Genomic DNA, 576,716 nt, shown 5'->3' with positions numbered 1-576,716 from the left:
CATATTTACGGACGGTTCGGACAATTGGTGCAGTATATGAGGTTTACATGTTTGGTCCCGAATTAGACTATCGCAAAATTAAACTTGAACTTTACAATTCGGTTCTTCAAGCATTAAGAAAGGAGTGGAATATCGGAGAACACATGTTTGCGTAGGAGAGTTGGACATATTTACGGACGGTTCGGACAATTGGTGCAGTATATGAGGTTTACATGTTTGGTCCCGAATTAGACTATCGCAAAATTAAACTTGAACCTTACAATTCGGTTCTTCAAGCATTAAAAAAGGAGTGGAATATCGGAGAACACATGTTTGCGTAGGAGAGTTGGACATATTTACGGACGGTTCGGACAATTGGTGCAGTATATGAGGTTTACATGTTTGGTCCCGAATTAGACTATCGCAAATTTAAACTTGAACCTTACAATTCGGTTCTTCAAGCATTAAGAAAGGAGTGGAATATCGGAGAACACATGTTTGCATAGGAGAGTTGGACATATTTACGGACGGTTCGGACAATTGGTGCAGTATATGATGTTTACATGTTTGGTCCCGAATTAGACTATCGCAAAATTAAACTTGAACCTTACAATTCGGTTCTTCAAGCATTAAGAAAGGAGTGGAATATCGGAGAACACATGTTTGCGAAGGAGAGTTGGACATATTTACGGACGGTTCGGACAATTGGTGCAGTATATGAGGTTTACATGTTTGGTCCCGAATTAGACTATCGCAAAATTAAACTTGAACCTTACAATTCGGTTCTTCAAGCATTAAGAAAGGAGTGGAATATCGGAGAACACATGTTTGCATAGGAGAGTTGGACATATTTACGGACGGTTCGGACAATTGGTGCAGTATATGATGTTTACATGTTTGGTCCCGAATTAGACTATCGCAAAATTAAACTTGAACCTTACAATTCGGTTCTTCAAGCATTAAGAAAGGAGTGGAACATCGGAGAACACATGTTTGCGTAGGAGAGTTGGACATATTTACGGACGGTTCGGACAATTGGTGCAGTATATGAGGTTTACATGTTTGGTCCCGAATTAGACTATCGCAAAATTAAACTTGAACCTTACAATTCGGTTCTTCAAGCATTAAGAAAGGAGTGGAATATCGGAGAACAGATGTTTGCGTAGGAGAATTGGACATATTTACGGACGGTTCGGACAATTGGTGCAGTATATGAGGTTTACATGTTTGGTCCCGAATTAGACTATCGCAAAATTAAACTTGAACCTTACAATTCGGTTCTTCAAGCATTAAGAAAGGAGTGGAACATCGGAGAACACATGTTTGCGTAGGAGAGTTGGACATATTTACGGACGGTTCGGACAATTGGTGCAGTATATGAGGTTTACATGTTTGGTCCCGAATTAGACTATCGCAAAATTAAACTTGAACCTTACAATTCGGTTCTTCAAGCATTAAGAAAGGAGTGGAACATCGGAGAACACATGTTTGCGTAAGAGAGTTGGACATATTTACGGACGGTTCGGACAATTGGTGCAGTATATGAGGTTTACATGTTTGGTCCCGAATTAGACTATCGCAAAATTAAACTTGAACCTTACAATTCGGTTCTTCAAGCATTAAGAAAGGAGTGGAATATCGGAGAACAGATGTTTGCGTAGGAGAATTGGACATATTTACGGACGGTTCGGACAATTGGTGCAGTATATGAGGTTTACATGTTTGGTCACGAATTAGACTATCGCAAAATTAAACTTGAACCTTACAATTCGGTTCTTCAAGCATTAAGAAAGGAGTGGAACATCGGAGAACACATGTTTGCGTAGGAGAGTTGGACATATTTACGGACGGTTCGGACAATTGGTGCAGTATATGAGGTTTACATGTTTGGTCCCGAATTAGACTATCGCAAAATTAAACTTGAACCTTACAATTCGGTTCTTCAAGCATTAAGAAAGGAGTGGAATATCGAAGAACACATGTTTGCGTAGGAGAGTTGGACATATTTACGGACGGTTCGGACAATTGGTGCAGTATATGAGGTTTACATGTTTGGTCCCGAATTAGACTATCGCAAAATTAAACTTGAACCTTACAATTCGGTTCTTCAAGCATTAAGAAAGGAGTGGAATATCGGAGAACACATTTTTGCGTAGGAGAGTTGGACATATTTACGGACGGTTCGGACAATTGGTGCAGTATATGAGGTTTACATGTTTGGTCCCGAAATTGACTATCTCAAAATTAAACTTGAACCTTACAATTCGGTTCTTCAAGCATTAAGAAAAGAGTGGAACATCGGAGAACACATATTTGCGTAGGAGAGTTGGACATATTTACGGACGGTTCGGACAATTGGTGCAGTATATGAGGTTTACATGTTTGGTCCCGAATTAGACTATCGCAAAATTAAACTTGAACCTTACAATTCGGTTCTTCAAGCATTAAGAAAGGAGTGGAATATCGGAGAACACATGTTTGCGTAGGAGAGTTGGACATATTTACGGACGGTTCGGACAATTGGTGCAGTATATGAGGTTTACATGTTTGGGCCCGAATTAGACTATCGCAAAATTACACTTGAACCTTACAATTCGGTTCTTCAAGCATTAAGAAAGGAGTGGAATATCGGAGAACACATGTTTGCATAGGAGAGTTGGACATATTTACGGACGGTTCGGACAATTGGTGCAGTATATGAGGTTTACATGTTTGGTCCCGAATTAGACTATCGCAAAATTAAACTTGAACCTTACAATTCGGTTCTTCAAGCATTAAGAAAGGAGTGGAATATCGGAGAACACATGTTTGCGTAGGAGAGTTGGACATATTTACGGACGGTTCGGTCAATTGGTGCAGTATATGAGGTTTACTTGTTTGGTCCCGAATTAGACTATCGCAAAATTAAACTTGAACCTTACAATTCGGTTCTTCAAGCATTAAGAAAGGAGTGGAATATCGGAGAACACATGTTTGCGTAGGAGAGTTGGACATATTTACGGACGGTTCGGACAATTAGTGCAGTATATGAGGTTTACATGTTTGGTGCCGAAATAGACTATCGCAAAATTAAACTTGAACCTTACAATTCGGTTCTTCAAGCATTAAGAAAAGAGTGGAACATCGGAGAACACATGTTTGCATAGGAGAGTTGGACATATTTACGGACGGTTCGGACAATTGGTGCAGTATATGAGGTTTACATGTTTGGTCCCGAAATAGACTATCGCAAAATTAAACTTGAACCTTACAATTCGGTTCTTCAAGCATTAAGAAAGGAGTGGAATATCGGAGAACACATGTTTGCGTACGAGAGTTGGACATATTTACGGAAGGTTCGGACAATTGGTGCAGTATATGAGGTTTACATGTTTGGTCCCGAATTAGACTATCGCAAAATTAAACTTGAACCTTACAATTCGGTTCTTCAAGCATTAAGAAAGGAGTGGAACATCGGAGAACACATGTTTGCGTAGGAGTGTTGGACATATTTACGGACGGTTCGGACAATTGGTGCAGTATATGAGGTTTACATGTTTGGTCCCGAATTAGACTATCGCAAAATTAAACTTGAACCTTACAATTCGGTTCTTCAAGCATTAAGAAAGGAGTGGAATATCGGAGAACACATGTTTGCGTAGGAGAGTTGGACATATTTACGGACGGTTCGGACAATTGGTGCAGTATATGAGGTTTACATGTTTGGTCCCGAATTAGACTATCGCAAAATTAAACTTGAACCTTACAATTCGGTTCTTCAAGCATTAAGAAAGGAGTGGAACATCGGAGAACACATGTTTGCGTAGGAGAGTTGGACATATTTACGGACGGTTCGGACAATTGGTGCAGTATATGAGGTTTACATGTTTGGTCCCGAATTAGACTATCGCAAAATTAAACTTGAACCTTACAATTCGGTTCTTCAAGCATTAAGAAAGGAGTGGAACATCGGAGAACACATGTTTGCGTAGGAGAGTTGGACATATTTACGGACGGTTCGGACAATTGGTGCAGTATATGAGGTTTACATGTTTGGTCCCGAATTAGACTATCGCAAAATTAAACTTGAACCTTACAATTCGGTTCTTCAAGCATTAAGAAAGGAGTGGAATATCGGAGAACACATGTTTGCGTAGGAGAGTTGGACATATTTACGGACGGTTCGGACAATTGGTGCAGTATATGAGGTTTACATGTTTGGTCCCGAATTAGACTATCGCAAAATTAAACTTGAACCTTACAATTCGGTTCTTCAAGCATTAAGAAAGGAGTGGAATATCGGAGAACACATGTTTGCATAGGAGAGTTGGACATATTTACGGACGGTTCGGACAATTGGTGCAGTATATGAGGTTTACATGTTTGGTCCCGAATTAGACTATCGCAAAATTAAACTTGAACCTTACAATTCGGTTCTTCAAGCATTAAGAAAGGAGTGGAATATCGGAGAACACATGTTTGCGTAGGAGAGTTGGACATATTTACGGACGGTTCGGACAATTGGTGCAGTATATGAGGTTTACATGTTTGGTCCCGAATTAGACTATCGCAAAATTAAACTTGAACCTTACAATTCGGTTCTTCAAGCATTAAGAAAGGAGTAGAATATCGGAGAACACATGTTTGCATAGGAGAGTTGGACATATTTACGGACGGTTCGGACAATTGGTGCAGTATATGATGTTTACATGTTTGGTCCCGAATTAGACTATCGCAAAATTAAACTTGAACCTTACAATTCGGTTCTTCAAGCATTAAGAAAGGAGTGGAATATCGGAGAACACATGTTTGCGAAGGAGAGTTGGACATATTTACGGACGGTTCGGACAATTGGTGCAGTATATGAGGTTTACATGTTTGGTCCCGAATTAGACTATCGCAAAATTAAACTTGAACCTTACAATTCGGTTCTTCAAGCATTAAGAAAGGAGTGGAATATCGGAGAACACATGTTTGCATAGGAGAGTTGGACATATTTACGGACGGTTCGGACAATTGGTGCAGTATATGATGTTTACATGTTTGGTCCCGAATTAGACTATCGCAAAATTAAACTTGAACCTTACAATTCGGTTCTTCAAGCATTAAGAAAGGAGTGGAACATCGGAGAACACATGTTTGCGTAGGAGAGTTGGACATATTTACGGACGGTTCGGACAATTGGTGCAGTATATGAGGTTTACATGTTTGGTCCCGAATTAGACTATCGCAAAATTAAACTTGAACCTTACAATTCGGTTCTTCAAGCATTAAGAAAGGAGTGGAATATCGGAGAACAGATGTTTGCGTAGGAGAATTGGACATATTTACGGACGGTTCGGACAATTGGTGCAGTATATGAGGTTTACATGTTTGGTCCCGAATTAGACTATCGCAAAATTAAACTTGAACCTTACAATTCGGTTCTTCAAGCATTAAGAAAGGAGTGGAACATCGGAGAACACATGTTTGCGTAGGAGAGTTGGACATATTTACGGACGGTTCGGACAATTGGTGCAGTATATGAGGTTTACATGTTTGGTCCCGAATTAGACTATCGCAAAATTAAACTTGAACCTTACAATTCGGTTCTTCAAGCATTAAGAAAGGAGTGGAATATCGAAGAACACATGTTTGCGTAGGAGAGTTGGACATATTTACGGACGGTTCGGACAATTGGTGCAGTATATGAGGTTTACATGTTTGGTCCCGAATTAGACTATCGCAAAATTAAACTTGAACCTTACAATTCGGTTCTTCAAGCATTAAGAAAGGAGTGGAATATCGGAGAACACATTTTTGCGTAGGAGAGTTGGACATATTTACGGACGGTTCGGACAATTGGTGCAGTATATGAGGTTTACATGTTTGGTCCCGAAATTGACTATCGCAAAATTAAACTTGAACCTTACAATTCGGTTCTTCAAGCATTAAGAAAAGAGTGGAACATCGGAGAACACATATTTGCATAGGAGAGTTGAACATATTTACGGACGGTTCGGACAATTGGTGCAGTATATGAGGTTTACATGTTTGGTCCCGAAATAGACTATCGCAAAATTAAACTTGAACCTTACAATTCGGTTCTTCAAGCATTAAGAAAGGAGTGGAATATCGGAGAACACATGTTTGCGTAGGAGAGTTGGACATATTTACGGACGGTTCGGACAATTGGTGCAGTATATGAGGTTTACATGTTTGGGCCCGAATTAGACTATCGCAAAATTACACTTGAACCTTACAATTCGGTTCTTCAAGCATTAAGAAAGGAGTGGAATATCGGAGAACACATGTTTGCATAGGAGAGTTGGACATATTTACGGACGGTTCGGACAATTGGTGCAGTATATGAGGTTTACATGTTTGGTCCCGAATTAGACTATCGCAAAATTAAACTTGAACCTTACAATTCGGTTCTTCAAGCATTAAGAAAGGAGTGGAATATCGGAGAACACATGTTTGCGTAGGAGAGTTGGACATATTTACGGACGGTTCGGTCAATTGGTGCAGTATATGAGGTTTACTTGTTTGGTCCCGAATTAGACTATCGCAAAATTAAACTTGAACCTTACAATTCGGTTCTTCAAGCATTAAGAAAGGAGTGGAATATCGGAGAACACATGTTTGCGTAGGAGAGTTGGACATATTTACGGACGGTTCGGACAATTAGTGCAGTATATGAGGTTTACATGTTTGGTGCCGAAATAGACTATCGCAAAATTAAACTTGAACCTTACAATTCGGTTCTTCAAGCATTAAGAAAGGAATGGAATATCGGAGAACACATGTTTGCGTAGGAGAGTTGGACATATTTACGGACGGTTCGGCCAATTGGTGCAGTATATGAGGTTTACATGTTTGGTCCCGAATTAGACTATCGCAAAATTAAACTTGAACCTTACAATTCGGTTCTTCAAGCATTAAGAAAGGAGTGGAATATCGGAGAACACATGTTTGCGTAGGAGAGTTGGACATATTTACGGACGGTTCGGACAATTGGTGCAGTATATGAGGTTTACATGTTTGGTCCCGAATTAGACTATCGCAAAATTAAACTTGAACCTTACAATTCGGTTCTTCAAGCATTAAGAAAGGAGTGGAATATCGGAGAACACATGTTTGCGTAGGAGAGTTGGACATATTTACGGACGGTTCGGACAATTGGTGCAGTATATGAGGTTTACATGTTTGGTCCCGAATTAGACTATCGCAAAATTAAACTTGAACCTTACAATTCGGTTCTTCAAGCATTAAGAAAGGAGTGGAATATCGGAGAACACATGTTTGCATAGGAGAGTTGGACATATTTACGGACGGTTCGGACAATTGGTGCAGTATATGAGGTTTACATGTTTGGTCCCGAATTAGACTATCGCAAAATTAAACTTGAACCTTACAATTCGGTTCTTCAAGCATTAAGAAAGGAGTGGAATATCGGAGAACACATGTTTGCGTAGGAGAGTTGGACATATTTACGGACGGTTCGGACAATTGGTGCAGTATATGAGGTTTACATGTTTGGTCCCGAATTAGACTATCGCAAAATTAAACTTGAACCTTACAATTCGGTTCTTCAAGCATTAAGAAAGGAGTGGAATATCGGAGAACACATGTTTGCATAGGAGAGTTGGACATATTTACGGACGGTTCGGACAATTGGTGCAGTATATGATGTTTACATGTTTGGTCCCGAATTAGACTATCGCAAAATTAAACTTGAACCTTACAATTCGGTTCTTCAAGCATTAAGAAAGGAGTGGAATATCGGAGAACACATGTTTGCGAAGGAGAGTTGGACATATTTACGGACGGTTCGGACAATTGGTGCAGTATATGAGGTTTACATGTTTGGTCCCGAATTAGACTATCGCAAAATTAAACTTGAACCTTACAATTCGGTTCTTCAAGCATTAAGAAAGGAGTGGAATATCGGAGAACACATGTTTGCATAGGAGAGTTGGACATATTTACGGACGGTTCGGACAATTGGTGCAGTATATGATGTTTACATGTTTGGTCCCGAATTAGACTATCGCAAAATTAAACTTGAACCTTACAATTCGGTTCTTCAAGCATTAAGAAAGGAGTGGAACATCGGAGAACACATGTTTGCGTAGGAGAGTTGGACATATTTACGGACGGTTCGGACAATTGGTGCAGTATATGAGGTTTACATGTTTGGTCCCGAATTAGACTATCGCAAAATTAAACTTGAACCTTACAATTCGGTTCTTCAAGCATTAAGAAAGGAGTGGAATATCGGAGAACAGATGTTTGCGTAGGAGAATTGGACATATTTACGGACGGTTCGGACAATTGGTGCAGTATATGAGGTTTACATGTTTGGTCCCGAATTAGACTATCGCAAAATTAAACTTGAACCTTACAATTCGGTTCTTCAAGCATTAAGAAAGGAGTGGAACATCGGAGAACACATGTTTGCGTAGGAGAGTTGGACATATTTACGGACGGTTCGGACAATTGGTGCAGTATATGAGGTTTACATGTTTGGTCCCGAATTAGACTATCGCAAAATTAAACTTGAACCTTACAATTCGGTTCTTCAAGCATTAAGAAAGGAGTGGAATATCGAAGAACACATGTTTGCGTAGGAGAGTTGGACATATTTACGGACGGTTCGGACAATTGGTGCAGTATATGAGGTTTACATGTTTGGTCCCGAATTAGACTATCGCAAAATTAAACTTGAACCTTACAATTCGGTTCTTCAAGCATTAAGAAAGGAGTGGAATATCGGAGAACACATTTTTGCGTAGGAGAGTTGGAGATATTTACGGACGGTTCGGACAATTGGTGCAGTATATGAGGTTTACATGTTTGGTCCCGAAATTGACTATCGCAAAATTAAACTTGAACCTTACAATTCGGTTCTTCAAGCATTAAGAAAAGAGTGGAACATCGGAGAACACATATTTGCATAGGAGAGTTGAACATATTTACGGACGGTTCGGACAATTGGTGCAGTATATGAGGTTTACATGTTTGGTCCCGAAATAGACTATCGCAAAATTAAACTTGAACCTTACAATTCGGTTCTTCAAGCATTAAGAAAGGAGTGGAATATCGGAGAACACATGTTTGCGTAGGAGAGTTGGACATATTTACGGACGGTTCGGTCAATTGGTGCAGTATATGAGGTTTACTTGTTTGGTCCCGAATTAGACTATCGCAAAATTAAACTTGAACCTTACAATTCGGTTCTTCAAGCATTAAGAAAGGAGTGGAATATCGGAGAACACATGTTTGCGTAGAAGAGTTGGACATATTTACGGACGGTTCGGACAATTAGTGCAGTATATGAGGTTTACATGTTTGGTGCCGAAATAGACTATCGCAAAATTAAACTTGAACCTTACAATTCGGTTCTTCAAGCATTAAGAAAGGAATGGAATATCGGAGAACACATGTTTGCGTAGGAGAGTTGGACATATTTACGGACGGTTCGGACAATTGGTGCAGTATATGAGGTTTACATGTTTGGTCCCGAATTAGACTATCGCAAAATTAAACTTGAACCTTACAATTCGGTTCTTCAAGCATTAAGAAAGGAGTGGAATATCGGAGAACACATGTTTGCGTAGGAGAGTTGGACATATTTACGGACGGTTCGGACAATTGGTGCAGTATATGAGGTTTACATGTTTGGTCCCGAATTAGACTATCGCAAAATTAAACTTGAACCTTACAATTCGGTTCTTCAAGCATTAAGAAAGGAGTGGAATATCGGAGAACAGATGTTTGCGTAGGAGAATTGGACATATTTACGGACGGTTCGGACAATTGGTGCAGTATATGAGGTTTACATGTTTGGTCCCGAATTAGACTATCGCAAAATTAAACTTGAACCTTACAATTCGGTTCTTCAAGCATTAAGAAAGGAGTGGAACATCGGAGAACACATGTTTGCGTAGGAGAGTTGGACATATTTACGGACGGTTCGGACAATTGGTGCAGTATATGAGGTTTACATGTTTGGTCCCGAATTAGACTATCGCAAAATTAAACTTGAACCTTACAATTCGGTTCTTCAAGCATTAAGAAAGGAGTGGAATATCGAAGAACACATGTTTGCGTAGGAGAGTTGGACATATTTACGGACGGTTCGGACAATTGGTGCAGTATATGAGGTTTACATGTTTGGTCCCGAATTAGACTATCGCAAAATTAAACTTGAACCTTACAATTCGGTTCTTCAAGCATTAAGAAAGGAGTGGAATATCGGAGAACACATTTTTGCGTAGGAGAGTTGGACATATTTACGGACGGTTCGGACAATTGGTGCAGTATATGAGGTTTACATGTTTGGTCCCGAAATTGACTATCACAAAATTAAACTTGAACCTTACAATTCGGTTCTTCAAGCATTAAGAAAAGAGTGGAACATCGGAGAACACATATTTGCATAGGAGAGTTGAACATATTTACGGACGGTTCGGACAATTGGTGCAGTATATGAGGTTTACATGTTTGGTCCCGAAATAGACTATCGCAAAATTAAACTTGAACCTTACAATTCGGTTCTTCAAGCATTAAGAAAGGAGTGGAATATCGGAGAACACATGTTTGCGTAGGAGAGTTGGACATATTTACGGACGGTTCGGACAATTGGTGCAGTATATGAGGTTTACATGTTTGGGCCCGAATTAGACTATCGCAAAATTACACTTGAACCTTACAATTCGGTTCTTCAAGCATTAAGAAAGGAGTGGAATATCGGAGAACACATGTTTGCATAGGAGAGTTGGACATATTTACGGACGGTTCGGACAATTGGTGCAGTATATGAGGTTTACATGTTTGGTCCCGAATTAGACTATCGCAAAATTAAACTTGAACCTTACAATTCGGTTCTTCAAGCATTAAGAAAGGAGTGGAATATCGGAGAACATATGTTTGCGTAGGAGAGTTGGACATATTTACGGACGGTTCGGACAATTAGTGCAGTATATGAGGTTTACATGTTTGGTGCCGAAATAGACTATCGCAAAATTAAACTTGAACCTTACAATTCGGTTCTTCAAGCATTAAGAAAGGAATGGAATATCGGAGAACACATGTTTGCGTAGGAGAGTTGGACATATTTACGGACGGTTCGGACAATTGGTGCAGTATATGAGGTTTACATGTTTGGTCCCGAATTAGACTATCGCAAAATTAAACTTGAACCTTACAATTCGGTTCTTCAAGCATTAAGAAAGGAGTGGAATATCGGAGAACACATGTTTGCGTAGGAGAGTTGGACATATTTACGGACGGTTCGGACAATTGGTGCAGTATATGAGGTTTACATGTTTGGTCCCGAATTAGACTATCGCAAAATTAAACTTGAACCTTACAATTCGGTTCTTCAAGCATTAAGAAAGGAGTGGAATATCGGAGAACAGATGTTTGCGTAGGAGAATTGGACATATTTACGGACGGTTCGGACAATTGGTGCAGTATATGAGGTTTACATGTTTGGTCCCGAATTAGACTATCGCAAAATTAAACTTGAACCTTACAATTCGGTTCTTCAAGCATTAAGAAAGGAGTGGAACATCGGAGAACACATGTTTGCGTAGGAGAGTTGGACATATTTACGGACGGTTCGGACAATTGGTGCAGTATATGAGGTTTACATGTTTGGTCCCGAATTAGACTATCGCAAAATTACACTTGAACCTTACAATTCGGTTCTTCAAGCATTAAGAAAGGAGTGGAATATCGAAGAACACATGTTTGCGTAGGAGAGTTGGACATATTTACGGACGGTTCGGACAATTGGTGCAGTATATGAGGTTTACATGTTTGGTCCCGAATTAGACTATCGCAAAATTAAACTTGAACCTTACAATTCGGTTCTTCAAGCATTAAGAAAGGAGTGGAATATCGGAGAACACATTTTTGCGTAGGAGAGTTGGACATATTTACGGACGGTTCGGACAATTGGTGCAGTATATGAGGTTTACATGTTTGGTCCCGAAATTGACTATCGCAAAATTAAACTTGAACCTTACAATTCGGTTCTTCAAGCATTAAGAAAAGAGTCTAACATCGGAGAACACATATTTGCATAGGAGAGTTGAACATATTTACGGACGGTTCGGACAATTGGTGCAGTATATGAGGTTTACATGTTTGGTCCCGAAATAGACTATCGCAAAATTAAACTTGAACCTTACAATTCGGTTCTTCAAGCATTAAGAAAGGAGTGGAATATCGGAGAACACATGTTTGCGTAGGAGAGTTGGACATATTTACGGACGGTTCGGACAATTGGTGCAGTATATGAGGTTTACATGTTTGGGCCCGAATTAGACTATCGCAAAATTACACTTGAACCTTACAATTCGGTTCTTCAAGCATTAAGAAAGGAGTGGAATATCGGAGAACACATGTTTGCATAGGAGAGTTGGACATATTTACGGACGGTTCGGACAATTGGTGCAGTATATGAGGTTTACATGTTTGGTCCCGAATTAGACTATCGCAAAATTAAACTTGAACCTTACAATTCGGTTCTTCAAGCATTAAGAAAGGAGTGGAATATCGGAGAACACATGTTTGCGTAGGAGAGTTGGACATATTTACGGACGGTTCGGTCAATTGGTGAAGTATATGAGGTTTACTTGTTTGGTCCCGAATTAGACTATCGCAAAATTAAACTTGAACCTTACAATTCGGTTCTTCAAGCATTAAGAAAGGAGTGGAATATCGGAGAACACATGTTTGCGTAGGAGAGTTGGACATATTTACGGACGGTTCGGACAATTAGTGCAGTATATGAGGTTTACATGTTTGGTGCCGAAATAGACTATCGCAAAATTAATCTTGAACCTTACAATTCGGTTCTTCAAGCATTAAGAAAGGAATGGAATATCGGAGAACACATGTTTGCGTAGGAGAGTTGGACATATTTACGGACGGTTCGGACAATTGGTGCAGTATATCAGGTTTACATGTTTGGTCCCGAATTAGACTATCGCAAAATTAAACTTGAACCTTACAATTCGGTTCTTCAAGCATTAAGAAAGGAGTGGAATATCGGAGAACACATGTTTGCGTAGGAGAGTTGGACATATTTACGGACGGTTCGGACAATTGGTGCAGTATATGAGGTTTACATGTTTGGTCCGGAATTAGACTATCGCAAAATTAAACTTGAACCTTACAATTCGGTTCTTCAAGCATTAAGAAAGGAGTGGAATATCGGAGAACACATGTTTGCGAAGGAGAGTTGGACATATTTACGGACGGTTCGGACAATTGGTGCAGTATATGAGGTTTACATGTTTGGTCCCGAATTAGACTATCGCAAAATTAAACTTGAACCTTACAATTCGGTTCTTCAAGCATTAAGAAAGGAGTGGAATATCGGAGAACACATGTTTGCATAGGAGAGTTGGACATATTTACGGACGGTTCGGACAATTGGTGCAGTATATGATGTTTACATGTTTGGTCCCGAATTAGACTATCGCAAAATTAAACTTGAACCTTACAATTCGGTTCTTCAAGCATTAAGAAAGGAGTGAAACATCGGAGAACACATGTTTGCGTAGGAGAGTTGGACATATTTACGGACGGTTCGGACAATTGGTGCAGTATATGAGGTTTACATGTTTGGTCCCGAATTAGACTATCGCAAAATTAAACTTGAACCTTACAATTCGGTTCTTCAAGCATTAAGAAAGGAGTGGAATATCGGAGAACAGATGTTTGCGTAGGAGAGTTGGACATATTTACGGACGGTTCGGACAATTGGTGCAGTATATGAGGTTTACATGTTTGGTCCCGAATTAGACTATCGCAAAATTAAACTTGAACCTTACAATTCGGTTCTTCAAACTTTAAGAAAGGAGTGGAACATCGGAGAACACATGTTTGCGTAGGAGAGTTGGACATATTTACGGACGGTTCGGACAACTGGTGCAGTATATGAGGTTTACATGTTTGGTCCCGAATTAGACTATCGCAAAATTAAACTTGAACCTTACAATTCGGTTCTTCAAGCATTAAGAAAGGAGTGGAATATCGAAGAACACATGTTTGCGTAGGAGAGTTGGACATATTTACGGACGGTTCGGACAATTGGTGCAGTATATGAGGTTTACATGTTTGGTCCCGAATTAGACTATCGCAAAATTAAACTTGAACCTTACAATTCGGTTCTTCAAGCATTAAGAAAGGAGTGGAATATCGGAGAACACATTTTTGCGTAGGAGAGTTGGACATATTTACGGACGGTTCGGACAATTGGTGCAGTATATGAGGTTTACATGTTTGGTCCCGAAATTGACTATCGCAAAATTAAACTTGAACCTTACAATTCGGTTCTTCAAGCATTAAGAAAAGAGTGGAATATCGGAGAACACATGTTTGCGTAGGAGAGTTGGACATATTTACGGACGGTTCGGACAATTAGTGCAGTATATGAGGTTTACATGTTTGGTGCCGAATTAGACTATCGCAAAATTAAACTTGAACCTTACAATTCGGTTCTTCAAGCATTAAGAAAGGAATGGAATATCGGAGAACACATGTTTGCGTAGGAGAGTTGGACATATTTACGGACGGTTCGGACAATTGGTGCAGTATATGAGGTTTACATGTTTGGTCCCGAATTAGACTATCGCAAAATTAAACTTGAACCTTACAATTCGGTTCTTCCAGCATTAAGAAAGGAGTGGAATATCGGAGAACACATTTTTGCGTAGGAGAGTTGGACATATTTACGGACGGTTCGGACAATTAGTGCAGTATATGAGGTTTACATGTTTGGTGCCGAATTAGACTATCGCAAAATTAAACTTGAACCTTACAATTCGGTTCTTCAAGCATTAAGAAAGGAATGGAATATCGGAGAACACATGTTTGCGTAGGAGAGTTGGACATATTTACGGACGGTTCGGTCAATTGGTGAAGTATATGAGGTTTACTTGTTTGGTCCCGAATTAGACTATCGCAAAATTAAACTTGAACCTTACAATTCGGTTCTTCAAGCATTAAGAAAGGAGTGGAATATCGGAGAACACATGTTTGCGTAGGAGAGTTGGACATATTTACGGACGGTTCGGACAATTAGTGCAGTATATGAGGTTTACATGTTTGGTGCCGAAATAGACTATCGCAAAATTAATCTTGAACCTTACAATTCGGTTCTTCAAGCATTAAGAAAGGAATGGAATATCGGAGAACACATGTTTGCGTAGGAGAGTTGGACATATTTACGGACGGTTCGGACAATTGGTGCAGTATATCAGGTTTACATGTTTGGTCCCGAATTAGACTATCGCAAAATTAAACTTGAACCTTACAATTCGGTTCTTCAAGCATTAAGAAAGGAGTGGAATATCGGAGAACACATGTTTGCGTAGGAGAGTTGGACATATTTACGGACGGTTCGGACAATTGGTGCAGTATATGAGGTTTACATGTTTGGTCCGGAATTAGACTATCGCAAAATTAAACTTGAACCTTACAATTCGGTTCTTCAAGCATTAAGAAAGGAGTGGAATATCGGAGAACACATGTTTGCGAAGGAGAGTTGGACATATTTACGGACGGTTCGGACAATTGGTGCAGTATATGAGGTTTACATGTTTGGTCCCGAATTAGACTATCGCAAAATTAAACTTGAACCTTACAATTCGGTTCTTCAAGCATTAAGAAAGGAGTGGAATATCGGAGAACACATGTTTGCATAGGAGAGTTGGACATATTTACGGACGGTTCGGACAATTGGTGCAGTATATGATGTTTACATGTTTGGTCCCGAATTAGACTATCGCAAAATTAAACTTGAACCTTACAATTCGGTTCTTCAAGCATTAAGAAAGGAGTGGAACATCGGAGAACACATGTTTGCGTAGGAGAGTTGGACATATTTACGGACGGTTCGGACAATTGGTGCAGTATATGAGGTTTACATGTTTGGTCCCGAATTAGACTATCGCAAAATTAAACTTGAACCTTACAATTCGGTTCTTCAAGCATTAAGAAAGGAGTGGAATATCGGAGAACAGATGTTTGCGTAGGAGAGTTGGACATATTTACGGACGGTTCGGACAATTGGTGCAGTATATGAGGTTTACATGTTTGGTCCCGAATTAGACTATCGCAAAATTAAACTTGAACCTTACAATTCGGTTCTTCAAACTTTAAGAAAGGAGTGGAACATCGGAGAACACATGTTTGCGTAGGAGAGTTGGACATATTTACGGACGGTTCGGACAACTGGTGCAGTATATGAGGTTTACATGTTTGGTCCCGAATTAGACTATCGCAAAATTAAACTTGAACCTTACAATTCGGTTCTTCAAGCATTAAGAAAGGAGTGGAATATCGAAGAACACATGTTTGCGTAGGAGAGTTGGACATATTTACGGACGGTTCGGACAATTGGTGCAGTATATGAGGTTTACATGTTTGGTCCCGAATTAGACTATCGCAAAATTAAACTTGAACCTTACAATTCGGTTCTTCAAGCATTAAGAAAGGAGTGGAATATCGGAGAACACATTTTTGCGTAGGAGAGTTGGACATATTTACGGACGGTTCGGACAATTGGTGCAGTATATGAGGTTTACATGTTTGGTCCCGAAATTGACTATCGCAAAATTAAACTTGAACCTTACAATTCGGTTCTTCAAGCATTAAGAAAAGAGTGGAATATCGGAGAACACATGTTTGCGTAGGAGAGTTGGACATATTTACGGACGGTTCGGACAATTAGTGCAGTATATGAGGTTTACATGTTTGGTGCCGAATTAGACTATCGCAAAATTAAACTTGAACCTTACAATTCGGTTCTTCAACCATTAAGAAAGGAATGGAATATCGGAGAACACATGTTTGCGTAGGAGAGTTGGACATATTTACGGACGGTTCGGACAATTGGTGCAGTATATGAGGTTTACATGTTTGGTCCCGAATTAGACTATCGCAAAATTAAACTTGAACCTTACAATTCGGTTCTTCCAGCATTAAGAAAGGAGTGGAATATCGGAGAACACATTTTTGCGTAGGAGAGTTGGACATATTTACGGACGGTTCGGACAATTGGTGCAGTATATGAGGTTTACATGTTTGGTCCCGAAATTGACTATCGCAAAATTAAACTTGAACCTTACAATTCGGTTCTTCAAGCATTAAGAAAAGAGTGGAACATCGAAGAACACATGTTTGCGTAGGAGAGTTGGACATATTTACGGACGGTTCGGACAATTGGTGCAGTATATGAGGTTTACATGTTTGGTCCCGAATTAGACTATCGCAAAATTAAACTTGAACCTTACAATTCGGTTCTTCAAGCATTAAGAAAGGAGTGGAATATCGGAGAACACATTTTTGCGTAGGAGAGTTGGAGATATTTACGGACGGTTCGGACTATTGGTGCAGTATATGAGGTTTACATGTTTGGTCCCGAAATTGACTATCGCAAAATTAAACTTGAACCTTACAATTCGGTTCTTCAAGCATTAAGAAAAGAGTGGAACATCGGAGAACACATATTTGCATAGGAGAGTTGAACATATTTACGGACGGTTCGGACAATTGGTGCAGTATATGAGGTTTACATGTTTGGTCCCGAAATAGACTATCGCAAAATTAAACTTGAACCTTACAATTCGGTTCTTCAAGCATTAAGAAAGGAGTGGAATATCGGAGAACACATGTTTGCGTAGGAGAGTTGGACATATTTACGGACGGTTCGGTCAATTGGTGCAGTATATGAGGTTTACTTGTTTGGTCCCGAATTAGACTATCGCAAAATTAAACTTGAACCTTACAATTCGGTTCTTCAAGCATTAAGAAAGGAGTGGAATATCGGAGAACACATGTTTGCGTAGAAGAGTTGGACATATTTACGGACGGTTCGGACAATTAGTGCAGTATATGAGGTTTACATGTTTGGTGCCGAAATAGACTATCGCAAAATTAAACTTGAACCTTACAATTCGGTTCTTCAAGCATTAAGAAAGGAATGGAATATCGGAGAACACATGTTTGCGTAGGAGAGTTGGACATATTTACGGACGGTTCGGACAATTGGTGCAGTATATGAGGTTTACATGTTTGGTCCCGAATTAGACTATCGCAAAATTAAACTTGAACCTTACAATTCGGTTCTTCAAGCATTAAGAAAGGAGTGGAATATCGGAGAACACATGTTTGCGTAGGAGAGTTGGACATATTTACGGACGGTTCGGACAATTGGTGCAGTATATGAGGTTTACATGTTTGGTCCCGAATTAGACTATCGCAAAATTAAACTTGAACCTTACAATTCGGTTCTTCAAGCATTAAGAAAGGAGTGGAATATCGGAGAACAGATGTTTGCGTAGGAGAATTGGACATATTTACGGACGGTTCGGACAATTGGTGCAGTATATGAGGTTTACATGTTTGGTCCCGAATTAGACTATCGCAAAATTAAACTTGAACCTTACAATTCGGTTCTTCAAGCATTAAGAAAGGAGTGGAACATCGGAGAACACATGTTTGCGTAGGAGAGTTGGACATATTTACGGACGGTTCGGACAATTGGTGCAGTATATGAGGTTTACATGTTTGGTCCCGAATTAGACTATCGCAAAATTAAACTTGAACCTTACAATTCGGTTCTTCAAGCATTAAGAAAGGAGTGGAATATCGAAGAACACATGTTTGCGTAGGAGAGTTGGACATATTTACGGACGGTTCGGACAATTGGTGCAGTATATGAGGTTTACATGTTTGGTCCCGAATTAGACTATCGCAAAATTAAACTTGAACCTTACAATTCGGTTCTTCAAGCATTAAGAAAGGAGTGGAATATCGGAGAACACATTTTTGCGTAGGAGAGTTGGACATATTTACGGACGGTTCGGACAATTGGTGCAGTATATGAGGTTTACATGTTTGGTCCCGAAATTGACTATCACAAAATTAAACTTGAACCTTACAATTCGGTTCTTCAAGCATTAAGAAAAGAGTGGAACATCGGAGAACACATATTTGCATAGGAGAGTTGAACATATTTACGGACGGTTCGGACAATTGGTGCAGTATATGAGGTTTACATGTTTGGTCCCGAAATAGACTATCGCAAAATTAAACTTGAACCTTACAATTCGGTTCTTCAAGCATTAAGAAAGGAGTGGAATATCGGAGAACACATGTTTGCGTAGGAGAGTTGGACATATTTACGGACGGTTCGGACAATTGGTGCAGTATATGAGGTTTACGTGTTTGGGCCCGAATTAGACTATCGCAAAATTACACTTGAACCTTACAATTCGGTTCTTCAAGCATTAAGAAAGGAGTGGAATATCGGAGAACACATGTTTGCATAGGAGAGTTGGACATATTTACGGACGGTTCGGACAATTGGTGCAGTATATGAGGTTTACATGTTTGGTCCCGAATTAGACTATCGCAAAATTAAACTTGAACCTTACAATTCGGTTCTTCAAGCATTAAGAAAGGAGTGGAATATCGGAGAACATATGTTTGCGTAGGAGAGTTGGACATATTTACGGACGGTTCGGACAATTAGTGCAGTATATGAGGTTTACATGTTTGGTGCCGAAATAGACTATCGCAAAATTAAACTTGAACCTTACAATTCGGTTCTTCAAGCATTAAGAAAGGAATGGAATATCGGAGAACACATGTTTGCGTAGGAGAGTTGGACATATTTACGGACGGTTCGGACAATTGGTGCAGTATATGAGGTTTACATGTTTGGTCCCGAATTAGACTATCGCAAAATTAAACTTGAACCTTACAATTCGGTTCTTCAAGCATTAAGAAAGGAGTGGAATATCGGAGAACACATGTTTGCGTAGGAGAGTTGGACATATTTACGGACGGTTCGGACAATTGGTGCAGTATATGAGGTTTACATGTTTGGTCCCGAATTAGACTATCGCAAAATTAAACTTGAACCTTACAATTCGGTTCTTCAAGCATTAAGAAAGGAGTGGAATATCGGAGAACAGATGTTTGCGTAGGAGAATTGGACATATTTACGGACGGTTCGGACAATTGGTGCAGTATATGAGGTTTACATGTTTGGTCCCGAATTAGACTATCGCAAAATTAAACTTGAACCTTACAATTCGGTTCTTCAAGCATTAAGAAAGGAGTGGAACATCGGAGAACACATGTTTGCGTAGGAGAGTTGGACATATTTACGGACGGTTCGGACAATTGGTGCAGTATATGAGGTTTACATGTTTGGTCCCGAATTAGACTATCGCAAAATTAAACTTGAACCTTACAATTCGGTTCTTCAAGCATTAAGAAAGGAGTGGAATATCGAAGAACACATGTTTGCGTAGGAGAGTTGGACATATTTACGGACGGTTCGGACAATTGGTGCAGTATATGAGGTTTACATGTTTGGTCCCGAATTAGACTATCGCAAAATTAAACTTGAACCTTACAATTCGGTTCTTCAAGCATTAAGAAAGGAGTGGAATATCGGAGAACACATTTTTGCGTAGGAGAGTTGGACATATTTACGGACGGTTCGGACAATTGGTGCAGTATATGAGGTTTACATGTTTGGTCCCGAAATTGACTATCGCAAAATTAAACTTGAACCTTACAATTCGGTTCTTCAAGCATTAAGAAAAGAGTGGAACATCGGAGAACACATATTTGCATAGGAGAGTTGAACATATTTACGGACGGTTCGGACAATTGGTGCAGTATATGAGGTTTACATGTTTGGTCCCGAAATAGACTATCGCAAAATTAAACTTGAACCTTACAATTCGGTTCTTCAAGCATTAAGAAAGGAGTGGAATATCGGAGAACACATGTTTGCGTAGGAGAGTTGGACATATTTACGGACGGTTCGGACAATTGGTGCAGTATATGAGGTTTACATGTTTGGGCCCGAATTAGACTATCGCAAAATTACACTTGAACCTTACAATTCGGTTCTTCAAGCATTAAGAAAGGAGTGGAATATCGGAGAACACATGTTTGCATAGGAGAGTTGGACATATTTACGGACGGTTCGGACAATTGGTGCAGTATATGAGGTTTACATGTTTGGTCCCGAATTAGACTATCGCAAAATTAAACTTGAACCTTACAATTCGGTTCTTCAAGCATTAAGAAAGGAGTGGAATATCGGAGAACACATGTTTGCGTAGGAGAGTTGGACATATTTACGGACGGTTCGGTCAATTGGTGAAGTATATGAGGTTTACTTGTTTGGTCCCGAATTAGACTATCGCAAAATTAAACTTGAACCTTACAATTCGGTTCTTCAAGCATTAAGAAAGGAGTGGAATATCGGAGAACACATGTTTGCGTAGGAAAGTTGGACATATTTACGGACGGTTCGGACAATTAGTGCAGTATATGAGGTTTACATGTTTGGTGCCGAAATAGACTATCGCAAAATTAATCTTGAACCTTACAATTCGGTTCTTCAAGCATTAAGAAAGGAATGGAATATCGGAGAACACATGTTTGCGTAGGAGAGTTGGACATATTTACGGACGGTTCGGACAATTGGTGCAGTATATCAGGTTTACATGTTTGGTCCCGAATTAGACTATCGCAAAATTAAACTTGAACCTTACAATTCGGTTCTTCAAGCATTAAGAAAGGAGTGGAATATCGGAGAACACATGTTTGCGTAGGAGAGTTGGACATATTTACGGACGGTTCGGACAATTGGTGCAGTATATGAGGTTTACATGTTTGGTCCGGAATTAGACTATCGCAAAATTAAACTTGAACCTTACAATTCGGTTCTTCAAGCATTAAGAAAGGAGTGGAATATCGGAGAACACATGTTTGCGAAGGAGAGTTGGACATATTTACGGACGGTTCGGACAATTGGTGCAGTATATGAGGTTTACATGTTTGGTCCCGAATTAGACTATCGCAAAATTAAACTTGAACCTTACAATTCGGTTCTTCAAGCATTAAGAAAGGAGTGGAATATCGGAGAACACATGTTTGCATAGGAGAGTTGGACATATTTACGGACGGTTCGGACAATTGGTGCAGTATATGATGTTTACATGTTTGGTCCCGAATTAGACTATCGCAAAATTAAACTTGAACCTTACAATTCGGTTCTTCAAGCATTAAGAAAGGAGTGGAACATCGGAGAACACATGTTTGCGTAGGAGAGTTGGACATATTTACGGACGGTTCGGACAATTGGTGCAGTATATGAGGTTTACATGTTTGGTCCCGAATTAGACTATCGCAAAATTAAACTTGAACCTTACAATTCGGTTCTTCAAGCATTAAGAAAGGAGTGGAATATCGGAGAACAGATGTTTGCGTAGGAGAGTTGGACATATTTACGGACGGTTCGGACAATTGGTGCAGTATATGAGGTTTACATGTTTGGTCCCGAATTAGACTATCGCAAAATTAAACTTGAACCTTACAATTCGGTTCTTCAAGCTTTAAGAAAGGAGTGGAACATCGGAGAACACATGTTTGCGTAGGAGAGTTGGACATATTTACGGACGGTTCGGACAACTGGTGCAGTATATGAGGTTTACATGTTTGGTCCCGAATTAGACTATCGCAAAATTAAACTTGAACCTTACAATTCGGTTCTTCAAGCATTAAGAAAGGAGTGGAATATCGAAGAACACATGTTTGCGTAGGAGAGTTGGACATATTTACGGACGGTTCGGACAATTGGTGCAGTATATGAGGTTTACATGTTTGGTCCCGAATTAGACTATCGCAAAATTAAACTTGAACCTTACAATTCGGTTCTTCAAGCTTTAAGAAAGGAGTGGAACATCGGAGAACACATGTTTGCGTAGGAGAGTTGGACATATTTACGGACGGTTCGGACAACTGGTGCAGTATATGAGGTTTACATGTTTGGTCCCGAATTAGACTATCGCAAAATTAAACTTGAACCTTACAATTCGGTTCTTCAAGCATTAAGAAAGGAGTGGAATATCGAAGAACACATGTTTGCGTAGGAGATTTGGACATATTTACGGACGGTTCGGACAATTGGTGCAGTATATGAGGTTTACATGTTTGGTCCCGAATTAGACTATCGCAAAATTAAACTTGAACCTTACAATTCGGTTCTTCAAGCATTAAGAAAGGAGTGGAATATCGGAGAACACATTTTTGCGTAGGAGAGTTGGACATATTTACGGACGGTTCGGACAATTGGTGCAGTATATGAGGTTTACATGTTTGGGCCCGAATTAGACTATCGCAAAATTACACTTGAACCTTACAATTCGGTTCTTCAAGCATTAAGAAAGGAGTGGAATATCGGAGAACACATGTTTGCATAGGAGAGTTGGACATATTTACGGACGGTTCGGACAATTGGTGCAGTATATGAGGTTTACATGTTTGGTCCCGAATTAGACTATCGCAAAATTAAACTTGAACCTTACAATTCGGTTCTTCAAGCATTAAGAAAGGAGTGGAATATCGGAGAACATATGTTTGCGTAGGAGAGTTGGACATATTTACGGACGGTTCGGACAATTAGTGCAGTATATGAGGTTTACATGTTTGGTGCCGAAATAGACTATCGCAAAATTAAACTTGAACCTTACAATTCGGTTCTTCAAGCATTAAGAAAGGAATGGAATATCGGAGAACACATGTTTGCGTAGGAGAGTTGGACATATTTACGGACGGTTCGGACAATTGGTGCAGTATATGAGGTTTACATGTTTGGTCCCGAATTAGACTATCGCAAAATTAAACTTGAACCTTACAATTCGGTTCTTCAAGCATTAAGAAAGGAGTGGAATATCGGAGAACACATGTTTGCGTAGGAGAGTTGGACATATTTACGGACGGTTCGGACAATTGGTGCAGTATATGAGGTTTACATGTTTGGTCCCGAATTAGACTATCGCAAAATTAAACTTGAACCTTACAATTCGGTTCTTCAAGCATTAAGAAAGGAGTGGAATATCGGAGAACAGATGTTTGCGTAGGAGAATTGGACATATTTACGGACGGTTCGGACAATTGGTGCAGTATATGAGGTTTACATGTTTGGTCCCGAATTAGACTATCGCAAAATTAAACTTGAACCTTACAATTCGGTTCTTCAAGCATTAAGAAAGGAGTGGAACATCGGAGAACACATGTTTGCGTAGGAGAGTTGGACATATTTACGGACGGTTCGGACAATTGGTGCAGTATATGAGGTTTACATGTTTGGTCCCGAATTAGACTATCGCAAAATTAAACTTGAACCTTACAATTCGGTTCTTCAAGCATTAAGAAAGGAGTGGAATATCGAAGAACACATGTTTGCGTAGGAGAGTTGGACATATTTACGGACGGTTCGGACAATTGGTGCAGTATATGAGGTTTACATGTTTGGTCCCGAATTAGACTATCGCAAAATTAAACTTGAACCTTACAATTCGGTTCTTCAAGCATTAAGAAAGGAGTGGAATATCGGAGAACACATTTTTGCGTAGGAGAGTTGGACATATTTACGGACGGTTCGGACAATTGGTGCAGTATATGAGGTTTACATGTTTGGTCCCGAAATTGACTATCGCAAAATTAAACTTGAACCTTACAATTCGGTTCTTCAAGCATTAAGAAAAGAGTGGAACATCGGAGAACACATATTTGCATAGGAGAGTTGAACATATTTACGGACGGTTCGGACAATTGGTGCAGTATATGAGGTTTACATGTTTGGTCCCGAAATAGACTATCGCAAAATTAAACTTGAACCTTACAATTCGGTTCTTCAAGCATTAAGAAAGGAGTGGAATATCGGAGAACACATGTTTGCGTAGGAGAGTTGGACATATTTACGGACGGTTCGGACAATTGGTGCAGTATATGAGGTTTACATGTTTGGGCCCGAATTAGACTATCGCAAAATTACACTTGAACCTTACAATTCGGTTCTTCAAGCATTAAGAAAGGAGTGGAATATCGGAGAACACATGTTTGCATAGGAGAGTTGGACATATTTACGGACGGTTCGGACAATTGGTGCAGTATATGAGGTTTACATGTTTGGTCCCGAATTAGACTATCGCAAAATTAAACTTGAACCTTACAATTCGGTTCTTCAAGCATTAAGAAAGGAGTGGAATATCGGAGAACACATGTTTGCGTAGGAGAGTTGGACATATTTACGGACGGTTCGGTCAATTGGTGAAGTATATGAGGTTTACTTGTTTGGTCCCGAATTAGACTATCGCAAAATTAAACTTGAACCTTACAATTCGGTTCTTCAAGCATTAAGAAAGGAGTGGAATATCGGAGAACACATGTTTGCGTAGGAGAGTTGGACATATTTACGGACGGTTCGGACAATTAGTGCAGTATATGAGGTTTACATGTTTGGTGCCGAAATAGACTATCGCAAAATTAATCTTGAACCTTACAATTCGGTTCTTCAAGCATTAAGAAAGGAATGGAATATCGGAGAACACATGTTTGCGTAGGAGAGTTGGACATATTTACGGACGGTTCGGACAATTGGTGCAGTATATCAGGTTTACATGTTTGGTCCCGAATTAGACTATCGCAAAATTAAACTTGAACCTTACAATTCGGTTCTTCAAGCATTAAGAAAGGAGTGGAATATCGGAGAACACATGTTTGCGTAGGAGAGTTGGACATATTTACGGACGGTTCGGACAATTGGTGCAGTATATGAGGTTTACATGTTTGGTCCGGAATTAGACTATCGCAAAATTAAACTTGAACCTTACAATTCGGTTCTTCAAGCATTAAGAAAGGAGTGGAATATCGGAGAACACATGTTTGCGAAGGAGAGTTGGACATATTTACGGACGGTTCGGACAATTGGTGCAGTATATGAGGTTTACATGTTTGGTCCCGAATTAGACTATCGCAAAATTAAACTTGAACCTTACAATTCGGTTCTTCAAGCATTAAGAAAGGAGTGGAATATCGGAGAACACATGTTTGCATAGGAGAGTTGGACATATTTACGGACGGTTCGGACAATTGGTGCAGTATATGATGTTTACATGTTTGGTCCCGAATTAGACTATCGCAAAATTAAACTTGAACCTTACAATTCGGTTCTTCAAGCATTAAGAAAGGAGTGGAACATCGGAGAACACATGTTTGCGTAGGAGAGTTGGACATATTTACGGACGGTTCGGACAATTGGTGCAGTATATGAGGTTTACATGTTTGGTCCCGAATTAGACTATCGCAAAATTAAACTTGAACCTTACAATTCGGTTCTTCAAGCATTAAGAAAGGAGTGGAATATCGGAGAACAGATGTTTGCGTAGGAGAGTTGGACATATTTACGGACGGTTCGGACAATTGGTGCAGTATATGAGGTTTACATGTTTGGTCCCGAATTAGACTATCGCAAAATTAAACTTGAACCTTACAATTCGGTTCTTCAAGCTTTAAGAAAGGAGTGGAACATCGGAGAACACATGTTTGCGTAGGAGAGTTGGACATATTTACGGACGGTTCGGACAACTGGTGCAGTATATGAGGTTTACATGTTTGGTCCCGAATTAGACTATCGCAAAATTAAACTTGAACCTTACAATTCGGTTCTTCAAGCATTAAGAAAGGAGTGGAATATCGAAGAACACATGTTTGCGTAGGAGAGTTGGACATATTTACGGACGGTTCGGACAATTGGTGCAGTATATGAGGTTTACATGTTTGGTCCCGAATTAGACTATCGCAAAATTAAACTTGAACCTTACAATTCGGTTCTTCAAGCATTAAGAAAGGAGTGGAATATCGGAGAACACATTTTTGCGTAGGAGAGTTGGACATATTTACGGACGGTTCGGACAATTGGTGCAGTATATGAGGTTTACATGTTTGGTCCCGAAATTGACTATCGCAAAATTAAACTTGAACCTTACAATTCGGTTCTTCAAGCATTAAGAAAAGAGTGGAATATCGGAGAACACATGTTTGCGTAGGAGAGTTGGACATATTTACGGACGGTTCGGACAATTAGTGCAGTATATGAGGTTTACATGTTTGGTGCCGAATTAGACTATCGCAAAATTAAACTTGAACCTTACAATTCGGTTCTTCAAGCATTAAGAAAGGAATGGAATATCGGAGAACACATGTTTGCGTAGGAGAGTTGGACATATTTACGGACGGTTCGGACAATTGGTGCAGTATATGAGGTTTACATGTTTGGTCCCGAATTAGACTATCGCAAAATTAAACTTGAACCTTACAATTCGGTTCTTCCAGCATTAAGAAAGGAGTGGAATATCGGAGAACACATTTTTGCGTAGGAGAGTTGGACATATTTACGGACGGTTCGGACAATTGGTGCAGTATATGAGGTTTACATGTTTGGTCCCGAAATTGACTATCGCAAAATTAAACTTGAACCTTACAATTCGGTTCTTCAAGCATTAAGAAAAGAGTGGAACATCGGAGAACACATGTTTGCATAGGAGAGTTGGACATATTTACGGACGGTTCGGACAATTGGTGCAGTATATGAGGTTTACATGTTTGGTCCCGAAATAGACTATCGCAAAATTAAACTTGAACCTTACAATTCGGTTCTTCAAGCATTAAGAAAGGAGTGGAATATCGGAGAACACATGTTTGCGTAGGAGAGTTGGACATATTTACGGACGGTTCGGACAATTGGTGCAGTATATGAGGTTTACATGTTTGGTCCCGAATTAGACTATCGCAAAATTAAACTTGAACCTTACAATTCGGTTCTTCAAGCATTAAGAAAGGAGTGGAACATCGGAGAACACATGTTTGCGTAGGAGTGTTGGACATATTTACGGACGGTTCGGACAATTGGGGCAGTATATGAGGTTTACATGTTTGGTCCCGAATTAGACTATCGCAAAATTAAACTTGAACCTTACAATTCGGTTCTTCAAGCATTAAGAAAGGAGTGGAATATCGGAGAACACATGTTTGCGTAGGAGAGTTGGACATATTTACGGACGGTTCGGACAATTGGTGCAGTATATGAGGTTTACATGTTTGGTCCCGAATTAGACTATCGCAAAATTAAACTTGAACCTTACAATTCGGTTCTTCAAGCATTAAGAAAGGAGTGGAATATCGGAGAACACATTTTTGCGTAGGAGAGTTGGACATATTTACGGACAGTTCGGACAATTGGTGCAGTATATGAGGTTTACATGTTTGGTCCCGAAATTGACTATCGCAAAATTAAACTTGAACCTTACAATTCGGTTCTTCAAGCATTAAGAAAAGAGTGGAACATCGGAGAACACATGTTTGCATAGGAGAGTTGGACATATTTACGGACGGTTCGGACAATTGGTGCAGTATATGAGGTTTACATGTTTGGTCCCGAAATAGACTATCGCAAAATTAAACTTGAACCTTACAATTCGGTTCTTCAAGCATTAAGAAAGGAGTGGAATATCGGAGAACACATGTTTGCGTACGAGAGTTGGACATATTTACGGACGGTTCGGACAATTGGTGCAGTATATGAGGTTTACATGTTTGGTCCCGAATTAGACTATCGCAAAATTAAACTTGAACCTTACAATTCGGTTCTTCAAGCATTAAGAAAGGAGTGGAACATCGGAGAACACATGTTTGCGTAGGAGTGTTGGACATATTTACGGACGGTTCGGACAATTGGTGCAGTATATGAGGTTTACATGTTTGGTCCCGAATTAGACTATCGCAAAATTAAACTTGAACCTTACAATTCGGTTCTTCAAGCATTAAGAAAGGAGTGGAATATCGGAGAACACATGTTTGCGTAGGAGAGTTGGACATATTTACGGACGGTTCGGACAATTGGTGCAGTATATGAGGTTTACATGTTTGGTCCCGAATTAGACTATCGCAAAATTAAACTTGAACCTTACAATTCGGTTCTTCAAGCATTAAGAAAGGAGTGGAACATCGGAGAACACATGTTTGCGTAGGAGAGTTGGACATATTTACGGACGGTTCGGACAATTGGTGCAGTATATGAGGTTTACATGTTTGGTCCCAAATTAGACTATCGCAAAATTAAACTTGAACCTTATTATTCGGTTCTTCAAGCATTAAGAAAGGAGTGGAACATCGGAGAACACATGTTTGCGTAGGAGAGTTGGACATATTTACGGACGGTTCGGACAATTGGTGCAGTATATGAGGTTTACATGTTTGGTCCCAAATTAGACTATCGCAAAATTAAACTTGAACCTTACAATTCGGTTCTTCAAGCATTAAGAAAGGAGTGGAACATCGGAGAACACATGTTTGCGTAGGAGAGTTGGACATATTTACGGACGGTTCGGACAATTGGTGCAGTATATGAGGTTTACATGTTTGGTCCCGAATTAGACTATCGCAAAATTAAACTTGAACCTTACAATTCGGTTCTTCAAGCATTAAGAAAGGAGTGGAACATCGGAGAACACATGTTTGCATAGGAGAGTTGGACATATTTACGGACGGTTCGGACAATTGGTGCAGTATATGAGGTTTACATGTTTGGTCCCGAATTAGACTATCGCAAAATTAAACTTGAACCTTACAATTCGGTTCTTCAAGCATTAAGAAAGGAGTGGAATATCGGAGAACACATGTTTGCGTAGGAGAGTTGGACATATTTACGGACGGTTCGGACAATTGGTGCAGTATATGAGGTTTACATGTTTGGTCCCGAATTAGACTATCCCAAATTAAACTTGAACCTTACAATTCGGTTCTTCAAGCATTAAGAAAGGAGTGGAATATCGGAGAACACATGTTTGCGTAGGAGAGTTGGACATATTTACGGACGGTTCGGACAATTGGTGCAGTATATGAGGTTTACATATTTGGTCCCGAATTAGACTATCGCAAAATTAAACTTGAACCTTACAATTCGGTTCTTCAAGCATTAAGAAAGGAGTGGAATATCGGAGAACACATGTTTGCATAGGAGAGTTGGACATATTTACGGACGGTTCGGACAATTGGTGCAGTATATGAGGTTTACATGTTTGGTCCCGAATTAGACTATCGCAAAATTAAACTTGAACCTTACAATTCGGTTCTTCAAGCATTAAGAAAGGAGTGGAATATCGGAGAACACATGTTTGCGTAGGAGAGTTGGACATATTTACGGACGGTTCGGACAATTAGTGCAGTATATGAGGTTTACATGTTTGGTCCCGAATTAGACTATCGCAAAATTAAACTTGAACCTTACAATTCGGTTCTTCAAGCATTAAGAAAGGAGTGGAATATCGGAGAACACATGTTTGCATAGGAGAGTTGGACATATTTACGGACGGTTCGGACAATTGGTGCAGTATATGATGTTTACATGTTTGGTCCCGAATTAGACTATCGCAAAATTAAACTTGAACCTTACAATTCGGTTCTTCAAGCATTAATAAAGGAGTGGAACATCGGAGAACACATGTTTGCGTAGGAGAGTTGGACATATTTACGGATGGTTCGGACAATTGGTGCAGTATATGAGGTTTACATGTTTTGTCCCGAATTAGACTATCGCAAAATTAAACTTGAACCTTACAATTCGGTTCTTCAAGCATTAAGAAAGGAGTGGAATATCGGAGAACACATGTTTGCGAAGGAGAGTTGGACATATTTACGGACGGTTCGGACAATTGGTGCAGTATATGAGGTTTACATGTTTGGTCCCGAATTAGACTATCGCAAAATTAAACTTGAACCTTACAATTCGGTTCTTCAAGCATTAAGAAAGGAGTGGAATATCGGAGAACACATGTTTGCATAGGAGAGTTGGACATATTTACGGACGGTTCGGACAATTCGTGCAGTATATGATGTTTACATGTTTGGTCCCGAATTAGACTATCGCAAAATTAAACTTGAACCTTACAATTCGGTTCTTCAAGCATTAAGAAAGGAGTGGAACATCGGAGAACACATGTTTGCGTAGGAGAGTTGGACATATTTACGGACGGTTCGGACAATTGGTGCAGTATATGGGGTTTACATGTTTGGTCCCGAATTAGACTATCGCAAAATTAAACTTGAACCTTACAATTCGGTTCTTCAAGCATTAAGAAAGGAGTGGAATATCGGAGAACAGATGTTTGCGTAGGAGAGTTGGACATATTTACGGACGGTTCGGACAATTGGTGCAGTATATGAGGTTTACATGTTTGGTCCCGAATTAGACTATCGCAAAATTAAACTTGAACCTTACAATTCGGTTCTTCAAGCATTAAGAAAGGAGTGGAACATCGGAGAACACATGTTTGCGTAGGAGAGTTGGACATATTTACGGACGGTTCGGACAATTGGTGCAGTATATGAGGTTTACATGTTTGGTCCCGAATTAGACTATCGCAAAATTAAACTTGAACCTTACAATTCGGTTCTTCAAGCATTAAGAAAGGAGTGGAATATCGAAGAACACATGTTTGCGTAGGAGAGTTGGACATATTTACGGACGGTTCGGACAATTGGTGCAGTATATGAGGTTTACATGTTTGGTCCCGAATTAGACTATCGCAAAATTAAACTTGAACCTTACAATTCGGTTCTTCAAGCATTAAGAAAGGAGTGGAATATCGGAGAACACATTTTTGCGTAGGAGAGTTGGACATATTTACGGACGGTTCGGACAATTGGTGCAGTATATGAGGTTTACATGTTTGGTCCCGAAATTGACTATCGCAAAATTAAACTTGAACCTTACAATTCGGTTCTTCAAGCATTAAGAAAAGAGTGGAACATCGGAGAACACATATTTGCATAGGAGAGTTGAACATATTTACGGACGGTTCGGACAATTGGTGCAGTATATGAGGTTTACATGTTTGGTCCCGAAATAGACTATCGCAAAATTAAACTTGAACCTTACAATTCGGTTCTTCAAGCATTAAGAAAGGAGTGGAATATCGGAGAACACATGTTTGCGTAGGAGAGTTGGACATATTTACGGACGGTTCGGACAATTGGTGCAGTATATGAGGTTTACATGTTTGGGCCCGAATTAGACTATCGCAAAATTACACTTGAACCTTACAATTCGGTTCTTCAAGCATTAAGAAAGGAGTGGAATATCGGAGAACACATGTTTGCATAGGAGAGTTGGACATATTTACGGACGGTTCGGACAATTGGTGCAGTATATGAGGTTTACATGTTTGGTCCCGAATTAGACTATCGCAAAATTAAACTTGAACCTTACAATTCGGTTCTTCAAGCATTAAGAAAGGAGTGGAATATCGGAGAACACATGTTTGCGTAGGAGAGTTGGACATATTTACGGACGGTTCGGTCAATTGGTGCAGTATATGAGGTTTACTTGTTTGGTCCCGAATTAGACTATCGCAAAATTAAACTTGAACCTTACAATTCGGTTCTTCAAGCATTAAGAAAGGAGTGGAATATCGGAGAACACATGTTTGCGTAGGAGAGTTGGACATATTTACGGACGGTTCGGACAATTAGTGCAGTATATGAGGTTTACATGTTTGGTGCCGAATTAGACTATCGCAAAATTAAACTTGAACCTTACAATTCGGTTCTTCAAGCATTAAGAAAGGAATGGAATATCGGAGAACACATGTTTGCGTAGGAGAGTTGGACATATTTACGGACGGTTCGGACAATTGGTGCAGTATATGAGGTTTACATGTTTGGTCCCGAATTAGACTATCGCAAAATTAAACTTGAACCTTACAATTCGCTTCTTCAAGCATTAAGAGAGGAGTGGAATATCGGAGAACACATGTTTGCGTAGGAGAGTTGGACATATTTACGGACGGTTCGGACAATTGGTGCAGTATATGAGGTTTACATGTTTGGTCCCGAATTAGACTATCGCAAAATTAAACTTGAACCTTACAATTCGGTTCTTCAAGCATTAAGAAAGGAGTGGAATATCGGAGAACACATGTTTGCGTAGGAGAGTTGGACATATTTACGGACGGTTCGGACAATTGGTGCAGTATATGAGGTTTACATGTTTGGTCCCGAATTAGACTATCGCAAAATTAAACTTGAACCTTACCATTCGGTTCTTCAAGCATTAAGAAAGGAGTGGAATATCGGAGAACACATGTTTGCGTAGGAGAGTTGGACATATTTACGGACGGTTCGGACAATTGGTGCAGTATATGAGGTTTACATGTTTGGTCCCGAATTAGACTATCGCAAAATTAAACTTGAACCTTACAATTCGGTTCTTCAAGCATTAAGAAAGGAGTGGAACATCGGAGAACACATGTTTGCGTAGGAGGGTTGGACATATTTACGGACGGTTCGGACAATTGGTGCAGTATATGAGGTTTACATGTTTGGTCCCGAATTAGACTATCGCAAAATTAAACTTGAACCTTACAATTCGGTTCTTCAAGCATTAAGAAAGGAGTGGAACATCGGAGAACACATGTTTGCGTAGGAGAGTTGGACATATTTACGGACGGTTCGGACAATTGGTGCAGTATATGAGGTTTACATATTTGGTCCCGAATTAGACTATCGCAAAATTAAACTTGAACCTTACAATTCGGTTCTTCAAGCATTAAGAAAGGAGTGGAACATCGGAGAACACATGTTTGCATAGGAGAGTTGGACATATTTACGGACGGTTCGGACAATTGGTGCAGTATATGAGGTTTACATGTTTGGTCCCGAATTAGACTATCGCAAAATTAAACTTGAACCTTACAATTCGGTTCTTCAAGCATTAAGAAAGGAGTGGAATATCGGAGAACACATGTTTGCGTAGGAGAGTTGGACATATTTACGGACGGTTCGGACAATTCGTGCAGTATATGAGGTTTACATGTTTGGTCCCGAATTAGACTATCGCAAAATTAAACTTGAACCTTACAATTCGGTTCTTCAAGCATTAAGAAAGGAGTGGAATATCGGAGAACACATGTTTGCGTAGGAGAGTTGGACATATTTACGGACGGTTCGGACAATTCGTGCAGTATATGAGGTTTACATGTTTGGTCCCGAATTAGACTATCGCAAAATTAAACTTGAACCTTACAATTCGGTTCTTCAAGCATTAAGAAAGGAGTGGAATATCGGAGAACACATGTTTGCGTAGGAGAGTTGGACATATTTACGGACGGTTCGGACAATTGGTGCAGTATATGAGGTTTACATGTTTGGTCCCGAATTAGACTATCGCAAAATTAAACTTGAACCTTACAATTCGGTTCTTCAAGCATTAAGAAAGGAGTGGAATATCGGAAAACACATGTTTGCGTAGGAGAGTTGGACATATTTACGGACGGTTCGGACAATTGGTGCAGTATATGAGGTTTACATGTTTGGTCCGGAATTAGACTATCGCAAAATTAAACTTGAACCTTACAATTCGGTTCTTCAAGCATTAAGAAAGGAGTGGAACATCGGAGAACACATGTTTGCATAGGAGAGTTGGACATATTTACGGACGGTTCGGACAATTGGTGCAGTATATGAGGTTTACATGTTTGGTCCCGAAATTGACAATCGCAAAATTAAACTTGAACCTTACAATTCGGTTCTTCAAGCATTAAGAAAGGAGTGGAACATCGGAGAACACATGTTTGCATAGGAGAGTTGGACATATTTACGGACGGTTCGGACAATTGGTGCAGTATATGATGTTTACATGTTTGGTCCCGAATTAGACTATCGCAAAATTAAACTTGAACCTTACAATTCGGTTCTTCAAGCATTAAGAAAGGAGTGGAACATCGGAGAACACATGTTTGCGTAGGAGAGTTGGACATATTTACGGACGGTTCGGACAATTGGTGCAGTATATGAGGTTTACATGTTTGGTCCCGAATTAGACTATCGCAAAATTAAACTTGAACCTTACAATTCGGGTCTTCAAGCATTAAGAAAGGAGTGGAACATCGGAGAACACATGTTTGCGTAGGAGAGTTGGACATATTTACGGACGGTTCGGACAATTGGTGCAGTATATGAGGTTTACATGTTTGGTCCCGAATTAGACTATCGCAAAATTAAACTTGAACCTTACAATTCGGTTCTTCAAGCATTAAGAAAGGAGTGGAATATCGGAGAACACATGTTTGCATAGTAGAGTTGGACATATTTACGGACGGTTCGGACAATTGGTGCAGTATATGAGGTTTACATGTTTGGTCCCGAAATAGACTATCGCAAAATTAAACTTGAACCTTACAATTCGGTTCTTCAAGCATTAAGAAAAGAGTGGAACATCGGAGAACACATGTTTGCATAGGAGAGTTGGACATATTTACGGACGGTTCGGACAATTGGTGCAGTATATGAGGTTTACATGTTTGGTCCCGAATTAGACTATCGCAAAATTAAACTTGAACCTTACAATTCGGTTCTTCAAGCATTAAGAAAAGAGTGAAACATCGGAGAACACATGTTTGCATAGGAGAGTTGGACATATTTACGGACGGTTCGGACAATTGGTGCAGTATATGAGGTTTACATGTTTGATCCCGAAATTGACTATCGCAAAATTAAACTTGAACCTTACAATTCGGTTCTTCAAGCATTAAGAAAAGAGTGGAACATCGGAGAACACATGTTTGCATAGGAGAGTTGGACATATTTACGGACGGTTCGGACAATTGGTGCAGTATATGAGGTTTACATGTTTGGTCCCGAATTAGACTATCGCAAAACTAAACTTGAACCTTACAATTCGGTTCTTCAAGCATTAAGAAAGGAGTGGAATATCGGAGAACACATGTTTGCATCGTAGAGTTGGACATATTTACGGACGGTTCGGACAATTGGTGCAGTATATGAGGTTTACATGTTTGGTCCCGAATTAGACTATCGCAAAATTAAACTTGAACCTTACAATTCGGTTCTTCAAGCATTAAGAAAGGAGTGGAATATCGGAGAACACATGTTTGCGTAGGAGAGTTGGACATATTTACGGACGGTTCGGACAATTGGTGCAGTATATGAGGTTTACATGTTTGGTCCCGAATTAGACTATCGCAAAATTAAACTTGAACCTTACAATTCGGTTCTTCAAGCATTAAGAAAGGAATGGAATATCGGAGAACACATGTTTGCGTAGGAGAGTTGGACATATTTACGGACGGTTCGGACAATTGGTGCAGTATATGAGGTTTACATGTTTGGTCCCGAATTAGACTATCGCAAAATTAAACTTGAACCTTACAATTCGGTTCTTCAAGCATTAAGAAAGGAGTGGAATATCGGAGAACACATGTTTGCGTAGGAGAGTTGGACATATTTACGGACGGTTCGGACAATTGGTGCAGTATATGAGGTTTACATGTTTGGTCCCGAATTAGACTATCGCAAAATTAAACTTGAACCTTACAATTCGGTTCTTCAAGCATTAAGAAAGGAGTGGAACATCGGAGAACACATGTTTGCGTAGGAGGGTTGGACATATTTACGGACGGTTCGGACAATTGGTGCAGTATATGAGGTTTACATGTTTGGTCCCGAATTAGACTATCGCAAAATTAAACTTGAACCTTACAATTCGGTTCTTCAAGCATTAAGAAAGGAGTGGAACATCGGAGAACACATGTTTGCATAGGAGAGTTGGACATATTTACGGACGGTTCGGACAATTGGTGCAGTATATGAGGTTTACATGTTTGGTCCCGAAATTGACTATCGCAAAATTAAACTTGAACCTTACAATTCGGTTCTTCAAGCATTAAGAAAGGAGTGGAACATCGGAAAACACATGTTTGCATAGGAGAGTTGGACATATTTACGGACGGTTCGGACAATTGGTGCCGTATATGGGGTTTACATGTTTGGTCCCGAAATTGACTATCGCAAAATTAAACTTGAACCTTACAATTCGGTTCTTCAAGCATTAAGAAAGGAGTGGAACATCGGAGAACACATGTTTGCATAGGAGAGTTGGACATATTTACGGACGGTTCGGACAATTGGTGCAGTATATGAGGTTTACATGTTTGGTCCCGAATTAGACTATCGCAAAATTAAACTTGAACCTTACAATTCGGTTCTTGAAGCATTAAGAAAGGAGTCGAATATCGGAGAACACATGTTTGCATAGGAGAGTTAGACATATCTACGGACGGTTCGGACAATTGGTGCAGTATATGAGGTTTACATGTTTGGTCCCGAAATAGACTATCGCAAAATTAAACTTGAACCTTACAATTCGGTTCTTCAAGCATTAAGAAAGGAGTGGAATATCGGAGAACACATGTTTGCGTAGGAGAGTTGGACATATTTACGGACGGTTCGGACAATTGGTGCAGTATATGAGGTTTACATGTTTGGTCCCGAATTAGACTATCGCAAAATTAAACTTGAACCTTACAATTCGGTTCTTCAAGCATTAAGAAAGGAGTGGAACATCGGAGAACACATGTTTGCGTAGGAGGGTTGGACATATTTACGGACGGTTCGGACAATTGGTGCAGTATATGAGGTTTACATGTTTGGTCCCGAATTAGACTATCGCAAAATTAAACTTGAACCTTACAATTCGGTTCTTCAAGCATTAAGAAAGGAGTGGAATATCGGAGAACACATGTTTGCGTAGGAGAGTTGGACATATTTACGGACGGTTCGGACAATTGGTGCAGTATATGAGGTTTACATGTTTGGTCCCGAATTAGACTATCGCAAAATTAAACTTGAACCTTACAATTCGGTTCTTCAAGCATTAAGAAAGGAGTGGAACATCGGAGAACACATGTTTGCGTAGGAGGGTTGGACATATTTACGGACGGTTCGGACAATTGGTGCAGTATATGAGGTTTACATGTTTGGTCCCGAATTAGACTATCGCAAAATTAAACTTGAACCTTACAATTCGGTTCTTCAAGCATTAAGAAAGGAGTGGAACATCGGAGAACACATGTTTGCATAGGAGAGTTGGACATATTTACGGACGGTTCGGACAATTGGTGCAGTATATGATGTTTACATGTTTGGTCCCGAATTAGACTATCGCAAAATTAAACTTGAACCTTACAATTCGGTTCTTCAAGCATTAAGAAAGGAGTGGAACATCGGAGAACACATGTTTGCGTAGGAGAGTTGGACATATTTACGGACGGTTCGGACAATTGGTGCAGTATATGAGGTTTACATGTTTGGTCCCGAATTAGACTATCGCAAAATTAAACTTGAACCTTACAATTCGGGTCTTCAAGCATTAAGAAAGGAGTGGAACATCGGAGAACACATGTTTGCGTAGGAGAGTTGGACATATTTACGGACGGTTCGGACAATTGGTGCAGTATATGAGGTTTACATGTTTGGTCCCGAATTAGACTATCGCAAAATTAAACTTGAACCTTACAATTCGGTTCTTCAAGCATTAAGAAAAGAGTGAAACATCGGAGAACACATGTTTGCATAGGAGAGTTGGACATATTTACGGACGGTTCGGACAATTGGTGCAGTATATGAGGTTTACATGTTTGATCCCGAAATTGACTATCGCAAAATTAAACTTGAACCTTACAATTCGGTTCTTCAAGCATTAAGAAAAGAGTGGAACATCGGAGAACACATGTTTGCATAGGAGAGTTGGACATATTTACGGACGGTTCGGACAATTGGTGCAGTATATGAGGTTTACATGTTTGGTCCCGAATTAGACTATCGCAAAATTAAACTTGAACCTTACAATTCGGTTCTTCAAGCATTAAGAAAGGAGTGGAATATCGGAGAACACATGTTTGCATAGTAGAGTTGGACATATTTACGGACGGTTCGGACAATTGGTGCAGTATATGAGGTTTACATGTTTGGTCCCGAATTAGACTATCGCAAAATTAAACTTGAACCTTACAATTCGGTTCTTCAAGCATTAAGAAAGGAGTGGAATATCGGAGAACACATGTTTGCGTAGGAGAGTTGGACATATTTACGGACGGTTCGGACAATTGGTGCAGTATATGAGGTTTACATGTTTGGTCCCGAATTAGACTATCGCAAAATTAAACTTGAACCTTACAATTCGGTTCTTCAAGCATTAAGAAAGGAATGGAATATCGGAGAACACATGTTTGCGTAGGAGAGTTGGACATATTTACGGACGGTTCGGACAATTGGTGCAGTATATGAGGTTTACATGTTTGGTCCCGAATTAGACTATCGCAAAATTAAACTTGAACCTTACAATTCGGTTCTTCAAGCATTAAGAAAGGAGTGGAATATCGGAGAACACATGTTTGCGTAGGAGAGTTGGACATATTTACGGACGGTTCGGACAATTGGTGCAGTATATGAGGTTTACATGTTTGGTCCCGAATTAGACTATCGCAAAATTAAACTTGAACCTTACAATTCGGTTCTTCAAGCATTAAGAAAGGAGTGGAACATCGGAGAACACATGTTTGCGTAGGAGGGTTGGACATATTTACGGACGGTTCGGACAATTGGTGCAGTATATGAGGTTTACATGTTTGGTCCCGAATTAGACTATCGCAAAATTAAACTTGAACCTTACAATTCGGTTCTTCAAGCATTAAGAAAGGAGTGGAACATCGGAGAACACATGTTTGCATAGGAGAGTTGGACATATTTACGGACGGTTCGGACAATTGGTGCAGTATATGAGGTTTACATGTTTGGTCCCGAAATTGACTATCGCAAAATTAAACTTGAACCTTACAATTCGGTTCTTCAAGCATTAAGAAAGGAGTGGAACATCGGAAAACACATGTTTGCATAGGAGAGTTGGACATATTTACGGACGGTTCGGACAATTGGTGCCGTATATGGGGTTTACATGTTTGGTCCCGAAATTGACTATCGCAAAATTAAACTTGAACCTTACAATTCGGTTCTTCAAGCATTAAGAAAGGAGTGGAACATCGGAGAACACATGTTTGCATAGGAGAGTTGGACATATTTACGGACGGTTCGGACAATTGGTGCAGTATATGAGGTTTACATGTTTGGTCCCGAATTAGACTATCGCAAAATTAAACTTGAACCTTACAATTCGGTTCTTGAAGCATTAAGAAAGGAGTCGAATATCGGAGAACACATGTTTGCATAGGAGAGTTAGACATATCTACGGACGGTTCGGACAATTGGTGCAGTATATGAGGTTTACATGTTTGGTCCCGAAATAGACTATCGCAAAATTAAACTTGAACCTTACAATTCGGTTCTTCAAGCATTAAGAAAGGAGTGGAACATCGGAGAACACATGTTTGCATAGGAGAGTTGGACATATTTACGGACGGTTCGGACAATTGGTGCAGTATATGAGGTTTACATGTTTGGTCCCGAAATTGACTATCGCAAAATTAAACTTGAACCTTACAATTCGGTTCTTCAAGCATTAAGAAAGGAGTGGAACATCGGAGAACACATGTTTGCATAGGAGAGTTGGACATATTTACGGACGGTTCGGACAATTGGTGCAGTATATGAGGTTTACATGTTTGGTCCCGAATTAGACTATCGCAAAATTAAACTTGAACCTTACAATTCGGTTCTTGAAGCATTAAGAAAGGAGTCGAATATCGGAGAACACATGTTTGCATAGGAGAGTTAGACATATTTACGGACGGTTCGGACAATTGGTGCAGTATATGAGGTTTACATGTTTGGTCCCGAAATAGACTATCGCAAAATTAAACTTGAACCTTACAATTCGGTTCTTCAAGCATTAAGAAAGGAGTGGAATATCGGAGAACACATGTTTGCATAGGAGAGTTAGACATATTTACGGACGGTTCGGACAATTGGTGCAGTATATGAGGTTTACATGTTTGGTCCCGAAATAGACTATCGCAAAATTAGACTTGAACCTTACAATTCGGTTCTTCAAGCCGAATTGGTTGCTATTAAATTCACTCTTAAATGGATTGATGAAAAACTGACTGTAAAAATATGTATTAATCTATATGCAAACACATTGTTTGGTTTGGAAGCACTAGAAAAGTTGAAAAAATACATGAAGGGAAAATGAACTGTGTGAAAGCCCATATTGGATTTATAGCCAATGAAATTGCCGGCATGCTGGCCAAAGAGGCTGCTATGAGTAATGGCGAGGATACGTTCTATATTCATGCATCAAAAAGTATTGTTATTGGTAAAATCAAGGATTCTATTATGATTGCTGGAAAGAGAAATGGAACATTTCGGAAAAATGGAAAGATTACTAGTTGAAGTTTGAAGCTTTTAAAAACATGAGAATGGCATGTGATTTTAATTACAGTCAAATTATTACAGAACACGGGCGATTCACGGCGTACCTGAAAAGATTTCATTTTCAAACTCTTTGTAGTTTTTGTAGTTCTGAAAGCAATGAGGGGCGACATTTCGTCGAAGACTGCGTATTATTGCGATATGTTAAAGAAAAACATGGTAACATAGGGGAATTCTTCTGCCATAAGGTTTAGATTTGCAAAGGATTTGAGGAACTTTATAAATGATAATTGAACAATACTGGGAATTTTGGTTTGGTGTTTTTAACTGTATTTTTATTTAAATCTGTGTTTTAATTTTTTAACTGTATTTTTGTTTGTCTGTGTTGGGTGTGCTGCGTTAACCATGAGGTCGCTTATTATCGGCCCGGAGAGATGCAGCATACTCGCATATTACATTAAATTTCATTAACCATGTGTGAAAGGATGATTCTTTTCGACTGTGTACAGACTCCAATAATGTGAAAGAAGATAATGGTATGTAAAATAAACTATCTGAAGATTTCACTACCATGTTAATATATTTAACTTTTCTCAGATGGACAGGAAAAAAGAATGAATATTATTTTTGTTATAAATGTAACTTTGCCGACAGGAGAGCAGAAAGATAAATCTTAACAGAAACCCACAGAATATTTATATTGTATCTGTTAATTAAGAAAGCACTCATTTTCTCGAAAACATGCGAAATGTTTGACAAAGAAAATTTTTTTAACACCTGCATATGTTTCAAGTAAAATGGTTAAAATATAATAACACGCTTTTGAAATTTTATGACTATTCTCGCTGCTATTTAAATGAATGGTAAATTTTGCATATTTAATCAAATAAATGTGTATAAGACAATGCTGCTCGAAATTTCAAATTTGAAAGATTTCTTCCATTCATTTACGTGGGTCTAAAATACATCTGGGGAGATTTATCGAGTTATACCAAACAAGATTTTATATTAACTGACTATTGTGACTAGAAATGCACATTCTTGCTTTTCACATATTCGAAATTTTCACTTCAAGCACGCTGCTGCCTTTATTAGTAAAAGGAAAGGTTTAATTAAAGTATTGCTTTCAGTGAAGCTTGCTAATACTGAAGCCGCCACGGACAGGTTGATTCAGAGTTCCTGTGTATGAATACTAGAAAAACTAAGAATGTTTAATATCGATGTAGAAAAAATAAATTAAATTCTGAAAATTTTTTTCAAAAGACTCTCCTTTTTTTCTAACTTCCTTATGCGAAATAAAAAAAAGTATTGTAATCAGAGAAGATTTCGGGTGCCATATTTCAATGAAAACGTACATTTTGACAACTCTCGAATTCATTTTAACGAATTTGTTTTGCGTGGTATCAGTACATACGAACCGAATAAAGGTAATTTTTTTCAAAACGGACGGAAAATAGATTCAGGAGGAATTTTTTTCGAGTTGTCTGTACGTAATTACTTATATAATTGTCTCACATACCTTAAAAACGATTAGCTGTAAAACTTTTGAAATCTTGTATATGGAACTGCTATTACATCTGGTTGTGCACCTCCCTTTTTTGTTGCAATCCGCTTCCAAACGTAAGTGTACATATATATATTCACTTACTGAAAGTATAAACTAAAGTCTGTAATACATGGCACTGGCCGTACTTAGTGTCACGTTATCTTCATGTAGTTCATATAGCCGGTACATGCCGTGATCCTGTAGTGTTCATGTGGCCCATTTTTACTCCAAACGGGTCGTTAGACCCTCATAGAATACTAGTCTCGAAACGGCATTTTGCGTTGCATCACTAAAAACAACGTATCACTTCAAATCGTTGCCACCAAATATTATATTTAAAGAAATTAAATGATGAAGAATTTGCATAAATGTATGTATATTTCTAGCATTGTCAAAAAACAACGGTACCTAGAGCCAACCGATATTGAATAACATAGTCCTCTACCAAAACAGCGGCACACGGAAGCCCGAATTTTCAATTTGTTTTATTAACCTATTTCCTATTTTGTAAAACTTTAAAGAATTTTTGATTAATAAACTCAAACTCTGCTGGTTTTAAAGCCAGCAGTGGTAATACGGTAATACCGCAAGGAAAAAAAAAACACTTTTATTTCCAGTACGCGAGACATTGTATCGGAAATTCTATAGATATGCTGTTTTTAAATATTTTGTGATTTTGGCATTGAATCGAATTTCACGGGGCGTAAGAGGAAAGAACGTGATATTTAATAAACAACGTAAACAGAAAAATCGTTAGTAATAAAGAGACAAAAAATTTTGTAAAGCCATTTTAGTAAGAAAAATGAACATTGATGAACTAAGAAAAGATTGAAAAGAACAGAAAGATGTGTACCAACACTGAACGCTGCATCAGAAATTCGAAGCGTATATTGTTACCCTGCTTTTAGAGCTTTTGCAGGTTTGCTGTTGAATTGTATATGGCATAAAATGATGCTTAATAATAAAACTTAATAGTGATGCTTAATAATAATAAAGCTTAATAATGATGCTTAAAAATAAAGCTTAACTTTGATGCTTAATATTAAAAAAGCAAAAAGAGATGGGTTAATAGGCGTGAATTAACTGCAGTCTGGTAGACTGCGAGCTCATCGGGAGCGTAAAAAAACCTTAACAAATCATTTTAGACCACAGTTAAAATCTGAAACCTTTCAGTTTTTTTTTTTTTTTAATAAACATACCGCAAATTTCTTTAAAATTTCAGTCTTTAAGAAAACTCGAGGACGAACAAAAGTACCCAAATTTTTAAATTTTATGTTATGATTTCTTGAATACTGTATTGTCCATAAAATTATTTACAATCGTTAAGTAAACTATAAATAAGAATTTATCTGTCATCTGCAAAATATGTAAGAAATGGACTATAAGAATTGTAATTTTCTGCAATTTGTGCACACAGGCACTTGAGATCTTATATCTTTATAGTGCCAGATGCTCTTGAGAGAAATGTACATAAACGTAAAGTTGCAGTACTGAATCATATGTAGTCTAAATTAACGTAGGTGAGAGTCAAGAGACATTTAAACAAACATGTATGCCTGGTATTGAAGCAAAGCTTAGTAAAATTAACTCTAGTAGGTACTGCGCTATTGTAATAACTCTGCAGCCATTTAATGTTACGAATATCCTGTTGCAACACACGTATTGTCCAACTTCCGAAGTTGAATACTGCAGCAAAACATATTCTTCGACAGTTATAGAGTATTTTCCATCTTCACGAATGCCAACAGCAACGTATAGAATAAAGCGATCCACCAATACATTGGACCTTTACAATGTGCTAATAATTGTACTCAATGCGCTTTTAAGAGGCAAAGTTATGGTATTGGTTTATTTCGACAAGAATGAAAGTATTCTTGTGAAATTTTATTTTACTTCCTTCATACATTCATATGACCGTTTTGAAAATAGAACATTTCATGCACATAAATATACATTAGGAAATGATTAAAATCCTTAAAATCGAACCTAGGCATATACAACTATGTTTCTTTTTAGTCCAAAAGGGTAATTTGCCCAGAAGGACTATTAAATTTGTTTTGGTAATTTCCGTTGGTTCATTATAAATGTCGGTTCAGTTTTCAAATTTTTGCTACCAAATATTAGAGCCCTGTGTTGTATTTAAAGAAATTAAATAATGAAGATTCTGCATAAATGAATGTATGTTTCTCACATTGTGATAAGACAACGGTACCTAGAGCCACCGAATTTTGAATAACGTAATCTTCCACTGAGTATAGGCATCTGGAAGCCCAAATTCGGAAGCTGAAATTTGTTTTATTATCTGTTTCATATTTAGTAAAACTTTAACGAATTTTTGATTAACAAACTCAAGGATTTCAAAGCGAGCAATGGCAACACTATACGGAAAAGGGAAAAAATAATTTATCTCCAGTGCGCGAGACTGTGTACCGAAAATTCTAAAGATATGTTCATTTTAAAACTATTCTGCGAAATTGCTGTTGAACTTAATTTTATGGCTTAAGTGCGAAGAACGGGATATTTAATAAATAAATGTAACACACAAAATGTAAAAAAAAAGGCCTCTTTAGACATAATTTATTTTTTTATTTTTATTTATTTTTTTTTAAGCCTAAAGGCGCATTACTCAAAACTATTTGCCTCAAAATATCATTTTCGGTCGTTTCATTTTTCAAACTGTTGCCACCAAATATTATCGCCACGTATTATATTTAAAGAGACTAAATAATGAAGAATCTGAATAAATGCATGAATACTTCTCGCATTGTGAAAAAAAAAAACGCGGTGCCCAGAGCCATCAAGTTTTGAATAACATAGCCCTCCAACCGAGCATAAACTTGGTCGCCCGAATTTTGAATTTCGAATTCGCTTTATTATCGATTTCAAACTTTATAAAACTTTAACGTATTTTTGATTAACAATCTCAACGATTTCAAAGAGAGCAATATCAGCACTGTGCGAAAAAAGAAACATTTTTATCTCCAGCGCGCGAGACCGTGTACCGGAAATTCTAAAGGTAGACTGTTTTTAAATATTTTGTGATATTGCTGTTAAATCAAATTTTATGTGGTTTAAGTGAGAAGAACATAATAAAATAAAGAACATGATGATGTAAGATAAATAAAGAATATATGTAAGAAAAATAAAGAATATATGTAAGAAAAATAAAGAATATATAAAAGATTAAATTAGCAACGTAAATTTTCCTTCTCAATTCTAAAAATAGTAACCTCTCTCTGCACTGCGTCATTTCGAGACTATTCTATGTCATATGACTCTTACGTAATTTTGGTGATGTAAATTGAACTAAAACTCAAGCAGCGAATAATAATTTTACAGCAATATTAACTATCCAATCAAAATGCTTTGAGAACCAAAACTAACTCAGTTTGACTTCAGATTTCATCTTGAATATAACGCACTTGCTTTCCACGCTTTGGCCTACCTACAATGCTATCGGTCTGCTACTTCTTTCTTGCTACAAAATTATCAAAAATGTAAAATCTCTTGGAATAGGCACATTTAATGTGCCGACTTGTGTGTAACCGCTACATGTTGCTGAAAATAAAATTGAAGATTTAATCTGCCTTCGCCTCCAATTTCCTGTTCATTATGGATACAACCGTCTACACTATCGAAATTATTGCTCTTCAGTTACTTCTGACTTTGCTTTCATTACAAATATATATATACTAGCGGGCAAGCCCGCCAGCTGAGCGGGCTGAAGCCCGCTATATATTGCTCGTGTGTAAAAGAGTTCCCGTGTTAAATTTCCCCGGTATACGAAAGTTGGACCGAAATACCAGTGTTCACCGGTTTTACCCGGGCTGCGCCCGCTTAATTCACGTATGTATAGAGAAGATACTGCATACACGTTACACATGCGTAAAATCACGAAAACAACTTGCAAACAGCCCGCTTGCCGAAAGTTGGAACGAACTACCAGTGTCTAGCGATTTTGGGCGGGCTCCGCCCGCTTTATTAAATTGTTCATCCAGAATATACTGCATACACGACACACATGCGGAAACTCACGAAAACTCCCACAGAGCCAGCCCGTTGGCCTTTGTTCGAAAGTTCCAGTGTTCAGCGATTACACTACCAGTGTTCAGCGATTTTACCCGGGCTGCGCCCGCTTTATTAGCGTATGCATCCAAAAGATACTGCATACACGTTACACATGCGGAAAATCATGAAACATACATGGAGGCAGCCCGTTCGCCGAGATTCGAAAGTTGGATGGATCTACCAGTGATCAGCAGATTTGCGCGGGCTTCGCCCGCTCTATTCTCGTATGCATCCAGAAGATACTGCATACACGATACACGCGTGTGAAATCACGAAAATACCCATACAGACAGCTCTTTAACGGCTATTCGAAAGTTGGACCGAACTACCAGTGTTTAGCGGTTTTGAGCGGGCTGCGCCCGCTTTATTCACATATGTGTCCAGAAGATACTGCGTCCACGATACACATGCGTTAAATCACGAAAGTACGCATGTAGCCAGCCCGCTCGCTGGAATTCGAAGGATGAACCTAACTACCAGTGTTCAGCGCGGACTCCGCCCGCTTTATTCGCATATAAGTCCAGAAAATACTGCATACACGATAAACATACCTAAAATCACGAAAATACTAATGCAGTCAGCCAGATCGCCTTTATTCGAAAGCTGGACCGAACTACCAGTGTTCAGCGGTTTGCGCGGGCTGCGCCCGCTTTATTTACGTATGCATTCACAATATACTGCATACACACTACACATACTCAAAATTACGAAAACACTTATGGAGCCAACCCGTTTGCCGGGATTCGAAATTTGGACTGGAGTACCAGTGTTCAGCGATTTCACTGCTCAGGCTTTTTGCCAAGTGTAACCGCAAAAATTTTCGGGTTTAATATTCAAACAGTAGATTCGTTATTAAAACTCCTTTTGATAAACTTCAACATAATCACACGCAAAAGTGCATCAATATATATATTAATGTAATTAATCAACAATAATTATTTATATTAAGAAAACGTTCCATATACGATGTTCAAGCAACAATAATTTAATTTAAAATTCTAAACGAAAAAATAATTAGTCGGAATTTAAATAAATAGTTTATTTATATTTATTTTTTTGCAATTAAAATTTTTTAATTAAAATTATATTTAATATTAGCTTTATGCGAACAGAAACATTTGTTACCAAAAATACGACAGTATATATAATAATGAACTTATATATAATAACAAAAGCAGTGAATGATTACGTAGCTCAGTAACACAAATGAGCACGCTGATTTAAGCTATTAGAAATATTAATTTGTATTATTCAAAGTTGCTTTTCTTATTCAGATCCAAAAATCACGAATTGTTCGAAAAATGCACAAAATTAACGTATCTCGGCAACTAACAGGCCGATCGGCTCGAAATTTACAATCTTATAATTGCCAGATTTTGAAAAGAGGTTTGCTCTTTGTTCCAGAGAGATTGGCAAATTAGAAGATTAATTAGCATAATGAATAAAAATCCTCCACTGCGTTAATTTCATCCATGGCGAATGGCATTGACGATTCCAAAAGTCTTGCGGACACCCATCTTCCCCTCCCGGACACCTGTCGCTTTCGAATGAAAGGCCGTCAACCAAGAGTTATGAAGGGGAGATAAGGTAGTAGCGCTTTTTTAATGAACCTTCTAATTAGGCTCCTAATTAGCAAAACAGTTTACAATGAACGCTAACCATTATTTGAGCATCCGGGAAGTGCAAAATTCCAAATTTGAATGAAATCCGTTAATTCTTTAAAAAGTTACGTATTTTTGTGCATTTTTCCGGCTCAATTTCTCTCATTAAGAAAAATTCAGTAAAATTTTGTATCTCCGGAACCAATCATGCGATCGGCTCCAAATTTAGAAATTTACAACCGATGGATGGTCAGATGAAGGATGCTCTTTGTTCTAGATGGATTGGCAAATTAGATTATTAATTAGCATAATGAATAAAAAAGCGCCACTACGCTAATTTCACCCCTCGCGAATGGCCTTGACGATACCAACATTCGAGCGAATACCATCTCCCCCCTCCGACACCCGTCACTTTCCGAGTCGAATGCCGTCAAGGAAGAGTTAGGAAGGGGAGATGAGGTAGTAGCGCTTTTTTAATGAACCTGCTAATAAGGCTCCTAATTAGCAAAACAGTTTACAATCAACGCTAACGTCCATTTGAGCATCCGGAAAGTGCAAAATACAAAATTTGAAAAAATCCGTCGGTTAGTTCCGGAGATATGTATTTTTGGTGCATTTTTCCGACTCATTTAGTTTAATTAAGGATTACTCGTAATTTGGGAACCAATCATCCAATCTTCTTGAAATTTCGAAATTTTTAATTCGCGGATCTTCAAACGACGAATGCCGTTTGTCCCAAGTCGATCGGCCAATTAGACGCTTAATTAGCGACATGACTAAAAATGCTCCAGTACCTTAATTTCGCCCCTTCCCGCGGAGAAATGTCACTTCAATAGGGAAAAACCCAACAAAGAAAGCGAAAGAAATGCCAAAAACGTAGGGAAAAATTAGTTTTTAATTAATATCTCGGCTAATTAAAGTCGCACGAAGATGCCAATGGTCAATATGGCGAGATACGGGAATTCTGAATCCAACGGTACCTTCCGCTAAGCTCTCCATAAAGCCGTTCTTGAGAAGATGAGGTTACAAACAAACAGACGCGCACAGATTTTAATAGTATAGACTAGCGAGCAAGCCCGCCAGCTGAGCGGCCTGAAGCCCGCTTATCATTGTTCGTTTTTAAAAGATATCCTATGTTAAATTTGGCCGGTATTGAAAAGTTGAACCGAACTACCATTTTTTAGCGGCATTCCGCGGGCTTCCCCCGCTTTTTTCACCTATGCATCCAGAAGTTACCGCATACACTATACATATGCGGAAAATCACGAAAACACCCATGCTTCCAGCCCTTTCGCGGGTATTCGAAATTTGGACCGAAATACCAGTGTTCAGCGCTTTTGGCGGGAGCCCGCCCAAAACAGTGTTCACGTGTGCATGCAAAAGATACTGCGTACACCGTACACATGCGTAAAATCACGAAAACATCCCTCCAGCCAGCCCGCTGCCGATTCGAAAGTTGGACCGAAATACAATTTTTCAGCGATTTTGCGCGTGCTGTGCCCGCTTTATTCACGTATGCATGCTGAAGATGGTGCATAAACGATACACATGCGTAAAATCACGAAAACAAACATGGAGCCTGCCTGTTCGCCGGTATTCGAAAGTTGGACCGAATTACCAGTGTTATGTGGCTTTGCGCGGGCTCTGCCCGCTTTATTCACATATACACCCAGAAGATACTCCATACACTATACACATGCGTAAAATCACGAAAACACCCATGGAGCCAGCCAGTTCGTCGGGATTCGAAATTACCGCATTACCAGCACCGCATTACTAGTATTCTGTGCCCGCTTTATTCACGTATGCATCCATGAGATACTTTATAAACGATACACATGCGAACAATCACGAAAACACCCATGCAGCCAGCCCGCTCGCCGAGATTCGAAAGTTTGAGCGAACTACCAGCGTTCAGCGGTTTTACCCGGTATCCGCGCGCTGTATTCACGTATGCATCCAAATTTTATATACAGTACCCCGGAATTCGAAAGTAGGACCGAAATACCAGTGTTCAGCGATTTTGTGGACCGGGCTGCGCCCGCTTTATACACATAAGCATGGAGAGGATACTGCATAAACGATACACATGAGTTAAAGCAAGAAAACACCCGGGGAGCCAGCTCGTTCGCCGACACCGAAAGTTGGATCGAACTACCAGCGTTAAGAGGTTTTGAGCAGGCTGCGCCCACTTTTATCACATATGCATCCAGAAATCACTTTATACACTATACACATGCGGAAAATCAGGAAAACACCCATGTAGCCAGCCCGCTCGCAGAGATTCGAATGTTTGACCGAACTACCAGTGTTCAGCGGTTTTACCCGGTATCCGCGCGCTGTATTCACGTATGCGACCAAATTTTATGTACAGTACCCCGGAATTCGAAAGTTGGACCGAACTAACAGTGTTCTGTAGTTTTGCGCGGGCTGCTCCCGCTTTATTCAAGTATGCATGCAGAAGATACCGCATACACGTTACACATGCGAAAAATCCCGAAAACACACATTGAGCCAACACGGTCGCTTGGATTCGAAAGTTGGACCGAACTACCAGTAATCAGAGGTTTTGAGCGAATTTCGGCCGCTTTATTCACTTATGCATCCAGAAGATGCTGCGTACACGAGGCACATGCGTAAAATCACGCAAACACCCATGGACCCAGCCCGTTCGCCGGGATTCGAAATTAGGACCGAACTACCAGAGTTCAGCTTTATTCATTTATGCATCCAGAAGACACTGCATACACAACAGATATGCGTAAAATCACAAAAAACATGAGTGTAGCCTGCCTGCTCACCGGGATTCCAAAGTTACCGTATACCATCTCAAAGGAGCAAAGAAAAATCTTTAATCTAAAAAAAAAAAAAAAAAAAAAAAAAAGTGTGAATTTAATTTTTATTGGTGCGAACTTATTTAAAATATCATTTGCATTAAAAGATAATATCTAAATTAAGTGCACGTATCTAATAACATAAAAAAATATATTATTCCAAAAAATCAAATTTATTATTAAAAAAATAACAACATATTTTTAAAAAATAGCTTTTTCAGATTTTTTAATTAATATCCCAGCTGATTAAAGTTGTACAACTTCAAGAACGTCATCATTTAAATTTAATGTAATATAATAACTTTTATTCAATATCAATAAAAGAATTAACGTGACAATCATCCTAACCTGAAATTAAAAAAAAAATGTGAATAGCAGCTGTTTATTTAAAATGCCTACATTAACGAAATATTTTTAAAATACAGTTAGGTAACATGCAATCGCGTGCTTTATTCAACTTTAGAATATAACCTTGATTTGTATCTGCGGCGATTCAAGAAACTGTTGCAATCGGAAAAATGAGCCCGAAAATTAGCGTTTTCACAGTTTTTAATTAATATCTCAGCTGATTAACGTCCTACGAACATGAGAATGGTATCATTGGATTCGTAGAATTTTTTGGAATCCGCAGACACCTGCCTCGAATTCCAACTCAGCGCCGTTCCATAGAAATTTAAGAAAAAAGAAATTGACACGTGACCTTTCGCCAGCACAAATCTCGAGCGGAAGCAATTGTCATCCCCCCGGCGCTTTCGAAAAAGCAATTTTATCTCAGCTAATTCCGAGACGGTTGCCACTCCGAAAAATGAAATAACGTTTTCGCAGTTTTTAATTAATAACTCCGCCGATTATTGTCGTACGAAGATGGGACCGGTATCGATGGATTTGTTGATTTTTTTCGAATCCGGAGATATGCGTTTCGAATTCCAACTCGGCGCCGTTCCGCAGATATTCGAGAAAAACGAATTTGGCACTCGGCCAAATCCCTAAAATAGGGCAAACCCGTGAAAGAAAGTGCAAAACGTAGGGAAACGTAGGGGAAAAAGCAGTTTTTAATTAATATCTCGGCTAATTAAAGTCGCACGAAGATGCCGATGGTCAATATGGCGAGCCACGGGCATTCTGAATCCAACGGTACCTTCCGCTAAGCTCTACACCCAGCCGTTCCCGAGGAGATGATGTTACAAACACACAAACAGACAGAGGCACACAGATTTTAATAGTATAGACTAGCGGGCCAACCCGCCAGCTGAGCGGGCTGAAGCCCGCTTATCATTGTTCGTTTTTAAAAGATATCCTATGTTAAATTTGGCCGGTATTGAAAAGGTGAACCGAACTACCATTTTTTAGCGGCATTCCGCGGGCTTCCGCCGCTTTTTTCACCTATGCATCCAGAAGTTACCGCATACACTATACATATGCGGAAAATCACGAAAACACCCATGCTTCCAGCCCTTTCGCGGGTTTTCGAAATTTGGACCGAAATACCAGTGTTCAGCGCTTTTGGGCGGGAGCCCACCCAAAACAGTGTTCACGTGTGCATGCAAAAGATACTGCGTACAACGTACACATGCGTAAAATCACGAAAACACCCCTCCAGCCAGCCCGCTGCCGATTCGAAAGTTGGACCGAAATACAATTTTTCAGCGATTTTGCGCGTGCTGTGCCCGCTTTATTCACGTATGCATGCTGAAGATGGTGCATAAACGATACACATGCGTAAAATCACGAAAACAAACATGGAGCCTGCCTGTTCGCCGGTATTCGAAAGTTGGACCGAATTACCAGTGTTGTGTGGCTTTGCGCGGGCTCTGCCCGCTTTATTCACATATACACCCAGAAGATACTCCATACACTATACACATGCGTAAAATCACGAAAACACCCATGGAGCCAGCCAGTTCGTCGGGATTCGAAATTACCGCATTACCAGAACCGCATTACCAGTATTCTGTGCCCGCTTTATTCACGTATGCATCCATGAGATACTTTATAAACGATACACATGCGAACAATCACGAAAACACCCATGCAGCCAGCCCGCTCGCCGAGATTCGAAAGTTTGAGCGAACTACCAGTGTTCAGCGGTTTTACCCGGTATCCGCGCGCTGTATTCACGTATGCATCCAAATTTTATATACAGTACCCCGGAATTCGAAAGTAGGACCGAAATACCAGTGTTAAGCGATTTTGTGGAGCGGGCTGCGCCCGCTTTATACACATAAGCATGGAGAGGATACTGCATAAACGATACACATGAGTTAAAGCAAGAAAACACCCGGGGAGCCAGCTGGTTCGCCGACACCGAAAGTTGGATCGAACTACCAGAGTTAAGAGGTTTTGAGCAGGCTGCGCCCACTTTTATCACATATGCATCTCGAAATCACTTTATACACTATACACATGCGGAAAATCAGGAAAACACCCATGCAGCCAGCCCGCTCGCAGAGATTCGAATGTTTGACCGAACTACCAGTGTTCAGCGGTTTTACCCGGTATCCGCGCGCTGTATTCACGTATGCGACCAAATTTTATGTACAGTACCCTGGAATTCGAAAGTTGGACCGAACTACCAGTGTTCTGTAGTTTTGCGCGGGCTGCTCCCGCTTTATTCAAGTATGCATGCAGAAGATACCGCATACACGTTACACATGCGAAAAATCCCGAAAACACACATTGAGCCAACACGGTCGCTTGGATTCGAAAGTTGGACCGAACTACCAGTAATCAGAGGTTTTGAGCGAATTTCGGCCGCTTTATTCACTTATGCATCCAGAAGATGCTGCGTACACGAGGCACATGCGTAAAATCACGCAAACACCCATGGACCCAGCCCGTTCGCCGGGATTCGAAATTAGGACCGAACTACCAGAGTTCAGCTTTATTCATTTATGCATCCAGAAGACACTGCATACACAACAGATATGCGTAAAATCACAAAAAACATGAGTGTAGCCTGCCTGCTCACCGGGATTCGAAAGTTACCGTATACCATCTCAAAGGAGCAAAGAAAAATCTTTAATCTAAAAAAAAAAAAAAAGTGTGAATTTAATTTTTATTGGTGCGAACTTATTTAAAATATCATTTGCATTAAAAGATAATATCTAAATTAAGTGCACGTATCTAATAACATAAAAAAATATATTATTCCAAAAAATCAAATTTATTATTAAAAAAATAACAACATATTTTTAAAAAATAGCTTTTTCAGATTTTTTAATTAATATCCCAGCTGATTAAAGTTGTACAACTTCAAGAACGTCATCATTTAAATTTAATGTAATATAATAACTTTTATTCAATATCAATAAAAGAATTAACGTGACAATCATCCTAACCTGAAATCAAAAAAAAATTGTGAAAAGCAGCTGTTTATTTAAAATGCCTGCATTAACGAAATATTTTTAAAATACAGTTAGGTAACATGCAATCGCGTGCTTTATTCAACTTTAGAATATAACCTTGATTTGTATCTGCGGCGATTCAAGAAACTGTTGCAATCGGAAAAATGAGCCCGAAAATTAGCGTTTTCACAGTTTTTAATTAATATCTCAGCTGATTAACGTCCTACGAAGATGAGAATGGTATCGTTGGATTCGTAGAATTTTTTGGAATCCGCAGACACCTGCCTCGAGTTCCAACTCAGCGCCGTTCCATAGATATATAAGAAAAAAGAAATTGACACGTGACCTTTCGCCAGCACAAATCTCGAGCGGAAGCAATTGTCATCCCCCCGGCGCTTTCGAAAAAGCAATTTTATCTCAGCTAATTCCGAGACGGTTGCCACTCCGAAAAATAAAATAACGTTTTCGCAGTTTTTAATTAATAACTCCGCCGATTATTGTCGTACGAAGATGGGACCGGTATCGATGGATTCGTTGATTTTTTTTCGAATACGGGGATATGCGTTTCGAATCGCAACTCGGAGCCGTTCCGCAGATATTCGAGAAAAACGAATTTGGCACTCGGCCAAATCCCTAAATTAGGGGAAACCCGTGAAAGAAAGTGCAAAACGTAGGGAAATGTAGGGAGAAAATCAGTTTTTAATTAATATCTCGGCTAATTAAAGTCGCACGAAGATGCCGATGGTCAATCCGGCGAGCCACGGGCATTCTGAATCCAACGGTACCTTCCTCTAAGCTCTCCATAAAGCCGTTCCTGAGAAGATGAGGTTACAAACACACAAACAGACAGAGGCACACAGATTTTAATAGTATAGACTAGCGGGCAAGCCCGCCAGCTGAGCGGGCTGAAGCCCGCTATATATTGCTCGTGTGTAAAAGAGTTCCCGTGTTAAATTTCCCCGGTATACGAAAGTTGGACCGAAATACCAGTGTTCACCAGTTTTATCCGGGCTGCGCCCGCTTAATTCACGTATGTATAGAGAAGATACTGCATACACGTTACACATGCGTAAAATCACGAAAAGAACTTGCACACAGCCCGCTTGCCGAAAGTTGGAACGAACTACCAGTGTCTAGCTGTTTTGGGCGGGCTGCGCCCGCTTTATTAAATTATTCATCCAAAATATACTGCATACACGACACACATGCGGAAACTCACGAAAACTCCCGTAGAGCCAGCCCGTTGGCCTTTATTCGAAAGTTCCAGTGTTCAGCGATTTTACCCGGGCTGCGCCCGCTTTATTTGCGTATGCATCCAAAAGATACTGCATACACGTTACACATGCGGAAAATCATGAAACATACATGGAGGCAGCCCGTTCGCCGAGATTTGAAAGATGGATCGAACTACCAGTGATCAGCAGATTTGCGCGGGCTTCGCCCGCTTTATTCGCATATAAGTCCAGAAAATACTGCATACACGATAAACATACCTAAAATCACGAAAATACCCATGCAGCCAGCCAGATCGCCTTTATTCGAAAGCTGGACCGAACTACCAGTGTTCAGCGGTTTGCGCGGGCTGTGCCCGCTTTATTTACGTATGCATTCACAATATACTGCATACACATTACACATACTCAAAATTACGAAAACACTTCTGGAGCCAACCCGTTTGCCGGGATTCGAAATTTGGACTGAATTACCAGTGTTCAGCGATTTTACTGCTCAGGCTTTTTGCCAAGTGTAACCGCAAAAATTTCGGGTTTAATATTCAAACAGTAGATTCGTTATTAAAACTCCTTTTGATAAACTTCAACATAATCACACACAAAAGTGCATCAATATATATATTAATGTAATTAATCGACAATAATTATTTATATTAAGAAAACTTTCCATATACCATGTTCAAGCAACAATAATTTAATTTAAAATTCTAAACGAAAAAATGATTAGTCGGAATTTAAATAAATAGTTTATTTATATTTATATTTATTTTTTTGCAATTAAAATTTCTTAATGAAAATTATATTTAATATTAGCTTTATGCGAACAGAAACATTTGTTACCAAAAATACGACAGTATATATATATTAATGAACTTATATATAATAACAAAAGCAGTGAATGATTACGTAGCTCAGTAACACAAATGAGCACGCTGATTTAAGCTATTAGAGATATTAATTTGTATTATTCAAAGTTGCTTTTCTTATTCAGATCCCAAAATCACGAATTGTTCGAAAAATGCACAAAATTAACGTATCTCGGCAACTAACAGGCCGATCGGCTCGAAATTTACAATCTTATAATTGCCAGATTTTGAAAAGAGGTTTGGTCTTTGTTCCAGAGAGATTGGCAAATTAGAAGATTAATTAGCATAATGAATAAAAATCCTCCACTGCGTTAATTTCATCCATGGCGAATGGCATTGACGATTCCAAAAGTCTTGCGGACACCCATCTTCCCCTCCCGGACACCTGTCGCTTTCGAATGAAAGGCCGTCAACCAAGAGTTTGGAAGGGGAAATGAAGGTAGTAGCGCTTTTTTAATGAACCTGCTAATTAGGCTCCTAATTAGCAAAACAGTTTACAATCAACGCTAACGTTCATTTGAGCATCCGGGAAGTCCAAAATTCAAAATTTGAACGATATCGGTTAATTCTTTCAAAAGTTACGTATTTTTGTGCATTTTTCCGGCTCAATTTCTCTTATTAAGAAAAATGCACTAAATATTCGTATCTCGGGAACTAATCATGCGATCGGCTCCAAATTTAGAAATTTACAACCGATGGATGGTCAGATGAAGGATTCTCTTTGTTTTAGATGGATTGGCAAATTAGATGATTAATTAGCATAATGAATAAAAAAGCGCCACTACGCTAATTTCAACCCCTGCAAAATGGCCTTAACGATTCCAACAGTCGAGAGGATACCATCTCTCCCCCCCGACACCCGTCGCTTTCCGAGTCGAAGGCCGTCAACGAAGAGTTAGGAAAGGGAGATAATGGTAGTAGCGCTTTTTTAATGAACCTGCTAATAAGGCTCCTAATTAGCAAAACAGTTTACAATCAACGCTAACGTTCATTTGAGCATCCAAGAAGTGCAAAATTCAAAATTTGAAAAAAATCGGTCGGTAAGATCCGGAGATACGTATTTTTTGTGCATTTTTCCAACTCATTTAGTTTAATTAAGGAAAATTCGTAATTTGGGAACCAATCATCCAATTTTCTTGAAATTTCGAAACTTTTAATTCGCGGATCTTCAAATGACGGATGCCGTTTGCCTTAAGTCGATCCGCCAATTAGACGCTTAATTAGCGGCATGCCTAAAAATGCTCCAATACCTTAATTTCGCCCCTTGCCGCGGAGAAATATCCCTTTCATAGGGGAAAACCCAACAACGAAAGCGAAAGAAATGCTAAAAACGTAGGGAAAAATGAGTTTTTAATTAATATCTCGGCTAATTAAAGTCGCACGAAGATGCCAATGGTCAATATGGCGAGATACGGGAATTCTGAATCCAACGGTACCTTCCACTAAGCTCTCCATAAAGCCGTTCTTGAGAAGATGAGGTTACAAACAAACAGACGCGCACAGATTTTAATAGTATGGACTAGCGGGCAAGCCCGCCAGCTGAGCGGGCTGAAGCCCATTACTTCAGGGGACGGTTGCCTTCGTGATATTCGAAAGTTGAACCGAACTAACAGTGTACAGCGATTTTACGTTTGCTGCGCCCGCTTTATTAAAGTATGCATGCAGTATTTTCTCCATGCGGAAAATCACGAAAACACACATGCAGCCAGCCCGCTCGCCGGGATTAGAAAGTTTGACCGAACTACCAGTGTTCAGCGAATTAACAGCTTAGCCGCTTGTACGAAGTGTAATCGCGAAAATTTTCGGGCGTGATATTCCAACAGTATACTCGTTAAAATTCCTTTATTTAAATGCTTTTTGGTAAACTCCAACTTCTGTCTATAAATTTTATACTTAACATCTCTTTCGTAATTATGTTTCATAACAGTAAATATATACTGGCATTTAAATGCCTGTAAAATTGTAGAAAACATTTAAAAGCATTATTTTACAATTTTCTCATTCTCGGAAGTAATATTTTTAACTGCGAGCAAACCTTTGATCTTAGTCGTAACTGTAACTGCTTTCGGCGGCGTTTGTTTACATTTTTCAAGCGTGGGTTTTCGTCAGTTATCTTTGTTTACCTTCTAAAAATGTTCTTCGAAGGGTTTTCTAAGACTCTTGATAATATTTTAGTCGTGAATTTGTTCTATTTTGATTATACTGGTAAATTTCTTTCGTTTTACGTATGCTATCATAATGCATACTATTAGCAAGTAGTATCATAAACCCAAAGCATCAGTGGTTCTAAAATAAAACTCGTGCATGTGTGAAGAATATTCATGGCAGATGGTCATTTGTAGATGCTGTTACTGCAGAAAAAATTGCTGACACTTAAAAAATAAATCTCCTTTAGTGGATATGACAAATGATGAAAGTCCAGCGTGAAAATCAATTCTGAATACAACTGCGAGTGTAAAGGCAGCTGAGTTGAAAACAACTTTTCAATCTACATCAAATTCTAATCAAAATGTGAGTGAAATGTGTTCCTATATTTTAATGAACAGCGAAATGTTTGTTGCATAATGCTACAACAGTTCTTCAGATGTAATATGAAAGGGAATGTTTGGCAATGAACTCATTTGCAAATTGTATAAGAAGGTTTTAATTTTAAAAAATCAAAAATTGTAAAACCAAAACTTGCAGATTGTAAAATTGCTGGTAAATAACAGAATTTAAATAATAATATGTGCAATGCTATGGAAATTCTAAGAACAGATAACAATTATCAAAATATTTTGAATAATTAGGTAACGACCACAGGAATCGTCATTTTTACTTCCGTGTGTAAAGTAGTGGTGTAACGTATTCAGCTACGGCAAAGCACTCGAGTGCAATCTGCCTAAGGGGAGGGATGCCTTCTTGTCGGCTTTTTAAAGGAAAGTGGCTCGTATACGCATGGGGAAAATAACAAAAACACCCATGCAGCCACCCCGTTCACTGGGATTCGAATGTTGGGTGTTTGTAAAAGACGCAACTTTGTGGAACAAACTCATTTGCTCATTACAGTCCTATCCCTCGAGTATATCAAATATCATGTGAATCATGCCCATGTCTTGCATCTGCTGCACACCTTGTTCCATCATTGCGTGGATATAGCTCATATTGTGTCAATAGTGTTTTATGTGTCCAATATCCCCTGTATATACATTTGAAAATATATATGTACATACATATAAACCAAATTAGTTAGTCGCCTGTTTTTATCGCATTCAAAATAAATAAATAACAGAAAATAATTTTAAAAATCTGCCGAGTAAGTATTGCAGATGCGCGGGCTGCACCCACTCAATTCTTTGCTGGTGTCTAAAATAGTCTCTGTGTGAAATCTGTGGAAATATTTTATATTTAAATCAAAAACAGAAAAATAATTTTAAATCTATGATTAAAATTGTTTTTCTCACTTTCATTATTATTAACACGAAACTGAAGGGACTGAAGAATTTTTTCGTGTTAAAGGATATTGAAAAAAAAAAAAAAAGAAAAGAAAAAAAAAAAACATATTTTCAACAAAATTAAGTTTATTAGAGTACATTTTATTTGCACAGATATGCATATAGGCATGTATTTAATAAAAAATCAATGAAACAAAATCATTCACAAGAACTGCATTATTCATTTCGTTTTCTTTGTCGGAATCTGCATCAATGATATTTTTTTAGCTTTGAACAAACTCCAAAATGTCCTTGTCTCCAATTATTTGGGGCTGTACACACATTATCATCAACTACTGCAACTGTTGTTCTTTGGATAACACAGTAGGGCAGCACACAGAAACTTTTCCAAACGTTTCATAAAATGTCAGTCGTGTGAACCCGTAAAATATTTTACTGTACCTATGTCTATAAAAGACACAACTTTGGGAAAGACATTACAGGCCTATCCCTTGAGTATATTAAATATCATGCAAAACAAAATATTTTATATGAATGAAATCAGTTATTGCGTCAATAGTTCAAAGAAAAACAGAAAATAATTTTTAAAATCTACCGAGTAAGTACGCCAGATGGGCGAGCTACAATCCGTATTTATCTGAAAAGAAATAATAATAATAATAATAATTTCTTAGTTATAAGTTTATATTAAACTCAAAAACTTGCACAGAAAAAAAAATTAAACAGAAAAAAATTGGTGGGCTTTTGACGGCATAAACTGCCTGACACCTGGGGTCTCCTCTGCAATCTCATCGACCAGGGGGTTATTTTTTCTCCCAGGTATCAGCCCCTTCCCTGGTCTGCTGTTACAGAATCATAGACAAAATTGCATCACTATATATAAATATGTATATATATATATATTGATGCAATTGTATATACATATATATACACACACGCACAATTAAGATATATATATATTTGTGTGTGTTTACAAAAATGCATGCAATGAATAAGAAAAATTATTTACATTTGAAAAGGAAAATTAGCATGTTCTATGTACACCTGAAAAGAAAAACATTTTAATTTGAATGAAATCATTTCTATATACACCTGAAAAAAATATTTACAAGTTCTATGTACATCTGAAAAGAAATGTATAAAAACATTTTAATTTGAATCAAATCATTTCTATATACACCTGAAAAAGAAATATTTTTATGTGATTGAAATCAGTTCCATACATACCTAAAAAAGAAAAATACATAAAATGTTTTAAAATTAATTAACGCAATTGTATGTAGACCTGAAAAGGAAAATTTATAAAAAATATTTAGAACATTGAAAAAATAATACAGCTTCCGATTGCCTAACTACTCCAAAATTCCACTTTGTAACAAGAGACATAAAAGCCGACTAATGCATCATTCTCAAACTGTTTCAGCTTCATCTTGACTTGCTTCAATTTATCCCAGTCATCCAAAAACCTCAAATCTTTTTTCATTTTTGCTTTGGCTTGATTAACTTCATTTTGTGTTGCAAAAATCTCACTGTTTCAATGTCTCGAGTAACTTTTTTACTGCAGAACCTCCCTGTAAACAATATTTCTTGTGAATACTTTAGAACATGCGGGCATCAAACGGCCTTGCTTCTTGGTGTCTTTCACTAAAACACGAACATTCCTCATAGACGAACATCTTGAAAAAGCTACGTAAAGCATTCCATGACTGAAAACTGGTTGCGGTAAATAAATCCCAACTTTCTTAAGTGTCTGTCCCTGTGACTTTATTAATAGTCATACAAAATGCAAGCCTGATGGGAAACTGTCTTCGCTTGAGCTGAAAGGGGAGGTTTGAATCTGATGGTGAAAGTTCAACACGTGGAATGAAAACTCTCGATCCAGCATTCTGTCCAGAGATGACTTCACAATCTAAAACGTTTGGCATAATTCTCTTCACAATGAGCCTTGTTCCGTTGCAGAGTCGAACCGATGGATGTAGATTTCGTAGTAGCATAACTATAACTCCAACTTTCAAATTCAGACGATGAGGTGGCATTCCAGAAGGCGTCAGGCTGTGGATGAAATCCAGCTGATACGTTTCTTGTTCTTGTTCGTCATCGCAAATAACCGAGTCTGCACTGTAGTGCGTGAAAACTTGACCTGGAAACGTGGAAAGAATTTCTTCATTAAGCTTCAGAGCTTCCTCGTTCTTTGGACATAAAATCGCTTTACTGGCCAAGTCTTGTAAGTCGAATTCATTACCGCAGCCAAACATTTCTTCTACTATCGATCTGTTGACCACACACAAAGATGGAATTTCGATAATGTCTTCGTCCAAGCCACTGTCATTTTTAAGACGACCGTCTCCCAACTGCAGAAGCCATTCTGAAAATTCTTGTTCTTCCGGATTCAATCGCATATTGGTGGAAAGCGTGCATTGTTTGAAATGTGGCCACAAAAAGGAGTTCCTGAGGCAGCTCTCGATCGCAGAAGTTCGGTTTCCATGTGCGACAACAGGTAATGTTTGTCTCCAGTCACCTCCTAAAACTAAGGTTTTACCGCCAAAAGGAACATCCAGTCCGGTCAAGTCTCTCAGCAATCTGTCGACAGCTTCCAAAGCGTAATGAGGCGTCATGGTGCATTCATCCCATATGAAAAGTTTCGCAGTCTTCAAGTACCTTCCTTCAGCGCTATCTTGTCTCACACGGCACGAAGAATTTTCCAGAAGTGGAACGGGCAACTTGAAAGTAGAGTGTACAGTTCTTCCACCGGTCAACAGCACAGCAGCAATGCCTGTCCACGCAACGGGAATGGCAACGTGGCCCATTCCTCGAACAGCATGAAGGATCGTCCTAAAAAGGAAAGTTTTTCCAGCTCCGGCAAACGCATTAACACAAAATGTCTTCGGTGTGTTAGGATTCTCATCTCGTACAGCTTCCAAAACCAAGTCGTAAACTAATTTCTGTTCAGGATTCAACATCCCGTTCAACACTTCGGCTTGTTCGTTTTCATACTGGACATCGAACTGCGGGACTTCGAGAGAAACAGCATCAGTCAATGTTGGTTGCGGGAGACCAAGAGAACATAGCGAAACATTGTGCACTTCTAACTGGTCTTCTATACTTCTCAGTGCAAGGCTGAAACTGTCTTCTAAGGAGTAAGATCTCGCAAAATCTTCAGAAAGGGACTCTTTGAATTCATTCCACAAAGCGACGGGTTCCGCAGGGTTGCAGAAAACACAGATGAAGCAAAAAAGCTGTCTTAGCTGCGGTGGCATTTGAAAAGCTGATGCTTCTGCCAGAGTATTTTTCCATTCTTCGTCGTCTTGCAGCAGATGCCTTGCACGGCAGGCTTCCTTGAACGTTGAATACTCCACACCTTCGTAAGTTCTTAAGTCGGCAAAACTCTTCGCTCCTTTAACGTGACACAGCAGCAACCTCAGATGGAAACGCTCAACATCTTTCGGGCTAACAGAATACATTCTTGAAATGATGTAATCTCCAAGTCTAACTCGTGTCTGCCAGGCATGATTCCTCCAGGTGAAATGTTTAGGAATTTCGGCATACAGGTAACCATTCGCTTCGGGAACTGTCCTGTTCAGTTCAAACCATCCGGTGAGCATGGTATTTTTCTCGGCAGCTCTCTGGAAAGCATTCCTTTCTTCGGATTCGGCAAAATAGACGGGCTGCAGGTTTTCCAAATGAACCGGTAGTCGTATGATGGAGTGCGACTTAGAATGCATTCTTTTTTCAAACAGCCTCCACGCTGCTTTCAGGGGCAGACACGTATCTTGCATTTAAGAAGCATTTGATCTCGTCCCACATTAAAGTTCTATCTCCAGATTCTTCCAGAACAACTTTAGCTGCATCATGACCCTTGTACACGTATTTGAACAAATACTTCACCGATTTTATGGAGCTGCATACTTCAACGTTTATGTGGGCGTTGTACTTTTTCGATAAATACGGATTGTAAGGAACGACCCATCTGTTATCGATGGCATGACCCTTGATCACGATAAAGTTTCCATCGTCCCTTCTTCTGTAGAGTGGGTAGCCATTCACGTTCTCTTTAATTTCTGCCTGAAACGGTTTCGGAAATCCTTTCGAACATACACCATCACTCATGCAGGGAGAGTTTCGATTCAGTTCACCGCAGGGTCCGTGAATCATCGATGACTTCACAATGTTGTGTAGCTCCGGATGTCGAGTAGCATCTGGAAGTTCAGCACACACCAGCGAGTCGATGCACTCTGCATCTCTTATTTTGTCTTCTTCCGCTAAAAACAACAAAAGGTGCATATGAGGCAATCCTCTCTTCTGAAATTCGATGACGTGTATATCTGCAATGGTCGCACCTAAGATGTGATTCTTTGTCAAATCTTGCATCAAAGCCGTTTTCTTCAGGTCAAATACCCTCGAAACGATGTCCAGGCGATCGTGAGCCTTCTGTCCTGGGAATAAGTTTTCTGTTATTTCCGGCCATTTAGGGTTGCACGTGAAAGTCAAAAACAGATCCGGTTTACCAAAGTCGCGCACAATGGCCATCGAGTCCTGATAGTTTTGCTGCATGCAGCGAGGGCTTCCTATAAACGTTGACGGAAGTATAACCGGTATTCCAGGGCGGACGCCCGTCTCTTGACCAACTCTGTAAATGTGATCGGCAAGACCCATGTAAGTTTCCACTCTCAGATTCGTCTGATGGCTCCGGAGGTACGCAATCCTGTTGCCTTCAACTTTTACGTATGCATCCACGAGATACTGCTGAAACAATTTCCGGCCATACAAAATCGGGTTGTAGCAATCTCGTCGTACGGACACCCTGTGACTGTAAAACTGTAACTCTGTGTATTGCTGTCCGACTCTGAATCCTTGCTCGCCGTGAGGAAAGAAAAGTACGTACGTCATGGGTTCCAAGTTGGGATTTAAGGTACTGATGTTGATGAGACCGCCACCTCTCGGATGGATCACGATGTCTCGGTTCGATGGAGGAGCGCCGTCCGTACTCTTGAAGACGACTGCAACTTCATTTTCTTTCGGAGCATTGTAACGTCCCCTGTGCTCGCCTGCAGCAACACTTTCACCCTTGATGTACATGCGGATATCCGCAGCAGTTTCGGCACCTTGCTCTCGTACAGTTTCTTCTTCGAATTCCTTCAGCATCTTGTAGGCTTCCGCATATGGATTAACGTTCCTTAAAACTGTGTCCAACTGTCTCAGGAGTTCGGCGTTCAGGGCAACATTTCCAATTTATGTTCATTCTCTGCCTGAGGGCTTGATCCGAATCTAAAATGTACTGTTCTTGACCGGGATGAGGCGGATGAAGGTGGCTCGTTCGATGATATATGGCACCGTGAATCCTGAAGCAGTAGGGACCCGAACCCGAAGGCATTTCTATATTGGCACCCAATGAAGCAAAACTGAGCAGGCAGTTGTAAGTACGTATGTTGGCAAAAAACTCTTCAGAAAACGGGTGGTTCCCATTCATTAAATTGTGCCATTCTTCTGGATATCTTCTTTCAGCTTCGACAATTTTCCCATTGTGCAGTGCATGTATCTTAATCTTGCATTCCTTTCTCCCGTAAAGAACAATCCGTTGCAGAGATCGCAGGAAGCTTCCATTGAACCGGCGCTGTGTTGCTCAACATAAACTTCGAGTCCACATCTTCCTGCATTGTGAAGAGTGCTGCGTGAACGCTGTGCTGCATTCATGCGTAGCCTGTCTTCTCGTACGGACATTGTTTCTTCGGATAGGACTTGTCTGTGGCGTGCAGCGTCTCGCGTTCTTCGTGTAGCAGCGTCCTCTTCCGACTCTTCCGCTCGAACTTGACGATGACGATGAGAGTCCAGTCTGTGCCTCCTACTGGTTTCTTCTTCACTTTCTTGAGCACGCAAATTTTCTTGACATTGGGATTGCCTGCTGAGTCTCCTAATGGTTTCTTGTTCCGTTTCTGCAGCACATAAATTTTCTTGATGTTGAGCTTTCCTGCCGAGTCTCGTAGCGGTTTCTTCTTCCGTTTCTTGAGCGCGTAGGTTTGCTTGCCGACGCGCTTGCGTGCTCAGTCTCGCAGCAGTTTCTTCTTCATTTTCTGCAGCTCGCCGTAAACTCTGTGCTTCAGCTCTTCGTCTTCTTGATGCATCTCCTGTAATGCCTCTTTTCCGTTTCGGCATTTCAGTACGTTAAAAAAAGCACTACTAAAATATTAACTCGACTCAAAAAATTGACTACGCAGATGAAAGAAAAAAATTGCTCATTAAACCAATACTGCTGGAAAAAAAATTAGTGCATTCTATATGTATACAACACAAATTTTAAAATAATCCTAGACTAAATGAAAAATTTTCCACTTAAGAGCAAATTAATTTTAAAAAATCAAAAATGTAAAACAAAAACTTCCCTGTTAAAAAATTGCTGGCAAATAAGAAATAATATGGGTAATATTATGAAAAATTCCAAGCACAGATAAAAATTATGAAAATATTTCTAATAATTAGGTCAATCTGAGAACAATGCACATAAACAGAAAATGAAAACCTAAACACAAAATAAATAAAAGGTATAAATACAAATATAAATTAGGAACTTCTGAAATCAATTCTGAAATTCAAATAACAAACCTAACAAAATAACAAATCTAATAAAATATAGAACATTCGATCGCCTTAAAACGATAATTGTTATCGCACACAGGAAAATGTCAAAAATATAAAATGTAAATGCAATTTATCGACCAACAATAACAGAAATATAAAACACGAATGAATAGATCTTTAAAAAAATACAAAATAATACATTAAATATATAAAAAGAGTCACCAAGTTAATGTTCCGAAGAATTCTCAAGTTCTAAACTAACAGGAGCATATAAAAGTCTAAAATACTACTTTAAATTACTAAAACTACAAATATAAATGCAAAAAACAATCAAATATCCTGTAAAAAGAAATAAAGATTAAGTGCAATGAGTAATAATAAGAATATTTACGAAATTTGAAATGCTGGAAAAAATTGCGACGGTCTCCTTCCAAATCCAAAATTCGTAAATAAATTTTTTGTTGCCAAACCAGGAAACTAAACTTTTGATTCTATTTGATCTGTTGCCAGACCGGGAAACAAAACTTTTTATTTTATCTATGACGTCATTTACTCGACTTATCAAGGGCATAAACCAATCTACATTCAACTAACGACAACTAAATGAAGAGAATGTTTCTATTTTTAGTTTTATTTTAGCTTTTCAGTTTATTCCTTTAAGTTATTTTAATTTTTTATTCTTAGTTTGTTAGTGGCGAACGGCCTTGGCGTTCCCATAGCATTTTTATCTCCGACGACTGCCGAGACTGTTGCCACTCGGAAGACTGAGTGCCGAAATTATTGTTTTCGCAGTTTTTAATTAATAACTCCGCGGATTATTGTCGTACGAAGATGGGACCGGTATCGAGGGATTTGTTGATTTTTTTCAAATCCGGAGATATGCGTTTCGAATTCCAACTCGGCGCCGTTCCCAAGTTATTCGAGAAAAACGAATTTGGCACTCGGCCAAATCCCTAAAACAGAGAAAACGGGTGAAAGAAAGTGCAAAACGTAGGGAAACGTAGGGGAAAAAGCAGTTTTTAATTAATATCTCGGCTAATTAAAGTCGCACGAAGATGCCGATGGTCAATATGGCGAGCCACGGGAATTCTGAATCCAACGGTACCTTCCGCTAAGCTCTACACCCAGCCGTTCTTGAGAAGATGATGTTACAAACACACAAACAGACAGAGGCACACAGATTTTAATAGTATAGACTAGCGGGCAAGCCCGCCAGCTGAGCGGGCTGAAGCCCGCTTATCATTGTCCGTTTTTAAAAGAATTCCTAATGTAATTTCGCGGGTATTGGAAATTTGAAACGACCTACCAGTGTCCAGCGGTTTCGCGCTGTCTGCCCCCGCTTTATTAAATTTTGCATCCAGAATATACTGCATACACGATACACTTGCGTAAAATCACGAAAACACCCATGCAGCCAGCCCGCAAATTTTCGGGATTCGAAAGTTGGAACGAACTAACAGTGTCCAGCGGTTACCACTGATGCAGCCAGCCTGCTCGCCGGAACTCGTAAGTTGGACCGAACTACCAGTGTTCAGCTTTCTTGCGCGGGCTGCGCCCGCTTTATTCACTTATGCATACAGAACACACTGCATACATGGTACACATGCGTAAAATCACAAAAATACCCTTGTAACCCGCCTGCTCGCCGGGATTCGAAAGTTGGACCGAACTACCAGTCCAGCGGTTACCACTCATGCAGCCAGCCTGCTCGCCGGAACTCGTAAGTTGGACCGAACTACCAGTGTTCAGCTTTCTTGAGCGGGCTGCGCCCGCTTTATTCACTTATGCATACAGAAGACACTGCATACATGATACACATGCGTAAAATCACAAAAACACCCGTGTAACCCGCCTGCTCGCCGGGATTCGAAAGTTGGACCGAACTACCAGTATTCATCGATTTGGGGCGGGAAGCGCCCGCTTTATGCACATATGTATCCAGAAGACACTGCATACACGATACACATGCGGAAAATCATGAAAACAGCCTGCTCGCCGGGACTCGTAAGCTGGAGTGAACTACCAGTGTTCAGCTTTCTTGTGCGGGCTGCGCCCGCTTTATTCATTTATGTATCTAGAAGACACTGCATACACGATACAGATGTGTAAAATCACAAAAACACCCGTGTAACCTGCCTGCTCGCTGGGATTCAGTTGGACCGAACTACCAGTGTTCAGCGGCTTTTAGCAGGCTGCGCCCTCTTTATTCATGTATGCATCCAGAAGATACTGAATATACTATATACATGCGGAAAATCACGAAAGCAAACCATGCAGCAGCCCGTTTGCCGGGATTCGAAAGTTGGACCGAACTACCAGTGTTCAGTGACTTTGACGCTCGCTTTATTCACTTATGCATACAGAAGACATTGCATACACATTACACATGCGTAGCCTGCCTGCTCGCTGGGATTCAAAAGTTGGACCGAACTACCAGTGTTCATCGGTTTTGCGAGGGCTGCGCCCGGTTAATGCACATATGTATTAAGAAGACACTGCTTCCACGATACACATATGGAAAATCATGAAAACACCCATGCAACCAGCCTGCTCGCCGGGACTCATAAGTTGGAGCGAACTACCAGTGTTCAGCTTTCTTGCGCGGGCTGCTCCCGCTTTATTCATTTATGTATCTAGAAGACACTGCATACACGATACAGATGTGTAAAATCAGAAAAACACTCGTGTAACCTGCCTGCTCGCCGGGATTCGAAAGTTGGACCGAACTACCAGTGTTCAGCGGTTTTTAGCGGGCTGCGCCCTCTTTATTCATGTATGCATCCAGAAGATACTGAATATTCTATATACATACGGAAAATCACGAAAGCACAAATGCAGCCAGCCCGTTCGCCGGGATTCGAAAGTTGGACCGAACTACCAGTGTTCAGTGACTTTACGGTGCCGCTAATGGGCCGTTGTAGAAAGAGAAATCGCGAAAATTTTCGGGTTTGTTATTCAAACAATAGATTCGTTATTAAAATTCGTAAAAAAAATTTTATAAACTTCAACATAATCACACACAAAATTGTATCAATATATATATATTAATGCGATTAATAATTCATAATTCTTTGTAATAAGAAAAGTTTCTGTATACTATCTCCAAGGAACACATATTCAAACAAAAACCCTGAGCGAAAAAAATTTTTAATCAATATTTAAATTAGTATTTTCAACAGTAATTTAAAATTCTTGTTTAAATATCTGCATAGAAAAATCTTTAATCCAAAAAAAAAAAAAAAAAAAAAAATCAAAAGTAAATTCTAAATATTGAAAAAAAAAGTGGCTATTATCATTCATAGCAGTTTAATGCACTTATCAACGGGATAAACCAATCTGCAATCAATTAAAAACAACTAAATGAAGAGAGTGTTTCTATTTATTGTTTTATTTTATTACACACAAAATTCAAAATGTATAAAATGTGAAGGCAATTTTTAACAATAACAGAAATAGATATATCACGAATAAATAGCTGTTTAAGAAAATAGGAAGCAAAACATTAAATATATCGCAATAATCTAAAAATTGATACTTGTTTCAAATCGGTAAGTTAATTAGAAGCAAAGATATTAATTTTTAAATAATTCTACACGTGGTAATCCTTGAACTTTGACCTTTCCGCCAACAAAACGCTTGAGCGGATGCCAGCTGTTTCTCCCCTCCCCCGTCGATTCCGAAAAGCAATTTTATCTCATCTAATTCCGACGCAGTTGCCACTCCGAAAAATGAAATAACGTTGTCCCAGTTTTTAATTAATAACTCCGCCGATTATTGTCGTACGAAGATGGGACCGGAATCGATGGATTCGTTGATTTTTTTCGAATACGGGGATATGCGTTTCGAATCGCAACTCGGAGCCGTTCCACAGATATTCGAGAAAAACGAATTTGGCACTCGGCCAAATCCCTAAAATAGGGGAAACCCGTGAAAGAAAGTGCAAAACGTAGGGAAATGTAGGGAGAAAATCAGTTTTTAATTAATATCTCGGCTAATTAAAGTCGCACGAAGATGCCGATGGTCAATATGGCGAGCCACGGGAATTCTGAATCCAACGGTACCTTCCGCTAAGCTCTACACCCAGCCGTTCCCGAGGAGATGATGTTACAAACACACAAACAGACAGAGGCACACAGATTTTAATAGTATAGACTAGCGGGCAAGCCCGCCAGCTGAGCGGGCTGAAGCCCGCTAATCATTGTTCGTTTTTAAAAGATATCCTATGTTAAATTTGGCCGGTATTGAAAAGTTGAACCGAACTACCATTTTTAGCGGCATTCCGCGGGCTTCCCCCGCTTTTTTCACCTATGCATCCAGAAGTTACCGCATACACTATACATATGCGGAAAATCACGAAAACACCCATGCTTCCAGCCCTTTCGCGGGTATTCGAAATTTGGACCGAAATACCAGTGTTCAGCGCTTTTGGGCGGGAGCCCGCCCAAAACAGTGTTCACGTGTGCATGCAAAAGATACTGCGTACACCGTACACATGCGTAAAATCACGAAAACACCCCTCCAGCCAGCCCGCTGCCGATTCGAAAGTTGGACCGAAATACAATTTTTCAGCGATTTTGCGCGTGCTGTGCCCGCTTTATTCACGTATGCATGCTGAAGATGGTGCATAAACGATACACATGCGTAAAATCACGAAAACAAACATGGAGCCTGCCTGTTCGCCGGTATTCGAAAGTTGGACCGAATTACCAGTGTTATGTGGCTTTGCGCGGGCTCTGCCCGCTTTATTCACATATACACCCAGAAGATACTCCATACACTATACACATGCGTAAAATCACGAAAACACCCATGGAGCCAGCCAGTTCGTCGGGATTCGAAATTACCGCATTACCAGAACCGCATTACCAGTATTCTGTGCCCGCTTTATTCACGTATGCATCCATGAGATACTTTATAAACGATACACATGCGAACAATCACGAAAACACCCATGCAGCCAGCCCGCTCGCCGAGATTCGAAAGTTTGAGCGAACTACCAGTGTTCAGCGGTTTTACCCGGTATCCGCGCGCTGTATTCACGTATGCATCCAAATTTTATATACAGTACCCCGGAATTCGAAAGTAGGACCGAAATACCAGTGTTCAGCGATTTTTTGAAGCGGGCTGCGCCCGCTTTATACACATAAGCATGGAGAGGATACTGCATAAACGATACACATGAGTTAAAGCAAGAAAACACCCGGGGAGCCAGCTCGTTCGCCGACACCGAAAGTTGGATCGAACTACCAGCGTTAAGAGGTTTTGAGCAGGCTGCGCCCACTTTTATCACATATGCATCCAGAAATCACTTTATACACTATACACATGCGGAAAATCAGGAAAACACCCATGCAGCCAGCCCGCTCGCAGAGATTCGAATGTTTGACCGAACTACCAGTGTTCTGCGGTTTTACCCGGTATCCGCGCGCTGTATTCACGTATGCGACCAAATTTTATGTACAGTACCCCGGAATTCGAAAGTTGGACCGAACTACCAGTGTTCTGTAGTTTTGCGCGGGCTGCTCCCGCTTTATTCAAGTATGCATGCAGAAGATACCGCATACACGTTACACATGCGAAAAATCCCGAAAACACACATTGAGCCAACACGGTCGCTTGGATTCGAAAGTTGGACCGAACTACCAGTAATCAGAGGTTTTGAGCGAATTTCGGCCGCTTTATTCACTTATGCATCCAGAAGATGCTGCGTACACGAGGCACATGCGTAAAATCACGCAAACACCCATGGACCCAGCCCGTTCGCCGGGATTCGAAATTAGGACCGAACTACCAGAGTTCAGCTTTATTCATTTATGCATCCAGAAGACACTGCATACACAACAGATATGCGTAAAATCACAAAAAACATGAGTGTAGCCTGCCTGCTCACCGGGATTCGAAAGTTACCGTATACCATCTGAAAGGAGCAAAGAAAAATCTTTAATCTAAAAAAAAAAAAAAAAAAAAAAAAAAAGTGTGAATTTAATTTTTATTGGTGCGAACTTATTTAAAATATCATTTGCATTAAAAGATAATATCTAAATTAAGTGCACGTATCTAATAACATAAAAAAATATATTATTCCAAAAAATCAAATTTATTATTAAAAAAATAACAACATATTTTTAAAAAATAGCTTTTTCAGATTTTTTAATTAATATCCCAGCTGATTAAAGTTGTACAACTTCAAGAACGTCATCATTTAAATTTAATGTAATATAATAACTTTTATTCAATATCAATAAAAGAATTAACGTGACAATCATCCTAACCTGAAATTAAAAAAAAATTGTGAAAAGCAGCTGTTTATTTAAAATGCCTACATTAACGAAATATTTTTAAAATACAGTTAGGTAACATGCAATCGCGTGCTTTATTCAACTTTAGAATATAACCTTGATTTGTATCTGCGGCGATTCAAGAAACTGTTGCAATCGGGAAAATGAGCCTGAAAATTAGCGTTTTCACAGTTCTTAATTAATATCTCAGCTGATTAACGTCCTACGAAGATGAGAATGGTATCATTGGATTCGTAGAATTTTTTTGGAATCCGCAGACACCTGCCTCGAATTCCAACTCAGCGCCGTTCCATAGATATTTAAGAAAAAAGAAATTGACGCGTGACCTTTCGCCAGCACAAATCTCGAGCGGAAGCAATTGTCATCCCCCCAGCGCTTTCGAAAAAGCAATTTTATCTCAGCTAATTCCGAGACGGTTGCCACTTCGAAAAATGAAATAACGTTTTCGCAGTTTTTAATTAATAACTCCGCCGATTATTGTCGTACGAAGATGGGACCGGTATCGATGGATTCGTTGATTTTTTTCGAATACGGGGATATGCGTTTCGAATCGCAACTCGGAGCCGTTCCGCAGATATTCGAGAAAAACGAATTTGGCACTCGGCCAAATCCCTAAAATAGGGGAAACCCGTGAAAGAAAGTGCAAAACGTAGGGAAATGTAGGGAGAAAATCAGTTTTTAATTAATATCTCGGCTAATTAAAGTCGCACGAAGATGCCGATGGTCAATCCGGCGAGCCACGGGCATTCTGAATCCAACGGTACCTTCCGCTAAGCTCTACACCCAGCCGTTCCCGAGGAGATGATGTTACAAACACACAAACAGACAGAGGCACACAGATTTTAATAGTATAGATAGACTAGCGGGCAAGCCCGCCAGCTGAGCGGGCTGAAGCCCATTACTTCAGGGGACGGATGCCTTCGTGATATTCGAAAGTTGAACCGAACTAACAGTGTACAGCGATTTTACGTTTGCTGCGCCCGCTTTATTAAAGTATGCATGCAGTATTTTCTCCATGCGGAAAATCACGAAAACACACATGCAGCCAGCCCGCTCGCCGGGATTAGAAAGTTTGACCGAACTACCAGTGTTCAGCGAATTAACAGCTTAGCCGCTTGTACGAAGTGTAATCGCGAAAATTTTCGGGCGTGATATTCCAACAGTATACTCGTTAAAATTCCTTTATTTAAATGCTTTTTGGTAAACTCCAACTTCTGTCTATAAATTTTATACTTAACATCTCTTTCGTAATTATGTTTCATAACAGTAAATATATACTGGCATTTAAATGCCTGTAAAATTGTAGAAAACATTTAAAAGCATTATTTTACAATTTTCTCATTCTCGGAAGTAATACTTTTAACTGCGAGCAAACCTTTGATCTTAGTCGTAACTGTAACTGCTTTCGGCGGCGTTTGTTTACATTTTTCAAGCGTGGGTTTTCGTCAGTTATCTTTGTTTACCTTCTAAAAATGTTCTTCGAAGGGTCTTCTAAGACTCTTGATAATATTTTAGTCGTGAATTTGTTCTATTTTGATTATACTGGTAAATTTCTTTCGTTTTACGTATGCTATCATAATGCATACTATTAGCAAGTAGTATCATAAACCCAAAGCATCAGTGGTTCTAAAATAAAACTCGTGCATGTGTGAAGAATATTCATGGCAGATGGTCATTTGTAGATGCTGTTACTGCAGAAAAAATTGCTGACACTTAAAAAATAAATCTCCTTTAGTGGATATGACAAATGATGAAAGTCCAGCGTGAAAATCAATTGTGAATACAACTGCGAGTGTAAAGGCAGCTGAGTTGAAAACAACTTTTCAATCTACATCAAATTCTAATCAAAATGTTAGTGAAATGTGTTCCTATATTTTAATGAACAGCGAAATGTTTGTTGCATAATGCTACAACAGTTCTTCAGATGTAATATGAAAGGGAATGTTTGGCAATGAACTCATTTGCAAATTGTATAAGAAGGTTTTAATTTTAAAAAATCAAAAATTGTAAAACCAAAACTTGCAGATTGTAAAATTGCTGGTAAATAACAGAATTTAAATAATAATATGTGCAATGCTATGGAAATTCTAAGAACAGATAACAATTATCAAAATATTTTGAATAATTAGGTAACGACCACAGGAATCGTCATTTTTACTTCCGTGTGTAAAGTACTCCGTGTGTAAAGGGGTGTAACGTATTCAGCTACGGCAAAGCACTCGAGTGCAATCTGCCTAAGGGGAGGGATGCCTTCTTGTCGGCTTTTTAAAGGAAAGTGGCTCGTATACGCATGGGGAAAATAACAAAAACACCCATGCAGCCACCCCGTTCACTGGGATTCGAATGTTGGGTGTTTGTAAAAGACGCAACTTTGTGGAACAAACTCATTTGCTCATTACAGTCCTATCCCTCGAGTATATCAAATATCATGTGAATCATGCCCATGTCTTGCATCTGCTGCACACCTTGTTCCATCATTGCGTGGATATAGCTCATATTGTGTCAATAGTGTTTTATGTGTCCAATATCCCCTGTATATACATTTGAAAATATATATGTACATACATATAAACCAAATTAGTTAGTCGCCTGTTTTTATCGCATTCAAAATAAATAAATAACAGAAAATAATTTTAAAAATCTGCCGAGTAAGTATTGCAGATGCGCGGGCTGCACCCACTCAATTCTTTGCTGGTGTCTAAAATAGTCTCTGTGTGAAATCTGTGGAAATATTTTATATTTAAATCAAAAACAGAAAAATAATTTTAAATCTATGATTAAAATTGTTTTTCTCACTTTCATTATTATTAACACGAAACTGAAGGGACTGAAGAATTTTTTCGTGTTAAAGGATATTGAAAAAAAAAAAAAAAGAAAAAAAAAAAACATATTTTCAACAAAATTAAGTTTATTAGAGTACATTTTATTTGCACAGATATGCATATAGGCATGTATTTAATAAAAAATCAATGAAACAAAATCATTCACAAGAACTGCATTATTCATTTCGTTTTCTTTGTCGGAATCTGCATCAATGATATTTTTTTAGCTTTGAACAAACTCCAAAATGTCCTTGTCTCCAATTATTTGGGGCTGTACACACATTATCATCAACTACTGCAACTGTTGTTCTTTGGATAACACAGTAGGGCAGCACACAGAAACTTTTCCAAACGTTTCATAAAATGTCAGTCGTGTGAACCCGTAAAATATTTTACTGTACCTATGTCTATAAAAGACACAACTTTGGGAAAGACATTACAGGCCTATCCCTTGAGTATATTAAATATCATGCAAAACAAAATATTTTATATGAATGAAATCAGTTATTGCGTCAATAGTTCAAAGAAAAACAGAAAATAATTTTTAAAATCTACCGAGTAAGTACGCCAGATGGGCGAGCTACAATCCGTATTTATCTGAAAAGAAATAATAATAATAATAATAATTTCTTAGTTATAAGTTTATATTAAACTCAAAAACTTGCACAGAAAAAAAAATTAAACAGAAAAAAATTGGTGGGCTTTTGACGGCATAAACTGCCTGACACCTGGGGTCTCCTCTGCAATCTCATCGACCAGGGGGTTATTTTTTCTCCCAGGTATCAGCCCCTTCCCTGGTCTGCTGTTACAGAATCATAGACAAAATTGCATCACTATATATAAATATGTATATATATATATATTGATGCAATTGTATATACATATATATACACACACGCACAATTAAGATATATATATATTTGTGTGTGTTTACAAAAATGCATGCAATGAATAAGAAAAATTATTTACATTTGAAAAGGAAAATTAGCATGTTCTATGTACACCTGAAAAGAAAAACATTTTAATTTGAATGAAATCATTTCTATATACACCTGAAAAAAATATTTACAAGTTCTATGTACATCTGAAAAGAAATGTATAAAAACATTTTAATTTGAATCAAATCATTTCTATATACACCTGAAAAAGAAATATTTTTATGTGATTGAAATCAGTTCCATACATACCTAAAAAAGAAAAATACATAAAATGTTTTAAAATTAATTAACGCAATTGTATGTAGACCTGAAAAGGAAAATTTATAAAAAATATTTAGAACATTGAAAAAATAATACAGCTTCCGATTGCCTAACTAAAATTCCACTTTGTAACAAGAGACATAAAAGCCGACTAATGCATCATTCTCAAACTGTTTCAGCTTCATCTTGACTTGCTTCAATTTATCCCAGTCATCCAAAAACCTCAAATCTTTTTTCATTTTTGCTTTGGCTTGATTAACTTCATTTTGTGTTGCAAAAATCTCACTGTTTCAATGTCTCGAGTAACTTTTTTACTGCAGAACCTCCCTGTAAACAATATTTCTTGTGAATACTTTAGAACATGCGGGCATCAAACGGCCTTGCTTCTTGGTGTCTTTCACTAAAACACGAACATTCCTCATAGACGAACATCTTGAAAAAGCTACGTAAAGCATTCCATGACTGAAAACTGGTTGCGGTAAATAAATCCCAACTTTCTTAAGTGTCTGTCCCTGTGACTTTATTAATAGTCATACAAAATGCAAGCCTGATGGGAAACTGTCTTCGCTTGAGCTGAAAGGGGAGGTTTGAATCTGATGGTGAAAGTTCAACACGTGGAATGAAAACTCTCGATCCAGCATTCTGTCCAGAGATGACTTCACAATCTAAAACGTTTGGCATAATTCTCTTCACAATGAGCCTTGTTCCGTTGCAGAGTCGAACCGATGGATGTAGATTTCGTAGAAGCATAACTATAACTCCAACTTTCAAATTCAGACGATGAGGTGGCATTCCAGAAGGCGTCAGGCTGTGGATGAAATCCAGCTGATACGTTTCTTGTTCTTGTTCGTCATCGCAAATAACCGAGTCTGCACTGTAGTGCGTGAAAACTTGACCTGGAAACGTGGAAAGAATTTCTTCATTAAGCTTCAGAGCTTCCTCGTTCTTTGGACATAAAATCGCTTTACTGGCCAAGTCTTGTAAGTCGAATTCATTACCGCAGCCAAACATTTCTTCTACTATCGATCTGTTGACCACACACAAAGATGGAATTTCGATAATGTCTTCGTCCAAGCCACTGTCATTTTTAAGACGACCGTCTCCCAACTGCAGAAGCCATTCTGAAAATTCTTGTTCTTCCGGATTCAATCGCATATTGGTGGAAAGCGTGCATTGTTTGAAATGTGGCCACAAAAAGGAGTTCCTGAGGCAGCTCTCGATCGCAGAAGTTCGGTTTCCATGTGCGACAACAGGTAATGTTTGTCTCCAGTCACCTCCTAAAACTAAGGTTTTACCGCCAAAAGGAACATCCAGTCCGGTCAAGTCTCTCAGCAATCTGTCGACAGCTTCCAAAGCGTAATGAGGCGTCATGGTGCATTCATCCCATATGAAAAGTTTCGCAGTCTTCAAGTACCTTCCTTCAGCGCTATCTTGTCTCACACGGCACGAAGAATTTTCCAGAAGTGGAACGGGCAACTTGAAAGTAGAGTGTACAGTTCTTCCACCGGTCAACAGCACAGCAGCAATGCCTGTCCACGCAACGGGAATGGCAACGTGGCCCATTCCTCGAACAGCATGAAGGATCGTCCTAAAAAGGAAAGTTTTTCCAGCTCCGGCAAACGCATTAACACAAAATGTCTTCGGTGTGTTAGGATTCTCATCTCGTACAGCTTCCAAAACCAAGTCGTAAACTAATTTCTGTTCAGGATTCAACATCCCGTTCAACACTTCGGCTTGTTCGTTTTCATACTGGACATCGAACTGCGGGACTTCGAGAGAAACAGCATCAGTCAATGTTGGTTGCGGGAGACCAAGAGAACATAGCGAAACATTGTGCACTTCTAACTGGTCTTCTATACTTCTCAGTGCAAGGCTGAAACTGTCTTCTAAGGAGTAAGATCTCGCAAAATCTTCAGAAAGGGACTCTTTGAATTCATTCCACAAAGCGACGGGTTCCGCAGGGTTGCAGAAAACACAGATGAAGCAAAAAAGCTGTCTTAGCTGCGGTGGCATTTGAAAAGCTGATGCTTCTGCCAGAGTATTTTTCCATTCTTCGTCGTCTTGCAGCAGATGCCTTGCACGGCAGGCTTCCTTGAACGTTGAATACTCCACACCTTCGTAAGTTCTTAAGTCGGCAAAACTCTTCGCTCCTTTAACGTGACACAGCAGCAACCTCAGATGGAAACGCTCAACATCTTTCGGGCTAACAGAATACATTCTTGAAATGATGTAATCTCCAAGTCTAACTCGTGTCTGCCAGGCATGATTCCTCCAGGTGAAATGTTTAGGAATTTCGGCATACAGGTAACCATTCGCTTCGGGAACTGTCCTGTTCAGTTCAAACCATCCGGTGAGCATGGTATTTTTCTCGGCAGCTCTCTGGAAAGCATTCCTTTCTTCGGATTCGGCAAAATAGACGGGCTGCAGGTTTTCCAAATGAACCGGTAGTCGTATGATGGAGTGCGACTTAGAATGCATTCTTTTTTCAAACAGCCTCCACGCTGCTTTCAGGGGCAGACACGTATCTTGCATTTAAGAAGCATTTGATCTCGTCCCACATTAAAGTTCTATCTCCAGATTCTTCCAGAACAACTTTAGCTGCATCATGACCCTTGTACACGTATTTGAACAAATACTTCACCGATTTTATGGAGCTGCATACTTCAACGTTTATGTGGGTGTTGTACTTTTTCGATAAATACGGATTGTAAGGAACGACCCATCTGTTATCGATGGCATGACCCTTGATCACGATAAAGTTTCCATCGTCCCTTCTTCTGTAGAGTGGGTAGCCATTCACGTTCTCTTTAATTTCTGCCTGAAACGGTTTCGGAAATCCTTTCGAACATACACCATCACTCATGCAGGGAGAGTTTCGATTCAGTTCACCGCAGGGTCCGTGAATCATCGATGACTTCACAATGTTGTGTAGCTCCGGATGTCGAGTAGCATCTGGAAGTTCAGCACACACCAGCGAGTCGATGCACTCTGCATCTCTTATTTTGTCTTCTTCCGCTAAAAACAACAAAAGGTGCATATGAGGCAATCCTCTCTTCTGAAATTCGATGACGTGTATATCTGCAATGGTCGCACCTAAGATGTGATTCTTTGTCAAATCTTGCATCAAAGCCGTTTTCTTCAGGTCAAATACCCTCGAAACGATGTCCGGGCGATCGTGAGCCTTCTGTCCTGGGAATAAGTTTTCTGTTATTTCCGGCCATTTAGGGTTGCACGTGAAAGTCAAAAACAGATCCGGTTTACCAAAGTCGCGCACAATGGCCATCGAGTCCTGATAGTTTTGCTGCATGCAGCGAGGGCTTCCTATAAACGTTGACGGAAGTATAACCGGTATTCCAGGGCGGACGCCCGTCTCTTGACCAACTCTGTAAATGTGATCGGCAAGACCCATGTAAGTTTCCACTCTCAGATTCGTCTGATGGCTCCGGAGGTACGCAATCCTGTTGCCTTCAACTTTTACGTATGCATCCACGAGATACTGCTGAAACAATTTCCGGCCATACAAAATCGGGTTGTAGCAATCTCGTCGTACGGACACCCTGTGACTGTAAAACTGTAACTCTGTGTATTGCTGTCCGACTCTGAATCCTTGCTCGCCGTGAGGAAAGAAAAGTACGTACGTCATGGGTTCCAAGTTGGGATTTAAGGTACTGATGTTGATGAGACCGCCACCTCTCGGATGGATCACGATGTCTCGGTTCGATGGAGGAGCGCCGTCCGTACTCTTGAAGACGACTGCAACTTCATTTTCTTTCGGAGCATTGTAACGTCCCCTGTGCTCGCCTGCAGCAACACTTTCACCCTTGATGTACATGCGGATATCCGCAGCAGTTTCGGCACCTTGCTCTCGTACAGTTTCTTCTTCGAATTCCTTCAGCATCTTGTAGGCTTCCGCATATGGATTAACGTTCCTTAAAACTGTGTCCAACTGTCTCAGGAGTTCGGCGTTCAGGGCAACATTTCCAATTTATGTTCATTCTCTGCCTGAGGGCTTGATCCGAATCTAAAATGTACTGTTCTTGACCGGGATGAGGCGGATGAAGGTGGCTCGTTCGATGATATATGGCACCGTGAATCCTGAAGCAGTAGGGACCCGAACCCGAAGGCATTTCTATATTGGCACCCAATGAAGCAAAACTGAGCAGGCAGTTGTAAGTACGTATGTTGGCAAAAAACTCTTCAGAAAACGGGTGGTTCCCATTCATTAAATTGTGCCATTCTTCTGGATATCTTCTTTCAGCTTCGACAATTTTCCCATTGTTACAGCAGTGCATGTATCTTCCTCTTGCATTCCTTTCTCCCGTAAAGAACAATCCGTTGCAGAGATCGCAGGAAGCTTCCATTGAACCGGCGCTGTGTTGCTCAACATAAACTTCGAGTCCACATCTTCCTGCATTGTGAAGAGTGCTGCGTGAACGTTGTGCTGCATTCATGCGTAGCCTGTCTTCTCGTACGGACATTGTTTCTTCGGATAGGACTTGTCTGTGGCGTGCCGCGTCTCGCGTTCTTCGTGTAGCAGCGTCCTCTTCCGACTCTTCCGCTCGAACTTGACGATGACGATGAGAGTCCAGTCTGTGCCTCCTACTGGTTTCTTCTTCACTTTCTTGAGCACGCAAATTTTCTTGACATTGGGATTGCCTGCTGAGTCTCCTAATGGTTTCTTGTTCCGTTTCTGCAGCACGTAAATTTTCTTGATGTTGAGCTTTCCTGCCGAGTCTCGTAGCGGTTTCTTCTTCCGTTTCTTGAGCGCGTAGGTTTGCTTGCCGACGCGCTTGCGTGCTCAGTCTCGCAGCAGTTTCTTCTTCATTTTCTGCAGCTCGCCGTAAACTCTGTGCTTCAGCTCTTCGTCTTCTTGATGCATCTCCTGTAATGCCTCTTTTCCGTTTCGGCATTTCAGTACGTTAAAAAAAGCACTACTAAAATATTAACTCGACTCAAAAAATTGACTACGCAGATGAAAGAAAAAAATTGCTCATTAAACCAATACTGCTGGAAAAAAAATTAGTGCATTCTATATGTATACAACACAAATTTTAAAATAATCCTAGACTAAATGAAAAATTTTCCACTTAAGAGCAAATTAATTTTAAAAAATCAAAAATGTAAAACAAAAACTTCCCTGTTAAAAAATTGCTGGCAAATAAGAAATAATATGGGTAATATTATGAAAAATTCCAAGCACAGATAAAAATTATGAAAATATTTCTAATAATTAGGTCAATCTGAGAACAATGCACATAAACAGAAAATGAAAACCTAAACACAAAATAAATAAAAGGTATAAATACAAATATAAATTAGGAACTTCTGAAATCAATTCTGAAATTCAAATAACAAACCTAACAAAATAACAAATCTAATAAAATATAGAACATTCGATCGCCTTAAAACGATAATTGTTATCGCACACAGGAAAATGTCAAAAATATAAAATGTAAATGCAATTTATCGACCAACAATAACAGAAATATAAAACACGAATGAATAGATCTTTAAAAAAATACAAAATAATACATTAAATATATAAAAAGAGTCACCAAGTTAATGTTCCGAAGAATTCTCAAGTTCTAAACTAACAGGAGCATATAAAAGTCTAAAATACTACTTTAAATTACTAAAACTACAAATATAAATGCAAAAAACAATCAAATATCCTGTAAAAAGAAATAAAGATTAAGTGCAATGAGTAATAATAAGAATATTTACGAAATTTGAAATGCTGGAAAAAATTGCGACGGTCTCCTTCCAAATCCAAAATTCGTAAATAAATTTTTTGTTGCCAAACCAGGAAACTAAACTTTTGATTCTATTTGATCTGTTGCCAGACCGGGAAACAAAACTTTTTATTTTATCTATGACGTCATTTACTCGACTTATCAAGGGCATAAACCAATCTACATTCAACTAACGACAACTAAATGAAGAGAATGTTTCTATTTTTAGTTTTATTTTAGCTTTTCAGTTTATTCCTTTAAGTTATTTTAATTTTTTATTCTTAGTTTGTTAGTGGCGAACGGCCTTGGCGTTCCCATAGCATTTTTATCTCCGACGACTGCCGAGACTGTTGCCACTCGGAAGACTGAGTGCCGAAATTAGTGTTTTCGCAGTTTTTAATTAATAACTCCGCGGATTATTGTCGTACGAAGATGGGACCGGTATCGAGGGATTTGTTGATTTTTTTCAAATCCGGAGATATGCGTTTCGAATTCCAACTCGGCGCCGTTCCCAAGTTATTCGACAAAAACGAATTTGGCACTCGGCCAAATCCCTAAAACAGGGAAAACGGGTGAAAGAAAGTGCAAAACGTAGGGAAACGTAGGGGAAAAAGCAGTTTTTAATTAATATCTCGGCTAATTAAAGTCGCACGAAGATGCCGATGGTCAATATGGCGAGCCACGGGAATTCTGAATCCAACGGTACCTTCCGCTAAGCTCTACACCCAGCCGTTCCCGAGGAGATGATGTTACAAACACACAAACAGACAGAGGCACACAGATTTTAATAGTATAGACAGTGTTCACGTGTGCATGCAAAAGATACTGCGTACACCGTACACATGCGTAAAATCACGAAAACACCCCTCCAGCCAGCCCGCTGCCGATTCGAAAGTTGGACCGAAATACAATTTTTCAGCGATTTTGCGCGTGCTGTGCCCGCTTTATTCACGTATGCATGCTGAAGATGGTGCATAAACGATACACATGCGTAAAATCACGAAAACAAACATGGAGCCTGCCTGTTCGCCGGTATTCGAAAGTTGGACCGAATTACCAGTGTTATGTGGCTTTGCGCGGGCTCTGCCCGCTTTATTCACATATACACCCAGAAGATACTCCATACACTATACACATGCGTAAAATCACGAAAACACCCATGGAGCCAGCCAGTTCGTCGGGATTCGAAATTACCGCATTACCAGTATTCTGTGCCCGCTTTATTCACGTATGCATCCATGAGATACTTTATAAACGATACACATGCGAACAATCACGAAAACACCCATGCAGCCAGCCCGCTCGCCGAGATTCGAAAGTTTGAGCGAACTACCAGTGTTCAGCGGTTTTACCCGGTATCCGCGCTGTATTCACGTATGCATCCAAATTTTATATACAGTACCCCGGAATTCGAAAGTAGGACCGAAATACCAGTGTTCAGCGATTTTGTGGAGCGGGCTGCGCCCGCTTTATACACATAAGCATGGAGAGGATACTGCATAAACGATACACATGAGTTAAAGCAAGAAAACACCCGGGGAGCCAGCTCGTTCGCCGACACCGAAAGTTGGATCGAACTACCAGCGTTAAGAGGTTTTGAGCAGGCTGCGCCCACTTTTATCACATATGCATCCAGAAATCACTTTATACACTATACACATGCGGAAAATCAGGAAAACACCCATGCAGCCAGCCCGCTCGCAGAGATTCGAATGTTTGACCGAACTACCAGTGTTCAGCGGTTTTACCCGGTATCCGCGCGCTGTATTCACGTATGCGACCAAATTTTATGTACAGTACCCCGGAATTCGAAAGTTGGACCGAACTACCAGTGTTCTGTAGTTTTGCGCGGGCTGCTCCCGCTTTATTCAAGTATGCATGCAGAAGATACCGCATACACGTTACACACGCGAAAAATCCCGAAAACACACATTGAGCCAACACGGTCGCTTGGATTCGAAAGTTGGACCGAACTACCAGTAATCAGAGGTTTTGAGCGAATTTCGGCCGCTTTATTTACTTATGCATCCAGAAGATGCTGCGTACACGAGGCACATGCGTAAAATCACGCAAACACCCATGGACCCAGCCCGTTCGCCGGGATTCGAAATTAGGACCGAACTACCAGAGTTCAGCTTTATTCATTTATGCATCCAGAAGACACTGCATACACAACAGATATGCGTAAAATCACAAAAAACATGAGTGTAGCCTGCCTGCTCACCGGGATTCGAAAGTTACCGTATACCATCTCAAAGGAGCAAAGAAAAATCTTTAATCTAAAAAAAAAAAAAAAAAAAAAGTGTGAATTTAATTTTTATTCGTGCGAACGTATTTAAAATATCATTTGCATTAAAAGATAATATCTAAATTAAGTGCACGTATCTAATAACATAAAAAAATACATTATTCCAAAAAATCAAATTTATTATTAAAAAAATAACAACATATTTTTAAAAAATAGCTTTTTCAGATTTTTTAATTAATATCCCAGCTGATTAAAGTTGTACAACTTCAAGAACGTCATCATTTAAATTTAATGTAATATAATAACTTTTATTCAATATCAATAAAAGAATTAACGTGACAATCATCCTAACCTGAAATTAAAAAAAAATTGTGAAAAGCAGCTGTTTATTTAAAATCCCTACATTAACGAAATATTTTTAAAATACAGTTAGGTAACATGCAATCGCGTGCTTTATTCAACTTTAGAATATAACCTTGATTTGCATCTGCGGCGATTCAAGAAACTGTTGCAATCGGAAAAATGAGCCCGAAAATTAGCGTTTTCACAGTTCTTAATTAATATCTCAGCTGATTAACGTCCTAAGAAGATGAGAATGGTATCATTGGATTCGTAGAATTTTTTTGGAATCCGCAGACACCTGCCTCGAATTCCAACTCAGCGCCGTTCCATAGATATTTAAGAAAAAAGAAATTGACGCGTGACCTTTCGCCAGCACAAATCTCGAGCGGAAGCAATTGTCATCCCCCCAGCGCTTTCGAAAAAGCAATTTTATCTCAGCTAATTCCGAGACGGTTGCCACTTCGAAAAATGAAATAACGTTTTCGCAGTTTTTAATTAATAACTCCGCCGATTATTGTCGTACGAAGATGGGACCGGTATCGATGGATTCGTTGATTTTTTTCGAATACGGGGATATGCGTTTCGAATCGCAACTCGGAGCCGTTCCGCAGATATTCGAGAAAAACGAATTTGGCACTCGGCCAAATCCCTAAAACAGGGAAAACGGGTGAAAGAAAGTGCAAAACGTAGGGAAACGTAGGGGAAAAAGCAGTTTTTAATTAATATCTCGGCTAATTAAAGTCGCACGAAGATGCCGATGGTCAATATGGCGAGCCACGGGAATTCTGAATCCAACGGTACCTTCCGCTAAGCTCTACACCCAGCCGTTCTTGAGAAGATCATGTTACAAACACACAAACAGACAGAGGCACACAGATTTTAATAGTATAGACTAGCGGGCAAGCCCGCCAGCTGAGCGGGCTGAAGCCCATTACTTCAGGGGACGGATGCCTTCGTGATATTCGAAAGTTTAACCGAACTAACAGTGTACAGCGATTTTACGTTTGCTGCGCCCGCTTTATTAAAGTATGCATGCAGTATTTTCTCCATGCGGAAAATCACGAAAACACACATGCAGCCAGCCCGCTCGCCGGGATTAGAAAGTTTGACCGAACTACCAGTGTTCAGCGAATTAACAGCTTAGCCGCTTGTACGAAGTGTAATCGCGAAAATTTTCGGGCGTGATATTCCAACAGTATACTCGTTAAAATTCCTTTATTTAAATGCTTTTTGGTAAACTCCAACTTCTGTCTATAAATTTTATACTTAACATCTCTTTCGTAATTATGTTTCATAACAGTAAATATATACTGGCATTTAAATGCCTGTAAAATTGTAGAAAACATTTAAAAGCATTATTTTACAATTTTCTCATTCTCGGAAGTAATACTTTTAACTGCGAGCAAACCTTTGATCTTAGTCGTAACTGTAACTGCTTTCGGCGGCGTTTGTTTACATTTTTCAAGCGTGGGTTTTCGTCAGTTATCTTTGTTTACCTTCTAAAAATGTTCTTCGAAGGGTCTTCTAAGACTCTTGATAATATTTTAGTCGTGAATTTGTTCTATTTTGATTATACTGGTAAATTTCTTTCGTTTTACGTATGCTATCATAATGCATACTATTAGCAAGTAGTATCATAAACCCAAAGCATCAGTGGTTCTAAAATAAAACTCGTGCATGTGTGAAGAATATTCATGGCAGATGGTCATTTGTAGATGCTGTTACTGCAGAAAAAATTGCTGACACTTAAAAAATAAATCTCCTTTAGTGGATATGACAAATGATGAAAGTCCAGCGTGAAAATCAATTGTGAATACAACTGCGAGTGTAAAGGCAGCTGAGTTGAAAACAACTTTTCAATCTACATCAAATTCTAATCAAAATGTGAGTGAAATGTGTTCCTATATTTTAATGAACAGCGAAATGTTTGTTGCATAATGCTACAACAGTTCTTCAGATGTAATATGAAAGGGAATGTTTGGCAATGAACTCATTTGCAAATTGTATAAGAAGGTTTTAATTTTAAAAAATCAAAAATTGTAAAACCAAAACTTGCAGATTGTAAAATTGCTGGTAAATAACAGAATTTAAATAATAATATGTGCAATGCTATGGAAATTCTAAGAACAGATAACAATTATCAAAATATTTTGAATAATTAGGTAACGACCACAGGAATCGTCATTTTTACTTCCGTGTGTAAAGTACTCCGTGTGTAAAGTGGTGTAACGTATTCAGCTACGGCAAAGCACTCGAGTGCAATCTGCCTAAGGGGAGGGATGCCTTCTTGTCGGCTTTTTAAAGGAAAGTGGCTCGTATACGCATGGGGAAAATAACAAAAACACCCATGCAGCCACCCCGTTCACTGGGATTCGAATGTTGGGTGTTTGTAAAAGACGCAACTTTGTGGAACAAACTCATTTGCTCATTACAGTCCTATCCCTCGAGTATATCAAATATCATGTGAATCATGCCCATGTCTTGCATCTGCTGCACACCTTGTTCCATCATTGCGTGGATATAGCTCATATTGTGTCAATAGTGTTTTATGTGTCCAATATCCCCTGTATATACATTTGAAAATATATATGTACATACATATAAACCAAATTAGTTAGTCGCCTGTTTTTATCGCATTCAAAATAAATAAATAACAGAAAATAATTTTAAAAATCTGCCGAGTAAGTATTGCAGATGCGCGGGCTGCACCCACTCAATTCTTTGCTGGTGTCTAAAATAGTCTCTGTGTGAAATCTGTGGAAATATTTTATATTTAAATCAAAAACAGAAAAATAATTTTAAATCTATGATTAAAATTGTTTTTCTCACTTTCATTATTATTAACACGAAACTGAAGGGACTGAAGAATTTTTTCGTGTTAAAGGATATTGAAAAAAAAAAAAAAAAAAAAAGAAAAAAAAAAACATATTTTCAACAAAATTAAGTTTATTAGAGTACATTTTATTTGCACAGATATGCATATAGGCATGTATTTAATAAAAAATCAATGAAACAAAATCATTCACAAGAACTGCATTATTCATTTCGTTTTCTTTGTCGGAATCTGCATCAATGATATTTTTTTAGCTTTGAACAAACTCCAAAATGTCCTTGTCTCCAATTATTTGGGGCTGTACACACATTATCATCAACTACTGCAACTGTTGTTCTTTGGATAACACAGTAGGGCAGCACACAGAAACTTTTCCAAACGTTTCATAAAATGTCAGTCGTGTGAACCCGTAAAATATTTTACTGTACCTATGTCTATAAAAGACACAACTTTGGGAAAGACATTACAGGCCTATCCCTTGAGTATATTAAATATCATGCAAAACAAAATATTTTATATGAATGAAATCAGTTATTGCGTCAATAGTTCAAAGAAAAACAGAAAATAATTTTTAAAATCTACCGAGTAAGTACGCCAGATGGGCGAGCTACAATCCGTATTTATCTGAAAAGAAATAATAATAATAATAATAATTTCTTAGTTATAAGTTTATATTAAACTCAAAAACTTGCACAGAAAAAAAAAATTAAACAGAAAAAAATTGGTGGGCTTTTAACGGCATAAACTGCCTGACACCTGGGGTCTCCTCTGCAATCTCATCGACCAGGGGGTTATTTTTTCTCCCAGGTATCAGCCCCTTCCCTGCTCTGCTGTTACAGAATCATAGACAAAATTGCATCACTATATATAAATATGTATATATATATATATTGATGCAATTGTATATACATATATATACACACACGCACAATTAAGATATATATATATTTGTGTGTGTTTACAAAAATGCATGCAATGAATAAGAAAAATTATTTACATTTGAAAAGGAAAATTAGCATGTTCTATGTACACCTGAAAAGAAAAACATTTTAATTTGAATGAAATCATTTCTATATACACCTGAAAAAAATATTTACAAGTTCTATGTACATCTGAAAAGAAATGTATAAAAACATTTTAATTTGAATCAAATCATTTCTATATACACCTGAAAAAGAAATATTTTTATGTGATTGAAATCAGTTCCATACATACCTAAAAAAGAAAAATACATAAAATGTTTTAAAATTAATTAACGCAATTGTATGTAGACCTGAAAAGGAAAATTTATAAAAAATATTTAGAACATTGAAAAAATAATACAGCTTCCGATTGCCTAACTACTCCAAAATTCCACTTTGTAACAAGAGACATAAAAGCCGACTAATGCATCATTCTCAAACTGTTCCAGCTTCATCTTGACTTGCTTCAATTTATCCCAGTCATCCAAAAACCTCAAATCTTTTTTCATTTTTGCTTTGGCTTGATTAACTTCATTTTGTGTTGCAAAAATCTCACTGTTTCAATGTCTCGAGTAACTTTTTTACTGCAGAACCTCCCTGTAAACAATATTTCTTGTGAATACTTTAGAACATGCGGGCATCAAACGGCCTTGCTTCTTGGTGTCTTTCACTAAAACACGAACATTCCTCATAGACGAACATCTTGAAAAAGCTACATAAAGCATTCCATGACTGAAAACTGGTTGCGGTAAATAAATCCCAACTTTCTTAAGTGTCTGTCCCTGTGACTTTATTAATAGTCATACAAAATGCAAGCCTGATGGGAAACTGTCTTCGCTTGAGCTGAAAGGGGAGGTTTGAATCTGATGGTGAAAGTTCAACACGTGGAATGAAAACTCTCGATCCAGCATTCTGTCCAGAGATGACTTCACAATCTAAAACGTTTGGCATAATTCTCTTCACAATGAGCCTTGTTCCGTTGCAGAGTCGAACCGATGGATGTAGATTTCGTAGAAGCATAACTATAACTCCAACTTTCAAATTCAGACGATGAGGTGGCATTCCAGAAGGCGTCAGGCTGTGGATGAAATCCAGCTGATACGTTTCTTGTTCTTGTTCGTCATCGCAAATAACCGAGTCTGCACTGTAGTGCGTGAAAACTTGACCTGGAAACGTGGAAAGAATTTCTTCATTAAGCTTCAGAGCTTCCTCGTTCTTTGGACATAAAATCGCTTTACTGGCCAAGTCTTGTAAGTCGAATTCATTACCGCAGCCAAACATTTCTTCTACTATCGATCTGTTGACCACACACAAAGATGGAATTTCGATAATGTCTTCGTCCAAGCCACTGTCATTTTTAAGACGACCGTCTCCCAACTGCAGAAGCCATTCTGAAAATTCTTGTTCTTCCGGATTCAATCGCATATTGGTGGAAAGCGTGCATTGTTTGAAATGTGGCCACAAAAAGGAGTTCCTGAGGCAGCTCTCGATCGCAGAAGTTCGGTTTCCATGTGCGACAACAGGTAATGTTTGTCTCCAGTCACCTCCTAAAACTAAGGTTTTACCGCCAAAAGGAACATCCAGTCCGGTCAAGTCTCTCAGCAATCTGTCGACAGCTTCCAAAGCGTAATGAGGCGTCATGGTGCATTCATCCCATATGAAAAGTTTCGCAGTCTTCAAGTACCTTCCTTCAGCGCTATCTTGTCTCACACGGCACGAAGAATTTTCCAGAAGTGGAACGGGCAACTTGAAAGTAGAGTGTACAGTTCTTCCACCGGTCAACAGCACAGCAGCAATGCCTGTCCACGCAACGGGAATGGCAACGTGGCCCATTCCTCGAACAGCATGAAGGATCGTCCTAAAAAGGAAAGTTTTTCCAGCTCCGGCAAACGCATTAACACAAAATGTCTTCGGTGTGTTAGGATTCTCATCTCGTACAGCTTCCAAAACCAAGTCGTAAACTAATTTCTGTTCAGGATTCAACATCCCGTTCAACACTTCGGCTTGTTCGTTTTCATACTGGACATCGAACTGCGGGACTTCGAGAGAAACAGCATCAGTCAATGTTGGTTGCGGGAGACCAAGAGAACATAGCGAAACATTGTGCACTTCTAACTGGTCTTCTATACTTCTCAGTGCAAGGCTGAAACTGTCTTCTAAGGAGTAAGATCTCGCAAAATCTTCAGAAAGGGACTCTTTGAATTCATTCCACAAAGCGACGGGTTCCGCAGGGTTGCAGAAAACACAGATGAAGCAAAAAAGCTGTCTTAGCTGCGGTGGCATTTGAAAAGCTGATGCTTCTGCCAGAGTATTTTTCCATTCTTCGTCGTCTTGCAGCAGATGCCTTGCACGGCAGGCTTCCTTGAACGTTGAATACTCCACACCTTCGTAAGTTCTTAAGTCGGCAAAACTCTTCGCTCCTTTAACGTGACACAGCAGCAACCTCAGATGGAAACGCTCAACATCTTTCGGGCTAACAGAATACATTCTTGAAATGATGTAATCTCCAAGTCTAACTCGTGTCTGCCAGGCATGATTCCTCCAGGTGAAATGTTTAGGAATTTCGGCATACAGGTAACCATTCGCTTCGGGAACTGTCCTGTTCAGTTCAAACCATCCGGTGAGCATGGTATTTTTCTCGGCAGCTCTCTGGAAAGCATTCCTTTCTTCGGATTCGGCAAAATAGACGGGCTGCAGGTTTTCCAAATGAACCGGTAGTCGTATGATGGAGTGCGACTTAGAATGCATTCTTTTTTCAAACAGCCTCCACGCTGCTTTCAGGGGCAGACACGTATCTTGCATTTAAGAAGCATTTGATCTCGTCCCACATTAAAGTTCTATCTCCAGATTCTTCCAGAACAACTTTAGCTGCATCATGACCCTTGTACACGTATTTGAACAAATACTTCACCGATTTTATGGAGCTGCATACTTCAACGTTTATGTGGGTGTTGTACTTTTTCGATAAATACGGATTGTAAGGAACGACCCATCTGTTATCGATGGCATGACCCTTGATCACGATAAAGTTTCCATCGTCCCTTCTTCTGTAGAGTGGGTAGCCATTCACGTTCTCTTTAATTTCTGCCTGAAACGGTTTCGGAAATCCTTTCGAACATACACCATCACTCATGCAGGGAGAGTTTCGATTCAGTTCACCGCAGGGTCCGTGAATCATCGATGACTTCACAATGTTGTGTAGCTCCGGATGTCGAGTAGCATCTGGAAGTTCAGCACACACCAGCGAGTCGATGCACTCTGCATCTCTTATTTTGTCTTCTTCCGCTAAAAACAACAAAAGGTGCATATGAGGCAATCCTCTCTTCTGAAATTCGATGACGTGTATATCTGCAATGGTCGCACCTAAGATGTGATTCTTTGTCAAATCTTGCATCAAAGCCGTTTTCTTCAGGTCAAATACCCTCGAAACGATGTCCGGGCGATCGTGAGCCTTCTGTCCTGGGAATAAGTTTTCTGTTATTTCCGGCCATTTAGGGTTGCACGTGAAAGTCAAAAACAGATCCGGTTTACCAAAGTCGCGCACAATGGCCATCGAGTCCTGATAGTTTTGCTGCATGCAGCGAGGGCTTCCTATAAACGTTGACGGAAGTATAACCGGTATTCCAGGGCGGACGCCCGTCTCTTGACCAACTCTGTAAATGTGATCGGCAAGACCCATGTAAGTTTCCACTCTCAGATTCGTCTGATGGCTCCGGAGGTACGCAATCCTGTTGCCTTCAACTTTTACGTATGCATCCACGAGATACTGCTGAAACAATTTCCGGCCATACAAAATCGGGTTGTAGCAATCTCGTCGTACGGACACCCTGTGACTGTAAAACTGTAACTCTGTGTATTGCTGTCCGACTCTGAATCCTTGCTCGCCGTGAGGAAAGAAAAGTACGTACGTCATGGGTTCCAAGTTGGGATTTAAGGTACTGATGTTGATGAGACCGCCACCTCTCGGATGGATCACGATGTCTCGGTTCGATGGAGGAGCGCCGTCCGTACTCTTGAAGACGACTGCAACTTCATTTTCTTTCGGAGCATTGTAACGTCCCCTGTGCTCGCCTGCAGCAACACTTTCACCCTTGATGTACATGCGGATATCCGCAGCAGTTTCGGCACCTTGCTCTCGTACAGTTTCTTCTTCGAATTCCTTCAGCATCTTGTAGGCTTCCGCATATGGATTAACGTTCCTTAAAACTGTGTCCAACTGTCTCAGGAGTTCGGCGTTCAGGGCAACATTTCCAATTTATGTTCATTCTCTGCCTGAGGGCTTGATCCGAATCTAAAATGTACTGTTCTTGACCGGGATGAGGCGGATGAAGGTGGCTCGTTCGATGATATATGGCACCGTGAATCCTGAAGCAGTAGGGACCCGAACCCGAAGGCATTTCTATATTGGCACCCAATGAAGCAAAACTGAGCAGGCAGTTGTAAGTACGTATGTTGGCAAAAAACTCTTCAGAAAACGGGTGGTTCCCATTCATTAAATTGTGCCATTCTTCTGGATATCTTCTTTCAGCTTCGACAATTTTCCCATTGTTACAGCAGTGCATGTATCTTCCTCTTGCATTCCTTTCTCCCGTAAAGAACAATCCGTTGCAGAGATCGCAGGAAGCTTCCATTGAACCGGCGCTGTGTTGCTCAACATAAACTTCGAGTCCACATCTTCCTGCATTGTGAAGAGTGCTGCGTGAACGTTGTGCTGCATTCATGCGTAGCCTGTCTTCTCGTACGGACATTGTTTCTTCGGATAGGACTTGTCTGTGGCGTGCAGCGTCTCGCGTTCTTCGTGTAGCAGCGTCCTCTTCCGACTCTTCCGCTCGAACTTGACGATGACGATGAGAGTCCAGTCTGTGCCTCCTACTGGTTTCTTCTTCACTTTCTTGAGCACGCAAATTTTCTTGACATTGGGATTGCCTGCTGAGTCTCCTAATGGTTTCTTGTTCCGTTTCTGCAGCACGTAAATTTTCTTGATGTTGAGCTTTCCTGCCGAGTCTCGTAGCGGTGTCTTCTTCCGTTTCTTGAGCGCGTAGGTTTGCTTGCCGACGCGCTTGCGTGCTCAGTCTCGCAGCAGTTTCTTCTTCATTTTCTGCAGCTCGCCGTAAACTCTGTGCTTCAGCTCTTCGTCTTCTTGATGCATCTCCTGTAATGCCTCTTTTCCGTTTCGGCATTTCAGTACGTTAAAAAAAGCACTACTAAAATATTAACTCGACTCAAAAAATTGACTACGCAGATGAAAGAAAAAAATTGCTCATTAAACCAATACTGCTGGAAAAAAAATTAGTGCATTCTATATGTATACAACACAAATTTTAAAATAATCCTAGACTAAATGAAAAATTTTCCACTTAAGAGCAAATTAATTTTAAAAAATCAAAAATGTAAAACAAAAACTTCCCTGTTAAAAAATTGCTGGCAAATAAGAAATAATATGGGTAATATTATCAAAAATTCCAAGCACAGATAAAAATTATGAAAATATTTCTAATAATTAGGTCAATCTGAGAACAATGCACATAAACAGAAAATGAAAACCTAAACACAAAATAAATAAAAGGTATAAATACAAATATAAATTAGGAACTTCTGAAATCAATTCTGAAATTCAAATAACAAACCTAACAAAATAACAAATCTAATAAAATATAGAACATTCGATCGCCTTAAAACGATAATTGTTATCGCACACAGGAAAATGTCAAAAATATAAAATGTAAATGCAATTTATCGACCAACAATAACAGAAATATAAAACACGAATGAATAGATCTTTAAAAAAATACAAAATAATACATTAAATATATAAAAAGAGTCACCAAGTTAATGTTCCGAAGAATTCTCAAGTTCTAAACTAACAGGAGCATATAAAAGTCTAAAATACTACTTTAAATTACTAAAACTACAAATATAAATGCAAAAAACAATCAAATATCCTGTAAAAAGAAATAAAGATTAAGTGCAATGAGTAATAATAAGAATATTTACGAAATTTGAAATGCTGGAAAAAATTGCGACGGTCTCCTTCCAAATCCAAAATTCGTAAATAAATTTTTTGTTGCCAAACCAGGAAACTAAACTTTTGATTCTATTTGATCTGTTGCCAGACCAGGAAACAAAACTTTTTATTTTATCTATGACGTCATTTACTCGACTTATCAAGGGCATAAACCAATCTACATTCAACTAACGACAACTAAATGAAGAGAATGTTTCTATTTTTAGTTTTATTTTAGCTTTTCAGTTTATTCCTTTAAGTTATTTTAATTTTTTATTCTTAGTTTGTTAGTGGCGAACGGCCTTGGCGTTCCTATAGCATTTTTATCTCCGACGACTGCCGAGACTGTTGCCACTCGGAAGACTGAGTGCCGAAATTAGTGTTTTCGCAGTTTTTAATTAATAACTCCGCGGATTATTGTCGTACGAAGATGGGACCGGTATCGAGGGATTTGTTGATTTTTTTCAAATCCGGAGATATGCGTTTCGAATTCCAACTCGGCGCCGTTCCCAAGTTATTCGAGAAAAACGAATTTGGCACTCGGCCAAATCCCTAAAACAGGGAAAACGGGTGAAAGAAAGTGCAAAACGTAGGGAAACGTAGGGGAAAAATCAGTTTTTAATTAATATCTCGGCTAATTAAAGTCGCACGAAGATGCAGATGGTCAATATGGCGAGCCACGGGAATTCTGAATCCAACGGTACCTTCCGCTAAGCTCTACACCCAGCCGTTCTTGAGAAGATGATGTTACAAACACACAAACAGACAGAGGCACACAGATTTTAATAGTATAGACTAGCGGGCAAGCCCGCCAGCTGAGCGGGCTGAAGCCCGCTTATCATTGTTCTTTTTTAAAAGATATCCTATGTTAAATTTGGCCGGTATTGAAAAGTTGAACCGAACTACCATTTTTTAGCGGCATTCCGCGGGCTTCCCCCGCTTTTTTCACCTATGCATCCAGAAGTTACCGCATACACTATACATATGCGGAAAATCACGAAAACACCCATGCTTCCAGCCCTTTCGCGGGTATTCGAAATTTGGACCGAAATACCAGTGTTCAGCGCTTTTGGGCGGGAGCCCGCCCAAAACAGTGTTCACGTGTGCATGCAAAAGATACTGCGTACACCGTACACATGCGTAAAATCACGAAAACACCCCTCCAGCCAGCCCGCTGCCGATTCGAAAGTTGGACCGAAATACAATTTTTCAGCGATTTTGCGCGTGCTGTGCCCGCTTTATTCACGTATGCATGCTGAAGATGGTGCATAAACGATACACATGCGTAAAATCACGAAAACAAACATGGAGCCTGCCTGTTCGCCGGTATTCGAAAGTTGGACCGAATTACCAGTGTTATGTGGCTTTGCGCGGGCTCTGCCCGCTTTATTCACATATACACCCAGAAGATACTCCATACACTATACACATGCGTAAAATCACGAAAACACCCATGGAGCCAGCCAGTTCGTCGGGATTCGAAATTACCGCATTACCAGAACCGCATTACCAGTATTCTGTGCCCGCTTTATTCACGTATGCATCCATGAGATACTTTATAAACGATACACATGCGAACAATCACGAAAACACCCATGCAGCCAGCCCGCTCGCCGAGATTCGAAAGTTTGAGCGAACTACCAGTGTTCAGCGGTTTTACCCGGTATCCGCGCGCTGTATTCACGTATGCATCCAAATTTTATATACAGTACCCCGGAATTCGAAAGTAGGACCGAAATACCAGTGTTCAGCGATTTTTTGAAGCGGGCTGCGCCCGCTTTATACACATAAGCATGGAGAGGATACTGCATAAACGATACACATGAGTTAAAGCAAGAAAACACCCGGGGAGCCAGCTCGTTCGCCGACACCGAAAGTTGGATCGAACTACCAGCGTTAAGAGGTTTTGAGCAGGCTGCGCCCACTTTTATCACATATGCATCCAGAAATCACTTTATACACTATACACATGCGGAAAATCAGGAAAACACCCATGCAGCCAGCCCGCTCGCAGAGATTCGAATGTTTGACCGAACTACCAGTGTTCAGCGGTTTTACCCGGTATCCGCGCGCTGTATTCACGTATGCGACCAAATTTTATGTACAGTACCCCGGAATTCGAAAGTTGGACCGAACTACCAGTGTTCTGTAGTTTTGCGCGGGCTGCTCCCGCTTTATTCAATAATGCATGCAGAAGATACCGCATACACGTTACACATGCGAAAAATCCCGAAAACACACATTGAGCCAACACGGTCGCTTGGATTCGAAAGTTGGACCGAACTACCAGTAATCAGAGGTTTTGAGCGAATTTCGGCCGCTTTATTTACTTATGCATCCAGAAGATGCTGCGTACACGAGGCACATGCGTAAAATCACGCAAACACCCATGGACCCAGCCCGTTCGCCGGGATTCGAAATTAGGACCGAACTACCAGAGTTCAGCTTTATTCATTTATGCATCCAGAAGACACTGCATACACAACAGATATGCGTAAAATCACAAAAAACATGAGTGTAGCCTGCCTGCTCACCGGGATTCGAAAGTTACCGTATACCATCTCAAAGGAGCAAAGAAAAATCTTTAATCTAAAAAAAAAAAAAAAAAAAAAGTGTGAATTTAATTTTTATTCGTGCGAACGTATTTAAAATATCATTTGCATTAAAAGATAATATCTAAATTAAGTGCACGTATCTAATAACATAAAAAAATACATTATTCCAAAAAATCAAATTTATTATTAAAAAAATAACAACATATTTTTAAAAAATAGCTTTTTCAGATTTTTTAATTAATATCCCAGCTGATTAAAGTTGTACAACTTCAAGAACGTCATCATTTAAATTTAATGTAATATAATAACTTTTATTCAATATCAATAAAAGAATTAACGTGACAATCATCCTAACCTGAAATTAAAAAAAAATTGTGAAAAGCAGCTGTTTATTTAAAATCCCTACATTAACGAAATATTTTTAAAATACAGTTAGGTAACATGCAATCGCGTGCTTTATTCAACTTTAGAATATAACCTTGATTTGCATCTGCGGCGATTCAAGAAACTGTTGCAATCGGAAAAATGAGCCCGAAAATTAGCGTTTTCACAGTTCTTAATTAATATCTCAGCTGATTAACGTCCTAAGAAGATGAGAATGGTATCATTGGATTCGTAGAATTTTTTTGGAATCCGCAGACACCTGCCTCGAATTCCAACTCAGCGCCGTTCCATAGATATTTAAGAAAAAAGAAATTGACGCGTGACCTTTCGCCAGCACAAATCTCGAGCGGAAGCAATTGTCATCCCCCCGGCGCTTTCGAAAAAGCAATTTTATCTCAGCTAATTCCGAGACGGTTGCCACTCCGAAAAATGAAATAACGTTTTCGCAGTTTTTAATTAATAACTCCGCCGATTATTGTCGTACGAAGATGGGACCGGTATCGGTGGATTCGTTGATTTTTTTCGAATACGGGGATATGCGTTTCGAATCGCAACTCGGAGCCGTTCCGCAGATATTCGAGAAAAACGCATTTGGCACTCGGCCAAATCCCTAAAACAGGGAAAACGGGTGAAAGAAAGTGCAAAACGTAGGGAAACGTAGGGGAAAAAGCAGTTTTTAATTAATATCTCGGCTAATTAAAGTCGCACGAAGATGCCGATGGTCAATATGGCGAGCCACGGGAATTCTGAATCCAACGGTACCTTCCGCTAAGCTCTACACCCAGCCGTTCCCGAGGAGATGATGTTACAAACACACAAACAGACAGAGGCACACAGATTTTAATAGTATAGACTAGCGGGCTGAAGCCCGCTTATCATTGTTCGTTTTTAAAAGAATTTCCATGTTAAAATTCGCCTACATTCGAAAGTTGGACTGAACTACCAGTTTCTATCGATTTTAACCGGTTTATTCCCGTATGCATCCATACGGTACTGCATACACCTTACACATGCGGAAAATCATGTAAACACCCATTCAGCCAGCCCGTTCCCCGGGATCGAAAGTTGGACCGAATTACCAGTGTTCATCGGTATTGAGCGGGTTGCGCTCGCTTTATTCACATATACATCCAGAAGACACTGCATATATGATACACATGCGGAAAATGACGAAAACATCCCTGCAGCCAGCCTGCTCGCCAGGACTTGTAAGTTGGACCGAACTAACAGTGTTCAGCTTTCTATTATGAAAAAAATGTTTAATCAAAATTTAAATTAATATTTTAAATAGGAATTTCAAGTTATAGTTTACATATCGGCATAGAAAATCTTTAATCTAAATTTAAAAAAAAAAAAGAAATAGAAATCAAAAGTAAATTTTAAATGTTGAAAAAAAATGTAGCTATTGTCATTGGTTGCAGTTTAATTCACTTATCAATGGGATAAACCAATTTAAATTTAATGTAATATAACAACTTTTACTCAACATCAATTAAAGAATTAACGTGGCAATAACATATTGTAGAAATTATCCTAACCTAAAATTAAAAAATTGCAAAAAGCAGCTGTGCAAAGCACTCACAAAATTGCATCCATATATATATATATATATTAATACAATTAATAATTCATAATTATTTATAATAAGAAAACTTCGCATATACCATCTCCAAGGAACAGAAATTTAATTTAAAGCCCTTAAAAATCTGCAAAGAAAAATCTTTAATCTAAAAAAAAACCTAAAGTGAATTTAATTATTATTGCTGCGAACTTATTAAAAATATCATTTAAATTCAAAGAGCATATTTAAATTAAGTGCACGTATCTAAAACCATGAAAAAGTATATTATTCCAAAAAATCAAATTTATTATTCAAAAGAATAACACATTTAAAAAAAATAGCGTTTTCAGATTTTTTAATATCTCGGCTGATTAAAGTTGTACAACTTCAATAACGTCATCATTTAAATTTAATGTAATATAATAACTTTTATTTAATATCAATAAAAGAATTAACGTGGTAATAACATATCCTGGGAATCATCCTAACCTGAAATTAAAAAAAATTGTGAAAAGCAGCTGTTTATTTAAAATGCCTACATTAACGAAATATTTTTAAAATACAGTTAGGTAACATGCAATCGCGTGCTTTATTCAACTTTAGAATATAACCTTGATTTGTATCTGCGGCGATTCAAGAAACTGTTGCAATCGGAAAAATGAGCCCGAAAATTAGCGTTTTCACAGTTTTTAATTAATATCTCAGCTGATTAACGTCCTACGAAGCTGAGAATGGTATCATTGGATTCGTAGAATTTTTTGGAATCCGCAGATACATGCCTCGAATTCCAACTCAGCGCCGTTCCATAGATATTTAAGAAAAAAGAAATTGACACGTGACCTTTCGCCAGCACAAATCTCGAGCGGAAGCAATTGTCATCCCCCCGGCGCTTTCGAAAAAGCAATTTTATCTCAGCTAATTCCGAGACAGTTGCCACTCCGAAAAATGAAATAACGTTTTCGCAGTTTTTAATTAATAACTCCGCCAATTATTGTCGTACGAAGATGCGACCGGTATCGATGGATTCGTTGATATTTTTCGAATACGGGGATATGCGTTTCGAATCGCAACTCGGAGCCGTTCCGTAGTTATTCGAGAAAAACGAATTTGGCACTCGGCCAAATCCCTAAAACGGGGGAAACCCGTGAAAGAAAGTGCAAAACGTAGGGAAATGTAGGGAGAAAATGAGTTTTTAATTAATATCTCGGCTAATTAAAGTCGCACGAAGAAGCCGATGGTCAATCCGGCGAGCCACGGGAATTCCGAATCCAACGGTACCTTCCGCTAAGCTCTACACCCAGCCGTTCCCGAGGAGATGATGTTACAAACACACAAACAAACAGACAGAGGCACACAGATTTTAATAGTATAGACTAGCGGGCAAGCCCGCCAGCTGAGCGGGCTGAAGCCCGCTATATATTGCTCGTGTGTAAGAGTTCCCGTGTTAAATTTCCCCGGTATACGAAAGTTGGACCGAAATACCAGTGTTCACCGGTTTTACCCGGGCTGCGCCCGCTTAATTCACGTATGTATAGAGAAGATACTGCATACACGTTACACATGCGTAAAATCACGAAAACAACTTGCACACAGCCCGCTTCCCGAAAGTTGGAACGAACTACCAGTGTCTAGCGGTTTTGGGCGGGCTGCGCCCGCTTTATTAAATTATTCATCCAGAATATACTGCATACACGACACACATGCGGAAACTCACGAAAACTCCCATAGAACCAGCCCGTTGGCCTTTATTCGAAAGTTCCAGTGTTCAGCGATTTTACCCGGGCAGCGCCCGCTTTACTCGCGTATGCATCCAAAAGATACTGCATACACGTTACACATGCGGAAAATTATGAAACATACATGGAGGCAGCCTGTTCGCCGAGATTCGAAAGTTGGATCGAACTACCAGTGATCAGCAGATTTGCGCGGGCTTCGCCCGCTCTATTCTCGTATGCATCCAGAAGATACTGCATACACGATACACGTGCGTGAAATCACGAAAATACCCATACAGACAGCTCTTTAACGGCTATTCGAAAGTTGGACCGAACTACCAGTGTTCAGCGGTTTTGAGCGGGCTGCGCCCGCTTTATTCACATATGTGTCCAGAAGATACTGCGTCCACGATACACATGCGTTAAATCACGAAAGTATGCATGCAGACAGCCCGCTCGCTGGAATTCGAAAGATGAACCTAACTACCAGTGTTCAGCGCGGACTGCGCCCGATTTATTCGCATATAAGTCCAAAAAATACTGCATACACGATAAACATACCTAAAATCACGAAAATACCCATGCAGCCAGCCAGACAGCCTTTATTCGAAAGCTGGACCGAACTACCAGTGTTCAGCGGTTTGCGCGGGCTGCGCCCGCTTTATTTACGTATGCATTCACAATATACCGCATACACATTACACATACTCAAAATTACGAATACACTTATGGAGCCAACCCGTTTGCCGGGATTCGAAATTTGGACTGAACTACCAGTGTTCAGCGATTTTACTGCTCAGGCTTTTTGCCAAGTATAACCGCAAAACTTTTGAGGTTTAATATTCAAACAGTAGATTCGTTATTAAAACTCCTTTTGATAAACTTCAACATAATCACACACAAAAGTGCATCAATATATATATTAATGTAATTAATCGACAATAATTATTTATATTAAGAAAACTTTCCATATACCATGTTCAAGCAACAATAATTTAATTTAAAATTCTAAACGAAAAAATAATTAGTCGGAATTTAAATAAATAGTTTATTTATATTTATATTTATTTTTTTGCAATTAAAATTATATTTAATATTAGTTTATGCGAACAGAAACATTTGTTACCAAAAATACGACAGTATATATAATAATGAACTTATATATAATAACAAAAGCAGTGAATGATTACGTAGCTCAGTAACACAAATGAGCACGCTGATTTAAGCTATTAGAAATATTAATTTGTATTATTCAAAGTTGCTTTTCTTATTCAGATCCAAAAATCACGAATTGTTCGAAAAATGCACAAAATTAACGTATCTCGGCAACTAACAGGCCGATCGGCTCGAAATTTACAATCTTATAATTGCCAGATTTTGAAAAGAGGTTTGGTCTTTGTTCCAGAGAGATTGGCAAATTAGAAGATTAATTAGCATAATGAATAAAAATCCTCCACTGCGTTAATTTCATCCATGGCGAATGGCCTTGACGATTCCAACAGTCCTGAGGAAACCATCTCCCCTTCAGCGACACCCGTCGCTTTCGAGTCGAAGGCCTTCAACCAAGAGTTATGAAGGGGAGATAAGGTAGTAGCGCTTTTTTAATGAACCTTCTAATTAGGCTCCTAATTAGCAAAACAGTTTACAATGAACGCTAACCATTATTTGAGCATCCGGGAAGTGCAAAATTCCAAATTTGAATGAAATCCGTTAATTCTTTAAAAAGTTACGTATTTTTGTGCATTTTTCCGGCTCAATTTCTCTAATTAAGAAAAATTCAGTAAAATTTTGTATCTCCGGAACCAATCATGCGATCGGCTCCAAATTTAGAAATTTACAACCGATGGATGGTCAGATGAAGGATGCTCTTTGTTCTAGATGGATTGGCAAATTAGATTATTAATTAGCATAATGAATAAAAAAGCGCCACTACGCTAATTTCACCCCTCGCGAATGGCCTTGACGATTCCAACATTCGAGCGAATACCATCTCCCCCCTCCGACACCCGTCGCTTTCCGAGTCGAAGGCCGTCAAGGAAGAGTTAGGAAAGGGAGATGAGGTAGTAGCGCTTTTTTAATGAACCTGCTAATAAGGCTCCTAATTAGCAAAACAGTTTACAATCAACGCTAACGTTCATTTGAGCATCCGGGAAGTGCAAAATACAAAATTTGAAAAAATCCGTCGGTTAGATCCGGAGATATGTATTTTTGGTGCATTTTTCCGACTCATTTAGTTTAATTAAGGATTACTCGTAATTTGGGAACCAATCATCCAATCTTCTTGAAATTTCGAAATTTTTAATTCGCGGATCTTCAAACGACGAATGCCGTTTGTCCCAAGTCGATCGGCCAATTAGACGCTTAATTAGCGACATGACTAAAAATGCTCCAGTACCTTAATTTCGCCCCTTCCCGCGGAGAAATGTCCCTTCAATAGGGAAAAACCCAACAAAGAAAGCGAAAGAAATGCCAGAAACGTAGGGAAAAATTAGTTTTTAATTAATATCTCGGCTAATTAAAGTCGCACGAAGATGTCAATGGTCAATATGGCGAGATACGGGAATTCTGAATCCAACGGTACCTTCCGCTAAGCTCTCCATAAAGCCGTCCTTGAGAAGATGAGGTTACAAACAAACAGACGCGTACAGATTTTAATAGTATAGACTAGCGGGCAAGCCCGCCAGCTGAGCGGGCTGAAGCCCATTACTTCAGGGGATGGATGCCTTCGTGGTATTCGAAAGTTGGACCTAACTACCAGTGTACAGCGATTTTACATTTGCTGCGCCCGCTTTGTTAACGTATGCATGCAGAAGATACTGCATGCGGAAAACCACGAAAACACACATGCAGCCAGCCCGCTCGCCGGGATTAGAAAGTTGGACCGAACTACCAGTGTTCAGCGATTTTACCGCTCAGCTGCTTGTACGAAGTGTAATCGCGAAAATTTTCGGGTGTGGTATTCCAACAGTATACTCGTTGTTAAAATTCCTTTATTTAAATTCTTTTTGGTAAACTCCAACTGCTGTCTATATATTTTATACGTAACATCTCTTTTGTAATTATGTTTCATAACAGTAAATATATACTGGCATTTAAATGCCTTTAAAATAGTAGAAAACATTTAAAAGCATTATGTTACAATTTTTTCATGCTCGGAAGTAATACTTTTAACTGCGAGCAAACCTTTGATCTTAGTCGTAACTGTAACTGCTTTCGGCGGCGTTTGTTTACATTTTTCAAGCGTGGGTTTTCGAGCTGATCAGTTTTCGTCAGTTATCTTTGTTTACCTTCTAAAAATGTTCTTCGAAGGGTCTTCTAAGACTCTTGATAATATTTTAGTCGTGAATTTGTTCTATTTTGATTATACTGGTAATTTTTTTTTTTTTACTTATGCTATCATAATGCATACTATTAGCAAGTAGTATCATAAACCCAAAGCATCAGCTGTTCTAAAATAAAACTCGTGCATGTGTGAAGAATATTCATGGCAGATGGTCATTTGTAGATGCTGTTACCGCAGAAAAAATTGCTGACACTTAAAATTTAGCGGATATGACAAATGATAAAAGTCCAGCGTGAAAATCAATTGTGAATACAACTGCGAGTGTAAAGGCAGCTGAGTTGAAAACAACTTTTCAATCTACATCAAATTCTAATCAAAATTTGATTGAAAAGTGTTCCTATATTTTAATGAACAGCGAAATGTTTGTTGCATAATGCTACAACAGTTCTTCAGATGTAATATGAAAGGGAATGTTTGGCTATTGAACTCGTTTGCAAATTGTGTAAGAAGGTGTTAATTTTAAAAAATCAAAAATTGTAAAACCAAAACTTGCAGATTATAAAATTGCTGGTAAATAACAGAATGTTAAATAATAATATGTGCAATGCTATGGAAATTCTAAGAACAGATAACAATTATCAAAATATTTTGAATAATTAGGCAACGACCACAGGAAGTGTCATTTTTACTTCCGTGTGTAATGTAGTGGTGTAGCGTATTCAGCTACGGCAAAGCACTCGAGTGCAATCTGCCTAAGGGGAGGGATGCCTTCTTGTCGGCTTTTTAAAGGAAAGTGGCATGGGGAAAATAACAAAAACACCCATGCAGCCACCCCATTCACTGGGATTCGAATGTTGGGTGTTTGTAAAAGACGCAACTTTGTGGAACAAACTCATTTGCTCATTACAGTCCTATCCCTCGAGTATATCAAATATCATGTGAATCATGCCCATGTCTTGCATCTGCTGCACACCTTGTTCCATCATTGTGTGGATATAGCTCATATTGTGTCAATAGTGTTGTATGTGTCCAATATCCCCTGTATATACATTTGAAAATATATATGTACATACATATAAACCAAATTAGTTAGTCGCCTGTTTTTATCGCATTCAAAATAAATAAATAACAGAAAATAATTTTTAAAATCTACCGAGTAAGTATTGCAGATGGGTGGGCTGCACCCACTCAATTCTTTGCTGGTGTCTAAAATAGTTTCTGTGTGAAATTTGTGGAAATATTTTGTTTTTAAATCAAAAACAGAAAAATAATTTTAAATCTATGATTAAAATTGTTTTTCTCACTTTCATTATTATTAACACGAAACCGAAGGGACTGAAGAATTTTTTCGTGTTAAAGGATATTGAAAAAAAAAAAAAAAAAAAAAAAAAAAAAAAACATATTTTCAACAAAATTAAGTTTATTAGAGTACATTTTATTTGCACAGATATGCATATAGGCATGTATTTAATAAAAAATCAATGAAACAAAATCATCCACAAGAACTGCATTATTCATTTCGTTTTCTTTGTCGGAATCTGCATCAATGATATTTTTTTAGCTTTGAACAAACTCCAAAATATCCTTGTCTCCAATTATTTGGGGCTGTACACACATTATCATCAACTACTGCAACTGTTGTTCTTTGGATAACACAGTAGGGCAGCACACAGAAACTTTTCCAAACGTTTCATAAAATGTCAGTCGTGTGAACCCGTAAGATATTTTACTGTACCTATGTCTATAAAAGACACAACTTTGGGAAAGACATTACAGGCCTATCCCTTGAGTATATTAAATATCATTCAAAACAAAATATTTTATATGAATGAAATCAGTTATTGCGTCAATAGTTCAAAGAAAAACAGAAAATAATTTTTAAAATCTACCGAGTAAGTACGCCAGATGGGCGAGCTACAATCCGTATTTATCTGAAAAGAAATAATAATAATAATAATAATTTCTTAGTTATAAGTTTATATTAAACACAAAAACTTGAACAGAAAAAAAAAATGTAAACAGAAAACATTGGTGGGCTTTTGACAGCATAAACTGCCTGACACCTGGGGTCTCCTCTGCAACCTCATCGACCAGGGGGTTATTTTTTCTCCCAGGTATCAGCCCCTTCCCTGGTCTGCTGTTACAGAATCATAGACAAAATTGCATCACTATATATAAATATGTATATATATATATATTGATGCAATTGTATATACATATATACACACACGCACAATTAAGATATATATATATTTGTATGTGTTTACAAAAATGCAAGCAATGAATAAGAAAAATTATTTACAAAAATTTACATGTTCTATGTACACCTGAAAAGAAAAACATTTTAATTTGAATGAAATCATTTCTATATACACCTGAAAAAAAGTATTTACAAGTTCTATGTACATCTGAAAAGAAATGTATAAAAACATTTTAATTTGAATCAAATCATTTCTATATACACCTGAAAAAGAAATATTTTTATGTGATTGAAATCAGTTCCATAAATACCTAAAAAAGAAAAATACATAAAATGTTTTAAAATTAATGAACGCAATTGTATGTAGACCTGAAAAGGAAAATTTATAAAAAATATTTACAACATTGAAAACATAATACAGCTTCCGATTGCCTAACTACTACAAATTCCACTTTGTAACAACAGACATAAAAGCCGACTAATGCATAATTCTCAAACTGTTTCAGCTTCATCTTGACTTGCTTCAATTTATCCCAGTCATCCAAAAACCTCAAATCTTTTTCATTTTTGCTTTGGCTTGATTAACTTCATTTTGTGTTGCAAAAATCTCACTGTTTCAATGTCTCGAGTAACTTTTTTACTGCAGAACCTCCCTGTAAACAATATTTCTTGTGAATACTTTAGAACATGCGGGCATCAAACGGCCTTGCTTCTTGGTGTCTTTCACTAAAACACGAACATTCCTCATAGACGAACATCTTGAAAAAGCTACGTAAAGCATTCCATGACTGAAAACTGGTTGCGGTAAATAAATCCCAACTTTCTTAAGTGTCTGTCCCTGTGACTTATTAATAGTCATACAAAATGCAAGCCTGATGGGAAACTGTCTTCGCTTGAGCTGAAAGGGGAGGTTTGAATCTGATGGTGAAAGTTCAACACGTGGAATGAAAACTCTCGATCCAGCATTCTGTCCAGAGATGACTTCACAATCTAAAACGTTTGGCATAATTCTCTTCACAATGAGCCTTGTTCCGTTGCAGAGTCCAACCGATGGATGTAGATTTCGTAGAAGCATAACTATAACTCCAACTTTCAAATTCAGACGATGAGGTGGCATTCCAGAAGGCGTCAGGCTGTGGATGAAATCCAGCTGATACGTTTCTTGTTCTTCTTCGTCATCGCAAATAACCGAGTCTGCACTGTAGTGCGTGAAAACTTGACCTGGAAACGTGGAAAGAATTTCTTCATTAAGCTTCAGAGCTTCCTCGTTCTTTGGACATAAAATCGCTTTACTGGCCAAGTCTTGTAAGTCGAATTCATTACCGCAGCCAAACATTTCTTCTACTATCGATCTGTTGACCACACACAAAGATGGAATTTCGATAATGTCTTCGTCCAAGCCACTGTCATTTTTAAGACGACCATCTCCCAACTGCAGAAGCCATTCTGAAAATTCTTGTTCTTCCGGATTCAATCGCATATTGGTGGAAAGCGTGCATTGTTTGAAATGTGGCCACAAAAAGGAGTTCCTGAGGCAGCTCTCGATCGCAGAAGTTCGGTTTCCATGTGCGACAACAGGTAATGTTTGTCTCCAGTCACCTCCTAAAACTAAGGTCTTACCGCCAAAAGGAACATCCAGTCCGGTCAAGTCTCTCAGCAATCTGTCGACAGCTTCCAAAGCGTAATGAGGCGTCATGGTGCATTCATCCCATATGAAAAGTTTCGCAGTCTTCAAGTACCTTCCTTCAGCGCTATCTTGTCTCACACGGCACGAAGAATTTTCCAGAAGTGGAACGGGCAACTTGAAAGTAGAGTGTACAGTTCTTCCACCGGTCAACAGCACAGTAGCAATGCCTGTCCACGCCGCGGGAATGGCAACGTGGCCCATTCCTCGAACAGCATGAAGGATCGTCCTAAAAAGGAAAGTTTTTCCAGCTCCGGCAAACGCATTAACACAAAATGTCTTCGGTGTGTTAGGATTCTCATCTCGTACAGCTTCCAAAACCAAGTCGTAAACTAATTTCTGTTCAGGATTCAACATCCCGTTCAACACTTCGGCTTGTTCGTTTTCATACTGGACATCGAACTGCGGGACTTCGAGAGAAACAGCATCAGTCAATGTTGGTTGCGGGAGACCAAGAGAACATAGCGAAACATTGTGCACTTCTAACTGGTCTTCTATACTTCTCAGTGCAAGGCTGAAACTGTCTTCTAAGGAGTAAGATCTCGCAAAATCTTCAGAAAGGGACTCTTTGAATTCATTCCACAAAGCGACGGGTTCCGCAGGGTTGCAGAAAACACAGATGAAGCAAAAAAGCTGTCTTAGCTGCGGTGGCATTTGAAAAGCTGATGCTTCTGCCAGAGTATTTTTCCATTCTTCGTCTTCTTGCAGCAGATGCCTTGCACGGCAGGCTTCCTTGAACGTTGAATACTCCACACCTTCGTAAGTTCTTAAGTCGGCAAAACTCTTCGCTCCTTTAACGTGACACAGCAGCAACCTCAGATGGAAACGCTCAACATCTTTCGGGCTAACAGAATACATTCTTGAAATGATGTAATCTCCAAGTCTAACTCGTGTCTGCCAGGCATGATTCCTCCAGGTGAAATGTTTAGGAATTTCGGCATACAGGTAACCATTCGCTTCGGGAACTGTCCTGTTCAGTTCAAACCATCCGGTGAGCATGGTATTTTTCTCGGCAGCTCTTTGGAAAGCATTCCTTTCTTCGGATTCGGCAAAATAGACGGGCTGCAGGTTTTCCAAATGAACCGGTAGTCGTATGATGGAGTGCGACTTAGAATGCATTCTTTTTTCAAACAGCCTCCACGCTGCTTCAGGGGCAGACACGTATCTTGCATTTAAGAAGCATTTGATTTCGTCCCACATTAAAGTTCTATCTCCAGATTCTTCCAAAACAACTTTAGCTGCATCATGACCCTTGTACACGTATTTGAACAAATACTTCACCGATTTTATGGAGCTGCATACTTCAACGTTTATGTGGGCGTTGTACTTTTTCGATAAATACGGATTGTAAGGAACGACCCATCTGTTATCGATGGCATGACCCTTGATCACCATAAAGTTTCCATCGTCCCTTCTTCTGTAGAGTGGGTAGCCATTCACGTTCTCTTTAGTTTCTGCCTGAAACGGTTTCGGAAATCCTTTCGAACATACACCATCACTCATGCAGGGAGAGTTTCTATTCAGTTCACCGCAGGGTCCGTGAATCATCGGTGACTTCACAATGTTGTGTAGCTCCGGATGTCGAGTAGCATCTGGAAGTTCAGCACACACCAGCGAGTCGATGCACTCTGCATCTCTTATTTTGTCTTCTTCCGCTAAAAACAACAAAAGGTGCATATGAGGCAATCCTCTCTTCTGAAATTCGATGACGTGTATATCTGCAATGGTCGCACCTAAGATGTGATTCTTTGTCAAATCTTGCATCAAAGCCGTTTTCTTCAGGTCAAATACCCTCGAAACGATGTCCGGGCGATCGTGAGCCTTCTGTCCTGGGAATAAGTTTTCTGTTATTTCCGGCCATTTAGGGTTGCACGTGAAAGTCAAAAACAGATCCGGTTTATCAAAGTCGCGCACAATGGCCATCGAGTCCTGATAGTTTTGCTGCATGCAGCGAGGGCTTCCTATAAACGTTGACGGAAGTATAACCGGTATTCCAGGGCGGACGCCCGTCTCTTGACCAACTCTGTAAATGTGATCGGCAAGACCCATGTAAGTTTCCACTCTCAGATTCGTCTGATGGCTCCGGAGGTACGCAATCCTGTTGCCTTCAACTTTTACGTATGCATCCACGAGATACTGCTGAAACAATTTCCGGCCATACAAAATCGGGTTGTAGCAATCTCGTCGTACGGACACCCTGTGACTGTAAAACTGTAACTCTGTGTATTGCTGTCCGACTCTGAATCCTTGCTCGCCGTGAGGAAAGAAAAGTACGTACGTCATGGGTTCCAAGTTGGGATTTAAGGTACTGATGTTGATGAGACCGCCACCTCTCGGATGGATCACGATGTCTCGGTTCGATGGAGGAGCGCCGTCCGTACTCTTGAAGACGACTGCAACTTCATTTTCTTTCGGAGCATTGTAACGCCCCTGTGCTCGCCTGCAGCAGCACTTTCACCCTTGATGTACATGCGGATATCCGCAGCAGTTTCGGCACCTTGCTCTCGTACAGTTTCTTCTTCGAATTCCTTCAGCATCTTGTAGGCTTCCGCATATGGATTAACGTTCCTTAAAACTGTGTCCAACTGTCTCAGGAGTTCGGCGTTCAGGGCAACATTTCCAAATATGTTCATTCTCTGCCTGAGGGCTTGATCCGAATCTAAAATGTACAGCTGAGCATACTGTTCTTGACCGGGATGAGGCGGATGAAGGTGGCTCGTTCGATGATATATGGCACCGTGAATCCTGAAGCAGTAGGGACCCGAACCCGAAGGCATTTCTATATTGGCACCCAATGAAGCAAAACTGAGCAGGCAGTTGTAAGTACGTATGTTGGCAAAAAACTCTTCAGAAAACGGGTGGTTCCCATTCATTAAATTGTGCCATTCTTCTGGATATCTTCTTTCAGCTTCGACAATTTTCCCATTGTTACAGCAGTGCATGTATCTTCCTCTTGCATTCCTTTCTCCCGTAAAGAACAATCCGTTGCAGAGATCGCAGGAAGCTTCCATTGAACCGGCGCTGTGTTGCTCAACATAAACTTCGAGTCCACATCTTCCTGCATTGTGAAGAGTGCTGCGTGAACGTTGTGCTGCATTCATGCGTAGCCTGTCTTCTCGTACGGACATTGTTTCTTCGGATAGGACTTGTCTGTGGCGTGCCGCGTCTCGCGTTCTTCGTGTAGCAGCGTCCTCTTCCGACTCTTCCGCTCGAACTTGACGATGACGATGAGAGTCCAGTCTGTGCCTCCTACTGGTTTCTTCTTCACTTTCTTGAGCACGCAAATTTTCTTGACATTGGGATTGCCTGCTGAGTCTCCTAATGGTTTCTTGTTCCGTTTCTGCAGCACGTAAATTTTCTTGATGTTGAGCTTTCCTGCCGAGTCTCGTAGCGGTTTCTTCTTCCGTTTCTTGAGCGCGTAGGTTTGCTTGCCGACGCGCTTGCGTGCTCAGTCTCGCAGCAGTTTCTTCTTCATTTTCTGCAGCTCGCCGTAAACTCTGTGCTTCAGCTCTTCGTCTTCTTGATGCATCTCCTGTAGTGCCTCTTTTCCGTTTCGTCATTTCAGTACGTTAAAAAAAGCACTACTAAAATATTAACTCGACTCAAAAAATTGACTACGCAGATGAAAGAAAAAAATTGCTCATTAAACCAATACTGCTGGAAAAAAAATTAATGCATTCTATATGTATACAACACAAATTTTAAAATAATCCTAGACTAAATGAAAAATTTTCCACTTAAGAGCAAATTAATTTTAAAAAATCAAAAATGTAAAACAAAAACTTCCCTGTTAAAAAATTGCTGGCAAATAAGAAATAATATGGGTAATATTATGAAAAATTCCAAGCACAGATAAAAATTATGAAAATATTTCTAATAATTAGGTCAATCTGAGAACAATGCACATAAACAGAAAATGAAAACCTAAACACAAAATAAATAAAAGGTATAAATACAAATATAAATTAGGAACTTCTGAAATCAATTCTGAAATTCAAATAACAAACCTAACAAAATAACAAATCTAATAAAATATAGAACATTCGATCGCCTTAAAACGATAATTGTTATCGCACACAGGAAAATGTCAAAAATATAAAATGTAAATGCAATTTATCGAGCAACAATAACAGAAATATAAAACACGAATGAACAGATCTTTAAAAAAATACAAAATAATACATTAAATATATAAAAAGAGTCACCAAGTTAATGTTCCGAAGAATTCTCAAGTTCTAAACTAACAGGAGCATATAAAAGTCTAAAATACTACTTTAAATTACTAAAACTACAAATATAAATGCAAAAAACAATCAAATATCCTGAAAAAAGAAATAAAGATTAAGTGCAATGAGTAATAATAAGAATATTTACGAAATTTGAAATGCTGGAAAAAATTGCGACGGTCTCCTTCCAAATCCAAAATTCGTAAATAAATTTTTTGTTGCCAAACCAGGAAACTAAACTTTTGATTCTATTTGATCTGTTGCCAGACCGGGAAACAAAACTTTTTATTTTATCTATGACGTCATTTACTCGACTTATCAAGGGCATAAACCAATCTACATTCAACTAACGACAACTAAATGAAGAGAATGTTTCTATTTTTAGTTTTATTTTAGCTTTTCAGTTTATTCCTTTAAGTTATTTTAATTTTTTATTCTTAGTTTGTTATTGGCGAACGGCCTTGGCGTTCCCATAGCATTTTTATCTCCGACGACTGCCGAGACTGTTGCCACTCGGAAGACTGAGTGCCGAAATTATTGTTTTCGCAGTTTTTAATTAATAACTCCGCCGATTATTGTCGTACGAAGATGGGACCGGTATCGATGGATTTGTTGATTTTTTTCGAATACGGGGATATGCGTTTCGAATTCCAACTCGGCGCCGTTCCGCAGATATTCGAGAAAAACGAATTTGGCACTCGGCCAAATCCCTAAAATAGGGGAAACCCGTGAAAGAAAGTGCAAAACGTAGGGAAACGTAGGGGAAAAATCAGTTTTTAATTAATATCTCGGCTAATTAAAGTCGCACGAAGATGCCGATGGTCAATATGGCGAGCCACGGGCATTCTGAATCCAACGGTACCTTCCGCTAAGCTCTACACCCAGCCGTTCCCGAGGAGATGATGTTACAAACACACAAACAGACAGAGGCACACAGATTTTAATAGTATAGACTAGCGGGCAAGCCCGCCAGCTGAGCGGGCTGAAGCCAGCTTATCATTGTTCGTTTTTAAACGATATCCTATGTTAAATTTGGCCGGTATTGAAAAGTTGAACCGAACTACCATTTTTTAGTGGGCTTCCCCCGCTTTTTTCACCTATGCATCCAGAAGTTACCGCATACACTATACATATGCGGAAAATCACGAAAACACCCATGCTTCCAGCCCTTTCGCGGGTATTCGAAATTTGGACCGAAATACCAGTGTTCAGCGCTTTTGGGCGGAAAACAGTGTTCACGTGTGCATGCAAAATATACTGCGTACACCGTACACATGCGTAAAATCACGAAAACACCCCTCCAGCCAGCCCGCTGCCGATTCGAAAGTTGGACCGAAATACAATTTTTCAGCGATTTTGCGCGTGCTGTGCCCGCTTTATTCACGTATGCATGCTGAAGATGGTGCATAAACGATACACATGCGTAAAATCACGAAAACAAACATGGAGCCTGCCTGTTCGCCGGTATTCGAAAGTTGGACCGAATTACCAGTGTTATGTGGCTTTGCGCGGGCTCTGCCCGCTTTATTCACATATACACCCAGAAGATACTCCATACACTATACACATGCGTAAAATCACGAAAACACCCATGGAGACAGCCAGTTCGTCGGGATTCGAAATTACCGCATTACCAGAACCGCATTACCAGTATTCTGTGCCCGCTTTATTCACGTATGCATCCATGAGATACTTTATAAACGATACACATGCGAACAATCACGAAAACACCCATGCAGCCAGCCCGCTCGCCGAGATTCGAAAGTTTGAGCGAACTACCAGTGTTCAGCGGTTTTACCCGGTATCCGCGCGCTGTATTCACGTATGCATCCAAATTTTATATACAGTACCCCGGAATTCGAAAGTAGGACCGAAATACCAGTGTTTAGCGATTTTGTGGAGCGGGCTGCGCCCGCTTTATACACATAAGCATGGAGAGGATACTGCATAAACGATACACATGAGTTAAAGCAAGAAAACACCCGGGGAGCCAGCTCGTTCGCCGACACCGAAAGTTGGATCGAACTACCAGCGTTAAGAGGTTTTGAGCAGGCTGCGCCCACTTTTATCACATATGCATCCAGAAATCACTTTATACGCTATACACATGCGGAAAATCAGGAAAACACCCATGCAGCCAGCCCGCTCGCAGAGATTCGAATGTTTGACCGAACTACCAGTGTTCAGCGGTTTTACCCGGTATCCGCGCGCTGTATTCACGTATGCGACCAAATTTTATGTACAGTACCCCGGAATTCGAAAGTTGGACCGAACTACCAGTGTTCTGTAGTTTTGCGCGGGCTGTTCCCGCTTTATTCAAGTATGCATGCAGAAGATACCGCATACACGTTACACATGCGAAAAATCCCGAAAACACACATTGAGCCAACACGGTCGCTTGGATTCGAAAGTTGGACCGAACTACCAGTAATCAGAGGTTTTGAGCGAATTTCGGCCGCTTTATTCACTTATGCATCCAGAAGATGCTGCGTACACGAGGCACATGCGTAAAATCACGCAAACACCCATGGACCCAGCCCGATCGCCGGGATTCGAAATTAGGACCGAACTACCAGAGTACAGCTTTATTCATTTATGCATCCAGAAGACACTGCATACACAACAGATATGCGTAAAATCACAAAAAAACATGAGTGTAGCCTGCCTGCTCACCGGGATTCGAAAGTTACCGTATACCATCTCAAAGGAGCAAAGAAAAATCTTTAATCTAAAAAAAAAAAAAAAAAAGTGTGAATTTAATTTTTATTGGGGCGAACTTATTTAAAATATCATTTGCATTAAAAGATAATATCTAAATTAAGTGCACGTATCTAATAACATAAAAAAATATATTATTCCAAAAAATCAAATTTATTATTAAAAAAATAACAACATATTTTTAAAAAATAGCTTTTTCAGATTTTTTAATTAATATCCCAGCTGATTAAAGTTGTACAACTTCAAGAACGTCATCATTTAAATTTAATGTAATATAATAACTTTTATTCAATATCAATAAAAGAATTAACGTGACAATCATCCTAACCTGAAATTAAAAAAAAATTGTGAAAAGCAGCTGTTTATTTAAAATGCCTACATTAACGAAATATTTTTAAAATACAGTTAGGTAACATGCAATCGCGTGCTTTATTCAACTTTAGAATATAACCTTGATTTGTATCTGCGGCGATTCAAGAAACTGTTGCAATCGGAAAAATGAGCCCGAAAATTAGCGTTTTCACAGTTTTTAATTAATATCTCAGCTGATTAACGTCCTACGAAGATGAGAATGGTATCATTGGATTCGTAGAATTTTTTGGAATCCGCAGACACCTGCCTCGAATTCCAACTCAGCGCCGTTCCATAGATATTTAAGAAAAAAGAAATTGACACGTGACCTTTCGCCAGCACAAATCTCGAGCGGAAGCAATTGTCATCCCCCCGGCGCTTTCGAAAAAGCAATTTTATCTCAGCTAATTCCGAGACGGTTGCCATTCCGAAAAATGAAATAACGTTTTCGCAGTTTTTAATTAATAACTCCGCCGATTATTGTCGTACGAAGATGGGACCGGTATCGATGGATTCGTTGATTTTTTTCGAATACGGGGATATGCGTTTCGAATCGCAACTCGGAGCCTTTCCGCAGATATTCGAGAAAAACGAATTTGGCACTCGGCCAAATCCCTAAAATAGGGGAAACCCGTGAAAGAAAGTGCAAAACGTAGGGAAATGTAGGGAGAAAATCAGTTTTTAATAAATATCTCGGCTAATTAAAGTCGCACGAAGATGCCGATGGTCAATATGGCGAGCCACGGGAATTCTGAATCCAACGGTACCTTCCGCTAAGCTCTACACCCAGCCGTTCCCGAGGAGATGATGTTACAAACACACAAACAGACAGAGGCACACAGATTTTACTAGTATAGACTAGCGGGCAAGCCCGCCAGCTGAGCGGGCTGAAGCCCGCTATATATTGCTCGTGTGTAAAATAGTTCCCGTGTTAAATTTCCCCGGTATACGAAAGTTGGACCGAAATACCAGTGTTCACCGGTTTTACCCGGGCTGCGCCCGCTTAATTCACGTATGTATAGAGAAGATACTGCATACACGTTACACATGCGTAAAATCACAGAAAGAACTTGCACACAGCCCGCTTGCCGAAAGTTGGAACGAACTACCAGTGTCTAGCTGTTTTGGGCGGGCTGCACCCGCTTTATTAAATTATTCATCCAGAATATACTGCATACACGACACACATGCGGAAACTCATGAAAACTCCCATAGAGCCAGCCCGTTGGCCTTTATTCGAAAGTTCCAGTGTTCAGCGATTTTACCCGGGCTGCGCCCGCTTTATTCGCGTATGCATCCAAAAGATACTGCATACACGTTACACATGCGGAAAATCATGAAACATACATGGAGGCAGCCCGTTCGCCGAGATTTGAAAGATGGATCGAACTACCAGTGATCAGCAGATTTGCGCGGGCTTCGCCCGCTCTATTCTCGTATGCATCCAGAAGATACTGCATACACGATACACGTGCGTGAAATCACTAAAATACCCATACAGACAGCTCTTTAACGGCTATTCGAAAGTTGGACCGAACTACCAGTGTTAAGCAGTCTTAATGCGGTCACATATGTGTCCAGAAGATACTGCGTCCACGATACACATGCGTTAAATCACGAAAGTACGCATGCAGCCAGCCCGCTCGCTGGAATTCGAAGGATGAACCTAACTACCAGTGTTCAGCGCGGACTGCCCCCGCTTTATTCGCATATAAGTCCAGAAAATACTGCATACACGATAAACATACCTAAAATCACGAAAATACCCATGCAGCCAGCCAGATCGCCTTTATTCGAAAGCTGGACCGAACTACCAGTGTTCAGCGGTTTGCGCGGGCTGCGCCCGCTTTATTTACGTATGCATTCACAATATACTGCATACACATTACACATACTCAAAATTACGAAAACACTTCTGGAGCCAACCCGTTTGCCGGGATTCGAAATTTGGACTGAATTACCAGTGTTCAGCGATTTTACTGCTCAGGCTTTTTGCCAAGTGTAACCGCAAAACTTTTCGGGTTTAATATTCAAACAGTAGATTCGTTATTAAAACTCCTTTTGATAAACTTCAACATAATCACACACAAAAGTGCATCAATATATATATTAATGTAATTAATCGACAATAATTATTTATATTAAGAAAACTTTCCATATACCATGTTCAAGCAACAATAATTTAATTTAAAATTCTAAACGAAAAAATAATTAGTCAGAATTTAAATAAATAGTTTATTTATATTTATATTTATTTTTTTGCAATTAAAATTTCTTAATGAAAATTATATTTAATATTAGCTTTATGCGAACAGAAACATTTGTTACCAAAAATACGACAGTATATATATATTAATGAACTTATATATAATAACAAAAGCAGTGAATGATTACGTAGCTCAGTAACACAAATGAGCACGCTGATTTAAGCTATTAGAGATATTAATTTGTATTATTCAAAGTTGCTTTTCTTATTCAGATCCCAAAATCACGAATTGTTCGAAAAATGCACAAAATTAACGTATCTCGCCAACTAACGGGCCGATCGGCTCGAAATTTACAATCTTATAATTGCCAGATTTTGAAAAGAGGTTTGGTCTTTGTTCCAGAGAGATTGGCAAATTAGAAGATTAATTAACATAATGAATAAAAATCCTCCACTGCGTTAATTTGATCCATGGCGAATGGCCTTGACGATTCCAAAAGTCTTGCGGACACCCATCTTGCCCTCCCGGACACCTGTCGCTTTCGAATGAAAGGCCGTCAACCAAGAGTTTGGAAGGGGAAATGAAGGTAGTAGCGCTTTTTTAATGAACCTGCTAATTAGGCTCCTAATTAGCAAAACAGTTTACAATCAACGCTAACGTTCATTTGAGCATCCGGGAAGTCCAAAATTCAAAATTTGAACGATATCGGTTAATTCTTTCAAAAGTTACGTATTTTTGTGCATTTTTCCGGCTCAATTTCTCTTATTAAGAAAAATGCACTAAATATTCGTATCTCGGGAACTAATCATGCGATCGGCTCCAAATTTAGAAATTTACAACCGATGGATGGTCAGATGAAGGATTCTCTTTGTTTTAGATGGATTGGCAAATTAGATGATTAATTAGCATAATGAATAAAAAAGCGCCACTACGCTAATTTCAACCCCTGCAAAATGGCCTTAACGATTCCAACAGTCGAGAGGATACCATCTCTCCCCCCCGACACCCGTCGCTTTCCGAGTCGAAGGCCGTCAACGAAGAGTTAGGAAAGGGAGATAATGGTAGTAGCGCTTTTTTAATGAACCTGCTAATTAGGCTCATAATTAGCAAAACAGTTTACAATCAACGCTAACGTTCATTTGAGCATCCAAGAAGTGCAAAATTCAAAATTTGAAAAAAATCGGTCGGTAAGATCCGGAGATACGTATTTTTTGTGCATTTTTCCGACTCATTTAGTTTAAGTAAAATTCGTAATTTGGGAACCAATCATCCAATTTTCTTGAAATTTCGAAACTTTTAATTCGCGGATCTTCAAATGACGGATGCCGTTTGCCTTAAGTCGATCCGCCAATTAGAAGCTTAATTAGCGGCATGCCTAAAAATGCTCCAATACCTTAATTTCGCCCCTTGCCGCGGAGAAATATCCCTTTCATAGGGGAAAACCCAACAAAGAAAGCGAAAGAAATGCTAAAAACGTAGGGAAAAATGAGTTTTTAATTAATATCTCGGCTAATTAAAGTCGCACGAAGATGTCAATGGTCAATATGGCGAGATACGGGAATTCTGAATCCAACGGTACCTTCCACTAAGCTCTCCATAAAGCCGTTCTTGAGAAGATGAGGTTACAAACAGACGCGCACAGATTTTAATAGTATAGACTAGCGGGCAGGCCGCCAGCTGAGCGGGCTGAAGCCCGCTTATCATTGTTCGTTTTTAAAAGATATCCTATGTTAAATTTGGCCGGTATTGAAAAGTTGAACCGAACTACCATTTTTTAGCTGCATTCCGCGGGCTTCCCCCGCTTTTTTTACCTATGCATCCAGAAGTTACCGCATACACTATACATATGCGGAAAATCACGAAAACACCCATGCTTCCAGCCCTTTCGCAGGTATTCGAAATTTGGACCGAAATACCAGTGTTCAGCGCTTTTGGCGGGAGCCCGCCCAAAACAGTGTTCACGTGTGCATGCAAAAGATACTGCGTACACCGTACACATGCGTAAAATCACGAAAACACCCCTCCAACCAGCCCGCTGCCGATTCGAAAGTTGGACCGAAATACAATTTTTCAGCGATTTTGCGCGTGCTGTGCCCGCTTTATTCACGTATGCATGCTGAAGATGGTGCATAAACGATACACATGCGTAAAATCACGAAAACAAACATGGAGCCTTCCTGTTCGCCGGTATTCGAAAGTTGGACCGAATTACCAGTGTTATGTGGCTTTGCGCGGGCTCTGCCCGCTTTATTCACATATACACCCAGAAGATACTCCATACAATATACACATGCGTAAAATCACGAAAACACCCATGGAGCCAGCCAGTTCGTCGGGATTCGAAATTACCGCATTACCAGAACCGCATTACCAGTATTCTGTGCCAGTATTACCAGTATTCACGTATGCATCCATGAGATACTTTATAAACGATACACATGCGAACAATCACGAAAACACCCATGCAGCCAGCACGCTCGCGGAGACTCGAAAGTTTGAGCGAACTACCAGCGTTCAGCGGTTTTACCCGGTATCCGCGCGCTGTATTCACGTATGCATCCAAATTTTATATACAGTACCCCGGAATTCGAAAGTAGGACCGAAATACCAGTGTTCAGCGATTTTGTGGAGCGGGCTGCGCCCGCTTTATACACATAAGCATGGAGAGGATACTGCATAAACGATACACATGAGTTAAAGCAAGAAAACACCCGGGGAGCCAGCTCGTTCGCCGACACCGAAAGTTGGATCGAACTACCAGCGTTTAGAGGCTTTGAGCAGGCTGCGCCCACTTTTATCACATATGCATCCAGAAATCACTTTATACACTATACACATGCGGAAAATCAGGAAAACACCCATGCAGCCAGCCCGCTCGCAGAGATTCGAATGTTTGACCGAACTACCAGTGTTCAGCGGTTTTACCCGGTATCCGCGCGCTGTATTCACGTATGCGACCAAATTTTATGTACAGTACCCCGGAATTCGAAAGTTGGACCGAACTACCAGTGTTCTGTAGTTTTGCGCGGGCTGCTCCCGCTTTATTCAAGTATGCATGCAGAAGATACCGCATACACGTTACACATGCGAAAAATCCCGAAAACACACATTGAGCCAACACGGTCGCTTGGATTCGAAAGTTGGACCGAACTACCAGTAATCAGAGGTTTTGAGCGAATTTCGGCCGCTTTATTCACTTATGCATCCAGAAGATGCTGCGTACACGAGGCACATGCGTAAAATCACGCAAACACCCGTGGACCCAGCCCGTTCGCCGGGATTCGAAATTAGGACCGAACTACCAGAGTTCAGCTTTATTCATTTATGCATCCAGAAGACACTGCATACACAACAGATATGCGTAAAATCACAAAAAACATGAGTGTAGCCTGCCTGCTCACCGGGATTCGAAAGTTACCGTATACCATCTGAAAGGAGCAAAGAAAAATCTTTAATCTAAAAAAAAAAAAAAAAAAAAAAAAAAAGTGTGAATTTAATTTTTATTGGTGCGAACTTATTTAAAATATCATTTGCATTAAAAGATAATATCTAAATTAAGTGCACGTATCTAATAACATAAAAAAATATATTATTCCAAAAAATCAAATTTATTATTAAAAAAATAACAACATATTTTTAAAAAATAGCTTTTTCAGATTTTTTAATTAATATCCCAGCTGATTAAAGTTGTACAACTTCAAGAACGTCATCATTTAAATTTAATGTAATATAATAACTTTTATTCAATATCAATAAAAGAATTAACGTGACAATCATCCTAACCTGAAATCAAAAAAAAATTGTGAAAAGCAGCTGTTTATTTAAAATGCCTGCATTAACGAAATATTTTTAAAATACAGTTAGGTAACATGCAATCGCGTGCTTTATTCAACTTTAGAATATAACCTTGATTTGTATCTGCGGCGATTCAAGAAACTGTTGCAATCGGAAAAATGAGCCCGAAAATTAGCGTTTTCACAGTTTTTAATTAATATCTCAGCTGATTAACGTCCTACGAAGATGAGAATGGTATCATTGGATTCGTAGAATTTTTTGGAATCCGCAGACACCTGCCTCGAATTCCAACTCAGCGCCGTTCCATAGATATTTAAGAAAAAAGAAATTGACACGTGACCTTTCGCCAGCACAAATCTCGAGCGGAAGCAATTGTCATCCCCCCGGCGCTTTCGAAAAAGCAATTTTATCTCAGCTAATTCCGAGACGGTTGCCACTCCGAAAAATGAAATAACGTTTTCGCAGTTTTTAATTAATAACTCCGCCGATTATTGTCGTACGAAGATGGGACCGGTATCGATGGATTCGTTGATTTTTTTCGAATACGGGGATATGCGTTTCGAATCGCAACTCGGAGCCGTTCCGCAGATATTCGAGAAAAACGAATTTGGCACTCGGCCAAATCCCTAAAATAGGGGAAACCCGTGAAAGAAAGTGCAAAACGTAGGGAAATGTAGGGAGAAAATCAGTTTTTAATTAATATCTCGGCTAATTAAAGTCGCACGAAGATCCCGATGGTCAATCCGGCGAGCCACGGGCATTCTGAATCCAACAGTACCTTCCGCTAAGCTCTACACCCAGCCGTTCCCGAGGAGATGATGTTACAAACACACAAACAGACAGACGCACACAGATTTTACTAGTATAGACTAGCGGGCAAGCCCGCCAGCTGAGCGGGCTGAAGCCCGCTATATATTGCTCGTGTGTAAAAGAGTTGCCGTGTTAAATTTCCCCGGTATACGAAAGTTGGACCGAAATACCAGTGTTCACCGGTTTTACCCGGGCTGCGCCCGCTTAATTCACGTATGTATAGAGAAGATACTGCATACACGTTACACATGCGTAAAATCACGAAAACAACTTGCACACAGCCCGCTTGCCGAAAGTTCGAACGAACTACCAGTGTCTAGCGGTTTTGGGCGGGCTGCGCCCGCTTTATTAAATTATTCATCCAGAATATACTGCATACACGACACACATGCGGAAACTCACGAAAACTCCCGTAGAGCCAGCCCGTTGGCCTTTATTCGAAAGTTCCAGTGTTCAGCGATTTTACCCGGGCTGCGCCCGCTTTACTCGCGTATGCATCCAAAAGATACTGCATACACGTTACACATGCGGAAAATCATGAAACATACATGGAGGCAGCCTGTTCGCCGAGATTCGAAAGTTGGATCGAACTACCAGTGATCAGCAGATTTGCGCGGGCTTCGCCCGCTCTATTCTCGTATGCATCCAGAAGATACTGCATACACGATACACGTGCGTGAAATCACGAAAATACCCATACAGACAGCTCTTTAACGGCTATTCGAAAGTTGGACCGAACTACCAGTGTTCAGCGGTTTTGAGCGGGCTGCGCCCGCTTTATTCACATATGTGTCCAGAAGATACTGCGTCCGCGATACACATGCGTTAAATCATGAAAGTATGCATGCAGACAGCCCGCTCGCTGGAATTCGAAAGATGAACCTAACTACCAGTGTTCAGCGCGGACTGCGCCCGATTTATTCGCATATAAGTCCAGAAAATACTGCATACACGATAAACATACCTAAAATCACGAATATACCCATGCAGCCGGCCAGACAGCCTTTATTCGAAAGCTGGACCGAACTACCAGTGTTCAGCGGTTTGCGCGGGCTGCGCCCACTTTATTTACGTATGCATTCACAATATACTGCATACACATTACACATACTCAAAATTACGAATACACTTATGGAGCCAACCCGTTTGCCGGGATTCGAAATTTGGACTGAACTACCAGTGTTCAGCGATTTTACTGCTCAGGCTTTTTGCCAAGTATAACCGCAAAACTTTTGAGGTTTAATATTCAAACAGTAGATTCGTTATTAAAACTCCTTTTGATAAACTTCAACATAATCACACACAAAAGTGCATCAATACATATATTAATGTAATTAATCAACAATAATTATTTATATTAAGAAAACTTTCCATATACCATGTTCAAGCAACAATAATTTAAAATTCTGAACGAAAAAATAATTAGTCGGAATTTAAAAAATAGTTTATTTATATTTATGTTTATTTTTTTGCAATTAAAATTATATTTAATATTAGTTTATGCGAAAAGAAACATTTGTTACCAAAAATACGACAGTATATATAATAATGAACTTATATATAATAACAAAAGCAGTGAATGATTACGTAGCTCAGTAACACAAATGAGCACGCTGATTTAAGCTATTAGAAATATTAATTTGTATTATTCAAAGTTGCTTTTCTTATTCAGATCCAAAAATCAGGAATTGTTCGAAAAATGCACAAAAAATACATATCTCTGCAACTAACAGGCCGATCGGCTCGAAATTTACAATCTTATAATTGCCAGATTTTGAAAAGAGGTTTTGTGTTTGTTCCAAACAGATTGGCAAATTAGAAGATTAATTAGCATAATGAACAAAAATCCTGCACTACTTTAATTTCATCCATTGCGAATGGCTTTGAGGATTCCAACAGTCCTGCGAAAACCATCTCCCCTTCAGCGACTCCCGTCGCTTTCGAGTCGAAGGCCGGCAACCAAGAGTTAGGAAGAGGAGATAAGGTAGTAGCGCTTTTTTAATGAACCTTCTAATTAGGCTCCTAATTAGGAAAACAGTTTACAATGAACGCTAACCTTTATTTGATCATCCGGGAAGTGCAAAATTCAAAATTTGAACGAATTCGGTAATTTCTTTGAAAAGTTACGTATTTTTGTGCATTTTTCCGGCTCAATTTCTCTAATTAAGAAAAATGCACTAAATATTCGTATCTCCGGAACCAATCATGCGATTGGCTCCAAATTTAGAAATTTACAACCGATGGATGGTCATATGAAGGATGCTCTTTGTTCTAGATGGATTAGCAAATTAGATGATTTATTAGCATAATGAATAAAAAAGCGCCACTACGCTAATTTCACCCCTCGCGAATGGCCTTGACGATTTCAACAGTTGAGCGGATACCATCTCCCCTTCAGCGACACCCGTCGCTTTCGAGTCGAAGGCCGTCAACCAAGAGTTATGAAAAGGAGATAAGGTAGTAGCGCTTTTTTAATGAACCTTCTAATTAGGCTCCTAATTAGCAAAACAGTTTACAATGAACGCTAACCTTTATTTGATCATCCGGGAAGTGCAAAATTCAAAATTTGAAAAACATCGGTCTGTTAGATCGGGAGATACGTATTTTTTGTGCTTTTTTCCGACTCATTTAGTTTAATTAAGGAAAATTCGTAATTTGGGAACCAATCATCCAATTTTCTTAAAATTTCGAAATTTTTAATTCTCGGATCTTCAAATGACGGATGCCGTTTGTCCCAAGTCGATCGGCCAATTAGACACTTAATTAGCATAATGAATAAAAAAGCGCCACTACGATAATTTCACCCCTTGCGAATAGCCTTGACGATTTCAACAGTCGAGCGAATACCATCTCCCCCCCTCCGACACACGTGGCTTTCCGATTCGAAGGCCGTCAAGGAAGAGTTAGGAAGATAAGAGTAGTAGCGCTTTTTTAATGAACCTGCTAATTAGGCTCCTAATTAGCAAAACAGTTTACAATCAACGCTAGCGTTCATTTGAGCATCCGGGAAGTGCAAAATTCAAAATTGGAAAAAAATCCGTCGGTTAGATCCGGAGATACGTATTTTTTGTGCATTTTTCCGGGTCAGTTACTTTAATTAAGGAAAATTCGTAATTTGGGAACCAATCATCCAATTTTCTTGAAATTTCGAAATTTTTAATTCTCGGATCTTCAAACGACGGATGCCGTTTGTCCCAAGTCGATCGGCCAATTAGAAGCTTAATTAGCGGCATCACCGAAAATGCTCCAGTACCTTAATTTCGCCCCTTGCTGCGGAGAAATATCCCTTTCATAGGGAAAAACCCAACAAAGAAAGCGAAAGAAATGCCAAAAACGTAGGGAAAATAAGTTTTTAATTAATATCTCCGCTAATTAAAGTCTCACGAAGATGCCAATGGTCAATATGGCGAGATACGGGAATTCTGAATCCAACGATACCTTCCGCTAAGCTCTCCATAAAGCCGTTCTTGAGAAGATGAGGTTACAAACAAACAGACGCGCACAGATTTTAATAGTATAGACTAGCGGGCAAGCCCGCCAGCTGAGCGGGCTGAAGCCCGCTATATATTGCTCGTGTGTAAGAGTTCCCGTGTTAAATTTCCCCGGTATACGAAAGTTGGACCGAAATACCAGTGTTCACCGGTTTTACCCGGGCTGCGCCCGCTTAATTCACGTATGTATAGAGAAGATACTGCATACACGTTACACATGCGTAAAATCACGAAAACAACTTGCACACAGCCCGCTTCCCGAAAGTTGGAACGAACTACCAGTGTCTAGCGGTTTTGGGCGGGCTGCGCCCGCTTTATTAAATTATTCATCCAGAATATACTGCATACACGACACACATGCGGAAACTCACGAAAACTCCCATAGAACCAGCCCGTTGGCCTTTATTCGAAAGTTCCAGTGTTCAGCGATTTTACCCGGGCAGCGCCCACTTTACTCGCGTATGCATCCAAAAGATACTGCATACACGTTACACATGCGGAAAATCATGAAACATACATGGAGGCAGCCTGTTCGCCGAGATTCGAAAGTTGGATCGAACTACCAGTGATCAGCAGATTTGCGCGGGCTTCGCCCGCTCTATTCTCGTATGCATCCAGAAGATACTGCATACACGATACACGTGCGTGAAATCACGAAAATACCCATACAGACAGCTCTTTAACGGCTATTCGAAAGTTGGACCGAACTACCAGTGTTCAGCGGTTTTGAGCGGGCTGCGCCCGCTTTATTCACATATGTGTCCAGAAGATACTGCGTCCACGATACACATGCGTTAAATCACGAAAGTATGCATGCAGACAGCCCGCTCGCTGGAATTCGAAAGATGAACCTAATTACCAGTGTTCAGCGCGGACTGCGCCCGATTTATTCGCATATAAGTCCAAAAAATACTGCATACACGATAAACATACCTAAAATCACGAAAATACCCATGCAGCCAGCCAGACAGCCTTTATTCGAAAGCTGGACCGAACTACCAGTGTTCAGCGGTTTGCGCGGGCTGCGCCCGCTTTATTTACGTATGCATTCACAATATACCGCATACACATTACACATACTCAAAATTACGAATACACTTATGGAGCCAACCCGTTTGCCGGGATTCGAAATTTGGACTGAACTACCAGTGTTCAGCGATTTTACTGCTCAGGCTTTTTGCCAAGTATAACCGCAAAACTTTTGAGGTTTAATATTCAAACAGTAGATTCGTTATTAAAACTCCTTTTGATAAACTTCAACATAATCACACACAAAAGTGCATCAATATATATATTAATGTAATTAATCGACAATAATTATTTATATTAAGAAAACTTTCCATATACCATGTTCAAGCAACAATAATTTAATTTAAAATTCTAAACGAAAAAATAATTAGTCGGAATTTAAATAAATAGTTTATTTATATTTATATTTATTTTTTTGCAATTAAAATTATATTTAATATTAGTTTATGCGAACAGAAACATTTGTTACCAAAAATACGACAGTATATATAATAATGAACTTATATATAATAACAAAAGCAGTGAATGATTACGTAGCTCAGTAACACAAATGAGCACGCTGATTTAAGCTATTAGAAATATTAATTTGTATTATTCAAAGTTGCTTTTCTTATTCAGATCCAAAAATCACGAATTGTTCGAAAAATGCACAAAATTAACGTATCTCGGCAACTAACAGGCCGATCGGCTCGAAATTTGCAATCTTATAATTGCCAGATTTTGAAAAGAGGTTTGGTCTTTGTTCCAGAGAGATTGGCAAATTAGAAGATTAATTAGCATAATGAATAAAAATCCTCCACTGCGTTAATTTCATCCATGGCGAATGGCCTTGACGATTCCAACAGTCCTGAGGAAACCATCTCCCCTTCAGCGACACCCGTCGCTTTCGAGTCGAAGGCCTTCAACCAAGAGTTATGAAGGGGAGATAAGGTAGTAGCGCTTTTTTAATGAACCTTCTAATTAGGCTCCTAATTAGCAAAACAGTTTACAATGAACGCTAACCATTATTTGAGCATCCGGGAAGTGCAAAATTCCAAATTTGAATGAAATCCGTTAATTCTTTAAAAAGTTACGTATTTTTGTGCATTTTTCCGGCTCAATTTCTCTAATTAAGAAAAATTCAGTAAAATTTTGTATCTCCGGAACCAATCATGCGATCGGCTCCAAATTTAGAAATTTACAACCGATGGATGGTCAGATGAAGGATGCTCTTTGTTCTAGATGGATTGGCAAATTAGATTATTAATTAGCATAATGAATAAAAAAGCGCCACTACGCTAATTTCACCCCTCGCGAATGGCCTTGACGATTCCAACATTCGAGCGAATACCATCTCCCCCCTCCGACACCCGTCGCTTTCCGAGTCGAAGGCCGTCAAGGAAGAGTTAGGAAAGGGAGATGAGGTAGTAGCGCTTTTTTAATGAACCTGCTAATAAGGCTCCTAATTAGCAAAACAGTTTACAATCAACGCTAACGTTCATTTGAGCATCCGGGAAGTGCAAAATACAAAATTTGAAAAAATCCGTCGGTTAGATCCGGAGATATGTATTTTTGGTGCATTTTTCCGACTCATTTAGTTTAATTAAGGATTACTCGTAATTTGGGAACCAATCATCCAATCTTCTTGAAATTTCGAAATTTTTAATTCGCGGATCTTCAAACGACGAATGCCGTTTGTCCCAAGTCGATCGGCCAATTAGACGCTTAATTAGCGACATGACTAAAAATGCTCCAGTACCTTAATTTCGCCCCTTCCCGCGGAGCTCTCCATAAAGCCGTCCTTGAGAAGATGAGGTTACAAACAAACAGACGCGCACAGATTTTAATAGTATAGACTAGCGGGCAAGCCCGCCAGCTGAGCGGGCTGAAGCCCATTACTTCAGGGGATGGATGCCTTCGTGGTATTCGAAAGTTGGACCTAACTACCAGTGTACAGCGATTTTACATTTGCTGCGCCCGCTTTGTTAACGTATGCATGCAGAAGATACTGCATGCGGAAAACCACGAAAACACACATGCAGCCAGCCCGCTCGCCGGGATTAGAAAGTTGGACCGAACTACCAGTGTTCAGCGATTTTACCGCTCAGCTGCTTGTACGAAGTGTAATCGCGAAAATTTTCGGGTGTGGTATTCCAACAGTATACTCGTTGTTAAAATTCCTTTATTTAAATTCTTTTTGGTAAACTCCAACTGCTGTCTATATATTTTATACGTAACATCTCTTTTGTAATTATGTTTCATAACAGTAAATATATACTGGCATTTAAATGCCTTTAAAATAGTAGAAAACATTTAAAAGCATTATGTTACAATTTTTTCATGCTCGGAAGTAATACTTTTAACTGCGAGCAAACCTTTGATCTTAGTCGTAACTGTAACTGCTTTCGGCGGCGTTTGTTTACATTTTTCAAGCGTGGGTTTTCGAGCTGATCAGTTTTCGTCAGTTATCTTTGTTTACCTTCTAAAAATGTTCTTCGAAGGGTCTTCTAAGACTCTTGATAATATTTTAGTCGTGAATTTGTTCTATTTTGATTATACTGGTAATTTTTTTTTTTTACTTATGCTATCATAATGCATACTATTAGCAAGTGGTATCATAAACCCAAAGCATCAGCTGTTCTAAAATAAAACTCGTGCATGTGTGAAGAATATTCATGGCAGATGGTCATTTGTAGATGCTGTTACCGCAGAAAAAATTGCTGACACTTAAAATTTAGCGGATATGACAAATGATAAAAGTCCAGCGTGAAAATCAATTGTGAATACAACTGCGAGTGTAAAGGCAGCTGAGTTGAAAACAACTTTTCAATCTACATCAAATTCTAATCAAAATTTGATTGAAAAGTGTTCCTATATTTTAATGAACAGCGAAATGTTTGTTGCATAATGCTACAACAGTTCTTCAGATGTAATATGAAAGGGAATGTTTGGCTATTGAACTCGTTTGCAAATTGTGTAAGAAGGTGTTAATTTTAAAAAATCAAAAATTGTAAAACCAAAACTTGCAGATTATAAAATTGCTGGTAAATAACAGAATGTTAAATAATAATATGTGCAATGCTATGGAAATTCTAAGAACAGATAACAATTATCAAAATATTTTGAATAATTAGGCAACGACCACAGGAAGTGTCATTTTTACTTCCGTGTGTAATGTAGTGGTGTAGCGTATTCAGCTACGGCAAAGCACTCGAGTGCAATCTGCCTAAGGGGAGGGATGCCTTCTTGTCGGCTTTTTAAAGGAAAGTGGCATGGGGAAAATAACAAAAACACCCATGCAGCCACCCCATTCACTGGGATTCGAATGTTGGGTGTTTGTAAAAGACGCAACTTTGTGGAACAAACTCATTTGCTCATTACAGTCCTATCCCTCGAGTATATCAAATATCATGTGAATCATGCCCATGTCTTGCATCTGCTGCACACCTTGTTCCATCATTGTGTGGATATAGCTCATATTGTGTCAATAGTGTTGTATGTGTCCAATATCCCCTGTATATACATTTGAAAATATATATGTACATACATATAAACCAAATTAGTTAGTCGCCTGTTTTTATCGCATTCAAAATAAATAAATAACAGAAAATAATTTTTAAAATCTACCGAGTAAGTATTGCAGATGGGTGGGCTGCACCCACTCAATTCTTTGCTGGTGTCTAAAACAGTTTCTGTGTGAAATTTGTGGAAATATTTTGTATTTAAATCAAAAACAGAAAAATAATTTTAAATCTATGATTAAAATTGTTTTTCTCACTTTCATTATTATTAACACGAAACCGAAGGGACTGAAGAATTTTTTCGTGTTAAAGGATATTGAAAAAAAAAAAAAAAAAAAAAAAAAAACATATTTTCAACAAAATTAAGTTTATTAGAGTACATTTTATTTGCACAGATATGCATATAGGCATGTATTTAATAAAAAATCAATGAAACAAAATCATCCACAAGAACTGCATTATTCATTTCGTTTTCTTTGTCGGAATCTGCATCAATGATATTTTTTTAGCTTTGAACAAACTCCAAAATATCCTTGTCTCCAATTATTTGGGGCTGTACACACATTATCATCAACTACTGCAACTGTTGTTCTTTGGATAACACAGTAGGGCAGCACACAGAAACTTTTCCAAACGTTTCATAAAATGTCAGTCGTGTGAACCCGTAAGATATTTTACTGTACCTATGTCTATAAAAGACACAACTTTGGGAAAGACATTACAGGCCTATCCCTTGAGTATATTAAATATCATTCAAAACAAAATATTTTATATGAATGAAATCAGTTATTGCGTCAATAGTTCAAAGAAAAACAGAAAATAATTTTTAAAATCTACCGAGTAAGTACGCCAGATGGGCGAGCTACAATCCGTATTTATCTGAAAAGAAATAATAATAATAATAATAATTTCTTAGTTATAAGTTTATATTAAACACAAAAACTTGAACAGAAAAAAAAAATGTAAACAGAAAACATTGGTGGGCTTTTGACGGCATAAACTGCCTGACACCTGGGGTCTCCTCTGCAACCTCATCGACCAGGGGGTTATTTTTTCTCCCAGGTATCAGCCCCTTCCCTGGTCTGCTGTTACAGAATCATAGACAAAATTGCATCACTATATATAAATATGTATATATATATATATTGATGCAATTGTATATACATATATACACACACGCACAATTAAGATATATATATATTTGTATGTGTTTACAAAAATGCAAGCAATGAATAAGAAAAATTATTTACAAAAATTTACATGTTCTATGTACACTTGAAAAGAAAAACATTTTAATTTGAATGAAATCATTTCTATATACACCTGAAAAAAAGTATTTACAAGTTCTATGTACATCTGAAAAGAAATGTATAAAAACATTTTAATTTGAATCAAATCATTTCTATATACACCTGAAAAAGAAATATTTTTATGTGATTGAAATCAGTTCCATAAATACCTAAAAAAGAAAAATACATAAAATGTTTTAAAATTAATGAACGCAATTGTATGTAGACCTGAAAAGGAAAATTTATAAAAAATATTTACAACATTGAAAACATAATACAGCTTCCGATTGCCTAACTACTACAAATTCCACTTTGTAACAACAGACATAAAAGCCGACTAATGCATAATTCTCAAACTGTTTCAGCTTCATCTTGACTTGCTTCAATTTATCCCAGTCATCCAAAAACCTCAAATCTTTTTCATTTTTGCTTTGGCTTGATTAACTTCATTTTGTGTTGCAAAAATCTCACTGTTTCAATGTCTCGAGTAACTTTTTTACTGCAGAACCTCCCTGTAAACAATATTTCTTGTGAATACTTTAGAACATGCGGGCATCAAACGGCCTTGCTTCTTGGTGTCTTTCACTAAAACACGAACATTCCTCATAGACGAACATCTTGAAAAAGCTACGTAAAGCATTCCATGACTGAAAACTGGTTGCGGTAAATAAATCCCAACTTTCTTAAGTGTCTGTCCCTGTGACTTATTAATAGTCATACAAAATGCAAGCCTGATGGGAAACTGTCTTCGCTTGAGCTGAAAGGGGAGGTTTGAATCTGATGGTGAAAGTTCAACACGTGGAATGAAAACTCTCGATCCAGCATTCTGTCCAGAGATGACTTCACAATCTAAAACGTTTGGCATAATTCTCTTCACAATGAGCCTTGTTCCGTTGCAGAGTCCAACCGATGGATGTAGATTTCGTAGAAGCATAACTATAACTCCAACTTTCAAATTCAGACGATGAGGTGGCATTCCAGAAGGCGTCAGGCTGTGGATGAAATCCAGCTGATACGTTTCTTGTTCTTCTTCGTCATCGCAAATAACCGAGTCTGCACTGTAGTGCGTGAAAACTTGACCTGGAAACGTGGAAAGAATTTCTTCATTAAGCTTCAGAGCTTCCTCGTTCTTTGGACATAAAATCGCTTTACTGGCCAAGTCTTGTAAGTCGAATTCATTACCGCAGCCAAACATTTCTTCTACTATCGATCTGTTGACCACACACAAAGATGGAATTTCGATAATGTCTTCGTCCAAGCCACTGTCATTTTTAAGACGACCATCTCCCAACTGCAGAAGCCATTCTGAAAATTCTTGTTCTTCCGGATTCAATCGCATATTGGTGGAAAGCGTGCATTGTTTGAAATGTGGCCACAAAAAGGAGTTCCTGAGGCAGCTCTCGATCGCAGAAGTTCGGTTTCCATGTGCGACAACAGGTAATGTTTGTCTCCAGTCACCTCCTAAAACTAAGGTCTTACCGCCAAAAGGAACATCCAGTCCGGTCAAGTCTCTCAGCAATCTGTCGACAGCTTCCAAAGCGTAATGAGGCGTCATGGTGCATTCATCCCATATGAAAAGTTTCGCAGTCCTCAAGTACCTTCCTTCAGCGCTATCTTGTCTCACACGGCACGAAGAATTTTCCAGAAGTGGAACGGGCAACTTGAAAGTAGAGTGTACAGTTCTTCCACCGGTCAACAGCACAGCAGCAATGCCTGTCCACGCAGCGGGAATGGCAACGTGGCCCATTCCTCGAACAGCATGAAGGATCGTCCTAAAAAGGAAAGTTTTTCCAGCTCCGGCAAACGCATTAACACAAAATGTCTTCGGTGTGTTAGGATTCTCATCTCGTACAGCTTCCAAAACCAAGTCGTAAACTAATTTCTGTTCAGGATTCAACATCCCGTTCAACACTTCGGCTTGTTCGTTTTCATACTGGACATCGAACTGCGGGACTTCGAGAGAAACAGCATCAGTCAATGTTGGTTGCGGGAGACCAAGAGAACATAGCGAAACATTGTGCACTTCTAACTGGTCTTCTATACTTCTCAGTGCAAGGCTGAAACTGTCTTCTAAGGAGTAAGATCTCGCAAAATCTTCAGAAAGGGACTCTTTGAATTCATTCCACAAAGCGACGGGTTCCGCAGGGTTGCAGAAAACACAGATGAAGCAAAAAAGCTGTCTTAGCTGCGGTGGCATTTGAAAAGCTGATGCTTCTGCCAGAGTATTTTTCCATTCTTCGTCGTCTTGCAGCAGATGCCTTGCACGGCAGGCTTCCTTGAACGTTGAATACTCCACACCTTCGTAAGTTCTTAAGTCGGCAAAACTCTTCGCTCCTTTAACGTGACACAGCAGCAACCTCAGATGGAAACGCTCAACATCTTTCGGGCTAACAGAATACATTCTTGAAATGATGTAATCTCCAAGTCTAACTCGTGTCTGCCAGGCATGATTCCTCCAGGTGAAATGTTTAGGAATTTCGGCATACAGGTAACCATTCGCTTCGGGAACTGTCCTGTTCAGTTCAAACCATCCGGTGAGCATGGTATTTTTCTCGGCAGCTCTCTGGAAAGCATTCCTTTCTTCGGATTCGGCAAAATAGACGGGCTGCAGGTTTTCCAAATGAACCGGTAGTCGTATGATGGAGTGCGACTTAGAATGCATTCTTTTTTCAAACAGCCTCCACGCTGCTTCAGGGGCAGACACGTATCTTGCATTTAAGAAGCATTTGATTTCGTCCCACATTAAAGTTCTATCTCCAGATTCTTCCAAAACAACTTTAGCTGCATCATGACCCTTGTACACGTATTTGAACAAATACTTCACCGATTTTATGGAGCTGCATACTTCAACGTTTATGTGGGCGTTGTACTTTTTCGATAAATACGGATTGTAAGGAACGACCCATCTGTTATCGATGGCATGACCCTTGATCACCATAAAGTTTCCATCGTCCCTTCTTCTGTAGAGTGGGTAGCCATTCACGTTCTCTTTAGTTTCTGCCTGAAACGGTTTCGGAAATCCTTTCGAACATACACCATCACTCATGCAGGGAGAGTTTCTATTCAGTTCACCGCAGGGTCCGTGAATCATCGATGACTTCACAATGTTGTGTAGCTCCGGATGTCGAGTAGCATCTGGAAGTTCAGCACACACCAGCGAGTCGATGCACTCTGCATCTCTTATTTTGTCTTCTTCCGCTAAAAACAACAAAAGGTGCATATGAGGCAATCCTCTCTTCTGAAATTCGATGACGTGTATATCTGCAATGGTCGCACCTAAGATGTGATTCTTTGTCAAATCTTGCATCAAAGCCGTTTTCTTCAGGTCAAATACCCTCGAAACGATGTCCGGGCGATCGTGAGCCTTCTGTCCTGGGAATAAGTTTTCTGTTATTTCCGGCCATTTAGGGTTGCACGTGAAAGTCAAAAACAGATCCGGTTTACCAAAGTCGCGCACAATGGCCATCGAGTCCTGATAGTTTTGCTGCATGCAGCGAGGGCTTCCTATAAACGTTGACGGAAGTATAACCGGTATTCCAGGGCGGACGCCCGTCTCTTGACCAACTCTGTAAATGTGATCGGCAAGACCCATGTAAGTTTCCACTCTCAGATTCGTCTGATGGCTCCGGAGGTACGCAATCCTGTTGCCTTCAACTTTTACGTATGCATCCACGAGATACTGCTGAAACAATTTCCGGCCATACAAAATCGGGTTGTAGCAATCTCGTCGTACGGACACCCTGTGACTGTAAAACTGTAACTCTGTGTATTGCTGTCCGACTCTGAATCCTTGCTCGCCGTGAGGAAAGAAAAGTACGTACGTCATGGGTTCCAAGTTGGGATTTAAGGTACTGATGTTGATGAGACCGCCACCTCTCGGATGGATCACGATGTCTCGGTTCGATGGAGGAGCGCCGTCCGTACTCTTGAAGACGACTGCAACTTCATTTTCTTTTGGAGCATTGTAACGCCCCTGTGCTCGCCTGCAGCAACACTTTCACCCTTGATGTACATGCGGATATCCGCAGCAGTTTCGGCACCTTGCTCTCGTACAGTTTCTTCTTCGAATTCCTTCAGCATCTTGTAGGCTTCCGCATATGGATTAACGTTCCTTAAAACTGTGTCCAACTGTCTCGGGAGTTCGGCGTTCAGGGCAACATTTCCAAATATGTTCATTCTCTGCCTGAGGGCTTGATCCGAATCTAAAATGTACAGCTGAGCATACTGTCCTTGACCGGGATGAGGCGGATGAAGGTGGCTCGTTCGATGATATATGGCACCGTGAATCCTGAAGCAGTAGGGACCCGAACCCGAAGGCATTTCTATATTGGCACCCAATGAAGCAAAACTGAGCAGGCAGTTGTAAGTACGTATGTTGGCAAAAAACTCTTCAGAAAACGGGTGGTTCCCATTCATTAAATTGTGCCATTCTTCTGGATATCTTCTTTCAGCTTCGACAATTTTCCCATTGTTACAGCAGTGCATGTATCTTCCTCTTGCATTCCTTTCTCCCGTAAAGAACAATCCGTTGCAGAGATCGCAGGAAGCTTCCATTGAACCGGCGCTATGTTGCTCAACATAAACTTCGAGTCCACATCTTCCTGCATTGTGAAGAGTGCTGCGTGAACGTTGTGCTGCATTCATGCGTAGCCTGTCTTCTCGTACGGACATTGTTTCTTCGGATAGGACTTGTCTGTGGCGTGCCGCGTCTCGCGTTCTTCGTGTAGCAGCGTCCTCTTCCGACTCTTCCGCTCGAACTTGACGATGACGATGAGAGTCCAGTCTGTGCCTCCTACTGGTTTCTTCTTCACTTTCTTGAGCACGCAAATTTTCTTGACATTGGGATTGCCTGCTGAGTCTCCTAATGGTTTCTTGTTCCGTTTCTGCAGCACGTAAATTTTCTTGATGTTGAGCTTTCCTGCCGAGTCTCGTAGCGGTTTCTTCTTCCGTTTCTTGAGCGCGTAGGTTTGCTTGCCGACGCGCTTGCGTGCTCAGTCTCGCAGCAGTTTCTTCTTCATTTTCTGCAGCTCGCCGTAAACTCTGTGCTTCAGCTCTTCGTCTTCTTGATGCATCTCCTGTAGTGCCTCTTTTCCGTTTCGGCATTTCAGTACGTTAAAAAAAGCACTACTAAAATATTAACTGGACTCAAAAAATTGACTACGCAGATGAAAGAAAAAAATTGCTCATTAAACCAATACTGCTGGAAAAAAAATTAATGCATTCTATATGTATACAACACAAATTTTAAAATAATCCTAGACTAAATGAAAAATTTTCCACTTAAGAGCAAATTAATTTTAAAAAATCAAAAATGTAAAACAAAAACTTCCCTGTTAAAAAATTGCTGGCAAATAAGAAATAATATGGGTAATATTATGAAAAATTCCAAGCACAGATAAAAATTATGAAAATATTTCTAATAATTAGGTCAATCTGAGAACAATGCACATAAACAGAAAATGAAAACCTAAACACAAAATAAATAAAAGGTATAAATACAAATATAAATTAGGAACTTCTGAAATCAATTCTGAAATTCAAATAACAAACCTAACAAAATAACAAATCTAATAAAATATAGAACATTCGATCGCCTTAAAACGATAATTGTTATCGCACACAGGAAAATGTCAAAAATATAAAATGTAAATGCAATTTATCGAGCAACAATAACAGAAATATAAAACACGAATGAACAGATCTTTAAAAAAATACAAAATAATACATTAAATATATAAAAAGAGTCACCAAGTTAATGTTCCGAAGAATTCTCAAGTTCTAAACTAACAGGAGCATATAAAAGTCTAAAATACTACTTTAAATTACTAAAACTACAAATATAAATGCAAAAAACAATCAAATATCCTGAAAAAAGAAATAAAGATTAAGTGCAATGAGTAATAATAAGAATATTTACGAAATTTGAAATGCTGGAAAAAATTGCGACGGTCTCCTTCCAAATCCAAAATTCGTAAATAAATTTTTTGTTGCCAAACCAGGAAACTAAACTTTTGATTCTATTTGATCTGTTGCCAGACCGGGAAACAAAACTTTTTATTTTATCTATGACGTCATTTACTCGACTTATCAAGGGCATAAACCAATCTACATTCAACTAACGACAACTAAATGAAGAGAATGTTTCTATTTTTAGTTTTATTTTAGCTTTTCAGTTTATTCCTTTAAGTTATTTTAATTTTTTATTCTTAGTTTGTTATTGGCGAACGGCCTTGGCGTTCCCATAGCATTTTTATCTCCGACGACTGCCGAGACTGTTGCCACTCGGAAGACTGAGTGCCGAAATTATTGTTTTCGCAGTTTTTAATTAATAACTCCGCCGATTATTGTCGTACGAAGATGGGACCGGTATCGATGGATTTGTTGATTTTTTTCGAATACGGGGATATGCGTTTCGAATTCCAACTCGGCGCCGTTCCGCAGATATTCGAGAAAAACGAATTTGGCACTCGGCCAAATCCCTAAAATAGGGGAAACCCGTGAAAGAAAGTGCAAAACGTAGGGAAACGTAGGGGAAAAATCAGTTTTTAATTAATATCTCGGCTAATTAAAGTCGCACGAAGATGCCGATGGTCAATATGGCGAGCCACGGGCATTCTGAATCCAACGGTACCTTCCGCTAAGCTCTTCACCCAGCCGTTCCCGAGGAGATGATGTTACAAACACACAAACAGACAGAGGCACACAGATTTTAATAGTATAGACTAGCGGGCAAGCCCGCTAGTATAAGGGGTGTGATGCCTTTGTGGAGGACATTTAAAAAACAACTGGCTTTATTTCGCCGGTATTCGAAAGTTGGACTGAACTACCAGTGTTCAGCGGATTTACGCGGGCTCCGCCCACTTTATTCACGTATGTGACCAGAATATACTGCATACACGATACATATGCCTAAAATCACGAAACCACCCATGCAGCCAGCGCTTTCGAGGGTATTCGAAAGTTAGAACAAACTACCAGTGTTCAGCGGGCTGCCCCCGCTTTATTCACCTATGCATCCAGAAAATACTGCATACACTATACACTTGCGGAAAATCACGAAAACCCCACGCAGCCAGCCCGCTCACCGGGATTTGAAAGTTCGTCCGAACTACCAGTCTTCAGTGGCTTTGCGCGGGCTGAGCCCGCTTTGGTCACGTCTGCATTCAGAAGATACTGCTTACACGATATACATGCGTAAAATCACGAAAATACCCATACAGACATTTCTTTAACGGGTATTCGAAAGTTGGACCGAACTACCAGTGTTTAGCGGGTTTGCGCGGGCTGCGCCCGCTTTATTCACATATGCATCCAGAAGATACTGCGTACACGATACACATGCGTAAAATCACGAAAGTACACATGCAGCCAGCCCGCTCGTTGGAATTCGAAAGATGAACCTAACTACCAGGGTTCACACACAAAAGTGCATCAATATATATATTAATGTAATTAATCAACCATAATTATTTATATTAAGAAAACTTTCCATATAGCATGTTCAAGCAATAGAAATTCAATTTAAAAACCCTGAACAAAAAATAATTAGTCAGAATTTAAATAAATAGTTTATTTATATTTATATTTATTTTTTTGCAATTCAAATTTCTTAATGAAAATTATATTTAATATTAGCTTTATGCGAACAGAAACATTTGTTACCAAAATTACGACAGTATATATATTAATGAATTTATATATAATAACAAAAGCAGTGAACGATTACGTAGCTCAGTAACACAAATGAGCACGCTGATTTAAGCTATTAGAAATATTAATTTGTATTATTCAAAGTTGCTTTTCTTATTCACATCCAAAAATCACGAATTGTTCGAAAAATGCACAAAAAAATAGTATCTCAAAAACTAACAGTCCGATCGGCTCGAAATTTAGCATCTTATAATTGCCAGATTTTGAAAAGAGGTTTGGTCTTTGTTCTAGAGAGATTGGCAAATTAGAAGATTAATTAGCATAATGAATAAAAATCCTCCACTGCGTTAATTTCATCCATGGCGAATGGCCTTGACGATTCCAAAAGTCCTGCGGAAACCATCTCCCCTTTCCCGACACACGTCGCTTTCGAGTCGAAGGCCGTCAACCAAGAGTTGGAAGGGGAGATGAGGTAGTAGCGCTTTTTTAAGGAACCTTCTAATTAGGCTCCTAATTAGCAAAACAGTTTACAATGAACGCTAACCTTTATTTGAGCATCCGGGAATTGCAAAATTCAAAATTTGAACGAAATCCGTTAATTCTTTGAAAAGTTACGTATTTTTGTGCATTTTTCCGGCTCAATTTCTGAAATTAAGAAAAATTCAGTAAAATTTTTTATCTCGGGAACCAATCATGCGATCGGCTCCAAATTTAGAAATTTACAACTGATAGATGGTCAGATGAAAGATGCTCTTTGTTCTAGATTGATTGGAAAATTAGATCATTAATTAGCATAATGAATAAAAAAGCGCCACTACGCTAATTTCATTCCCGGCGAATGGCCTTTACGATTCCAACAGGCGAGCGGATACCATTTCCCTCCCCCCCGACACCCGTCGCTTTCCGAGTCGATGGCCCTCAACCAAGAGTTAGGAAGGGGAGATAGAGGTAGTAGCGCTTTTTTAATGAACCTACTAATTAGGCTCCTAATTAGCAAAACAGTTTACAATCAACGCTAAGGTTCATTTGAGCAATCGGGAAGTGCAAAATTCAAAATTTGAAAAAAATTGGTCTGTTAGATCGGGAGATACGTATTTTTTGTGCTTTTTTCCGACTCATTTAGTTTAATTAAGGAAAATTCGTAATTTGGGAACGAATCATCCAATTTTCTTGAAATTTCGAAAGTTTTAATTCTCGGATCTTCAAATGATGGATGCCGTTTGTCCCAAGTCGATCGGCCAATTAGACGCTTTATTAGCATAATGAATAAAAAAGCGCCACTACGCTAATTTCACCCCTTGCGAATGGCCTTGACGATTTCAACAGTCGAGCGAATACCATCTTCCCCCTCCGACACCCGTCGCTTTCCGTTTCGAAGGCCCTCAACGAAGAGTTAGGAAGGGGAGATAAGAGTAGTAGCGCTTTTTTAATAAACCTGCTAATTAGGCTCGTAATTAGCAAAACAGTTTACAATCAACGCTAGCGTTCATTTGAGCATCCGGGAAGTGCAAAATTTAAAATTTGAAAAAAATCCGTCGGTTAGATCCGGAGATACGTATTTTTTGTGCATTTTTCCGGCTCAGTTACTTTAATTAAGGAAAATTCGTAATTTGGGAACAAATCATCCAATTTTCTTGAAATTTCGAAATTTTTAATTCTCGGATCTTCAAACGACGGATGCCGTTTGTCCCAAGTCGATCGGCCAATTAGAAGCTTAATTAGCGGCAGGACCGAAAATGCTCCAGTACCTTAATTTCGCCCCTTGCTGCGGAGAAATATCCCTTTCATAGGGAAAAACCCAACAAAGAAAGCGAAAGAAATGCCAAAAACGTAGGGCAAAATAAGTTTTTAATTAATATCTCGGCTAATTAAAGTCGCACGAAGATGCCAATGGTCAATATGGCGAGATACGGGAATTCTGAATCCAACGGTACCTTCCGCTAAGCTCTCCATAAAACCGTTCTTGAGAAGATGAGGTTACAAACAGACAGAGGCACACAGATTTTAATAGTATAGACTAGCGGGCAAGCCCGCCAGCTGAGCGGGCTGAAGCCCGCTAAATCTGGGGCTGGATGCCTTTGTGGTATTCGAAAGATGGGCCGAACTACCAGCGTTTAACTGTTTTCCGTCCTACGCCCGCTTTATTCACGTATTCTTCCAGAAGACAATGCATACACGATACACATGCAGAAAATCACGAAAACACCCATGCAGCCATCGCGCTTGCCGGGATTCGAATGTTGGACCGAACTACCAGCGTTAAACGGTTTGCGCGAGCTGCGCACGCTTTATTCACGTATGGATACATTGCGCGGTCTGCACCCAGAACGAAAATCACGAAAACGCACATGCACCCAGCCTGCTGGCCGGGATTTGAAAGTTGAAAAGAACTACCAGTGTCCAGCGCTTTTGCGCGGGCTGCGCCCGCTTTATTAAAGTATGCATCCAGAATATACTGTATACACGAAATGCAGAAAATAACGAAAACACCCATAGAGACAGCCCGTTGGCCTTTATTCGAAAGTTGGTCCGGACTGCCAGTGTCCAGCGATTTTATCCTCTTTATTCGCGTATGCATCCAAAAGATACTGTATACACAATACACATGCGTCAAATCACGATAGTACCCATGCAGCCAGCCCGTTCGTCGTTATTCGAAAATTGGACCGAACTACCAGTGTTCAGGGGTTTTGCGCTGGCTGCGCCCGCTTTGTTCACGTATGCATTCGCAATTTCTAGACAGTACGCCGGGATTCGAAGGTTGGACCGAACTACCGTATTCAGCGATTTTACCCGGGTTGCGCCCGCTTTATTCACGTATGAATCCACAAGATACTGCCAACACGTTACACATGCAGAAAATCACGAAAACACGCATGCAGTCATCCAGGTTGCCGGGATTCGAATGTTGGACCGAACTACCAGGTTTCAGCGGTTTTGCGCGGTCTGCGTCCGCTTTATTCACGTCTGCATGCAGAAGATACTGCATACGCATTTGACATGCAGAAAATAAAGAAAACACCCATGCAGCCAGCCCGTTTGCCAGTATTCGAAAGTTCGACCAAACTATCAGTGTTATGCGGCTTTGCGCGGGCTGCGCCCGCTTTATTCACATATGTATCCAGAAGATACTCCATACAGTATACACATACGTAAAATCACGAAAACACCCATGGATCCTGCCTGTTCGCCGGTATTCGAAAGTTGGACCGAACTACCAGTGTTCAGCGGTTTTGCTCGGGATGCACCCGCTTTATTCACGTATCCATGCAGAAGATACTGCATACGCGTTACACAACAGAAAATAAAGAAAACGCCCATGCAGGCAGCTTGTTTTTCGGGATTCCAAAGTTTGACCGAACGACCAGTGTTCAGTGACTTTACCGCTCAGCCGTTAATGGGCCGTTGTAGAAAGCGTAATCGAGACACTATTCGCGGTCATTATTCAAACATTAGATTCGATATTAAAATCCCTGACTGAAATTTTGATAAACTTCGACATAATCAGACGCAAAATTGTATCAATATATATATCAATGCAATTAATACTTCATAATTATTTATAATAAGAAAAGTTTCCATATACCATCTCCAAGAAACACATATTCAATTTAAAACCCTGAACGAAAAAAAATGTTTAGTCAAAATTAAAATAAGTATTTTAAATAGTAATTTCAACTTCTTGTTTAAATATCTGCATAAAAAATTTTTAATCTAAAAAAAAAAAAAATCAAAAGTAAATTTAAATATTGAAAAAAAATAGTAGCCATTGTCATTGACAGCAGTTTAAACCACTTATCAATGGGATAAACCAATCTACAATCAATTAACAACAACTAAATGAAGAGAGTGTTTATATTTTATCACTCACAAAATTGAAAATGTGTAAAATGTGAATGCAATTTTTAAAGGAACATTAACAGAAACATACAACACGAATGAATAGATCTTAAAAAAAAAATAAGAAGCAAAACATTAAATAAATCGCAAAAATCTAAATGTTGATACTTGTTTCAAGTCGGTAAGTTAATTAGAAGCAAAGATATTAATTTTTAAATAATTCTCCACGTGGTAATCCGTGAACTTTGACCTTTCCGCCAACACATTGCTTAAGCGGATGCAAGCTGTTTCTCCCCCCCCGGCGCTTTCGAAAAAGCAATTTTATCTCAGCTAATTCCGAGACTGTTGCCACTCCGAAAAATGAAATAACGTTTTCGCAGTTTTTAATTAATAACTCCGCCGATTATTGTCGTACGAAGATGGGACCGGTATCGATGGATTCGTTGATTTTTTTTCGAATACGGGGATATGCGTTTCGAATCGCAACTCGGAGCCGTTCCGAAGATATTCGAGAAAAACGAATTTCGCACTCGGCCAAATCCCTAAAACAGGGAAACCCGTGAAAGAAAGTGCAAAACGTAGGGAAATGTAGGGAGAAAATCAGTTTTTAATTAATATCTCGGCTAATTAAAGTCGCACGAAGATGCCGATGGTCAATCCGGCGAGCCACGGGCATTCTGAATCCAACGGTACCTTCCGCTAAGCTCTACACCCAGCCGTTCCCGAGGAGATGATGTTACAAACACACAAACAGACAGAGGCACACAGATTTTAATAGTATAGACTAGCGGGCTGAAGCCCGCTTATCATTGTTCGTTTTTAAAAGAATGTCCATGTTAAAATTCGCCTACATTCGAAATCTGGACCGAACTACCAGTTTCCGGCGATTTTAACCGGTTTATTCCCGTATGCATCCATATACTGCATGTACGGCACACATGCGGAAAATCACGAAAACATCCCTAGAGCCAGTCCGTTGGCCTTTATTCGTAATTTGGTCCGAACTACCAGTGTCCACCGATTTTACCTGGGCTGCCCCCGCTTTCTTCGCGTATGCATCCAAAAGACAAAATCACATGCGTAAAATCACGAAAGTACACATGCAGCCAGCCCGCTCGCTGGAATTCGAAGGATGAACCTAATTACCAGTGTTCAGCGCGGACTGCGCCCGCTTTATTCGCGTATAAGTCCAGAAAATACTGCATACACGATAAACATACCTAAAATCACGAAAATACCCATGCAGCCAGCCCGATCGCCTTTATTCGAAAGCTGGACCGAACTGCCAGTGTTTAACGGTTTGCGCGGGTTGCGCCGGCTTTATTTACGTATGCATTTACAATATACTGCATACACGTTACACTTACTCAGAATTACGAAAACACTTATGGAGCCAACCCGTTTGCCGGGATTCGAAATTTGGACTGAACTACCAGTGTTCAGCGATTTTACTGCTCAGGCTCTTTGCCAAGTGTAACCGCAAAACTTTTCGGGTATAATATTCAAACAGTAGATTCGTTATTAAAACACCTTTTGATAAACTTCAACGTAATCACACACAAAAGTGCATCAATATATATATTAATGTAATTAATCAACCATAATTATTTATATTAAGAAAACTTTCCATATACCATGTTCAAGAAACAGAAATTCAATTTAAAACCCTGAATGAAAAAATAATTAGTCAGAATTTAAATAAATAGTTTATTTATATTTATATTTATTTTTTTGCAATTAAAATTTCTTATTTAAAATAAAATATAATATTAGCTTTAAGCGAACAGAAACCTTTGTTACCAAAAATACGACAGTATATATATATATATATATATATATACTGTCGTATTTTTGGTAAGTTCATTAATATATATATATATATATATATATATATTAATATATATATTAATATAAGTTCATTAATATATATTAATGAACTTATATATAATAACAAAAGCAGTGGATGATTACGTAGCTCAGTAACACAAATGAGCACGCTGATTTAAGCTATTAGAAATATTAATTTGTATTATTCGGAGTTGCTTTTCTTATTCAGATCCAAAAATCACGAATTGTTCGAAAAATGCACAAAAAAAAAGTATCTCGGCAACTAACAGTTTGACCGGCTCGAAATATACAATCTTATAATTGCCAGATTTTGAAAACAGGTTTGGTCTTTGTTCCAGACAGATTGGCAAATTAGAAGATTAATTAGCATAATGAATAAAAATCGTCCACTACTTTAATTTCATCCCTGTGGAATGGCCTGACATTTCCAAAAGTCGTGCGGAAACCATCTCCCCTCCCCGACACCCGTCGATTTCGAATCAAAGGCCGTCAACCAAGAGTTACGAAGAGGAGATAAAGGTAGCAGCGCTTTTTTAATGAACCTTCTAATTAGGCTCCTAATTAGCAAAACAGTTTACAATGAACGCTAACCTTTATTTGATCATCCGGGAAGTGCAAAATTCAAAATTTGAATGATATCCGTTAATTCTTTAAAAAGTTACGTATTTTTGTGCATTTTTCCGGCTCAATTTCTCTAATTAAGAAAAATTCAGTAAAATTTTGTATCTCCGGAACCAATCATGCGATCGGCTCCAAATTTAGAAATTTACAACCGATGGATGGTCAGATGAAGGATGCTCTTTGTTCTAGATGGATTGGCAAATTAGATTATTAATTAGCATAATGAATAAAAAAGCGCCACTACGCTAATTTCACCCCTCGCGAATGGCCTTGACGGTTCCAACATTCGAGCGAATACCATCTCCCCCCTCCGACACCCGTCGCTTTCCGAGTCGAAGGCCGTCAACGAAGAGTTAGGAGGGGGGGATAGAGGTAGTAGCGCTTTTTTAATGAACCTACTAATTAGACTCCTAATTAGCAAAACAGTTTACAATCAACGCTAACGTTCATTTGAGCATCCGTGAAGTGCAAAATTCAAAATTTGAAAAAAATCGGTCGGTTAGATCGTGAGATACGTATTTTTTGTGCATTTTTCCGACTCATTTAGTTTAATTAAGGAAAATTCGTAATTTGGGAACCAATCATCCAATTTTCTTGAAATTTCGAAACTTTTAATTCGCGGATCTTCAAATGACGGATGCCGTTTGCCCCAAGTTGATCCGCCAATTAGAGGCTTAATTAGCGGCATGCCAAAAAATGCTCCAGTACCTTAATTTCGCCCCTTGCCGCGGAGAAATATCCCTTTCATAGGGGAAAACCCAACAAAGAAAGCGAAAGAAATGCTAAAAACGTAGGGAAAATGAGTTTTTAATTAATATCTCGGCTAATTAAAGTCGCACGAAGATGCCAATGGTCAATATGGCGAGATACGGGAATTCTGAATCCAACGGTACCTTCCACTAAGCTCTCCATAAAGCCGTTCTTGAGAAGATGAGGTTACAAACAAACAGACGCGGACAGATTTTAATATATAGTAGAATACACTGACTACCAATAAGTATTTGGACACCTGTGATAGAAAATAAAAACTAACTTTATTCAAAATCAATAGTTGGTAGAGCCTCCACGAGAGGTAATTACAGCGTGGACCCTCCGGGGCATACTTTCCACAAGTCTTTGTATGACAGCTAGTGGTATTTTTCTTCCACTCGGCTTGGAGAAGACATAGAAGTTCCTTCACCGATTTTGCACGGGTAGTGCACCCCTGAATTCGGCGATGCAACTCAACCCAGAGGTTCTCGATAGGGTTCAGGTCTGGACTCTGGGCAGGCCAGTCCATTCGATGAACTCCGTTGTCACCATACCAAGCCTTGGTTAACGTCGAAACATGACAACTGGCATTGTCGTCCTGAAAGTAACAGGGGTCCAACCCGTAAAACTGCCACAACGTAGGAAGCACATTGTCATCCAAAATAGTGCAGTAGGCATCGGAGTTGAGCTTATCATGAATGGGGACCAAAGGTCCCAGCCCATACCAGGAGAAACATCCCCAGACCATAATTCCACCTCCGCCGAACTGTTGGCGCAATGCATTCTGGCATTAGACGTTCTTCAGGTAGACGCCAGACCCAGACCCTGCCATCCGAACGGTAAAGGGTGAACTTTGATTCGTCAGAACCCGTTTCCACTGATCTACGGTCCAATTTCGATGTGCTTTGAACCACATTAACCGAGCAGCACGGTTGGACTTTCTGATCAAAGGCATATGGACAGCAGCACGACCATGAAAACGAAGCAGATGTGCTTCCTTACGGATGGTATTCATTGAAACAATACACCCGGATGCCTGTTGAAACTCCTCGCGGATGAGGGCCATCGGTTGGGTGCGGTTCTTCCGAATTTCTCCGGAGAGCACTCGTCGGTCTCTATCTCCCAGTTTCGTTGGTCTCCCGACTTGGGGCACATTCCCACAATAACCGCTCACCTTCCACTTCTTAATCACATATGCCACTGTCGATTTTGTGTACTTCAGATCACTAGATATGTCCCTTAAGGATCGACCACATTTGTGATACCCGATAATTATACCTTTCTCGAAATCAGAGAGCTCCGAACTGCGAGGCATCTTGCATGCGACTAAAGCCGATGCTGTTTCCTACACGATATATATCAGCGGAGTCCGTGACGTACCTTAGGACCGTAGATATCGTCATTTGCATAGGTGTCCAAATACTTATTGGTAGTCAGTGTAAAATTAAAGAAAGGAGAACAAACTAAAAAGTAGTCTAGTGATAATTTCGTTTATTTTGTATTTACGCTTTTCATTGCACTTTATTTTAACTTATGTTAAACATTTTTTTTCAAGCGCTTTTAAGCTTTTAAGCGGAAGCATTAAGAATTTTCTTTTTACCTTATATATATATATATATAGTTACGAAATGTAACAGGCGCGGTAAGATGGCTTCCCCGCAAAGCAGTTTTAGGGTTGCCACATTTGGCAACAAATCGCCGATTTGGGGACATTTGGCGATAAAATTGGCGATATGCCATGGATGGATGGAGAACCTTCTGGAACGAATTCTTACGGGTTTAGCCCAGAATATTCTGGAACACAAGCAGAAAGCTATATAAACTCTGCTGGTCCAAAGTCGGTTAGTGTGAGTGTCTCGTCTAGCGAGTCAGTCCGTGCGGAGTCGATCGAGTTGACAGCCGTGCAGCGAGTGCCGAGTCGGTCGTCGAGTGCACCGAAGGAGACTTTTGTATCACTGTTAGTGCATCGTCGAGAGAGCGTGTTGAGCTCCGGGAACGATTGAACCTAAGAGTCGGGAGCTGTGTTCCTGTGTCGTCGAGTGCATCGCGAGTTGTAGCGTGGAGAGTCTCGAGAGTACGTGGAGTTCCGAGAACGACCAAGCAGAGTCGGGAGCTGTACTCCAAAAAGCAGAGTCGGCTGCTTTGCAGTGAAGCTGTCTCCACCGTAATAGCCTGAAGGCTGTGTCGCTGATTGTTCCAGCGAGTGTTTATAGTAGATCTTCGACGACTGTAAAAATGACTTTGGAGCTGTCCTGATTAAATATTGGCCCAATAAAAGTGTGTTTCGATACTTCATCATGTGCGGTCGTTATTCACTCCAAATTTACACGAACCTCGTACGAACGTGAAGTAAGAAAATAACGTAACAACTGGTGTCAAAAGAAAAGAAAAACACAAAACTCTTTAATTCTTCCTTTCTGTTTTAAAATTTTGTAAGGTCCTGAAAAAGGAGGAGAAAGTTTACATGTATTAGGATATTGAAATTATTCATACACGTAAACTTTCTCCTCCTTTTTCAGGACCTTACAAAATTTTAAAATAGAGAGGAAAAATTAAAGGGTTTTTTTGTTAGTTTATATTATAATTTTGATTTACATATTTTTTATCTTACATATACATACATTTATATATGTTTGGTGATCTCCGATTACAACCGAAAAGGGAGGTAAACATCTCTATGTTATCGTAGTCCCACATACAAAATTTTAATGTCCTGAGGTTACTCGTTTTTGAGTTATGCGCGATACATACATACGTACAGAAGTGACAAAAAAAATCTCTTTTGAATCCATTTTAAATCCATTTCGCAATCCGTTTTGGGAAAAAAGAGTCCTTTATTCTGTCCATACGTACAGATGTAACGCTTAAAAACAGTTCAAATGGAATCGACAGCCATGAAAATGGATAGTTTCGTTGAAATACGATATCTTAAATTTCCGCGATTACAATACTTCATTTTATTCGTACAAAAAGGTGAGTAACTGCAGTTTGGCTGTACCAAAAGTGTTTAATTAATTCTAGAATTTTACAATTCTGTTAACTGCTATAAGTAGCATTAATATTCTACTCATTTTCATTTTTTGAATGTTTAAGTTTCAATTTTAAATTTTCAACAGAGATTTATTATTTCAAAAATAGAAAACTAAAAATATACCTTATTCCTTCTTCCGCTCACCAGTTGTTATGCTAATATGCATTTCCTAATTTTAAAGTCTGAAAAGTTTATGTCTGCGATGTTATCGTCATGCTATCATTTGGTATGTGCTTTATTTTTCATCCACAATATTTTAAAATTGCGATGTTTGTAGGGTTTATATTTATTTTAACTAATATTTATTTTAAGCTATCTTTCCTGTCAAGCCTTTACTTTCCCCTGGAATTGCCAATGCCAGAGTATGTAAATCGTAGTAGAACGCACAGCGTATTCAAATTTTTAGCAGAAGTAATTTTGAGATAAATAGAAGGGAAACGAGTTTATAGGTGTGCTTTCTTGATTCACGAGCGTGAAGGTTGCTTGGTAGAAATTTAAGAACCGCGCGTTTCGGCCTGTGTGCCTACTTCGGCAGTTAGTTGAATCTTTCAACTTCGTATTCAGAAAGTTTGCTGAAATCTCAGCTGTATCTTAGAACGCGGTTAAGTTAGTCACGTTTATAGAGCCTCGTAGATAGTGACTTCGTTAGTTATGCATTTTGTTATTTATTTTTAGTTGTACTTTCCTAATTTTATTTAACCGCCGGGTCGGCGTAGTTTGTGAGCGTCAAGTGAACGCATCTGTAACTTCTAAAGTGGAATAAAAAGGGAGTTAAACCCTTCTTAAGAGTTTGTGTAATTTCCAGTTCATAGCAGTCACTACTACTGTTGCGGGCAAGTTGGGGCCACGCAACACCACATGCTTTTTAACTACTTTATTTTTTACCATGATGAATTGCACTGCAATGTTTTGAATCGTGATGGCTTCTTCTTGCTTTCTTTTTACATACGATGTTTTCTATGACGACGTTTTTGCCTTGTGTTGCTGCGATTTTTTCCGCGATAGTTTCTCCTCTAATCCACTTATGAACCCGTACAATTTCATACGCACTTGATGTCTTTTCATACGGCATAATGAATATTCGAATGTACAAAAAATGGACCCAGGAAATTTTAGAAACCCTTTTGTTTGAGAATTTTTTTAAAATTTTATATTTCTGATATTATTTCAAACATTTCTACTAGTTTCAGTAATTATTAGTAATTTCAGTAAGTATAATAAGTATTAGTAATCAACAGGAAGAAACTCCTTTACTTTACTGTTCTTTACCTTCACCCGCCGCCAGTTAGGGTAAATTTTCTTTGTAGTCTGTCTAGTTACTCACTTGTAAAAATGTACTTACTTTGGAAAAAATAGAAGGAAGTTTTTGAGATTAGCTGCCTATCTGTTTGTAGAGATATTAGGTTATTTCGTAGTAAGAGACACAAAAAATGAGCAATGACTTCGTCGGGACTCGAATCTGGACCTCTCGAATTCACGCCAAGTGTGCTAATTGTTACACCAGGAAGGCACGCTGGAAGTGGGTAGAAAATACCTCATATAGTCCCGTGGCTTGTTATGACCATAAGACCAACTTGTTTGGTTAGGTGGGTCGGGCTTCGCCCTCTTCTTCATATATATATATATATATATATGATGTACCAGCTTTTGGCCAGAATAAAAGATTGGTGAAGAATCATAAAATGTAGTCGTAGCTTAAATTATCAGACGGTAAGTTTAAAAAACAGGATCCATTTATTATTATTCAGGAGAAAATAGCAGTTACAGGATCAGATAACCGGAGTCAATAAAAAGAATTACTAATAACTTCTTGTATGAAGTTTACTGCATCGTGACATTTAAGAAAAAGCCCCCGATATTCTTTTGCGAGTCCTTTTATAGTCTCTGGAAAGGCGGAGCTTCCAAGAAATGACGTCAGCCTCGTCAGCCAATCCAGTTCGATTTAAATATCTCTAGAACATTCTAAAACTGCACGTGTAAAAAAAGGCGGGAAAAACAACTTGACTACGGGGCTGTGGATTTAATTCCACGTACTTTCAAATAAGAGACCGCCGCCATTGAAAATGAAAAGAACATACAGTTAGTGTATTCTTGACTATGGAATTTTATTATTACATATATATATATGTATATATATATACTCCTCCTTTTAAAGGGCGACTGGGGATTAGGGGACCCAATCGCCAAACCCTGGTGATAAAGAATCATCATCCACCCCTTTTTTTTCAATTCGGGTGCCACTGTAGAATCATTAGGTTTTTTTTAAGCAGGAGTCATGAAAAATGAGCAATGCCCTCGCCTTGACTGGAACCCGAAATACGCGCCGAGTGTGCTTACCGTTACACCACGAAGGCATGCGAAAGGAGGGTGAAAATACCTTATAAGTTTATTTACATCTTCAATAGTTTTTGACTTATTAAGGAATGAAAGCATCAGATATTTTATGCACATCCTGAAATAAATAAACGGAATTATACTCGAGGATGGTCCCGTTAAATTTATTAATTTTTCCAGCAACTTAATTAACGCTGTCGGCAAAGATGTGAAACATTCTTGTAATTAATATTAAATTAATATCTGCAGTACTTCCAAGACTTACGATTTTCCATCAGACATTAGTAGCTAACAGGATGGAGCACCATTAATTTTCACGTCTATCTAACGATAGACAACAATTTTACTGCTCAGTAAATCGAGTCATCCTTAGGGAAATCATACCACGTCGTCGAACGATCGATTTTGAAATCTCTGGAGCATTTGTAGCCGAGCATTCCTCAAGTGTGGCTGCTATTACACTCCTATAGAAAGAAGATACATTTCATCAAATCTCTATACAGCAAGTATTACAAGAGTCACTTCCACTTGAGATTGAGTTTGACTTTATTTATTAAATTATTTTTAAATCGTGGAACTTTTAGGAAATGCTGCACTTTCGTAGTTGACTAAATTCAAATACATCAGAAACAACAAATATCATGTCATCCTTTAAATCAACTTCAAGCAATAGATTTGCAAATAAACACCATCTTGAGTTTTTGATGATGAAGCTTACCCAATTCCACTCATGTATTTATCTAAGAACTTTGGGTTTCGTTCTCTAAAGCGAATGTAGTATCGATAAATTTCAATCATTACTGCAGCTGCATTTGCCGCATGTAAATTACTTTATTATATTTGTATTACCAAAACCTTACCAAAAACAGTACCTAATCTATACATATAAAGAAGAAAGTTTGTGTGTTTGTCTTCTAATAACTCAGTCACTATTACAGCTATTGTCGCCAAACTTTCTACTATTCTTTTGTGGGTCCTGGTAAAGTTCGACATCCACTTTTTTTCAAAACAAAGTAGCTAAATTCAGAGAAATTAATTAAAACCTCGGAAAAACGATAATTTTCGCCCTCATTTTTTCGAGTGGCAACAGTCTCGCAAGCTGGAGATGAAAATCTGCTTTATTTCGACAGTTGTTGCCACTGCTCGCTTTCAAATCCTAGAGTTTGTTATTAAAAAATTTCTAAGTTTTACGATGAAATAAAAACAGCATTGCCAAACGTTAAATGCATTATCCCCGATTTCAAAAATTAGTGGGAAGCCATTTTAACTACGAACGACTCTTATCAGCCGAAATTAAATTAAAAACTTCGAAAACACTAAGTTTTTGCGACAGTCTCGCGCGTTGGAGATAAAAATGCTTTATTTCGAAAAGTGTTGCTACTACTCGCTTTCAAATATTAGTGTTTGTTAATCGAAAAATGTTATGCTTTAAAAAATTTATATATATAAAGGAGAATATCTATTTGTGTCTTTGTTTGTTTGTTCGCGTTATTGATTTCTGATCAATTATGATAAATGTTTTGCCACATTTAATCGACTAAAATTGAATATAACTGAAATATTGGATGGAACTTGAGCTTTTACCACCATTTGATCAGGCAGACGAAAATCATTAAAATTTTCGTGCCATTGTTGCTGATATAATGAGAGAGAATTCGTTTATTTTTCTATCGAAATTTTTTTGTGTGGGTCCCATATCGCATCAGACTAAGAAATATATGACTGTGAATTGTATTTTTTGCATCGTTATTAGAGAAGGTTTACAGCGGTATCGTTCTCTCTGTTGTTGGATGCATTACTCTCAAATTTAACGTAACTGGCATCGGGTACTTCTGCTAGTAAGTTATAAATATCATAAAAATAAGTTATTAAACGTGTAAATTATTCAACGCAGAATTGCGGATAACTTTTAAGCTTTATAAGCGATATAGAATGTGGTTCGAAAGGCAAACATTCCACAACTTATTACTTCCTTGTACGAAGTAAAAAAGAAGTATTGTAATCGCGAAAAGTTTCAGACAGCATATTTCAACGAAAATATCCATTTTGACCGCTATCGAATGCAATTTAACGATGTTTTTGCGTGATATCTGTACGTAAGGACAGAATAAAAGACTCGTTTCCTCCAAAAAAATTATAAAAACTGATTTAAAATGAATTCTGAAGAGAATTTTTCGTGGCGTCTGTACGAACGTATGTACGTACGTACGTATCTCGTATAACTCGAAAACGAGTAGCCTCAGAACGTTGAAATTTTGTATATAGGACTGCTATAACATGTAGATGTGCACCTCGTAATTTGGTTGCAATCGGCTGCCCCAAACGTATATATAAATATATTTATGTATATATCCACTCTGCTTCCCGGCTCAGTGATCTCAGTTTCTTTACTCTTATATGTTTGTAAATTGTATATTTTTTGCTATAAAAATGATTGAATTATGTTGTTTTCATCTTCCGGTTAAGGTTTTTATGTATTTAGTAAATCTGCATGCAATATTTTTAGAATTATCAACAATTTTAAAGTTGTTTAAGTGCCGTTAAACCTAATAATTTTTTTGATAGCGGCCATTGCTTGTTTACATTTGAAACAGCAGAGTAGTGAATTTGTTGCCAATCTAGAGAAACTTAGCTTCGCAACAACAAAGATAACGCCTTCATTTATTATTGCCAATTAAATCATGCTTAATCCTTTCTGGAATTTTTTCGAGGAAATAAGTGTTTAAGATTTACTTCGTAATTTTTAATGCAGATATTTGGAGTTTTTCTGTATTTTTGGCTTGTCGCGAAGTGAAAACTGAATTAATTGAATGAGAAATACTCAATCGTCTGTGAAAAATTGTTTCTTTTTTGTTTTGTTTGCTTAATTTCTTTTATGCGTCATTCTAGCTTTATTATTGAATAGAACATGTGGCAACGATTAGATAATTCTATTCTTTAAATAATATAAATTTTGTGCATTTTGAGTTATAATATGAACGAAATATAATACTGTTAAGTGAATCTAACGCCAGAGTGTCGCTATGGTAAACAAATACTAGAGTGAATTTTAAAGAATGCATTTATTCTATTGTGATTTATGCGCTGTCGGCGAAGTAGATTTAATTCAATCCAATAAGTTTATATGAAATGCAAGAAAAAATGCGTATAATTTAATATTCAGTACAAGGAAGTCACGTGGTGTACACATCAGATTTTTTTTAGTGTTATAAGCGTCCATGCGTTAAAAGCATTATAAAAATATGTTATAAGTATTTATAACAGATGTACGTTACTGTCCAAAAAGCACAAATTCGAAAAGAAATTGCAGTAGTACTTCTCAATAAGCCACACTCACTGGACCAGACATTTCGTCCCTTAAATAAAGATACCTTTTCTTCAGTGGTTACATACTAAAAATTATAATTTAATCAGAAATTCTGGTTATACGAACAAGTAAATAAATAATATATAAACAAGTAACTGAGTCGGAAATTCTAACGATATGCTGTTTCTAATATTTTGTGATTTTGTTGAATCGAATTTTATGTTGAATAAGCGCCAAGAACGTGAAATTTACTAAATCATGTAGGTAAACACACAAAACATTGATAATGAAAACAATAAAGTTTTCTAAAGCCACCTCAATAAGAAAACGGATGACCGGTGTGCGAAGAAAATGATCTTTAATAATAATAAAGCTAAAAAGACAAAAAAAAAAAAAAAAAAAAAAAAAAAGGGAAAGTTAGTGGGAGCAGGCAACAGCAGGCTGGTAGACTGCGAGCTCAGTGAAAGCGTGTAAAACCTTAACAAACCTTTTTGGGGTAACCATTAAAATCTGAAACCCTTCACATTTTAAAAAATTTTTTTAACTTTAATTAAGAAAAACCCGCTGGAATTATTAGTTAATTACAATTAAAATTTATCGTAAAAGCTTGAAGAAGGTTATATCTGCATAAGGAATAAAGACTTTGGGTGTGACTATTGCCACTCAGTTTTTCTAAATAAGAGACGAATTTATTTACTTTTTAATGCATGAAATGAATAAAGCATTAATGTATTAATGATGTTGTAATTTTTAAATGCAATATTTGTAAAATTGGTAAACCTTTCGTCTTTTACGTTCAGCTATTATATGCTGTTGTTTCCAACAAATTTTCGCATTCTGATAATATAAAAAATGTTTTCGGAAAAATATCTTGCTTCAAATTTGTTTTCTTCCAATTCAGTTATTATTTGTTCCAAACCAAATATTGTGCAGCAAGTAATGCTTATTTTATGTGGTATCAAATCACATTTTCTACGAGTATAAGACCATTCATTTTAAAATGCAGAAGGTAATCAGTTCTCTCTACTAATACATTTAGATTCTTTTACCAAGATGAGTCACGATGAATATATACGATTCTTCTGTTTTATTTAAACAAGGGGCTGTACCTAGTGAATCTTGGCGCGATCCAGCATATTTGATGAAGCGAATCAGGAACAATGAATAATATATGCGGCATTGATTGAGAATTGCTTCGCTGATTTCGATTCTCTTGGTTTTTAAATACGTCAAATATAGCGTAAAAATAATAAAGATGATAAATTTAGTATTTCTTTTGTATATCATATACAGTAGGAAGAATAGATGTATATGATTACTTTTTTAATTCATATATATATATATATATATATATATACAAGATACAAAAAATATGTAAATCAGCTTTATAATTTAAATTATCAATAACTTCTTAATTCCTTATTTTATTTTTAATTTGGGTATTTCGTTTCGCTATTCTAAAAATAGCAACATATCTGCTTTGCGCAATTTCTAGAATAATCTGTGCCACTAAGCTTGCGTAACGCTGATGATGTAGTTAATGGGGAACCTTATTCCTGAGAAATGAAATGTTTCTAACTTAAAACAAAACCTTTCTCTTAACAGACTCCCATATTGGATAAACGCGTACTTTTAACTTCACCCTCTGTGCTGCTTAAATGCAATTTCGCTATGCTCTATTCCTATCGCAATAGTATACAAAAATGTAAATGCTCTTGAATAGGCACGATTAGAGTGCCAAATGAATTGTGGCCACGAATGTGAATTTAAATAAAAATGGAGTTTATTTCGGCTTGATTGCTTCTTCTTCAAGATGGGTCAACGCTCTAAGCATCAAGTATCTACGCAAAACGACATTGCTACTCTTCTACGTCTCTGTGTTCCTACATCAGTACTTCTCTAAATTTGTTTTTATCACACACACACACCCATACATATATAACAAATATTCTCTATTCGTATAAAGGTAATATAAATTTAAAATTTAATAAAAACATTTTAATTACAAAAATAAAAATAATTGCTGCGAATTAATTTGCAATATCATTTATATTCTAAGAGCATATGTAAATTAAGTGCACGTATCTAAAACCATGAAAAAATATATTATTCCAAAAAATTAAATTCCATAAGTGAATAATTGTTGAGCAGGCAGGAGACAGAGTTATCAAGGGGAAGTTGCCTCCAAACATAACTCTTCAATTACTCAATTCGTGTTTTGTCATCCTTGTGAAACAATATATATGTACATATATATATATATAATTTTATGTAATTTTTCGAACAGATCAGCTAGTAATAAATAATAACATTGTTTTTATTATTTTTAAATCATTTAGTTCTTTGATCAGTAACAGGCAGATTAAAGCCACAAGAAAAATTAAAATTAAATACCTCACTTTTGCGAATGGCAACACACTACTGTTAGTAAAATAAAATATTTTATTTCGGGCAGTGGCAATACATTTCAATTGTATCACGAAGTTTGTTGATTAAACTTGAAAAACAAATATCTCACTCAGCAGCGTTTAAAATTTTCTTACATTCTACCAAGTTGCAAGACATCCTTTTTAAATTTCTGTGTTTTCTGATTACATTTGAAACATATATGATTTGCCCAGTGACAACCTACTGTTTTTAAATCGTTGAGATTTTAATCAAAATTTCATGATCTTGTCACAAAATGTGATAAAAGTTAAAAAAGAAATTTTAGTTTTAATTAATAAAATTCAAAATTTAAATTCCGGCTTCAAGGTGACCATATTAAGATGAAGAATTATGTGTGTTCCAGACGTCACCGTGTTTCTACAGTGCGAGAAAGGAACATGTACATGCGTATAGAATGTTTATTGTTTAAAAGTGGATTATCCAAATTATTACAATCTGTTTTCAGTTAGCTAGAAGGAATTATAGTATTTTATACTAAATTTAATACGTTAGATAATTTGCGCTACTAAGTTATAATGCTGCTATTAATTAAGAATTCTTTTGTGTGTTCCAGACGTCACCGTGTTTCTACAGTGCGAGAAAGGAACATGTACATGCGTATAGAATGTTTATTGTTTAAAAGTGGGTTATCCAAATTATTACAATCTGTTTTCAGTTAGTTAGAAGGAATTATAGTATTTTATACTAGATATAATACGTTAGATAATTTGCGCTACTAAGTTATAATGCTGCTATTAATTAAGAATTCTTTATGCTTAGGATTTCATGCATCGAAATGTGAACATTGTGAGTAACAGATGCATTTAGTTATATTATTAACATAGCACAATATGTGATAAAGGAATACATTTTTCTTTAGAAATTAAATGAGGGACTAAGCAAGACATTTGGCGTAAAATAAGTTCTTCAAAATTATTGTATACTGCATGGAAAGTTTAACAAAAGTGCAATGAAATATAATGATACTTCTTTTATGCTGGAAAGGGACATTTTGAAAACTTTCCATGATATGGACTCATTTGTGGCACAATTCTGAGACAAAAATTGGTTAATATTAAATGTTAATTGATCAAATAACTTACATTCTTTAACGGAATTAAAAAGCCATAGACTAGCAAATTTTTAAGTTCCGCAGACGATATATTAAGATTTAAAAACTGTTTTAGTTTTAAAAAGAAGGAAAAGAATAGGCTCTTCATATTAAGCAGTATGAAAATTTCCATTTCAAAATTTCAGTACAATTTATTGTTCGTGACAAAGATTTGATCATTTTATCAGCTTCATAATATCTAAGTTAAAATTAATTTCGGGAAGTGCCATTTTTTCAATAAAGACCAGTGCGATAAGACTTCTTAACAACCAAAAGTTATTTTAACACCTGCACAAGATTTCTCGCTTTTTAAGTCACAAAAATGTATAGAATATAACATAACTATTATTATACATTAGGTAATGTAAAACTGAAACAAAATTATGTTAGAAAGATTTATCTATTTCTATTATAGTAATTGTTGCTGCAGATGCGTTTAAAAACTTTGCAATTGATTTTTGTATCAGCAGATATTCTCTTGTTATTAACGATTTAACTTTAGAAATTTTTTAACATTTCTTTTTAAAAATTTGTTATCGAAATCGTTCTATAAATGTCTAAACACCCTCTGTGTATGACAGCAATATAATTAATTAAAATTACTTAAAAAGGATTAATTAAAATATTCTGATTATTCTTTCTGTTAGAAATAACATCTTGCAAAAGACTGTTTTTAGGATAACTCATATATTTCAATTAAACATCGTAACTGAAACGTTAGCTAAAAGATTAATTTTGAAATTCGTTAAAGTTTCATATATCATTCGTTATTTTACCTGTTTACGCTATTAGAAACCTGTGGAGAAAATTAATTGTGTTTTTATTATTTTTATGGGTATCCCAAGAAATCGAAATTACTATTTGAAAACTTCTTTTTGCTCAGAAATACTATAAACACAAGTTCTTTCTTTTGCTTGTATGGATGATCTTTCAAATAGACTCATTTCGCGAAATGTTATTTTATACCTGAGATATTTTTAGCATACTCTAAGAAAACTTTCAAAATATGGTTAGGATTATTTTTCTCAAATTTTCTTTTCAAAATGTTCGAAAGATTTACTCAATCGTCTTGAACTATGATTGCTAAAAACGAAATTGCATGCCATCTCGCGATCTTAAGTTCTCGATAGCAATCAGAAAATAATTTCGAAATATGATTTCTTTGCACGAGAGAATTGCGAAGGTAATAAATACGAATGAAGTATATTTTTAAAAAGTTTTATTCACATTTCTCATGTCTAGATGCCATAAACTCCTGTTTCATTTCCAGTTTGTAATATCAGATATAAAATACACTGATTTTTACTTCCTTGTACGAAATAAAGAAAGTATTGTAATCACGAAAACTTCCGGATATCATATTTCAACGAAAATATCCATTTTGACCGCTATCGAATGCAGTTTAACAATGTTTTTGCGCGACATTTGTATGTAAAGACAGACAGAATTAAGAGGACGCTTTTTCCCGAAACGGATTATAAAACTGATTTAAAATGGATTCGGAAAAGATTTTTTTCGTGATGTCTTTATGTACGTACGTATGCATGTATCTCGCGAAACTCCAAAATGTTTAACCTGAGAACGTTGAAATTTAATATAGGACTGCTATGACATGTAGTTGTGCACCTCCCTTTTCGGTTGCAATTGGCCACACCAAAAGTATATAAATATTATATACCCACTCTGTTATTCCGCTTGCTAAGCTAATTTTTTTAGTCTTATACGTTGGTAAATTGTGCATATTTTGTTTTAAAAATGATTGAACTATGTTGTTCCTATCTTCCTGTTAAGGGTTTTATTCTTTTAGTTAATCTCCATGCAATATTTGTAGAATTATAAAAATTTAAAATTTTGTTTAAATGTGACTAATCCTAATTTATTTATTTATTTATTTTTATCTATTTATTTATTTATTTATTTATTTTACCATAGCAGCGATATACGTTTACATTTGAAACTTAACGGAATAGTGATTGAGTGCACCGCTATGATGGCTTCCGACCACGGACATGAACCAAACGGAATTATATACCATCACGGCGGGGAAGACTCCAGAGTAACAAGGTTGAATATTATATACTAATAACAGTTTTTACATATTGTTAACTGCAAGGCACTAAGCGTTATTCTGGTTATCTGCTTTAAGTTCTGAACTTTTGAAACATTATAATATTATCCACGGTATCACAGGCACAGTCCGCTGGTTTCTTCAAGTGCCAGGTTCTTGTATGTACGCAATGGAAGTAATAATGGTCCGTCTCGCCTTCCTCTCCGCATTCGCAGAAAGGAGTATCCCTAAGTCTGAATCTGTTCAGGTATACTGGGAATGGTCCATGACCTGTCAAGAACTGTGTTAGGCTAGCACAGTGGGTCTTTATTTCCATGTTAACTTTTGGCAGTAAGCGAAATGTCCTTCGTCCTACCTCTGCCTCTGTCCATCTACTTTGCCAATTTTGTAGCAGACTTGTCAAAGTTGTTCGCTTAATATGAGACCAAGGAAGTTTAGTTGGTCTTTCTAATATATCCGTGCAGTTGGCTGCCTGCTTGGCCAGTAGGTCAGCGACTTCATTGCCTTGAATCCCTGTGTGAGCGGGAACCCATTTTAAAGTGAGTCTTTGCGAAATAGGCATTCTCAGAAGCTGTTTCTGAATTCTGTATACCAATGGACTCTGAATTTAGTCAGTTTCTGCAACTTCAGTGTCTTTTTGCCGAGTGGGACCAAAAGTAAACTTTCAGTTTTGTGCACCGAACTATCTGCCTTCTTGTCCGCTGGCCGAATTGCTTGTTTTTGCGTAGAAACTCTATTTTTAATTGTAAAAATTGTTTTAACTGTATTTGGTGTTTTATGTTTTTCTACATTTTTCAATTTTTAATGAAGATATTTTGAAGTTTTATGCATTTTTGCCTTGATGCGAAGTGAGAACTAAATTAATTGAATGAGAAATATATCTCTAATGAAATTCCAGGAAATAAGTTTAAATGAAATGCAGCCAAAAATGCGTGTAATTTAATATTCCCTGCAATTAATTCATGTATTGTCCGCATCAGATTCGTTTAAAGCTGAGAAGTACCAATGAGGGAGGATGTCGTGTGGCCTTTGATAATTTTCATCTTTTGTGATACATCATAAAGAAATGTGGAAGGAAGCATGGCTTTACTAGGGAGGTATTACACAGTATACATATATCTTATACAAATAAGATCAAGAATTTGTTTTAGAAAGAACACAAAGCACCGAGTAGAACTAATTTTTCTCGAACACCAACCTCTTGGTAATTGAAATATTGGGGTATTCAAATTATCTTTTTATTTCTCTTTTGATATTATGCAGTTGGGAACGGTTTATAACAATCACGAGAATTCTGACCGCTAAAGTAATACGCAATTCTTTGTACTTCCACCCACTTTATTCCTTTGTTTTATGGCTATTGTTTTCATCTTTCTCATATATACTAGTTTGTCGACGAAATGGCTTAACAAATATTTTTTATTTCTCACATTTATTTTGTCTGATCCTTTACCTTTCTTTTATTGGTACGTCTTTTAAGCATTAATTAGTTCAGTAGCGCAGGAAAATAACACCAAAAAGAATAGGAAAGTTGTAAACTCCTGGATATTCTGTTTCGGAAAAATGAGTTTTAAGCTATTGTCATATTACCTCTTATATTAAGCTCATAAATACTGGTAACTAATTTAGGCAACTTCAGTTACTTTAATTATGTTTTCGAATATCCCTGATTTTAAATTATCCCTTTTTCTCTCGCGCTAAACCTTTTCTAAACTATTTTAGCCAATTGCTATGCATTCCGAAGGATCCTTTTAAAATCCTAGGAAAACTCTAAACCTTTTCTTGTACCTGTGTGTCGAAACCTGGACCTTTGTATTTATGTGTAATAAGGCAATGCGTAGTTTTATAGTGTTTCCGCCTTCTTAGCATGCCTTCGTAGTGTAGTGGTCTGTACGCTGGGCGCGTATTCCAGAGGTCCTTGGTTCGATTCTCAGCGATTGCGTTGCTCATTTTTCACCACTCCCGCTTTAAAAATAACTGAATGACTCTACAGTTTTACAAAATAAATTGTACAGTATCATTTAATATTCTTGACCCAGTTATTTTAAGTCCCTTTCCCACAAAGACATATTTCATTTTCTTCCCAGAATGCAAGTTTCCAGCACGCGCAATATTCAAATGAGGTAGAAGGAAGGAAGTATTTAAAGGAAGGTTTTAGAGAGGGAATTGAGAGCGTGTTCTACCTGCTTGAAGACCACGTTGCTAAATTTGATTCTCTAGAGATTAGAGTTCTGCGCCTTTGAGTTATTCTTCCCATTTGGCTTGTTTACACCGAGCCAGAGCCAGCTTGCGGGAGTGTTAAACTGTGATGCCGTTAGGGTATATGTAACTTCACCAGTTTTAAGCTATTCATTATCTTTTGATGAATACGAAAAATGTTGGCTTCTGTAAGCACGACTTGATGCCGGCTGTTAAAATTTACGTGAGTTTAAAAAGGGTTCTATACATCATTCTCCTGATTTTGCATTACTTTAAAAGACAGTAATAATTCACAAAAAAGTCTTTGCGTATATTTTATGATAGCAAAGAATACATAACGCACAAAAATTTTTAAAAATTAAAAAAAAATAAATAGTATATAATAACAAAGCCCCTTTGGACTAAAAATCTGAAAGGTTTCAGATTTTAAATTACCCCCAAGGGGGGCGCTTTTTTTTAACGTTTTGTGTGTTACCTTTAATTATTAAATTACAGGTTCTTCGCATTTAAGCTATGAAATTCAATTCAACAGCAATATCGCAAAAGAATTTTAAGGGTCGTTGGAACCCCCAAATCTTCAAAAAATGGTGATTTCGAATTTTTGCATTTTGAAATTCTCTGCACTTTTATCTTTCTAAAAATACCATTTTTTAATCTCTACAAAAATTAGAACTGTAAAAAATTTAGTTTTAATTTGTCATCGAATGCTTTGATGAATGAGGATTTTTACATAAAAACGCGTTTTTCTCCAAACCTGATTCTTTTATACTCGATGTACCTTTTCTCAGGAAATACTGCTCAAAGGTATCTAAAACTTTTATGGCTTATTTATTAGGTTTCCTAATATTTACTGAAATGAGCTTTTTGTGATAAACTAAGAAAAAATTTTTTAAAATTTTTTTGGTGTGAGAAAAGTGCTAAATTTTACAATGCCTAACAAAATATTGTACAAATTATTCTAAAATTCAAAATGTTTCAAAAACTCATTTCAGTATAATCAGATAGGTACACTTTAATTACACAAAAAATTTCAAGAGTGTATCTACAGCAGATTTTGAGAAAAGATACATCGAAAATGGCCAATTTAACATTGTCGGTGTAGGGGTTGCTGATACTCCTTAAAATGAAAATATCTTTAGAATTTCCGATACACAGTTCCACGCGCTGGAGATAAAAATATCCCCCCCCCCGTAGAGTGTTGACATGCTCGCTTTTAAATCGTTTTGTTAATCAAAATTTCGTTAAAGTTTTGCAAAATATGAAATAAACAAATTCCAAATTCCCAATTTGAGTTTCCAGATGCCCATATTCGAGCGAAGGACTACGTTATTCAAAAATTGATGTCTTTAGGTACCGTTGTTTTTTCATAGTGTGAGAAACATACATATATTCGTGAAAATTCTTCATTACTTAATTTCTTTAAATATAATGCAGGGCTCTAATATTGGGTGGCAACAATTTGAAAAGTGAAACAACGCTTATCGTGAACCGACGCAAAATGCCAAAGCAAAATGAATACCCCTTTTGGTCAAATTGTCCCTTTGGGCAAAAATTTGGATCTTCGCGCTTTGTTAATAAATAGACTGTTTTCGTACATAAAAGGAGTATATCCTAGGTTCTATGAAAACAGAAAAACTTGTAGTACGTAATAATTCACGCGAAAAATAAAACACTAATTTCGAAACTACCTATAAATTTCTTCGGATATAAAGAACAAACGCTTTGTTCGAATCCAGTTTCCTATACATTTGATGATATTTTATACTAAGACACAATAACACGCCGAATAAATACTGATTCAGAAGTCAAACAACAAAAATCAGCGTTAATTCACAAAATTTTCACAGGACTAGTTTCGATGGTTTTACCGAACCATCATCTTCAGCTGCAAAACCGCAAATGAACAAGATAGGAAATAATGTTTAGATAAGATAAGAAAGCCTGCACAAGAATAAGCAAGTGGCGCCATCTGTTGGCGAAACCAGAACTAAAACATAATTTCTCTAGAAGCCGAAGGCAAATTTGGATTGGAATTAGGATCGTTAACTAGAACAGAAAGATTTTTATGAATGTGAAATGCCTCTAGAAAATCCAGTTCTCCAATGGAAGATGTTTTTTGAATAATTTTGGCAGCAGAAAAATTGAAAGTGTGATTTTTGGACCAACAATGTTGAGCAACAGAAGACTTCTGTGTTTCCTTTTTTCTAACATATGTCTCATGTTCTTTGACGCGAAATTTTAAGGCTCTCCTAGTTTGGCCAATGTAAATTAAACCGCACTGGCAAGGAATCCTATAAATACCCCAGGAATTCATATCCGGAATGGGGTCCTTGAGTATAGAAGTTGGAATTTTATTGATGGGAGAGTAAACAACCCGAAAGTTAAATTTCTGCAAAATATGTGCAACTTTATAGCTAATTGATGGAAAGAAGGGAATGACAACAGAATTTTTATAATCTCCTAAAATAAGAGTGTGGCTTTTAGTGTGTTGAGATGAGAATTTTTTATTATTGTGTTGAGATGAATAATTGTGTTGAGATGAGAATTTAATCAAGCAGTTAAAAAATTCTCATCTCAACACACTAAAAGCCACACTCTTATTTTAGGAGATTATAAAAATTCTGTTGTCATTCCCTTCCTTCCATCAATTAGCTATAAAGTTGCACATATTTTGCAGAAATTTAACTTTCGGGTTGTTTACTCTCCCATCAATAAAATTCCAACTTCTATACTCAAGAACCCCATTCCGGATATGAATTCCTGGGGTATTTATAGGATTCCTTGCCAGTGCGGTTTAATTTACATTGGCCAAACTAGGAGAGCCTTAAAATTTCGCGTCAAAGAACATGAGGCATATGTTAGAAAAAAGGAAACACAGAAGTCTTCTGTTGCTCAACATTGTTGGTCCAAAAATCACACTTTCAATTTTTCTGCTGCCAAAATTATTCAAAAAACATCTTCCATTGGAGAACTGGATTTTCTAGAGGCATTTCACATTCATAAAAATCTTTCTGTTCTAGTTAACGATCCTAATTCCAATCCAAATTTGCCTTCGGCTTTTAGAGAAATTATGTTTTAGTTCTGGTTTCGCCAACAGATGGCGCCACTTGCTTATTCTTGTGCAGGCTTTCTTATCTTATCTAAACATTATTTCCTATCTTGTTCATTTGCGGTTTTGCAGCTGAAGATGATGGTTCGGTAAAACCATCGAAACTAGTCCTGTGAAAATTTTGTGAATTAACGCTGATTTTTGTTGTTTGACTTCTGAATCGATATTTTATACTGCCATAGCGAACTTTCAAATGTGTGAAAATGGATATAACGAACTGCACGGATATCGTCGACTGAAAATTTTTTTGCACTTTTTGAATTTATTCGAGAACTTCTTTAGGTTAATATTGGAAACAGGAGAGGTGAAAAATGAGCAACGCCTTCTCCGGGAATCGAACTATGGACCTCTAGAATACGCACCCAGCGAGCAAACCACTACACTACGAAGGCATGCTAAGGCGAGGAGAAATACCTTATATACATCCCCTTTTAAAGGGCAACTGAAGTTTAGGGGATCCAATCGCCAAATCCTGGGGTGTGGAGAATCATCATCTAACACCCTTTTAGTTCGGGCGCCACTGTAGAGACATTAGGTTCTTTCGAAGCAGAAGTGGTGAAAAATGAGCAACGCCCTCGCCGGGAATCGAACCACGGACCTCTGGAGCAGGCGCCCAGCGTGCAGCCCACTACACTACGAAGGCATGATAAGGAGGCGGGAGAAACACTTTATAACGTTTTAACGATAAAATTACTAACACAGAAGGCATCTACGTTTAGAGTATTAATATCCTCATTCGATTCTCCATCCGTAAATCCCTTTTACACTGCTTTGTAAAGAAATCACCTATACATTGCTTTTGGTTTATATTCAACTTAACTTTTCGCTATACAATTAGTTCCTTTGGAAATATATAATGCACTTCTCTTAAATTCTGTTTGTCCTCCCGTATCCATGAATGAAACTAACTATTCCCTACTATTCAGCAACTAAAGCCCATTTTCTAATACTAGTGGACACACATAGAATTTTCCGTTGTTGTGGTAACTAATCCTTAATTACTCCTTAAATCCATCTACAGTTCACTGATCTGAAGGACTGTAATTTCGGCTTGCTATACCCTATTAACGGTTTGTGAAAGTTTCAGCCCAATCTACTTGTATCAATGTTAATTCCGTTTTCTAAATTCGCAATTTGAAATTATTTATGAGTCTATCGTCTCAATTAATAAATAATGAAGGATCTGTGAGTGCGTATGTAGGATCCTCGCACTGCGGAAAAACCTCGCAGTTTAGAGGCATATATTTTGAACTCATTACCCTCAACCCGAATATGGGCACCTCGAACCGGAATTTTAAATTTCGAATTTGTTTTTTACTACCCCGAAAGGGCCCACCAGCGGCCGAGCGATAAAATCGCTGAACACTGGTGGTTCGGTCCGAGGTTCGAATCCCGCGAATGGGCGGGCTGCATGGGCGTTTTCGTGGTTTTCCCCACGTGTAACGTGTATAAGAGCCAGTTTTCCTTAGAAAGTCCTCCACGAAGGTATCCCTCCCCTTAGGCAGATAACCCTCGTGTGCTTTGCTGTAATTAAATAAACCAAACCAAACCAAACTACTAGCCCGAAAGGAGCTATCAGTCTCGAAATGGAAGTTCGCGTAAGGTTTAACTATAAACGGGATATGATTTTCCTATTATTGTCACCAAATATTATTGCCCTGTATTATTTTTAAAACACAATTAATTAATGAAGAATCTGCATGTAGGTACACTGCAAAAAAAATGGGACAGTTCTATATCTTTCGTTCTGCTGGACCGATTGACGAAATACAAACTGTCATGTCTCGAAAGCGTAACTTAGGATATATATTACATTTATATATAGCATTGTTCTAACATAGGTATTTTGACAGAGAATGGAAGTTTTTCTTGAAAAAACATACCAAATTTTTTTCCATATTTCGATTCTACGATTCAAATTATGTCTAGATATTAAATTTTGTAACACGTGGTGCGAAATTTACGGAAAAATTAAAAAATTAACTTGGCGCATTTTTTTTCAATTTCGCCAAGAATAATTCACTTGGCGAACTTCTTAATACATGGCGACCTATTTTCTTTTCCCTTCCATTGTGCATATGCGGATAAAAGCAGTAAGTACCTCCTACATACACTGGTATGTACGAGGTACTGGTAAAAGTCGCATCGTTCTTAATTTCAAATAATTTCAACAAATTGCCTAAACCACATTTGACGTTTTATCACTTTCTACAAATATGCCAAATTTCAAAACGCGCCGATATATAAAGTCACGTATATCTTCGGAAATTTTGAATAAAAAACTGTAATTTTTTGCAGGTATGCTTAGAAATACGTCTATTTTAAGATGGTGGTAAAATTTTTATAGATTATAATTCAAAAATTTTTTTTGCAAAATTTATAAAAATTATTTAAAAATACAAATGTAAAAAATAAATCATAAAAAATGGGTGAATTTTATTTGGAATGAACCTGAATTTCGGAATGGGAAAGGAAGAATCAAATAAGTTTAATAAAAAAAGAGAGATTAATAAATATATACCAAACTGAATTAATATTGAAGAGCTAAAATTTTCAGACCTGATTTTTTAAAAACTACTCGTGCGATTTTTATGAAACTTGGCAGTTTGGCGTGATTTGAGTCGTAGAAACGAAATATGGAAAACAATTAGCATGTCATTTCAGAAAAAGTCCGGTTTTGTGTCAAAATACCTATTGGAACAATGCTATATATAAATCTAATACATATCTTAAGTCGCGCTTTCTAGACATGGAAAACGTAAGTTGAATTTCGTCAATAAACAGCCCAGTAGAACGGATTGGATTGGGTTATTTAATTATGGCAAAGCATGCGAGGGCTATCTGCCTAAAGGGAGGGATGCCTTCGTGGAGGAGTTTCTAAAGGAAACTGGTTCGTATACACGTTACACATGGGGAAAACCACGAAAACGCCCATGCAGCCAGCCCGTTCGCGATATTCGAACCTCGGAGCGAACTACCAGTGTTCAGCGTCTTTACCGCTCGGCCGCTGGTGGGCGCACAGTAGAAAGAAAGATATAGAACTGCATTTTTTTAAGTCCAAGGGCGCTTTGTCCCTGAAGGACTGTTGTTTTTGTTTTACGATTTTGCGTTGAATCACTATAAACGTCCGTTTCACTTTTCAAACTGTTGCCACCCAATATTAGAGTCCTGCATTATATTTGAAGAAATTAATTAATGAAAAATCTGCATGAATGTATGTATATTTCTCGCATTGTGATAAAACAACGGTATGTAGAGCCATCGAATTTTGAATGACGTAATCCTCCTAATGTGGAAGACCAAATTTGAAATTTGGAATTTGTTTTATTATCGATTTCATATTTAGTAAAACTTTAACAAATTTTTTATTAACAAACTCAAGGATTTTAAAGCGAGCGATGACAACACTCTACCGGAGGGGAAACCTTTTTATCTCCAGCGCGCGGAACTGTGTATCGGAAATTCTATAAATATGCTCATTTAAAAATTATTTTGCTACATTGCTATTAAACTGAATTTTATGGTTTAAGTGCGAAGAACATTATATTTAATAAATAAAGGTACCACACAAAACGTTAAAAAAACACCCCTTTAGACGTAATTTAAAATCGGAAACCTTTAAGTTTTTTTAGGATTTTTTTTAAAATATGAAAATATTTATATTTTTATTTATTTATTTATTCTTGGTGCAGTGTACGTATGTCTGTTCCTGGCACTGTGAGGAAAAGATATCTAGAGCCATCAAATTTTAAATGACATAGACCTCCAGGAAAAAATAGGGCGCAAAGAAGCCCTAATTTTGAATTTCGAATTCGGTTTATTATTTGAATCATATTTTGAAAAACGTTAATGAATTTTTAATTAACAAACTCAGCAATTAGAAAGTAAAGTGGCAATTGTGTTCCAAGTAAAAAAAATAAAAATGTTTCCAGAGCATCAGACTGTTCCCTTTAGCAAAAATGTAAGATCCTTAAAATTTAATTAGAAGTATAAAAACAGGTATCGTAAATTCTATCATCAGTTTTAAATATTTTGTGACACTCTTGAACTGAATTTTATATAGTTGAGTTGAACGTGATATTTAATGAATGAAGTTAACATGTAAAAAGTTAATAACAATAAAAAAATTTAACATTTTTACTAAGAAAACTGATAGTGATTTAAGAAATTGAGAAAAGAGTGAAAAACATTATAAAAATGTATGCCAACACTTACCAGTGCATCGGAAATTTTAAACATATGCTGCTTTGTAACGTTTAAAAATTTTGTGTAAACCTTGTAGAGACATAAAGTACTTTTTGCAAGCAGTACATATGAAAAATGAGCAACTGCTTCGCCGGGAATCAAACCACGGACCTCTGGAATATGCGCCTAGCTTGCAGACAACTACACCACGCAGACACGTTAAGAAGGCGGGAGAAATACCTCATAATTTAAAAGGACAAAGAAAATGGATTTGCAAGAGTGAGTGCAAGACCAGACTAATAGCCTGCGAGCTCAGCGAAACCCTAAGAAACCTTATCAAACTCTTTTTGGGCAACCGTTAAAATTTGAAGTCTTTCAAGAATTTTCTAAAATTCTTTTGTTTCTTATTTTGTTTGAATTTACAGAACTTTTGATTAAAATTTCAAGGATATAAAGATGAGATGCACACGAAATTTTTAATTTTAGATGAATTTAATATTCAACCAATTTGTGGCAAATAATTTTACAAAAATTTCCCATAAAACAGAAAAGATAAAATTTGTGAAAAAGGAAATAATTCTATTCTATATTGAAACATGAAAAAAGGTTTTAGATATTTTTAAAGATTTTAAAATGTTTATATTGACTTTAGAAATAACAACATTATGCAAAAAATATTTTACCCCTGATAAACACTAAAACATGGCCCCAAACAGAATCCAGCTTTACAAACGTAATGTTAAATGTAAGTTTCTTTACCCAGTTTGAGCCCAAAAGAGACATTTATACCGAATAGGACATTAATCGCGAAACGAAATTTTGCTTGCAAATATTCTTGCCTGTAGTATATTTAAAGGAATTAAATAATGAAAAATCTGTATGAATACATGCATTTTACTCGCATTGTGAAAAAATAACGGTAGCTACAGTCATACAGTTTGAATAACGTAGACATCCACTTGAACATGGGCACGTGGAAGCTCGAATTTTGAATTTCTTTTATTATCTATTTCATATTTTGTAAAGCTCTAACGTATTTTTGATTAAAAAACTCAGCGATTTCAAAGTGAGCAGTGACAACACTGTACGGAAAAAAAACATTTTTATCTTCAGCACGCGAAACTGTCTATCTAAACTTCTGAAGATATGCTGTTTTTAAATATTTTATTATTTTTCCGTTGAATCGAATTTTGTGTGGCTTACGCGCCCATAACGTTATATTTAATAAATAAAATAAACACAGAAAACGTTAATAATAGAAAGACAAAAACAAGTTTTGAAAAGCCATAGTAAAAAAACTTGAACACATATATGATGAACTCAGAAGAAATTGAAAAAAAAAAAAAAAAAAAGAAAGAAAAGAAACAATGAAAATCTGAAAGCTTTAAAATTTTATATTGCACCCAAAAAGGCATTATTTAACGTTTTGTCTGTTTCTTTTATTTCTTAAATATCATGTTCTTCGCACTTAAACTACATAAAATTCATTTCAACTGCAATATCACAAAATATTTAAAAACAGCAAATCAGCATATCTGTAGAATTTCCGTTACACAGTCTCGCGTGTCGGAGATAAAAATGTCTTTATTCGTGCAGTGTTGCCTTTGTTCGCTTTGTAATATTAAAGCTTTACAAAATGAGAAATAGATAATAAAACAAATTCGTTAAAGCTTTACAAAATGTGAAACAGATAATAAAACAAATTCGTTAAAGCTTTACAAAATGTGAAATAGATAATAAAACAAATTCGTTAAAGCTTTACAAAATGTGAAATAGATAGTAAAACAAATTCGTTAAAACTTTACAAAATTTTAAATTCAAAATTTGGGCCTCCAGGTGTATACGTTCTGTTGGAGGACTACATTATTCAAAATTGGATGGTTCTAGCTACTGTTGCGGGGCCCACCAGCGGCCGAGCGGTAACGTCGCTGAACACTGGTAGTTCGGTCCGAGGTTCGAATCCCGCGAACGGGCTGGCTGCGTGAGTGTTTTCGTGGTTTTCCCCATGTGAAACGTGTATACGAGCCAGTTTCCCTTAAAAAGTCCTCCACGAAGGCATCCCTTCCTAAAGGCAGATAGCCCTCGAGTACTTTGCCGTAATTTAATAAACCAAACCAAACCAAACCTAGCTACTGTTGCGTTTTCACAATGTGAAAGACATTACATGCATTCATGCAGATTCCTCATTATTTAGTTTCTTTAAGTATATTTAATGGCGATAGTATTTGGTGGCAACAGTCTGAAAAGTGAATCAACGCAGAAAGTGAAACGATGCAAATGCCGTTATGAGACTAATAGCCTTTTGAATATAAGGCCCTTTTGAGCTAAAAGCCTATGCGAAAACTTAATCCTGCATTGGGAATTCTAATCTTATACTGCTATGTTGCTTTTAAAATTTGTGTAATTTTGCTGTCGAATTGTATATAGCGTATGTGCGAAGAAAATGATGCTTAATAATTAAACTAAAAAGACAAAAGAAATATCTTAGCATAAGCAAAAGTAGTTTAAGTAGATTTTGAGCTTACCGAAAGCACAAAAAAATTTGGGCAACCGTTTAAATCTGAAATCGTTCAGATCTCTTTAATTTAATTTAATTTTTTAAATTTGAAAATATTAAAATTTTGTAGAATCGGTACTTACTGTCCAGGAATATGATGCCTGTAAACTTACTTCTTTTGTGGCTGTCTAGGGGCTAATAAACTAGTCCAATTTACAAATAACTTAAATATTTAATGGAAACATGAATAGTTGCTACAAACTACAAAATGGTTACATGTGTAGGAGGATGAATTTACATAGATGATATTTACAGATGAAGAGAATCGACCGTCTTTTACGTGTAAACGTCTTTCAGTCGCATCATCGTCTTAATGGCGGAATCGTCTGACTTCTATCATCGGAAAAGTAAAAGATTTATTCTCACAGCTTGTCGCGTCATCCGATTATAATGAACGATGCCATCCCACAATATTATTAATATTACTTTCCTTGATTAAAAATGAAAAATATTTGTACTTTAATGAACTTTTGTACGATTATCGGGCTATTATTCTAAAATAATAAAACTTCATGTAAATATTAAGAATATTTTTTAGACTTTGAGAATTTATAAATTATTTTGTGATACGAAAACAAAATTTAATTTCAAGACAGTAGTATTACAAAAGAATATTCTTAAATGGCATTTGAGGTTAAAAAAATCAATTTAAAAATTTTTCTACTAGCCGACCCCTAAATGCAAACTGAAATAGACGTCAAAAATTACAAATTTTGACATAAAATGTGTTGGTCAGCTTTTGAAGTAAGGAAGTCAAATCATTGTGTAATTTATTGATTGATAATGAGTAAAAATTTTTTCTGAATCGGAGGAACGGATCAAAAATCCGACTTTGTAATTTTTACAAACTTGATATTTTTAAAATTTAAAATTACTAAAACAGGAATGTTTGCGTCATTTATTTATTTATTTATTTTTTTGACTAGAATTACATGCCTTCGAACAACGATTGCGAAAATAATGATCGAGTAAGTACCTTCGTGGACACGATACATGTAAATTAATTTAACTCAGATGTATTTTCTTATAAAATTTAATAACAATATACTATTTTACAGTGAAATAAACACATTTGTTAATTAAAGATATAATATACTGCTATGGATTTTTGTATTTAGTTGGCTATTTTTTGTATAATTGTACTTAAATTGTTTTATTTCCCCGCGCAATGCAGCGCGTGACGAATTTTAAGAGAAAGCTACGCAGAAAAAGTAAAAATACAGAAGCACCTGCATTTAACATTTAATAAAAGTTTATGTCCGTAATTGATATTTAATTTGAATAATGTAATTGACTAATATGTTAGCTGTAATCGTAATTCTGCGCTTTTTGCTTTCCAGAAATTGCTAGAAATCTCTCGTGCGGCCGATTTAAAAAGCTATAAAAGTCAGAGAGAGAACATCTAGGCTCAGTTGTTGTTCAGATAACTGTTGTTTGTAGCGGATTTAATAAAGGTAATTCTATAAATAAGGGACTTCAATCGTAAAGGTGACTGGAGGGCCTACCAGCGGCCGAGTGGTAAAATCCCTGAGCACTGGTAGTTTGGTCCGAAGTTCGAATTCCACAAACGGGCTGGCTGCATGGGCGTTTTCGTGGTTTACTCAATGTGTAAAGTGTAAATACGCACCAGTTTTCCTTAGAAAGTCCTCTACGAATGTATGCCTTCCTTCCGTGTAGTGCTTTAAGGCGAAACACTTAAAAACAATAATTATAGGTGACTGGAGAAAGGCGTGATTTTCATTAGCTTCCAAAACCCAATCACCTGTCAATAATTTTATTATTTATATATTTCCTAAACAACAAACATACAACATTACCTTTCCTCTAAGCTCAGAGAAACATTGTTCAAATATTTGGCTACCTAATTCTTAAATGAAATCTCACAACAAATTAATAAATCATCGTATTATGCCCGTCAATACAATTAAGAAATACTTACGGACACCTAAACGAAATAAAGACACCTTGAATTAAAAAAAAAAAAAAAAAAAAAAAAAAAAAAAGCAAACTTTGACGAGAATACGAGAAATAACGTCGTCTGACAAATACACTTTGGGATATTATGTTTACTTTTGTACTTGCCAAGATGTTGCCACAAGAATTATCTGAAGTAAGATAGATTAAGCTTTCCGCTTTCGTCTTTGTCCAATTCATTTCTATCAGCTTTGTACTTTCTTTAATAACTCTTATGACACAAGAAATATAATTCTTATAACAAATATAACAATCTTTCTGTCCGAGATCAAAACCTTTCGAAGTTAAATTATGATTAATATCGAAATTCCGTAATATTAATTTTCAATATGTTTAGTAAAAACGGGGAGAGGAAAGAAAGAAAAAAATTATTAAAAACGTCTGAAAGGACTCAGACTTTAACGATCGCAGAAAAGGGCTTTTTAGCCCAAACGAGAAATTTGCCCAGAAGAGCTATTAATTTCATTTTGGCATTTTACGTTGGTTCATTATAAACAGCGTTTCACTTTTCAGATTGTTGCCACCAAATATTACAACTCTGCATTACATTTAAAGAAATTAAATAATAAAAAATCTGCATAAATGAATGCATATTTCTAGCATTGTGACAAAACAACGGTACCTAGAGCCATCCAGTTTTGAATAATGTAAACCTCCACCGAATATGGGCATCTGGAAGCCCTAATTTGGAATTTGTTTTATTATCTATTTCATATTTTGTCAGATATAAGATAATTTTTGATTAACAAGCTCAATGATTTCAAAACGATGAAGGGCAACACCGTACAAAAAGAAAAGAAAAAACCTTTTTCTATCTCTTGCGCGCGAGACTATGTATCGGAAATTGCAAAGATATGCTCTTTTTTAAAATTATTTTGTGATATAGCTGTTGAATTGAATTTTATGGTTTAAGTGCGAAGAACGTGATGTTTAATAAATAAAGATAACATAGAAAACACGGGTTTAGGGTTGCCAGAAAATCGCAAGGGAAGGTGCGGTTGCCATATTAGGCTCGAAATCGCCCATTTGGTGAAAAATTGATGATATGCCGTGGACAGAAGGAGAAAATTCCAGAACGTATTCTTACCGGTTTAGCTCAGAATGTTCTCGAACGCAAGCCAAAAGCTATATAAACCCTGCTATAAAACGCGGAGTATAGATTCGAAGAGTAGTCCATTGAGTGTCTCTAGGTCTATCGGGTCGATCGCCAGTCTGTCCGGTATCTCATAGTTTATTCATCGCCAATCTAGTCTGGAGTTGGTTGCCGTTTGTATCGCGGGTTGGTGCATCGAGAGCGTGCACCGTTGACGTTATTGAGGGCAACGTCACGTGCATCGCGAGCTGTAGCGTGGAAAGTCTTGAGAGTACGTTGACTTCCGAGAAAGACCGAACGGTTACAGCCGAAAACATCGCGGACGAAAACGTCGCGGAGAAAACAACGCAAGGCGAAAACGTCGTCCTACAAAACATCGTGGGAGAAAACATCGCAAAGAGAAAACATCGCAGTTCTAAAACATCGTGGTACAAAACATCGTCGTCGAAAATAAAGCGGTTCAAAAACTTCGCAGTTTAAAACCTTCGTCGTCGAAAATATCGTGGTAGAAAATAAAGTATCTACAAATCATCGCACGACGATAACATCGCAGACATGCTTTTTTCAGGCTTTAATAACTGCAAATGGATATTCCTACAATGATTTGTGAGCGCAAGATGGAAAGAAGGATAATTTTAACTTTCATATTTTTTATTCACTAATAAATTTTTGCTGAGAAAATAAGAAGGAAACTTAAGCATAGAAAATTAATACAACTTTTAGCACTGAATAAAATTTTAAACCGACATAGTTCACTAACAAAGCCCATTAATAAATCATTTTTATAAAGTTTTTACTGGTAATTTTTCATGAAAAGTATAATCTATACTTTGCATTTAATTAATTAATGCACTAATTCAACTTTTTCAGCAAAAATTTAATAGTCAATAAAAAACTGTGAAAATAAAAATTATCTTTCTTTACATCTTGCGCTCACAAATCCTTATGAGAACCATATTTCCATTTACAGTTATTAAAGCCTGAAAAAAGCATGTTTGCGATGTTATCGTCAAGCGATGATTTGTAAATACTTTATTTTTTACCACGATATTTTCGACGACGATGTTTTGTACCACGATGTTTTAGGGCTGCGATGTTTTCTCTTTGAGATGTTTTCTCCCACGATGTTTTGTAGCACGACGTTTTCGTCCGCGATGTTATCGGCGGACACCAGACCGAACCGAGTCGGGAGCTGTACTCTAGTGATCTGCCGTGAAGCGGTCTTCACCGATATAGCTTGTGTTGCAGCGTGTTTGTCGCAGTTTTTCGACGACTGTAAACGCGTTTTTAGAACTGTCCTGAGTGTTCCTGAGTCCTTGTATTTTGATACTGCATCAAATGTCGTCGTCAGTCACTCCAAATCCATGAACACCCACAGAAACGCAACACTATTTTTAAATTTTTTGTGATTTTGCTGTTGAATGGAACTTCAACAGCAAAATGTGGCGTAAGCGCCAAGTATGCGATACTTAATAAATAAAGTAAACACACAAAACAATAATAAAAAGACAAAAGTTTTGTAGAGCCATCTTAGTAAGAAAACAGAACATTGATATGATGAACTGAGAAAAGAGTGAGAGAAAAAGTGTACGCCAACATTTAACGCTGCATCGGAAATTCTAAATGTTATACTGCTAACGCTGCTTTTTAAAAAAAATTCCTATGAAACTGGCGTAAATACGAAATGCGAAAATGTGGCGTAAATACGAAATGCGAAAATATGGCGTAAACACAAAGAAAATTATGCTTAATAATATAGATAAAAAGACAAAAAATGGGTTAGTAAGAGTGAGTTTAAGTTCAGCGACAGCTTGAAAAACCTTAACAAACCCTTAGAATCTTAAACGTTACAGGCTTTTTTTTAAATAATTTTTTCAAAAATGTTAATTTTTCCCCAACAACACGTTATCAATCAAATTATTGAATTGAAAAATCACTTTTCGCAAAGAATAATTTCTTTTCCTTCCAATGGTCGAAAGAAATCCAGCAGTTTTACTAAAAAATCAGTAAGTTAAACATTCATTTAAAAGATTTTTTTCACTTATTAGATAGAGAAAACAAGAAAGTTTTGTGACAGTTTATGTATACGACCAACAGCTATCAAAATAAAGGACGGGTAAGAACATATCAGGGTACCGGTGTATGTTTCAACATTTTTGCCTTTTTGAAGTATTTTAATTGCGAAAATTTTCGGGTATCCCATTTCAACGAAAATGTCATTTTCACGGCACTCAAATCTATTTGAACGATGTTTTTGCTTGAAATATGTACGTACGGACAGAAAAAAGGACTCTCTTCTCCGAAGCGGATTGTAAAATGGATTTAAAAGGGATTCAGAAGAGATTTTTTGTGACGTCTGTACGTATGTATCTCGCATCCCCAAAAACGAGTAACCGTAGAACGTTGAAATTTTGCATAAGGACTGGTATAACACGTAGTTGTGCATATCCGTTTTACGTTGCGAGTGGCCGCACAATATATATATATTGCTACTCTATTATCCAGCTCAATGAGCTCAGTTTTTTTAATTCTTATATATTGATAAATTGTGCATTTTTAGCTTTAACCCTCTCAGCGTTACGGCCGGAAAATTCCGCACAGAAGGCTGCCTTCTATATTAGTTATATATGAAAATTTCTGCTTGTTTTTAATGTATCTGATTTCGGTTTGGATGTATATTGGAAGAAAAGGAATCAAGTTACAAAATGAGAGAGCCATTTTTCAATGAAATGTGATTGAAATATATTATTCTTATGCTCGTTCAGGTTAAGGATTTTATGCCTATACTTAATCTGCATGCTATAGTTGTAGAATTATCAATAACTTAAAATGGCGCTGCTTAGCCTAAAGAGGACTCAATTTATTTACATTTGAAACTCATAGTAGAATAGCGAATTGAGCCAGCTGGTAAACCAACTTCGTTGCCTTTTTGCCCGGTGTGATTTCGGTGCCCAGTTAACTTTCAAATATGTGCACCGAAAATTTAGCCTTTCTGCCCGCCGGCCGAATTTCTTGTTTTTGCGTATAATCTCTAATTTTAGTTGTAAGAATTGCTTTTGAACTGTTTTTACTGCGTCCAGTATTTTAAATTTTCTTTCATCTTGCAATTTTTGATGATGATGCAGGTGTTTATGTATTTTTGCGTTGCCACGAAGTGAGAACTGAATTGATTGAATGAGAATTATACCAGTAATGAAACGGAGGAAATAAGTTTAAATGAAGTGCGGCCAAAAATGTGTATATTTTAATAGCCCGTTCAAGGAAGTCATAAAATGTCCACATTAGATTTTTCTAAGTAACATAGGTGGTTGGTTAAAGAAATGAAAAATTTTCTCAATACATGCTGTAAAGATAGTATGAAAAACAGAAAGTAAAATTCATGAGCCCGTACTCTTAATTAGAAGCTTCATTAAAACAACTAATTTAAAACGTATTCTTAGCATAAACAATGCGTAAAGTTTTATTTTGAAAGGTTGTTTCGTTCCCGAAATGAATGTCATTCTCTTTACTTAACCGCTGTCTCCTTGACCTAAGAGCCTAGTGTTCTGCTTATGTTAAGAAACTTTACTTAACGATTCAATTTCATGCAAATGCATTGCAGAATAATCATCCGCGGTATAATGTTTTGCACGTACGTTAACTTACTGTCTAGAAATAAAGGAGACACGAAGAGAAAAGAAACATAATTATGTCTAAGGTGCTCTGGAACTTGGATTTTTTTATTTCTTTGGTAATGATTCAGATGGTTATTAAAATGTATAAGCTGAAAAAAATATCTGATGTGTGACCTCATGACTTCCTTGTACGATTTTTTATACACATTTTTTGCTGCGCTTCATTTCAACTTATTTCCTCAAATTACTCTAACTTAATGAACAGATCCTTCAAAGCAAGTTGAAACGGACATCAAAATTTGAAATTAAATACACTAGTGAAATAAATTAAGAGAATTTGCATATTTTAGCGAAATGCATGAAAAGAAATGAACTGAAGGAAAACCCACTGCTTCTAGATAAAAATGCAAATCTTGTACGGCAAATACGTAAGCGTAATACGTGTGTAGACGGATCCAGCAGAAAAACAGGCTTTATAAGCGCGTGGAGGGAAAGACGAATTGCGTTCGCTAGCACACCTCGGCGAATTTCTTGGCGTTATCTTGCAGCAATCGGTTAAGTTCACATCGGAACAGTGAAAATAAGTAACCACCAACGTTTAGATGATGGAATGAGGTGGTGAATTGTGGGGAGGCTAGAGACAGGCCAATTGCAAGTCCATATACGTAGAGAGTTTAATTTAACGCCCAGCGTCGTGTATAACTTATGCAAACAGTTCCAGGAGACTGGATCAATCGAGAGAAAGCCTAGGCAAGGTCGTCCAAGAGCCACGACGGCCAGAGAAGATCGCTATTTGTCCATTTTAGCGAGGCGAAACAGAGGAGCTACAACTTATCAGCTCTCTCGGGATCTGTATGTAGTAACAGGAACCCGTGTAACAAAGGCGACTATTCCTAAAGGACTGGATGAGAGAGGGTTGTTTGTCAGAAGACCGGCTATTTGCGTCCCGTTCACGTCTACGGACAGGAGAATCCGATTAACATGGTACAGGCAGCATAGTGATAGCAGTACGGAGCAGTGGTCGACCGTTCTGTTCATCAACTAGTCCCGTTTTAGCTTAAACACCGATTCTCGCCGTAATTTCATATGGAGAAAGCCAGGGACCCACTCCATTGTCCGCGAAATCAACAATTATGGCGGTGGCGGTGTAATGGTCTGGGATCACATCATGTTGGATGGCCGCACACCTCTCCATGTCTTTCACAGAGGCTCTGTGACTGGTGTGACGTATAGGGATGAGGTCTTGGAGCCTTATTTTCGCTTTTTCTTCCGTGGTGCAGTGGACACCGAGTTCATCTTGATGATAACGCGAAATCAACAATTATGGCGGTGGCGGTGTAATGGTCTGGGATCACATCATGTTGGATGGCCGCACACCTCTCCATGTCTTTCACAGAGGCTCTGTGACTGGTGTGAGGTATAGGGATGAGCTCTTGGAGCCTTATTTTCGCTTTTTCTTCCGTGGTGCAGTGGACACCGAGTTCATCTTACAAGATGATAATGCGAGGCTACATAGAGCTCTTCCTGTCGACGACTTCTCAGGGAAGCTGGATTACATGGGCGTTCTTCCCGTAAAAAAGTTTTTTGTTAGTGAGAAAAACAGAAAGCTTATGCTTTCATTCGAAAAATCAATGATAAATACACCCGAAACGTCCTGGAATAATGTCCTATTTGCTGACGAAAGGAAATTTAATATTTTTGGTTCTGATGGTCGAATAACTGTATGGAGAAGAAAATATGAGGAATTTCAGTCTAATAACTTAATTGGAACATTTAAGAATGGCGGTGGAGGTGTTCTTGTGTGGGGGTGCATGACAGCATCAGGACTATCTAATTTGGTATTTCTTGATGACATAATGAATCATTCTCTTTATTTAAATATTTTAAGAGACAATTTAAAATTATCAGCCCAAAATTTGGGTATTGGAAACAACCTTATTTTTAATCCTGAGCATACAGCTCTCAACGTTCGCCTGTGATGTCTCTATAATTGTCCACAGGTTTTGAAAACACCACCTCAGTCGCTAGATTTAAACCCCGTAGAACACATTTGGAGAGAACTGGAGGTTAGAGTACGAAAAAACGAAAAGCGAACTCAAAACAGTCATGATGGAAGAATGGATGAACATTGACAGAGAAATTACAAAAAAAAAAAAAAAAAATAGTAAAATCTATTCCCAGATGTTTAGAAGCTGTTGTGGACGCTAAAGGATATCCTACTAAATATTAATTTAATGAAAAATGAAAATATTTACTAATATGTCAAGATATTTTTGAAGTGTACAAAAACTTCTGTGAGATAAAATGTTTGTCATTTTTGATTATTAATTCCTTAAAAGTAAAATTTCGCTATATTTAAAAAATATTTCATGTAATTTTTTTACGAATAGATTGTAGATCTTATTATTAAAATCTCATTCAGCAAGTTTACTTTTAATTAATGGATAGAGTCCTATTTCAATGAAAATCATAAGTGCACGGACACTTTTGGGAGCCACTGTATATTCGAAGTCGCGCTTTCGAGACATAAAAAATGCAATTTGATTTTCGTCAATCATCCCAGTAGAACGGAAGATATACAACTGTCCCATTCCCTCCCCCCCCGCAGTGTAACGTGAATGACCAGTTTAATATTAAGCATTATTGGATTCGTTTGCTTAATAGTTGTTCTATAATATAGATTAAATGCATAACCATTTTAATTAAATCTATGCAGTTAAATGCAAACTTTCTACTAAAGCTACATTATTCTCAATGTTTATTAATCATTCCTTTTCAATCTTTGATAACAAGTTACCTGAAAAGATGATTTATAAACACGACTGAAATAGAGTAATTCTTTAAAAGAGAGAGAGAGAACAAAGAAAGAACGATGATGTGAGAGCCATGCGACTTGAAAGAAAGAAAACGGAACGTTATCAGTACGTCCATTCAAACTCTCAATCTAATCTGATTTGAAGTGAGTCGTCTTTTGTACTGATGAGTATGGAGGCTGAATATGTTTAATCTCCATTATATAGCTATTAAGAATAATTCAATTTATATATTACTGCTTGAGCGATTTAATTACGATAGTTTATTACGTGAGACAACCGATAATAAATCTCAAAACTCTATAAATCTGTATAGATATTATCTTAATTTATAACTTGTAGAGGGAAGCGTAGTTATAGGGCATTTTTAATGAAATTTTGTTTTAACTTTAAACTTTTAGAATTCTTTCTAGATTCTAGAGCAGATGGTTCCTGACTAACGTGTCCGCAGACTAAGAATAGATATCGCTCGCGAAACGAAATTCAAGTAGTTGAAAATGCAAACATTGGATCATCTCTCTAGTTAAAAAGCTAACTGATTTCCGCGACGTTAACCAGGTTTCACGTAGAGTGAAAAGACTTCATTTAGGCGAAATTGGGTAGTATTTTTCGAAACCATTTGTAGTTGTCTACAATAGGAACTTTTTTCGGTACTATTCCGTTTTGAGGACCGTAAAAAAATTGCAGCGAAATTTATGCGCAAAAGCGTCAAATCTAGCGTACGCGTCGATTTCGGATTGCGTAACTTTATATAGTTCTATATTTATTAAGATGCCATTGAAATAATAGTTTAATTTTAAATCCTTTTTTGATATCCTATGGATTTAACAATTTGGGAATTGCCCATGACGAAAAGTCGGCAATAGAATTTTGGGTGATGTTCAGAATCACCCACTGCTTGACGCGTTTTTAAGAATTGCACATACTCGGTATCCATGTGCACATCGACCTATTTTCACTTAAAAAATAATCCTAGAATTGCACAAAAATGGTACTGCGCACACCCTTCACTTTATCTATGTACACATCGACCTATTATCACTTAAAAATTAAAAGAAAATTGACAAAAATCCAATTGTTTTTACCCTTGTAAAAAGAGGCAAACAAATAAGTGGGCGATTCTGCACTTTACCGAGAATTTTTTCAAAGAAAAAGCATCATTCGTTATAGAAAATTATGCTTGAACAACCAACGAGATGAAACTATGCTTTAGCGATAACTCGGTAGCGAAATAGCGATGCAGGCATCCATTCAGTTATGTTTAGCATTTTTTATATAAATTATAATAATAAAAAAGTAATATGAAACTGACCTTTCATTTCAATTAAAACATTAATCTTAAGTAGTTATTTACTATTATACTTCCTTTCTTGCATCAGGGCTGCCGCAATTATTTTTGGCAGCACTGGCATCAACAATAGTTTGGCGATTTTTTACAGGCGTCAAAACCGAATAGGACCGTTTTTTCTTCACCATTCATCTTGTACCAATCACGGTAGGGCATAAAATGCACTTACAAAACATTGCAGGTAAAATATCATTTAAATAAAATTTCAATATAAAAACAACACATAAGATGCAAGTATTAAAATTCTATATCAAATAATAATAAATATAATAAAGGAAAAATAAATCTTTCACATTGGCTCAATGATATCAAAGTTAAAATCTCAATGAAATCGATCTAAAATTTCATAGGAGGCGCTCAAATACTGTAGTTAAATTCAGTATCGCTTTTCCCACATCAATATATCTTAAAGGCGAAGGTGAAATAATAAAATCTCAAAAATATCAATCGAAAATCTCATAAAATAGCTATATGCAAAGAGTTACAGCGCAGAATTTACCACTCAAAAATTCAAAAATGTTGTTAAACCATGGCGGAATTTCGCTAGATATGCTCAAAATAGTCTAAAATAATTTTAGGAAAAAGAATCAGAATTTTACCGTTGAAATTGAGCAAGTTGTCCCGACTTAAAATTCAGTGCACCAAAATATATTCGACTTTGGGTCCCACCGTGCAGAAATTCTTTAGTTTATGGTGCACCAAAACTTAAGTCCTCCGCACTAAGCCTAATGCTTACTGGGTATGAAAAATACTAATAAAATAAAAAGTATTCGTGCAAAAGTCAGAGTTTTACAAATTTAGATAAAAGAACATATACGATATGTGAATCAATCAGTAAAAGTTATTTGCACAGTCAGTGAAACTAATAATAAGAAGAAACTTACATTTCATATGCAAATGAAGCAAATAGCAGCGTAGAATTTCGTATATCTTTAAATCTTCAAAATACGGCTTGCAATCACACAAAAAGTTTTAAAATTCACAATCGAACCACAAACACAACTGAATTATATCACTTTTATAAAAACACAACGAATATTTACCAAGATATAAGCTCTTTAAAGCGGAGCACAAAAATCACACAACCATCATGGCGCAGGCATGCGCAGAACTCCAATTTACAAGGTAGCATACATTTTACAAGGTACTGGATAAAATGAGCAGCTACGAATGTATTGATAACGGAAGGAGATAGAGAATTGTCGGTAGATTGGAGGTTGGCTAATCACGAGCGCCAGGTGGGTGACTACAGAGCCCAGTGTAAGTCCCAGTATTGTCTGCATTTTGTGGAAACAGTTTCAGAACATCAGAACCATATCAAGAACCATATCGAGAAGACAAGGTCGATCAAGATTCAAAACGGCGAAAGAGGATCGTTATTTGGCACTTTCAGAGCGGCGGCATAATACTGCTACAGCTCTAGCAGCTGTCATGTGAGCTGTATGCTTTCACTCAGGCTCGCCTACACCGAAGTTTTCATGAAATGGGACTGTATGCAAAAGACCCGTTGTTTGCGTTCCGCTCACTGCAGCATACAAGACAGGACAGACATTCCAGCATTCTCTAGCATTACAGACAATATCCCTTGGACCAGGCACCAGTGGAATATCGAGTGTTTTACAGCTACTTAAATGGAAAGTTGTCTGAGTCAAGATTCAGTATGGACACTGATTTTTGGCTTTTCTGTATCTAGAGAGATTTTGGTACACGATACCATGCCTCCCTCAAGGCAAAGTATCATTACTGTGGTGGAGCTGTAAAGGTTTGGGAAGGCGCATATCCGTGCACGTGTTTGACAAATCTCCTTGACTGTTGTGGGTACAGAGAGGATAGCAATATGTTCGACTTTTCAACGTCCTGTTAAAGGACAACAACGCTTGTCCACATAGGGTTAAGCTAGTTGACGATTACCGGAAAGTGAGAATTTTCGCCCCGTGGATTTGCTAGCCAGATCACCTGACTTTACCCTCCAGAGCATGCCTGCGACACTCTTTGAAGAGTAGTTTGCCCTCGCCATCCCCTTCCTAGAACTATTCCGGAGTTAAAAACTGCTATTCTGCTTGACTGGAATCGACTACCACAGGAACTTCTCAATTGTTCAGTATGCTCTTACGCTTCGCGATTTGCGTGGCCGTGAGAGGTGACCGTACCCCATTATTAGAATGATTCTTCACTTTGATATCGATTGTGGACATCCCAGTATTATGAACTTTACTGATGATAACGCGTACATAAAATGGCTTATGCATTGTACCTTTCTTTCTCCGGTATAAATTCTTATTGATAGCGAGGTTCATTTAAAATCTGTCCATTAGTTTTTCAGAAATTTGGTTTCAGAAAGAATGATGCATTTCTTTTTGCGTAATAAATCTATATTGATACCAAATTTAATTAAAGATTCTGTCCATCAGTTTTTCAGAAGTTTGGTTTCAGAAATTTCAGAAAGAATAATACATTTCTTTCTGCATTATAAATGTATATTGATACCAAATTTCATTAAAAATCTGTCCAACAGTTTGTGGAGACATTTGATTATTTCGAAGTAGGAGATATGAAAAATGAGAAATGCTCTCGCCGGGATTCGAACCACGGAGCTCTCGAATACGCGCCGAGTGTGTTGGCCATTATACCATGAAGGCATGACAAGAAAGCGGGAGAAATACCTTATATACTCCTCCTTTTAAAGGGCGACTGGGGATTAGGGGACCCAGTCGCCAAATCCTGGTGGTGGGGAATCATCATCCACCACATTTTGTTTAGTTCGGGCGTCAATGTAGAGACATTAGATATTTTTTGAAAGCAGGAGACATGAAAAATGAGCAGGACAGGACAGGACAGGACTTAGTGTGGGAAGCACCAACACATCGCCATTGGCAGAACTGGTGTCGCTCCTTCACACTAACCGTCTTGAGATGAACACTTCCACAGAGCGTACTTATGCCACGCATCGGTGTTAATTGAAACGTTAATCATCAGGGCATAGAGAACTTGTGGTACGGGAGATACAGTTGCTGATGACAATGACATTACAAATACAATACCATACATTACAGTTGATGGTGAAATTATAAATATAAATATATGTACACAAATAAACACGAATAAACAAAAAGAATTGAATGGAAAAACATTAAACATTATTATCTTGGCTAAGTTATTGTGATAATAATGTGATGTTTTTGGGATAGTGTAGCAGTTCATAGATGGTTCACAGTTCATGAATTGGATCAGAGTTTATACATACAGAGTTCACCAGTTCCAGTTATGCCATTTTTCATGTGCATAACTGTGGTCGTATTGTCTAGGTGCTAAATCTGTACTGACCTTGATATACTAAGATAAACTATTGCAATGACTATAAAGGCACCTCCATTGGGAAAACTGGCGGTCATACCAGAGAAGAAGAAGCACTTAAAACCGTTATGGAGCACACAGTTCCAAGCCAGGACGGTGGAGTGTGTCAATTATGTTTTTGATACTACTGTGGATTTTTCGGTTCTTTATCAAGAAGCGTTTGAAGTCTGTTCCTGGTGCTGTGGGATGGAGGATATGATAGTCTTCTGTTATTGGGCATTGAAATAAATAATTGTCTGGATTACCCGAATTGCCACAGACGCATATTTCAGTCTCTGAAAGGTTTCGTTCATAGAAGTACTTTGAGTACGGTCCATGACCAGAGATATATTGAGAGATAATAATTATAAATGGTGCGCTCAGTATCGACACAAGGGAGAAGTGAATGCGTCCTTCTGCCTTGATCTCATTGTCTCTGCCACTCTTCTTTGGCCATCATGAAAAATGAGCAATGTCTTCACAGGGATTCGCAACACGGACCTCTCGAATACGCACCGAGTGTGCTGACCACTGCACCACGAAGGTATATTAAGAAGGCGGGGGAAATACCTTAAAAGTTCTTCAGACGTTTGGTTTCAGAAAGAATGATAGGGTTATGAAATATGCTCCTTGGGCGTTTGGCAGCATTTTCTAGTGTCGGATCATAGTTGATAAGTTCTTGAATGCCATATTTTTGCTTTTGAAGAAATGACAATATCCAGTATGCATTGAATAGAGAATGTGAGTGCGTTATAAATGTGTATTCATACCAAATTTCATTAAAAGTCTGTTCATTACTTTTTCAGAAATTTCAGAAAGAATGATAAATTTCTAAATTTTGTTCTGCGTTATAAATGCATATTGATACCAAATTTCACTAAAAATCTGTACATTAAAAATTTTCAAAAATTTGGTCTCAGAAATTTCAGAAAGAATGATACATTTCTTTCTGCGTTACGAATGTATATTGGTGCCAAATTTCATTAAACATTTGTCCATTAATTTTTTTCAGGAATTGTACATAATGTGCAAATTTTCTAATTTTGCATAAGAGTGTATTTTTGTCTTCCACGGGCATTTCAGATTTAATCTGATGGATATAATGATTACCAAAGTAAATTGTTTAAACGCAATACATGTGATTCTTAAAAACATTTTTTTAAAGTTTCGAATCGGATTGATTTACGAAAATGCATTTCGCTAATTTAAAAGATTCAGTATTTTCATAAAATAACGCCATGTAAAGTGTAACTTTTTCTGTATTCCTAAAACGTATAACGTTCTCATGCCAATCTTAATGTCTGTTCATCTAGTATCTTGCATAATGTTTTGCTTTACTAGTTGAGATATCTCTACCGATAATCTCTCCTTATAAACCATACCAAACATTAAAGAAAAAAGCGACCGTTTCAAACCTAAACACTTCCAGATTTTTTTTGCCCAAACGGGGCGTTAGTCATGAATGGGATGTTAGTTTCGAAACGACATTTTGCGGCGAAACACTTATGCATTGTGTCGCTTTTCAAATTATTGCCACCAAATATTATAGCCCTGTATTATATTTAAAGAAATTAAATAACGAGGAAACTGCATGAATGAATGCATGTTTCTAGCCGTCAACCGGTAAAGTGGTTAGCGTCATCGACTGCCGTGCCAAAGGGCCCGGTATCCAATCCCGGAGAAGCCATGGATGTTTGTGAATGTATAGCATCCGTGTGGTATAAGGGCACTCTGAATATGCGGCGAGACGAAAGTCCTCTCGAGAGGTTGGAGGTAGGAGAAGAGGAGTGGGAGACCCTCGTACCCGTCCACCCCGCTGAGTGCTCTCCATCAAAATTGGAGACGGAACTGAGCTAAATCGCACTTTCACCTGGTGTGTGTGTGTGCCGAACTACCAGTGTTCAGCGACTTTACCGCTCGGCCGCTGGTGGGCCGCACTTTCACCTGGAAAATGTTCAAGGCTTATGCCAACGACAGGGGTAAACTTTCTTTTCTTGGCCACGAGGAACTTCGTATCTGGTTCATAAATTTTATCTTTCTATCTGCCTAAGGGGAGTAATGCCTTTGTGGTGAACGTTTCAAGGGAATTGGCTCGTGCACACGTTACACAACGAAAAAAGCACGAAAACGTCCATGCAGCCAGCCCCTTCGACTGGAATCAAACCCAGTGTTACCAGTGTTCAGTGATTTACCAGTGTTCAGTGCTGGCGGACAGTAGTTCTGGATTTTTTTTCAAGTTTACAAAGAATGAATGAACATGACATTTTGCTGTTGTTATTATGACTTATCTCACTTGTCTGACAATAACATCAGAACAAGCCCACGAAATTCATCGCGGTAACGAGTACAACATTGCGCCTGTCTTTTTGCAAAGGCATCATACAGTTGGCAGTACGACCTTGCTTAGTTTCGCCCCAAATTTTAATGGAGAGCACCGCGGAGGGACGGATCCGAGGATCTTCAAAACCTCTTCCCCTACCTCCAACCTTACGAAAGGACTTTCGGCTCGCCGTATATTTAGAGTCCACAGACACTATACATTTACAAACATCCATGCCATCTCCAGGATTCGAACCCGGGTCCTTCGGTACAGCATCGGCGTCGCTAACTGTTGTGTAGAGAATTTGTCTGATAGCGGTATAAAAACTAGGTGAATGATTTTCTGATTTATGGAAATTTTAATTTTATTTGATTCTGAATTATTTATTTTAAGGCTTTAATTTTGGGGAAAAACAGATGCTTCTGGGAATATTATTTAGTTTAAAAGAATATTATTTATTTTCTTTTATTTGCAAATTTTGTACAAGCTTTGATTCATTGTGAAAGAAGCAGGGAAAGGGAAGCAATTTTTTGCCAAGTCATGATTTCGCGCACTTTGTCCTTTAGAATGTTCTAGAAGGATTTTCATTGTGTAGTTGACTTTAAGAGAGGAAGTATGTGACAAAAAGGTCAAAGGTTGCTACTTGACTTTCGATGTAAGTCATTCAGGTTTTTGGCGATGGAGGGTCCGGTTGTTGGCTAAGTGAAGAAGGGCGCGCATGCGCGATCACCCTTATTTCCGCATTCAGGAGTTGAAAACGCAAATTTTGCCATAATTAAGGGGGCGATAATTGAAGCCATAGTGGGAGCCCGCGTTTGTGAAGGAGACGAAGGAAATTCGAGTTGGATTCTCTCACTTACGGCCTTGCTGGACTTTTGGACGTTACTCTTGAAAACAGGTTTGAAAACGAGAGACAAGATGTAATTCACGACGAGAGATGTTTCCCGGCGGGGAGCGGCAAATATGCTCCCCGACCGCGTTTTGGGTTAAGAGGCGAGATTGAAGAGGTTTGAATATTTGCTGAAAGACTTAAGGACTTTACTCACTTACTCTTGGAAAGTCTTTTGGTGTGACACCTTTTTCGTGCGAGAGTTGGAATCACTTACTGACTGGCGTGTGGAACTTACTTTGGACGTTACTCGTGAAGCTTGCTCTTGGGATGAGCAAGAACAGGCGAGCCGTAATTGCCTAGAAAAACGTTTCTGGCCGGGAGCTGCAAACATGCTCCCTTGCCGCGTTCTGGTAAAAAGGGGAAATTTGAACCAGTTACCTGCGTGTTGACTTAAGACTTTCAAGACCAAGCGGATAGCCGTGCTGGGTAGCAGTGCTCCTGTTTCTGTTTTACAGAGGTAAAATAACGTCGTCATTATGAAAACCAGTTACCTGCGTGTGTGTTTTCGCAAATAGTGCCTGGACAGGACGATGTCTTCTGAAACTTCCATTTTGTGACCGTAAAGATGAGCCCCGCCGACGTCAACGCTTATTAGGATACGAGTCCTCCACTTCAAGATGTCCAACCAAGATAAGTTTTATTTATTTTTTTTTTTTTTTGTGTTTGAACTTTAAGTAAGTTAAAAACAACGTCGAATCTTAAATTAATTCTCAGGCCTTCAATTGTTTCCCTTTCCCTTTTTAAATTACCAAGACAACCCTTAAAGATTTTATATGAATTTAAATGAAACAAAAAAGTAAATGACAAATTGAAGAATTCTCCTTAGACTCTCTGATGAGGATAAGATTTTTTTTTATTGTGATGAAATTGAATAAACTGATATTTAATCTGGAAACATATTACAGTATGTTTTCTTTATATATTTAATATGTTTTTCCTATATATCTTGTATATGTTTTTCTTATGTTTTCGATCCTCTCACGGCGCGGTCCCGGAATGCATTTTTTCACAACGCAAAAATGCTTTACCGTTTCACTATACGATCACTAAAAGTTTGGTAGTTGGCAAATTCTTAAGAGTTTAGTTTCCTCCCTAAGAGGAAGTAGAAACCTCTCACGGCAAGTAGTAACCTATTTAACATTGGTGCCGTGAAGTAAAGCTTCATAACATTATTTCCCGGCATGAAGTAAAGCTATGGAAGTTGGGTGCCAAATCACATTTTAATGAGACGGGTGTGCCTGTTTTCTGCTACGAAACGTTTTCAATTTCGGCGCAGTATTTGACACGGTTGGACGTAAGGCATCTTCACTGATTTTACGCGTTGAATGATATTTGGATTTAACGTACATTAAAGCTGAAAAAGTCATTTTTCGTAAATATATGGTGATAGATGACAGAAGAATGTTTAATGTTATTTCAGAAACCAGAATTCACTCTGGGATTTTTATGGAAACTTAAGTTTTAAGTTTTAGCCACTGGATAGATCTACAAATTCCTTTGCAATTTATGGAGACTCGAACCCTTGACCTCTCGAATCCCCGTCGAATATGCAACTGGTTACAGCACGAATGCATACGGAAATGAGAGAGAAAGTATGTTATAAGCTTTTAAATCTTTATATTACGTACTTCTGATGAGAGACATGCTCTCTTAATTTTAATTAAATTTATCTATTGTCTAAAATGTATCTTTTTATATTAATATTTTTTAAAACAAAACGACATCAAAATTTTTATTAGCTTAAAAAAATCAATTTGTTTCAAAATTTTTATTTCTCCTCCTTTATGTTGAAATTTTTAATTAAAAATTTCTATTCAAAGATGAGAACGTAATTCATTTTTTAATTCCATAAGAAACGTTTTTGATTTTACAATGGTTTTAAATATTCAAAAGTTTCTAAAGAATCCATTACATGAAATTAAAGAATGAAACATGTTTGGAATTCTTTAGAAATGTGGTTATATTTTCAATAAACTGCATACGATATTTCTGAAGAATTCTCTTTGTGGAGAACTTAGATATACATTTTCAAAGCCATTTTGTCCTGTCATTTTCGTTAGCTCAGCCATAGAAAACAAATTTTTTTTATTAGTCCAAAGGGGCTTTTTCCCTGAAGGACTATTGTTTTCGTTTTGCGATTTTGCGTTAAACCACTATAAATGTCGGTTTCATGTTCAAACTGTTGCCACTAAATTTTTCTGCATTATATTTGGAGAAGTTAAATAAAAAAAAAATATCCATAAATATATGTATATTTCTCGCATTGTGATAAAACAACGGTACATAAAGCCATCAAATTTTGAATGACATAATCCTCCTACGAATATGGGCACGTGCAAGACCAAATTTGGAATTTGTTTTAAGTTCGATTTCATATTTTGTAAAACTTTAACGAATTTTTGCTTAACAAACTCAAAGATTTCAAAGCGAGCAATGGCAACACTCTACGGAGAAAAAAACTTTTTATCTTTTTACCTTTTTATCGGAGCTGTGTATCGGAAATTCTAAAGGTAGGCTCACTTTAAAATTATTTTGCGACATTGCTATTGATCTGAATTTTATTGCTTAAGTGCAAAGAACATAATATTTAATAAATAAAGGTAACACACAAAATATTTAAAAAACGCTTCTTTGGACGTAATTTAAAATCTGAAACCTTTCAGATTTTTTTAGTTAAATATATTTGGAGTGCAATGTATTTATTTATAAACTTTCTGCATTAAAAAATTAGACTGGTTGTTTTCTCTTATCTGACTGCATGAAAGTGTTTTACTTAAATATATCCGTGCCCCATCGAGTGTTACCACAAATTTATCTTTATTAGCAGCTAGGTATTTTTCATACAATTTTCCATAATTTCGTTTTTTTTTCTCCGTAAGGTGTTATAGCAAAAGCTGATGAACGTTTGATTTAAGCCTATTTTTAACTTCAAATCTTTACGAATGATTTTACTTAAAGAGCCACTAGATATTCCCACTTCCAGCACAATGGATAGGTTTTCTTGCAGGATGTAAGACTTCACTTTTTTATATTTAACAGAATTCGAACAGTCTTAAGATGCGGTTATGAAGGTTTTTTTTTTTTTTTTTCATTTTTTCTTTAATCTAGTATCCTTTTAAATTTAATATATTAAAAATACTTTTCCTTGAAACGCATTGTGCACTTTCTCCCCTCCTAGATTTAATATATTAAAATGCTTTTCTTTGAAAAAGAAAGACCTCGATTTTTACAGTTTTTTTCAATTTGTTCATACGAATATTTTCGTTTATAAGATCGATTTTAGGAACCATTTCCAAGATATATCTCTTATTCTGCATTCCAGTCAGAACAAAACAAACGATTAACACTGATAAAGTCAAACATGGGCAACCTTTATATTGTCAAGTATGACGTAATAATGTACTATATTCTACAAGTCATTCGAAGCTGTAGACATTATTATTCAGTACAGCAAGCACAGAAACTGATTTTACTGCAGAAATAACCATAATACTGCATTTTTATAAGTTATTAGTCTAAAGGGCTTTGTTCCTGAAGGACTATTGTTTTCCTTTTGCGATTTTGCGTTGGTTCAGTATAAATTTCCGTTTCACTTTTCAAACTGTTGCCACCAGTTGTTAGAGTTCTGCATTATATTTAAAGAAATGAAAGAATGAATAATCTGCATAAATGTATGTCTGTTTCTCGCATTGTAATAAAACTACGGTACACAGAGCCATCGAATTTTGAGTGACTTTAATCCTACTGCGAATATGGGCATGTAGAAGCCCAAATTTGAAATTTGGAATTTGTTTTATTATCAAGTGCCTATTTTGAAAATTTTAACGAATTTTTGGTCAAGAAACTCAAGGATTTCAAAGCGAGCAATAGCAACTTTGTACAGAAAAAACATTTTTATCTAAAGCGCGCGAGACTCTGTATCGGAAATTCTAAAAATACGCTCAATTTAAAACTATTTTGCGATATTGAATTTTATGGATTAAGTGCGAAGAATGTGATATTTAATAAATAAAGGTAACTGACAAAATGTTAAAAAAATCGCCCGTTTGGACGTAATTCAAAATATGAAAGCGCTCACATTTTCTTTTTATTTATTTGTTTATTTTATTTATTTTGATCAGTTAGTTAATTTGGATAGTTAAGTTGCGGATCCATGTTATGAGCAAGGAATAGAGGGAAAAGGGAGGTTGTGGAGACTCTTTTACGCGTACGTTGAAGTGCAACTCAAATGTTGAACTTCAAAAATAGTTTCAACGCACTTTGTCTACAGGAGATCACTGCATTAGTTCAGAGACGCAGCTTAGATGATTAAGTAATATGAAACCTTTGGCAATTGGACAAGATGATATGTATTCCCTACTAGCAGCTTCGCTGCCAGCCTTCGTCTGGCTTTTAAATGTACCGGAAAAATGGCTGAAGGGAACACCAAACGTTAAATTTTAAAACTGCGTAGAATTTTACTCTGCAGAACAACTTCATAAAAAAAAAGTTATTATGTATAATAAAATTACGATGAAATGAGCAATATCCCTTAATACAAATATTAATTATGCTAATAAATAAATTAACCAACTTCCCTTTGCAAATCTTAAGAACTCACATGGTATAAAGGAGGTTAAGAACTTTGTTTCCTAAAAAAATCACTCAAAACTTTTCAATATCATAAAAACAGTGAAATGAGCAATAAATAACATAAAAAAAATTTAAAAAAAAAACTGAAAAGCAAAGCATAGTTAATGATATTTTATCTTATATTTTCAAGAGAAAAAAATTACAATGAAATAAGCTATATCCCTTTATACAAATATTAATTATCCTAATAAAAAATTAACCAACTTTCCATTGAAGAAAAAAATCATGCAAAACTTTTCAATATCTTACAGTGAAATAAGCAAACAATAACATGAAAGCAACTCAAAAAATATAAAATTCCGCGCAGAAATTTACTCTACAGAACAACTTTATCAAAAAAATCAATAAAAATGTATTATATATATATAAATGACAATGAAATATGCCAATCTCTTAAAAACAGTGACATAAGAAATACGATGAAAAATTGTTGCCAAACCCATATTTCTAAAATAATGAAACTATTCAAAATGATGCGATTTCAGCAAAAATCTGTCAACAACAATAAGAAAGGAAAATTGTTGCCAAAATCACATTTTTAAAGATGTGAGATGTGAGAAGTGTACTCGGAAGCTTCCTTTAAAAATTTTTTTTAAAAATACAAAATATCATCATTTTTCCACAATTCGTTTTTTAAAAGCAGTCGCACGGATGAAAGTTTAACGCGTCCAAAAATCAAAGAAAAATAAACTGTACATTTTTAAACATAAACATTTTTAGAAAAAATCCCGTTGAAAAAGTTTTAAGCTCACTTTGTTAAATAAATTCGTATTTAACCGATTTATTGAAACACGAAATTTATTTTAAGCTCGTAAAACAGCTAAATGCCTACATTTCATGACGTGAAAATAGAGTGCGTAGAGTAAAATCTCGCTTTCCTATAGCCCATTATATCTGAAAATGACGCGATTTCGTCACAAAACATAAAATAAAAAAAAATTCGAATTCGAATTTCGTAAAACTCGCTTCGAGGTGCACTGGCTCTTGTCTAGATGCACCTATGTACCAAATTTCGTAGCCGTGGGTCTATTAGCTTATGCGTAGCGTGAACGAAAGACACACACACACACACACAGACTCTTTGTTTTATTATATGTAGAGATTACATTCTTATCAAATAACCATTGACATCTTTAAGGCAAAATGCTTTAAAGTAGATTCATCTCACTGCAAATAATGCATGAATGTACAGAGATCACCTAAAGCAGTGGTCGGCAAACTCATTAGTCAACAGAGTCAATTATAAACAGTTCAATGATTGAAATCTCTTTTGAAAGCAATTAGTGTTTGCCTACCTATTCAGCATGGATGTGTTTGATATACCGTCTGCACAAATCCTTTAAATTCACAACAGCTGTAAACTTCTTTTATTTCGGGTGGAATTTATTTGTAAATAGTTCTTTGAAACATTTATAACTTGTCTCGGGGACATCAGAATCAAATCAACGTTTTCCATAACAAATTATATGCTTGTCATCCCAATTGGTCGCATGTTCTAAAAGAGTTTGAGTTCAGTGAACTATTTGAATGAGAATTTAATACTTGCCTCAACTGATTTAATCCCTTCGTACGTCCTGCCATTTGCTTTTCAGCAGTCTTTTCAAATTTATCGAAAACTAATTTTAGAATCAATATTTCTATTCCGTTTCCACAGGCTAGCAAAAACTTATTTAATTTATACTGAAAATAAAGAATTTAAAATACGATTTCTTATTCTTGAAACGTATTTCCTGCTGGCTATTTTAAAATCAGAGTACCTGATGTATTTCGGCAGTGTTTTCATAACTGATTTTGATTTTCGTTCGCTATCTCTCCATAATGTGTTCGAATAATAAATTTTGCTGATCTGAGTAGATGTGTTGCTTGTAAATTTCAATCAAACTGGTAAAAATCTAGCGAATATCATTTAAGCAAATGGTTTTGCGTTTGTAGTGGTGGGGTCAATCAAATTATGCAATTCAAAAATCATTTTTAAAGAGTCAATAATTACCGTTTTGTTTAGAATATTCCTCTTACGTGAATCGGCAGTTTTAACAAAAACATGAAAAACTACACATATATTATGTATTAACTTCATTAAAAAGATTTTTCCCGCTGTACTCAGTGATGCAAAGTGCAAAATTCTGAGGGTTTTAGTTTATTCAGCAAGTGAAAATCCGTGAGAAAAATAGTTTATATGTTAAATTTTAAAAAACGAATCTAAATCAAATTTTGAAAATAATTGCTTCATTGCATTGTCATCGACGAGCGGTGCATATACAAATTTAAACTCGATAGTTTAGCAGGCTAAAAATCCAAGACACACTTCTAAACGGTATCGACAAACATCATCAGCGAGCTAATTAAAATAAAGTACACTTTTAATTACAAAGAAATACATGATAAAAAAATCTGAAATACTTCACATTTTATATAGTGCCCAAAGGGGCGTTTTTTCAACGTTTTGTATGTTACCTTTGTAAGATTCTCCACTGTGTATTTTTAAGTTGCAGTTGAATGTGAAGAATCTTAAGAACTAGTAAGCGAATAATCGCTTGAGTTCGTGAGATAGAAAACAACAAGTAAGAAGGGTGAAATAACCCTTTATTATTCCGACTAAAGTTTAACAAAACTCCGCCTCGGAATTGTACAGTAAAGCCGACACTCGTAATTGAACTTGAGAGACTAAGAATTAAACTAAGCTAATCTTAACTAAAGAGATATAGCCGAAGCTTTCAAAATTCTAACAAAGTTGGCCCTTTAACGCTAATTGACTGCGAAGCTATCAAGGGCCTAAAGTACGTCCGATCGTAATAATAGCTTACGAGAGTGTAGCCTAAAAATTCGGTCGCGTGCAGCCAGAATATCTGGTATCTCTCTCACTAAGACTGTAAAACTTCGCGGTTATATACCGCTCTTCTTCATTAGTATTCAGACATGATTCTAAAACTACGTTCTGGCCGGAAGTGGTAAGTTGAAATTAAGAATCGATAGGAAAGGAAATTTAACTCAAAATTTGACTGTTAACAAAATTAACATAATCCTTACACCCTTATTTACTAAATATCATACTCTTCGCTCCGACGTTTTAAAATTTATTCAACAGCAATATTACAAAATATTTCAAAAGATCATATCTTTAGAATTTCCGATACACAATTTTGCGCGCTACAGCTAATTCCCCTCCCCCCCGTTCTGTGTTGCTATTGCTCGCTTTGAAATCATTCAAATTGCTAATCAAAAATGCTTTAATGTTTGATAAAATATGAAATAGATAATAAACAAATTCCAGATTTGAGCTTCCAGATTCCTATATTCGAGTGGAGGACTACGTTATTCAAAATTCGATGTCTCTAAGTACCGTTGTTTTTTCACAGTGCGAGAAAGATACACATATTCCTGCAGATTCTTCACTATTTGATTTCTTCAAATAGAATGAAGGGCTCAAATAGAATGAAGGGCTTCAAATAGAATGTTGGGTGTGAAATGTCGTTTATAGTGAACCAACGCAAAATGCCAAAATCAAATTAATAGCCCTTCTAGGCAAATTGTCCCTTTGGGCTAATAAAGAAAATGAAGAAACTCTTTTGGCGTCATAAATTTAAAATACCGTTTTTTTTGGGGGGGGGACACAAAATATGTGTAAATAAGTTTTAGTTTTCCATTAATAAGATAAGAAAAATAATTGAAAGGTTACAGATTTTAACGGTCGCCAGGAAGAGTTTGTTAATGTCTTTTACGATGACGCTGAGCTTCAAGTCGAAAATTCTGCTCATAACACTCATTCCTGCTAACAATTTTTTAAATTTCTTTTTAGCTTTATATTAAGCATCGTTTTCTTCGCAGTTACGCCATATGCCGTTCAACAGCAAAATTGCAAAATTTTAAAAGCAGCATATGTTTAAATTTCCCGATGCGCTGTTAAGTGTTAGCGTACATTTTATAAATTTTATCAGTCATTTCATCATATGAATATTGAGTTTTCTTAGCAAGATGGTTGAGAAACAATTCTTGTCTTTTTATTATTAACTTCTTATGCGTTCACATTATTCATTAAATATCACGTTCTTCGCCCTTACATAAAAATCATTTCATAAAATCGCACAGCATATCTTTAGAATTTCCGATAGTATGTTAGAGGTTCTCATGCAGATTTTTATGTTAGCTACATTATTTATTTAAAACCTAGCCGCTTACGTGGCCAGCCGCGTAAGAGAGTTATCATAAAATAGAAAAGGTAATGGTTTTAACGAGTTGTAATTTCTTAAAAATATTGATTATTACTAATTAGACATCTCATAATTTTAATACATATTTATTTAAAAAAATCTCATTAAAAAGTAGAAAAAAATATTAAGAACTGTGTTTATTGTTGTTAATCGCTTTTATTACCGATTATATTTGAAGGTATCTTAGGCTTTAATAAATGGAAACATGCTGTGGCGTGAAAAAGGAAGGTATTTTATTTCCAGCCGCGGGAACGCATACCTTTCATAGAACCAAGTTTGTTAATTAAAACTGAAAGATCTTACGTTTGTTCTGAAGGCAGCGGTCTCCCACGCTGAAGATAAAAATGTTTTATTTCGAACAGTGTTGCCACTGCTCACTTTAAAATCGTTGAGTTTGTTAATCAGTGTTTTACAAAATATGAAGTAAATACTTGAATGAATTTGCATTAAAAATTTCGACTTCCATATGTGCATGTTCGGGTGGAGAAATACGTTACTGAAAATTGGGTGGCTCTAGGTACCTCTCCTTTCTGACAATGCGAGGAAATATATGAATGCAGATTCTTCATTATTTAGTTTCTTTAAAATAATGCAGGATGACCATATTCGGTGGCAACAATTTAAAAAATGATACGCCGTTTATCGTAATCCAACACAAAATCCCGTTTCGAGATTAATTTCCCCTTTTGGGCTAATATATTAAAGAGGAAATCATGAAAATTAATAATATGGGATGATATCACGAAAGTAATTTTGGATTCTTTTAAGGAAAATTTCATGTAATTATCCCTGCAACTTTTATAATGTTATCCTCAGAGTATTTCATAAGCTTACCTCATTAATATTGTTACGAATTTTGTACATAGATAGATGATTTTAATGCAACTATATGTGAAATGCTGTACTTTTCTGTATAACGCAAAATAAGAAAATTCTCAGAGACAAGCTATGCCGAAAAAAAAAAAAGAATAGAGAGGTAAATCCATTTAAGTAAATTGCTATCTCGGTAATTTGGCGAGATATCGCCAAGGTGGCAACAGTTCTGGCGACTTATTGTGTCGCCAAATTTGTCGAGAAACCACCACAAAGTCGCCAAACTTGGCGATCATTTGGCGACATTTTAGTTTGGTCTCTGTATTACTGTAATTGGTATTGTAATTGACTAAATGTAAGTATGGCTTCCTGTCCTGGTATTGTACTACTCAGGACGTGCATTCCTTGGGAAAGGGGCAATGTTACGAGTTTTGGACATAAAATAGATGATTTTAGTGCAATTATATGTGAAATTTTTGTATTTTTCTGTGAAATGCAGCACGAGAAAAATCTAAAAGCGATGAGGTATGCCGGAAAAGTAAGAATACAGGGCAAATCCATTTAACATTTAGTAAAAGGGTATCTCGGTAATTTAGCGAGATATCGCCAACCTGGTAACTGTTTTGGTGACTTTATTTGTCGCCAAACTTGGCGACTCTTTGGCGGCATTTTTGTCTGGTCCTTGTATCACCGTGATAGGTATTGTAATTGAATAAATGTAAATGATCACTATAGTAGCTGCAACCGTAATTCGACCCTCATATTGCTTATTAGTAATTTCGAGAAGCGAAAAGTACTAGAAATATCTCGGTTACCGGTTGTAATCAATGTAAGACCGGAGAGGGAGCATCTGCTTTTAGTTGTTGTCATTGTTGCGAATTGTGAGTTCAGCGTGAGATCGGAGATAATTCTTTCTCTTTAGATGCTCTTTGCATGACGTTGTGTTTAACGTTCTTATGAGTTTGAAGCGTTAACTACAGATTGTACTCTGTGATATCGTGAACACCTGTACGAGTATTTCTATGGAAAATTCCAGAACTTTGAATTGTCTTGTCGATAAAATAAATTTCATTAACCTACCGTCGGACCTGTGTGCATTTAATCTATTACAAAAAATGCATGCAATAATATTGTTTTGCAAATATCGACTGAAACCTTTTTTAAGTTTCTTGTGCATTGAAGGAGTAGTGTTATTTCGAAGTAAATTTATTTTTCCTATCAGGCATTTGACAAGTGGCTAGTTCATATGAAGAATGAAAAAACAGGAAAATAAAATTGAAAGTTTTTTTTTCTGTTAATATAATGTGATAAAAAAGTGAATTAACATATAATCTGTGAAAAGAATTGTCGTCTATTTATTTCAACCTGCAAAAAATTACATTTATTTCATCACGGAATAAATAATGGCAAATATCTTCTCATTTGCACTAGAAAACAGTTTTCTTTGAAGATGAGAAGGAAATGCATGTCTTTCAAACGTAAAAAATCTTTGTTCTTTTTTTAAAAGAAAAGTCAGCACCAAAAGTTTCAGATTTGAAACTCATTTGTTTTCCATGTTTTCTCACGCATGCAAATTTATTCTGAGTTCCTTAATTAGTTTGATCGATCTTTTATACGTCTGTTTTTTAAGCTGTGAATGTAAATTTTCGTGCTTAAAGAAAAATTTACAGAATGCTTGAAAATGCTAATGAAATGAAGAAAGCTACAGAAGCTTGAAAAGCTACAAAATGCTAATGCAAAAAAGAAAAAAGTCTGTTTAACATTTCAAAATCTGTTGCTTTGAACGATACCTTCTCTCTCTCTCTCTCTCTTTTTTTTTTTTTTTTTTCAAATAAAATAAATTTTTTTCATTTTCCCCCCTATTGTAAATAAATAAGAAAAGAAAACCTGCAAATCTTTTTTAAAGTAGTATGCGACATGTTTCTAGGTAGAAAAAGAATGCATAATTAATGAGAAGATCATGTGATCACTTGAGAAAAATTATCAGTTATAATCTTACAAACGTATCTCTTGTACGTTAGAATGTTTCTGGAAAAACAAAATACGTGGATAATCAAAATATAGAAAACTCAAATCAAAAGGATTCTAATTTCATTCTTAATTTAATATTTTATGATATTCCTAACTACTTTGTGTATACTGGACGTAGTGGAAGATATTGAACAAAGTAGCTACTTATCGCTGAGTCAAAGTGTCTAAACGGCATAGTTTAAAGAAGGGTTGAACTCACCCTTTTATTATCTCAAACTAAAAATACAGTTGGCCCCTTTCTCGGGCTTACAGAAAAGCCTCAACTTGGGCTTTGAACTCAAGCTAAGAAAATAAGAAACTAATCTAATTCTAAACTAAACTGACTTAGCCGATGCTATACGCTGTTATCTAGCGCAGTTGTTCCTTAATTTAATTAGCCGGCGAATATCAGTAGGCACACGGCCAAGCGTAGTGAACGTAAGCTGCCTTAACAACGACGTAGTCTGAAGGCTACACGCGCCACTAAGTACTCCGAAACTGCTCTCATGAAGTAAGCGAAACTACCATTAAATACTCTTTCTACCTCATTTACATGCAACGCGATACTAAAAACTTATTCTGGTAGGGAGTCAAGTGGGGAGCAAGAATTAAAGTAAAAGGTTTTAAAATTAGAAGTAACTGTTAAAAAATTAAAATAATCCGTACAACCTTAAAATTAGTCCAACCAACAACTTAATTTTATGTAGATTTTCGAAAAAAACATATATAATTTCTTTTGCTTTTCATTTGATACTGAGATGAAATTCATCTTCCCGCATTTTACTGAAATAAAATAAAACGTAGGTTCTTCGGCTAAAGCCTAGAAGGAGCTGCACAATTCGTAGACATTGTTTTCTTGTCTTTAGACTTGGACACGCCTTTTTTATCTTTAGACTTGGACACGCCTTAGTCTTTAGACTTGGACACGCCTGGACACGCCTTTTTTGCTTTTCATTTGATACTGAGATGAAATTCATCTCCCCGCATTTTACTGAAATAAAATAAAACGTAGTTTCTTCGGCTAAAGCCTAGAAGGAGCTGCACAATTCGTAGACATTGTTTGCTTGTCTTTAGACTCGGACACGCCTTTTTATGACGTATTATTTATCACCTACATGTCATTCTACGAGCAGGTTAATCTGAAATGGTTGGTCTGAAACGGATCGTGGCAAGTCTCGCCTGCGCAGCTGCTGCGATCAAAGATGTCCGGCAATCAATGGTCCGTCGTATTCCATGATACAATTTTAAATTTTAGAAATGTGTTTCTTTTAATTTTTTGTTAATGCAAAAGCTCAAAACGTTTTGGAAATACTGAAGTTGTATAGTATACATGTGAAACTGCAACATTGTTAGTCCAAAGGGATTTGTCTCTAAAGGACTATTGTTTTCGTTTTGCGATTTTGCGTCGGACTCATAAACGTCGGTTCACTTTTCAAACTGTTGCCACAAAATGTTAGAGTCCTGCATTATATTTGAAGAAATTAAATAATGAAAAATCTGCATAAATGTATGTATATTTCTCGTATTGTGATAAAACAACGGTACATAGTGTCATCGAATTTTGAATAACGTAATCCTCCAACGAATATGAGCATGTGGAAGACCAAATTTGAAATTTGAAATTTGTTTTATGATCGATTTCCTATTTTTTAAAACTTTGACGAATTTTTGATTAACAAACTCAAGGATTTCAAAGCGAGCAATGGCAACGTTGTGCAGAAAAAACATTTTTATCTCCAGCGCGTGAGTCTCTGTATCGGAAATTCTAAAGATATGCTCGTTTTAAAACTATTTTGCGATATTGCTGTTGCACTGGATCTTATGGTTTAAGTGCGAGGAACATGATATTTAATAAAGAAAGGTAACACACAAAATGTTAAAAAACACCCCTTTGGACGTAATTTAAAATCTGAAACATTTCAGATTTTTTTTTTTAAATTTTATTTTTTTACTGTTTTAATAAATGGTAGCTGTTAACTGTTCTATCATGTTAATTTAAATTAACATTTTACTACGCTTATTTTCAGTAAAATCAAAGCTTACCTTTTAGAATTTGTATTTAAGATAAAAACTTGAATGTTCAGTTAGAACAACAGACAAATAATTATTGTTATTTTCATTAGAAAATATTAAATTACTATGCAGAGTATTCTGAGTTTTAACCAATTCTTAACGAAAATCTATCTTTAAAAGCATTAGCAAATTTTATTTAAATTTTAAAAGCACAATCTTTATAACTACTCCACCTTAAACAAAATTGAAAAAATACTTTTTGTATCAAACTCTTAAGAGCAAGCATCTCAAGTTGCCATTAAGGTAAAGCATAACTCTGTTTCCTTTACTTTTGGCTCGCGATACTTAATTTCTTTTATCGTCTGCAAATGTCATTTTAATTTTACAGTTCATGAAACTTTACATCGAAGGTAGTTTTATTCAGAATCTATGCGAAATTAAGGATGCTGTTTTGTCTAATTTTAAATTTTATGTTTAGAATACTTTTTTTTTCCTATTTGATAATATTTATTTGATTAAACACATCCATAATATAACTGAAGAAAGAAGTGAAAGAAATATTGATTTGCCTTTCAGATGCTTAGAAGACAAGAATGGAAAAGAAAAATTGTAAAGCAGTAAGTCATAGATTTTTTTTAAAAAATCATATATTCAATTTCTACATAACTTTCAGTGAAAAGTTTCATATTTGTTCACCTAAAGCATTGTTGCTTAAAACGCTTCAAAAACGAAAAAACGCGTTATATATAATTAATCGTCATGTTGGCATTTCATTCGGCATGTTGAACTTCCGTAAATTTAACGCTTTAGGGTTTTCAATCAAGAAGTTCAACCCTGGGAGGCATTTCGTATTTTCGGGGGGGAGCATGTGGTCAGTCTTAATTGCTAAATATTTAGTTTTAGTTTATGTATATAAAATGTACTTTTATTCAGATTTTGGTATTTTTGAACATTTTCTGTATTATTTGCTGTTTAATTTAAAAGACATTAAAATCAATTAAATTTAAATAAATGTATGCATGTATTTTCGAGTTTTGGAAAGCAGGGAAAGGTATTATCTTCTAGCAACAGTAAAAGAAGTGCATTGCGCAAATAAGATTGAGACTATATGATTTAAAGTATTTTACTTTATTTATGCTTGTATCAGCTATTGAAATTTATATCTTTCAGAAAATAAGTACATATCAGAGTGGAAAAATTTTTCTTTCAGGAAAACATTTGTATTAAAAATTTGTGTTTTTTAAAACTATCATTTTCACTAATTTTTACTTCCTTGTACGAAGTATATATATATATATATATCCACTCTGTTACTCGGCTCAATGAGCTGTTTCTTTATTCTTATATGTTTGTAAATTGTGCATTTTTTGCTTTAAAAATGATTGAATTATGGTGTTCTTATCTTCCAATTAAGGTTGTTATGCCTTTACTTAACCTGCATGTTATAGTTGTAGAATTATCAACAATTTAAAAGTTGTTTAAGTGTGGTTAAGCCTAATTTTTTATCATAGCAGCCATATTTGTTTACATTTGAAACTTAGCATAATAGTGGATTTGTTGTCATTCTAGAGAAACTGTGCTTCGCAATAACAAAGTAGCGTCTTCTTTTATTATTGTGAATTAAATTATGCTTAATTAATTCTGGAATTATCATTTAAGTTATTACATTATCCTATATATTGACTCAACATAGCGTCCACAACGAATTAAGTCAGGTTCTACTCCTTTAGCATCTTTTTGCCGAAGGAGACCAAAAGTAAACTTTCAGTTTGGGGCGCCAAAAAATCTGCCTTCTTGCGCGATGGCCGAACTGCTTGTTCTTTGCGTAGAAACTGTAATTTTAATTGTAAAAAAAAATGTATCACTTGTTTTACCTGTATTTGGAGTTTTATGTTTTTCTCTATCTTTCAATTTTTAATGTAGATATTTTGGGGTTTTATGTATTTTTTCTTTGTCGCGAAATGAGAACTGAATTTATTGAATGAGAAATATATCTCTGATGAAATTCGAGGAAATAAGTTTAAATGAAAGGCAGGTAAAAATGCGTATAATTTAATATTCTGTCCAAAAAGGTCATGTGATGTACACATCAGATTTTTTTAATTTGCACTTTGGTAGACCTTTTTAATGCGTGTTTTATTTTCAAACGGAAGCACAGTCTACTGCAAATATGAATATTATAGAAAATTTTTACAAGAAAATAGTTTGGACTTTGTTAATAAAATTTATTTTACAAATTTAATTAAAAATTGTTTAGGCTGCGAATGCCTTAAAAGTTTTAGTTCAAATTACTTTTCATATATTGTACTAGTTAACTAATAAGTACGGAACTAATATAATCAGAAGAAGATTTTAAATCAGACCGACAAGGAGGGAATCTGACACGAATGCGTAAAACTTATGCTATAAAACAAGCTAAAGTATAAATTTTTCTATGTAACACCAAAATTCTAGTTGCTAATTCTCAAAGCGTCTATTTTATAAAATCCGTAGTTAAAAACTGAAAGTAGTTGCTTTTAAATAAGTGAGTCGCGTTCACTTTTACAACAGTAACGCATTCAAAGATACTGAGGGTTTTAACGAATAGAAGCATTTTTTTGAATAGAGTTATTTTGTAATATTCGCAATTCAGCTTATAGCTTGGCTTCTTTTGATGCGGGCGTAGTTTGGTCAGACCTAAATTCAAAAAGTACTAATTACTACAGTAGTAAATTCAACAACATAAATTACTGCGCAAATAAGTTAATTTTGGAAACTCATTTTCTACACTATCATAGCTACTTATTTCTATATAAACTTATGCTAATACATAAACAATTGTTTTAAAAGTTAATTATTCGGCTAACTGTTAAGGGCTCAATAAGGCTAAGGACTCAAATAACAATTTGTCTTATTCTGCTTATATTTCTATACCAAGATACAGGATTTGTCCTGTAACGGGTCTCATATAATGCTATTATCATTTCCAAGATAAACTGCTTTTTTTCTTTGTAGAAGTTCGTAAAGTACTTAAAGTTCAAACACTGTGTGTCATTTCGTAGTGCCAGTTTGGATGCAGACACATATGTGCAAATCAAGTTAAAAGAAGAAAGCAATATGCATTGAAGAGAAAATTCTCGAATGCATTTTACCTCAAACTCACCTCTGCAATAAGGTGCGTTTATGATATCGATCCGATAATGCTTTCTAAAAGACGTATATGCTTGCATACATGATTTCAACTTTTTACACTAGAAAGCAACTTTAAACGACGCTAATGACACACTTGGGAGTTTATTGAAAAGTGAGATAAATTGAACCCTTTGAGAACAATTCCTCTGTAGGTATCTTCGAAAGAACAACAGAATTAAATTCTAGCATTTGTGCATTCTTACTCATCGGCAGAAATTATATTACAGAATAGAGTCAGAAATTAGATTCTTCGAAATAATTGTAAGACGCGATTATCGACGTTTATTTTGTATGGCTAGTTAAAAGAGAAAAAAATCATTGCCACGAATTCTCTCTCTCTATGTATATATATCTTTATTATATACGGCTCAAGTGTCTGTTCGTCGCCGATAGTTTATTGGTTGCTTGCGTAACTGTACTAGCCAATGGGGAGAAGTCGCCATGGCATTCAAATAGTGCATATACACTGATACCATACATGCAGTTATCATTGTTTTAATTAAATTATCATGGTATTTAAGAACATTTAAATATTTTTAATTCATACAGTTGTTGCTTATTATGTAATTAACTATATTTACATATGAATTACCTAAAAAACTTGCAAACGTTGAGAAATTACAGGAGACGAAACCTGTGCTTAGTACATCTCATCAGATAGGTTTACCCAAACTCCTATGCTAAATGTCCTTTCGCGTAAAGAGTTTAAAATTTTGCCCAATTTTATTCCGACATTGTGTTTTAATCTGAGTTTTCAGCTGAACGCAAACTGAGCGTGTCAGGGGAACGTCAACTTTTGTTTGCATTAGCAATCATCTGTTTTTGAAATGGTTTACAACTGAATGCAAGAGTTTGTGAAAGAACGGACGTAAAATTAAATGGATGGTCCTCTGCAAGGCGAGCTTAAAAATGATGGAAAGATCTACACAAGGAATGTTGTGTACAAAGAGATCTTTGACATATGAATTAACATTTTATTATTTAAATCACCTTTATTGATTGAGCTAGCGGTGGCTCTTAAGAAATATACCGCCAGTGGTTTCCTTCATTGAACTCTACTTTAAGCAATTAAGCAAGTAGAAGGGGGGAAACCCCGTGGGGCAGTAAGCAAAAGGGCTTCCTCACCGCCTGCCCTGGGTAATTCAGTTTGAATTAGCAGACACCTTTACGCAAATCATTTTAATTACAGTTTATAATATCTAGAACAGCGGTCATTTCGTATGACCGCCGGGCGTTCTAGTATATATATATATATATATATATATGTGATGTACCAGCTTTTGTCGTAGGTTAAATTATCAGACGAAAGTTTTAAAAAACAGTATCCATTTATTATATTTCAGGAGAAAATAGCAGTTACAAAATCAGATATCCGGAGTAAATAAAAAAGAATTACTAATAACTTTTTGTATGAAGTTTACTGCATCGTTACATTTAAGAAAAAGCCTCGATATTCTTTTGCGAGTCCTTTTATAGCCTCTGGAAAGGCGGAGCTTCCAAGAAATGACGTCAGCCTCGTCAGCCAATCCAGTTCGCTTTAAATATTTCCAGAACATTCTATAACTGTACGTGTAGAAAAGGCGGGAAAAAAAACTTGACTACGGGACTGTGGATTTAATTCCACGTACTTTCAAATAAGAGACCGTTGCCATTAAAAATGAGAAGAAGATACAGTTAGAATTTTAAGTGTATTCTTGAATATGGAATTTTATTATTACATATATATATACTTACAACCTAGCTTACTTACTTTGTATTGTACTTACAACCTAGCTTATTAATTATATATATATATATATATATGCAGAGAGAGAGATGAATAATTTATTTTAGCGAAATTTGATGTAAATTGTAGTATTTTTGTATAATGTAACATGGAAGGCCTCAGCCGGAAAAATAAGGTTACAGGAGTCTATGGAGGTAAATAGATATTTGGCCCCACTGACGAGATACCGCAAAGTTTGTGATGGTTTTGGCAACTAAATTCTGTCTGCAAGTTTGGAGAGAAATCGCCAAAAGTGGAAAAAAAGTTCTATCTTGGGGACCATTTGGTGACATTCTGGTCCGATCTCTGTATAACTGTAACTGGTCCTGCTTCTATGTAATTGTAGTTCTATCCAATCCTAAGTAACTGTGTATACGTCTCAGTAATTTCGAGAAATTGAAGGTACTAGAAATTTCTCGGTGCCGGAGAAAAACTTCATAAGATGAGAAAGAGCATCAGTCCTCTGTTTAGCTCAGAGCTGATTTCGGAGCTCAGCTCAGAGTATTGAGAGACCACTGTGGGAGCTTAGCAGTTCGAAGTAAGAACTACTAATTGTGCTCTGTTATACTTAGAAGAGCTTTACGAGTACTTTTGTGAAAAGTTTCAGAACTGGAAAGGGCTTCTTTTGGGAAAATAATTTTATCGTCATCGGTTTGTGTGCATTTAATCTATTTCGAAATCATTCTCACGTAACATTATAAAAATCTGAAAGGTTCATATTTTAATGATCGTACAAAAGGGCTCTTTTAAGGTTTAATATGGTTTCATGGAGCAAGTGAAAGAGGCAGACATTTTATAGGATATTAGATGGATTCGGATTTAGACTAATGTATTCGGATTTCTGTGCATCTTCTACATATTTGAAAAATGAAAAAATATGTAATATAAATTCAGTACTTACGTGTTTTCTTATCGACTGCAAAATTGGCTATCGTCGAATCATGAAAGTTGGCGGAGATCTAGGCAAAGTCGTGCCAATCGTTTCTGAAGAATGATGAAGGAACGTAATTTATTTATTAAATAAGCAGCCAGTAACTAGCCATTTTCGTTTCCGCTTTCGTAGAAAGGCTTTCATAGATTTCTACTATAGTATTAAGCTCCGGTGTTATAGACAGTTCAGTTTATAAGTATAGTTAACTTCCACTAGTAGTTATTTCATTATTGTGTTATTATTCACTGAAAACAGTCGACTGTTTTGTTGAGCATATTCAGCTGACCATTAATCGACAACTGAAAAATAAGAAAGGCAAAATCGTGTTTTGTGAACAACAGCCATTTTGGGATAATAATTTTTTACCCTACTATAATATGCATTTCGGGCATTCGATCGCGATTAAGGGGAGGGATATCTTCGTTGTGAACTGTCTAAGGGAAACTGGCTTATACATGGGGCAAATGTATAAGCCATTTAGCTTATACATGGTTATACATGGGGTTACACATGGGGGAAAGTGCCCTACAGTCATCCCCTTCACCGGGAATCGAACCTCGAACCGAACTATCAGTGCTCAGCGCTGGCAGGCACATCTGGGAATAGATAAATCATCTTACTAGTACACGAAAATAAAGAGGACAACAAAAATTGAGGTCGAAAATAATGAAAATCTTTCTGTAAATAAGCTACGATTTTGTAAGCACTCTAAGATAAAAACTGCAATGAAATTTGTATAACATAACCTATCTAATATATATTTGTAACTCCCGATCCGTTCAATGAAGAACACTGTGGGAGGAGAATTTTAAATCCTATGTCGAAATTGTCCAAAAACAATTCATCAGAGAAAACATGCTGCAAATGCAGATTTCATTGGAATTTCAGCATAAAATCCGTAATCTCGTTAACTACCTCTACTGTTATTATGCCGCACAAAAATCAATAAATTCATATAAGCAATCCATGGTCCTTTGTTAACTGTACTAGCCGCCAAGATAGTTCGAATTATTCTAACTTAATTAATGATCTTTCAAGGCAAGTTAAAAATGACACTAAAAGCTTCAAATGTTTAAATTACACATACAGGTAAATTTTTGCCTTACAGGAGTGCAGCTTCTAACATAAATATTCCTAACCGAATGTAAAACTTTCCTAAGTATAAATACAGGAATCGGGAAACCGTATTAAATGTCAGAATTAGTTTGCTAATTTTTTTAGTTTAAATTTGACATCGCCGAAATATGAATAAATGTTTTAACCGAGTGCTGCACATTTAGATGCTATAGCAGTCCCCTATACAAATGTTCAATGTTATAAGACTAATCATTTTTTAGTTATGCGAGATAGATATATACGTACATGTACGTACTTATAGACGTCATGAAAAAAATCTCATTTTGAATCCATTTTACAATCCTTTTTGAGGAAACGAGTCCTTTATTCTGTCCATACGTACAGACATCATGCCAAAAAGTGTCCAAATAGATTCTGAACCGGTCAGAGTGGGTATTTCTGTTGAAATATGACACTCGAAAGTTTTCGCGATTACAATATTTCCTTCTCTTTGTACTAGGAAGTAAAAAGAAGAATACGTATAATGATTAGAATGAGTGCAGGTACTCTTATTTAACGGATTCATATGCTAATTTGTAAAAGCAGATAGATGTGAAGATCTCGTTTATTGCCTTTAAATCGCTTTTTAATCAAAAACTGACGCCTTAATTTTGAAAGTAAAATTAATTATCATACCCTTTGCGGACTGTGAGGAAGATAAGCATATTTTATTTTGCGTCATATCTGTACGTAATGACAGAATAAAAGACACTTTTCCTTCAAAAAAATTATAAAACTGATTTAAAATTAATTCTGAAGAGAATTTTTTGTGGCGTCTGTACGAACGTACGTTCGTGCGTACGTACGTATCACGCATAACTCAAAAACGAGTAGCCTCAGAACGTTGAAATTTTGTATATAGGACTGCTATAACATGTAGATGCGCACCTCGTATTTTGGTTGCAATCGGCCGCGCCAAACGCATATAAATATATTTATATATATATCCACTCTATCACCCGGCTCTGTGATCTCAGTTTCTTTACTCTTATATGTTTGTAAATTGTACATTTTTTGCTTTAAAAATGATTGAATTACGTTGTTTTTATCTTCCGGTTAAGGATTTTATGCCTTTAGTAAATCTGTGTGCAATATTTTTAGAATTATCAGCAATTTTAAAGTTGTTTAATTGCCGCTAAGCCGGTTTTTAATGGCGGACATTGATGTTTACATTTGAAACAGGAGACTAGTGGATTTGTTGCCAATCTAGAAAAACTTAGCTTCGCAACAACAAAGATAACGCATTCATTTATTATTGCCAATTAAATCGTGCTTAATTCTTTTTGGAATTTTTTCGTGGAAATAAGCGTTTGAGATTTACTTCCTAATTTTTAATATAGATATTTTGAGTTCTTATGTATTTTTGCCTTCTCGCGAAGTGAGAACTGAATTAATTCATTTGAGAAATACTCAATCGTCTGTGAAAAACTGTTTCTTTTTTGTTTTGCTTGCTTAATTTATTTTATACATAGTTCTAGCTTTATTATAGTATTTGAATAGAACATGGCGCAACGTTTAGATAATTCTTTAAATGATATACATTTTGTGCATTCTGAGTTATAATATAAATGAAATATAATACTGTTAAGTAAACCTAGCGCCAGAGTGTCGATATGGTAAAGAAAGTGAATTTTAAAGAATGCATTTATTCTATTGTGGTTTATGCGCTGTCGGAGAAGTAGATTTAATTCAATCCAATAAGTTTAAATGAAATGCAAGAAAAAATGCGTATAATTTAATATTCCGTACAAGGAAGTCATGTGGTGTACACATCAGATTTCGTTCTTACAGTATTGCCATTGCTCGCTTTGAAATCTTTAAGTTTGTTAATCAAAAATTCGTTAAAGTGTTACAAAATATGAAATGAAATCGATAATAAAAAAAATTTCAAATTCCAAATTCGGGCTTCCAGATGCCTATATTCTGTGGAAGATTACATTATTCAAAATTCGATGGCTCTAAGTACCGCTGTTTTATCCCAGTGCGAGAAACATACATACATTTATGCAGATTCTTCATTATTTAATTTCTTTAAATACAACATAAACCTCTAATATTTCATGGCAACAATTTAAAAAGTGAACCGACATTTATAGTGAACCAACGCAAATGCTAAAACGAAATTAATAGTCCTTCAGGGCAAATTGCCCATTTGAATTAACTAGTTCCTATAAAAATATTGAACGGACTGTCTAAAGTTCTCTTACACTTTTTCTGTTATAAATGTCTTACTTTTTCACTCAATTTTTACTTTTTACTGTCACATTTATGATACGCATATAGCCATCAAAAATCACTTACTGGTTATCAAAAAGCCTTTTCGAGGGTCATTTGAGAATCCTGTACTTTTAAGCATATTTTGAAATTTTCTATTCGAAAACAGGCGACGAGTTTCGATTTTTAAACCGATACTACAAAATATTCCTTTCACTGCGTCGGCTTAAAATATTCGCTAGCAATCAGGGACGGGGATTTCAAGAAAGCACGTGAAAAAAAAAATGTTCGCGAAGAATTATAGTAGAAGTGTTAAGTGTGCCGTTGTTCGTGAAGTAATTGAACTAGTTTGGGAGGTGGAAATGTGACACATTTTTATATTCTGGCTAATAAGCCAGTAAATTGTCTGCTTATCCTGCCCTTGCAAATTTCTGTTTCAAACATGCATTTGTTTTGTAAGGAGGAAAAGAAATTCGCTTTGAAGTTGTTTCCTTGTATTCAAAAATGTTTAATACATTACTGAAATCCGAGCAATTGTTTTATCTCCTTTTAACTTAACAAATCTGTGCAATATCAGTCCAATTTTATTAATTTTCAGTTGAAACCAACAGCTAAAACCGAACAGTTAAATTTTACGTACTGTCGATTTTTGCGGATTTTATTTTGCTCTGTCCAATCACAAAAGTAAATACAAGAGACTCTCAGACGACATTTTGTTCTGTCTGTCGTCTGTGTTCCGTGGAACACTGAAGTTCTGTGGAAAATTCTAAAAATTCTATATTTTTCAATTTTTAATGAAAATATTTTGAGGTTTTATGTATTTTTGCCTTGAACTGAGAACAGAATTAACTGAATGAGAAATATATCTCTAATGAAATTCGAGGAAATAAATTTAAATGAAACAATGCAAAAAGTAATATAGTTTAATATTCCGTACAAGGAAGTCATGTGGTGTACACATCATATTTTTTATTTTTGCATTTTGGTGACTTTTAAAAATTGTTTGGCTTTCTTTTTTGCTTGTTTACTTCTGCATACTTTATTTAATGTTTAAAGATGGCTCTTAGTCGTAAGAAACCAACGAACAGCATTCAAAAATTGATGAATTTTTTATCGTGAGGATGGAAATTCGTTTCGGGATATCGCTAAATCAGTAAATTTATCCCTTTCTGTGTTGCATTATGTGATAGGATGCTTTAAAGAAGAAAATCGGATTAAAAATAAAGTAAGAAGAAGAAGTGCGGCAAAGAGGACTAGACGTGACTCAAAGTTAGAAAATCTGTTCAAATAATCCATGTTTGAATATTTTAAAGATTTCTACTGAACTTACTGAAAAGTTTTCTACTTCAGTTTTGATTAAAACTGTTCGACGAGTACTCAGTAAATCTGTTCGACTGATTATAACTGTTAGACGAGTATTTCAGCTGGATTACATAAGCTCTCTGCTCTAAGAAAATGTTTTGGAAGTGCAAAGAAATAGAAAGCCTAGACTTTTCTTCTCAAAATGATAAATAAGCCCGAAGTGAATCATGTCTTATTTGCAGATGAAAGCATATATGATAGCTTTGATTCCAATGGATGTATAATTGTATGGAGGAAAGAAATGAGGGGCTTTAATCCCAAGACCTTGATTGTTGATTGGTACAGCAAAGTATGGCGGTGGAGGTGTTCGTGTGTGAGGATGCATGTGAGCATCAGGATTAAATAATTTAGTATATATTAAGGGGACTCATACACCTTAAAACCCATAAGATGTTCGAATAGGTGACTGTTGCAAGAATTGGGATAACTTATTTATTTTAAACGCAATTACTACCAACTTTTTACAGCTGACTACATAATATAGCTGCTTTCTGAAATAATAATCAGAAAGTTTGTGTTGCCACAAATATTTTTATAATTTAATCCGCTTTGTGACAACATTTTTCGTCGTGTTTCTAACTTGCGCGCACAGTTTAAAACATTCTGTTTCATAATTTAATTCCATATTTAATATATAGCTTTTATAATATTTAAAAACTACTGTGAACCTAAAATTCTAAAAATTTCATGTTCAATTTTTATTTTATTTGGAGTTGAATTTATAAAATGTATTTTATTAACAAAATTTTTTATGTTTTCGTCCATAAAATTTTTTAATATTAAAATATTCTTCAGATTGTTGGTTCAGTTAGAAAATAGTGCCCATATAAAGAATTCCATCCAATTTCAATTATGTACCATTGGCCATTTTTAAAATATTATGCGCGCAGGGTGGAAACATGGCGAAATATTTTGTCACAAAGCGGATTAAATTACAAAAATATTTGTGGCAACACACACTTTCTGGTTACTAGTTTCCAAAGCTGCTATATTATGTAATCAGCTGTAAAACGTTGGAAGTAATTGCTTTTAAGATAAATAAAATATCCCAATTCTTGCAACAGTCACATATTCGAAGATCATGAGGGGTTTAAGGTGTACGAGTCCCCTTAATGGCACAATGAACCATGCTCTTAATTTAAATACTTTTAAAAATAATTTAAAATTATTCGCCCAAAATTTGCGTACTGGAAACAAATATATATATATATATTTTTTTATCAGGATAACGATTATAAGCACACGGCCCTCAAAGTTCGCCTTTCGTGTGTCTTTAATTGTCCACAATCTTCGAAAACATCAGCTCAGTTACCAGATTTAAGGCCAACACAACACATGTGGACAGAATTAGAGGTTAGAGTGCGAACATATAACATTAAAACTAAAACCGAACTAAAAACAGTAGTGATAGAAGAATGGAGGAATATTGATGCAGATAATTACAAAAGAAACTGGTGAACTCTATGCCCAGACGTTTGAAAGTTGTCATAAATACTGCAGTACATATAAAATACTAACTGACAGAAATACTACACTATTTACTGATACTTACAGATTTCTTTAAAGTGTGCGGAAACTTTTGTGAGGTAACGAAAACTATCCTATTATTTTTTTTATTATTAACTTTCCAATGTTCATAAAATAATTAATGTAGTTTTGTTAAGAGAAATTTATAGCTATTATTAAAAAAATTTCATTCTACAACATTAATTTTTATTAATGAATAAAGCAGCATTTCACTGACACCCGTAAGTGTATAAATACTTTGTGAGCCACAATATATCACCATCGAAATTTCTGAAATATTTCGTCCCATGACGGTTTTCTACATAACTTTACGCATTTCAGTTAAACATTGCTACTGAAGACAGGGTTTCCTTTTTTTTTTTTTTTTTTTTTTTTTTAATATTTTGAGGTTCCCATGAAATATACTTGAGATAGATTAAATTGTCGTCTGCTTTGTATTTAATATAAAAGTCAGGTTTTAGACCCTTTCAAAACGCTTGTCAGTGAAAGTTTGGGGTTTTCCAACCATTATCAAGCTTACATTGGCTGAAAATTGTTGCACATCATAACAAAAATACAATCAATAATAAAAATGAGTTTTTACAAAATTCCCAACTCTTTACGAAATAAAGTTGAGCTAATACTTTACAAAATTCTGAAAACAGCTCAATAATTTTCAATCTAGCCATTTTTATCGAATATATTTCTTTATTTAATTATGGAACAATATGAACTAGTTATAAATGCAGTAATATTTTTATCTTTTCAACATGCCTTCGTGGTGTAACAGTTAGCACACTCGACGCGTATTCGAAAGGTCCAGATTTGTGTTCCCGCAAGAGCATTGTACATTTTTCACGTCTCAAGCAACAAAATAACCTAGTGTACCTACAGTGGCGTCCGAACTAAAAGGTGGCGGATGATGATTCTGAAACACCAGGATTTGACGAGTGTTCCCCGTAATTCCCACTGGCCCTTTAAAAGGAGGAGTATATAAAGCATTTTATCCCCCCTTTCTCCATGCCTTCGTGGTGTAACGGTAGCACACTTGGCGCGTATTCGAGATGTCCAGGTTCGAGCCCCGGCGAAGATTCTGCAAATTTTTCCCGTTTTCTGCTTCCAAAAAACCTTAATGTTGGCGCCCGAACTAAAAGGTGGTGGACACTGATTCTTCAACTCCAGGATTTGGCAGTTGGGTCCCCTAATCCCCAGTCTCCCTTTAAAAGGGGGAATATATAAAGTACTTTCTTCCTCCTCCCAGCATGCCTTCGTGGTGTAACGGTCAGCAGACTCGGCGCGTCTTCCCGAGGTCCAGGGTTCAATTCGCGGCAAGGGCATTGGACATTTTTGCTATCTGTTTCAAAATAACTTAATTACACTACCTTGTGAATTATTAAATTTGTTGCAATCAAATTTGAATCGTACGCCTGTACTAATTAACATATCTTATAATTAAAATGCAAATTTGTAGAAAATTCCGTAAGACTTCACTTTTCTTGTACCGGTTTTGATGTTACTGTAGTGAGACAAAGATTTATTCATTTTTGCCTTAAGATATGAAATGCCGTAACTACAATTAAATCGATTTACTTTTAATTAAATAAATATTCAGCAAAGACTTGGAAAGAACTTTATTTTTATTTATAATTTCCTGGCATTGTTTTACTGATTACAAGAAAAATAAATCGACCCTAATCCTTACCCAAGTAAAGATATTTCGCTAGGAGAATAAAACTCCAGAACCATTTTCAGAAATGCATTTCTGACTCGAATAAAACTGCAGTATCTCTTTAACAAATCGTCATACATTCTACAAAAAACGTAGAATGGCTTACTTCCTTAAGATCTTCTCAGTTAGCTTCCGGCAGTCTTGTTCCGTTAAAGATTTAAAGTAATTGGGCTGAAAAACAAAAGTAAAAGCTCACAGTTCCGTTTTAAGTGCAACTCATTCTTTCGTGCCACGAGAAGTTTAGCAGTTTGGTTAAATTTAGTGTTCGTTTAATTTGCTGTTTCTCCTGCAAATGATATTTCTTTTATCTTAAATTTGATTTAGAGAATATTCTCGTTCACTAATTACACTAATAAAATATACACTAATAAAATAATAATGAAATAAAATCTAACTTAAAATTTTATCCAAATATGTAATTGCAATCTGATAATGGTACTTAGGATGAATTATTGTTCAATGTACTTTATTCCTGTGGTAAAAAAAAAAGAACAAAGAAAAGTACAGGGGTTGGACAAAAATATGGAAACACCTTTAAAAAAACATGTTTCTTTGCTTAATATGGTGTAGGAAACCCGTTGGCATTGAAAACAGCTTGCAGTCTTCTCGGAATGGATAAATACAGTTCCTGTACGTTTGCCAAGGGAATATTATACCATTCTTCCTGCAAAACGGTGGCAATTTCAGATAACGATGTTGGCGGTGGATAACGAAAACGCACTTTCCGCTCCAATGTAGACCACGAAGGTTCGATAATATTCAGGTCTGGTGACTGTGGTGGCCAGGGGAGATGGGAAAACTCATCCTCGTGCTCAGAAAACCAGTCCTGGACAATGTGAGCTGTGTGAACAGGGGCTTTGTCGTCTTGGAAGACACCATCACCATCGGGGAACAAAGTTTGTACCATGGGATGAACTTGATCGGCCAAAATGTTCACATAAGTCTTGGCAGTCAAGTGCTCTGACACAGTTATCATGGGGCTAGCAGAGAACCAGGATATGGCTGCCCAAACCATAACAGAACCCCCGCCATGTTTCACTCTTGGCAACAAGCAGTCTGTATTATAGGCTTGAGATGGCGTTCTCCAGACGTAAACTCGGCCAGAAGTGGGAAACAATGTGAAAGAAGACACGTCAGACCATATTACTCGCTTCCACTGCTCTATAGTCCAGGCCTTCAGGACTTAAACACCACCTTTTCCTGTTATGGGCATTAGCATCACTGATGAGTGGCTTCTCAATTGCAGCACGGCCAGCAATTCCCTGTTTATGAAGCTCCCTTCTAATTGTTTTGGTACTCACAGCGTTCGGTAACACAACATTCATTTCAGCAGTAACTTTTGCAGCTGTGGTCTTCTTATTTTTCGTCACAATTGCCCTTAATGATCGTCTGTCACGATCACTCAGGACACACTTTCGTCCGCGCTGTGATTTAGCAGATGATGTTTTTCCGCTTTTCAAATATGCGGAATAAATCTTCGATACAGTACCTCTTGAAACACTAAACACCTCGGCTACCTTGCTTACGGAAGCACCTACCATACGTGCTGCAACAATTTGCCCACGTTCGAAGTCTGTTAGCTCTGACATAATGCAATGACAACCTCACATAACAGTACTCCGACAACAACTGAACTGTTTAGCACATTTACGAAGTTGTATAGGTGGCGTCAGTAGTCAAAAACGCCAGCGCCACCTACATATTTCATTAAAATCAATCTTTCTTTTCAAACATGCATTTCACAAGGTGTTTCCATATTTTTGTCCATCCACTGTGCATGTTCTTTTAACTGCAAATACGGAAGTCTGTGTTTCGAAGAATTTATTCTTAACATAGTGGTTGCTTACTGAAAACTATACGATGTATTCTCAGATAAAATACTTATAACGAAATTTAACTTCATAATTGAGATGTACACTGTTGGCCATCCGAAATGCAAAGTGAAGAAGGACAATATAATAAGACATGTCAAAGCCAAATTTATTTCAGACATTAAATATAGCATCAAAAATAAATGATATTTAAAATACAGCAATTTTTGAGGTGACAAAGACGAGCCAATCTGTAATAAGTGTTGCCCCCATATTTGTCAACAACCGCTGCTACACTCCGTAGCTCAGAGTGAAAGAAACTTTTGATGTGTTGTTGAGTAAATGGCAGCCAGTGCTGCTTCCACACTTAACCCTTTGCGGCGCGCTATACGTTAACGTCGGAATTTTAACAAAAAAAGTTGTATGCAGTCTATTTAGTCCTAAAGGAGTATACAGGTAAAAATTTGTAAAAATTGCACTTACCGTTTTAATTCTGTGGGTGTTCCATGAGGTGGAACACTGCGCCGCCATAGCTTTTAAAAGTGCGAATAAGCGAGCATTGCAGTGAAGCACGAAAATGAGTAGAAGCGTTTGTATAAGAATGAAAAAAACTCTTGTATTATGGCTGTATACATGGTTTCCAGGATATACACAATATTCTTGAATATATACGGATAAATGAGATAAATATCTATATACACAAGCCCTATATACAAACATATTTACAAATTTTCGGAAAGAGTTAGACCTCTCCGCGCCATTTATGGAAAATTAATAATAAAAAATTAACTACGATTAATATTAACAATAAAGAAAAACAAGCCTACAATATATACATACACGAAAAATATCTACACAATTATTGAAAATAAACGGGAATGAGACTAAAATGCGACAGCAAAAAATTCGCGCAGGTCTAAGTAAAGATGTGTCAAGCTACTAATAAAATTCCCGCCTAAGAACTACTCATAAAAAATTCGAGATGCCGATATTAGGGCTTTCATAACACAAAACACACCTCACCAATCAATACTGCTTTGTTTGAATTCATTCCCCCCCCCATAGCAACGTAAACAGAAAACGTAAACAACGGATGTTGTCTCCTAAGCACAGATGTTTTGATTCGTAACAGCATGAGGTCGCTAAAGGCGCAGTGTTCCCGCTAATGGAACACCCAGGTTTATTTAATGATTCTGCGTATGGTTTTTGTCTGAAAGATTAAAAAAAAATATAGAACAGATAATTTGGAGTACAGCCAGCAAAATTATGCCTAAATGGGTTTCCAAATAAAATTTTTTATATCATTAAAAAAATAGTGAAAATTACTTGAAAAAAAAGTGGATTTTAATAACACATAATAAATGAAAATTCTGTGTCTCTTTGTGATATGTTGATATCTACTGTTTAAAATGAAAAATTCAAAGTATATTATGAAGACATTTTTATCTATTTACGGTTGAATTTAAAGGTTTCAGAAGCGATTCAATTTGGGTGTTCCATGTAGTGGAACACCGAGCCGCAAAGGGTTAAGCAGAGTTTTCTTGGTTTACTCACGGTACCTCATGCCGGGATGCATATTTCACAAATGCACATCGGCGTAGCCACTGAGGGATGGGTTTCGAAAATAGACCAATGAGCTGCTATTGCTCTTGTGACGCTAAATCTTCGTGCATGTGAGAGTATGTTGTTTACATTTTAATTTGCATTTGTTTCGCAGTTATAAATATATGGCGTAATATTAGAAAATCTCGTAGCGCTTTCGTTTTCTGAGTTTGATTAATCGCTGACATTTCATTTTCGCGATTTTTATCACGCATTAATATTAGGATTGATGTTCACAGCATATTATGTGAATTAAGATAATTCAAGAGTATATATTTTTTTAATGAGCTGAGAATGACTGAAAATGTTACAATGAATGTAGTGTTTTCTTATTTCAGTGCTTGCATTCTTTTGATTTTAAAGTGTAAGATTCAGAATACATATGATCTGATTATATCCATTGTTAACATTAAAAATTATATGTGAATAAATTGAATACGATGAATTCGCTCTGTTTGATGAGTATTTCTTGTGTAGACAGTATACATTTAAGAGTGAGCAGTTATTAAATGTGAAATTTAACACACTAAATGTATACGAATGCAAATTAGTATAGTTCACTTTGAATAAAATTCTGCATTGGTTATTATTATAGAACATCTTTTTCAAATAGACTGGAATAAAATGTGCTGACTTCTATTTTCATATATAATTGGTGTAAATATTTTTCTCATACGCATAGTTTTATGTAAAGATTGCATTTGGGCTCAGAAGTTTATCACATATTTCTTTCTTCATCTTATTTACCACATATTAAGTAATATTTCACATCGATATTTTTGCGAAGTATCCAACATGTGTTTGCATTTATTTCAACCAGGCAGTGAAATTTTCATAATTTCCTATAATTGATTTAACTCCGCAATGAAAAGTTTCAGAAGCAATCGACGATGCTTTAATTATTTTGTACAGAAAATTGCGAGGCAGAATATTTTCAACCATCTTGCTTAAATCTTAAAACACGCGAAAGGTCATGTGACATGATAGAAATATTACTGGATGCTCATTGGTCCATCCTAGAAGCCACGCCCTCAGTGGCTACATAGATGTGCACTTGTGAAATATGCTGCCGGGATGTGTGTTTCCCAGTCATTGACCAGACACATTGGATGGGCGATGGATCTCGGAGATATAGAATTAGTTTGTAAGTGTACCGATAATGTGTACTAAGGGGTGCGAAGTGGAATCAAATACCACCCAACATGATAACACCGGTTGCAGGACTAGTATGACAATGTATAACACAACAGTGGAGCAGGGTTTCTTCATAGTGTTTCTAAACTCTAACCCGACCATCGTGGTACGGCATGCAGAAGTGTGAGTGTTCTAAAAATACAATTTCATATACCATGCTGAAATTTCCATTCGGATGTCCATCTGCGCCGTTTATTGACCCACTGCAAAGTAAATCGACTGGGTATAAACTTAAAAGGTCAGCGAAGCAACGGACCTTGCAGATAATCTATAGCACAGTACACTTTGTCGAATTGTTCGTGCGAACACTGATTGGTGTTATAGAGAGCATTCGTTATGATATAGTTGCGGATGGGATAATACGTTCCAACAGTGTCATGCGCACAATATGCCTGTCTTCCGGAGGAGTGGTGCAACAAGGCGGTTGCAGTTGCTCCTGTCCGTCAGCAGTACCCTCCTAAATCCACCCATTCCTAATTCTCATGATTGGTGCTTGGCTACGTCGGGCACCGATGACCAATTTCGTGGAAGGACGATTCGCAGTCTCTGTACGCGACGATTCTGCCTTTGTCGGAGTTAGAAAGCTCGAATGATGTTCGTGTTTTTCTACGAGACCTACTGAAGCTGCACTCGCGCAAATTCTTCCCAGAGAACACGTTACAGCAATTTTTCCTCTCTTTATAAACGGATTGCAAGGAGCGCTGCACTCACCGATGATGTGCACGTGCTCTGAAATTGTAATCATTTGCATATTCCATCGCAGTATATATTTTATGCAAGTTTCATGATGTTGACCAGCAACTTATTATTCTGAGTCAGCATTCCCATTTTGAAAATACGTACTAAAATTCAGATATAAATATGCCGTAATAAAATCCCGGCCCTCAGCCAAATATATTGAATTTAAATAGTTGGATGGATTGTTGTGCAGAAAACTATAATTTGAGTAAAATAAAATATACGTTTAAATAATATATAATTACGATTTCTTTATACCATATAAAAATTTAATCTGTAATTAATATTTATTTATAGAACAATGACAAAATTTCACAGTGCATGCTTCCTAAGAGTTACAAAGTGTAAATGATAGTTGAAACTTCAAAAACGTCTTTTCTACTTAGTATACATTCTAGCTCATCTCTCACCTGTCATATTTCGGCCATCCCGAGATCGTTTGTCCCTGCAGGTGACCCTTAAACTATGTGAAATGTCAAATTCAAATTTGGAAAGAAAAGTCCGAAAAGTAAATGTTTATAGTATGTTAAAGAGACTTAATCGTCTTTCAAATGAAAATGATAAAATAATCCAATTTTGTTTTCAAGCGTCATTTGTCATCTTTAAACAGTCTCTCGCCTGAAATGTCGTTTATCGTCTCTGCTGTTCCCTTTTTTCCCTTTTTTCTTTTTTACATTCGTCTTAGCAATGGTCTTGCATCTATATTCTGGATTTCAATTCCAAGATTTAAGAAATTTAGCGCATGTCATCTTGCAGCTCGGTGTTTCATGACTTCGGAGTTTCATCGACTCCTCCACAACGTCGTATGTGTTTCCTCCTTTTAACTTCACTCATATTGTAGGCTTATAGGAGGGAGACTGAGGATTCCCCGGCATGATAAATATTAAGTGAACTATTTTAAGACTTCATTTATGTTATAAAATTTCATATGTATGTTAATTATAAAGTATCATATCAATTAAAATACATTTCAATTAAACCGAAATCCACTTTAAAATTAAATAACGTTTAAGTTAAAAAAAACTGATAAAGGACGTAAAACATTTGAAAAAATTGTGTCTACCATTAACTGTGCATTAAATTTGTGTTGATAATACACTCAAGTAAGATATTTCTGAAATCTTATATGTACACCATTTTTAGAAAATTCATTTAATATTATGATTCAGACATGTACTTTTTAAATTGAAAAATATCACTTTTATAAGAATTACAAAATTTTAATTTTTATGCCTTCCTCCTTCTCTTATTGACAAAAATTCATTTCCGTGTTGCATAGATAAAACCGCCTTCAGCAGCATATAAGTTAATTTCTCGTAAATAAAATAACTTACATTATATTATATATAACCCTTTTTGCTTTTGAAATATACAGAGATAAAAAGACATATTGTTACAAATTTTGTATAATGTAACATGAAAATTCTGAAGAAAAGCTAAACATTGCCTGAAAAATTAGACTACAGAGGTAGGTCTATTTAACATTGAGGTTAATGGCTATCTTGTTAACCTGGCGAGATATCTCGAAGCTGGCGAAACTTTTGGCGACCAATTTTCACTGCCTAAATTTGCAAAAAGTTGCAAAAAGTCGCAAAACGTCGACAAATTTGGCGAGGATTTGGCGACTTTTGGTCCTGTCCTGTGTAACTGTAACTGGTGTGCCGTAATTCAATAACTGTAATCGATACGTATATGTATCTTAACTGTAATTGTATCCTACCCTTATATGTGACTTTAACCGTATATGCATTACAGTAACATCGATAAATACAAGGATCTATATAAGACCGACGAGAGCGTCAGTTCTCAGTTTTAGTAGAGAGCGCGCTCCCTGCGAGCTTCGCTTTTTAGATGCGCTTTGCACAGCTTTGTGTTTAACGTTAACTTTAAATGGTAAGTACTAATTGTCCTCTCTGTAACTAGTTCTTCCTAGACACTACTATATCTTCCTAATACACACGTAATTATGCACAATAGGGGGTGTTGTCCTAGAACCGTTGTGCTCTATCAAACTGAGAAGAACTGTACAAGTACTTTTGTAGAACGTTCTAGAACTGTCGAGTGTTTCTTTTGGGAAAATAAATCTTATCAAGCTCTCATCGGTTCATCCATTACTAACCCGAACGCATGCAACAATGTATTTGCTGTCTTATCATCCTATTATCTGAATTGCTTTAATCCTATGAAACATTCATTAGGTTCACAGTACTTCAGAATTCGTTTACAAGTTTAAACACAGTTGTATTCACTTCACCATGAGTTTTTCTAACAGTGTCTTTCATAAAACAAGCCGCTTTCGAGCTCAAGCCTATTATATTTTCACCTCTAATCACGATGTCATTTTTTATTTATCAAAATCCCTTTCTCTGAGTGTCCACATTTCTGATTGGAAGAAAGCATTTTGCATTACTTCTCATTCCCAATTAATTCCAGACTTTTATTTCCAATAAAAACGAAGCTAGGCTTAAACAGAAGTTTCATTAAAATACTTTAATAAAGATTTATATTGATTTTTCAGTCGTGTCAATAAATTCTGCTAAAATATTCATTCTACGTTTATTCTTGGCTTTATCCCCTTTCTTTGAAATGAATACCACCTTAATCAAAAATTTAATTAATTTCCCAAGACAATGCTTTATTGTTGTTATGGAAACGTCACTGAATGGAGTAAAATACCATATGAAAAGGTATCTGGAAGGCAAACTGGAAATGCTTGTATAAAATGCTTCTTATTAATATTTACCACTGATACAGCACTAGCGTCGAAATTTAAAAGCTAATTAATGTTTTCTCAGTCACCTATAAAGGTAAAGGATGCCAAAATCTTAGATAAAACAAGCAAATTCTGCATTAATAGGAGAAAATAGATATGTAGTCGAACAGGAGCCTACTAGGGTACTGAAGGGCTCGGGTTCGATGGTGGCTCGAGTCGATGTGGCATGTTGGCACTCTAAATATGCGGGGAGCCAAAAATCCTCTAGTGTGGATACGTACCTCGGACAGCTTAATCTAAATCAAAGCTCTCTTACTAATTGAAATTAAGTACAGACAACATAATCTCACTTGAGAAACGGCCGTCTGTTGAAAGCCAAGCGCGATGAATAAAATCAGCCAAATGACTTCATATTCAGAGGTCATTGCCGTTAAAATTCTTCCTCTCAGTTTAAACTATGCCGTTTGCAAATCAAATACCCACGAATCTCTTGTCTGAGCGAATGTGTGGCGAAGCAAGGTTTAAAGGAAAGAAATTTTAAATTATAAGTTAAATTAAATGTGACAAAAGTAGATATAATATTCCGTATGACTGGCATGTTGAGGAGCGGAAGGAAATTAAATTCTCACTTTCAAAAGGAAACTGAATAGCAGGATCAATGGAATTCATTACAGAGCGAAGTTTATTCGAATCTTCTTTGTTTGTTCATACTCAACAACTGGGATTTATAACAATGAAATTAAGAATAAAAAGACAAAGTAAAATCGAGCAAACTACATTCTTTCGTAACACGGCAAATAAAGAAAGCTATTATTTCCTCGAGGAAAACAAAAACACTAATGTTTACTCTTTCACTGGGAAAAATGAAAACATTAATTTTTCATGCTAAACTTAGCAATGCCTTCATTTATGTTTTGAACAAAATTCCGGAACCTTAATAGTATTTCAACTAGGTTTTAAGGAATATCATCTTCTGCCAAACAAGATCTCTAGAGAGATCGAACCTAACATTAGAGGAACAATTTTATGATCCTCCGTAGTGTAATAACGTGTCGTAGAGTAACTATTACCACAGCGCTACAAACCAAGTGGTACATCAATTTTAATCTCAAGGAAGTAGTATTGATCTTAAAACATTGCAATATTAAAAGATATTTATGGAATGTAATTTCCGGTTCTTTCTTCAATTATTTTGGTTTTCACGCATTGCATCTCATTGAGAAAGGAAAATTAATGAAGCAGAGTTTGAAAAGGACGAAACAGTGAATGAGAGCAACTACACGATTAGCACATGACGATGAAATGTTAGAACTTGATGATCAGATTCGCCTAAATTTGAATTTCAAGGCTTTAATTTAATACTGCAAAGAGAAATGAATTGTTTCTACGAGGGATATTAGTTTTATATAAAGCATTTATTTGGTAATGATGTAGCATGCGATCTACCTCTTTTTAGCCCAAATGGAACTTTAGTCCCGAATAGGATATTACTCTCGAAACGTCAGTTTCCGTTGAAACGCTATTAACGGCGAGACTCTTTTCAAATTGTTGCAAGCAAATATTATCGCTCGGTATTATATTAAAAAAAATTAGATAATGGGGACTCTGAATAAATGTATGCATGTTTCTCGCACTGCGAAAAAGCAATAGTAACTAGAGTCATCTAATTTTGAACAACGTAGCCCTCCACCCCAACACGTGCATCTGGAAGCCCGAAATGTGAATTTCGAATTTGTTTTATTATCTTTTTCTTATTTTGTAAAACTTGAACGAATTTTTGATTAACATGTAGAGTCATTAGGTTAATTGGAAGCAGAAAAGATGAAAAATATGCAACCGCCTTCGCCGGGAATCGAAACACGGACCTCTGGAATACCGGCCCAGCGTGCTACCGTTATACCACGAAGGCACGCTAGGGAAGTGGGAGAAATATCTTATAAACAATCTCAACAATTTCAAAGCAGGACTATATTGAAAATAATACTTTCATCTCTAGAACGCGAATCTATTGGAAATTCTGAAGATATGCTGTTTTTAAATATTTTGTGATTTTGCTGTTGAATCGAATTTCATGTGGCGTAAGCTCCAAAAGCATGACATTTAATAAATATAGTAAGCACACAAAACATTAATAATAAAAAGATAAAAAAAAATTGTAAAGCCATCTTAGAAACCTTAACATTGATATGATAAACTGAGAAAGACAGAAAAAAAAGCAGAAAAATGTATGCCAACACCTAAGGTTGTATCGGGATGATGCTTATTAAACTGTCGTAATTTTGCTGTTGTAAAAGTGTGGCGTAAGCACGAATAAAATGATGCTTAATAATAAATCTAAAAAGGCAAATTAAAAATAGGTTAGTAGGAGGCACTGTAACGGCAGACTGGTAGACTGCGAGCTCAGTGAGAGCGTAAAAAACCTTAACAACCCTTTTGGGTGACCGTTAAAATCTGAAACCTTTCAGATATTTATTTTAGTTAGTTAATTATTTCTCACTTGGCACTACTAAAGCGCTATATTTAAATATATGCGATAAAATGGCAAGAAAAATATCTGATTAAAATAGCAACCATTTTAATGGCGCCATCTAAAATATTAATATCTGAAAAAAATGCGGTACATCGCATACAGTATAGGTAGAATTTGGTGGGACTCCAGCATTTAATCTGCAACAGATTTAAATAATATTAAAATCTTGTAGTTTAAATAATTTAAATAGATGAACATTAAGGTATTTGTGAATGGCAATATTTGAAACCAGACTCAAGTGCCTCGTGCGACTCTCGCACGAAGAATGTAATTTATTTTTAAATGTTAGAATATGTTTTATCTTCTTGTTTGTATGTCACCATTTTTCTGAGTGTTAAATAAAAGTTATTGCTGTGTTCCATCATTGGAGTTGCTTCATTTCGCCAAAGAAGTATTACAGTCTTAATTATTTTGGAGGCACCGGCGAGATCGAATAATCGTGCGTATTTTTATTTTATTAGTTCATCACTGAACATAATATTAGTGATACCAGATTATTACTTCCTGTTAATATTGAATTGCTTTATTTTATTAGTTCATCACTGAACGTAATATTAGTGATACCAGATTATTACTTCCTGTTGATATTAAATTGCCTTATTTTATTAGTTCATCACTGAACGTAACTTCCTGTTGATATTGAATTGTCTTATTTTATTAGTTCATCACTGAACATAATATTAGTGATACCAGGTTATTACTTCCTGTTGATATTAAATTGCCTTATTTTATTAGTCCATCACTGAACGTAATATTAGTGATATCAGGTTATTACTTCCTGTTAACACTGAACCGCCTTATTTTATTAGTTTATCACTTGAACGTAAACTTAGTGATACCATTTTAATGCCATTTCTACTAGAGCTCAAAGGAAAAGAAAAATAGCTGAAGAGCAGGTCTTGGAACCGATGAAGGAAGAAAATAAAGCATCGAGAGATGTATTTGAAAAAGAAGTTAAATCACCAGAATTAAACGAGGAAGATGTTCACGAAAATTTGAAAAACGATAAAGAAATTAATATTGAGAATCATTTTGCAATGCAGCGTTATCATCATCTTTCGGCTTTAGATTTAATATCAAAGCCGCTACTAATAGACGAAAAAAACAATTGTCGAAAGCAAATGACTTAAAATTTTCGGCCTGAAAATTTGGAAACTTATGAGAGAAGTTATCTTTTCTCTTTAAGCAATTGAGCAAGCTGAGCTTATAAACTTTCGAAATTTACAGAACTTTTCCCTTCGGTAAAAGTCTCTCCGTTGGGGGAGAGGTTGTAACAGATTTTAAATAATATTAAAATCTTGTAGTTTAAATAATTTAAATAGATATATGAAAAGGTATTTGTGAATGGCAATATTTGAAACCAGACTCGAGTGCCTCGTGCGACTCTCGCACGAAGAATGTAATTTATTTTTAAATGTTAGAATATGTTTTATCTTCTTGTTTGTATGTCGCCATTTTTTTGAGTGTTAAATAAAAGTTATTGCTGTGTTCCATCATTGGAGTTGCTTCATTTCGCCAAAGAAGTATCACAAACCGTTGATCGTACAGGTATAGTCATGCCGCACTAACTGTGCAGTTCCGCACCACTTTTGATGCACAGTAGCTCGAGGACGGTGCGAGGATATAGGGCTCACTGTGTATTTTGGATGCCCCCTTGCCTCACAGACTCTCTGCACATATATAACATTCATACCTTCTCTGGGATTTACCATAGCTCACTATCATCACTACCAATAGCTTTTTAGACTAAAGGGCCTTTTTGACGTTTTTGATTAAAAGGCATATGGAGGTCAAATCTGTTGAAGCTAAAGAAATGAGATAATAACATCAGGAAATAAATGCACCATACTAAGCCAAAAAATGCACCACTCTATGTTCTGTGTAGAACAGGAAAGTACATTCATATTTATTAATATTCTATGACGAATTAATTAAGCAATTAATTTTATACGAAAAAATAATCGCAATTAATCCCAAGTGTAATAATTAATTCCTTTTCATTGCTAAAAGTAATTTAGTGTTATTGAATTGTAAAGGATCAATTCTCAAAATATTATTTTAGGTGTGTTTGCATTATTAGGTATTTTCTCCCTTCTTTCAGCATGCGGTTAGCACACTCGGCGCGTATTCGAGAGGTCTAGATTTGAGTTTCGGCGAGGGAATTGCTCATTTTTCATTCTTCAGCATTGAAAAATATCCTAATGACTCTATAGTAGCGCCCGAACTCAAAGGTGGTGGATCGTGATTCTTTACCACCAGGATTTGGTGCCTAGGGTTCCCTAATCTCCAGTCGCCATTTAAAAGGGGGGAGTTTATAAGGAATTTTCTCCTTTCGTGCAACCGTTACACCTTCATGGTTTAACAGCAACACATTCGGAGCGTAATCGAGAAGTCCACGTTAGAGTCTTTGGGGAAGACAGTGCTAATTTTTCAGGTCTCCTGCTTAAAGAAATCCTAATGACTTTACAACATTTTTAGTAATTAATACAAAAAATCGTATTATATTATAACTACAACTAAACAAATAAAAATTCGAAAGTGTTCAGATTTCAAAGATAGCTCAATAGGGATGTTTTAAAGTTTAACATGGTCTATCAGTACAGGTTACCGATAGAAATGATCTAGATAGAAAAGAGTATAAGGTATTTCTCCCACTTCCCTAGCATGCCTTCATGGTGTAACGGTAGCACGCTGGGCCGGTATTCCTGAGGTCCGTGGTTCGATTCCCGGTGAAGGCGGTTGCATATTTTTCATCTTTTCTGCTTCCAATTAACCTAATGACTCTACAAGAGGAACATTTTTATAGATTATTAAATGAATATGCATTTAATATACCATTAAAACATTATATAAAAATGTAATGTAATTCTATAAAAGTTAATGTTTTTATTTAGACGTATTATGAGTTAAATGCATTTTTATTTAAATGAATCAGATTAAAAGGTAAAAAATACTATTCTTAAGAACAGAATCTGCTGTTTTTAAGTAATTCAGTTTGTTAGTTAATAACAGACAGAATAAATACGAAAGAATAATATCTTGCTAATAATGATAATTACCAAAATCTTATGAATAATGTTGAACTTAAATAGTGTTATGGCTTTCAAAACAGATTGGTTGCCACCAGTCGGAGTCTGAATACAGTGGAGCGAATCACCGCGGCACAAACCTCTCTGCCAACTTCCTATAGCTTATATGATATAGCTTTCTACGAAACCTGGAAGCTCAAATTTTATTTTCGAAGTGGTATTTTTCTACACATTGACTATTTACAGTATATAGAGACACATACGTAGCTACAACAGTAAATTATGAATGTCGTTTTTAAGAAATCATACTCATTGATCATTTCGTGGTGAAAAATTCCTGTGTATTGCGCTGTCGCAGACGGGAACGAAAATGCTCGGTAACTTCACGGCCAGCTGCACTCGCGGCATCCGTAAAATTAGTGTGACATTTCCTAGCCGGTGGGCGAAATGATATATTCCTCTTCACTTTCTTCTAATAACATTTCTTCTACTCCAGACACAACTAATTTCACTAGAGCACACATGATTACTTTGTCGCGTGCACTAGTAAACTTTTTAAAATTAACACCAGGCTTCGTAGTATCTTAATTAAGAATTATTTATGATTTAACACTAGTAGAACTAGTTAAATTTCAGAGAATAGAAAAGCACACCTGAATTGTATTTGTATTTGTATTTGTTGAAGAAAGGCATTTATTGATTATTAAAGTTTGTAAGGTATATTTAATTTTATAACAGTTATTTTAATTTCAATGTACTTTACTATTGATTCCTGTTTCCACTTACAACTCCGTACCAGAATGAGGTTTTAGAATCGCGTCGAATGCAAATGAGGTAGAAGTAGTATTTAAGAAAGGTTCAAGTTACTCCGTGAGAGAGAGAGATAGGAATCCTGAGCAGGGCGTGTTTGACTTCGGGTTAAATCTCTTTTGAAGCTGTTACGCTTGGCCATTTATTAAGTGGCTTTTGATATTCGCAGGTTAGTTCAAATTAAGGACCAACTACGTTAGATTTGTGTTAGCTTTGGCTAAGTCTCGCTTAGTTAGTTTCAATTTAGTTCTTATTTTGAGTTCAAACCTAAGTGGAGGCTTTGTTGTGAGCCCGAGAAAGGGGCCAACTGTTCATCTTATTTTGAGTGAAATAAAGGCCTTCTTACCTTCTCGAGTTTACGACTTTTATTATTTGAACTCAGTGATAAGTCACTTAACAGTTTACTAAGTTCCTCGACATTTACTTTAGCGGAATAATAGTGAAGAACTCAATGAGTTCATTATTGATTCGATGATCGCAAATGTGGAGCAATGTTGCTCGTGCTGGCTGTGTTTTAAAGAGTACTACAGTGAGCAGTTCTGTGAGGTTCTCAATTAAGCGTGACAAAACATTTCTGCCCTAGCAGAAAAACAGTTCAAAAAAAATTCCAGAAAGAATTAAGCATGATTTAATTCGCAATAAAAAAATCTGAAATCTTTCAGGATTTACATTACGCTCAAAGGGACATTTTTTTTAACCTTTTGTATGTTACCTTTATTTATTAAATGTTCTTTGCACTTAAACCATAAAATTCAATTTAACAGCAATATCGCAAAACAATTTTATAATGAGCATATCGTTAGAATTTCCGGATATACAGTTCCGCGTGCTGGAGATAAAAAGTTTTTTTTCTCTTTCCCCCGGTAGAGTTTTGCCATTGCTCGCTTTCAAATCGTTGAGTTTGCTACTCAAAAATTCGTTAAAGTTTAAAAAAAAATATATAAAATCGATAATAAAACAAATTCCAAATTGGGGCTGGCTTCCAACAGGCCCATATTCGCAGTAAGATTACGTCATTCAAAATTATATGGCTCTATGTACCGTTGTTTTATCACAATGCGAGAAATATACATACATTTATGCAGATTTTTTTATTATTTAATTTCTTCAAATATAATGCACATTTGGTGGCAACAGTTTGAAAAGTGAAACGGACATTAAAGCCCCTTTGAACTAATAATAATAATAATAATAATAATAATAATAATAGTAATAGTAATAGTAGTAGTAGTAGTAGTAATAGTAATAGTAATAATAGTAGTAGTAGTAATAGCAGTAATAGTAGTAGTAGTGGTGGTAGTAGTAGTAGTAGTAGTAGTAAGAATAATAATAATAATAATAGTAATAGTAGTAGTAGTAGTAGTAGTAGTAATAGTAGTAATAGTAGTAATAGTAATAGTAGTAGTAGTAGTAGTAGTAATAATAATAATAATAATAATATTAATAAAAAAAATCTGAAATGTTTCAGATTTTAAATTACGTCCAAAGGGGCGTTTTTTTAACGTTTTGAGTGTTACCTTTATTTATTAAATATCATGTTCTTTGCACTTAAACCATAAAATTCAGTTCAAGAGCAATATCGCAAAATAATGTTAAATTAAGCATATCTTTAGAATTTCCGATATACACAGTCTCGCGAGCTGGAGATAAAAGTATTTTTTTTCTATATAACGTTGCCATTTCTCGCTTTTAAAGCACTGAGTTTGTAAATCAAAAATTCGTTAAAGTTTTACAAAATATAAAATCTATAATAAAACAAATTCCAAATTTGGGATTTCAGATGTCCATATTCGCAGTAGGATTTCGTCATTCAAAATTCGATGGCTCTATGTACCATTGTTTTATCACAATGCGAGAAATAGACAATCATTTATGCAGATTTTTCATTATTTAATTTCTTCAAATATAATGCAGGACTCTAACATTTTGTGGCAACAGTTTGAAAAGTGAACCGACGTTTATGAGTCCGACGCAAAATCGCAAAACGAAAACAATAGTCCTTCAGGGACAAAGCCCCTTTGGACTAATAATAATAATAATAATAATAATAATAATACCCGTTACGACTATGGTAGGCGCGTAACCTACCATCGACAGTTGATAAGGCAGACACTTGAAAGATACGTCGCCGGGACGAGCCCGTGCGATCAGCCGAAAGTTATACAGGTCACCACATGATACGGACACGAGGTCCGATTGGTTTTGGTCTAATAAAAGCGCTCGTCCCCAGAGGGTCGGAGCTCTGCTGCATGTATTAGCTCTAGAATTGCCACAGTTATCCAAGTAGTAAGGTACGATCCAAGGAACCATAACTGATTTAATGAGCCATTCGCGGTTTCGCCTTAATACGGCATGTACTTAGACATGCATGGCTTAATCTTTGAGACAAGCATATGACTACTGGCAGGATCAGCCAGGTAGCTTTTTTACGTTCATAGAACGTTCGAGCTGCGAACAACCCGAATCCACCAATTTCTTAGCGCACACCTTGGAAAATGCGCTGGGAGCCGTTGTCTAGGCGGCTCCCTCTTTTATTTCATACGCACAGATTCATTATCTCGTGCTTTCGGTAGCGGTTAAAAACTCACTACGTCCTCCACGGCATCAGCGCCGGGAGGTGAGCCTTTGTGGGCATCGAGAGGCTATTTTTACTGCGTTGGACGCAGATTCAAACGGTCCCGTGTTTCAATTTTTATTATTACGGGTCTGGACGCCCAGCAACGGCACGGGGGCCGAGCTGGTCGCAGACTCGCTGTGAAAGTTTTAAGTTCTCAACCCCGTCTAGCGCGAACACGAAGTTCCCGAAGACCAAGACCACCACCACCACCACCACCACTACTACTACTATTACTAAGTTGAGCATATCTTTAGAATTTCCGATGCACAGATTCACGCGCTGGAGATAAAAATGTTTTTTCTGTACAACGTCGCCATGGCTCGCTTTGAAATCCTTCAGTTTGTTAATCAGAAACTCCTTAAAGTTTTACAAAATATGAAATCGATAATAAAACAAATTCCAAATTTGGATTTCTGGATGCCCATATTCGCAGTAGGATTACGTCATTCAAAATTGGATGGCTCTAGGTACCGTTGTTTTATCACAATGCCAGAAACATACATACATTGATGCAGATTCTCCATTATTTAATTTCGTGAAATATAATATAGGGCGATCACATTCGGTGGCAACAGTTTGAAAAGTGAAACGGACATTCAGAGTGATACCACGCGAAACTGCAAAGCGAAAACTATTGTCCATCACAGACAAATCTCCTTTGGAGTACAAATATATAAATAACTTTGAAATGAAAAGGTCTAATGACGCAACCGACTAAAAAACAGATCCTAATTCAATGATAGCCGAAATTTGCGTTAGCCGATTCATCTTCATATACATCGCTGCCGGGACCGAAGTGTTGTTCATGTTAACCAAATTTTCGCCGTAAGGGAGTTTATGTTAAGAGGGGTATACTGTACTGTAATAATTTTTTTAATTTATGAAATTTCAATATAAAGAGAGTAACAAAGAATTATTTTGATATTGTGCTTGACATTTTATACATGACATTTCATTACAAATTTCATTTTTAATCATTAAAGTTAACAAGAAATCATAAAATTAATGCTATACTTGGTCCTGAATTTCAGAAACTGCAGCATCAATGTCTGGTTCGTTTGAAGCAGTTCAAATTCTCAGGGTTTCTCGACGTGTTCATCGAATATTCTGGTTCTAGTTTTATTATCAGCATGCTTCACAATTGTACGTGCTGTCAAAATAATGATGAGATGAACAACACGTGATTGTACAGCAAGGCATATTTTTCCTTAGGTAGGTGTTATTTATAGAAAACCAACAAAGAAACGTAATCAAACCTTGCCTCAAACTGAATGTCAGACTACAACTCTATTATTTTTCAAAGCAACATTTTTTAAAAATTTAATACCAGCAAATGAAAGTTTGTAGAGTGATTAGGATTTTTTCTCTTTTTACTTTCTTGTACCAAGTAAAAAGGAAGTATTGTAATCCCGAAAGGTTTCAGGCAGCATATTTCGACGAAAATATCCATTTTGACCGCTATCACATGCAATTTAACGATGTTTTTGCGTAATATCTGTACGTAAGGACAGAATAAAGAATCTTTTCCTCCAAAAAAATTATAAAACTGCTTTAAAATGAATTCTGAAGTGAATTTTCCGTGGCGTCTGTTCGAACGTATGTACGTACGTATGTACGTACGTATGTCGCATAACACAAAAACGAGTAGCCTCAGAACATTGAAATTTTATATATACGTCTGCTATAACATGTAAATGTGCACCTCGTATTTTGGTTGCAATCGGCCGCATCAAACGTATATAAATACATTTATATATATATATATATATCCACTCTGTTACTCGGTTCAGTGATCTCAGTTTCTTTACTCTTATATGTTTGTAAATTGTACATTTTTTTTGCTTTAAAAATGATTGAATTATGTTGTTCTTATCTTCCGGTTAAGGTCTTTATGCCTTTCATAAACCTGGAAGCAATATTTGAACAATTATCAGCAATTTAAAAGCTGTTTAAGTGCGGTTAAGTTTTAAATAACATGGCGGACATATTTGTTTACATTTGAAACAGCAGAATAGTGGATTTGCTGCCAATCTAGAGAGATTAAGCTTCGCAACAACAAAGATAACGCCTTTATTTATTATTGCGAATTAATTCATGCTTAATCCTTTCTGGAATGTTTTCGATGAAAAAAAGTGTTTAAGATTTACTTCGTAATTTTTAATTCAGATATTTTGAGTCTTTATGTATTTTTTCCTTGTCTCGAAGTGAGAAGTGAATTAATTGAATGAGAAATACTGAATCGTGTGTGAAAAACTGTTTCTTTTTTGTTTTGTTTGCTTAATTTCTTTTATACATCGTTCTAGCTTTATTATAGTATTTGAACAGAACATGTGGCAACGATTAGATAATTCTTCAAATGATATAAATTTTGTGCATTCTGAGTTTTAATATGAACGAAATATTAAGTGAACCTAGCGCCAGAGTGTCGCTATGCTAAACAAATAGAGTGAATTTTAAAGAGTGCATTTACTCTATTGTGGTTTATGCGCTGTCGACGAAGTAGATTTAATTGAATCCAATAAGTTTAAATGAAATGCAAGAAAAATGCGCATAAATTAATATTCCGTACAAGGAAGTCATGTACAAGGAAGTCACATCAGATGTTTTAACCAGGAGTTGTAAAAAATGGGCAATGCCCTCGGAGTCGAACCACGGATCTCTCAAATACGCGTCGAGTGTGCTGACCACTACATCATGAAGGCATGCTAAAAAAGGCGGGAGAAATACCTTATAAGCTAATAATTCTCAGTTACATATTTTATATCTTACATAATCTATATGTGTATGGATGGATGTATTAATGCTATTTCCGTTATTGCAAAAGTATTATGACTATGAGGATTATTGTTTTTTTTTTCTTTTTTACAAAACTTTGAAGAACTTTGAAGAAAAGTAAAAATGTACAAATTGAAGTAGGCAGCTGTTTAACGAGGATTGTTTTGTAGATATTTTGTCTTGGACATATTTTCAGGATCTGTTTCTTGCTTATATCGTAGGGCTATTATTATTTCACTGTATGGATGTTTATACTTGAAATTCAAATGAAATGAAGATAACGGGGCGCGTCTGCTGACCTAACATACATGTAATTGATTTGGTAGGTAATAACATGTTATAATGATCGCTGTTGGACCTGTTGTAGCTATATGTTTCAATATAGGGATCTCCCGCTAATATAGTCATCGGACTCTATCAGATTCAGTTCACAAATTGGCTCTCGGAAGATATCCATTCTCCATGGATAGGGGAGGAAATCGTTATCTTCGTATCGTTCTCGTCCGAGTAACGGCAGCAAAAGCTAGCAGTTTGGAAGAAACGGAATGATAACTTAAAAAGAAATGAGCAACAAGTATTGTAACTTTCCTCATGTATGGAAAAGTATAACTCTATATTCATATATTTAAACGTGCAAGGGGTTTTAACTAGGGAAGTGTAACATCGAAGCAAGTTTGTATAAGGAATTACAAACGACACATTTTGACATCAATAATTTATAAATTACAGGATATCTCTTATAATAGCATTTTTTTCTTATTTTCTCTTTTGAGATGTTAGATACTCCCATCGTCATTAAAGTAATTCTAAAACAACTAGAATTTTCATTGTTGCGAAAGCCAACTCTGAAATACTCGTTTTTCTTTAAACAATTTTAAATTGATGAATAATTTGAATTAATGGACCAAATATTAAGATTTAAACACTACTATTCGTAATAAAGATATAATAACATATAAGGTATTTCTCCCGCCTTCTTAGCATGCCTTCGTGGTATAATGGTCAGCACGCTCGGCGCATATTCGAGAGGTCCGAGGTTCGAGTCTTGGCGAGGGAATTGCTCATTTTTCATATCTCCTGCGTCGAAAGATCCTAATAAATCTACAGTGGCACCCAAACTAAAAAAGTTGGTAGATGATGATTCTCTACCACCAGGATTTGGCGCCTGGGTTAACTAATCCCCATTTGCCTTTTAAAAGAAGGAGTACGTTAGGTATTTCTCTCGCCTTCTTAGCATGCCTTTGGGGTGTAACGGTCAGGACACTGGGCATGTATTCAAGAAGTTCGATTTTCGAGTTCCAGTGAGGGTATTGCTTATTTTTCATGTCTCCTGCTTCGAAATAAACTAACAAATAATATAAAATAAAATTTTTAGAATAAATATGTAATTTCACTGCTAAAAAAACTAAATATTAGGTCGAAAAAAGATTTCATTTTTTACGGAAGACTTATATTATGTTGTTATATCCTTTCTTTTGATTAAGAAACAAATCTGCGTATAATTTTCTCTTTTTATAAATAAAAATATTTATAAAATCGTTACAGAATCCGAAAAATGATTCCAATGTTTTTTTAAGGTCGTTTTGTATGGTGACAGAAGAAGCATGTTTAGCTCCTTAATTAACCCATTAACAGACAGAACTAAAAGGAATGTTTCTTTTCTCTTGAAAATAATAACAAATATTAAATTAAGCATTTATAACATAAATTTACATTGAAAATAAAAAAAAAAAATGCTCTTACCTGTGGAAAACGCGAGTGTTGCGTTTTGCTTAAATTTTGCTTAAAGTTTGAGATTAATTATTATAAACAAAATGATTATTGAAGGCAAATATTTTTACAGATATAATCTTCATAATATTCCCTACACAAAATCATCTGCTGATATAAAATATCTTAGGTAGTTATATTTATATACCCATATATTTTGACTGTTGCGTCATTGCAACACCAGCGGCTAATGGGTTTTAACCCCTTATTTTTCAGTTTCCATACAAAAATTATTCATTTATATTTTATTATGTACTTTAAATTAGTGTAACAAGACATAAAAGATTCTACATGTATTTTCAAAATTTTTGTGCTATATATTTACTATTAGTAATCATGTTTCTTTTAATAACATACGTTATTAGTATACATTTTAATTCTTGATCAACTTTCATGTGTAACACATTTGTGTATTCCTTTTCATTTGTGTATCTGCTCAAAAGCAGTCCATTTCACATCCTTCTTCACAACATATTCTTCCTTCCTTGACTGAAAATATTGCCTTGTATGAGTCTAGAATTCTTGAGAGGGGAAATGGAAAAAGACTTTTATCCCCAGACGAGTATCATTTCGAAGTCTCTCAAAGAACCTTTGAAATTTTCTGCCTCAGAAATATATATTTCTTTATATGCATGCCGTGAATAGAATCAGTATTTGCTTCGGAATGCTGTGCTTAATGCTTGTGTTGAAATGTTTTGGGGTAATATTTTTTTCTGTAGGATATCTCATTGTGTGTTTCCCAAAAGGCATTTCCTTTTCATATGAATATATATAAAGCTTTGAAATAAAACATAAATAATAGGTGAAATACAAAGCAACAATTTTCATGTCTGAAAAACGTTTTAATTTGATATAAGGAATTTAATAAGACCTTCGCTGCCAATAGAAATCTTTCAAAACAATATATACAGCGTGACTACTGAAGTCCTTATCCGACCATTATTTTGGAAACCATTTGTAATTGACATAGACTTGGAGTAACAAAAAATTTTGAAATGAAGCATTTTTACTTCCCTGTGCGAAACGTAAAGGAAGTATTGTGATCGTGAAAGATTTCCATTTTCAGATTTCAACAGATATATCCATTTCGACCATTCCCGTATCCTTTTTGACTATTTTTTCTGAGTTACCTGTTTTCTAATTACCATCAGTTTCAGACTATAGTGACTTGGCTCGACAGCTCTGTTTACACCTGCGATTGAATTGGAATTGAACCTGTGCCACCTTACACAAATTATCATTTGAAAATTCTTCATTTTTATTTTCATATTAATTTTTTAATGTTCTGTGAAATTCTCAGAAAGTTAGGAATGTAAAATTGTTAGGCAGTACATTGTAGCCCAAGTACTCTCTGGTTGGCACACCAACACACTCTTGAAAATGATTAGTGTATATAACCAACAGCAAAATTATTTCCTTTACGAGAAATAAAGATTAAAGCATGTGATAACGTAAAATACCAAATACACTCTTTTGAAAAAAACTCGAAGCACCATGAAGGAAGTGGTTGTTTTTGATGAAATTGAATATGTGTATAGCTCATACACATATAATAAAATGATTAAAAATTCATGGTCATGATACCTGTTCACGGCTCACAATCACCCATTGAATGTTCAAATTATGTTGAATTATACCGATGTTGTGGGGTCAAACGTCTTAAGGGGTATCAGAAACCCCTATACCGACAATGTTAAATTGGCTATTTTCGATGTACCTTTTCTCAAAATCCGCTGTAGATATAAGCTTGAAATTTTTTCTGTAATTAAAGTATACCTATCGGATTATACTGAAATGAGCTTTTGAAATATTTTGAATTTTAGAGTAAATTACAGAATATTTTGTTAGGCATAGTAAAATTTAACACTTTTCTCACACAAAAAAATTAAAATTTTTTTTCTAAGTTATAACAAAAAGCTCATTTCAGTAAATATTGGGAAACCTAATAACTAAGCCATAAAAAGTTTAGATACCTGTGAGCAGTAGTTCCTGAGAAAAGGTACATCGAGTATAAAAAAAAATCACGTTTGGAGGAAAACGCGTTTTCATGTAAAAATCCTCATTGATCAAAGCAGTAGATGACAAATTAAAACTAGATTTTTTTACAGTTCTAATTTTCATACAGATTAAAGAATGGTATTTTTAGAAAGATAAAAGTGTAGAGAATTTGAAAATTCCAAAATCCGAAATCACATTTTTTTGAAGATTTTGGGGTTCCAATTCCCCTTAAAGGCCTCAATGAGCGTAACCCAGCCTCAGACAAGCGCCGTGAGATGGTGGATGGTACCACGGGAGGTATAGACGTGACTGTAGTGCGTTGAATAGCCGACAATGATACCGTTGGGGCGGTGTCCGCCGATAACTTCGCGGCAAACACATCGCGGACGAAAACGTCGAGGAGAAAACAACGCAAGGCGAAAACGTCGTGCTATACAAAACATCGTGGGAGAAAACATCGCAAAGAGAAAACATCGCAGTTCTAAAACATCGCGGTACAAAATATCGTCGTGGAAAATATCGTGGTAAAAAATAAAGTATCTACAAATCATCGCATGACGATAACATCGCAGACATGCGTTTTTCAGGTTTTAATAATTGTAAATGGATATTCCCATAATTATTTGTGAGCGCAAGATGTAAAGAAGGATAATTTTTACTTTCACAGTTTTTTATTAACTAATAAATTTTTGCTGAAAAAGTAAGAAGGAAACTTAAGCATAGAAAATTAAATGCAACTTATAGATTATACTTTTCGTGAAAAATTACCAGTAAAACTTTATAAAAGAATGATTTATTAATGGTCTTTGTTAGTTAACTATGCCGGTTTAAAGTGCTATAAGTTGCATTAATTTTCTATGCTTAAGTTTCCTTTTTATTTTCTCAGCAAAAATTTATTGATTAATAAAAAATATGCTTGAAATTTGGAATTTGAAATTTGGTTTTGGTTTGAAAATTGGTTTTAGGCTTGAAAAGTAAAAATTATCCTTCTTTCCATCTTGCGCTCACCACAAATCATTACGGGAATATCCGTTTATAGTTATTAAAGCCTGAAAAAAGCATGTTTGCGATGTTATCGTCATGCGATGATTTGTAGATACTTTGTTTTTTACCACGATATTTTCAACGACGATGTTTTTAAACTGCGAAGTTTTTGAACCGCTTTATTTTCGACGACGATGTTTTGTACCACGATGTTTTAGAACGGCGATGTTTTCTCTTTGCGATGTTTTCTCCCATGATGTTTTGTAGCCGACGTTTTCGCCTTGTGATGTTTTCTCCGCGACGTTTTCGTGCGCGATGTTTTTGCCGCGATGTTTTCGGCTGTAACCCGTTGGGGCGGTTCGGTCCTGGCGAACATTCATCCTATCTTGCCTTGCATTGGTGCTCCTTGGCCTTTCAGGGCCTTCATTTCGACGGCAATTTCCCTTGTAGCAACCATTGTCTGTATACTGCAGATAACGGCCTATTGCTCGGTATGACCACCCAGCTTTACGCAACCCTACAATACGACCACGTTCGAAGTCGTTTAGGTGTCTGTAAGGTCTTCGATATCGTCGTAATGGCATCTTTAGTTGCTTCTTTACGGAATTAGATTGGCAGTAGAAAAAAAGATAAATTTTCCGCCTCTTTTCTGGTTTTATACTTTGCGAATCGCGCACTAGAAATGGGCGCTATAATCGCAAACCCTGTTCATTTGCCTTTAAACTTTGATCATTTGCATGTTCGATCAAGATGTTCTTGCATACCAAATTTCGTCACGATCGCAAAAATTCTTCTTGGTGCTTCGATTTTTTTTTTTTTTTTCAAAAAGAGTGTATTAATAAAGTGAAAAATTAGATTTTAGCTATACATGTATTACATACATTTTGAAAAGGGGAAATAATTTAAAATGAACAAACAATTCGGAAGTTGGGGTTAAATAGTTAGCTTTAAGTCCACAAGAATTGTACTCCTTCAGGAGTAATTTACAAAATTAATATCCATTTTGCCGTCTGATTTTAAAGTTATCCAAAAACTCCTAGAAGTATTTCTATAAGGTTTTAATCACACCTTTCGAACATTTTCACTACTTTTGAACAACACCGATAGGTGGAATTCGTTTGTAGCGGACCACAAAGCCAAATTAAAAGCATAAAGATATTATTATTGTTATAAAATTTTCAAAAATCTAGAAAATTACATGGCAAAATAACGACATTGTTTTAGAGTAACATCCAAAGCAAGCAAATGAAATCGTGCAACAAAATCTGAATGGATTTTAAGTTTCAAGCTCAAAACTGAATGGAACGGTTTTAGGCTTGAAATTGGTTAAGTCTGGTTGGCTAGCCATCTCTATCCTGCTGGCATTCTTGCAGATACATTAGGTAATTTTTGGAAGCAGGCAAGATGAACAGTTAGCAACGCCCTCGCCGAGAATCGAGCCGCGGACCTGCGCTGAGCGTGCAGACCACTACACCACGAAGGCTCGTCTCACAAGACCTTGTTGAGAGTTTAAATTCTTAGAAAAAATTATTTCTCTAATTTCAATTTTCAAAATTTAATTAATTTTCGATTAAATTTAAATAAAAATACTAATATAAAATAATATAATATTTACATTCCTAAATTTTAATTAAAAATTATTAAATACTCGTATAAAATATATTGTTGCGTGTGTACGGGCTCGTAATGGATTGAATGCACAAGTCGATAAAAAGTTAATAAAATTTATTCTTTTTGCAATAATTAAAACAAAATGCTGAAATTTCTTCAGAGATATTCACAATATCTCAAAGTAGTTATATTTTAAACTACTAAAACGTTAAATAGAACTCAATTCAAAACACTGAGAAAGCTAATACGATCTCACCGCGAATTTGCTACATCAGAAACGAGAACTAAGTAAACAATTCATAAAACAACTGAACTGAGATGTTTTAATCCTGCTTTTATAAGATTTTAATCCCACGCGAGAACAATCCAGTATTTTCTCAATTTTTCTGGTCAACAAAGGAGTAAAACTACGAGATATCTCTTTATTAAATGTTAAATGCTCGCGCTCCTGTATTTTAATTTTTCCGGCGTAGCTTTCTCTTCATATAAGTCTCGTGCTGCATTGCACGGGAATCTAAAACGATTTTAATTACAAATTTTTCTAACAATAGCTAAGTAAATACGAAAACCGTAACAATATATATAATTTAAAAAAGCAAATATTTACTTAAATTTACAAAAATATAAAATTTCGGTATATAAGAGGTAGCATAATTCTTTTACTAATTCACAGATATTATGAAATGCATACACGAATTTACGCATGAAATTCGCATGATGTATTATTTAAAACAATCGTGAAAATAAGAATTATTACAGATGCAAATAATATTAAAAAAAATTACTACTTTTACATTCTGGATCTCATTGAGAGTATATTTAAACGCTTTGTAAAGTAATATCAGAAGCTGAGTTATTTTTATGTATTATTGTTTTACGAAAGTGAAATTATCAACTCTATTATAAGCCACGCATCTGGCGGCTTCTTTCGTCCTGCCCTGCCCAATATTTTTGCACCTAAGGTTATTGATTTCCAACTGCGTTGTTGTTTTAGTAGTTGTCGGGTTAAAGAAAAATTCTTCGATACGCCTATTCGACACTTTTTTTATCCTACTTCATTTTCTAGGGATAAAGGAGTCTAAAGATTTATTCTTTTTCGTCTACTGTTTACCAGGTGCGTGAAACAAACGGAAATAGCCTTTTCAGAGTCCTGAATTGCTATTCAAAATTTGCAAGTCTACCTTCAAAGCAATTGGGATGCCACTTTAGTAGACACAGTATTTTCCATAAAACATTACTCACTTGCAAGAGTCCATTATACACACCAGTTTGACAGTCAGATCTAATTTTTTTCTATATCTGTTATTTCTTTCTCTTATACGGAACTGCTTTGTTATTAGCAGTTCCGGATAAGAGAAATAATTTTATCCGTACCCTTTTAAAAGAATAAATTTTGCTTTTAAATTACCTCAAAATGTGTTTTAAAACATGTAATTAGCATTGGAGTTTAAGACATGAAAAAGGCAATAATTTTAAAAGTTAATGTCAATACAATATATAATTCAGCTTTTATGCTGAGAGCTTGTTGCTTTCTACGCGTTCGTGGGTTTGGAGTAATTGATGACAACACTTGATGAAGAATCAACACGCAATTTTTTCGCCAATATTATACAGGACAGTTCCAAAGACACGTTTGCAGTCGTCCAAAAGCTACAATTAACGCGCTGAAACAATCAACAAAACAGCCTTCATGCTATAATGGTGAAGACAGCTTCACGGCAAAGCACTAAGGACAGCTCCCGACTCAGTCGATTCCTCTCAAGCTAATTTCTGAACTCAAATCAGTACTACGCTACTGAATTCAAGATACTACTATTATTGCACTACTTGTACTGGCAGGGTATATATCGCTTTAACCTGCCTTCGATAATATTCTAGGGAAAACCGCTAAGAATTCGTTCTAGAATATTCTCGCTCCGTCTGCCAAATTTTGCGGCCAAAAGAACCATTTTGGCGACCTTCTGGAGCTCCAATCTGGCAACCTTACCTTTCCCTGCCACTTTCTGGCAATCCTAACCCTGGTTTGCGGAGAAACTGTCTTACTGCAGCTGGGCATTTCGCAACAAAACTATAAAAGTCATGGTAGACAGGGCATGTAGGAAGATACTTTTTCTGATCAGAGGCTTCCAACCTTTAAGGCAAACAGAATGCGGAGAGGGAAAACATAAGTGTCTACTATAAGTCATGAGGATTTCAGTTATTCTTCTCAACTTAAATCAAGCCATTTGGCCTACAATCTGCACAATCCTATGTACTAAGGGGAATAGGATTGGAGAGCGGTCAAAATGTGTATTTTTATTAAAATATGGTGACTGAAAATTTTAGTGACTACAATATTTCCTTTACTTCGGACAAGTGAAAACCAGTAGTCACTGAATATATTTTCAGACGTTATTTTGAGAAATTTATTATGCAGCCTTCATTAAAGTAGCGGACTAGTCGAAGCGAGTAATCAATTCCTAATTAGCTTGGAAACTTGTACACATCAGCAATTTCAGATATTAGACAGCAAGACGAAACTTCTTTCTTTTCCTAATAAAATATAAATATAAAATGTATTTTTCCCGATATTAACCGCAAAAGTGGGAATAGATTCTTTAATGAGGGCAATCCATAAAGTATAGGCACATAGAATGAGTTCAGTTTTTACAAGGCGGGAATAGATTTTATCGATCGTATTTCGTTTGCTTTAACTGGAATACGAATATTTTTTAGCTTTACTTTTCGTACTTAAAAGTTATTATTCGTCCCATTTTGTTTAATAATTTATATATTTTCATATCTTTTAGAAAGCGTTTATTTTAGATAAATTGTAAACAAGTAAGTTTAAAGAATTTCCTCTTCTTTGTATTTTCTCTTTTGTCTGGCTGTTGATTGTAGTAAGACCTCTCTCCCGATCGTAATTTTTAACCAGTCCACCGAGACTTAAAAACTTAAATATCTGCTAGCTTTTTTTCTTGCAAAGATAAATGTTTTCCCCCTGAAACCTGTCTTAATTTACGATGAACTGTTTCTTCATTCCATTTCCCAACTGTCAAAACTGGGCAAATCAGCGTGAATCGCCTACTTGAATATTCTCAAGAATGTTGAATAGCGTCACCCTAACCAGGAGTATATTCCTTAGTTTTTTATGTGAAAATTAACAAAGGCAAAAACCCACAAAAGGCAAGCTTCCAAACAGGTTATTGTTTTCATTGCAATGCCAGCTGAAAGGTACATGTGTAAGTAGGCCAGACACCAGAGCTTCATCAAAGGTGTTTATATATTTCACCACATGATGTGCAGAATTGTGACACAACTGCGTAGTTCCTTCCCAGTTTTGAGGAAGAATATCCAGGAAAGCCACCCGAGGGTATGTCATCCCTTTTCTCCTACCAGCAGCCGTTCGAGAGGACCTTCGGCTCGAGTTGTATTTTTGCCGCATAGACACTGTACGCTTAAAAACATCCTGCCTTCTCCGGGATTCTAACCCATCAGTACGACAGTCAGCGTGTCTAAGCACTGTACCTGCTGGGTGGCTTACATTGTGTTTGATAGCACTAGATAACGAAATTTATGAATCGAGCACTGAAAAAATGCGTTACCACTGTATATTTTTCAAGGCGGCGTGATGTTTTTACTGTTCGTGATCTCAAAATGAAGAATAATTTTGTAAAGAGAATTATTTAATCTCTTGTAATAAAACAACGTAATAAATTTATTGTTCTCCTTTTAAATTATTAATTTTTATGAAATTTAAATAAAAGCTTATTATATATATTTTTTTATTATTTTATTTATATATATATATGTCATAAAAAATTCCATAGTCAAGAATACACTTAAATTTCTAACTGTATGTTCTTTTCATTTTTAATGGCGACGTTCTCTTATTTGAAAGTACGTGGAATTAAATCCACAGCCCCGTAGTCAAGTTGTTTTTCTCGGCTTTTCTACACGTACAGGTATAGAATGTTCTGGAAATATTTAAAGCGAACTGGATTGGGTGACGAAGCTGACGTCATTTCTTGGAAGCTCCGCCTTTCCAGAGGCTATAAAAGGACTCGCAAAAGAATATCGGGGCTTTTTCTTAAATGTAACGATGCAGTAAACTTCATACAAAAAATTATTAGTAATTCTTTTTTATTTACTCCGGAGATCTTAATTTTTGTAACTGCTATTTTCTCCTGAAATATAACAAATGGATCCTTTTTTTAAAACTTATCGTCTGATAATTTAAGGGGACTCGTACACCTTAAAACCCATAAGATTTTCGAATATGTGACTGTTGCAAGAATTGGGATAACTTATTTATTTTAAAAGCAATTACTTCGAATTTTTTACAGATGACTACATAATATAGCTGTTTTCTGAAATAGTGATCAGAAAGTTTGTGTTGCCACAAATATTTTTATAATTTAATCCGCTTTTTGACAAAAATTTTCGTCATGTTTCCACCTTGCGCGCACAGTTTAAAACATTCTGTTGCATAATTTAATTCTGTATTTAATATACAGCTTTTAGAACATTTTGAAACTACTGTGAACCAAAATATTCTAAGAATTTCATGTTAAATTTTTATTTTGTTTGGAGTCGAATTTATAAAATGTATTTTATTAAAAAAGTATGTAATGTTTTCGTCCATAAAATTTTTTAATATTAAAATATTCATCAGATTTTAGGTTCAGTTAAAAGATAGGGCTCATATAAAGAATTCCATCCAATTTCAAGTATGTACCATTAGCCATTTTTAAAATATCGTGCGCGCAAGGTGGAAAATGACGAAAAATTTTGTACCAAACCGGATTAAATTACAAAAATATTTGTGGCAACACAAACTTTCTGATCACTATTTCAGAAAGCAGCTATATTATGTAGTCAGCTGTAAAAAGTTGGAAGTAATTGATTTTAAAATAAATAAAATATCCCATTTCTTGCAACAATCACATATTCGAAGGGTGTTAAGAGGTCTAAGATGTATGAGCCCCCTTAAGCTACGACTACATCCATGATTCTTCACCAATCTGTTTATTCCGGGCAAAAGCTGGTACTTCACATATGTATGTATACTTGTTTTAAAACTTTATTTACGAAGCTGACATAATAACATCTGTTCCTACCATTTTGACTGAGCGCGAAAAAAATCCACATTTTACGTTTAATTGTTCTCAAAGTCCCATATTCCTTTTTATCAGAACACTATATGTGTGCACTTTGTTCCGATATCCAAGCGTAAGATGTATTTTAATTTTATAAGAATTATTTTTAATTTTAAAATCCTTTCCTTTCATTTCTTGTTACCCACTTACAACTTCCTGCCAAAATGAGTTTTAGTATTGCGTTTTTTGCAAATGAGTTAGAACAAGTATTTAAGGAAGATTCAACTTATTTCAAGGGAGAGAGAGAGAGTCTAGGAGTCCTTTGTGGCGCGTGTCTGTCGTCAGGCTACTTCGCTATTAACCTTCTGAGTGGCGCAGGATTTTAGATTCGTCATGAAGACCGGTATTTAAACAGCATTTACTAATTGAGCACGTATAATTACTTATTTTAGTCTGTATTTTCATAAACGTACAATCTTTAAGATGATATTTACATTATTACAGAAAGTAAGAAAGAAAAATATCTTAAATTATAAGCTATTATATGCTAGGTAGCAAATCTTCTGATGCCCGGATAAAGCCAGTCATAACGCTCAGAGGGACTACGCTCTGCCATATTGTAAGCTCACGTTGATAATCGCCGGCTAAGTTAAAGTAAAGACCAACTACAGAGGCTGTTCACACACTTTTAGACGATGTATATTGTATTCACAAAACTACATTACATAAAATTCTTGTGTTTTAAATGTTCTATTTGACATCCCTTATTCTGAACTATCACCGCAATTTCCAGGATAATAATGCCTTTTGATGTGGGAGAAGAATTATTCTAATCCCATTCCCCCCGAACAGCTTTCCAGAGTCCTGTTAGGGTTTTGGGACAACGTTGGATAAGGCAGTTTTTAAAAGACCGAAAGCACAAAAATCCATAGGTAACACATCGGGAGATTTAGTAGGGATATCAGTGAAGGGTACGGCCCTGATACCAGTTTTTTGTTCCATTTCTTTTAGGAAATTTACAGTGGATTTTGATGTGTGACTGCTAGCTTTGTCCTGATGGAGTCTCACAGATGGATGGCACTGCTGGTAAAGCGATGGTATTTCATTCAGAAAAATTGGCGATGAAATATGTTCCTGATAGTATTTGGAGTTAATCTTAATTTGTTTTTGCACTCTCTTTATTTTTATCTTGCCATTTTAAGAAAAACCAGCAACAATCATGAATCCCTTAAGAAAACTTTCTTTCGATTCTTTGAACCATGTACTTAAATTTTTCTCTCCCTTTTTATGATAATAAATGGCTCTTTTTTTGTTACAATCATTTAAATGCACCCATGCTTCATCTATTGTGACAATTGTTTTCCATTTTTCTTTGGATAAGTGTTTCTCATATAGAATTCTGCAGCGTGTCCTGCGTGGAGCGATATGCTTTGGAAGAAGAGATGCAAATTGCGTTTTTTTTCGCTTTCTTAAAATTTAAATCAAAGTTTATCATTTTGTTTACAGTGGACACCGAGCATTTTAATGATTTTGCAACTGTCCTTTGAGTAGGGGTATTTTCCTTTAACATTAAACAACGTACCTTTGCAATAGTCGAAGATGTCCGTTTTTTCCTTGGATGCTTGTTTGGAACTTTTGTCCCACTTGAGGCTCCAATTTGACGTTTTTTTTTTCCTTTCTTGTTGATGATATTACCTATCGACGCTTTAGATACCACAAAACCATGACTCTCACATCGTTTTTGGATAACGGAGTATGCATATTTCTCTTCGAAAAGAGCGTAAATGTAACACTTTGTGGTTATACGTGAACCCAGCTATAAGTCGCTACCCAGTTCTTTATGTTCTTCTGTGTTCAGCATAATCTAAATAGTGAAGAACATTACATAACAAATCCGAATTCATACCTGCATTAATTATACTAAACTGGCTTTGGTGGCCTAATAAACCCGTGATATAGAGATTCATTCCATGCAAATGTGTTCGCTTTCTTAAGATAAAGACGCATCAGGAAGCAGTTAGAAACTAAGGTTTAAATGTCACAATTCTTCTACTTTATCTTAACTGGAATATTGTTATAATAAAATAATTTACACTATGCAGTTATAATGTTTAAAGAATAATAATTATTTGTATTATAATCAATTAACAAGGCAGTTGAGAAATTTGAATTTAAATAGGGAGCAGAGATTTACTGACTATATATAATTAGCTATTATTGGAAAGCCATAGCTTTAACAATATCTTCATTTTTCGTGCAGCACTCTGGATTGGGAAGAAGGTGGTTTGAGATGTTGGCTTTTTTGCATACCTACTCAAATTGATAGGAAAAGTCACCTACAAGTGCTTTGAAACTCTGGCCAAGGAGAAGTTGAAAAACTTTGGAGGCTGTTATGCAAGTTTATAAAATGTTCGTCTTATATTATATTTAAAGAAATCAAATAATGAATAATCTGCATGAATGTATGTATGTTTCTCGCATTGTGATAAAACAACGGTACCTAGAGCCATCAAAATTTGAATAACGTAATCCTCCACCGAATATGGGCATGTGGAAGCCCTGATTTGAATTTGAAATTTATTTTATTACGATTTCATATTTTGTAACACTTCAACGAATTTTTGATTAACAAACTAAACGATTCGAAAGCGAGCAATGGCAACACTATGCGAAAAAAGAAAAACATTTTTATCTGGAGCGCGTGAAACTCTGTATCGGAAATACTAAAGATACGCTCATTTTAAAATTATTTTGCGATATTGAATTTTATGGTTTGAGTACGTAGAACATGATATTTAATAAAGAAATGTAACACGCAAAACGTTAATAAAACTCCCCTTTCGAGATAATTTAAAATATGAAACCTTTCAGACTTTAAAATGTTTATTTTTATTAATTATTTACTTGTTTTAAAACTTTATTTACGAAGCTGACATATTAATATCTTTTCCTACCATTTTAAATACCATGTTGGCTTTTCTGCATACCTACTTCACTTGATAGGAAAGGTCATTTACAGGTGCTCTGAAACTGGTCGGGGAACTTAAGAGGCTGTTATGCAAGTTTATAAAATCTGCAATCGAAGGTATGGTAACAAGCAACATTAACGTACTTTGACAGAACCTAAGTAGAAAATACGTGCTTAAATTACACTTAAAGATGAAGATAACGAGATAGTTGCTGATAATTAAATTAGAGGAAAAAGTTAAAAAAAGCTTTGATAAAATGAACTTTTCTTTAAACCGTACAAAATATGTAATGTACACTGAGGGAAGAAAAAGGGGGGCAGTTTTATATCTCCCGCTCTACTGGGCCGATTGACGAAATTCAAATTGCGCTTTTCATGTCTCGGAAGTGCGACTTACGATATGTATTAGATTTATATATAGCATTGTTCTAATACAGGAATTTGGACCCAAAATCGGGTTTTCTTTTAAAATAATATGCCAATGTTTTTCCATATTTCAATTCTACGATTCAAAGTATGCCAAACTGCAAAGTTGTGTACAAATCGCACGAGTGGGTTTTAAAAAATTAACTCCCCAATGTTAATTGAATTTGATATATATTTATTAATATCTCCATTTTTTATTAAATTTACTTGATTCCTTCTTCCAGAATTCGAAATTTAAGCGTAATCTAAATATAATTAGCATATTTTTTATGATTTATTTTTAAAATTTCTGTTCTTAAATATTTTTATAAATTTTTCGAAAACCTTTTTATACTATAACCTATAAAATTTTTAACATCATCTTTAAGTAGATGTATTCCTAAGCATATCTTCAAAAAATTAGAGTTCTTTAATTCAAAATTTCCTAAGATATATGTGAATTCACATTTTGGCTCGTTTTAAAATTTGGCGTATTTAATATAGGCGGTGTTAACGAAAATGTTTCTTAAGTACTTTGTTAGAATGATTTGAAAGAATGAAGGATGGACCTTTTTACCTCTCGTGCATCAATGAAAAAAAGGAAAGTAAGTACGTTACTGTAAATTAAGAATTCCACCAAGTGAATTATTCTTGGCGTAAACTGAAAAAAATGCGCCAAGATAAATTTTTTCATTTCTCACCAAAAATGGTAAAATTTAATATTTAGGCATAATTCAAGTCGTAAAATCGATTTATGGAAAAACATCGGTATGTTTTTTTCAGAAAAAGTCCGATTTTGTGTCAAACTAACTTTGTTAGAATAATGCTGTATAGAAATCTAATATATATCCTAAATTGCGCTTTTAACACATGAAAAACGCGATTTGAATTTCGTCAATCGGCTCAGTAGAATGGAAAATAAAACTGTCCTCCCCCCTTTTTTTTCGCAGGGTACCAAAAGAAGTAGTTAATCGCAATATCGACTAAAATTCCATAAGCGGGGTAACTTGCCGCCAAACTATATTGGCTTTCAAAATTTGGCGAATTTTTTAGGCGCACAAAATGAAAGGACTAAAATGTGATTTTTAAACGTAAACAGAATAGCAACTTTTAAGTTTTGCAGTAGTGAAACGCCGTTATTTAACGTAAATAGAATAGCAAAATGAGATGACAAAATACTAGATGAGTAAAACAAAGTCCAACAGCTTTGCAAGTAAAGGCATAGTCCTATATATATGTAATTCATCACAAAATAGTAGAATGAACAATTCTTGTAAATAATTATTGAGTAAATAAATGTATACACTTATCAGATCAGAGCATTGCGAAGTCAGTTTTAAACGTAAACAGAATAGCAAATTATGCGTATTCAGCATCATAAACTAACTACAATATTCAAGTTACTATCGTCGTGGAATTCAACACACTGAACAACTTTCGTTCAAAGCTTTAAATACTCCACATCTTTCGATTGCCACATGCAAGAAACAAAACTAAAAAACAAATTAACTAAATAAATTAAATGAAAATATTCATAAATTATAAACTTCATGTCATGTGAAATTCAATATTTTTCCACCAACAACCTTCTGCAAATATTTATATAAATATAATATTAAACATATATATATATAACAATAATATTAAACAATAAAACGTTTAAAAACAAACACAGTATTTCAAAATTAAATTTTAAAAAAAAATCTGGCTACACTAAATTCGCGCTTTTACAGTTACCGAAATAAAGCTCTAGGTTTGCCACAAGAAAACATACAGCCGAAAACCACAACCAAATTAAAATCGCGCCAAATAAAAAACTCTCGCCAAGTTTGGCGCTCACCCCGATTATGGAATTTTAACAACAATATCGCGCAGTGGCAAATTGAGGAGAACAAAAAGGAAATGTCATTTTTCTAATATGAAAGCATATAAAACAAACAAAGAATTTAAAAAGGAATATCTACGAGTAAATTGGTAATTTTAATAATTTTTCAAATCTTCTTTTATTTACAAACTTAAACTTTCAAACTGGAGATTAAACTTTTCGAGCAAAGGCACTTTGAGAAATTTTAAAAGTAAACAAAAAAAATCTTAAAAATGAAACAAAAGTGCCTCAGAAACTAAAAAGTTTTATATCAACAAGATGTTTATACAAAAGATAAATCACCCATTAGAAATTTTACAAGGAGAAGAGTGTATGTTACTAGCATTGACGATCAGTGAAAGGCAAATTTATTATTTTTAAAGACCTTTAATGCATATAATGAAGTAACAAATTATTTATTAAACATAATTGATAGTTTTAGTAAATATGCATAAGCTATTCACATAAAAAACAGGAGAAGTTAGAAACAGGTTTAAATAGATTTTTAAAGAAAGAATTAGCATGAGGATTCAAACCGATAAAGTACAATACCGACCGCTAAAGCTTATCAATAAAAATACTCAACGATTATTTAAAGATAATAATATCTATTGGTTTACTAGAGAAAATGTAGAAATTAAATGTGCTGTAGTCGAGAGCTTTAATAAGATTTTGAATGAACAGGTTAAAAAACATTTGGACCGAAATAGAACTAAAAGATATATAGATGTGATAAATAAATTTATTAAAAATTATAATAATTTATTCATAAATATATTAAAGATAATGAAGTTATACTAGAAGGATAAATTAAAGATAATGAAGATATAATAGAAGGATAAATTAAAGATAATGAAGCTGCACTTTATAAAACTCTGTATAAGCATATAGAATTTTAAAAAAGCATAAATTTGATATATTTCGCGCAATTAGCCTTTATAAATATAAAATCGTTTTGAAGGAGGATGCAATAAATCCTTTACAGAAGAGGTTTTTTTATTATTTGTTAGGTTTTAGACACGGATGCTCTTACTTATAGACTAAAAAAGGAAATTTAAAAAAAATTTAAAAAAAAAAAAAAAACTGAAACAATAATTAAAAAAAAAAGTCTGAAAGGTTTCAGATTTTAAATTACGTCCAAAGGGGCGTTTTTTAAACATTTTTTGTGTTACTTTTATTTATTAAATTCCATGTTTTTCGCACTTAAACCATAAAATTCAGTTCACCAGGAATATCGCAAAATAATTTTTAAATGAACATATCTTTAGAATTTCCAATACAAAATCTCAGGCGCTGAAGATAAAAATGCTTTTTTCTGTATAACGCTGCCATTACTCGCTTTGAAATCGTTGAGTATGTTAAATCAAAAATTCGTTAAAAGTTTTACAAAATATGAAATCGATCATAAAACGAATTCTAAATTCCAAATTTGTGTTTTGAGATGCCTATATTCGTATGGAAACGTACGTTGTTCAAAACTTGATGGCTCTAGGAACCGTCGTTTTATCACAATGCGGAATACATACATACATTCATGCAGATTCTTCATTATTTAATTTCTTTAAATATAATGCAGGACTCTAACATTTGGTGGCAACAGTTTGAAAAGTGAAACGGACATTTATAGTGAATGGACGCAAAATGCCAAAACGAAATTAACAGTTCTGGGCAAATTGCCACCTTTGTACTAAAAAAAAAAAGGAAACAAAGTTTTTATTAAATACAAAGATTAAACAGGCAATTTTAATTCCTGAATTAACAAAATAATATATCAAAATGTTTTCCGAAATTCTAAATTTTAACTATTAAAAGGTTTATAAAAAAATATTTATATTTTTAAATTCATGCATTACTTTTTAGATTATAATTTTGTCCTCTAAGTTTTTATTAAATTTGTTCTTGTAATTTTTTTAATCATCGTATCGCCATTTTATGTTTGTCTTTAATTTTTTTGCAATTTTTCAAGACATTTTTATAATTCATTTTTTATAACTTTTTCTTTCATTCATTTCATTCTAAAAATGTGAGTCGTTCTCAAAGTGCTCTGACTCAAAACTTTTAATCTTCAGTTTAAAAAATTTGTGTCTGTAAGTAAAGGATATTTGCAAAATTATTAAAATGTAGGATTGGTATTTCTTTTTAATTCTTAAACTGTTTTATATGTTTTCATATTATAAATTCGATATTTTCATTTTGTTAACCTCGAGTTGTCCTCACATGATCATTTATTAACTACTAAAATTTTGGATATTTTAATGCGAAGAAGAGATTACATATTTTTTACAAAATTCATCTTCAGATGTAGATTATGAATAATAAAAGTGTGGGAGACCCTCGATAAATCTATGAAGATATTGGCTTGCACATTTGACAACGCATTTCGATTAATCGATTTCGTTATTCGGACATGAACGCTTTTATTTCTTGCGATGCAAAATGGCAAATGACTATTGCAAAGATAATTAATTAATTATGTAATCACTTATTTCCGTGAAAGCTACATGATAAATTATTTTTTATTTCAGTTCGTTAATTATCTCTGTATTTAAAAAAAAAGCCTGTTTTCTGGAAACCGTTTTTGTTCCATTTTCATCTTTGAAGTTTAAAAAGACGTTATCAATCAAATTATTGAATTAAAAAATCATCTTTTAAAAAATAATGACTATTTTATTTTTAGTAATTCTGTTAAGTCATATGATAAACAAATCGAGCGATTTTTGAAATTTCGCCAAAATACAAGACATTATGTTGCTTAATTTAGATAAGTTTCATTTAAAAGGTTTTATTCCCGCTCTGTCCAATGATGCAAACAGTCAGATTATAAGGTATTTCTCCCCTCTTCTGAGCATGACTTTATGGTGTAGTGGTCAGCACACTCGGCGCACATTCGAGAGTCCCGAGTTTCGACTCCTGGCGACGGCATTGCTCATTTTTCATCTCTCCTACTTCGAAATAACCTTAGACACTTCCTTTCCCTTATAAAAATAGAGAAGTAAAATATGTCGAAAATGGTTAATTCTGATCCCCCCCCCCGTATAAACATTGACAGTACACTAACAGTTTTAAGCAAAAATACATGAAGCTTGTTTCTGTTGCAGCCTAAAACGTGCAGCTGCCAAATCGCAAAGGAAAAAGAAAATTAAAGATTGACAGAAGAAAAAGAAAATGAACATAATGCTATTAATTGTTATGTCCGTACGCGTAATAACTTGAATGCCCAAGTCCAATGAAAAGTGAATAAAATTAATTATTATCCCAAGAATAAATACAAAATGCTTACATTTCCTCCGGAATATTCGTACAATATCGCAATATTTCACAGTAGTTATTTTGAACTACTAAAATATAAATAGAACTCAATTAAAAAAATACCTGATGCGTACACCACATGACTTCCTTGTACAGAATATTAAATTATACGCAGTTTTTCTTGCATTTCATTTAAACTTATTGGATTGAATTAAATCTACTTCATCGATAGCGCATAAACCACAATAGAATAAATGCACACTTTAAATTTCACTATATTTGCTTACCATAGCGACAATCTGGCGTTAGGTTCATTTAATAGCGTTACATTTTGTTCATATTATAACTCACAATGCACAAATCTATATCATTTGAAGAATTATCTAATCGTTGCCACATGTTCTATTCAAATACTATAATAAATCCAGAACGATCTATAAAAGAAATTAAGCAAACAAAACAAAAAAGGAAACGTTTTTCACAGACGATTCAGTATTTCTCACTCAATTAATTCAGTTTTCTCTTCGCGACAAGGTAAAAATACATAAAAACTCAAAATATCGATATTAAATATTAATAAAAAAGTAAATCTTAAACATTTATTTCCACGAAAAAATTCCAGAAAGGATTAAGCATGATTTAATTCGCAATATTATAATAAAGGACAGCGTTATCTTAGTTGTTGCGAAGCTTTGTCTCTCCAGATTGGCAACAAATCTACTATTCTGCTGTTTCAAATATAAACAAACATGTCCGTCATGTTATTTAAATATTAGGCTTAACCACACAGCTTTTAAATTGTAAATAATTCTACAAATATTGCTTGCAGATTTCCTAAAGCATGAAAACTCTAATCGGATGATAAGAACAATATAACTCAATCATTTTTAAAGCAAAAAATTCACAATTTACAAACATGTAAGAGTAAAGAAACTGAGGTCACTGAGCCGGGTAACAGAGTGGATATATATATATAAATATATTTATATACGTTTGGGGCGGCCGATTGCAATCAAAACACGATGTGCATATCTATATGTTATAGTAGTCCTATATACAAAATTGTAACGTTCTGAGGCTACTCGTTTTTGACTTATGCGAGATACGTACGTACGTACGTACGTACAGACACCACAAAAAATTCTCTTCAGAATTCATTTTAAATTAGTTTTATATTTTTTTTGGGGGGGGGAAAGAGTCCTTTAGGCTGTCCTTACGTACAGATGTCAAGCAAAAACATCGTTAAATTACATTCGATAGCGGGCAAAATGGATATTTTTGTTGAAATATGATGCCTGAAACTTTTCGCTATTACAATACTTCCTTCGTACAAAGAAGTAAACACACAGAGAAAACTAATCCGAACTCACCGCGAATTCGCTACAATCAAAAACAGCACTAAGTAAACAAACTGAATTGAGATGTTTTCCTTCCGCTTTTATAAGCTTTTTAATCAGCACAAGAACATTTTGGTATTTTTTTTTTTTTTTTTTGGTTTTTTCTGGATAGCAAAAGAGTAGAATTACGAGATATGTATTTATTAAAATGTTAAATGCGCGTGCATTTTAATTTTTCCGGCGTAGCTTTCTCTCCAAATAAGTCTCGTACTGCATTGCAGGGAAATGTAAAATAATTTTAATTACAAATTCTACTAAAAATAGCTAAATAAATACAAAAACCATAACAATTTTACTTTGGCAAACTGGAATTGCTTTCGTGCCAGCTTAATGATTTTTCGCTGAGTGAGCTTTTTCGCTGTGAAAAAATCAACATTGAATTTAACAAACTCTAAACAGATATTTGAAAAGTCCGCTTCACGACATTATATTGTCACCCACAAAGAGTATGTATACAAAATGTAAACTAAGCAAATTATCAGAAAACAAACGTTTGAAAACGGCAATAATATAAACAGCAATAAAAACCATGGGCGAGCTAAATTAAAGCTTATAAAATACAGAGCAACTGTAAAGAAAGGTTCACAATATTTACACAAAATCTTCTATACTTCTAAAAATACCGCTGACTGCCATGTGAAATTGTATATTTTTAAAATATGCCCCAATTTGGGGACTGGACTAAGTGGTGAACTGAATTTTCTGGTTTAAATGCGAAGAACAGGTTATTTAATAAATAAAGGTAACCCACAAAACGTTAAAAAAACGTAATGTAAAATCTAAAAGCTTCCAGGTTTTTTAATTTTTTACTATTAGTTTTTATTTAAAATGAATATGATAATTACTGCACTAAAGGGTGGAACTTATTTATCACATAGATTGATGTGAAGAATAGATTAAATAACTGCGTCGACAGAATTCATCTAATATAATTTTATACGAGAGGTATCAGAGGTTTATCGTATTACGAATAATAAAAACGTGAGTTGCCTGTGATAAATTAAAAACGATACGTACTTAAACATTATATAATACAATTAAATTAACAGAAAATTAAAAAAGATAATAGCTATTACATTTGGTAAAGTAACTAAATTAAAAGATTTAGTTATTTAGACGCCCTACACTTCCATAATAAAAGTATGGGGATATAAAATAGTAGATGAATTATGTAAATGGAATTACTTATCGAAAATTCCTATTAAGCTACATGATAAATTGGTTTTCTCTTTTTAGTGTGGGATTTAATATCATTGGAACTTTGTTTTCTTTTATTGAAATCTGCAAAATGTTTTCCTTCACTTTTCTCTTGTGATCTTAAATCAATGTTATTAGACTTTTAAATGATAATTAAATGAATAGCATACGCTATGTTGCGATCTGAGTAGATTATTTTCATTAGCACTGATTGGTAATGCAAAAATTGTACGAAGATTGCTATCTATATTCCTGGCCTAATAATAAAAAACACAAATGTTTATGATCGAAATTATGTTTTCCAAAATATTCTGCACGAAGAACAATACACTTTTGCATCGACACGAGGCCTTTTTTGAGCGTTTGTCAGATTATACGGGATCCAACGCGAACAAATCATTTTTACGGCTAAACTTTTATGTTATATCTTATTGATGCTTGTCATACTAATACAAAGATGCCTTAATCTCACGGCATGTCATATGACGATATTAATTTTATCAGAGGTTCACGCACAACATCGATATTTTCTGGCACAGAACAATTTTGGACGACCTTCACTGAATACATCCTAGAGCGAATGTCGACCACGATTGAATTAGTTATACCGATGTTTAACAGCGCTGTAGGGTGGTGCTTTATCGCTGCATAAAATTTAAATTGATCGAAGCACTCTTTTCTTGATAATCCACGTCGAAAGCTATCAAGAATAATCACACGAAATGTTCACGAGTCAATTCCATTTTTTGCCATTTTTTTCAGTTTACTGTAAACAACACAAATCACGCTAAAATAGCAAAACGCTACGAAGAATTTAACATTTGTTTATTAGATATCATAAATAGCATTATAATAGAGAATTACTAAGCTCGTGCACAGGTTCTAACACGATTGTCATCATCGAATAGCTTCTGAGTCGGTGCGCGGACGTTAGAAACTAGGAGCGGGCACTCTATAACGCGGTCTGATGTTACGTGTACTGTAATGAATTCTGACAGTAGCCATTAAGAAGTCAGTTTAGGTATTTGTTTTTGCAATGACAATTCTCGTAAATGGAGCAAGATATTCATAGAAAATTATGCTATAAAAAAACTTATTTATTTATTTATTATTTTTTTTTATTATTATTTTATTTTCCAAACTTTACTTCTTCATTCTTTATGTGACGTAGGAAATTTGAAAGAAGTTATTAGGAGGCAAAGTATATTTAATTTTATTTTAAATAGTTTCGGTAGAATGTGCGCGCAGTATGATGATTTATGTCTGTCGTCACTGTTCTAAATAAAACAGAAATTATACTTGACGCGCCGGTGCTTTGCCATTCAACACACGTTCACTCTCAAATTTAATGTCTTGCACTGATTAACAAACTAGGCTATTTAAAAACGCTTAACATAGATTTTATTTATAATTTTTTCAATTTTCGATATGATTCATTTAAAATGCATTAAAATCATTAGAAAAAAATCTGATGTGTACACCACATGACTTCCTTATACGGAATATTAAATTATACGCATTTTTTTCCTTCAATTTCATTTAAATTGACTGGATTGAATTAAATCTACTTCGTCAACAGCGCATAAACCACAATAGAATAAATGCACTCTTTAAAATTCACTATATTTGTTTACTGTAACGACACTCTGAATGCACAAAATTTATATCATTTGAAGAATTATCGTTGCCACATATTCTATTCAAATACTATAATAAAGCTAAAACGATGTATGAAAGAAATTAAGCAAACAAAACAGAAAAGAAACAGTTTTTCACAGACGATTGAGTATTTCTCATTCAATTAATTCAGTTCTCACTTCGCGACAAGGCAAAAATACGTAAAAACTCAAAATATCTGCATTAAAAATTACTAAGTAAATCTTAAACACTTATTTCCTCGAAAAAATTCCAGAAAGGATTAAGCATGATTTAATTCGCAATAATACATGAAGACGTTATTTTTGCGTTGCGAAGCTTAGTCTCTCTAGATTGGCAACAAATTTACTATTCTGCTGTTTCAAATGTAAACAAACATGTCCGTCATGTTATTTAAATATTAGGTTTAACCACACTTAAACAAACAGGTTTTAAATTGTAGATAATTCTTCAAATATTGCTTGCAGATTTAATAAAGCATGAAAACTTTAACCGGATGATAAGAACAACATAATTCAATCATTTTTAAAGCAAAAAATGCACAATTTACAAACATATAAGAGTAAAGAAACTGAGATCACCGAGCCGGGTAACAGAGTGCATATATATATAAATATATTTATATACGTTTGGTGCGGCCGATTGCTACCAAAATACGAGGTGCACATCTATATGTTATAGCAGTCCTACATACAAAATTTCAACGTTCTGAGGCTACTCGTTTTTGACTTATGCGAGATACATACGTACGTACATACGTTCGTATAAACGCCACAAGAAATTCTCTTCAGAATTCATTTTAAAGCAGTTTTATAATTTTTTTGGAGGAAAAGGGTCTTTTATTCTGTCCTTATGTACAGACATCACGCAAAAACATCGTTAAGTTGCATTCGATAGCGGTCAAAATGGATATTTTCGTTGAAATATGTTTCCTGAAACTTTTCGCGATTACAATACTTCCCTTTTACTTCGTACAAGGAAATTAAAAAAAAAAAAAAAAAAAATATATATATATATATATATATATATATACATATAGAAAACATTTATTGGATTGTACATTTATTGTAGCCAAAGCTACATTAATCGGCATTTTACTATTATAATGAAAGTAGTGGAAGTTGTAGTGCCTCGCGTATAAATGAAATGCATTTTCAAAATATCTGATGACTTCCTTCCTAGCCTATTAAATCATAAGTATTTTTTGCTGCATTTTATTAACTTATTTCTTAGAATTTCATTACAGACATATTTCTTATTTAATTAATTCATATCTCATTTCGCGACAAGGGAAAAATATATAAAATTGCTAAACAACTTCATTAAAATTTGTAAAATACAGACAAGCATAAAACACTAAATAAGGTTAAAAACAGTTAGAAAACAAATTTTGCAAATAAAATTAGTTTTTCTACGCAAAAACAAGCAATTTCGCCAGCGGGCAGGAAGAGATATTTTTTCGGTGCACCAAACTGAAATTTTACTTTTAGTCCCACTAGACAAAAAGACACTGAAGTCGGTACACAAGCTGACTTAATTCATTATTCTACCAAGAGTTTCGTTCGAATCCCGCGAACGGGCTGGCTGCATGGGTGTTTTCGTGGTTTTCCCCATGTGTAACGCGTATACGAGCCAGTTTCCCTTAAAACGTCCTCCACGAAGGCATCCCTCCCTTAAGAAAGATAGCCCTCGAGTGCTTATCCGTAATCTAATAAACCAAACCAAACCAGGCTACCAAGAGTTTCATGTGTAAACAAATGGCGGCCTCGTTAGGCTTAGCACCACTTAAACCTTTAAACTGATAATATAAATTCTGCAACTATTCTATGCAGATTAACTAAATGCATAAAACCCTTAATATACAAGAACAACATAATTCAATCATTTTTAGAGCAAAAATGTACAATTTGCCAGCATATAAGACTAAAAAATACTGAGTTCACTGAGCCGAGTAACAAAACAGGTATAAATAAATAAATATATATATATATATATATATACTAGAATGCCCGGCGGTCATACGAAATGACCGCTGTTCTAGATATTATATATTGTAATTAAAATGATTTGTGCAAAGGTATCTGCTAATTCAAACTGAATTACCCAGGGTAGGCGGCGAGGACGCCCCTTTGCTTACAGCCCCACGGGGTTTCCCCCTGCTACTTGCTTAATTGTTTAAAGAAGAGTGCAATGAAGGAAAACACTGGCATTACATTTCTTAAGAGCCACCGCTAACTCAATAAATAAAGGTTGTTTAAATAATAAAATCTTAATTCACATGCCAAAGATCTCTTTGTACTTAACATTACTTGTGTAGATCTTTCCATCATTTCTAAGTTCGCCTTGCAAAGGACCATAAATTATTTTTAATTTTACGTTACTTTACGTTTCATTTAGAGCTCTTTCACGAACTCTTGAACAGGCAACATAAAGTTGACCATGTCCAAATGCAGGCTCAGGTAAAAAAATGCCAACACGCTTAGGAGGACTCATACACCTTAAAACCCATAAGATCATTGAATATGTGACTGTTGCAAGAATTGGGATAACTCATTTATTTTAAAAGCAATTACTTCCATTTTTTACAGCTGACTACATAATATAGTTGCTTTCTGAAATAGTAACCAGAAAGTTTGTGTTGCCACAAATATTTTTATAATTTAATTCGCTTTGTGACAAAAGGTTTCGTTATGTTTCCACGTTGCGCGCACAGTTTAAAACATTCTGTTGCATAATTTAATTTCATATTTAATATATAGCTTTTAAAGCATTTGGAAATTACTGTGAACCAAAAATTCTAAGAATTTCATGTTAAATTTTTATTTTATTTGGAATTGAGTTTATAAAATGTATTTTATTAAAAAAAATCTGTAACAAGAACAACATAAACGTGCATAAAATTTTTTAATATTAAAATATTCATCAGATTTTGGGTTCAGTTAAAAAATAGTGCCCATATAAAGAATTCCATCGAATTTCAAGAATGTACCATTAGCCATTTTTAAAATATCATGCGCGCAAGGTGGAAACATGACGAAAAAATTTTGGCACAAAGCGGATTAAATTAAAAAACATATTTTGGCAACACAAACTTTCTTTTTACTAGTTCCCAAAGCAGCTATATCATGTAGTCAGCTGTAAAAAGATGGAAGTAATTGCTTTTAAAATAAATAAAATATCCCAATTCTTGCAACAATCACATATTCGAAGATCATAAGGGGTTTAAGGTGTATGAGCCCCCTTAAGCGTTTGACCCTGAGACTTATTGATGATCATAGCAAAGGCAAGTTTTACAGGAAATTGTCTACGTCTCAATTGCAACGACAACACTGTGCCGTGGCAACTTCACCCCATTGGCTAGTACAGTTACGCAAGCAATCAAGCTATCGGCGAGAAACAAACACTTAAGCCGCATGGTGTGAAGTAACAACATGAGGTGAAGTGACATCATCTCCTCCGAAACGGCTGGCTCACGGGCACACCGTTGGATTCCGCAGATCCGCGGCACGACATTTTGACCATTCGCGTCTTTTTGGGATTTTAATTAACCGAGATATTAATTAAAAACTAATTTTCCCCTACGTTTCCCAACATTTTCCACTTTCTTTCTTGGGTTTTCCCTATTAGAGGGATTTGGCCACGTGCCAAATTCTTTTTCCTCGAATATCTATGGAACGGCGCCGAGTTGAAATTCGAGACGCGTATCCTCGGATTCCAAAAACTGTGCCGCGGCAAAAAATTCTCCGAATCCATCGATACCGTTCTCATTTTCGTACGACTTTAATCGGCCTAGATATTAATTAAAATCTGCTGAAACGTTAATTTCCGCACTCATTTTCCCGAGTGGCAACAATAAATTATCGGCAACACACACTTTATCCGCTTATATATATAAAGATATGTGTGTGTGTTTGGTGCGGCCGATTGCAACCAATAATGGAGGTGAACGTATTATAACAGTCTCGTATACAATATTTCAATGTTATCAGGCTGCTCATTTTGAGTTATGCGAGATACGTACGTATGTACAGACTTCGGGGAAAAAATCTCTTCTGAACCCATTTTAAATCTCATTTTACAAACTGTGTCGAAAAAAGAGCCTTTTATTTTATCCGTACATACAGATGTCATAAAATCACATCCTTCAAATGGATTCGAGAGCAGCCAGCCAAAAGGAATATTTTAGTTAAAATATGTAATATATAGATTTACATACGTTTGGTTCCGCCAATTGCAACAAAAAAGGGAGGTGCTCCATTAGATGTTATAGTAGTCTCATATGTGAAGCGTCAACGTTCTACGGGTATGCCTTTTTGAGATTTGATGGACACATACGTATGTGCGTATGTACAGATGTCATAAAAAAACTCTTTTCAATCCATTTGAAATCCATTTTACAGTCAATTTGAAAAAAAAAAGAGTCCTTTATTCTGTCCATTTTTGAAATTTTGATTTGAGTGACTTCTGGATCAGCCTGTATTTATATTACTGAAATTGAGCAGTTATAGACCGATTAAATTTGAAAGCTAAATTAAAGATCTTACACATTACCGAATGGCAGTGCTCTGAAAACCAGCCATAATGCAAGCCGCGTAGAAGATATAGCTCTTACATTAAGCGCAATGGTAACATTTATGATAATATAACATAACGTCACAGCCGAAATATTTTGATAAGATTTCAGATACGTTGCTAATGAGAAAGCCATACTAGTACAGAGCATGTTCACACATTTTTAGACGATGTATATTGCATTCACAAAACTAAATTACATAAAATTCTGGTGTTTTAAATGTTCTATTTGACATCCCTTATTCTGAACTATTCTCCGGTACCGAAATTTCCAGGATAATAATGCCTCTTAAAGTGGCAGAAGAGATATTCTTCCCCATTCCTCTCGATCAGCTTTCCAGAGTCCTGTTAGGGTTTTGGGACAACTTTTGGATAATGCAGTTTTTAAAAGTCTGAAAGCACAAAAATCCATAGGTGGCACATCGGGAGATTTAGTAGGGATATCATTGAAAGGTATGGCCTTGATACCAGTTTTTTGTTCCATTTCTTTTAGGAAATTTGCAGTGGATTTTGATGTGTGACTGCTAGCATTGTCCTGATGGAGTCTCACAGATTGAGGGCACTGTGGGTAAAGCGATAGTATTTCATTCCAAAACATTGGCGATAACATATGTTCCTGATAGTATTTGGAGTTAATCTTGACATTTGGTTTTGCACTGTCTTTATTTTTAACTTGCCATTATAAGAAAAACCCGCGACAATCATGAATCCCTTAAAAAAACTTTCATTCGATTCTTTGAAACCTGTACTTAAATTTGTTTCTCCCCTTTTATGATAATAAATGGCTCTTTTTTTGTTACAATCATTTAAACACCCATGCTTCATCTATTGTGACAATTGTTTTCCATTTTTCTATGGATAAGTTTTTCTCATATAGAATTCTGCAGCGTGTCCTGCGTTGTGCGATATGCTTTGGACGAAGACAATGCACATTGTGTTTTTTCGCTTTCTTAAGATTTAAATAAACGTTTATTATTTTGTTTACAGTGGACAAGGAGCATTTTAATGATTTTGCAACTGTCTTTTGAATAGGGGGATTTTCTTTTAACATTAAACAACGTACCTTTGCTGTAGTCGAAGATGTCCTTTTTTTCCTTGGATACTTGTTTCGAATTTTTGTCCCACTTGAGGCTCTAATTTGACATCCTTTTCCTTTCTTGTTGATGATATTACCTGTCAACGCTTTAGATATTACAAAACCATGACTCTCACATCGTTTTTGGATAACGGAGTATGCATATTTCTCTTCGGAAAGAGCGCCAATGTAGCCTTCGAACCACTGCTTTGTTAAATTTGCCATTTTGAATAAAAACAAAACTTTCAAGCCACAGACGATAATGTGGACTTTTAAAAACATAGTACAGTTGCAATTACTTCTTTTGCAGCAAACGAAGTTTTGTTAACGCTTACCAAAATCGTCTAAAAAATGTGCGAACAGCCTCTGTGTAATCAAGTTTTGTCTCTATTTTAGTTACCAAATGTATTGAATCTCCAAGATTATTAGCTGTACATTTATCCTGAATTATGTACTTGGTGAACTGCTTAATGGAGGCACTTATCATCACCGTCGCTGTGACCACCTATAGTAAGAGATGTTTCTGATGGCATGCAATGTGTTCGGTGCAATATGATAAATATGGAATATCTTCGATGGCATTTGATGAGGTTGGAATATTATTTAACAGCTGATCCTCAATGGTATCTAACGTCTGACTAAACAGTTGAAACTCTGACTGGTCGCGCATGAGTGAGAGAAGTCTCTAATTTAAAGGAGATTTTTTTTAAAAAAACAGGAAGATGGTGGCTCGAGGGTTAGGAACATGTATCTCCGAAATGACCCTAAACGTCGGATGTTTATTATCTGCCATTGTTAATACTTTCGTAAAGTAGAAGAAGGGGATTGAAATCAGTAACAGACACAGAAATTATTCGCACTTGATCAACGAATGTGGATATAGATACTATCCCTACTGATGAAAGCAAATACGCGTCTGCCGGTAGCTAAACTGAATTAAAATACAGTTACCGATAAAAGTGTATATGAGCAAGCAACATATTGGATGTTGTTTGGACTTTACATCTTTCCGCCCAACAACGTCTACAAGTGGGACATGAACATCGTTACTGGATTATGCCACAATGGAAAAATATTGTTTGGGCGGGTGAATCAGGATTCTGCTTATACCACAGCTATCTTTATCAGTGTATCCATCTTCAAGCCGCACATTTGATCAATCCGCTTACTGCAGGATGTGGACGCTGCCGGAGATGTTACTACTTTTTGGTAGACGTCCTGGCGAACGCCCCTGTCACCAATGTAACCAATGTTTGCACATCACGACAGCTGTGGACGTCTTACTCATTTCTCACACCTTACATCCTTTCGTGGTTTCTGTCTTCCGCAATGAAAATTAACCCTTTCAGGAGGATAACGTTCTTTCTCATCAGACCTAATCTCTAATACAGCAGTTTGTGAAACACGTCGATGAATTACAGTTTTTAACCAAGAATATTAATCCTACTGTTGCGTATTTAAAATACCATGGATATATTGTATTGCATTACCACGGATCGGTATTCAGAGCTCACGAAGCACTTGTTGGCAATGTAGGGTATCGCACGCAAATCTGATATGGTCCACCCGTGTACATATTTCAAGGATTTATAGAATCCATGCCGTGATGGACTACAGCTATGCGTGCTGGATGTAGAATAACATTGTATTAAGAGGGTGGTCGTAATATTTTGGCAGTTCAGTGTGTATATTTCTCTAAGAGCATCACTACCCGATTCCATTCCTTGTCTGCAACAGGTTTCCTTCTGTTTTTGTATTTAGTGTTCGGATTCTTCCTACTTAATCATTCGTCGGGGAAATAGTCAAACCTATCTGTTATACAGCAGCCGCATCACCGAGAAAGCTGTAAGAGGTGCACTGTAGGGGGTGACCAATATCGGGAAGAGGGGAAAATGACAGCCCCCCTTTGCGACGAAGTCGAATCCATTCCTTTTGTTTCAGGCTAGTAATCAGCCTCCTTTGAACAGTATATCAAAGGGCTCGTAAACTACTTTAAGTCTTTTGAAATGCTAATCGTCGCAATGCGTTTTACTGGAAACTCTTGTAACGAGAATTCTACTTACAATTTTACATCCCATTACTGTTCTTCTAATATTGTAAGTGAATTCATTTAAAAGCGTATACGATCAGGTAAAGTAACACAGACAAATATTGTTGAAACTATATATACCTTGGATAATGCAGGCATCTATAAACATAGGTTTTATGTTTTTCTTTGAATAAATTTCTTTTTTTTTTAACTTCTGTCACAAATACGATTAAAATAACACGCTGCGTTTGTATTTTCAGAAGAGCCACACTTACAAATAGCTTACTCGAAATTTAAAAATTTAAATTATTTCAAATAATTTCACAAAGAAGAGAATTTTAAAACATCAAATACAAATGCTGGAACAAATAAATGCTTTCCTCAAATTCCAATTTAGCAATAAAGAAGTGTATTTGCAGAAACTCGCATTTGCTCTCATGTTAACAAATTAAGAAAGGTAATTACTGAGAAAAAGTAAATCAAATTCGGATTCGGTTATCAGGAAAGAGTTCCTAATCATGCGTACCCCTAGGGAACCATGCAATATTTATCATACTAACTAGCATTTCGGTTTAACTTCATAATTACTCTGCTTATTTTCCGGCGCTTTGCATAACATATCATTGTTTTATTTCCAGAAATAATGAGGATTTGTAATTGGAAATTCCGTACACTAGAAAAATGAGAAACATAATTTTATGACTGCAGTAATCAAGCTATTTAAGGATTTACTTTTATTCCTGTAACAAATAATAAAAATATTTGTTGAATGAACCGATAAGAGGGTTGTTAATAAACTTATTTTTCTTCTGAGTCTTGCAAATAAAAAAAGGCTCCCAAAATTTTTGAAGGAAACAGAACACACTTCGGGATGCTATAAACAAGAGTTGGTCAATGAGGTCCGTACCGGCCACTGTTGGTCGATTTAAGCTTTCATGGCGGACAGTAGAAGTTCCTTACATATATACATGTGATGTACCAGCTTTTGTCAGGAATAAATAGATTGTTGAAAACTATGAGGTTTGTAATTAGATGCATTGGGTTCGATTATCAACAAACTGACGATTATTGTTTCGGAAATTAGCTTGTCTGAATTGTTGACTATTCCTATCTCTGTTATAATTTTGTGAATTTTCATCTTTAAATTCATGAATTTGTCGAAGTTTGTGGGCTTGTTCTAGCCAAGTTATCGGATCAGCAGGTACTTCGAACAATCATCAAAGATGGTTCGTTGGCAAACCATCAAACCTTCTAAAATAATTGATTTATCGAAATTAAGCCTATTACCCACTTCAATTTTCTTTCGAAAGTAATTTGTGATGTCTTCTCTGACGTTATATTTTAAATTAGCGAAGTCGCCGAAAGTAGTTAAGGTGGGATCGATAAAGTTTTCTTTTAAAATGTTTTTTCTATCTGGAATGTCTTGTGGTCGAGGCGCCCGGCTTCAAGCCTTTTCAGATGGGGGGAATATTTGTAATAATAAAATTCCATAGTCAAGAATACACTTAATTCCAAATGTATGTTCTTTTCATTTTTTAATGGCGACGGTCTCTTATTTGAAAGTACGTGGAATTAAATTCACAGCCCCGTAGTCCAGTTGTTTTACCCGCCTTTTCTACACGTACAGTTATAGAATGTTCTGGAAATATTTAAAGGGAACTGGGTTGGCTGACGTCATTTCTTGGAAGCTCCGCCTTTCCAGAGGCTATAAAAGGACTCGCAAAAGAATATCGGGGTCTTTTTCTTAAATGTCACGATGCAGTAAACTTCATACAAATAGTTATTAGTAATTCTTTTTTTATTTACTCAGGATATCTGATTTTGTAACAGCTATTTCTCCTGACCAATAATAAATGGATCCTGTTTTTTAAACTTATCGTCTGATAATTTAAGCTACGACTACATATATGATTCTTCACCAATGTATTTATTCTGGACAAAAGCTGGTACATCGCATACATGTATACACATTTATATATATATATATAACTTATACATGTATAATATATCAAAGAAGGTAGTAATTACAATATTGAATAACCAATTTGGTCTAGAAAACATCTTGCGCAATATGCTGCAAAATAAGTAAAATAGAAATTGTAGTAAGCTCGCCTAAACGTTACCAGGAGCTCTCCTGGTAACTTTTAGGCGAGCTTACTACAATTTCTATTTTACTTATACATATATATATATAAGACTATACAATTTCTATTTTACTTATACATATATATATATAAGACTATACAATTTCTATTTTACTTATACATATATATATATATAAGACTTATATTACTTATACATATGAGTAAGTCTTATATATAAATAGATAGATATACATATATATATATATGTATGTATATATATTTTTCTTTTAATATTTTCAGAATTCTAATTCTACATTTAGAAGGTTTTTTGAAATTTGTTTATTTGAAATTCAATTTTAGGTCTTTGTGAAAAATTGGTTATAAATTTCTTTATTTATGTATTTACTGACCGATATTGACATAATGTGCGAAAATTCTTGAAACGATTTTATATTTTTAATTACATTTGTTTTTGGTGTACATATGTATATGTGTGTGTATGGTGGTAAGTTCAAAAACTAATAATTATTAAAATACTTTCCTTAAATATAGACTAAATTATAGATTTGAATCTACCTGGAAGCACTTTGATAGAAATAAACAAGAACACAAAATAAATAAGAAGTAGAATTTTTTTATGCACTAATAGAATCTTTTACATGTTGGCATTTTCTCAGAATGCTGAATACTTGCGTCCTTTGGGTTTTTACATCTATTGTTTTTCACATCTGTTACTCAGTATTCGTTAGTGACAAAAACTGGGATTTCATTCTGTCTATTAAATATCGTTTGACTTGAAGACATAACATAATCTGATGCTCAAGAAGTGCAAGTGAAAAGTTTCAAAAAGTTCTAAAATATGCGAAGTTCTTTGATAATTTTTTATGCCTCAGTAAAATTTGGAATGTACCTTTATAAGATCTTTCTCCTGCCTTCTTAGCATGCCTTCGTGGTGTAATGGTCAGCACACTCGGCGCGTATTCGACGTGTCCTAAATTCGAATCCCAGCGAGGGCATTGCTCATTTCTTCAATTTCCTGATTTAAAAAAATTCTAATATATTTACAGTGAGGCCCGAACTAAAAAAGGTGGTGAAGGATGATGTTCCGAACCAGGATTTGGTGACTAGGTCTCCTAATCCCCAGTCGCACTTTAAAAGGGGGAGTATATAAAGTATTTCTCCCGTCTTCTTAGCATGCGCTCGTGGTGTAATGATCAGCATAATCGGCGCGTATTGGAGAGGTCCGAGGTTCGAGTCCCAGCGACAGCATTGCTCGTTTTTCATGGCTTCTGCTTCAGAATAAACCTAATGTCTCTACACCTTGTTAGCCATAGAAAAGTGTTCTTAATTTTATCACTAAAATGCAAAATGTTAAGTGTAAAATGATCTTAGGAAATAATAAAAATGTTGGTGTTTACAAAAAAAAAAAAAATTATTTCTCGAATTCATCGATTTTGAACATAGAACACATTAAATTCTAGAAGTTTCAGTATATATTGAACACATTTAATTTCGCACACAGCATTTGAAAACTTTTTCGAGAAAGCAAAAATTTAGTTGAAGTATCAAAACGCTGAGGAGACAAGAACGTTGAGTCTAGAATCTCGATTTATCTTTGATATAACATAACTCTTGGCTATAGGAATGAATAACATTTCAACGTATTTGTGGATAGAAGTCATTTATCATTAGTCGTGATTTTAGAACCCATAGCCATTATTTATGACTATGACGTAATATTTCTGGCATGGTAATCTATCATATTCGAGCTTAATAAAAGATTATGCTTTGGAATATAATATCGTAGTAATGTGATCGGGAACTGAAATCTTATTTGAATGATTATCTGAGATTGAATCTGAAAACGCAATATTAATATACATCGTGCCCACAAAGGTCCTTATCTGGCTTTTATTTTCTCAGTCTTTGGCCGTGAATTGAAAAGTTTCCGATCTTAAACTACGTCCAAAGACAATTTTTTCCCCATGCCTTCTCCGGGATTCGAACCCGGAACTTCGGTTTCGCAGTCAGGCTGTCCTAACCAGGCACCGTCTCGGCGGCACTGCATTAAAAATTAGACTTCGTTATTTGTACAAAATTAATTTTATTTTTAGAATTCACTATTGCCCAAACCAGAATATTTTCGTCATTTGAAACTAATGTGAAACTGAAAATGCATGTCTATGACCAACAATTGCTAAAATGAAAGCCTGTAAGAATTTTTAGCTGATTAAGCGGATGGATATATATATATACTTTTGATACTGCTGATTGCAATAAAAAAGGAGGTACACAACAGGGTATTATAGCAGTCATAAATACAAAATTTTAATGTTATACGTCTAATTGCTTTTCAGTTATGAGAGATATATACGTACCTACGTAGGTACTGACGTCACAAAAAAGTTATTTTGAATTCCTCTTAGAATCCGTTTCGAAAAAACGAGTTCGTTATTCTGCTCGTACGTACAGTAATCACGCAAATAAAACAGCCCAAATGGATTCGGTAACGTTCAAAATGGATATTTCCATTGAAATATGATAACCGAAATATTTTGCGCTTAGAATACTTTCTTTAGTTTGTACAAGGAAACAAAAATAGTTATACCTAATTTCATTTTCAAAATTTGCTCACCAGCGGCCGAGCGGTAAAGTTGCTGAACACTGGTAGTTCAGTCCGAGGTTCGAATCCCGCGAACGGGCTGGTTGCATGGGTGTTTTCGTGGTTTTCCCCATGTGTAACGTGTATACGAGCCAGTTCCTCTTAGGAAGTCCTCCACGAAGGCATCCCTCCCCTTAGGCAGATAGCCCTAGTGTGCTTTGCCATAATTAATACACCACCATTTTCACAATTTATGCTCATAAGTGAATTGACCACCATTGCACTTTATTCTACATAAAATATTCTTTTATTTCCGCTTAGGCTATGATACGTTTAAAAAATACTATTAAAATGCGAGGAGAAATTTTATTTGAGTTTCTAACTTCTATATTCTTAAAGTACCTTCAAGTAAAATTATGTATTACAGAACAGCAAGCCAATATAAAATTCCAAATCTGTAAAACAGACACTAATGTGGGGAAACCGAAGGAAAATACAACTTTGCCTGAATCTTTGGGGTTGTGTGTAAAACAACGTCAGTGTAATAATGGATATTGCTTAAATATTAAACCGTTATATATAAAATGACGTAAGTTGTATGATATGATATTGCTTGAATATAAACCCAATAAAATTAAATACTGCATTAAATTACAAGATATGTGACAATAGCTCTCAGTGCTTCTAAATCTGGAGTATATGTCGATTTAGTTTTAAGCTAATGTTCAAAAATGGTAGATTTAGGGAATAAAATAATCGAATAAAAATACCTTATTCAGGCTTAAAATTTAGAAATTAATTTCTTAGATTGCATACTTGTTTTTCTTAAAGCTTAATAATTCATTCACGAGGAAGACAGGACGATATGATCCTCAAAGCAAATAAAAATTTAATCATTGCCAACGAGCAATTCAGACTAAAAAACACAAAATAAAAGGAATAAAAAGGGTTTTTATATAATAAGCTTTTGTTTGAAATGCATTTGATAATTAATGCGCTAAAATAAAAACGATTTAACATATAGTTTAATGGCAATAATAGATTAAATTATTCTATTAAACAGAATTCATCTACAATTGTATATGGCAATAATAATAAAAGCAGTGAACTCACGTGATAAATTAAGACAGATAATGGCTTATATACATATGACATTGAAATTAAATTAATTAAAGATTAAAAAAAGATGATGCCTTTTACGTTTCACGATACAATTAAATTAATAGATTTCGTTATTTAGGGGTTCCAAACTTTTATTATTCGCGATATAAAAATTACAAGTAACTCTGTAGTTATAATAATTCATTATTCTCATTAAACTATATAATAAATTATTTTCTACTTTTAGTGCATTAATTATCATATCCATTTAAAATAAATACCTATTGTATAAAACATATTTATAGTTATATTTTATTTTCTGTTTTTTAGTCTTACGTACATGTTATCGGTGCCGAAATTTTTAGTAGTTTTTAAAACATATGCAATAAGTTATAAGAAAATTATAAAATACTGAATGTCATCAGGGAATGAAGAAATCACTTTGAATAGTGAGCTTCGGAAATTCGATTAGTTCGGTTTATTTAGGTACGGCAAAGCACTCGATGGCTATTTGCCTAAGGGAAAGACTTTGTAAGAGAAACTGGATTATATGCACTATACACATGAGAAAAACCGCGAAAATACCCATGTAGCTTGCCCAATCGCCGAGATTCGAACCGCGAACCAAACTACCAGCGATTTTCTGAGACTTGCGGAAATTATATATAAGAACAATGTCACAGGCAGGATTTTATTTGAAGTAAAATGAGTAACGCCGATTCGCCATTAAGTATGCCAAGATGGCAAACTTCGTCATTAAATGCACCAAGATGGCAAACTCAAAGCGCTTTTTTGTTCTGTCTGCTTCAGACTGCAACACATTAAAAAAAATGCAAAAAAATCGCTCAATTAATACTTATTTTATTGTTCTTGTTTTAAAAGAGGGCGAAATAATGGATTATTAAAATTTCAAAACTTTATATCCGATACAGCTTTAAATGTTAAAATTTTAACATCATGAAGGTCAAATAGTCTAAAAAATGGAGCGATTTTCAAAAATTTGCCAAATATTCAAAACTATGTTATGATTTTCATACGAGTTTCATTTGCTGTACTCGATGGTGAGTATTCGATGGTGCATTCTAATATGCTTAGTTTATCCATTAAACTAAGATATGTCCGCGAAATTGTTTAAACATTAAAGGAAATATCTAAAGGGAATTCTGAAAGAATCGCTTATTATCGCATTGTATTGTCACTGACTAACAACGTGCGTACAAAATTTAAACTCGGCAGCTTATCAGGATGTAATTAAAAATCTCTGACAAATTTCCACTCACAGTGAAATGCCACGAGTGAACTAAATAAAAAGGCTTCTAAAAAATATAAGTTGAGTCACAGAATTATTACTGGTGGGATTTCCTCTTCACGAGTTTTAGTCGGAATAATTTTGCAAGTATTGGTTTTTCAGTCTTTTATCAAATACTCAACTTTTCCGCAGTTTTTTGCCTCAAGGGAATAAATCTGAAGAGATTATGAGAGAAAGATTCAAATACGCTTACCAATTCTGGATGCCAAAAATCGTTCAGATTTCATTTTTAAAAAGGTATGATTAGCGTATGATTGTTGAAACAAGAATTGGATTTTTATTAGTAAGATTGCTGTCTATAAGAAGTTTAATTTGCGGGATATCAAAGAACATTTTAACAAAAGGGAGGAACTGTAATCAATTTATAAGGAAAAAAGAAAAGTGGAATAAGAAGTAACATTATGAAAAATATATTTGCTCCAGGAAAACTGCTGTCTTTTGAAAAATATTCTTTCATATAGTATTATCTCATTTCAGACAAGGGAATTCTAGCCGAGGAATAAATTACAGAATATGAATTATTAAAAATGATAACTATTTATTTGTACGTAAACAAATTTATAATTTTTCTACAGTCATTTCTGAATATGTTAATTTTATCAGTGTTTGTTAATTTTCCTGAAATCCCCAAAACCTCAAGGCACATTAAAATGCTGAAAATTTAGTTTTAATATTACAAGTGGTTAATATTTCTACTACTGAAACGTTTTTGAAGGATGAAGGGCAATTGAGTGATGCACTTACTCTTTTCCTGCATTTTAAACAGTAATTCAAAAATTGAATGAAGAAGAGTCACAGTTACGTGGGAAAAAATCATTTGAAATGATAAAATACCTATTAAAAATCCTACATCTTCTTTAATAGATCCAATGAAATTTTAAAAAGCTTACAGAATAATGTCCTGGCTTTTTTGAAAATAATAATAAAAAATCTGATGTATACACCACATGACTTCCTTGTACGGAATATTAAATTATACGCATTTTTTCTTGCATTTCATTTAAACTTGTTGGATTGAATTAAATCTACTTCGCCGACAACTCATAAACCACAATAGAATAAATGCATTCTTTAAAATTCACTCTAGTATTTGTTTAACATAGCGACACTCCGGCGCTAGGTTCACTTAACAGTACGATATTTCGTTCATATTATAACAGAATGCACAAAATTTATATCATTGAAAGAATTATCTAATCATTGCCACATGTTCTATTCAAATACTATAATAAATCTAGAACAATGTAGAAAAGAAATTAAGCAAACAAAACAAAAAAGAAACAGTTTTTCACAGACGATTGAGTATTTCTCATTCAATTAATTCAGTTCTCACTTCGCGACAAGGCAAAAATACATAAAAACCCAAAATATCTGTATTAAAAATTACGAAGTAAATCTTAAATACCTATTTCCTGGAAAAAATTCTAGAAAGGATTAAGCATTATTTAATTCGCAATAATAAATGAAGGCGTTATCTTTGTTGTTGCGAAGCTAAGTGTCTCTGGATTGGCAACAAATCCACTATTATGATGTTTCAAATGTAAACAAACAATGGCCGCCATCAAAAACATTATTAGGCTTAGCAGCACTTAAACAACTTTAAAATTGTTGATAATTCTAAAAATATTGCATACAGAATTACGAAAGGCATAAAAACCTTAACCAGAAGAAAAGAACAACATAATTCAATCCTTTGTAAAGCAAAAAACGTACAATTTACAAACATATAAGAATAAAGAAACTCAGATCACTATGCCGAGTAACAGAGTGGATATATATATAAATATATTTATATACGTTTGGTGCGGCCGATTGCAACCAACCTACGAGGTGCACATCTACATGTTAAAGCAGTCCTATATATAAAATTTCAACGTTCTGACGCTACTCATGTTTGAGTTATGCGAGATACGTACGTACATACGTTCGTACAGACGCCATGAAAAATTCTCTTCAGAATTCATTTTAAAGCAGTTTTATAATTTTTTTGGACTAAAAGAGTATTTTATTCTGTCCTTATGTACAGATATCACGCAAAAACATCATTCAATTGCATTCGATAGCGGTCAAAATGGATATTTTCGCTGAAATATGCTGCCTGAAACTTTTCGCGATTACAATGCTTCCTTTTTACTCCGTACAAAGAAGTAAAAAAAAATCTGAAATCTTTCAGGTTTTCAACTACGTCCAAAAGGGAGTTTTTTAAGTTTTGTGTGTTAACTTTATTTACTAAATACCATGTTCTTCGCACTTAAACCATAAAATTCAATTTAACATAAATATCGCAAAATTATGTTCTGTTTATGGATGACAACGCCCATCCTCACCGTGCAAACATCGTAAGTGAATGCCTTCAATCGGAGGATATCATCCGTATGGACTGGCCAGCATTCTCACCGGACTTGAATCCAGTAGAGTACGTGTGGGACATACTTGGCCGACGATTTGTAGCCCGTCAACCTCCTCCTATATGTCTTCCGGAACTTCGGAGAGCATTGCTTTTTGAGTGGTGTAATATACCCCAAGATGAGATCAATAATTTGATACTCAGCATGCCTATGCGTTGTACGGACTGTATTGCACCGTCTGGGAGACATACAATGTATTAACAATCATACGAACCATGTAATATTGGTTTTTGTAAATAGGTTTTTTTTTGTAATTTGCTCCAGGGAGAAAAAATCGCTAATTGTTTTAATAATATCAAACATATAGCATCTTTTTTTTTGCTCTGTACCTTTTATTTAATAAATAAGCTTTACAAATAAGTCAAATTTGTTTTGCTTCTAACCCTTCCTTTGCCTGATTTTGCATTATCCTTAATTTATGGACATGAGTGTAGTTTTAAATTAGATCTTTTTCACAATCCATTCACATGAAACCCACCAGGTATGCAACGCAAAATCCTTCTCTCAAAAATCCCTAAAACTTCGTCATCACTTAAAGTCAGCACTCAAGCTTCCGACGCATAAGTCAGGGCATATCTTATAAGATTCTCGTAAAGAAGTAACTTAATTTCTAATTTGAGAAAATCATATTTTAAATATATTTTTAGGCCATGAAATAATCTCTTTTCAGAAGAGATTCTTTTAAGTATTTTAGAAGTTATCTTGCTTTTACAGTTCATTTCCACTCCCAGATAAATGAAACTGCAGACATTTTCAAATTTATAGCTACTAATTTCTAAATGGCTAAGTGACATGAATGCTTAAAAACTTCACGCTAATTTGAAATCTTTCACTTTTTATATGTTCTAAAGCAAAATAAGATTTTACTTTTCTGAAAAGAAGGCGTAGGAGAAAGGAAAACACACAAAACTCATTCACAGTATATTACAATTATTACTTGGTAAAAAAGCTTGTGTAATTGCTTTCTGTTTTTTTCTAAGACTTAAATTTCAGAGTAAATGTTTCAGTGAATACCTTATATGCTATAAATCTCAAGACTTTTTGCTCCTTTCCAGAACTTTGTAATTATGAATATTTTTTAATATTTATATTTTAATCGTTATTAACAAGATAGCTACGGGAGAGTTCAATGTTCGCATTTTTAAAAATTGCACGAAACCTTTTTTTCAATTCGGATGTCGTTTTAACTTAAACTAGGAACGTTAATTAAAATCTTTAATTATTTTTTACGAAAATATTTTAACAGGATATAAAAATTATATCAAAATAAAGAACTTAAAATTAACTTTTTTGCTCAAATAATTTTTAACTTTGAAAGAGCGTCGAACTTCTTTTCGAAATGCAAAAAGTTCCTTCTTTTCATTTCTTTTTTTTTTTTTTTTTTTTTTTTTATAATACCCCGTTGAATGAACCCGCTCAATCATTCTGAAAGCCAAGTTTCATGACTGATTAAAATATAAAATTTTAATTAAAATTTAAGCCTCATTTAAAATTCAATATTTCACTGATTTGAAAATTTCTAAAATCATAAAAATTTACGAATTTACATTTCTCAGAAAATTTCTTATTTCTCAGAAAAATTATATTTCACAGAAAATGCAGACCGTAACTATAAGGGTATAAAATGCAGGCGGTAAATTAAAGAGAATATTACCTCTGCACTTTAGTATCAGAATATGTTTTTCAAAAAGATTAAATTCAAGTCTGTGTTCATATATTATATAAATATTTTGTAGAGACATTACCTATTATTTAAAGCAGAAGTCATGAAAAATGAGCAATGCTCCCCGGGACTCGAACTACGGACCTCTCGACTACGCGCCGAGCATGCTGACCACTACACCACAAGGGCATGCTAAGAAGGCGGGAGAAACACCTTATAATTTATTACATAATATACTTTGCATTATTGTTTTTTTTGTTAAGTACGCTTGTTGAAGTTCCTTTGCCATCCAAAATAGTTTATCATTTAAGTCCGTTACGAGGCAGTTGTGCAAGTAACTATCGCTTAAGGTCGGGGTCTTCAACATTTGATGCCTGAGAGCCACATTAATAAACTGATAGATCCGTGGACCACAAATCTGTGAGATAAGAAACAGCATCGACAGAAAATTCGTAAAAGACAGCGAGGTTTATAAGGCTACAATTAATTTTAAGGGTATAGATGGAATTACTTACCTTTATAAAATCCAATATTTTGTGTTTTTTGCTCAAAACAAAAATATCGTTCAAGGGAAGTTGAATCAATATACTCCGTACTTCGTTATCTTAGTATTTATAATCTTAATGAAGTAAGACTTTTTGATAAAAGAGGAAAATTAAATTTACAAATTAGTATACAAACATCTCTAAATATGTTACTGTAAATTCAGTTTTGAATCAAATTACCAGAATTTAAAAAGTATGCACAGAAACTGAACGACAGAAGCAAGAAATTCTTTTTCTTACTGGAATTTTACAACAAAATGAAATTCCAACTAAGTTCACTAACAGTCTACTTAAAAAAGCTGGAGTGGCCTAAATTTGTTAACCTTCTGACCGGCCGGAGGTTTCGCTAAGAAAGCACAAATTTCTCCAACCTACTATGAGAAAAAATTATTTTTTGATTTTAATGTAAAAATTCTCCTGGTATTTTATAACTGGATTTGTGTACTTTTAATAGATTGCCATAATTTCTTTGACATATTTTAATATGCACGTATATATACGATCTTACAGATATCACAAAAAATATTCTAGGCCGTATATATACGACCTAGCCGGTTAAGTAAGGGATTTGTTTTACATGAAAGCTCAAATAAGAGAAGAAAAAAGAACGATGTTTTAGAATGTATTGTAGTGTAACTTGTGTATATGTATTACTGTGCATATTTTCTTGACTTCACTTTTATTAATAAAGGGCTTACTCTATTACAATTCGTCCTTAAGCTAAAGGATACTCAAATGTAGAAAGATAAAGAAAGATGTTTTAGGAAGTTTTATAGTATTTCTCAGTACTTCCATTATTCTATAATTTTACTTACAACATTTTTTTTTTATTTTACTTTTATTAACAGAGTGCCTACTATATTCTAAGTTGTCCTGATAAGCCCACAATGTGAAGACCTTATACTTTTATAACCCTTGTTTCTTTCTTAGTTTTCACACTTTCCATTTATAAAAAATTAAAAAAAAATCTTAGAAGTGTTCAACTCACCGTTTAGGAGATTTCTAACTTGCTATCGCCAATTAATATCGCCACTGACGCCAAAATGGCACCGATAGTTTAAGGAGACTCATACACCTTAAACCCCTTATGATCTTCGAATATGTGGCTTCTGCAAGAATTGAAATATTTTATTTATTTTAAAAGCAAATGCTTCCACCTTTTTACAGCTGACTACATAATACAGCTGCTTTAGAAACTAGTTACCAGAAAGTGTGTGTTGCCACAAATAATTTTGTAATTTAATCCGCTTTGTGACAAACGTTTTCGTCATGTTTCCAACTTGCGCAAAAATGGCTAATGGTACATACTTGAAATTGGATGGAATTTTTTATATGTGCACTATTTTATAACTTAATCAAAAATTTGATGAATATTTCAGTATTAAAAAGATTTATGCGCGAAAACATTGCAGATTTGTTTTAATAAAATACATTTTATAAACTCAACTCAAAATAAAAATTTAACATGGAATTCTTAGAATTTTAGGTTCACATTAGTTTCCAAATATTATAAAAGCTATATATATAATGCGGAATTAAATTATGGAACAGAATGTTTTAAACTGTGCGCGCAAGGTGGGAACTTGACGAAACATTTTGTCACAAAGCGGATTAAATTATAAAAATATTTGTGGCAACACAAACTTTCTTATTACTATTTCAGAAAGCAGCTATATTATAAAGTCAGCTGTAAAAAGTTAGAAGTAATTGTTTTTAAAATAAATAAGTTATTCCAATTCTTGCAACAGTCACATATTCGAAGATCTTATGAGTTTTAAGGTGTATGAGTTCCCTTAATTAAAATGTTCTGATTTAATTTCTAGTATATTTTGTATATCTACATTTTAATTTCAATTTTAATCTTACATTCCGAGGGAAAACTGTACTTAAATATTTACTTTATTTAACATTGGGATTTTTTCATATGAATTTCTTTAGTATATTGTTCTAACGGATTGCCATTGACGCCCACTGAGTAAGTTTCGAATTCGTGTTTTCTATTACTACATTAATTTCAATTTTAAATTCAGTAAAAAGTGTCCTATAATTTTACTTTGCTTTATTTGAAATTAGTATTTTTATTACTGGATGTGTCTTTATATTTTCCCTTTAATACTAATACTGTGTTGGGGAGGAGTTCAGAATTTTCTGATGAACTGTTATAATTAAAAATTCAGGATGGTTCATCAGCTTAGTTTGGGTAACAGAAACGCATTAGTTTTCAAAGAGTAGGGGGATTCAGTTCAGTCTGATATACCTCCTCTTGATAACGTTATATCAGATTTGGTTGTATTCCTCTTCCTATGTGTTTGTTTTGGAGGGTTTTGTAATTTTTGAGATTTTTGTACTTCGCATTTCTTTAATTTTTCTGAATTTTGGTTAATTTTACATATTTATTAGGAATTGTGAAATTTACTGGTATTAAATTTCGTTATGTTTGGGGTTTTTTATAGAATTGGTTCTAATTTTCTTAATATGAAATGTATTTTTTCATACATTATTTGTGTTGTGCAGCCGGGGCAACAGAAATGAGACAAATTTTGGAATATAAAGTGATACGTTTATTTTAGCATCCATAGACTTAGACTCTATAATTGACCGAGCTATTGCGAAGAGCAATGTTGCCGGTTCTAGAATTAAAACCCAAGGGCACTTGACATAAAGAAATCCGGACGTAGAGAAAATCTCAGATGAGAAAACGGAGATAAGGGGAAGAAGAGAAGTACCAAAAGGAGCAAGACAATCCAATCGGACAAGTTCGCAAAACGTGACGAGCGATCATAGCTTTCAAGGAGGACCCAAGACAATGTAAATCAATGACAACAATATGAGAAGATACACTACAGCAATAGTTCCAATGACAAATTCAAATACAATTAAACAACCTCAATCAGTAGTGCTAAATACAACACAATACAAAACAACTATACAACACAATTTAAATACAACTTTCAACCCAATACACTACAGCAACTCAACAACAACCTAAGCAACCTATTTACAACACCACTATATCATCACAATGCGAGAAATCTCACAGCATTTGTTTTATCAATCTCCAAGGATAATATTCAAGCTACAGAAGAACTTCAATCAAAATCAGACGCATTGGAAGTATAAACAGTAACCAATTGAGGATCTTAATTGAAAAAGTTGTCGTCTCCTCCCATGAAGCTGTGAGCTGCAAGTGGTCTAACGCTTCTATCTTCGAAGAGAATTTCATAATTAAAGACTTGGGAGTAATTAACAAAGTCACATTGCACAGATTTGTTGAAGAATTTTTCATTAGATCTTCTGATGTAATCTGAAATCGTCTCAAGTTTTAAGTCTCTGTGTAAAAGTTTATTGCGGATACGATAGTGTGAATCAGTAATAATGCGCAGAAATTTGTTTTGCACTACTTGTAATTAATGTAGTTGAGCTTGAGTGACCGTGTTCCAAGCAGGAGCAGCATAACAAAGTATCGGTCAAATGCAAGTGGTATATATATGTTTTTTGGTACGCAAGCTAAGATTTCAATATTTTCCAATGACCAGGAGAAATCTGCATATTATACACATGGCTTTGCTCTTGACACTATTAATGTGATTAGACCATGTGAGCCTTTGGTTCAAAATAATTCCTAACTATTTGGCCTTTGTGAACAGCTTAAGCGTTCCCTTTTGTACCTTGAGGAGAAGCTCTATTTATAGATACGTGTGCGTCATGCTGCTCAACCAATCAGCGATATTAATTGAAATCACGAGGTGACGCTATCTTCTCATCAGGAGTGTTCTTAAGGACTCCTGTAATATGACAGATTTATGAGGTTGGCGATTTGGCGGGTGCCAACAGGTTAATATGATTTATAATAAAGAAAGGATTTCGCCAAAATTTAGGAACAGGGATGCAATTTAGGTAGAGAATCGCCAACACATTATTAAGCAATATGATTAGAATTTAATTTAATCAATTGATTTAAAAATGTCATTACATATGAATGTTCAGAAGTTGTCTACCGCTATATTGCTGTATCGCTATAGAATCGCCGATGGGCTTGGCGTATATTTCTGCAAATACTCAAACTCTATTTGGCGATTATATCTCATATAACAGTTAGTCTTATAACGATTGGAACCCATTGGCGTCTGTAATACTGAAACATAGCGCGTGTTTGCTTTTGAGGCGATAAAGTATATCCCTTATAACTTTCATAACTTATCCTTACGTCTGCGTTGAGTCACGTTTGGGGTGTATAACCTATTTTTATAACCTATAAATTGCATGGATGCTTATAATGCAACATATCGAATATTTCTTTTTTTTTTTTTTTTTTTCTTTTTTTTTTTTTTCACCATATCGCTTATGTAACATATAATCACTTCTGTGGTGTATCACTTTTCAAATAATTTTTAGAGCTCTTACAACACTTGGAAATAGCATGCCGAATGTTTGCTTTTCGAAAGATATCGTAAATCGCTTATAACGCTTATATGAGAGAATCGCGTCAGAGTGTTTTCAAACTTTTTGGTGCGACTATAAAATCTAAATCTTTTCAGTTTACTTCCCTTTTCAATCGTGCTAAGTGTAAATAAATGCCACTGCGTATACTTGCAACTGCGTGTAAAATCTGACTTTGCTTTTACAGCAAAGCGAAAGGAGCAAGAACTCACCATTAAGTTTGAAAGTAAATGAAATACGTTGGAAGAATGAATTATGCATTGAATTAATCGATTTTAGGTGCCAACGAGAAAAGGAAAAGGTTGGGGGATGAAAGCTGGTCCTAGGAAAACGGAGGACGATAGTACACAATAGTACTACAATTACCTTATAGATATACCTTATAGCCGTTAGTACTATAATTACCTTAGAGATATACCTTATAGAAGATAGTACTATAATTACCTTATAGATATACCTTATAGACGATAGTACTATAATTACTTTATAGATATACCTTATAGACGATAGTATTATAATTATAGATATACCTTATAGACGATAGTACTATAATTATAGATATACCTTGTAGACGATAGTACTATAATTACCTTATAGATATACCTTATAGACGATAGTACTATAATTATAGATATACCTTATAGATGATAGTACTATAATTACCTCATAGAGAGATGATTAAATCTTAATAAATACTAGAAATACTAAATTGCACGCTAAAAATACTAAGTACTGAATTACAAATACTAAATCATAAAAATACTAAATTACAAAACAAGAAAGAATTTTTCTTTTTAAATGAGAAAGAGAGATTTTAATGCATTTATAAGGAAAAGAATGTATACAGTTAAATATTACGTATACATATACAGTGTTTCACAAAAGTGATGGGACACTTGTGCTTTACAAAAGGAAACTGTAAAAAAATAAATTAAAAAAACATGTAAAAATTTTTTGTAGGTGCGTTTCATACTTAAATTTAATAACAATTATTACGTAACATACATTTTCTCAAAATACTAAAATATTAATTTAATAAAAATACAATTGTTCAGAACGGAGCAAAAAATGGCTCACATAAGTGATGGGACACCATTAGATACTACTACGTACTACAATAAAAATATTTTTGGGGTTTTTATTTTTACTTAAAAGCAATTGGCAATAATTTATAAGTATTTCTCTCCAGTTTGTTTTGGAATTTTTGTGTTTTTTAGCTCTGTGCAGCCATGAATGCTAAACGAAAAGAAGCTTTGCCTGAAATTCGAAGATTAGTTATTAATTTGCATATTGAAAGTGAAAAATCTATTAGAGAAACTGCTGAAACAGTTAACATGATCATTCAACAGTTTTCAATATCATTAAACGATATAAAAAGAATCATATGATTCAGGATAAAAGAAGACCTGGCCGACCATCAAAGCTATCCAACGGAATAAAGCGAATAATCGTTCGAAATATTAAAAAAAAAGTCCAAAAATGAGTGTTTCTAAAGTTGCTGCTGATTTACAAGCATTATATGGAGTAACTGTTAATACTGAGACTATTAGAAGAGTAATTCGATCTGCTGGATATCACGGTAGAGTAGCCAGGAAAAAAATTCTTCGTAAGTGCAAAGAATAGAAAACTCAGACTGGTCGCAAAATCCACATAAAAAAGAATTCTGATAACTGTAATGAAATTATATTTGCCGATGAGAGTAAATTTAATATATTTGTTTCTGACGGTAGAATCTTGATGTGGAGAAAACCTAGGGAAGAATTTCGAAAACAGAACTTGGTGCCAACAGAACAACATGGTGGAGGAGGAGTTATAGTATGAGGGTGTATGTCGTCCGCTGGAGTTGGCAATCTTGTTTTTATTGACAGTGTAATGGATCAGTACAAGTATATTGACATTTTAAATCAAAATTTGAAATCTTCAGCACGAAAATTGAACCTTCATAACGATTTTAAATTTTACCAGGACAATGACCTCAAGCACACTGCTTTAATCATTTTAAATCATGTTTTAAAAGTAAAAGGAAATCCAACAAAATATTAAAACCTTTTAAAAAGTAAAATTTTTGGATAAATATTTGATGGAAAAGTAAGTGTCCCATCACTTATGTGAGCCATTTTTTGCTCCGTTCTAAACAATTGTATTTTTATTAAATTACTATTTTGATATTTTGAGAAAATGTATGTTATGTAATAATTGTTACTAAATTTAAGTATGAAACACACCCACAAAAATTTTTACATGTTTTTTTAATTTATTTTACTACAGTTTCCTTTTGTAAAGCACAAGTGTCCCATCACTTTGGTGAGACACTGTAGTTCGCTTCTTCTAATTAATAAGAGAAGAGAAACTTATAAGTGATATTCCGTCCTAAATGTAAATCTTCATATTCGACTCTGGTTTCTGCATTGAAAACTGATTCCCAATCTTTACGCAATGCCATACGGTGTATAAAAGTTACTTAGTTTTTTTTTAATATGTATTTTTTTAATAAAAGAACTATAAAAATACTTCCCAAGTCCTTCGATGTTTGAATCAGTTCCTTAGCATGTCCTTTCTCGAATCATTCGGATTTTCCGAATGTGTTTTGACATTAAGAGCAATTCCGTTTTTTTAGATATTTTTAAAAAACTTGCAAAAAAAAAAAAAAAAAAAAAAAAAAAAAGAGGAGAATGTTTCCCATCTGTTGCAGAGTTTACGTTCTTCCCATATGTTTCAGAGATGATTTACTTTGTGTCCGTAGTGTTTTTGTGAAAAGAAAGACACCATTTACTATAGTTTTATTTCATGAAGTAGAGAACCGTTGTTTATTTAATTTAGTAGCCGCTATAATAGTCATTACAAAAAAACAAAAATTATAATGAGTGGTTTCAGTGAGTCCATTTAATATAATTACATAAAAATATTAAATGAGCTTAATAGGAAACCTGAAGTGTTGCATTTTTTAAATCTTTCAAGTAAAAAAATCCCGGATTTTGAATGCAATAGAAATTATAAAGCAAGCTTTAGTGAATACTACAGTTTATTATACAATTCCTTTAATAAAACAAATGTTTTAACTATGCTCTAAAAAGCAGTGGAATGAAGGAAAGGTTGTGAAGTATTTATTTATTTTAAGGGGACACATACACCTTAAAACCCATAAGATCTTCGAATATGTGACTGTTGTAAGAATTAGGATAACTTTTTTATTTTAAAAGATATTACTTCCAACTTTTTACAGCTGACTGCATAATATAGCTGCTTTCTGAAATAGTTATCAGAAAGTTTGTGTTGCCACAAATATTTCTATAATTTAATCCGCTTTGTGACAAAATGTTTCGTCAAGTTTCCACCTTGCGCGCACAGTTTTAAACATTCTGTTGCATAATTTAATTCTATATTTAATATATAACTTTTATAACATTTGGAAACTACTGTGAACTTAAATTCTAAGAATTTCATGTTAAATTTTCATTTTATTTGAAGTTGAATTTATAGAATGTATTTTATTAAAAAATTCTGTAATGTTTTCGTGCATAAATGTTTTTAATACTAAAATATTCATCAAATTTTTGGTTCAGTTAGAAAATAGTGCCCATATAAAGAATTCCATGAAATTTTAAGTACGTACCATGAACCATTTTTAAATTATCATGCGCGCAAGATGGAAACGTGACGAAATATTTTGTCACAAAGCGGATTAAATTACAAAAATATTTGTGGCAACACAAACTATCTGGTTATTAGTTTGTACAGCAGCTATATTATGTAGTCAGCTGTAAAAAGTTGGAAGTAATTGCTTTTAAAATAAATAAAATATCCCAATTCTTGCAACAGTCACCTATTCGAAGATCATACGGGGTTTAAGGTGCATGAGTCCCCTTAATTAACCAGTTATTTTGTGTTACTCAGCTTTACTGTCATTCTTCTTTTCCGCTTTCCTGCCAGAATGCTAATTTTAGTTCGCGCGTATTTAAACTAGACAGAAAGAGAGAGTATTTAAGAGGAGATTTTAATTGGTTAGAGACAGGGTGTTTCGCCTGTTGAAAGTCACGTTACTAATTGGATTTCGACGATAGCAGCCCGTCTTCGGTGTTACATTATTCTTGCCAATAGAGGTCACCCCGGTGTAGGTTTAAGTCAACTTGCGCCTTAACTGTTTCTTTGTTAGTCTAATTTACGACTTACATTTACTTTTAAGTTGAAATTCCTTATTTTTGAGTTGCGTCATAAATGATGGCTGGTTTTGTAAGCACAATAAGTGCCTTCTGTTCAATTATATTGAGTTCTTAATAAAAGGGTTATTTACGCACTTTTTACGTTTCTGTTGTGATTAACCAGACATAGCAATAAGTCGCATACGTCTGTACAAGAGTCTTGACTTAGTGGATGCTCCCCAAGAGAGTGAGGCTCTACAAGGTTTTAAAGCCTCTTATTTTTCAGTGCAATTACAACATTTTATCATTCAGCAATTAAATAGAGAGAATGAAAATATATCAGCTTATTTCTTTCCTAGTTATCTTCTCACGTAAATTTATATTTTCTCACTGCGTGTTAGCAGTACTGATTTGTGAGGTCAAATATTGATTGCTTCATCTTGTCTCTCTTCTTTTTATTGAGAAATTCGATAACAGAGGCAATGAAAGTCGTTCTGTGACCAAACATCATATATATTATTTCCGTAGGAGAATTCTTTCTATCTATCGATAGTTATGCAACTAACCTTGACGAATCTTTCCTAAGCCCATCGTAAAATGTAGAGGAAGGAATTCAACAACAATATAATATATGTATATAAGATAAACTGGACGTAATAAACATAATGTATACTGAAGAATTTCCGTCAGAGTTTTCCGCACGCATTTAATTAAGAAGAAAATTGCATGTAAAGATTTTGGATTACCGTATAATACGTCGAAAAAGTATTTGTTTTTAAAAAAATATGGAAAGCTATAAATTTTTTTAAAAATATTATTCTGTACTTACGTATTATGTGGTGTTAGATAAATGTTTTATAAACCAGAAGAAAAAAAAGGTGTATTAAAATTATCAATTAGATATATCATTATTTTAAATGTATTTTTATTAAATTCCATCAGATTAAAAAATTTAAAAAATATTTAGAACAGTGTTTATTCCATTTGAATAGCATAGTTTCTTAATGAATAATAAACAGATTAAATATGAAGTTTAAATATCTTACGTTTCCCCGAATGGCAACGCACTGAAACGAGAAGATAGAAGTTGTATTTTGTTTCGGGAAGTGGCAGCACATTTTTTTTTTTAAATAGTGGATTCTTTCGATTAAATTGGAAATATAAATATATCTTATACACACTTCTTTTAAACAGCTAAGTTTGTTGATTAAATTCGAAATATAAATATTATCTTATTCTTTGCCACGGGGCAACAAATTTCTGTTAAATCTCCGAGTTACTTAATTAGAAGTTCATTAGGTTCCCACAATAAATAAAAAAAATAAATTCGAAGAGATCATTATGTCCAATTTCTGAAAAACTAATAGACAGATTTTAATGAAATTTTTTAAATATATATTCATAACAGAGAAAACGATACGCAGTTTTGAACTCCGGAATGGTTTTCTGAAGGGGCTGGGGAGACGAAATTGCCATCCCAGGAACGTTGAAGACATGCTGTACAGGATGAAGACCAGGAGAACTTACAAGCCAATCCCCGTGGCGAATAGCCTCCTTTTCGAGATAATCATCGACCACATGAGCCCTGTGTGGACGAGCGTTGTCATTTATTAACAGGAATCCAGGACCACCTGTGTGCCTGAAAAGGGGAACATAGGGCTTTTCGATATACTCGGTATACCTCAGTGCAGTCAGGGAGCTTTTGTCAAGCACATGCAGGTCCGCGGCCGTCCAATATAATACATACCCAAAACGTTATACTTCTTCAAACCTTAATATTCCTTTTCTTTGATGAGTGACAGATGGATTAAGTTCAAGGCTTTCTCCAGGTGCAGGTACGCCAAAAATCACTGTCCAGGCTAAATCCCGACTCATATATAAAACGCATGGTGCTCTACTGAAGTCTGGACCAGGACGCATGGTATCTGCAACATGCTAAACGTGCTCCCTTCTCTGCTGCAGTGGCGAGACACAAAAGCGGGTCTTCTTGCATCTTATGAAGCTTTCGGGCAACTGTAACCTTGATACTCTGGTTCCAATGGTAGCAAACAGCTCAGAGTTGCTTTGAAGTTGTAGGAGACCTGTGTCACCTATATGAAAGAGCAAAATAACGACACTCGTTCGCTATTGTGGATCTTGGTCAACCTTGTCCATATTTTCGCGACATGGAGCCAATGTCGTGAAACTGTTCTCACAAATTGCAGACGGCAGTGGTGGTCACACTGAGTCCTGTAGTCACCTGCGCTTGCGATGGGCCTGCCTCCAACCTGCCGACGATTCTCCATCTCGTTTCGTCATCCATATGTTCACGGCTAATCATTTTACTTTGAGCTCGCCGGGACTCGAGCCTGGACCTCTTGAATACACGTCGAGTGTGCTTACCATTACACCACAAAAGAATGAAGAAACGAGGGAAAAAATCCCCTTTTAAACGGCGACTGACAATTAGGGGACCCAATCACCAAATCCTAGTGGTGAAGAATCATCATTCACCACGTTTCTGGTTCGGGTGTCACTGTAGAGTCATTAAGTTTTTTTTTAAGCCGGAGACGTGAAAAATGATAGTTCCCTCACCGGGACTCGAACCTGAACCTCTAGAATACGCGCCGAGTGTGCTAACAATTACAACACGAAGGCATGCAGAAACTAGGGAGAAAATACCTTATAACCTTATAAAATTTGTCCAACTCTTGCGAAACACATAACGAATGTCGTGATGGATTATAAGCACGCAAATCGTTGAAATTCCTCGTGCACTTACATTGTTTCCACAACCATAGTTTCGTAGACACGCACGTGAACGCTTACATAGACTCTGAATATTTGCATATTTTTTGCGGTGGCATAATTAATACCTTTGGTTCAGTGCTTTTCGTAAAATTAGACATAATGTGCAAAATCTTCTAATTTTGCACATGTGTGTGCATAGTATTCACTACACGATGTGTGAGACAAAAAACGAGACCAAGTGTGTATCATGAAAAAAGACTAGTGCTGGCAACAATTGTTTTGGTGACGTCATTCCACACACTTCTTGTATCCATGTGGCCAGTTTCGATTTAAACGATCACACCAGTTAGGAGTACTGCGTCACTGAGTGAACAAGTGCAACTGCATTCTGCCGGAAAAAATAACTAACATAAAAACTCAACAGCGAATCAACATCAAGTTTCTTGTTCAAACTTAAGGAATCAGCCACGAAAACATTTCAAATGTTAACTGAGGCTTATGGAGATGAAACTTTGTCTCGTGCACATGTTTTTGAATGGCATAAGTGGTTTTCAGGGAGAAATCAAAATTCAAGCCAATGTCAATTGTCTTCTTCGACATTAATAGAATTCTAATGATCGAGTGGGTTCTAACTGGTCAGACTGTTAATCAACACTACTACACTGAAGTACTAAAATGACCTCATAAAAAAGGCCACAGTTGTGGAGTAATGGATGGCTGTTGCACCAGGACAATGCACCCACTCACACGGCCCCTATCTGTCAAAACGTTTCTAACCAGCAAAAACATTACAGTGATGGGGCATCCTCCTTCTTCACTTGATTTGGCTCCATGCGACTTTTTTATTTCCTAAATTTAAAATCTTGTTTAAAGGGAAGCCATTTTACCTCAGCTGAACAGGTTCAGACAAAAACGGAGAATCTCATGAAGGACCTTCCGAAAACCTCGTTCCAGAACTGTTACCAACAATGACAGCTGAATGAATGCTGAAGGAGACTACTTTGAAGGTGATTATGTCACGGAGAACTGATTCTGTAAGTACCATGAATTATTTGGCCAGTCTCTTTTTTTTTTGTGTGTGTGTGAATCACACCTCGTGCACGCATAGATACAAATTCTCGGTTGTTTAATTAGATAGAATGCACTGAATCTGCTTTGAAATTCATTTTGGAAACATAAAAATAATTGCCATAGGATATTGTTCTTCAAATGAAGACTTTTAATTAGAGTACAAGAAAGATTATGATTGTTAGAGGTCTTTAGGCATATGATTAAAAATAATTAAAACAATTCTTTAGCAATGTAATATATCATTGGAATTGAGTCTGGGAATAATTATGTTAGATTTATTTAAAAATAACCTGGAGCTAATATTCATGCTGATTTTTCAGTACAATATTTTTAAGCTCGGCGTAATCATTTGCTCTAACATATATGAAGTTTTGTTGTGGTTAGACATACATTAAAAGTTAGTATTTTTTTCGAAATCTGAAGTTATCAAATTTCTTCGTTTGCATTTGAAAGAATTCTCAAAATTTTAACAGGCAGATTTGATTTTAATTTCTGAATGTAACAAACTTTCTTAATTTGAATGAAAGGAAAGCGTGGATAAAAGAAAAGGAAAATATGCATTTTTCCTGTTTTCGTGTTATGGTTCCAGATTTTCTAATCGAATGTGTTCCAGAAAATGCAAAATTTCCATTTCCGTTTTTTGATTGAATTCATTTTACATTTTTATCCGTACAAAAAATATTCTGATATGGAAAATAAATGTAGTTTTGGTATCTCAGAGGATTTAGCTCGCTTAGAAGTGGCTGTAGAATTTTAGCATATGCTGTTACTTTCACAAAAAAGACTCCTACAAAACGCTTCTTCGAGACTACTTTAATACCAGAATCGAAATTGAAAGATTCAAATTTGCCGTATTATAAACTAAACTTTCCTAATATGTTTCGTTGATGGATTTTTGTCTGAATTCAACATTTGTTTCAAATTATTTAAATAAAAAGATATATTAAACATTCTGTGGTACTCTCAGTTGAACAGCTTTAAAAAGTAAAAAAGATTGTGTAAGCAATACGCGTCGAAGCAATAACCGTACGTCTAAACATATGTTAACTTGTACGTTACAAAAACATACGTTAATGTATTATGTCGTAAAAACGTTCGTATTATGCTACATACGTATAAGCGCACGTACAATATATTACGTACGTATGAGCAATAAATATTTTAAAAATAGAATTAAAAACACTGGCATCTTGATTCAATATTTAAAGAAGACTAAACTAGAGTTCTTTTAAAGCATCGATTCACTTTATCTAATATATAGCGATTCGCAAAATATTTTTTTAAAGTTTTTTTCTTTTCACTGTGTGTAAAAAAGTCTAGAAAACACGAAAGACTTTTGCAGCAGTTTCGGAAGGAACAAATACGCTTTTATATATTGTTTCTACATTCGGTCTAGGAATCGCTTGAATGCGTCGTTGCATCCAGACATACGGGAAAACTAGAAAGGTCATCGAATATTTCGAAGCTTGATAAACAGAATCTAAAATTTTTCAGGCTGCTTAACTTTTCACTTAATCGCAGTAAACGAAAGTGTTACTATTATTAAAAGTATCATTACGAATTTTGTATACATGTAAACAATCTTATTGAAATTATATGTGAAATTGTAGTAAGTAATAGTATCTTTTATGTAATGGGACATGGAAAGTCGGCAGAGAGCCGAGTTTTTAGGAAAAAATAATATTACAAAGGCAAGTATATTTAGCATTGAGGTAAATAATTATCTCGCTGAATTGGTGAGATACTGCAAAGATGGCAATGGATTCGGCGGCTAATTCTTATCCCCAAATTTGGCCAGAAATAACTAAAAGTCTCCTATTTTGATGATCATTTGGCAACATTTTTGTCCTATCCCTGTGTAACTGTTCATCCATATATGTAATTGTAACCGTACATGGATCTTTTATGTAACTTTAACTGCATATGCCCTGTAGTAATTTCAGTAAATGTACGGTCCTAGAGATTTCTTGGCGGCTGGGGGAAAACTGTATAAGAGCGAAAAGAGCATTAGTTCTCAGTTTTAGGCTCAGAGTCGACTTCGGAGAATTGGCAGTTCGTGCGAGATTTGCATTGTGTTGTATTTAACATTATTAGTAGATTGAAGTGGTAACTACTGATTATGCTCTGTTACTCCAAGAAGAGCTGTATGAGTACTTTTGTGGGAAGTCCTACGAATGTAAAGTGTTTCTTTTGGAAAAATAAATTTTATCAAGCTATCATCGATTCTGTATGCATACAAGCAATTACGAACCTGTATGCACGCAATAATGTTTGGTGTCACAGTTCGAGTGAATGCCAGTGAGTTGAATGAAGGGCAATTTGGGCAGCTGGTGACAGCCTTTGCTGGATTTCGAGACAAAATGGAAAGCGCCGTAAATTCCGTTAAAGAGATGAAAACGAGCAAGCAATCATTAAAGGAGAGATGAAAGCGTGCCAAGAAGAGATTAAAGTGGGCAAAAGAATTTGAAGCGAAGAGAAATTACTGCCGTAATAGAAAACAATTTTGACGCAATAGAAGGCATAATAAAAGATAAAATTGTAGAACGACTATCCGCTGTAGAACAACAAATCGATAAAAAGAGTTTCTGGTGTCGAACCAAAAATCGAAGAAAGAGATTTTACTGTCAAACAACAAACTGATGACAGTGTTTCTGCTGCTCTCGCCAATGAAATTGACACATTGAAGACATCCATAATGACAGGTGTTCATAATTCTGACGCCTTTACATTCGTACATATGGCATCCCTACTTTTGCTAAAGCTCTCCACTTATGATATGCAGTCTCTCCGTCGCTTTGGAGCTGTACTTTAATGTCTGAAAGATTATACCTGGCTTCAATTAAAATCTTCTCCTCAGAAGCCCATTCCAGGAACTCGCGACGGATGTTGAAAGGCTGACTCATCTCGCATTTTTGGAATCCCCGACAGAAACAAGGAAAACCCTGTCTTTGAAGTACTTCATCGATGTTGTCTGGGATACTGAGATGAAGAAAGCACTGCGAATGACAGATTTAAAAAGGACTTTAGTTTACATCTTGAAATTTGAGGCAGCCGAACAAGCTATTCCCAGAGAACGCTACCCAATCAGTGCTACTCAAGTCCAGCATCCAGTGGATCAAATGACTGCACTTCTAGACGGTTTAACCAGGCAAGTCAATGCCCTGTGGTGGAATAAAAGAGGCATCAAACCGACCTTAAAGTACTGGAACTCTGGTGTTGAAGGCAGAGTAAAAAACAAGTGCAGAACATCTCGAGATACGAAAGTTAGGACTGCTTCGCAGTCAGCAGGCAGGAGACAAATTAATGGCCATCTTTGGAGAGAAGAAGTTGCCAGATATTGAGGAACACTGTTCTAGAGAACTTTAGATTTCTGCAGTGGGTACGGCAGTAATTTACTCGTAATATATGATTGTCGATACAGGAGCCAATGTGACCACATTCTGAAAAGATTTGGAAAGTGAATTCATCTTTACGCTGCCCTCAAGGTACCCTTCAGAGTGTTTCTGAGGATTAAATAGACATCGATGGAAAATTAAACGCTAGTGTCACATTTGGAATGCCGCCTACCCTCACACGGCACATGTAGCAAATACTAAAGAACCTTGCATATTCAGATTGGACTTCCTAAGGAGATACAAGTTTCCCTTAGATTTTAAGAATATTGAATTGCATTCTGATTCTGAGGACAAAACCCTGTTTGAAATTAAAAATCAAGGATTTAAATCTCTCCACCAAATCGTAATTCAATAACTATCACAGTACCAGCAAGAACAGAATTTTTAGTTTTTGGTTTCACAACTGAAAACAGAAATTTCCTGTGTTGCATAATGGAATATCCCAAGAACTGTAACTGTAACTGTAACGTAATGGAGTATCCCAAGAACTGAAAGGAGTACTAGTAGCCTCAGCACTCGTCGACCAATCGAAGACCGTCAATTCCGGTGAATCGATCGAGGACTACGTTATTTTTGATTTGTACTGAGCGAGATGTTGTTTAATTTAATTATTTTTATCAGAATATTTTAAGTTTAAAAATAAGAATGAGATGCTGATTTTTAGTCTGAGAGACTGAGTTAGGAAATTCTAAAAAGCCTTATTGAATATAATTGATTTTAGATTGTTTTCAGGAAATTCAAGCAAATGGAAAAATGTTTGTGAAATATGTGTTAAAAATAAAAGAATTTTTGCGCGTGCTTGTAAAAGGGAAATAAATTTGCATGTATGAAAGAGTTAAAGGCAAGTTAATAGTATAATTTAAGTTAAGAGTAAAACATAGCTTAAGAATTCATGAAATTTAAAGTTAGGCTCACCAATGAATACTAACTTGATTAACTCTAGTTAGTACATGATTTTTCACTTGAATTAGCACCTTAGGGTTGAAAATTGAATGTGGGGTATATTTCTGAGGTCTTGGTATGTCGAAATTCTAACATGTAGGTTGTTCGATCTGGTGGTACTGTTGATCATGCTTTACATGAGCACATGCTCTCATTTCAGAACACGTCGTTAGAAAGCAGGGCGAAGATTAAAAATTTTTCCCATGTGATGTTAAATGAATATAAATCTATTTATGTAATACTATGTCGTCAGAACAAAGTCCTCGGCATAGTTACAGCTGTAAAACATCCTTTACCACCTCTAGGGCAGGAAATTCCTGCCATACAGATCAAGCATCCTTGATATGGCTATTAAATTTCTAGAATCCTGAAGGCCAAACAGCCATATGGATACAGAGACACCAAGACATACTATCCATCAAAGAAAGGATGGTCGCACGGAATACAGATGTGCTGTCCAGAAAGCTTCAGATATTATTCCAGGGTCGAAGTAAAATACAAAATTTTTCGTACGCCAGATTGCGACTTCAATATCGTCTGACCCAGACCCATGGTGTGAGGAAGAAGTCAAGAAAAATCACTTGGAAGACGGCGATATTAAACCTATAATTGACTTAATGGAATCTTCAAATAAAAAACTTACCTGCATTTTGGCATTAGGGCATTTTGATCTATAGTCCCAAGACAAAACAGTATTGGGCTTCCTTGGAATCACTCTGTCATTTAACAAATCTTCAGGCATTTCGAATTTGACGAAAACATTTCATTTTTTTAATTCGGTACATCATGAATTAAATACATTTTTAAAAATCAATCAACTTTAAAAACATTTACTTAAACACTTAAACACTAGTGTTATCAAAACTGCGTTTATTATCAAAGCTGCGTTCAAATAGTTTAGCTTGTTAATAAATAAGGGACAGATTAAATATGAAAGTTAAGTAGCCTTGCTGTGTAGCAACAAGTTGGCGCATGGAGAATAAAAATATTATATTTTTTACAGTGGCAACACGTTGATTTATATATTCGAATATTGTGGATTAAATTTGAAAAGGATTGTATTTAAAAGATATTTTACATTTTCCGAACTGCAAAACGCTGGTGCGTCGAAGATAATTTTTTTCAGAGCAGTACCAAGTCTCGCAGTAAAATCGCTGAAAGTATTAATAAAAAATTAATCAAATTTGCACTAACTATAAAATAAATAAACAAACAATTTCGAAATTAAAAATTCGGGTTTCGAGGTGCAACCTTTGCTACCACTTACTCCAGTGGAAGATAACTTTAACTGTGAAGAATATCTACCAAAAGCAAGTTCAGAGAATATTTAAACCCAATTCCGTTTAAATTTGATAATGATGTTGTTTCGCTCAACGTATGCGACTGGCTTCGCTATCTTTTCGGGAGATAAGTTCGGTTATAAATGGACATCTCTTCAAGATACAGTTCTAGTAAGGGAAGGAATATAATTTCAGCGCAGCAAAACGAAATAAATCTACATTTCTTTCAAACGGCTGAAAATAAATCGAACATTTCGTCGAAACAGATTGACTTTTCGATCTAAAGAGATTTCTCATTTAGGATTAATGATAATCGAAAGTTTTGAATTCTCAGCATCTTATAACCAGCATATTTGGATTTACATTTATAATTACAGCAATTTCAAGCGATTTAAATCATTTAAAGAACATTTATTTATATTTTTAAATAATGAAGGATCTGTATGGATACACAATATGCAAATCACAATTCTAAATTTAATTTGCAATAGTCCCTTAATTCTTCATTTTAATTCAGCTGTTTCCTCTTTCTGTGCTAAAAATAGTAACGGCTTATAAAAAATAGCTTGATGTAAAAAGGCACAAATATAATAAAGAAGGGGTGCTTAGATTACTCCCATTACGATGCAATTTATTGTAAAAGTTGTGTTTCTAGAAATAAAATGTTGAACTGCTACGATGGCTAACATTTGATTGAAACTACGTATTTTTATTCATCTACACACCAGTGTAGGTTTTGTTTCTAGAGAAGTTTAACTCATTGTCCTTCAGACTCTGTTAGACTGATAAGCAAATTATCACCTCATTCTGAATTTTACAGACAAAGTCTTAACAAGCCTAAAATTTTATTGTCATTATCTCCTGAAATTTAACAGAAGACACTACATATGCTATAGAATGAAATTCCGCAATTTGTAGGTATTTAAAATAATATAATCTGCAATTTAAATGTAGATAAATAGTCACAAAATAGTCTAATTAAAAGCTGGTTCAAGTAATTAACTGTGAGCTTTTATTTTGGCTAGTAAAATTGCTAAAGCGGGGGTAAACCTTCGCAAAGTTGGCGATAGCACGGGAGCTGCAAGCAAGATTGCCGGAAATTCTATAAAAATTTTTCCGGCTTTAGCTATCTTGCTACCCGACGTTAAAAAGGCGTCTTTAATTACTTGAGTCAGCTTAAGCAGACTACCTTGTCTACTATTTTTTGCCTAGTCTCGGACTATGTTACTTAAACTTGAAATTCAACTTTTGCTATGTTTCAGTGCTCTGAAATGGCGGGGTTGTGCCCTTTTGCTAAAAGTTACACAAGGACTATTGTGTAATCTTCGTAAGACTTCGTCGTTTGAATTCAGGCTGAAGCAGTAATTCGCTTGTCAATCTAATAGAATCTGAAGGACATTGAATTAAACTTGTATACCAGCTTGAACTCTACAGCATGGGTCGTGAATGAAAGTAGCTGTAACTTCTTTCTTCTAAATTATTGCATGTATGCATGTATGTATGTAAGTAGATAGGTAGGTAAATAGATAAGGATATTCGTAGGTATAAACATAGGTAGATAACTTTATAGATAGATAGCTACGACGTATGATATGCTTGCGTTACACGTATCATATTGTATGTACATATGTATATTGCTTGCATTTATGGAGAAACAACGGCACCCGGTTTTTAATGCATGCAGTTCTCAATTAAAATCTGTATACCTCAAAGCCAGAATTTAAAATTTCGAATTTTTAGTCCACAGGGCGTTAGCTCAGGTATTGGTATTGGTAATTATTTTGGCGCACAACCTCGACAGGTTACTAGCACCAGGCACATGATACACACAGATCAACGGCAGATTTAGCTGTGGTATCTGCGAGTTCATTTCATTTGATCCCAACATGACCAGGAACCCAGCAATACAGAACTTCATATCCACGCAACTGTAAGCTTAGATTTAATTTTAGAACTTCAACTACAACAGGACTGCGAGTGTTGGAAAAAGTTTCTAAAGCTTTCAATGCACTGTACAGGTCTGTATAAATTATGAACTTTTTCTGGTGTAGCTTTCATATGTAAATAAGTGTATAATATATGGCGGTCAGCTCAGATGTCAAGACTGAGCAAGCGTCTGCCCTCCATGTGGTCACCCACTACGAATCCTGCTCCAAAATGGTAAACTGTTTTTGACCCATCTCTATATACGGCAACATGACCGCTATATTCATATCTGTGTTCAAAGAAGAGTTGTTTATATATTATCTAGCAAGTATTCTGCTGATTATGGCGCTGTAAAACATCAAGAAGCTTGATTCCCGCATCCTCCCAAGGTGGGATTTCAAGATGATGTACTGCTTGAGTGGATATATTAGATATGAAATACTCCTCAATAAATGAGCGAGCTCTTAAGGAAAAGGAAGGAACACAAGATGGTCGTGCTTGAAACACAAGGTCACACATGCCATCAAGCAAACATAACTTACTAGGATGGTCAGGTGGAGACAATATATTAAAATATTGTAGAAGAGACAATTGCTCACGCCGCAAAAGGAGGGCTGGTTCATAACAATTAACATACAGGTTCTGGACTGGAGATGTCCTGAATGCTCTAGAACATATCCGCAGTGCCTGATGATGAACTGGGCCTAGTTTTAGCAAATCTGATAGCCGCGCAAATCCATAAATAACTGAGTCATAGTCTAGTCTAGAGCGGACAAGTGCTCTGTAAACACGAAGAAAAGAGCAGCACTCTGCTCCCCAGGAGGTATTCGCCAAGACTTTTAGGAGATTCAATATTTTGGTTCACTTTTTCCGCAGATGTAACACATGACGGAGGAAGGTAAGTTTCCGGTCGAAAATCACTCCTAAAATCTTTACTTCAGGTTTCCCTGGAATAACTGATCCATTGAAGATGTATCTCAGGTTCAGGATGGAGACCTCTCTTCCTGCGGAAGTGTACACAAACAGTCTTTTGCTTCGAAAGCAAGAATCCTTGTTTGTCTGACCAGCTCTGAATCCGGTTCAGAGTTATCTGCAGTTTCTACGTGTATCATATTTGCTTCATGACAGCTAATCTGCAGTTCATCAACATATAACGATACTGAAACAGTGTGAGTAAGTTGCTTTAAGACAGAGTTGATTTTTTTAATGTGAACAAAGTAACACTGATCACACAGCCTGAGTACACAGAGGCACACTTGAGGCACACCCTCTTCTTGTAAAAAGACATCTGATAAGACAGCACCAGTCTTGACTTGAAAGGTCCTTGCCCTTAAAACATTTTTAATGAAAATTGGCAGGTTGCCGCTCAAGCCACAGTCGTGAAGATCCCGCAGTATACCATATTCCCACGCTTTATCATAAGCTTTCTCAATGTCAAAAAAGACAGGGACAAGATGGTTTCTTCTCACAAAGGCTTTACGAATGGATGTTTCCAAAAGGAGCATGTTATCCATGGTCGTTCTTCCTTTTCGAAAACCACTTTGATAAGGCGATATAATATATTTCTTTTCCAAGAAATATACTAGGCGGCTGTTTACCATTTTTTTCGAACACATTACATATGCAACTCGTATGCGCAATGGGACGACAGTTGGAGGGATCCTTCGGGTCTTTTCCTGGTTTAGGTTATGGGTATAAAAACAGCTCTATTATAAGGGGGCCCACCAGCGGCCGAGCGGTAAAGACGCTGAACACTGGTAGTTCGGTCTGAGGTTCGAATCCCGCGAACGGGCTGGCTGCATGGGCGTTTTCGTGGTTTTCCCCATGTGTAACGTGTATACGAGCCAGTTTCCCTTAGAAAGTCCTCCACGAAAGGCATCCCTCCCTTTAGGCAGATAGCCCTCGTGCGCTTTGCCATAATTAAATACACCAACACCAACTATTATAAGGCTCGGAGTTGGAAGAGTTAAGTGCAATGGGAATTTTTTCCGAGTGCAGATCAGCAGAAAGAAATGCTCGTGGATAATTATTGCTGGAAGAAACCGCAGCAAATGTTTCATCGATAGTGTTCGCAATTTCTTCTGTGGTGCTTATCATTCGGCCATCTTTTTCCAGAAATGAGAGTGAGTGTTCATTATATATTCCACATGCTTTCCTTACTCTTTCCCAGACTTTAGATGGCGTTGATGATGTTATCCCAGATACATAGGATATCCATGAATCTCTCTGGCTCTCCTTGCATTTGCTTTGGCTCTTTTGAACGTTATGAAATTTGGAAGAGTTGGGTAGCTACAGAGAGTTCTCCGAGCTTTTCTTTGCTATTTCAGAGTTTCCTGGAACTCAGGGTTCCACCATGGCTTTGGATATTTTCTTACTTTACCTGATGTCATAGATATAGAATAAAATGCCGCTGCCCGCATAATAATATCAGTAGCCGATTTCACTGGTTCATCGATAGGCACATCTGTAACCATTTTTTTCTGTGAGATCTGCAATAAATGAGAAACGCTCCCAGTCTGCCCTGTCATATATGAAGCGAGGGGCTCTGAACATGGGATTTACTTCATCTTTTGAGAGAGTAACAAAGATGAGATGATCACTATTATAAGGATCATCGCCTACACTGAATGAAGTAAAACGTAAAAGAGATGGTGAACAGATGGCAAGATCAATAGCATGAAAGGTTCTAGTTGGCTCGTGGAAGTATGTATTTTGTCCATTGTTGAGGAGACAGAAGCAGTGATCTTCAATTATTTTCTCTATCTGTCTGCCTCGATAATTTATATCCTTATTTGCCCAAAGCAGATTATGGGCATTAAAGTCACCTATTATGATAAAGGGTTCAGGCAACTGTTTTATTAATAATGTAAATCTCGTTGATCGATGTGTTGACTTGGAGGCAAGTAGAGAGAACAGATCGAAACTAAATTTCGTATATTGACACTCAAGGCTACAGCTTGGAGGCTCATATGTAATGAGATTGAGCTGGACGGGTAGTCAAGTGATGCTAGAACGCTTATGCCTCCACAGACATGATTGCCATCAGGATTACCTTTTCTGTTTGAACTGTACCTCCATAGCTTAACCTGATGTTTCGATTTCAGCAGAGTTTCCTAGACTGTCAAGCACACAGGATGATAAACATCGATCAGATGTTTGATGTGAATGAGATTTTGGTGGAAACCACGACAGCTGCATATGATATGAGAGGGGCCATTATGAATGGTGTTTAGTGTTTCTGTGCTGCGTTTTGGTTTTGCGTGGAAGTAGATGTTTGGGAATTTCTAACCCTTGCTCTACTTCCATGTTATCTGAATCAAAGGAGTCTGAAAGCATTTCGTCAAATGAACTATTACTTACACTTCTTTGTTTGTTTGTTGCTTTTCTGGTGAGGTTTTTTTATTTGTTTGGGATTATTCGTTCCGTTTTCTGTATTTCGTGAGTCGATTTGCCTGTTTTGGGCTTGCTCATTGTGGGTTGGGCTTTAGTTGCTGGTGTTTGTGCGCTAACTGAGGTTTGGGTACCGACAGACCGTGTTAATTTGACAGAACTAGCGAAAAACATCCCTATTCGGGGTTGAGAGCCACCGACTATCCTTCTGGCTTCCGCATATGATATATTCTTCGCAATTTTAATAGCCTGAATTTCACTCTCTGCTTTCCCTTTGTGACATGAACGTGAGAAAGCTGCATGTTCACTCTTGCAACTTATGCTCAGCGGGACAGCAGTACATGTGCCACTATCGTGGCCAACCATAGCGCAACGTGCACACGTGAATTTGCCACGGCACGAGATCTTAGAGTGACCAAAACGCTGGCACTGGAAACATTTCATCGGGTTTGGAATGTATTTTCGTACAGGACAATTGAGGTATCCAGCCTTAATATTCTTAGGCAGATCAGGCGATTTGAAGGTCAGGATCACGTGTTTCGTGTCAGTCAACTGACCTTCCTTACGCATCTTGATCCGACTGGCAGCACTGACATTTTGATTGGCTAGCTCGGAAACGAACTCTTCTTCAGCAACAGACAGAAGGTCGACTTCCGAGATTACGCCTCTACAAAAATTAAGTGTTTTATGTGCTGATACAGTTACATCAATTTGCCCTAGCTTGGTTAATCGTAAGGGGGAGGCAGACTGTATAGCCGAAATTGTTTCGATAAGCAAATCTCCAGACCGGAAACGCTTTATGTTTCTTGGCTCACCAATGGAGGAATGAATATACTTGTGAATTACAAATGGAGATATCTTTTAAATTTCACCAGAAGGACTTGAGACTAGAACCAACGGTGACAATCATTAGGATTATTTGCATTTGCATCGGTACGTACTTGTTTAGCTGTAGATTTTTCAGAATTTGTGGTGAGTAACGGGACCGACTTCTTATATTCTTCAGTCTTTATATAAAAGTCTTTGATTATATTAGATCTTTTCTCCTTCAAATATGGCTATTAGAATTAGCCATATTTGAAGGAGAAAAGATTTGGGTTCGACGGCCCCGCCCACCACGGAGCCCAACAAGGGAACACAGAATCCTGTGCTAGGACTAGACAGACCTATATGCAAACTGAAGCCTCCACAGTCGGCTTTCCCGAAAGCAGGTACTCCCGAGAGCTTATTCCCAAACCACTGACATAAGGACTAGTGACCAGCCAATTGATACCCGTGAGGACGACTAAGGTGCTTCCCATTTAGCTGAAGCAGAGGCCAAAGTAATGTGTTGGGGACAGTACCCCGTCTCTCAACTACCAGTACCCTCCTTTTCAAAGACACGGGTCTCGACGCACGGCAAACACGTGGGCAGTTTTCTCGCCACTCGAAAACTAGAGACAAGGGCTGTTCCAGTTTTCCCAACCTCCGATGAGAAAACCCACACGGGACAATGCAAAGGAAGAAGGATCAGTTCAGAGGAGAAACGGAAGAGAGGATAGATCCCTGGTGTTCCAGGACCATGACACCCGTCTCACCAAGATGATCCCTGAAGGGCTAGGGTACCTTCGGGATTGCCACACCCGTACTAACAAAAGTAATCACCTGAAGAGAGGGCGTAATCCCAGAAAGGCTATTAATTTTGTTTTGGCATTTTGTGGCGTTTCCCTTTCCAAATTGTTGCTACCAAATTTTAGAGCCTTGCATTATATTTAAAAAAAATAAATAATGAAGAATCTACATAAATGTATGTATGTTTCTCACAGTGTGATAAAACAGCGGTACCTAGAGCCATCTAATTTTGAATAACGTACATTTCCAGCCGAATATGGGCATCTGGAAGCCCAAATTTTGAATTTGTTTTATTATCTATTTCATAGTTTATAAAACATTAAACATTTGATTAACAAACTCAACGATTTCAAAGCGAGCAACGGCAATACTGTACGAAAAGACAAACTTTTTTTATCTCCAGGGCGAGATTTTGTATCGGATTTTCTAAAGGTATGCTGTTTTTAAATATTTTGTGATACTGCTGTTGAATTGAATTTTATGGTTTAAGTACATGATATTTAATAAATAATGATAACTCACAAAACGTTAGAAAAACGCCCTTTTGGCGTAATATAAAATCTGAAGCTTTAAATTTTTTTTTGATAATTTATTTCATATTTCCTGCCAATGTAATGAATTTTTAAAGTAACAAACTTAGTGGTTTATACAATATATTGCCATTCGGCAAAACGTAAGATATTTGTTTTTCAAATTTAATCAGAAAATTCAGTAATTTAAAAGAAATGCGTTGCCACTTGGAGAAATGGAAGATATTTGTCTTTAAAACTTAATCAACAAGCTCAGCGATTTAAAAGAAGCGTGTTGCCATTTTCGGAAATGAAATATTTTTATCTTCCAACCAGTGTACTGCTGTTCGGTAAAGCGTAAGACTTTTAATTCTTCTTACAAATATTATCTGTCCATTATAGATCAACAAACTAAGCGTTTAAAAATCAATAAATTCAGTTTGTCTCTGTTATCACTAAATACTGCCTGGTGTCTGAAATTTCAGTATCCGAATTTATTGAAATTCATTTTATACATATTTTTTATAACTATTTTAGACGTCTCGCCGCATAAGTTGCTAATGTAACATAAAATTAACAAATTTAATTTCTTATTTAATAAAATGCTAATTTCTCAAAAATCTGAATACGTTAGGAAATGGATGCTTGTTGAATTTATGAGACAATTTTCACACTGTTCAGAGATCGTCAAACTCTGTGATCCATTTCAGGTACTTCACATGTACGGTTTGTGTAATATATGACAGGAAATTCACTTGAGTCATGTTCGAACTACAAATCAGCTTGCAGTAATAGATCATTACTGCTAAAGCTAACATACTCATTTAATATACCAGGCTAATTTATTGACAGTAATTACAATCAAGTCTCGCAAAATTTGTCTATGAAATCAGTAACATATACTATGCTTTTTCAGCGTTGGGTGTAGCCGTTGGTTTAGTAATGTACAATATATTAACGCATAATAAGTTTTACAATATATTTAAATATTTTTTTACTAATTCCAAAATGTTTTTACTTAATTCGAGAAATATTATTTGCAAACGTTTGGCTGTGCGGATCATGGTAGAAGAGCATGCTTTCTAGCACAAGTTTAGAGACCTATTTCGATCGGGCACAATCAAAACGCAAAAACCACGAATCTGAATTTTTTCCTGTTCTTACCTAGGTGTTTCATTTTGTTTCAATATTATTGAAATATTTTCCTTTTCATTTAGATATGTGTACGATTTTGATATGTGTGATTAGACGACTGACTTCTTTCTTGATTTCATTTGTGATTTTAATTACTACCTTTTGATTTATTATATATATACACACAGACAGATATATATATATATAGAGAGAGAGACACACAGACAGACTTATTCATATATATATAGTAAGAAAGACTAATATTTAAGAAAATATAAGAAATAAATATATAAGAGAGACTAATATGTAAGAAAATATATATATAAAACATATATGTGGGTTCTTTAGTTTCAAAATCAAAATTCATATTCAAACACAACACATTTAATGAAACATTAATACATCTATAAGATCGTTCACCTATTAATCCAGCATCTATAACACCGTTTATCTATTAATACAAGATCTATATCATCTTACATCTCTTCTCATAAAACAAAGTGGCGAGAGTTCTATCAATTTCACTCGTGCAGTCAACAGCTAAAATTCAGACAGCGCGCGAGGAAAAATATTAAGCTATGGATTTAAAATCCCACATATAGTATATATATATATATATATATTAGTCTTTCTTATATTTATAAATGTATAGAATACAACTAAATACGATAGCTGCTTTAAAAATAATTGGCGATCTCAAAGTTAACATTCTAGATTTGCTGTTCTCCACCTAAACTCATATGTTCTTCCAAATTCGATAATCTTCTGTGTTGTGTAACAACCTCAAATTAACAAATCACAGATTAGCTCTACTTATACCTCGGTATAAATACCGCTGTCGATTTAATTGCGTCATTCTTCCCTTCTCTAACTACTGCTCTGTTAACATCGCATCGCTTTACCTTGGGTAAATGCCTACGTCTTTTCTTTTTAAAAGCTAATTTACACAGAAATTTCTAATGTATCATTATGACGGAATTATAGAAATGTATCGGATTTCATTATGATTGGATAAATATCTACTGAGATGATTTTGTATGCGTAGAAATAAAGATTAGAAATTTGTCTAATTCATTTTTGTGTCGGCGTCAGCTGATCGTCTTCCCAACCTGTCACTCTGCCATGACGACAGCGCTTCAAAATCATTACATGTATAAGTTTGTCTGTTTATATATATATATATATATATAATCTTCCGAGTTTATATATCACAAAATAGAGATAAATGCGAAGATAAATTAGAAGTGGTACATGTGCTACAAGCTATAAATATCCTCGTTTGAAAAGCAAACACTCGACAGCATGATACTCTTTAGCGTTGTAAGCGTCCATACGTTTGTTTACAACATTCAAAAGCCATAAACCATAAAAGTTAGAATAAAGTATAAGGGTCTTCAGCATCACTGATAAAATTTAACTTTGACTCAAAAGTGTGGATACGTTAGAAGTGTTGTATGCGTTATGAGGATTGTAAAGAAACGTTTTAAGCGTTATATACTATAGTATAACCATCAGTTGTAATTTAAATGTTTTTGACAATTTACAGCAATTCTGTTAGCAGTTTAATAGCTATTGCTATATGTTTGCTGTGCTCTATGAGTAATTTTATATTAAGCGTTATGTACGATATAATCGTCTTTGGTAGAATTTAAACTTTTATGAAAATTCAGAACAATTACCAATTCTAGTAGCAATTTTATAGCTCGGGGCTGCCGAGCCTCTGCATACGTATATGATGGTGTTATGATTTGAAAAGCGATATACAGCAAAAATGACGGTCCAGAGTATTAGGTCTTCTGTTGCTAAAAATGTACTCTAAAAACTGCAACATAAAATAATTTTCATAATATTATATTTTTAACAATAAATATAAGTTCATTTACATAAACTTATGCGAATTATAGATATTTTTGTTTCAGCTGAGCCAAACACATCAAAGTTAAGAAGCGCAACTGATTATGCTGATGAATCGTGACGCTAAATCAGATTCTCACGAAACAAGGCCCTGAATACTGACTGACGCAGGTAATGATTTTAAAATAGCTACTAAAGTTATTCTTTAATTTTTTTTTCTTTTTTACTTCCTTATATGAAATAAAGGAAGTTCTGTAATCGTGAAAAATTACAGCTTTCATATTTCAACTAAAATATACATTTTGACCGCTCTGGAATCCACTTGAACAATGCTTTTGCGTGACATCTATATTGCACGGACAGAATAAGGGACACATTTTTCAAAACGGATCTTAATATGAATTTAAAATAGTTACAGAAGAGATCTTTGCGTGAAGTCTCTATCAGGGCTGTAAAGTCGGTAGGGAAAATGACCGACTCCGACTCCTGAAATGTTAACGACTCCGACTTCGACTCCTTCGTATATGCAAACATATACACATAGGTACAGCTTATTTTTTTTAATATAAAAGAAGTAATAGATGCTGCAGAAAAAAATTGATGCATAGCAAATTTTTTATATTAATTAGCATTTATTATGAAATGGAAAAACTGGCACTAGTAATTTCTAAGAAAAAGTAAAACTTCGGCAGGATCTTCTTTGTTAGAGGACCACATATCCTATTTGGTAAACTTCAGATCTAACAGTCTTTCCACACTGAGATTTGAGTAGAAAGAAGAACTGTCATTGTTAGGGCTACTTCCATTAGCTTTTCAGGATAGATTTTTATAAGTTCTAAAAGTACGTGTCTTGTAAGAGCAATCATATTTATCTATGTCTTCAAAAGGCCGTGTATAAATCTTGCTTGTATTTTTTCATTTTTATATCTAAAGGCTCTTGGTTATTTTCATTCGCTTTGCCTTAGTCTTTTTCAATATTATCCAAATGTTTCTCAAAATCTAAGTCATCACTGGAAGAGGATGATAAAGACTCGGTTGCAATATCTGCAGTTTGACTGTCCTGATTTGAATACTCCAGTTGTTCTGAGAATAATTTCATTCTTAATGAAAGTTCATAGATATCTTTCTTGGCCTTTTTAATTTGTTTGTCATCCAACAAAATTCGGCGTTTTGGATCCACATATATTGAACCCAGCACGATCTTATTGTCAAGGAAACTAGTTTCTCATTTCTTCATTGAAGAAATGATTCCTTCTGCAATAAATCCTCCATTTCAGAAAGAAAAAACATCGCATTCTTCCAGTCTTGCCTCTTGTTAATTCTTCAGATTGTAGCTTTTTGATGGCTATATACAGTATAGAAAGAAGAGTTTCAAATTCTGCAAGACCATTCCACAGTCTTTCTGTTAGTGAAACATTAGGGTTATCTACGAGGGTTGGAACTTTAATAGTGGCAACTATTTATTTACAAGGAATACAAAAGTGATTCATGTCACCATGTTTTACAGTCCTTCAATATAGTCGCCAGGATTGTGTACAACCCGTTTCCAACGATGTGGAAGTCTCAGAATACCTGTAGCAGCGCCTGTTTTGTTGATAGTTTGAATGGACCGGTCTACTGCCGCAAGAATCTCAGGAACAGTTTGGAAGCGAGTGCCACGAAGTGGTTCTTCATCTTAGGAATTAAGTCATATTCACAAGGGCTTAGATCTGGAGAGTATGGGGGATGGTAAAGCACTTCCCAGCCCCATCCTTGAACAAATCAGTCACAGCTTGCGCTTTATGCGGCCGAGCATCGTCATGCAAAATGAGAGGAGCGTTCTGCAGAAAGTGTTGCCATTTTTTTCTCAAAGCTGGTCGGAGATTGTGCTCCAAAAATGAGCAGTAATACTGCGCAGTGACAGTCTGCTGTGGGGGAACGGTATGCGTTAGGATGACACCATCACAGTCGTACAGGAGAATCACCATAACTTTCACATTGCTGGGGTTCTGACGAAATTTCAAACATCGTGGTGACCCGTGATGACGCCATTCGTTTGATTGGCGTTTCAGTTCTGGCTGGTACGATCGGGCTCAAGTCTCATCCAGCGTAATGATACGGCGTAAAAAGGCATCTCCTTCGCACTCATAGCGCTCCACGTGGGTTCGGGCAGCATCGTATCGTAGCCATTTCTGCATTTCCGTCAATTGATGTGGAACCCATCGTGAAGCAATTTTTCTCATGGACAGGCGTTCCTTCAGAATGTGCAGCACAGTCGTATGCGCTAATCCTGTTTGTCCGGCCAGCTGACGAATCGTTTGGCGGCAATCACTGTCCATTAGTGCGGCAACAGCTTGCACATCTGCATCGCTGACACTCGGACGACCTGGCCGCAGTCCTTCATTGAATGCTTTCACCCATCTTGCTATGGTTCTGTAAGGCAATGCAGATTCCCCGCAAGCCTCTTGAAGCCCTTGATGACACTGTTGTGCTGTACGACCTCTGGCACATTCAATTTTTATCCAACATCGTTGTTCTTGTTTTGAAAACATCCTAACAACACTTACGTTAAACCGCGAGCTAATACAAGGATCCATTCTTCGCGTCACTCCGCATGCGCATGACGTAGGCAGGACGAGTCTCTTTGCTGAGAGGTAAGGTAGGTATGTAGTTTACGTGTGGTATACGTGATATTTTTTGGTTTTGTTGCGTAGCGTTTTTTCAGCTATGTTGCCACTATTAAAAGTTCCAACCCTCGTACATCTTCTAACATTCTCGACTCCTGTTAATTCTTCAGATTGTAGCTTTTTTGTGGCTATATACGGTGTTGAAAGAAGGATTTCCAGAAATCAAAATCATTCCAGTCTTTCTGTTAGTGAAATATTAGGGTTATTTACATCTTCTGAAAATGTTCTTAATTCTAACAACCACTGTATCATCAAATATGTACTTCTCCATTGCGTTTATCCTTTTCCGGCTCACTTCCTAAAAATGGCATCAATTTTGGGAGTTCTTGCCTCTTTATTATTGCTAGTCATCAATGAGATTAGTAACTAAATGAATCAGTTTAATCAATAATGGCAAATATCACATCATCCTGCTCTCTTATATTTATTTACTAATATGCCAATAAAATAGAAAATAACTATTTATTAATGTATATAGTCCATAAATAAAAATATTAACTCAGTTTGTCATTAATGTTTTTCCAAGTTACTTTAATTTCATTTCAAATTCAAACTGTTCAACAAAAACTGGGGTCGGAGTCAACGTGTTTCTTAGAGATTTCAAATCCGACTCCTTTTACCCAAAAATCTACCCGACTCTAATTCTGACTCCATGACTCCACAGCCCTGGTCTCTATGTAGGTATGTATCTTGCGTAATTCAACAATGAACAGCTGTAGAACTTTGAAATTTTGTATATGTGATTGTTTTAAAATGTAGTAGTGCATTTATCGTTTTCGTTGCAATCAGAGACAGCAAACGCATACATGTATACTATCTATCTAGCAATCTCTCTCTCTCTATATATATACGTATATTCCTACCATGTCACCCGGATGCGTGAGCTCAGTATTTTCATTCTTACATGTCGGCAAATTGAGCAATTTTTGCTTTAAAGTGTAAAATTATTTTGGTCTCATGTTCCAGTTAAGGGTTTTATGTTTTTAGTTAATATACATGCAATAATTGTAGAATTAACAACAGTTTAAAAGTTTAAGTGCAGCTAGGCTAACGAGGCCGCCATTTATTTACACTTGAAACTCTAGATAAAATAAATACTGAATTCAGTTAGTCTGTGCCTCAACTTCAGTGTCTTTTTTGCCCAATGGGAACAAAAGTTGACTTGAAATTTTCTACATCGAAAATGTGCTCTTCCTGCTCGTTGGTCGAAGTGCTTGTTTTTGCGTAGAAGCTATAATTTTAATTGTAAATTATTTTAACTGTTTTTAACTGTATTTGGTGTTTTAGATGTTTCTGTTTTTTACAATTTTTAATGAAGATGTTTCGCCTTGTAGCGAAGTGAGAACTGATTTGATTTGATTGAGCAATATATCTCTAATGAAATTTGAGGAAATAATTTTAAAAGAAGTGCAGATAAAAATGTACATATTTTAACAGGCCATGCAAGGAAGTCGTGTGATGTCCACATCAGATTTTCTTTTAAATTTCAGATGATTAATCACATTTGAGTTAAAATATTTTTTACGCGTGCGGGACTCAATGTAATGTGAAGGGTTCTGATGAGTCTAGGAGCTAATAGGATTTGGTTATCCCATATTAGCCGCTCATCAAAAGAAGGTTAGTTTTGATTTACGTTAAGAAAAGTTTCAGTTTTCAGAGTTTAAGTTCCGAAATAATTACGTCATCAGCATTACGCAAGTTCTGGCACACAGATTAATCTAGAAATGACGCAGTCCTGAAATGTTATTATTATTTTTGGGATAAAGAGGAAATAACCGAATGAAAAATGAGAAATTAGGAGGCTATCACTAATTTCAATTATAAAGCTGATTTACATATTCTTTATCTTACCCACACACACACACACACACACACACATATATATATATATATATTAGAAGTAAGAGGAACGTTTAAAAGCTTATGCTAAAAATACATTTGACTATACATATATATGTGTGTGTTATTAGAGAGAGAAATTGCTTAAACTTGAAAAAACGATAAATACGATTATAGTTAATCATAGCATGTAAATTCCAAATTCTCAAAAAAATGTATTAGTAAGAGAAGAAGGAGCAATAAAATGTTATTCCTTTACTTCATTATAATTTCTCTCAGAAAGAGAACAATTTCCGTAGGCATATTTCCTTGAATGTGTAATGAAAGATTTTATAAATTCATTTAATATGACATATTTATGCATGTTAGCGAGTTAAAGAAAAGATTTTCAGTCGCACATTTTTAAGCGCAATTTTCCGTGTTTTTATTTAATCCTCTCTCTTATCGATTATTCCTTTGCTGTCGTCCATCATAAGGAATGGGCATTATTGCAGGCATACACTTCTATGTATATATATATCTGGCTGTGCCGATTTTTGCTATTGATTAAAATATATCAGCCAGCAATAAAGAAAGATCCAGACGGAAAAGCTAATTAGATTTTCTTGTGAAGCAAAATAAATGTACATGCAATACATTGTTAAAAATTTTCGAGAAATGTAAATTTTAAATTTAAAAAAAAATCTGAAATGTTTCAGATTTTAAATGACGTCCAAAGGGGCGTTTTTTAACATTTTGTGTGTTACCTTTCTTTATTAAATATCATGTTCCTCGCACTTAAACCATAAGATCCAGTGCAACAGCAATATCGCAAAATAGTTTTAAAACGAGCCTATCTTTAGAATTTCCGATACAGAGACTCACGCGCTGGAGATAAAAATGTTTTTTCTGCACAACGTTGCCATTGCTCGCTTTGAAATCCTTGAGTTTGTTAATCAAAAATTCGTCAAAGTTTTAAAAAATAGGAAATCGATCATAAAACAAATTTCAAATTTCAAATTGGGTCTTCCACATGCTCATATTCGTTGGAGGATTACGTTATTCAAAATTCGATGACTCTATGTACCGTTGTTTTATGACAATGTGAGAAATATACATACATTTATGCAGATTTTTCATTATTTAATTTCTTCAAATATAATGCAGGACTCTAACATTTTGTGGCAACAGTTTGAAAAGTGAACCGACGTTTATCCGTCCGACGCAAAATGCCAAAACGAAACTAATAGTCCTTCGGGATTCAAATCCCTTTGGACTAATTATTATTTTTAATCATTTTATAATGAATTATTTTCCCTCGAGAAATTTATGTAAATAAAGAATGTGCCTAATGTGAAAAACTGAAGTGTTATGGAATGCAATGCAACAATCATATCCATAAATTGCATTGGGAAATCATTTTGATTAAAAATAACTATTTTGCACATCATGTATGTAGTTTCTTTAGTATTGTTACGGTTTTTGTACTTATTTGGCTATTTTTAGTAGAATTTGTAATTAAAATTCTTTTATATTCTCGTGCAATGGAGCGCGAGACTTATTTGAAGAGAAAGCTATGCCGGAAAAATTAAAATACAGGAGCCCATTTTAATAAATAGATAAATCTTAATTGTACTCTTTCGCCATCCAGAAAAATATAGAGAAAATACCGGAATGTTCACGTGCTGATTAAAAAGCTTATAAAAGCGGGAGGAAAACATCTCAATTCAGTTGTTGAGTAGTTGTTTATTGTAGCGAATTCGCGGCGAGATCGGATTAGCTTTCTTTACGCTTCTCTATTTTGAAATGACTTATATTCAACGTTTTAGTAGTTTAAAATCTAACTACTGTGAGATATTGCGATACTGTATGAATCTTTCTGAGGAAATTTTAGCCTCTTTGTTTTATTTGTTGTGATAAGAATAAATTTTATTCACTTTTCATGGGACTTGTGCATTCAATTTGCTACGAACTCGTAAGCACGGAACAATATTTTCAACTAAGAAATGACATCGCTTTCCTTTTCGGGCATCGCTCATTACTGCTATGACTTTATACTGTTGGAGGTTTGTATTATTGTTCTAAGCATTCGAGACGCATATCTAGGGTTAGAAAATAATACAAAAAACATTAGAATAAAAATTAGGAGTGAAATATATTACCTACGTAATTAATCTCGCCGACAGATTCAAGAGCTACAGTTTAAGCTACTTTCTCCCTATATCAACAGAAGTTCTTCTGTGCTTAGAATTAATCATTTATAGCAGAAAAATAAGCAAATTAGAATACAACGGATCCCTGCTCACAGCGGCTTCTATGGATATGAACAGGCAGATTTCCTCTCACGAAAAGGTGCATCCGTATTGCAATCAACAAACTCAAATATTTTAAGTCACTTATTAGAGCTAAAAACAGTGTATGAAATACTGTTTGAGACATAACAGGTACCGGTTCAAATTGCTGAATAAATAGCATTAAGACGAAACAATGGACGGCTGAAGATCTCGCTTCCCTGCTAGAATATCTATGACGTAATGCTGTGGCCCTTTTTCGGCTACTTACAGGCCATGTTTGCCTGGGCGAACATATTTACCGAATAACTTTGTGTGTTTGATGCTTATTATTGTTCAGTTTTGTTGTTTCCACTACTTATGTTACTGATTTAAAATTAGAAGTGGTTTTACGTAGAACAGACGTATCTGACATTGAATGTATCTATGCTCTTATAAATTGTAACGGTTAATTGTAGCCTATTCGTTTTGTAATTGTTAATTAAATTTAACAGAAAATTTTTGTGACAATTTTATTATTTTGCATATTTTAATGCGTTCTTTTGTAATTGAATTGATTCACTTTGGTGAATTTGATAGGCATTAATTGTGCATTCTATTATAAAAATTTGCATTCATGATAGTTATTTTATATTAATTTTCTTTACTTTAATCTTGAATGCATTTTGTTTTTGATTTTGAAATTCTGTAAAATTTTGTGTCGGCATTTTTCTAGTATTGCATTTGTCTTAGCGATGCCAGCAAACCTAATCTAGAATAATTATTTTGTATACCTTTTTGCACTTTTCTGAATTGAATAGTTGACCTGTTTTTGTGAATTTTATTGGTTTTACTTGAGTTCTCTATTGTAAAATGTGCATTTAAGGCAGTATTTTATAATAATTTTCTTTGACTTATTTTTGAATGTATGTGGTTTTTGGAATCGGAATTTTTCATATATTTATGTTGGCATTATTCTTGTACTGTATTTCTATCGCGTCGCCAGCAAACCTGATGTAGAGTTTTTATATTACTTGGAGTGGTTTTGTTTTTAAACCAAATTTATGTTTTGCATTGTAATAATATCTCAGGTTCAGTGTATTTTATGATAATATTGTTCAGGTATCATAGTTATTGGTTCTTAATTCTGAATTCATATGAAAAAATTTTATTTGGCAGTTTATTATTGTCTTAGTTTATCTTTATGCATTTTTTTTTTCTAAATTAAATGGTTCTTCTTGAATTTGTGAATCTAATTGATATTAATTGTGTATAATGCAGTAATGGATGTATTATATTTTGTTTGTACTATAGTTTTTATTTAAATTAGTTGGACTCAGTTTTGAAAGTATTTCGTATTTTCAGTACAAATTATGAAAGTATACTCGGTTTATTGTTTGAATGCTATAGGTACTACTTGTAACATGCTTTCTTTAGGGTCTTTTATGACTATGTTACTTATGTTCTTGTGTTCTTGAAGGCCTTGTATGCCACTGTAAACTTATTCTGCTTAGTGATAATAAATAGCTTCTGGAGGCAGGGGCTTTAATCCGTGTAAGGCAGACATCATGTCAGCTAGGTAATGGAGCCCCTGTTCTCTGGTTAACAGTCGCTGTGGGGCACTTAGTATTTATGATCCCGGGAGCACCCGCTATTGGCATGCCAGAGACAACTTTAGGCAGGGATTTACCGTCGCTTCTGTTAATGTTCTGTCTTTGAACTACATGTTGTATTTTGTCTTGCAGTTAGGAATAAATAAAAATCTCGCCGCCCAGATGGTTAAAAGGTTAATGACTCTCATTACGGTACCGAAGGACCCGGGTTCGAATCCCGTAGGAAACATGGATGTAATTTGTTCGTCCCCTTCATAGGAGGCAATATTGGCCCACCTATTAGATGCGATCATGGTAAAATCACCACCACTTCCGACCATATTAGTAGCCAACCCCTGTAATGGCTAGTGTCCACCGTTGGAAGGAAAAACGAAAACGTTTTTAATCTCTTCCTTGTTTTGAATCACGCTTTTAAGAAGCTATTTGGAATTGAACATCTCTACACGTATTATTTTTCTGAAAATTTAAATTTATGATTAAAAATGTTACAAAATCTCTAATATTATAATTTAAAATAGTTTCAATTGTGCGCATCTACTTCTTTGTTTTAGGCGAAAATGTATAAAAGCACTTCTACACAAAACCTATTGTAAAACTCAAGATTCAAAATATGAAAGTAGCTGTTTTTTTTTTTTTTTTTTTTTGGTCCGGCGGAAATAAACACGAGAGGAATTTTGGTTTTTAAGCAATAAGCATTTCGATCGGATTTAGTTCACAAATACATATATTCATGTGGATCGCTTTTCCGAAATCAAAGAACCGACTCCAAAACAAAACACGGCCCCCCAGCGGCCAAGCGTTAAAGTCGCTGAACACTGGTAGTTCGGTCCGAGGTTCGAATCCCGCGAACGGGCTGGCTGCATGGGCGTTTTCGGGGTTTTCCCCATGTGTAACGTGTATAGGAGCCAGTTTACCTTAGAAAATCCTCCACGAAGGCATTCCTCCTCTTAGGCAGATAGCCCTAGTGTGCTTTGCCATAATTAAATACACACACACACCAAAACAAAACACACTTTTCCACTGTCTCCTAAGCCGATAATACCAGAACTGAATTTAAAAAACCTTTCATTTCGCTAGAGCTCTATCGTGCCAAAGACTGGCAAAACTTTACTTTCAGTTTTGTAGACTTTAAAAACCGCTTATCTTTTCTCGGAATTGGATGTTCATATTGACAAAAAGCAATTAATTATTTCCTGCTGCTCCCTAGTTGGATTCTGTGATTTTGCTTCTCCTCGATTAATGGAGCTCATACACCTTAAACCCCGTATGATCTTCGAACATGTGACCGTCGCACGAATTGGGATATTTTATTTATTTTAAAAGCAATTACTTCCAACCTTTTACAGCTGACTACATAATATAGCTGCTTTGGAAACTAGTAACTAGAAAGTTTGTGTTGCCACAAATATTTTTGTAATTTAATTCTCTTTGTGACAAGATTTTTCGTCATATTTCCACCTTACGCGCATAATATTTTAAAAATGGCTAATGGTACATACTTGAAATTAGATGCAATTCTTTATATGGGCACTATTTTCTAACTGAACCCTGAACCCAAATTCCGATGAATAATTTAATATTAAAAATTTTTATGTACGAAAATATTACAGATTTTTTTAATAAAATACATTTTACAAACTCAACACCAAATAAAATAAAAATTTAACATAAAATTCTTAGAATTTTTGGTTCACAGCATTTTCCAAATTTTATAAAATCTATATATTAAATATGGAATTAAATTATGCAACAAAATGTTTTTTTAAACTGTGCGCACAAGGTGGAAACATGACGAAACATTTTGCCACAAAACGGATTAAATTATAAAAATATTTATGGCAACACAAACTTTCTGATGACTATTTCAGAAAGCAGCTATATTATGTAGTCAGCTGTAAAAAGTTGGAAGTAAGTTATCCCAGTTCTTGCAACACTCACATATTCGAAGATCTTACGGGTTTTAAGCTGTACGAGTCGCCTTAAGAAGTTCCATTCTTTATTGTCGTATATAACTTACATCAAAGAGAACTTAATTATAAGTGCAATCGAGAAATGAAATTTAATTGAAATTGTAAAATAATTTTTAAATTTGTTTATAATTATTAAAATAATTCTGTTTATTTGAATCTTGCAGAGTTTTCGCAAAATGTGTCAAGATAACGATCCTGAACTTAACAGCCCCACATATTCGATTAGGGTTGATACGGAACAGTTCTCAGGTTATCAAAGTTCATCCACACTCTCCGGACTTATATCTTATCGCTCATGTATGGAACGAGTTGGGAGAATAGAATTAACAAACTCGATATTTCTTCGAAAGCTATACTAAAATTATTTCTTAACGGAGGAATGATAAAATGGAAAATAAGTGTGGACGAAATGTACAAATTTATCTGAAGAATATTCACCGAAATGTTAAATATTTTCATATTTTTAATACGTATGTACTACTTGCTTAAACTATAATCTGCATGAATGTATGTATATTTCTCTCTCTGTAAAAAAAAAAAAAAAAAAAAAAAAAAAAAAAGGTAGATACAATCATCAAATTTTAAATAACGTAGTCCTCAACCCGGACATGGACACCCGGAAGCCCGAATTTGGAATTTGATTATATAATTCGTATTTTGTAAAATATTAATGAATTTTTTATTATCAAACTCAAAAATTTTAAAGCGAGAATGGCAACACTTTACGAAAGAAAAAAAAACATTTTTATCTCCAGCTCGCGAGACCGTCTATAGGAAATTCTAAAGATATGCTGTTTATTTTGTGACTTTGTGCTCTTGAATTTTATGTGGCGTATGTGCCATACACATGAAATTTGATAAATAAAGTAAACACACAAAAAAAAGACAAAAAATAAAGTGCTGTAAATCCAGCTCAATAAGAAAACTGAACATTGATACCATGAACTGACAAAAGACTGAAAAAAAAAAAAAAAAAAAAAAAAAACTGAAAAATGTATGCCAACTCCTAAGGGGGCTCATACACCTAAACCCCTCATGATCTTCGAATATGTGACTGTTGCAAGAATTCGGATATTTTATTTATTTTAAAAGCAATTACTTCCAACCTTTTACAGCTGACTACATAATATAGCTGCTTTGGAAACTAGTAACCAGAAAGTTTGTGTTGCCACAAATATTTTTGTAGTTTAATCCTCTTTGTGACAAAATATTTCGCCATGTTTCCACTTTGCGCACCTGATATTTTAAAAATGGCTAATGGTCCATACTTGAAATTGGATGGAATTTCTTTTTATGAGCACTATCTTCTAACTGAACCAAAAATCTGATAAATATTTTAATATTGAAAAATTTTATGGACGAAAATATTACAAATTTTTTTAATAAAATACATTTTACAAACTCAACTCCAAATAAAATAAAAATTTAACATGAAATTTTTAGAATTTTGGGTTCACAGTAGTTTCCAAATGTTATAAAAGCTATATATTAAATATGGAATTAAATTATGTGACAGATAATTTTAAACTGTGCGCGCAAGGTGTAAACATGTCGAAAAATGTTGTCACAAACTGGATTAAATTATAAAAATATTTGTGGCAACACAAAATTTCTGATGACTATTTCAGAAAGCAGCTATATTATGTAGTCAGCTGTAAAAAGTTGGAAGTAATTGCTTTTAAAATAAATAAGTTATCCCAGTTCTTGCAACAGTCACCTATTCGGAGATCTTATGGGTTTTAAGGTGTATGAGTCCCCTTAAAGGTGCATTGGGAATTCTAAGCATATACTATAAGGTACTTCTCCCACCTTTTAGCAGGTCTTAGTAGTGTAGTGGTCAGCATGCCAGGCGCGTATTCCAGGGGTCCGTGGTTCGATTCCTGGCAAAGGCGTTGTTCATTTTTCATCACTCCTGCTTTAAAAATAACGTAATATCTCTACAATACTGCTAGGCTGCTCTTAAATCTTCTGTAATTTTGTTGTTGAATGCTATATTCCGTAAATGAAAAGAAAAGGGTGCCAAATAAAAAAAAAAGCTAAAAAGACAGAAAAAAGAAAAGAAAATGGATTAAGTAGGAGCGAGTGTGACAGCGGACTGCTAGACTGTGAGTTGAGCGAGAGCTTAAAAAAGCTTAGCAAACCCTTTTTTGGACGACTGTCAAAATCTGAATTCTTTCAGATTTTAGATTTTTTTTAAAAATCTTTTATTTTTATTTCTATATGTTTATTTATTTAATCTTTCCAAGAACATTTTGAATAACTTCTTTTAAAATAACGGGTTTTAAAGATGTTTAGTAGTGTATGCCAAAGGAAAAAATAGAACTTCGCTAATATGTATTAAGTGATATATCTTCAAATAAGACTGAAAACACATAATCAAAGATAAATGTGAACTACTGTGCTTCAGTTATTTATGAGCTTCAAAACACATGTAAAATTGCCTGGTTTTAAAATTTAAACTCGAGTGCTTTCTGTCCATTTTTCATTAAATATGTATGCTGATAAACAATGGCAGTTACATTTCTAAATGCACAATTCAGGACAAATTTTTATTTTCGAAACATTAGCTTCATTCGTTTTGAATCTGAATCTCAAGTTAAATTTTATGCAAATTTCTAAATTTGCCAGAGCTTTAATAGTTATAGTACTGTATAATCAAGATCATTAAGGAAAGAAAGTCTATTATTTACTGAAGCAAATGTTTAAGAAAAGAGTTTCCTTTCAAATTTATTTTTGATTTCGAATCGCCAGTGATTATTTCAAGCGATAGCAAAACATGAATCTGTAATAAAAATATGCAGATTTCTACGTAATGATATCGGAAAATACGAAAATTATATGCTTAAATAAGGAAAATGTATCCATTTCCATGTAGGTAATGTTGTAAATAAGAATGTTTACGCTGCCAGGGATTATTTATGTTCAAAATACAGTATCTAACTGCTTATTTTTCATAATTACCTATATTCAGTATCTAATTACATGTTTCCTTCATGGCAATTATCTTCACGTTTCGTAGTATTATTTATTCTCTGCTCTTTATAGCGACATAATCAGCAATATAAACATTCTAAGTAAACGAGGAGGCTCATTTACAGTCACTTCAGGTATTAATGCGAATCAAATTAAATAATTGTCAAGTATAAAAAAAAGAATAGGATGTCGCAGGCAAGCACTGTTCGTTCATAACTCGTTTATCGCAAACACAGCTGTTTACGTAAATTTAATCCAAATAATTCAGGAGTAAATTTACTATTGCACTGTATTATATTTAAACATATGCTGTGTAAATAAAAATATTAAGCAAATTCATTTTGACAATAAATTTGACGCATTCGTTGAGCAGTATCTTCCAGAAAACTTCATAGGGCCTTTTGTCTGTTTTTAGCGACTTACACAAAGATTTTACTACAAACTAATCTAAACGGAAAATATCCTGCATTTTAGACTCCCATATACACTCATGTCCATAAATTAAGGATAATTCGGAGTCACGCGGAAATCGAACTCTAAAATAAATATATCACCTGTAAAATCACTACACGCATCTTCAAGAATCATATGCAAATTTCAGGAAGTAACCAGATGACACCGATGGTACGTCACAATGACGAGAGTGTAAGAGAGTAATATATAAAAAATGCAGGCAAAGAAGTAAAATTGTTCGCAGGCGCTTTATAAGCATTTCAGTGTAATAACCGAATAGTTATGACACAAAGGACGCATTTGGAGGATTTTTTTACGTGGTAGAATTACCGGCCGTCTGGAATATGGGCGTACCCAACTGGAAATATCAGACGAACTTCGAATTGCCCAGAGTGTCATCTCCAGGCTTTGGCAACGATTCCAAGATGATGGTAATGTGAGTAGACGTTACAGCACAGGTCGCCCCAGAGTTACAACGCCGAATGAGGACCGGTATTTGGCAGTTACTGCCGAAAGAAACAGGCGGAGCACAGCCTCAGACCTGTCTCGTCCGCTCTCTTCAACCACTGGTACGACAATTTCAAGGCAGACCGTGTACAGGCGCTTAGGGCAGATTGGTCTATATGCTCGTAGACCTGTCACATGCGTTCCACTTACTGCAACTCACTGTCGCCTGCGGTTAGCCTGGACTAGAGAGCATGCATTGCGGACACCGCAACAGTGGGCTTGTGTGATGTTTTCTGACGAGTCCAGGTTTATCTTGCAGTCTGATTCTCGCCGGACTTTCATATGCAGAGGTCCAGGTACCCGTTACCACCAAGAAACCATCGTTGAACTACACTGTTACGGTGGTGCAGGAGCGCTCGTTCAAATTGGAAACCATGACCTGCATGTTCAAATTGGAACCATGACAAGCCAAATCTATCGGGACGTCATTCTGGAACAACATGTACGCTTGTTTTGGGGCGCCATAGGCGCACAATTTGTGTTTATGGATGACAACGCCCGTCCTCACCGTGCAAACGTCGTAAGCGAATGCCTTCAATCGGAGGATATCACCCGTATGGACTGGCCAGCATTCTCACCGGACTTGAATCCAGTAGAGCACGTGTGGGGCATGCTTGGCCGACGAGTTGCAGCCCGTCGACCTCCTCCTACATGTATACCGTAACTTCAGAGAGCATTGCTTATTGAGTGGTGTAATATCCCCCAAGATCAGATCGATAATTCGATACTCAGCATGCTTAGGCGTTGTACGGACTGTATTGCATCGTCTGGGAGACATTATTAACAATCATACCAACCATGTAATATTGGGTTTTTGTAAATAGGTTTTTTGTAATTTGCTCCAGGGAGAAAAAATCGCTAATTTTTTTAATAATATCAAACAGATAGCATTTTTTTTTTTTTTTTGCTCTTTACCGTTTGTTTAATAAATAAGCTTTATAAATAAGTCAAATTTGTTTTGCTTCTAACTCTTCCTTTGCCTGATTTTGCATTATCCTTAACTTATGGACATGAGTGTATTTTATTAAAAAAGAACCGTTTATTTTACTTGCACGGACATATCATTGTATATAAGTTCAGTGATACTAATTCTTATCTGGCGATGAAAGTTCTACTTGAAGAAAATTAATTAATTAAAATAGTTAATCCATATCGTTTAGATTGTTAGTGAAAGTAGATATTATTTGCCATTCCTACGAGAAAACTAAAATGCCTGAAACCTTTTCAAAGCAAGAAATATGAACTTATGGGAGATCCACAGCCAGCTTTGAAACGCAACTTTGAAAAAACTGAATTATTTGGATCCGTCACCGAAGAGCTCTTTGTTGATGAGGTTATGTATTTCACTGTGACGACATGGACTCAAGTTCTGTCCTTGAAGGATTTCCAAGGACTTCGCATCGCACTTCTGATGATAAATGAAGGCGTTATTTTTGTTATTGCGAAGTTACGTTTCTCTAGATTGGCAACAAATCCACTACGCTGCTCTTTCAAATGTAAACAAGTAATGTCCGCCATCAAAAAAAAAATTATTAGGCTTAGCGCACTTAAACAACTTTAAAATAGTTGATAATTCTAAAAATATTGCATACATATTTACTAAAGGCATAAAAACCTTAACCGGAAGATAAGAACAACATAATTCAATCATTTTTAAAGCAAAAAATGTACAATTTACAAACATATAAGAATAAAGAAACTGAGATCACCGAGCCGGGTAACAGAGTGGATATATATATAAATATATTTATGTACGTTTGGCGCGGTCGATTTCAACCAAAGTACGAGGTGCACATCTACATGTTATTGTAGTCCTATATACAAAATTTCAACGTTCTGAGGCTACTCGCTTTTGAGTTATGCGAGATACTTGCGTACGTACGTACGTTCGTACAGACGCCACGAAACATTCTCTTCAGAATTCATTTTAAAGCAGTTTTATAATTTTTTTCGAGGAAAAGAGTCTTTTATTCTGTCCTTAAACACAGATATCACGCAAAACCATCGTTAAATTGCATTTGAAAGAGGTCAAAATGGGATATTTTCGTTGAAATATGCTGCCTGAAACTTTTCGCGATTACAATACTTCCTTTTTACTTCGTACAAGGAAGTAAAAACTACTTTTATTCAAGTTTTGGTACTTATCATTATTTCTGTACTTACTTTTTCTTGTTTAATTTATAAAAAAAATTAAGATATAATCGAAATTTAAATATTTTTTTGTTAATTTTTTTAATATGGGAGAGGGATTCATCGTCTAGCAATAGTAAAACTGACGCATTGAGCAAAATCGTTTAAGAACATCTGTCATAGAACTATCGATGCAAAGAATTTGAAATATCAACCTTGGAACTGTGAATCTATGTTCAAATTTGTACCTGTGTAAAAGTAATAAATGTTTGTGTTCCGTTCCAATACAGTTCCGTTCAGTTTAGAATTTTAAAGAATGAGAAATAGATTTAGCAAGAAAGTTAGAATTACTGGTTCATCTAACCATCAGACATTTGAATTAAAACTATTTGTGAACTGGATTACTTCCGAAAATATTTGTCAACAAAAGAGGAAGTATCCTATGAATCTTTTTTTTTTTTTTTTTTCATGTGGAGAACCTGAATATGCTTAAGAAAACGAGAACACCTCACCGAACTCTTGCTACAAAATTGTATAGTAAAATTTAAGAACAGTTAAACAACAAAAATATTAAAACAGATGATTTGGAAGACTTTCTTGATTTATTGACAGCCAAGTATGTTACTTTTACAAAAAAAAAAAAATTATAAGAAAGTTTTATTCCTTTTAAAGAAGGATGAAATCGAAATTTAGGTGTTATCGTATTCAGATTATGAAGAGAAAATAATTTCGTTGACAACAAGTCGTCTTATTCTCTGTCCCATCATATTAAACGTTTTACCAAGAGATTTAGCTCTGTGCTTTTCTGGTAGACAAGATGCGAATCGAAAATGGGAAATTCAGTGATAATTTCCCTCATGCAAAATCGAAAGTCATGAACAAACATTTTCGATTCATGGTTGGGTTTGGTTTATTTAATTATGGCAAAGCGCACTAGGGCTATCTGCCTAATGGGAGAGATGCCTTCGTGGAGAACTTTCTAAGGGAAACTTGCTCGTATACGTGTTACACATGGGGAAAACCACGAAAACGCCCATGCAGCCAGCCCGCTCGCGAGATTCGAAACTCGGACCAAACTACCAGTGTTCAGCGACTTTACCGCTTGGCCGCTGGTAGGCTTTTCGACTCATGAAATTGATTTCAAACGTTCTATTGCTCAGAATACTGCTAAATTTGAAAGAAAGTACACTAACATAGCAAAACCTTCTTCCAAACCCCGAATTCGTTCGAAGAATAATAAATCTAATATTCCTACAGCGAATGAACGTTGAGCAAATCGCTACGATTGGTTTTTGGTTTATTAGATTACGGCAAAGCGTTCGAGGGTATCTGCCTTAAGGCAGGGATGCCTTCGTGGAGGACTTTTTAAGGGAAACTGGCTCGTATACACGTTACGCATGGGAAAAACCACGAAAACACCCATGCAGCCAGCCCGTTCGCGGGATTCGAACCTCGGACCGAACTACCAGTGTTCAGCGACGTTACCGCTCGGCCGCTGGTGGGCCCAAATCGCTACGAACCTTGTTCATTATTTAACAAATTGCAGAATATCGTACTATGTTTTAAAAGAAAAAACTTTAAATTAAAAGTAAAATCATCAGAAGTCTCATAAACTACAGTTACTATTCCTAATCATGCAGTCAATGGGAAAAACAAAAATTTTGCTGCAAACTATAGTTACAGAATGGACTGGTAAACAATCAATTAGAATGATTCGCTGCATTTTTGATGACGGAGATCAAAGCTCATCAAACAATATGGTTCGAAGATCCTGTATTTTTATGAGGAGAGAATCATTGTTTATCCATGCATTGTCTTCGGCGCCAACGCGTAATTTATGTGTTAGAGTATCAATAAAAATAAAAAGCTAAATTAACGGACAGGAAATGGAAATCGAAGCACTCCAAATAGATGACGTAACCCAAGCAACACTAGGTCTTCTAGACATTACTATATATAAAATTAAAAGCAAGGACCCTGTTGTTGATTTACATGATTCGGGAAGTATAAATATAATTTGGATAAACATATTAATCTTAGTAGATTATTGCTGGCATTTTATACCTAGGAAAATAGAACGTTCAGCTGAAGACTTAGCAGCAGCAGAGAGTAAAGTCTTGTTATAGTGAGAGGATACATGATTATGACTAATGAGAGCCGCGACTGCGAATTTAGTCATTTCATAGTCTACTGTTTAACATTTGTGGAGTTTAGGCTCAATAGAAATTGCTGACCCAGTCGAAGTCAAAAATAGAGAAGAGCAAGAAGCCAAGGCAGTAAAATATTTTCGAGAAACTGTAACAGTTAATGAAGAGGGACATTGTGAAGTTCGGTTACCTTGAGTTGAAAGTAAAAAAGTTTAAAGACAATACGGCTGAACAACGTTTAAGATCTAAAACGGAAAATGCAATTCGAAATCGTAAACTTTTAGAGTGCGAAGCAGTGTTTGATAATTGGTTGACTGAGGGTATTATGGGAAAAGTTCATGTTGATGAACCTGAAGATTCCTGTTACTGTTTTTCCCAGAGGTGTATTTCCTTATGTAATATCCTGTCGACCGGGCAAGTAGCGCGATCGAGTGCTATTTATAGACGTCTACTTTAGATTTCCGCAGTAATCATTGGAGATTTGCAACCATTGCTGAAATTTCAGACAAAGATCGACGATATACTACAAGTACCAAAGAAAAGAAAATTCCATTACTTAACTTAGACTAACTTTGACTCTTCTTGTCCAGGTACAGAGTCCCCATTCCTAAATGAATGCCTAGAAAAGAATCCGAATCTTCTTGAGAAATTACCACGTATATTAATTAGGTTCTGCGATATCGGAGTAATATCTAACATAAGAAAGGCATTTTTGCCTATTTCGAAATAAATCGGGACGTTTTACGTTTTATTATGGTGGAAAGGACACTGCCAGACAAATTTTGGAGATATCCACGAATTGCATTTGGACTAAACTGCAGACCATGTTTGCTTATGGCCGTTCTAAATCATGATATAAATAAGAATTTATCTCGATTTTCTGAAAGGTGTGACAATTTAAATAACTCTCTAACAGAGTAAATAAACAGTCTTCACGGTAAAGACTAGAGCCATCGTTCATTCGGTGGTGGTTCAGGCTTGACAGGAACCATATGGTACTGTCTTGTCGGTGACCAAAGCTGTACGGATGTTACATGGTGGATGGTGTGACCGTCTCAGAGGATATGATTCCTCTCGGTCGGTGTGGAGGGACTGGTTTAAGCATATTAAACTCTGGTTTAAGCATATTGTCCTGGGAATGAGTAGTACGAAAGGGAGTGGTCCCCGATCGTGGAAAATTTAACTTAGTTTTTCACTGTTACTTAGCAAAGCAGTCGGTGTTGGAATTGGCTCCCCCATTACTGGCGAATTAATCTGTGAGGAAAGTATTCCCTCTGCAGCGATCGGGAGGGGTGGCGCCCTACCAGATCGGTCCTGAGGTTGCGGTTCTATTAAACCTTGAAAGGGAGAATCCTATCTCTCAGGCCAGGAGCCGTCTCCTTGGTGTTAATGTCTAACATCCATGTCGGGTGAAAGTAAATTGCATTACTTCATAAATGAATAGACACATATATGTGATGGCTTGGTCCACAGTGTCTCTTTTTAAAATTCGCATGCTTCATTCCAAGATGGTGGGAGCCTACACCCAGCAAACAATACAACAATGGTATAAAAGTTATACCTTTTACAAATCAGTTGAACATTCATAAAGAACTTCAAGTCAATGAAAAAGTTTTTATTACTTTAATTTTACATATCTCTGTAACAGAACAGTAAACATCGACTGTAAAATATTCCCCACTTTTCTCAATCCCCTCATGTACTTAATGTTAATCAGGATTATTAGATACATACAAACACACATCGAAATCTGTCGTGTAAATAGCAAGCAAATAATGTATTAAAACAATCAATAAGTATATTAGTTTATATAATGAATGTACTCACCAGGATCTTGTCTATATATCTTATGAACCTTATATATTATGAGATTTGTGTATTTATGTAGGCACTGTATTCCGTAAATCTTGAGTAGTCACAATAATTACGCAGTCCATTTTCACTCTGAGGTTATCCATCTTGCCTGGATGATGACACACTGGAAGACATTTACTTAAATGTCAAGTTAGAGGTATCCATGGTGGATCACAGTAATCCCATGTCGGCATGCAATACGTAGTAGACAGCATCCGACAGAAATTGTGGATTTTGAAAGAAAGAAAAACAGTACATAAAGTGTTGGCTGTAGAAGATACAATGCAAAGTTTATGAAAACTGTTCAAGCACCTCTTTCTGAATATTATGTTAGAGATGCTCTAGTGTTTGAAGTGACTGGAACCCATGCATTTGGTTCTATTTATTTGAACTAAGTCATTTATCTTACTCTTTACTTACGCAGTCTATCGGGCGGTTCGTCTAGAAGTGATAAAACGTTTATTAACAAATGAGTTAATCCTGGGATTAAGAAGATTTGTTGCCAGAATAGGTCACTCAAGTGTCATGTTAAATGAAAATGGCATTAATTTCGTTGGAACTGAAAATCTGTTAAGATCGATAGACTGGAAAGAAATAAAATGCCGATCAAAAACTATGAGAATACAGTGGAGGTTTAATCCTCCAAATGCTTCATGTTGGAGAGGTTGCTGTGAGTTGATACAAATAATGAAAATCTGTTGAGAAATGTTCTGGGATAATCCTTTCTTCCTTATAAATAAACGTTAACTATATTTACTTCCTTGTACGAAGTAAAAAGGAAGTATTGTAATCGCGAAAAGCTTCAGGTAGCATATTTCAACGAAAATATCCACTTTGACCGCTTTCAAATGCAATTTAACGATGTTTTTGCATGATATCTGTACGTAAGGACACAATAAAAGACTCTTTTCCTTCAAAAAAACTAAAAAGCTACTTTAAAATGAATTCTGAAGAGAATTTTTCGTGGCGTCTGTACGAACGTATGTACGTAAGTACGTACGTATCTCGCATGACTCAAAAACGAGTAGCCTCAGAACGTTGAAATTTTGTATATAAAACTACTATAACATGTAGATGTACACCTCGTATTTTGGTTTCAATCGGCCGCGTCAAACGTATATAAATATATTTATAAATATATCCATTCTGTTACCCGGCTCAGAGATCTCAGTTTCTTTACTCTTATATGTTTGTAAATTGTACATTTTTTGCTTTAAAAATGATTGAATTATGTTGTTTTTATCTTCCGGTTAAGGTTTTTATATCTTTAAGTAAATCTGTATGCAATATTTTTAGAATTATCAACAATTTTAAAATTGTTTAAGTGCCGTTAAGCCTATTTTAATGGCGGCCATTGATGTTTACATTTGAAACAGGAGACTAGTGGATTTGTTTCCAATCTAGAGAAACTTAGCTTCGCAACAACAAAGATAACGCATTCATTTATTATTGCCAATTAAATCATGCTTAATCCTTTCTTGAATTTTTTCGAAGAAATAAGCGTTTAAGATTTACTTAGTAATTTTTAATACAGATATGTTGAGTTTTTATGTATTTTTGCCTTGTTGCGAAGTGAGAACGGAATTAATTGATTGAGAAATACTCAATCGTCTGTGAAAAACTGTTTCTTTTTTGTTTTGTTTGCTTAATTTCTTTTATACATAGTTATAGCTTTATTATAGTATTTGAATAGAACATGTGGCAACGATTAGATAATTCTTTAAATGATATAAATTTTGTGCATTCAGAGTTATAATATGAACGAAATATAATACTGTTAAGTAAACCTAGCGCCAGAGTGTCGCTATGGTAAACAAACAAAGAAAAGAACAAACAAAGTGAATTTTAAAGAATGCATTTATTCTATTGTGGTTTATGCGCTGTCGGCGATGTAGGTTTAATTCAATCTAATAAGTTTAAATAAAATGCAAGAAAAAAATGCGTATAATTTAATATTTCGTACAAGGAAGTCATTTTGTGTACACATCAGATTTTTTTTTATATTGAATGAGTGATTATCTCAAACCACATCATGTGCCATTCAGAAAATCCAAATGATCTTATGTCACTCGCTTCTTTAAACATTCCACTTGCATTCTTTCATTCGAATTAGAATATTAGATAATATCGGACGGATGACCCACTTATCCCTTAAAACAAATTTTCCCATTTTGCTTTTGTATGTGGTGTAGGATTATCGATGTATAGAATTTGAAATATCAGCCTTCGAAATGTGAATCTGTGTTTACGTTTTCAACAGTGTAAGCGTAATAAATGTTTGTGTTCCTTTTCAATAGAGTTCCGTTAAATCTGGAATTAGAGATATTTAGAACGGAAAATAGATTTAGATACAATATTATCAAATGTATTCTCTAGGTCTGAGCTATATTCTTAAGAATCTCTTATCAGAAATCTTGCAGAAAGTTGCATCACTATAAAAAACAAACCTTTCGCTACAAAAGAATTCTAAAATGACTTTATACTTCGTAGCTAGCATCAAATCCTTTGTAACACTAAACCCACCGACCTATTTCTTGTAAGATGAGAGGCTATATCCGTCCTTAAATGGTTACCAAGCATTCAGATTCAGACATATTCTTTCAGTTAAACACTTTATCCCTTTACTGAGGAAAAAAGGTTTACCTAGAAAGCTCTTCTTGATTTCTTTTTCCAGTCGTTCGTGTACCACTCAGCGAACAATAATTTTATAATGTTCTATAATCCCATTTTTTGTATCTTAGATTATTTAGAGTATCTTAGATTCGAGAAGAAAATTTGAAACTCAAGTTAAGTTACGAATTGTTCTGTTCTTTGATTTGCATTAAATGAAGATATAAATGTATCTTGTTTTGTTAAATCTGGAGACAGTGAGTAAAGTTGTGCCTCCTAAGAAAAATATGTATAAATCGTAGCATCTAAGAAAAAAAAAACAAAACGTATGTGGGATGATAATATCTTGTCTTGGTACTGATCATATTTATTATAATAAAATTCTGCATAGTTTACTCTCTTGGATAAAATCAATAAAATTTATCGAAACGAACTTAGTACGTTCTTAGACAACCAGTTTTCTAAGTCGTACCGCCTAGAGCTTAAGTCGTACTACGTTAAAATTGGACAGTTATAATAAAACTTTCTAAATAATGTTTCGTACAATGAATTACAACAATCATCACAAAGATGTTTTGATTTTATTTTCTTGTCAACTCCAGAACACAAGTCGTGTATCCATTTTACATTTTACGCACTGAATCATATTCTGTTCGCAGTCTTCCTCACAAATATTTCAGGAAAACGAACTTAATATGAAACAATATTGTTGGCTAGGGGGTACCCAGTTTTGCCGGAAGAGGCGCAGTTGGCGAGTTATTTGAAAGGTACGATTTGCGAAACTATATGTCTATAATTATTGTAATAAATGTAATGACAAATTTACTAATCCATCCTTTATATCCATTCCAAAGTAATTCAAATAAAAAATGCATTGAGTCACAAAGGGGGAAACTTTTATATCTGCCTGTTTGTTCGGCTGATAGATGAAATTCAGCCGCCCAGTCGGTATGGTGCTCAGGGAAGCTGACTGCGATGCCGAAGGGCCTGGGTTCGAATCCCGGAGAAGGCATGGTTGTAACTGTCCGTCCCTTCATAGGAAAGGCGATGGTGGCCCACCTATTAGGTGCCTCCATAATAAAGAGACCACCACACCCGGCCTTATATAGATTAATGGACTAGGTTACATTTGTAATTGTTCACAATCTGCCATTGGGGAAAAAATAGATGAAATTCAGTTTGCGTGCCTCACGTCTCGGACGCGCAGCGTAGAATATGTATAATATATACACCGAAGAGCCATTACATTTTGACCACCCTCCATCTATAACAATGGGCTCGCCCAGGAACAAAACCAGTGCGCGTGCGCGGCTGATTTTGAAATAGAGAAGGCAGCTTTGTCGTTCCAAACAAGCCTACAGGATCACGTTTAATATTTTTCCACTTTTAAAGAGTGATAATCTATCACTGAACCTAAAAAAAAAAAGAATTTAACTTTCGGTCATCCCACCAATTCTGACCTATGCCTCGCCTGCCTCGTGGCATAGGTCAGAATGGATATAAAGGATGGATTAGTAAATTTGTCATTACATTTATTACAATAATTATAGACATATAGTTTCGCAAATCGCACCTTTCAAATAACTCGCCAACTGCGCCTCTTCCGGCAAAACTGGGTACCCCTAGCCAACAATACTCACCTATGGCCTTGGCAATGCCACAGCTAAGGATTTTAAGAAAATTCAGCTAGTGCAAAATAAGTTTCTTCGCACAATCAGTGGTACCCCATATTACGTCTGAAATAAAAGTCTTCATTTCGATTTAAAACGTGAACCAGTTCAAGATTTCATCAATAGGATTAATGAATATTTCTTTGCAAGAGCTTTGATAAACAACCCAGCGAACTTCGCCGACGTGCTTTCCTACGAAATCCTGAGCGAAGATAAGCTTCTGCGTCCATTCGCCGCCCACCTATTACAAGCAAATTAGGCCAGCCAATGAAGGTGCAGATAGCCTCCTATGGTCGTCGGACTTAATTAACTCTTCTTTTTCGTTAATTAATGCACCGCAATTGAGTACTATAGTGACTAAATAGTGTACTCGGAAATTTCTGAATTTTTCATGTAATTATTTTCAATTACGTGCATATATCTTTTCATTTAGTGCAGCAGTCGGCAAGCCACACCCCTTCATGACATTAGATTCGGTGCTTTAGACATGTGACCAGTTAAACAGTGCTTGACCACAGCCCCTTCTACAGCTCCTTCCAATCTTGGCATTTTCTTGCAGGAAGCAATGCGCTTTAAAGTTTTCCCCACTTCAGCTTATACTTCATATGGAGAATACTATTTACGGACTTCCTCTGATGTCAGGCCCAATTCGGGACTCAGTTAGGAATCTGGAAAGAGCTGGGACAGGAATTCCCTGCTTCATGCCAGAATAATAACATTAGTATTGAAGTAGTAAAGTCTTTCCAAACATAGCGCGATTAGCAGCATAATGAAAAAAGCAGCTGATTTATCAGGCAACTATAAATATGGCTGACCACTACAACACGAAGGCATGCTAAGAAGGTGGGAGAAATGTCTTATAGTCATTGCACTGCTGGCACGTCATCGCCAGCTGCATATGCAATAGGGCAAGAAACATCAGAATTGGACTTTAGAAAAATCGAAGAAAGTTGCGTGGTCCGACGAATCACGTTTTCTAGCCTATCACATCGACGGGCATGTGCTAATACGCCTATTTCCAAACGAAAACCTGGCTTCTGGATGCACAATTGGACAGAGACAAGCCGGTGGCGAGGGTATTATGATGTAAGGTAATATTTCATGGATCACATTAGGACCGATAATCCCCATTGAACAATCTCTGACGTCTGTGCACTACGTGAACATCGTTGCAGACCAGATTCACCCATTCGTGACAACAGTTTTTCCGGAGGAGGATGGTGTTTACAAACATGATAATGCACCATGTCATAAGGGTCGAATCGTCAGGGAGTGGTTCGAGGAACATTCCACTGACTTTCAAGTCATGTCTTGGCCTCTAAATTCACTTGACATTAATGCAATAGAGCATGTGTTGTCCCACCTGGAAAACAAAATCGTGCTGCCACGCTGCCCGCTAGAAATGTGCGGGAATTACAGGACCAGTTGGTGAGCGCTTGGGGTACCAGATACTTCAGACTACGTATCAGCACCTTGCGGAGTCAATGCCATGCCAGGTGCTGGCAGTATTCCTACATGTTATTAACTAAAGTGGTCCTACATGTTATTAACAGGGTGGTCATAATATAATGGCTGTTCTGTGTATATATGGCTGAGCTCTAACATACGTATAATCGTTTATCTCTGCCATATTAATTGGATTTGGTCTCTATTCAATATCATCTCTTTTTTTAATTAAATTTGCGTAATTTGTTCTTTCATAATTTGAAATAAGATTCAATCCAAAGCGTTTCTGAAGTATTGTAACCGCGAAAGAATTTGGGTATCGTATTTTAAAGAAAATATCCATTTTGACCGCTCTTGAATCCATCGCAACGATGTTTTTGCATGACATGTGTATGTATGGACAGAATAAAAGATTGCTGTCTTCTTAAACGAATTATAAAACTGATTTAAAAGGGATTCAGAAGATATTTTTCCCCGTGACAACTCAAAAATGAGTAGCCGCGGAAAGTTGAAATTTTGTATATGGTATTGCCGTAACATGTAGTTCTGTCCCTCCTATTTCATTGCAATCAGTCGCACCAAATTTATATATATATATATATATATATATATTTATGTAATAATAAAATTCCATAGTCAAGAATACACTTAAAATTCTAACTGTATGTTCTTTTCATTTTTAATGGCGACGTTCTCTATTTTGAAAGTACGTGGAATTAAATCCACAGCCCCGTAGTCAAGTTGCTTTTCCCGCCTTTTCTACACGTACAGTTATAGAATGTTCTGGAAATATTTAAAGCGAACTGGATTGGCTGACGAGGCTGATGTCATTTCTTGGGAGCTCCGCCTTTCCAGAGGCTATAAAAGGACTCGCAAAAGAATATCGGGGTTTTTTTTTCTTAAATGTAACTATGCAGTAAACTTCATACTAAAAGTTATTAGTAATTCGTTTTTATTTACTCCGGAAATATGATTTTGCAACTGCTATTTCTCCTGATATAATAAATGGATCCTGTTTTTTAAACTTGTCGTCTGATAATATAAGCTACTACTACATTTATGATTCTTCACCAATCTATTTATTTTTGGTAAAAGCTTGTACATCACATATATATGTATATATATATATATATATATATATATATATATATATATATTCAAATCAAAGTAAAAAGGTCAGAACGTAAATTAAATATAAATTTAGTTCCAGAAAAATATAACGGCCAACCTATTTTTATCTCCGGGAAATGGTTACAAAAACCGAGTAAACGTAAATGAAGGATATCAAATTAAGAAATGGAAGTGAGCTTATTAACGAGTATCTTATTTAATAAGTACCTTTACAAGCAACATAATTTCCTGCGTCATATACACCGGTGCCCACTCGTGGCCGAGTGGTTAAGACTACCGAAACCTCGGTGTTTGACCCAGGTTTGATCCCACGCGAATGAGCTGGCTACAAGATTGGTTTTCTCTTTGTGTAACCTTGTAAGATTGATGTCGCTTCGCTATTATTTTATGGTATCAATCTTAGGAGTAAGCCAGGCGATTTCTTGCACAGGCGGGAAGAACTAGAACACAAAGTGTTCAAATTACCCTTTTATTTGATTAAAATTCTTTAGCAAAACTGCGCGTACTTCGTGCTCATAATAACACCGACTACTTGTTGTGTAAACTTCAGAATAATTTAACAATAACTTTTAAAATGCCAACGAAGAGTGCTGGTCTACATAAAATTAACAGGCTGAGTCAGTAACTTACACCGGCGACAGACTTTAATAAACGGCCAGAAGACTTATAATAAGCAATTAAGATTAACATCAGGAAGGACCAAATAGCAACGTGCGCTGTACTAGCGAAATCATGCTCTGTTTAACTTTCTCGTTTCGCCAGTCTAAATACTCTTCTTCACCTTAACTTTAGCTGCATTCTGGCGAGGAAATGCGGGTATTGAGGAGTTCAGAAAAGATTCCAAAAAATTAAAATGATTGGTTAGTCAAATTAAGGGAACCCCTGCAATATAAATTGCAGTCAATTTGCCCTTGGAACGCTCTCCACGAAGGCATACTCTCTTCATGCATGTAGCCCTCGCATGTTTCTCTATATTCAAAATAACCTAACCTAGCCATTTTTATCCTTATTTTACCATCTTTTTTTTTTTTTCCCCTCTCAAGATTCGTCTTTCCGCACTTCGTACTGCTTCGTTAAACTTCTACTCAACAGAGAGTTTTGATAGCGTAGCAAATGATTACGAGAAGGCATTATGGGTAACTGTGTTACCGTTAATTGGTTATTCAGCTCCACTCCTGCTATTGTTACTGTTATCAATAACACCTTGAAAAATGTCTGAACGTAAATCCTGAATTTTTCTACTTCCAATTTATTACTCGTTTACTTATATTCCTTTTTTTAGTGATCGATTGGCTTTCACAGTGAAAGCGTGGGCGTTTTCGCCTAGAGTCCTAAATTATAAATTATCTCTGTCGGCGCAGCGCGACGCGTGAGTTGCAAACGTGCTTTAGGAAATAATGACGATGCTTGGAAGAGTGGATGGAATGTGAACATGTTTGCTCAAGTGTTCAGGTAGGATATATGCATTCTCCGTGAAAAAAAAAAGCAAAAAATAACAAGATAAATGTAAAAGAAGTACGTGTACTTAAATCACTTGACGGATAATTTTAAAAATTCCCAATCTTTTCCTAGCCAGAGAACTTGCTTTGTTTCATTTAATATAGGAACATCTCTCTTATACGCAACATAGTGCAATTTTAGGCTTAAATTTAACTCTAAACGTACTCTATCATTAGGAATCGTTAGAAATTAGGACAGACACAATAAACTAGGTGGGAGGGAGCGGGCATAAACAAGTGGCAGCAATTATTGTTTGCGTGAGAAGTGAAGACACGGTAAGTAAGCAGTTAGAAAGAAAAATGCAGATGTGTTTAGTGATCGGTTGAATGCGGCACAGAAAGTGGTAATGATACAGCAGCGCATGTTCATTATTGAGTTTTATGCGAAGCACACTGGAAGAACTGCAGCATAATATTAAAAAGGTTATAACTGCTTCCATTCCCCAGGGCCCACTCACGACCGAGCAGTAAGGCTGCTGACCCCTGGCAGTTCGGTCCGGGGTTCGAATATGTACTGAACCCCGGACCAGCACGTATTCGAATACGTACGTATGACGAACCAGACGACGACCAGGCATTTCGAATACGTACGTACGACGAACGTACTGACTGCATTGGCCTTTTCGTTGGTTTTCCCTATGTGTAACGTGTATATTAGCCATTTTCTCTTTCACGAAGGCATCCGGCCTCATAGGCAGTTAGCTCAAATAAGCCAATCCAGGGTAAGCTTCGTGTGAGAATTAAGCATATTTTTTGAACCAATTTTAGTTTGGCCACTCTATACAAATGGCTGCACAAAAATGTAACTATCAACAGTAAAACAGAATTTACTGCGGTGATTAATATCTTCGAACATACGTAACTATCAACTCTTCTCTCTTTCTCTTTTGCCATTGGCTGAACAGTTAATTCCCTGGGTTAGCGATGGATAATTAAATATGAACTTAGAGCTGTGTCCTCGGCGTCTTCACGTCACACCACGTGACTTTATTTACATTTATTTCCAATACGTCGGCCTGCAACATGCGGCTTCAATCCTAAATGTGAATTTTCAAAATCATTTTTCCATTTACGCAAAGTGAAAACTTTCCCATAATCTGGTTCGTATCACGTGACCAAGAAATCGCAAGTTTCAACCTTCTGCATATCTTAAAGACTGTGTAAATAGTGTCCATATGAATTAGAGACAGAATTCCCAGGCTTTAAGTGCTTAATTCACTCACTGATAAGAGCTTTGTGAATTTACGAACTTAGCTTAGACCAAAGTCAAGAGACTTTGCCAAAATAACAGCGTCGTCTCCGGGTGTAAGGTGCGATTGCATCATAATTTAAAAAAATACCGTGATTGACCTTAGGGCAATAAACTAAATCGACTAGAAAAAAACAGTAGTAGTAGAAACACTACTAGCTAGAAGTGATGATCCATGATCGGCACTTTCGCATTGCAGAATATACAGAAGGACCAGAGAAAGGAGATAAAGTGCATTAGAGAGAAACTGCTATTTACGCAGTGAAGAGTTCTGATAGTGACTTATCTGAGCTGACTACTCTAAAGTCATTCTCTGTATATCTTCTCTGTATATGTGACTACTCTGTATATCTTTTAATAAGCTGCTTCGCTTCCCTGCACGTCACATAGATCAACTGCATGTCGAAGAGTCCTGTATTCCTGTAGGAATTCATATCATTCGAAAACCATATGAGGAATGATGATTTACGCCAACATACCGCCTTTCCCTACCGATCTCAATATCAGTTTCCCCTTTAATGCGTCATTTACACACATACATTCCATTACAAAATATTATTATTTCCATACACCCTGCCGTTGCATTTTTGCCAGATATTTTCGTTATCCCTCTGCGTTTTCTTTCAAGGCACTTTATAGACTCTTATTTTGTATTAGGTACTTCAAAGTTCAGATCCTCATCTCATTTACGATCGTGTCATGTGTCACCATCAGAATAAGTTGATTTTAGCGAGTTAGAAGAACCTTTTTACAAAGTAGTCGTTACCATGTAGAGTCATTAGGTTAATTGGAAGCAGAAAACATGAAAAATATGCAACCGCCTTCGTCGGGAATCGAACCACGGACCTCTGGAATACCGGCCCAGCGTGCTACCGTTACACCACGAAGGCACGCTAGGGAAGTGGGAAAAATACCTTATACACTCCCTTTTTATAGGGCGACTAGGGTTTTAGGGGACCTAGTCCCCAAACCCTGGGTGCGGAAAATTATCATCCACAACCCTTTTAGTTCGGGCGCCACTTGTAGAGTCATTGTGTTAATTGGAAGCAGAAAAGATGAAAAATATGCAACCGCCTTCGCCGGGAATCGAACCACGGACCTCTGGAATACCGGCCCAGCGTGCTACCGTTACACCACGAAGGCACGCTAGGGAAGTGGGAGAAATACCTTATAACCATGTTTATGAGGTATGACTTAGACAGGATGGTCTTAAAGTAACTATCCTAATATATTACAGCAGATTTATGAGATATAATTGTATATCTGTAATTTAGTGAAATAAAAATTGTTTTGAGTAATAATTACTCATACCTAAGAGATTTTAGTCCTAACTTTTTAATTGTAATAATTAGAATATCATAATATTATTAACAGAAATTTTAGTCATGTCGTTACACATGTCTCAGGTTAAAGTTATTAAAAATATTACCGAATAAGTTCTGGCTTTGAAAAATTCATCTTTTGATAAGTATTGGCATTTCAATAAAAAGTAAGGATTTTCTTCAAATCGGAAGCACGTAGTTCAGTAATTGAAAACTATTATCAAATAAACTTCTTGGTTTAAATTTTCTCCTTCTATACACTTGTAAAAGTACTTAATAAATTTGACTCCAGTTAGAAATTAAAAATGTATTAAATACTAAATTATTTTATTCCGTATGAAGCTCAGAAATTCCAAAGAAAGTTTTGCATCATAATCTCTTTCATTGCCAATAGCAAGTAAACATATATCTTGCACTGATATGAATCTGTGTTCGGGAAGAAGAATTTCAGCTGTGTCAAGTCACCAAAGACAAGTTAAGTATGTTTAAACTGGCCGACGCATGTATTCATCCTAAAAGTGACAGCTTTCTGCTCAAAGCGGTATCCAGAAATCAGAAAGTTGTTAAAGACGCTCGATCTTTAAAGTTACTGGACCGCAGATTAAAATCCCTCGAAAATTTTATAACTTAGAAATGTATGAGCGGCGACGATGTTCTAAGTCAAATCTTAAATGTAAAATGTGTCTTCGGAGTCAGCAAACTTTTCACTGGCTCGGAAGCAATATGAGACTGTCATCCAAGTTAATGAGTTCCCAATGGATAAGTACATAATTTTCTTTCATGTAAGCTTTCATAAGTATTTTACGCCTTAATATATATTTTTATTTTTAATCAATAAATCGCAAAATGAATACTAAGCATAAAAGTCTTATAGGGTCTTTGTTCTCTTTGGTTATCATACAACTTCTATGTAGACGAAGTAGACGATATCTATGTAGATGAAGACGAAATCTATGTAGACGAAGACGAGATAGCGAATTCTCGCTATGTCTTTAAGAATACATAAGAGAATATCTCTATGTCTTTAAAAATACGTAAATTAACAGAAAATAATAATGTAATAAATCACTAGTAAATTATCTAAATTAAGTTATCTAGTGACTGGCTTCTAACAAACGCTAAATCGGCTGCAAACAGCAAAGCCGAGTCGAGGAATATCAGTATAAACTGAAAGGTGTCTAACATCATCTAGAGAGCTAAATTCAAACTCGCAGCATAAATTCGGAATTAAGTCCGCTCCTCTTTTCGAACTCTTAAATACTGTTTCTGAAACACGTTTAAATTTGAATACAACGTCATACAAAATTTACATTCCGGCAGGAAACTGAAATCAGAAGGAAAGGAATGAAAAATAATTGGTTAGAATAAGCTAAAGACTTTACAGCCTTAAGAATTCTTAATAAATTTTAGCAAAGCCAACCTTGTGAACTTTTCTTTAATAATCAAATCCTGTGCATTCTTTGAAATTCAGAAATGTAAAATCAATCAGAATGAAAATTATTGAAAGATTTTGCTGTATCATAATCTAAAGAAATGATAAAAATTACGTACTGCCATACATTTAGTCACTGTGAAACCTATCGCAGGGTGAATTATAACATAAGAAAATTTAAAGTACTGTATTTAACTAAGGATATAATGGAAAATCAAAAAGAAGAATATTGCAATACGAAACACAGCAAATAACACTAGAATTAATTCAACGACTCAATTCAACATAGGCACTTTTTTTCCTATTACACTTTCGAAATATTTTTTCTTTCAGAACTTTAAAATATATGTAAAACGTTTATTGATTTTCGCTTTCTTTTTCAAGTATAATAAAGGCAAAACTTACGCTTTGACGTTTATATACATTTAAACATACGCAAAACAATTGTTTAAATGTTAATAGTTATTGCCATTAACTAACATAAAGAACTAATATAAAAAGGTAAATTCCTATAACGCCGGCAAATTTCAGGCGCTTGACTTTGACTTTCCATCACTAATTCTTAGTCCTCTTTAGTTCTATTAACATTAATATTAGTACAGTGGAACCTCGAGATACAAGTTTAATTCATACCAGCATTGAGCTCAAATAGCGAATTTCTCGTATTTAGAAGCAAACTTCCCCATTGAAAATAATGGAAATCCAGTTGATCCGCTCCGCTTCCCCAAAAATTTCAACTTAAAAATCGATTTTTCTAATAAATAACACTGGTAAATAGTATAACCGTAATTTACCTTTGTGATAGCTTCCGACACCGATCTTTTAGCTGCTTCTTGTTAATCCATGCCAGCAACAGCTTCTCAACATCTTCTAGGAGTTTTGGACGCTGCTTGAAAGAAGTAACGGTAATTGCTTTGGCTACACCCAAGTTTCCTAATTTCTCCCTGCTTCTTCAGAACACTGCAAATCGTGGATGTCGAAAGGCCGTAAGTATTCGCCAAATCCGTCACACTTACACCACGCTTGTTTATCTATGATTTCTTTCTCAATTTCACTATTTGAGGCTTCGGTTTCCTTATTTTTCTTTGCAGCACTATCTGAGACAACAATTTTCTTGAAAGGCATCGTGAAATAATTATTTTCACGTTAAATGCAATAAACAATTGACTCACAAGCGCACAAATATGTAGATCAAAGAACACCGTGTGATCTGACGATTGGATTCCCGAGTCGAGCTTGATCGGAAAATGGCGCCATGCATACCAACAGCCTGGCTCATCGCCCCTGGAATACCCGCGCAGCATACAGACAACCACACTACGAAAGAGAAATACCTTATGTACTCTACTTTTAAAGGGCGATTGGGATTTTAGGGGACACAATCGCTAAATCCTGACTGGGGAGAATCAATATCCACCACCATTTTAGTTCGGGCGCCACTGTAGAGCATTAGGTACTTTTCGGAAGCAGGAGAAGTGCAAAATCAGCAACTCCATCACCGGGAATCGAACCACGGACCTCTGCAATACGCGCCCAGCTTGCGGACCACAACACCACGAAGGCACGCTAAGAAGGCGGGAGAAATACCTAATATAATTAAAATATCTTCTAATTATACAAATAGAATTCGGTTGCACACAAGAAGAGTTATAATTTCAGAGTGGTTGTGAAACATAGAACAAAATATTTGATGGTAAGCTTCAATAAAACTAAACCGTATAAAAAATCCATCAAATCCTTTCTTTAGTCTAATTTCTTGCTTCAAAAGTATTTTCCAGCAGATAACACAAAGTATAAATCTTTTCCCTTCTAAAAGAATCTAAACGGTTAAAAACTGTTTCAACTCTTTGCACTGAATCAACACTGCTTCTGACAGATTGTGTACATCATTTTCTCAATATGGCAACAGTTTGTGCTTTCCTTCCTTTGTGTGTGAATAATCGGATGGGTTGTATCGTATCAGCTGTCATTTCCAGACTGGGGAGTTCTTCTATGTTTCATATTTTGGGCTTTGTTATTTAATCTCGTGTATCTATTATCCTTCGGGCCTTCTAATGTCTGCTCGAAAGCAAACACATTTTTTCGTAAAGAAAGAGAACAGTTCAAGTTTTATTTTCCCTTTTTTACTTCTTTGTACGAAGTATGTAATCGCGAACATTTTCAGTTATCACATTTCAACGAAAATATCCATTTTGACCACTATCGAATGCAATTTAAAGATGTTACTGAGTGACATTTGCAATTAGGAACAGAATAAAGGACTCTTTTCCCGATAATGGGTTGAAAAAAGGATTTAAAAGGGTTTCAGAAGACATTTTTTTCGTGATGTCTGTACGTACGTACGTATGCATGTACCTCGCATAACTCAAAAACAAGTACCCTCAGAACATTGAAATTTTGTATATAGGACAACTATAATATGTTTTTGTGCACCTCCCTTTTTGGATACATATGGTCGCACCAAAAGTACATTATATATATGTAAGATATAACAAAATATGATAGCTGTTTTAAAAAAAAAATAACTGGCGACCTCAAAATTAACATTCTAAATTTGGTGATCTCCCCTGGGTTCATCTTTTCTCCCAAATTCCAGATTTTTCTATGTTACGTAAGGTTTTAATACTTTCTATGTTACGTAAGGTTGATTGGACGAGAACCTCTCGTCCAATCAAATTAGTTGTAAACCAAAACTCGAAACTGAAACTTTTCCCACTCCCAACTTTCTTCTTCTGAAGTACTATAACACTCTTTTCCCTTTTTCGCATATGCTCTTCTGCTGGCAAGACACTTTTCATCCATGCTGATGCTGCTTACTTGCTTAAGATGACGACGTACTTCAAAATGGAAGTTATTGTATTCAAATATAATTAGGAAACATCTTGTCTTCAAAAGGATGTTTGATAATACGTGAAAAAAAATAAAGATTGTGATTCTTCGAGATCCGTTGTGCTAAACGTGTCATTATGCTTTTCCACTCGGCCCTACCTTCAGCCATTACGGTCTTCTCAGCCCTCTACGCAATATCGTATGCTGTTAAAGGTTCTTCATCTACACATTTGGAATTATTATATATATATACTGATGTGTTGGTAAATTGTGCATATTTTGCTTTAAAATGATTGAATTATATTGTTCTTATCTTTCGGTTAAAGATTTTATGCTTTAGTTAATCTGCATGCAATAGTTGTAGAATTATCAACAATTTAAAAATTGTTTAAATGTGGCTAAGCCTAATTTTTTATAATAGCAGCTTTATTTGTGTACATTTGAAACTTAGCAGAATAATGAATTAAATCAGTTTCTGCACCTTCAGTGTCATTTTGCCGCGTGGGATCAAAAGTAAACTTTCAGCTTTGTGCACCAAAAAATCTGCCTTCTTGCCCGCTGGCCGAATTGCTAGTTTTTGAGTACTCTAGTTTTAATTGCAAAAATTATTTTTTTAATTGTTTTAACTGTATTTGGTGTTTTATGTTTTTCTATATCTTTCAAGTTTTAATAAAGCTATTTTGAGGTTTTATGTATTGTTATGGTTTATGCCTTGTCGCAAAGTTAGGGTTGAATCAATTGAATGAGGAATGTATCTCTAATGAAATTCAGGGAACTACATTTAAATGAAATGGAGGGGAAAATGCGCATAGTTTTATATTCCCTACAAGGATGTCATGTCGTGTGCACTTCAGATTTTTAATTTCGATAATTAAAAGACTTGATTTTTTATTTCTAATATCTCTTTTGTAATTAAGACACAATAACACGCCGAATAAATACTAATTCAGAAGTCAAACAACAAAAATCCGCGTTATATTTTCAAAATTTTCACAGGACTAGTTTCTATGGTTTTACGGAACCACCATCCTCAGCGTCCTCAGCGTTTTGCAGCTGAGGATAGTGGTTCGGTAAAACCATCGAAACTAGTCCTGTGAAAATTTTGAAAATATAACGCGGATTTTTGCTGTTTGACTTCTGAATTAGTATCTCTTTTGTAGTCTAATTTACTACCACTAGAACAGAATGCCCATAATAATGCAATTAAATGATTAAAATATCCACTCACGATTATTAGGATAATACAATCGGGACATTCCTTAATGCTAGAGTTTTATGAATATAAATACTAATTTCTTTCCCTGTAATGAACATTAACATTTTTAATTAAATGAAGAATTAAGTGAGGGAGCAAAAAACTTCCCTTACTTAATTCTGGATTTTATGCAGGAATGCGTTTCTTCTCTCCCTCCATTAAATCTCAGTTAATGTTGGTTCTTGGAATAAGAAGTTATAGGTTCTTCAAAACAAACAATTCCATTTATAACAGCATTAACAATTTCAATTAAATTTTCTAAAATCATAAAAATATTTGCTATTCCACATTAACATTTTATTAGCAGAAAACGAAGTTATTAGTAGTGACCGAAAGAGAAAGTTCGATGAAAGAGACCGCCGGGTTGGGACTTAGAAACGAAAAGTTTAAAGAAAGTTTTTTTTAAAAATGAGCTTTTATTGGAAACTCATAAAATCATTAACGAACTTGTAGAGATTTATATTTATTTTAAATAACCAATTTAGCTTAAGTTTTTACTTTCTTTCATTCCGATAACTGTCAATGCCAGATTAATTATATTTGGTAGCGCGCGTGAAATAATGCAATTTCTACCTTTTAGAGAACAAGTTTAAACATTGTGTTCTAGAAGGGAAACTTAGAAAGTATGGGCAAACGCTGCACCTTCGCAGCGTGAGCTTCTGGTTCTGCTTTTATTGCTGGTTAAATTGGAGTAACAGCTATTACTTTGCTGCCACTAGACTTCGGCGCGGTTTGAGGTAACAGAAGTATTTGAACCCTGGAGATAAATTTTACTGTTTGTTAAATATCTTTGAATTTTTAGTTGAGTTACCGCCCGAGTGAGGCGTAGGTTGTTAACGTCAAGTCGATGCATTGTGATTTTTAAAGAGTTTTAATAAAGTGTTATTTTAACCATTCTCCTGTCTGGTTTCTGCACGTACTTCAGCTATCATACCTAAAACTAAACAAGTAGACATTATAAACTAAAAGGAGTAAAATAATTAATCATAATGTAATGGGAACAAGGTAATTAAAGCCCACCAGCGGCCGAGCGGTAAAGTCGCTGAACACTGGTAGTTCGGTCCGAGGTTCGAATCCCGCGAACGGGCTGGCTCCATGGGCGTTTTCGTGGTTTTCCCCATGTGTAACGTGTATACGGGCCAGTTTTTCTTAGAAAGTCCTCCACGAAGGCATCCCTCCCCTTAGCCAGATAGCCCTCGAGGCTTTGCCATAATCACACACACAAACAAGGTAATTAAATCCTTTCTTTGCAAAACTCATCTGAAAAGAAGGACAGAAAGGATACAATTATTAAAAAGCAGATTTAATGCATCAAAATGGCTCAGTTTTGTAGCGAAATGCACTATAATTCCAAAGATAAATTGCATAACATATGCCACATCGAATGGCTACAATTTTGGAACTGGCTATTAGTTAGAAAATGCTCAAAAGATAAACAAAATATCTGGTGTCTCGGTCAAATTTCAGTAATTTCCACGTCATGCAGGTTTCCACGATGATAAATGCCGTCGTAGCATAACATGACATAACGCTAATAATAAGCTTAAGAAGTATATTCAATTAAATCGTATTACTGTCATAAATTTTAAGTAACATTTAAAATACAGTGGGAAAAGATAAATCTGAGAAACTGTAAGATAAACGTATATTAAATATTTCTAGATTTCATACTTTCGAATCTTGCTAAATCTCTAAATAATGAATATTCAGAATATTTAAAACAAAGGGGAAAAGTTATTTTGTTTTCATGTATTGAATATCTTAAAAAACTATTTTTTATGACAAATTTTGCTATTTTGGGAAAGATATCTTCCACCCAAAATAAATGCTAACTTAATTACAAGATAATTTAGCTTAATTTTAATAATTACCACATATTTGTTTGAAAACTGTTTTCTCGTTAGATAATTTCCTGCGGTTTAGCACAATTGCTCTCTTTTTTACATTTCATTATGTAATAAACATTAACCGGAGATTTATTTATTAACTTTAAGAAGCGCATAGAATTCTTTGGTTGTGAGTTTTCGGATTTGACTATCATTGATTCCATTGATGTGGGTTGCTTCGCTTGATAAAAATAACGACGTTTCGTGATATGGCTGTGAAACTGATCCATGAAAAAATTTTGAAATAATACAGAAATAAATTCTACGTTAAGAATCTACAAAATATTGAATGAAAAATACAATTTTTTATGCTATTTACTTGGCGAATAAATGCAAAATCGGTATTCGAGAAAGTTCCATCTCTTGTTGCATTGCTAAGCCAACCATGTCAAACTATTCTCGTGATTTAAATGCATGAATTTCTCTGTTATCAAAATTACTTGTTTCTTATGAAGTTAAGTATTTAAAGTAAACGTGTGTGCTGTTTTTATATCATACTATATTCAAAATCATAAATTGTTTTCAAAAATCAAATTTCTTTGGTCTTATATCATTTCAACTCAAAACTACCGATGCTGCCTGTTAATCAGTATCTTCCCGATTACACATTCGCTCACCAAATCTCGACACTCCATATAACTCGACGATTATTTTTTTCAATAGCCAAATGATTTCTAATGGTCATGAAAAACATTATCATTCAAATAAAATGATAGTTTATTAACAGCTTGAATCTAAAATATCTAACATAGCCTATATGGAGCAAACTGCATACAGTATAAAACATAAAACATGGTTATAAGTATGAAAGTGGGCATATTTACATGGGCTGGTCAAACATCTGGCACGGTATTCCATTATTTTTTCAATATTTTGTGACATATTTCGTGGAATTTTGTAGCGAATTTCGTGACAGGTTTTTTTTTCCTTTTTTTTGATTATCATAACTGAGAACCAAAGTAAAATTCGCCAATCTGTTGCCAAAGCATCAACTTAAATACATATCTGAAAAATCGATAAAATGAGAGAATTATAAACCAATGGCAATAAATGGCTTCGCTTTTACCATGCTTTCAAATCTTACTTAAATGAATAGAATTCGATATTAAATTGCTTTACCTCATCTAACAGGACCATTTTAGATTAAACGGTCAATTATTGTCCCTTTAAGCGTTATATACGTATATTGAAACAGATAAAAGTATGGGGGACACCAGTAATGTACCATGGGTCAACTGGTAGTGTCTTCCCGTACTAACAATTAAAAAATGCAGGCTTTATAAGAATTTACACAGAAAGTTTAAGGAAATAGGCAACTGAAGCTTTCCAAGTGATCTGCAGTTAACCTATTATGGTACATCGTGCAATTTCACTGTAGGCCCTTTATCCAGTATTCATTAAAAATAAGAATTCAGATTAGATGAAGAGATTGTAATATAGACTCAACACAATTTGAAATTCATAAATTAGATTGAACATCTGTTTGGGTGTAACAAAAATAACGGATAACATAATTAGTATATAGATAAACATAATGAGATAATTATAATAAGTAATGGAAACAAAATATCATAATGAATTGTAATAATTATACTAAAGAGGTAGGTGTCCATAAGGTCATTACAAGTTCACATTTTGTACATATTCAAAGGCTGTAAAAGTTCACTAAATTTATGCAGTGTGAGAATTTGCACTTGACAAAGATCTAGGCTGTAGGATGAGAATTGTTGCATAATTTTTTGAAATTTCCAATACTGATGTTTATCTTTAATTAGAAAGCTTTGGAATACCAGAAGATCAATTTGCGGGAATTTTATGTGAATACCCTCAGTTAAGCGGCATGAGAAAATTTAATGATCAGGTGTTCCCTGTTCCTCACATATTCAGATATTGGCGTTCACCATATTTCTTAAGCAGAAATATGTGGGAAAGGGTCCGTATCCTGTTATACCGTAATTTAATGAAGGATTCCAGTACAGAGATGCGAAGCTTACATTGGGGATCAAGTTATATGTGCATCTTCCCTGTGAAGCATTATTCCACAAAACTTTCCAAAACTTTGAAGCAAGTTGTTTTAGATAGTACTTGAAATTTGAGCAAGGCCATGGAACGGCGATTTCAATGCCATATTGATTAAGAGCTGCTTCTTTGGCTAATTAAATGGCCGCTATGTTTCTAGATCCATGAAATTTGAACTTTGTAGGTTGGAATTTTGGCAAGAAGAGAATTCATGCTGAAAATCAATGGAGAAGAAGGTTAGGGATTCTTAATTCTATTAAGGGATTCTTATTCTTAAATTTTATTTAAAACTCATAGAAAATTAGTGAAATAAAAGTAGAAAAGTAATTTATGATATAATTTCATGGGAACAAGACATTAAGTAGTTCCTCTGTATAAAATTTATATACAGTTTTATATCACAAATAACAAAAAGGCCATCGCACGTTTTCATTGCTCGTGAAATAAAATTTTACGTGAATTTTGTGAAAAGAACTGTTTAATTTCTTGTTTCCATTAAAGTTTTCGACACACATTTTATCTACTTCTAGTTCACTATTTGTTTTATGAGTTCTAAATAACAGCTTCTTTTATAATTTCTATTTTTACTATTTGAAAAAAAAAATTATAGTTTTGATACCTTTTTGAATGGCAATACTTTGTCAGTTAGTCAATTTAGTGCATTTTTTACAGCCCCCGTTTTCTAAACACCGGCAAGAATAGCCAACGGCAGTTGAAACAAAGAAAACTTCATTAATTTACCCATGACGAGAGAAGCTGTGTGCATGCAACATGTACAAGTTGCATCACGCTGAACGCATTTCCTTTTTTGCATAATAAAAAACATCTTTGCTGCTGACAACTGAGGAAGATGCTATATCATTCTTCGAAATATAAGACATTTTATCTCGCACTTGAAGCGCAAAAATAACCATGGAATAAATCTACATATCGCTGAAAGCATCTGTGGGTGCAACGTGGAAATTTGTAAAGGAACAGTACTGCGACTTAGTGTTGACCAGATTTCACGTAGATTCAATGACGTCAGAAACAACCCAGCCTTTGAGAAAATACTTTTCAAAGCTAAAGTTTTCTGAAAGACATGTGTTCTCTACATTTAATCTGGTAATCAGTTAAGCGAACAGGTGACCCTGGAAAAACTCTGAAAATTCTGTTCATCCCGTGAAAGAACAGTCTGTCTTTAAGGTCAGTGCATGCTTGGTGGATAATACCAAGAAACTAGTGAATGCGCTCTTATTTTAGGTTCTGTAAAGAAAGGCTACTACATACATTGTGAACCACGCGCAAGAGGGATCCATACTTCATTCACATTGTTCGTGGACATGCAAAATAGAGGAACTAGTAGAAGTAGGATATGATCACTTCAATTTGAATTAAATTTTATACTGTGAATTCAGAAACGGTTCCTCATACAAAAAATATAGGAAGGCTCCACTGTGTGGCGAAATAAGAAGCAACATGCGTTGATCATCATTTGTGTCCTAACCTGCTGAAATCATACGGCGAAATTTCGTGTGACAAGAAAATGCTTTTGAAGTCATAAGAAAAATGCTTTTGAAGTCATAAGAAAAATGCTTTTGAAGTCCTAAGAAAATGCTTTTGAAGTCATATTAAAAGCAGTTGCAGAAATACGGTATTCGAGAGTAATATCTGAGGTGTAAACACGAAGTAGATCTTGGCACTATTATGATCAGAACCGTAAAGATAAGCGAGCACAATAAATTTTCGGTACTTTTCCGTTTTGCCGGCGCAGGCGATAAAGTCGCTAAAAATGGTACAACTGATGCCAAACGGAATATTCTTACTCGTAACCTTTTGCGCCTCATTTTCAAAACAAGTCGCAGCTATTTCTTATCAGATTGATCCGTTCTTTCAATACTGGCAAACAATTACATAGAATTTTTACCAGGTAGTACAATTTTATGCCATTCGCGGTAATTAAGTCAACTAGAATGCAATCATACCGCTCACCCGAAGGTGAAAATATACAAAAGGCAAAGTCAAGAGTTAAATACACTAGCAATTCTAATGAAAATACACTAGCGAAGTAAAAGCACTGCGGTTTTACATAATTTCTGAGTAAACTATTCGTACGAACTGAAATAATTCTTGCATTTAAACTTGTATTCCATATTAAGATTTAACTTGAAATTGATGTAGACAATTAAGGAGAGAATTAGATTCTTGTAGCGTAGTTTACGTGAGATGAGATCGCTTGGGGTCACGTGATATGAACCGACGAATGAGCTTGTTGAAACATGAAAGCATAATAAATTCTTAAATTAATGTCTTTTTACAAATTTATTGGCTTTTTACAAAATTTTAAATCATATTAAAATGTTTATGCTTTCAAAATAAAAAATTCTTAGAACTAACATTTGTTAATATTTTGTATGCGTATACTGTATGTTGTCGCTAATAACGTCTGCTTGGCGAGATTTGCGCCGGCGAAACGGAGAAGTACCAAATTTTCTTTTCTGCTTACCGTATGCAATGTAAGATTATAATTTTGTTCCTCACATGAAATGGATTAGGTTCTATTAAATTTTGTAACTACTAATCAGAGATTATTTATGAGTGCACATAATGAAAATGAGTAACTCGTAGAGTAAGATTACATGCGACACATATACAATATACATATTGTAAAACAATAGTTGTATATTAAGATGCAATAACACGCCGAACAAATATTAATTTAGAAGTCAAACAACAAAAATCAGCGTTATATTTTCAAATTTTCACAGGATTAGTTTCGATGGTTTTACCGAACCATCATCCTCAGCTGCAAAAGGGCAAATGAACGAGATAAGATATAATGATTAGATAAGATAAGAAAGCTTGGACAAGAGACAAATTAATTTACAGTGGCTAAACTAAGACAGCCTTAAAATTTCGCTTTAAAGAACATGAGGCATATGTTAGAAAAAAGGAAACACAGAAGTCTTCTGTTGCCCAACATTGTTGGTGAGAAAAATCACACTTTTAATTTTTCTGCTGCCAAAATTATTCAAAAAATATCTTCCATTGGTGAACTAGATTAGAGGCATTTCACATTCAAAAAAATCTTTCTGTTCTAGTTAACGACCTTAATTCCAATCCCTCTTTACCTTCAGCCTTTAAAGAAATTATATTTTAGTTCTGGTTTCATCAACAGATGGCGCCAGTAGCTTATCTCCTGTCCAGGCTTTTCATCTTATCTTATCTCGTTCATTTGACCTTTTGCAGCTGAGGATGATTGTTCCGTAAAACCATCGAAACTAGTCCTGTAAAAATTTGAAAATATAACGCTGAATTTTGTTGCTTGACTTCTAAATTAATAGTTTTATATGTTTGTTTTTGTTAGTCGGAGCCCCTTTAAGCTGTCATTATTTGAATTGTGTGACTATGAGTACTAGTTAACAATAAAAGTTTTAGTTATTATTGTTGCGAATGTCCCCGCTGCAGTGAGAGAGCTTCTTCAGAAAGCGAGGTTAGGTTAGCTTAAAAGTGGCAAGGAAAGGGCACTGCTGCCAGATTTGGCGTGAAATCGCCAATTTGGCAATATGTGCGACAAAATCGACGTTATCCCGTGGACTGAGTGAGAACAGTCTAGAACGCATTCTTAACATTCTGGTTTTATCGGGAATATTCTCGAAAGCAGATTAAAGCTATATACGCCGGCTTGTACGTGTAGACGTTTTGAGTTAACCAACGAGTTCAGAGCTTGTGCTTTAGTGCTTCACCGTTATAGCCTGAAGATTATGTTGCTGATTGTTTCAACGAGTTCATCGAAGTCTTTCGGCGATCATAAACCTGTCTTTGGAACTGTCTTGTATAAATACCCTGGTGAATAAATTCTGTTTTGATCTTCTTCAGGTATTATCATCAATGACTCCAAAACCCACGAACCCGTAGAACGTAACATTATTATATTATTGTTACGAAATTTGCATTTAGATAGATAACTTTATTATAATTATAATTAAAATTGTTGTATTTTTCTGTTTAATGTAGCGAGGGACAAATTTTAAGAGGAAGCTATGCTGGAAACCTAAGAATACAGGGGGGAACGTGCATTTAACATTGAGTAAATGGATATCTTAATAATTTATATTGAAATTAAATAAATGTAATTGACCGCTGTGTTAGCTGTAACCGAAATTCCACCCTCACAAAGCTTTCCAATAACTTCGAGAAACAGAAAATACTAGAAATATCTCGCGACCGGTTGAAAACTATAAAAGGCCGAAAAGAGAGCATCTAAGTTCAGTCGCTTAGTTATCGTTGTTGCGAGTTGTGCAGTTCCGCGTGAGATTTCTCTTTAGATGCGCTTTGCATTGCATTGTGTTAAACGATCTTAGTAGTTTGAAGTATAACTACTGATGATACTGTGTGATACTTTGTTTTTTAGTTACGTAACTGCGATTTCTTGCCTAATACAGTTTGGCTTACAGAGATTTTAGTTAAAAGATAAAGATAATTTCTGGCTCTGAACTATTGGTAAAAAAATACAGAGTTAGAAAATGCTATGGATCCTTTTTTCCGTCTAGTATTATCGAATTAGAACATGAATAACTAGCTCATGAATGCTTCCCCGCAGCTGAGTTAATGAATTTATGATACGCATAATTAAGTAGTTACATGAATGATTTCTTGATTACCTTCTGTGATTTGCGGTCCACAACTAGCCTTGCTGATCAATGGGAGTTCGATCTGGGTTCAAATATGGGTTCGCTGCATGGAGGATTAAGAATGTTTTCATGGGATACGCCTGTTAAAAGAACATTTTAAAGAAGCTGAGAAAAAACTATACAAAATGCTATAGAACTTAGATTAGAAACAATAGAAAGAAAATGCTTTTTTATTAATTTTTTTATAAAATTTCTATAGAAATTCTTTCTTATACATTTTTATAGAAAATTTGTAAAGCATCCACCGAACAGAATTATTTAGATATGTTACTTGCAAAATCTCTTAGAAATTTTAAAAATCCTTTATACAAATCTACAAAGTTTTTCAGACTGTTATCGAAACGAATGTTCAACTTTTGATGCAATATATGTTGTTTCTCATCCCCGTGACCAGCAGAGCTAGATCAGGTCCATGAGCTTATTCACCCTGAAAGAGTATATATGGGGTGCAGGACAGTAAAACTTTTGATTCACAAATATTGAATCCGCTTTGAATTGGAAATTTTACCTGCATTGGCTTCCGAGTTTATCTAATATTCTGTGCAGAATTGCTTATATAATACAGAAATTAAATCTTGCAAAAAACCATAAAATCAATTTAACTAAAAGATTAAATTTGTGCTGTTAATTATAAGATTTTATTTCTTGAAATAAATTTTTAAATTATTGTATGGATAGCCTTGATAAAAAAATGACTTCTTAATTGTAATTAATTTTAAATATTATTTCAGATGTATTAATTTTTATTTAAATAGCTTTTGAAATCAAAACGATATTAATTTTTTAGGAAGAAATCGCGTCTGAATTTTAATTAATTTTAACTATTACTTCAAATGTATTAATTTTTATTTAAATAGCTTTTGAAATCAAAACGATATTAATTTTTTTAGAAAGAAACCGCGTCTGAATTTTAATTAATTTTAACTATTACTTCAATTGTATTAATTTTTATCTAAACAGCTTTTAAAATCAAAACGATACTAATTTTTAGAAAGAAATCGCGTCTGAATTTTAATTAATTTTAACTATTACTTCAATTGTATTAATTTTATTTAAATAGCTTTTGAAATCAAAACGATATTAAATTTTATAGAAAGAAATTGCGTCTGAATTTTAATTAATTTTAACTATTACTTCAATTGTATTAATTTTTATTTAAATAGCTTTTGAAATCAAATCGATACTAATTTTTTTTAGAAAAAACCGCATCTGTTTGGAAACTTACCCCTCTTTTTCCACCTCCAAACCACACTATTATTATTATTATTATAAGGGCACAACCCCGATCCTGCTAGCCGGCACAAGCCGACCGTATGACCGAAAAATGTGACTAGCCAGAAAAAAACAAATATAATAAAAAAATATATATATAAAATGTCCAAAATCTGAGTCTCAGTGCCGAATTCCAACTCTATCTTTGTTCGTACTTATAATCTTCATTATTGTCTCTGCAAAATCTTTCAAATTTGAATAGTTTCTTTTAAAAATCTTCCTTAAAAGTCTTTCTATATTTCTCTGTTGCACTCCGGGTAAGCGTACATTCATCGACGAAGTGCCGGGCGTTCCTAAACTTATCACAAATTAAGCATTTATCATTATGCTGTAGATGGAACCGATTACAATAAGCCGGAAAATGCCCATGATTAGTCAGTACCCGATTTATATCAACATTATTTATAATATTTTTACGATTTTTTTCCTTTCTTACTTCTGACACCAGCTGTTGCGTTATTTTCTTGCTTCACGTTTGTACGGGTGTTCGTAGATTTGGAGTGAATAACGACGACACTTGATGAAGTATCGAAACGCACTTTATTTAGCCAATATTGTCAGGACAGCTCCAAAACACGTTTTACAGTCGTCGAAGATGTACTATAAACACGCTGACACGATCAGCGACACAGCCTTCAAGTTATCAGGCTATCACGGTGGAGACAGCTTCACGGCAAAGCTGAGAAAAAGCTACAGAAATTGCTATAGAACTTAGATTAGTACAATAGCAAAGCAGCCGACTCTGCTTGGTCGTTCTCGGAACTCCACGTACTCTCGAGACTCTCCACGCTACGACTCGCTATGCACTCGACGACACACAAGCACAGCTCTCGACTCCTTGGTTCAGTCGTTCACGCTCTTTTTAACGATGCACTAACCGCGATACACTAAGAGACTCCTTCGGTGCACTCGACGACCCACTCGGCACTCGTTGCCCAGCTGTCAACTCGATCGACTCCGCAGGGATTGACTCACTAGACGAGGCTCACACACTCTCGATGAGAGACACACTTGCTGACTGCAGACCAGCAGGGTTTATATAGCTTTCGGCTTGTGTTCGGGAACATTCTGGACTAAACCGGTAAGAATTCGTTCCAGAAAGTGCTCCAACCGTCCATGGTATACCGCCAATTTTGTCGCCAAATGGGCGATTTCTCGCCAAATGTGGCAACCCTGCCTTCCATTGCCATTTTATGGAAACCCTAAAACTGCTTTGCGGGGAAGCCATCACACCGCACCTGTACATTTCGTAACAATATTCATCTTCTTGTTTAACTTTATATTTTTCATTAACTCTTTTTTTCTTATTAGACGATTCTGTATAAATCCAGTTTTCCATTTCAGTAATGATTTTTTTTCCCTTGAATCTTCAAAATTTCTAAAATGGGAAAGCCATGACGGTTTAACTCTGTAATGTTTGCAGTATTTAATGTGACATTTTCGTAAGGTGTGGACACGAGCTATTCGGTACTCTTCGACAAAACCAATGCATTCACTTTAAGCAAATACACCTAGTTTACTTTGCCATAACTGTAATAAGTCGATAAGTCCATAATCTTATTTAACACGTGTCTATTCAAAAGCACGCATTTCCGGTTAAATGTTCAGGTAGCTCTCGGCGAATTACTAATATTCTCACTTTTAAATTAAGCACACTATGCTAAATTATTTATATTTAACACAATAACTCAGATAAAATTATTATAGTATTACTTGGATGAACCATGCAAACGATTTGGTATTAGGTTATTGTATTATAATGCAAATGAATAAAAAAAATTCTGCAACGTTTCAGATTTCAACGGTCACCCAAGAGGGTTTGTTAAGGTTTGTTTACGCTCTCGCTGACCTCGCAGTCTACTTTGTGAAATATTCTCTTCCTGACCCAATTGTTTTGCCATTTTAGCTTCATTATTAGGCATCGCTTACTTCACACTTACGCCATACACAATTCAACAGCAAAAACACAAAATGTTTACTTAATTTATCAAAATATAGAATTCCCGATGCAGTCTTAAGTGACGGCGTACATGTTTATAGTTTGTTTTCACTCTTTTCTTAGTTTATCATATTAGTGTTCAGTTTTCTATTTCTTACTGAGGTGGGTAAAAAAAAAAAAAAAAAATGTTAGTGTCTTATTCCGTACGGTATTGCTACTGCTGTATTTCAGATATTCGAGTTTGCTAATCAAAAATTCATTAAAGCTTTACAAAATATGAAATAGGTAATAAAACCAATTTGAAATTCGGGCTTTCAAGGTGCACCTGTTCTGGTAGAGGGCTACGCTGTTCAAAATTTGATGGCTCTACGTACCGTCGTTTTTTTACATTGCGAAAAACATATGCACATTCATGCAAAGTCTTTATTTAATTTCTTCAAAAATAATACAGGACTATAGACAAGTTGTTATTCGGAATTACAAGTGTGTTTCCTCTTTCAGCCCATTGGGTCTAATGTGGAGATGTTTATTTACTTGAGAAGCATTCATTTTGCTTCTACTTTAATTTTTCTGCCCCTGCATTTAGTTAATGCTACTCTGTTGTGATGTGCTTTACTTCAGACCGACTCACCGACTTTTACTTCCTTATAAGAAGTAAGGAAGTATTGCAATCACCAAAAATTCCGGGTATCATATTTCAACAAAATTCTCTTTTGACCGCTATCAAATACAATTTAATGAAGTTTTCGCGTGACATTCGTACGTAAGGACAAAATAAAGGACTTCCCACCCCTCCGAAAGGGGTTATAAAAAGAATTTAAAATGGATTCAGAAGAGAATATTTTTCGTGTCTGCGTTTTATGTATCTCTGTATTTATCTCGTACAACTCAAAAAAGTGTACCCTCAAAACATTGAAATTTTGTGTATAGGACTGCTATAGCCTGTAGTTGTTCACCTCCCTTTTTGGTTGCACACCAAAAGTACATAAATAAAATATATATGCCCACTCTGTTACTCGGCTCCGTGAACTCAGTTTCTTTATTCTTATAATTTGGTAAATTGTCCATTTCTTGCTTTAACATGATTGAATTATGTTGTTCTTATCTTCCGGTTAATGTTTTTAATGCCTTTATTAATCTGCATGGAATAGTTGTAGAATTATCAAAAATTTAAATGTTTGTTAAGTGGGGCTAAGCCTAATTTTGTACCATGGCTGACATATTTGTTTACATTTGAAACTTATCAGAATAGTGTATTAAGTCAGATTCTGCACATTCAGTATCTTTTTGCCGAGTGGGACCAAAAGCAAGCTTTCAGTTTTGTACATCGAAAAATAACCTACTTGTCCGCTGGTCGAATTGCTTGTTTTTGCGTAGAAGTTCCAATTTTACTTGTAAAAATTGTTTTTTTATTTGTTTGAACTGTATTTGGTGTTTTATATTTTTCAATTTTCGATAAAGATATTTTTAGGTTTTAGGTATTTTTGTCTTGCCGCGATGTGAGAACTGAATACATTAAATGAGAACTATATTTCTAATCAAACTCGAGAAAATAAGTTTAAATAAAATGCAGCAAAATATGCGTATAAATTTAATATTCCGTGCAAAGAAGACAAGTGGTGTACACTTCAGAATTTTTGACTTTCAAGTTACTGTAAAGATTGCTGCATCAAGTCTTTTGTGAACTATTTGTACTACGATTCCGTTACATCATATCACTGTGAACTATGTATTGTTTAAAGTGCTGAGTATATAATTGTTATTGACTGCAATAATCTGATTTCGAGTACATTTAAGTGTGATATTCTATATTTTACTTTTACATGCTTTTCTTATTGAAATGTGATAAAGTGGATTTTTACTAGAATCTGATTTCGAGCACCTTTAAGTGTGATACAGTCAAAAGTCGTTAATCCGGACTCGTCGGGACTTCGGCGATTCCGGATTATAGATCATCAGTTTAAATCTGGTAAGATGGCATGCAGAAATTACAAAAGTAAAAATATGAAACCGTAATTTATGAAATAAAGAACAATTATGATCTAAAGGGTATCAAAATTTACAAAAAGAAAAAGCTTAATATTTATTTGTTTACTTTATTAAACATTTCTTTCAATGTAAGTTGCTTCGTTTCATGTGATAAAACTTTCTCTTTAATTCTATTAAACAGACATAATTTCTTGTTTAGTTACAAAGTTCCGCTGTTCAAGTCCTATAATTGCTGTGTTGAGAATACCGACTAATTTGTCAATCGAAATGTTTTCGTTTTCAATAACCTGTGGGTCACTTTCTTCACTATCGGAAGCGAATTATAATGACGAGGAACTTGATTTAAATCATATCAAAGACGGAGTACATCGATATGAAATACTACACTTAGTAAGGAATTATAAGCCAAATAAAATAAAAACATCTGCCCTGAAGATAAGGATAGTGCTGACAGATCAACTTCCAATCCGCGGCGTGAAATTGATAAACAGATTTCGGATTTCAAAACATACTTTCGCTTTGTAGATACAAATTACATATTAGTAAATATATATCGGAAATTCTATTTGACATAATCGAAAGTTCAAGCTTACTTTTATGAAACTGCTCTAACAGTCCGCAAAAAATAATAAGCCGGATCCAATTCGAAGATTAAGGAACATTAACTGAATTAAATAATTTTTGCTTAGATTATACCATCCGTTACACATTAAACGCGCATGCTCAAAAACATATTCGCATCCGTAAAGGTCTTACGCGCACTCGTAAACGCCTGTGCGCATGCGTGAACGCGACGCATGCGCAGGAAGTTTGTAGCTTTGAGGTCCGGATTATAGATCATTCCGGATTATGGGTGTCCGAATTAACGACTTTTAACTGTATTCTATATTTTACTTTTACATGCTTTTCTTATTGAAATGTGATAAAGTGGATTTTTACTAGAGTGATCATCTGAAAATGCTTATTTGGTCTGCATACGACTTTTGGTGAATCCCTTATAGACTTCATACGTTATATACTAATTTCATAACATTTCTATCAAATATTTGTTTTGCTTCATCTTTTTACTCTTAGCGACATTCGCACATAAACCTTTAAACTATGTTTTCAGAAGAATATACCGGTTCTTTATTATGAATGTACATGAAAATTATTTTTCCTTGATCATTTCCTCATTTCAAGTCCTGATTTTGTTTTATAGCTATTATATTGCATTAACTTCACTTGAAATAGGATATGCTAGAATTTTCATCACTTTTACTTGCGTGCAATGACCGGGTTTTAAACTGTGTATTTTGAATTCTTTTATATAATTTGAATTATAAGTGAAATTACTTGAAAAATATTGATTTCTTTTTCATTTGCACCGACATTTATTTCTTTTCATGAAAATGAAATTTTCGAAAGCTGAACTGCTGACAGTGCATTTCGCTAAAAATATTATTATATGCTTCTCTGGGTAGTTCAAGATTTATTTTGAAGTTGTTTTTACAAAATTGCATAACCTATTTTAATACTTGTCCTCGTTTTGGTCTGAAGCAGGTGAACTGAGAGGTGGATTGTTTACCTCTGAACTTCTAGAGTTCTGCACCGAAGCTAAGACCTTTTTACCTTTTGAAAAATTGCGAATTTATTCTATCTTTCATGGATTAGAATTGCTTGTACGTGTTTTATATAAGTGTTTTAAGTAACTTGCAATCTTTTATTTGTATTTTCTTTTGTAATTTTAGTATCTAAACCGTACAAAAACTGAATTTCATCCCCAGAGGCACGATTTATTGGAATTTGATCCTCTAAATAAGCGTAGTTGTTTTGCGCTAATATTATTTGCTTTATTATTGGATCTGATATAGAATATGTACTGAAGATGAAAATTGCGCTCAAGGCGGAAGTTTGAAGCGAATATAGTTAAACATTGGTTATTTCATATTGATTTAAAATTGCGACTTCAGCTCTGATTACTTTTGAGAAATGTACTTGGTTTTTGGTTTTGAAATTTACATTGATTACAGATTTATATTTGAAAGTAGAAAATTGCGAAGGATAAGAATAATAATAAGCACTATTGCAGGTTAGCGATGTAAATATTATAGGAAACATTGAGGAGACACCTCTAGGAAAAACTAATAACAATAACAAGGATGATGATGACACAATGAAAGAAAACAGAAAGATAGAAAGTTTATATATTGGACTATAACGTACACGTGGAACAACAAATAGCATATTGTCAGCAGCTCGAGATCTACACTGGTTCTCATAAATTAAGGAAATTCACAAAAATCACGATTACTGAAAAAGTTTCATGTAAGAATTTAATGAAACTTACCCAGAATATACAACACATAGTAATCAAATAACATAAAAAGAAATTACCAGACAAATATGGTAGTATAGTAATTAGCACATGTATAAAATGAACAAATCGAAGGTGTCAGTTTGCTATAGGAAAAGTACCTTGAATATGGAATATGATCGCCTCTAGAAGCAATACAGCACATACAGCGATGTGTGATGCTTTCAAATATGCGGTCTATCAGTTCCATAGGGAGCGGGAGCCATTGCTCTTGCAAAGCAGTTGAAAGCACGAGAAGGGTCTGAGGGGGCAGATTGAGAGCAGCTGGACGTCTCCCTAAAGCATCCCAAACGTGCTCGATAGGATACAAGTCCGGGAATCGATCTGGCCACTCCATGCACATAATTGTTTCCTGTTGAAGATAATCATCTACGATGCGAGCCCTGTGTGGCCTTGCGTTGTCGTCCTGTAGCAGGAAAGCATCACCTATTGCCCCGGCATATGGGCGCACATAAACATCAAGGATGTCATCTCTATAAACCTGAGCATTCACGGTTCCCCTTGGAAAGACATGTAGGTCTGTGCGTCCACCCAAAGAGATGCCACCCCAAACACAGACACTGCCCCTTCCGTATGCATCTCTTCACGGATGTTTGACGGATGATAACGGGTTCTATGTTCTCTCCATATCAAATAACTCCTTGTATCGCTTTCTAGACTAAACTTGGACTCATCCGTAAAGAACTCCGCCCTCCGTTGATCAGGCGTCCAGTGGACATGTTGCCGTGCCCACTGAAAACGGTCCCTCCTATGGCGTGACATGAGCGGCACGCAAATGGCTGGTCGCCTCGCATACAGACCACCTTCGTGAAGCCTTCTACGCACAGTTGACGTTGACACCAACCTTCCGGTGGCTGCAGCAAGGGAGGATCTAAGAAGAGTCGGAGTAGCGGTTCTATTCCTGCGTGCACATAATGTCAAATATCGGTCATCGGCGCTCGTCGTAGCAGTTGGCCGTCCTTGGCTGAACCCCCTAGGTGCTGAATCTGTGGTTTGAAATTGCTTCCAAAGTCTATGAACCACAGAAGGACTCACAGTTAGCCATCTGGCCGCTTCTGTTTGACTTTGTCCTGCCTCTAGTCTCCCAAAGGCTCTCAATCGCAGTTCTGCAGGCAAATGATGCCTGGAGGTCATTGTTACGAATTGGCTATCTCAGAGTTCTGGTGTCACTGTCACAGTGAAATATTTGGGCTTGCTCTCAAACATGGACTTTCATGCTCCTCGCAGATGACGTATTCCGTGTGCAGTGCCACTAATTTGCATATTGCAGTTTTACTCATTACTCTTACTTGGCAACATATTCAAATTTTACACGGTTTGGCTTATTTGTGAGGGACTTATCGCTGTTTTTGTGATTTTTCCTTATGATAACCAGCGTATATAGAATTCTCGAAAAGATTAGAAATATAAGAATTAGTAGGGAAATCCCAAAAACGTTTACGGAACGATTAGATAAAATTACTATATTAGTGATGGAACAGAATATTAAAATCATTGAGGCTGATATTGTACAGACACATCTTGAGAACATTAATTTAATTAGAGCAGACTTGCCAAAAGTTCTGAAAAAGATGAATTTAGAGGAAACGTTTCAGAAAGATCAAAATTGGAGAAAATCGGAAAAAAAGGAAAATCAGAGAAGAAATGAACTAATTATAAAACCAATTTGGTCTAGATATGGATGTATTCGATGAAGTTCCCCGTTCATGTTTCCCAACAGAAATTGATATAAAGCTAGGTGACACATTTCAAAAGAAGAATTGAGATTATTTAGATGTCGAAAAAGTGAAACTATAAACATAGAAAAAGCGATAGGAAATAAAGATATACAGAACAGAAAACATTGGTTAAAATTCGACGTAGTTCATTTACTAGACCCAAAATTATTTTTTATAATATTGCTAGGAAGTGGAAGTTGACAGAATTCTGGGGGCTCGTAAGAAAAACTGTGAATGTGAGAATAATTTATAAGCTCTTTCTCTCTTTGGTCACATAAACTTTACCATATCGTACTAAGCAACCTGGCGACTTTTCACATAGGCTTGAAATAATACCAGGACAGAAGAAGGGTGAAAATTAACCCTTTATTATTCTCAACTAAGAACAGAAGAGCACGTACTTCTTGCTTTACAATAACACCGCTAACTTGCGGTTGAACTTAAGAATCGTTACACACTAAAGAGAGTGCTGGGCTATCATCTTAAGTTAAGGCTAACTAGATTGAGTGGATAACCTACCCGACGTGATAATTATTTAAATGGCCGAAAGGTGTAACAGCAACTCCACGTACCACGTAACAGCAAAAACGGATGCGTAACATGCGTTGGCTAGCAAAAACACGCTTTCTATAGCCTCCAAGATTCATCTGCTTAAATACTCACTTCACTTCATTTTAAATTAGCATCCTGGCGAGGAAATGCGAGAGAAAGTTGAAGAGGTTAGGGTAGATTACAAAAATTTGAATAATTGGTTAATTGAACTAAGGGAAATTCTACAAATTGTGTAAAATTTTTATTTGAAATCGGTATAAATGAGCAAGAACAGGTCACACCCAGATTTTAATCAAGTGGGAAAGAAGCATCAGTCTGGGATCCTAAAACATGAAAGATTATTGCTGGGCTGGAAATTGTAAGCTGCACGGATTTTTGTTCAACCTAAAAGTTGTACTAATTGTAATATGTACGGGTATAATAAGAAATTTTATAGAAACGCGCTGAAGTGCTCTGCTTTTCGGATAATTATAGAAGGAATGAATGTACAATTATTTTGTACTAATTGTAGACTTGGTAATGAGAAAAACAAAACCAAATTCGGTGATAAACATTTGTTCGAATGACTGTCCTATTTACAAAAATGAAGTTCATTTTATTCTTGATCATTTGGATATTTGATTTATATTTCAATGCTGGAGTTAAATACTTTTCAATTTTCTCCTGCTGGAAGCGCTACATTAGTTATTTTAACGCTTGATTTTACTATAACATATTTTTATACGTCTATATTCTATTTAATTATATTCCAGGAATATTGTAATTCTTCATTACTGTCCTCTGCTATCGAAGCGTTTTTGCTATATTTTATTTTAGTCATTTGGGTTTTACATTCTGATGAAGATTCTAAATATTAAGTTACAAGTTTTCCAAGCTGCAGCATTGCAGCTCTGTGTGACTGAAAAGTTGCTGGTAAGTACCCCAGACATCTTTCTCTAATTCAAGAACCTTATTGTATCGAGGGCATCTTTGCTTATAAAAATAAAAGGGGGAGAACGACCATTGCAATTGCTAATACGAACATTAATTTGTTGTTGACCACTCTTCAGACATTACGTCCATTACTATCGGTACTCAAATTGATTCTATTGGTATAATTTGCGTATATTTTTCTTCTGCAAAGGACCTTTGTATCTTTTTAAATTAGATAAATTTTTAAACCGGGACACCAACTATTTTATTTTGGGGGATTTTAACGCGAAACATTTTACGTCGGCTACAAAAATTATTGATGCTAGAGGAGCATTAATGTATGATTTTATTGTATTACGGGGACCTTTTACTTTTTACCACTTTTGACTCCTTCAGGTGAGTGGTCACGATCTTGACTCCCTTATTGGTAATAAGCTGTACTGACTTAACAATTAGTTCACCTAATGTGAATATTTTAAAATATATTTTTGATATTTCCGATAAAGAGACTTTAAGCGACCACAGATAGCTAATTTTGGTGTCCGCCGATAACATCGCGGCAAAAACATCGCAGACGAAAACGTCGCGGAGAAAACAACGCAAGGCGAAAACGTCGTGCTACAAAACATCGTGGGAGAAAACATCGCAAATAGAAAACATCGCAGTTCTAAAACATCGTGGTACAAAATATCGTCATCGAAAATAAAGCGGTTCAAAAACTTCGCAGTTTAAAAACATCGTCGTCGAAAATATCTTGGTAAAAAATGAAGTATCTACAAATCATCGCATGACGATAACATCGCAGACATGCTTTTTTTCAGGCTTTAATAGTAATTGTAAATGGATATTCCTATAACGATTGAGCGCAAGATGGAAAGAAGGATAATTTTTACTTTCATATTTTTTATTAACTAATACATTTTTGCTGATAAAGAAGGAAACTTAAGCATAGAAAAGTAATGCAACTTATAGCACTTAACAGAATTTGAAACTGACATAGTTAACTAACAAAGGTCATTAATAAATTACTTTTTTAAGCTTTTACTGGTAATTTTTCATGAAAAGTATAATCTAAAAAGAGCCTGAAAAAAAAAAAGCTTGTCTGCGATGTTATCGTCATGCGATGATTTGTAGATGCTTTATTTTTTACCACGATATTTTCGAAGACGATGTTTTCAAACTGCGAAGTTTTTGAACGGCTTTATTTTCGACGACGATATTTTGTACCACGATGTTTTAGAACTGCGATGTTTTCTCCCACGATGTTTTGTAGCACGACGTTTTCGCCTTGCGTTGTTTTCTCCGCGACGTTTTCGTTTGCGATGTTTTTGCTACGATGTTTTCAGCTGTAACCCTAATTTTTTATTTTAAACAGATTAAACAAAATGAGATATGTATTATAACAAGAAATATAGCACGTTTAAGAGAGATTTTGCATAAAAATGAAAGACAGGATTCATAGTTATCGGGATCAAAGATTAAAACTTGAGAATAAACTTCAGTTACATTATACTATCTCTGAATTCGAAAAACATTTTGTAAATTATATGGAGAAATTTCTAAAAACTAAAAGGAATCATGGGAAAATTATTTCATAGTGGACATCTGAACTCAATAGATTGAAAAGAAGAGTTAGGTCACTTTGGAAATCTTTTCATGTGAGTGGTCTCTTAGAGGAAATTAAAATGAAACGATCTATAAGGTAGGTAGGTAGGTGACGGAAGGCGGGGACGCCTGGTGGCTACCAGAGATAAACAGGCATGTGTCCCTCGCCTTCCACTATCTAATGGCAACAACTCCCTGTGGCCTCAAGAGACCACACCCGGAGCTTATTGAGAGCGCAAGAAGAGTTTACATGGCCAAACAGGACGACGTATTGACATTACTTGACTAATTACATAATTACAGGTATGAGATTTGCGAGACGGATTTACAGATGAGGGGCTCAGAGCTAAGTACTAAATATATAAAAACATAAAAAAAATACAGAAAACACACACACACACAAAAGAGGACGCACTTGATTAACACTGAAGACTTAAAACAAATAAAACACACTTAAAAAACACATAATACACATGTACCACATGTCAGGTACATATTTGGCCTCCTTAACCACATATATGGTACACTGTGGGGTGTGTTTACAGACGAGGGTCCATGATATGGGATTAACATGCGATTACTGGGCCCTGATATGGGAGACACGAAGGGGTTCTGACTAATATATATTTGTGGAGCGCATAGGTTGCTGAGTGTGTGAACACGTCGAGCGCGGTGACATGTTAACAGCACAGGGTGATGTGTATGTTGACTTCTGTTGGTAACGGACGTTGTGGGATTATGCAGCGTCGCATATACTTTGGCCTATAGCTGCGAGCTGGTCAATAACCTTACATAATTTATTGATTGCAGGTTTGTTTTTAATAACATGATCTATAAGAATTAGAGTTATTAAATTACTCGTATGTACGAATTCATGGTAAAACAGCCAAAGAATTATAAGAATAAGAAAAAACATGTTTCGTAGAAAGCTCAGCAAAGGTGGACGGTAGAATCGCAGAAATCTGGTAATTCGTCTCGAGTCGAAATCCCGACCAACGAGTTGGCTTCGTGGGAATTTTTTCTCATTTGTAACCAGCTGGTTTCCTGTAGAAGGTACTCTACAAAGACATCCTTCCCCTGACAAATAGCACCCGTATATTTTCCCTTATTTCGACAACCTAACCTAACCATATTGCCGCAAATGGTTAGGTTCATTGTACCGTATACTCCCGTACGGCAAAAATTGACCGAGGTATGTTATTTTATAGTTGGAGATCTAAATAAGAGACATTACGAAAAGAGAAGAGCAAATTGTTTTCACTTTTACATAACCTGAAAAAAAGACATTCGTTTAGAAAAAAAAAAGGTTTTCTAGTATCAAGAGATTACGTGACGAGCCTTTCTGTGCAGGTTTTCTTGAAACGTTTTGATCAATATAACGTTTCCTGAACAGAATTTCTTATTCACAGAATTTTACGAAACCGAAGTTCTAGAAAACGGGCAGACTTCAGTTCTGGCACACACCTTTTCGTGACATTATATATGCAAGTTAAAATAGTTCCAGTTAATGTGAACTATTATATATTTATTGGATTGTGATTCTAAATTTATAAAGCTTCGTGATATCAAAAAACGTATTTTTAGCGTTTGTAATCATAAATTACTTTTGTGAAACTATTTCAACAATATTATAGATTATAGTTATATACTAGTAAATTCCGCAAGAAAACCCTGTAATGTTATTGAAAGGGAAAAATCAACCTCTAATTATTCTAATTTATTTATTAAGCAAAACTTCAAGGCAAAAAAAAAAAAAGAAAATGGCGTCAAATATCCCGCATTTTAAAATTCAATAACTTGATCTGATTTTGTTGTACGGAAATTAAAATTTAATTCTTATATTCCATAACGTGCATAAAATGCCACCTAATATACGTATGAGGATTGAGGGATTGTAATTGTATAAAAATTTAGATTTCTAAATTTTATAAAAGTGCAGTTTCTAACTTAAAATTTCCAACATGAATAGTTGCGTAAGTTAAAAGATTTGTGTAATCGAAACTACAGACAATTAGTTCCAAAATTAAAGGTCAGATAAGAACGGTTGTGGTAATCAGAAATCACCATATAACGACAGGGTGACCCAAAAGTCGGTTAACATTTGAAAATTCAATAATTCACTGAAGGGGTGTTGGAACCCCAAAATCTTCATAAATTGTGATTTCGGATTTTTGCATTTTCAAATTCTCTACACTTTTATCTTTCTAAAAATACCATTCTTTAATCTCTATGAAAATTAGAACTGTAAAAAAAAATCTAATTTTAATTTACCATCTACTGCTTTGATCAATGAGGATCTTTACATAAAAACGCGTTTTTCTCCAAACGTGATTTTTTTATACTAGATGTACCTTTTCTCAGAAACTACTGATCACATGTATCTAAACTTTTTATGGCTTATTTATTAGGTTTCCTAATATTTACAGAAATGAGCTTTTTGTAATAAACTTAGTGTGAGAAAAGTGCTAAATTTTACTATGCCTAACAAAATATTCTGTAATTTACTCTAAAATTCAAAATGCTTCAAAAGCTCATTTCAGTATAATCAGATAGGTATACTTTAATTACAGAAAAAAACTCAAGCTTGTATGTACAGCAGATTTTGAGAAAAGGTACATCGAAAATAGCCAATTTAACATTGTCGGTATAGGGGTTTCTGATACCCCTGAATAATGTAGGTATAGGGGTAAAAATTGGTATACATGCTTGAAATATCATGGAGTTTTAATGAAACCCAAAACAGTGCTTAAAACGGCCAACAGATGGCTCTTCATATGATAACAAAAGCAATAATTAGCATAACAACTGATGTTTAGCAAAGACTGTGTTCTTTGTAACAAATTTTCAACATGCCGGCTGTCATTCATCAATAATACTTGTAGTCGAAGGACAATGTTGGGGTAAGGTACAGCATATCGGTAGATGGTGAAAAATTGCCGTCGGTGGGATGTTCTTTCTTAGAACCCTTAATGAGGTCGGCCGTTTGCGGTAGATTTGCAATTTCAGGTAACCCTACAATCAATAATCACACGGACTGAGATCTGCGGATTTGAGAGGCCACGCACGACGGAAATGGCAGCTCAGCACGCTATCTTCACCAAACGATGTGTTCAAGAGATATTTCACTCGTGTAGCAATATGGAGCGCCTTCCTGCATAAAAGTCATACCCCAGAACAGGTTGTTTCATCAGCCAGAGTAGGGATGATACTATTCTCTGTAACACAGTGGTGCCCAACCTTTGGCCTACCGCGAGCACATTTTCAAAACATCAACATTTTTGTTAAACATATTTCCAATCTTATGTGATACATCTGAAATATTAATTTGGGCAAATGGGTTTGAGATGAATAATAATATTGGTTGAACTTTATGGAATTCAGAGAAACGGAGTTCAAAATTATATTTCAGTGCATTTAGGTTTTCCGAGTATTTCTCTGCTTCAATTACCTTGTGGTTATTGATAAATTCTGAAAATGGGTGAAATATTTTTCTCTCATTGGATTTATCCACAAATTTAACTTTATCTGAAAAGCAGCTACCGTTCCAGTCAATTGAAAAAGGGTATTTTTCTTTTCACTGGATATCTTCGTTCAGTTTAGCTATTATATCCGTGAGAAACTACTGATCGGATAACCAATTATTATCGTCCAATTCTTTATAACTTTCATTTTCGGATTCCAAAAACTGCTTTACTGGCAAAAGAAGGTCTACAGATCGTTGAAGAACTTTTCCCCTGCTGAGCCATCTAACAACGGAATGAAGCAATAAGATTCCATGTTCGCTATCAAGGTCATCAGTCAGCAATCAATTATTTTATAACGTCTTGCAAGATATCTCTTATGACTATAACTGCTTACCATATTTCAATAATTAAAAAAGATAAATGAATGGTTATTTATTTATTTATTTATTTATTTTTTATTTTATTTTTTTTTTTTTTGTTTTGTTTTGTTCATAGTACCTAATCGGGCTGGCGAGCACATACAAAACGTTCGGTGCGCACACTTGTGCTCGCGAGCACAAGGTTGGGCACCGCTGCTGTAACATATCAGCGCACCTCGAAGTCCGTCACACTGAGAGTTTGAATAGCAGAACCACGCATTTGCTCGAAGAAAACAGGTCCGATCAAGATTGATGTGATAATTCCACATCACACCGTGACCAACATCCGGAAGCGAAGATAGAAAAGTGATAAAGTTATGAAGGAACTAATTCTCTCTCTCACTACAGTTAATTTCGTACTCGATTCTCATGCGGCGACACTGACATTTTGCTGTTTAGCGCCCTGTGTTTTTCTTTTTTTTTTTCCTTTAAATAAATCCCCATGCCATTTCAAGCATGTGTGTCAATTTTTACCTCTCTATCTATTGGGTTGGCAACTAAGTAATTGCGGATTTCATTCATAGATGGCTTCAGTTGAATTTTTAGGGTTGCAGACGTAGTACAAATGTAAAACACATTTTGTTATTTGATAGTTGGCAATTCAGCTGTCAATCAGTAAAACATGTTTTTTGATCGGTTGCATAGTTTTCGTTTGGCGTTCGTTGAAAAATGGAAAATCAAAAGGAACATTTTCGTCATATTTTGCTTTTTTATTTCCGCAAAGCGAAAAACGCATCGCAAGCTCATAAAAAGTTATGTGCCTTTTATGATGACGAAGCCTTAAAAGAACGGCAGTGTCAAAATCGGTTTGCCAAATTTCGTTCTGGTGATTTTTCACTCAAAGATGAAAAACGCTCTGGTCGTCCAGTTGAAGTTGATGACAACCTAATCAAAGCAATAATCGATTCGGATCGTCACAGTACAACACGTGAGATTGCAGAGAAGCTTCATGTATCACATACATGCATTGAAAAATCACTTAAAACAACTTGGCTATGTTCAAAAACTCGATACATGGGTTTTTCACGAACTGAAAGAAACGCATTAACAGCTGCGATTTGCTAAAGAAACGTAATGAAAATGATCCATTTTTAAAACGACTGATAACTGACGATGAAAAATGGGTTGTTTACAACAATATCAAGCGGAAAAGATCGTGGAGCAGGCCAGGTGAACCAACTCAAAAACATCAAAAGCTGATATTCATCAAAAGAAGGTTTTGTTATCAGTTTGGTGGGATTACAAGGAATTGTCTACTTTGAACGCTTACCACCTAACCGAACGATCAATTCTGATGTCTACATTGAACAATTAACAAAATTATACAATGCAGTTGAAGAAAAGCGGCCCGAATTGACAAATCGAAAAGGTGTTGTATTCCATCATGACAATGCAAGGCCACACACATCTTTGGTCACTCGGCAAAAATTATCGGTGCTTGGTTGGGATGTTTTGCCACATTCACCATATAGTCCTTACCTTGCACCATCTGATTACTTTTTGTTTCGATCTTTACAAATCTCCTTAAATGGTAAAAATTTCAATAATGATGATGATGTCAAATCGTACCTGATTCAGTTTTTTGCTAATAAAAACCAGAAGTTTTATGAACGTGGAATTTTGGTGTTGCCTGAAAGATGGCACAAGGTCATTGATCAAAATGGGCAATGCATTGCAGAATAAAGTTATTTAGTTCCATGAAAAAATTGTCTTTGATGAAAAATCTGCAGTTACTTAGTTGCCAACCCAATACATTATTCCGTGAATTATCGAATTTTCAAATGTTAACGAACTTTTGGGCCACCCTGTATATTTATCACAGTTTACCTTTATAAATTTAATCACGATAAAGCTGAATTCTCCGCTAAGGTATCCATCAACTTGATAAATAAATCTCGAGTGCTTTATCATGAGTAATCTCAAGTCAAATCGGGAAGGCAGTAATGCAGTCATTTCCGCTAATAAGAGTCAAGCTTCGACTACCAGAATAATTAATGCTTCGCGCCTTTAACATTTGGGGCTCACTCGTGCAACGTAAAGTAAACAGCATTTTGAGAAGGAATCTAATTTGGATCCTTTTTCACGCATTTAATTTTTTTTTTCTCTCTCTTAACGTACTCCGTTTGAAAAAAAAAAAAAGTAATATTTCGAGCTTTTCACCGAATGGAATATAACTCATTAGTATTCCATTCAGTAAAATTAATCAGTAACTCAGCGGCTAAACCTATGAAACACTGATCGTCTGTCCCCGGGCGTAATTCCGATGGTTGAATAAATATCCTACACAGGATTTTCATAGTTGATCTTCATTAATAATTTAAATCCCTTTAGTTCTTTCTTCATAAAGGCATGAGAGGATAACTCTTGTGGGCTTTTTCATAATTAAATAATTCATATATGCAGAACGAATTCCATATTTATTGTCTAATTAGAATATTCCGATCCTGTATGACTCTCTGCTAAAATTATGGATGGGACATTTTATTCATCGAACTTTCCATAGATTCTTGAAAGAGACTCCTGATTCGAAATTGAAAACCTTCGCGATTTTTTCGGTCTTCGAATATTACAATTCTAACGTTTAGAATCGTTGATTGTTTTAACTTAAAATATCAAAAGCTCTACTGACGTCAAAAATGCACTCCATCTTTACATCGAATGGAATGGAACGTTTTATTGTTCCTTAGTATTACATTCTATGAAACCACTCTATGGCTGCGTGATTAAAACTACGGAAGCACTTATAAATGATTCTTCCCTGGTAATATGCCGGCAGTCCTACACAAGATTTCTATAATTGCCCTAATCTAGGACGTAAATACTTTTAGACGTTGTTCCACAAAAGCAACCTTTTCGTAATAAGTAGTTATTCCTGGTGTGCTTTAAAGTAATCCATTTGTGTTAAGTGTAGGACAGTTTACTTTCTATAGCTGTTGTCCGACTACGACAGGGTGATCTTAAATTGTCACTGTGTTAAATTTAGATGTGAAATACTCGAATCCTAGAGCTCCAATAACCATTCGAATCTCGAACGAGACGACAGATTTAAAATTTAAATCTTCGTGATATTTTCGTTTGTCGAATTTTATAAACTGTAACCAGAAAAAATCTGTTGTTGACAGCACATGACTTCTTCGTACGACTATTAAATTATACACATTTGCAGTTTTTTTAAACTTATTTCCTCGAATTATTCTAACTTAAATACCTGTCAGTTTTTGTCGTACAGGAGTCCAACTTTTTGTATTTTATACTTTCATAACGAGTATAAACTTTCCCAAATATAAGTAAAGAAACCAGCAGACCGCATGAAAAGTTCTTTTCGTTATTTGTCTAATTTGTTTTTAAATTTGAAACTTCCAAAGCACGAATATTTTTGTTATATGAAACACTTCTGTAATTGGAGGTATATGTCTACGACCAAATGATTGCGAAGATAAAGGTTGGTAAGGATTTTTAAGCTGGGTAAAGGGATATGCATAGGGATGATACACATTAATAACTCCGGCTGCAAAAAAGTGAGGTGCACATCTATATGTTATAGCAGTCCCACTTACAATATTTCAACATTTTACGACTAATTGTTTTCGAAATATACGTACTTACAAACGTCGCGAAAAAAATCCATTTTTAATCAATTTTGCAGGCGTTTTTGGAACACAGTCCTTACATACATCAGACCTCCAGATTGCTAGCTTCGGGTACTTCGAATTACACCACATACTAAAGAAGAAGGACATTTCAATTTCAATTACAATTTAACTTAAAATCTTGGGACATTAGTTTTACTGATATCCAGCAGAAAAGATGCGATTATCAAGATAATTGAGCGTCGAGACGATTTACACGAAAAAAAATAATAAATAAGTAAATAAATAACACTAAAAGCTTTCTCCCCTTGTAAGGTATTTCGACTAACCCGTTTCTAACGTTACTTTACTTTAATAAGGAAACATTTTGCAAAATAATCTCTCTACAGAATATATATGTGGGGGGGTTGGTCTTAGGCGGGGTGAGTGTGCACACGTTTGTGCATATCCATCCGTCCAGTTTGAGAGAACAGCGGTACATACAACCATCAATTTTAAACACATGTAATTCTCCACCAAAATATGTGCAGCTGAAAGTAGAATTTAAATTTTAAAATTTGTTTTTGATTTATTTTATGTTTCGTGCAAAACTAAATAAATTTTGATTAACAAACCCAGCAATTCAAAAGCAATAAGTTCGTACTCGGCAAAGCGTAAGATATTCATATTTCAAATTTTATTGAATCGGAAATCTCAGCGATTAAAAAGAAATGTGTTGCCAGTCTGCAAAACACGATATTATTCTTTCAGATTTAATTAACAAATTCTGAGAATTAAGAGAAATTTATGCCCACTGCCCGAAATAATTTTTTTTAACTTCCACGCGCCAGTGGGTTGCTATTTTATAAAGCATATTTAATTTTGCTTTCAAAGTGAATCTGTCTGCTATTGGTTAACAAACTAAACTATTTAGTTCTTAATTTCTGTTATTATTAACTACTAGCTGGACCCATTAAATGGAACTAGCTGGTCTCAATGAAATCATTACTTATATTTTCCTTCTTGTAATAATTATTTTATGCGGTTGGTTGCTCAAGCGCCTAGTTTAATTTAAGAACGTGAGTGTGATTGTCATGGATCCGGATCACAATATTACTTCCTTAAATTTCTTGAGAAAGATTAGCTTTCTACGTTTATTTATGCCAGTTCTTAAAATAATCTTCTTCCCTGTTTACTTGCTCTGATCTAATTTGTTTTGAGCAAAATTCCACAAACTTGATCTACAATTTAAATCTTTTTTATCAGATTATACCCAGAAAATGAATCTTATTATTCTAAAGCTTTATTCATGTACTTCGTCTGCTAAATTTCATTTGTATCTTAAAAAATAAAGGTTGTAAGGATTATGTTAATTTTATTAACAGTTACATTTTGAGTTAAACTTCCTTTCCTACGATTCTTAACTTCAACTTACCACTTCCGACCAGAACGTACTTTTAGAATCACGTCTAAATACATAATGAGGAAGAGCGGTATTTAACCCTTCGCGGCACAGTGTGTCCGGTCTGGACACACCTAAAATTTCCTTCTGTACGCACAGAAAAATTGAATGAAAAAGGATTTATAGGTTACTATAAGTTACTCTGAACCTTCTTTATTTATAGTAGATGGCGGCTCAACACAAACCAGTCCATATATTTTAGCCATGTTTAGTTTTCTAAGACCCTCATTTTTCAAAGAAATCTTCCAGATTTTTTTGGGATATAAAAGGAATTGTTTGAAAAGAAATTTCTATGTTATTTTTTTGGCTGTATGCTAATTTCCTTATTCTATATTAGTTTTTAATTTTACATTGAAATCTTGCCTAAAATGTAACGGCGAATCCTAGGTGTGCCCAGACCGGGCTCACCGATCATCTAGGACACATGAGAGTCTGTATTCTTTGTTTCTTCACATCTCATCGGTCACTTCATTGACAATAATGCTCGTTTCAGCACTCTTTTCGAAGCTCTATTCAATGTGTGCCACTTTGGACACACACACAGAATTAAAACGATAAGTGCTATCTTCCCAAAATTTTACTTGGGTACTCCTCTAGGCCTAATTAGACTGCCTACCTTTTTTTTTAAATCAAAACTTCGACTTTAAAAGATAGCGTGCCGGAAAGGTTTAACCGCGAAGTTCTTCGATCTTAGTGAGAGAGATACCAGATATTCTGGATAGCAGGCGTCCGCCTTTTTAGGCTACTCTCTCGTAAGCTATTATTACGCTAGGCCGTCTTTTAGGCCCTTGATAGCTTCGCAGTCTGTTAACATTAAGGGGCCAACTCTGTTAGAATTTTGATAGCTTCGGCTATATCTCTTTAGTTCAGATTAGCTTAGTTTAATTCTTAGGCTCTTAAGTTCAAGCCCAAGTGTCGGCTTGGGTTTGAACTAACAGTAGGGTCGGCTTGGGCAATGTACACTCCAAGACGGAGTTTTGTTAAACTTTAGTTGGAAAAACAAAGGGTTATTTTACCCTTCTGTATTTTTGTTTCCTGTCACACGAACTCAAGCGATTATTCGCTTATCAGTTCTTAAGATTCTTTACTTGCAATAGTAACTTGGAATTACACAGTGAGGAACCCTACAAGGTATTTATTTCTAAAATAAGAAATGGCGAAATTCTATGGAAGGCCGTCAGGAATTGTAAAAAAATAATTGATAATTAAATAGAATGTAAAGAAATTTAAATTTATTAACTTAATTAATGATAAATGTTCAAACAATAAAATTAATTCATTTAAAATCTAAGAAGTACTGAATTATTGCTCAGGCCTTGTACAAATGTATTTTTAAAAACTGTATTTTTAAATTTCTCTGCTTTTATTATAACTTATTATTAAAAGTACATAATTACTGTTCAGGCTGAATTTAAACCTCTAATTTAAACCAACTGAATTATTGCTCTATTTTTATTATGAGAAGTACTGAATTTATCTCAGGATGAATTTAAAACTTGAAAAAATGTACTTTTAAAAACTGCACTTTTAAATTCTATACTTTTATTATTATAATTATCTTCCAAATCACCATCACCATCATCATCATCAAACTCCTATTTTAAAATTGAACTTTAATTAAAAGCTTCTAATATTGTACAAAATATTTTACTTTTATTAGTCCAAAGGGGCTTTGTCCCTGAAGGACTGTTGTTTTCGTTTTGCGATTTCGCGTTGGTTCGCTATAAATGTCCGTTTCACTTTTCAAGCTGTTGCCACCAAATGTTAGAGTCCTGCATTATATTTGAAGAAATTAAGTAATGAAAAATCTGCTTAAATGTATGTATATTTCTCGCATTGTGACAAAACAACGGTACATAGAGCCATTGAATTTTGAACGACGTTATCCTACTGCGAATATGGGCATGTGGAAACACGAATTTGAAATTCGGAATTTGTTTTATTATCGATTTCATAATTTGTAAAACTTTAAAGAATTTTTTATTAACAATCTCAAGGATTTCAAAGCGAGCAATGGCAACGTGGTACAGAAAAAACATTTTTATCTCCAGCGCGTGAGGCTGCGTATCGAAAATTCTGAAGTTATGCTCAATTTAAAACTATTTTGCGATATTGCTCTTGAATTGAATTTTATGGTTTAAAGGCAAAGAACGTGATATTTAATAAATAAAAGTAACGTACAAAATGTTAAAAAAAATGCCCCTTTGGAAGTAAATTAAAATCTGAAACCTTTCAAGTTTTCTTTTTTATTGTTATTTTTATTTATTTATTACTATTTTTTTTCGTATGTTCGACAGTTTCGCGATTCGAAGGAATTTAAGAAAAAAATTTAGAATTTGTCACAACTTTAGCTGAAATACTTAAACTCGCTCAGCAAAGAAAGCTATGTATTAATAAAATGCATAATCAGAAGGCAACTTGCTTAATGAAGTATTCTGAAAGCGTTCATACCCTTTGCTCTTGTTTCGTAAAGTAACAAGTGTGAATGACTCATGCATCTTTGTGCTCATGCAGGTTCTTTCCTTTGCCAGGCGGTATTCGACCCACAATTTTACTTCATTTTGGGCAGAAATACCAAATCTCTTATGAGTTATTCTGTTGAATATCTAAGATATTGAAAATATATTATACATAATGAGTTTAATGATACTAACTTAATGCTTCTAAATTGCTTAGTTTGTTAATCAGTGACAGAAAAAATATTAATTTGAAAAAACGTTAAATATATCATGCTTGGACGATAGAAATATTTTACTTTGTTCACTTCGCACTTCAGTGGCAACGCACTTCCTTTAAATCGCTGAGTTTTCCGATTAGATTTGAAACATAAATATTTAATGCTTTGTTTGGTGGCAACACACTGCTTTAAAATAGTCGAGTTTGTTAATCGAGTTTGTTATTTGTTAGTAAGTTCTTTAAATTCGCACATGTATGAGGTAAATGAGAAAACAAATTTAAAATTCGAAATTCTGACTTCGAGGTGCACCATGTATTCAAAATTTAATGGCTCTAGGTACTACAGTTTTTAATTGAAGGGGGGGAACAATGCAGAGAACATACATGCATACATACCAATATTTCATTAATTAATAATACAGCTCGAATAATTAATAATGCAAAGGAGTTTATTTAAAAAAAATTATTATTTTAATGAAATGATTTGTTTTGATGGATTATGGCAAAACATACTAGGGCTATCTGCCTAAGGAGAGGGAGGACTTCTAAGGGAAACTGGCTCATGTACACGTTACGCATGAGGAAAATCACGAAAAAAACCATGTTAACCAGTCCGTTCGCGGGATTCGAACCTCGGACCGAACTACCAGTGTTGAATGATTTTACCGCTCGGCCTCTGCTGGGCCGTTGCAACCACCAAGTGCTGTTTATTTAGTCAAGTTATGTCGAAACAGAGCAGCAGAAGCAAATAACGTAAAAGTAAAAAGTAATTATGAAAATAAATTGCTACTTTAAATACTCGAAACGTGGCGTTACTTAATTAATTATGACAAATCTTTCGAGGAATACCTATCTGAGGGCTCATAGCTACGCTATAAAGGCCTTTTAAAAAATTAAATCGTACTTTTATTACATAATCTGGAATGAAATAAAGTACTTTTTTAATTAATCTTCTTCCCATGATCAATCGTGAGAAAATGTACAATTAAGAACTTTTAATTGCTTAAGAATGGACAATTCGTAACATGAAAAAACTCCAGTTAGAATCCCAAGAGCTGTTTTTATTTAGATTATCCACTGCCGTTTAATTAAAGATTCCTTTTTTACAGAAGAAATTTCAAAATGGAATTCTATAAAGCATTGTGTTTAAAAAAAGTGAAATGTGATATTTCTTTCCTTCATTTTTTTAATAAATAACTTAACAATTAATGCAGATACTGGAAGTTAATTAGCTCTTTGGCTTTCTCCTTTAGACGAAGAGACTTTCTTGCCCATTTTATTTATCAAATTAACTTGCTATTTTTTCCCTCGTATTTCCATTACTTCTTATTCCGTTTTTAATAATATCTGCCTTTCGTAAGCCTAATAATGTAATTTTTGTAACATAATCTTTGAGGTTTGGCCGCATGAAATTTAGTCTCTTATGATGCAGATAATTAATTAAAAAAATGTAATTTTTTTTTTAATACATTGAAAAAAATTGTTGAGTTGAAAATTTCTCTTAAAGAAAAAAAAAGTAATATTTTGATTATATAGTATTAAGAAAAATTCAAAAACGCAACTTAACTTCTGATACCTTTTTTGGTAGCAACTTCTTTGCTAACTATCTAATTAAATAAGATTCTGAAATAAAATAAAATTTTAATGAGATAAAGTATGGAAAAAGTGGTAGTAAACCTAACTCAAAAAAAGAAACCTGGAAATACTATGCTGAATTATACAAGTAAAATAACAAATGATTATTCATCATGTTTCTTACGTATATTTTATACCTATTGAAATTTTTATAAAAAATTTGGAAATAATAAAACTATATGAAATTTCTGGAAACCTACAAGCCGAGATAGAAAAAAACGTAAACTATGAACAAGCAACAAAAAAAAAAAAAAAAAAAAAAAAAAAAAAAAAAAAAAAAAGAGTAAAACTCTAATCAAATTTTAAAAACAATTAATAATTTAACAAATCATACTTTTGTTTTATCAAGTAAGATCATTTTTCACCAAGCTATGTTTACAACTAAAACTGCATTCTCGTTTAGCATCACTTCCGAAATAGCACGTGCAGTATATTCCATAACATCATCGCGTAGGTAGGATTATTTGTAAAAAAAATTCTGGCTTTCCATGTAATATTGAATAAAGCGTTGAAAAAGGCTGTGTAGTATTTAGAATTTCGTATTACTATATACGTGGTGTGTGTGTGTGTAGTAATAAAGTAAAATAATATATATATAATGCGAAATAAAATAAAAAATGTAATGTATCCTATATTCAGAGCGGAATAAACTACATGCAGAAATTAAAAAATAGAAGCACAGCGATAAACTAAGCAAAGCAAATTTTTTTTCAATGGTCATCGTACAAAATGTAAAGTTTTTTGAATTTGGCACAATATTATGTCTTACTCTTTTCTCCAAGTGGTTCGAAGGCGTGTAGGGGAAATTCTGGTATATTTGCGATTCGATCATTCGGTCTCATATGAATTTTAATGTCTTAAATGCAAATTTAATTGATTCTTTTTGGGGTTTCGATCTCAAGTGAACCAGGAGAACAAAACACGCTTTCGAAGCATATTAATCGACTTTTATGAAGCTCTACCACGTTGACTGCCACGGCATTTTTCGAATCCCGGTCCGAGAAGCCAAATCGATTTAATCATATTATATTATTAAAAATACTAATTATGATTTGTAACAATCATTAAAAGGTTTACAGGATTATTTTTCTTGTAGAAAAAGTGTTCTGTGAATTATCTCGTAGTCGGCTTTTCTTTAGACCAGCGGTTCTCAACCTTTGGACTAACGCGAACCATTTAAGCAAAAAATTAAAAACCTTTAGTACCACAACTACAAAGTACTACTACCAACACCACTCTTGAACAAAGCTCACATCGCATAAATTTACGAGTGTTAGAAATAAACTCAATTAGGATGTTGGGGTTTTAATTTTTTAATTTAATAGTTAAAATACTTTGCCTCTTTGCGTACGACCAATTTTTCTCTTGCGTACCCCATTGGTACATGTAACACCGGTTGAGATCACCTGGTTTAGACAAAGCTCTTTGCAGAAGTCCTCTACGAGTTGATTCGTACAGACAATGCTTCGACTTGTCGACTCGGTGCAGCTAAAACAAGCGCTAAGCGAGTAAGTAACTCGTAGCGGCGCAAAAGTGGCAAGTCAAAGAAACTACGAGATAACTCGTATTGGGCCTCCTGACGAAGAGCGCTAATACGAGTTATCTCGTGCTGGGCAGTCAACGTGTTAATGCCAACTGGTGAGTTCTGCATTGGAGTTTCGGTAAAAGGAGATTAATTTTTTTTTTTAATATTTTTATTATTTTGTATATTTTTTCTCTTTTACATTTTTATTTTTCGAGTTTGTACTACTATAAGTTCTTATTTTAATTTTGATTTGTTTCAATTTTGTGGTAAATCTCTTATACAAGGTTGCAATTATTAATATTGTTGAGGAATTGGCTTGCTTTAAACTCCTATTTACTTTTAACTTTAAGAAAGGTGGGGCTTTAAGTTTATTTTACTTCAATCCTCCCCACCCCCGGGGGTAGACGTAGAGAACTCTGCGAAGTTACTAGCTAGGATCTGTACCTAGGCAGTCTTGCCCACGGGGGTATAAAATTTATGAACTTGGCGGTTCCCGATTGTCCATGGGGTAAGTCTATACTTGCTCTTCATGGGCCGGGAGGTGTAAGACACTTCCACCAGGGTATTGGTAGCCAAATAGCAAACTGGGCCATTGAGCGTCTGGTCACTGCTGTCCTTGGAATTCCATGTAAAGCCTAAGGAGAGGGGCATCCCGTGTAATGCTGGCAAGTAGCCCAAATTAACGGCCGGTCATCGACCCTAAGTTTCCATCTCCCACCCCACCGTGGTCTCGGTCCGGCCGGGACGGTGGTCTTGACCGGCCCGTGTTTAGCGGTGGGCTTTTGATCGTTAAGCGATCAATAGAGGGTACCATAAAATTGTTGGTGTCTCGGGGGTGTGGGACCCTGGGCCCAGCAGGAGTGTTTCAAGTCATCGGTGGGTGACGCTTTCGGGATTTATCCCGTTCCCAGAATGTGATTGGGTTAACGAGCTGCGGTATAAATCTTAGTTAGTTAGTTACTTCAATCCTGCAGCTATAGCGCAGGAAGGGTAATTTTTTTTTCTTTAATTTTAGCCTCTTTTTATGTTTTTATGTATATATACATATATATATATATATATGTAATAATAAAATTCCATAGTCAAGAATACACTTAAAATTCTAACTGTATGTTCTTTTCATTTTTTAATGGCGATGGTCTCTTATTTGAAAGCACATGGAATTAAATCCCCAGCCCCGTAGTGAAGTTGTTTTTCCCGCTTTTTCTACACGTACAGTTATATAATGTTCTGGAGGTATTTAAAGCGAACTGGAGTGGCTGACGAGGCTGACGTCATTTATTGGAAGCTCCGCCTTTCCAGAGGCTATAAAAGGACTCGCAAAGGAATATCGGGATCTTTTCTTTAATGTAACGATGCAGTAAACTTCATACAAAACGTTATTAGTAATTATTTTTTATTTACTCCGGAAATATGATTTTTGTAACTGCTATTTCTCCTGACCAATAATAAATGGATCCTGTTTTTTAAACTTATCGTCTGATAATTTAAGCTACGACTACATCTGTATTTCTCACCAATCTATTTATTCCGGACAAAAGCTGGTACATCATGTATATATATATATATATATATATATATATATACTATGTGTGTATATAATGAATTCATGCATGTTTCTAGAATTGTGGAAATACCGCCGCTCCATGAAAGACGAAATTATAAACTTGCATTATCCGATACCCGAAGATGTGCAACTCGAAACCGGAATATTGAATTTCTAATTTGTTTTTTATATATTTCAGTTCGTATTCATTTTGCATATTTCCGTCAGTATTGAATATTTGATTTTTATATATTTTGTAGGAATTTAGTGACGAACTCAGTGGTTTAAAATAAATGCTTTGCCAGTGTGTTCAAAACAAAACAGTTATTTCTTCGATACGCCAGTTTTGGGCAGTGTAAGGTATTTATTTATCTTTTTAATTTAATCAAGAGCCTTGATTATTGAAAAGCAATATGATGCTTCTGCAGGAAAACACTTTTATCTTCCATGCGGCAATTTTGTCACTCGTTCAAGTTATTTAACTTTAAAATTTTATCGGTATATTATTGATTTAGATACTTAGCGATTTAACTGTAACTGGAGTCACATATTATTTTTAAATTCTTATAGAACGTGATTACAAAACGAAGCGTTGATTACTAAATACCTTATTATGAAATAAAAGAAAACCAAACAGCAAATTTAAGAGCATTCAGTCATTAGTGCTACATTATATTACAAAAGTTTTAAGTTTTGTTATTGAAACAAACCATCGCCTCTCAGGCAAAAAATGAAAAGCAATAGAAAAAGGATAAAGAAAAATAAATAAAAAAAAGAACAGTAAAATGAGGCGTACGCAAACTAAAGCCTAACTACTTAGTATGCTGTTTGTTAAGATGTCATTACCACGGATAACCAAAACTTAATTATTTAAGCAAGAGTGGTAATGTATCGTTAGCAGGTTTTAATTCAATTTGCTGCGGTAAAGGTCCCATTAACCTCAATAACTAAAGAGACTTCTCCAGGGAAGGGAAGACACATTACCGTAATTCTGAGGAAATAATGGTCTTCCGTAGACTGTGTTAGATGAAATTTTTTTTTCTCTTTCTCGTGTAATAATTTCTTTCTGTAGCTAAATCCTTATTATGCGCCATAACATAACATCTCTTCACAAATGTCTTCCTTTTTTAACCTTTTTAAGTTGCAACTTATATCATATATTCAGTCTATTAAATAAGATGACCAAACTATTTATAATAAATTTACAGAGCTTGGTTTTCTTTGGTACCTTAACCTAGCATCAGACTTGGAGAGAATTATCGCTCCGTCTTAACTACGGAGTTCTGAGAAGGTTTGAAAACAACCTTCTTATTTCATCAGAACTCTAACATAAACGCACGACTCGTGCTTAACAAAACAAGTAACAGTAAATTGAAATTTTAAACTTGATCCTAATAGGCATACACTATACACTGGATTTATCGCGAAGTTGGCTCAAAACAAACTCTCACCGGCGTAACAATTTAAAATATCGGCAGCTGTAACGCAAAACCGAATAATCAAAATCTAATCAGAGATAGCGAAACTTAGAAACATGGCCACCAGAGGCAGGAACACAATTTGTCTTACAATCCAAAACCCTCGAGTTAAATGCCTTTTATCCTAATTAACATTCTGGTGAAGGTAGCCTACCAGCGGCCGAGAGGTAAAATCGCTGAACTCTGGTAGTTCCTACCTAGGTTGGATTTCAGGCAAACGGGCCGAGTGAATGGGCGTTTTCGTGTTTTTTACCGTGCATAACGCGTATACCACCCGGTTTGCTTTAGAAAGGGGTCCACGAAGGCATCCTCCGCTTAGGCAGATTCTTTTAGTGAGCTTTGTCATAATCAGCTAAACCGGAACATTCGGGTGAAGAAACAGTAAGGAGAGTTGATATTAGAGATCTAAATCATAAAATGTTGTTAAAAATTTATTACATAAAAAAATTATTCAGTCCGCGCACAAATATGAGTTTGAATTTCCTTGCTAATCAAAATCTAAGTTTAAATGTTGTGTATAAAGTAGTTAACTATAAAAAAATATAGAAAATGGTGAAAAGTACTTAAAAGTCACTGGAGGACTGTTCCTGGATATTGCAAAGACCTTCGACTGTGTATGGCTCGATGTCCTCATACACAAACTACACATCCTGAGTTTCCCAGATTACATTACTAACATTATTAAATCCTATCTAGCAGATAGACACTTTGTCGTTCACCTATCGGGTACATATTCCACTCGTGAGGATATATAAGTTGGTATCCCACAGAGGTTCCTTTTCGGCCCCACGCGTTTTAACATCTATGTGAACGACATTCCCATTACACCTTACACTGCACTCGCAATGTATGCTGATGACATTGCGATCCTTATACACTGACTACCAACAAGTATTTGGACACCTATGCAAATGACGATATCTGCGATCCTAAGGTACGTCACGGAACTCCGCCGGTATATATCGTGTAGGAAACAGCATCTGCTTCAGTTGCATGCAAGATGCCTCAACATTCGGAGCTCTCTGATTTCGAGAAAGGTATAATTATTGGGTATCACAAATGTGGCCGATCCTTAAGGGACATATCTAGCCATCTGAAGTACCCAAAATCGACAGTGGCCTATGTGATTAAGAAGTGGAAGGTGAGCGGTGATTGTCGGAATGTGCCCCGAGTCGGCAGACCAACGCAACTAGGAGATAGAGACCGACGAGTGCTGTCCAGAGAAATTCGGAAGAACCGCACCCAACCGATGGCCCTCATCCGCGAGGAGTTTCAACAAGCATCCGGGAGTATTGTTTCAATGAATACCATCCGTAAGGAAGCACATCTGCTTGGTTTTCATGGTCGTGCTGCTGCCCATAAGCCTTTGATCACAAAGTCCAACCGCGCTGCTCGGTTAATGTGATGCAAAGCACATCGAAATTGAACCTAGATCAGTGGAAACGAGTTCTTTGGAGTGACGAATAAAGGTTCACCCTTTATCCTTCGGATGGCAGGGTCTGGGTCTGGCGTCTACCTGGAGAACGTCTCCTGTCAGAATTCATTGTGCTAACAGTCAGCTTCGGCGGAGGTGGAATTTGGTCTGTGGGTGGTTCTCCTGGTATGGGCTGGGACCCTTGGTCCCCATTCATGGTAACCTCAACTCCGATTCCTACTGCACTATTTTGGATGACAATGTGCTTCCTACGTTGTGGCAGTTTTACGGGTTGTACCCCTTTTACTTTCAGGACGACAATGCCAGTTGTCATGTTTCGACGTTAACCAAGGCTTGGTATGGTGCCAATGGGGTTCATCGAATGGACTGGCCTGCCCAGAGTCCAGACCTGAACCCTATTGAGAACCTCTGGGACGAGTTGCATCACCGAATTTAGGGGTGCACTACCCGTGCACTTGTCCAAGCCGAGTGGAAGAAAATACCACTAGCATCTTGTACAAAGACTTGTGGAAAGTATGCCCCGGAGGGTCCACGCTGTAATTACCTCTCGTGAAGGCTCTACCAACTATTGATTTTGAATAAAGTTAGTTTTTCTTTTCTATCACAGGTGTCCAAATACTTATTGGTAGTCAGTGTATAAAGTGCATTAATTAGTCCAGTTATACAACCACTACAAGAATACATACACACACTTGGCTATATAAATGGAAAATACTGGTCAACGTTAGCAAAACTCAAGCAATATTATTTCCGAAAAAGAAGAAATTCAAGAAGCATCTACAATTTTATGGGTAATCCATCCCGTGGGCCAGTCTGGTCCTTTATTCTTGAGGTAAACCTCAGTAAAACTCTCTCATAGAATCCACACATAGCATCTATTATCCAGACATTTTAAGTACGTAAAGCTAGACTATTCCCCTTTATTGCTCGAAACTGTGTTCTCTCTATAGACAATAAGTTAATCATTTTCAAATCAATTTTACATTCTATGTTATGTTATGCCTGCCCAGTCTGGACATATTCTTCTCCTTCGAATCGTAAAAGACTACAAACAGCTCAAAATTGTGTACCTGGCTACGTTCGGGACACCGTTTTTTAAAAATAACTTTAAAAAGATTTTTTTTTAATATCTTGAAACATCTTCGATAAAAATCCCATGAAATTGTTTTTAAAGTTTCCATTAAAAATTTTTCAAAAAAGAATTAAATTTTGGCTTAAAATTTCAAAACAAATTACAGTTTTTCAAAAAAAGTCCTCGTATTTAAAATTTTGATTTTATTGAATATTTTGATTTGTTTATACATTACTCTGACTCTTGTTGCGGGCCTGAATTCAGAGTTTTGATGTGTTCATATTATCAACTAAAATATTACAAATTGAAAAGGTGATATAGGAATTTTCAACAAACTTTTATGTTTGTTTAAAAGTGCATAAATTAAATGTTTTTGAATAAAATACTAAAATTAGGTGTTTTGAATAAAATACTAAAAATCATTTTATTCAAAAACACCTAATTCAGGTTCTCAGGTATATTATGAAAACGCGTTATGGATAAAAATATATTTACAGGTGCCCCTTGGCGAAAATAGGCGATTTTGGGCGGTACATGGACATCGAGTTTGCAATTCTTTGACTTGTTATTTTGGCCCTTTGTAGAGGCGATTTTTGAGCTGCACAAAGCCAAAATAAGAAGTCAAATTGATGGTCTAGCGCCAAGGCGACACAAGCATCTAGAAGCAGAAGAGAAGAACGATAGAGCTGCGACGCAATTAAATTTTATACCATTTTGGATCACATGACAGTTTAATGTCCAGATGTTGTGTTTAGATTTCACGGATACGTGCGGAATACAGATTAGAAGACGGATATTCTTTGTTTAGTTAGAAAAATTATTGCTCTGTTATTTTTAGAATGAAGACAGGAGTTAAAGGTCTATTATTAATTTATTATTTGAAAGATATACAGTGTCTCAAAAAAGTGATGGGACACTTGTGCTTTACAAAAGGGAACTGCAATAAAATAAATTTAAAAAACATGTAAACTTTTTTGTGGGTGTGTTTCATACTTAAATTTAGTAACAATTATTACATAACATACATTTTCTCAAAATATTAAAATATTAATTTAATAAAAATAAAATTGTTTAGAACGGAGCAGAAAATGGCTCACTTAAGTGATGGGACACTACGTACTATGCAACAAAAATCGTCTGAATTGAGCAATAAAATTATCTTTTGGGGTATTTATTTTTACTCAAAAGCAATTGCCAATAATTTATAAAATCGTCTGCAGTAGTTCTCTCCAGTTTGTTTTGGAATTTTTGTGTTTTTTAGCTCTGTGCAGCCATGAATGCTAAACAAAAAGAAACTTTGCCTGGAATTCGAAAATTAGTTATTAATTTGCATATTGAACGTGGAAAATCTATTAGAGAAACTACTGAAACAGTTAACTTCAGTCATTCAACAGTTTTCAATATCATTAAACGATATAAAAAGAATCATATGATTCAGGATAAAAGAAGACCTGGCCGACCATCAAAGCTATCCAATGGAATAAAGCGAATTATCGTTCGAAATATTTAAAAAAAATCCAAGAATGAGTGCTCCTAAAGTTGCTGCTGATTTAAAAGCATTATATGGAGTAATTGTTAATTCTGAGACTATTAGAAGAGTAATTCGATCTGCTGGATATCACGGTAGAGCAGCCAGGAAAAAATTCTTCGTAAGTGAAAAGAATAGAAAACTCAAACTGGCTTTCGCAAAATCCTACATAAATAAGAATTCTGATTACTGGAATGAAGTTATATTTGCTGATGAGAGTAAATTTAATATATTTGGTTCTGACGGTAGAATCTTGGTGTGGAGAAAACCCAGGGAAGAATTTCGCAAACAGAACTTGGTGCCAACAGTAAAACATGGTGGAGAGGGAGTTATGGTATGGGGGTGAATGTCGTCCGCTGGAGTTGGTAATCTTGTTTTTATTGACAGTATAATGGATCAGTACAAGTATATTGACATTTTAAATCAAAATTTGAAATCTTCAGCACGAAAATTAAACCTTCATAACGATTTTAAATTCTACCAGGACAATGACCCAAGCACAGTGCTTTGAACGTTAGACTCTGGCTGCTGTATAACTGTCCTGAAATAATAAAAACACCCCCACAATCTCAACAATTAAGTCCCATAGAGAATATTTGGCAAGAATTGGAATCAAGAATTCGCAAACACACCATTTCTTCAAAACAACAATGAAAATCGGTGCTTCAAGAAGAATGGGGTAAAATCACTCCAGAAATCACAACAAAATTAGTCGAATCCATCCCAAGAAGATTAAATCTTGTTTTAAAAGTAAAAGGAAATCCAACAAAATATTAAAACCTTTTAAAAAGTAAAATTTTTGGATAAATATTTGATGGAAAAGTAAGTGTCCCATCACTTAAGTGAGCCATTTTCTGCTCCGTTCTAAACAATTTTATTTTTATTAAATTAATATTTTAATATTTTGAGAAAATGTATGTTATGTAACAATTGTTACTAAATTTAAGTATGAAAAACACCCACAAAAAATTTTACATGTTTTTTAAATTTATTTTATTGCAGTTTCCTTTTGTAAAGTACAAGTGTCCCATCACGTTTTTGAGACACTGTATATTGTAGCGAAAATTGCTCTTTTCGACCGAGCTCCTCATAGCTTAGCGGATAAGACGCAGGACTCGAAACCCGAAATTCCCGGGTTCTAAACCCATCAACATGCCTGATAATTGGTTTTTATGCAAATTTCCTTCTTGTTAATGTTATCTTATTTATGTAAATTTCCTTCTTATTCTTCCAGAACATTTCGAGTCTGGAATGCTCCAGCATGTTCACCAGCTGTATATAAGTAGTTCTTCATTCAGTTCGAGTTAAAGTCTTGAGTACTTTGCCTGTTCATTTGTACGATCCCTTCATCTACGCGACAATAGTTTATATTTTACACACACACACACACACACACACATATATATATATATATATATATGTAATAATAAAATTCCATAGTCAAGAATACACTTAAAATTCTAACTGTATGTTCTTTTCGTTTTTAATGGCGACGCTCTCTTTTTTGAAAGTACGTGGAATTAAATTCACAGCCCCGTAGTCAAGTTGTTTTTCCCGCCTTTTGTACACGTACAGTTATAGAATATTCTGGAAATATTTAAAGCGCACTGGATTGGCTGACGAGGCTGACGTCATTTCTTGGTAGCTCCGCCTTTCCAGAGGCTATAAAAGGACTCGCAAAGGGATATCGGGGTGCTTTTTCTTAAATGTCACGATGCAGTAAACTTCATACAAAAAGTTATTAGTAATTCTTTTTTATTTATTCCAGAGATCAGATTTTTGTAATTGCTATTTCCCCTGAAATATAATAAATGAATCCTGTTTTTTAAACTTATCGTCTGATAATTTAAGCTACGACTACATCTGATTCTTCACCAATCTATTTATTCTGGACAAAAGCTGATACATCACACATATATATATATAAGTGTATTGTACATTACATATGAGTATCATAAGCGTTATAAACGTCATTGATGGAATGTGAATGTTTACAGAAGTGTAATGTAATTAAATTCTATTGGTGGTTTTGCTAGTGCCGTTTTCATTAACTTCGTTATTTAGATGCATATATTGTAGAGTCATTAGGATGTATTGAAGCCAGAAGACGTGAAAAAATTTGCAGTGCCCTCGCTGGGGCTCGAACCTAGGCTCCTCGAATACTCGGCGAGTGTGCTACCATTACACCACGAAGGCATGCGGAAAGAAAAGAGAAAATACCTTATAATATGATCGATTTTTCATTTCAAAATTGATACACTGCAGAAGTGATTCTTTGCAAAAGGGATGACCGAGAATCATAGCGCTTCTGCTAAAAAGAGATTATTATTTTACAGCTTCGAAAAGTTCATATTATCCGGTTGCCCGAGGTAAAGAAAACTTGAGTATTGGGAAAGTTTTTGTTAATTTTCGCTTCATGAACTTTCTCCTCTTACTTGTTTCGATTTTTTATATATCTCGTCTCGTTACTTGTGAAAAACGTTGGCGATACCTCGAAGTTATTTCTTTTTGCCTCTTAAGTCATGTTCCTTCGCTATATCTCTGAGAACTAAGATGTAGAGCCTTTTGATTTTTCTGTTCCGCGTTATTTTAACTATTCTTCGGTGGTTTTTAAAAGAGCATTTTCACTTTTCTTTATTTCGCCTCTGGATGTGACCTGTTTGCGGATCTTTTATAGTTAAGTTGGAGTTTATGGTAAAAAATACTTTTAAATAATTTAAACATGTCATACCGTGCCATTATGTAAAGTTACGTTATCAGTAATCGAATTAAATCACAAGTGTTCTTTTCTGTAAAACATAAATAGTAATTAGCATTGCAGCTATGTTTTTAAGGAATTCTCCCACCTCACCGCGTATGTTCCCGGTCCGGTTGAAAGAAAGTCATGCTAAGTACCAGGAGGTCTGGAGTTCAAGTCCCGGCGACAGCATCGTTTATTTTTCGTGTTTCCTGCTCCGACAAGTACTTAAGAGTGTAAGGGTACACCCCAACTAAAATGTCATACACTGGTGTGCACAAATTAAGGACGAGACGGTTTTTTCAATATAACTTTGTGCAAAAGCTTTCCAAATCAACACATTTAATACCGTAAGATCCCCAATACGTAAGGACATGAGTAATGTAAGCAACACTTACTAAAAGAGAAATCAGAGGGATAAAAAGAAGCTTTATTGAAAAAGTAGCATGGAGCGCAATGCGACTGAAGGCCAAAACATCCCTGTGATGGGTGTCCAGCAAGAAACATACGGTCTTTAATAGGGATATGATCTCCCCTGACTGCTAGGCAGGTTTCACAGCGTCTGCCCATGCTGAGAATGAGGCTGTCAATGAGTTGTTGAGGTATTGCTGCCCATTCGTCTTGCAGCGCCAATCGAAGCTCCGGAATCGTTACTGGTGGTAAGGTACGAGCTGCCAAGTGTCTGCCTAGAAAATCCATACATGCTCGATGGGATTGAGATCCGGAGATCGTGCCGGCCAATCCATACGTTCAATATCCTCACTCTCTAAGAGCTGTTCGGCAGCTAATGTGCGATGACATGGTGCATTGTCGTCCATGAAAAGGAACTGTGAACACATAGCGCCTCTAAAAAGACGCACATATGGAAGAAGAATCTCGTTACGATAACGGGTCCCGTTGACTGAACCTGCGTCGAAGATGTGAAGGTCTGTGCGACTACCAAGTATGATGCCTCCCCAAACGAGAACACCGCCACCTCCATACCTGTCCCTTTCAATGATGTTCGAGGGATGATTGCGGCTTCCCCGCTCTCCCCAGATGAGTATGCGATGAAAATCGCTACTCAGACTGAATCTGCTCTCATCTGTAAAGAGTACTCGTCCCCATTCATTGTCTCTCCAATTCCGGTGTTCCCGGCACCACAGAGAACGCCTTCTCCGATGGGCAGGCGTTAGATGTACACACCGTACAGGGCGTCGTGCAAACAGACCACCACCGTGCAGTCTTCTGGCCACGGTAAAACGCGATATCGGTCGTCCAGTCGCCTGTGTCGTGTGTCTAGCGATTTCTCCCGCTGTCTGCCGCCTGTTTCTTCTGGCCTGTAAGGCAATATACCGGTCATCTGCGGGTGTGGTTCCTCGTGGACGACCACTACTAAACCCCCGGATAGCTGTTCCTGTAGTTTGAAATTGTCTCCTAGATTGAGACGATGCTGTGAGCAATTCCGAACTCTGCAGCCACACTTGTCACACTGCGGCCTTCCTCCGACTTCCCAATGATTCGACTTCGGGTTAAAGCATCCAGATGTCGTCTAACAGATTGATTATTCGCCATTTCTCGCTGAGGCAGCAACTCGGTGTGATTTTAACTGTTATACGGCGTGCAATCTCTTTGCCAGAAATACTGATCTTACACCGACAACATGCTTTATACTACTCAGACACTCCCCCATTACGTCTACCTGCATATCAGCTACCGTACATCACCTTACTTAATCTCCTGATTGGTATTTCTGTCCGCTCTGCCTCTTCGTTCAGCTGATATGCTAATTTTTCGACTTCGTCCTTAATTTTTGCACACCGGTGTAGATGATAAGTAATCACCGCCTGGAATTGGCGAATAAGTCTCATCCTTCCCTGTCGCATTTTAAGTGGGGGAGAATGTAAGGAATTTTCTTTCTCCTCACTTGCGTCTGTGATATAACTGGAATTACATCCGTCTAGCAGTCGGGAGATTAGCACCTCGAATCTTGGCGAAGGACTCGTAGCTCATGTTTTCTGCTCAGAAATAAATTTAATGTGTCTATATCTAAACAACTCTATATCGAAACTAAAAATATTTCGAAATATTAAGAAATGAAACAAATTTCTAAGGAATTTACAGGAACTTACTCAAATGTTTCCAGACTCTTCCTATTTCTCTTACCTGATTGTAGACTGAAATTTGCATGATTTCCGGTTATTAACTGCAGTAATTTCCAAAATATGTCACTACATAATTATATGAAATTGTCTTCTGTTTGTTTCGTTTTCTTCTGTTTTTGTTTTTCTGATCTATATGTCCAGGTTTGATTATATAAAATACAAATTTTGCGCTTCTTGGAGACAGATCCTAAATTTAGTTTCCGTATCTTTTAAATTTCTTTGTGTAATGAACTGAGAAGATTTCGAAACATACTGAACTGAAGACACAAATTTTAGCAAAAATAGGGGGGGATTAAATCTTTTTTTTATACATTGCCTTGTCTTTTATCCAATATATACACATTACACCATTTTCTGAAAACAGTGTCTATCTTCTACAGGTAAGCCAAGCTATGATCTGTTCTATTAGAACGAACGTTTGGGGGGGGGGGAGCTCGTGCTAAACTCTCCCCTAATTTTCATTTCCTTTTTTATGTTGCAGATATTTTGATATAAATGATTTCACTTGAATTTCTGAATATTTATATACTAATACAAATTCAAATAGTTTCTATGAGGAAGAAAAAAATATACCTTTCTGCCATTATTTTATTTGAGTTATATTTTTCGTTTCGAAGCACCATTCAAAACCTTTTCGAACTCAAACGTTCAAAATATTTTTTCCAAAAATGAATCATTGAGAATAAAATTGAATTTCATATTTTAACATGATAACAAAAATGTGCACCTTTTATACACAAAACATTTTAACTATGCAGTATAAATAATTTGGTTATTTAAAATTAAAGTTCCCGTCTTTCTCGCTGCTGAAACCGTTTTATCCCTATTAAAACGTTTTTTTTTTCCAAGGAAACATAAAACCATAGGCAGATACTACCGTTTGGTAATCTATTAATTAGAAATTTTGAGGAATAATTAAATGAGCTTTATAACAAAAATATCAGCTGTGGACACTAAGTGACCTTTTTGTAAGGCCTATTAAATTATATACAATTTTTGCTGCACTTCATTTAAAATTACCTCCTCGAATTTCATCAGAGATATATTTCTAATTCCATCAATTCAGTTCTCAATTTAGGCAAGGCAAAAATATAAAAAAACTCAAAACATCGTCGTTACAAATTGTAAAATACAGAAGAAACTAAAACACCAAATGCAGTTAAAAACATTTAAAAAATTTTTATAATTAAATGCAGAGTTTCTACGCAAATCAAGCAATGCGGCCAGGGAGCAGGGAGACATAATTTTCGGTGCACAAAATTGAATGCTAAATTTTGGTCAGATTCGGGAAAAGACACTGAAGTTGGTGCACCAAATTCACTTTTCTGCTAAAAGTTTCAAATCTAAACAAATGGCGGCTCGTTAGGCCTAGCACCATTTAAACTTTTTAATTGTTTATAATTCTAAAGCTATTGCATGCAGATTAACTAAAGGCATAAAAACCTTAACCAGAACAAAAGAACAGCATAATTTATTTAATTTTAAAGTAAAAAATGCACAATTTACCAGTATATGAGAACTGAATTCACCGGGCCGTCTAACAAAGTGGAAATATATAAGCCTGGTGCTGCCGATTGCAACGAAAAAGAGAGGTGCACAACTATATGTTAAAGGAGTCCCACATACAAATTCCAATGTTCTGCGTCTACTCGTTTTTACATTATGCGAGATACATACATGTATACTTACATACATAGGATACAGAAATCCCGAAAAAGTCTCTTCTGAATCCATATTAAATCCATTTTGCCATCTGTTTTCGAAAAAAATGCGCTTTATTTTGTTCATACGTACCGACGTAACGGAAAAACATTGTTCAAAGGGAATCGAGAACTTTCAAATCGGATAATTTTCGTTGAAATATGATAACCAAAATTTTTACGATTACAATACTTCTTTTACTTCGTACAAGAAAGCAAAGAAAACTACATTCCCTTACATAATTATTCTGTATTATAGTGTTATTTCTAAATTTTAATCATGCTGCTTGAATATTAACTCAAAAATAAACTGATAAGCAAAAGATGTTTTAAAAATCGTTTGTTGATTCGAGATGTCTAAAGCAAATGCAGAATTATATTATTGGTGAGGTGCGTTTAAAATGTAATAGAGATGCTTTGAGAAAACAATTCAGAGGAGGGGGGTGGAATTATTCAGGCGTTTGTTTTCGGAAGATACGCTCGCACCCAGATCATAAGTGCCCCAAGTGAGCAATCATTTCGTTCCTGTTTTGGAACGATATCAAAATGTTATTTGAGTTTTTCCTTTCCTTACTGGATTTTCATAACAAACAAAGTACGTAAAGCTTAATATTTTTTTTCTATTAGCCTGGACCTCTGCCATTCTGGTTTAGAAGTTGTTATGTAAGCATTTGTTTTAAAGTACTTTATAGGTTATTCTCGATAAAGTTGCTTCTGTATAAAACAATATCAAAATTCCATGAAGCTTTCACAGGAGAATATTCTATAGACATTTTATTTCGTAAAATCTCATAGAAATTCACAAAGCTTTCACACAATGGTATGGTAAAAACTTTAAATGTTTATGTATATATTAAGTTGAAAGCTTTACCACAATAACATTGTAATTAATTCAATCTGATGGATGGCTGATTCTTTATAATATTAAGTATCAGCAAGTGGATTATTATTTCCTCTCTTCCATTATACGTTCAGTGCTAGTCTTTTACGTTCAGCTTTGTTTTTAACACATAGAATATCTGGTTTTTCATTGTGCTAAGGAAGAACTTCGCTTAAGTTGGACTTTTATAACTTCCGTCTGGGCTTTAGAATTTAGTCCTACCGTACTCTATAATTCCGATATGACCGCCAGAGTAAATTGATGAATGCATTGTCCTCGGAAAATACTGAATTTAAATAATTTAAATTGATTTATTTCTGTATTCAAAATGAATTAAGTGAAAACAGCTATAATAACTGTGTTTACTACAGTCTTCCATGCCAGGAAATATCACGCTTAAATTATTATCAGTTGGTGATGCCTTAAAAACTGAGCTCGTACTTCGTTCATATTTAACTAGCCACTTCTCGCCCTAAATTCCTATAGTATAAACATAAATTGTTGTGAATGGTTTTTATTCCAACAAATTGCATTTGTTTGTAATCAATTATAAGCCGCAAAGATGACTATAAGACTTGCTGAAAACAATAATTAAATATACAAATTGCTTTGAAAACGAATTGCCTAATGTTATTTTGTAATATGCAAGGTATTTCTCCCGCCTTTCCTAGCGTGCCTTCGTGGTGTAGTGGTCAGCAAAGTGAATCGGTATTTCAGAGGTCCATTGTTCGATTCCCGGCGAAGGCGTTGCTAATTTTTCATTTTGTCTGCTACCAAAAAATACGTCATGTCTCTACAGTGGCGCCCGAACTAAAAGGGTTGTGGATGATGACTCTCCCCATCCAAGATTTGGCGACTAGGTCCCCTAAAACTCTAGTCGCCCTTTAAAAAGGAGAGTATATAAAGTATTTCTCCCGCTTTCCTAGCGTGCCTTCGTGGTGCAGTGGTTCTGCACGCTGGGCCAGTATTTCAGAGGTCCGTGTTTCGATTCCTGGCGAAGGCGGTTGATAATTTTTAATCTTTTCTGCTTCCAAAAATATACCTAATGTCTCTACAAAGTAAACATCATGTGACTCATCGACTGACAGTTACTTCGGTTTTTTAAGATGTTTTACGTAGTAAAAATAATAATATCACGTTTCAATTATTAAAAATGAATTTTAAAATATATTTTTACTGACACGTTCACGAACGGGGGTTTTATTCATTTACAGACACATGCTCGTTTTGAGGGCTTTTGGGCTAACGCCACTTAGGGCTAAAAATATTTAAAAGTAGTGTCTCTTTAGAATTTCCGATAGACAGCCTTGCGCGAAGGAGATAAAACTGTTTTACTTCCTACAAGTATTGCTACAGTTTGCTATGAGATTGAGATTTTTCATCAAAAATTTATTAAAATTTTACAAAAAATGAAATAGCTAATGAAACAAATTCCAAATTCCGATTTCGGCCTTCCAGGTGCCCTGTTCAGATGGAGGACTATGTTATTCAAAATTTTATGACTGTAGGTACCGTCAGAAACATGCATACATTCATGCATATTCTTCATTATTTAGTTTCTTTAAATATAATACAGGGCGATAATATTTGCTGGCAACAATTTGAAATTGATATTGCATTTAAGTGATTCAACGAAAAATGCCTGTTCGAGACTAATAGCCCTTTTGGAATAATATTAATATTTCTTTGATTAGTTTATTTTTATTGAATGTTTTCAGTAAAATCTTTAAATTCCCAGGTTGAAATGATTGCTATTATAAATGTTTTAAACTGTAAAGAATTTTAACTGTACAGAACGAAGAAATGTTAACTTTTAAAATACTAGATACTGGAATGAAAGATATCATAGATTTCATAGAAAGCGTTTAAAAGAGAACAACAAGGTTTCGCTTTATATGTTTCGAACTTCAAGGCTTTTAGGGAAACAGGCACTATTCTATGCGCGGAATCCATTTATTGCTACTCAGTTGCAATGGGTTATGGGTTTTCAAATGAAAGCATTTTTCGCATCGTTCTGCATCGAATAAGTCTCTCTCTCTCTTATTGATTTTATGTGTTCCATGCTAAGGAACGTGTGTATGTGCGTTATCGTCTTAAGGGGACTCGTACACCTTAAAACCCATAAGATCTTCGAATATGTGACTGTTGCAAGAATTGGGATAACTTATTTATTTTAAAAGCAATTACTTCCAACTTTTTACAGCTGACTACATAATATAGCTGCTTTCTGAAATAATCATCAGAAAGTTTGTGTTGCCACAAATATTTTTATAATTTAATTCGCTTTGTGACAAAAAGTTTCGTCATGTTTTCACCTTGAGGGCACAGTTTAAAACACTCTGTTGCATAATTTAATTCCATATTTAATATATAGCTTTCATAACATTTGGAAACTACCGTGAACCAAAAATTCTAAGAATTCCATGTTAAATTTTTATTTTATTTCGAGTTAAGTTTATAAAATGTATTCTATTAAAAAATCTGTAATGTTTTCGTCCATAAAATGTTTTAATATTAATATATTCATCAGAGTTTTGGTTCAGTTAGAAAATAGTGCCCATATAAAGAATCCCATCAAATTTTAAGTATGTACTCATTTTTAAAATATCATGTGCACAAGGTGGAAACATGACGAAAACTTTTGTCACAAAGCGAATTAAATTATAAAAATATTTGTGACAACACAAACTTTCTGAATACTAATTTCCAAAGCTGCTATATTATGTAGTCAGCTGTAAAAAGGTGGAAGTAATTGCTTTTAAAATAAATAAAGTATCCCAATTCTTGAAACAGTCACATATTCGAAGATCATAAGGGGTTTAAGGTGTATGAGTCCCCTTAAGGTATAAAGATGAAAGCTTCCTGGAATGTACGCTGCTTTGAATTCCTTGAGTTTCACTTTCAATCAAACTACAGCTCATAATCACTAGCAGATAGGTGTCCGTGAAGCATTTATTATTGCCATAGGAATCCGGATGCATCGCTCTGCAACGCTGTATGAGCTTAACGATAAAAAATAAAGAATAAAAATGTAGGAAATATTTATATTTGAAGCTAAAAAATAATCGAAAATGCTCTGCCAGTTATGATTGCTCTGTATATTCATTTCTCCGGAAATGTTCACCGCGAAGCCTGAATTTTTAATTTACTTTATTTATCTCATGTTCTGTATGAGCTAAATAAATTTTTGGTTAAACAATTCAGCGATTTAAAAGCAATGTGTTTCCGTTCGGCACAGCGAAAGGTAATTATCAGATAATTAAGAAATATGATACCACTCGGCAAAGCGTAAGGCATTCCTTTTTCAAATTTAATCAACAAATTCAGCTGTTTAAACGAAATGGGATGCCACTGCTCAATGTAAAATATGTTTATCTTTCACAATCTATTTAGTTGCCATTCGGCAGAAAGCGAGATATTTAATCTGTCTTTCAAATTTAATCTATTTGTTATTGATTCACAAACTCTGAGATTTAAAAACAATAAATGTAATTCTTCTCCTGTATTATCAATTGCTAGATGGACTCACGAAATGACGCTAGTTGGAGAGATTAAAATCATTTCATTTTTTCATCCTTTTTTATAATAATTGTTTTAGGAAAATGGCAGCGCAAAAGTCCAGTAAGCTGTTTAATCAAGCATAGTAAATATATATTACGCTTCTAAATGAAATAGAAGAATCTTAAAGTAAAATTTAAAATTAGGAAAGTAAGCATAAACTGCTGTAAATTTTAAATAAAATGCTGTTGATTTCGGTAGCAATCAAGGTACATAAAATCAGAAAATACAGGAATAACCTTCTTGAAGAATGTAAAACATTTTGCAGAATGAGTGGAATAACAACCATTTTATAAATTATGTGCAATGCCCTTTCTTAGCTTCTCGATGAGTGATTATTTTTTTCCTCGACAGATGTCGCTACTCTCGTTTAAAATTTGCTCCGCGGTTTAATTCCATATAAAATGGTTATGGCTTCTAGCACTATACAAATATATTTTTGTTTCCAAAGAAGAGCAACTCTGATTCATCGCACACGTAATCAATATAATTTCACTCAAAATCTGTATCAATCTAAACTCCTTTTTTTATCTGATTACTAAAACCACCAGCGGGCCAAGCGATAAAATCATTGGACGCTAGTAGTTCAATCTTGGCTCGATTCCAGAAAAACGGGCTGGTTGTATGTACGTTTTTGTGGTTTTCCCTCTACGGAAACGTAGATACAAGCCAGATTCCCTTATAATGTCCTCCGCGAAGGCATCCCTTCCCTTAGGCATATAATCCTCTTTAGTTTTGCCATAATCAATTGAAACAAACAAACATTACCTGATTGCTATCTGCCTGACGGCAGGAATGTTTGCATGTAAACAGCTGGAAGGAATATAGTTACGTTTGCGCTACATATTGAAGGCTATAAATGCTACATGTTTCAGGTCATTTTTTTTTTGGGCTCGACGCATACCACCTGTTTCTGCGAAATTAGGCGGTCGGCAAATGGGGTCAGTGTCAAACCCCATTGTAATAAAAGCATTTCCTAGTCATTTCTATTATAGTTAACATTATTGCTGAAAATTAAAAGAAAAGACGCAAACATCAAATAAATAATTTCTAAAAAATCACTGTGACACAGTACATAAAAAGGATCATTTCGCACAGAAAGATTTTTATGAATACATTCCCCACTGTGAAAAACAAAAATAAAAACTATTAAACTCGAACGCATTGATTACATTACATAAACATTTATAGTTCGAAAAAACGTGTTTTTAATTTTTTATCCCAAGAATTACGCTTCATTCCATATAGGCTCTCTTAATTTTCAGCGGATGAGTACGGACACATTTTGACTGTTTTGGCCCCAGAACACGTTTTGACTATTTTTACAATGATATTTGCCTATCTGTGTGTCTGTATGTTTGGAAGGAACTCTTTATCCGCGATAACTTTTATATCAGACTTCCAAAAATTTCTGTTTCTGGTTCCACATTTATACACTGACTACCAATAAGTATTTGGACACCTATGCAAATGACGATATCTGCGGTCCTAAGGTACGTCACGAGCTCCGCCGGTATATATCGTGTAGGAAACAGCATCGGCTTTAGTCGCATGCAAGATGCTTGGCAGTTCGGAGCTCTCTGATTTCGAGAAAGGTAGAATTATCGGGTATCACAAATGTGGCCTTAAGTGGCCTATGTGATTAAGAAGTGGAAGGTGAGCGGTGATTGTCGGAATGTGCCCCGAGTCGGCAGACCAACGAAACTGGGAGATAGAGACCGACGAGTGCTGTCCACAGAAATTCGGAAGAACCGCACCCAAACGATGGCCCTCATCCGCGAGGAGTTTCGACAGGCATCCGGGAGTATTGTTGCAATGAATACCATCCATAAGAAAGCACATCTGCTTGGTTTTCATGATCGTGCTGCTGCCCATAAGCCTTTGATAACAAAGTCCAACCGCGCTGCTTGGTTAATGTGGTGCAAAGCACATCGAAATTTGACCGTAGATCACTGGAAACGGGTTCTTTGGAGTGACGAATCAAGGTTCACCCTTTATCGTTCGCTTAATGGCAAACAGCACATTGAGTTGATCAATGTTAACGAATTTCGCTTAGACTCTATAATTGACCGAGCTATTGCGAAGAGCAATATTGCCGGTTCCAGAATTAAAACCCAAGGGCACTTGACATAAAGAAATCCAGATGTGGAGAAAATCTCAGATGAGAAAACGGAGATAAGGGGAAGAAGAGAAGTACCAAAAGGAGCAAGACATCCAATCGGACAAGTTCGCAAAACGTGACGAGCGATCATAGCTTTCAAGGAGGACCCAAGACAATGTAAAGGAATGACAACAATACGAGAAGATACACTACAGCAATAGTTCCACTGACAAATTCAAATACAATTAAACAACCTCAATCAGTAGTATTAAATACAACACAATACAAAACAACTATACAACACAATTTAAATACAACTATTCAACGCAATGCACTACAGCAACTCAACAACAACCTAAGCAACCTGTTTACAACACTATATCATCACAATGCGAAAAATCTCACAGCATTAGTTTTATCAATCTCCAAGAATAATATTCAAGCTGCAGAAGAACTTCAATCAAAATCATATGCATTGGAAGTATAAACAGCTACCAACTGAGGATCTAAGTGAAAAGGTTGTCTCCTCCCATGAAGGTGTGAGCTGCAAGTGGTCTGACGCTTCTATCTTCGAAGAGAATTTCATAATTAAAGACTTGAGAGTAATTAACAAAGTCACATTGCAGAGCTTTGTTGAAGAATTTTTCATTAGATCTTCTGATGTAATCTGGAATCGTCTCAAGTTTCAAGTCTCTGTGTAAAAGGTTATCGCGGATAAGATAGTGTGAATCAGTAATAATGCACAGAAATTTGTTTTGCACTACTTGTAATTGATGCAGTTGAGTTTGAGTGACCGTGTTCCAAGCAGGAGCAGCATAACAAAGTATCGGTCGAATGCAAGTGGTATATACACTCACGTTTGTGAAAATTGCAACACCATGAAGGACTTACGCGAGTGAGCTGAAACTTTCAGGAAATGTAAAGTAGCGCATGATATGCAAATGATTAGAATTGCAAATCCGTAGCGCATGCGTATGCTGAGCAGCGCCCTCTGAACGGCTGATGGATCCGAATAAATAGACGGCTGTAGCGAGGCGTGTATGGTTATCAGTGTTTATCTGCTAGTGGTAAACGTTAACTCAATCTGTACTTATGCCTCGTCGACGAAAGAGAGCGAGATTTGATCAACTTACAGAGTTTGAACGAGGGAGAATCATCGGCCTTCGTGAAGCTGGATTGTCGTATCGTGCAGTAGCCTCTCGTGTGCAGCGTAACAGCAGCACAGTGATGCGCGTTTGGAAGCAGTGGACGGACGAGTGTCGGACAACTCGGAAATCCGGGAGTGGACCCCGAAATGTGACGTCAGCTCGCGATGATAGACAGCGGACGGACCGTACAGCTTCCTCTAGACAATTGGCAGCACTGTGGTCAATAGCTACAGGTGTTTCATTGTGTGCTTCATCAATTCGTAGACGTCTGCTGCAGTGTGGACTGCGCGCACGGACTCCTTTATACAGGATCCCCCTAACGCACGACCATCGCCGCCTGCGGCTACAATGGGCCAATCAGCATAGAGACTGGCGTGCTGATTGGCAGCATGTCGTGTTTTCTGACGAATCCCGCTTTAATTTGTGGTACCATGATGGCCGCATTCGTGTCAGACGCTATGCCGGTGAACGCGACCTTCCGGAGTGCATTATCGAACGCCACAGTGGACGAACACCCGGAGTTATGGTCTGGGGCGCCATAGCATATCATAGACGATCTCAATTGCTACGAATTGTGGGCAATCTGAACAGCAACCGGTATATCCGTGAAGTTCTACAGCCCGAAGCTGTTCCCTTCCTTCAAAGCTTGCCAGGCGCTGTATTTCAACAGGACAATGCCCGCTCTCATACTGCTCGGATTGTTAAATCCTTCTTTGCAGCGCAGCAGGTACAGCTTCTTCCTTGGCCTGCGTGTTCCCCGGATATGTCGCCAATTGAACATGTGTGGGATGTCATTGGTCGGCGTCTTGCTCGTGATCCTCGTCCTGTTGCGTCTGCAGACGAACTTTGGGTACGCGTACAAACGATATGGAATGCTCTTCCTCAGTCAGACATTCAAACTTTGTTTGACTCCATGCCACGTCGTGTAGCAGCACTTATTGCGGCGCGTGGTGGCCACACAAAATACTGATTCTGATCTCTTGTTCTTGTTTGTTTGCTTTGAACATTTAATCATTTATTTGTACCACTACCACTCAACTGTGTATTAAATTGCATTCAATTATGACGATTCCTTCTTGGTGTTGCAATTTTCACAAACGTGAGTGTATATATGTGTTTTGGTACGCAAGCTAAGATTTGAATATTTTCCAATGACCGGGAGAAATCTGCATATTATGCCCATGGCTTTGCTCTTGACACTATTAATGGGATTAGACCATGTGAGCCTTTGGTTCAAAATAATTCCTAAGTATTTGGCCTTTGTGACCAGAGGAACAGCTTCCTGAAAAAGGTAGAGATCTTCAAAAGCAATGTTTTTCTTAGTTTTGCTAAGAATTAAAAGTTGTGATATGCTAGCATTGATTTTTAAGCGCCAATTTGTGCACCAGTGTTCTACGGCATAGAGGTAATTTTGCATTTTGTCTGTTGCATGATTAGCTTGGATGGATTTAATTGCAATCGCCGTATCGTGGACATAACATGCTAACAGAGAGTAATTGTCCAAACCAGGGTGAGGAAAATCTGAAATGTAGAAAAGATATAGTACTGGACCGAGAATACTGCCTTGGGGGACGCTGGATCTTATAGGCCTTGAATTGGATTTTTCATTTCCTTGAGCGACGAAGAAAGTGCGGTTCTGCAAAAAGGAGAAGATCAGAAGAATGAGTTCTCTAGGAAGTCCCAAGTTGATAAGCTTGAAGACGAGCCCCTCATGCCAGATGCGGTCAAAGGCTGAATTTTGCTTACTGCGCATGCTTAATGGTGTACCGCTGTCGTGGGAGAAAATACTGGCGATTAAGCATAAGCAACCCTACACAAGCCTGTTCGTCATGTAGGTCTTATCGACTGTTTACAACTGCAACAGTCTATTTCATTTACTTACAATAATTTATTTGACCTTTAATTCAGTAATTTAAACTAGATTTAATCCTTAATTTGTTACAGTATATATGAATGGAACGTATGGTAAATACTCAGAAGTATAATCAGCTAATATATCTTGTAATGTTTCCTTTTTTAAATGTAATCCTTTTTAAAAGAAAATTTGGGTAGTTTACAATCGACATTTACACTCCAAGTAATGAAGCAGCTTAAAACCTGACACATTTTAAAACCTCAAACTGTTTACGGCCAAGATAACACAATATCGACCATATACCTTATTTATCTTCTATTAAAATTACGCCAAATTTTCTTTTGGGCATGCGCAGTAAGCGAAATTCGTTTAACATTGATTAACTCAATGTGCGGTTTGCCATTACGCTTACCGTTCGGATGGCAGGGTCTGGGTCTGGCGTATACCTGGAGAACGTCTCCTGCCAGAATGCATTGTGGCAACAGTCAAGTTCGGCGGAGGTGGAATTATGGTCTGGGGGTGTTTCTCCCAGTATGGGCTGGGCCCCTTGGTCCCCATTCATGGTAAGCTCAACTCCGATGCCTACTGCACTATTTTGGATGACAATGTGCTTCCTACGTTGTGGCAGTTTTACGGGTTGGGCCCCTGTTACTTTCAGGACGACAATGCCAGTTGTCATGTTTCGACGTTAACCCTTTCAGGGGCGGTGGTTTCGCCTTGAAACCACATTTTCAAAATTTTTTTTAAATTAGAAAATTTGGTTTTTTTTTCTCAAAACCGCTGCTAAAATTAAATTACTTCTTAAATCTGATAGCAGATGGCAGCAGCAAACCTTTCTGGACATCCATTAATTGATACGAATCATTCAAAAATAGCTTCTTTTACACACTACTCTTTTTGACCCATATTAAAAACAAAAAACCCAAAAATTTTTAATTTTTCCACAATATATTTTATAAGCAGGCATCAATGAGTAATGAAATGCCCTTAGTTCACAAAAAAATAATGGAACCCTTTTAATTTTGAATGTTTTCATTGCGGTTTCAGTATGAAACCACCGCCCCTCTGAGACATCGAAGAAAGGATCAGATGACGCAGTCGCGAGATTTTTTGCGGTTGTGTTTATTGCTTTCGGATCACTGCTGTAAACAGTTGTACAATATCTTCATTTGAGTGGCTTCAAAGATGAGGATTTATGGAGCTTTTGAGAGAGGAAAAACATTTTTTATTTTTTACAGAGACACAGAACACACTGAAAAACACTCACAGTTGCGTTTATATTATGCTTCTCCTAGCGGTCGCTTTTCTCGTATCGCATGCTTCTAGTTCATAGTAAAATAATTGTATGCATCTTAATTTATTTTATTTTAACATATAATTTTCTTAGTTTTAAACATAATTTTTAAAAATATTTCACAGTTTTATGCAAGTAATTTAGTGCATTATTAGTTACTTTTTGTCTCATACTTTTTTGTTTCCTGTTTTAAATTTTTTATTTATAATTAAAAATGCGTGTTTATGCAAATGTTACTTACTTCATTAGTTGTTCAGTAATTTACTAGTATAATCTGAAATTTGAGCTACGTTTAGATACTTTTCAGCAAAGTAAAGATAAATAAGCAAATGTTTAGTCTTAAATGCTCTAGACGGGCGCTGGTTTCAAGGCGAAACCGATCCCCTTTCCATTAAGGGGGGACGAAAAAAATTTTTTTAAACTCATTTATGTTGTCTGTAGGACCACTGAATGTCATTATGCTTACTTTTTCATAATATTTAAAAAATCATAACATTGCGCCCCTGAAAGGGAACCAAGGCTTGGTATGGTGCCAATGGAGCTCATCGAAAGGATTGGCCTGACCAGAGTCCAGGCCTGAATCCTATCGAGAACCTCAGGCACGAGTTGCATCGCCGAATTCAGGGGTGCACTACCCGTTCAAAATCGGTGAAGAAACTTCTATGTCTTCTCCAAGCCGAGTGGAAGAAAATACCACTAGCTGTCATACAAAGACTTGTGGAAAGTATGCCCCGGAGGGTCCATGCTGTAATTACCTCTCGTGGAGGATCTACCAACTATTGATTTTGAATAAAGTTAGTTTTTCTTTTCTACCACAGGTGTCCAAATACTTATTGGTAGTCAGTGTATAAAAAGATGTTTAGATGCTGTGTAAATTCGACAGCTTTAAGTGATAAGCCGGAAGCCCATAACAGTCTTTAATGGACAAACAGAAGTGGTAACTTACTTGAAGCCAGCAAAAGTTTCTATAAATAAAAACGATATTAAAATATATTCCGAAATGTTTCAATTTTAATATTTGAGATTTTTATATCAGTGGAAATACTGTAGAATATTTTGGCTAAAATTCATAAACCTGAAGTGATACTTTGCTTAAAGCTTTTAACAAACTTCTGTAAAAAAGCTGCTGTGTGTGTCTGGGATTCTTGACCTACCTGCAAAAGGAGAGACCACGATACCATTTCCCCCTCGTCAGGGAAAAGGATCCCGGATCTCCTGACCTTAACGCTATAGAGCATATCTGGAACACCCTTGGGAGGGAAATTTCATCTTGCCATCCACCTCCGAGAACCAGGCATTGAAAATTACCTTGCTGCAAGAGGGAGATTAACAGCTACAGAGACTCCTCAACGGTATCTTCAACATCGCGGCAAAATCATGGGGACGAAAATTTGCATTCACAAATAATCAACATGCGAATATGCATTTACAACTTTTAAAGCCCCCAAAACACATATCTGCCCTATTATAGCCATGCAAAGATTTGTAGGGGCTTAATTTTTTAGCACGGCATTTCCGACGACGATTTTTTGTACAACGATGTTTTTAGAACTACGATGTTTTCCCCTTACTTTCTTTTATTCCAAGATGTTTTGTACTACGACGCTTTCGACTTGCGTTTTCTTTACGACGTTCTCGTTCGTGGTGTTTTTGCTGCAGTGTTTTCTTCTCTGTCTCCTCAACTCCTCTTGTCCAGCATGCCGGGTCACGCAACTCTGCTGCCTGGCTGTGAGAGGGGTCCGTACCCCACATAAGACCCATTCTGAGTTCTATATCCTAGTGTGGATTTTGGACAACTTTGCTGATTGAGCTTTACTGATAATCATGCGTAAATAAAATGGCTTTTGAATGGTACATCTCTTTCTCTGTTATAAATATATTTTCATACCGAATTTCTTTAAAATCTGTCCATTAGATTTTCAGGAATTAGACATAATGACAAAATTCTCTTCATCATGCACGCCAGTGTTCGTAAACACCGTGTCCAAAAAAACTCCTTATCCGGCCTTTGTTTCTGCAACCATTGGTCGTACGCATATGCTTCCAATCGCAAATCGCTTCAATCACACAAACATTCAAATTTGGGCATTTTTAAGTTTAATTTGATACGAATATTATTCCTTGGAAATTTCATATACATAACCTTTTACATGTCTATTATCTTTTATGAACCATTTCAAAAATAAATATTCCTATCAGATTCCTCTGCGGTCCAATCAAAGCAAAATAATAGCAGACAATTGTGCTGAAAATTCCGAGCGCTTATCTCAAAATGCTAATTAGAAAACTTAAACAGAAAATCGTTTTTATGAAGCGCGAACACCTTCGGCTATCTTCCATTCCACAAAAAAAAAGCAAAGGAAGTAATGAATTAAAAAACTTAGCAAAGGGTCCTAGAATGTATTAATCACAACGAAATCCGGAAATGCGTAAAACTAGTAAATATTAATTAATTTTTATATATACATTCATGTAAATTACGAATGTATGTAGAAAGAATTTTACGAACTTCCAATCTGATGCAGTTCCATTACAAACTATACTCGTTTTCGAATCTCCGGAAACCGTAAATTTTGGATCAATATCATTCTTCTGGAAACTTATAATATGTGCTTACTAATCAGTGAGTGTGCGCAATTTTGTGAATTTAAAATTCATTATTTAAATAATAGATTATAAAATAGTCGGTGGAAACACTTCCGGAAGATGACATAATATCAAGTTAGAATATTTGATTTTGAATGTTATTTAAAAGAAAAATTGAAAAAACGTCAGAAAAAAAGTGAAAAAAATTTATATCTTTGCAGGAATAGCAATATTAAAATTTTCTGAAGATTTGTAGTATAAGATGTATACCACAACTTTTGTTTAACATGGAGTAGTCATATGTTTGTGCTTCTTAAAATCTAAATAAAATTTTGTAATATCCGAAAAGGATTTACTTTGAAGAGTTTAGTTTCAGTTTTTATTTAAAGAATCGTTCAAAAGTCAAATTCAATAAAGTGCGAAGAGATGGCACTCATCTCAATACTGCATGCGTACGTTCCGTTACGTGGAGTGTGGAATGGACTGAACACCACTGCGTGGAATTTGGAATGGATGGATTGGATTGGATTGGATTATTTAATTATGGCAAAGCACACGAGAGCTATATGCCTAAAGGGAGGGATGCCTCCGTGGAGGTCTTTCTAAGGGAAACTGGCTCGTATACACGTTACACATAGGGAAAACCACGAAACCACCCATGAGACCATCCCGTTCGCGGGATTCGAACCTCGGACCGAACTACCAGTGTTCAGCGTCTTTACTGCTCGGCCGCTGGTGGGCGAATTTGGAATGGACTAAAACGTTTATTGAGTCTATCGATGTAAGAAAATATTATTATGAAGATAATTTCGAATTGGAAATGGAAAACTATTATTCAAAGCTTTTCGGAAATCAGAGACTAAAATAGCAATATTAGCAATATATAGCAATATTAACTATTTTGAAAAAAAAAATATAATTATAGCTGAGGCGGTATATTTAATTATGGCAAAGCACTTGAAAGCTATCTGCCTAAGGGGTGGGATGCTTTCGTGGAGGACTTTCTAAAGGTGACGTGCTCGTATACACGATTATAATTGAGGAATCTCGAAATTATTTGTAGATAATTTGAAAGGAGGAATTTTATTTTTAACGTGCAGTTTATTTCAGTCTTACATCTAAAATAAGCATTTTAGCATAATAGGTAAAAAAATTATTTTCTGCGCATATGCATCTGGCATTTTATCTGAGCTCAATTTGTTCTAATTATTTCTTTTGCTTAAAATAAGATCATCTTAAATAGGTCGCTTATTTCCATTAAATATTTATCGTCAGCATACATGCAATGTATGTATTTCTAGTAATATTTTGTCTTCGAATGCCTTAGGCAATTTGAACTGCCAGCGAAATCGTACTAATTACTTGCACTAAAATATAATTAAGTCAAACAACCGTATGGTAAAATTCGTAACATTATGTGACCAATGATTGAATAAACAGGTAGTGAAGGTCTCGTCTGCGTAATAAGATATCGATTTTGATAAGGAAATATTATTTTAATTGAATTACATATTATGATAATCTTTACAAACTTTTAACCGAATTTGTTTCGAATTATTAAGCTGAAATATTATTTTGAATTCGAAAAGCATCTTAAGTGTATAAATGCGACTTTATTACTTCAATAAAATATCTTTTTCGCTTTGCAATTAGCTAATGTGATTGGACTTCTCTTATTAGTTAGAATGTCTCGTGTCTGGACTTGCTATCGCACTGTGGAATTTTTAGTACCTCAATTTTTTCCCCGTTTCATATTAACGCGTTAAAAATAAATACATCTTATTTAAGAATATACTATTTATATTACCGAGCCTATTTATTAAGCATTTCATAAATACTATCAACTACCCCACGACCATTATTGCTAAAAAATATGTAATGTACCGTTCAGTATAATAAATGGTATTTGATAGACTGGCACTTTGGTAAGTGTTCATGTAACTAACTGAGAGACGAAGGATGGGTTGTGACGTATCTCACTATGAGATAACATCATAACAAGTCCACGAAATTCATAGTGTATTATTATAAACAGTATGGCTTCGTTCTGTTCTGCTCCCCATTTTGATGAAGAAATCTCCGGAGAACGAATCCAAGGGCCTCTCCCTCTCTTCCCCTAACACCAGCCTCTGGAGAGGAATTTCGGCTTACCGCATATTTAGATTGTCCCCATGCCGCACAGACATTATACATTTACAAACATCCATGCCTTCTGTGGGATTCGAGCCCAGGCCCTTCCTTCGATATAGCAGTAGGCTACCTAACCATTATACCGTTTCAGCGGTTGGAAGGATGTTGTAACTGCACTGCCTTTACGAAATTCGGGGGAGGGGGCCAGGGTACCATACTCTCGTTTTCATCATCCGGTGTTTTTCCTTCAAGAAAAAATCTGATGTGTACACCACATGACTTCCTTGTACGGAATATTAAATTTTACGGAATATTTCTTGCATTTCATTTAAACTTATTGGATTAAATAAAACCTACTTCTCCTACAACGCATAAAACACAATAGAATAAATGCATTCTTTAAAAATTCACTCTTTTTGTTTACCATAGCGACACTCTGGCGCTAGGTTCACAACAGTATTATATTTCATTCATATTATAACTCATAATGCACAAAATTTATATCATTTAAAGAATAGAATTATCTAATCGTTGCCACATGTTCTATTCAAATACTATAATAAACCTAGAACGATGTATAAAAGAAATTAAGCAAACAAAACAAAAAAGAAACCGTTTTTCACAGACGATTGAGTATTTCTCATTCAATTAATTCAGTTCGCATTTCGCGACAAGGCAAAAATACATAAAAACTAAAAATATCTGTATTAAAATTTACGAAGTAAATTTTAAACAGATATTTTAAGTTTACACTTAATTCCAGACAGGAAAACTTAACACTTACTTAACACTTAACTTACTTAAACACTTAATTCCAGACAGGATTAAGCATGATTTAATTGGTAATAATAACTGAAGGCGTTATCTTTTTTGTTGCGAAGCTTAGTCTCTCCAGATTGGCAACAAATCTACTATTTTGCTGTTTCAAATGTAAACAAGCAATGGCCGCCATGAAAAAAAATATTGGGCTTAGCGGCACTTAAACAACTTTAAAATTGTTGATAATTCTAAAAATATTGCATACAGATTTACTAAAGGTATAAAAACCTTAACCGAAAGATAAGAACAACATAATTCAATCATTTTTTAAAGCAAAAAATGTACAATTTACATACATATAAGAGTAAAGAAACTGAGATCACTGAGCCGGGTAACAGAGTGGATATATATAAATATATTTAAATACGTTTGGTGCGGCCGATTGCAACCAAAATACGAGGTGCACCTCTACATGTTATAGTGGTTCTATATACAAAATTTCAACGTTTTTAGGCTACTCGTTTTTGAGTTATGCGAGATACGTTCGTACGTACGCACAGACGCCACGAAAAATTCTCTTCAGAATTCATTTTAAATTAGTTTTATAATTTTTTTTTTTTTTTTTTTTTTTTTTTTTGGAGGAAACGAGTCTTTTATTCTGTCCTTACGTACAGATATCACACAAAAACATCGTTAAATTGCATTCGATAGCGGTCAAAATGGATATTTTCGCTGAAATATGCTGCCTGAAACTTTTCGCGATTACTATACTTCCTTTTTACTTCGTATAAGGAAGTAAAAAATGATGAAGCTGTAGTGGATAGTCCTGGTATGATTTGACTAAATCAGATAATGTATATCTGAAAAATTATAGGGCTACTGAAAAATATCTTGCCCATTTCCATAGCCTGTTTAAATGTGTGATCTCAGGTTCAGGTGCACGATCTGAAAACAGCTCGAAGAGCATTATTTTTTTTTTTTTTTAACAAAATGAGTTTTTTAATCTAAAAATTTTTTTAAATGTTTCAGAATGTTTTCAATTTCGCTTAGTAAATATTTTCAAAACATACGTAAACAGTAGTAATATAACACCACAAAGAAAAAAAAAATCAAATTTATACTTATTTTCTATCTGATATGTAAAATTTGGTATCTGCAAGGCATTTTTGTTAACTAAAACTTTTTAGTTAAGTATTCTTATAGCTAAATATTAAATTCTCAGACTGATATTTATATAAAATTGTCCCACTATACCTAATCAATTATTAAATAATCTTATTAAAAACTAAAAGTTAACGAATTATGAAAACATTCTAAGTTTTCAGAGAAACGTTTTCGAGTATGACAGAATGTAAGACTAAATAAAATAAACTTGGGTCTCTCTTATTTATTCCACTTTTCTTTGACGCACAAATAAAAATTGTATATGTTTGTAAATGAATATAATTGTATCAAATGGGGAAGTGTAGAATTTTCTTGGAGTAAAATATTCAGAAACTAGAGTTTTAAATCATGTTTAAATCTTAAAGCATAAACCTCTCTTAATCCATATCAGTACAGCTTTATTAACAGTTCATAATTCTCTCCTTGTTCTCATTCTTTTCGATTATTTATCATTCAAATTATTTATGTTAAAAAAAATATGATGCGGACACCACATGACTTCCTTGTACGGAATATAAAACATTTTGTCCTGCGTTTCATTTAAACTCATTTCCTTTAAGTCAACAGAGTTAGATTTCTCCTTCAATTAATTGAGTTCTCACTCTTCGCGGCAAGGCAAAAATACCTCCATTAAAAATTGAAAAATATAATAAAACATAAAACACCAAATACAGTTAAAACAATTTAAACAACAGTTTTTACAATTAACATTAGAGTTTAGTCCAGTCTCTTATACTTTATAATATTATTGCTCATAATACAAAAAAAAAAAAACTTGCAAGTACGTACATTATATAAAGTACATTATACAAATGTACTGGTATGCTAAACCAGTACATTACCAATATTTAATACAACTGCAAATATATTACAACTAGTACATTTACGGATAAATGACGGAAGTGCATTAATTAACAAATGTAGTAATGAATTATCCAGTTGATTGATTAAATACCCATACATTACTAGATAATTGTATCTTGCAATATCTAGTACATATTATATTTGCTATTACATTATACAATTACTATGCACATTATTTTATCAGCATATAACTTAAATAGATACGTTCCTGATTACATACTAATATTTTGTTCATTTACTACTTTTTTTTTCTTTTAATACACAAATAAGTATTCATCTTATAAAATTTAGTACATTATACAATTATAATAAGTCCATTACATTATGCAAATTTCCCAAAAATTATTTATGTATGTACAAAATTCGTAATAGTATATTACTACAAAGTACGAAATTACCGCTGAGCCGTTTTGCGAAGACTGACGGAACTTTTAAATAATCAGTACTCTACCGTTCCTCGAAAGAATATGTCAGATGGTCTGATTATTCTCAACATAGATAAACTTCACCCTGACATGCGCCTTTATTATTGCTATATATACTTACAAGGGTACATCAAATTGGAATTTGACAGTACATGTTTCTTGTCGCCATTACAGATGTTCTAAGAGCAATACTTTTGTGATGGGACACATAAAATTTTATTGTTTATTTTTTATCATTTATTTATTTCTGTTCTCTGCTCCTGATGGCCTTCCACAGGCCTTCCGCAATTTTTAATTTTTTAAATTAATCCCTGTTGTACAAATTTTCTTCTCGTGGCAATAAAGAATATAAATAAATTAGATGACCAACTGAGTGCAATTGGAAGATTCAACTTGATAAATTAATTAGTGTATTTTTGTCTTATTACCTATATATATGTTTATATCTAAAAATATAATTACGATATATGGATCTGATAACCGTTTCCGTTGACATTTTATCAAATTTATGTGTGTGAATTCTTAAAAAACCTTGCCTTTTAAGGTGTTTTCCCCCGAACGCTCACAATGAAAGATTACTCTTTCAAAAGAAGTCAGAAATTCTTCCGGCCTTACACTATTTTCATTATTTATACAACAAAAGATTCGAAGCCACCGCCTGGTATATATTATCACAAAATGGGTTCAACAATAGAAAGAATTACAAACCTAAATAAAAAATGCTCAGTTTGGTGAAACTAAACTATTCATTTGTTTTTTACTTGAAACCGAAAGGTTGAAGGCGGTGAAATATTGTGTATAAAGAAAGCAAAATTATCCTTCCTCGCCCCTTTCGATCCATCAGCATTACGCCTAAACAGAATCCATTTTGAATGTTGTTGCAGGGAGGAAACAATCAATAGCTCAAGCTTCAATATTTTTACAAAGGGGGAGAGGAAAATTCAACTTGGGAAAACTTACAAAAGAAATGCAAATGTTGCGTGAATAATAATCGCAGATTATATCCTATAGTGATGGACAAAACATCAGTCACTATGCTTAGGATGAACTATAATGGTTCTCGCTTTATAAATTCGATTTTAAAATAGTGAATTTAAAGGAAAGTATGCGAGTAAATAGCCTTACCATCAGTAGACAAAATGGATAACTCTTAGACAGGAATTTAATGGGATTCGACATTTTGCAACTGAACTTTCGATCATACTAAAATTCGATCTCAGCCAACCTAATATCGACATATTTTTACTTCCTTGTACGAAGTAAAGGAAGTTTTGTAATCCCAAAACTTTTCGGGTATTATACTTCAACGAACATATCCCATTCGAGCACAGTCGAAACCATTCGAACGATGTTCTTGCGTGACATCTGTACGTTAAGGACAGAATAAAAGACTCTTTTCAATAATAATAAAATATCTGATGTGTACACCACATGACTTCTTTGGACGGAATATTAAATTATACGCATTTTTTCTTGCATTTCATTTAAACTTTTTGGATTGAATTAAATCTACTTCGCCGACAGCGCATAAACCACAATAGAATAAATGCATTCTTTAAAATTCACTCTATTTGTTTACCGTAGCGACACTCTGGTGCTAGATTCCCTTAACAGTATTATATTTCGTTCATATTATAACTCATAATGCACAAAATTTATATCATTTAAAGAATAGAATTATCTAATCGTTGCCACATGTTCTATTCAGATTCTATAATAAAGCTAGAATGATGTATACAAGAAATTAAGCAAACAAAACAAAAAAGAAACAGTGTTTCACAGACGATTGAGTATTTCCCATTCAATAATTTCAGTTCTCACTTCGCGAGAAGGCAAAAATACCTAAAAACTCAAAAATCTATATTAAAAATTACGAAGTAAATCTTAAACACTTATTTCCTCCAAAAAATTCCAGAAAGAATTAAGCAGGATTTAATTGGCAATAATAAATGAAGGCATTATCTTTGTTGTTGCGAAGCTAAGTTTCTCTAGATTGGCAACAAATCCACTAGTCTGCTGTTTCAAATGTAAACAATCAATGGTCGCCGTAAAAAGAAAAGGCTTAGCGGCACTTAAACAACTTAAAAATTGTTGATAATTCTAAAAATATTGCACACAGATTTACTAAAAGCATAAAAACCTCAACCGGAAGATAAAAATAACGTGATTGAACCATTTTTAAAGCAAAAAATGTACAATTTACAAACATATAAAAGAAACTGAGATCACTGAGCCGGGTAACAGAGTGGATATATATATAAATATATTTATATACGTTTGGTGCAGCCGATTGCAACCAAAATACGAGGTGCACATCTACATGTTATAGCAGTCCTATATACAAAATTTTAACGTTCTGAGGCTACTCGTTTTTGAGTTATGCGAGATACGTACGTACGTGCGTACGCATGTACGTACATACGTTCGTACAGACGGCACGAAAATTCTTTACAGATTTCATTTTAAAGCAGTTTTATAATTTTTTTGGAGGAAAAGAGTCTTTTATTCTGTCCTTACGTACAGATATCACGCAAAAACATCGTTAAATTGCATTCGATAGCGGTCAAAATTGGATATTTCCGTTGAAATACGCTGCCTGAAACTTTTCGCGATTTCAATACTTCCTTTTTACTTCGTAGAAGGAAGTAAAAACGGAGAATAATGGACACACAAATGTATCTCAAGTCTCAAAAATTCAAAAACGAATAGCCGTAGAACATTAAAATTTTGTATTATGAGATTTTTATAACATCTCATTGTATAACCTTTTTTTGGATGCAGTCGGCCGCACAAAACATATATACATTCCCACACTGTTACTCGGATTGGTGAACTCAAGGTTTTTTTATTCTTGTATGTTGGTAAATTGTGCATTTTTTTGTTTTAAAAGTGATTGAATTATGTTGGTCTTATGTTCCGGTTAAGGTTTTTAATATTTTAGTTAATCTGCATGCGATAGTTGTAGAATTGCTAAAAATTTAAAAGTGGCGCTAACCGAACAAGTGTCTTTTTTTTTCACACTAGGACGGAAACTTAATCTTCAATTTTGTGCACCGAAAATTTTGTCATTATGCCTGCTGGCCAACTTGCTTATTTTTGAGTAGAAACTCTAATCTTTAAATTTTTTTAACTGTTTTTAACCATATTTGGTGGTTTAGGTTTTTCTGTATTTTACAATTTTTAAAGAAGCTATTTTGAGTTTTCATGTATTTTTGCTATTTAATTATTTATTAATTTCCATTAGACTGCACTATCGAAAGAGGCCAAGGCTGACGTTTCGTGAAAGCTATGCCTAATTTTTGCATTTGCTGCTGTCAAAGAAATAGTTTTGCATATTATCTAAATGCACGATTGCAAGTTCTTGAAACTTTTAGCCATTTCTTTGCTTATACAATAGCAATAATTTTTAATTTCAAGTTTTTTTACAACCGCCTTGAATTTGCTAAATTAATGCAAAAACATGCTTCCGAATTTTTAAAGTAATTTTTTTATTGTTTACTTAATACTCATAATTTCATGTGTTTTATATTAAAAAGCGTAATACTTCTATTTGTTCAAACTGAGAAAAGAAGTTGCCAAATATGCATAATGTTTGCTTATTTCCTGAAAATAAAAATCGTTTTATTCTTAAAAAGAGCTGCACTTTTTCTGTAGAGTTGATAAAGATTAAAATGAAGCTTCACAACGTGGAACGACATATAAATGGCGTCGCCATTTTTCGGAGGAGAAAAATATTTTCCCCCGTTTCAGAAAACATCACGATTTTTTTTTTTTTTTTTTGAACTTCTTTGCAGAAACATTTTGTTTCCTTAGTGGAAACAAAAATGTTACAAATAGACTGAAATACAATGAAAAGGCTTTATATTTCTGTTCGAATATATTTTCGATCATTGAAGTCCATTAAAGGATTATATTTTATACATATTTCTGCTACTACACGAAGACCATCAAGAAAGCATTCTGCTTTCAAATATTTAATGTTTTCTGAAACATCTATAGAATATTACGCAGTGTTGTATATCTCAATTTTTTTTCAGTTTACTATGAGTTGAAGTTCATTATTAGGCCGCGAAGATGTTAGTGAGACAGTGTAGGAGTAGCGATTTCCCTTTCAAAACAGTTAAACGTTCATTAAGCTGAAATTTCTCTTAAATTTTACTGTCTTTTAATAGGGGGACTAAAGAATATCACCATATTACTGGTTCCCGTCTAAATCTCCGATAGAGAACCCGTCTTTTAACGAGCACGTTCATAGAGATGATGAACGAAATTTTTGGTCTATTCGATATGCATTTATGCTGGAGATGACTGACATTATAGAAGTGAAGGAAACTTTCAACATAACACATAACTTGTTAATTAAAACAAACCTTATAAATATATCTTGAGTAGATTTCATGCAGGAAAGAAAACTTGTTATTTAATTATTTAATAATTTTTCCGAAATAATCTTAAATTAAGATAAATGAAAGTAATAAACATCATGCCTCTAAGTTTCATTGCATCTCTAATAAACCATGCTTATTTTATTTCTTCACACTTTGAACGAAATACATTCATGTGTTTTTGGCACAGAATGTTTTCACATTTTAAACATTGCATTCACGTTCTTCTGTCCTTGGCGCGTGGGCAAAAAATTTAACACATCTTTCATACTTAGTTGTTTCGAATTTCATGTATTCGTTTTAATTCTTCATCAAAACTTCTGCTTTTGTTTTGCATGTAGTACGCCAATTTCTTGGAAAAGTATTAATCTCTGATCTTTGTTCAATACTTTTTTTCATTAATTGTAATGCTAAGTCCTTCAAAAACAGACTTCTGTTTCTTGTTGGTGGATTAGCAGTTGAATGTAATATAATTCAAGCATTTATTACAGCAATATTCCGTGCAGGAAAGAAAATTACCATTGGCCACCTTCTTGTTATTCTGGCAATTGAATAATTGGCTGACATTTCAATCCCCATATCCACTGCTCCTTTAGTCATATTATTAAAACATATAATTCCTGACGTTTTATTTTCTCCAATAGTATCATCTATAGTATGATCGTTATATAATGTTGAAAGCAAAAGAACAGTTTTTCCTTTTTTAGGAACATCAGGAATTAGTGTTTTATCTTTTTCGAAAGCAAAATATTTTAGAAAATATTCTTAGTTTCGTCTTCCGTTTCCGAAATGCAATCTTCATCGCTTTCAAATATTTCTAATAAATCTCGCATGCGTTGCATCTCCAGTTCATAGGGACTCATTCTTTTTACCATAATGCGGTTAGAAATTTTTAAGAATTTAATGTCAAGTACTTTAAAATCACTTGCGAGTAGAAATATTTACTGTTACACTCTAGAAATAAATTTCTGAACTAAATATTCAGTCAGAAAAACACTTACGCGTACAGGCGCGTGGGGTGTGTCATACCCCAGTTCCAACAAAATACCGATAAATCTTTTTCTGAAACACACAGGCAAAGAAAGAGCGGTTCTGAAAGTCAACCACAACTAGAAACTCAGCTACTGAAAGCAGCACAGAATTTCAGTTTCACAAGTTAAGAATATTCTACTTTTATGTAGGGTTGGGGTATGATACACCCCACGCGCCTTCCCGCGAGTTAAAGCATTTTTCAGCAACCTATGATCCTCCGGTCCCCGAGGGATCAACTTGAGTTCCAAAAATATAATATATATAAAACAATTATATAGCATAAATATGGGATGAGTGCTTGAATAATAATAATAAAAACGAAAATAAGAAGTAACAATAACATTTTTATTTGATTGCAAATTTCCAGATACAAACATGCAATTTTAAAAATTGTGATATAATTTCAAGGAGAAATCGATAAATTTGGCAACGCCAAGCTATAATCAATAATTCTAAGAAATAGGCCTTTTCCATGTTATTTGCATTTGATTCTACTTATGCATGTCAGCAAACATGAAACCATTCTTATCCATGAAATTTATTTTAAGTAAGAACTACGGAAAATACTTAACTACTGAAAATGCAAATTTTTGTATCTATCAAAATAATTAATTATTTACAGACTTCACTAAATTGGTTAGCTTACGAGTATGCTGCAACCCTCCTGGCCAATATTAATCGGCCTTGTGGTTAACGCAGCACACTCGACGCAGACCCCCACCCCGAAAAATACAGATAAAAAATAAAATTAAATTAAAAAAGATAATCCATTACATATTTAGTTTTCAAACATATTTAAACACTAATTAAGACACAATAACACGCCGAATAAATACTAATTCAGAAGTCAAACAACAAATTCTCATCTCAACACACTAAAAGCCACACTCTTATTTTAGGAGATTATAAAAATTCTGTTGTCATTCCCTTCTTTCCATCAATTAGCTATAAAGTTGCACATATTTTGCAGAAATTTAACTTTTGGGTTGTTTATTCTCCCATCAATAAAATTCGGACTTCTATACTCAAGGACCCCATTCCGGATATGAATTCCTGGGGTATTTATAGGATTCCTTGCCAGTGTCGTTTAATTTACATTGGCCAAACTAAGAGAGCCTTAAAATTTTGCGTCAAAGAACATGAGGCATATGTTAGAAAAAAGGAAACACAGAAGTCTTCTGTTGCTCAACATTGTTGGTCCGAAAATCACACTTTCAATTTTTCTGCTGCCAAAATTATTCAAAAAACATCCTCCATTGGAGAACTGGATTTTCTAGAGGCATTTCACATTCATAAAAATCTTTCTGTTCTAGTTAACGATCCTAATTCCAATCCAAATTTGCCTTCGGCTTTTAGAGAAATTATGTTTTAGTTCTGGTTTCGTCAACAGATGGCGCCACTTGCTTATTCTTGTCCAGGCTTTCTTATCTTATCTAATCATTATTTCCTATCTTGTTCATTTGCGGTTTTGCAGCTGAAGATGGTGGTTCGGTAAAACCATCGAAACTAGTCCTGTGAAAATTTTGTAAATATAACGCTGATTTTTGTTGTTTGACTTCTGAATTAATATTTAAACCCTACTAATTTAAATTAAAAATATCAATTAAATTAGGGAAATTACTAAATCATATGAAAAATTACACAAAACACAGATGTGTTGTGTGCATGTGTTCACTAAATTGGTGTCGACCAACAGATATTGTGATTAGCGCCGCTGACTGCCGTGCCAAAAGTCCCCGCTTCGAATTCCGGAGAAGGTATGGATGTTTCTAAATGTATAGTGTCTGTGCGGCAGGGGGGCACTCTAAACATACGGCAAGCCGAAAGTCCACTTGAGAGGTTCGTGACAGGAAAAGAGGAGTGGGAGTCCTCCGGGGTGCTCTCCATCAAAATTGGGGTCGGAACTGATCTAAATCGCACTGTCACTTATAAGATGCTCAAGGCTGTTGCAATCGACAGGCGCAAAATTGTGCTCCTTGCCACGAGGAATTTCGTGGTCTTGAACTGACTATAGGTCAGACAAGGGAGCATTAACAACAACTAAATTGGCGTCACTAATTCAGCACCAGGGAAGGCTCTGATATCGAAGAGGAAAACATAATTCACTCACTTAGTAATTACATTTAGAATTTCAATTTTTATATTTAAAATATAAAGCGTACTGTAATTATTTTCTCAATATTTTTTTTTTAATTTTTCATCAAGAAATACCACTGACTCGAAACTTCGTTTATATACAAACAATTTGATCCGTAGCCAGAAAAAGTTGTACACTAGGTCAGAAATCTTCTGGGGAATTCTAGAAAAGTTTTAGATATATATTTTATAGAGTTATTTAGAGATGTTCTGTTAAGATATGTATAGGTATTGTATAAAGATTTATGCACAGACTCTACAAAAAATTTTCTATAGTTTCTAAAGATTCCACTTCGAGAATTCTTTATAAAGTACCGGGTGATCAAAAAGTCAGTATAAATTTGAAAACTTAACAAATCACGGAATAATGTAGATAGAGAGGTGAAAATTGACACACATATTTAAAATGACATGAGGCTTTTATTAGAAAAGCAATAATTAGAATCTGATCAGAAAAGCAATAATTAGCATAACAAATTAAGACAAAGCAAAGATGATGTTCTTTACAGGAAATGCTCAATATGTTCACCATCTTTCCTCAACAATAGCTGTAGTCGAGGAATAATGTTGCGAACAGCACTGTAAAGCATGTCCGGAGTTATGTTGAGGCATTGGCGTAGGATGTTGTCCCTAGAGATGTCGGTCGATCACGATACACTTGCGACTTCAGGTAACCCCAAAGCCAATAATCGCACGGGCTGAGGTCTGGGGACCTGGGAGGCCAAGCATGACGAAAATGGCGGCTGAGCACACGATCATCACCAAACGACGCGAAGATCTTTCACGCGTCTAGCAATATGGGGTGGAGCGCCATTCTGCATAACAATCGTACGTTCCAGCAGGTGTTTATCAGCCAGGCTGGGGACGATGCGATTATGTAACATATCGGCGTACCTCTCACCCGTCACGGCAGCAGTTACAAAACCAGAATCACGCATTTCCTCGAAGAAAAAAGGCCCGATAACAGTAACTTTTTTTTTTTTTTTTTGGTTCTAATTAAACCCCATGTCATTCTAAGTATGTGTGTCAATTTTTACCTCTCTATCTACATTATTCCGTTATTCATTAAGTTTTCAAATTTATACTGACTTTTTTATCACCCGATATATAGAAACAAATAATAGAATTCTACAGAAAATATCAGACCTAATTTAGAAAAAACTTAGCTATAATTCTAAAGAGTTCTAAGCAAGCTTTAGTGTTTTTTTTTTTTTTAAATTCCAGGCAAGTTTCAATTAAATTTTAATTCGTAGCCTTATCTAAATTTTGAAATGACATCTAGCGGAGAGGATATAAAAACATTTACAAAATAAATTCGGTGATTTTTTTCCCTTATAAAAATGTTACTATCGTTTGGATCTCAAAAATATTTAAATAAAAGTAAATATATTCTATATAATAGTTAAATTTCATCAAAATCTACCATTTCTCTTATCAGGGGTGCATATACAATAATTAAAAACATTAATTTCAGGAATAAATATTTTACAACTAACCTTCTAATCAATTTTATGCTTTACATTGGTTTTACGCTTTTTCAAGAAATTTTGCTTACTATAATAAGCAACATTAAATAAACAATTACACAAAATGCCGTATAAGTTTAGAAGAAAATAGCCAAAAATTTTCTATTAAAAATTATTCGACACTTACGAATAAAAGGTTTTTATTTTTTCAATTACGCTGAGGTCTTACTTAACGTTGATTCAATGTAAAGTGGTTCATTCGAAACTCTGAAAATTGGAGCTCCAGATTTTCATGTGGTGATTTTAGAGAACTTATAAAATCCAATAAAGTGCTTCTAAGGAAAATTTATGATACAGGTGATTAAGAACAAAACTCCCAGCTGTCCACTTCAAATTCTGAGTAGAACGTCACACCCAAACGCATGCAGCATACCTTTGCATATTCTGATTTTTCACTTGCCATTGCTTTTTAATTTCCTTTCATTCTTTCATACCAAAATTTTAGCTGTCATCAAAGCTTGAATATGCGCCATACTCTCTCCCTCCTCCGCGAGCGCACAAAGTCTGAGATTTATAATCCTCCATGCTGGTGGAAGTTACAGAAATGCCAAAATAAAAAATATAAATTTGCAAATGCACTCAGTCACATTCGGTACATGATATTAATGTGCTACTAAAACGTTCTTGTGGAAATTAGTACTACAAATTCAAAATTTATCATCAGAACGTTTTAGAGTTTCGCCCCGATTTCTGGCTTAATCTAACCAAACCGATTGCGAAATGTGCATTCAAAAACGCGCTTATTCGCAGATATCTCATAAACCATAATCTTCCGAGTATTGACGCATCAGGATTTCTGGACGCAGGCCACGAACGGCAAAGTTTCTGAACACTGATGGTTCTATCCGGGGTTCGAATCCCGGCGAAAGGGCTGGCTGCATGGGTTTTTCCATGTGTAACGTATATACAAGCCTGTTTCGCTTAGAAAGTTCTCTACGAAGGCATCCCGCCTCTTAACCAGGTAGTCCTCGAATGCTTTACATAATCAACCCAACTGTTTATGGACATTTGCGGGGATGATTATAGGTGCTCCGAGCATCGGCAGAAGGCCAGTTTGATAATAAAAATAATCATGTGGTAGTCTGAGTGTAAGCGTAGCAATGAAAGTATTTTGAAATTATGTTAGGCTATTTGAGCTTGCACTTTCTATTATTTCATAACACGGGTATTAGGAACAATTCTCATTTTAATCAAGGCGAAAATAACAAAATTATCATTTTCATGCTTCTAAATTCTTTACTACATTCACGCTAGTTCAGGGTATCTTAAAGTATGGTACATGTGCTTCACATTAATTTTGGTGGTATAATTTTTATGCAAAAGATTTAAATGAAAATTGTAAACTGTAAAATGGCGCTCATTTTGCTACGTCTCATATTGCTATATTGATGGAACACGTTTCTTTTAGTTCCGCACGAAGTAAAGGAAGGATTTTTTTATGTGGTACTAATTTAAAAAAGCTTGAGAACTTTTGGTTCGGATGATAATTTCTCAAATGAGCTGAAACGTATAATCTAGGTAGACGGCAGGGAAGAAAATTTTAAAGCAGTTACAGTTATAACTCTATTAAATAGATTGCAATTTTGGATATTACGTGGTCTTTAATAAAATCTCACTTGAATATCACATATAAAAAAACAGTGGTTCCGCAGTAGTCAAAATTTCCTTTTATGAAGAACGTAGTTTCCAAATAACACTTTTATATCGTTGCCTTTTGTCCGACAACTTGCAAAAATACCTTTGTTTCCATGTCCCATCTAATGCCTGTAAGATTTCTCACCTTTTTCTTCGTGTTTAATGTGTTTATTAACTAGTTTCCCTTAAAACACTCCACGCATGCAACCCTTTTCCAAACGCTTTGCGTCTAAAACGGGCAATGAACTTTCCATTTAAGCAAGATTTTAATATGTAGGAAGCTATAAACCCAAATCAACAGCCAAAAATATTGTATATTTTCAAAAATAGTTTTCTTAACCGTCCCGATATATATAACATACATAACATATGGGTATATTAATGTTTGTTAAATTGTTATATAAAGATTAAAACGTTTTTTTAAGATTACATATACATGGCACGGATAACACATGATTGAACAATTGGAGAGAAGGTGAGATAAACTAATTTTCACTGATGAGTCGGCATTGTCTCATTGACTCATCATCTGCTCCTTTTTCTAAAAATTTGATTTAATTTTGCATTTAAATTGCATTTGCTTCACTACTACTACTAGCTATTGTTTGACTAAACTGGTTCACAAAATTCAGAGTTATCTTTCTAGCCTTGAGCACTGCTCATTACTTGAAAAATCAAAATGAATGTCACTAAATGTGCTGCCATGGTATTCACAAGCTCCCGACTCCCATACCCTTTCATTAATTTAAAATTCTTTGACGACTATATTCCCTGGTCAAACTCATATAAGTATCTAGGAGTGATACTTGATTCAAAACTACTCTGGCATCTCCACATTGGGAATACTCTCAAAAAAAAGCGAAGAAGGCCAGATCCCAACTTTACCCCCTATTAGCTCGAGAGAGCCATCTGTCTATCAGAAACAAAGCTCTTCTCTATACTTCTATTATTCGAACAATTTTTATGTACGCATGTACCATTTGGGGTACAGCTGCGAAGACGCACATAAAAAAAATTACAAGCCTTTCAAAGTAAAACCTTAAGGTTAGTCCTTAGTGCAGCCTGGTATGTCCGTACTGATGTGATTCGCTCGGACCTTAACATTAAACCAATTGATGTTATTGAAACCATTACTCAAAATCTGTTCCTCAAAATTGAACAGATTGTTAAAAGAGCACTTTAACAGCTTTCTGTCTACGATCCTGGTATTCCAAGTTCACAAAAACGGCCAAGAGCCATCATGGGCCGAGACTACGGCATCTATCCTCCTGCTAAAAGGCGTAGACACGATCCCCCCTCTTCAGTTCCAGCCCCCGTGCCGTGAAGGACGGACGTCTCTATCTTCTAAAATTGCTATTCCTCACTGACTATGCCAAATTGCTGTCTTCTACTCAAGTTCAACTGAAAAGTGGCCTTCTTCGCACTGTTATCAATCTGTTCCTTTAAAAATCACATCACGCCTGCAGAATTAATTTCCGCCTTTGATATTTCCTCGCGTTTTTACAAAATTTACTACATTCTGATTTAGCGCTATATGCCAAAGAGCCTCTTAATTTCTAAAATCTTTCCTCTCCCCTTTTTTGCTTTTGTGTTTTATCTATGTCATAAAAATATAAAATACCAAAAAAACCAAAAAATTTAAAATTAAAAAAAAAAAAAATTATACCCCTTCCCAAAAAAAAATCAAAACTTTTGACTTAATTTTTTTTATACCTAAACTCTCTCGAGCTAATGTGGCTCCCTCTAGCTTGCATCAAACTAATTATTTATGTAATTTTCCTATTTCTGCTCACTACTTAGATATTTTTATGCATGGAGGTACATGGTTTAGAACCATAGGCCACTCCGAAACACTTAATCATTGGCATTGGCTATTGTTTGACATAGAATTCTATTTTTACCTATTTACTTCTATCCTCCACTTCTTCATATTCATTTTTTCCATTTTTCTTTTTAAAATTCGTTTAAATTTATTCTTTTGACCTTTTCGGAATTGGTACTTAAAGCTGCATAGTTGATAGTTGATTTGATATAATTGTGGACTGACTACACATTGAAATTCTTAATTTTGGGCTAAATTTGCATTTTTAATAGTTGTTATATGCACTTCTTTATTTTGATTTTATATGTATATGTAACGGTTATTGAAAATTTTTACGAAGTTATACTTAAGCAATTTACAAATTAGATTTATGTACAATGCGAGTCAGAGCTTACGGCACGCAGTGGTGTAGCGAGCATAAGTGGCGCTCGGGGAAAAGTACCTTTTTGGCACCCCCCCCAAAAAAAAACACAGTAATATAATGCATAGAATATTCGTAATAAGAAAATAATGCAAATAGTAATAAGATGCTGAATCTGTCATAAAAATACTCTAAAACATGTTAAGTATAGTCACAACCTAACTACACTAGCACTGGATTCGGAAATGTATCTGTGTCGGGCTGAAAAATCAAACATACGATGATCTGGAATTAGTTAAAAAGCTATTACTTATTTTAAATATTTATATAATTGATTTTAAAAATGTACAATTTTTAAACAATTAAAAGTTTAATATATATAACAGATAAGTAGATATATTTATTAATAATAATGTAATATTATAATACAATTAATTACTACGTATATATTTTTTTCCTTACAGATGAAGGAAATTTATGAATTACTTTGTAATGTTGCGCGCTTCCAACCTGCACGCAACAATAGTGGTGACTGCTATGAACTGGAAAGTATACAAAGTCTTGAGAAGGGTTTAAATCCCTTTTTATTCAACTTACTAGAAATTACAGATGCGTGCTCTTGACGCTCACAAACTACGCCGACGCGGCGGTAAAATAAAAATAAGAAACTAAAAAAAGAATAATAACAAGTGACTAACTACGAGGCTCTCTAAACGTAACTAACCTAACCGCGTTCTAAAGTACCGCTGACAATTCAGCAAACTTCTGAATATTACGTTGAAAGATTTAACAATCTGCCGAGGCAAGCACACAGGCCGAAACGCGTGGTTCTTCAATTTCTAACTAGCCACCTCCACGCTCGTGAAGCAAGAAAGCACACCTTCGAACTCGTTTCCCTTCTATTTAACTCAGATTACTTCCGCTGACTATTTTGAATACTTTGCGCGTTCTATTAAAATTTACATACTCTGGCATTGGCAATTCCAGGGGAAAGTAAGGCTTGACAGGAAAGATAGTTTAAACTTAAAATAAATGTTAGTTAAAATAAATATAAACCCTACAACTTCATCAAAGTCGATCCTTTCAAATTTTCCGCTTTCCACATTTAAAAATGCTAGATGACTTAAGGGATCTTGTCTCAACCTTGACTGTAAATAGTCAAAATTTATTTTAATTTGCTGAACGAACGTACATTTGATAATGAAATAGTAAGAAGTATTTGAAGTGCGACTCTTAGGTTTGGAAAACCATTTTCTACATAGATCTGTAATGTTTCCATAGTTTTAGGTTCAATTTCTTTTCTACTGTGGAGTAATATCTCGCAGTCACATTCACTGCTCAAAACAATTAGGGGATATTGTGAGTTCGGTGTGAAATAACCATATAGTAATCGACAACCATTTTTAAAAAAAAGAAATAAAAGAGATTATAAAGGAAAATTATAACCTTTACAAAATATGCAAATTTAGTCTGTTACGTCGAAAACTATGCGTATTAGATAACGAGTAAGGACCGACCTGCGGCCTTCCTTTGTAATAGGAGATTTAAAAACAATTGACACGCATTGAATACTTTGTAGCAGTGAATATACAATGTCTCAGCAAGATGACGTAGTAGTCAGGAATGTCATCAGTCGTTTACAGGAGAGGTCAAATGATATCCATTGTAGAGTTAAGTGTTAGGAGTTTTCGAAAATGTCATTTCCAGACTATGGAATCGTTTTTAGGAAACTGGATAGGTTTGAGAAATTCGCGACAAGGTCGTGTTATCGTTTTAAAATAAAAAGCGGGAGCTATATGCGCATTTCGTTTTAAAAAAACTAAAAATATATCTATTTTTAGAAAAATAAAGTGGTCAGAAAGAACGTTTTGTATGCGGAGATATTTGGTTATGTACTGCAAACATTTTATTACACATTTTATCAGACAAACCAAGAAAATAAATAATTAATAATATTACAATTATTATTAATTTTAAATATATTTTCCAAAAATCGATCAACATAAAAACAGAAATTTTCCGAAAAATCTTGTTTGGAGACCATTTGGCGCCCTTCTGAGAGCGGCGCCCGGGTCATCATACACCCCCTTGCCCCCTAAATAGGGCGATGGTAGGAATTTTCTGTTAAAATTGATTTTGTATTTATATGGGTTTCAGATATCTGTGGTGTTCTATGTTATGAATTTGCGTTTATGGATTTTTTTTGCTTGTTTGTTGGTCTGTAATTTTGTGTTAGATGTGCTTACTTATTTTTGATTTAGTATTTTTTGTTGTTGTTTGGGGTGGCTGAGTTACTGGCTGCCCTCGTTTGTGGAGATACTTCTTTTGAGCTATGGGGACACTCGTGTCCAGGTGGGCTGAAGGGAGCCTCCAATTCTTACAATTCTTACCCCCTTGGCCCTCCTCGCTACGCCCCTGACGGCACACAATAATTACCTAATTCGAGGCACGGAATACTGTAATGAAATATTTGCTAAAAAGTATCTGCTTATACGTGAAAATAAACGGTAAGTGAACTTCTTTTTCTTGTTAGTCTTGAAGCTCACACAGAATGTTAAGAGGAAATAACAGCTTATCTAACTGTGCCTTTGAGACTAAATCGAATAAAGGGGAATGTTTATTCGTTTATGTTATTGTATACCTGTATATATGTATATATACTAGAAATGTTTCGAGAAAACGATTTCTCAGGCAGACGATTTATTCATGAATAAACCACTGCTATTGACAAGTTTTTATATTCGGATAAAAATTTTAAAATGATGGTCCAAAAGAAAGTCCTTTTCTCTTCAAACGCAGAACATCACGTCAAGTTTTTTTTTTTTTTTTTTTTTTTTTTTTTTTTTTTTTTTTTTTCCGTACAATTGTTCTGTTTCTTGCTCGTGTCTGATGGATAGTATTCATTATCGGCTGTAGCTCGATTTGTCCATGAAAGTAAAATTTTTCTTTGCACCGTCATTTCAGTTTGAATACACGCCTCTTTGGATCGTCCTCCAGAGTCTGTTCAGTAATCTTGTATGCCGTTTCCCTGAGGCTAGTGTTACTCAACCAAAAAATACAAAAGTCCACAGAAGAAGTGTCAGTGGATTGAACAAATATTTCATTCAAAGAGATACATTTTATTTCTGTTTCTGATTCTTTCTTCATGAAATAAGCGGCAATCGGCTTGGACATGTAACTAGAGATTTTGTCCATGTGCACTCAATTTTATGGATGTCCTTTCCATAAAATTGCTTGTTTTTCCTTATAAGCTCTAATTTTAATGGTAAAAATCGTTTTTCAACAGTTTTTAACCGTATGCGGAGTTTTAGTTTCTTCTGTATTTTATAATTTTTAATGAAGAAATTTTGAGCTTTTAAGTATTTTTGCCTTGCTGCGGAGTAAGAAGTGAATTGATTTTATAATTTTATAATTTTTAATGAAGAAATTTTGAGCTTTTAAGTATTTTTGCCTTGCTGCGGAGTAAGAAGTGAATTGATTGAATGAGAAATAATGGGTTGGCAACTAAGTAATTGCGGATATTTTTTAGAAAATCAAAGACAATTTTTTCATGGAACTAAATAACTTTATTCTGTAATGTATTGCCCATGTTGATCAATGACCTTTTGCCATCTTTCAGGCAGCATCATAATACCACGTTCATAAAACTTCTGGTTTTTATTAGCAAAAAACTGAATAAGGTACGATTTAACATCATCATTATTATTGAAATTTTTACCATTCAAGGAGTTTTGTAAAGATCGAAACAAAAAGTAATCAGATGGTGCAAGGTCAGGAATATATGGTGGATGTGGCAAAACATCCCAACCAAGCTCCAATAATTTTTGCCGACTGACCAAAGATATGTGTCGCCTTGCATTGTCATGATGGAATACAACACCTTTTCGATTTGTCAATTTGGGCCGCTTTTCTTCAACTGCATTGTTAAATTTCGTTAGTTGTTTAATGTAAACATCAGAATTGATCGTTCGGTTGGGTGGTAAGAGTTCAAAGTATACAATTCCTTTGTAATCCCACCAAACTGATAACAAAACCTTCTTTTGATGAATATCAGCTTTTGATGTTGTTTGAGTTGGTTCACCTGGCCTGCTCCACGATCTTTTCCGCTTGATATTGTTGTAAACAACCCATTTTTCATCGCCAGTTATCAGTCGTTTTAAAAATGGATCATTTTCATTACCTTTCTTTAGCAAATCGCAGCTGTTAATGCGTTACGTTAAATGCGTTTCTTTCAATTCGTGAGGAACCCATGTATCGAGTTTTTGAACATAGCCAAGTTGTTTTAAGTGATTTCCAATGCATGATTGTGATATACGGAGCTTCTCTGCAATCTCACGTGTTGTACTGTGATGATCCGAATCGATTATTGCTTTGATTAGGTCGTCATCAACTTCAACTGGACGACCAGAGCGTTTTTCATCTTTGAGTGAAAAATCACTAGAACGAGATTTGGCAAACCAATTTTGACACTGCCATTCTTTTAAGGCTTCGTCACCATAAACAGCACATAACTTTTTATGAGCTTGCGATGCGTTTTTCCCTTTGCGGAAATAAAAAAGCAAAATATGACGAAAATGTTCCTTTTGATTTTCCATTTTTAAACGAAAACTACGCAACCGATCAAGAAACTTTATTTTCTGATTGACAGCTGAATTGCCAACTATCAAATAACAAAATGCGTTTTACATTTGTACTAGGTCTGCAACCCTAAAAATTCAACTGAAGCCATCTATGAATGAAATCCGCAATTACTTAGTTGCCAACCCAATATATCTCTAGTGAAATTCCAGGAAATAAATTGGAAGTGCAACGAAAGATGTGTGCAATTTATTAAACCGTACAAGGAAGACACACGCTGTTGTGTCTACATCAGATTTATGGAGACATTTAATTACACAAATCTGCCGCTATGGTCGGTCACAACACAAGAACGAACACGAATTGCCGCAAGTAGCTACATCATGTATTTTAACTTCAAATCTTTATAAATGATTTTATTTGTAGTGCTAGAAAGCATACCAATTCCGATGAAATGGATCTTCGAGTCCGCGGATTTTCTCAGGTTCAGATACTTCACTTTCTTTATAAGGTATTTCTCCCGCCTTCCTAGCGTGCCTTCGTGGTGTAGTAGTTCTGCACGCTGGGCCGGTATTCCAGAGGCCCATGGTTCGATTCCCGGCGAAGGCGTTTGCTAATTTTTCATCTCTCCGGCTTCCAAAAAATTCTAATATCTCTACAGTGGCGCCCGAAATAAAAGGGTGGTGGATGATGATTCTCTTCGCCCAGGATTTGGCGATTAGATCCCCTAAAAACCCCATCCGCCCTTTAAAAGGGGGAGTATATAAGGTATTCCTCCCTCCTTCCTAGCGTGACTTCGTGGTGTAGTGGTTCTGCACGCTAGATATTCCAGAGGTCTGTGGTTCAATTCCCGGTGAAGGCGTTTCCATACCCCCATTTGGACAGGCTTAGGATGCGTTTTAAGGTCTCAAACTTGATACCGCTGTACAGATTTTTGGGGTAAATATTTTCTGAAAGTGTACTTTGAGCCATCTATCAATTATAGAAGCCATTTACAATATAACTATCATACTGTGCATTCCAATCAAAACAAAAGATTAGCTTATCATTGTATTGAAATGCCAAATGTTTATCTCAACATGCTAACGAAAAAATTTAAAAAGGAAATCATTTCCATGAAGCTCCAACGACCTTCTGTAACTCTGCTTAACTCGCGTAATGACCAGCAAGATATATTGAGATTCCATTGTTCTTAAACACTGAGGCCATGTGTGAAACGTTGAGAAAATTATCTAGTAGCAATTTTTTTTTTTTTTTTTTTTTTTTTTTGTTTGCCTGTACATATGGAATATATCTGGAAATGGAAGCATTTTGGCGAAGATTTAAAGAAAAAATTGAAAAAAATTTATTTATGTAGCAAAATGTTTTCAAACTTTCATTTTCTAACTTTGCTTCATAGCTGGTAATGTGCGCTTTACTGACGATATTCTTTTCTTTTTTCATTCCGTAGACTTTCCATTTTCTTCCATTGAATTTATATCCGTTTCTTTCTTTCCACTTTAATAGTTATTATTTCAATAAATTCCGATTTCTCCTTCAGAGATATTTCTCCCTTCCTATTTAACGGCTGGGAATTCTTATTTTCCTACTTAGTTTTCCGCTTATAAGTTTCTTGCTTAGAAAAAGAAAATATTTAATGCAAATTTGCGGCTCAAGAAGAAGTTTGCTAAATTCAAACCTGCGAAATTAGTCAGATACATCTGTTCAAATTCATTAAATATTAAATTGAAACTAATAATTGAGAGTTCATGTTTCTTTAACAAGAATCAGCCGAAAGAATTATCAACAAAGCTATGTTTATGAATTTTGTCTGTTTCAGCTGCAAAAGAAAAAAATTAGATAAATTGGATTTAAAATTTTGGTAATTCAATGAGAATATATTACTATGCAAAATTTAAAGAAATTTATAATGCAGTCATCGAGATATAAACTGCGTCGACGCTGCTCGAAAGAAAGTAAATCCGTAATATGTACAGAAACTAATGAGAGAAAAAGACAGTCAGTCAAAAGTATGAAACAAGGCGAAAAGTTCCTTTTTAATTCTAAAATTAGTAATTTTAAATGACGAAGAGTTAGAATGTACAAGTGACTAAGAATAAAACAATCAAACATACTAAATCCTTTTGCAATAGACTGACTACCAATAAGTATTTGGACACCTATGCAAATGACGATATCTGTGGTCCTAAGGTATGTCACGGACTCCGCCGGTATATATCGTGTAGAAAACAGCATCGGCTTTAGTCGCATGCAAGATGCCTCGCAGTTCGGGGTTCTCTGATTTCGAGAAAGGTATAATTATCGGGTATCACAAATGTGGCCGATCCTTAACCCCTTCGAGCCGGGTAGCGAAAACGCGCGCTTATCGCTGAGGCCGGCAGTGTCTTACGCGAGCGTCTCTCCAGGGCCGGGGGCGTTTTTGCTACTAAGCCTAAATCCATGAAATTTCTGAAGTATCAACGCATTGTTTAATAATGCTCTATAGAGTATTTAAACGGCTTATGCTTTATAAATATTTTTATATATATACTTTAATTACCTTATTTCTTGTTTAAATGCATATTTTACACATTTTATTTTAATTACTCACCATTTTATGAATTTTAACATTATACATCTGAAAACTAAATATATTACTTAAAATTCTCTTTTCGTATGAAAAATTTGAAAACAGGGATCTACACACAGTCCTACGTTACATTCCTTGCGCTCGTAATAACTCATTTGCCGTTTTGGAGGATTTTTCCGGGAATGTGAACAAACGAAGCATCGTCGTCTCATTTTGTTATCAGTCTCTTCCGAACAAAGTTTTGGAAAATGTCTTTCAGTTAATCTTTCAGAATCAATATCAGAATATCAGAATTTAAGAATCAATATCTGAAATATTTTGCATCATTTCTGCTATTTCATGCTCTGTTAAACACTTTCGACGCTTCGACATTGCAACGGTAAAAACAAAGAATTCACGTCTAACAAGATCTAATTATTTTCTAAAAACTGAACTGCAAACCGAAATACCCAACGCTTTAGAGCAAATAAAACTTCTCTACTTACAGTAAACAACTACCACGTGCGAATAAAGTGCGATTTAAAGAGACGTCATAAATCGCGCCATTCGGAAACATTTATTTCCCCGTTTGTTTATATAATCAAAAACACGTGTATGTGAGTCATGCTTCTCTCATTTCTAATTTACATGTATCTGAAACCATATGGGCATACAGTGCCATCTTGTGACAGAAATTATAGTTTGAAAAACGTTCCAAAGTACTGGCACAAATACGTGACAGTCGGTAGAGAATGGAACAATCCTCTGGCACGCCTGCGTGTCGGCCGGTAGGTAAGTGCGTTCGTTGCTGGCACGTATACATGACAGTCGGCGCGAAGGGGTTAAGGGACATATCTAGCTATCTGAAGTACCTAAAATCGACAGTGCCCTATGTGATTAAGAAGTGGACGGTGAGCGGTGATTGTTGGAATGTGCCCCGAGTCGGCAGACCAACGAAACTGAGAGATAGAGACCGACGAGTGCTGTCCAGAGAAATTTGGAAGAACCGCATTGGTTTTCATGGTCGTGGTGCTGCCCATAAGCCTTTGATCACCGAGTCCAACCGCGCTGCTCGGTTAATGTGGTGCAAAGCACATCGAAATTGGACATTAGATCAGTAGAAACGGGTTCTTTGGAGTAACGAATAAAGGTTCACCCTTTACCGTTCGGATGGCAGGGTCTGGCTTCTACCTGGAGAATGTCTTCTGCTAGAATGCATTGTGCCAACAGTCAAGTTCGGCGGAGGTGGAATTATGGTCTGGGGGTGTTTCTCCTCGTATAGACTGGGACCCTTGGTCCCCATTCATGGTAAGCTCAACTCCGATGCCTACTGCACTATTTTGGATGGCAATGTGCTTCCTACGTTGTGACAGTTTTACGGGTTGGACCCCTGTTACTTTTAGGATGACAATGCCAGGTGTCATGTTTCGACGTTAAGCAAGGTCATGGAGCCTTATGATGCCAATGGAGATCATCGAATGGACTGGTCTGCCCAGTCCAGACCTGAACCTATCGAGAACCTCTGGGACGAGTTGCATCGCCGAATTCAGGGGTGCACTACCCGTGCAAAATCGGTGAAGGAACTTCTATGTCTTCTCCAAGCCGAGCGGAAGAAAATACCACTAGCTGTCATACAAAGACTTGTGAAAAGTATGCCCCGGAGGGTCCATGTTGTTATTACCTCTCGTGGAGGGTCTACCAACTATTGATTTTGAAAAAAGTTAGTTTTTCTTTTCTATCACAGGTGTCCAAATACTTATTGGTAGTCAGTGTACATCCAGATATAATTTATACCGTGGCTCTGTTGATAATCTTTTCGGTTGCTTCTTGACAAAAACCAACAGATTTTCAAGTACTACGTATTGCTTAATATTTAATAATTATTATTTTATTCTTTTATCTATTTAATTTTGTTTCATTTTTTAAATTTTTGTTTCAAACTGTTTTTTAATTTGTGGCTTCCTGTTATATAGTTTACCACACTGGGGCATTTTACATTCTACTGTAAAACCTTGTATTCTGTAGATACCTATAACATCGCTGTATCATATGAATAGTACTTCTGTGTTACTGCTGGAACAACAGCAACGTTTCTGTGCTCTTAAATTAACATAATATTATTTATTTACATTTCGATATCTAAAAAATCAAGTTAACATAATCAAGCAATCAAGAGATCAGTTGACAGAATCCACATCAATCAGTTAAAAAACTATAATACAAAAAATGAATCGGTTTAAACTATTATTTTTCGATATCTAAAGGATCAAGTTAATACTATCAAGGAGTGAGAGAGAAAGAAAATGAGAGAACAAAACTTTTGAACTTTCATGAAACGGAAGCCTTTAAATGTGCACATTACCTCTGCAGAATGCGAAAAACTCTTGATTACGCATTTTGACGGAGCAAATCAGTTAATCTGCAGATTAGCTAAGTAAGGTGCACGTTAACGACTTTCGAGCTTTAGAGGTAACATATACACCCCCCTAATTTCATCCTATAAACTGAGATACTGAAATTTCATTCTTAAGAAGTATATAGAGTTATTAGATTATATGGATGCAGGAACGGGATAAATGTGCAATGCCCTAGTCGGGATTTGAACTCCGGACCTCCGGAACAGGCGTCGAGTGTGCTTCCAATTACACCAGGAAGGCGCACCGAAAGGAGGGGAAAATACCTTATATACTCCCCCTTTTAAACTGCGATTGAACATTAGAGGACCTAATCGCCAAATCCTGGTGATGACGAATTAACGTCCACCACGTTTTTAGTTCGGGCACCACTTATGGAGTCTTTTAAAATATTTGATATCAGGAACGTGAAAAAATCCGCAATGCCTTTGCTGGGATCTGAACGCCAAACCTCTCAATAACGCATTGGATGGCTTCCAGTTACAAGACGAAGATATGCGGAAAATTCGGAATAAATATATTATGAGTACAGTGAAGGGAACTTTTAAGTAAATCTGCAGACGCATAAGAAAGTATACGTATTAAATACAATATGAGTATGCAAATTAATATGTAAAAGCAGAAGTCATGGGGAGATTTGGAACAAATACAAAAGGAACTTTGTAACTCATTACAACCACTATTCCTGTAATGCATTGAAACGTGATTCCTCTCCCCCTCCCCACATTGAATGCATCACTAAATCAAACTCTGTGCTTCCAAAAAATTTCATTTAGAATAAGACATCAACATCACATAAGAGCTGTTGAGTTTTGCCTGCATGTTAGGCTTGCTTTTATCCTATAACCTTAAAAATGGAGAAAATTTTAAAATTATAAATATTTGAATATCCAATAGGGAAATCTTTGAGAAGATAAAGAAACAAAAATATTGCAGAAAGTGAAGTTCAAAAGTTCAAACTCTGGCGATTGTCGATAAAAACTAATTTCTCCATCGCTCCAAGGGATACCATCAATATTTATTGATTGGCTTGGAACTTTCGTCTTTAGGAAGACAGAAGAAAATCTTCAGAATTTCGCTAGTTTTTCTGCCCCAATCGAACTAATAGCAAGTTACACTACCCGAGGATTTTTCCGAAAAGAAGCGATACAGAATTATATTAAAAGAAATTATAAATGATAAAAAAAGAGAAAACATTCTTTTATAGTTATTTCTGGCATCTTTTTATTTTTCGTAATATTATTTGTATATATAACGTTAAATACTTTTAACACAGGAGAAAGAGATGTTTGCATTTGTCATCGTAACGCTAAAAACTTATTCACTACGCATATTATCTATCATATGTGTTATATTAACCCTCCCAGCGTTACGAGTTTAGCCCTGAAATTTTAAAGTTCCTCAAAATGTCATGAATAGGTGGTAGCTAAAAATGTCTTTTGCTAAAAGTATCGTTTTCCTGGCTATAATAAAGCAATTTCGGAATAACTGAATAGAGAATATGAAATGAATATGAAAAACTGTACTATCCATTTTAAAATGACAATGAGAGAACTAAAGTGTAAGTTTAAAATATTAATTTACTTTTGACTTCCTTGTACGAAGTAAGAATAAAGTTCCTGAATCAGATTCATCTATTACAAAATGTAATATATTATCTCTTATCAGACACAACTTCAGTGTTCGAAACGCCAGCATCTAATAAACTTTCTCTTCCCAGTAAGAGTTTCTTTCAATTAAAGAGACCATCTTGTCTTTAATAATTTATTCAAAGATACATTAATATACATTATTTACAAAATAGGTACTAATTATTTAAGACTCATATATAACATTTAGTTGGTTTTCTAAGGCAGAAGTTTTTGTCCTGGCTCTCCACAGAAAGCGTTCGAATCTAGCCTATCCGCCAGAGGACGTTCGTTCGAAGCTGACTAAACAACAGTGCCAGAGGTATTGTAATGGGGAAAAATTTCGCGTATTATATTTCAACGAAAATATCCATTTTGACCGCTATCGAATGCAATTTAACGATGTTTTTACGTGACATCTGTACGTAAGGACTGAATAAAGAACTCTTTCCCCCCCCAAGACGGATTACAAAATTAATTGATTTAAAATGAATTCTGAAGAGATACTTTCGAGGCATCTGTACATACATACGTATTATCTCGCATAACTCAAAAACGAGTAGCCTCAGAACGTTGAAATTTTGTATATAGGACTGCTGTAACATTTGCACCCCCTTTTGGTTGCAATCGGCCGCACCAAACGAACATAAATATATGCATATACATATCCACTCTGTTACTCAGCTCCGTGAGTTCACTTTCCTTATTCTTACATGTTTGTAAATTGTGCATTTTTACTTCCTTGTACAAAGTAAAAAGGAAGTATTGTAATCGCGAAAAGTTTTAGGCAGCATATTTCAACGAAAATATCCATTTTGACAGCTTTCAAATGTAATTTAACGATGTGTGATATCTGTAAGTAACGGCAGAATAAAAGACTTTTTTCCTCCAAAAAAATTATAAAACTGCTTTAAAATTAATTCTGAAGAGAAATTTTCGTGGCGTCTGTACGAACGTATGTACGTATATCGCATAACTCAAAAACGAGTAACCTCAGAACGTTGAAATTTTGTATATAGCACTACAATAACATGTAGATGTGCACCTCGTATTTTGGTCGCAATCGGCCTCGACTAACGTATATAAATATATTTATATATATATATCCACTCTGTCACCCGCCTCAGTGATCTCGGTTTCTTTACACTTATATGTTTTTAAATTGTACATTTTTTGCTTTAAAAATGATTGAATAATGTTGTTCTTATCTTCCGGCTAAGGTTTTTATACCTTTAGTAAATCTGTATGCAATATTTTTAGAATTATCAACAATATTAAAGTTGTTTAAGTGCCGCTAAGCCTAATAATTTTTTGACGGCAGCCATTGCTTGTTTACGTTTGAAACAGCAGATTAGTGGATTTATTGCCAATCTAGGGAAACGTAGCTTCGCAACAACAACGATAACGCCTTCATTTATTATTTCGAATTAAATCATGCTTAATACTTTCTGGAATTTTTTCGAGGAAACAAATGTTTAAGATTTACTTCGTAATTTTTAATATAGATATTTTGAGTTTTTATGTATTTTTGCCTTCTCGCGAAGTGAGAACTGAATTAATTGAATGAGAAATACTCAATCGTCTGTGAAAAACTCTTTCTTTTTTTGTTTAGTTTGTAGGGTTTATATTTATTTTAACTAACATTTATTTTAAGTTTAAACTATCTTTCCTGTCAAGCCTTACTTTCCCCTGGAACTGCCAATGCCAGAATATGTAAATTTGAGTAGAACGCGCAAGGATTCAAATTATCAGCGGAAGTATTATGATTTAAATAGAAGGAAACGAGTTCGGTGAGAGAGTTATTCTTACTTAGCGAGCGCGGAGGTAGAAATCGAGAATTGAAGAACCCCGCGTTGCGGCCTATGTGCTTGGCGGGAAGTAGTTGCAATTGTTCCAGTGAGCTTCAAGTCTGCTGAATTAGCTGCGGTATTTGTAAAACGCGGTGAGTTAGTTATTTTAGAGAGCCTCGTAGTTAGAATATTGTCTTTACTTTCTTTTCAGGTTCTTATTTTTATTTGACTGCCTAGTGGGCACAGTCTGTAAGCGTCAAGAGGACGCCATTGTAATTTATTACGTTGAATAAAAAGGGACTTAAACCCTTTATAAGACTCTGTGGTTTATACAAGCTTTCACAGTCACCTCTTGGTTGCGTGCTAGTTAGAGGCGCGCAACGTTATAAGTTTACTTAATTTCTTTTATACATCGTTCGAGCTTTATTATAGTATTTGAATAGCACATGTGGCAACGATTAGACAATTCTTGAAATGATATAAATTTTGTGCATTCTGAGTTATAATATGAAAGAAATATAATACTGTTAAGGGAACCTAGCGCCAGAGTGTCGCTATAGTAAACAAATAGACTGAATTTTAAAGAATGCATTTATTCTACTGTGGTTTATGCGCTGTTGGCGAAGTAGATTTAATTCAATCCAATAAGTTTAAACAAAATGCAAGAAAAAATGCGTTTAAATTAATATTCCGTACAGGGAAGTCATGTAATGTACACATCGGATTTTTTGCTTTACAAATGGTTGAATTGAGTTGTTATTATCTTCCGGTTAAGGTTTTTATGCCTTTAGTTAACCTACATGCAACAATTTAAAAGTTTTTTAAAAGTGCAGCTAAGCCTTATTTTTGGTTACCATTGCAGCCATATTTGATTACATTTGAAACTTAGCAGAAATTGTTGCCAATATAGAGAAACTAAGCTTCGCAACAACAAGTAATGTCTTCCTTTATTATTGCGAATTAAATTGTGTTTAATTCATTCTGGAATTATCATTTAAGTTATTAACTTGTTTTTGCTTAGAAACTGTAAATTTAATTAATTTTTTTTAAATTGTTTTAACTGAACTTGGTGTTTTATGTTTTATCTTTCAATTTTTAATGAAGATATTTTGAACTTTTATGTATTTTTGCCTTGCCTCGAAGTGAGAGCTGAATTAATTAGTAGTGCGTGCGCAATAGCTAAGTGGCTCTGAATCGTCTGTGAAAAACTGTTTCTTTTTTATTTGTTTAATTTCTTTTATACATCGTTTTAGATTTATTACAGTACTAGCTTTTTACCCGCAGCTTCGCTCGCATTAATGTCCTTAAATAAGTTTCAACTCCGAGTGAATTTTAAAATTTCACACGTTTGCACGTAAAATTTCAATAAATACTGCCCTTTTTCAATACCTATAGGCCGCGAATATTTTGTGTTTATGCGGAGTGTATTGCCACGAAATCTAGCAAAACTGCTACGTATATTTCCTAATGACTGAAAAATGTTTGTGAAAATAAAACCAAAAGCCGAAAATCCTGCAGGATTTTAAATAATAAATTAAATTAAACAAATAAAATTAATAAACGCTTAATTAATAAATGTTACGCTTTCTCGCCTTAATTACTTAACCGATCATCATGAAATTTTCACGCAGACAAACTTTTACTTCGCTTAATTTGTCGTTATTAAACTTTCAACATTTAATTTTTATACAACGCCAATCATTTTAAGCTATAAAACCTATTATATAGTTTAAGTTACATTTTGTAGCCTATAACCTGTTCTAATATATCAAAAATCTTTCTTGAAAATTTCATGATGATCGGTTAAATAATTAAGGCGTGAAAGCCACACAAACAAACTCACATTCGCATTTATAATATTAGATAGGCTTTGAATAGAGCATGTGGTAATTCTTCAGATGATATAATTTTTGTGTACTCTGAATTATAAAATGAATCAGATGTAATGCTGTTATGTGAACTTAGCGCCAGAGTTTCGCTATGGTAAATTAATATAATGAACTTTGAGGAGTGCATTTATTCAATTGTGGTTTATGCGCTATGGACGAAGTAGATTTAATTCAAAATTTTTTTAACTGTTAATTCAGTATATTTAAATGGAATGCAAGAAAATTACGTATAATTTAATATTCCGTACAAGGAAGTCATGTGGTGTACAGATCAGAGTTTTTGGAGTAAGGGTTCATAACAATACTAATTTATTTGTTTTTTGCACGGGCGAAAATTATGTGTTACGTTCAAATACAGTGAAATCTCAAATTACGAAACCTCTTTACACGGACCATTCGGTTCACGAACGAATTATCTGAATAAAAAAGACTCGGATAACGAACGGTGTCTCGAATTACAAATACTCAAGACGGCAGCATATGATTTTCAAAGGTCTGTAAAATAGCATTAAAGTTTCTACCAGTTATTTTATGTTAATATCCTTTTTTAATTTGTCTCGCTTCTATTTCCCTGTCGGGAAGTAAATTTCTAGCTAACGCAATGTTCAGATGAGGTAGAAATTAGACAGTATTTAAAGGAATGTTTTAGACGGTAGAACTGAGAGTGTTTCGTCTATTTGAAAGCCACATTGCTAAATTTGATTCTCCCGCGATTGGTACTCAGCCGCGTTGAATTATTCTCGTTATTAGGCTTGTTTACACCGACTTCGGTCAGAGCTAGCTTGCACGCTAGATATGTCAAGCCATTAGGCTATAATTAATTTCATTTCTTGATCCATTATCTTCGATTTAATCCAAAACTATTGGCTTCTGTGCGTACGACTTGGTGCTAACTGTTAACCGTTTTTTGGATTAATGAAGAATCCTTTTACCTTTCCCTGTCTCTGGGGTACTTACAAGACGTAGTGATTATTCATTTTGTTGGCTTTTAGAGTTCTGGTCTAATTTAGCGCTTCGTCAAAATTTATAGATGTTCTTTACTTCCTTATACGAAGTAAAAAGGAAGTATTGTAATCGCGAAAAGCTTCAAGCAGCATATTTCAACAAAAATATCCACTTTGACCGCTTTCAAATGCAATTTAACGATGTTTTTGAGTGATACCTGTACGTAAGGACAGAATAAAACACTTTTTTCCTCCAAAAAAAACAAAAAAACTGCTTTAAAATGAATTCTGAAGAGAATTTTTCGTGGCGTCTGTACGAACGAACGTACGTACGTACGTATCTCGAGTAGCCTCAGAACGTTGAAATTTTGTATATAAGACTACTATAACATGTAGATGTTCACCTCGTAGTTTGGTTGCAATCGGCGACAACAAACGTATATAAATATATTTATAAATATATACACTCTGTTACCCGGCTCGGTGATCTCAGTTTCTTCACTTTTATATGTTTGTAAATTGTACATTTTTTGCTTTAAGAATGATTGAATTATGTTGTTTTTATCTTCCGGTTAAGGATTTTATGCCTTTAGTAAATCTGTGTGCAATATCTTTAGAATTATCAAAAATTTTAAACTTGTTTAAGTGCCGCTAAGCCTTTTTTTTTTTTTTTTTTTTTTTTTTTTTTGACGACGGCCATTGATTGTTTACATTTGAAACAGCAGACTAGTGGATTTGTTGCCAATATAGAGAAACTTAGCTTGGCAACAACAAAGATGACGCCTTCATTTATTATTGCCAATTAAATAATGCTTATTCCTTTCTGGAATTTTTTCCAGGAAATAAGTGTTTCAGATTTGCTTCGTAATTATTAATATAGATATTTTGAGTTTTTTTGTATTTTTGCCTTCTCGCGAAGTGAGAACTGAATTAATTGAATGAAAAATACTCAATCGTCTGTGAAAAACTGTTTCTTTTTTGTTTCGTTTGCTTAATTTCTTTTATATATCATTCTAGCTTTATTATAGTATTTGAATAGAACATGTGGCAACGATTAGATAATTCTATTCTTTAAATGATATAAATTTTGTGCATTATGAGTTATAATATGAACGAAATATAATACTGTTAAGGGAATCTAGCGCCAGAGTGTCGCTATGGTAAACAAATACTAGAGTGAATTTTAAAGAATGCATTTATTCTATTGTGGTTTATGCGTTGTCAGCGAAGTAGATTTAATTCAATCCAATAAGTTTAAATGAATTGCAAGAAAAAATGCGTATAATTTAATATTCCGTACAAGGAAGTCATGTGGTGCACACATCAGATTTTTATTTTATGGAACGGAAATAGTTATGAGCAAGATGTAAATAAAAATAAAACTCCTTTACAAGTTTTATCACAGAGCTGATACAAAGCAGTGAAATTCTAGACTATCATTATACAGACTAATTTGTAATAAATAAATAAATAAATAAATAAATAAAAAATCTGAAAACTTTCAGATTTTTATATTACCAAAAAAAAGGGATGTTTTAACATTTTGCGTGTTACCTTTATTTATTAAATATCACGTTCTTCGAACTTAAACCATAAAATTCAATTCAACAGCAATATCGCAAAATAATTTTTAAATCACCCATTCTTTAGAAATTCCGATACGCAGTCTCGTACGCTGGAGATAAAAATGCTATTTTTCCGTACAGTGTTGCTATTGCTCGCTTTAAAATCGTTGAGTTTCTTAATCAAAAACTCATAAATGCTTTACAATATGAAACAGATAATAAAACAAATTCGAAATTTGGGCTTCCAGATGCCCATATTCGGGGTGGAGACGTACGTTATTGCAGAACTAGATGGCTCTAAGTACCGTTGTCTTATCACAATCCGAGAAACACATATACATTGATGCAAATTCTTCATTACTTAATATCTTTAAATATAATACAGGGCGCTAATATTTGGTGGCAACAATTTGGAAACTGATTCAGACCTTTAAAGGTTTCCACGCAAAATCCCAAAACGAAATTAATAGTTCTTTTGGGCTAAAAACGTTTTCGACATAAATGAAAATATTTTGACGATTCAACATTAAGTATTAACATTAACATTGATTATGGCTGATACAAACTAAATTATTTGGTCGTGTATCTTCATATTTTTCGTATGTACTAAATAAAACATTTATTATGTTAATTCATGAACTGCACATCACAAAAGCGAGACCACTTACTTCGATTAAAACCCGAAGCAAAAGAAAATATTTAAAGTACTTTCATTAAATTAATATACCAGATTTTATATAATACATTGCTTATATGTGTCTCCAGTCGAATATTTTTATGCGTGAATTTCGAATTCCATACACTAACACTTTTATTACGTTCTTTAAACTCTCCGCCACTCCCCGTTGCCTTTCAAACAGCAAAACGCACATTTATGAAAAAAATACCTTACGAATTCATTTTAAGTTATTAGTTTTCCAGTCACAGTCAATCACATGCTTTAAACGAAATTAATTTTCTTTTGAAGATGAGATGTCAATTATTCCAAACATTTTGGTCATGCAAATGCCGGCTGCTTCTGAAGTCCCTGCGTGAAAATTAGAAAATTACTGACATTTGTCCCATGAGCAACATGTGTCACTTCGCTATTGAATTTAGTATTTTGACTTTTTTTTTTTTTTTTTTTTTTTTTTTTGTATAGAATTTCGGAGAAAATAGCTTAATATACAAAGCGTATAAAGGCATTAGAGCCTCTTTTTTTTGTAAAGATGAATGACGGTATATTTTATCTATAACTACTATTTGAAACGTTAATGCTATCCACATTTTCTCCCTTCAAAATACTCAAAGTTTTTTTACTTTGTGTTTTAGATAAAATACATTAAAACAGTAAAATAACAGGTTCTACGTAACTGACAACACTGGCAAAAGGAAAGTTGGCAAACTTGAGGAGGAGAAAAAGCATAAAAAAGAGTAAATGATAGGATAATAATACTAGAGTAACGTTTTTCAATGTTTTAAGAGTAAGCATATTTAACTGGATTATAAACTAACTCAAATTTTAATTGGTTATGGAATTTTAGAATTTTCTTACTGCATTTTAATATCGCGGGGCCAGTGGGTGATGTTGCAGGGGTTCTCAACCCTATGCCCGCGGGCACCATGGCGCCAGCCGATAGTTCAGCGTGTGCCCGCCGCTGTACGATCACAATAAAAATGTTTTGGTTTTCAATAAAATTCTACGTGAAAGTTTTCTCATTTTACCAGCACAAAGTGAAATGCGACCGATCTTTTTTTATGTGTATGTATTATTAATTCTATCATACTATAAACTCACCTTAAAAAACTAAATGGTCCCCGCCGTCCAACAGATATTTTAGAATGTGCTCTTAGGGGCAAAAAGGTGGAGACCCTACTGTAGAATATTTTAATGACCTGCAAGTTATATGCAAGTACAAAAACTACATTTAAGGTGAGTTTAGGCATCTCTTTGTTTGTTGGTCTCCTTTCTTCTCCGATCTTGGAGTTCTGAAACGTTTCCTGTATTATGCAACTTTATTTGTGGTTTAATCTTAGTATTAGAATTTTTATAAATTATTTCGTTATTATCTTTTCATGTAGCTTTGTATTATTATTATATTTTATCTATATCCTAGCCGCTACGAGACCAGCCTTCGTCTGGCTGTTAAATGTACCGGAAAATGCCTAAAGGGAACACCAAACATTAAATTTAAAAACTGCACAGAATTTCACTCTGCAGAACAGTTTTATGAAAATAAAAAAACACAAATTTTAATAAAAATGTATTGCATTTAAAACATTTACAATGAAATACGCAATATCCCTTAATACAAATATTAATTATCCTAATAAATAATTTAACTAATTTCCCGTTGCAAAATCTTAAGAATTCAAATGGTATAAAGGAAGTTAAGAACTTTGTTTCCTAAAAATAAATCATGCAAAATTTTTATATAATTAAAACATAATATAAAAAGATTACACTGATATAAGCAATAAAACTCATATTTTCAAGAGAAAACAGTCAGCAGTCCAGTATCCAAAGCAATGAACGGAAAACTGTTGCCAAATCCACGTTTCTAAAAGAATGAAACTATCGTCAGAAAGCAATAACCAATTAAAATTGTGCTTTATGGATGACACAATTCAAAATATAGAAACCTCTTTGCCATTAGCTAATAAAGAGAGAGAGGGGAAAAAAACAAAATTCTTTATGTTGTGCCTCGCGAGACATATGCACGTCAGAACAAGAAGATTGCGATGTGTGTGTTGCGTGTCCAAAAGTCAAAAGAAAGCAATCAGCACTTTATCTCATATTTTCAACAGTCATCAGCCCAGTATACAAAGCATTGAATGAAAAACTGGTGCCAAAACGACATTTCTAAAAAAATGAAACTATTCAAAATGATGAGATTTTATCAAAAAAGATAAAATTAAAAAAAATATGATTCGAATTTTGAAAAATTGCTTCGAGGTGCACTGGCTCGTGTCTAGATGCACCCTATGTACCAAATTTCGTAGTCCTGGGTCTATTACACACAGACTCTTTCTTTTATTATGTGTAGAGATGATTACGTCATGTATTAATATATTAAATTATTTTTTCATCGTATCTCATTTGTATTAGTATTATTTTTCATGCATTATTTTATTATTATTATTACTATATTACTACTATATTATTATTATTATTTATTACTATATTCTTATTTATATCATTATTTTTATTTATTTTTTAGTATCATAGTTTTTTTATATATAGTATATTTAATATTCCTATTATAGCAGTATCTGTATTATTTTATATATTCCTTGTTCTTTTCTGAGCTAGGTATTATGTTTTATTATTGTATTCTATAGCCTTTTTTATCGAGTTATTTTCTTACATCTGCGAGGCATAATTTGTGTAACATGAAGAGTTTTCCCTTTCTTTTCTTAAATTTAAAAAAAATTACTAGAAAACGAATGACGATGTCATGGCTCTGTTTTATTTCTATTGGATATTGCCATTATGTATATGTATGCGCCATTAGCGCTATACATCATACAAACAAAAGTACTTGCTCGACATTTATTTTACCAATGATTGACTGGTCTTAAACAAATACAGCAGTACCTCAGTATACGAGTTTAATTCTTTCCGTGATCGAGTTAGTAAGCTAATCTATTCGTCTCCTGAAACAATTCTGCCCATTGAAATGAATTTAAATAATATTAATCCGTTCCACATCTCTGAATAACTATTTGAGTTTTTAATAAAAAAAGTTCTCATGTAGAGTATAGAAAACTAATAAAAGCTTTATAAAACATAATAAAAATAGACAAAAGGAAATGTAAAGGAATAAGTTGGTGTTATAAAGTTTAATTTTTGCATTATATTTATGTGCAAGGTATCTGGTTTAATTTTTTATTTTCTCACTTTCATTTTAAGTGTTTTTCAATAAAAACTTATCCAGGAAAGTTTGTTTCATTCTTCTTTTAAGAAACAGATTACACAAGAATTTATACTTTAAAAGAAAATCCGAAACTATTCAGGCAACAAAAGCGGAGGAACAAAAGCGAGGATGACAGGTTAAGCTGCTAAACACTGAAGAACGTTAAACGAATGAAACAGATCAAAGCATCCTGCAGATATTATTTTGTAACAAAAATTTGGAAAAAGTTTTTAATCCAATATCGGGATTTCAGAGGAAAATTCCTCGAAAAGTATCGTTAAATCCAAGCTATACTTTAATAATAAATTCATGATCTCAGAGTCAAAATTGTACAGTGCCTTATTTTAAAATAAATAATCTATTCTATGGAGTGTTTTTTATAATAATTATTATAAAATATAATAAAAGTATTTTATGCTTTCCGGATGTTCGAATAAAATTTCCTATTATGTAGCTATTAATCACTCTGTATCAAAGTTCCCGGTGATCATAAAAATTTTCAGCTACAATTTTTAAACAAAGAATACATCAGTTTTATAATATGCGGCTTAAGTGTCTGTTTGTCGCCGATAGTTTATTGGTTGCTTGCGTAACTGTACTAGCCAATGAGGTGAAATTGCCACGGCATTCAAATAGTCCATATACACTGATACCATACATGAAGTTATCATTGTTTTAATTAAATTATCATGGTATTTAAAAACATTTAAATATTTTTAATTCATACAATTGTTGCTCATTATGCATTTAACTATATTTACATATGAATTACCTAGAAACTTGCAAACGTTGAGAAATTAAAGGAGACGAAACCAACTAACGAGTTGTGCGTCGTGCATCTCATCAGGTAGGTTTACCCAAACTCCTATGCTAAATATCCTTTCGCGTAAAGCATTTAAAATTTTGCCCGATTTTATTCCGACATTGTATTTTAAACTGAATTTTCAGATGAACGCAAATTGGGCGTGTCAGGGGGAACGTGAACATTTGTTTGCATTGGCAATCATCTGCTTTTGAAATCGTTTACTACTGAACGCAAATTGAGCGTGTCGGGGGGAACGTAAACATTTGTTTGCATTAGCAATCATCTGTTGTTTATAATCAATTTATAATATCTAGAACAGCGGTCATTTCGTATGACCGCCGGGCTTTCTAGTTTGATATAACGTTTACATTAATGTATCATTTTTATTACTTGAGATTGAATAACGGTATTGGGAAATAAATTCTGTCGCTCCTTACGTATGCTTTTGTTGTGTAATAATCAACTAATTGAGAAAATTATTCAAAAATTTCGCATTCTTCTTCAGGCAAAAGCACAATCTCTTAGTAATTGAAAATGTCACTATCAAATATTTTTCACTCCCAGACTCTTTTATTCTCTACAACCTGTGCCTTTTGACAATGAATAACATTTTATATGAAAATTAAAAATATATAACATTTAAACTTCTTTTGGGCTTGCTCCTTAATGTGCTTGTGCCTACCATTTATTAACGCAGATAGTAAGTGCGACGCTACAAGACTTCAATGCCATTCAAGGTGATATGTGACATTGAGGTCGAACGTAACCCGGTACTGTGTCAGTGAAGTATCGCAAAAGTATAGCTATGCAATCTGAACACTTTCGTAGGGCGAACGTTTGAATGACATTCAGGACCGCTAAGTGATTCATAGCAGCTGATAGGTGTTGTAACCTTCGAACAGCTTATTGAATCTGAGAGTCGTTAACAGAAATCTAGAAATTGGAAGCTGTCTGCTTCTTAATATCATTCTCTTTTCCTTTTTTTGGGAGGTGGCCATGCCATAGCTCCATTAGCTAATCTTAAGTAGCTTCCCTCCTGCCTGATTCGCATTATTATTAACGGAGCTGGCAAACATATCGTTGTTGTTATGCGTTCGAAACCCGGAGAAAGGCACGGATGTTTGTAAAGTTTTTTGCGTAATGGGAACGCTTAAAATATCGTCGAGTTGACAGCCACCTCGAGAGGCTGATGGTAGGAGAAGAGAAGACAGAGACTCTCATATTATTCTCTTGTGTGCTCTCCAGCAAAATTAGATGGAGCCTACCAAAGTCTTTATATCACCTACGAGGTACCCAAGTACATAGCCAAAGATAAAAGTAATTCTCTTCCTCTTGATCAAAGGAAATTCATGGAGCTTATCTAGACCATGCTCAAATTAGCAGGTTCAGTGACAGCAGGAACAAGATGAAACCTGATGTAGATCATGTTAAAATCAGGAAGTTCAATCAAGATAACGAAAACAAACCTGATGCAGATTATCTTCTGATCAGGAGAATCAGGTGACATAACAGAAAGAAACCCGGTGTAGATCCCCTTGAGATCAGGAACATCAGTCACAATAACGAGCAGAAACCTGAGTGGACCATCTTCATGTCATGTGGAAATGTCATGGATCAGTCAGAAAAACAGGAAGGAACCTGATGTGGAGCTTATTCAGATCATGAGAATGAGTCACAATAACAATAGCCATATCGCAGGTAGAATATTATTCTCAGAATATCATCAACATTCCCATATTCCACGTAAAGGAGCATTTTATAGCATGTTAGATGAATAGACATTTATACTAACATGAGAACGTTACACATCACCTGTCTATTTGAAAAATGAAAAATATATAATGTCATTATATAAAAATATTCAGTGTTTTTAATCATATTCTATCATGAACTCAAAGCATTTATATTGAAATAGATCGGATTAAAAAGTAAAAATTAAATTCTTAAGAACTTTATCTTCTGCTTTCGAATAACTTAATTTGCTAATCAATAACGGACAGATTAAATTTGAAAGACAAAAATCTTACATTTCGCCGAATAGCAGCAACATTTACAGAATTGCATTTTATCAAACAACAGACTCGAATGAAACGTGAAACATCGCACTGAGAATGAATGAACGCAAAATTGTATTTCGAGGTTAACACTTTGACTGCCGCGTCATCCGTATTCCGGTGACGACAAAATTTCTGACCGGACCGAGTCGTCCTTATTCGGGTGACACTTATGAGTACCTACGAGATAAAAAAGGTATTTTGAAAACAAAATAGTTATTGAATGGTGAAAGGAAGGCACGAAAATGATTGTTGCCAACAACTAAATTAATTCCTTTTAATAAATTGAATTATGAACTTTTCTTTCTTCCTAAACAAGTAGTTCTTGCAAAATATGATTAGTAATGTCTACGGCACATTTATTGTCACTGCATTTATCAGTATCTGAATCAGAATCTAAAGATGTATTTCTATTAGAATTATCTTTCTGAAGAATATCGACTCTTCCTCATCGCTACTATTGGAATTTTTCTAAGCCTCGCAACGGGTTTCTTCTTTACTGATGTATGATTCACTTACGGTATGATTACTTGATGTATGATTACTTTTTCACATTTTTCTACATTTTTCTTTTAGATATTGCCAAAAAATAAGGGAGCAATTTTAACGCAAAAACTGTGGCGTTTATCACTACAGAAAACATATTTCGAAAAGAAAACATAATTTTCGAATCTCACGTCCTGTAATAGATACTTCGTTACTGAGGCAAGATCTTCAACTGAATTCATGTCCCGAAATGTTTCGCTCTAGGCATTTTAAAATCTTACTATCAAGAACAAGTGGAACACGGTATAGCAGCACTTATCGCCTGAGGAGTTCAGGACTAACAGTAGGACTAGCTAACAATCCTACAGGAGTTCAGGACTAATATTTGCAGCGAGGCAGGTTTCGTTTGCCATGAACCACTGGGTGTATAATGGAAGCCTGTTGCTGTTTTCGGGTGTGAAGACACTTCATGGGTGTCATTTATTCTTCTTCAGCAGACAGCCAGTGTCTTTCACTTGATGACAGAATCTGTCACTAAGGAGGCAAATATGTACCACTGTACAGGAATTTTGTTACTAAATGTTTATGTTTCTACTAAATTCTTCACTTCTTCGACAAACATAACATGTTTCACCTCTTGTTCTTCACTCAACCAGTCGTTATCCGCAATACTGACAACCACTACTGACATCGCCTGATATTAACGGATTTCCCATGAGCAAAAATACCCGAATACACGTTTTTAACAATCAGTATATAATAATAAAAGGTTTATGTGTTTTTGGATTATTAAGACGTTTCGTGCATCACTATGTAGTTGACACGAATTTGCTTAAATCGCTCCATACAGTAATGAAGATGTTTTGAGAGATGAAAAATGTATACAATTAGTGATTAATCAGGCTTTTCTAAATATGCGTGTTAGGGGATATGCTAGACGTTTATAAAGACTGGTTTCCAAAAGTATTTGTGGATATTTCTCCGAGCTTTATTCGGTGCACGGGAAAAGGACCGTTAAGTTAAATCATCTGAAAACTTAAAAGGATCGTCTTTCGAAAATATTACAGAATGCGAACACGTTGAGAAAAGCTCGAAAGAAAATATTTTTGCAAAGAATAATTAACAAATTATTCAATAAAATATAGTAATAAAAATATATAAAATACTTGTAAAATTTTAACAAACGTCCCAGTACACAACTGAAACTGAACAAAGCGCAGTGAGCTTTCAAATGCACTCAAATACAGACATTTCTTTTCAACCTGTATGATTAACCATTGAACATCGCTTATTGAGAACATCTATAGGGACAAATGGTGCATATTTTGATAATAAATAAAGTAAAACCTTGCCTGGAGTTCATCTTAAAAAACAGAAAGCTTTCTGAAAACATAAATCGGCGCTAATATTTAACATTACAAACAGTCATCTTCTGTAAGGCATGCACATTCATTGAAAACCGCAATGTTAAACCGAAATGATGTATTAAGAATAGAAAGCTGAAATTTCGAAATTACTTAATGTAATACAATTTATTTTAAGTTATCGTTACTGTAGTTATTACTCGCGTTTAATAAGAGCAAAAGTTCAATTTTGTTTTCGCATTGTAACTCAGCTCCCTTTATCGAATCAGTTCGGAGGTTATAATATCAAGCTTGAATAACTTAATTTCGCACTCGCCCAATTTATCGGTGCTCTAATTTCTTATCAGTAGCAAGTTCAACTTAATTTAATCAGAAGCTGTACAAGTAAAAAAAGTGTATATGCGTTCATTAGGTTGGCACAGTTCAAGATATCTTATTTGTTTGTTGTTAAGTTGCTGATAATCTTATCATTTTGTGAAAGCTTAAATATTAAGGAAAATGTTTTTATAAATTCCTATAGGAATTTCTATAGAGCTTTAACAGCCTCTACAAACATTTTCGTAAGGGCATGCTTGATGTAGGCTGCGAAAAAAAAAAGGAGGGGGGAGAGGGCAGTTCTGTATCTCCCGTTCTACTGGGTCGATTGACAAAATTCAAAACTAGGCGAACTTTTAAATTTATAGCAATCTACACTGCCCATCAAAAGTTGAGGAACAGTATGTTTTTTGTGTCTAATTTCAGAATGAAGCAACATAGACACCAGAAATATAAAGGACATGTTCACTAAACTGTTTATAAGGTATTTCTCTCGCTTTCCTGGCCTGCCTTCGTGGTGTAGCGGTTCTGCACGCTGGACGTTATTCCAGAGGTCCGCGGTTCGATTCCCGGCGAAGGAGTTGCTAATTTTTCATCTTGCCTGCTTCCAAAAATTCTAATGACTCTACAGTGGCGCCCGAACTAAAAGGGTGTTGGATGAGGATTCTACACACCCAGGATTTGGCGTTTGGGTCCTCTAAAAACCCCAGTCGCCTTTTAAAAGGGGAAGTATATAAGGTATTTCTCCCCGCCTTCTTAGCGTGCGTTCGTGGTGTAGTTATCAGCACACTGGGCTGGTATTCCAGAGACCCGTGGTTCGATTCCCGGCGAAGGCGGTTGCTAATTTTTCATCTTGCCTGCTTTCAAAATAATACCTAATGTCTCTACAAGTTCTTTAATGAATGCGACATAGAATGTTTCTAAAGTTCAACACAAACATGAATTATAACAAAAAATTGAACTCTTGGCAGAGAAATCCAGTCTTGAAGAAATAGTATATTATAGTTTTTTGAGAGAAAATGAGGTGATAACATTACAAAAATGGGTTCTGATACGGAATACGTGTTCTCTAGCTGCAATACATTGGTAGCAACGATGTTCCATACAGTCAATTAAGTTGTCGGTCAGTGAAATGGGAAGCAACGACCAGACAATGAGTAATCCTTGTTCAAGATCATCTAACACCTTGGAGGAGGATTTAAACCAGCAACCTGTCTGCCAAGGTAGTCCCAAAGGTGCTTTACTAGATTCAGGTCTGTGGACTGAGGTGGTCATTCCACACGCTCCATACGGTGACCCTCAAGATATTCTTCATCGACCTGAGCCCGATGCCGTCGCGCATTGTTGTCCATCAAAAGAAATCCAGAACCAATAGCAGCAGCATATGGGCGGACATATTGATCAAGCATCTCGTCTCGATAACTCACACTGGCCAAAGTTCTTTCGTGGAACACATGCAGGTCACTGTAACCACAGTGAAAGATCCGAGCTCAAACCATTATCCCACCACCTCCTATAACTGTGTCATTTCAAAATGTGAGATTGGTTGTATCTGTGCGTTGTTCCTTCTAGATCAGCAGACGATCTAAATTGCTCTCCCGTGTGAACCTGGATTATTCTGTGAAGAGAACAGATGCCCATTGTTGAGTGGTCCAGGAGACGTGTTCTCCTGCCCAACACAAACGGGCACCTCTGTGTCCTCGGGGCAAGAGGACACAAATAACTAGTCGTCTAACATACAGGCATGTATAGTGCAGACGTCTGCCCACTGTAGTAGCTGAGATTCTTGTTTCTGTGGCCACTAAATGATCTGTGATGAGCTCAAGCACAGTAATGTCGCTCCTCCTTCGGACCGAAAGGGCTAAATAACGGTTTCCAAAAGGTATTGTATTCTTGGTTTGCCTGGAACATGTCTTCTAGATACATAATCCTCGGATTTAAACTGATTCCATAGTCGCTGCACTAAACTGCGTGAGACATGGAGAGACCTACGAGCATTAGCTTGTGACATCCCCCATTTCCATCCTTCCGATCGCCCGCTACCTCAACAAATCGGGCAGACGACTTCACCTGGACATTGATAGACTCTCCTGGATATTGTCAACGAAACTGCTAATAACAATCAATTATCAACACTCGTGAACAAAACGTTTGCCCTTTTTCTCCAACTCTCAAGTATTGATTTCGATAAAATAGAAGTACTAGCTATCGTTTCTGGTTAGATTTTCTTAAACTTTATTCCTATCATGCATATAAACTGTGAATTTAAATGTTACTGATATTTTTGTAATGATGAGCTTCGAAAAACATGCTGTTCCTTAACTTTTAGAGGACAGTTTATTTTCCTTTGCCGTTTTTCTTTGTGCATGAGCGGTAAAAAAAGGTCCATCGTTCAAACTTTCAAATAATTTTAATAAAGTGTGAAACTACATTTGGCCTTATTATCGCTTATAACAAATATGCCAAATTTCAAAACGCTGTAATATATATATTATTTGAATAAAAAAAACTCTAATTTTTTGCAGATGTACTAAAAATACATCTACCTCAACAATTTGGTAAAAATTGGTAAAATTGGTCTGTTGAATGATGGTAAAAATCTTATATGATATATATTCAAAATGTTTTCGAAAAACATATAAAAATTATTTTAAAATACAAATTTTAAAACTAAATCATAAAAAATGGGCGAATTTGATTTGGAATGAACTTAAATTTCGAAATGTGAAGGGAGGAATCAAAGAAGTTTAATAAAAAGAGAGATATTAATAAATATATACCAAATTCAATTAACATGGAGAAGCTAAAATTTTTCAGAGCTAATTTTTTAAAAACGACTCGTGCGATTTTGACAAAATGTGGCACTTTGGCATAATCTGAGTCGTGGAGTTGAAATAAGGAAAAATACTGGTATGTTGTTTCAAAAAAAGCAAGATTTTGTGTCAAAATACCTATGTTAAAAAATTGCTATATCTAATTCTAATATATATCCTAAGTCACGCTTTCCAGACATGAAAAACGTAAGTTGAATTTCGTCAATTGGCTCAGTAGAACGGGAAATATAGAACTGTCCTTTTTTTTTATTTTCTCATTGTACATCGCTTTATTGCTGAGATTTCGAATCCGTGACAGCAGATAATTACCCCATCATAAGAGAAGATTAACTGCTTAGAAAAGTGTGATCATAAGCAGACAATTTCATAGTAATAAACTGTGATGTCCTATTTCAGCTTTTCTTATTTCAAGCTTTGTGGAAATGACAGTAAAAATGGTACCATTTTAGATCTCTTCTCTCCTTCTGCAGGTATTTGCGTCGAGAATACTAAAAACTGAGCCATTTCAGTCTTTTTTTAACGTCATAGAAAAATTCCTTTCCTCTATCATATTTAATGACGATTGTTCTCTTTTAGCCCAAAGGGCGTCAGTCCACAGGAGCTATTAATTTAGTTTTGGCATTTTGCGTCGGGTCACTATAAATGTTGGTACACATTTCAAATTGTTGCCACTAAATATTACAGACATGCATAATATTTAAAGAAATTAAATTATGAAGAATCTGCACGAATGTATGTAAGTTTCTCGGACTACGAAAAAACAACGGTACCTAGAGACATAAAATTTTCAATAAGTTGTCCTCCACTAGAATATGGGCATCTGAAAGCTCAAATTTAGAATTTTTTTTAATTAATCTATTTCATATTTTGTAAGGCATTTAGGAGTTTCGATTAAGAAATTCAATAACTTGAAAGCGAGCAATGGCAAAACTGTACGGAAAAAAAAAATCTTATCTCCAGCGCGCAAGATGGTGTATCGGAAATGCTAAAGATATGCTGTTTTTAATTTATTTCTTGATATTGCTGTTGAATTGAATTTTATGATTTAAGTGCGAAGAATATGATATTTAATAAATAAAGGTAAGAATATGATATTTAATAAATAAAGGTAACATACAAAATGTTTAAAAAAAACTCTCCTTTGGGCGTAATATAAAATCTGAAAGATTTCAGATTTTTTAATGGGTTGTGTTTTTTTTTTCTTTCTTATTTCTTGGTTTCTACTGAGCTAAGCCTAATAAACATTTTTCTCACCCTGTTCATGTCCTTCCTTTCTTGTGTTTTGTGTCATTACCCGAGCAAGGAAAGCTTTTCCGACCATGCATTGCTGTGCGTTTTTCGGTCGTTTAGGTGTACTCTGGATCTCCTGAAAGTTTGTAACAGATTTGCTGAAACATCCGGTTTATTAAATTTCCAAATATTCCTTTGTATTATTAATGGTAAACTCACCGTTCTGCTGCTTTGTAATCCGAAACTTATAGATTGTATTTTTTTAAAACAGATGCAATACAGAGGCTGTTCGCACATTTCTTAGACGATTTTGGCAAGCGGTAATGAAAATCGTTTGCTACAAAAGACGTAATTGCAATTGTACTATGTTTTTAAAAGTCAAACTTATCGTCTGTGGCTTGAAAGTTTTGTTTTTATTCAAAATGGCGAATTTAACAAAGCAGTGGTTCGAAGGCTTCATTTACGCTCTTTCCGAAGAGAAATATGCATACTCCGTTATCCAAAAACGATGGGAGAGTCATAGTTTTGTGATATCTAAAGCTTCGATAGTTAATATCCTCAACAAGAAAGGAAAAACAAAACGTCAAATTGGATCTTCAAGTGGGTCAAAAATTCCAAACAAGTATCCAAGGAAAAATCGGACATCTTCGACTATTGCAAAGGTACGTTGTTTAATGTTAAAAGAAAATCCCCCTAGTCAAAAGACAGTTGCAAAATCATTAAAATGCTCGGTGTCCACTGTAAACAAAATGATAAACGTTGATTAAAATCTTAAGAAAGCGAAAAAACGCAATGTGCATCGTCTTCTTCCAAAGCATATCGCTCAACGCAGAATTCTATATGAAAAACACTTATCCAAAGAAAACTGGAAAACAATTGTCACAATAGATGAAGCATGGGTGTATCTAAATGATTGTAACAAAAAAGAGCCATTTATTATCATAAAAGGGAAGAAAAAAATTTAAGTACATGGTTCAAAGAATCGAAAGAAAGTTTTTCTAAGGGATTCATGATTGTTGCTGGTTTTTCTTATAATGGCAAGTTAAAAATAAAGAGAGTGCAAAAAGATGTCAAGATTAACTCCAAATACTATCAGGAACATATTTTATCTGCAATTTTTCTGAATGAAATACCATCGCATTACCCACAGTACCATCAATCTGCGAGAATCCATCAGAACAAAGCTAGCAGTCACGCATCAAAATCCACTGTAAATTTCCTAAAAGAAATGGAACAAAAAATGGTATCAAAGCCATACCCTTCACTGATATCCCTACTAAATCTCCCGATGTGTCACCTATGGATTTTTGTGCTTTCGGACTTTTAAAAACTGCATTATCCAAACGTTGTCCCAAAACCCTAACAGGACTCTGGAAAGCTGTTCAGGAGGACTGGGATAGAATAACTCTTCTGCCACTTCGAAAAGCAATATTATCCTGGAAATAGCGGTGTCGAAAGATAGTTTAGAATAAGGGATGTCAGATAGAACATTTAAAACACAAGAATTTTATCAACAGAGAAGCATACTGAAGTCATCTGCAAACTTAAGCCGAATATTCTTAACCAGCCGAATAAATCTGCGGAACGATAATCAGTGGCATTTATTCGCAAATAGATTTTTGTGAATATCATCTGGTTAAGTTATGAAACACAAATAGCCCATGAAAATTCAAAATTAGGCAAAATTTATCAGCTAGTTTTGTATTCGAATGTTTCACTTTCAATTGATTTCTAAAATTAGTTGTTTTTTTCCTCTGGACTGGAAAATAGTGCACAAATCTCTAAATAAATGCATAAAAATGTGCGTTTGATTCGTTACAAATTAAGAATTTAAAAATAGTAATATAATTTATAATGCATTTCAGAAAACAGTACTTCTATACTAGCTAGTATAAATAGCTGACTTGGAAACTGGGTTAGATATCATATTGTTAAGAAAACGACGTATAGAAATGAAACTGAAATGATATAAAAGAACGAGTATCATGGCCTGAAAATCTTGGCGAAATAACGTCGAATCGAAAAGTCACGTTACAAAGCTTGAGCATAATGGCATTGTAGAAATCTCGTAGCATTGAGCATAATGGCATTGTAGAAATTTTGCATCTGACACAGATAGGAGGTTTCGTATCGAAAAACAGAATCACACACACACACAAAAAAAAAAAAAAAAAAAAAAAAAGTCAGAAATGGTGAGTGGAATTTCGAGTTTCTTCGATGACTGTTTTGAATGACAACCGAAATAATATGCAAATAGTGCCGAAAGACGTTTTCTAGGAGAACTTCCTTTCATTGCGAACGTATTCAGTTTCTGATACTACTAAAAAGAAATCAGAAACCCTAGTATTAGAATTCACACTTAGTGCTCTTACAATATATTTAAAAAATGTAATTTGAATACCGCATGATTTTCTAGTATGGCTACTAAATTATAAAGATATGTTGCTGTACTTCATTAAAATACGTAAAATCTCAAAACACTTTCATCAAAAATTGTAAAATACTTAAAAGCCAAACACACCAAATACAGTTAAAAAGATTTTTTAAAAAAATTTGCAGTTCAAGTTAGAATTTCTACTCCAAAACAAGCATACATTGATGTAGAATTTTCATTATTTAATTTCTTCAAATATTATGCAGGATACTAACATTTAGTGGCAACAGTTTGAAAAGTGAAACGGACATTTATAGTGATTCAGAGCAAAGTCGCAAAGCGAAAACAGTACCTTCGGGGGCAAAGCTCCTTTGGACTAAAAACATTGTATTACAGTTTTATTTGGAATTTTATATTTTCCAGGGACGCTTTCAAAAAAATAATTTTTCCGGAATGCATTAGGACAATTTAATGCTGTTGTTTTTTGCCCTCTCTTATCACACACCGTGGCCTTTCCTAATAAAAATATGCTTGAATAAAATAATATATACGTATTCATAAAACAGCGGTTTATTGGGGATAAAACATTTTGTAGCGTTGGTACAAATTAACCTGAAAGGTACATAATAGCTTGATTTATAGTGACATAAAATTAAAAGCTGTGGGGATCCTTGTGATACATTATTAAAGGGCTTGTAATTAATGTAACGTCAGAAGAAGCTTTGGCATTTAGCGAGAGAAGAAATGAAATGGCATAAATGTTTCAAACCTTATATATTATGCTACTTTGCAGAAACCATATACGTCCTCTCAAGAGCTCAGATTTTGATTGGTTAAGATCACGATCTTCTAAAAATTTAAGTCTTCCGTTTAGTAGTTCAAAGAAATCGAACTAATATTACTTGAAATTTAATCACATACCATTCGATATTTACACAAAACAATATAAATGTTACTTTTGTAACAAAATTATAAAGAGTTTAAATGTTAGAATATGTTTCTTTCCTGGCGAAGGCTACATCAAATTTCAAATGTTCGATTGAGCGATTAACTTCCCTTCTGTGAAAATTTATTAGTATGAAGTGTAAAATTACTCACTGCGTATTTAGACTGTGATGCCCAAGCAATATATAAAGCATAGTTATATCAGTCTTTTGATTCTAAATGGAGAACAAAAGAGTCCTCTAGCTATTCTGAAGATGCTGTTTCACAAAATACTCCATCAGAATATCTCGAAGATGTTACTGACGGGCTCTTTTAATATTTCCTCGTCACGATATCCTGAAGATGGAGATGTCATGCTCAACTAGGGAAACTTTGGTATTTTAATGTTCGCATAATGTCTACTGATAAACCAAAAAAACTCCTCGGGTTATCCTGAATATGTTACTTTCGGACTCAGTTAATGATATCTGTATATTTCAATGTCTGCTTAATTGATGCCCATGCAGCACAAAACCGTCCTCTGAATATTATTATTAGACGCTATTCACATCCTCAAAACATCCCAGGATACCTCCAATACATCCCAAAGACATCCTGATAAGTGCTTAATGTTGCAGCCCATTGCATATCTTGATGTCCTCTCTAAATTCCTACGACAGGGTACGGTATGCTGCGATGGTTTAAAGACTTATTTATCAAGGATTGCAAAACGTCCCGGAGTATGATGAATGCATTCTCGACAATTTAGGACATCCTTTCTCAGATCTTCGTTCATTGAGAATTTTACAATTATTTTGTCGCCAGCTCTCCATTTTGTCTAATATTCCTTCTCAACAAGATTTTGAGGAACTTGTTATCATGAATATCGTAATATATCATCACGTAAGATTTTCCTTTTTATTCTTTAGTGGCAGTTCTTGCATGTGTGTACATTTGGAGGTCTTTTGAAAGGGCGAGTTTTTAGTTATTCTTCTTATAATGTTTTTCAGAAAGTTGTAAAACGTTTCCACTCTACTCTGAAACTTATAATGATATATAGCATAAAAATATAATTTCAATACCAAAATTATTTTGATGAATTAGTAAATGGTTAATAGTCTTCTTAAAATTTGTTTCATGAATCTAACTCTTGCGTTATTTTTGTTCATTTCAGGTCTGACGAACTGTGCAAGATGCTTCCCAAAAAGACTATCTGCGCTGCTGATCTTTGCTCTGGAGAAATCATTTTTAATGGATGGACGATTAACATGACTTTGTGCGGTTATACTTATAAATCGTGCTTACTAGAAAATTCTATCTTAGGATTTTACTTCCCACTTTTACGCTGTTCTTTATAAAAATCTTTGAATATTAATCCTTTTTGAAATGATTAAATGATATGAAAGAAAATCTTCTGACCTACCTTACGCTGGTGGAAGAATAAATGTTCTTTGATACCTAAGCCTCTACGAAATTAGCTTTTAAAATGGAGTTGCTTTTCATACATAAATGTTGAGTTAAAAACAGTACTGAACAAGCATGCATTTTGCTCAATATTTGAACGATTCAGACGAAGTGAGTGATGTACTTCACTGCGTTAACTCGGTGATTACAGAAAGCCCACCTGTTGAAGATACTACAGACTTTGGCCCTCAGTATCACAGAACAGCAAGGATATGCACTCTTCTGGTTATGATCTTTATATCTCTTCTAGGAAATAGCATGGTGTGTTGGCAACTGTTGCCTCTTCGTAGAAGACGTTTTCCGAAGTCTAAAATACTTTTCCTGAACTTAGCAGCAGCAGATCTATTTGTAACACTCGTGACCATGACATCGCAAACTATTTGGGAAATTATGGGAAAGATTTGGTTGGCAGGAGATGCTTTCTGCAGAATCGTGAAGTTCTTGCAAACATATTCTCTCACCCTGTCCACTTACATGCTGGTAGCAATCGCGCTAGATAGGTATAATGCTATAGTGAGACCTTTTTCTAGGACTCCAATGCCAAAATCTTACGCAATTGCCGCTTGGATTGCTTCTCTTTTGCCGTCTTTACCATGCTTCTATATTTTCCATGAGGTGAAAAAGTCTGAAACTGTCAGCTACTGTGTCTCAATCTTCTATACATCGCAGTCACCGTACTATCGGCGTCAGATTTACATGGCATTCGTTTTCCTGTCCATATTCATCGTCCCTTTCTTATTGCTTTTAGGTCTTTACACCAGAATTCTGGCAGAAATTTGGACTCAGTCATCAGTTTTTTCTTCGAACGAACAAAGCGCATCGTCGTTACCAAGAGCCAAAAGCAAAACTCTAAAGATGACGCTTGTTATATTCTTGGCATTCATTGTCACCAATCTGCCATATGTAATTCAAGAAATGATACTAGCTTTCGGCGATTCCAGCCTTCTCAATCCTAATATTGTTGCCTTATTTGGTGTAATATCGGCTAGTAACAGTGCCTTCAATCCTTACATCTATCTCATGTTTCAGTCTAAAGAGACGTGGTTTGGGAGATGCTTCCGACTGCTGAGGAATAACTGTCAATGCCCAAAGTCCTCAAACAGACCCGGAAACACGACATCTTTTGTATCTGCGTCATCCAAAACTTCGTCAAGGAACGAGATCAATACTCATAGTCTGCTCCCTCAAGCACAAGCGATCAAAGTTTCTTCTGGAAACATCAGCAAGAAAAGCGAAGAAACATATCTCTGAGCTGCAGCAGTGCTTATAATCGTTCTTTAAATATTGAACAACTAAATACTAATATTTTAGCTTTATTTACGAACTGTGTAGCATTAATATAATAACTTGCAACGTTATTTTTTTTCTCGATGTAGCAGAAATCCTACTAAGTGTGATGACTGGCATAATTCTTAAATACAGTGTGTGTGTGTGTGTGATTATGGCAAAGCCTCGAGGGCTATCTGCCTAAGGGGAGGGATGCCTTCGTGGAGGACTTTCTAAGGGAAACAGGCTCGTATACACGTTACACATGGGGAAAACCACGAAAACGCCCATGCAGCCAGCCCGTTCGCGGGATTCGAACCTCTGACCGAACTACCAGTGTTCAGCGACTTTACCGCTCGGCCGCTGGTGGGCTAATTCTTAAATACACATCGGTGTTTTTAATCAAGGGAGTGTTATCTATCTAGTTAAGAGAATTTGAAAAGATAACAGATGTATAGTGGATACTATGAATAACTGCGAAATAAGAAATAACCAAGAGCGTTCAAAGTTTCAGTGTCACAAGAGCAGGAAAAGCTCATTGGCCTGCATTTGGAGCCATCCCTTGGTGACGATATCGATGTAAACGTACGAATTATACGTCTGATCGTGTTAATGGCTGTCTGCCCATTCATTGTAAAATACTAAAGTCATGAATAATAATAAAGTATTCATGCATGCATAATTATCTTCAAATCATAAACCAGTTGTTGCTTGTAACCTGCTTGTAACATCATATTAAATATATATGTTCTTTTACTTGTTAAACATTAGCTGTAAAAGCATTAAATCAGTTTGAACAACACCTGCAATATCTAAAACTCGTAAGGTCATATTATTTAAGAATGCAATTGAATCCATCTTGGATTTTATATGGAAGGAGATCCAGTATTCGGAAAGTATTTAAAAGTTTTATGTCTGAATAATTTTACAATGCATAATAAAGAATTTACTACAGAAAGCCATAATGTACTAATTTTTAAGAATAATAAATTTTAAATAACAATTACATCCACCAAAAAAAGCGCTTATATACAGTAGGACATAATACTAAGTTTGAAGATAAATCATTAATACATTTCGAACAACTAAAACAGCATTTCAATGACGTTGGATACCTATGACTTCAGGTGACCCATCAACCAAACTCTCAGGATTTCAGATACGAATATGGGCATTCATGTTGAAAGTCGGTTCTCTTTGCATGTAAAGACTAGTAGTTTCTTGCAGAAAAAACACGGACTGATACAGTATCGTATCTGAATATCACAAAATCATATTTCCTTTCTTGAAAAATTGTATTATATGTGACACATTTTGAAAGCCCTTTCTTCCCGCTGAGGAAGAACTCTGTTTTGTAACAGCATTCTGATACCCTGGAAGGCCTGGTCAAGGGAGCTCTTAATACATGGTAGTGGTATTCAAAAATACAGCCTCAAATTTAAACGTTGTTGATATGGTAAAATGATACAAAGCTATCTAGTACACCGGAGCAGATGAAACTATCGAGAATTGGATAAATTTCCCGAGGCTTCTGTAGCCAGAGTGCCAGCCTTATCGCCTGATACTGAACGTTTCAAATGGGTGAAATATTAATCATAGTTTCGGAATTCAAATAACAAACGAACAATAGCTCTGCAAGAAAATGTTTAATGACGCCCACCCCTCCCAAAACTCAAATGCTAAATAATGGATATAAAAACGCATCACTTAACCGCGCCGTTGTTAGCTCGTCGCATATTAATAGCTATTGGTTCTAATGCTTCATTCGATAGTATAAAAACAGGGAATTTTCACGTTTCATCACCCCAACAATTTCATAATGATTCTGGGACCTTTTCGCAAGTAGGCGAATGCTCTCTAAAATAAAATTTTCCCATGGTTGTTCCGCCATCTTGTTGAATATTGCCTTCTTCGTGGATAAATTGAATTTCATAAAGGTGTCAGGGACCTTTGTATCTTACCTCCAGGACGCCCTTATATCTTGGCAAACAACAGCCACAGTGAGAAATGGTGCCTGCAACTCTTATGCACTTTGAACACGCTGATCAGATCGCCCCATCCCACCCTGTAAGAGTTCATATTTATAATAAAAGCATGTTAAATTCTTTTATTTAAAAATTTCATAATTTTAATTTAAGGCATTTATGTGATAATTTCTTTGCCATACACTGAACGTCCCATAAGCGAAAAAATCTTTCTCAAGATAAATTCTAAAATTACATTGAGTATTTTACAGTTTTTCTTGACTTCAATGTGTTTAACACATTGATTCGTTAAGTATCAGTTTCCAATTTAAAAAGTGCCCTCACAGCTTTCAAAATTTCAAATGGTGTCCTTCAAATCATCATCCTTGTAATTGATTCAAGCATATATTGTTTCAGTGTTTACACAAAAAGAAGTTCCTGTAGGCAAAATTATAAAGAGACGGTGCCAAGGCGATCGATGTGGACAAGAAGGTCTATGGGTGAAAAGTCGAAATCCATTTCACAGCAGTCAAGGAAATCTGAGTTTTGTATTTTGTATGCTAGAACTTTTTCATGCAAAAGTAAGATTTTCCGCTGCATTTCTCTCAGTGTTTAACCTTCATACTTTGCCATAGTTGCTCATCACCTTAGCATAATAAATACCTTTATTGTGGTAATGTAACATGTAAATAATAAGCAGTGCTGTCTTTCCATTCCCAAAAAACGGAACCTAGAGTGTTTCCTGATTTCTAGGTTCCGGACTTGTTAGGTTGTAGAAATCCACAGAGTGTTTACAGGACAGGAGAAAAAAAAGCATACCAGGACATTACCGTATGGTGACACAAGTAATGAATGTCCTGCAGAGCTGCTAAGCCACTTAAGCATCCTACAGACGCATATGCTCTCTTTCGAAAATATTTCCATGCAATTATTATGGTCTAGTTTGTCTTCTGGATCAGAGTGTTGAAGCTACGCTGTCACTACTCCTGAATACAAATTTTTATCGGCATTCATCTTGAACAGCAGAGCTTTTGAGAACATCTGAACCTATGTTTCTTCACTTCTGGTGTCAACGTTCTGCGTAGGTATCTGACGCAGTTATTCAATTTCCCCAGCTTTTCAAGCAGGATTTTTATCATTGTCCCAACTCTGATTCCCGTTTGTATAGCAATCTGAAGACTTGTCTGTTCTATGTTTAACTTCACATACTCCTGGACTTCATATTCCTCTTATTACAAAAACATAGCCCACTTACTTTTGAATGATATTTCGAAAGATGACAGCCCATTTGGTGACAATGACACAGAAAGATGTTATATCATCATAGACGGCAGGCATGCTTCTTTTGTTCTTTGTTTGTTCAAGCTGGTCTTCGAAACGATTGTGGAAATGGAATTGGGCTACAGTTATATGCTATGGTTCGTTAAAAATCGGCAAGAGACGCCCCCTGTTCTTTTGTTTTCATCTTAACTCTGTCTTGCAAATGGGTTTAATTCATCTCCTTCAAAACCTATTCGATTTACAACTTATTTGAACGTTAATAGATCTCAAACATGTTGGTCGTAACTATTTCAAGGCCTTTTGTGTCAGGAACTTGGCTTGCTCATTTTCCGAAATACTGTAGTATCCAGGAATCCAATGTTATATATCTCCTTTATTTTCTGAGCTTCAAGAGCTGAAGAAATTTCCAACACGCAAAGATGTTCGTAATATGAAGATTTTTAATGCGACCAACACAGTTTTCTTCTATCGCTGGCTTAGCTTTTAATATCTAAAGGATCCTTCTTATGATGGCCCAATTGTCATCACTATCGTAGTCGTTAATAACAGGTTTTAAGCCGTAAACAGTCGAGAAAGGTAAAATTGCGCATGTGGTGAATGTGAAGCTGACTCAGCGAAATTGTTGACCGACTGTGAATTCGTGTTTGGCTCTCTGAGATTGATCAGTTCTATCAGGTTCTCATAAAACTGAACAGTTATAAAATTTAGACAAAATACTTATATCAGTTCTGTGACGGTGAAGTAACAAGGTTTAATTACCTACTAATGAAGCAACTTCTTCTTCCCCAGCTATCAGCGTTTCGAGAGTACTTTCGGCTCGACAGTATTTTAAGTGCTCCATATCGAAAAAACTATATTCATCTACAAAATCTTCCATATCTTTTTCTGAATTCGAACCTTGACCCAAGTTTGCGGCAGCAGGATAAGTTGCTGCCATGCCAATAGGATAAGTGTCACATAACACTGATGTTCCATTAGATTTCGTTTGCTAGAATGTTTGACACTTTGCAAGAGATTATTAGTTTCAAATTAACAAAAAAGCAGCATTATTTATTTTATTAATATTATTTTAAGTAAATTTTGAATAAAACTATCGCATTTGAAGGGCGATTGGACAGCTATAATTCAGCAAAAGAAACAGAAATTGCAAATTAAGAGGAGTGACGTCTTCTTTTTATATCGAAAGAAACGAATGGAGCAAAGTCAATACCTACGAAGGGCCATCGATCGAGGAAAACAGAAACGAAAAGTGAAAAAAACTAGGCTATTAAAATTCTGATCACGCTAATGTAACAAATATAAAAACTACTTAATAAATTTTGAAAAAAATTAGAAAGCATTTTATGTAATAGAGGAATTCAAAAAGTGGCTTTATACTTCTGCTGAATATGCTTCTAATTATTCCTACAATACTGCACAATGTGTTTAAAAAGTTTTAAATTTTTAGAGGTAAAATTTCTTAGGGAAAAAGAGCTGTCACAAGAAATCATATGTCCAATTCAAACTTCAACACATTTATGTACATACTGATCATGAAGTATAACACCATATGATAAAAATGAGGCATAATTTTTTTTATTACAGTTTCCACTGATATCACAGATAATAAGAATATGCTTCTTATTTTTATTTAAGAAACAGTTCCGTAGAAGAATGAATAATAGTTTCTTTCAGTTCAATAAGGCTTAAAATTAAAAAAAGTTAAAAAAGGAAAATAATAAGAGATGCTTACATATATAAATAAGGAAATGGTAAAATAATAAAAACTTCGGTACTAATGTCAATAAAAATTGAAACATATGGTCTATAATTATATAGTAATAATCTTCCTTAATTCTAGTGGGAAAATACGATTTTTATCCCATTTTCAAACTCAGTTTAATATTTATTGAATTTGATACGTATTTAATAATACTGATATATATCTGATTACACTGACGATGTAATACTGCAGAGCTTTTTCTGAAAATTCTCTTCCTGAAAAAAATAAAGATTCTGAATGTTAAAATGTATAGATGAAAACTTTATTGTCTTATTTCCTTTGAAAAGTATTCTTGTACGCATTTTGTTACCTCTAATGTACAACTCTGTATTATATTCATGTTAAGACTGCTTTGATGATTCTCACAAAGTGGAAATGAATGGTGCTAAGATTAAAGGACTTAATGAGAATGTGCATTTTTTCTGTAATTAGACATTTTTAACATTCATAATCCTGTTTCTCTTTCTTAATATCTGCTCACGCGAATTTTCTGTCGGTGTTATTTCATCTATTGTATATTTCCTTTTTTTTTTTGATGTTTCTTGTTGTTATCATTATTGAAATAAAGAAGATAAATAACTGAACTGTTTTTATACATATTCATGTCTACAATTAAAATCAAATGGTAATATGTAACACTATTATGAATCAAAACCTGAAGTAACATATAATATTAGTTAACATTTTCAAATACACCATTACACACAGATTTGTTATTAGAAATACTTCAGCGGTATTTTCTTATACAGAGGCTGTTCGCATATTTTTAGACGGTTTTGGTGAGCGGTAATAAAAACTCGTTTGCTGTAAAAGAAGTAATTGCAATTGTACTATGTTTTTAAATGTCGAAATTATCGTCTGTGGCTTGAAAGTTTTGTTTTTATTCAAAATGGCGAATTTAATAAAGCAGTGGTTCGAAGGCTACATTTACGCTCTTTTCGAAGAGAAATATGCATACTCCGTTATCCAAAAACGATGTGAGAGTCATGGTTTTGTGATATCTAAAGCGTCGATAGGTAATATCATCAACAAGAAAGAAAAAAACGTCAAATTGGAGCCTCAAGTAGGACAAAAATTCCAAACAAGTATCCAAACGGACCTCTTCGACTATTGCAAAAAAGAAAATCCCTTTAGTCAAAGGAAGTTGCAAAATCATTAAAATGCTCGGTGTACACTGTAAACAAAATGATAAACGTTGACATAAATCTTAAGAAAGCGAAAAACCGCAATGTGCATCGTCTTCTTCCAAAGCATATCGCTCGACGCAGGACACGCTGCAGAATTCTATATGAGAAACACTTATCCAAAGAAAAATGGAAAATAATTGTCACAAAAGATGAACCATGGGTGTATTTAAATTATTGTAACAAAAAAGAGCCATTTATTATCATAAAAGGGAGAAAAACATTTAAGTACATGGTTCAAAGAATCAAAAGAAAGTTTTTTAAGGGATTCATGATTGTTGCTGGTTTTTCTTATAATGGCAAGTTAAAAATAAAGAGAGTGAAAAAAAAAATTCAAGATTAACTCCAAATACTATCAGGAACATATTTTATCGCCAATTTTTCTGAATGAAATACCATCGCTTAACCCGCACTGCCTTGAAACTGTAAGACTCCAACAGGACAAAGCTAGCAGTCACACATCAAAATCCACTGTAAATTTCCTAAAAGAAATGGAACAAAAATCTGTATCAAGGCCATACCCTTCACTGATATCCCTACTAAATCTTCCGATGTGTCACCTATAGATGTTTGTGCTTTAGGACTTTTAAAAACTGCATTATCCAAACGTTGTCCCAAAACCCTAGCAGGACTCTGGAAAGCTGTTCGGGAGGAATGGGATAGAATAATTCTTCTTCCACTTCAAAAGGCATTATTATCCTGGAAATTGCGGCGTCGAAAGATAGTTCAGAATAAGGGGTGTCAAATAGAACATTTAAAACACAAGAATTTTATGTAATTTAGTTTTGTGAATACAATATACATCGTCTAAAAATGTGTGAACAGCCTCTGTGTACTTGTATTTGTTAATCACAGTGTAAAAAACCAGCGATATCTCTAAATGTAATAGTATATCGAAAACTAATGAATTTGACAATTACTAATTCTACATCAAAACCCTTAGTGGTAATCAGTTTAAAGTGGAGACACGTAACGTAACATTTCGAACTGAATTATTAAGATGTGCAGATAATAATCGTTATTGTAACAATTTAGTTTCAGAAGGAACAATTGCTACATAATACAATAAATAATCCTCTCTAACATTGCAAAGACAAGTTAAGTAACTCTCTCAAGCATTGCAAAAGCATTACTACTATCTAACATAAGAAGAAGAAACATTTAGAATGGCAAAAAATAAGAAATTACTTTTCAGTATGCATTTTTTTTATAAAATATTTTGTCAAAAATAATTATTAAATTTATCCAATTATTTCTTTCCGCCATTTGAAATTTATATCAGTAATTATTTAATAATTAAAAAATGAGCTTCCGGAATATTTTTCCCGAATATTTACAGAATCGCTAATTCATTTGACATATTTAAGGAAGCAGCAATAAGCTTCTTAAAAGTAACTCCATCCATATTCTTTAAAGCACGTATTACAGAAATATATGAGAAATTCGAAACAACGAAACTTCCATGTTTGCTATAAATATTGAAACAAGCAACTTTCGAATTTGTATTTTAATGAAATATTGTCATTATTTTATTCTCAAGAAGAACCAAAGTCTGGTTCTAGAAAATTATATTGCAGTAAGAATATCAGTAAGATACTAAAACATGAAATAAAAAAGAAAAATTAAAAAAAATCTGAAAACTTTCAGATTTTATATTACGCTCAAAGGAGCATTTTTATAAACGGTTAGTGTGTTATCTTTATTTATTAAATATCATGTTCTTCGCATTTAAACCATAAAACTCTATTCATCAGCAATATCACAAAACATATAAGAAGAGCATATCTTTAGAATTTCTGTATACACAGTCTCGTGCACTCGAGATAAAAATGTTTTTTGTTTCATACAGTGTTGCCATTCCTCGCTTTGAAATTGTTCAGTTTGTTAATCAAAAATTCGTCAAAGTTTTACAAAATATGAAATAGATAATAAAACCAATTCCAAATTTGGCCTTCCCAGATGCCCATATTCGAGTGAAGGACCATGTTATTTAAAATTTGATGTCTCTCACGGCCGCTTTTTACCGCCGAGAAACATACATACATTCATGCATATTATTTAATTTCTTTAAATATAATGGAAGGCTCTAATATTTGTTGGCAACAATTTGAAAAGTGAAACGCCATTTTATAGTGGAAGACGCAAAATGGCAAGACGAAATTAAGAGCCATTCTTGGTAAATTACACTTTGAGCTAAAAATAGCAACTACAAATAACAGTGTAAATTTAAGATAAGTAAAATACAGCTAATATTTGAAATTTTGTTCTGGCTTTCATTTTTCCTTTGCATGAAATTACATCATGAATGAAGAGGCTCGAATGTTGAAGACACAGGCTCTTGATTAACGTGGCCAATTGAGATATACTTTTATTTTATTGATACCATTATTTCATGTTTTGTAAAACTTTAACGAACGTTTAATTAACGAATTAAATGATTTTAAAGCGAGCAATGGCAACACTGTAAGGAAAAAATCTCCAACGCAATAGACTATCTATTAGAAGTTCTATAGATACTCTGTTTTTATGTATTTTGTGACATTCCTGTTGAATTTAATTTTATGTAGTTTAAGTCCGAAGAACATGATATTTAATAAATAAAGGTAACACACAAAACATTAAAAAATGCCCCTTTGGACGTAATATAATGCCTGAAAGCTTCCAGATTTTTTTTCTGAAACTATATTAAGGGTAATTATGTAACTCAAACAGCTTCGAATTTGATTAAATTACTTCGGCTTAATCTAATTCTTTTAATTTAGCGGATGATTTGCTGATAAATATTTGTTATGCACGGTAAATTGCAATGAACACAGTTAATTAATTGAAACCACTATGTTTTCTCCTGAAGGCTACGTATATCCGTAATCGAAATATCATCTTGTTTTCGTTTTGCATTTGAGTTTAATTTTTTTAGTTTTCTGAATTGGCTTACTTTTGAGACCCAGTGATTTAATTTTAGCAGGGATGTTTGATTTATGTTTCATTAAGTATTGGTTAATTTGAATATGCTACGGGAGTAAAAATGGAAAACGTGGTTATTTTTATCCTCCTAGTTTATTTTTATCCCAAAGCCTTTTTTGTTCTTGCTGTTGTTCATCTAATTAGTTCGCTAAATGAAAACTTTATTTGTTCTTATTATCGACATACTGAATATTCTTAGCTTCTGCTTTGCTTATCGATTATCGCTGCATTTAATACTTTCTCCAAGAACAGTTTATGTTCGTTTCAAAAAGTTATTTTAATTGGCTTTTATACTCGTGAATTATTCTTTAGTTAGATATACATAACTATGTAGCTACACACGTGTGAAGATATACAAGATGATGCTGTCAAAGAAAAAGCAGCATTAATGGCCGACTGAACACATTTTCATTTCTGGACAAAGTCATTCTTCAAGAGTAAATTCTTATTTGAATTATACAGCCGGATGGAGAAAAACATTACCGAAGCATACTATGCAACGTTACTTGACAAGCTGAATGAGGAAATTACGGAACAGTATCCACACCTGCAAAAGAAAAAAACTTTTGTTTCTCCAAGACAGTGCTCCATTTCACATCTCAGCCGTTGCAATGGCGAAAATCCCTGAATTACGAATTGAACTGCTTGACCACCCGCCCTATTCGCCAGACCTGGCACCAAGTGACATTTTTTGTTTCCTGAGCTAAAAGAAGCACTTGTGGCAGACGAAGATTTTCGTCAAATGAGGAGACTTTGCAGAGAAAGATTCCACATATTATATGGGCGGGTTTAAAGGGTAGGAGCATCGCTGGAAGAAGACGATAATTTTAGAGAAAAAATATCTTTTTTATTTGTTAGTTCGGAAACATTTCAGACAGCCCACGTATATATATATATATATATAATGCGAAATAAGATAAAAAGAACGTTTAAAATTCATAACATATTCAATTCGGAATAAATCACATGCAAAAACCAGAAATGAAATATGAAATTTACATTTTTCGTTGCATAGCCATCAGAGAGCTGGAGCAAAGAAAGAAGTAAATAAATTAAAACTGACTGTTTTTGAACTGACAATGACACGAATTAAAGTTTGAAATTTAAAAATAGTCTTAGGAAAACAATAACTGTATTACACATTCAAAACTTAAGAATAACTCTTTAGTAGGATCGGTGCAACCTGTGCAGCTGCACCATGCAGCAAAATTTTTAAAATTTAGAAAAGCATTGAAAAGAAGAATGTTTAAATGACAAAAAATGTTTAATTTGGAAGAAGCACCGGGCAGCAGAATTCAGGACCCGCAGAAATTGCACAGGCTGCGAAATACCTACTGTCCAGTCCAGTCCATGTCTATATTGCCGGTGTGCAGCAAGTATATGCCGCTTTACCGGGTCCTGATGAGTGTGGGTACCTGACAGTTAATGGTCCTGAAGAGTGGCGGTGGAACTGAAGGTCAGGAAAAAGGGGTGAGCCTGCGTCACAGCATACAAACCAGACAATTGATGTTGGAGAGCGTGGTGATGATGAAGATTTAAATTTCATTCCAGATAAACCTACTGTCCATCTTGCTCCTTAGTGCAATTCTTTCGCTTTATCACATGATAAAAAGAAACCCTGTTAGTAAGTTCACCACTACGAAAGATTTTGTTATTTATCTTTTGATTACATATATACAAAATATTTTCCTGGACTGAGGATATAAAAATGGTTTGGTTTATTTATGCAAAACATGCAAGGGTTATCTAAGAAGAGAATGCCTTCGTGGAGGACTTTTAAAGAGTCACAGGCTCATATCCATGTTACACATGAGAAAGAACATGAAAACGCCCGTTTGCCTGGAATTGAATCCGGATTGAACTACCAGCGTTTCAGTGACTTCACCGCTGGACATATAAATGAATGGATACTTTTAAAACATGTGAATATTTATGAAATGTCCAAAATCTGTACAAATCAATATTATTAGTATAAATCAGCCGTTTCTTGATTGGTCCAAACCCTAGAGTCTGAAGTCAATTGTAAAAATTGCAAAATTATGTCATCTGAAACAGAGACAAATTCAAAAAGATTTCGACAAAAAAGACAAATTTACAAAATCATTTTGGGTAGATCGAGTCCAAAAACAGAACTTGAAAAAATAATTTGAAAAAACAAAGTTATATGCGAATTTTGAAAACATAAAAAGTTGAGTTCAAAAAACATCCTAAGTGACAAACAAGCAATGACGATTTGCAATTTCAGTGAATCGGGGACAAAAATATATACAACTTATAAAAAATAATAATATTTTTTTTAATAATCCAACATATGAAAAAAGAAATCTGAAGGATTTCACGTTTTATATTACGCCCGAAGGGTAGTTTTTTTAACGTTTTGTGTGTTACCTTTTTTTTTTTTTTTTTTAAATATCATGTTCTTCGCACTTAAACCATAAAATTCAGTTCAACAGCATATCACAAAATAATTAAAAAACGCATATCTTTAGAGTTTCCAGACAGTCTCGCGTTGGAGATAAAAAGGTATTTCTTTGGTACAGTGTTGCCATTGCTGGCTTTGAAATCATTGAGTTTGTTAATCAAAAATTCGTTGATGTTTTGCAAAACGAGAAATATATGATAAAAGAAATTCCAGATTCGGGCTTCCAGGTGCCCATATTCGAATGGTGGATTATATTATTCAAAATTTGATGTCTCCTAGTTACCTCTGTATTTCAACAGTGCGAGAAACAGGGCTCTAATATTTGCTGGCAACAATTTGAAATATGAAACACCAACAAAAAATGCCAAAACGAAATTAATAGCCCTTCTGGGTAAATTGCCCCTGGTCTAATAAATAAAAATTCAATCAAAAATATCAAATAAAAGTCTGTAACACAACAGCGACAAAAGTTTTGAAATAAAAAAAAATATTCGCCTATGTAATAGCAAAACTTATGTTGCTCTTGTGTTTTCACTTGACATTTAAAGAACTTACTCCTCTACTTTTATTTTATGTTTTTGATAAAATTTTCCTTTGTTTCCTTTGTTTTCTTTTATATACATGGGATTATTTCTGTTTTACATGTTTTGGGACTTTGCCGACTAAAATTGAAAACCTTTATTGCTCGTTTAAGATTTATGTTATATTTTTAACCCGGCCTGCATGCTTTCAAAATTTGCGTAAAATTTTGTTTCTTCAAATATTGGATTAAAAAATTTTGCATATGATTTTATTGTCCAAGCACTGGATTATTATTTTTGCACGTTTTGTTTCTAGATTCGAGCTATCCAAAATAATTTTATAAATTTTTCTATTTTTTTCGCAAACCATTTGAATTTGTCTACGTTTTTGAGGCTATAATTTTGCAGATTTTTGCTCTGTTTACTTCAGCCTATAGAAGCTGGACTAATAAAGTCACAGATCACTTTTATTGTTTTTCTGTGACGATGTTTAAATTTTAATCCCGAATTTGAGACACACCCCAAAAAAGAAATGTCTTGTGTACGCATTGCACTTGAGCATTAAGAATTGTTATCTCCAAATGACCGAATCAAGCCATAAATTTGAAAAATACTGTTCCCAGATGGATGTTTAAAGGCAAAAATCGAAATAAAGCACCCAGAACTGACCAATCTTGTTGGTCAGTTCTAGGTGTTGTTTTTAATCCTGACAAGTTTCGGGTCGGCATTTCGATGGATACCAAACAAAAACTTATTGTGTGCTTCCCATATTTATTATACCTTGTGCATTTAAATTCTCACAAGATATAATAAGGCTCTTCGTTTTACTTGAAAATTCTGTTAATGTGAAATTAGCAATGTGACAACCTTGTGCTCGGTGTAGATTTCTATCAATTTCGTTGCCAAACAGATCCCTCTTTCAGCAGAGGCAAAGAAATCTGCAACGAAGGGAAAGCCACGGCTGTATTTAGACCCAAAAAAAGAGTTAAGTTAATGAGCGCCATCTGTCGGCAGAAATACTAACGAAAATTTAAAAATTAATTTAAGAGAATTTTAAAAGCGTTAGGAAAGACTGAATGAGAATGAACGGCTTGATTCTCTGAGTGGCCTCTTATGTTACGTACTGCGTCATTTGTATTTATCATTGAAAAAATGCAGATTTTCCTGATGAACCAATAGCAAAGTATAGGCAATATATTCTTTGCCGAAAGAGAATGTGCAAAAGTTCTGTGACTGAAATATGCTGGAAGAGAGAAGACTTCTGCAGAAGTAAATATAGTTATCCATTCTTTTTGGTAATTTGCTCTCTTTTTAGTCCAAAAAGGCTTTGTCCGTGAAGGACTGTTGTTTCGTTTTGCGATTTTGCGTTGAATCACTATAAATGTCAGTTTCGCTTTTCAAACTCTTCCCACCAAATGTTAGAGTCCTGCATTATATTTGAAGAAATTAAATAATGAGAAATCTGCATAAATGTATATATATTTCTCGCAATCTTCTAAAACAACGGTACATAGAGCCATCGAATTTTGAATGATGTAATCCTGCTGCAAATACGGGCATCTGAAATCCCACATTTGAAATTCGGAATTGTTTTATTATCGATTTCATATTTTGTAAAACTTTAACGAATTTTTGAGTAATAAACTCAACGGTTTAAAAGCGAGCACTGGCAACACTGAACGGAGGGAATCTCCACCGCGCGGAACTGTGTATCGGAAATTCTAAAGATAGGCTCATTTTAAAATTATTTTGCAACATTGTTATTGAAATGAATTTCATGGTTTAAGTGCAAAGAACATAGTATTTAATAAATAAAGGTAACATACAAAACGTTAAAAAAACGCCCCTTTGGACGTAATTTAAAATCTGAAACGTTTTATATTTTTTTTTATTATTATTATGTTGATGTTCTTTTTTCCAGTTTTCTTATAACTGGAAATAAAGAAGTGCTTTTGAGATGCGACTCACAATTTTTGAAATACCGAAGTTTTGGGTTTATTTAATTATGGCAAAGCACACTAGGGCTATCTGCTTAAGGGAAGGGATGCCTTCGTGGAGGACTTTCTAAGGGAAACTGACTCGTATACATGTTACACATGGGGAAAACCACGAAAACGCCCATACAGCCAGCCCGTTCGCGAGAAATGCCGAAGGAGTTACTAATATTATCTAGATAATTTTAACTGAGCCGAAGCCACCAAGAAAAAATACTTCTAGATTTTAAATACGTCTTCAAGAGACTACGAAGAATACAACGTGAAGTTCAAGAACGCATTTCCCATAATATGAAGTTTCATCAAAAAATTACCCAAAAATTTTTGCTTGGTATATAAACTGCATGAACGGTTTGATATGTTTTATTTTGAAGAGTCGTTTCTTTGTCAAAATAAATGCCATTCTCTTTACGCAACAACTTTCACGTTGACCTAAGAGCTTAGTATTCTGCTTAAGGAAATTTACTTAACGATTCAATTTCATGCAAATGCATTTGTTGAATAACCAGCGGCGTTATGATTTGCGGGCTCGGTATCAAAAAATAATGGAAGTAGGTAGAAATAATATCATCATAACCAAAGTGCTTCGAAGCATGAATTTTTCGATTATTTACGGGTTGATTTAGACTGCTGTTAAAACCGTTTCAGCAGAAAAAAAGGTATTAAGTTTCATGCGTATATATTGATCTCATTGGCACGTTATAGCTTAGATAATTGTAGACATTTTAGCAGAAATGAATGGATGTTCAGAATCTTTGGCTGGATTCCAAATATGAAATTTTAATCAAATATTAGCTTCAAATTATTTACACTAACAAGAACTGGAGTAATTCAAATTTAAAAACTACATCAAAATTCTGAAAGGGTTCGGGTTTTAATTTCATATCAGAAGAAGTGAAAATTCTGTAGGACGAATATATATGAAGACATGTATTTATCTACCTATATTATATATATTTTACGGTGAAACACCGAAATCTGGAGAATGTCGACTTTCACCGGTGAATGTCAACATTCACACAGTCGCTTGGCGTATGTCCGAAATATTTTCCAAATATTCTTATTTCTGACTTACACCGGTCAATGTCGACATTCACCATGCACTAATGGTGAATGGTGAACACATAAGAATATTATATTTTCTTCTCCATAATTCAGTCGCGAAATAAAGGCACTTAAAATAAGAAGTTAAGAACATAAGAACTTAAAACACACAGTACATTCAAAATGAGAAAGGAAAATAATAGAAGTTAAAAGCTTACTTAATTATACAGTACGTTCTAAATGAGAAAATAAAATATTAGCAACAAAAAGCTTACTAAATTATATACTTCAAATCTTATTTATTGCAACAACTTAAACTATTATGACACTTTATGACCTCTCTTTTCGACCTACACCAGAGCATATCTGTGATTGTCGACATACACCGGTGAGGGTCCGAATGTACAAGAATGTAATACAATATTCGATCTTTCACCGACGTATTTGGTGAATGTTGACATTCTCCGGTGAAAGTCGACATTCTCCAATTTCGGTCTTTCACGGTAACATATATATATATAGCATTATAGAAATTTTTAACAACAAAAATATCCCAAAACCATTTCTGCTCAAAATGCTAATTTTTTTTTATTATTTATTTATTTATTTATTTATTTATTAATAAAGGGGTTTTTTGGATAGAACTTGTTTTAAATTTCATGTCTTTGTGGAGCTGATTCAGAATATATTACTTTTTAATTTTATAATATATACATGTGTGTGTGTGTGTGTATGCTTGTGCTTGCGTAAGCGTTCATGCGTTATGTTAAAAGTGGTACACCACAAAAATGATTCGAAGCGATAGTGAACATAAGTTAAAGCACTATAAACGATACAGGAATATATAAAGCAACACGAAAAATACACTTTCCACAACGTAATATTGTTTAGCGTTACAATGCTAAATAAATAATTGTTATAAAAATAAATTATGAGTGTTATAAGCGTTACTGAGAGAATTTAAGTATTGAAAGAAATTTATGACAGTACTTATTTTATCAACGATTTTGTTGCACAGCGATTTTCTGCATTGTATCAATTTGTATAAATGTATGTGTAATTATGGCAAAGCCTCGAGGGCTATCTGCCTAAGGGGAGGAATGCCTTCGTGTAGAACTTTCTAAGGGAAACTGGCTCGTATATGCGTTACACATGGGGAAAACCACGAAAACGCCCATGCAGCCAGCCCGTTCGCGGGATTCGAACCTCGGACCGAACTACCAGCGTTCAGCAACTTTACCGCTCGGCCGCTTGTGGGCCTGTATCAATTTGTATAGACTTTTGATTTGAAAAATGAGGATCGAGTGTAACAGCCTCTCAAGTGCTAAAAGAGAGTTAAAATTTTTAAAACTTTTTAAGGGTTATAATGCTGACATTATATAAATACTTCCTATGCATGAAATAAATTTCTAAAAGTATATATTATTTTCGTAATGGAATTAATTATTTAGTTAAATATTGAAGCTTTAAATATATTTTGGTTTAAGGGAGAATCGCGAAAAATTTCGAGTATCATATTTCAAAGGCCGAGCGATGGCCTATATTGCATGAAACTGATTATATATACATATATATATATATATATATATATATATATATATATTGTTTCATAAGAATAAATTGAGTTTAATTAAAAAATTAAATTTAAATACATAATTAATTAAATATTCTTTGCGCCATTGCTGCAAGGAATGAAATTTAAATTTAAACAAATTTAAATTCTTAACAAATACGTATAAAAGTAAAAAAGTAAAAAAGCAAATTTAAATTCTAAAAAAAGAAAAAAGCCAAAATAATTTAAAATAATTTAAAAATATGCAAACATGTAAAAGATTTAATTCTCGTACTAATCTACAATATCATTTAAATTCAGAAGCATAAGCAAATCAAGTGCAAAATCTATCCATGAAAATAAATCTACTAATTTAATAAATTAAAATTAAATTAAACAATTTTTTTAAAAAATGCATATGTGAATGATCGTAGAGTAGGCAGGAGACAGACTTATCAAGGGGAAGTTGCCTCCAAACCTAACTCTCCAATTATTCAATTCGTGTTTCGTCATTCATGCAGGCAAGGGTAAAAGTCAAAACCAAAAGTAATTCCAATAAAGTGGTACCCTTAGAAATTAACATTTAAGTATTAACATTTAAGAATTAAAGTTCAAAAAGGAAAATACTAATTAAGTCTTTTGAGAAACAAGCAAGTAAAGTCAAGAATTAAACTTTTTCTTAAAAAATTAAATTTTTAAAAATTAAATTTTTATAAAATAATAAAAAATCTAGAAACCAATGTATTTTAGAAATCTTTGTCTACAGAAACTTCCCCTACACGAATATGCATATGACGAAACACGAATTGAATGATTGGAGAGTTAGGTTTGGAGGCAACTTCCCCTTGATAAGTCTGTCTCCTGCCTACTCTACGATCATTCACATATGCATTTTTTTAAAAAAATTGTTTAATTTAATTTTAATTTATTAAATTAGTAGATTTATTTTCATGGATAGATTTTGCACTTGATTTGCTTATGCTTCTGAATTTAAATGATATTGTAGATTAGTTCGAGAATTAAATCTTTTACACGTTTGCATATTTTTAAATTATTTTAAATTATTTTGGCTTTTTTTCTTTTTTTAGAATTTAAATTTGCTTTTCTACTTTTTTACTTTTATACGTATTTGTTTAGAATTTAAATTTGTTTAAATATATATGTATACAAATACGTATAAAAGAAAAATTTAAATTCTTTATACGTATTTGTTAAGAATTTAAATTTGTTTAAATTTAAATTTCATTCCTTGCAGCAATGGCGCAAAGAATATTTAATTAAATATGTATTTAAATTTAATTTTTTTAATTAAATTCAATTTATTCTTATATATATATATATATAATCATATATCCACCTCCTTATCCGGTTTAAATGTCATCACCCGGCATCAATTTTCGCAATCGTTGTAATCGTTGTCGTAGTCATATACTACATTACAATATACAATTACAGAAGTATATTCTTAATGAAAATATTCATGCTTTGGCAATGTTGCAGTCACCATCGTATTACGTCAACTGTCAAATTAATTCAATTAATGCCAAATTTAAAAAAAAAATTATTTTTGACAAACAACAAAATCTAACTTTTAATACCATCTCTTGTTTCCTGCACTAATATTTGAGAAAGTTTTATACTCTTTATGAAAAAATAAAATTAGAAGAAGTTTGACTTCCGTACGAGAAAAATTGGCCGGGAAATTTGCAGTTTTTTTTTCATTTCAAGTCCTTTAAAATAATTCTAGAAATAAATTTCAATGAAGTGTAGCAAAAAAAAAAATCTGTATAATTTAATACGCCGAACAAGGAAGTCTTGCGATGTGCACATCACATTTTTTTTTACTTTCATTTGTATGGAAGGATGCTTGGGTCACAACGGAAGACAAATTTATAAACAAAATCTATATTACTTTATTTAAGGACGGTTACAGAATGAAGAGACCTGATTTGTTAATATAAATGGCTATTCAAAAATGTAATTTCCTCAGTACAGTGTTAATAGAATTCTGTATTCCATTGCAAAGAACAACACAAATTTTGAGCAACGTAATAATGTAACAATATTATGTATAGAATGACAATTGTAAATCTACGTGATATGTCAAGATACTAATAAGCGTCCGGAGTAAAGGATGGGATTCCGAACCGGCTCCTGGTGGTGGCAAGTGCGGCGGCAGGGAGTGGGTCATGTATTTATCTTGCGCAGACTTCTAGAGATCGTCTGGAATTCTGTGTGATGCTGGTATTTCTAGATAGTTAATATATGGGGACAATATGTGCTTCACCGTTTGGCAAATGATTAGGTGTCTCCTATACTTCTACATGGACCTAAGTCCAGTTTTTGGTCTTCTCTCTAAATAGATCTCAGTCAACAGTTTAGGTGGTTGTGGCCCATGAGAGTTTTCGTGTTTTTCTCTACGTGTAACAAAAAATAGAGCAATTTTTCTCTACGAAGGCGCATCTTTCGTTAGGCTGATAAACTAAACCTGCTTTCCCTAAAGGGGTCCCTGTATTCCAAAATCGATGAAATTATCAATTTTCTAATTTTTCCCTAAAAATATACTTTATTATCCTTACTACCCTGAGAAAGAATTTTGAAAGTATTTGGAGATAATAAACGGTATATGGGTTTTACAAATTTTGACAGCTATTTAAATGCCAAACTTACCTCAACATTTATAAATCTTTACTCCTTAATTGTCTCGGTTCTTTATTAAAATTCAGGGTAGAAGAAGAGGAACGCAATTATATGTGACTGAAACTGTCAGCAAACTCTATTTATATGCATAAAAGTATTGTTTTAAATGCTAAGTGATGTTTAAAAAATGCTCTTTTCCATTTTTGAACTTGCAGGTTTTTTTTAACCCAGTTCAGCAAGAATTTCTATTTGTATTATCAGAGAAGAATGCTATGCTTCTTCAGAAATAGTAATTATTTGCAATAAACATGAACAGTGACATAATAAAAGTGATAAATTTCCTGACTCTAGCATTATTGAAAATCGTAGGATGAAAAAATCTGACGTGGACACCACATGACTTCCTTCTACAGCCTGTTAAATTATACATATTTTTCCTGCATTTCATTTAAGCTTATTTCCTTGAATTTCATTATAAATATATTTCTCATTCAATTAATTCAGTTCTCACTTCGAAAAAACAAAAATACACAAAAACCCATTATTTATTTGAGCTTACATATTTAATTCGAATTTCAAAATTAATATAAATTGGACATAGAATAAGTTTAAAAATAAGTTTGAATGTTAAAATTATCAAAATTTTTATATACGTTCTTTTCTCTAACATCTCATTTTAAACTTTAACAGAACTAATTGAAAGTATCTGGTGTGTACACCACATGACTTCCTTGTACAGAATATTAAATTATACGCATTTTTGCCTTTCATTTAAACTTATTTCTTCGAATTTCATTAGAGATATAGTATTTCGCATTCAATTAATTCAGTTCTCACTTCTCGGCAAGGCAAATATGAATAAAACTTAAAACATCTTCATTAAAAATTGTAAAATACACAAAATCATAAAACACCAAATACAGTTAAAAAGGTTTAAAAACAATTACAATTACAATTAAAATTAGAGCTTCTATGCAAAATTAAGCAATTTGACCAGCGTGCAAGAAGGCAGATTTGTCGGTGCACAAAATTGAAAGTTTACTTTTGGTTCTACTCGGCAAAAAGACACTGAAGTTTGCAGCGACTGACTTAATTCACTATTCTACTAAGCGTTTTCAAACGTAAACAAATGGCAATTTCGTTAGACTTAGTGACACATAAAAACTTAAATTTTTTATAATTCTATAACTGCTGCATGCAGGTTAACTAAAGGCATAAACACCTTAACCGGAATTTAAGAACAACATAATTCAACCACTTTTGAAGCAAAAAAATGCACACTTTACCAACATATAAGAATAAAAACCTGAGCTCACCGTGACTAGTAACAAAATTGGTATATATATATATATATATATATATATATATTTACGTACTTTTGGTGCTGCCGATTGCAACCAAAAGAGCAGATGCACAGCTACATGTTATACCAGTCCTAAATATAAAATTTCAACTTTCTGAGGTTATTCGTTTTTGAGTTATCGTCCCGGAAATATCTCTTCTGAATCCATTTTAAATCAATTTTTTAATACGTTTTGGAAGAAAGAGTCCTTTATTCTGTCCGTATGTACAGATGTCACGCAGAAACATCGTTTAAATTGCTTCGAAATTTATCAAAATGTTTATCAAAATCAAATATGATACACGAACGTTTTCGCGATTATAGTACTACATTGCTTCCTACAAGGAAATAAAAATCAAACACTTTAGTTAATTAAAATACTCCTAAGTTAATTTAAAATACTCCTAAGTTAATTTAAAATACCATTTCTATAAGAAAACGAAGATAAAGAGAAGAAATAATATATATATATAAGAAAGATTAAAAGAAGCGAAGAAATAACGTATGCTCCTTGGCATTTTTAACGAAAATGTTTGATGTCTGTTTAAATTTCAAATTTTAGTTTCTAAACAATGAACAAAACCGAAAATTTATGTCATTAATATTGATTATAAATATTTTATAAAATAGATGATAGTTAATTCGTATATTAAAAATAATTTTAAATAATTATTTTGAACGGGTTTTACAAAATGAAAACAGGTTGCAATATTTCGTCTTAGATAACATTTCAAATAAAAGCTTTTTATTTTTATGTTCGCCAATTGAATATAAATAGTCTTTCTTTTAGATATATATTCAGCGAAATTCAATAAGCAAAATACTTAAGAAATTGAAAATGATTTAATGAATATTTAAAGAGTTCATATTCTTTAAACTGCGTTTTCTCAGTTTCCATTTCTTTTTCGATAAATTATTTTACTTAAAGTTGTAGAGCTTAGCAGATCCAGTCTAAATTATTTAATACTTCTACTGCTTGTTTATAATTATATATGCAATAGAAACAGGGAGGGATTGCAAATTGAAAAGAAAAATTATTGGAAGGGAAAATGTTATTGAAATCATTTTTTTTTCAAAGTTTTTTATATAAAAATGTGCCTTTTATTTTTTTTCTCTGACTCTACAGAGGCTGTTCACACATTTTTTAGACAATGTATATTGTATTCACAAAACTAAATTACGTAACATTCTTGTGTTTTAAATGTTCTATTTGACACCCCTTATTCTGAACTATCTTTCGACGCCGCAATTTCCAGGATAATAATGCCTTTTGAAGTGGCAGAAGAAATATTCTATCCCATTCCTCCCGAACAGCTTTCCATAGTCCCGTTAGGGTTTTGGGACAACGTTTGGATAATGCAGTTTTTAAAAGTCCGAAAGCACAAAAATCTATAGGTGACAAGTGTATTCTTTTAGGAAATTTACAGTGGATTTTGATGTGTGACTGCTAGCTTTTTCCTGATGGAGTCTCAAAGATGGATGGCACTGTGGGTAAAGCGATGGTATTTCATTCAGAAAAATTGGCGATAAAATATGTTCCTGATAGTATTTGGAGTTAATATTGACATTTGTTTTTTCACTCTCTTTATTTTTAACTTGCCATCATAAGAAAAACCAGCAACAATCATGAATACCTTAGAAAAACTTTCTTTCGATTCTTTGAACCATGTACTTAATTTTTTCTCCCCTTTTATGATAATAAATGGCTCTTTTTTGTTACAATAATTTAAATACACCCATGCTTCATCTATTGTGACAATTGTTTTCCATTTTTCTTTGGATAAGTGTTTCTCATATAGAATTCTGCAGCGTGTCCTGCGTCGAGCGACATGCTTTGGAAGAAGACGATGCACATTGCGTTTTTTCACTTTCTTAAGATTTTAATCAACGTTTATCATTTTGTTTACAGTGGACACCGAGCATTTTAGTGATTTTGCAACTGTCCTTTGACTAGGGGGATTTTCTTTTAACATTCAACAACGTACCTTTGCAATAGTCGAAGATGTCCGATTTTTCCTTGGATACTTGTTTGGAATTTTTGTCCCACTTGAGGCTCCAATTTGACGTTTTTTTTTTCCTTTCTTGTTGATGATATTACCTATCGACGCTTTAGATATCACAAAACCATGACTCTCGCATCGTTTTGGGATAACGGAGTATGCATATTTCTCTTCGGAAAGAGCGTCAATGTAGCCTTCGAACCACTGCTTTGTTAAATTCGCCATTTTGAATAAAAACAAAACTTTCAAGCCACAGACGATAATTTTGACTTTTGTAAACATAATACAATTGCAATTAACCTCTTTTGCAGCAAAGGATTTTTTATTACCGCTTACCAAAATGGTTTAAAAAATGTTCGAACAGCCTCTGTAATTCATTAACTGCAAAATTGATCTTAAAGTTAATCAGACGAAAGTTCTAATAAATTAAGAAAAATTATTAAATAGAGAAAAAATTTTAAAAATTCAAAAATATATTAAATAGAGAAAAAATTTTAAAAATTCAGAAAAAATATTAAAAACGAAGACACTTTACACAAAGACATCCTTCTTCTTAAGCAGATAGCGATAGTGTTTCTTCACCATAACCAACTCAAAGCAGAAAACGTAAAGAATAGATGGGGCATTCAATATTTAATTGGAAATCCTTTGACTAAGATTACACTTTTCATGCGTTTGGCATGGATTCAACTAACGTATTCGTGTAAGAATGTTGCATTTGTTCCATTCTTATGTAAGAGTAACTTTTAGTATAATTTTCGAAGACTTGAACATGTCTCCCTACGTTTTCTACAACCCACTGCATACACGTTTCGAAAAATTTTTAAGTCCGAAGAATATGTTTGAAAATTTCAAAGATAATTGTATAATAATCACAAGCGAACGTTTAAAGTTGTATAATTAGGATTGTTATTCTGATAGAACATGAATGAATTTTGCATTCCAAGCTTTCTTGCAAATGCTTTCAGGATTTTATTACAAATATTTATGTATTTATACTAATCCATTATATTTATTTTCGATAAGCACTATTTCAAAACATTATGCCTCTAATAGCCCTGTTTAACATTAGTCAATATTTTTTTTTCAAATTCAATTCTTAATTCGGATTTTGCCCCCCTATCAATTCGTCTACAGGACCCAAATATGCTGAGTGAGTTCTCTGCAAATATAATGTAGTTCCAATCCGCTAAAACCTTGCTTATTGCAGATTTTGTGAAGGTCAGGCATATTTTCTTTGCGTTCTTGTGGATGAAGAATCTTCTTGTTGATCGCCCATTTTATCCGTAAGCATTGAATGACTAAACAGTAAATGAATTTTGAAAGCTTCAAGATTAACTTTAAATCTTTCTTCTAAACATGCTAAACATTTTACAGGACTAATTTTTCGGTGCTGCTAGATTTTACGTGTCTGCGATTCCTTGGTGTTAACTTGGAATATATTCCAGACTGCAGTGCATTTTCAACAGTTCCACACAATTTCTATCATTTTCTTTCATCAAAGGCTTTACTTCAACGATTTTTTCGATATATGGAATATATTTATTATTAAATTTCCACAGATCTTTAATTTGTAGCATTTGCCACGTTCACTTCAGATATGAAAATGGTAATATATTTTGCTAAACGAGTAGTAATTTACAAATAAAAAAGAAAAATCCTCTGATGCATTTAAAATAAATAATCATGTTAATGTAAATATAATAAAAAATCATATTAAATATTTTCTAGCAAAGCATTTCAAAAAAAATTTAAGAATCCGAATTATTATACGAGCTACTGACTAACACTTTTGAACAAATTAACAAATTATTTTATTACAAGGAACATTTTGATGATATTTATTTTGTTTATATATCAAGGTTTAAAAGAGAAAAAAAAAAGCTAATACATTAGAAAATGTTCAAGTCTGTGTTTCAATATTTAGTACCAGATCTGTGCAAACGCAAGTGTTCGGAAATAAATAGGAGCTACTGTATATACGTATTAATATCTAAGGAAAATGCCGTGACTAATATTTGCCTACTTATGAAACCAACAAAAATTTTAATCTTATCAGGCGCTGAAATTACAAATAATATCAATTTTTCGTTAATTCTAAAAGGTCAATTTTTTAAAGCTAAATGTTTGCTTTTAACGCCTGAAAAATACTAGAATTAGATACCAATAAACTTCCTTCCTCCATTCTGCATTCCATGATAATATATTTTATCTCGCGCTTTATTATTTGAGATATTACCTGTTCTTCAAATAGAAGCTAGAATCTTCTAAGATAAATAAATTCGTTTTGACAATGTTAAGAGATTCAACGTAAGCTACTCCATTTTAAGCATTTAATATAGCAATCTTGCTTTTAAGCAAGAAGAAAGGAGATGAGGACTTTGGCGAACGCCATTTCCTCCAGTCCGTCTAAGCATTTAACTTATAACATTACTGATGTTTATATCAAAATCTTTAGATATCATTCTCATGTTGCCATTCCGGTAAACCACAACTATTTCTCTTTTATTTGTGACTCAGGATCTTTATTTTTTATCGTCTGAACAATTCCAAGTATTTAATATTCATTTCTATAATAATGTTTCCCATTTAATCAGCCCACATCAGATGTATTAGTAAAATTACTGACATTTTTATAAATTTATCTATATGAATAATTTCTTTTGCAGTGTTTAGAAAGATGATCAAATTTAATATTCTTTAATGTTAAATTCCCAAAATCTGAATTGTTCCGATTCCCATTTGCACGATAATTTCAGAATATACGCATAAAATGTACTGAAGTAGAGATTCGATTTGCGGTTTTTCGCTATTGAAGCTGTAAACTTAGAGACTACTTTCAGATGAAAGAAGAAACTTTTCGTCTGCCATTTGGAATTTTCTTCCATACTGGTTCACATTCCTGTTGCTGGTATAGTTCGACCGCCTCATCCGCGACCATGAGCGCAAACACGCATGCGCCATTAGGACTGAATTATTCTCAAAATAGGGTGGAAAGATGGGGCTTTTTTTTTCCTCCAGCATATCTGCTTCCGGAGAAGAGAAGACCTTTCACGTCACAGCAAGTAATACCGCCCCTTTTGGACAAGTCTATGTGCTTTGGCAGAATGCCAACCAGGGTTGCGCTTGAGACGGTCGAACTATAGTTTGAAAAGATTCGAAGATACAATTGCTCTAGTATATTTTCGTTTTCTTCGAAATATCCGCGTTTAGTTTTTCTGACAAAGTGAAAAGTCCTCCCGAATTTTTGCAATGATACAATTTTCATTAATTTTAAGGAAATTGCTTAGGGAGTTCTTTACATACAAACATTTATTATTTTAAGAATAAAATAAACCATACATATTAATGAAAATTAATAATTCAAATTAATAAAATTAATAACTCTCCAAACCTCGAGTTGTTTCATCATTCAACTTTGTTACCTTTATAGCCATTGTTCAATCAAGTGGATGTAATATCTTTGTTGATATTCAGTCTTAACCATGATTTTTTTTCCTTTCAGCTATTTACCAGCTTCTAAAAAAACTCCCTCCTCAATATATTTTCCTCTTTCTTTCTCTTTATATAACCCAAAACACTACATGCTCAATTTACGTTTTCGCATTGCAACCGAAAGAAACAAATCAGAGCAAAACCCACACTAACTTTTCACCCCTCCTCGATTAATTTCACTAACCATGCATTCCCACATCTCTTGCCCTTCTCGCTCGCTCGACGCAAAAAACCTGCAACCAGGCAACTCGATAACCAAACACACTCAGCACTCGGGAAAAAATTTTTGTGCTACAAAAGACACCCGAAAAACTCGATCACTGAGTAAACTGGGTGATCCGGTGTGCTAGAAAAGACATTGTATATACTACTTGGGAATTGGCCAGTTGTGAAGCCTGCTAGTGATTTTTTTTTTTTTTTTTTTTTTTAGTCCAAAGGGACAATTTGCCTTGAAGGACTGTTAATTTCGTTTTGGCATTTTGCGCTGGTTCACTATAAATATCCGATTCACTTTTCAAATTGTTGCCACCAAATATTATCGCCTTGTATTATATTTAAAGAAATTAAATAATGAATAATCTGCATGAATGTATGTATATTTCTCGCTTGTGATAAAACAATGATACTTAGAGCCATAAAAATTTTAATAACGTAATCTTCCATAGAATATGGGCATGTGGAAACCCTAATTTGAATTTGAAATATGTTTTATTATGGATTTCATATTTTCTAACATTTCAACGAATTTCTGATTAACAAACTAAACGATTTAAAAGAGAGCAGTGGCAACATTGTAAAGGGAAAAATAAACATTTTATCACCAGCGCACGAGACTCTGTATTGGAAATTCTAAATTCAAGGATTTCAAAGCGAGCAACGGCAACGTTGTACAGAAAAAAAAAACATTTTTATCTCCAGCACGCGAGACTGTATATCGCAAATTCTAAAGCTATGCCCATTTTAAAATTATTCTGCGATATTGCTGTTGAACTAAATTTTATGGTTTAAGTACGTAGGACATGATACTTAATAAATAGAGGTAACACCCAAAACGTTAAAAAAAAAAAAAGCTGCTTTCGAAGTAAATTAAAATCTGAAACCTTTCAGATTTTTTTTATTTTTTTATTTTTTTACTTTTATTTTTTTTAATTTTTTATTTTTTAATTTATTTTTTATTAGTCCAAAGGTGCTTTGTACCTGAAGGACTAATGTTTTCGTTTTGCGATTTTGCATTGGTTCACTATAAATGTCCGTTTCATTTTTTCAAACTGTTGCCACCAAATGTTAGAGTCCTGCATTATATTTGCAGAAATTAAATAATGAAAAATCTGCATAAATGTATGCATATTTCTCGCACTGTGATAAAGCAACGGTACATAGAGATATCGAATTTTGAATGACGTAATCCTATTGCAAATACGGGCATCTGAAATCCCCAAATTTGAAATTTGGAATTGTTTTATTATCTATTTCATATTTTGTAAACCTTTAAAGAATTTTTGAGTAACAAAATCAACGATTTAAAAGCGAGCAATGGCAACACTCAACGGAGGGAGAAAAACCTTTTTATCTCCGGTGCACGGACCTGTGTATCGGAAATTCTAAAGATAAGCTCATTTTGAAATTATTTTGCGACATTGCTATTGAACTGAATTTTGTGGTTTAAGTTACGAAAAACGTGAGATTTAATAAATAAAGGTAACAGACAAAATGTTAAAAAAACGCCCCTTCGGACGTAATTTAAAATCTGAAACCTTTCAGATTTTTATCTTTTAATTTATTTTCATTTATTTATTTATTTTTGAAAACTAATTGTATCAGATTCTGTGGATAAGATCTTTCTCATTTAGAAAGTTATATTAATTATTATTTTGCATAAAGCATAAAAATACTCATCACTCACTCTATTAACATCTAAAATGCTTGCATAAACTGATATTTTATATTTAGTTTACAAATGAAAACATTTCTTTTAAATCGTTTTTTATGAAAGTATCCTTTAATTTAGACCGAGAGTTTTCTTGAGTTTTGCTATACTGATTATAACTCAAAACCCATACTTAAGCATGGTAATTTTCACGTTTTCCATTTCATCGTCATCCATCACTGAATCTGTTTTATTGTTTTCCGGTTTTATCATTTTAAATTATTTCTCCAATCACTAGAAACATGAAACTGGTTCGCTGAAAGTGCGGGTTATACAACAGAAAACATTTAACAGACAAAACTTTTGGGTAACATATTTCTGTAAATACAGTGAAATTCGTCTAAAATTGTGCAAACAGCCACTGTAGCAGGCTGTTTCTTTTAAATCGCTGAGTTTGTTGATTAAATTTGGAGGAAATGTTTATTACGTCTTGAGCAGTGACAACACAAATCTTTTACAGCGCTGGTTTTAATTAAAAATTCATTAAATTCACACAAAATGCGAAATAAGAAGATAATTCTAAATTCAAAATTCAGCATTAGTTCGAAATTGAAATTCAGAATTCAAAATCAAATTCTAAAGAAATTAAAATTTAAATTCAAAATTCAATATTCGCTCCATTTTCAGTTTGAATACAACACGTTTCCAAAGTTTGATTACTGTAGGTGCGGCTGCTTTCAGACAAAGCCAGGCACACACATATTTAATAGTAGAAGAAACAAGATTTAAGGTAGAAGATAATCAGATGCATAATATTTACGGGTAAGATGAGGAAATGTTATATAATCAAAGGTTTACGATATTATTTAATCGATTATTACATACGAGCACGAAAAGCACGTTACAGATTCTCCGATAAAGCGCCTGAAGCTATTCGTTAATTAAAAGACAGCGGAAGTTCTGCTTTTTCAAAAAAGAGAGAAAAAAACATCTTTCTCTTAAAAAATTATTATGCAAATTATTATGTTCTGCCTATTAAATTATGCACATTTTTTGCCGCACGTCATTTAAACTTATTTCCTCTAATAATTCTAATTCAGTTAATGGATTCCTCAAAGCAAATTGAAAATTACATCAAAAATTGCAAATTTTGAAATTAAATAGCCCGGTAATTTTACGTCGTACATCAATCAAACTTCTTGTAATTTTATTTTTTCATAACAAGTGTAAAACTGTCTCAAATATAAGTACAGGGAATAGAAGATCACATTAAAAGTTAGATTTCGTTATTTATTAAAAATTATTCTTTTTTTTTTGGAAGTATATGACTATAGACAGCGACTGCAAAAACAAAGAGTCCCACCAGCGGCCGAGCGGTAAAGTCGCTGAACACTGGTAGTTCGGTCCGAGGCTCGAATGCCGCGAACGGACTGGCTGCATGGGAGTTTTCGTGGTTTTCCCCATGTGGTAACGTGTATACGAGCCAGTTCCCCTTAGAACGTCCTCCACGAAGGCATTCCTCCCCTTAAGCAGATAGCCCTCGAGGCTTTGCCATAATTAAATAATCCAATCCAATCCAAATTTCTCGTGATTAAAGTATTTCCTTTACCTCGTTGAAAGACGTAAAAATTGCTCGCTTTGAAACCGTCGAGTGTGCTAATTAAAATTTCGCTCAAGATTTACAAAATTTTAAATAGATGATAAAACAAATTCGAGATTCAAAATTTGGGCTTTCAAGTGCCCTTCGGTTGGTAGGCTACATTATAGAAAATTTGATGACTCTAGATACCGTTGTTTTTTCATAATGCGAGAAATATTCATGCACTCATGCAGATTTTTCATTATTCAGTTTTTTTTTAAATATAAAACATGGCGATAATATTTGCTGGTAACAGTTAAAAAAGTGAATCGACGCAAAATGCCGCTTTGAAATTAATAGCCCTTTTTTAACCCAAAGGGCTAACCGCCTTTGGGTTAAAAAAGGAAGGTGTACAAATAGATATTATTGCTGTCCCGTACGCAAACTTTCAGCGTTTTGCGGCTGATCGCTTTGAGTTATACCATACACGTACATATGTACGTACAAACGTCAAGAAAACGTCAACTTCAAATCCATTTTGTAATCTGTTTTCGACAAAAAACATCCTTTATTCTGTCTTAGGTACAAACGCATACGCACAGGCGCTCGCATACATGCAAAAAAAAGTCAACATAGGTTCAAGAGCGATCAAAATGGATATTTCCGTTCCGAAATTCTCCTCGATTGCTAAACTTAATTTACTTCGTACAAGGAGGGAAAAAACCGAAAGTTTTTATCTCCCCATGTTATAAATCATTCCAAAAGTTTATTTTAAAAATTCCATTAAAGAATAAAAATTTAAATCATACATTTTGTTGATTTTTATAAACTTTTAAATGTTTAAAATCCTCTGTTATAGAAAATTAGAGCGGGGAAACTCGTTTAGAAGTTTTTAGAACAATGAGCCTCCAATAATGAACCGCAGAAAGTCGATGGAATTTCAAAGGGATTCAGTGATAATCAAGAGTTTGATTGATTGTCAGTCGTCAAATATGCACCAGAGATTGAATGGTATAATCATCACCCCATTGTTTTGAAAAATCTAGCAGTATTGATAATTAATTGTTCACTGATACAAAGCTGTGCTATATAGTATGTAAGAAGTCATATAAAATAAATATTAGGGGTAAATACACACAAACATGCTTTTAAAATTAATAATATTTTTAATATAAAAATTTTGTATGCATAAATGAAATATAAAACAATAAAATGAAAGACAAGAAAATACTAAACAAAAGGGAAAAACATATGAAGAAAGCAAAACTTTCTCGGTATTTATTGTTATACATAAAATAATATTTTAATGTTTGCTTCCAAACCATTAAAAATCTGAATGTGCCATAATCGCTCATACAACTGCTGAACAGCGATATATTTGATCTTTATTTTATGATCCAAGAAGAGTTGATTACATTGAAGGAGGATGTTCAAGAAGAAGGCCTTCGACAAATGTGAGTATGCTAAGGTTTGTATGGTTTGTAAGTCCTCCGAGAGACATAACTCAAAAGCTCTTACTGAACCAAATTAACTTTAATGAGATTCCCTTCTTCCTAACTTGCAGAAGAAGACTTTTTCTGCATGCTTTTGTGGTGTAACGCTAGCACACTTGGTGCGTATTCGAGAAGCCCAGGTTCGAGTCCTGGCGAGGAAATTGGCTATTTTTCATGTGCTGTTACTTCAAAAATACCTGAAGTCTCTGCAGTGGCGCCCGAACTAAAAAAGGTGGTGAATGATAAATTTTTCACCATCAGGATTTAGTGACTGGGTTGCCTAATCCCTATCCCGGCGAGAGCATTGCTCATTTTACATGTACTCCTACTTTAAAAATAACTAATGTCTCTTCAAAATCAATAGTTTCCTACGTAAAACAAGAAACAGGCTCCCTATTTTTGAACGATCAATACATCATGCGCAGCTGTCGCATTAATTAAAATCGAATTTTTATGAATTAAAATTTTTGATTTTTCTTCTGGAAACTTGTTTATGTTTGTAAAATAATAATACAACAAATAATAATGCATAAATCTAATAAATCTCTTTGACAAAAACGTAGGCTTCTATACTTAGTCTGGTATTATCTTTAAATTACTAAGGCACAGTTTTTTTGTACTATGACTATGTTCTTTGCTTATATTATAAAGAAAAGCGTAAGGAGCTCGATGAAGAAAACCACTTTTTTAAAAAGGTCGAAGCAAATAAAATGTTGAGAATGCATGTTTTAAAGTTATGACCCAATTTCTTATGAACGGCATCTGATATTTTCAGTAGAATCGTATTAGCTGATTCTACATAAAATTCTATTCGTTGGACCTTTGATGACTTTTTACAGACTTTAATAGCATCTCTTCACAAATTTCCGTAGAATATCTGTCATATCTGTATACCCATAGCATAATACTATGGAAGCTGTATCTATAATTTGGTGGAGTTCTATATAATCTAGAGATTTATAGATCAATATATATATATAGAATTCTACAAAATATATAGAATTCTACAAAATATATAGAATTCTACAAAATATATAGATATATAGAATTCTACAAAATATATAGAATTCTACAAAATATATAGATATATAGAATTCTACAAAATATATAGAATTCTACAAAATATATAATATTTTACAAAATATATAAATATATAGAATTCTACAAAATCTTCCGTCCTTCTGGTAAAGATTCTATAGAAAAAAGAACTAGGTTAGAAACAATTGGGTCAAAATTTTATAGAATTCACTGGACTATTTTATAAATTTCTGTAAGATGTTATCTTAAGGGAAATGTCAGTTTTTAATTTAGAACTTATCTCACGTTTTTTTCGGCGGGGGGGTTAGTTTTTTTTTTTTTTTTTTAAGATTTCTTCTGAATTTCACTCTTATGCAAGTGACATTAAAAAAGTGCATATCATCCAAGTCATTCAAAGTTGTAGACTAAAGATTCTGAAATGGAAAAGGAACCCGCCTTGAGAAGATTAGGTCCTCCCCCCCTCTTGGGAAGGAATTTCTTTCTTTCAAGCAGGGAATACGGTCAGCCTTTTATTTAGTTTTAGATTATGAATGTAAAAAGTTACTTTATAAGGAAGGTAAGCAGGTATGGCGCGGTCCACCCTCCTGGCACCTTATGTCTTTTCTATACCGGCCACGAAGGAAAAACATATAGAAAAGCACCGCATAAATAAAAGAAATCTCCAGCAGCAGCCATATTGGGTGTTCTTTCTTATTCTTCTATTCCAACTGCTACCAAGTTTTTATTATTCTTTCCATGATCTCTTTCGATGTGTTTTTTCGGCCATTTTCAGGGTAAACCAGGTCTTTAAGGTCCTTCTTACTACTATTCTTTTGTTAATTCACATTCTTCCACATAGTGCCTATTATTTCCCAGCTTTCCGCATTGTAAACAGTTTCCGTTTTCTTGAATTTTAAATCTATTTAGGTAGGCCGGGAATCTACCGTGACCTGAAAGGATCAGACAAAGGTCTTTATCGGTTATGGTTTTCTTTTTTTTAGGTTTCAATGTTTTCTAAGAAGTCCTTTCTACGGTCTGAATCTCTCCATTTTTTATTCCATTAATTTATATATATTTATATCCATTTTCTTTATTGCTTTCCGTTTAGATCCCCGACAATCTATTCTTTCTATATTTACTTCATTAGCAGCCTCTTTTGCAAGGGCGTCAACCGGCTCATTTCCCTCATATCTAGTGACGAGTCGGTACTACCGAACCGGGTATTTTGTAACGGGTACTTAGTTGTAACGGGTACGGAAAATCGGTACATCCAAGTACCCGTTACTTCAGTACCAAAATCAGTACTTTTCGGTATTCGTTACTCTATACCGAAACGGGTACTTTTCGGTATTCGTTACTTCTGTACCGAAACGGGCACTTTTCGGTATTCGTTACTTTTGTACCGAAACGGGTACTTTTCGGTATTCGTTACTTCTGTACCGAAACGGGCACTTTTCGGTATTCGTTACTTTTGTACCGAAACGGATACTTTTCGATATTCATTACTTCTGTACCGAAACGGGTACTTTTCGGTATTCGTTACTTGTGTACCGAAACGGGTGCTTTTCGGTATTCGTTACTTTGTAACGAAAATATGCGTCTCTTCTCGGTATTTCGGTATTCGTTACTGGAGGATCGGTGAGGGTTCAGCTCACTTCGGTTTTGGTACGAGGACAGTAGTATCTGGTTGTATTTGCGAAATGGTGATATGCGCTCCTTGTGTCCATGAATTGTCTGCTCCTCAGACACTTCCGTAGTTGACATGTTTTCTGATATTCAAAATCTTACTCCGTACAGATAAAATCAAACACGTGGTGACGTGGCAGAGTTCCTTCAGTGCGCAAAATCGTTAGCTGCGTATTTCGGTACTCCAAATCGTTACTAGGGAACTTCGGTACTCCAAATCGTTACTAGGGTACTTTGGTACTCCAAATCGTTACTAGGGTACTTCGGTACTCCAAATCGTTACTAAGGTACTCCGGTACAGCAAATCTTTACTAGGGTACTCCGGTACAGCAAACCGTTACTAGGGTACTACGGTACAGCAAACCGTTACTCCGGTATTTCGTTACTTCGGTACCCCAAATCTTGAAACCGATTTCAAGTACCGATCGGTTTTCGGTACTTTTCAAAGTAACGGTTACTTGAGTAACGGGTATTTTGTACCGGGTACTTGTCTGTACCCGGTACGAGAGTAACGGTACAAGAATGTACAAGAATTCGGTACAAGAATGTACCGAAGTTGCCCATCACTACTCATATCCAACGTGCGCTTTCACCCAAGAAAGTTATCTTTGATGTTTTGTGGAAAGATCCTCATACAGTTCTTTCACTTCTTTAATATCTAAACTCGACTGGTCCGGGTACTTTTAAGGTGTTTTTCCCGCCTTCCAGCATGCCTTCGTGGTGTAACGGTTAGCAAACTCAGCGCGTATTCAAGAGATCCAGGTTCGAGTCCCGGCGAGGGCATTGTCTATTTTTAGGTCTCCTGCTACAAACAAAAAAAAAAGTGTCTCTACACTGGCACCCAAACTAAAAAGTGGAAGATGATGATTCCTCACCACCAGGATTTGGAGAGTGGGTCCCCTAATTCCCAGTCGCCCTTTAAAAGCGGGGAGTATATAAGGTATTCTCTCTCTCCTTTCTGCAACGGTAGCACACTCGAAGCGTATCCGAGAGTTCCAGGTTCGAGTCCCGGTGAAGCCATTGCTCATTTTTCACGTCTCCTGCTGAAAAAAAAAAAAAAAAGAAAAAAAAAAAAGGTACTTACGTATTATCGCAACCAGGTTGACGCTATTTGTACGTTTGAGTAAAAAAGTATGAATAGAATGAAAATGTACATTTATTAATTACAGATAATTTTTAATACAGTTTTTTATATTATTTTGTTTTAAAATATAAAATAGCAATTAAACCCTTCCGGTTTCGAATTTGAATAAGTTGCAGAATTATTTTTTCGGCGGAAATCTTTTGGCTATTGCTTTTAGCACTGATTAAAAACTGTATTCGCCATAACCATGTACACGTCGACTTATTTTTACTTAAAAAAACATCCCAGAATTGCACAAAAATGGCATTGCGCACACTCTTCACTTTATCCATGTACACTGCTATTTTCTCATAAATTACAAAAATTTGCACGAAAATGCAGGAAAATTTTGTGAATCTCCAAATGCTCTTTTTACAAAACTACGTATAACACGTAGGGTTGCCGTAAGTAGGGTCGCCAAATTTCGCAATTTATGCGAATTTTGGCCTGGTTGCGTTAATACGTAAGTACCAAAAAAAAAACCTAATGCAAAGAAAGTCTATGTAAAGAAGGAAAAGCTCCATAGACGTAATGTAAACCATTTTGTCTTCTACGCCGCTAGAAAGAAGAGGGACAATTCGCCAAGTGATTTGGCGACGGACCCGTTGGCGAGAATTTCCCGCTTTGTGATGTACCTGACCGAGATTTTTCCACCTCCAGGAAATTGAGGAACAGGGATTAAGATGAATCGTTCTTTGACTTTTCGCGATAATTTAAACTCGAATTTTCTGCTTTTTTGCTTTACTAGTTGAACTTGTATTATCCATATCGCAGTTTGATGTCTGATTTTATATCTGTCAATATGTAGGGGGAAAAAATGGAGTCACACAGCTTTAAACTCTTGATAAACGTGACCGTCGAACCTGGTCGAACTTCGACATCAGCTTCGAGCTTTGGCGCTTTTTGGCGACAGATATTTCACGCATGCGCAGTTGTGTCCCTTTTCGTTCGGAGGGAGCCACTTCTGCTACTGCGAAGCTTTCCTTCTTAACAATACATATTCTTTCCCTAATGCCTGTAAAACTTTTATTCAAGAAACCATTGCTCCTTTTTCACGTCTCCCGCTTCAAAATAGAAAAAAAAACCTAATGTCTGTAAAACTTTTATTCAATTTTGGTATTTATCAACATATTTGATATCTTTTTTTGTGTTTAATTTATTTAAAACACGTTAAAAAAATAACCAAAACCAAAATAAATGCATATGTATTTTTCGAATTTGGGAAAGAAGGGGAAGGGTCGTCTAGCGGTAGTGAAAGGGGAGCATGGGCAAAAAAAAGAGTTGAGAACCAATGCTGCTGACGTTACTGTTCAATAAGTCAAGCGTTGAAAATGACAACAATACATCATTTTCATCAGTTGCAGAGCAATGTTATGAATAAAGAATATAAAGTGAGGAGGAGTGGAGAATGGTTAAGATGCTCAATGTTGAAATGCCACTCAAATCTTGGTGTATTTAATTATGGCAAAGCACACTAGGGCTATCTGCCTAAGGGGAAGGGATGCTTTCGTGGAGGACTTTCTAAGGGGAACTGGCTCGTATACACGTTACACATGGGGAAAACCCCGAAAACACCCATGCAGCCAGCCCGTTCGCGGGATTCGAACTTCGGACCGAACTACCAGTGTTCAGCGACTTTACCGCTCGGCCGCTGGTGGGCCTGCTCAAATCTTGGAATTCAGGAATAGTTTCAACGCATTTAATCCATAGTAGGTTAATAGATTAGCATAGAGATGCAGCCTAGATGATTAAGCACGAGAACCCTTAGGCAAGCGGACCACAACAGGACAAGTATTCCCTGTTACATGCTTATCAAGTGACCGGGATATCTTCAAGGAGATGCAGTTTATCATATATTCATCTAGCAAGAGCTATTTCGGCAATGTAGAGACATCATCTAACACAATATCTACAAAAAGGTTGTTTTCGTATTTAGGAATGGTTTGGATATCGTCATTCTAAATTCAACATAACATTCATCAAAACAACTGATAAAAAATATTACAAACTTTAAACTTCCTTACAGATAACTCAGACATTAATTGAGATTTTGAAGAGAGATGTAAATTGTAGCTCTCAGGTGAATTGAAATGCTTTCAATTCAAATTTTCTCAAAATCTCTAAATTAAAATTCCAGGAGGTCTGGAGTTCGAATCCCGGCAAGGATTTCCCCTCATTTTTTGACTTCAAAAATTCTAAATGACTTCACTAATTATTGCACCCGATTTGAGGTGCGTTTGACGATGCCTCTTCGTCACCACCTCTTAGTCGTTCTTTAAGTGGGAGAGAATGTAAGTTATTTTCTCCCTCCTCAGTATGTGTTTTCGTGGTGTATTTGGAAACACGTCTGGCTCGCAGTAGGGAGGTCTGGAGTTCCAGTCCCGACGAAGGCATCCTTGATTTTCCTACCTTTTTCTACTCGAAAAAATTACAAATCGTTCTACACATCTTATGATATTCTTCTAACAAATGTTATTTTGATATCTCTTGTTCTTCAAAGTGTTCTACACTTTGAATGGCTAACAATACATATGCCATTTTTATATATGTAAAAAAAACCACTGTATAGGTGAAGGGAAATTTTATATTTCTTTTGATATTCACGCACAGTGTTAAGTCTCGTTATATAATGAAAATCAACAACTGAACATAGATTTATTATGTGAAAAATGGGAAATTCTATTTTAATACATTCTGAAATCCAGAGAATTTTCTTTCGTGGCATTTATTTCATTTGTATTATTCAAAAGATAGTCCTGTTTGCCATCCAACTGAAAGGAGTGTTCGCTTATATATTCAGCTTCTGTGTGTTTGATATATCATCTGTGTAAATCTTTTAAAAGGCAAAGGCAGCTATAAACTTCCTTTCCGCTTTCAGGTAGAATCTATTTGTAAACAGTACTTCGAAAAATTTCTAAATTGCTTAGGGCATAAAGAACCCAAAAAACTTTTTTTTTTCATATCGGATAGTATGTTTATCTCCCAATTTGTCGCACGTTCTGCAAAGCATTTTTGTCTAGCGAATTATTTGAAAGAGAATACGTTGTTTGACTTAACTGTTTTAACCCCTTAGCACGTCTTGCCGCTTCCTTCTCTGCAATCCTTTCAAATTTATCGAAAACTGATTTTAGAAACAATGTTTTTATTCCGCATCCACAGGGTAGCAAGGAAATATTTCATTTATATTTGAAAGAAAAGAATATAAAGCATCATTCTTATTCTTGATGCGTATTACCTTCTGGCTATCTTAAAGTCAGTGTACCTGATGCATTTTGGCCGTTTTTCATAACCGATTTTGATTTTTTGTCTCTGTTTTTTCGATATATTGGAATCACATATTTTTACTGTTTGTAGTAAATGTTTTGCCTGTAAGTTTCAGGAAAGCTTGTAACAATCTCATGAATATAATTTAAGAAAAGGAAATATCTCTTGTTGTTGGGATCGAGGAAATGCACTGGTGCTCTTTCTCTTTCTATGCACATGAATATCATTTTCCAAATTTAAAGACAAGATAGTAAATTCAGAATACCTAAGTCAGATGGCCTAAAAATACATGAATATATTCTTAAGTATATTCCTAATACTATTATCTTATATATTTTAATCAATCAATTAAAGTTATGTTATAATTCAAAACTTCATTTGTAGATGTGTACTTTAAACACTTATTCTTGACTAAAAGTCATAGTAAAAATACATTCAAGTATACTTAAAATCACATTTTTTCCTTAAACAAATTTTAAAATATGCAATTAATCGAAACTGAATATTATAAAAAAGCGCAACAAAAGCTATAAATAACCAATATACACCATTACATTGCTAGCACGGCTGCTCAACCGGAATAATAGTTGGCGAAGCTGACTGCCATACCGAAGGGCACGGGTTCGAATCCTGGAGAAGGCATGGATATTTGTAAATGTATAGTGTCCCTGTGGCAGGGATAGTCAACTTTTTTATATCTTAGCATATATTTGCAAATATTACAAATATTAAAATTCTGCATCAAATACTCAAATATCTGACACTCGAAATATAATAAATTCAAGGTTAATATTTCCCCTCAACTCAATAATATCAAGATTAGAACTCAATAATAAAACCTCAGTAAGCTCAATCTAAAATTCAATGTGAAACGCTCTAAAACTGTAATTAAAAACAATATCACTTTTGCGCATCAAATCTATGACTTAAAAATAGAGTAATAAAATCTTTGTAATAACAGTAAAAAATCTCATAAAATACCATAAAATAGCTATATACAAAGAGAGTTATAGCGCAAAATTCGCTACGCAATAATTCAAAAATAGCCAAAAATTCAATAAATTGTTACAGCATGACGGAAATGTGCTAGATAGGTTTAATACAGTCTAAAATAATTTTAGAAAAAAGAATCAAAATTTTATCGTTGAAATTTAGTAATTTGTCTAACGAGCAGAAAACTTCGAATCCGGTGCATCGAAATTTATTCGACTTGGCCCCACCAGGTTGAAACACTTTAGCCAATGGTGCACCAAAACACTAATCAAAACACAAGTCCGCCACGCTAAGCTTAATGCTTTCTTGGTGTGAAAAATACAGATAATATCAAACTTATTCGTGCAAAAGTTACAGTTTTACAAATTTAGGTAAAAGAACATATACGACATGTGAATCAATCATTCAAAGTTATTTGCACAGTCAGTGAAAATAATAAAAAGAAACTCACATTTCATATGCAGATAAAGCATCATCCAGCAACATAGAATTTCATATACCCTTAAATCTTCAATATACGGCTTGGAATCACACAAAAAGTTTTAAAATTCACAATCGAAGCACAAACAAAATTGAATTAAAGCACTTTTATAAAAACACAACACATATTAACCGAGAAATAAGCACTTTAAAGCTAAGCACAAAAATCATACAACTGTCATGGCGCAGGCATGCGCAGCAGCTGACGAATGCTGTGTTCGGCATTCCGTAGGAATTGAACCTTCTGCACGTCAAAGGTTGTGCATGCTTTCTGCACGCGGAAACTTTTATTCCATTTAATGACGAATACTCAAGTCAGCTGTATCTGATCGTGTATTGGTTACGGGGAAACTGCAAACCCTTGCAATACTTGGTGTTCTGTTTTAGGGGTGCACTCTATCAGAACTGGTCCTATGTTACGCCTCGTTAGTTGGAAGGATTCCATCTTCCGCGGAATGTCCATCGATATTCGTGAAGATATTCGTACGGTTCACTGTACGTTTCTTTAATCTTCAACGTCTTTATTTCTCAAAAAATTGAAATAATCTTAATCTCAACAGTAACAAATAAATAAATATCTAAAATAATCAGCAGATAACATGATTAGTGTATTTTGGTTTACTGATTCTATAATTAATTTCCCTTAGCTTTTATTATTTACAAGAGTTCTGTTGATGTCAGTTAAAACCCATATAAATCAGGAGAATGTGACATCCAATTCGATTGAATTGGTATCAGCATTAGTCTCTTGATAACAGTAAGAAAACCAGTAAAAGTCAATATACTCCAACACGAACCAGTAGAAAGTTCTATTAACATTGATGTTGATTGTATGGGTATCAACTCATTCCAGTAAGAAACATCCGCAGAGATCAACAGAAACCACTAAAATTCTGTAGAACCTGTAGAATTCTAAGCGTATTAGTAGAAAGTTTTATTGGTTTCTATTAGGCAGTTTGATACCAGTATGAAAAACCAGTAGACACCAATAGAAATTTGTGAACTCCTGATCACTACGTTTTCTCATGCCCCTTAACTGAGGATACTCACATAAAATCCCCAAGAACTGACCTCCTGGCATTCCAAAGATTTTTAATTAAAGATAAACATCAGTATCCAAAGTTTCAGAAAATTATGCAACGACTCTCTTCCTACGGCCTAGATCTCTGTCAAGTGTAAGTCCACATACAGTTTAAATTTAGTGAACTTTTACATGCTGTGATTATGGACAAAATGGATCCACTCGTGAACTTTATAAACTGTAATAAACCAATATATCTGAAATAACCCATGGACACCTACCTCTTTAGCATTATTATAACAATTCATTTAACATTGTGTTGCCAGTACTAATTATAATTATCTCATTATGTTTATCTGTTTATTAATTATGTTTATCTCCTATTTTTGTTGCACCAAATCAGATGTTCAATTTATCTTGTGAATCTCAAATTGTATTCCTACTATTTTGTAATCTACTTATGCCCTACACCATTATTTTTAATAAATACTGGATGCGGGGCGTACTGTGGAATTGCACGATGTACCATAATAGGCAAACTTTAGACCTTTTGAAAAGCTTCAGTCTATGCAAATTCTTGTAAAACTTGCAATTACCCCCCTTTTTTTTCTCTCAAAGAGTTAGTATGGGAAGGCATTACAAGTTGACCTATGGTACATCGCTGGTGTCCCCCATACTTTTACCTTTACCTTTACATGTTTCTATAGGGTCTTTTTAGCAAAGCCAAAAAAGTAAAAACCAAAAAATCACAAGCCAACTGGCAAACTGCAAAGAAACGAATACAGAAAGTCTCAAAACCAAAAATGAAATAAAAAATTTACATCTTTCGCATCATTTACATCGGGGAATAGGATTTTAACACCCTTCTTAGAAACAAGTGAACTAAAAGAAGCGGATGATATTATAATCAAACTAGTCCAAAGAACTGATTATAAAAAAGAAATAGCTACTTTAGAGAAAGCGAGAGTGTTTGACATACTGCGTGTAGGAGGACATTTAAGAAATGCCAGCTTATCAGAGTCTGTGAAACATCAAATAATATTGCCTAAGAATCATCCTGTTACAAAATTATTAATGACATTTTATGATCATAATTATATGCATATAGGAGTACAATTAGTTAACCCTGTTATGAAACAAAAGTATTGGATTATAGGAGCAAAAACTGCAATACTCAGAGAAATAAGAAGTGCGTTATCTTTGCCAGATTTTGCTCTGAGGTTTTGAAGCAAATGATGGCTGACTTACCTTCTGCGAGAAAGAATCCCGTAAGACCATTTCTTAGCTGCGGAACTGACTTTTCAGGACCATTCTTTGATCAGCCCTAGACGTAGTAGGAGTTAAACCACTGAAAATGTACGTGTGTGTGTTTGTATGCTTTGCCGTTCATTTAGAACTTGTTAGTGATCTTAGTGCTCAGGCATGGATTGCTACTCTGAAAAGATTCATCGGACGACGAGGAAAGCCAGCTGAAATATTCAGTGATTGTGGAACGAACTTTATCGTTGCAACGAATTACTTAAAAGCGTGTACGATAGAGGCACTTCATATTTACTTGACAAACGAAGGCGTTAAATGGACAATGAATCAGCCCCTCATTTTGGAGGCCTATGGGAGGCTGCTGTTAAATCGATGACGTTTCACATGAGATGTGATATAGCATCACAGATCTTCTCACGAGAAGAATTTTCAACGTGTCTAGTGGAGATTGAAGCCATACTTAACTCCCGTCCTTTAGTGGCTGCTTCTGAGGACTCAAATGATTTTTTGGCATTACACCAGGTCACTTTATTATCGGTTCCGAGTTAAAAGGTGTTCCTGAGACTGATGTTACAAATGACAAAATTCCCCTCCGTGAATGGTGGGAATTAGTCACACAGATTTCCAAATCGTTTTGGAAATCGTGGTCAAAAGACTACTTGACTCGATTGAGAATGCCTAACAAGTGAACACTTCCCAGTGCCAATTTACGTGTGAATGACTTATTGCTAATCAAGGATGAAAACTTGCCGCCACTTAAGTGGAAGATGGCAAAAGTAATTTGCACTTAAGGGAAATTGGCCAAAGAGTAAGGTCAGTCAACTTGGAAACTGTGTCGGTTGAAATGAAAAGACCAATACATAAACTGGTCAGACTTCCTGTAAATGACTGATTGATTTTTTTTTCATGTTTTATATTTATATTTCTAGTTGAGCTGATGACTGTGTCATGAAAGCCCAGTGTGTTATGTCCTCAACTGCCCACCGAGAGATGGCGCTGGGTAATCTTCTTAGATTTTTCTGTATTATAGCATATGTGTGAGTAGTGAATAAATGTCTTGTCCTGAATGGCGGCGTTGATTTTTTAATGATTGCGGAGTGCAATTTCCGCTTCCATTCACAAAAGAGGTGAACAGTTTCAAAATTCTATCTTTTATTCCAATTTTTTGCCTTTCGAGCGATTACTTTCTCGCCACAGTATTTTAGTTTCGCCAATGAAGCCAAAATGGCAAACCTAAACGTCACTACTGTAAAGATCTTATTAATAGTTTCGATTGTGTTCTAAATGAAAGTACTCGAAATTTTAAATTATTTCTTGTGAGTAATTAAATCTTTTCACTAAAGTTTTATAATTTCACTTACGTTTTAAATTCTTTGGATTACATGCTCTTTGTTAAAAGATAAAATTTTGATTTGAATTTTTCATTGAGGTATTTTTATTCAATTCAATTCTACCTTTTCAATTCTTTAAATAGAATTATTTTTATTTAAGGTACAAGATTCTAATTAGAATTTACTTTGTTTTTTCCTTGCTTTGGGAAGGAGCCAGAATTTTCCAGTGAACTATTATAATTAAAATGCATTGGAATGGTTCATTGGGTAATTCTGGATACAGAAAAGCAAGGATTTTTGTAGAAGAGAGATTTCAATTGATTTCAATGTTCCTTCTCCTGACGAAGTGGCATTGAACTTGATTGAATTCCTCATTTATTATGTTCGTTTTTTCTTTAAAATCCATTCATTTTTTTAATTAGGGTATTGTATTGCTTGTTTGAAAAGTTTTGGTTTAGCATTTATTAAATTCTTTATTGCATTTATATGATTATTTGAAATTTATTACTTATGAATTTCAATTTTTGGTCTTTGTGAAAAATTAGTTCTAAATTTTTTACTTTATGTCTTTACTGATAATTTTTCAGCAGCTTAATGCAATAAAATATTGGTATGATTAAGTTTTGTTTTTTAAAAAAATTGTTTTGTAATGATATTTGTATATATCTATATATAACTATATAGATATATACAAAAAGTAAGAAATTTAGAACCAATCCGACAAAGACCCAAAAGAAGTGAAATTTAGTGCCAGTAAATTTCAAAATTCGCTATGACTATATAAAATTAACCAAAATCAGAAGAATTAAAAAATGTGAAAATTTAAAAACCTCAAAAAATACAAAAGCCACCAAAAATAAATACAAGTACATACAAAGGAAAAGGAATACAATAAAATATGATATAACGTTATCAAAAGGAGGTACACCAGACTAAGTTGAACCCACTTTTCCTTTGAAAACCACTGCTGTTCCGTTACCTAAATTAACTGATGAACCATTCCAAATTATTTAATTAAAACAGTTCACCCAAAAATTCTGAATTCCTCTCCAGCGCTCTGTAAGAATTCAATCCATCAAATCAAGCAAAAGACATTAATTAGACACTTTCACTGAATTTAAAATTGAAATTAATTAATTAAAAAAAATACTAATTAATTATACTAATTAATACGAATTTGAATATATGTTCTCAGTTAATTTATTAGTATCTTTGTGTGCTTCTGCTTTTTTGGTTCTTGCATTATGTAAATTAGCGGCAGTTTGTAACTTTGTATGCAGTACATTAAATTAATAGTTCATTTTGTTTTCAGTTTTTTTCAGTAGATAGAACTTATAAATATTGCTTTGGCCGTAACACGTTGTCTACGAACGGGCTTAGGTTCTTAAAAAGCAGTTCTCGAACATAATTTGAGAATCCTATAGTTTGAAACATAATTTAAAATTTCCTGTCTGAAAATTTACGGCATTTTTTCTAAAAATATCTTAAAGTGATATTGGAAGAGTTTCCTTTCACCGAGTCAGGGTATAGTAATAGCTCGTAATCAAAAAATTCTCGGAAAGTATTAGCGCAGAAGCCGTTAAAATGTATCGTTGTCCTTGCAGTAATCTAAGGACTTTGGGAAATGAAAGTCTCGCGAAAATGCGAAATTTTTTGTGAAATGAAAAAAAAAAAAAAAAAATCTGAAATGTTTCAGATTTTAAATTACGTCCAAAGGGGCGTTTTTAACATTTTGTGTGTTACCTTTCTTTATTACATATCATGTTCCTCGCACTTAAACCATAAGATCCAGTGCAACAGCAATATCGCAAAATAGTTTTAAAACGAGCCTATCTTTAGAATTTTCGATACAGAGACTCACGCGCTGGAGATAAAAATGTTTTTTCTGCACAACGTTGCCATTGCTCGCTTTGAAATCCTTGAGTTTGTTAATCAAAAATTCGTCAAAGTTTTAAAAAATAGGAAATCGATCATAAAACAAATTTCAAATTTCAAATTTGGTCTTCCACATGCTCATATTCGTTGGAGGATTACGTTATTCAAAATTCGATGACTCTATGTACCGTTGTTTTATCACAATACGAGAAATATACATACATTTATGCAGATTTTTCATTATTTAATTTCTTCAAATATAATGCAGGACTCTAACATTTTGTGGCAACAGTTTGAAAAGTGAACCGACATTTATGAGTCCGACGCAAAATGCCAAAACGAAACTAATACTCCTTCGGGATTCAAATCCCTTTGGACTAAAAATTCTGAAATGAAAGTCTAAATAAGCGAATGAATTGTCCGCTAATCCGTCCATTGAAATTTTTCGTTCCAAAAGGTTTCTTTGAAGCTATTTTTCTTACATTCAGACTATTTTCCTACATTTTGCCCACATATTAGTTTTCAGGCTTGAAATCTGAGCAACTATTTTATTTATTTTTAATTGAACAAAATCCTAATTTCTTATAAGATCTACTCGATTTGAATAATAGGAGGAACAAGCCGAATACAGGCCTAAAGCATTTGTTTTATCTAAATTAAATTTCAATTTTTCATTCCTTTTCCAACTTTCTAAAATGTTGCAAATATCAGTGAAAGACATCTCAGTTTTTTCCAATGAATCGTGTTTAATTAAAATCGTGATATCGTCAGCATAAGCGTAAATCTTAACATTCTGGGGGACTTCACATTTTAGTAATTTATCAATGATAACATTCCAAAACAGGGGAGCGCTGCAGGATCCCTCTGGGCAACTTTTATACATATTAAAAACAGAATCCTTGTTTTTTCACCAAAACAATTAAACAAGATCTTCCTATCGATGAAGTAGTTTTTATTAAGCTAATTTTTAGGAATTTTCAGATCTATCAAACGCTGAAGCAATGAGAACCAATTATTATCGTCCTGTATTATATTTAAAGAAACTGAATAATGAAGAATCTGCATAAATGTATGTACAGGGGTTGGACAAAAATATGAAAACACCTTTAAAAAAACATGTTTCTTTGCTTAATATGGTGTAGGAAACCCGTTGGCATCCAAAACAGCTTGCAGTCTTCTCGGAATGAATAAATACAGTTCCTGTATGTTTGTCAAGGGAATATTATACCACTCTTCCTGCAAAACGGTGGCAAGTTCAGATAACGATGTTGGCGGTGGATAACGAGAACGCACTTTCCTTTCCAATGTAGACCACAAAGGTTCGATAATATTCAGGTCTGGTGACTGTGGTGGCCAGGGGAAATGCGACAACTCATCCTCGTGCTCAGAAAACCAGTCCTGGACAATGTGAGCTGTGTGAACAGGGGCATTGTCGTCTTGGAAGACACCATCACCATCGGGGAACAAAGTTTGTACCATGGGATGAACTTGATCGGCCAAAATGTTCACATAAGTCTTGGCAGTCATGTGCCCTGACACAGTTAACATGGGGCTAGCAGAGAACCACGATATGGCTGCCCAAACCATAACAGAACCCCCGCCGTGTTTCACTCTTGGCAACAAGCAGTCTGTATTATAGGCTTGAGATGGCGTTCTCCAGACGTAAACTCGGCCAGAAGTGGGAAACAATGTGAAAGAAGACTCGTTAGACCATATTACTCGCTTCCACTGCTCTATAGTCCAGGGTTTATGACTTAAACACCACCTTTTCCTGTTACGGGCATTAGCATCACTGATGAGTGGCTTCTCGATTGCAGCACTGCCAGCAATTCCCTGTTTATGAAGCTCCCTTCTAATTGTTTTGGTACTCACAGGGTTCGGTAACACAACATTCATTTCAGCAGTAACTTTTGCAGCTGTGGTCTTCTTATTTTTCGTCACAATTGCCCTTAATGATCGTCTGTCACGATCACTCAGGACACACTTTCGTCCGCGCTGTGATTTAGCAGATGATGTTTTTCCGCTTTTCAAATATGCGGAATAAATCTTCGATACAGTACCTCTTGAAACGCTAAACACCTCGGCTACCTTGCTTACGGAAGCACCTACCATACGTGCTCCAACAATTTGCCCACGTTAAACACACATAACAAACGTTAAAAAACGTTAAAAAACACATAACAAGTCTGTTACCTCTGACATAATGTAAGGACAACCTCACATAACAGTACTCCGACAACAACTGAACTGTTTAGCACATTTACGAAGTTGTATAGGTGGCGTCAGTAGTCAAAAACGCCCGCGCCACCTACATATTTCATTAAAATCAATCTTTCTTTTCAAACATGCATTTCACAAGGTGTTTCCATATTTTTGTCCATCCACTGTATGTTTTTTGCACTGTGATAAAACAGCGGTACCTAGACCCATCCAGTTTTGAATAATGTAATCGTTCTGCGAATATGGGCATCTGGAAGACCAAATTCGAAATTTGGAATTTGTTTTTCATGGATTTCACATTTTTAAAATTTTACCGAATTTTTGATTAACAAATTCAAGGATTTCAAAGCGAGCAACGGCAACGTTGTACAGAAAAAAAAAACATTTTTATCTCCAGCACGCGAGACTGTATATCGCAAATTCTAAAGCTATGCTCATTTGAAATTATTTTGCGATACTGCTGTTGAACTGATATTTATGGTTTAAGTGCGAAGAACATGATACTTAATAACTAAAGGTAACACACAAAGTGTTAAAAAAACGCCCCTTTGGATGTAATTTAAAATCCGAAACCTTTCAGATTTTTTTTATTTTGTTTTACTTATTTTTTATTTATTGTTTTTTAATAATTTTTCCCATTTGCAGTGCTTTTGTACATTCGTTTATATTGTCACTGCTATAACTTAGCCTCGGAGTGTACTTTGTGTGAACACAAGCGTTAAAATTACAGTTAAAAAATTCCTTTTATCTTAGCATTTCTAATTATGAATCCCGATGCTATTTATTTTCAGTTTAGAACAATAACCAAATGCTATGAATTACAATTTGTGTTTAATTTTTGTGACGCGTTGTACGATTCCGATGTTTACTTCGAAACTACTATTTAGTAATTCATTGGCCTGACTGTGAAACAAGCTGAAAATTTAACAGGAACAAAAAATATGATAGCTTGTAGGTAAATAAACATAAATTCAAGTTTAATCAAATGCACAGAATTACATTTGCAAGCATGGTCTAAACTTTGGCTCAGCCATGATTTCATGAAAAAGTCTTGCCTAAAAGTGCAATAGTAAAATATGTGATGCAAAGTAACGGTAGCCTGACGCTGCCAAACGTTCTCCGGCCAGCTTAGAAACTGGCAACATTTTTATGCTTTAAAACAAATTTGCATTCTGGGTTAATCTTTGAATTATGGTAACTTGGCGGTTTTTTGGCGAAAATTTGGCGACCAACCCTGCTACAGCAACCTGTTAGTAACCTACAGAACTGTTAGTTTTTGTTTGGACGCCATTTTGTTTTCACGAAGTAAAGGCATGTTTTTTTTTAACTCAACATTTTTTTCCAACAATCTGCTAGCCGAATTACGCTTATGCTAGAACTTTTATGGAACAAAAGTGCCTAATCATGACGAAGATGAGGTGCGAAATTGGGAAAAAGTGCAAAATCGCCCACTGCTTGCCGCGTTTTTATGAATTGCACATACACGGTATCATCCATGTACACGTCGACCTATTTTCACTTAAAAAGAATCCCAGAATTGCACAAAAATGGCATTGCGCACACTCTTGACTATATCCATGTACACTGCTAAAGTCCTAGCTAGTAACTTTTATCGCCTTACCAAAATGTCGCCAAACTAACTGTTACCATATTCCAAAGATTAGCCGCATTCTGTCTGAAGTTGGTGAAAACGGAAAAGTCAGAATAATAAGTTTATTGCAGCAATTATATCAGAAGGTTGAAAATTATTGCGTGTCTTTGAAATGAAATTGTATATACTCCAATTTGTGTTAAATCTCTTAATATAAGGGCTCAAAAAATTTCGAGACTTACCCCTTTGATGATTTTCTATACGAAGAAGGTAATTTCTTCGTTTGTGAATCATTCATAACGTAGAAATAATCATAGACATTCTTGGCTTTCATTAGTTTTATATTAACATTAACAATGTTTACATTTTTAGTTTAAAAGGAATTATCCTTTTAACGATTACGTTAACGAATTTAAACGATTACGTTTAAACAAAATATCCGATTACAGCCGATTCAAAAACTCCCCAAAATCGAGTTCAAGTTAAAGTTCTAAATAAAAATGCTTGTTCTACGGTTCTTGTCTGGTTTCTCTCTGTTGCCAAAATGCTCAAATCAATAACTGTTTTCTTCTTCTCCTTTTCTTCTTTTTCTTTTACCGGAGTAGTTGCCAACAAGTTAATTAAAATAAAAACTTTACAAGTTGAATAAAATGTAGAAATATATTGTTACGAATTTTATATTTATTTAGCTTTTGTTATTAGAATTATAATTAAAGTTTTTTATTTCCTCGTGCAATGCAGCACGAGACGAGATTAAACGGAAAGGCTATGCCGGAAAATTAAAAATACAGGAACACGTGCATTTAGCATTGAATAAATTGATATCTCGGAAATTTATATTTAAATTGAATAAATGTAATTGACTATTATGTTAGCTGTAACCATAATTCTACTCTTTTATTGATATCTCGGTAATTTATATTTAAATTGAATAAATGTAAATGACTATTATGTTAGCTGTAGCCATAATTCTACTCTTTTGCTTTCCAGAAATCTCGAGAAGCAAAGAAATTACTAGAACTCTCTCGCGACAGATTGAAAGCTTTAAAAAACCGGAGAGAAACATCTCAGCTCAGTTGTTTAGTTACTGTTAATGCGGTTTGTTTAGCTTTCTCTTTGAACTGCGTTGTATTTAAACGTTTTCAGTAGTTTAAAGTATAGCTACTTTTTGTATTGCGCTCTATTTAACGTATTTGCGTTCTACTTATTATTACTGCCTGATATTGTGAACACTTGTACGAATATATCTGAGTAAAATTCCAGCGTTTTGTTATATTTCTTGGGATAAGAATAAATTTTATTAACTTTTATCGGACTTGTGCATTCAAACTATTACGAATTCGTACGCACGCAGCATTTATCTTCCACGTGGATTATGTTATAGTCTGTTATTTTAAGAGGCCTCCTACACCTTAAACCCCTCATGATCTTCGAATATATGACTATTGTAAGAATTGGGATATTTTATTTATTTTAAAAGCAATTACTTCCAACTTTTTACAGCTGACTCCATAATATAGCTGCTTTGGGAACTAGTAACCAGAAAGTTTGCGTTGCCACAAATATTTTTGTAATTTAATCCGCTTTGTGACAAAAATTTTCCTCATGTTTCAAACTTGCGCGCATGATATTTTAAAAATGGCTAATGGTACATACTTGAAATTTGATGGAATTCTTTATACGGGCACTATCGTCTAACTGAACTAAAAATCTGACGAATATTTTAATATCAAATAATTTTATGCACGAAAACATTGCAGATTTTTTTTAATAAAGTACTTTTTATAATCTCAACTCCAAATAAAATAAACATTTAACATGAAATTCTTAGAATTTTTGGTTCACAGTAGTTTCCAAATGGTATAAAAGCTACATATTAAATATGGAATTAAATTATGCAACAGAACGTTTTAAATTGTGCGCGCAAGGTGGAAACATGACGAAACATTTTGTCACAAACCGGATTAAATTATAAAAATATTTGTGGCAACACAAACTTTCTGATCACTATTTCAGAACGCAGCTATATTATGTAGTCAGCTATAAAAAGCTGAAAGTAATTGCTTTTAAAATAAATAAGTTAACCCTATTTTTGCAACAGTCTCATATTCGAAGATCTTATGGGTTTTAAGGTGTATGAGTCCCCTTAAAACAGCCGCTTCGAGGGCTTTGACACCCCTCCCCATTTGCGATCCTAACACGTGTCGTCATTACCTCACAGAACTTAGTTTCTCCACCGAATACAAGACTGCAGTTAAAGTATGCCTTCATTCGCGTGCTTCATAGCGAGACTAATAAACATTTACGGAATATTTAAGTAAAGAATTTTGAGTTGAAGATCCGTTTTGCTCCACTAAAAAAACTCGTTTTATCAATATTCTGTTTGGGAAAACAAAATGAAACACTTAATGTTACTGTCATGCCTGACGAAACCTTTAAAATAAAACCTGAAGGTTACAGAGAGGAACTTTCTGACTCTTCTTAGCTTTGATCGAGACATTAAGTTTATAGTACATTTTGTTTAATATTGTCGCTATGTAAAAATGGTTTCATCTATGGCAGCGTGGTGGTACGCAAGAGAAAAATAGGTGACACGCAAAGAAAGTATTTTTAGTCCAAACGGCGATAATCCAGAAGCGCTATTAATTTAAATACGGCATTTTGCGTCTATTCACATTTGAAACTGTTGCCACCAAATATTATAGCCATATATTATTTAAAGAAATTAAATAATGAAGAATCTGCATGAATGCATGAATTCTTCTCGCATTGTGAAAAACAACGGTAACTAGAGTTATCAAATGTTGAATATCTTATTCTTCTAACCAAACAGGAGCACTTGGAAATTTGCACACCGAATTTCGAATTTTATTATCTATTTCAAAATTTTGTAAAACTTTAACGAATTTTTGATTAACAAACTCAACGATTTCAAAGCGAGCAGTGGCAACATTGTGTGGGGAAAAGCATTTTTATCTCCTGCATATCGGAAATTATAAAGATATGCTGTTTTTTAAGTATTTTGTAATATTGCTGTTGAATTTTGAGATTTAAGTGCGAAGAGCATGATATTTAATAAATAAAATTAACGCACAAAGCGTTAAAAAGCACAAAGCGCCCTTTTGGCGTGATATAAAATCTGAAAGCTTTCAGATTTTTATGTCTTGTTTTTAAACTATTAAATCCAAAAATCTCGGGAAGAAAAAGGACAGTTGATAGAAATTGCATGTGCTCGAAATCGAACTGAAGAATTCAAAAATAACAAACACACTTGTTAACTTTTGGCTGAACCAAAAACAATTTATAGACATATCAAATAAAGCTATTAAATATTTATTGCCTTTTTGCACATCCTATTTGTGTGAACAAAGATTTTCTTCCGTATTATATTTGAAAAATAAATACGGAACAAAATTAAAAGTGGATCCTAATTTACGGTTAAAACTAAGTGAAACAAGACCAGACATAAACTGATCTCGGTAAAACAGATCCACATTTAATACTAAATTTTTGAAGTTAAATATTATATTAACTTAAATTTTGATGATTAAAATGGTATCCAGTTTTTAATTTAAAATTTTTACTTCCTTGTACGAAGTAAAAAGGAACAATTGTAATCGCGAAAAGTTTCAGGCAACATATTTCAACGAAAATATCCATTTTGACCGCTTTCGAATGGAATTTAATGATGTTTTTGCGTGATATATGTGCGTAAGGACAGAATAAAAGACACCTTTCCTCCAAAAAAATTATAAAACTGCTTTAAAATGAATTCTGAAGAGAATTTTTCGTGGCGTCTGTACGAACGTATGTACGTACGTGCGTTCGTATCTCACATAACTCAAAACCGAGTAGCTCAGAACGTTGAAATTTTGTATATAGGACTGCTATAACATGTAGATGTGCACCTCGTATTTTGGTTGCAATCGGCCGCACCAAACGTATATAAATATATTTACATATATATCCACTCTGTTACCCGGCTCAGTGATCTCAGTTTCTTTACTCTTATATGTTTGTAAATTATACATTTTTTGCTTTAAAAAATGATTGAATTATGTTGCTTTTATCTTCCGGTGAAGGTTTTTATGCCTTTTGTAATTCTGGAAGCAATATTTGTACAATTATCAACAATTTAAAAGCTGTTTAAGTGCGGTTAAGTTTTAAATAACATGGCGGACATATTTGTTTACATTTGAAACAGCAGAATTGTAGATTTGTTGCCAATCTAGAAAGACTAAGCTTCGCAACACAAAAATAACGCCTTCATTTATTATTGCGAATTAAATCATGCTTAATCCTTTCTGGGATTTTTTCAAGGAAATAAGTGTTTAAGATTTACTTCGTAATTTTTAATGCAGATATATTGAGTTTTTATGTATTTTTGCCTTGTCGCGAAGTGAGAGCTGAGTTAATTGAATAAGAAATACTAAATCTTCTGTAAAAAACTGTTTCTTTTCTGTTTTGTTTTCTTAATTTCTTTCATACATCTTTTAGCTTTATTATAGTACTTGAATAGAACATGTGTCAATGATAATTCTTCAAATGATATAAATTTTCTGCATTCAGAGTGTCGTTATAGTAAACAAATATAGTGAATTTTATAGTGTGCATTTATTCTATTGTGGTTTATGCGCTGTCGACGAAGTAGATTTAATTCAATCCAATCAATTTAAATGAAATTCAAGAAAAAATGAATATAATTTAATATTCGGTACAAGGAAGTCATGTGGTGTACACATCAGATTTTTTATGTGTGCATACTTAATAGAAATAGCCAATATGCTGTGTAAATGGCGAAATATATATTTTTAAAAATATTTCTATTGAGAATTTGAAAAATAATCATTGTAAAAGTAGTGGTGGTACTAAATTTTTTCAGTTTTTGTTTAGATGGTACGAGTTAGTCAAAAGTTTGAAAATCACTGATCTATGGTGTTTATGTATTGTGCTCATCCACAGAATATATTCAATCAATGTAGTAAACAATGTACAATGTGAAAAACTCTGTTGGATACCATACGTGTCAATATACTATTGAACAATGTACAATGTATCCATACGTCAAACAATATGCATTTTTCCCACCTTATCGCGTGCTTTCGGGGTGTAATTAGAAAGCCCGTCTGGCTAGCAACCAGGAGGTCCGGAGTTCGAATCTCGGCGAGAAGCATAGCCCATTTTTCAAGCTCAGTGCATGGCATTTCATCCATGGTGTTCATGTCTCTATGTAAAATTTGTTATATCCATGGTGTTAATTATGAAGCCAAGCTTCTATGTAGAAGCTTCAACGGTAAGAATTGCATACGAAAGTAGTATCTGTACGGTTCTGGGATAGTAAAGTTAAAAATCTTTTATCGTCTGCTTCGCAGACGATAAAAGATAATGAAGAACGCGCACTATAAATAAAGGAAACAATGTTTTTCCGGAATGGCACTTCCAGAAAAATGTTCTCAGTATTTTGATATAAAAGTTGTAGCTTTGTTTGGGATGTGGTATTAATATATTTGCGCTTTGAAAAGGCTGTATAAGATGCATTAATGTCATTAAAGATGAATGGTTAAAAATTACCTCATTTTCACTTTATTTCAGTCACGTTAAGATGAATCTCATCTCAGTATGGAATGAACATGAATAAGAGATATTACTAATACAACAAGAGATAGAAATACATGAATAAGAGATGTTCTTTCTCTGAAACATTTCGATGATTCATTAATGGCTCTAAAAATTTTTTTCAGAAGTACTCTAAACCAATAGAGCTTCATTTTACGTTATTTTTGAATGAACAGCTGGCAGAAAGCTTAAAATGTTTGCATTTTATCAGGTTATAAACACTTTTAAGAAACTAATAATTTTAGGCGCTAAGGTGTGGAACTTTTAAAATAACACTTTGATACTTAAAATAATTTCTTATTACATATTTGATTTGCAATACATCAAAATATGTCCCAACAGTTTGCTAGATAATTATCTGCATTCTTAAAAACGTTGGACTTATGAGAATTTTAAAGGGGTGGTATTAAATAACACCTTTCAGTCTCGATGCAAGGTATGCAATTTGAAAAGTATTGAGAAACATTGCTTTAGGACAATCAATGTAAATTATTTTTCCAATAATGGATAAAGAAATAAAGCAAGTCGTGCTTTTCACCTAAGGTTTTTCATTACCATAGTTTCGTTTTATCCTTCAGTAACGTAATTGAAATATTGAGTTTCTGTGATTTTAAAGAATATTTTTATGCTTCAAGAAGTTTAGTTTCCCAGACAATAATCATAAATCTTTACAACTAAAAATGCTCAATTATGAAACAGTATTTTGAAAATTCCCTTAGAAAAGTAGAAATCTGTTTTCTTATATATATATGTAATAATAAAATTCTATAGTCAAGAATACACTTAAAATTCTAACTGTATGTTCTTTTCATTTTTAATGGCGACGTTCTCTTATTTGAAAGTACGTGGAATTAAATCCATAGCCCCGTAGTCAATTTGTTTTTCCCGCTTTTTCTACACGTACAGTTATAGAATGTTCTGGAAATAATTAAAGCGAACTGGATTGGCTGACGAGGCTGACGTCATTTCTCGGAAGCTCCGCCTTTCCTGAGGCTATAAAAGTCGCAAAAAGAATATCGGGGCTTTTTCTTTAATGTAACAATGCAGTAAACTTCATACAAAAAGTTATTAGTAATTCTTTTTTATTTACTCCGGAGATATGAATTTTGTAACTGCTATTTCTCCTGAATAATAATAAATTGATTCTGTTTTTTAAACTTATCGTCTGATTATTTAAGCTTCGACTAAAGCTGATACATCACATATATATATATAATAAAATTTAGAGATAATATAGCAGTAAGAATGGCATTAAAACATTGCATAAATATGCAGGTCTATAGTTTCAAAGATGTATAGTAGAAGAAGAAGAAATAAATTATTAGAAGAAATTAAGAAGGGCCCACGAGCGACCGAGGGTAAAGTCGCTGAACACTGGTAGTTAAATCCGAGGTTCGAATCCCGCAAACAGGCTGGCTGCATGGGCGTTTTTGTGGTTTTCCCCATGTTTAACGTGTATACGAGCGAGTATCCCTTAGAAAGTCATACACGAAGGCATCCCTCCTCTTAGGCAGATAGCCCTTTCGGGGATTTGCCGTAATCACATAAACCAAAGCAACCCTTAAGAAGATTCTTCATAAACGCATTCCTCTCAATAGGCAGATATCACTCGAGTTGCTTTTTTCTTAATCAATTAACCTAATTGTCCTAGTTTATTCAAAGTATATTAAGACCCCTGTCAAGGAATATACTGTAGCCATCCAAATAGCTCATAACCGGGAATACACATGGTCAATCTAGGAGAACCTTGAAATTTCGCCCTAAGGATAATAAGATTTATGTTACGAAAAGAGAAACACATAAATACTTTACTGCTCGAACCTGCTGGTAAAAAATCACATTTGGCTTTTAATTGGAACAAAAATTATTCAAAATCCATTTTGCACTGGCTTATTAGATAACCTTCAGTAAAGTTTCCCATTGATAAAAATGTTTCGATTCTTAATGTTCAAGATTTTTACCCACGCTTACATGCAGCTTTGAAATCATTTCTTTCAAAGCTGAAGAAACTATTATTATTTGAAAGAAATAATTTCTTCAGCTTTGCAAAAATTCATTTAATTTGAAAAAAAAAATTAATTATTTTTTGTTAGTTGCTTTCATATTTTGTCAATAGATGTCGCCAGTGCTTTTAACTTTCTCTGATTTGTTGTCGTTGTTACTGCATGAGCACATGTTTTCCTTTGTCATTCAACTGTTGCAGTTAAAGAATAGTTTAACCGACTAAAATTTTGTTTTCATTAGATATGTGACATATGGTGATAACTCATCTCACGAAACAAATGCAAGGCACGCAGACCAGCATAATTGTTTATCAGTTTCCTACATAGAGAGAGAATAACTAAATAACGTTTTATTCACTCACGCCTGAAGGTCTACAACTAATCCTAAAGCTTATCTAGTACAAAAGAGTTCATAACCTACCTGATAAATAAAAAAATTGAGACGATTTATCTTTCTAAAGATTATATATTCATAGGAATAATTTCTTTGGAATACATTACCTCGTTGCTGTCTATCATCTAAGCACTTAAAATCATTTTCCGAATCTCCGCCTCTTACAAGTAATATTGCGAGGTTCATTGCAATAAGTATGAGTTACAGTTAAATTTACCTTTTAAATTTCCTTCCACGCGTGCTGAGTCTGATATCCTTACATAGTCTATTACTTTAGAATCGGCAGTTGAAGGTCATTTCCCTCCTTCCGGTTTATCTAGTAACCATGGTAACGAAAGCAGCAGAAGTTTGAAATATAATCTTAAATGAGCTGGAGAGAATAAATGCAGTGTGGTGTTAACGACGGGTATTGCGATCGAAAAACTGACAGGCCTTGAAAGGCTTATTTTAAAGTAATATAGTTTGCTCGTATATATGTGACGGGAACCTAATAGAAAATAAAACTAAACTTTGATAATTAAGCTTTAATGTTAAACTCTAGCAGTTAATCTCTAATAGTTAAGTTTAACTGCTAGAGACAAATAAAATTTGCTGTTAGTTTATCTGTAATTCTTAGATTATCTGTAAAATTAAAAAATAACTGTCACAAGTATGTCTGACAACAGCATGACAACAACAAGGACAATCAGTGCATTTATTCTGAGAAGTAAATGCCTTTCCTTTTCCAAAATATACAATCCACGCATTAGAGCTGTAGTTTTCGTAGATCTTTGTACTAGTAATGTGTTTACTTGATATTTAGAGCTGAAAAGTAAATATAGAACATTTTTCAAATTTCATAAACAACTTCATTGTGGCGGAACATTGGATACTGAAATTGTTACGTCTTTGTATGTAAAAACAATTGCAATGAGTGGAAAAATGATAAGCTTGTAAAGTTTCTTTTAAAATTTTATACCAGTTATTTTAATTTTCAACAGGCATATATAATAGGGCCGAGCATGAATCTATCATGCTCGGCCCTATTATATATGCCTGTTGAGAACAGCCGGCAAATTTAATTTAAGAGCCAATTTTCTGCATTTGTGTCTAGCTTCCGCTAAGTCTATTTAGTTTAGTATTAGACTGCTTTCTTATTTTCTTATCCTGATTTAAAAGCACAAGTGGAGGCTTTCCTGTAAGCCCGAGAAGGGGCCATCTGTTATTATTTCTTTGAGTGAATAAAAGTGTATTTTCTGTAGCAACTATAGGAACTCAGCGGTAATTCGCTTCTTAGTTTACTAGGTTCCTCGACGTTATATTTAGACAAAGTATCGAGGAACATTATTAGCTTTTAAAATTATAATTTCAGTGTACTAATATTTATTTCCTGTTATAAAACAAAATCAATAGATCCATGAAAATATTCATTAAAAATATAGATATTAAATTCAACTAAGCACTTGTAATTAGACAACGATAATTTAATGGCGTATTAGAACTGTAAATAATTTGGTCAGTATGCATCATGTCCGTAATCGTCTTTACTTTCCTTTATTTCCGCAACCGTTGGGTCTAGAAATAAACTTCCAATTACTTGAATGTTTTAAATGACATAAATATTCACTTGTTGGCAATTTTAAATTAAGAGACAAAAGTTGTGTAAAATTTGCGAAATCTAACATTTTATATGTATTTTCTCTCAATATATTGTGATATATACTTGGTTCGTAGAGAAATGATTGACACAACGTCTCTCACAACGAAACTATTACACTATTCTGTGTAGCGACTTATCGAAGAGTTCTACTTAAGAAACAGCTCAAAGAAGTGTTAAATTTACCCTTAATTCCAACTCAAAATAAATGAACAGATGACTCCATCTTGGGCTTACAATAAAACTCCAACTGAGCTTTAACTCAAGATAGAAGATAAGAAACTAATCTAATTCCATCTAAAAAAAACCAGCCCAAGCTGCACTGAATTTATTAACAGAGTTGGCCCTTATTTAAGATTACCGGCGAATAGTAGCAGGCACGGGACAAAACTGCCGAATAGTAGTAAGATTAGACTGTTAGCAACATCGTGGCCGGAAGGCAGAACACGCTCTCCTAAAGCTTTACCAGACTCTTCTAGTGAAGTAGCCGAGACTTCAACATAAATACTTGTTTCGACCTCATTTACATAAAAGTAATCCATCAAACTCATTCTAGTAGGGAGACGTAGGTGGAAAATGGGAAAGTAAAGGAAAGGTTTGTTCCAAAATAAAAATAAATATAAGAAAATTTAAATAAACTCTACAGTATATTTATGTTCAAGAAAATATTGTACTCATTATAAAATTAAAACACAAAACGTACGGTTTTCGTAAGATACAAATTGACAGAGGTATTTAATTTTAAAATTTGGGATACCTGACGTCATTTTCAATTGAAGAGTCGGATAATACGTAAATTAAAATAATTCGATGCTGATTTCCTCCCTCCATTAAAAGAGGATCATTAGATGTATCATCTCTCCACAAAAGAGTATCATTAGATGGCATCATCTAATGATATTCTTTTGTCGTTTATTAGTGTCTTTATAATTTTCTTACATTTGGTACGCAAAAGAATTTTCCCACGTAATATTTTCAGTGTCAAATAATATGTTAATAATATTCGCCTGAAGCTTTATTACATTAGAATCATAATTTTATGATCATAAAAAATTCATTAAAATACAAATATTTTCGATTTTTATTAATGCTAATAATCTTACGTGTTCGCGCTCTGCCAATACTGAAACTTGCCAGTATTTTCCTTAACGAGTCTTCTAAGAACTTCTGTTAAAAAGAATTCCATTCGAAAAACAAATTATGTTGATTGATATTTTTCATAATAATCTGCAGAGAACTGCTTGTCACTTAATCTTTTTAACGTCATAAACACTTTTCTGTACGATATTTTATTTTTAGTTAAGTTTAAATTCAGACATTTTGCTTTTCTTTTTCCATATGGCATCGAAATATAATCTCAGATTTTAATTTCAAATATCAATTACATTTTCGCATTCTAAACAAATGCTTCGTGCTTTGTTCCTTAAAACGAATGTACAGTTTTTTTATATGCAAGTATGTTGACCGTAGGAGTGTATAAAATATTAGATTTCTTAATTTTTACAAAATTGCCAAAATTTTAACTTTAAAATTTGTTAAATTTAGAAGTGCCCATACGTGATTATTTGCATCACTTAAAATATTTTTTGTGGCTGGAAATATATGCGTCAATGTTCACGGTTTCGAAAATAAAGGCCATATCAGGATTTTTGTAGGCAAGGTGTATAATCTGTTACCCTGAATGGAAGTAGGAATCACATTTTTATTTTTATAAATAAATAGCGGAAGTACCGGATGCCAGTTAAATTAGATTGAGAGTAATGTATCTAACAACAGAGAGAACGATACCGCTGTTAGCCTTCTCTAATAAAGATGAAAAAATATGATTCCGGGTCATACATTTTTCGCTTTGATGCGATACGGAATCCACATAAAAGGTTTCCATAGAAAAATAACCAAATTCTCTCTCAGACTCGGCACGAAGTTTTTAATGATTTTCGTCCTCAAATCAAATGGTCGTAAAAGCTCAAGTTCTTTCCAATGTTTACCCTTTATTCAATTTTAGCCAATTAAATATGGCAAAAAATGGATCATAATTGATCAGAAATCAATAACGTGAACAAACAAACACAAATTCTTCTTTATATATATAGATTTCGCAAAACTTACGAATTTTTACTTCCTTGTACGAAGTAAAAAGGAAGTATTGTAATTGCGAAAAGTTTCAGGCAACATATTTCAACGAAAATACCCATTTTGACCGCTTTCGAATGCAATTTTACGATGTTTTTGCGTGATATCTGTACGTAAGGACAGAATAACGTTTCCTCCAAAAAAATTATAAAATTGCTTTAAAATTAATTCTAAAGAGAATTTTTCGTGGCGTCTGTACGAACGTACGCACGTACGTACATACGTTCAATACGTATGTACGTACCTGCCAGTACTATGCGAGAAACCTGCCAGTATTAAGTACGTACTTCTCACATAACTCAAAAACGAGTAGCCTCAAAACGTTGAAATTTTGTATATAGGACTGCTATAACATGTAGATGTGCACCTCGTATTTTGGTTGCAATCGGTCGCACCAAACGTATATAAATATATTTATATATATATCCCCTCTGTTACCCGGCTCCGTAATCACAGTTTCTTTACTCTTATATGTTTGTAAATTGTATATTTTTTGCTTTAAAAATGATTGAATTATGTTGTTTTTGTCTTCCGGTTGAGGTTTTTATGCCTTTCGTAATTCTGGAAGCAATATTTGTACAATTATCAACAATTTAAATGCTGTTTAAGTGCGGTTAAGTTTTAAATAACATAGGGGACATATTTGTTTACATTTGAAACAGCGGAATTGTAGATTTGTTGCCAATCTAGAGAGATTAAGCTTCGCAACACAAAAATAACGCCTTCATTTATTATTGCGAATTTAATCATGCTTAATCCTTTCTATAATTTTTTCGAGGAAATAATTATTTAAGATTTACTTCGTAATTTTTAATGCAGATATTTTGAGTTTTTATGTATTTTTGCCTTGTCGCGAAGGGAGAACTGAATTAATTGAATGAGAAATACTAAATCGTCTGTGAAAAACTGTTTCTTTTCTGTTTTGTTTGTTTAATTTCTTTCATACATCGCTTTAGCTTTATTATAGTATTTGAATAGAACATGCGGCAACGATAATTCTGCAAATGACATAAATTTTGTGCATTCAGAATGTCGTTATAGTAAACAAATATAGTGAATTTTAATGAGTGCATTTATTTTATTGTGGTTTATGCGCTGTCGACGAAGTAGATTTAGTTCAATCCAATCAATTTAAATGAAATTCAAGAAAAAATAGTATAATTTAATATTCCGTACAAGGAAGTCATGTGGTGTACACATCAGATTTTTTACTAATGGACTCTACGATCTGAAACCGAGCAGTGGCAACTTTTCGAAATAAAGCATTTTTATCTCTAATGCGCGAGACTGTTGCCACTCGGACCAATGTGGGAGAAAAATAGTGATTTCAGAGTTTTTAATTAATATCTCGGCTGATTAAAGTCGAAAAGATGGGAATAGTCGAAATGGCTTCCCACTAATTTTTGGAATGGGCAATAATGTATTAAATGTTTCGCAAAACTATTTTTATTTCGTTGTAAGACTTCGAAATTTTTATTAACAAACTCTACGATTTGAAAGCGAGCAGTGGCAACAACTTTCGAAATAAAGCTGATTTTCATCTCCAGCTTGCGAGACTCTTGCCACTCAGAAAAAAAGAGGGCGAAAATTAGTGTTTTCAGAGTTTTTAATCAATCTGTCTGATTTTCTCTTTTTTTTTTTTTTTTTTTTTTTTTTTTTTGAGAAACGTGGACGTGTAGATTTTCCAGGACCCAGAAAAGAATTGAAGAAAGTTTAGTGACGCTAGCTATAGTAATGACTGAGTTATTAACGAACAAGCACACAAGCAGACATTATTTTTTATATATTTATATATAGATGAATAATTATTTTTATATTTTCATACATTTTTTACTTCTATACAGCAAATTCCGAATAAAGAGCCTCCGAAAATTCAGTTAGTGATTTCCCTCATGTCATGATCAATGAGCAACAACTTGAATTCGTTGGCTAACACATTTTATTCTGTAAGGAAAAACAATATTTTGGCTGCTAAAACTATCACATTTGTCTATCTGCAATAAGAATTCTGCTTCGAAACAGGAAGGCAGATATGATCCTCCTAAAGCTCTAAGAACAATAAATGGAATTCTCGTTATGCATTGATTGGAACGGACATCCTTCGATGGTGATTTGCGAGTCAGAGGAAAATCATTAACGAGAAGATATATCACCAAAGAATGCAATCTGACAAATAAAAGATTTTCCTCACCAAATGGTTCAAAAGCAGTAATTTCATGACTGTAAAAATATCAACACTTACAAGTTTTACTACTGAGCGCGTGAAGCAAATCTTGTTCACGGATATTATCTACAGTAATTCGTAATAACTATTAAATAATAAATATTTCTCCCAGTTATATGCAGATGTTTTATACACGATATTCTTAACCAAGAGAGTATTTCTTCCCTCGGGTTGCTAATTTTCAATAAAACATAGATTTAGTTTATTTGAATTTAAATAAAGCATAAGGGATATCTGCCGATCGGGAGAGATGTCTTCGTGCTGGAGGTTTTAAGGAAAACTAGTGGTGTTCATGTTACACAGAAGTAGAAATATCGTTTTCATTCACGAATTGATTCAAAGAAGCGGTTAACGTTTCTGCCTCAATAAAAGCCGATTTGTCAAAAAGAAACTTTTAACTCTTTTTGAGTTTACCCTCCAAAAGATCCTGTTGAAAGCGTGCTAGAAAATTTTATTTCCATTTTTGGACAGAAAAGATTGTTTGTCCTCTTATGTTAAAAGTGAGTTTAATTTTTATCATTCTCCAACTTTCTAAATATTTTTGAGTTCTAGAATTGTGTTTTTATATTTTGTTCTGTGTACAAGAAGTATTATTACAGGTGACAGGTGAGAGCAGGTCCGGACACCCGGACGGCTTACATAGACTTTCTTTCTTTTCACCATCGACGGAACAGCTGGCGAAATGGGTTAGGTGCTTTTCAGCCTGTTGGATTCCGTCGATGGAATTTAAAAAAATACATGAATATATATAAGTAAAGATCTTAGTACTGTGTCCCCCGGGGATTGGCCACGAAACGAGGAACATTGAAGTAAGGACCAGAACATGGAAAGAAGGTGCATGGCGGGGACTGCTGAGACCAAGCGGAACACATTTCACTATTATCATACATGTTAGGCATACAGTTATATTAAGGATGTGCTATAAAAATCAGATACAGATGTAAAGATGACCAAATACATTACAAATTGTGGAATACATTAAATGAGTTCTGGATTAGTCATAATATTAAATATAATTAAAAACAGCAAAACAAACAAACAAAAAAACACAAGACATTAAGTAAATTAATATATGTACAGAGCAGGCTGCTGACGGCATGGTGTCCGAGGAAAGAAGTCACACAGGTTGTCAGCAATGCTTTTAGTAATGGTAGTGCGGTCTCCAATGCGGCTGAGAGGATATTTATCCTTAATTGGGTTCTTGAACCATGCCGGCATATTGATTGCAGTTGGTCTTTTCAAATGTGAATTCCCTGTGTGCGAGCAGTCAAACAGATAGTGATCTGGGTCACCAGTACTGCTACAAATACATTGGTCACTGTCTCTTAGGCGAAATCTGTGAAGATAGGGCAAATATGGGCCATGCCCTGTCAGATACTGTGTGAGGTGCGAAGAACTGCCATTTATTTTTTGGTTTAATCGGGTATCCTCCGGATCCCCCAACTATCTGAAGCTACACTCCGAAAACAATACAAGGGCAAAATATAGATTTTTCTGTTTGCGCAATTAAATATTTCCCTGGCTACATCACATCGGTGACAAACTTTTAGGAGGGATAGAGTACACTTACACGATGAGAAATCACATAGCAATGCATGGTCGGAAAGGCTTTCCTGGTGCGGTAGTGACGAGACAAATGCCAAGAAAGAAAGGACACGAATGGGGTGAGAAAACATATTTATTATTCGAAGTATAACACAAACAAGAAACAAACCACATAAAGAGATAACGATCATCATCAAAGAAGGTATTCGAAATTACGATCCCGGAATCGCGCCCCAGGAATCGCTCGTCATGCATCTTCCAAGCGATATTCCATTCGTGATGCAGATCTTCCATGCGCCAGAGAAGTGAGGCCTGCCTCACGTTCCGGAGTCGTAATTTCGAACACCTTTAATGACGATCGCTGTTCGTTTTTGTTCTTATTTACATGTTTCTGTTGTACTAAACATAATAAAACTTGTTTTGTCTCACTGTTTGTATCCTTAATTTTTTGCTTTTTGTGTCGTCAAGCGTCCCCGACCATGCACTGCTATGTAATTTCCCATCATCTAGGTATACTCTCTCTCTTCTGAAAGTTTGTCACCGCTGTACTGATACACGTCTCATAACATCATCAAGTGTTTCGTTTTGTGTCCGCATTATATAATTGTCTGCATCGTGTTTATCTATGTGTGTTCTGTGTTTATTGTGTGTTTAGTTCCGTGTATTTTAGTGTATCTTAGTGTATCTTTTTGTGTTTTTAGTGCTTTATGTGTTTCTTTATGTTTCTTTTTATATGTTTCCATTTATGTTTTATGTTTATGTCTTATTTTGTTCTACCTCTGTAACCATAACCTTCAGTTGTCTCACGTTCTTACAATCTACTACATGTAGTCTAGCCCTTGTATGGCCATGTTAACTTTTTTTAAGATCCTAATAAACACCCGGGGCGGCCTCATGGGGCTCCAGGGAGTTGTTGTCTTTAGATAGTGGAGGACGCGGGGCATATGCCTGTTAGACACCAGGCGCCCCCATCCTCCGTCACCTGTTACCTATACTGATACTCCCTGTAGAAAGAAGCTGTTAGGAAATCTCAAAACTGCAGTTAAAAGGAATTAATCCAGGGAGTTAGCGGACTGTTTATTTTTCCGAACCCACTCCTCGTTCGAATCTTTCCACTCATCGCTCCACCATAATTGACCGATCTTGATTCATTCCCCGTTCCCGATCTTTTTCACCAAAGTTGTTGTTAGTGAACAGTAAAGAACTATTCAGTTGCGTGAGCGAACACATCTGATCTGATCATATAAAAGAGCGGTTTTGCTCAGCTTTGCAAGAAACTACTAATGCAGACAGCTCATTCTCCGGCTTTTGGTTACGTTATTCGAATATGTCAAAGCACACGAAAACTATCTCCCTAAACGGAAAGAATGCCTTTGTAGAGGACATTTTAAGGAAAACTGGATAGTATTCACGATACATATTGAAAACCACGAAAAACAACCACGCAGCCAGGCTGTTTGCGTTGAACTCCCAGTAATCAATAGTCTTAACCGCTCTGCCTCTAGTGGGATCATCGAGATTTGAATGCAAGTAGAACTATGAGTGTTGAGCTATTTCATTGCTCTGTTACTGAGGATTCAATAAATTGTGAGAAGGTACACTTCTGATTTTCAGATTTGGAGTCACTTAAAACAATATAGTAATAGGAAATCAGCTAAATATGTAACAACATCTGAGAGAAGAAGTTAGCTTCGTAGTAATTTAAAATTGTATCTACTTGATGGTACTCATGCTCGAACTCTCATAATGTAAATTGCTACAGCATCCATATAACAAACTCAAGACCTGTGGTTCAAACATTAACGAATTTTTGATTAACAAAATCAACAATTTCAAAGCAATATGTGGCAACACTGTACGGAATAAAATATTTTTATCTCTAGCACGCAGCAATTTCTGCATCGAAATAGGAAAGCAGATTATGTTATTATTCAGACTGTCCATCGGAAATTCTAAAGATGTGCTGTTTTTAAATATTTTGTGATTTTGCTGTTGAATCGAATTTTATGTGGCATAAGCTCCAAGAATGGAATATTTAATAAATAAAGTAAATACGCAAAACAATAATAATAATTAAAATACAAAAATCTGATGTGTACACCACATGACTTCCTTGCACGGAATATTAAATTATACGCATTTTTTCTTGAATTTCATTTAAACTGATTGGATTGAATTAAATCTATTTCGCCGACAGCGCATAAACCCCAATAGAATAAATGCACTCTTAAAAATTCACTCTATTTGTTTAACATAGCGACACTCCGGCGCTAGGTTCACTTAACAGTATTATATTTCGTTCATATTATAACTCCGAATGCAAAAAATTTATATCATTTAAAGAATTATCTAATCGTTGCCACATGCTCTATTCAAATAATATAATAAAGCTAGAACGATGTATAAAAGAAATTAAGCAAACAAAACAAAAAAAGAAACAGTTTTTCACAGACGATTGAGTATTTCTCATTCAATTAATTCAGTTCTCACTTCGCGACAAAGAAAAACTACTTAAAAACACAAAATGTCTATCTGTATTAAAAATTACGAAGTAAATCTTAAACACTTATTTCCTCGAAAAAATTCCAGAAAGGATTAAGCATGATTTAATTCGCAATAATAAATGAAGGCGTTATTTTTGTTGTAGCGAAGCTTAGTCTCTCTAGATTGGCAACAAATCTACAATGCTGCTGTTTGATTCATAATTTCTATATTTTTAGCAAAATCATATGTAAACAAATATGTCTGCCATGTTATTTAAAACTTAACCGCTTTTAAACAGCTTTTAAATTATTGATAATTGTACAAATATTGCTTCCAGAATTGCGAAACGCATAAAATCATTAACCGGAAGATAAGAACAACATAATTCAATCATTTTTAAAGCAAAAAAAAATTTACAATTTACAAACATATAAGAGTAAAGTAACTGAGATCACTATGACGAGTAAGAGAGTGGATATATATATAAATATAGTATTTATATATGTTTGGTGCGGCCGATTGCAACCAAAATGCGAGGTGCACATCTACATGTTATAGCTGTCGTATATACAAAATTTCAACATTCTGAGGCTGCTCGTTTTCGAGTTATGCGAGATACGTACGTACGTACATACGTTCGTACAGATGCCACGAAAAATTCTCTTCAGAATTCATTTTAAAGCAGTTTTATAATTTTTTGGAGGAAACGAGTCTTTTATTCTGTCCTTACATATAGATATCACGCAAAAACATCGTTAAATTGCATTCGATAGCGGTCAAAATGGATATTTTCGTTGAAATATGCTGCCTTAAACTTTTCGCGATTACAATACTTCCTTTTTACTTCATACAAGGAAGTAAAAAAAAAATTGCGACTGAGGATTCAATAAACTGTGAGAAGCCATTTTAGTAAGCAAACTGAACACTGATATGATGAACTGAAAAACGGTGTATGCACACGCTTAACGCTGCGTCAATAAAAACATCAGTAATCAGTATTCTAAACGTGCACTGCTATACTTCTTTTAAAATTTTTGTGATTTTGCTGTTGATTTGCATATGGCGTACGTGCGAAGAAAATGACGTTTAATAAAATGTTAAAAAGACAAAAAAAATTGGATTAATAGGAGTGAGTGTAGCAGCAGATTTATAGAACGTAAAACACCTTAATAAACCGTTTTGGGCGACTGATAAAATCAGAAATTTTCAGATTTTTTTGCTATTATTATCACTATTATATCTCTATCAGAAACATTTTATACCGAAATTTGTTTCAAGCGAAAAATATGATCTCATGCTTCGATTAACTATTTTAACTATATTCAGTTTTAAATAAGATTATCAATATCGCAATTCTCCCAAAATTTCATGAAAACGTTTGTATTTATTTACCTAAGTTAAAAATAAATCCTCAGTTCTTTATGTTTAAAATGCGCAATGGAGTTTCGGGAGAAAAAAAATTACCCCTATTCTGAAACTGAAAAAAAAAAAAAAAAAAAGATTGAAATTTATATCCTTTTTTGAATATCAAAATGAATTGATAAACGTTTAACGTAAGTTTATAATGATATACGAAAGTTTGAAGAAACGAATTTAACTTTTTTTATTGCCATCTAGCTCTTACTGTACTTGCTTAGATACGCGTTAAAGATACGCGCTTTTAAACGTAAAAGTTGGCATTGAACATAAGAAAGACAAGACATTGAATAAACATCTACGCTTTTACCGTTGCTTAATAAATAAATGTATAACCTATGTAAAAGTGTGAGCATTGGTGAAGGAAATGATCTTCAATTTAGTAAACATTTAAAGATCAGTTTAATGTCATCCTAAATATAACGTTGCCGGGACGGTGATGTCATAGCACCTATATACAAGTTAACATAGCTCTGTTCCGTAAAATTTTGAGAGTTTTACCAACGTATTCGTAAAATTCAAGTATCTTAAAGAGGGGGGGATATTTCACCTGGCAACGTATTTAAATGGTATGCATATTTAGATGATAATATATTAGCATCTGTTAGGCGATCCTCAATTTTTCATTATATAACAAATATTCTCTATTCATATAAAGCTAATAAAAATTTAATAAAGAAATTTTAATTTCAAAAATAAAAAAATAATTCAGAAAAAAAAATCTGAAAGCTCTCAGATTTTAAATTACGTCCAAATGGGTGTTTTTTTAACGTTTATTATTATTATGTTACCTTTATTTATTAAATATCATGTTCTTTGCACTTAAACCATAAAATTCAGTTCAATAGCAATGTCGCAAAATAATTTTAAAATGAGCATATCTTTAGAATTTCCGATACACAGTACCGAGCGCTGGAGATAAAAAGATTCCCCCCCCAATAGAGTGTTGCCATTGCTTTCTTTGAAATCCTCGAGTTTGGTACTCAAAAATTCCATAAAGTTTTACAAAATATGAAATCGATCATAAAACAAATTCCAAATTTAAAATTTTGTCTTCCACATGCCCATATTCGTAGAAGGATTACGTCATTCAAAATTCGATGGCTCTAGGTACCGTTCTTTTATTACAATGCGAGAAATAGACATACATTTATGCAGATTTTTCATTATTTAATTTCTTCAAATATAATGCAGGACTCTAACATAGGGTGGCAACAGTTTGAAAAGTGAAACGGACATTTATAGTGATTCAACGCAAAATCGCAAAACGAAAACAATAGTAATTCAGAGACAAAGCCCCTTTAGTCTAAAAATAAAAATAATTGCTGCGAACTAATTTACAATACCATTTAAATTCTAAGAGGATATTAAATTAAATGCGCTTATCTAAAACCATAGAAAAATGTAATAAACCAAATTCAGAAGTAAAGACTAGCAGAAATTTTGATAGCGTAGAAGTGCTGATCCATAATGAATAGGAAATTAGAGATGAAGGCAGATTAAATATTTATTTTTTATTTCAGCAAACATTTCGCGGCCAGAAACAAGTTGGCACATTAATTGCGTCTATTCCAGAAAGCTTACACTTTAAATAATTTTGCTGTAAGAAAGGAGGAACAAACAGACTGCAGTCCAGCTAAGCCAAAGCGTAGAAAGCAAGCGCGTTTATCTTCAAGGTGAAATCTTAATTCAGATTGAGCTAGTTTTGGTCCCAGTGCATTTTGATTGGATAGCTAATATTACTGTAAAATTGCTATTGGCTGCTTGAGTTTTAGTTCCACTTACATCACCAGAATTATGTAACAGTCATGTGACATGGATTAATCTAGAAATGACGCAGTGCATAGAGGGGTTACTATTTTTAGAACTGAAAAGGGAAATTTACGTTTCTAATTTAATCTTTTACATGTTGTTTATTTATTTATTTATTTATTTATTTATTGCATATATACATATGATAAAAAAACAAGGGTTAAGCTGCAATGGATTGACGATGATTCTCATCTTTAAAACTTGGACAGAACCTTCTAGAACGAAGTCTTACTGGTTTGGCCCAGAATGTTCTCAAAGGCAGGCCAAAAGCTATATAAACCCTGCCTGTACGCAGAGTAGCAGTATGTCGAGTGTTGAGGTGTATCGCGAGTTGGTGCTTCGGAGCGTGCATCGTTAAGGCTATCTAGTGTATCGTCGAAAGCATCGCGTGGAGAGTCTGGAGAGTACGTTGAGTTCCGAGAACGACCTAACCGAGTCGGGAGCTGTCCTCTAGTGCTTTGCTGTGAAGCTGTCTTCACCGTTATTACCTGATAACCTGAAGGCTGTGTTGCTGATTGTTTCAGCGTGTTTGGCGTAGCTTTTCGACGATTGTAAACGAGTTTTTGAAGCTGTCCTGAGGAATATTGGCTAATAAATTGTGTTTTTTATTCTTCATCAAGTATTACTGTATATCACTCCAAATCTACGAAACCGTAAGAACGGAACAATAGTAAATGAGCCAAACTAACAAAATTTCTTTCAACTATGCTTATGAAGTCTGGGATATATTTACAAAATATGGACCGCCCCTTTCGGAAGCTAAATTATTCGCAAATCCCTCTTAATTTTCGTATGATAATATTAGTAAAAATATTTGATCTGGACACCACATGACTTCCTTGTACGGCCCACGGACACCACATGATTTCCTTGTACGGCATATGAACACCACGTGATATCCTTATACGGACTATTAAATTACACACATATTTTGCTGCACTTTTGCACACTAATTTTAAACTAACTTTTTGCATACTCATTTTAAGCTTATTTCTCCGAATTTCATTAGAGATATATTTTTTATTTAATCAATTTAGTTCTTATTTCGCAGCAAGGCAAAATGCATAAATTTTCAAGATAATAAAATTTATTGATGATTTGTTTACAAGGAAATGTCGAAAATTTAGTAAAATTGCCATATCCAGTTTCAAGTCATAAACAAGAAAAGGGTTGCAAATGTTTTATCTAAGATTTGGCGTCACTGTTGCTATAGAAGATTGAACTCTGTTGCTATAGAAGATGAAGTAAAGTGCATTGGCTATACTTTGTACTTGAGTATGGTTTTTCCATATCAACTTTAAAAAATTTCATTTCAGAGAATAAAATGAGAGTCCGTAAATGTTTTAAAAATAGTTCTAGATTTTTTTTTTTTTTTTTTTTTTTTAATTTTCATTTAGCTTACTCATGGTATTCATTGCTATAATCAAAAGTTTGTCATCGAATTTTTAACTATTTCCTGATATGATAGAGAATTCAAATTTTGTACGTGCACTGTCTGTACTGGTAGGGTTTACGTGATTACGGCAAAGCCTCGAGGGCTATCTCTCTAAGGTAAAGGATGCCTTCGTGGAGGGCTTTCTCAAAGCACTGGCTCGTATACACGTTACACTTTGGGAAAACCACGAAAACGCCCGTGCAGCCAGCCCGTTAGCGGAATTCGAGCCTGTGACCGAACTATCAGTATTCAGCGACTTTACCGCTCGGCCGTTGGGAGTCGCTGTCTATATTGACTATGCCTTGCGGTGAAGTAATGTTTTCCAAAATTCTATTTAAATTTGATAAAATGTAATTCTGAAACGATTTTTCGCACGTCTTCGTTTAAATAAGACACTAAACATCTCAGAATTTCACTCTTTGACCCCATTAGATAGACAGATAATCTCTTAAATGCAGTTTATATGCAATATTTAGCATAATTTCTAACTTTTTAGCCAAATCTTTGGACATTTTCTAGACCATTTGACCTAAAGAAATTGTTAGAAGTAAAAGAGTGATCACTCATTGTTGAAAAACAGTTTTTCAATGAATAATTTAACTGAGAACTTGCCAAAATGTGAAGAGATAAAAAGGCGTTTTAACTCACAAATTAGTTGATAAATTTGTGGGGTTCCACTCTTTTACCTAACAGATATATGTGTAAGAACCTCGTGAACAGATAAGCGAATAATCGCTTGAGTTTGGGAACAGAGATGTAAAACTCAAGAATGGTTAATTATCCTTTATTATTCAAAATAAAAGTGTACATAAGTTAAATAAAAGCTCCATTCTCAGAGCGTACAGCAAAGCCTCCACTTGGGCTTGAACTCAAAGTAATAAGAAGTAAAACTTAACTAAAGCTTAACTAAAAGATATAGCCGAAGCTATCAATAATTTCGAAGTAGTTGGCCCCTAAATATCAAATAAGCTGGCGAAGGACCTGAAATACGGCCGAGCGTAGTAAGAGCTTAAAAAAAATGTAACCAAAAGGCGAACGCGCGCTAGTCAGAAACTCTGGCTCTCTAACACAGTAAAACTTCGACTTAAATACTGCTCTTATTCATTTGCATTAAACGCAATTCTAAAAAACACATTCTGGTAGGAAATTGTAAGCTGAAATTAGGAAGGATGGGAAAGTAGCTCTAACTAAAGATAACTGTCAAAAACTTAAGATAAACCTTACAAATTGAAGAGGAGAAAAAGAATTTATCATAAATTTCATAAATTAAATAATGATTTTTACAAAATTGACCTAGAATTTTTATATCGCTTTTATTAAAAAGCATGAAAGTCCAAATACCGAAATTTATTAATCGAATTGCATTGTTCATAAGTATAATCCATTATTTTTGCAATTTATCTAGGGTGCCCCATGTTCTTATTACTCGAGAGATAAAACTGCAAATGAATTTTATATAGAGATTTATAATTTTCATACAGAGATTTAATCCCAAGGTTTAGTATGATAAATTATTTTACTCTTTTCAGTTAATTATTTTACGAGTTTTTTTAAAAAAATTTTATAAAAATATTTAATATTCTTATTTTTAATAATAAAAACTTTCAAGAAAATAGTTTCGAAGAGATGTCCATTAGCTACTTTTATTAATCTATATTTTTAATGATTTTCGGACATTTTTCAAACTAACAAACATTCATTTCGATAGCAAAATGGATGGAAACTTCTCCAGCTGTATTTAAATATAATTTTATGCAAATAAAGTAATGTACACTGCGAAAAAATGCAATAGCATACCAATTTTTTTCCATATTTCGATTCTTCGACTCAAATTATGCCTGAATATTAAATTTTGTAATTTTGGGAGAGAAATTTAAAAATTTATTTTGGCGCAAACTGAAAAAAGTGCGCCAAGATAAATTTTTAATTTACTTACAAACATCTTAATTAATAACAACTTATTTGCCTTTCCTTTTTTTCATTGCACACGAGCGGAAAAAAGTCATCATTCACACTTTCAAATAATTTTAACAAAGTGCGTAAACCTCATTTGGAGTTATTATCGCTTATAACAAATATGTCAAATTTCAAAAGGCGCAAATTTGTAAGTTCACGTGTATCTTAAGAACTTTTGAATAAAAGACTCTCATTTTTTTTTGAGGGTATGCTTAGAAATATCTACTTTAAGAATATGGTAAAAATGTTATAGGTAATAATTCAAAAAATTTTCGGAAAAAATATTAAAAATTGTTTAAAGATACAAATTTTAAAAATAAATAATAAAAAATGGGCGAATGAAATTTGGAATGAATCTAAATTTTGAAATTTGAAAGAAATTCTCAAATAAGTTTTATAAAAAAGGTGTTTACGTTCCTGTGTTAGAATGGCGCCGAAATGGATGACGCAGTTTCGACTTTAAATATCCTTAATAAATTCAACGACTCTTGGTCTATTTAAATCAAACTGAATACATTTAATAATATAACATTCACACGTAAGCATTTAGTAATAATTCAGCAGTACAGATAAGTTATAAAATAAGAATTACAACCGTTACAGGCCAGCTGCATATTCACAAAGCCTACAGACTATTTCACTATGGTCTGCTCTCATTGGATGAAACATCTGCTTGGCGGTCATATTTGGAATGGCGAGTTATCGTCCTGTAGGCGTGGTAATTAACGCCAAACAAACGGAAACAGCGTTTATTTCATTCGATATTTTTTTAGTTTATGAATGAAAGCTTGGAGGTATTGCGTGAAATATATTTTAAATAACTTACTGATTTTATTAATAGTTTATTTGTATTTGAATTTAAACTTTTAAAAGTACGCAATTGTTTTACAAGAAAAATGTGTTTACATGGAGATAGCATATGCACTTTTTCGTCATTTCGGTTAGAAAGAGTCTATTGTGTAAATTTCCATAGCGCATTCATTTATACAAATAAAGGAATATTAAAAAATAAACTAAATGAAAACATTCGGTAAACATTTAAGAGCGTCGGATATTTATTCTTTTTTACCTAAATTAAGTGTAACTAAAATTATATTTTATTCCATTATGCGCTATTTCTATTGAAACGCTTTTCGGGATCTTGGATCGTAATCTTGCTGCTGGTACCTACTACAAAGCGTACAAACCAGTAAATAAAAATAAGAAAAATTAACAAAAATAGAGAAAATAAAGGCGTTTAATTTTTAACACCGCACCCGAAGGCGAAAAGACAAATAATGACAAAGTCATTCAATAAAGTTAAAATAAAAATAAATCCGTGTAGAGCCGTCACCATCGAGATAGATAAGGCCTGCGCGCTGAGTTACTACGTCACTGCTAGGGGACCGATCTTCGCGCAGTTTAGCTTCCTTGCTAAACACCCATTTTTCTAAACCTATTCTGTGAAATTGGTATCTCATACTATAAAATCAGTCTAAAACAAAATTACAAGCGGCAATATAATGTTTTATAAAGCTTATACGAATATGAAATATTTTCATTTTCTTTCATTTCTTATACGAATATGAAATATTTTCATTTTGATTTATTTTCAAAACAAAATTATTTGAGAATGGTGTGGTGCTTTTAAAAGCAAATCATTTCTTTGAAGAAAAATTGGTTTTAAAATTCAAGTAGCTAAAATTTTTACTTTGATTTTTCTGCACTGTCTTTGTGTCTCTCGTTGATTCTCATCACCGCATCAAATTTTTTTGTTTCACCCACTACTTTAACAAAATGTTTGCCAGTGGGAACACATGTTATCTCTCATTCTATAATTATTGCATATTTTTTATGACTATCTTATTAATGTAGCAGGATTATAAAACATCAAACGAATGCAAGAGACTACTTAATATTTAGACTAACATTTAAATGCCTTATATCAGTCAGAAAATTTTTCTGAATGTAATAAATTACTAAATAGTCTAGTCTTAAAATTATTTCTTACTTACATATTGTATGTTAATCTGTATTACAGTTAATGTTTTCCTCTTAATGCTACATAATTATTCGACAGAATCTGTAGTTAAATTGAGATAATGTTTATTACATAGCTCTGAAGACTATCAATATTAAAATTCCAAATAAGACAGGAAAAAAGTTTTTTAAATAAAGTTATACACAATTTTTTTGAAAACATTTTTAAAATATACGAAATACTTAAAAAACTTTTAGAAACTGAAATTTCTTGCAAATATTTACATCATACCTATTTAACTATAAGCGTTACCTCTGTTCTGAAAATATTTTTTCTATTAATATCCACATGAAAAGAAAATATAAATCCTAACATCATGTTCAAAACTTTTCTGTATAATGTAAGCAATTTTTTTAACTTAACTTACATAGCTTTTGGTGGTGCCACGTACTCAAATTAAAGATTGTAATTTAAAAGATAATTAAAAAAATTGTTTTTAAAATTGCATTGAATTGAAATACAATGAAAACAAGTATGTCTACATATGAATTCAATTACTACTGCTTCTTCAATAACTGTATATTTTTAAAATTTCATTTTGCAGTTTCGCAATTTAATTACCTTAATATGAATCTTACATACATTACTTTAGAAACTTTTCTATCATTCTCAGAAAGATTTATATTGCATAACAAATTTTAAACAAACTGATTGCATGATAATAACATATATAAAAGTGAACAGAAGCTATATTAGCTAAAAATACGCATTTAAGTTTCATCATGATAAAATGATATTTAATTATTTGCAAAAAACATTGATATTTAAATTTAAGAACACAGTACTCTGTGAAGAATCAAATTTACTCTGCATTTGATATTCTACATATTATGTAATGAAATAAGTGTTATGCTTTTAACCCCTTAGGACAGTTATTTCATATAAAATTAGTTTCCAATTAAAATAAATAATCATAAATTTTGCTGACAATTTTTATATTACTAGTGTTAGTAATTATTACAAGGGATGATGCTTCAGGTGTCAAAAGTAAACATAAATTCAATTCTTAAAACATAATGAATAAAAAATTACAACTTATAAAAGCCAACAAAAAGTTTGCTGAGGGTCCCTTAACCGTGACGTCACAAGCCAGTTTCGTTTCAGAGCGCAGGCCTTATCTATCTCGATGGTGACGGTAGAGCAGAGCTTATGAAAACCACGAACGGGGATAGAACCGGCGATCAAGAAGTCACAGAATTCTTTTCCGCGATCGTTACCGCTAAGCTACGGTTTCACCGGTGGATTAAGCACAATTTTTGGTACACCACGCTCAAATACAAATTGTAAAGGCGATGAACCAAAAGTCGCCAAGCACTAGCTTCTGTAACCCTATGTTTCCTGTTTTAACCAATCGGAACAAACAGCAGTAGAAACGGTCTGTAGGCTTTGTGAATAAGCAGGCCAGCTACGCTTTTAGCGACCGAATTCTACGAACGACAAAACTCAAAAGCGTGTTGCCAAGGCAGGGCATCGAAAAGGTAGAAATTAATTCGATAGGCGTGGAAGTGAACAAAAGGAGATATTAATAAATACATACCAAATTCAATTTACATTGAAGAGCTAAAATTTTGAGAGCTAATTTTTTAAAAAGAACTCGTGCGATATTAATTTAAAAATCAAACAGCAAAAATCAGAGTTATATTTGTAAATTTTCACAGGACTATTTTCGATGGTTTTACCGAGCCATCATACTCAGCTGTCAAAAAGTAAAATGAACCTTTTGCTCTTTGGCAGCCGAGGATGATGTTTCGGTAAAACGATCGAAACTAGTCCTGTGAAAATTTGCAATATAACGCTGAATTTTGTTGTTTGACTTCTAAATCATTATTTGCTTGGCGTGTTATTTTTACCTAAATTACTCTTGTGATTTTTACAAAACATGGCGTAATTTAAGTCGTAGAAACGAAATATGGAAATCAAGGGGTATGTTATTTCAGAAAAAGTCCGATTTTATGTCAAAATGCCTGCGTTAGAACAATTCTATATATAAATCTAATATATATCTTAATCTAATATAAATCTAATATATTTCGAGACATGAAAAATGTAAGTGGAATTTCGTCAATCGCCCAGTAGAACGAGAGATACAGAACTCCTCCATTTTTTTTTTTTTTTTTTTTTTTTTTTTTTTTTCCGCAGTGTGCATTATAGCATTTTTTTACTTTCGAAATATCCAAAGCACATAGTTCCAATCTTTCTTTATTACCTGAATTAATTTATCATGCGAAAGATACATTAATGAGGATGCTTGAGAATTCATATGTAAGTTTAAGCATAAGCATATCTTTTCCCCTGCACTACGTATTTTTGCTAACTGTGCCTTCCATAAAATAACGTTATTTGCATTCCATCAAATCAACCTCTTTGCTTTCCATATAATAAACCTCTTTGTATTGTGTTTTCACCTCTAATAATGTTGTTATTCTTAGATATTTAAAGCTGCTCGAATCCCTGAATTTCTAGAGTTCCGATCAGATGAAAGCTTTTGTATTTGTTTTCATTCTCCTTTTGTATTTGTTTTCATTCTCCTTTTGTATTTGTTTTCATTCCTTAAAGTTACTGGTACATAGCTACGTTTAAATAGAAATTCCTTTAAAATATTTTATTTGCAATAAATTCTCATTGGTTGTCAATAAATTCTTGTTAAGATATTCCTCGTTTATTTTCGGCCTTTTTCACTTTCTTTTAAAAGAATAAATTTAATCTGAAATTTAATTAATTCGCCAAGATGTTCCTTTATTGTTGTTATTGAAAATGTCATTGAATTACCACATAAAACGATATCTGGAAGACAAACTGGAAATATGTTTCTGTGAAATGAATCTTAATAGCAGTTCCTTTTGGCATATCAGTAACATTTTTAATAGAATTAGGAAATTTCAAAGCTAATTAAATTTTACTCAATCATTTTATAAAGAACACGGAAAATGAGCTAATGTTGCAATGGTAGGAAAATACAGACATTTTTTAAATTAAGAAAGGAAAGATAATAGAGGCTATTTGCCACTTTTAAACGATTTTCATTGGGTTTAGAGAAATATTTTACCTAAATTGATTTTCTTTCAAATGCTGTATTTGATAACCCTTATTCTTCACCATCTTTCTATATTTAATTTCCAGAACAATAAAATAAAGTTTTTATAGTATCGGAAGAGGTATTTTATCCCATTCTTCTTGAACAACTTTCCAGAAGTCCAACGGGCCCACCAGCGGCCGTATTTCGGTCCGAGGTTCGAATCCCGCGAACGGGCTGGCTGCATGGGCGTTTTCGTGGTTTTCCCCATGTGTAACGTGTATACGAGCCAGTTTCCCTTAGAAAGTCCTCCACGAAGGCATCCCTTCCTTTAGGCAGTTAGCCCTCGTGTGCTTATGTGATAATTGAATAATCCAATCCAATCCAATCCAGAAGTCCAACGAGGGCTTGGACAATCCGCTTTTTAAAATTCCAAAAGCGCCGATACATCAAGAAATTTAATAAGGATATCAGCTTTAATGCACGTTTCTTGTTCCTTTTTTTCTCCAGGAAGTTAACAGCGGATTTTGACGTATGGCTGCTTGCTTTGTGTTGATGCAGTTCTACTGATTAATGACACTGTGGGTAAAAAGGTTTTCCATATTTGAAAACTGGGTATGAAATATGTTTCTGATAATATGCGGAATTGATCTTAACATTTTTCTTCACTCTACTTATTTTTAATTTGCCGTTAAATGAAAAACCTGCAAGAACCATAAAACCCTTTGGAAACATTCTTTAAATTCTTTGAACCATGTTTTAAGACTTTTTTATCCTCTTTGATGGTAATAAATGGATCTTTTTTATTGCAGTCATTCTAAATGCATTCAGAGTTCATCTACTGTGACAACATTTTTCCATTTTATCCGGGTAAATGTTTCTCAGGATGAATTCTGCTGCTCATTCTGCATTCGGCGATATGTCGTGGAAGATGCATATTATATTTTTTCGCCTGTTTAACATTTAAATCAGCTTTATTTACAGCTGATACTGAGTATTTTAATGATTTTGCAGCTTTCTTTTGACTTGCCGAATTTTCTTTTAGCATTAAATATTTTAATTTAGCAACATTCCATTTTTTCCTTGGATATGCATTTAAAACAATTTTTCCACTTCAAGCCAAGCTTTGACGTTTGTTTGCCTTTCTCGTTGACGATATTACCTATCATAGCTTCCATGGCTTTCACGGCGTTTTTTGGTAACTAGGTACAAATTATTTTCTTCGGGAAGATAACAAACATAGCCTTCCATCTATTGCTTCTTTAAAAGCGCCATTCTCCATGCAAAGCAGAGCACAATTCTCTGTATATATGACAATATCAAATACCAATGCCTTAAGTCATACAAAGATTTGAAAGCTTGAAACTGTTAGTCTCTAAATCTCAGACAAACTAACTCTAAACTCAGACAAAAAGTTTGTTGGATGACAGATATATCGATAATCAATCACATATTGTTATACGTGATCAATTACGTATATCTAGATTTCCATGTTTAAAAATCTGGTGTGGACACCATACATTCCTTGTACAGCGTACTCAGTTACATATATTTTTGCTGCATTTCATTTAAACACTTTTCTCCAGGCGCCCAAGTGGTTAGCGTCGCTGACTACCAGGCGGAAGGGTCCGGGTTCGAATCCCGGAAAAGGCATGGATGTTTGTAAATGTGTCGGTGCAGCAAGCGGCATAATTAGATTTTTAACAAATATGAAGAAAATGAAAAGTCACAGAACAATACGGAGTTTATTGACTAAAGAAATCAAAAAAAAAAAAAAATCTGAAATGTTTCAGATTTTAAATTACGTCCAAAGGGGCGTTTTTAACATTTTGTGTGTTACCTTTCTTTATTAAATATCATGTTCCTCGCACTTAAACCATAAGATCCAGTGCAACAGCAATATCGCAAAATAGTTTTAAAACGAGCCTATCTTTAGAATTTCCGATACAGAGACTCACGCGCTGGAGATAAAAATGTTTTTTCTGCACAACGTTGCCAAATTTCAAATTTGGTCTTCCACATGCTCATATTCGTTGGAGGATTACGTTATTCAAAATTCGATGACTCTATGTACCGTTGTTTTATCACAATACGAGAAATATACATACATTTATGCAGATTTTTCATTATTTAATTTCTTCAAATATAATGCAGGACTCTAACATTTTGTGGCAACAGTTTGAAAAGTGAACCGACATTTATGAGTCCGACGCAAAATGCCAAAACGAAACTAATAGTCCTTCGGGATTCAAATCCCTTTGGACTAAAAAAGCTGAACGCAACTTGCTGAAGCAAGTACAGAAGAATGTATTCAACAACAACACCTACCTTTTAATTTATACCCAGGCACAGATGCACATCGAAAATCAAGAACTGCTTCATACCAATCCTGTACCAGTCACACTGACAGTAGAGCTGTGCTGGAGAAAATACACTTTCAGATTGTCAATTGATGATCTAACTCCTGCTCTAATCACTCACTTTAAAACAGTCTTGTAAAACCAATGAAAGTGACTATTTAACAGTTATTTAAGTTTTACCAATAAATTGTTTAAAACTCAGAAAGGAAGTGTCGAAAATGATCTCAACACAAACAAAAAGAATATACTTTTATGTTATTTACGTTGGCAACATTAGCTTAGTTTAAAAAAAGAAACGTTTGACGTCGACTATAATTCTTTTAGTATCGTCTGCGGTTTTGTCTAGATATGCTGTGTTTTTGTAGCTACGTTTGTGTCCGTTTTCGTCATAATAATTGTGAAAATAAAAATGTTTTTTACAAAAATTAGTCTTCTAGTACTGCCTGATCATATTCTACCTCGAAAGCGGGTCATGGATTTTCGATCCTTTGGAAGAAAATGAGTAAGTGAAACCTTTTTTCTAAATTTAGAATTTCGAAATTTTTAGTTTTATAATTCTGAAAAATTTTTTAATAGTTTTACAAATACCGGTCAGAAATTGTCTTTAAATTTGGGAAGCAGATTGGCGTGATGAGAGAAAACACGAAGTGAATGTACCTGGAAATAAAATAAAGCACAAAACGTTTCTATTAATCGTTCAGTAGGAATTTTACATAAAACATTTATAGAATTTAAATTTTATAAATGGAAATCTCAAACATTCATAGATGAAAGTGTATTGCCTTTAAGCCATAGTATATAGTTTATTTTGATTCTTCTTTAGCAAATATAAAATATTACATGGCATGTGTATATAATTTGATAAATTCATAGTTCAAAATTCAGAGTTAAAATGATGTGAGTTAACCATATAAATACACTGAATATAAGATCTTAAAATTTCCAGTTAAATAAGCATATTTTTCTAGCAAATTCCTGACTTTCAATAAATATTTGAGAGAACTGTTGTAAACCTTAGAAATGTTTGTCAAATATTGGAGTTTTTTAGAAAACTGATGATCTTCAAAAAATACTTGAGAAAACTGAATTTTCGCGTTGCCTGCAAATGATTTTAAAGAGAAACTTTGTCTTTATGAGTGCTTTGTACCCATTTCTTCTGAGTTTTTATGAGTCGCTATCTTCACGGGGTAAAATTTACTTTAATATGTCAAGCTAGCCATTTCGCGACAGCAGTTATCGTGAAGTTACCAGTATTTATCGGAAGTCTATAAACATCATCAACATAGCAAGAGACGCTATTTAAAATTGGAAATTTTGCTTATTAAAAAAGGATTATATGATACATTAAAAAAATAAAATATTTCCTTATTTTGAGAAATCTTTCTGTAATTTTTTTTCGCCGTTATTCTTCACAAGCACACAGCGATCTGTTTTCAGTAAAGGAAATCAAAATATTGCACAAATTCGGCATCGCCCACAACCTCGGCACTGCATAACGGTCATGACCTCAATCACCAAAGAACAACTGAAACTTATTTCTGTTTCATGGTTCAAAATGAAAGTGCTTTTAAATATCAAATAGCAATGAAAAATTGAAAACAAGTCACCTAAGGAGAACTATCCTAAAATATCATTGATTCGAGTATAAAAATATAAAGTTGGCAGAATAATATTATTTTCCAACGGCAAAAATAAAGTTATCAGAATAAAATAACTATCTAGCAAAGAAATCGGCAAAATTGATGACAAAAATGAGTCGCCATAACCATCGCTAGCTTTGGCGAGATATCCATTTGCTTCAATGTTAAATAGACTTGCCTCTGAAATCTTATTTTCTCGGCAGATTTTCATCTCTTACAAGCATTTCATGTGTGACATTGTACAAAAAATATTACAATTTCACATATAATTTCACTAAAATTACTTACATATATACAAAAAGTTGTAACATTATTATAAGTTGACCATGAGCTAATAATACTGAAGGCTGTCAATGTTTCCTAAAACAGGAATTCTATAAAATTCTGCGAATAAGTCTACAATTTGAAAACAATTTACATGAAATAATATTTTTCACAAAAGAATGCATTGGAATTCTCGTAACTAAATCAACAGACACCTTTTTTAATGCTGAAATTTTATTTTTAGTTAAAGAGGGCTCCTGACATTTCGCTCTTTAATTTGTGTACAGCCCCTGAATATGATCTTCGATTTTAATACCAAATATCTTAGTCACTTAGTCTTTTTTCGCAAATGAAACTTTTTGTGTTTTATTTTTAATAAGGAACGTGACATTTTTCTAAATATAAATATGAAACGCATAAAAAGTTAGATACTATAATTTTTATAACATTATCTTCTTTAGGCATAAAAATGCGAAAACATGAATCTTTGCGTCAAATGTTTAATTCTATGACTAACGAATGAGTAAAAAAGATCAGGTAAGGACTTCTGTAGACCCGCTGTAATAGAAACTATTAATTTCATGGATCTTTCTGCTTCGTCGATAGCGGAACAATTTTTCTCTAAAACAGCAGCTTATATTTTGTAGTTGCTACCTAAATTTAGTTGAATAATATCGAATTTTGATAACAAAATTATGCATTGAAACTGGTATAATTTAGTAACTTCTTTCTCGAATTTGTTTTCGAGTTACATTTAAAAGTGCAAGATATTTTGTTTCAAACTTATGTACTGAACATTTTTCCAACTGGAAATTTTTACTTTACTTAGATAGCACAAATTTAGCGATTTCACATCATTATTAACATTTCAAACACAGTTCATCAAATTGGATTGGATAGTAATAATTGAATTTGCCTGTATAAATTAAGCCAGATTCTTTGGTTACTTCACGAAGTATTAATTTTACACACATAAAGGTAATTTATGATCTGGAAAGAAAATAACCTATAGCCGAAAGTAATTCCTAAAGCAAAAATTCATTACTGTATAGCAGGAAAATTAAATTATCAAGTCAAACTATCCTTAAAATACCGTTTTCTCTCCCAATTAAAATTACTTCCTCGTTTAAACTAATATGATTTTTTTAAATAAAACTTAAGCTGGCATTAGAATGAAAATAATTGAATTAATAACATACCAAACTCATTTTCAGAATTCTTAAAAACAAAGCCGTATAACTTGGAACAGACGATAAAGTTATGAAGCAATATATAAATAGCTTCACAATAAACAAAATAGAACATTGTTAGAAAATTCAATTAATGAAACCTTTTGCTAGCCTAAAGCTTATTTAGCTTTCAGATTCATTATTAATATCTTTCACTTGACAGGATTATAATCATATACAAGAGGTTTTATTTTCACCTATGTCAAGCTTAATAAAACTAACGTCTGAAATGTTTAATCGAATTTGGACAAACATTATGAGTAGCCTTGATAAAGTACTACCTTTAGATAATTTTTTTAAAAATTGCATTTTAGTAAACTCCTGTTACAAATTCCCCTGAACTACACATAAAACATGCCTTTGCATAACCATTTGAGCAAATATATAGTTATGTATGATATAAAAAAGCAACTTATTAGCATAACTATCTGTATATTTATTAACTTTAAGAACATAATAAGTAATATGCTTACAAGATTCCAAGGGAAATTCTTTTGCTTTTTACGATTTTATAAAAAAAAATGTGATTTTACTCTACTGCGTGCATGAATTCTCTGAACAGGATGATTAAAATTTCAAAACATTTTGATGAATTAATTAAATTCTATATCGTTATATAAGGATTAAATATTCTACTTCTGATATAAGAACTTTTTATAATTATAGCTTATAAGGTATTTTCTCCCTCCTTTCTGTATGCCTTCGTGGTGTAACGGTAGCACACTCGTCACGTATTCGAAAGGTCTAGGTTCGAGTACCGGAGAAGGCATTGCTCATTTTTCATGCTTGTTCCTTCAAAAATCCTAATGACTCTACAGTGGCGCCCGAACTAAAAGTTGGGTGGATGATAATGCTTTACAACCAGCTGGCGATTGGGTCTCCTAATCCCAAGTCGCCCTTTAAAAAAGGGCAGTATTTTCTTTCTCCTTCAAGCATGCCTTTGTAGCGTAACGGTAGCACTCTCGACACGTATTCTTCGGGAGGTCCAGGTTCGAATCCCGCATAGGGCATTGCTCATTTCTCATGTACTCCTGCTTCAAAATAACATCCACTGCTATAATCTTTCCAAGAAAGGGTACAAATCCAACACGTAGCCCATGTATCAAACTAGAGGCCGGAATATTAAGGTCGTAAAAACTTTAAGATACCTTGGGGTAATATGGGACCCAGGTCTGACTTAGCTTCCGCATATCCAGGCACAAAAGATTAAAACATCTGCAATTGCCAGGAGATCACGACAATTCCAAGGCCGGAACTGGGGACTGAATCCCCACATTCAAAAGGTACTTTATAAAACTGTAGCTGAGAAGGTGGCACTCTATGCGGCAGCTATATGGCCACAACCCATGACCGCACGCAAGGTTAAGCAACTCCTATCACTACAGCGCCCATTCGCCATAGGCTTATGCAGAGCCTACCGCACCACTGCAACTTATGCAGCACTCACCTTGGCAAGCACCATACCACTTCATATCCAAGCGGAGCTAGAGGCCACATACACTAAAATAATACATCTACAGAAAGACGCAACCTTTGCAGGCACCTTACATAGCCCTTCAAATTACGAACATCCATGTACTCCTCTCCACACGCACCCAGCACACAAGGGACTTGGCATTCACACTATCCTCAAACCGTCACGAAGTCAACCAGAAGGAAACCCTAATATGCAAGCGTTCTACACAGATGGCTCGAAAACTGCTGAGGGTGTAGGTAGTGCCTTTATATACTACAGGCAAGGCCATGCTGCACACCATTGGAAAGGGTACCTCAATCCAAATAATAGCATTTTTCAAGCAGAAGTAGTTGCCATAACAGCTGCCATTGAATATGTGGCGCTCAACAACATCACACATGTGCAGCTTTATACAGACAGTATGTCGACACTGCTTGCTCTTGACAAACATAGTCACGCCTCCCCGCTGATCATACGACTGCAGCATATCCTAAAAGATAATCGGCACTCACATGTTGACCTAGTATGGATTAAAGCCCATGCAGGTAACATGGGTAATGAGACAGCGGATGAACTCGCTAAAGAGGCTGCTTCGAACCAAAATGCCAGACCGATATCAGTATCAGCACCACCATCTTTCCTCAAAAGTCAACTGCGAAATGCCGCTATCTAGTGGTGGCAAAGAGAATGGGATCAGGGCGACACGGGAAGGAGAGCGCATAGCTTCTTGCCAAAAGTAACCACGGAGCGCCTTATGGCAATTGCTCCCCTTACCAACTTCATTACTGGTCATGGTCCCTTCCCGGATTACTTCTACCGCCGCACCATCTCAACCACGGATTGCTGTGTTTGCGAGGGTGAGGGGTCACCGCACCATTATATCTTTCAGTGCCCACTCACGGAACAGTTCCACTTCCCGATACCAGCCAATATCTCAGCATTTCACAAGTTCCTAGCCGAAAACAGAGCGGCCATAAATGAAATCTGCAAAATAATAACCACCATTGCAGCATATGGCCAGGACCTCTGTCAACCAGAGTAATAGGGCTTACATGCATTACTTGCACTGACATATGCACTCTAATGCTCTACCATCTAATCTCTGACTGCATAGGGAGCAGAAGAAAATTGAACACCATTTTTAGGTGTTTAATTTTCTTCTTTTGTTATAACCTATTAAGTGTTTTTTTTTTTTTTTTTTTTTTTTTTTTTTTTTTGTGCCTGTACGTTAATTCAAATGTACTTCAAATGCCAGATGTTAAACAGTTGCCCCTGTATGGCCATGTATCCACACTTATAACTATTAAATAAACTCCAGGGGAGGATGCGGGACATATGCCTGTTAACCTCTGTTAAACTTCAGGCGTCCCCGTCCTCCGTCACCTGTCACCTGCTTCAAAATAACTTAATGACTCTACAGTGGCGCCCGAACTGAAAGGTGGTAAATGACGATTTCTCACCACCAGGATTTGGTGACTGTGACCCCTAATCCCCAGGCGCCCTTTAAAAGGGGTTATATATAAGGTATTTTCTCTCTCCTTTCTGCATGCCTTCGTGGTGTAACTGTAGCACTCTAGGCGGGTATTCGAGAGGTCCAGGTTCAAGTCCTGGCGAGGGCATTGCGCCTTTTTTCACATTTCCTGCTTCAAAATAATCTAATGACTCTACAAGTTAAATTTAAAAGTTTTTGAAAATGTTCACTTTTCGTTGTTTAAATAAAAATTATGGTGAGTATTTATGTCATACTGTTTAAATATACGATACGTACGATATGTACGATAAATATGTACTTGTATTTCATTATTAACATTATTAAAAAATTGTGCATTTACAAGAATTGACAGTTATTGTATCTTTAAATTAAGAATCTCTAAAAACCTCTTCGCGCGCGTATAAATTATCCTGCTTGCCCGTGTCTTTTTTCTGAAAACTTTCAGAATTTAAAGATTTGACAAATTGTATAAACTCTACATGCTTATAAAATGACCAATTAGTATGCTTCTCGGATATAAACTTTAGAAATTATTTTTAAGCTAAAAATGGTCGATTTTCGGGTCTCAAAGGAAAAAAAATTACTGTTTTGAAGAAAATATAACTCAGTTATTTTTTAAAGTCGGTTATTTTATTTTTAAAGTCGGTTACTTTATTCAGGTTAATACTTATATTCAGGCCCATTTAGAATCAGCAGTATGCCCACCTATACAGGGTGTTCTAATCTTTGAAAAGAAAAATTTAACAGCAGTGTTAATTCTGAACTTCGAAATTCGGTCCAAATATTTATTCTCTTCCTTCGTCATCCTATTTATGTTACACACAATTGCCGAAATGTCTGAAACAATTATTGTACCAACAAATGTTCAAAGGTTCAAAGAGATATAATAATTTTCATTATTCTTTTGCAAAATTTCTTAACACTCGAAGTAAATGTTTCTTGTTTGTATTAGGCTATCATAAATTTCCATTTTAAAATTTATTTATTTTGGATAAATGAAAAATCATCCTGCGCAGGCGAGACTGAATTTTTCCGAAAAAGGAAATTTAAATTTTTATCATATTAATTCAAAGTTACCCTTCCTGTCGTCGATTAGTAAAGATAAACAAAAATACGGCTACGGCATTACGCATATTGGTAAACAGCAGTTATGCAGTTTTTATGTAAAAATATAATTGTTCATTTTGTTTTTGTTTATGCTTATGCATTGGAGAAGATAACACAGAGCATGAATGATCATTTTGGGAAAAAAAAATTACCGAAAAGGAGTTAATTCTGAATAGCATTAAAATAACACACTGATGATCAATAAACAAGTATTTAGTAAAGGTACAATAATTTTTTTAATTAAAATAAAAAATAAATAAATAAGTCTCAAATCTTTCTGATTTTACATTACCGTTTTTTAACGTTTTGTACGTTACCTTTTGTACGTATTTATTAAGCATCATATTCTTCACATTACCACATATAATTTATAATTGAAGTTAAAGGCAATATCACAAAATATTTAAAAACACCGTACTTTTAAAATTTCCGACAGAGAGTCTCGCCGCGCTGAAAGATATTTTTCTTCCATATAGTGTTAATCGCTGAGTTTCTTAATTAAAAATACGTTAAAATTTGACGATTTCTTTTTATCGAATGCCTTTTCAGCATTGGCTACTCTTGAGGCTAGAAGTGGTGGCCATTTTATTGTAAAGACACCTAAATAGGCGGCCACCGTTACCTCCTATAAAGGCACACACAATTTACATTCATGCCTTCTCTGGAATTCGAATTCGGGCGTTTCGGTATCGCAGTTGGCTCCCCTAACCACCATACCGTGAGCACTTTTGCGAAATATGAAGTAGATAATCAAACAAATTTGAAATTAGGGATTACAGGCGCCCATGTTCGGGTGGAGAATTATGTTATTCAAAATATGATGTCTCTAGGAACCGTCGTTTTCTCGCAATGCAAGATACATGTATACATTCATGCAGATTTTTCATAGCCCTTCTGGGCTAAAGCTCCTCTGAGCTAAAAAAATTCTTAAAGGTTTCAGATTTTAACGATTGCCCCAAAGGATTTGTTAAGTTTGTTTACGCTCTCACTGAGCTCGCAGTAAATACGTTCTATAAAAATATATTTTATATTGAACTATTGAGAAATATAGAACAATATAACATAAGATATTACAAATGTTACTACCAACAATCATCACTGTATAATTCAACAATGCAGGTTAATACTTATTGTAGTAAATAAATGTGTGAATATGTGCAACATAACAAAAGCGTTTTGCACCCAATACTGTGTTAATGACATGATATAACAATCCGTGTAAAGATCAGTGTGAAACATAACAATAAATCCATTCTAAATTACAGAAAAAGTTGCGTTGTGTCCTTTTAAACCCGTTCTATGACTAAGGTCCAGTGTAACATTAATTAAAATTAAGTACAATACAAGGTAAGTAAAATCAAACTAACGTTTATTTAAGGTGATAAAGAGTAAGAATACAAGTTACAGTTCACATTGGTGGTGACCAGTCATCTAAATATCTGAAGAAACAACGGAAAACGTTAACATACCTTCTTTATCATATACTATAACAGTATACTGTTCACAGATGGATTCCATCATACAAATTTTTGGATTACTTGATACAGGCGAAACGATGACTTGGGCAATTGGGTCTCAAGTAAAACTTGGAAAATTGTCTGTAAGAAGAAGAAAATGTAAGTTGATAAAATTAATCAAAGGCTATTGTTTCGGAAGCCAGCCTTCCCTCCTATTGCAGCTTCTAACCGGTAGGACACAGGTCTTCCCTCTACAGGCCATCATTGAAAGCGTAAATGGGCAAGAATTATAGATGTAGTACGCCTTTCTTCGGTGCACGTTATTTTTACGTTGTTTCGTCTACGATGCAGCTGCCCTCCAAGCTGAACGGTAAAGTTGACATCTTTTTATTTTTCTTGTGCTTCGAAGGTCTCATGAAATTTCTTTTTCCTCCGTCTCTCTGGTTCAGGCTCCGACGACAATCTACTGCGCAGCCACTTTAATAGCTGGCGCGCTTTTGAAAAATTTGGCGAAGAAGTTGATCAGCAAGAAGCCAAGCACAGCAACCCAAACAGAGAAATCTTCACGGGAAGGGGTTTCCAGACTACCAGAAAGAGCCAGCAAGCGCAGTTCAACCATTCGGCCTCAAAAGCCACTCCGCTGGGTCAACAACTCTCTGCAGATGAAAACAAGGGGGGACTAGCCTCGCTCGAGGTGCAATCCAACATGTAGAGCTTCCTATCCAACGACTTTTTCCCTCTCCTAGATAAATCGCTGTAGAACCTTTCCCTGCTAGAGATGTCACCGAAACCTAGGTCCCAGTTATGCAAAACTGACGGGGCGCTGATAACAAAACATGTGTTCTATCGCTTGAGCGAAAGAATTTCGGGGTGCAATAATCCTCTGATAAGGGATTCTGAGAATGAATTCCAAGCCAACGGTTGGGATGAGAAAATTCTTCAGAACCAGTGATAAGTTACGAATTTAGGACATTAAAACTTAAACTATTACATAACAATTAAGTTCATTAACAAATTTCAGCACAATATAAATTGTTTCTTCAACAGCAATTTAAGTATACACACTCATTATCCAGATTGAGTTTCAATTACTAATGATTTAACTTATCATCAGTCAGTAAATATTTATTCGATAACTTTAATAGAAAGAGGGGTAAAAATTAAGTTACCTTAAGTTAAAAAAAAATTAACACACTAAAATTGCAGCAAACAAAACTTTAAAATAATTAAAGTTAAAAGTTAAACAATTTTAAGGGTCAAAAACAAAAAGTAAAAAAACCAAGTAAACTTAAGTCCCTAAACTCAAATTAAAAATTAAACCACTTCATTTTAAGAAAACTTTTAGAGCAACCAAACCTAAATTTAAAGTTTCCAAAGTTGCAGTTTAAACTTACAACCAACTTTAAACAATTAAAGCAAAAAATTAATAACTTCCATTACTAATAAAAACTGAATTAAGTAAACAAAACTTAAGCTTGAAAATAATAACAAGTTTGAAGAAATTGCTGAGCATGCCATTTACGTCGCATTTTATTTTGATAAGAGCTAATTATATTGCATAAAATACCTACAAATCATCATATATTTTATGGTTGAGCATAATTTTGGGGCCTTCCGGAAAGTTCTGCGGTTTTTCGCATCGAAGCTCATTTTTTTCTCATTATTTTGTTATTGCGTTTAAAGAGTAATCGTGATTGAAAAAGATATTCAAATATGATCTTCCCCACTCATGATGTTTAGTTCTTGTATTTATTGCTGTGTAATTTTTCTCAATGTAATGCTAAGAATAAAGAACCATGAAGTTCAATTTTATAATGTTATGCTCTTTTATTTTAAAAAATCTGATGTGTACACCACATGACTTCCTTGTATTGGAATATTAAATTCTACGCATTTTTAATTGCATTTCATTTAAACTTATTGGATTGAATTAAATCTAATTCGCCGACAGCGCATAAACCACAATAGAATAAATGCATTCTTTAAAATTTACTCTAGAATTTGTTTACCATAGCAACATTCTGGCGCTAGATTCACTTAACAGTATTAATAATTATATAACAGTTAACTTATATAATAATTATATAACGGAAACTAAGTTAACTGTTATATAATCCAATAATTATATAACAGTTAACGTATATATTTCGTTCATATTATAACTCATAATGCACAAAATTTATATCATTTAAAGAATAGAATTATCTAATCGTTGCCACATGTTCTATTCAAATACTATATTAAAGCTAGAATGATGCATAAAAGAAATTAAGCAAACAAAACAAGAAAAAAACAGTTTTTCACAGACGATTGAGTATTTCTCATTTAATTAATTCAGTTCTCACTTCGCGAGAAGGCAAAAATACATAAAAACTCAATATCTATATTAAAAATTAGGAAGTAAATCTCAAACACTTATTTCCTCGAAAAAATTCCAGAAAGAATTAAGCACGATTTAATTGGCAATAATAAATGAATGCGTTATCTTTGTTGTTGCGAAGCTAAGTTTCTCTAGATTGGCAACAAATCCACTAGTCTTCTGTTTCAAATGTAAACATCAATGGCTGCCATTAAAAACAGGCTTAGCGGAAATTAAACAACTTTAAAATTGCTGATAATTCTAAAAATATTGCACACAGATTTACTAAAGGCATAAAATCCTTAACCGGAAGATAAAAACAACATAATTCAATCATTTTTAAAGCAAAAATTGTACAATTTACAAACATATAAGATTAAAGAAACTGAGATCACTGAGCCGGGTAACAGATTGGATACATATATAAATATATTTATATACGTTTGGCGCGACCGATTGCAACCAAAATACGAGGTGCACATCTACATGTTATAGCAGTCCTATATACAAAATTTCAACGTTCTGAGGTTACTCGTTTTTGAGTTATGCGAGATACGTACATACGTTCGTACAGACGCCACGAAAAATTCTCTTCAGAATTAATTTTAAAGCAGTTTTATAATTTTTTGAAGGAAAATAGTATTTTATTCTGTCCTTACGTACAGATATCACGCAAAAACATCGTTAAATTGCCTTCGATAGCGGTCAAAATGGATATTTTCGTCGAAATATGCTGCCTGAAAATTTTCGCGATTACAATACTTCCTTTTTACTTCGTATAAGGAAGTAAAAAGGAAAAATATTAGTCAGTCTGCTTATAAAATTTGTGCTACATATGGAGAAATTGATATTTCTGATGACACAGTTTGAAGGCTGAGATGTTTAAGCGTGGGAATTGCAGCTTCGAAGATGATATCGGTTCTGGATGACCATTCAGTGTATACAAGGACCTATTAAAAGCATCGTATAGCTGAAAATCCACGTTATGCCGTTAAGGAACTATCACACAGCCTAGATATTGCAAACCGTATAGTACATGATCATTTGAAGAGATTTGGCATGTAAACTTCTAAGGTGTATGTTAACCTCATATTTGAACTGAACAGAATATTCTTTCTCAAGTTTTAGCATGCGATTCCTTGCTGAAACAAAAATAAGGAAGCTTCCGTTTTTGAAACTGTTCATTACCGAAGAAGTGGTTAATATACAAGGTAACCAAAAAGGTTTTAGCCGTTTTGGACAGTCAAAAAGAAAAGGTCATAAAACAAATAATGATCCCCGCTAATCTTCAAAGTAATCACCATCAGCATCCAGTGTCTTTTGCCAACAAGTGGCTAGCCGTGCGATGCCATCGGGGTAAAACTCAGGAGTGCTGGACGCAAAGAAGTCCGTGAGGGCCTTTTCGAGGTCTGGCAGGTCTGGTGGTTGTTTCACTAGTTTATTCTAACAATTATTGAGAAACGTGCAGTTATTATTCTAACTATTATTATTCATTAATTATTATAACAGTTTTCACAGTTATTATTCATTAGTTATTATAACAGTTACTGTTCATTAGTTATTATAACAATTCTAACAGTTATTATTAATTTGCATAATGAAACTCGGCAACATCAAAACCAAACGAGCGCCAAACGATATATTGTCGGATGAGGATTCTATCTATGTTTTCTTGAGATGCAAAAGTCTTAAAAAGATTTTGTACTGGCATTGTATTTGTACTTCATTCTTTTAAGCATGTTATCTTCATTTTATGGAATATACTGATAAAATTGTCTGATAGGTAAGCCTGCAGATGTCTTGTAAGTTCCTTATTTCAACACTTCCATTTAAATGTTTATAAAGACTGTTACGACAATAATCAGCTGAAATATTTAATAAGCATGTTATCTTCATTTTATGGAATATACTGATAAAATTGTCTGATAGGTAAGCCTGCAGATGTCTTGTAAGTTCCTCATTTCAACACCTCCATTTAAATGTTTATAAAGACTGTTACGACAATAATCAGTTGAAATATTTGTATTCTATTTGTGTTCCATAAGCAAACTCTCTAACTTGTTAAATAAAGATTTCATAGTTATTATAACTTATGTTTCTTTTATAAAACTGTGCTAAATAGATTATAATACACTCAAACGCTTTAACTGTGTTAAATGCACGATATATTAACAACTTCTTTATAAATAAAAGCCTAACAACTTTTTTTAAAAAGGAATTTTCAAGCTGCCAGAGATATGACAAAAATTCATAGAATAACATATTGCTGAAGTGCGTCAATGAAATTACTTACGTTTTTTGTACTGCTTCATTTGTACTTATCATAAACAACGGCAGAACGTTCCGGATGAAGCACTAAATGAAATTTTGTTGCACGTACCAGAGTATACATTATTGACAAAAATCGCTATATTATTCTGTCTGTTAACGGTCGACAGTGTCAAGAGCATACCGAGAATACACAGATGGTGGGAAAAAGAACTAGCGATCGGGCAAAGTGCAAAGCACAATTATTTAGAACAATCGTGGTGTGAGACGTCTCAGCCGTATTGTACATGGTCAACGAAGCCAAACATTAGCTCAAATTACCAACTAGCTAAAGCAGGCGACAGTCGTACAGTCAGTAAAAAGATCGTGTATCGCTCCATGCATCATATGGGCTTCGGAAGCCGTAGACACACGAGGGTACCTTTCCTAAATGCATGCCATCCAGTTGCCATTCTTATCTGGGCAAGAGAACAAAGAGAATAGACTCTAGTGGATTGAAATGAGTAGGAGTGATGAGTCTCGATCCGTCTAAATAATACCGATGGGAGGCTGAGAATATGGCGAGCGAATCACGAAGTTATGAATCCGGTATGGCAGATTGGACCTGTACAAGGCTGTGGAGGCTTAATCATGGTCTGGGATGCTTTTTTCTGGTTGTGTTTGGGACCTTTGGTACTTGTTCCAACCTCCCTCAATATGATTCTGTACGTAGAGTTGATGAGCTATCATCTCCATCCATTTATGTCAATGTCATTCAAACGGAAAGGGAGTATCCCAGAAAGATAACTGCGCCTTTCACAGGCTACGGTTGGCTACTGTTTGGTTGGATGGATGAGCATTCGTCTGACTTCTCTGTCATAAATTGCCTACTTAAAAGTCCTGACTTGAATTTCCAAATTAGTATATCTTATTATTGAGGGATGTAGAGAACTGAAGTGTTATGTTCTATTCACTCGGTTTTCCATGTTCAGAATGTCTGTTATGACGATCGTATGAAATGTCGTCGCCTGGTATTATGTCAGAATGTCGTCTGTTGTGATGGTTTCGTATGTAAGCATATGATTGAGCTTATTATTTATAGGCCTTCCTAGGGATAAATACATTCCCTGTAATGATATATAGGTCATAGGTCATAGGTACTCGCTTATTTAATAGGTACACGACCCTGAAGTCTTTACCTATCTATATCTGTCATTAGTGGGTATCATAAAAGTGAAAAAAAATCCAAATGTTGGAACAAACCTGTGCACTTGAAGTTCGGAATCACATCCAATGTGGCAATATGTAACAGTGGCATAACTTGGGTAAAATAGCGATTTAAAATATCTGAAGCATAACTTTTACATCGTAAAAGCAAATTAGAACATCTGTAGCATGAAAACGTTGGCATAACTTTCTCCTCATAAGTGCTACGGCTGTGTCCTCCTTCCTCCGTGTCTTGAAGCTAACGGAATATCGTGGCGGTAGTTGTTGAGACATGTAACATAAGTGGGCGGAGCATAGTTGAACATACCAGTTGTTGAAATTTAGTAAATAATGAAAAGTAGAAAAAACACTATATATACTATGTACATCGATCACCAAAGCTCATTTTGATGTATCGTTCTTGCTAATTATGTAACGCAAGTTAATGTTACGCTAACCAGTTGATTTTATCTTAAAGAGGTGGCTATTAAAGAATTAAAAATATATTGATATATTTTTGTATTGTGTTTATATTTAGCTTCACTTTTACCCAGTCAAGGGTAGATGAAACCCTTTCTATAAGAGCGGAAGGTAAATATGATTTTCTGTGCTTTGCACTAATAAATCCAAGAAAAATTCATATTTTGAAAGTATTTTTTGTATAAAAAAAATATTTTCCCATAGTATTCAAGTATATTCGTTTTAATACTAATAATCTCTGGGTATATATCCATATATATAAGAATAAATTGAATTTGAATAAATTTAATTTAAATACAAATTTAATTTATTCTTTGCGCCATTGCTGCAAGGAATGAAATTTAAATTTAAACAAATTTAAATTTTAACAAACATGTAGATACGTAAAAAAGCAAATTTAAAGTTAAAATAATTCAAAAATGTGCAAACATATAAAAGATTTAATTTTCGAACTAATCTGCAATATCATTTAAATTCAGATAGCATAAGTAAATAAAGTGCAAAACCATACTATGAAAATAAATTCACCAATTTAGCAAATTAAAATTAATCTAAAAATTTTTTTAAAAATGCATAAGTGAATGACTGTTGAGCAGGCAGGAGACAGACTTATCAAGGAGAAGTTGCCTCCAAACCTAACTCTCAATCATTCAATTCGTGTTTCGTCATTCATGCAGGCAAGGGTAAAAATCAAAACCAAAAGTAAAGAGTGAAGAATGTCCAAAAAGAAATACCAATGTGGTACCTTGAGAAATTAGCAATTAAAAATTAAAGTTCTAAATGAAAAATACCAATGAAGCCTTTTGAGAAATAAGCAATGTAAAGTCAAGTATTAAATTAAACTTTTTAAAAGTTAAAAATTAAAATTTTTAAAAATTAATTTTTCAAAAAAATTAATTCAGAAACCAATGCATTTTAGAAACCCTTGTCTACAGAAACCTCCCCGACACGAATATGCATATCAATAAAAAGAAACTAAAAAGGAACTAGACATAATTTTCTAATATTGTAGATGAAATTGTAAGGTAAACATGAATTTCTGTGCTTGCGCTAATAAATCAAAATAAATTCCATGTTTTGAAAGTACTTTTTGTATTGAAAAATATTTTGCCCATAGTATAATATATTTAATATTTAATAATAATATTTTAATAATAATAATCTCTGGTTTACGTTTATGTTTTGTATCGCAAGAAACCCCCAGAAAAGAGATATTTATTTGAATATGTATGGCAGCGGTAGTTTAGCTTTGGTTCGTTTTCCACTTTTCCCCTTCCACTTTTATCCAAAAAAATAGCAAAAATCAGAGATATCGATTAAAAATTCTTAAAACACAAATTTTCCTTAGCAACAGTGCTGATATCATCAACAATGGCAACAGGGATACAACAGCAACAATGGTTGCGTGCCATTATTGCGGATGTAATGAGAGAAAATTATCGATTTTATGCGATTTTATCAAAAAAAACGAATAAAACAAAAATAAAACAAATAAAATTTAAAAACTTATTCGAATTTTAGAAATCTCGTTTCGACGTGCACTGGCTCTTGTCTAAGACCGAACGAAAGACAGACACATACAATCTTCCCTCCATTATGAGTAGAGTTATATATCAGAATACCTTTCATTGTTACATATTCAAAGAATCCTTTTAATATCGTTCGAAACAATGAATTTACCAATAATTGTTTTAGGTTTTTATTGAATTACAACAAAGTTAATGTATACATTTTTAACAATGCTTATAAACCATAATCATTAGAGATATCAAATCTAGTGGTGCTAAAACCTTACGTATGGAGCTTATTTGTTTAAACTTGTTATTTTTAATGCGAAGTCGAATTCGAACCATTTTTAGAAATGGAAATTTTTTTCCACAGTATTGTGTTACGTTATTATACCAACACCCTTTATCGACAGCCTATTGGGCATACTTATTTGTTTTGCGACTGCCTTCCTCTTGTTTTCTCGGAGAGAAGAGAAAACTCGGAAAAATAACGATGAAAACTCTATCAACCGTAATGAACACAAGTTTAATGCCGGAAAGATGTTCCGTAATTTAGATTTCCTTTATTCATATGCTTGTAGGGTTTATATTTATTTTAACTAACATTTATTTTAAGTTTAAACTATCTTTCCTGTCAAGCCTTACTTTCCCCTCGAATTGCCAATGCCAGAGTATGTAAATTTTCGTAGAACGCGCAAGGATTCGAATTGTCAGCGGAAGTAATCTGAGTTAAATAGAAGGGAAACGAGTTCGAAAGTGTGCTTTCTTACTTCACGAGCGTGGAGGTGGCTAGTTAGAAATTGAAGAACCACGCGTTTCGGCCTGTGTGCTTGCCTCGGCAGATTGTTATTCTTTCAACGTAATATTCAGAAGTTTGCTGAATTATCAGCGGTATCTTAGAACGCGGTTAGGTTAGTTACGTTTAGAGAGCCTCGTAGTTAGTCACTTGTTATTATCTCTTTTTAGTTTCTTATTTTTATTTTACCGCCGGGTCGGCGTAGTTTGTGAGCGTCAAGAGCACGCATCTGTAATTTCTAAAGTTGAATAAAAAGGGATTTAAACCCTTCTCAAGACTTTGTATACTTTCCAGTTCATAGCAGTCACCACTATTGTTGCGTGCAGGTTGGAAGCGCGCAACATTACACTGGCGCCCGAACACTCGTCGAACTGAAATGGCCGAAAATTGGATGGAAGCTGCTGGACAACAACAAGAAATGGCAAGCCAGTTGGAAGGATTTGGATACCTGGTCCAGACGATGAGAGCGTCAATCCAGCCAAACGTCAATTTCGAGGGAAAAAATTCGGTGGCGATATTTCTAGAAGGCCTAGAAAATCACTTCCAGCTCTACCCTGTGCCTGAAAGACAAAAAGTAGCCATCACCACATCTGCACTAAGAGGACAGGCCGCGCTATGGTGGAAGAATATAGGCAAATTTTTATTAGGGGAATTCGTAGGCCAGACATCTACATTTGAAAATTTCAAAAAATCGTTATTAAAGGCCTTCCCCATAGTGAAAGATCAAGCAAGGCTAGAAGCCGAACTATATAGTTTTTATCAACGGAATATAGAAGAGTTGACGGACTTCATTCTGCGAAAAATTAAGCTGACGGATATGCTGTATGGGAAGAAACCCGACGCGGAGATTATTGAAATAATCTTACCAAGATTGTTACCTACTGTTCAAGACTACTTCGAAATTAGAAACCCAAGCACATTGCAGGAGCTCTTCGAATTGGCGGTCAAGTTCCAAAATCGCAGCATAGAGGAAAAAGCTAGAGGGCATCATATTCTCAAAGTATCCGAAGGCAATCTTCAAATGAGCAGACCAGAAATGCAAACCGCTCTTATGGGGGAAAGAGCTATCAAGCTAACTCATCGAAGCTCGAAGGTCAAGACCCAAAAAGGAAATTTGAAAACAACCGTCCGCGTACCCAGAAGGCAGAAGTTGAAAGGAAAGCTTTAAACGAGTAGAGGGGCCTGTGAAAGCGAGGGTCCAGACCACGGAAGTTTTGAAAAAATCCTCAAAAACATACTTAAATACGGTCATCGTAAAAAACTCGCAATTGCCAATTATACAAGTCCTGGTTGGCGATGTACCAGTAGAAGCCCTCATCGATACAGGAGCAGAAGGTAATTTTATGAGTGATATTTTTAAGAAGAATTTTAATAGGTTTCGATTATTTAAAAATAAAAACACAGAAATCATAGCAGCGCAAGGACAAACTTGTCATTGTATTAGAAGTCTATCTTTAAAAATACAAGTTCAAAACGAAAGCCTTAAAGTATTAATTTTTGTAGTAAAAAACTTGCAAAATCCACTTATTTTAGGTATGGAGTTTTTAAGGGCCGCGAAGGCCAAACTGAATTTTCAGGAAAGTTCTATCGTGCTGGAGATGGATCGGAGGGTGGTGGAACCAGTGGAACAACCGCAAGTCGACCTTAGCCATTTGAATGACCATGAAAGCCAAGCCATCCAGCAAGTGGTGAATACTTTTTCAAACTTGATTTCAGAACGGCCTGGTAGTTGTCAAATAGTTACGCATGAGATACAGTTAACTGCCGACAAACCCTGTAGGACTAAACCTTATCGCTATGATAAACAGAAAGAGCAAATCATAGAAGAACATGTTCAGGAAATGTTAAAGAATCAAATAATAACGCCCATAAATAGTGAGTACGCGAGTCCAGTCGTACTATGTAGGAAAAAGAACGAGTTTCCTCCTTCGGATAAAAGGGCTTGGAGGTTTGCTATCGATTACAGAAAACTTAATAGTATTACTAAATTCCTAGTTTACCCTTTGCCGGTTATAGAGGAAATTATTAGAAAGATTAAATCTACAAGATACATGACTACTTTGGACTTAACATCTGGCTACTATCAAATAGCTATGAGACCCGAAGACATATATAAAACCGCGTTTATAACAAAATCGGGCACTTATGCATTTTTACGCATGCCCTTTGGGTTGTGTGGGGCCCCGTCAACATTCCAGAGAGCTATGGACATTGTTCTAAAGCCTGTCCTAGGAAAATCGACTTTAATCTATCTAGATGATATAATTATAACGAGTAGTACGTTGGAACAACATATTAAAGACCTAGAAGAAGTTTTTAAATTATTAAAAGAGGCCGGTCTTACAATTAACGCCTGAAAATGCAAGTTCGCAACTAAAGAACTTAAATATCTGGGTTATAAAATTTCGCAAAAGGGTATAGAAACTCAAGATTCAAAAATAAAAGCCATCAAGAATTTCCCACCTCCCAACACCGCCAAGAAACTTTCTTCTTTCCTTGGGTTATGTTCTTATTATCGGTCATTCATAAAAGATTTTGCTAATATTGTTGAACCTCTGTTAGTAATTAAAAGAAAGAAAAGTAAATTCACGTGGAAAGCAGAAGCAAATACCGCATTTGAAAGGTTAAAAGAAGCGCTCATCAATGCCCCTGTTTTGAAATTCCCGGAGGGGGACGAAAATCTGGAAATTGCAGTAGATGCAACGGACTATGCTGTGGGTGCGGTTCTTATGCAAAATGGCCATCCTTTGGCATTTTTTAGTAAAACGTTGAATCCTACACAAAGGAATTATACAGCTACAGAGAGAGAAACATTAGCCGTATTAATGGCTGTACACAAATTTCGAGTTTATTTCGGCAAAGCGCCAGTAACAGTCTTTTCGGATCATGCGGCTGTTGGTAGACTTTACTCGGGGAAAAACCTAACACCCAGGTAAATAAGATGGGATTTAAAACTCCAAGAATATAATCTCATAATCAAATATAAACCGGGTAAGGAAAACAATGTAGCTGATGCACTTTCTCGTATAAAACTAGACGATGAAGGAAATGAACTCAAATGCGCTGTGTTGACTTCAAAAATTTTAGATTCTAGAGAAACAATTATTGCTGAATTGAAAGCTGATCCTGAATTTGGAAGTATCTATGCATATTTGAAAGACCCCGAAAGCTTTGAGCACACAGATATCGCTGCGATAAGAAATAGAGCAGAAAACTATGAAATAATAGATAATTTATTATTTTATACGAAAACAACAAACGAAAATCTCGAGTACAAACCAGTCATCCCAGCCTCGCTTCGATTAAGCATTTTGAAGGAATTACACGACGCGAAAACAGCGGGTCATTTAGGGGTCAGAAAGACTTTAAAAAGGGTACGCGAGGCGGTATATTTCCCGCAATTATACAAAATAGTAACTGCGTATGTCAGGTCCTGCAATCAATGTCAGTTAATAAATGATATTAATTACAGCCCGGACGGGTACTTAAATAGCATTCGCGCTACATTTCCGAATGAAATTTTAGGCATAGATCTTCTTGGTCCTTTCCCCCAGAGTGAGTTAAATAAAAATCGTTTTCTTTTAGTAATTGTAGATCATTTTTCAAAATGGACAGAAATTGTTCCACTTAAACGCGCGTCAGCCAAAACAGTCGCAGATGCATTCTTACACAGATACATTTTAAAATACGGTGCACCGATAAAAGTCATTAGCGATAACGGTAAACAATTCGTTAGCCAAATATTTGAAAATATTTGCACTGGACTTGGCATACGGCATATTAAAATGGTTCCGTATAGACCACAGGCAAACATAGCAGAAAGAGTTAATAAAAACATTGTAAAAATAATTCGAAGTTATGTTAGCACACATCACAAGCGCTGGGATGGCTACATAAATGAGTTAGCTTATGCTTTAAGAACGGCAAATCACGATACTACGGGAAAAACCACAGCAGAATTATTTTTAGGACTTAAGTCGAGTTGTTTGTGGAACAGCAGTATAAGATTTCACAATTAAATATTACTTGAAGCTGGTTCAATAATTCTATAGGAGTATCGAAATCAAAGTGTCGGCTGCGATATAACGCAAAGCCTAAGACTGCAACTATCACAGCTTGCAGGAGATAAGCGTAGACCTCACTGGCAGCCAGAAACTCATCCGGTTGTAAACTCTAAAACCTCAGTTTAGATACTGGTTATTTCATTTGAATTCTGGTGAGGAATTCGGAAAGGAGAAGTAATAGTCTCTTGTAGAATATTTGAGTGTTAGAAAAGTGAAGAAATTCGCAGTGCCCTCCACAGGGGAATTTCAACTCCGGACTTTCTGAACGTGCATTGAATGTACTTCCACTTACGCCACGAAGGCATAAGAAAAAGAGAAAGGAAATACTTTATGAAGTACAAATCCAAATCCTAATAATTTGATAGTATAAAAATAACATTATACATAATTAATTGTTACACTTTTCATCACAATAATATATTTCCCAAAAGCGGCCCAGACGATGTAGTGGTTAGGGAACCCTGACTACGATACCGAAGGGCCCGTCTCGAATCCAGGAGAAGACATGAATGTAAATGAACTCGACTTAAGTTAATTACGCCATTAGATAAATTATTCTTTCTGCAACAAAGAGAGCATGAATTTAAACAGAAAGATGTGCAAACACTTATTGACCAGGCGATTAAAAGCTCAGATACGGCAAGAAATAGACAAAAATTATATTATGATAGAAAACGCCGTGAAGCAGATTTTAAAGTTGGGGATAAAGTGTTGAAGCAGAAATTTTCTTTATCAAGTACCCCAGACAATTTTACGGCAAAGTTAGCTCCAAAATTTGAAGGCCCCTATGTAATTCAGGAAATCAAGGGAGTCGTATTGTACCTTAAGAACGAGAGAGTGGAAATCTGTAAAGCAAGTCCCGACTAGGTGAAAAAATATTATAATCAAAATGATTTTGAAATCCTTAAAAGTTTCTTGCAGGACTCAAGCGTAAAAGAAGTAAAAGGTCCAGAAGTAACGTCACCCGTTCCACCACCCAAGAAGCAGAGAACTGAAGAGAAACCAGCCCTTCTACAAATCATGCGACGGTACCGAAAAGAAGAAATGAAAACGGTCAGACTCCAGCATTTAAGAAATACAAGAAAGCAACGCCGCCGCATAAAGAAGCTTTGGTAAAGAGGAAACGACCACTTACAACGTATCGCAGTAGAAATTCTGCATCGAGGAGAACGCTTTCAGGGCCAGAGTGTCAGGTGCAAACAAGGCCACCGTTCCCGAGAACGAAAAGGCAGCAGGAGGAACGAAAAGACCACCACCAACAGAAGAAATTCAAGCATGATTCCAGACCGGAGGAAGCCAAGACCAGCCGTCCAGGGGCAAAACGGAAAAGACAGCAACCCGACGACTACCACTCCAACAGGCCAGCATGCAGAGGGCGAAAAAGAAAAAGCAACGCGGACGACACTCGAAGGACACTAAGGAGACGACTGACGTCGATCAAACCTATAACGTGGGAGCAGTTCTGCCAGAAGAGGATGTCAGAGTTCCAATCATCGGAAACTCAAAGATAAGTTAAAATCTTCTATAAAATTTTTTTCTTTTGTTCCGAAATGTTATGCGTAAATACGAAGTTCTATGTTTTGACGGAAGTCAATGTGTCTCGGTTGAGACTTAGTTTTGTTTTACTTTATTTAGCTAAGGCAAAAGTATTATTTTCTTTAAGTATAAAATCTAAAAACAAGCAGTTTCTGTTGGTCGAAAGACTAATTCTGTTATGTTAAAGCCAAAATTTGGCCGAAGATAAAAATAACTTCGTATTCTTGTATTAATAAGAACTTTAGTTTCAGTGCCGCCAGCTTGGCGAAGAATGAGTAAAGTAAAAATTTATTTTTCCCTTATTCATTTTATTGTAAATTGTAAAAATCGTATGTATTAGAATTTTGTAAATATACGTAAATACTTGAAAGTTATGTAAAAGTAGAATTTAGACTAGAAGCATAAAATTTTAGATACTAAAAGTAAATGCTCAAAAGCAATGAATTCAAATTTAAGTATTAAACTGTAGATAAAATCTTGCTTTAGAGCGAAAGCCTGCATGTCTAAAGATGAATGAGGGGGAATTTAGAATGAATGTGTTTTGTAGGGTTCTCCACCTACACTTGAATTTTAAGAATGTTAAAGTAGCCCATCGAGTTGTAGAATGTCGAGTAAGGTGTGTCTATTTGGTCGTTGAATTCTAACAAATCATTGTGGTTAGGGGAAGTGTTGCAATACTAAAACACGAATATTCCCGTTTGACACCACACATGACGGAGAGCCAGGGTAAAGTTAAATTCATGTTTGAATACTTGAATGAATGTGAATTAAGCAGTAACTAAGGAAAATAAATCGTTCAAAAGCAAAAACTTATTCAGTGTCAAGAAAGTGTAAATTCTAATGTATTTAGAAAGATACTGGTACTTATTCTTTCCAGATGCTGGAAGGAAGATAACAGATTGATTGCTGAAGTCCAGGAAAAGTTGCTGTAAGAAGAGAGAGTTAAATAAGTATGTACAGAAATTTATTCTACCTTTTGTGAAAAAATAGTTTTTTTATGTAAACGAGGCTCTTAAAATTTAGTTTAGAATTCTGGAAACTTTTCAACAGGTCGTTTCTAGGACCTGCTTCCAAGTTCACCAAATTCTGGCAGCGGCAAATGTCGGGTTTATATTTATTTTTACTAACATTTATTTTAAGTTTAAACTATCTTTCCTGTCAAGCCTTATTTTTCATTAGAATTGCCAATGCCAAAGTATGTAGATTTTAGTAGAACGCGCAAGGATTCGAATTGTCAGCGGAGGTAATCTGAGTTAAATAGAAGGGAAACGAGTTCGAAAGTGTGCTTTCTTGCTTCACGAGCGTGGAGGTGGCTAGTTAGAAATTGAAGAACCACGCGTTTCGGCCTGTGTGCTTGCCTCGGCAGATTGTTATTCTTTCAACGTAATATTCAGAAGTTTGCTGAATTATCAGCGGTATCTTAGAACGCGGTTAGGTTAGTTACGTTTAGAGAGCCTCGTAGTTAGTCACTTGTTATTATCTCTTTTTAGTTTCTTATTTTTATTTTACCGCCGGGTCGGCGTAGTTTGTGAGCGTCAAGAGCACGCATCTGTAATTTCTAAAGTTGAATAAAAAGGGATTTAAACCCTTCTCAAGACTTTGTATACTTTCCAGTTCATAGCAGTCACCACTATTGTTGCGTGCAGGTTGGAAGCGCGCAACATTACATGCTGATATTAATGAATTTAATGATGATTCCTTTGATGTGGATATAGACAGTGACACCGATCTCCTCGAAGTTAATAACGAAGCTTTTGATAATAATCTTCTTAATTTGCATATTGATAGTGATACTGACCACATCGACCAATTTGCCAAAGATTTCGATAAGAATCCTTATGATGTGCACAATATCAGCGATGAAAATCAATTTAATTACCTCCAACATGAAACAGAAAAGGATTTTGATTTTCCAAAACCTGATAACTCAGGTAATCAAAAAGGCACGAATAGCAGTATAATCATCTTGAACCAGAAAGAATTCAGTTTGAATGCCTCTATTAAATCATTGGATGCTGAATTCATTGTATCGCATAACGATCTTGGAGCACAAAGAGACATCGATTGTGGTAATCTCCTTAACACAAATAATGAACCAGAAATGAATGGCAAAGTGGACCAAGTAGACAGAGTAGAACTGAAACCAATTCAGTATTCTCAAAAACACCTCGTTGATGTCGTCCCTGTTATCTACTTTGATGACGAGTACACTCAATATCCTTCTTCGAATCATAGCAAGCGTTTCAAAATGTCAAACCTAAGAAAAACATTACTGAAATATTTCTGCTTTAAAAAATTAAGAGTAAACAAAGGAGTTAAAGCATATTATCGAGATCTGAGATAAGTTTACACAATTTCAGTTTGTATTCGTCATAAATTTGTTGGCCATGACACCAATCTCATTGACTGACCAGCGACTGCCTAAAAATTGGACATTGACTGACCAGTGACTGACTAAGTGACAACCTCATTGAGTGACTAAAAGTAGGACATTGACTGACAGTGACTGATTAAAAATTAGACATTGTCTGACCAGTCACTAAGTGACGATCACATTGACTGACCAGGGCCTGCCTAAAAGTTGAACATTGACTAAGTGACTATCTGCTTGACTGCCCGTTGACTGACTAAAAATTGGACATTGTCTGACCAGTGACTGACAAACTGACTATCTCATTGACAGACCGGAGACTGACTAAATTTGGACATTGACTGACCAGTTACTGAATAAGTGACGATCCCATTGACTGACCAGTGACTGACTAAAAATAGGACATTGACTGAGCAGTGACTGACTAAGTGACGATCATATTCACTTACTAAAAATTGGACATTGAGTGTCTAGTGACTGATTAAGTGACGATCTCATTAACTGCCAGTAACTGAAAATAGGACACTGACTGACCAATGAGTGACTAAAAATTGGACATTGTCTGACAAGTGACTGAATAAGTAACGATCTCAATGACAGCCTCGTGACTGAGTGAGGATCTCGTTGACTGTCCACAGACTGACTAAAAATATGACATTAACTGAACAGGGACTGAGAAAGTGAAGATCTCCTTGCCTGACCAGTGACTGAAAAAAATTGAACATTGACCTATCCGTGACTGAGTGTCGATCTCATTGACTGACCAGTGACAGACTAAAACTTGGACATTCACTGAACAGAGACTGAGAAAGTGAAGATTTCCTTGCCTGACCAGTGACTGAAAAAAATTGGACATTGACTGACCAATGACTGACTAAATGACGATCTCATTGACTAAGCATTGGGTTTGGACGGAAAAAATTGCCTCTTTCGATAAGAGAGAGGGAAAATGTTTTCAGTACAATCGATTGCGCTACAGCTGAAATGCAAAGAGAAAATCATTTTTAAATTGTTTTCTACAGCTACATTTCAGAACTGCAAAATATAAATGAAATTATATGGTAACCTGAAATTAAAATGATTATTTGCAGTTAAATGCCGTTGCTAAATTAGTTTTTCTTGTGCTCTTAAATTAATTTACAAGTTTACACACCATATTCAGTTATGATGAACCAATATGCTCTATTTTTAACTATAACTTCTCATTGAATTAAGGAAAGCTGTAGCTATTATTGAAAGTTTTCTTAGGCATATTTCCCCTTGTTGTCTGTGCTCCCAATTCGAAGTGACCGTCAGCTACTTCCTTTTTGTTTTTCGTAAGTGATTTGTCGGCATTTCGCATAAAAAATCTCCAGATTATCATTAAAACACGAATAAGGATGTTATTTTGTATTTTAGATTTTTTTCTCTCTGTGGCCTTCATGTCAAAACTTTTATTTACTAGAAATAATAAATGAGAATATATTGCTTTCTTTTCAAACGAATTACTTTCAATATGTGTCCCACAGCAATATGCTCTGTGATTAAGAATGCTAAGAGTTTTACCTTGTTTGATTCCCCGCCAACGTGCTGGTTGCATGGTTGGCTTCTGCAGTTTTACTTATCTCGATGTATATGAGGCGATTTCCCTTAGAACGTTCTCCGCAAAGCCATCCCTCGCGCCAGGCAGGTAACCATCCTCTTTGCCCTTTTCAAATAACCTAACTTTTACTCAAACAAATCAGTCATGGCATGAAATTTGGAAGAAATTCATTTAAATATTTTTTTAAAAAATGTATCGATTGGATATATACTGGAAGTTAAACAATTTACACCTCTAAAGATGCACCAAAAACAAATATTAAACTGAAAGCTTTCAGACTTTGTATTACGTCCAAAGGGATTATTTGTTTCATTTGCACACATAGACGTTTGGACAGAATTCGGGCTAATGTCCCTCTGGGTTAAAAATATTTAAAAACAGCGTATTTTATAAATTATAAAATGAACTTTTTATATATTTGAATAAATATTTATGAGGCATTATTAATAAAAGTGAGAATAAAGAAAACCCTATGAATAAGCCTCAAACGTTTAGTCTGAAATTTAAAATTCAACGTAACTATCGCAAATCACTGAGTACAGGGAGTGTTCAGGTATTGTTTTAAAGATTTTTCAAATATTTTATATATATAAAGAAACCTTATAATCTCATTTTCTAATATAATCCGTCTGAGAGCCCTTTTGTTGAACCATCATATTACATCTTTATTTCCAAGAGAAAAGCCTTTTCCTGAAAACATCAAGGTTTATGTTATGCCACTTCTCCTTCACAATGTTCCACAGTCCATCCAATGTTTGGGGATGCCACGTATAAAGAGCCTGTTTTAAAAGTACAATTGCACATTAATCCATAGGAGATACTTCAGGAGATTGGGGGATATGAATCTAGAGGGAATAGCTTTAATTCTGGTTTCATATCTTTTTTTTTTTTTTTTTTTCAAAACATAAAGCAGTAGATTTAGAGGTATGGTTTGTAGCCTTATCCTGATGGAACTTAATACATACAGTCAAGATTGTTTGGATAAAGAGATGGAATTTCGTCTTTTAATATAGATGCTTAAAGTTATTTCTGATTGTAATCCGAATTAATTTTGATATTTGTTTCTACTTTCCTTATTTTAAGTTTCCCGTTATAAAAAAATCCAGTAAGAAGAATAAAACCTTTAGAAAAATTGTCCTTGCTTTTTCTGAACCAATATATTGTGTCTTTTTCTCCTCTTTTTCGGCAGTAAATTAATCTCTTTCTATTGCAATCGTTATACGCATGTTCAAGCTTCATGAGTTGTAACTACACTGAAGTGCCACTAAATTAGGGATAGACATGGCTATGCAAATTGAATAGCGCTGCGCCGCATCTGGGCTTATGTGAGGAAGTTGTGGTAAATGCAACAGCTAGCACTATTGCTTGTTGATAATCAGTTGTTTCACATACCAGTATATGTAGAATTTCTGGCATAGACAGCTTCAATATCGGGAAGATAGTAGTCACTCGACTCATGGGCCATAGAATTTTCAAAATCTTCAGCGGGATAGGACTTTAACTGTCGACAGTGTCAAGAGCATACCGAGAATAGACGGATGGTGAGAAAAAGAACTAGCGATTGGGCAAAGTGCAAAGCACATTTAACTAAGAACAATCGTGGTGTGAGAAGTCTCAGCCGTATTGTACACGGTCAACAGAGCCAAACATTAGCTCAAACTACCACCTAGCTAAAGCACGCGACAGTCGTACAGTCAGTAAAAAGATCATGTATCGCTCCATGCATCATATGGGCTTCGGAAGCCATAGACACACGACGGTACCTTTTACTAAATGCATGCCATCGAGTTGCCATTCTTACCTGGGCAAGAGAATATAGAGAATAGACACTAGTGGAATTGAAATGTGTACGAGTGATGAGTCTCGATCCGTCTAATTAATAGCGATGGGAGGCTGAGAATATGGCTAGAGAATCATGAAGTTATGAATCTGACATGGCAGATTGGACCTGCACAAGGCCGTGGAGGCTTAATCATGGTCTGGGATGCTTTCTTCTGGTTGTGTTTGGGATCTTTGGTACTTGTTCCAACCTCCCTCAATATGATTCTGTACGTAGAGTTGATGAGCTATCATTTCTATCCATTTATGTCCCTGTCATTCACACGGAAACGGAGTATCCCAGAAAGATAACTGCGCCTCTCACAGGTTACGGTTAGCCACTGGTTGGTTGGGTGGATGAGCGTTCGACTGACTTCTCGTCATTAATTGACTACTTAAAAATCGTTTGCCTTGAAGAAATAATGAAATCTGATGCTCGAAAATTGCATATGAAAAGCTAAAGTTCTCAGACGTATAACTTATATCTAACATTTCCATTTACGATGCAGTAAAATCTGCCATATAAGATCTCGATCATGCAACTAAATTCTTAGTTCTTGCAACACGAATAAAAGCTATAGGTTTTTTTTTTTTTTTTTTTTTTTTTTCCCTAAAGTGCAAAATTTGCCGTGTATTCGTTACAGTAGGATATAATAAAATATGATGGAGTAAAATAATTTTTAGAATTATTAAAAATATGGTATTTATTTAAAATAAATCTCTGTTTCTCGACGTCAACTATCTATATAAAAGAAAATATGTGTATTTGATTGTCCTCTAATAACTCAGTAACTACTATCCCTATCGTTACCAAACTTTCTATTATTCGTTTCTTGGTCCTGGACAAAGTCGACGTTCACTTTTTTCCAAAAAAAAAATAATTTAAATTAGAGTATTAATTAAAAGCTCGGAAAAACGATAATTTTCTTCCTCATTTTCCCGAGTGGCAACAGTCTCGGAAGCTGGAGATGAAAATCTGCTTTATTTTGAAAGTTGTTGCCACTAAGCGCTTTCAAATCGTAGAGTTTGTTAATAAAAAATTTCGAAGTTTTACAATGAAATAAAACAGGCATTGCCAAACATTAAGTACATTATTCTTGATTCCAACACATCGTGGGAAGCCATTTCGACTATTCCCATCTTCGTACGACTTTAATTAGCCGAAATATTAATTGAAAACTCTGAACGACTGATTTATTCAGGTGGCAACAATCTCACGCATTGGAGATAAAAATCTTTATTTCGAAAAATGTTGCTATTTTTCGCTATCAAAGCGTAGAGTTTGTTAATAAAAAAATTCTAAGTTTTACAAAATCTATACATATAAAGAAGAATGTCTGTGTGTTTATTCGCGTTATTGATTTCTGATCAATTATGATCAATGTTTGGCCCGATTTAATTGACTAGAATTGAATATAGGTGAAATATTGGAGGGAATTTGAGCTTTTACGACCATTTGATTAGAAAGACGAAAAGCATTCAAAACTGCGTGCCATTGTTCCTGACATCATGAGAGAGAATTATGTTATTTTTCTATCGAAATTAAATTTTTTATGTGGGTTCCATATCGCATCAGACTGAAAAATGTATGACTATGAATCTTATTTTTTGCATCGCTATTACAGAAGGATTACAGCGGTATCGTTCTCTCAGTTCTTGGATGCATTACTGTCAATTTAACTTAACTGGCGTGGGGTATTTCCGCTAGTTTCAAATACAGAAGTTAAAGATCTTTTACTAGAAATTTAATTTTGTTTATAGTACATCTAATTTTGAAGGCAGCGTCTGAAACATTTTTCGTGAATGAAAAAATGTTAGTATTGATATCAAAATGGCTGAAGAGCCAAGATTTTAGGGTCTAGAAGTTTGATTTATCTCTGACATAGCACGAATCCTGTCTACGAACATTTCGACATAGAAGTGATTCATCACTAGTCCTGACTTAAGTTCCTATATCCATCAATTATGGCTATGACGTCATACTTCCGATATCGTAATCTGTCATATTCCAGCTTAATAAAAGTTTATGCTTTCCAGGGTAATACGACAGTAATGGGAATGTGAAACTCCTATCTTACATTGACTGATGGCGTGCGACTGAATCGGAATATCTGATATACACTGCATCCACACGGGTTGTTACCCGGGCTTCATTTTTGGAGTCCTTAATCATTTAGTCCTTAGTCTATGGGGAAGTCAAGATATTTACTTCCTCACAAACATGCTTTAAATGATGCAAATATTCTTGGCTTAGAATTTTTAACTTTTAAAAAATCAGTTTTGTGAAAGTTATGAAATCCAATTTTGATACCTTCGTCCAGTCCCTAGGCTTATATAGGGTGGCCCAGAACTCACTTTACATTTTGAAAATTAAGTAACTTTTTTTCTATTAATATATTTCTTTTTCTCTTTTCAGAATTAAAAAATATAATCCCTGGAAATTTTTGGCATGGATAAGTTTACAACAGAACAACGAGTGAAGATAATTGAATTTTACTTTGAAAATGGACGGTCAATTGTTGCAACGCAAAGATATGCGCCATTTTAATGTTCGACATCCCCCTAGTAGGCCTGCAATAAGGAACTTAGTGACGCGTTTTCAAGGTTCAATTAGTGCAATCTTTAAAACCAGCAGACTTTCAGAAAGGAGTAAATTATGCTGTCAGGTTTCAGAGAACTGCAAGAAATGACAATGAGTTTATTCACAAGTTGATCATGGGAGATGAAGCTCATTTCCATTTGAATGGACATGTGAATAAGCAAAAAATAAAAAAGAATTAATTAAATACAGTCATTTAAGAAAAAGTTATTTAATTTTCAAAATGTAAAGTGACTTCTGGGCCACCCTATATTTAGGAAAATTTTAGATTCCGTGTAAAAAGTAAAACACAAAGAATATACTATAAAAAATTGACCGAGCTATTTACTTTTAAAACTAGAATTCATAATCAGGAGAGATACACAAAATTTTATTTATTTATTTGTAAGGTGTTTTCTGCTTCCTTTCCACATGCCTTCGTGATGCAATTGGAAGCATACACGACGTGTGTTCGAGAGGTCCAGGGTTCGAAACCGGCGAGGGCACTGCGCTTTTTCCCGTCTCTTGCATCAAAAACAAAATAATAATAATAATAATAATAATAATAATAATTCTACAGTGGCGTCCGACCTAAAAGATGGTGGACGATAATTCGTTACCAGGAGGATTTTGCGGTTGGGTCTCCTTATCCCAATCGGCCTTTAAAAGGAGGAGCATTTAAGGTTTTTTTTCTGCCTCCTTTCTGTATGCCTTCGTGGTGTAATTGGAGGAATACTCGACGCATATTCGAGAGGTCCAGGGTTCAAATCCCGGGGAAGACACTGCGCACTTTTCACTTCTTCTGCATCATAAAACCTTAACGACTCTATATATTTATTTTTTTATTATGTACTCCCATTGGCACTAGATGGAAA

At 35.3% G+C, this 576,716-nt stretch overlaps 1 protein-coding gene across 1 annotated transcript; it reads left to right on the top strand.

The window, feature by feature from the left end:
• Positions 1–204,432: 204,432 nt before the first annotated feature.
• On the top strand, positions 204,433–469,224 carry LOC118200702 (cardioacceleratory peptide receptor-like). Its single transcript, XM_035372663.2, has 3 exons — positions 204,433–204,473; positions 309,521–309,626; positions 462,084–469,224. The coding sequence occupies exon 3, from the start codon at positions 462,449–462,451 to the stop codon at positions 463,622–463,624; it is 1,176 nt and encodes a 391-aa protein (XP_035228554.1). The 5' UTR covers positions 204,433–204,473; positions 309,521–309,626; positions 462,084–462,448; the 3' UTR covers positions 463,625–469,224.
• Positions 469,225–576,716: the final 107,492 nt, after the last annotated feature.

The sequence above is a fragment of the Stegodyphus dumicola genome, chromosome 4 (assembly GCF_044657685.1).
Source record: "Stegodyphus dumicola isolate Sdum_Otavi_A_Nest chromosome 4, ASM4465768v1".
In the NCBI taxonomy this organism is placed as follows: Eukaryota; Metazoa; Arthropoda; class Arachnida; order Araneae; family Eresidae; genus Stegodyphus; species Stegodyphus dumicola.
The sequence above is the reverse complement of the archived record's forward strand: the minus strand, read 5'-3'. Positions and strand labels throughout refer to the sequence as shown.

Excerpts from the sequence above, each read along its gene's own strand:
- LOC118200702 (XM_035372663.2), top strand. The coding sequence starts at position 462,449 with ATGCATTTTGCTCAATATTTGAACGATTCAGACGAAGTGAGTGATGTA.